Here is a 537,221-nt window from a genome sequence, read left to right on the forward strand (position 1 = left end):
AGTGCCACTTACCTAAGTGTCTTCAAGGTGGCAGCGGCGCGCACCATGGCCAGGACAGGCTCTCCGCATGCTTGCCCCGGCCCCGCGCCGCTCTAGGAAGCGCTGTGACCCCTGGGGGTGGGGAGGCGGAGGGCTCTGTGTGCGCTGCCCTTGCTGTGCCTCCAGGTACCTCCGCCGAAGCTCCTATTGGCCAGGGTTCCCCATTCCTGGCCAATGGGAGCTGCAGGGGGCGGTGCCTGGAGACAAGGGCAATGCACGTGGAGCCCTCTGACCGCCCCCACACCGGCGCGAGGGCCACTTCTGAGAGCAGCGCAGGGCCCTCGGCACCCTGGTGGGCAATTCCACGGGCTGGATCCAAAGCTCTGAGGGGCCAGATCTGGCCCACAGGCTGTAGTTTGCCGACCCCTGGATTAGCAGGATTAAAACAAAAAGTAGTAAACCTTTATAAGGAAAATGAGCATCCACAGTTACATTAGATAGGAGAAACTTTTAGAAGGGGTGTATGTATGTACGTGTCTGTCTGTCTATCCATCCATGCCCTGAAGCATGAGGTTGGATGGATGGATGGATAGAGATATAATATGGTGTGAGGATTAACCTTCACATATGGAGAGGTTATTCCAATGTTCTCCATTATATTTCTTAAACCTTCCTCTAAATTATCTGGTAATGGTTGATGTCGGAGACAGCATGCTGAACTAGATGAACCACTGATCTAATCTGGTTTGGTAATTGCTAAGGTCATTACTGACAACTCGGCAATATAGATATTATTTGTTCAGGGTCGGGACTGTTGTATTAATTTTGGTGGAATATATGGGCCCAAAGAGCCAAAGGTGTTAACATGAGGCTGTCACTGTTCAACATTTAAGCAGTTTTAAATAAGGTTCAGGATTTGGTAAACAGAGACCTCAGCCTGTTTAGTATCATGGCAAAGCCATACTATTAAAATCTTTTAAATCTTTTATTAAAGAGGGAAGAAAAAAAGCAGTTAAAGCATTTCAAATGCTTTATGTTAAGTAAGGGTTTCATTTTAACAGTATTCCTTGTTCCCTTTCTCTTTAGCCAGAGAGAGTTTTGAGAAGGAAATCCTCCCTATTTCACAGTTTTTTAGATGACATTAAAGATAATAGTAAGTGTCTTTTTGGGGGAGAAAAGTGGAAAAGTTAGTTGAGATGGGCTGCAGTTGTTGAAGTCCAAACCCATTTCCTAAGAAGACAAAACAAGACACACACAAAGGGTAGAGAAACGAATAGCTAAGGTCGAAATTTCAGTTTTTGTCTCTGGGGTTGACACTCTCTTGCAACTTCACTGCTCGAAAACCCAGGCATGGTCTTGTTAGCCACTCCTAATCTTGGCCATTTATACCAGCATCAGGCTGCTGAGGGCATTGCTTTTAGCTGCTTCTTTAGTCACAGGTTTATAGCTGTGTTGCAAAGTCTTGTCTGACTAAGTTGAAAGGAAAGAAATAGGTAAGAGACTAAATAAGATAGGGAAGGAAAGGACACATGGGGTGGCAGGGAGAGAGACAGTCTCATATCCCAGGTTACGTTCAAGATGCAACTGGTGCTGGTGGAGGTGGCAGTTGTCATCTGGGTTTCTCTCTTTGGCTGAGTCTGATCGGGACATCTCTAGGGATAAGGATGATGAAGGCCCAGTGGTGTCGTAGTGAAACTTAAGGTCCCAGGAGATGGTGGGGATGGCAGCCATGGTGATGAAACTTTTTTTTTTCTTCTTTTCTGTCTCCCAGCCAGCAGTTGTCAGACAGCTTCTTGACTTCTCCCCAAAATGGAGTGACGGGTGGAACAGTGATGGGTGAAAAATCATTATTTTTTTCACAAATTAGGCCTAATTTCTGACACACCAATTTTGGTCCTTTGATTTCTGGGACTACACTTTTCTTGTTCACCAGGCATGATCTTAACACAGTCCTTGAATTACATTAGTAGGCTTTTTTATTTGGACTAATTCAGTCTTTGTCTCCCCTTTGCATCTTTTTTATCAGCATTTTATTGAAATAGGTCATTTTTATTTATTAACTTCTCCTCCTCACAATTGATCTTACCATTAGGGTAAATTTATATGCGCTGTTACTACAACAGGATGTGTCAAAAGGCTGTTGACTGTTTTCCCATTTAGCAGTTTGCAGTGTTGTAACCATATTGGTCCCAGGATATGAGAGAGACAGTACGGGTGATATCTTTTATTGGGCCAACATCTGTTGGTGGAAGGGACACGTTTTTGAGCTACACAGAGCTCTTGCTCAGATTTGGAGAAGGTAACTAGAGTGTCTGAGTTAAATACAAGGTGGAACAGATTGTTAAGCATAAGGAGTTCATATGTGCTATAGGAGACTACTTAAAATGAAGTGGGTAATTAAGGGTTAACAGGCAGTAGTAGAGTGTATTGCAAATTTGCTGTAATGAGTTATAAAACTAGTGTGTCTGCTACGTCTATGTTCTTTAGTGTCCAGCAGAGTTATGAATTTAAGTTCCCGGGCTTGTCTTTTTGAAGGATTTGGGCAGGTTTCCTCTGAGTACAAGGACTGAGAGGTCAGATGTGGAGTGATTGTTTTGTGAAAAGAGTTAGCCCATGAATTAGAGCATGTTTTTGTTTATCATTTTGCTCTATGAGTTCACTTGAGAGCATATTGATTGTCTGGTTTCACCCACACAATTGTTGGGACAGTTGATGCATGGGTGAAGTATGTACACCGCGTGTTGCAATAGTCATGTGTAGGATTTGACATTTAGCAGAAATTTTGGGGTTTGTTTTCCATTGCACGGCTAACCAACCACAATGGAAGCAAATGTGTGATTTTCCACTAACAGTGGTCGGGTCTTTTAATCACAGGCATAAACTGAAGAATTTTAGTGAGTGAATCTTGAAAGAGTTTGAAAGCCATAAATTTGAATATCTGAACCTCTTGCTGCTGCTCTAATTTAAGGGCCTGGAAGAAAAAAACATGTGGTCTGTCAAGATCTGTGCTTCCAACCCTGGGAAATACAAATCAATATGTATTTCATCATCATGCCCACCTAAGAGAACACCACCTTAGAGTTATAGTTCTGTCTCTGCATTATTATGCCATGCTAGCTGACAAGTCTGCATTCTGTCCTATGGTGTGGTAAACTAAACCAAACATTTTAACTATGGCCCCAGTTTAACAAAGCACTTAAGCACAAGATTAAAGTTAAGCATGTGTTTAAGTGTTTTGCTAAATCTGTGCCTTTATGAGGAGAGTCATGGAATAGCTTATAAGGCCAGAAGGGACTATTAACTCACCTAGTCTGATCTCCTTTATAACACATAGAATTTCACCCAGTTACCCCAATATTGAGCATGTACCACAGGACTGCATGGAAATTTCAGAGCGTGTACATAGTAATGAGTATATTGTTGTTTTGTCACCTAAATATGAGCAAACGTTTAGTGACAAAATAACAGTATTTGGTTCTTCTCTAGCATGTTACATCTAAGAATTTCAATATGCTGAACAAACATAAATTATTTCCCCATGATACACCTGTGACGTTCAAGCTGTATTAGCACAAATGCAAAAAGTTATTTTTCAGCACTACTGCTCAATCATTGGTGGCAAGTGAATTTTGAATTGAATATACAAATAAGTCACAATTTGCCATTTGCTCCATGATTGTTATTTACATAAATAATCCAGGCAAAGAAAGAAATGCTGTTTGTATGACTTCATTAACTAACTGCAACGCATGATCTGCCTGTCATTTAATTAATATTTGGTAAAGCATAATTTGGAATAAAGAATAAATTTGAGGAACTTGTGATCTGTGTGAGAAAAACGTCATGAACAAAAATTTGTCAAATTATTTGTTACAAATTATTTACTTGGCTCTACTGATCAGACATCAACAAAGGCAGAGAGCAGATATTTTGTCTCTTCTATTTTGGTTAAGGAAAAATGCTGGAAAGTTAAACTGTATGCACCACTTCCAAATTCCATGTAAACACTGATGCAGAAAATGTACCATAAGCCATTCAACAAATGTGTCCTAATTTATTGTTCTGAAGTTACAGAGAACTCCTATTCCTCTGACAATAGCACTGTCACATTAATGTTAGCACAACTACAGAATATTTATGGAAAAACAAGAAAGTTGAAACTGCCCATTGTAAACTCGGTGGCTGTACATTTGGATCTCGCTACAGTAATATGCTGAGCTCATGCCATTTCAACACTAAACTGTTTATGAGGTCTGTCATTGTTTGAGTTATACATGTGTTTTGAAGCCTGAGATATTTATTTAGCTTTATTTAGTCTAATGATGTGAACAAGGCAACATAAAAGGATGTAGTATTCACAATGAAAAGAAAGCGTCTGTCATCATTTTTGCTTTTCAGATTTGGAAAGTCAGAAATCCTGCACACTTCTAGTTTTGCAAAATGAAAATTGACTCATTAAAATCTGTTCAAGAACATAGTTAAAAATATGAATTTCTCTAAAAGTGGAGCATAGCTTTATTAGTCACTTTCTTGGACCAACACTAATTAACATGTCAAAGCAAAAAGACAAGTAATTTCTTTCTTGTATTTTTAATACAAGCTGTCCTGGAGTCCATACTGTACCAGTGTCCCATCAACCTGCTTGCTAGAGTTGACATATTTTGGATGGGAGAAAAAACTGAGGTCCTGACTACTTCCACTCATTAAACATCCCAACGAACTTTTTGCATAGTAAGGGAATGTTGATCCTGGTGTGCTGGCAAAATTCCAGCTTGGGTAATTACATTTTGCCTCCCTAATTTCCAATGTATTTTCAATGAGGTACACTAATCTTCACTTCCAGCCTGATGCTTGTGTGTCGTATTTATAGGAGCTGTTAAACAGTTGCTGTGTTGAATCCCAGAAGTGGATATATTTTACTAGAAGGTGAAGTAGTTTGTGCAGAGTATCTATATGTGTATGTGTGTGTGTGTGTATACACACACTTCCATAGTGTTTTTTACTATGGAAGTTTATTACTATGGAAGTTATCAAAGTACTTTACAAATATTAAAGCCTCAACGTCCCTTTGCAGATAAGTAAAGATCCTTTACGTTGGGTCCGTTACCTTCATCTCTAGGAACTTCCCTCCAAAGGAATATTGAGGCTTATTTAATGCCTATAGAAGACTGAGGTTTTCTGATAGGAGAAACTATAGACGTGCAGAATGTAGAATTGGAGCTATGTGCTCTGTACAAGTCTATGTTCATTATTACAGCCTGACCTAGCTTTGACTGTGCATAGCCAATTAAAGAAAGAGTTAAATCAAGTGAAAGAGGTTATAGCTGTACATGCAGAGACTATCCAGTTCACTACCATGTATAATATTACATACATTCAGGAAAGCTATATTAAAAGACCATTATTAAGGTTGCAAAGGTAAGCACTCAAAAGTTAGGAAATGCCAGAAATAAGGTTGCCTGTGCAATGTTAACTTGGCCCCTTTGTGCAAATGTACCGTGATACAGTCTTTAATTACATTATCACATTCTATTTTTTTCCAGAGGACCCATGCCTCAGTCAGTACAAAGGATGGACAGCACTCACTCAATGAGCACCTATTCAATAATTTTGTTTTATTCACATTGTTCAATGTGTGGCCCTAAGCCATATTTACTTCAGATTATTCAAGTCCTGCTCTGAAGACAGAATCATCTATTTTCTTGTGGGCTTTTGTAAGGCCAGGTGCTCAACACTAGAGTATCCAAGAGCTTCACAAACATTAATGACTCTAGCCTCACAACTCTTCTGTGAGGGAGGGAAGCTTCCACTTATTTAGGGTGCCATATTTGAGATGCCTAGGACTTGATTTTTCAGAGCACTTAGCATTATATATATATATATTCAAAGTACAGCTCCCATTGACTGCAGTTGCAGCTGTGAGTGCTCAGCACTTTCAGAGCAAACCCTTGGTACAGAGAAGGGCGACTAGGATGATCCCAGGAATGGAAAACCTGTCATATGAAAGGAGACTCAAAGAGCTTGGCTTGTTTAGCCTACCCAAAAGAAGGCTGAGGGGAGATATGATTGCTCTCTCTAAATATATCAGAGGGATAAATATCCGGGAGGGAGAGGAATTATTTAAGCTTAGTACCAATGTGGACACAAGAACAAATGGATATAAACTGGACACTGGGAAGTTTAGACTTGAAATTAGAGGAAGTTTTCTAACCATTAGAGGAGTGAAGTTCTGGAACAGCCTTCCAAGGGGAGTAGTGGGGTCAAAAGACACATCTGGCTTCAAGACTAAGCTTGATAAGTTTATGGAGGGGATGGTATGATGGGATAGCCTAATTTTGGCAATTAATTAATCTTTGATTATTAGCAGGTAAAGATGCCCAATGGCCTGTGATGGGATGTTAGATGGGGTGGGATCTGAGTTACTACAGAGAATTCTTTCCTGGGTGCTGGCTGGTGAGTCTTGCCCACGTGCTCAGGGTTTAGCTGATCGCCATATTTGGGGTCAGGAAGGAATTTTCCTCCAGGGCAGATCTTCAAACACGATTTGAGGACTTCAATAACTCAGACATAGGTTAGGGGTTTGTTACAGGAGTTGGTGGGTGAGATTCAGTGGCCTGAGTTGTGCAGGAGGTCAGACTAGATGATCATAATGGTCCCTTCTGACCTTAAAGTCTATGAGTGTAGGAGTCTCAAGCTGACCACCCAGAAAATGAGGAACACACAATTAGTGGCCACCTGTGAAAAGTTTTAGTTAAGTGGCTTTCCCAGTCTCACATAGGAAGTGTGTCAGAGGCAGGGAGAGAAACCAATCCCCCAGGGCAGTATACAACTGTCATAACCATATGAGACTATCTTTTCTCTTCCTGCAGTCCCCTGCCTTATCCACTACTAGAGCTGGTTGGGAAGTGGAATTTCAGTTCTATATTTTCACTAAAAATATTTTCAGGAAATTTTTGTCCCGAATCACAGACCTGAAATTCAAAAATGTTCTTGCTGTGGAAACATTTCAGTATTTCCTAAATAAAATAGGCTTCCCAGGATCCCTGGTGCCTTGCCTGATGGACTGCAGCAGAGCCAGGAACCTGGACACCCTGGGGTCAGTGGATCCACAGCAGCCTGCCTGGCAAGCTACCCCAGAGCCAGGGATCCTGAAATCCTGGGCTCCCCAGCAGCCCACCTGGTGAGCTGCTAAGAACCGGGGAGCTGGAGTGTTGGGAACAACTTTTCTACAGAAAATTGACATTTTCTTATCAAATTTAAATATTTGCGGAGAGCAGAGGAATGCTGAGACTCAGGATTTGTCGACATTATAGGCTTCAGTGTAGTCTAGCAATGCAGGTACATGCCACAGGGGACAGGATGGGCTTGTACACTTTGCACTGAATCATGTGCCACTCCACCTTCATTGCTATTATTTAGTGTGCTGGCTAGATGAAAGGTAGCATAGGTATATCGATCTGAGCTTCAAATTATACCTTTGATTGTAGTGTAGACATACCCACAGGAATCTTGGGTTCCATTCCAAGTTCTGTGCCCACTAGAACACGCTCCCCTCCAGACTATTCTGCTCATTCAAACCAAATTTGACCTCTTCTTCCCCATCCCTATCAATCTATTCCTGTCCCACTTCTACCTCTTCTCCCCACCCCTGACTTATTGTCCCAGTCTCTGTGCCTCAGGCTTCTTATCCCAGTTCTAGTCTCCGTGCCCAGCCAGTCTCAGGTCTCCTCCCACAGGGCAGCTCCTTAGCAGATCTCTCCCCTCTCCTCTCCCCATTCCCCTATCCACTGGTCCCAGTCCTTGTCTGTCCCCTACTCCACAGCTCCTCATTCAGTGCAGTGTCCCCTTACCCCAACACCCATTTCTGTCATCAGCTCCCAGTCCCAGTCTCACCAGTCCCAATCTACTTCTTTCTCTCCCCACCCCAGTTCCGCCTTCATTCGAATGAGATGGCTTCCTCCTCTGTGCTGCCTGGATGCCAGCAGGGGTGCCACTGAGAGACCAGGTGAGACAGGCTCCCTGCTCTCAGTTAGAGTGCCTGGCCACATGCTGGCAAGAACATCTGGGAGCAGCCAATACATTGAAAGTCTGCCTTTTCTCTGTAGCCCTGGGCTGAAGCACACTCAGTCTCGATGGGGATGGTGCATGTGCAATCTGGTCAGCACCAGGAACTGAGTGAGGTGCAAACTTGCTCACTGAGGATGGACTCTTCCAAGATTTCAGCTGCTACAGTCTTAGAAGACTCTACTGAGCATGTGTGATTTTTCACATTTTCAAAGACTTCTATAACTTTGTCAAATTTCGGCAGAATCTTATGGCCACGTCCCTGACACACAGATCACTCCTTGTCAGATTTCAAGCACCTGTTCCAAAGCATGAGGGTGCTAGAGCTGTACAAACAAAAAGTTGCCATAAATTTTTAACATGGGCAAAATAACACATTTTTCCTGTAGCTGCATTCTTGGGAATTGCTGAACTGTTTTGGCTGAAAGTTTCCAAACAAATTCAGCCTGAGGCAGACACCCAGAATGGAAAATTTCAGCCTCAATGGCTAAAGCTTGGCGGTGTTATAATGAACTGAAAACAGGCTCTTATAAATGGGAAATGTTGTGCCACCTTAATAGTAGGCAGAGCTACCAGCCCCACCTATAATAAACCAGCAAGCATAACTCAAATTCCTAGATATTTCATGGTGGTTATGACTGAGTTTATTGTAACTTGTCTTATTTGTGTATATCTCACATACCAACCTTCCAGTGTTTCATAAAAATCTTGTATTTAAGCTTCTCTCCTTTAAATTTCCCATGGTTTCCTGCACTTTCTACCTGATTGTTCCTATATCTCAGTGGATCACATGTAGAGAAGAGAGGGTTGCTTTTATCTCCCCTCCTCTTAATTGCTACTCTTGGTAAAGATGATGTTGAGAAACAGAGTAATATGTAGTCCAGATCCTCTGCCCTAATGAAGCTGCTTTGTGCTATTAGTGGTAGACAATGGCTATAAATCTAGCTTGAGCATCCAGCTCAGGATTTTCATGGTGTAGCCAGCATAATCTCTAGTCTAGAGTGTCTGCATCTAGCATTTTTCTCTTGTGATGAGTTTACTATATAAAATCAGAAATAAAGTTGTCAGCCATTTAGACTGAAATAAAGAGTTTGTCTTCTGAAACAAGTTCATTATTACTCCGAACAAATCCCAAGCCCAGATATAAAAGAAACTATGGGCAGTGATGGAAATCATGGCTGAGCCAACAGTAGTAGTGAATGGCTGTAGCTTGACTCAGATTGGTGCTGCTCTTAAAGCATCCGAAGGAAATAATCTGTGGTGTTCTAGTAAGAGTGAAACTCCAGCATGTTAATGTTGTGTGTATAATTGTCTAGAAAAATGTATCCAGGGTATGGAAGAAATAAAGCCTGAGGGACATTATGGGCCTGCTTCAGATACCTCCACTCACACTGAGTAGCGCCTTGTTTCACAAATATTCTCACTGACTTCTGAAGGAAAGTTCTACTCTGTATGCGTCCAGGAAGGAATTAGGCCCAAAATGACTACTGTAGTATCATAGAACTACAACTGTGAGCTCTCACAAGACGTTGTGTTCCCTTTTGTTCAGGCACTGAACACAAACAATTGTCCTGACTTTCTCAATCTCTCTTGTTAAGCATCCAGAAAAATATAGCTAAAGCCCTCAAGCACTTTAAGATGTTGATTTGGCTCAGTTGTTGTTTTATGTTTCCTTGCTCTTTAAGGTTTCTATGAGCCATTGCTGTATTTCTTTTCTGTTAAGGACAGATTTTGTGCTGACTTACTGAGAGATGTCTCTCTCCTGCCATAACCCACTCCACCTAGCACCATGTCCATGTAACACCAACAGACCCCAGTCACCGGAGGGCAGGACTGAACCAGGGATCTCTGGAGCTTAGTGCTCTACAGCAGGGGTTCTCAAACTGGAGGTCAGGACCCCTCGGGGGGTTGTGAGGTTATTATGTGGGGGGTCGCAAGCTGTCAGCCTCCACCCCAAACCCTGCTTTGCCTCCAGTATTTATAATGGTGTTAAATATATAAAAAAAGTTTTTAATTCATAAGGGGGGGGGTCACACTCAAGGCTTGCTATGTGAAAGGGGTCACCAGTACAAAAGTTTGAGAATCATTGCTCTACAGCATGAGCTAAAAGCCAACTGGCTGTTCGCAGACTCATTTTCTCTCTCTCTCTCTAAGTGGTCTCAGTGCCACTCGATGGGACAGAACACCACACCCAAGAGGTGTGTGGGTTACACCCACACTGCTCTTTAATTTCTTGTAAAACAGGAAGTAAATACCATAACAGCCAGAGAAATTTTAGGCAGGCAGAATGAAAAAAAATTAAAAATCAAGAGCCCTAAAATAAGGCTCCTGAATCCATGTTTAGGAGCCTGTCTGATTTGTCTGAAGCGCGGAGATCAGTGGGAGGTTTTGGATGCTCGGGACTTTTGACAATCATAAGGTGATTAAATATGTCCTTTTGGGCTCCTATTTTTGAAAATCCTGACCCAGATGACCTGGATTCCAGACTCTGCCAGTGACTTGCTGTGTGACCTTGAGCCAATCATTTAACCTCCTTGTGCCTCAGTTCCCTTGTTTTTAAAATGGTGGTGATAATACTACGGGTTGTTTTTGTAAAAGCACTTACAAATCTAGATGAAAAGCAATGGTAATAATGGTACTAATAATGGTAGATGTTATTAATTATTATGTAGCAAATCTGGATTCTATAAAGATGTACTGTTATAAATAACTTTGAGATCTTTGGATGAAAGGCACTATGTACAGTTAGTGCAAAATGTCACTATTATTACAGTAAACATGTCTTACTCTTTCTCTTGTGATATAATGGACATTTTCATAGCTATTGTTTTGCTGATATTCAACAGGTGTTGGAACATCATTTGGGCCTTGATATTTTTCACCATTACTTCCTGATATCTTTTGTTTATGAACCAAAAATAAAAAATGAACCCAATGTCACTGAGAAGAATTGCATTTATCTAGTAAATTGGTGGAACTTTAGATGACCACAGAACAACATTTTGAAATATTACTTCCTTGTAGGTGGTGACAGATTTCATGGCTTAAAAATGAATACAACTTGTACAACTCACTTTCTAATGTTGCAATCACCTCCATAATAATAGACTGGTTATTCTTTTCTTTTCCATTTTAAGGTCCTTAGCCTAATTCTGAGGGATGCTGAACACCCACCTCTTCCAAGAAAGTCACTGGAAGCTGCAAGTGCTCAATACCTCTCAAAATTAGCACAAGGCACTATGCTATAATTGTGGTTCTGTTGTAAGTTACAATAGTGAGTATGCTGCATTGCCGTAAGTGTGTTTTTAAATTAAGACAGTCTGAGCTATCTTTGACTCTTGATCCTATGCATTCTGCCTCTCTGTTTCTGTATCTGCCGGCTGCTGGCCAAACACTAGAGCAGAATAGCAATTGGTGAAGATCTCAGGCGGAGGCTTAACTCACTGGTTCAAATTCAGAGCTGATGCAAAAAGGTGTAATTCCACTGCATTGGGCCCACCATATGGGGGTTGGACTAGATGCCCTCTTGAGGTCTCCTCTAACCCTAATCTTCTTCTATGATTCTGTGATCTTCTGTGATTTTATATCTTTGCATTATAGCTGGGTGACCATCTGTAAAATGGGTTTATAGTGCTTCCTTATTTCAGCAGGGTGTTGCAGGGATAAATACATTATCGATTGCGAGGTGCTCAGACACAGTGGTAATGGGGCTGTATAAGTACCGAAGATAGCTAGAATTTCCCAAATTCATGGATATTCAGTTCCAAGGTTTTGATCTGATCCATTATGGAAACACAGCCTGAAACAAATTTTTTAGCTCTGGATCTGAACTTCCCCGATAGTCAGGAGCTCTGGGATCCAGAAATTTTGTTTCAAGCTCATCACTACTCTTGACAACCGTGGTCTGAGTTTTGAAGTTACAAGAAAAGATGAAACCAGGTGAGTTGTGTGGGGTTTCAGGTTTCACTACAAACATTTTTCACAGCTCTTACTATGGCCTGCATACATTACTACAATTGAGATGTGTTTCCACAGTACCTGTGGAAACCACAAGATGAACAAATTGTTCTCACAACTCTTAGGTTTCTTTCTGGGTAACACCCATATAAATGAAGATACAAGGAAAATATAGTGTAAAAATTGTAGTCCCTTTTTATTTTGTATATAACTGGAGATAATATTTTTGGGAGTTTTATAATTTTGGAATTCAGGTTTTAAAATAAGCAAAAATAATGCAATACCAATGGGGAGCACTTTAGGGTTAAGCACAATTTTTTAAATTAGAATTTATATTTTTGTAGGGGAGACAACTAGTTGTTTATGTATGAGTTGATAATATTCAAAGTTAATTTTTACAAGGAGTTTAAACAACCTGACATCTGCAATGCATGTTCCATCGAGTTACTTCAGTCAGGATGAGCAGAGGGCAACACTTAAGTCTTCAAAATAGGGCTTCCTCTTTGAATAGAATCCCTATGGGTTCCTGTAAACGGGTGGTACTCACCCCTGCCGTGCCTCCTGCTGGTTGGCCTCGGGATTCCCGCAGTCCAGCCCTTGAGCGCCCTCGGCAGGCTGGTGATCCCCCTGTTCGCAGGCCCCGTGTCCCTCCCTGGACCCGGTGCCCCTTTCTATAATTGGGTCTCCCCCTCCCAGGGGAACCCCCACCCTACTATCCCCACTTTGCCTCAGTAGTGGCCACTGACAGTCATGGTCTAGCCCCACACCCTGGGGCAGACTGCAGTATCAGCCCACTCATCACAGGCAATAGGGGTTTGGACCTGCTGCCTTGTCCTACTCCTGGGTTGTCCCTTGCAGCCCCCAGTACCTCTTGCCCTTTGCTAGGCCGCAGCCTGGGGCTTTCCAGGCTGGAGCTTCCCTAGCTCCCCAGCCCTGCTTCACCCTAGGTACCTTCTCAGCTTCTAGCAGCCAGGCCCATCTCTCTCTGGAAGCAGAGAGAGACTGTCTCTTATAAGCCCCAGGGCTTCAGTTTGGGGCGTGGCCCCAGCTGCAGCCATTTGCTTAATCAGCCCAGCCTCCAGCAGCAGCTCTCAAGCCCTGCCAGACCACTTTTAAACCCCTCACAGCAGGAGCAGGGGCCACCCTGCTCCAGGGAGCGCTCTGCCTGCTTGGGCTGCCCTGCTGGCTGGAGGGCTCCCCCTTCTCTGGCTGCCTTGCTGGCTGGAGCTCCTTCTTCCTTTCCTGGGCTGCTGCTGCTGGCTGGAGTGCTTCTTCCCAGGACTGCTGCTCCTGCTACAACTGCTGCTGAGTGGGTGAGTGAGGGGTGGGGGGGGCCTTGCTGGCCAGCCCCCACTCCCCCACCTCTGGAGGGAGAAGCCAGGACCCCACCACCACCACTACAGCTACCACCTGGGGGGTCCTTCCTGCCTGGCCACCAGGGCTGCTGGAGGAGGGGAGGCTGCTGCTGCTGCTGGAGCTGTGTTTGTCCCGGGGAGCTGCTGGAGCCTGGAGGAGGACTGAGAAGACCACCGGCTGCTGGGAAGTGCACAGGAATCTGAAGACCACTGTGGAGGGGGCCTTAAAAACTGAGTAACTTTTTGACTGTGCTCTAGTGGTGGGGGTTTAGACTGTGTTTGTGGGGACACGGGGGTGTGGCGTGGAGCCTGCCCCCTGGTCCATCTGTGTCCCCCCCCCAACCCCCACCACCACCGCTGCCCCCTCCTCCACCACCCCTGCAGTCCCTTACCATCTGCCTCAGTTCCTGCCTCTGGGACTCAGCTGCTCGCCTGGCCTGCCACGCCCTATTGCCACCGTTTGGGCCTCCAGCGGCAGCCAGCCAGCCATTGACTTTGCACAAGTGCTTGTGGGTGCACGCACCCCCCCCTTCCCCTGGACTGACCCCTTTCCCTCTGCAACAGGCCCCCTAGCTTTGCCCCTTGTTGCCTGCCCCGTTCGCCCCTTGTGGCCCCCCCCTCCCCCGGCACCCAGCTTCAGTTTGTTTGCCTGCCCCGCCCATCTCCCTTTGCAGCTTTGTTTGTCCTGCCCCGGCCCTGACGCCAGCCCCTTGGTCCCTCCGCCCCACTCCCAGCCTGGTTGCTCCCCTCCCTCCGCGGCCCCTTGCCCTGATTAGCCCCTCCCTTTGTGCACCCATAGCTCCATCAGTGCGCTTGTGCCTCTCCCCTGTTTAAGTTGCCCCTCTTGCACTGCACCCCCCATTGCTCTTGTTTCCCCTCCCCTCCCCTAGTGCAGCTAGAGGAGCCGGATTTCAATCCTCTGTTGGTGACTGATCCCCCCCCCCCGAAGTCCTCGATAGTCCCCGTATCTGCCCCCCCCCATTGTTGGCACCATCCTCCCTGCCCACAGCCTAGCAGGGAGGAGTAGGTGACCTGTCCCTTACCCCCACCCCCTTTCTCCGGTGTTTACCCTCCCTCCCCGTTCAGCATGGCGGGAGGGGCGGCGGGTGGGATTCCCGGGATGACGTCTGTCCCCCCTCCCTCGCCTGCTCCCCCCAAACGCCTCCCGGTCTCGACCTCACCCGCCGCTGCCGGACCACCTGCCACCGCTCCCGCTGAGGCGCCGGCAGCGGCGACCGACGGGGTGCCCTCTGCTGCTGCCACGTCCCTGGCCCCTTCCGCCTCTGGGGGAGCCCCCCCAGCCGGCGGAAAGGGCCAGGGCAAAAAGAAGGGAAAGGGCCCCGCTAGAAAGACTAAGCCCTCCATGGCGGAGCCTGCCGCTGCTGCTGTGGCCCCGCCACCGGCCACGGCGCCCCTCCCCGCTGTTCCCTCCACCAGCTCTGCGGGCGTCCCTCCCTCGGCCCCCAGAGCGTACGCCCAAGTGGCGGCGGCCCCCCCGCCCGCCGCTACGTCATCTCCCCCGACCGCCGCCTCCGCTACCATCTACAGTGGCCGGGGCCCCTTCCCCACCTTGACCCGGAAGCACGGCGTCCGTTGCCTCCTGGTGCCCGCCTCGCCCTACGTGGAGACCTACGTGCGGGCGTTGGCGAGGGTGGTGGGGCCCACGGCCATCGTGGCGGCCTCCAAAATGTACGGCAAGGCGGTCTTCTTCCTTGCCTCGGAGGCCGCCGCCCAGGAGGCGGTGGAGAAGGGCCTGGCGGTGGGGGGCGTGTTTGTCCCCCTGGAGCCGCTGGAGGACCTGGGGGTCCGTGTGGTCCTGACCTCCGTCCCTCCCTTCCTGCCTAATGTCGCCCTGTTGCCCGCCCTCTCTACTCTGGGGAAGCCCATCTCCGTGGTGAGCCCTCTCCCCTTGGGCTGCAAAGACCCCGCCCTCCGTCACGTCCTCTCGTTCCGCCGGCAGGTGCAGCTTCAACTGTCACCGGCGGCGCGTGGCGGAGAGGCGCTCGAGGGGTCTTTCCTGGTCCCCTATCAGGGGGCCCAGTACCGGGTGCATTACTCCACGGGGGAGGCCCGGTGTTACCTCTGCCAGGCGACGGGGCACGTCCGGAGGGACTGCCCCTTGGCCCGGCACGGGGGAGCGCCCGGGACCCCCGAGCCCCGGCGGGGTGCCGGCCCTGTCATCGCCAGCGCCCCTGGCCGCCCGGTGCCCAGAGTCGCCCCTCCTCCTCCTCAGCCCATCGCTGCTCCCGCTCGGGCCTCAGGGGTACGTCTTCCAGGGCGCCCAGCCGAGCGGGAGAGCCCTGCCTCTGCTGCCTGCACTCTGGCGGGGCCTGTGGAGGAGGGTGCGGCAGGGGTACTGCCGGGCGTGGGAGAGGGCTCTCCCCAGGGGGACTCTTCCCTTTCTCCTGCTCTCCCCCCAGTGCCTCTCCGAGCCCCCGAACTGGCATCCTTGCCCCCCGACCCAACCCCTGTCGACCGGCCCAACGATGATGCCATGGAGGGCTGGACCCGGGTAGAGGGTAAGCGGGGCAAGCGGAAGGCTCGAACTCCGCCCGTGCCACCTGAGGCGGAAGCCCCCCGTAAGACCAGAAAGGGGGCCGCAGACACGGAGCCTTCTGCCGTGCCCCAGGGGTTGACCCATCTGCCGATGACGGCTAGGGCAGACGTGGCAGCACCAGAAGGTACCACCATCCCTCCTCCGCAGTCCCTTCTTGCGGAGGCCTCCGATGAAGCCCCTCCTGTTCCCTTGCCCCCCGCAATACCCGAGGTGAGCGTCGCCTCGGGTGCGAGTGGGGAGGACCCCGGGGTGGTGGGAGGTGAGCTCCCCTCCATCTTTGCGGAGATCGAGGCCCTGGGTCTGACCCCGGTCACCCCGGGGGAGGACGACCCTCTGCCCACGGGCCTCGACTTAGCCGACCTCACCCCAGCTTCTCCCTCCCCGTGCTCCACCGACCCTCCCGCTGCGTCCGCTCCCGCCTCTGAGGGTCCCCTGGACTCCTCAGCCTGCCCGGCTGCAGACGGCACCCTGCTGCTGGCTGCCGAGCCTGCTGTGGCAACGGCCGGTGCCTCGTGGCAGGGAGATGGGCTACCGGGGGTGTCCCTCGGTGGTGTGGGGCAATCGAGTTCCTTCCCGGGTGGGGGCCCCTCTGAGGGTTCTGCATCTCTCTGCGCCGAGGCTGCTCTACCTGCCGTTGAGCCTGAGCCCGGTGTCACTGGGGACCCCCTCCCTACCCCTCCAACTCCCATACCTGGCCGCGAGGAGCCACTTACTGATGGTTCAGCTCCTGCGGCCCAGGGTCCCGTCTCTCTCCCTCCCCCCGCCCCTGCTCCTGACCCCAGCCCTGCCCCCTCCACCTCCCATGATGTTATTGCCGCCCCTGGGGCTGTCTCCTTCCCTTTCCTAGAGGATGACTCCCAGGGAGCGGCCTTTGAATTTCACAGTCCCGACCCACTCGGGGCTGTACTCTTCCCTCCGCCGCCCCCCACTGAGCCAGGGCCCGTCCCTTGCTTGCCCGTCCCGGTGGGCCACGGGGCTGCGCCAGAGGTCCCACCGGTGGACCCCCGGAGGCCAGTGACCCCGCCCCCCCCATACGCTGCGAGAGGAGTTGCAGGAGTTCCTGGAGGACGTCCGGGGCTCCCGCAACAAGATCCCGCTTGCTCTCCAGCGCTGGGGGGACTTTCACAAGATCCTCCTGGCCACGAGGGCCCTCATGGGGGAGGGAAAGAGGACCGGGAAGCAGGGTGCCGCAGCTTACCATCGGGTGCGCAAATTCCGTGACTCCTTGCTCACCTTCGGGGTGGGCCACGGTTTGTTGCGCGGCCCAACGGGGGCCGTGAGCGCCCCTGCCGACGAGGATCCCCCCCAGCCCTCCTCATGGCACTCGTCACCTTTGCCACACTGAACACCCGGGGCTGTAGGGTGGGCTTCCGCAGGAGCCAGGTGCTCTCCTTCCTTCGGGAGGGGGGGTACTCTGTGGTTTTCCTGCAGGAGACCCACACGGATCCGGCCGCCGAAGCTAGCTGGCGGCTGGAGTGGGGGGACGAGGTCTACTTCAGCCATCTCTCAACCCGTCGGGCTGGAGTGGCTACCCTGTTCTCCCCCGACCTACGGCCTGAGGTGCTGGGGGTCGCCGAGGCTGTGCCGGGCCGCCTGCTGCACCTCCGGGTCCGCATGGAGGGGCTCGTGGTCAACCTCGTCAATGTCTATGCCCCGACATCGCCCCCGGAGCGGCTGCAGTTCTATCAGCAGGCGTCCGCCTTCCTCGGCTCCTTGGATCCTCGTGAGTGCCTGGTCCTGGGCGGGGACTTCAACACCGTCCTAGAGGAGCGGGACCGCTCAGGGACCGAGCAGAGCCCGGCCGCCGCGGACGTCCTCCGGGAGATTGTCACCCATCACTCCCTGGTGGACGTCTGGCGCGACCACCACCCGGACGATGCCTCCACGTTCACCTATGTCCGGGTGGAAGCCCATCGGTCGTGCCGCTCCCGGTTGGACCGCATCTATTTGTCACGGTTCCATCTCTCACGGGCCCAGTCCTCCAGCGTCCGGCCGGCCCCTTTTTCGGACCACCACCTCGCCACCGTGACGGCCTCTCTCTGTGCGGAGAGGCCGGGGCCGGCCTATTGGCACTTTAACAACAGCTTGCTGGAGGATGAGGGCTTCGTAGCGTCCTTCCGGGAGTTCTGGCTGGCCTGGCGAGGGCAGCGGCATGCCTTTCCCTCGGCGCGGCGGTGGTGGGATGTGGGGAAGGTGCGCGCCCGGCTCTTCTGCCGTGACTACACCCGGGGCGCCAGCCGACGGAGGGATGCGGCGATAGGGCAGTTGGAGCGGGAGGTCTTAGAGCTGGAGAGGCGTCTGGCTGCCAGCCCCGAGGATCCATCCCTTTGCGGGGCGTGCCGGGAGAAGCGGGAGGAGCTCCGGGTCCTCGAAGACTATCGGGCCCGGGGCGCCTTTGTTCGATCCCGCATCCGCCTCCTTCGGGAGATGGATCGCGGCTCCCGCTTCTTCTACGCCCTGGAGAAAAGGAGGGGGGCCAAGAAGCACGTCACCTGCCTTCTGGCGGAGGACGGCTCCCCCCTCACGGATCCGGCGGAGATGTGCGAGAGGGCCCGGACCTTCTACGCGCGCCTTTTCTCCCCGGATCCGACCGATCCTGCCGCTTGCAGAGTGCTCTGGGACGGGCTCCCGACGGTCAGCGCGGGCGACCGAGACCGGCTAGAGCTGCCTCTCACTCTGGCCGAGTTCTCGGAAGCCCTCCGCCGCATGCCCACCAACAAGTCTCCGGGCATGGACGGGCTGACCGTGGAGTTCTACCGCGTGTTCTGGGACGTCCTCGGCCCGGACCTGGTCAGCGTCTGGGCCGAGTCCTTGCGGAGCGGGGTCCTCCCTCTCTCGTGCAGGCGAGCCGTGCTCGCCTTACTGCCGAAGAAGGGGGACCTCCGCGACTTACGGAATTGGCGTCCCGTCTCGCTCCTCAGCACGGACTACAAGATCGTAGCCAAGGCCATCTCGCTGCGGCTGGGGGCCGTGCTGGAGGACGTGATCCACCCAGACCAGACCTACACCGTCCCGGGCCGTAGCATCTTCGACAACCTGTATCTGGTCCGGGATCTCTTGGAGCTTGGGTGCAGGGATGGTCTGTCGTTCGCCCTCCTGTCCCTGGATCAGGAGAAGGCGTTCGACAGGGTGGACCACGGGTATCTCCTGGGCACCCTGCAGGCGTTAGGCTTCGGGTCCCAGTTTGTGGGTTTTCTCCAGGTGCTGTACGCTTCCGCAGAGTGTCTGGTCAGGCTCAACTGGACCCTGACCGAGCCGGTCAGCTTTGGGCGGGGAGTGCGGCAGGGGTGCCCCCTCTCGGGCCAGCTGTACGCCCTGGCAATCGAGCCCTTCCTCTGTCTCCTCCGCAGGAGGTTGACGGGGTTGGTGCTTCGGGAGCCGGAGCTGCGGCTGGTCCTGTCGGCGTACGCCGACGATGTGCTCCTCGTGGTCCAGGACCCGGGCGACTTGGCGCGGGTGGAGGCCTGCCAGGCTGTGTACTCGGCAGCCTCCTCCGCCCGGGTCAACTGGGTCAAGAGCTCTGGCCTGGTGGTCGGGGACGGGTGGCAGGCGAGCTCCCTCCCAACCGCGCTTCAGGCCATCCGGTGGAGCGCGGGTCCACTGCTCTATCTCGGCGTTTACCTTTCTGCCACGCATCCCTCTCCGCCGGAGAACTGGCAAGGTTTGCAGGGCAGGGTGGCGGAGCGGCTCCGGAAATGGACAGGACTCCTCCGGTGCCTTTCCCTCCGAGGGAGGGCACTGGTGCTCAATCAACTGGTCCTGTCCATGCTCTGGTACCGGCTCAACACCCTGGTCCCGGCCCCGGGGTTCCTGACCGAACTCCGGACGGTGGTTCTGGAGTTCTTTTGGCCAGGACTGCACTGGGTCCCTGCAGGGGTGCTCCACCTGCCCCTGGAGGAGGGAGGGCAGGGCCTGAAGTGCCTGCGCACTCAGGTCCACGTCTTCCGCCTCCAGGCACTGCAGAGGCTCCTTTATGGTGTGGGTAGTCCGGCATGGAGAGCTCTGGCACATGCCTTCCTACGCCGCTTCCGAGGGCTCCGATACGACCGGCAGCTCCTTTATCTCAACCCGAGGGGCCTTCCGCGAGACCTCTCCGGGCTGCCGGTCTTCTACCAGGACCTCCTCCGGACCTGGAAGCTGTTCTCTGCGACCAGGTCCGTGGCGGCCACCGAAGGGGCAGATCTCCTCGCGGAGCCCCTGCTACACAACCCCCAGCTCCGTGTGCAGGTGGCGGAGTCCCCCGCGGTGCGCCAGAGGTTGGTCCTGGCGGAAGCTACCAGGGTCGGAGACCTCCTGGACTACGACCGGGGAGACTGGCTGGATCCCCTGACGCTCGCTCGGCGTATGGGGCTCTCCAGACCTTGTACTCCCCGGCTCGTACTACAGGAGGTGAAGGCCGCTTTGCCGCCCGCTGCTCGGGCCTACCTCGACCAGGTCCTACGTGAGGGCACGCCCCGCCCACCCACCACCCCGAGCCCTCTGGACCTTTTCATCGGGCCCCTGCCCCGTGGACCCGACCGCGCCCCCGCCCCTTCTCCGCAAGCCAGCTGCACGATCTGCAGCCGGTCCGTTTCCAAACCGCGCCAAGGAAGCAGCTCTACGCGCTCGTGCTCCACACCCTTCACTTCCTCACCCTCGTGTCCCGCCCCGACACCAAGTGGCGGGACCTCCTGCCACCTCTGGAGGGTGAGGAACCCCGGTGGGCCAGCCTGTACTCCACCCTGGTCCCGAGGCCCATCGGGGATATCAGTTGGCGGCTCCTCCACGGGGCCGTGAGTACGGGCGTGTACTTGGCGCGGTTTACCCCTGTCCCAGACACCTGCCCCTTCTGCGGCGTGAGGGAGACCCTGGCGCACATTTACATAGAGTGCGCCAGGCTGCAGCCCCTCTACCGGCTCCTCACTAATCTCCTATTGCGTTTCTGGCTGCACTTTTCCCCACACCTCCTTCTCCATGCACTCCCTATCCGTGGCCCCACGAAGTCGCGGGACCTCCTGGTCAACCTCCTCCTCGCCCTGGCAAAAATGGCCATCTACGCGACCAGGGAGAGGCGGTTGGCCAATGGAGACTCCTGCGACTGTGGGGCTTGTTTCCGATCCTTATTCCGCTCACGTCTCCGGGCGGAGTTCCTCTGGGCGGCGTCCGCTGGCTCCCTTGACGCCTTCGAGGAGCAGTGGGCGCTGTCCGGGGTTCTCTGCTCGGTGTCACCGTCAGGCTCCCTTCTTATGACCCTTTGACCGCACTCCTGTCCCTGTTCTTTTATTAGTTGTCCCCCGCAATTAGTGGGTTTCTGAGGCTCTGTGGCACCTCCCCTTAGGCTGGGAGGGGGGTCCGTTAGCATGGGGCGGGCTCGCCCGCCCCATTTCCTGGAAACCCAATAGATACAGGGACCCTCCTGCAGACTGCTTTAGTTTACTCAGTTTATTCTGGGTATCTCAGGAATAAGTAACAATGAGATATTTCATTTATTTTGAGGAACTGACTGTTAAACTTGCTGCTCTTGAGAAATGAAATACAGTTCCCTTCAGGTGTGCATTCGCTTTTTGAGCCCTTGATCATACATTTTCTGTTAGCATTGTCTGTCCAGCCTGTGCATGCGTCCTATACATCCTTGTACCACACACTGAGGCTATATAGGGCTGAAAGGACGAACCGTGCTCAGTTTTTTCTCAACCACTTTGGCCTGAGACAGAGCCTACCTTGAGCATACTTCAGCTAATTCCTGGTTTATAGTTTATTAGTTAGTGTTAGATAAATAGTAGATAAGTAGTGAGAGGATTGACTTTGTTCATTTCCCTCCCACCAGGGAGCCTGGCTTTCTTATTGGTGGGTTAACCCAGTCAGTGTGTCTGCTGCTGGGGAGAAAAACACATCTCATAGAAGTGCAACTTCTGCCTGGGACTTAAATTCAGGGCAAAGAAGAACCAGGAGATCAAATTGAGACTGCTGCTGATGGAGCAATCCTTTTCACTCGCTTCAGAGTCAGGTCAGGAGACCTGCACCCTGGACATCAGTCTCTAGGCAGATCAAGTGCCCATTTGAACATGATGCAGATCTCCCTTAAGAAGGGGAAGATTCTTGAGGCATCTGTGAAGGCTCCTAACAAAAGGAGGGCTGACTTCCATCATAAGGAGATTGCTCTCAAAAGACATTGGTCCATGGCAGGGGTTGGCAACCTTTCAGAAGTGGTGTGCTGAGTCTTCATTTACTCAGTCTGTAGCAGGGTGGACCCGGCTCCTGCCCGGAGGGGCTTGAAATGCTGCCTGCCAGGGCTTGAGAGGCGTGGCTCTGGAAGCTGGGCCGAGTAAGGAAGTGGCCACAGCTGGGGCCACGCCCCAAACTGAAGCCCTGGGGCTTATAAGAGGGCAGGGAAGCCAGAGCCCAGACAGTCTCTCTCTGCCTTCAGAGAGGGATGGGCCTGGCTGCTTAGCTTGAGGATAGGTACCTGAGTGAAGCAGGGCTGGGGGACAGGCTGAGGAGCTAGGGAAGCTCCAGCCTGGAAAGCCCCAGGCTGCGGCCTAGTAAAGGGCAAAGAGGTACTGGGGGTTGCAAGGGACAACCCAGGGGTAGGACAAAGCAGCAGGTCCAAACCCCTTTTGCCTGTGATGAGTGGGCTGATACTGGGTGTGGGGCTAGACCATGACTGTCAGTGGCCACTACTGAGGCAAAGTGGGGATAGTAGGGTGGGGGTTCCCCTGGGAGGGGGAGACCCAATTATAGTTAAAGGGGCACCGGGTCCTGGGAAGGACACGGGGCCGATAGGAAAAAGGGGGATCACCGGCCTGCAGAGGGCGCCCCGGGCTGAAAGAGAGCTAATTCCCCGGAGTAACCAGCAGGAGGCGCCGTGGCGGTGAGTAGCCCGTTTACACGTGGTGGAGAATGCGGGCATAGCGGTCCGCCCCTGATACAAGGGGCCAGGGCAAGGACTGTGGACTATTGCCTGGACTTTGAGAATGGAGACAGAGACTCTTATTAAACTCCTGGCCGAAAGCCAGCAGCAGCAGCAGCAGCTCCTCGTGCAGCAGCTGGGGGCCCACCAGCAGCAGCTACTTCAGTCCTTGGGGGTCCAGCATCGGGAGCAACAGACCCAATGTCTCCAGCAGCTCGCCACCCTGTGGCCGAGCCCCAGTGGCGTCGCACCAGGGGGGGCCGCTTCACCTGCACCCCCTGAGCCACCCGTGCGTCTGGCCAAGATGGGGCCCGAGGATGACCCCGAGGCGTATCTGGTAACCTTCGAAAGGGTGGCGGCAGTAGCCAGGTGGGCACCAGACCAGTGGGCGATCCTTCTCGCCCCCTATCTGACGGGACCCGCGCAGAGGGCCTATCAGGGCCTCCCCGACGATGAGGCCCAGGTTTACGCCCGAGTGAAGGCGGCCATCTTGGATGCCTTCGAGGTCACCCCGGAGGCCTTTCGACGACGGTTTCGGGGAAAGTTTTACCCTCCGGGCGTCCGGCCCCGGGCTGTGGCCCAGGAGTTAAGGGATGCAGCGACCCGATGGCTACAGCCAGAGCAGAGAGCCTCCGCTGACATCACGGAGCAGATAGTCCTCGAACAGTTCGTGCACATCCTCCCGACTCCCGGGAGGGCGTGGGTGTTGCGGCACCGTCCTCAAACCCTGAGCACGGCCGTTAGGCTTATGGAGGACTTTCTCGAGGCCGAGGCCCCTATAGGACCGGCCGCCCGGGCCCCGAGTCCGGGACCAGGCACTCAGAGACTAGCTGATCCCAAAATGGTGGAGAGACGGGACTATTGGAGAGCCTGTCGAGCCCGGCTCGCCAAGCAGCAAGCGGGGCTGCTTCAGCTGCGGCAGGGGAGGGCACACGGACCTCATCGGAGCCCAGGCACCTGGGGCAGGAGGCCAAGGCCAAGGAACTGTTGGGCCTGTGGGAAACCAGGACACTTGAAGCGGGAGTGCCCCCACGGAACTCGCAGGGCCCAGCCAAGCCCAGAAAGAAGGGCTGAGGCCCACAAAACTGGGGCCGAGGCAGGGGGGAGGCCTCGAGCGTGCTTCCACTGCCACCCCGAGGGCCACATCATGAGGCAATACCCCCTGGGGCAGAAAGGGGGCGTGCCTGGAACTGAGGCTCGGTCTGGGACCCCCCGCCAGGAAGGGGTAGTCCAGACCGAGGCCCCTAAACAGAAAGGGGCTGGGGCAAAACGGCCTCGCCGTAACCAGGGAACCCAAACTGAGGGGAGAACCCCCAGAGGACTAGGGAGGTCTATGGTGGGGACCCGGAGCCAGGGGGAAGTCAGCAGGCTGCTCCACGCAATGGAGGGCCTGCGACAGGAAAGAGATTCCCTGCGGGCCCAGCTGAGAAGAACGCTGGGCCGATAGAACACCCCGCCTGCCCCCCCCCCGAGGGGTTCTTGAGGGGGAGGGTGTGTAGCAGGGTGGACCCGGCTCCTGCCTGGAGGGGCTTGAAATGCTGCCTGCCAGGGCTTGAGAGGGGTGGCTCTGCAAGCTGGGCCGAGTAGGGAAGTGGCCACAGCTGGGGCCACGCCCCAAACTGAAGCCCTGGGGCTTATAAGAGGGCAGGGAAGCCAGAGCCCAGACAGTCTCTCTCTGCCTTCAGAGAGGGATGGGCCTGGCTGCTTAGCTTGAGGATAGGTACCTGAGTGAAGCAGGGCTGGGGGACAGGCTGAGGAGCTAGGGAAGCTCCAGCCTGGAAAGCCCCAGGCTGCGGCCTAGTAAAGGGCAAAGAGGTACTGGGGGTTGCAAGGGACAACCCAGGGGTAGGACAAAGCAGCAGGTCCAAACCCCTTTTGCCTGTGATGAGTGGGCTGATACTGGGTGTGGGGCTAGACCATGACTGTCAGTGGCCACTACTGAGGCAAAGTGGGGATAGTAGGGTGGGGGTTCCCCTGGGAGGGGGAGACCCAATTATAGTTAAAGGGGCACCGGGTCCTGGGAGGGACACGGGGCCGATAGGAAAAAGGGGGATCACCGGCCTGCAGAGGGCGCCCCGGGCTGAAAGAGAGCTAATTCCCCGGAGTAACCAGCAGGAGGCGCCGTGGCGGTGAGTAGCCCGTTTACACAGTCTAATTTAAGGTTCCGCGTGCCAGTAATACATCTTAACATTTTTAGAAGGTCTCTTTCTATAAGTCTGTAATATAGAACTAAACTATTGTATGTAGAGTAAATAAGGTTTTTTAAATGTTTAAGAAGCTTCATTTAAAATTAAATTAAAATGCAGAGCTCCCCGGACTGGTGGCCAGGACCGAAGTGTCAGAAACCACTGTTGCTGTCTTCAGTATGCTTTAAATCTACGGTGCCATTTTCTTCAATTGCACAGCATACTACCCATTGGTATTGATCCTCCACTCAGTCCCACAGGAATTCAGATACTCAAAGGACATGTCAGTGGGGGATGAATCAGAATCTTCACTGCTCATGCTTACCAAATGTCTCTCGGTACTGAGATCCTGGTTGGTTGATGACCATCACTCTCTGGTACGACCAGATTCTCCTCCCTTTTCTCCTGGTGCTCCCTGCCTATTGGAAGATTCCAAGGAGAAGGAGGAAGATTTCCCTTCTGTCTCATCCATCTCTGCCCAGCCTGGACCCAGTTCTAACCAGTAGGCCTGACCACCCATGTCTCGTTCCACCACCATCCATGGCTGATGATTTCTGGCAATTTCAAAACTGTATAAAGTAGGTAGCGGACACTTCAAATACCCCTGAAAGATTACAGGGTCACACTAAGATCTCTGTAGATAGATAGATATAGATATATATACACACTCCTATGAATTAAAGAAGATTTAGTAGATCACAAACTAGCCACAGATCTCATCTGACTCAGTTCTCTGGGTTTCCAGATCCACTGAACCTCCTAGGAAGAAACATAAGTTCCAGGAAAAGAGGGCTCCTCGTCCTCCTTCAATGGATACATCTCTGGGATGGGGAGCTCACCTCAGTTCTCTCACAGCTAAGGGCAGATGATTGCCTCAGGAAACCAGTTTCCACATCAATCTGTTGGAACTCAAGGCAGTCAGGAGTGCTTGTCTTCATTTTCTACTCTCATCAGGGCAAATCCATCATGATCATGATGACAACATGGGGGATCAAGATCCCCTTCCCTGTGCACTGAAGCAATAAAGCTGTGGAACTAGTGTATAGCCCATCAGATCTAAATTTCAGCCTCCCTGGGGTTCAGAAAACTGAAGATGACACCCACAGCAGGCATTTCTCCCAGGAGTCTCAAATTCCCCACATTATAGCTGAAAACTGGGGGACTTCCAGAGATGGATCTCATTGCAACCTCAACGAACAAGTATCATCTGTTTTGCTCACGAGGAGGTCTAGGCCATGACTCTTTGGGAGACTTTCTCCAATCTTGGATGAAGGGACTACTCTCTGCATTTCCTCCAGCACCACTAATACTGGCGATGAACAAGATCAAACAGGACAAGGCCAGGGTTATCCAATCTGGCTGAGACAAGCTTGGTATCTTTACCTGCTTCACCTATTCATCCACCCGGCAATCAAACTGCCAATCATTCCTCTTGTCCTCTCCCAAGAAGCAGGTTATCTACTTTTACCTCAACCTAGGGATCCTTCGCCTCAGCATGGTTCCTTGATGCATCACAGGTCCGATGAAGCCGCGGGACCAGCGGACCCTCCACAGGCAAGCCGCCGAAGGCAGCCTGCCTGCCGTGCTTGGGGTGGCAAAATGCCTAGAGCCGCCCCTGCTTTGGGGGCAGAAAGTCTAGCCATACCTGCAATTTCCTTTATGGAATAAGTTCAAACAGCACTACCAGTAAGTGTCCTGTTACCCTACCTAACTAAGCACTGAGCCTTCCTCTAACTGAGCCTGTAAGAGCTGCGCTTACCCCATCTTAGCTGGATATAGATATTTTCATGTTACATGCTGTTAAAATGCAAATAGATATATTTCATATTTTATGCATTTTGAAACCTTTTAGTGCTGTAATGCCTTCACACACAGCGAATGAACATAGGTATAGTTCTAAGTGTATCTGGAGTTGAACAGGTTCAGCTTAACTAGTACATTCTTCAGTTTTCATTCTGCTCACTTTAGGAAACTCATTTCACTGCTTTCAGTGCTCAACAACAGAGAATGCATCTTGCAAAATCACTTGCTCAGAATGGTGGATGAACTGCATTTGCTGTACCCTGCTGCTCCATTGATCTGAACTTGTTCAGTTGAATCACAAGGCTGCAGATTGCGTGATACCGTTGCAGCAGCTTGTCTATGTGGTTGTGGGAAGGAGCAAGGGAGTTCATTCTTCTTGCAGCATCGTGATAATACAACAAGATTATTATTTCTTGCTTGATAAATACAAAAAGGTGGCAGCTCCAATTCTGATTTCCCCACTGCATCTGCTATTTGATTGGTTTCCCAGGTTAAAACTTGCTCCAGCAGACTCGGCATCACAGCCAGTAGCTATTTAGCTCATTAGTGTGTATATATGTACAGAATAACAGCAAAATCCCTTAATGTGCAATAACATTTTGAGCATTAGAACGGTGATTGTTGACTCTTTCATGGACAATTAACATTTACTGTCACTTTGCAGACATACTTCCCAAAAGGTGTGAGTGCCAGCACAAGCCATTGATTGTAATACAGAGCCTGCTGCAACGCTAGCTCTTTGCACTGAGAGCCAGGTTAGTTCTCTATCATACTTTTCCCACATACCAGGAAATGGTACCATCATGGCTTTCAGGAGCTGTGAATTGTCCTTTGCCAAATGGCTATTAGCTTGGTTTACTTTTCAAGATAAATCCACTCTTAATCTGCATGTGGTAAATGCTAGCAGTTTAATACCAAATCTGTAATATATTGTGATATTGAAATATTATTTCAAACTCAGGTGGTGGTTCAATTAAGAGGCAACATCTCTCCTCAGTTAAACCTGAGCAATGCCTTGGAATCAGTGAGATTGCCTGGATGTGATTGAAGGAAGAATTGGATGTTATATTCTTATGCAAGAGGACTGTTATGAATTTCAAGTCCTTCAGAATATTCCTGCTATCATCTGACAAGTAAATAAAGAGGGGGGGGGGTCATGATTGAGTCTTAATGAAAAAATGATGGACCAGATCCTGGAGTACTCACAAAATGCACAGAGTGGAAGACTGGGGAGGGGTTATAAAGTCACTCACTTGCAATGCCCCATCACAGTTCACTCATGCATGCTTCCACCACGTAGCTTGAAGGCTCATCTAAGATACCTGTTGTGTCCTTTGTTCTTTACCCAACAAATGTGCTATGCACTACATGCAGGGAAGCCCTAGCTACAGGTACACACTGCTGCTCTCTCAGGGTTCTGGCAGCTTTTGAAACATAGAAGACAGTGAAAGCCACAACTATTTAAAGGGATACTACCCGATTCCTATATGCTACAATACATTGGACTGTAACCACCAAATGGCTAGCCCAGGATTCAGAAGAGCAATTCCATCTAGATCATAGCTCCTTTTTTGGTAATTGAATTCTCCTTCCTCACTGTGCTGACAGCAAAGGGAGTTTGTAGCATATGTGATCATATGCCACATGAGGATCACACTTGTACTGGGATGAATCTGCCTGGCAGTTTAGTAGATATTTGTGCCCACAGTTCGTTAGCATTGTAGTGCAAAATGGGCACAATACACCCAGAAATCAGGCCTTGTGCATTAGAAACTGATCCAACATTCACAATCAGACAATCCTTCCACTGACATCATTGGGCTTTGGATCAGCCCTCTAGTGATGATTCAACCCATTTCAGAATATCAGTAACCCAGTGTTAGTTAATTAAAACAAACTTGGTGCTATGACTGAGTAGGAGTTTCTTCATGGTTGTATTAGAGAAAAGGGCAAGTTGTAATATTTAATTATAGTCCTATCATGTCAATTATTTATGTGCTAGATCCTACAACCTTTGCTCACGATGGTGCTGTTGGCTACAATGACTGCATATCTTTTTAATTCTGCAACCTGTGTTTTATATTTTAACACCAGTGAGCATTGGTGGTCATTGCCACATCACATCTCTTGCTGATTGCTAATTGTGTACTATGATATATTGTAGGTGTGATTAATTCATAACTGAGACTTCATCTTCATTATACACTATAAATAGATTTCATGTGGCTCCTGATTAGTTGCCTTGTCAGAGAAGCCATAGCTTTGAAACAAGTAGACCTCCTGAGTTTTTTCAGACTCTGAGGTGTATTTAAAAGAAATCCTTGTAACAATGAAGAGGGCACATGTGTTACTTGTTTTTGTATATGTGCTTTAGAGTGATTGTGCTTTGAGGCTCACCCTTTGCCAGTTGGTTCCCTGGAAAACCTGCTATAACACACTTCATTTCAACAAATATGGTTTGATAAGATTCTATAACTTAAAATTTAGGCAAAAGTAGACTAGTCACTCATACTGTTCATCACTAGAGGATGTCACTAGAGGAGATTTTGGAATTAATTGATAAACTTAACAGTAACAAGTCACCAGGACCAAATGGAATTCATTTGAAAGAACTCAAATGTGAAGTTGCAGAACTATTAACTATGGTTTGTAACCTGTCCTTTAAATTGGCTTTTGCACCCAGTGACTGGAAGATAGCTAATATAGCACCAATATTTAAAAAAGGCTCTAGAGGTGATGCCAGCAATTACAGACCAGTAAGTCTAACGTCCGTACCAGGCAAATTAGTTGAAACAATAGTAAAAAATTGTCAGACACATAGAAGAACATAAATTGTTGGGCAAAAGTCAACATGGTTTCTGTAAAGGGAAATCGTGTTTTACTAACCTATTGGAGGTCTTTGAAAGGGTCAACAATCATGTGGACAAGGGGGAATCCGGTGGACATAGTGTACTTAGATTTCCAGAAAGCCTTTGACAAGATTCCTCACCAAAGGCTCTTACGTAAATTAAGTTGTCATGGGATAAAAGGGAAGGTCCTTTCATGGATTGAGAACTGGTTAAAAGACCGGGAACAAACCACAGGAATAAATGGTAAATTCTCAGAATGGAGCGGGGTAACAAGTGGTGTCCTGCAAGGGTCAGTCGTGGGCTAATCCTATTCAACTTATTCATAAATGATCTGGAGAAAGGGGTAAAAAGTGAGGTGGCAAAGTTTGCAGATGATACTAAACTGCTCAAGGTAGTTAAGACCAAAGCAGTCTGTAAAGAACTTCAAAAAGATCTCACAAAATTAAGTGATGGGGCAACAAAATGGCAAATGAAATTTAATGTGGATAAATGTAAAGTAATGCACATTGGAAGAAATAACCTCAACTATACATACAATATGATGGGGATTAATTTAGCTACAACGAATCAGGAAAAAGATCTTGGAGTCATTGTGGATAGTTCTCTGAAGATGTCCATGCAGTGTGCAGCCGCGGTCAAAAAAGCAAACAGGATGTTAGGAATCATTAAAAAAGGGGATAGAAAATAAGACAGAGAGTATCTTATTGCCCTTGTATAAATCCGTGGTACGCCCATATCTCGAATACTGCGTACAGATATGGTCTCCTCATCTCAAAAAAGATATACTGGCATTAGAAAAGATTCAGAAAAGGGCAACTAAAATGATTAGGAGTTTGGAACGGGTCCCATATGAGGAGAGATTAAAGAGGCTAGGACTTTTCAGCTTGGAAAAGAGGAGACTAAGGCGGGATATGATAGAGGTATATAAAATCATGAGTGATGTTGAGAAAGTGGATAAGGAAAAGTTATTTACTTGTTCCCATAATACAAGAACTAGGGGCCACCAAATAAAATTAATGGGCAGCAGATTTAAAACAAATAAAAGGAAGTTCTTCACACAGCGCACAGACAACCTGTGGAACTCCTGCCTGAGGAGGTTGTGAAGGCTGGGACTATAACAGCCTTTAAAAGAGAACTACGGTAGATAAATTCATGGAGGTTAAGTCCATTAATGGCTATTAGCCAGGATGGGTAAGGAAGGGTGTCCTTAGCCTGTTTGTCAGAGGGTGGAGATGGATGGCAGGAGAGAGATTATTTGATCATTGCCTGTTGGGTTCACTCCCTTTGGGGCATCTGGCATTGGCCACTGTCGGTAGACAGGATACTGAGCTAGATGGACCTTTGGTCTGATCCAGAATGGCCGTTCTTATGTTCTTATTCAATTTCAGTAGCAGAATCTACAAACTACTGAAATATTGGATTGCACAGGAGTGTACTGCTGGCTGCAAAATGACCTTCCTGACCCCCTCAAAAATACAAAAGAGTAAATTGCGAGTATGACAAATTCAGTTTCCAAGGAATGGTTACAAGATCTGCTCTTATTTGCTTTGAAATAAGGAATGGTTCAAGGCGATCTTATATAAGTTTTTTTCTAAATTCTCATTCCTGTGCTCTTTTATGCACGTTATTTCCACTGAAGTTAATGGGAGTTCTGCCTTAGGTGGGAACTGCAGGATCAGGCTCAGGGAATGGATAAAAGAGATTCCTAGAGGACTAAATTCATCTTTGGTGTTACTCCATTGGCTTTAGTGCATACCAATAATTGGGGATCATAATCTAGGAGGTATGAGACAAATAGGACAAAGCTGCTTCCCAAAAGGTAATTAATACACAATACTTTACTAGGAATGTTGATAGAAGCCAAGAATATGAATGAGTTCTCAAGAATTACTTATATTTGTTTCCAGAGAAGGAGAGAGGATTGAAGGGGAGAGGATATGATAAAACAGGCAGGTGGGCATAAAATCGGGGGAAATAAATAACTTAAATCAAGTTAGTTCTGCTGGCCATTTCCTGTTCATAACATTTCTTAGGTTGTATCTTTCTACCACTGTTGCAACTACTTTTGGTTCCAGTACAGAATAAATCAAGGCTCAAATGGCTGGACTCTCCCATGACAGTTTCTGTTTCTCTAATGCAGAGATTTTCATTTATTGACTTATCTTAATTAGCAATTCCTGGAGAGGAAGCATTGTGATTCTGTTCCTACTCTCTGCCAGAAACTTCCTTAAAAGGAAAGCATTTTCAGGCTCACCTGAGGAAGTGGCTGATGGTGATGGATTCCAAAGGGAGTGAGTGCTTACTCTGTGCACAACATGCAAGCTAAGTTTGAAAGACTAATTAAAAATTAGTTTTGTACTTGAATTATTGTAGGAGAGGCTGTTTTTTAAGTTGCTTTTATTTAAGTTGCCTGACACTTCCCAATTATAAGAAGCTGTTTTCAGTTGTTTATAACTTTGCCAAACTTTAACCATTTTCCATGCCAGGTGTCTGCTTCAGGCTGAATTTTACTGGAAATTTTCAACTATTTCTAAGATCAAGGCTAGAAGAAAATATGTTGGTTTTGCCCATGTTAAAAAAATTCTGGCAACTTTTTCTTTGAATAGCTCTAATGCCCCCATACTTGGGAGTAAGGACTTGAAATTTGATACGGGGTGACCTTTGTCAGGGATGTGCCTTTTGCCATTCCCTTTAAAATTGGCCAAAATTTGGCCAAGTTATAAGCTTTGTAAAAAGAGCAGTTTGCATATGTGAAGCAGAGACTTCAGCAGCTAAATTCCCTTTAGATTCCATCCACACTAGGTACGCGCCCACCAAAGGCTGAGCAGGACATTCTCTACAATTGCTACACTAGGTTGCTCCAGGCTGTGCCAGGTCTGGACCCATGAGCCTCTCTTGTTCTCTCAGTGACCCCTCTCTTGGTCTCAGGCACAATAGAGGAGGACGCTGCCTGATTTGAAAGCAGAGGCAACAAGGGCCCAACCTGCCCAGGAGAGAAGTATATTGGGATGGGGAGACTGGTAAGTGAGAAGGGGGGGAAGAGAAATAAGACTAAGAAATTGGGACACTTGGAGTGGCTAGGCAAGGAAACCAGTACTTGGAGCTGGGAAAGGAAATGGGGACTGTGAATGAGTAGGTAGTGGGGAGACTGGAACAAGCAGCTAGGCCGTAAGGGGACACAGATTGAAAGAAGAGCCCAGGGAGGGAGATTGGGAATGGGAACAAGTGGAGATGGGGAATGAAGGCTGGATGTGTGACCAGGGTGGATGAGGTAGTCACATTAGATAAAGAGACTCAAGGGAGTGAGAGTACTACTTGCTTAGTAAAGAAACTGGCATGGGGGAGAAGCCTAAAGAGTAGACACTGGGACTAGTTAGGTGAGGAGAATGGGGTTGGGGAACAAGGAGTGCTGGGAAGTGAAGAGACTGGACTAAGACAAGGACAGGTTGTAGGGGCATGGCAAAAGGGGTTATGGTTGGGGTCAATGTTCAGAAGCGTCCCACTCCAGCACAATCACCTCCAGAGTCTGGAATGGAACCCAGAATTCCCAAGGCTCACCATTCTTCTGCTGTCAGTAAAATTCTGCACTGCAACCTCTCCGGTTCCTCTCTAGAGTTGATCCATATAAAAGGATGACAGCCTACTACTTAAGTGGCAGAGGTCTGTATGGCTAATCTAAGGGTTCCAACCTTCCTGATGCCACATAACGGAATTTGTTATTTTCAGTTTGTTTTTTTATAAACCTAAGAATGTGTACACACAAATCTATATTAAAAGAACATTATTAAGGTTGCAAAGTCAAGCACTCAGTGTCAGGGTATGCCAGGATTAAGATTGCCTGTGCAACCTTAATTCAGTCACCTTCTGTGTATGCATTATATAATCTCTAAATACCTGATCCTATACTATTTTTTCCACATGATCCCTGCTTCATTCAGTGCACAGGATGGACAGTGCTCACTGAATGAACAGCTATTCAATATTTTATTGTCGACTTATTGTTAAGTGTGTGACCTTATTTACTGCACTTTTCAAATCCTGATCTGCAGACAGAACTATGAATTTCCTCATAGATTTTTTTAATGGTGCTCATCACTCGAGTATCCAAGTGTTTCACAAAAATTGATGAATTTATTTTCACAACACCCTCTCCCTCTCTCTCTCTCTCTCTCTCTCTTTGCACCCAATTCCTAAACCTTCCTAATGAAAGTTTCATGAAAACTGAAACCTCTCCACAAAAGATTTCAGCTTCAACAAATACCATACTTGCTGAAATTTCATTTTGGCAAAAGTGTTCTGACCAGCTCCTGGCATGACCAGCAACACACTACACCACCATAGAATGAGGGTAAATTTGTCCAAGGAAACCAGGAAAAATCTTCAATGAAATCTGAGAGTGAAATTTACTTTCTTGGGTTGCACTGGTCCTGATTGTAGGCCCTTGGTGCTATATTGAGATGAGAACAGATAAGCACTGAGTAGAAGTATAGTAATGAAAGACACCTGTGATCAAAGATGCTCAGAGAGGTCAGTAACCATCCCAAAAGTTGGTCTTTCTGGCCCAGACTTGGCTAGCTGTGCTTTGCCCATGTGGTTTCAGTTGACAGGATTCTTGTGAATCCCCTAACAAATTTTCAAGGTGCCTTCTCGGAGTTAATTCTGTCCACTGTCCAGTGCAGCTACATCTGCATAGGTGCTAATTGGCTTCCCCTGTGCCCGCAGATGTAAATGTGGCCTCATTTATTTACTACTTGAAGAATAAATGATTGAATTGATTGTTGGGAGTTGAACTCATGTTTCCAGGAGGCGAGGCTTCACACCGGTAGGTTGGGCCAATAATCCATCCTCTCTAGCTAAATAAAGACAATAATAGAACTTTCCTACTCCTTAGATAATATAATTGCAGTTACAACGCTTTATCATGAATATAGGTACTGTTAAGTGTTTACGCATACATCTCTTCACTATTGGCATACCCTTCTGCTGTTGCTCTAACGTTGGGAGGAACAACATTCAGAGGAAATATGTTATTTATCATGAGAACAAGGAGTTATAACCTTTCAGTTTGGGGAGACATAATTTTCCTCCTCTTAGCCAGCAGTAGTAGTTTTATGTGAACATGGTGTCAGTTCCTTGTCAAAGAGTGCTTCTGAAAGCTCTGGATCACCTGACAAAGGCAAACACTACATGAAAAGGTGTGGGCATTAAAATGACAAAAAATGGCCAATGAGACATTTGGAAAACAAAATAGCATTATGATATAAATCTAAAGGATTTACATAACAGGTGCTCCTCTTGTGACATGGTATTCACACATCATCTCTCCGTGCTCATTGCAGGCTCAGGTTTTATATGAGAGCTATTCCTGCTCATCTTTCCTCACGGGCTTTCCCATCCCACTCTGAAGTATTTGTTTTTTACCACAATCTTACGTGGCTTGGCTACATGCCATTTAGGACTACATTATCATAATGGGCTCAGTCACGTCTCACACAGCTAGATTACTCAGCAGCTTGGGCAGTGCGAAAAGAAACCTGATGTGCATCTGCTGTCAACCCCTTTTTAGAGTTCATACAGTACATACTCGTAATGGTATACTTGGCAAAGAGAAATCCCTGATTGCCCTATGGGTGGGCTTTAGATGATTCTTTACATATCAGATATCATAAAAGAGCAGGGACCTCCATTTGTGCATCCTTCACGAACGTGAATATAGCTTCACAACTGGATTTTATTTTATTTAAATTTTATTTATTTATTTTATGTACAAAGCTATAAAATGGTATAGAATAACACAACCTAGAAAAACACAAAGTCAAGCTAAAAAATATCCCAGAAACATCCACAAGACCAAATCCTAAGTTTCTTATTCAATTTTGGCTCAGTTGTTGTTCAGGCAAACTGTTGAAGCCAATGAGGCCATCAGGTTGTGGGCTGTATAGCCTGATTCGTCTCCTCTTCAAGACTCTCATTGAGTTGATTTGGACTCATAAGACTATTGTTCCATCCCTACATTGAGTAGTATCTTACTCTGTAAGTAGCCCTATTAATGTGTTCAGTTTTGCCTGCCAAAGGACTGAAGGATCCAGTCTTTTATATGCAACTCAGAGTCCTGGTGTAAAATTACCTCTTTGAACACTCCACCACCATTTTTTTAAAGGTTTATTTTAATAGCACAGAGGTTTACACAAAATAATGGAAAGTATGAGTATCAGTCTCAATACGCAAAAGATATTTGTAGCTGGTGTCGGTTCTCAAGCAAAAGGTGACAAGTTAGGTATCACATTATCTGCCTTGTCTTTTTATTATACCAAGAATAATTCACATAATCTTTACACACTAATATATCCAGAAGAAGGGGCCATGTGGCCCCAAAGCTTGTGTATTCTAAATTATTCTTGTTCCAATAAAAAGTATCATATTATCTACCTTGTCTATTTAAACATATGTTCAAAGTGATGAATTAATCTTTATTTTTAGTTCATTTTTTAAAGTGTTATTAACTCATGTCTCAGTTAACTTATGCAAATATTTTCTGAGTTATAAACATGTATGCTTTATATGCCAAATTGAAGTATGAGCCTTTTTCTCTGCTAGCTGGCCTGGACTACCCTGTGCTAAGCCTGGATGCTTGGGCTTAATGCAGGGTGCAGGATTTAGCCAAAATGTGCATGCTTAATTTTCCTGGTGCTTACTCCAGTAACAGACAGAGTTAAATGGGAGCACATAGAGAATTCCCTTCTTTTTTTAACTGGTTGTTCTTCATTTAAGGGCAAGTTTTCAAAAGAGTTGCCATAAAAATTCCAGCGGTAAATTTTGCACCCATGTTTGAATTGCGGTAAAAATATGATGATGATTATTGATAATAGCACCCAAAATGGGTAAGTGCAGTATAAACATATTGGAAGCTCCTGCCCAAAAATGTTTGCAATCTAAAAAGAGCGCAAATGGCTATAGGATGTTGGGGAAATGGATATTGTAAGTAAAGTGACCAGGGTGGTGATTGGCCCCCCATCTTGTTATTTCTCTGTTGCGTATATATAAATATTACAAAATATTTCAGTTATATGACAGAAAAACATAGTTTGGGGTTTTTGGAGGATGGGAATGGGGGAGAAAAACAGGCGTTGGTGAAGGCTGGGGCATTTGTAAAGAAAGGGGAAACTGTGGGAAAGGTAGAAATGGGAGACAAGGAGAAGGAGAAACATAATGTGCAGGGAGAGTTGGCAACTGAAGGGTTGCTGTGGTAGGAAAGAGGTGGAATGCATGAGAAGAACAACCAATGGCAGTACAGAAAATTGGGAGGGTGGGGGATTCAAAGCTCTTGTTTCTGAGCTGAGTAGATATTTCTGTCAGGAGTTGTAAAGGTTCCTCATAATTGCTGCTGATGTTCCATGTGATTTAGAGAAGGCTGTTGTGAACATGTTTCAGGTAGATCCCTCAGAGTCCAGTGGAGGGTGGAAAGGGCTAGAAGGTCCTAATTTATACTGTCTAGCCTTAACTGCCGTTGGCACTGGCTGTTGTTGAGAGAGCCTGGAAGATCAGGTCATTAGAAGTACACTTACTCAGTTTTGCTCCCACAGTTCATTTTGTGGATGCAAATTTTGCTGCGGCAAATTGAACCTATAGAAAGGGAGCCTGAGCTAAAAAATGTAGGCAGCTGTGTGTTGAAATTAGAACTGAAGATCAGCGTTCACCACTGGGGTTAAGACTGTTGAATAGACATAAGCAGAAAGGCTGATCTGATCCTGTTTGTATTGTCCGTGCAAGCAAGCTCACCTTGGTCTATGATGCTGACTGTTCTGTTGAGATCTGCAGTAAAGGGCATGCATGTCGTACACCTTTTCAAATGGAGAAACTGAAGCACAGAAAGGGTAAAGAGACTTGCCTATGGTCACACGGCAAGTCAGTGGCCAAGCCAAGAACAGAATCCAGAATTCCCGTGTCCACTCCTCTGCTCCAAGCACTAGATACGCTGCCTCCTGAGGCTCCATTTGAAAAGTGCAGCATTATGGTACAATCTTTATTACTGTTTACTGTGTATGGGTTTGGTTTGGTTTTTATATATTTTATTAGTCAGAGCATTTTGTAACTAACATATCAAAGAGGACACTAATAAGAAAAAATACTAGCTAGCCATAGCAAACCACAGTGCAATTACTGCCTTACCATCAGGAAAGCTGTTATACTCTAGACTAAGTCATGTACTTACTGTGGACTAATTAAATGTCTCTAAATTACTAGTAGTCATGAGGGCAACAAGATATGGGCAGAGTTGAAGTTTGTGGTGTGACTTAGATTGAATATTTCCATAACTTCCTTTTCATTCCTTTTCAAAGGAACTGCAACTTTGGATTCCTCGTGTTTCCAAACTGTAGCTTCATTTTAAACTGTAACCATTTAAAGAGACAAGGGGGTCTTTTATTAGACCAACTTCTGTTAGTGAAGCTACACAGAGCTCTTCTTCAGGTCTGGGAAAGTGAGTCACAGCTAAATACCAGGGGGAACAGATTGTTTCCTGTAGGTAGTTAACACACATTGTAAGAGACCATTCAAGGTGAAGTTGCCTGTGAACAAGTCTGCAGTCATAGAAAGGGGGGTTAGTGGGTTGGTTCAAGAAAAAGATATTACCTCACCCACCTTCTCTCTAATATCCTGGGACCAAAAACACACAAACATTGCAAACATTTTCTTTTAAAACACTTACTACAAAAATAACTTTTGTTTTTTTTCACCTGGGAATTTCCTTACATTTTGAAAAATGTTTAAGAAATGCCCAGTGATAGTAGCCCCAGGTGACCTTGCAAGCTGAGTAGGGATGAGCTCCATTCCTTACAGTAATTCCACCGTCCACCACCACATGGCTTCCTCCCTCCCATTCCCCATACCAGGGAAATGTCCTCTCTATGGTTTGCCCTCTTCCATTCCTCCCAGATTGGACGCACTGGAGCCTTATATCCCGTTCCCTTAATCAGGGCCATCTACATCTTCGCAATCCAGAATTTAGTGAGCATCCGGCCATGAACACATTACAAAATGCTATTGGGGCTCCTCACACTTTGTGAAGTCTGCAATGAATGGATGCCAGTATTATTATGTGTGCATCTAACTGATGTGTATTTGTAATGTATGCATCAGCCACAAAGACTTTTATTATGCAATACCTAGATAGTGCTATGCCCAGCTTCCCCATCAAAATCAATCTAAAAACACCGCTCTTCAGGAAAACTAACAGAATAAACAAATTTGGCCAAGCCATTCTGGAGCTGGGATGAGCCAAGAATAGATGGAAAATCTTCAGAAAGTGAAAGAGCACTTTTTTTTAATTTCCTGTCTCCTAAATGTCTCATCAGATTTGCCCCCAAACTTTTCTGAAAATTTCTAACCTTGGCTAAGATCTAACATGAAATGTCAAATGGAATTCATTGTTGTGAGCAAAGTTAGGGCACGAATGATGCTGGGAAGCTACTTTCACTGTTAACTAGTCTATCCATAATGCTCTCTTTTTAATGGTTACACCATACATGTTGATGGAGAAGGACCCCTTCATGTGAAATGCAGAGTTAGTGTTAAAATTCAGGCCCAATTTTGCCTTCACTTATACCTAGGCCATCTTACTGGAGTCAGCAGAGTTACATCAGGTATGAATTTGACCTACTGAATTCAAATTCATAAGATTAAGTGAGGGCCAGTTTTGTCTCTAGGCCTGTTTCTTTTGGTGGTTGTCAAAAGGAAAATCTATTTTCATATTTCTCATCTGCAGCTGGGTAAGCATTTCCAGTCATTCCTGTGTTCCAGTGTGTACTCTGAGAAGGGTCTCCATGCTGAATACAGTGCAGCTAAGGCACTTGCGCTGCAGAAAGAAGATGCATTGGAAGGACAAAATATGTAAACAAGACGACACATACTCACATACAAAATTCAGATACTTCCATTTAGAATCTACAACTGTAGCCACCAAATCTAAAGACTTCTCATATACTACCACATGGCATTTCATGCCAGAGTTTAAAACGATTCCTCTTCAGTTTACAAAAAACTGCTGTAAACTGGGGGGAAACAGCCCTCTAAGATATTGTAACATAATGCAGACAGACAAACTACTGAATTCTGCCAAAACCACTTTTGGTTATGTAGAAATGAATTTAATTGTTTTAAATTTACATAACAGATTTATGAAGGAAACTAAACTTTATTAAAGCATTTTTTTTAAAAAAAGCTACAACAATGAGATCTTGGAAAAACCCATCTGGAAGGATGTTTTCTCTTCATTTGTTTTTTTATGTAAAACTTTCCAATCTCTTTTGCTGCTGCTGTTCTTTGTGACTTTTAATGCTTGTAAAAAACGTCAGATTGACAGCTGTGGAGGTTACAGTCTTATTTTATAACAGCACAACTGTAGTTGAGAGAGTAGAAGCTTTCCCATGCTGGTGTATCTCAGCTTTGCCTGAGAAGGACGGTGTCTGGAAATAAATGATAACTCTAGCTCCAAGACTGCCTGTGCTGCAAAAATGTATGACATGTATTTACCTCACATGAGTGTTGTTAGATTTAATGAAGTAATCTTTATAAAATACTTTGAATTGAGTGAGCAGGGTCCAGAGTTAAGGCCATTATTTGAATTCATAAACATAGTCAAAGTAAGAACTAGTCTAGTTTTGAATGCTGTTGAGTGCAAAAATGAGTGCTCATAGATCCAAAAGGTCTATAGAATATGAATTTTGAGAAGTACATTGGAAAAATATTCTGCATATTCTCTGTGTGTTGTAACTTTCTGTGTTGTTTTTCCCAAGGAAAGAAAAGTAGGATTTAATGTCAAAAAGTAGGACATTTTGGCAATCCTTCCTTAGGGAAGGCAGAAAGCAGAATGCTTTGCTAAAAAGTAGGGCAATCCTTCTAAAAGTAGGACAACTGGCTACCTATGAGTACCTTGAGAAGATCTTTGGATTATGCATAGTATATTCTGCTGACTTTATACATACGCTTAGTACCTATGATTTCAAAGTGGGGCTTCTTAAAGGAGTAACTGAGCAGGATTTGCTCCATAAGGTATGTGAATCATACCATATGAAGCCCATGCAAACTCTGAACACATTCTCATTATGAAAAGAACCCAGAAATCAGCTAGAAACTGTTTAGTTCAGTTACAGAAAAATACTGTGACCAGTCCTTTATAAACACCTATGTCACCGATTAGAAGCATGAAGTAGATTGATATTAGATGTGATTGCACAGGCCTATTCTAGCAGCTACACTTAATCTCTCAATAATTACATAGGTACCTATGGGTTTTATCTTTTTTTCATATAAGTATTAAGAATCAGATCGTGTCTGGCATTATGTGGGGGTGCAAAGAGGAAATAGAACAAGGAAATTTGTTAATCCTGAACCTTTGCACGGAGAACAGGACAAAATCCCAATTTCTGGCCTGTACTGAAAGTCTAAGTGAGACTTGTTTGGTGCATAGACATTGTGCTGGCCCTCTACAGAGGGTTGAATTTTACCTAATGAGCACAAGGACTTTTCCAGGCTATTGCTGCCTTAGCTAGGCAACGCCTACCCCTTCCACTGATCTGCAGTGTTTATTCTACACAAGGTGGGTAATCAGATTCTGTAAGGGAGGGTCAAGTGATTAAATTGCTAGCCTGGTCCATGGGAGACCCACATTCAATTCCCTGTTCCATCACAGGTTTCCTGTATGACTCTGTCTCAGTTCCCCATCTATGAAATGGGCATAATAGCACTTCCCTACTATGCAGAAGTGTTGTGAGGCAAGCTATAAAGATTGTGAGGTAATCAGATGCTACAGTGATGGGGGCCACAGATAAATGTAATGCATTCCACTCTGACCTTTGCTGTCATGCCTTGGACACATGGCCTCCAGGAGTTCTAGCTAGGGTGGTGCCTCTTTGCACTCCCTCCTGGAGGGCACAGTCCAGCCCAAACTATATTGTACTGTATTTTAACAAGAAAGAAAAAGACACTATTACCCATATTGTCTTGAAACAAAATATAACAAGCTTCTTCTAAAAACAAAATAAGTAGGGCTATCGATTAATCATAGTTAACTCATGCGATCAACAACAAAAAAGTAACCGTGATAAAAAAAGTGTTCACAATTAATCACAGTTTTTATCACACTGTTAAACAATAGAATACCAATTTAAATGTATTAGATATTTTGGATGTTTTTCTACATTTTCAAAAATATTGATTTAAATTACAACACTATAAAGTGAGCACTGTACACTTTGTATTACTTTTATTACCAATATTTGCACTGTAAAAATGATAAAGAAATGGCATTTCATATTTTTCAATTCACCTCATAGAAGTACCATAGCGCAATGTCTTTATCATGTAAGCGCAATTTACAAATGTACATTTTTTTGTTATGTAACTGCACTCAAAAACAAAACAATGTAAAACGTTAGAGCCTACAAATCCACTCAGTCCTACTTCTTGTGCAGCCAATCGCTAAGAGAAACAAGTTTGTTTACATTTATGGGAGAGAATGCTGCTCGCTTATTTACAAAGTTATCTGAAAGTGAGAACAGACATTTACAAAAGTCCCATGCAGCCAGCATTGCAAGGTATTTGCGTGCCAGATATGCTAAACATTTGTATGCCCCCTTCATGCTTTTGCCACTATTCCAGACGACATGCTTCTGTGCTGATGATGCTCATTACAAAAATAATGCGTTAATTAAATTTGTGACTGAACTCCTGGGGGGGGGGGGGCAGGGTGAAATTGTATGTCTCCTGCTCTGTGTTTTACCCACAACCTGCCATATATTTCATTTTATAGCAGTCTCGGATGATGACCCAGCATGTTGTTCGTTTTAAGAACGCTTTCACTATAGATTTGACAAAACAAAACAAAAAAGTACCAAGATTTAAGAATTGAAGTACCTTCCAAAATCTGAGAGGGATGGGCTGCAGGGCCATCCTGAGGCATACGCAGTATACGTGGCTGCGTAGGGCACCCGAAAATTTGGGGCACCGTGAGCCTTAGTGTCCACCAGCCTGCCTCTTCCTATCCCTGTTCTGACCCTTCCTGCAGGCTCCCACCACAACTGGCTGCTGCCGCCTTGTGAGTCTTCCTCCGGAGGAAATCTAGTAATTAAAAGTGAAAAAGCCTTCCAGCCTGCCAGACCTATTAGCACAACACTGAAACTGTTAAAGAGCCATTCAAGTGGTAATGAAGCTGTTTAACAGGCATTTGTAAAACGCCAGTTATATACTGTCAGTTTCTGAATTTACTGACAACAGTTGTGCATTACTGTAATATTTACTCAAAACATGTTAGTCTACAGGACCTTAATTTTAAATTTGCTTTAAAAATATTTCATTAGTGTGTTGCTGAAGATGATAAAATCACATCTCTAAAAAATCCTTGCATAGGTTTTTAGGTGCACAGTCTGAGTGTTCATCTTTAGCCTTACATGCTTGGATCTTCAGACATATAGTTTTTTAAATAAATCCTTCAAAAGACCACCCTTATCTAAAATACACATGCGAGCCTTGGCTGCCCTTGGGCATAGGGGCACCAGTTTAATACTGCATAGAGCTCCATAAATCCTAAGGACGGCAGACCATGCTTTCAGAAGTCTTAAAAGAGCAACACTCCAATGTGGAAACTACAGAACCTGAACCACCAAAAAAGAAAATCAACCTTCTGCTGGTGACATCTGATTCATATGATGAAAATGAACATATGTTGGTCTGCCCTGCTTTGGATCATTATAGAGCAGAACCCATCATCAGCATGGAGACATTCTCTGGAATGGTGGTTGAAGCGTGAAGGGACATATGAATCTTTAGCTCATCTGGCACGTAAATAACTTGCGACGCCAGCTACAACAGTGCCATGTGAACATCTGTTCTCACTTTTAGGTGACATTGTAAACAAGAAGCGGGCAACATTATCTCCTGTAAACCAACTTGTTTGTCTGAGCGATTGGCTGAACAAGAAGAAGGACAGAGTGGACTTGTAGGCTTAAAAGTTTCATTGTTTTATTTTTGTACATAACTCTACATTTGTAAGTTCAACTTTCATGATAGAGATTGCACTACAGTACTTGTATTAAGTGAATTGAAAAATGCTATTTTTATTTTACAGTGCAAATATTTATAATAATGAATATAAAGTGAGTACTGTACACTTTGTATTCTGTGTTTGTAATTAAAATCAATATATTTGAAAATGTGGAAAACATCAAAAATATTTATATAAATGGTATTCTATTATTGTTTAACAGTGCGATTAATCACGATTAATTTTTTTAATCACTTGACATCCTAAAATAACCTTTGTATACAATGTACAACTTTAACCCAATCCTTTACCTTGTCAGTTGAGCTATGCTTATGCCAAGCTATCATATCAGCCCTTAATATTTATTTTTCTCTTCTCAGCCCACTAAGACTCAAAGCCAAGCTAGAAATTTAGCAATGATATGTAGACTGTTTCCTGGCACAGCTTCTTGACTTTTTCAGCCCAATCCATTAAAAATGAATTTACGCAGACATTCTGTGATTTTAGGAGCTGTGCTGAAATATGAACCGAATGTACAGAAGTATGTGGGAGAACGTAGGTGAGAATACATTAGCATGCAAAAATGTAATGCAACCCCAGTGAACCACTCCCTTCTCTCCAAAGCAAACGCTCATATTGTCAAGCAGATATTTGCTTTGCCTACCTATCTGAGCCAATTATTTTATTTTGTACGTCTGTTGTACTAAAATGATGTCCTGCTGGAAGAGTGGCGGAAGCAGAGCTCCTTTACGAATCTATACTTGTATATGAAGGAAGGGAAATTCCCCTTGCACTCTTTCCCATGCTAACAATAATATTTCAGGAAGGGAAACTGTGTTTTCACTTCATTTGAATCTAAGTAAAAATTAATTCAACTACCAAATCAGTGCAGAGAGCTAGTGATTGGAGAAAGAGTTCCATATTTTTAGGATGAGGAAGTTGATAGGTGTGAAAGATTACTTGTATTTGGGAAGAAGTATCATTGGAAATTAATATCCAGGTGCAAAAAGAAGCCAAACATGGTGAGGAAGAGGCTTGGCTTCTTTTTGGAAGAGCCTTGACTGATCCAGAATAATCACAGCATCAGACCTAGCATGACCATAGGTTAAGGGTTTGGTGGGGGAAAACAAGCCATGATCAGTTGAGTGAGGCAAATGTTGGCTACAGCAGATACAATACCTTTATTTTTTCTAGTGGGGGAAAAAGGCTCAGTGGAAGTTCTCCATTTACAATGGAAACCTGAACAAGATAGCTCAAAAACTATAATGTGTTATGCAGACATCTTCAAAGGTCGTTACATGACAAACCTCACCACACTCCTGAGAGAGATAAGTAGAACCATCTACATTTCACAGATAGGAAGGTGGAACACAGGGATTCTGACTTGCCAAGACCACAGAGTGAATCAGAACCTGGATTAGAACTCAGGACTTCCAGGTAACTGGTCCTGTGCTCAAGCCATTACATCGTTTCCTTGTCTATAAGCAATATAATGGTGGTTAGGTTTAAATTTTCTTGAATTGTTACAGCTCTAATAGCTGCTAATAATTAAAAACACTTCATCTTGCAACAACTGTCTCGAGTTTCAATGATAACCATGTGACTGTGTAATGAGAATACGAGTTAAATTTGTCAAGGGGAAGTTGGTACTTTTGAGGGATAAGGAAAGAAGAATTCAATTACTTTCCATTAACTGGGTTGGTTGCTATAATTGCTTGTTGGTCTAACAGGTTTCCCCATTTTGATGTCTACTATTTTGTTAACCTAAATAGAAAATAAGCCTAAACCTAATATACACCCAGGTGGGACTCAGTAAAATATTTTGAGCCATAAAACCATCAATGTCATATACTAATCAATAATATAGATTTTTTTTAAAAAAAGAGTTGTCTAACTATTCATAAACACTTTTTAAAAAATAAAAATAGAACTTCTCAGTACCTTTTTGAAAACTTTTAAATTTCTCTTTATTCTAACAGTGAGCTCATTTGCTGTGCCCTAATCTACATAGTTAGACTGGCAAGATGGTCAGTCCATGTATATATTATTCATTTATATTTAAGATACCATTTTAGTTTGTTTAACACCAGGCTTGCCCAGGTGTAACTGAAGACCGAATTTGGCCTGAAGTATTTAATCTACTTTGTAGTTAGATGCAATTATAAGAAAAACATGTATAAAACACCATAATTTTTTCTTCAATGAATTCCTCTCATGCTGATACTATATCTGTCTAGTTATATCGGATTACTTAGGTGCCTGTCCTGCAAATGGATCCACACACATCCCTGTACCCACAGAGAAACCCATTGACTTCATCGGGGCGGCTCCAGGCACCAGCACAGCAAACGCATGCCTGGGGCGGCAAGCCGGGGGGAGGGGTGGAAGAAGTGCCAGTTGTCATAACGGCAGCAATCAGGGAGCCTTCAGCAGCGTTTCTGCGGGAGGTCCGTCGGTCCCACAGCTTCGGCGGCAATTTGGTGGTGGGCACACCAAAGGTGTGGGACTGGCAGATCACCCGCAGAACCACCGCCGAATCTGTGGGACCGGCGGACCTCCCAGAGAAACGCCGCCAAAGGCTCCCTGACTGCTGTGCTTGGGGCGGCAAAATACATAGAGCTGCCCCTGGACTTCTTCATGGGTGCAAGGTTCACTGCTGAAGTGTTGGAGGCTGATGTGTAAGGATCTGACAACTTGCAGTTGCTGTAACACCATAGTTGATATCTGGTGGGTTCAATTATAGCCCTTTTTATTTCTTTATTTGTTTTACATACTTTGAACTTTTCAGAACATTGATCGTTTGGGCTGAAATTTTCCAAGTCTTGTGTCTGCCCAAACGGGGGAGTGTTTTTGAAAAGTGCAAATAAAATCCTCCCAGACATGTTTGAGTTTGGCAGGAATGAGGAGGGTGGGGGAGGGAAAAGAGCTTCCCATTTGTTTAAAAAAAAAAAAAGAGAGAGAGGGGCTGTCAATCACAGCTAACTCACGCGATTAACTCCAAAAAATTAACTGCGATTTAAAAAAATAATTGTGATTAATTGCACTGTTAAACTCACTTTATTATCTTTATTACAGATATTTGCACTGTAAAAATGATAAACAAAGTGTTTTTCAGTTCACCTCATACAAGTACTATAGTGAAATCTCTTTATCGTGAAAGTGTAACTAACACATGTAGATTTTTTTGGTTACATAACTGCACTCAAAAACAAAACAATGTAAAACTTTAGAGCCTACAAGTCCACTCAGTCCTACTTCTTGTTCAGCCAATTGCTAAGACAAACACGTTTGTTTACTTTTACAGGAGATCCTGCTGACTGCTGCTTATTTACAATGTCACCTGAGCGTGAGAACAGGCATTCGCATGGCACTGTTGTAGCCAGCATTGCAAGGTATTTATCTGCCAGGTGCGCTAAAGATTCGTATGTCCCTTCATGCTTCAACCACCTTTCTATTATATATGCGTTCATGCTGCTGATGGGTTCTGCTCAATAACGATCCAAAGCAGAGCTGACCAACGCATGTTCATTTTCATCTTCTGAGTCAGATGCCACCAGCAGAAGGTTGATTCTCTTTTTTTGGTGGTTCGGGTTCTGTAGTTTCCGCATCGGAGCGTTGCTCTTTTAAGACATCTGAAAGCATTCTCCATACCTCGTCCCTCTCAGATTTTGGAAGATACTTCAGATTCTTAAACATTGAGTCAAGTGCTCTATCTATCCTTAGAAATCTCACATTGGTACCTTCTTTGTGTTTTTGTCAAATCTGCTGTGAAAGTGTTCTTAAAATGAACATATGCTGGGTCATCATCCGAGACTGCTATAACATGAAATATGTGTCAGAATGTGGGTAAAACAGAACAGGAGACATACAATTCTCCCACAAGGAGTTCAGTCACAAATTTAATTAACACATTTTTTTAACGAGCATCATCCACATGGAAGCACATCCTCTGGAACGGTGGCCGAAGCATGAAGAGGCATATGAATGTTTAGCATATCTGGCACATAAATAAATACCTTGCAACACCGGCTTCAAAAGTGTCATGCAAACGCCTGTTCTCACTCTCAGGTGACATTGTAAATAAGAAGCAGGCAGCAGTATCTCCCGTAAATGTAAACAAACTTGTTTATCTTAGCAATTGGCTGAAGAAGTAGTAGGACTGAGTGGACTTGTAGGCTCTAAAGTTTTACATTGTTTTATAAAGAGATTGCACTACAGTACATGTATTGGGTGAATTGAAATATACTATTTTGTTTTTTACAGTGCAAATATTTGTAATATAAATAAATATAAAGTGAGCGCTGTACACTTTTTGTACTGTGTTGTAACTGAAATCAATATATTTGAAAATGTTGAAAACATCAAAAAATATTTAAATGGTATTCTATTATTGTTTAACAGTGTGATTAATTGAGATTAATTTTTGTAATCGCTTGACGGCCCTTAAAAAATTAATTTGAAGACCACTAGTTTGTTTAGAAAGGACTGTAACAAAATGTGCTGAGCTTTTAAACTCAGCATGGCCATAATTGCATTTGCTTGGTTTGAGCAAAAAGAAAACAAACCAACATCAACCACACCCAACAACCCTGTTTCATTTAGTAAAGATACAAGGTCTGAAATTTGTGTACAGAACACGTGCAAGAGAGAATTTCTAGAAGTCTACAGAGGCATACTTAACTAAGCCTATATATGTATAGCTAAGTACGCAGGAAGTTGATTTAAAGGAAATTGGCTTCAATTTAAACCAGAAGGGCTTGTAAAGCATGCAGTCTGATGACTTCCAAATTTCCTGGTGTGTTTAATCTAAACAAAGGTAAGATATTAACTTGGGGGTGGGGAGGAGAAGACTAAAAATGATTGCTGATACAATGTTAACATTGCAAGATCAAGCACTCAAAAGTCAAGAAATACCAAATATTAAAGTTGATCTAGCAACATTAATTCAGGCAGATTGCACATATGTAGTGTTGTTATGCTGAAAGGTGCTAATGGCTGCCAGCAGGGAAGTCTTATTAGATCCAGAGACAATCACAGACCTCATTAAAGCCAGTGGGTGTGCCCAGCACTTTTCGGGTATGTCTACATTGCAAGAAAAGACCCGCACCAGGGAATCTCAGAGCCTGGATCAGCTGACTTGGGCTCATGCTATGGGGCTCAAAATAGCAGTGTAGATGTTCAGGCTGGGGCTGGAGCCCCCCTCACTGGGTTTCAGAGCCCAGGCTCCACCCTGAGCCTCAATGTCTGTGCTGCTATTTTTAGCCCAGTAACTCCATCCCATGTCAGTTGATTTGGGCTCTAAGACTCACTGCTGTGGATCTTTTTTTTTTTTTTTTTTTTTTGCAGTCTAGACATACTCTTGCAGGTTTAAGAGAAGGGGCGCAGCCAAGCCCCTTTTATGTATTGAAAGCAACTGGGTATTGTGGGGCTACCACTACCAAGGCACTGACTAGGTCACATGGCAGGTCAGAGTGAAACCTGAGGCATTTCCCTGATTGCAAACACAGGGTCTAGGATATAAGCTGTAGGCTAGGTTAGAGACAGACAGCCAGGAGGAGGAATAAGTGGGGCTCTGAGAGAAAGCAAAGAGACAGGGCTTCTGGGGCACAATTGCGTAACTGCCTGCTGCTGTTTGTTTCTACTGTGTTCATGGAAACAGGACTTTGTGTACATATTTTGTCAATAAACAAAATTACACCAAGAATAAGCTTGAGTCAGATGACTGTTTTCTCATCCCAGCAGAAACAATCCTGCAAGGCCCTGAATTTTGGCTAAGCTCTCAGGCCAAAAGGGGCAACAGTATTTTCTATTTCTCTAATTCCATTTTTTCCATAGTATTTACAATAAGCTAAAAATACAGGATCTCTGGCATGGCCCAGTTAACAATGCCAAAGCACCCTTTATTTCTGGAATTTTTTGACTATTGAGTTCTTGACCTTGCAACCTTAATATTGTATTTATGCTGCTATTTTTATTGCATTTAGTAATACAAATTTTTGAAGATAAATGAAAAGCAGACGTCAACTAATGACAGTATTTTATCAGATGCTACTGTAAATATGGACACAAGACTTCGTAATATAAAATAGAAATGAAACTTAAAAGCTCCTATTTCAAGAAACAGTCACAAAATATTGGGAGGTGGTGGGTACAAGGACAGGGTGGAAGTGACATTTTTATGTCAATTGTCTTCCAGAAGGACACAGACAAAGTGGGCAGCTGGAGCCTCTCCAGTTTAAAGGGAGCCATTTCTCGGCTATCGCAAGGAGAAATCTTTAAATATTTTTGAGAGTGTGATTAAGATCAGCTCTGTATTAGCCTTCCCACCACTCCCATAGGGATAGATGATGGGAACTGCTAAAGGGAAATACGATCAAATCCCTCCACAATGGAGAGGGATGGAGGGGTCCAAAAGCGACAGAATCCTGGACAAAGTTTGTATAAATATAATAAAACATTTTTCCTGCTCTAATGCTCTGGCTTCTGAGATATTGGAGCAACTTGATTTGCTGAGGAGAACTCCAACCTGTCCATATAGCATATCATATTCTATAGCATTCCTGACTACACGGTTGTGCTGTCATCAGAAATACCCTCCCACAAAATCTATTTAAAAATAGGAGATGTAATAGGGGACTTTTCTTGTGCTTCTTTTATGTTTTTATTTATGATTTCTTAAAAATAAAGTTTTGTTTCTGCAATCTTTCATTTTCTAGTATAGAATGAATGTAGGAAAGCACCTCATAGGTCACGTAGGCCATCTCCACAGCAAGGACAAGATTATTTATTGCAATATTTTCCAGTTCTATGACCAGGCTGCATTTCAATTGCTCAAGCTATGGACTTCCAATCATTCTCCCACAGATACTCTTTCACAGTTTAGGTGTAACTGTTAAGTAATTTATCCTGATATTCAGCCTAGATGTTCTATTACTTAAATTCATCCCATTTCTCCTAGTTATACCTCTGTGTACAAAGGTAAGCAGTGGCCTTCACTCCTTGATCCTTTCAACCATCTAATATGAGTACATTTATCATATTCTGCTTAGCTCTCATTTGCTCCAGCTGAAGATATTTAGGAGGGTAGAAGTTGGAGATGTCAATTCTGCCTCTCCATGCCATTATGCCTCTTTTACAGCAGTGTAAAAGCATTGAAATTACCTGTGATTCAGATGGAAAGATGCAAAAGTAAAAGTTTATTTTTATAATATCATAAATTAAAACAAATAGGGACCATTCTTCCTCCAACCCAAAAAACCTCTCTCTATTTTTATGCATATATTACCTAAATAATATACCCTTTATATATTAATTCCCATTTAGCCTTGCTAATTATTTCTCACCAGTCTGGTTGTAGCCTAAATATGATGTAGAATGGGTTTATGCTAGTGCGTAGCTGGCATAATTCAGTGGAGTATCAGAATCTTGAGGTTTAATAGAGTTTTTTGGGGGGAAAGAGATGGGGTCTATTAACTGCAGAACTCTGGGACTAGCTATCTGATGAATTTTCGAACTAGAAATTATTAAAGTATTTTGAGGGGAGGGGTTAAACAATGTGAGTTGCAAAGAGCTGAAGATAGGTGCCAGGTAGGTACAAATACATTAAAATTGAAGCCCAAAGTCTTCAGTCCTTAATCAGACAAAAATTCCCGTTGAAGCCATTGTGAGTTTTGCTTGATTAAAAACCACAGAATTTGTGGTTTGTTTGTTTTTTTAAAATCTTTCTACATTAGTGGATCCCTCCAGATGCTTACTGATTGTTGTTCTTCTCTGAACTTCCTCATTTATGTGGTCATTTCTGGTAATGAAAAGCTCAGAAGAGACTGCAGTATTTTAGCTGCAGTCTTACCAGTAGCAGCTGACCTGGCATATTCTCTGTTTTAACTAACTGAGCAACCTGTTGTGTCAGGAAGGAGACAAATATGTTGATGACTTTGAATGATAGCCAGTCTTCTACCCCTGTTGGGGAAGTTACTGAAGCCCTGAGGATCTATGCAATAATTTCCCCTGCGATCTTTGAGCCATCCTTCAGAAGGTCCCTTCGTCAATTAGTGCTGCACGCCAGAGGCTTCCCTTGCTAGCCCACTCACACTACTTTTTACATGTGTTGAGAGAATACAGGAGATCATATAGTACCAGTCCAATATGCATCTTTCACTTATTTCCACCTCACTTGCCTTTGCAGTGCTTTGGTGGCCCCTTCCAAGTGGCAAACAGCAATGGTTTCCAAACTTTTTCATTGCGTGGCCCATTTTGCAAGAGGGAGATAGTCTCACAGATCCACTTCCTTTCCTAATCCCCTGCCCCCCCAGTGTTTGTTTCTTGGAATGTTTCATTCTTGGAGTTCCGGTCCCCATGTGTATTACATGCACCTGACACTGAAGATTTGTAGCAAGTATTTTCCGTTGATCAACACCTGCACATTTGATCTCTTCATACTCTGATCTGAGGGTATTATGGACGGTGCGGAACTATGCCTTTCCAGTTCCTTCTCACCACCACATGGCCTGAGTCAGAATCCTCCAGGTAGCTCCCTAGTTATTCTTCAGAACCTGTAAATATATTGTAAATAGTTTATTTATTATTCTTAGTGTTAGGTTTGGTGTATTTAGTCTAGTTTGTGTAGTTTAGTTCTCTCTGCCTCAGGGAGTCTCTCCCTGTGCACCTGGACAATGCCTAGAATCTCAGAATTTCAGAACTGCATCTCCTGCCCCCACTCCTTTTCTGTGAATGATGAGCACCCATGTTACCTTTACAGTCTTGAGGAAGCTCACATCTCTGTTAAGTGCAGCATTTCTCACTCCTTCTCTCCCTGAACCTGCGAGGGACAAGAGTGCTGACTAAAGGCACTGTGATGCTGGTAAACCAAGTGCCAGCTCTGGCCAATGCCATAGGCATTAGCTAAGAATGGACGAAGTCATAGCTGCAAACCAAGCCAGCTTCCCCTTGTTAGTTTTATTCAAAGGTATTACTCTTATAATAATATGTTTAGTCTCTATGAAATACTTGTAAGTTGCGGCATGCATTAATCTCACTGGTAATGTCTGTATTCCATGCTACATGGCAAAGTATGTTTTATAATTGTAAAAATGCCTGCTCTGAACTTGTGAACTCAGACAGGAAGAGTGGTCCCCCGCACCCACCAAGAAGGATTATCAAGACTTAATGAATCATCTAGGATAATAAGCTTTGTTGATTACCTCATCCACCCATGAAGAAGTTACGTGCAGGAGCCCTCGTCCCATCTGTCTGAGCTCTGGGGGAAGATCATATAAAAATGCTCACAAGAAGAAATGATTCTCTTTTCTGTTTGAACTTTCACAGGGCGAGAGACACTAAACCTAGGCAGAGATCCACATGGGTTACCCCTGGGTCTGCCTAGAAACACATTTTGAATTGACAGATTACAACATCTCTGTCTTATTTATGAACCATGGATGGCAGCTCATGTGTGTATATGCAGGGGTGACTCCAGGCACCAGCGCAGCAAGCGCATGCCTGAGGTGGCAAGGCGTGGGGGCAGCCTGCCAGTTGCTGTGAGGGCGGCAGGCAGGCGGCTTTCGGCAGCACGTCTGCGGGAGGTCCACCGATCCCGTGGATTCAGCAGCAATTTGGTGGCGAGGACGCCAATGGCATGGCACCGGTGGACCTCCTGCAGGCGCGCCTCCGAAAGCCGCCCGCCTGCCATGCTTGGGGCGGCAAAAGACATAGTCGCCCCTGGTATATGCTTGCTTGTTTTAACCTGTAAATAACTCTCTCATTTCTTTTTCCAAATTAATAGACCTTTAGATAGTTTATTACAGGATTGGCTACAGGCATTGTCTTTGGGGTAAGAGCTAGGGTACCAATTGATTTGGAGTAAATGATTGGTCTCTTGGGACCGGAAGCAACCTGAATATTTTGTGATTTTTGGTGTGACCATTTATGACTAAGTCCAGCTTTTCTGGGTGGCAAGATGGACTGGAGAGCCCAAGAGGACTGTCTGTGGTTAGACTAATACAGTGATCCAGGAGTTTGTATTTGTTACTGAGTTGGTAAAATCTAATTATAGAATACACTACCAGTTTGGAGTATCTGCCCTGTTTTTGACAGTCTGCCCTGAGGCACTCACAGTTGGGAACCACTCCAGACAGTGTGACAGATGCATATCATAGCCTTAGATCTCAGTCGGGCTCAGCCTGAGGAGATCCTCAGTCAGTGGGCAGTGCCCCTCCAAGCACTAGCTCAGGAGCCGAAGATGGAGCTGTTAAGCCCAAAGGATTTTTACCAGGGGGTTCTCCCTAGAAGAAGGGGCATCCTCACAAACAAAAGGACAGATCTTCTTCCAAAACTGCTCCAAGGCTATGTCTACACTACAGACCTTACAGCAGCACACCTGTACCACTGCTGCTGTGAGGTCTCCTGTGTAGCCATTCTATGCTGGCAGGAGTGAGCTCTCCCATTGGCATAATTAAACCACCCCCAACAAGTGGCAGTAGCTATGTTGTTGTAACAGCCTCTCCCTCTGACATAGCACTTTCAACACTGGCGTTTTTGTCAGTGAAATGTATGTCAGTCGGGTGTGTTTTTTCACACCTTTGACTGACAAAAGTTTTACTGAAAAAAGTGCTAGTGTAGATATAGTCCTAGATTAAAAGATTCCTCTATAACTCCATCCAAGTTAGGTGTGTCCTTACACCCATATCCTAAGGATTTAGGTCCGCCCAGACCTCCTGAACATGAAGATATGGTTCAAAGGAGTAAAGATCTGTTGGCACAAACTTCAGTACCAACACATAAGAGCTAGGACTGGCATGCACTGACACCATCTTGGAGTTCCAGGCTATACTCTGCTCTGGCGCTCACTCCTGCAAAGAACCACCATTCCCCATAACCAGTGCCAGATCCATCAGTCCCAACCACCAGAACACCCCAAACGCTGGAGTGGACCAAAACTTCCCCAGAGGACATCTTTACCTTATCTTAACCACAATCACCTTTTCTTTTGGGTCTGACCCTACTCAGAGAAATACTGACATTGGAGGAAGAAACCACCTTGAGAAGACAGGAAAGCTTGTCTATGCCATCCAGCCAGAGCTCTGCTGGTTGAACTAGACCCTACCTTCTCTTTGGCTGAGTCAGAGGCTCACCACAAAACATCATCTCCACATATGGAGGCTACAGAGAAAGAGACTCTCAAAGATCTGGTATCCCTCCTACAAACAGGGATCAGCACTTGAAGAAGAAATGGAGATTACTTACCTGTAATTGGCAGGTTTTTTTGAGGTGTGGTCCCTATCTGTATTCCACTATTCTCCCTCCTTCCTCTCTGCTGTGGATCATGACTGGATTTGTGGTATGAACAGGAACTGCAGAGGTGTCGAACTGCACCACACCTTACACCCTCGGATCAGAACACAAGAAGATCAACTGCACAGATGTGGACCAACAGACTCAACTTGCTACAAAGCTAGTCTCAAGCGCATAGAGCACATGCATACCCAGGTGTGGAATGTAGATAGGAATCACACATCTTGAAGAGTCTCCAGTTACAGATAAGCAATCTCCATTTCTGTAGATCACAAGGAAAAGCTTTGTAGATAGCTGAATGGAAACTACTACCATAAAGGTTGGTACCAGGGGGTCACGTTCTTCCCCATGGGAGGGGGTGTCCAGTCTAGGTGGAATGAAAGTAGGCCCAGCATTTAAAAGGGTGGTCATGGTATAGGAAAAGTTGAAACCCACTGTCATAGACTAAAATTCAGAATCCACCAATCTCCCCTCAAATTTGCCTTGTTCCTTTTCCTTTTCTCTCCCAACCCCCTCACCGCCACATGACCCCTTTTAAAGATTTTACTTGCAAATAAATGCTTGGCACTTATATCCAGGGACGCAAGCAAATATCCAAAGGGGATTTTGCCTAAGTAAGTGAATACTCCTATTCAAAATGCTGTGGCTAGATGAATGGATATGTGACAACACTGATGAATAAATAGTGGCTGGGACTGCCAAAAACCCGGCATTAGAAAGCATAAACAAAGTAATACTGAAAACAGATGGATTCATTTTAAGTCTTATCCTTTTTCAGTTAAGAGATGCTAATGAGGCAGTTTCACTTTGTACCATGACCCTGTCACATTGTGTGCTAACACCAGTGAGCAGCAGCAAGTGACAAGGGGTCTGAGTGCCAGCACACAGCTGCTTTTCCGCAGGAGTAAGTAATTATTACGGTAACTACAAACAGCATGAATTCTCCTGCTGCACGTTGATAGAATTAAGTAGCAATAGGGTATTTTGTAGCTGGCACCAGAGTCATGCAAAACTAGCAATTTTTGGTTTGTGAGTAATTTAGGTTGAGGGTGAAACTTCCCCATTTCTGACAGTAAATGCAGTTTGTTTTTTATAGTGAATTTACTCTGGGTGGGATTTTAGAAACAGGAATGCACCTCCTCTCAAACATCTGGCAACAGCCACTGTCAGATGCCAGACATGCTGTCCATCCAATCCAGCGTCCTGCCTCTGACAGTAGCCATTGCCAGATGTTTCAGAGGAAGGTGCAAGAAACACTGCTATAGGTAGTTTGGAATAACCTGCCCCCAGGGAAAGGTTTTTTTTTTAACCCCCATTAGTTAGATGAATTTGACTTATGCAGCTTTCAGATTAAAAACAGCTTTTCATCCTGAAATGCTGTGTTTCCAGCAAAAGGTTCAAGGCAAGAATGAGAAAAGTTTGGTTTTAAAAGTATGTGGCATAGGGTTGTCGAGTTGTACATTACCAAACTGGTCAACATGACAGCTTAATAATAACTAGAGATGGACTCAAACTAAAATCCCAGATTGGAATATCCCCTGACTTCGGAAAGTTCCAATCCAAATACATATCCAAACTTTGTGACTGGTCTGTATCTTTGTATGGTCTGAAATAAAACCTGAGATGGAACATCACTGAACATTGGAGCACCAGGATTCAGATGATGATCTAACACATTTCTAGTAATAAAATGTAAGAAAAACAAGGCTTACATCACAACAACCATTTATTCCTAAAATGATGTACCCATCGTTCCATTGGGAGCTTTGTCTGTAGAGTTCATCCAATCTGCAAAATTACCCATGTAACAGGTCATTGCTTTGCATTTTGTCCCTTCACAAACTCAGTGATTCCTTCTTTCCCCTTTTGCCCAGATATGAGAATAATTCCACCCCCCCATCTCTAGCTGGTACACGACAAACTCGGGAGCCTTTTTGTGTATGCTGCACCTGTAGGGCCAGATTGTATCCACAGTTCATGTATGTAACCCCATTTACTTCAAGATATATGTTTAGAATGTAGTTAGAATTTGGCTCCCAGTATGTTGGAATCAAAAGACTTGTGTGTAATTCACTGTTAGTTTTAATGTCGTCATTATTGTAGCTTAGCTCTATGCTCTGTATCCTGTAAACAAGAGTCTGTCTCCACACAAAAATGTGTAGCACTGTATCCTGAAAGCACAATATATACAGAAGGGATGTACTTAAGCTGTGCTTTTAACAGTTGAACTTCCTTCGGATAAAGCTGTTTTAAAAAAAAATCAGTTTTCATCCAATCCCTCTTCAAAACCACTGTAAAAATGACTTATAACCTTAGCCCTATGCTGAAATGATCTCATGTAGCCTGGGTATAACTACAGTATATGGAACCAAGGCAGGCAATATTATGTCTAAATGCATTTTTTTTTACCATTAATTGATAGAGCTGGACAAATAATGGATTTTTCAGTTTGATGGCTGAACCAAAAAAATATGATTTCCCACCCCCCTCCCATTTTGGGTCCACCTGAAATTACAATTTATTGGCTTTTCTTATGAAAAGGGGAGGGTGGGAATTCTGGTCAAACAAAACATTTCAACTTCTTCAGATTTTTCCGCCCATTTTTTTTTTTCATCCAAAGCTACTTGCCAAATTCAACCTGAATTCAGAAACCGTTTCAGCTGACCCAAAACTGCTCACGCAAATAAACTATTCACTGGAAAAAAAAATCGCCCACCTCTACTAGTTGGTACATTTTTCTCACCTGCTGAAAATAAATGTTATAATTGTATAAGAGAACTTGGCAATAGACATAACAATGGAAGGCCAGATTCTCTTTTTAAAAGGACACCAAGCTTGTAAGTTCTCAGACAATGGGGAAATCAAAACTGTAAAATAAACATGTTTGAACACAAAGCCTATACAGCTGACTTCCTTCTTCTCCCAAAGGGTGTGGTGTACTCTTGGAAGTGTCCTTGTGATTTTCACAAAGTGTATCTCCCCTTTAATATACCCACCTCCCTTACAAGAGCATCACACAATAAGACTATACCCATACACATTTTAAAAGTTTTTTTAATGTTTCCTTATAATTAATATTTTAAGTATCTATTATTTACTACTAAATGGGATGAATTCTGAATGGGATGCATCAAGGGACTAATGGTTTTCCAGACCCTTTTCCTGTTCTCAGCTTATATAATTCCATAATGATAAGAGTTTAATAACATACGTTGCTGCTCTTTGTTCTCATTTCATGGAATGTCTTTTCCATAGTCTCAATGGACTCAAGGCCTGGATTGATGTCTAATGAGTATATTCCTCTAGAACCAAGGATGATCCTCTTGTCATATCAATTTCCTTGTCCTAGTGGGGCAACGTGTGTGTGGGGGGGCATTTCAAATTCCCTTTGCTCATCGTTTTCTATTCCCCCACCAATACTAGCATATTTCCTACTTAAATAGGAATGTGTAATTTGTTAATCTAACTCATTCATATAAAAAGATTAAGAAAGATCCTTATACCACTCCCATCACCATGACACTGAGACGCCCTCTTGGCTCCCACTGTGATTAGTAGAATTAAGGTGGCTTAATACGTTTCTATCAGTAAAAGGACTGTAATAATAGCATAAACCAAATAACTATTGAATTTCGTGGGGACAGTCCTACCATCCAAATTTAAAGGAGTGTCAGTGTTTCTTTCTAACCTTTCAAACCTTGACTAACAAATGCAATTACACATTCAATTCCTTGTTGTTCTTGTGCAAGGACTGTGCATAATCCTTGAATTACTGGCATCCGTACATCATTTGAATGGTAAATTACAGTTGGGATATGCTAACACTGGAGTGTGTGTGAGAATTATTAACTGATTAGAAGCTTGTTGGCAATTCGTTGTTGGTTCCAGTGGTTAGCTTAGCTTTCATCCCTTTTTGATAGTTTATGTAATAGTTGTGCCATTTTAACAAAATTGGTAGAGCTGGTAGAAAAATGTCTGGCCTCCCCTGCCCCCCCCCCCCCAAAATAAAAATAAAGAAAAGGCGTCGTTGTAACCAAAAACAGATTTTGGCATCACCTCTCTGGATCACTGTTATACAAGGATAAAATATCTGTCTAAATCTGAGACCAGAACTATATTTTTCTAAAATAATATTAATAAAATGCTTTTCACCTTTTTCAAAGATGTTTGGCATCATGGGAGGTGGATATGGATTCTATTTCATATTTTGATTATCCCATACCATATCATAAATATCTTAATGTGCCTGCTGCTTGTACCTGTTGTCTGACTGATAAATGCCTGTTAAAATTAGAGTCCTATATTTAAGCGATTGGCTAAAGTTTTCAGTAGTATTTTATCAACTGCACTGAGAAGGGAAACGGGACAGTGATTGCCATGTTTTGTGATGTTCTTTATTTTGAATATCAATGAAATGACAGTTTTGTTCACTATTGGAGAGAGTATTCCAGTCGTAGAAGTGTCACCATTTCTGGAGTTAGGGGACCATATTCAGGCCTAGTGTAAATTGATGAAATCTCCATTTACTTCAGTGGGAATTTCACAAGCCTAATTTGAGCTACCATCTCCCTAATATTAAGTAGAACTTTTCTGGATTGCCATAGTTCCTTAAAGACTTCTCAGTTCTAGAAGACTTCAAAGCTTCCCAAACTTTCTCAACAAATGTCATTTTGTAGGTGTGTTTTAGGACTAATATTTAGGGGATTGTGATAGGGTCTATAAACCCCATACCATGACACAGGGTTTAAAGAGCTGCGCCCCTCCAGCCCTTTCAATCGTATTGGGGTGGAAATAAGGGTTTAAAAGCAGGAAGTGTTGGGCAGCTCTGAGAGACAGAAGACAGTAGCTCTACAGCTTCCAAGAAGAACTCCTGCCAAACTTCAGAGGAACTACCCTCAAGAAGTTCATGCACCAATTTCCTGTGCCTACTAGGAGACAGTAAACCCTGGTATACTGGCTGGGCCGGAAAGGTGCAGCAGAGCCCCCAAGGTGAGCTGTTAAAAGTTCTGTGCTGCAACACTTCACCCTTCCCAGGGGTAATGAATCAGGGACGATACTGAAAAGACTTGGGGGGTGGTAAGCCAGTAATCTCCATTTCCTTCACATACAGACAGACTCTTGGGCTTAATGTAGTATTGAGAAGTCTCCTGTTTATGTGGGCAGGGTTGCCCTGTGGATTTAGCAGCACTCAGACTGCAGTAGGCGCTCCTCAGTGACCCAAGAAGTGTGATAAGGTTGTTAAGGTGTTATAAGGCTGTCCTTACTGGAAGCTGATGATGAAATCTCCTCATGTATAAGTGATATATCAAGCCCATGTATCATACAAAATGTATCAATTTCTGAAGGCTATGTGACATATATTGATAAACTGCCACGCTGGATATCAGCTGTTAGGCAGGCAATAGCCAGCATTTATTCTTCCAGGATCTCAATATAGTTTTTTAACAAGTAGTTGTTTTTTCTTTCTTACGGCAGTTACTCAGTTTAATTATCCATTCTTCATTGACTTAATGTCTTAGTTCAGCCCCTTTATTTTTTCTCATGTGATGTTCATTGATTTTTTAGTAAAAATCGGTATTGCAAAAGACTGTTACAGGAAAACACAGATACAAATAAACTTTTGTAGACTAACGGAAAAACCTGGGTGACACGCACAGCAAACAGCAATGACAACTACAAAAAACAAAAAGTAAAGTAAATTATAAAGTGTAATTATATATTTATGTTTTGTGAACAGTGTATTTTTCATGTCATTCAATTCTATTTTTCATATTTTCTTCCTACTTCCTAATGTTAATTTCAAAAGTCCTGATTCAGCAAAGCACTTAGCCATGCATAACTTTAAGCACATGAGCAACCCCATCCCTATTCAGCAAAAGCATTAAGCACATACTTTAGACCTATATTAATAAAGGGCTTGGTTATTCAACATATACCTGTTTAGCAGACATAAGCCTGAATCAAACCCCAGGTTCAAAGAGCTGTGAAGTTTTTGTTACAGTGTATCTGAATTTGAACACTGCTGCTTGAGCTTCTCTCTGCTGGCTATATTATACAGGTACTTCTGCTATTTTTAACATTGTTATAGCTCTGCTAGTTACTTTGCATCTTCTTGTTTTCACATCAGTTCTTGGCCACTCTCTGAGAAGGAATAGCCAAAAACATCCTGTGAAGTTACCAAGGGAACAGCTTTTCCCCAAGGTTGTTATGGTTAAACTAGCCCCTCCCTATAAACAAATTTAAAATCAACAGTTGGACTTTTGATCACTGTTGGGAACCCTCTTCACCCCCATATCCAGTCCAAGTGTTGAGGGGAAGCATAATTAATTAGAATTTCCTCCTTTGGATCCCCAAAAGATGAAGCTCAAAATTATCTTTGAGAAACTCCTGCAAATCGAGTTCTGTCTGTAAAAGCTTAGATTATCAAAGAAACAACTGAAGCAATTAAAGCTTTAAAATATAGAAAGAAGCAGAACTCGATAATGTCCCCACAGAATTTTATTTAATTGAGAAGGAAAGTCTGGTGCCCAACTTGTTAGGCATTTTGAAGACATGATTGAAGTATAAATCTATTCATATCTTCAAAATGGGCTTTGGGAACCTTTAATTAAACACTTCATGCTGATCAAAAAGTCAAACATATAACAGCTGACTGTGGACATGACAGGCCAACACTATTGATAAAGTATGATTGTAAGATATTATATAGGCAAAAACATTTGGCCAGATCGGAGTCAGTAATTCATTTTCTCATTCATTGTAGCCAGGTTTTATTTCTAAAGCAGAGCTAGTGTACAGGAACACTTCACTTAAAGTCATCCTGGTTAACATTGTTTCTATGTTAAGTTGCTGATCAATTAGGGAACATGCTCGTTTAAAGTTGTGAAATGCTCCCTTCTAACGTTATTTGGCAGCCGCCTGTTTTGTCCACTGCTTGCAGGAAGAGCAGCCCATTGCAGCTAGCTGGTGGGTGGTTGGAACCAGGGTGGACCAGCAGCCCCCTATCATCTCCCCCATCATCTCCTCACTCCCCTAAGTTCCCTGTGCAGCAGCTGTCCCTCCCGCCACTGCCATGTGCTGCTCCTGCCCTCTGCCTTGGAGCTGCTGCCAGCAGGGCCGCCCAGAGGGTGGGGCAAGTGGGGCAATTTGCCCCGGGCCCCGCAGGGGCCCTGCGAGCCCTGGCTGAGAATCCTTTCCCTGGCTAGAGGCGCCTTTTTAATTTTTACTCACCCGGTGGTGGACCTGGTCTTCGGCAGCATTTCAGCGGCAGGTCCTTCACTTGCTCCGGGTCTTCGGCGGCACTTCGCGGTGGGTCTTTCAGTGCTGCTGAAGACGCGGAGCAAGTGAAGCACCCACCGCTGCCGAAGACTCAGATTGCCGCCCGGTGAGTACAAGTGCCGTAGCGGGTGGCACCTTTTTTTATGTCTGCTCCCCCGCTTTGCCCCAGGGCCCCTGAATCCTCTGGGTGTCCCTGGCTCCCAGAGACTCCTGCTTGCTGTACGGGGGCGGGAGGCAGAGGGGGGCTAATTTCAGTGTCTCCCCTCCCCCCTGCACCTGCACCCCGCTTACCCCATCTTCCATAAAGCAAGGGGGGGACACAACGGATGGAGGGAGCTTCTAGGCAGTAGCTGTGGGTCTCAGGTCTCAGCAAGCTGATTTAATTCACATGGCAGTGTACTTAAGCCTGGGGTCAGCTACTTAAAGGGGAAATGTGCATTTTTTTCTCTCACACACAGGATGTGTGTTTCTGTCTGCCCTCCCTCCTTTCCTGCTGTCTTGTAGAGTGTTGTGAGAGTTAACCCTTGAGGGCTCAGTCAATTGCTAGTTCATTTAGCAGTAAGGCATTCCCTGGGAAGCCTCCACCTCAACCAAGCTTCACAATCATCATTACTGTGTACCAGTATTAAACTGTTTGTTTAAAACTTATACTGTGTATGTGTGTGTGTGTGTGTGTGTGTGTGTGTGTGTGTAAAGACATATAAATATAAATAGTCTTTGGCGAAAAAAATTTCCCTGGAGCCTAACCCCCTCATTTACATTAATTCTTATGGGGAAATTGGATTTGCTTAACATAATTTTGCTTAAAGTCACATTTTTCAGGAACATAACTACACCATTAAGTGAGGAGTTACTGTACTAATAATGTATGTCTTTAGTGCAATTCAGAACATTTGGTTAAACATACAGCCTTGCCAGTACTATTTCAGACAGGGCCTAATCCAACACTCTCTGAACTCAGTGGAAAGAGTCTTATGGATTGGGCCGTTCAATCCCAATTCTTCAAACACCTCCCTCCATACATGCTTAACTTTATTCACATGTGTAGTCCTGTTCAGTTCAATGGGCCTATCCACATTGTGTAAAGTTACTGACATATGTGAGTATTGCCAGGATCAGGGGATTAATGTTGAAAATATTTGACAGGCTGAAATGGGTATAGATGATTTTTGTTTTGAACTGGTTTGTTTTTTGGTCAATAGCTGAACTGACATCCATTTTTATATACAAAAAATAAGAGCAAAATGGACCATACATCTGAAAAGGTTTATTTGTGTACAAATACCCAACAGAGATATCATGTTTCCCCATATCTCAAAATAATTAGAGTGGTTAATGTCAAAGGTATTATAATGGGCAGCCACAATTTTACATTGTTATGTGTTGTGTGAGTACATACATACATTTTTCCTTTAATATAGACTCCCATGTGTAAATTATTTTGGAACTTGGATTACTGGTGAAATATGGAAAAAAAATCTTAAATAACACTCCTTTAAAAATTATTTGCATTCTTCATCATGTAGTAGAGTGATAATAACAAAATTTAAGGATAATCAGATTACCAAGCAACTGGTGCTGCAGTTGGTATCGATTTGATAACGCTAAGGATATTTGGATACAGCATTGTATAAAATTATATAATATACCATTCAGGTATAAACTTATACCAAATATATTTGCCCCAAATCCACCAACTCTTTCTCTGCATCAAGAGATTTTTAGAACCGTAACCTTTTTATCATCTGGCGAGCTACATATGTTCCAGACAGTGCTTAATTTGTGCCAGGGCTTACCAGGGCTGAGCCCCGGCACCTCTAGGCTTGGTAATATATAGCACCGGCACTTTGGGCTTTCTGCATCAGTTATGAACGTTAACAAAAATTGCTTGAGCGCTGGCACCTAATTGCTTGCGCCCTGGCACATGTTTCATTATAAATTAAGCACTGGTTCCAGATACTATACAAAAGATGTTCTAGAGAACAGAAGGTAATGACCTTTAGCTTCAGCCACAGTTGTGTCACCTGAGAGTGGAAGATTCTTGCAAAGGAGGCAAGCCATCCATCTCTAATTGGATGTGCAGGGTGCAGCAGTACCCAGTCTTTCTTTTGTGATATCATGTTCTCTTAAGGAAACTTGAAAATCTTTTGTGCTGTTTTATGTGGAGGTGAATTCTCTTTCTCTCATAAGCTGATTTTTGTGCTTTGGGTAAGAGATTTAGATATATTGGAGGTCAGACAGCTCCAAATAATTAATGGAGATATATTGTTGATAGCTCAGGGAGTCTTGTCTGGTGATATACCCTCAACAGTGGCCAGTCTCAGTCACATTTAGCCACCCCAGCTCACACTGAATGCACTCATTGCCTTTCTCTGTATCTTCAGCTCACATCTCTAGATAGGCCAAGTAGTTTCGGCATTGCCTCTGCCAATGTCTGAGTTGGCTCTCTGTTTGTAACTCCTTTGCCTCTGATCTTGAAAGCCATCCACCCTGATATTCCATTGATGTGGAAAATTTTGCTTCCATAATGCTTGTTAAATTCTTGTATTATTCTGGTAGCCATGTCAGATATCTTTTTCCCCCACTGCTTTCTTGAATGTCTTCCAGGTCTGACCCTGCTTTTCTGAAGCTCTGTTTTCTCATCTTAGATTTTGTAGAGATCTTTTTCTTTTTTATTTTTTTTTAACTTGAAAGGTATTTCTGGGATATTTTCACAGCTTAGTCTGTAACTGATCTGCAGGAAAATCCACTGTTTCAGTGCCAAAATCAAGTGGTTTGATGTGTCAGCTGGAAGCCCACAAGGGTGCGCCCTCACCCACATGCTCTGTCATTAGACCACCTATAACAGGGGTAGGCAACCTATGGCACGTGTGCCGAAGGTGGCACGCAAGCTGATTTTCAGTGGCACTCACACTGCCTGGGTCCCGGCCACCTGTCCAGGGGGCTCTGCATTTTAATTTAATTTTAAATGAAGCTTCTTAAACATTTTTAAAACCTTATTTACTTTACATACAACAATAGTTTAGTTATACATTGTAGACTTATAGAAACAGACCTTCTAAAAACGTTAAAATGTATTACTGGCACACGAAACCTTAAATCAGAGTGAATAAATGAAGACTCGGCACACCACTTCTGAAAGGTTGCCAACCCCTGACCTATAAGAATGGTTGAGAGAGATTTGCTGTGACCTCACCTCTAGATGATGAAGTCCTGGTACATCAGGATTGTGTTTTGAGGCACCAGGCCAGAGGAAAGACCAAAACCATTTAAATTGAGGCACTGTGCCCTTAAAAGGGGGGGGGCAGGAGTGGAGGAGGAACAGAATATGGAGAACCTTGAAAAGCTCCTGGCACTGTCTGCTGCTGCAGCTGGGGTCTATTTTGAGTTTCTGTTTGCAGGAAAGTGGAATTAGAGTGAAGAGGAAGATGGCAGAATCCTCTCCCGGCTGCTATTGGGGCTAGCCATTGAGATATTTTTAGATTGCTAGAAAGGAATCTCTAGGATGAACCACTTAGATCTTTTGCAATCAGCAAGAATAGACTCTGTGTTTTCATTTTTTCATCTCAAACAAAATAAATTCTGTTTTATTACCTCTATTCTCCCAACCTGCAGTCCATTAAGAATGTAATGAACTGTTAACTAATTTCCTGTGGAAGAAAAAAACCCACCTAACTGGACAGAAAAAGCCTCTTTGAAAAGATTTGCAGGAATGGGTGAAATTTTCTGGTTTTCAAAAATACTGTTGGGCGCTCATTCTGAGACCAGGGATAAAAGGTTCAAAATTTTCTCATTTAAAGTCAATGTGGCTCCTAAGTGTCTGAACTACTTCTAAAATTTTGCCCAAAGTCCTTTTGGTTTAAGGCTTTTCTAAAGTATGTAATGGCAGATTGGCTCTCCCCAGAGGCAAACCTTGCAGCCTCTTTTAATTTAAGCATATTTTGATGTGTAATTGTATTCATTGTGTGGAAAAAATGGCCTATTATAACTTTTACATGCTCTGCTCTGTTGGCACGCCATCAAATGTCTATGAACAAAATAACACAGACCAAATCTGTTTCTGTCTGGCATAACACTCATTTCAGGACAGATAAAATATTCATTTTAACTGAAGCCCCGGGGCTTCATCAAAACAGAATAACTCCAATGGGTCACTGATAAGATTCAGTCTCACTATTTCCTAGTTTTTGTGATATGTGCAGCTTCAGAACTGCACAAGGCACAGCAAGCCACTCTTCATTCGTGACCCGCTGTCTGATCCTATCTGTTTCCCAATAGATATGTATAAAAGAACAAGCTGTGTCAGTATTTTATGAAGGCTCCAAATCTGGCTTTAACAATATTTGCTCAGGCACTGAGAGGGTCTGGGAATTTGATCTCGGCAAATATTTTGAACCAGAAAAAAATAGAACAGTATATGGGCACATAAAAGATCTGGCACAAATTCATCTGTTATCCCAACTGTCATTCCTGAGCATTCTCAGGGCTGTTTAGACTCCTGTTAGACTTAATCAGGCCAGTATATCTGAATCTACATGCCATGTACATCTGAATCTAATGTGCTGGACCATGGCTCAACAAAGCATATTAAATAATTAGGAAAATGTTTTTCTGATTTCTTTTGCAGACTGATTTAGCCGAATCTCATTTTTTTTATATAAACAAAAGAAAGCGATTGTTTTAAGAGGTGAAATAATGATGACCTTTTAAAAATAATGTGGAGGTCACTTACTGATTTAGTCTCCAGTCCTGCAAAAATATTCCACACAAGCTGGCCCTTCTAGCTGATGGATCCCTTTGCAGTTTTCCCCATACATAGAGTAGGAAATCAATGTAATGATGATGTGGTATCATTTGGTGCAAGCTGACCTTTAATGGGCGACTATTGTAACATCTTATCTCAAGTGGTTTTAAAGTTAATATCCACAGCTGTAGCAGTCCTGTCTGTACTGGCTAACTGTAGTCTTCCTTTTAAGTGCTCTTTCACTTTCGAATCTTAACAGGTAAAAATTGAAAAACTAATCTGTTCCTGAAAGGCTGTTTAGATCTGTGCCAGTTGCTATTCTGAAATTTGACTGGTTTCAGATTTCATTACAAAAGTTGAAACAGCCTAAATTAAATTGAGAACTTAGTTTAGACATCTCTGTAGCAAACCTGAGCCAAATTATGGTTGTCCATTAAACCTATGCATGCCTCATGCTTGCAATGTGGAATCAGGAACACAGTGGTTTGAAAGGCATTTAACTTTGGCTTTAGGCTTGCTTGAGACCCACAGCTCAATGGAGAGGGGAGGATATGAACCCCATGCAAAGGTTTGTTCAAACCCCTGAAAACCAAAACAGTTGGTTTTTTTTCACTCATCTCTTATGCTTCTATGGCACCTTGGAATGTGTATACTTGCTATTGGTAACAACATACCATTGAAAAAGTTGCTTTTCCTGCTGCTTAGTACCCTGTTTTAATAGAAAGCTCTTCTAAAATTATTCTTATTTGTACTGTGGTATCACCTAAAGACCTCTTTCAACTTTGGATCTCATTGCAGTAGGCATTGTAAAAAGGCATAATGTAAGAAGACACTGTCACAATGCTGCCATGAAGCGATTACAATCTAAAGAGACAAAACATGGAAATGGTGAGCAGAGCCATAACTAGCTATTCTTGCGCCCGAGGCAAGAATATAAAATTGCGCCCTCTCCCTCCATATAATTTCATAGTAGTTACTTTGTAAAAAAAAAAGAAAAAGAAAAATACGTAAATAACAAGAATAATAATAGACTGTTTATTTATTTTAATCATAACTTCCGCCTACAAAATCAACTAATACATATAAGGTGTGCATCATAGTGCACGTAACGTACTAGAACCCCTGCTGGCTCACTGCTCGCCTGTTTTGCCCTCCTGCCGCTTGCCCACCCGCTCGCCTCCGACTCGCCACTCGCCCCTCCCCCAAGTATAAAGCTTCATTCAAAGACCCAGGGATCACTATATTACTGCACACAGCAGTCAATCAATGCAGTTGTAGATAAATCGCTGCATTATGCACTTTTGTATAACTTTTATATGACTTGCCCTGTTGAATGAATGAGGTGTGAATAAGGAAGGCGTGGAAGGCAGGCGCCTCCAGACAGCTGCAACCCTTGGAGAGGGGCTGGGAGCCAGACCAAGGACAATCAAACTTGCCAAGAGGGCTGACTGGAGAAGAGCAGACATACTGATGGCCTAGGGGGTTAGAAGCAAGCACCTTCCTTTGGGAACACCCTCTTTGCAGCATTGGGACAACCCCCAGCCCAGAGAAAAGCAGCAAAAAGGACCAACAGACACAGTCCCAGATTTTGAATCTGGGAGATTTTCCCCCCTCCAGCCACCAACTCGCCACTCGCCTCCTCAACCTCCCCCCCCCAAGTATAAAGCCTCATTCAAAGACCCAGGGGGTCACTATATTAATGCACACAGCAGTCAATCAATGCAGTACCAAAAATTAAAATACTGAAATGGATGCCCCACTCCCTCCACCGACTCGCTGCTCACCTCCTCACCCCCACCTCCAAGTATCAGGGGCGGCAGGTTTGTAGAAATTTTGGTGGGGCCCAGAATGCTCAGAGCCCACCCTCTCCCCCGGTTCTTATGTGTATTCTTATATGTACGCATGTGCTCCATGTACCTGAGATTGGAGATTTCTAGCAAGTATTGTCTGTGATGCTGGCAGAGCAGGTGCCAGCTCATGCCAAAGCCCTGAGGCCTCCCTGAACACTCACAAATGCATAGCTGGAAACCTGTATTGTTAAAATAAGTACTAGATTCATAAAAATGTGTTCAGTGTTTAGACTTTATGAAATGGTTGTAAATTGCTTCATGCGTTAATCTCATTTATAATATCTGTATCCCATGTTATAAAGTAATATTTAAGTGTTTGCTCTATAACAGGGGTCAGCAACCTTCAGCATGTGGCCCATCCGAATAATCCGCTTGTGGGCTGGGAGACATTTTGTTTACGTTGACTCTCTGCAGGCATGACTCCCCTGCAACTCCCCTAATGGCTGCAGTTCACCGTTCCCGGCCAATGGGAGCTGCGGGAAGTGGTGGCCAACACACTGTTGTAGTGCCTGAGGAGTTCACACTTGATACTTGGTTGGTGAAATCTAAGTATAGAACACACAACAAGTTTAGGATTTGTGCCCTGCTTCTTAACAGTCTGCTCTGAGGTTGGCACTCACGGTTGTGAGCCAATCCACACAGCTTGGCAGCATCCATTGGTCTGCAAATGCACAGTTGTTCTCCTCATGCTCCAAACTGAGGGCATAAAGGGCAGTGTGGACCAAGGCTGCTCCAGTTCCTTCTTACTGCCGCATGACCTGTGTCAGAATCCTCTGTGTCCAAAACAATCTTCATCTATCTTCTAATCTGTAAATCTATATCTAATGTACATAGTTTTAGTATTTTAGTATTCTTAATGTTTTTAGACTTTTTTTAGTGTTGATAGTTAGTTTAGTTCTCCTTGCCTCAGAGAGTTTCTTGCCATGGAAAAAGACTATGGCCAGAGTCCCAGGGTTCAAGAATTGTATTTCTTACCCCTGCTCCTTCTCCATTAGTGCCAGATACCAGCACTGTCTTTACTGCCTTGGGGAGGCTCAGATTGCCACCAAGTGCAGTATTTGTCACTTCTTCCCTCCTCGAACCTGCAATGGATGAGAGCTCCACCTGTGGAAACATTTCATAGGGAGGGCTACAGGAACCCAGTTGGGCCCAGGCCAGGGGACCCCTCCACCCCATACATGATTGGTCCAAGTCAGGTGAGTCCTTATGTGGACCCTAAAGAATTAGGTCCACATAAATCTTCCAATCATAAAGCAAAGATGTGAAGGAGGACAGATCTGTTAGTACTGGCTCCCGCTCCAACTCACAGGCAGAAATACTGGCACCCATCAGTTCCAACTTCAGTACCCAGAAAGACAATGGAGCAAATAATCAAACAACAATTTGTAAGCACCTACAAGATAATAAAGTGATAAGTAACAGACAACATGAATTTGGCAAGAACAAATCATGTCAAACTAACCTAATAGTGTTCTTTGACTGAGTAACAAGCCTCGTAGGTAAGATAGATGTGAGATAGTAGATGTGATGTATCTCGACTTTAGTTAGGCTTTTGTTACTGTCTCAGATGACCGTCTCATAAGCAAACGGTGGAAATATAACCTAGACAAACTTAACTATAAAGTGGTTGAGCAACTGGTTGGCAAACTATACTCAGAGGATAGTTATCAATGGTTCATAATCAAGTGGGGGTCTCACAAGGATCTGTCCTGGATCTGGTTATGTTCCATATCTTCATAAATGGTTTGGATAATGGCATAAAGAGTACGCTTATAAAGTTTGCAGTTGATACCAAGCTGGAAAGAGTTGCAAGTGCTTTGGGGGACAGGAATAGAGTTCAAAATGATCTTGACAAACTGGAGAAATGGTCTGAAATAACTGGGATAAAATTCATTAAGGACAAATGCAGAGTACAATACATAGTAAAGAATAATCAATTGCACAAATACAAAATGGGAAATGACTGCCTAGGAAGGAGTACTGCAGAAAAGGATCTGGAAGTCATAGTGGAACACAAACTAAATATGAGTCAACAATGTAACACTGTTGCAAAAAAAGTGATCATTTTGGGATGTATTAGCAGGAGTGTTGTAAGCAAGATATGGAAAGTATTTTTTTCACTTAACTCAGCACTGATAAGGCCTCAACTGGAGCATTGTATCGAGTTCTGGGCACCACACGTTGGGAAAGATATGGACAAATTGGAGAAAGTCCAGAGGAGAGCAACAAAAATGATTAAAGGTCTAGAAACCATTACCTATGAGGAAAGATTAAAAAAATTGTGTTTGTTTTGTCTGTAGAAGAGAAGACTGAGGGGGAAATGATAACAGTCCAAGTATGTAAAATGTTATAAAGAAGGTGATAAATTGTTCTCCTAAATAGTTGGGTTTGGTCCTGCTTTGAGCAGGGGGTTGGACTAGATGACCTCCTGAGGCCCCTTCCAACCCTGAGATTCTATGATTGATCACTGAGAACAGGACAAGAAGTAATGGGCTTAAATTGCAGCAAGGGAGATTTAGGTTAGACATTAGGAAAATCTTCCTAACTGTAAGGGTAGTTAAGCACTGGAACAAATTACCTAGGGAGGTTGTAGAATCTGTCACTAGAGGTTCTTAAGAGCAAGTTAGACAAACACCTGTCAGGGATGGTCTAGATCAGTGGTTCACTAAAATGTCAAGTCTCGCGAACCCCCTCCTAAAAATGAATATTTCCAGGGATTTTCTCCTTTACCTGAGTATAAATTATAAAAGCAGTGATCTTGGAAATATAAAATTTGTTTTTATGACATGCTTATTACACACTATTCTTAATTATTATTTATCATTACAGTATTTTATTACATTATGAAAACAGCAACACTCTTCCAAGATATGACTTTTGTAGCTTGTATCACTTTGAATAAGCCTGTTATGAGACAAGGCTTCTATGTTTCATTAAGGAGTATCAGATGTGAAACAGTATGAAGGTATTTAAGAAGCCAACGCAAAGAGTTCCTCTACACAAGCATTCAGGTCTTGAGCAGTCCAGGCAAAGAACGCATGTTACAACAAAGCTTAAACTTGTTCTTCATAATTTTAAAAACAACACTAGCTGCCTGTTTAATTTTAAAAACAGCAAAAAAAATCCACCTCCCTTTCTATTTCTTATGAGGAGTCTTGAAGTTTATATCTCCTCAGTGTAAAAGACATGCATGCTTTGATCTGCTTAGCTCCTAGAAGTCCAGGGGATCCAGGCTGCTGGCCCCGTGCTGCCTGGGGTCCCTATGGACAGCTCTGTCTGCTATTAGGGATTTTTTTCCCTGAGAACCCCCTGTAACATTTAACAAACCCCCAGGGGTTCACAAACCCCAGTCTGGGAACCACACGTCTAGATAATACTCAGTCCTGCCTCAGTGCAAGCAACTAGACTAGATGATTAATTGCGGTCCTTTCCAGTCCTATATTTCTAGGATTCTAGGATTTTTAATGACTGCAAGTGATTTGGACCTTATAGGTTTCATCCAGCCTCTAACCCCATGCTGAGGCATTGGTTCAGTACCGACGCAGAGGGAAGAGGGTCACCTACTGAATCACCAGTACCAATCAATTTCCAGCTAATTCATCTGCTTATTGAAAACTAAAATCAACAGATATATTGGAACACTTTATCGAGAACCAACTGTCTCCTGTATTAGTTAAGATGGCACTCAAATCTTTGATAGTAAAAGGATCCCATAAGAACATAAGAACGGCCATACTGGGTCAGACAAAAGGTCCATCCAGCTCAGTATCCTGTCTACTGACAGTGACCAATGCCAGGTGTCCCAGAGGGAGTGAACCTGACAGGTAATGATCAAGTGATCTCTCTCCTGCCATCCATCTCCACCCTCTGACAAACAGAGGCTAGGGACACCATTCCTTACCCATCCTGGCTAATAGCCATTAATGGACTTAACTTCCATTAATTTATCTAGTTCTCTTTTAAATCCTGTTATAGTCCTGCCTTCACAACCTCCTCAGGCAAGGAGTTCCACAGGTTGACTGTGCGCTATGTGAAGAATAACTTCCTTTTGTTTTAAACCTGCTGCCCATTAGTTTCATTTGGTGGCCTCTAGTTCTTATATTATGGGAACAAGTAAATAACTTTTCCTTATTCACTTTCTCCACACCACTCATGATTTTATATACCTCTATCATATCCCAACTTAGTCTCCTCTTTTCCAAGCTGAAAAGTCCTAGCCTCTTTAATCTCTCCTCATATGGAACACGTTCCAAACCCCTACTCATTTTAGTTGCACTTCTCTGAACCTTTTTTAATGCCAGTATATCTTTTTTGAGATGGGGAGGATGAGGAGACCACATCAGTACGCAGTATTCAAGATGTGGGTGTACCATGGATTTATATAAGGGCAATAAGATATTCTCTGTCTTATTCTCTATCCCTTTTTGAATGATTCCTAACATCCTGTTTGCTTTTTTCACTGCTGCTGCACACTGCGTGGACGTCTTCAGAGAACTATCCATGATGACTCCAAGATCTCTTTCCTGATTAGTTGTAGCTAAATGAGCCCCCATCATATTGTATGTATAGTTGGGGTTATTTTTTCCAATTTATCTACATTAAATTTCATTTGCCATTTTGTTGCCCCATCACTTAGTTTTGTGAGATCTTTTTGAAGTTCTCCACAGTCTGCTTTGGTCTTAACTATCTTGAGCAGTATAATATCATCTGCAAACTTTGCCACTTCACTGTTTACCCCTTTCTCCAGATCATTTATGAATAAGTTGCATCGGATTGGTCCTAGTACTGACCCTTAGGGAACACCACTAGTTACCCCTCTCCATTCTGAAAATGTGCCATTTATTCCTACCCTTTGTTCCCCATCTTTTTAAACAGTTCTCAATCCATGAAAGGATCTTCCCTCTTATCCCATGACAACTTAATTTACGTAAGAGCTGTTGGTGAGGGACCTTGTCAAAGGCTTTCTGGAAATCTAACTACATTTGTCCACATGTTTGTTGACCCCTTCAAAGAACTCTAATAGATTAGTAAGACACGATTTCCCTTTACAGAAAGCATGTTAACTTTTGCCCAACAATTTATGTTCTTCTATGTGTCTGACAATTTGCCCGGTACTGATGTTAGACTTACCGGTCTGTAATTGCTGGGATCACCTCTAGAGCCCTTTTTAAATATTGGCGTTACATTAGCTACCTTCCAGTCATTGGGTACAGAAGCTGATTTAAAGGACAGGTTACAAACCATAGTTAATAGTTCTGCAATTTCACATTTGAGTTTTTAAGAACTCTTGGGTGAATGCCATCTGGTCCCGGTGACTTGTTACTGTTAAGTTTATCAATTAATTCAAAAACCTCCTCTAGTGACACTTCAATCTGTGACAATTCCTCAGATATGTCACCTACAAAGGACGACTCAGGTTTGGGAATCTCCCTAACATCCTCGGCTGTGAAGACAGAAGAAAAGAATTCATTTAGTTTCTCTGCAATGACTTTATCGTCTTTAAGTGCTCCTTTTGTAGCTTGATCGTCCAGGGCCCCGCTGGTTGTTTAACAGGCTTCCTGCTTCTGATGTACTTAAAAACCATTTTGTTATTACTTTTTGAGATTTTGGCTAGCTGTTCTTCAAACTCCTTTTTGGATTTTCTTATTACATTTTTACACTTAATTTGGCAGTATTTATGCGTCTTTCTATTTACCTCACTAGGATTTGACTTCCACTTTTTAAAAGATGCCTTTTTATCTCTCACTGCTTCTTTTACATGGTTGCTAAGCCACAGTGGCTCTTTTTTTAGTTCTTTTACTGTGTTTTTTAATTTGGGGTATACATTGAAGTTGGGCCTCTATTATGGTGTCTTTGAAAAGTGTCTATGCAGCTTGCAAGAATTTCTCTCTAGTCACTGTACCTTTTAATTTCTGTTTAACTAACCTCATTTTTGTATAGTTTCCCTTTCTGAAATTAAATGCCACAGTATTGAGGTGTTCTTCCCACCACAGGAATGTTAAATGTTGTTATATTATGGTCACTATTTCCAAGCGGTCCTGTTATAGTTACCTCTTGGACCAGATCCTGCGCTCCACTCAGGACTAAATTGAGAATTGCCTCTCCCCTTGTGGGTTCCTGTACCAGCTGCTCCATGAAGCAGTCATTTAAAGTATCGAGAAATTTTGTCTCTGCATTTCGTCCTGAGGTGACATGTACCCAGTCAATATGGGGATAATTGAAATCTTCCACTATTATTGAGTTCTTTATTTTGATAGCCCCTCTAATCTCCCTTAGCATTTGATTGTCACTATCACTGTCCTGGTCAGGTGGTCGCTAATAGGTCCCTACTGATATATTTTTATTAGAGCATGGAATTACTATCCATAGAGATTCTATGGAACATGTGGATTCATTTAAGATTTTTATTTCATTTGATTCTACATTTTCTTTCAGATATCATGCCCCCCCTCCCACCTCCAGCATGACCTGTTCTGTCCTTCTGATATATTTTGTACCCCGAAATGATTGTGTTCCATTGATTGTCCCCACTCCACCAGGTTTCTATGATGCCTATTATATCAATATCCTCCTTTAACACGAGGCACTCTAGGTCACCCATCTTATTATTTAGACTTCTAGCATTTGTGTACAAGCACTTTAAAAACTTGTCACTGTTTATTTGTCTGCCCTTTTCTGATGTGTCAGATTCTTTTTTATGTGAATGTTTTTCGTCTGATCTGGCTCATACTTTATCCTCTTCCATCCTCTCCTCCTGACTAAAACCTAGAGAATCTCTATCAATAGACTCTCCTCTAAGAGAAATCTCTGTCTGATCCATGTGCTCCTCTGCAGCAATTGGCTTTCCCCCAACTCTTTGTTTAAAAACTGCTCTGCAACCTTTTTAATGTTAAGTGCCAGCAGTCTGGCTCCATTTTGTTTTAGGTGGAGTCCATCCTTCCTGTATAGGCTCCCCCATCCCGAAAGTTTCCCCAGTTCCTAATAAATCTAAACTCCTCCTCTCTACACCATTGTCTCATCCACTCATTGAGACTTTGAAGTTTTGCCTGCCTACCTGGCCCTGTGCGTGGAACTGGAAGCATTTCTGAGAATGCCACCATAGAGGTCCTGGATTTCAGTCTCTTTCCTAGCAGCCTAAATTTGGCCTCCAGGATGTCTCTCCTACCCTTCCTTATGTCATTGGTACCTACATGTACCATGACCACCGGCTCCTCCCCAGCACTACATATAAGTCTATCTAGATGCCTAGAGAGATCCGCAACCTTCACACCAGGCAGGCAAGTCACCATACGGTTCTCCTGGTCATCACAAACCCAGCTATCTATATTCCTAATGATCGAATCTCCCATTACTAACACTTGCCTTTTCCTAATGACTGGAGTTCCCTTCCCCGGAGAGATAACCTCAGTGCAAGAGGATACGCTAACATCATCTGGAAGGAGGGTCCCAACTCTGGGAATGTTTCCCTCTGCTCCTGTTGATTGCTCTACTTCCCTGGGCCCTTCTTCCTCCTCAACAGCACAGGAGCTGTCTGACCGGAGGTGGGACAAATCTACAGTTTCCTGGAAAGTCTCATCAACATACCTCTCTGCCTCCCTTAGCTCCTCCAGTTCCGCCACCCTGGCTTCCAAAGCCCATACATGGTCCTTGAGGGCCAGGAGCTCCTTCCACCAAATGCACATATATTCCACCCACCCACAGGGCAGGTAATCATACATGCTACATTGAGCGCAATAAACAGGATAGCCCCCACTCTGCTGCTGGGCTTCTGCCTGCATTCTCTCCTACAGCTACCGAGATTAATGATAGGGGTTTTGTTTAAATCAAGAAGTTTTGATTATAGTTTAGTTTAAAGGTTTTAAAGAATGGCAAGTGTACTTCACCCCCTTCCCACTCCCCTTCCGAACTCCCTCTCAAAACTCTCTGTAAGTGGCCCCGGTTCGCAAAGCTCCCTGGTCGCTTGCTCACTGCTTTATAAAGCCCTGGCCTTCCTGATAGCCCTGCCCCTTACTTGCATTCCATTTCGCATGGTATTTATGAAGTAGGAATTCTTCTTCACGTATTTTAATTTCTGCTTCTCCTGTTGCATTCTTCACTCATTTTTCCCTCCTTTTTTGTGCCACCCCTTCCTAAGTTCTCCTCTCTTCACTTCTCTCTTGTCGCCTCCTGTATTTTGAATTCCCTAACACATCTGCTTCTTTCCATCTTCTCTTGCTCTCCGCCCCACTTCTGGCTACTTTCGGAAGCTACTTCAGCTCCGCCAAAAGCCCTTAACCAGATGGGTACGGTTTTCCCAAAATGCCAGTTCAGGCGTAAGGAGGATGGATGGCCTGGCATCAGTCTCAATACCTACTTTAACACTGAGCCTCATAAAGCCAGAAATGGACTGAAATTCAGAGCTTCACTGTACTGGAGTGGCTAGAACTGCGGCTCACAGTGTACCAAAACCAAGTACAGGAACTCCGCACTTAAAGTCGTCCTGGTTAACGTTGTTTCAATGTTAAGTTGCTGATCAACTAGGGAACATGCTCGTTTAAAGTTGTGAAATGCTCCCTTCTAACATTGTTTGGCAGCTGCCTGTTTTGACTCCTGCTTGCAGGAAGAGCAGCCTGTTGCAGCTGGGTGGTTGGAACCAGGGTGGACCAGCAGCCCCCCTATCAGCTCCTCATTCCCCTAAGTTCCCTGTGCTGCAGCTGTCCCTCCGGCCCCTGCCATGTGCTGCTCCTGCCCTCTGCCTTGGAGCTGCTCCCAGAGACTCCTGCTTGCTGTACGAGGGAGGGAGGCAGAGGGGGGCTAATGTCAGGGTGTCTCCCCCTCCCCCCTGCTTCTGCACCCTGCTTACCCCATCTTCCATAGAGCAGGGGCACACACAAAGGATGGAGGGAACTTCTAGGCAGTAGCTGTGGGTCTCAGGTCTCAGCAAGCTGATTTAATTGACAAGGCAGTGTCCTTAAGCCTGGGGTCAGCTACTGAAAGGGGAAATGTGCATTTTTTTCTCACACACACAGGGTGTGTGTTTCTGTCTGCCCTCCCTCCTTTCCTGCTGTCTTGTAGAGTGTTGTGAGAGTTAACCCTTGAGGGCTCAGTCAATTGCTAGTTCATTTAACAGTAAGGCATTCCCTGGGAAATATCCCACCCTCTGACTCCTCTACCTCAACCAAGCTTCACAATCATCATCACTGTGTACCAGTATTAAATTGTTTGTTTAAAACTTATACTGTGTGTGTGTGTGTGTGTGTGTGTGTGTGTGTGTATATAGTCTTTTGTCTGGTGAAAAAAATATCCCTGGAATCTAACCCCCTCATTTACATTAATTCTTATGGGGAATTGGATTCGCGTAACATCGTTTTGCTTAAAGTTGCATTTTTCAGGAACATAACTACAATGTTAAGTGAGGAGTTACTGTACAGTAAAGAAATTCAAAACCGTTAACAAGGGGAAAAAACATCATTCGGTCTTATTTTAAAGGTACATGTAAGTGGGGGAATGATCTGGCTATTGTGGGAACTGGGAACTTTTCTGGGTTATACATTATCCCGGTGATATGGGCTAACAAAAGGATCTGAGTTCTTGATCCCACTTCCTTTACCGAGGCCTGCATGACCTCGAGTAATCCCCTTCCACTGCCGTGTGTGGCAGTCTCCTCGTAACCCCAACAATGCTGGGCCCATGGATTCCTGGGGGGGTTTGACCCCCAACCTTGTTGTGTTCACTTAGAATAGGGGCTGGGATGTCCTCGCTCCAGGGTGCACTCTCCACACCGCATAGGTGCCGACTCTGTGGGTGCTTCAGGGCTGAAACACCCATGGGGAAAAAATGGAGGGGGTGCTGAGCACCCACCGGCAGCCCTCTTATCAGCACCTCCCTCTCCCTCCAGCATCTCCTGCCCGTCGGCAGGCTCTGCCAATCAGAGCTTTCCCCCCCCCCGTGCCTCCCGCCCACCACAATCAGCTGTTTCACGGCATGCAGGAGGGGGTAGAAGTGAGCAGAATGGGGTGGGAAGAGGTGGGGCACTGTGTGGCCTTGGAGGAAGGGAGGCGGGCCTAGGGCAGAGCCAGGGGTTGAGCACCCCTTGGCACAATGGAAAGTCAGTGCCTGTGCCGCACTGGACGCGTCTCTGACCCACTGATCATTGCATAGAATTCAAAGGAAATACAATTTATTAAATAGCAACCAATTTTAAAAAATAAGGAAGAAATGGGAAAAGTTAAAGGAAAGTATGTAACCCCACTCTGTGACACAGGGACATCACAACCAGCTGTCGCAGGAATGTAAGGGCAGTTCACAGTCTGTTCCTCACATGTCCCAGACCACCTTCTCAGGCCCTGGCTGTGCTGCAGGCTGGACACTTGCTCTGACGGTGGCCACACACTTTCAGGCTCTTGGTGACAGGACCCTTCTTCCCAGCGTCAGCCCCCCCATCGGGGTTATGATCCCACTTCAAGTCTGGCCTGCAAGGCCTCTTTGCTGGGGGCATCTCCCTGCCCTGGGCCCTCTGCCCTGGACCCCCTTGCTCCTCCCACCTGCTCAACACACCCAGTTCCGGACTGCTCCAGCTCCAGCCCCAACTCCATCCCTAGCACTGCTGTTGCTCTGCTTCTAGCCCCCGGGCTGCTTTTTTTTGGTGCCTCTGGCTCTGGTTGCTGCAGTTCTCCTAGCACAGGTCTGCTCTCTGGGCTGCTTCTGTGGTTTTTGTTGCTGCAGCCCTGCTTTCAGCATAGATCTCCTCCCTGGGCTGCTTCTCTGGTTCTCTCTGGTGGGTGTGGCCCTGTTCCCCAGCTCAGCTCGGGCTTCTGCTCTTTCCTTAGCTTGGCCCCACTCTGTTCCAGGCAATTCCAGCTCAAATGAAGGCTCTGGCCTCCTGACTCCCGCATTAGTCTGCTTGCCCTGTCAATCAGGCTGACCTGGAGCATTGGCCTCTCCCCATTGCTCCTGGGAACTGTCAGTCTTAGGGTCCTGATTTCTCATTGACCCTTCTCTTTTCTTTTGGTACTGGGAGCTAGCCAACCAAAAACAAAAAACAAAACAAACAAACAAAAAAAACCCTACTGAGTTTTAGTAAGGGGCCAACAGTCCCTTTACATATAGATGGGCTAATTAGTGGAATTTTAACAAGCTAGATCTAAATAACATGTTATATGAAGTTAAAGTTGGCAAAACATTTGTGAATCTCAGAAAACCTAGTTCAAGTGCTGAGTTTCTGACAAACTGGGTTTCAACCCACCTAGTTCTGGGTTATATTATAGAGGGTTGGCATAGCTCTAGTCAGCTTCATAGGTCCAATTCTGAATGTGCCGCTATTGCCACTGAAGTCACTGGGATTTTTATGCATGGACAATTCGCAAGACAGAACCCAATTTGTGTCTGTTTAACTCTCAGTTTAGTTACAGCTATTAATATGCAAATATCTGGGGTGTCTGTAAAACAAAGTGTCCTGCAATGTGACAGACACAACCATGATTTCCAACAGATAAAGGAGGTATAGCAGAGCTCCTTCTGGCTCAGTCATCAAAGAAGCTTCCTTTCTGGTACTGCTCCTATTTGTGAACCACCAGAGTGTGTGTTAGGGTATGTCCACACTACCCACTGTGTGTTAGGGTAGTTCATACTACCCTAACACACACTCCATTGACTCCGGAACTCCACCAGGGCGAGAGGCAGAGTGCCGCATTGTTTCCCTCCTTTGTTAAAAGGATTTTGCTACATTCAGACTCCGTGCTTGTGAGAGGGGAAGTATTGCCTCCCAGAGGCACCCAGGGGGTGGTATGGAATTGTCCCAGGACACTGAGTGGGGACTCGAGCCGGTTTTGCATTGTGTTATTGAAACAGAACCCCTAGATACTGAACCCGGCCCTTGTTGCTGCCAACTGTGATGGGCAGAAGGGTTACAACTGTGTAAGTTATGGTGGGGGCCTCTCTCCATCTCCCAGAGCAGCTCAAGATCAAGAGGACGCACAGATGGCTTAAAGCTGCCTTAGTGCCCCCTCATCCCACACTTCCCACTACTATTTGAGTTTGGTGTGACACAGAACCTCACACCTAATATTTGTCAAATGATTTTACATCCTGACATGGAAAGCACAACAGGAGTACAAAGTATAATGTAGTTTTAGTGGAGCAAATCCTGAAGGTGTTACACAGTGTAAATACTTAAATACTACAGGATTAAGCCCAATCTTCACAATAAAGATAAGTAAATATTATTGAAGTTGTACTGTAATCACTAGACAAAGGAAAATGGAAAAGGAAACAGAGGAGCCTGAACTTTTCAAATCTGAAGTGAAGCAATTTGGCGAAAAAAACCCCTACAAAATCACACATTCAATTTATATAATCAAATTCCTCCCCCTCTTTATGAGCAGGTTTATCCATATCCCCAGGCAGGTACGCTAACTTGTATTCAGCACGCTGCTGGATACACGTCTAATGGCTTTCAGTGTGCCTGGGGGAGGGGCCAAAAACCTGCAGCACAACCAAAGTAAAATCGGAAGTGTAGACATACCCTTTGTCACCACTGCATGAGCTACACACGCACACACTCGCTCATTCTGAACACTTGCTATTTTAACCTTAAAATGCTTTCCTATGCAATACAGGTTTTCAGTCATACATCTTCCTCCCTCAGTCCTTTCTGAAGCCATACTCTACAGTCTGCTGACATGTTGACAGTTTTGTATGAATTAATGAAAGAGGGATCAGAAATAGCTGACATGGTTTGTTTGTTTATTTTTATTATTATTAAACTGACTTGTGTATCCAAGTTACTGCTGTGAGAAAAAATTAAAGTAAGAGGAGAGCTGGCAAAAGTCCTTAAAATGTATCAATAAAAATATAGAAAATCCCTTGATTTTTAAGAGCGAGGCTGCTGTCTTGAGGCAGCAAATTCTTGCTCTAAATCATAAATGCAGCTGTCTTACTGGCATTGCATTATACATAGAGAGGAAATGAAAAGTGATGTGTCCAACACTGAAGAAAATATGCCCAAGCTTTGATCACTTAATAAACAGAGCACTACCTTTATTTAGTTCTGTTTGCTTAAAAGGAAAAATGTTAATCCTATTTAAAAAATCTTCTGGATGGTGTCCTTACAATATTTTTGTACATGTAAATCAGTTTTAAATGTTGTTTTTGTAAAAATTTATAATGCATAAGAAAAGTCTGACCAACCAAACCTTAGCTACTCCACCCATTTCTTCCCCCCAAAGCAATGATTTGCAGAATCTAGGCATCAAGGCAATATGTTATATAAAATCCAGTGTAGTTGTAATCATGTCAGTTCCGGGGTATTAGAGAGACAAGGTGGGTGAGGTAATATCTTTTATTGGACCTGCTTCTGTTGGTGAGAGAGACGCTTTTGAGCCACACAGAGCTCTTCTGTGGTTCTCTCACTAACAGAAGCTGGTCCAATAAAAGATATTACCTCACCCACTTTGTCTCTCTAATATAAAATTCAGGCTTTATTGATTTGTACACATGCCTTTTTGATCTGCACATTTCCATTAATATGCTTTAGCTTTCCCCATGCATTCTGTATTTGGCCATGTACTTGGTTGGCCTGTGGTAGTAACCACAGACAAACTGCACAACTGCTGCAGGCTTCCAACAACAGGGGCCTGGCACATACTGGACAAGGATTGCATGGCATATGCCAGCTCAAACAGGGACATTTCCTCTTTCTGTTTTCCTGCTCCCAGAAGCCAACCAATCAAAGATGAAATTTCTCCATTCTTGGCACATCTATTTTAGAAAATCAGTAATAATAATTATGCTTCCATTCCAACCTCACTGCAGGTGCTGGAAAATGAGCTGTAGTCTCTCCAAGAACACAGGACTGTAGTGGATATGTTCACCTGGGTATCTTAAAGAATGCTTAACACATGTTTTATAATATATATCAATTTATACTGAGAAAGTACCTTATCTGTAAAATGGCAGTAACCATGAAATAATAGTAATACTACTTGTGCACCTCAGAGAGGTGAGACTAAGGACAAAGACTACAAATCTGGGAAACTAAAATTATACACTTAAATCCATACTGAGGCAGACCTCAACGAGAGCTTTGGCTATTCAGTACATCTGAAAATCAAGCCACTAATTTAGTTGCATACATACAAAATCAGTGTAGCCCATATGAAATGGGTTAAAAACTGGCTAACTGATGGATCTCAACAAGTAGTTATAAATGGAGAATCGTCATTCAAGAGGGTTGTGTTTATAAGGACTAAACTCAGAATTTTCATTATGCAGAAAACCCCAACATTTAAAAACAAAAAACAAACAAAAAAAAACACACAAAAAAGTTACCATTCAGAAAGAAAATATAAATTTCAAAATTTTCCACAAAGGGGAAATTTAGGTTTTTTGTAATGATTTTTTTTCTGAATGTTTCATTTTGAAAGTGATCCAAGAGCTTCCAGGCTGCCTGATTTGTGGGACAGCTGGGTCTCCTGTCTGCCCAATTCCCTAGGCCTTGTCGACTCCTGGAGCAGCTGACTCCCAGGGCTACCCTGGTTAACTGGCTTCCTAGACTCTGCAGTTCCCACAGCAACCAGTTTCCCCACTTCCTAGAGCAACTGAGTCCCTGGGTGGCCAGCTCCTGGGACAACTTGCTTCCTGGGCCCCCACCTCCCTGGGGCTGCCCAACTCTGGGTTTTGCACAGGAGCATTTTAAATACTTTCCCAGAGAATTTTTGTAACCATACCATTAAAAACAGGAAATCAATCAACAAGCTGTACATTAATGGCAGTTGTACATTATTGGTAATAAATTATTTGTTACACTTACATAAGTCTGCTATGTAAACAAAATGTTAAATTTAAATTTTATCTAGGCTTTTGTACTGCACCATCACTAAGATTACAGCCTCTGCTCCATTCTTAGCTCTCTAGGTCATGCCTGACTAATGCAGTTCATAAATTACAAAATATCACATACTGCAATACATTAGCACACCAAAATGTGTTAAGAATAGAGTGGATGCATCTGTGTCATCTGATCTGTTTGTATAATCTACCTAAGTGCCTATAACCATAATTGAATTGTATTTTATTTCTGTGATCTTAAAACAAATTTTATTCATTTCCTATATGGAATAATCTTTAATTTTTAACTGATTTATCTGTTTATAAATTTATTTTGAATGACCCAAATGCTTCTGTCCATAATTCTGCTGAACAAAGGCTGATTCTACCACCAAATTTGTGAACAGACCATGAATGCCCATTCTTTTGATGGCCCAGATGTCTACAATCGGAATCTAAACTGGAGCAATGCTTTAACAGGCTCTACTGAGAACACTGACAATATCTCATGCCTCAGCCTGAGTAACAGAATGGTTCCTAGCAATACAGGTAATGAAGATACAGCAATATTCAGATGGGTTCCTAAACACAAAGTCAAAATCCTCCTTCCCCAACTTTGAAATGCTTCCTTCCTGCACCTTGACTGTTTTACCCCACCCCAAAATGTCAATCCTAATCCACTCTTTACCATTCTTCAACATATCCTTAGTTTCTCAGCCACTCACTTTACCTTCTCCCCCTGGTCCTCCGTCATCAGCCAAACCACCTTTATCCCCCTACCCCTAACATGACAACCCCAGAGAAATCATCCTCTGAACATTCCACACCTTCCCTGGATAATCAGTGACCTCAGTCAGCATAAGTGCCCCTTCTCTTCACAGGGCTTCTGAGATTAGTCACCCAGGCTTGTGAAGGCTGTTCCCATTCCCTGTCCTGTTCAAGGCTGCCTGTATGTGCAGATGTGACCTACCAGTGAGTATATATTGCAGGTTCCCCTTTTGCTGATTCACAGAGGATATGAGCTGCTACAGTCCTCAGCTACAGAGCCTTGGCTCTTTAGCTCAAGCAGTATCAGGTCTTGGTGTCATACTGAAAATGTCACACTAGCATGTACAAATCTTCCTGAGCCACTTTCCACATGGATGCTGTATGAAACTAGGAAGTGAATTACAGCAGGGAGCGTGAATAGGGAGTGAACAGCTAGGGAATTAAAGTTAAAAATTCCTGTGTCCATGGAGCTACATGAATGGCTGCATGAGCCAAATTCAAATGGCATGTATTGCAGCTGACTTTAAGGGAATCTCATCCACTTGCACCACGTCTGAATTTGGCTTCATATGGGCTTGATTCTGCAAGAAGCTGAGCACTCCTGTGAGTTGCTAGATGCCCGTAACTCCCATGACAGCAGGGGTTCTCAAACTGGGGGTTAGGACCCCTCAGGGGATCGGGAGGTTATTACATGGGGAGTCGTGAGCTTCAGCCTCTATCCCAAACCCTGCTTTGCCTCCAGCATTTATAATGGTGTTAAATATATTTAAAAGTATTTTTAATTTATAAGGGGGGTCACAGTAAGAGGCTTGCTATGTGAAAGGGGTCGTAAGTAAAAAAGTTTGAGAGCCACTGCATTACAGTCATTAATAATTGTGGGAGTTCAGCACCCCATAGACAGGAGTGAGCCCTACAATTTAGTTATGATCTCTGTGAATATTATAATAAAATGTGTTACTACTACAGGAATATTAATATATTATATAACATTTACTTTGGATCAAAGTTGCATTTGAAAACATATCTAGAGTTGAAGCTGCCAATGTAAAAAGCTAGTTTTTGAAAAGGAATAATGCTATTCAAATCTATGAAATATTTGATATTAAAATACATGTGTCTAGAATTGGTGTCAAGGAAAATTAGACCATCAGTTAGACCAACTTAGATACATGTATATATTCTCTGCATATAAGAGAGACTTATTAAAACCATCAGGAAGTGTAAGACATACAGAACTTAGAGTAAAATTTTCAAAATCTTTCAAAAACCTAAGTCCCATTTACAAAAGTGACTTTCAGTGAGATTTAGGCTAAGGGCTGGATTTTCAAAAGGTATTAAGTGCCCAAAGATGCAGTCATTGGTGAGTTTGTAATGTTGATTTTGTGCATCATGGACTAAATGAGGAGTTATTGCAGTAGGATGAATTAGTCATTTGCAGATTCAGTGAGCAGTTTGTTCACTCTTAGCACAGCTTTATTTGGGGACGTTTGGTCATTTATGTTGGCCTTCTCAGTGCTGGAACCATGCTACTTCAAGCTGTTACCTTTAGCCTGCGTTCACACTCCTAGTTAACCACCATGCATTTTATTTGAACTACTAGAAACAGATAACTTAAAATACACATTTCATTCCCAAGGGTGTCCTGGCAGTGGGCTGCAAATGTTTATAAATAACCGTAGCCAGCAAACTAATTATAAAACCCAATGCACATATGCAAATATATAAAAATAATCACAGTTGTCTGATAACATTTATTTCAAGAGTGATCTTCATAACAAATGATAAGATGAAACTGCCATAGAGTACCATACCACGTTAGTAAACATCACATGGTTTTCAGGGTCATTTCTCAGTGCTGTCACCCAAAAGGTTTATGTTAAAGAAGCAGTTTGAGCCTTAGCTTTGAATTTCCTGGCACTGATGGGTTTGTGACCTTTCAGTTGTTTACATGCAGTATTTTATTTTAAGTGTTATAAAACTGTTTGCAGAGGGACTGGATCAGTAACATAAGTATCTGACAAAGGTAGGGTAGTTAAAATTGATTCTTTGAGTGGAGTTGTGGAGTTCTGTAGATGTGTGTATAACTTTACTCATATGAATAGAGCCTTGACTTAAAAGTTATGTATGTGCATGTTTACAGGATTGGGGCTTTAGTGATCTATTAATTTAAGTGGTTTTGAACACTGAGTATATTAACTATTCATAAAAATACAACCTAGGTGCCTAAGTGGTAATCCCTAGCCCAGCTATATGATAAAACAATTGTCAAATTTATTTTAAATACTTCAGATTTTTTTATTTGAGCAAAAAATATTTAAAAAAATTAAAATTATGTATGTATTAGTTAAAAATATATACCTCTGGAGTGACTTGAACATTTTACTCCAAAAATAATTGAATAATACACACTAACCACAACTTTAAGGATTCATACTTTTCAAAAATCTATAGTAGAAGTGCCAATGCTTTAAGTTATTCTTTCTGAACTTGTTTGTGTAATGTGTATTTTTGGCATAATTAGCCAAAAATAAATTTGCATTAGTAAATAAGATTTTCTGGATCAGTCTTTCAAATATTAATAATTTAGGTTGGCAGGTAAAAACAGAATGCCCATGATTATTAAGTATTGTATTTACCTGAGTATCCAGTGTTGTTTCTACACTGAAAATACAAAAAATCAAATATTAACAACAATAAATTTCTAAGGATTTAAAAATGCACCCTCCTTTTAATAACGTTTGCTACAGAGACAGTCCCTATAGGCCAAATTCAGCTAATTGATTTCAATGGAATTGCATTTTATACCAGGGCTGAATTTGGCCCTATGTGGGTAGATTCTTCTTGAAGTGTTTATAACATCTCCTGTTTTATGCTTCTTAATTCTTCACAGCTCTCCTTGCACTATGACTAGGAATTCCTTTGCAAGTCAAGAGGAAAAGTAGAACAAGTCCCGTCACTTAAATGCCATATATTTCTTAGATGCCATAAACAGGAGCTGAGAATCATTTTCCATGGAACTGGTAACCCAGAATATGGTAGCCTGACATAAAGTCTGACCTTCCAGCAAAAAGGCATCCAGTTGTGACCTCTCTATTGCATTCGAACTAGCTGCCCTTTAATAGATAGTGTTAAATAATCACATTCTATAAGAGATTGCATTTTAATCGTTTTTACAATTATTCCCTAGTTACAAAGGTTCTGTGGCTGCTCCATAGTTAAAATTACATAAAGATTTGCATTTAAATTAGGGAATAATCTGATGTGTTTTTATATGAATACTGTAACCCTGATTCTGCAAGCTGCTCCTTCTGGGTGGGCCTCCATTAACTTTGTTGGGGATCTGCCTGAGCACAGGGATCCATAAACATTTTGATCATTGCAGGACCACACCGATATCTTAGCTTCCCCAAATTTACCAAACTTAGTCTTGGGTTACAAAATGACTTTTCTAAAAATTTACAAGTAAATCTGTTACTTAATTTATTAATTATAAGCATTTTTAAATGGCAAGTGTATACTTTCTTAAAATTCCTCTAGCAAATATATTTTGGATTTTTGGAGATTAGAAAATTCACTCAGAGATTTTAGCAAAATCTGAGGCACAGTCTATTTTAAAGTTTATTAATGTGTAGATTTTTTTATTAATATACTAATCATGTTTTCTATCTACTTCACAATGAAAGTCAATGGATATTTTCATTACTGAATTAATCTGATGGAAGTATTTGTCATCAAATGGCTGCTCCACAATCCAGGATTTCATTTTATTTTTTTTAATTATGTACCTAGCCCTCATGGTTGTGAAGAAAACCTTGAAAATGTGACCCAAATGAAATGTATACAGTGGGGATATCCTGAGTCTGGAGACAGCCTAAAATAATGTTATATACTGGTAATGAATGAAATGAATAATGGTGCAATAATAATGTCAATACTGGTAATTATTTCACTGCTGAAAATGTTAGAAACACTGAATTAATGTGACAGCTGCATTTGATGCAGTGCCCATTGTGAAATATCAATAAAGTCAATGAGACTACTCATGTGCTTAAATGCTTTGCTGGATCACGACCTTAATGTCCAATGGCTTATATGACAAATGTATCATCTAAACTTTGACATTTACATTGTATTTCATGTGTTATTTATAGTGAAATGTCACAAAAGTCAATGGGACACTTGTGCTTAAAGTTACATGTGCTTAACTGCTTTGCTAGCTCGGTGCCTTGATGACCAGTGGGTTGTATGATAAAATTTATCATCTAAACTTTGATGGCACAGGGCAGATCTGCCAGCTACATGGCTCAGAGGGTGTGAAAAAGCCAACCCCCTGAGTGACATAAGTAAGCTGACCTAAGTCCCCATATAGATAGTACTAGGTGAATGGAAAAATTCTTCTGTTGACCTAGGTATTGCCTCTCTTGGAGATGGATTACTGAGACCATGGGGAGAATCCCTCCCGCGGGTGTAGCTAGCGTCTATACTGAAGTGCTACAGTCATAAACAGGGGCATTGTGAGAGTTTTTATTCATATAGGTTTGTAAAATGCTTTGAGGTCCTCACATGGATAGTGTTATAGAAACCCAGAGCAGTATCTTCCTTAATACTCTTATAAATAGACTGATGTCAGAAGGTAAGTAAATGTTATCTTAATTAACAAATTCCTGCAGATCCAGTTGTTATAAAATCATAGTCACATTGTTTTTCCCAGCTCACAACAAATATTTGACCAAAGTCATAAGAAGGTGAAAAAAATTAATTAAAAGAAGAAAGCAAATTACAAAAATGCACAATCATGTCGGACATAGTTCCTAAGTGTCATGGGTATTCTTGCTATAATTGGAATAAAGAGTGGTAAAACAGAAGCATTCTCTGTTTTCCCTCTGTCCCATTCTAATCTCCAAAACCATTTGGTGTGGAATTTTTTCAGCCTGTCCTGATGTCTCTGCTGTAGAGTCTTCTTCCATCTCAGACTGATCGTAACAATCAGCAACAAGCAATTTCTCTACAATCTGAATCCTTACTTTTATTGTATTACTATGGTGATGGAAACTTCCATCACCTATTATGTTAAAAGAGACAGGAGGAATTCCTTGGGGACCTGTGGACATTTCATTTAATAGTACTCACCTGGTTCCCCAGAGGTGGGAAATATAAACCACCAGTCGAAGAATGAGCCTGGCCTAAGTAGCTGTGGGTCTTAACTTGGTGGCATGTTTAAGCTTTGAGCTGTGGAATCTTGACAACTATTCTGTTGAGAATTAGCTAAAGGACTCCACCATTCTGGTGGTTGGTCAAAAACTCTATTGTCTTGGTGGGTCTAATTCTCACTGGGCTGTCGTGGTCAGGAATGCACACAATACCGCTCTTTCTACAAAATTCACTTTTTAATTGCATAAATATTAGGCTGTGTCTACACCTAAACTGCTACAGCGGCATAACTCAGCAATGCAGATGCACTACTGTAGTGCTTCAGTGCAGACATTTACTATAGCGATGGGAGGGGTTCTCCCAAGTAGACCTGGCCTTTGTCGTCATCTTTACCGGGGGAAAAGTGTATTATCTAATGGACAAACTTTCTCCTTATTTAACTAGTAAGGGGAAAGGAACTCTGATGTGGAGAATCATTACAGACATGTCTCTAGTAGTGGAAGATGGTGTCATTCCACAGCTTCTTTATATGTAGCTCTTGATCTGTCAGCTCTAGAACTAATATTTTTTTCAGCTGAAAATCCTTTACACTTAGCCTTGCTTGACCACCATCTGTGCTTTGTTTCATATCCTCCTCTTATGTTACCCATGAGACTTCCTGTACCAGTTTCTTCATAAACTGAGAACGCTGAATTTCCTACATGGAAGATTACTCTCTAGTTCTTATTTGAAATGGGTTGATATGTTACTTTAACCACAGTATTTATCACCTTCTCCCATGTGTTAACTTATTAAATCAATGCCTGATGTTGTTCCTGTACATTTGTAACTTGAAATACCAATTCTCCATTTGGTTGACCAATTAATATCAATTTATTTGCTAACTGGATCATTTATTGTCTTTTCCAGGTTCCTAAATTGTTTTACCTTTGTTTATATCTAGATATTATATTGCTAATAAAACCTTTTCAAGATTGCTTTATTTACCTTGGCAAATTCCTTTAGTCATGGTTCCCTAGTTAATAATATCCAAGGGAGCAGCTTTTCCCTGAGACTGTTGCATAGCATCGTCTCCCATCTCAGGGGTTTTTCAACTATAACCCAGGACCATAGTCCTCCCTTCTGTTTAATACATTATAGCAGCATTTCCCTATTCATCCTATTTTAAAAGGAACAAAAAATAGTTTTGATCTATCATTTGAATCACAAGAGGAAAAAGGAGAGTTCTTCAGAATTAAACTATCAAATACTCAAGATTATTTTTTTGCTATGATAACCTCAGCTACATTTGATGATTTCTCCTTCCTTTGGTCACTACTGATGCGTGTTGATGCTGAGGGGATAGTTCTGGAAGGTGCTGAGCTTCCTCAATTCCTACTTACTTTAATGGGATCTGAGGATGCTCAGCACAATGCAGGATTGGGCTCTAGCTTCCTGGAGTTTCTCCACCCATTGTGAGGAATTCTGATCTTTCAGCAGCTTGTTCCTGCACATGTCATGATAGTCACAACTCTATCTACCAATGGAACCAGGAGAACATTTATTCCTGGCTAAACACTGCTCTGGTTGACCTCTTGTGTCAGTCAGTGAGATGAACTGCACTAATAGAAATGCTGACGTAAGTGAATCCAAAGGAATCGTATGCATCTTATTCCTCTAAGATTGTAATCTGATTTACATACAGCCTGACTCTTGATGTGCTGAGTATCCCTGCATCTCATTGATTTCACTGGGAGCTGCAGGTGCTCAGAGTCTCTGGAAATCAAACTAATACTGACTTTCACTCAAAAGCGCTTTACAAATTGAACAGAAAAACACACCTTAAATGTATCCACCTGTGGAGAAGTGAGTAGTAAACATCCACTTTACTACAGAACAATGGAGAGGAAATACTTTTGACCAAAGACAGCCTACTATTAAAACAAGTGTCACGCTGTGCAGACAAGCCCACAATTTTCAATGTCTCATCTAAAAGACACCCCTCCCCAAGAGTAAAATGCATGCAATTCAATTTAACTATGGTATCTTGGATGGCTGATGGGTTGAGCTTACCACTCTGATTCTGAGCTGTGGTTCTAGGAAGTCTAGGTATTTTCACACCCAATGCTTAGACTATTATTAATAGCTCTCTCTGTCATCAAGAAGGGCCTGAAATGGAAATTAACCTACCAAGACAAAGTAATCAAAGGCTACATTAGGTTTCTGCATACTCTTCATAACAGAAGCTGACAGGTTTTAGTTTTGGAGTAATCTTGTTTTGTTTCACATAATACTGCAAAAAAGTCATCTTTGGTGAAATAGTTTCCTTCTTCAAGTGATGCCCATTTAGCTGTTAGGGCAGTGGTCCCCAATGCAGTGCCCGTGGGCGCCATGGCACCCGCCGGGGCATTTATGTGTGCCCGCCTAGTTGGGGAAAGAAGCCGCGGCCCTGCAGTTGCCAGGGACAGAGAACTCCAGGGCTGCGGGCACCGGTGCTCTCTGTCCCCAGCAGGCGCAGGGCCCACCTAGTGCCTAGCAGGGGAGAGATGCCAGGGCCCCCCACCTGCTGGGGACAGAGTACTCTGGGTTTGCAGGCTGCGCAGCTTCTCTCAGGCTTCTCGCTGCACTGCCCAGAACTGCCGCCAAAAAAAAAAACATGTGCTGACACAAGCACTTGCTTGCTCCACTGGTGCCTGGAAACGACCCTGTATGTGAGTATTCTTCCTGCACTAATACTGCTGTTTTCTTGTGCTTTGCAATTTATTTATTTTTAAAACATTTTGCTCCAAAATGAGTGATTCAAATAAGAGACAACGTACGTATTATTTCAACCCAGAGTGGGAAGAATATTAAATATGTTTTTCATATTATTTAATGTACAAATACAAAATAAGCCTTGAAAAATTGTTGGCGCCCGCAACACTCTTCTGAAAACATGAATGTGCTACTGGCCACAAAAAGGTTGGGGACCACTGTGTTAGGGCTTCATGCAGGTTCAGGGTCCCACCCTTGCAGAGCTCAGTGCATGGTCCAGGACTTAAGTGTGTTTAAAACTGCCCTGAAACAAAATCAGCCAGAAACCATGCTACTAGAAACAAAACCATTGCAATAGGAGGTGTTTTAAAAAAGCACCAAGGGTATTGTTTATGGAGGTATTTAGGTGCCTAAGTCACTTTTTTAGGCAACACTGAAATCTATCTGGGGACTGTGCTCAGAGGCCACCTACCAGATTGGGCTCCTCAGGGAGGTTCACACAAAACAGTGGGGAATGGGTGGGAAAGGGACCTCCCTTATAATCTTTAGGCTAGGGGATAGACTATTCATCCAGGATGTGGGAGAGACACACACACACCCAGTTCAAGTCCTGCCTCCTACGGAGGGGGAGAAGGGAATTGAAGTGGGATCTGAGGAGTGTAATCTAACCACTTAACTATGTAATATTCTAATATGGTCTCCCTCGAGCTCTGTTGAAGTTGAAGTTGTTTGACTTTAATTAAACAACAGAATACTTAAATATTAATTGTGCCACCCCAAGAATTAGAATGATGCAGTAGCCCAGGCACTAACCTAAGAGATAGCAGAGCCTGATTCAAATCCCTGTCTTCCCACTCAGGAGACTGGGGGTCTCCCACAGCGTGGGTGAGCACACTAGGCCAAAGGGAGGGCTCCCTCATTCCACCTGGGACTGTTTTGCTTCGGCCCTTGCATGCAACTTAGGCAGCCAAGCATCCATCTTCCCCAAGTTCGTGGACAGCAAGGCACCTCTCTGCAGCCTGGATTGAGGTACCTAACTTTCAGATTGGGGCTGGGCTTACCATCTCCCATTGGCTGACTTTGGCAAATCCCTGCCTAGCCTACTAGCATTAGTGGATCGCAATCTTAGGTGTCTCTCTCTCCCCATTCATTGTGTAGGGGTTCTTAAGGTACTTAACTTAGCTTGTTGGATCACAGTGTTATTCCTGGTTTCAGAGTAGCAGCCGTGTTAGTCTGTATCCGCAAAAAGAACGGGAGTACTTGTGGCACCTTAAAGACTAACAAATTTATTTTAGCATGAGCTTTCGTGAGCTGCATCCGAAGAAGTGTTATTCCTGTGATTTTCTAGGCACCTAAATGTTAGGCACCACAATGCTCAGCATTGCAACACCTAAGGCCCTTTGTGGATTCCACTGCAATTGCCTTAAACATTAAACCTGAGTTTGTCCAACTAGAGAGTGCCATTACTTTTCAAATAACCTGAATTATCTGTGTATCAGGGGAAGGTAGTATTAAGGACATATGCTTTCGCCAATGTATGTGACAGATGTTTAAATAGGGTATTCAACAAAAATTAGTAGTAGGGAAGTTTGAAAATAATTTGACTACAGTTTTTTTTATAATTCTATTTACTGTCAACCTTTCTGATATTAACTTAGAGTAACAATCTATAAAGTAACAAAGCTGAGGTAAAGTGGGGTTTAAAATGAATGATGCTCAGTGTGGAGGATAAGATCAAAGGTGTAATGGGTCTGAGCTGCCTGTACTGTTGAAATACTAGTTATATGTGATTGAACTGTGTGCAGACTGTATGCATTTTGACTTACTGAATTTTTTTTAACTAACAAATCATTAAGAGGCCTATCTCTTTTAAACGAGTAGAGGTGAAAGGCATATAGGCCTCATTTGTTCTATAGACCCTGGTCCTGCAATCAAAGCCCTATGCGTTGACTTTCATCTATGGTGGGGAGCCTAGTGATATTTTCAGTGGGGCTCTACATAGATGTAAGACTCCCTGCTCCCCTGACAGCCCTTATCAACAATAAATTGCAAACCTTGTCAGTTATTCAGAGTTTGGACTCCTAACCATAAAATAAACAAACAAAAACAACAAAACCCCTATGAGATTCCTTGTAACCAATCCAACCCTCAAAACCAGACTTTACTGACAATATTCAGGTTTCTTTCTGACCAAACGTCAAACACAAAAATGCCAAATCCAGATTACATATTATGTAGCCTAGAAAACTATTATTTAAAACCAACCTCAGTTCATGTGCCATGTTTCTGGTCATAGAACACACATTACACTGGAGCTACCCTTTCAACCCATTAAACTCGGGAATTATGGTGATAGGCATGGTATTAAAAACCCAGATATATCCTCAAATAAATACACCACTGTGAATCTGTTTTATGTCTTAAACCACTGATTTATTTGCTGGGGGATGAGTAGGGAAATTCTTTTCTCTAATCTGTTCATTTCCTGGCTCTAAATGTTTCCCTGGGGTTTGTATTAATGTGTGCAGTGTGCTAAATGTATTATTACTATATGCAATTTACCTGGTCCTGTGGCTTTGAGAGCTAAGGCCCTGATTGTGCAAAGATTTAAACCTGTGTGTAACTTTACTCATTAGGCCTATTAAGTATGCTCCCAATTAAGTCTTTGTGGGATCTAGGCCTAATTGTTTCAGCCCCCTAAGAATTGTAGCAAATGTTCTCCCAGAGGGGCACAGTCTATTGGCAGGGTTCCCCTGGTTTAATTGAAGGTGCAGTTAGTTTAGAAAGAGGATTTAGGCTATTGGACCCACTGTGGAGCAAACTGCATTGCAGTAAGACAGACATGGGACCACCCTCTCGAAGCCTACCTGGCTCTGATGTTCTGGGTCGGCCCAGATAAAGGGGGATGGGAGTGGCACAACCTGGCTTTTGGGGCTGAACTACCCCAAGGCAGTTAGCGCTGGTGGGCCAGGCTGGGCTTGTCTCTACAAAGTGAGGTAAAAATTAATCTCGCTAAACAAGTGTGACTTTTTTACTGCCGTGTAATTGCCCCCGCCCCGTCACTCAGATTTATGGCTTTATTGCTAACAGCCGGTGGCAGCCAACTCTCTGCCGGTTGGCACCTCCTGCGCCTCAGCTTCTGCAAAGCCGCGCGGCGGGTTGGTGCGGTGCGATGCGCTCCCGCCCCGGCGCAGCAGCGGCGAGGAGGCAGCAGCCCGCGCGGCTCAGCTGACCCCGCGTTCCCGGGCTGAGGAGCCAGGGGCTCGCTCCGCGCGGCGGCAGCGGCTACTGCTGCTGCGTCCGTGCTCCGCTGGCTGCGTGGCCCTGGGCTGGGGAGCTGCCCGCAGCAGCGCCTCCTCCGGGAGGAGGGGGAGCAGAGGGAGCGGGGCAGCGTTTCCCGGGCACTGGTACAAGCTGAATTGCAAACACCGGCAGCCGCCTCCTGCTTGTTTATCCCCCCCCCCCCGCCAGCTTCCCATCCTCGCTTCTTTCACGGGGGGGACTCGCCTCACTTGAAGTTGGGTGGCAAACATCGCAGAGCGCCCCAAGAGCCTTCAAACGGGGGCAAAGCTGTTCCGGGCAGCCTCCCTCCCGCGGATCTGCGTCTCTTCCCGGCAGGACTTAGCAACTTCTTCACCTCCCCCTCCCCCCGGGGCTGGCCTTTTATTTTTGTCTCTCCCTCCCCAAGCTCTGCAATGACCAGGACTCTGCCTCCCCCCGGCCATGGGTAATGGCGAGCCAGGGCTTCTGGCAGCGCCGGGAAGGCTCGCCCGAGGAGCAGGGAAGAGTGAGCGCGGCAGAGAGCAGCAGGAAGAAGAAGAAGAAGAAAGCGGGCAGAAAGTCCCTGCTGCAGCTGCCCGCACGCAGCTCCCCCCCGCACCCCCTTCCCGAGCAGCAGGACTGCGGGGGAGCAATGATGGCCTAGAAATGCACCAGCGCTGCTGACTTTGTCCAGCGGCTTCTTTCTGTTCTTCCACCCCTTCCGAGCCGACAACCCCATGGATTTTTTTTTTTAACCTGCAGCGATCTCGGAGGGAGAGCCTATAAACAGGGCGACAGGCTCTTTGAACAGGGGACAGGAGAGGGAGGCTGAGCTCCTTACAGAATGCGAGGCTTTAACTTTGCAGACTCTTCCTAGCCTTGCGCCCCTCTCGCGCTTCTCGGTTTGCGCCCAGTGATAGATATTAATTTTTGCAACCTCTGGAGGAACTTGAGAGGATTCGTGTCCCTCTCTGCTGGGGAGGGGAGGGGGTTGCCTCGTTGTGTATGTGGGGGGAAGAGGGGAGGCTGAAACTATGGCTCTGACCAGCGACTCTGCCAGTGTTAGAGGCAAGTCCAGCCGGAGCATTGGCGAGAAGAAAAGCCCAGCAGCAGGAGTAGGATCCGATTGCAATGGGTATTGTTATTCTGATGGGAAACAGCAGCAGCAGCCGGGCACTCAGCAGGGGCAAAAGGAAGACTCAACCTGCCAGCTCTGCTGGGGAGACCTGGTGCTGCAGAAAATCTGGAGCTCCCGGAAACTTTCCTCGGCTCTCTGCGCCGGATCCCTGTCCTTCTTGCTGGCTCTGGTGGTCAGGTTGGTCCGGGGGGAGATCGGCTGCAATCTGGAGGAGAAGGAGGTAGTGGCGGCGGAGGAGGAAGCAGCAGCCGCAACAGCTGGAGGAGGAGAAGCGGCTGGTTTGCCGTTGCCCCCAGCAGGGCTCCCCAGTAGCAACAGCAGCAGCTTCCAGCTGACTCCTTGGCTGCATCCCATCGCTTTGCTCTTCAGCCTCATGTGTGTCTTCTTCTGGACGGGCTTGTACTTGCTGCGCTCCGGGGTCCGCCTGCACACAGCCGCCTTGCTCCTGGCCGCCTGCTGCGGGGGGGAAGCGATTGTCCAGATTGGGTTTGCGGTAGGGGAGGATCACTTGCTTTCCTTCACCGCCACGGGGGTGGTGCTGAGCTGCCTGGCCACTGTGACATGGCTGGTGCTGAAGCTGAGGCAGGGCGTCCTCATGATCGCCTTGACTAGTGCGGTCAGGACCACGTCCCTTGTCTCCTTAGAGAGGATCAAGGTAGCCTGGAGACCCTACCTGGCTTACTTGTTCGGGCTACTGGGCATCTTGCTGGCCAGGTACGCGGATCAGCTCTTGCCCCATTCCGGGGCGGCGCAGCATAGAGAGGTCTCTGGTGCCCAGCTGGCCAAGGAAGAGGTCCCGGTGTTTAAGAGGAGGAGGAGGTCCAGCTCCATGATCTCTCCCGAGATGTCCAGCTGCAGCAACAAGACTCATCGGAGGACCTCCCTGCCCTGCATACCTAGGGATCAGGTAAGGAGCGCGACAGATCTTCACAATCCCAGGGAAAATCCAGGAGTCCGGGGGCTGAGGAAGAAGGAACACCAAGCAGTCAGGGTACAGCAAACTTGCGGGGGATTTTTATTTATTGTTGGTTGGTTGAGCAGACACTAGAAAAAGGAGTCGTAAGACGGAGTGAAGCGTTGCGAGTTGCTACAAACTTTTTGCTCGCTCCTTTGGATGTGTACCAGAGCGGCTGAATGTTTCCCACAAATTAGGGAAGTGGGAACTGTACGTAGAATGTGAAGAGTTCGGTAGCCCCTACTCAAATTCCAATTTTCTCCCTCCTTATTTTTGTGCTTGAAATGTCACTTTAATCTGCCTTGGTAACACTTTATGTTAGTTTTCAGCACTCTGGTCGGCTTTATCTCTGTTCTGTAGAAGGGGGATAGAATCAGAGGAGTCATTAGAGCAGGACAAGGCTTGTTTCAAAGTTTCACTATGTTAATGTAAAATCTTGAGGTTTTTACTCTGAAGATTTTTTTTTTAACTTGGCTAACAGTATAGCTAGCTGTTGCTGGGCTGGCTCTAAATATTGCGGTGGTGTGTGCGCGTGTGTTATTTAAAGTATAGGTTAGCCCAGGCTGGAGAAGCATCTAGCATCAATTTTATAAACAGTGATTTCTGAACTTTTTTTGGTTTGTTGAAAGAGGGCATTAATCGTATTAAACATTCACTGGTCCTTAAAAGGAGTTCATCTTTCTGAAATAAGCATATTTTTAGTTCTGTTTGGTGTAGGGAAAAGCCTCTTGCCTAATATATTGAGTGTGTTTTTTAAGAAGGGGCCTGCAGTAGTTGTCATCTTAGCTTTTCATGTCTTCACTACTACTACACTGAAGTGATCAAGAAGTTTTATACCCCAGTTCTTCTGTCCGTTGACACTAGATATATGATATTTATTTAGTTTAACTTGTTTTTTTTGTAAAAACTGGTGGTTTTAATTTGAATGTGTATTTTTGTCTAGAAAAGTTTTTCTCCATAAGTTCCGAAAAGAAAAAAAATACATCTAAGAACATGAACAGAATGAATATTAACACCTTCATAGCATAAACAATAAGGGATTCCAGATAGACACCATTAAAACTTAATTTTGCACTTGAAATTGCTTTCTGAGTTTTTGAGACTTAACTTTACACAGCAGAAGACTATTTTTTGATGGACTGTGTGTAATTGAGCATATTTGGAGTCAGTATGACACTTGCCCAGTGGTGAAAAGGGAAACCTAGGTGGAAATAAGTGGCAAATGGTGTTATATTTCCTTTTCCATTAGTCTTAAAAATGACTTGGTGAACCGTGGCCAGCTTAAGCTTATTCCGTTATACCAAAGGCTTTCTTTCAGGTCCCTTGCTGGATAAGCAGTTAAGTATTTTCTAAGTGATGGCATCTAACCATATGGTGTGGGTGGCTAGTTTGTTTCTCGAAATGGTTTGATTACATCTCTTTGTGGCCGTTTATGACATTTGCTAGAAAAATTCCTGACAGCCTATATCCTTGAGGCATATTTTACAGCAAATGTACTTATTTATTTTATCTGAACAAAAATGTTAAATATTTACCACCGTCTCCAAAAAATAGAAAACTGACTCAGTTTTGACTCTGTTTTATTATGAATTATGTGAGAGCAATTAGGGTGTAAGAACAATTTGTAAATACAATAACTTTATTTTTCTCTCTTAGATGTTTGCTTTTTGACAATAAACATTTCCAGTGCACTTCCAGTTATCCTTAGTGCATTTCCACATGCACTAATCATGTGTAATGTCTAGAATATTTTTCCACTTGCTGTGGCACTTTAAATAAATGCAACTTTCTAGCAGACATGTTCTAAAAGTAATCACTTTGATATGGTCTATTAAGCCCTTCTATAGTTACCTTCTTTTGCTTATGAATAGCTCACAAATCATCGGTATCATATACAGTATTATTAAATCCACTATAGCAAACAGATTACTTTCTCTATTTGTCTTAATGTTTTCACTTAGGAGCACAGGTTTAATTATGTCTTGAAGTTCCAGTTTTCCCCACAATAAGACTGTACAGTGGAGTCAACTGAGAACTATGTAGTTTACTATTTTCAGGGATTTTGCCACATTTCTACTTTAATATTAATCAATAGAGGGATCATGGATTGCTCATGCCATTGCTTAATCAAAAATGGATGATTATCTCCAAGTTTGTTTTTAGAAGCAAATTGTCACGTTGAGTGTGTGTTTAATTTCTTTTCATACTCCCTTTTCCTACAGCCACCCTTTTAAAATAACAAAGACAGTAACAAGAAATACTGCGAGGCTCTCAGAGAAAGCCCCTTTTGGCTGACAGCAAAACAAAGTTTGTTTTTATAAGGAAAATCGGCTCCTGGTAACTTTAAAGAAGCCATAGGTAAATGTTTCTCTTTAGGACAGCTTTTAAATATAACATGTTTAAAATAAAATACTTTAAAAACAACTTCGCAAATCCCCAAAACAGAGTAAAACAACAACCCCAACCTTGAATAGAACGTTGCAAGTCAAAGAGAGAGCTTTTTTTGTATGGTGTTTTAGAGGTGTGAAAGCTCACACCACGAAATAGACCCACAATATTGTTTTAATGGGCTGAAAAACCTGCTTGAATTGTGTAGCAGATAATGTAAGAAGCAAAGATTTTGTGAACTTCTTACAGACCCATTACCTCTTGTACGATATGTTTACATTGCTGAGCAATCTTATTAAGCTTTCATTTGACCAGCGTAATATGTTTCAGTATCTAATTTTGTGTAGTAATGTGGGCTCCTTCTCTAAAGCTTATGAACAGTGGAGGGTGGAGATTTGCTTGTTGTTTTTATTTTATTTTATTTTTTTTACCCCAAAGAGCTATAGTGGTGGTTATGATGATGTGGTAAGTAATGATGTCTTAAACCGTCATAAACTGGCTTTTTGCCACTGAAATATAAATTCAGGACATTTTCATCTATTTGGCCTTCCACTATCAAAGTAAAATGTTTGGAATTGTTAGGTATATTTGAGTTATACTGGTGTTAGCCTAGTTATCATTAAGTGCTTTTACTTTAAACCCCTGGTGTCAGTAGCTGAACGCTTCCCTGTGTCCCTAAATTATCTCTGGTGGAAACATCTTATCTTTTTCTCAGCCCCAAAATGAACTTTAAAAATAATAAACAATGGAAATCCATTTAGCCACTCTCTGGGAAATTGTTCACATTTTATTTAGTCCTTTTTTTAATCTGAACGCATAGTTTGGATTACAGGGTTCCCACTTGGCATGTGTGCACTCATCAGTGAGAAGGGAGTGATTTGATGGTGGCCTGATTCTGTGAGGTACCTGTGACAATCAGCAGCACAGCATTAATACACCCCAAGGTTACAGAACTCCTTACTGGTCTGAATGATCCTAAAACATCACAGTACCGAATACCTTCAGTTTCATCAGAAGTAGTTGAGGATGCTTGGTTCCTTGAGGGATCAGACGTCCAGGTTTGTTTGTTTGTTTTTTGTTTATTTATTTATTTTTTGGGAGAGGAGAACCTGGTGAGAGAGATTGTGAATGAGTGAAAAACATAATGAATGGATGTATATTTTCCTCACTGATATAAATGTGCATGGTGTTTTGGGTAGCTGCACATAGGTGACACTACTCTTGATGGCCAAATCTTCTTTACACCTTGTTAAGCCATCTTTACTCTTCTTGCTAAAGCTGGTGACAGACAGCGGATCTGGTAGCTTTTTTGCTGTGCTCTGGTGTTTCTGGTGTGAAACCCTACATGCTGGAGTATAATAAATTCCGGAGATAACTGTCTTGGAGCCTGTGCAGACCAGGATGGTCGTCTGTTTTGATTTGAATGTGTAATTGCATGCAAGCATCCAGAGGCAAGCAATGGCCCTAAGATGTTAAAGACAATGTTACTATACTGCATAGGTGGGCCAAGTTGTATCCATGCATAGATTTTTTTTTTTTTTCTTTTTGGTGTATGCATGTAATATGAATTTATTACAAGCAAGTTTTGCCAGTTGAAGAAGTAGCTCAAAGCCGTTCAGTTTGCTGTATTTATTATATTAGCTACAGTGCATTCCTGAAATATATCCGTCGCTGAACCAAAGACAATATCACAGGGCTTGAAATATCTTTTGGTTTGAAAAACGGGCTTACTAACCGCTGGCTAATGCGCATACAGATAAGGGACTCACAAGATTGAAGGGTGCTTGGTAAGAAACCTACATCAAGTTGCTGGGAAATGAGCTAACCCTGGACTTCCTACCAGGGTGCTGACCCTGCTCCAAGGTTCCATCTTTTGTGTCTGCTTCTGCCTACTAGATGCCTGATGAGTTTGAAGTGTCTCTTCCACCGCACACTCTCTCTCCTATGGTTGCTGTAAAAGAGAAGGATCTTTCATTTCTCTTTGCTCCTCTTCTGCCCAGTAGTCTCCTGGTTGCTTTAGGGAGGAGAGAGGACTTTTATCCAGGTGCTGGAATGGTGGGAGATTGTGGCTTCACTATTGCAACTCTCAGCTGTTGAGAGGGGAATTGAGGATTTGTCTCCACTACCAATACCCTTCCCCATGACTTTTTTTTTTTCCTTCAAATCCTCTTTTTCCCATGAGTAGTTTCAGTGCCTGCCTCACCTAGCTTTCCCAGAAATTGAGATGTATCTTGTGAGTTTCACTAATGCTCTTGGGGTTTTTGAATAGTTCTGTGGAAATGACCTGAAGGCTTGTCTACAGTACCTGCCGGATCGGCGGGCAGCAATCGATCCAGTGAGGGGTCAATTTATCGCATCTGTATAGATGTGATAAATGGACTGCTGGGTGCTCTCCCGTCGACTCTGGTACTCCATTAGAACGAGGAGTGCAAGTGGAGTTGACAAGAGAGCGTCAGCTGTCGAATTACCGCAATGAAAACACCGCGGTAAGTAGATCTAAGTACGCCAACTTCAGCTACACTATTCACATAGCAGAAGTTGCGTATCTTAGATCGACCCTGTGTGGTAGTTTAGACAAGCCAATTTGTTTTGCCAATTTTACTCTGCTGCTTGGGAAAGATATGAGTAGTGTCAGGCATTAGGGCTGCCTGCAGACTTGAAAAGACAGCACTGCATCAGTTCACATTCGGAAAGTTACTTTTTCAGCTGTAAGATCTAGTGTGTGTGGTATTATTATTTTATTTTTTAATATCTTAGCTTCTAAAGAAATTGGTGTGAGCTTTTCTTGTGTTGGAGACAAGTGGATTTTTTTAAGTTCTCTAGTATACTGCCTTCAAAACAGGAATAAAATTATTTTTAATCTGCAACTGGTATGGAAGCTTAAATCTATAATATTCATACCATCTCCCTAAGAATGGACGAGATCTGAATTAAGGCACTAGGTAGGATATAGATTTTTAAATTAAAAAAAAAATCCATATATATTTAGGCAAATAAGTTAATGCTCAGATAATGTCCTCTGGTGACTTGCTGAAATATGGTTGCTTAATATATGTCAGACTCCTGAAAAATCATACATGGATTCCAGATGTAATTCTGTTAAGCATGAATTCATGTAAGTAAACTGCCTTTACTTAGGTTGCATTTTTAACTCTCAGAAATTGAAAAGCTGTTGGGAAAACTGTCAGAGTTGACAAAAATGGACCATAAAACAATCTGTTAAATACAGATTTTTTTTTCCCCTGTAGGTGGGAGAGTAAAATACAGTAGTGACTTTCTGCTTTTTCTGAACTGAATGTAAAGTGTGAAAATGCAAAGCCGTGGAGCTGAAAGAAATCCTGTGTATGCTGGGTTGTCATTTTAATTAAACAACCAACCAAAACAGTGACCCTGTTATAAAATATGTTTTGAGAAGCCTGAAAAACAAACAAACAGTGACACATGATGTTTTGGACGTTAATTGTGACATTTGTGAGACTCTGTCCTGTTCTGATATTACTGTGTTCATTCTCTGAATCTTTTTTTCAGGCAGCTGAAACGCAATCCTGTATTTTGTAAAAATAAGGAATATATTGATCTTATTTAAAAAAAACCCAACACTTTGAAACTGTAGGAGAGGCAAAGCTGTAATGGCCGCTCGCCACAGGGCTTGAAATGGGCATAAGCTGACTGCATCCTAAGCGGTTTAAAAAAATAAAAGACCCACTGAAATTAAAATATTCATCTGATTCCTAAAAATCTTTCTCTTAGTATTTTTCCCAAATGTATGTTAGAGCCTATTTTATTCTATTAGATGTTCTAAGTAATGTTGGTTGTTGAATGGGATTCAAATAGTAAATAAAGTAAAAACTTTTTTCCTTTCATCAGAGTGGACTTCAGAAAGTTATTGCCTAGAGAATAAGAGACTAGATTATTAAACCATCACCTGAACCGGTTATATTTTACTCAGTATATCATTCAGAAATAAGCATATCTGAAGTATGCTTGTATAATACTCATTTTTGTTCTAGACAGTTCTGCTATTGGTACAGTATATTAGATAACCTGTTGCTTCTGGAGTTTCTATGCTATGTGGACTTATTTGCATCAGAGTAGTGATTTGTTTGAGTAATAGCAAATAAAAAGTCCACGTTTTTTCAATTTTTAACCTTTGCTTCTGAAGAACATTGGCTGTTTTCTATGCTGAGTTTTACTTGAGTACGTTTGGACTAGAGGAGTCTGGGGGAGAACTGTGATTTATTGTTTGAAAACTTGATGGTGAGCCTTAGTTTAACAGTTCTCTCTTGCTTTCCTGCATGTGTATTTGTAACTCCCACTCAGTGTTATTCCAGAAACGCTCTCTGGCTAGCCCTCTGTCTTGCAAACACCTATTCATGTGAGTAGTCCCATCTGAAATCAGTGACACTATTCATGTGAGGCAAAAAAAGGATTGGATCCTTAGAGGGCATCAGAGATCCTACTCTGATTTGCACTATGACCTGCAAACAAGTATCAGATGATAAATTCAAAAATGGGCAAAATAATGGGCAAAATCCATCCTTGCTACTTCATTGATGTCAGTGGAATTATATCAGGAATTAATGCATCTCCATCTTTATCATCAATATATAGGAAAGTGTGTGTGTGTGTATATATATATTTATTTATATATATATATATATATATATATATAAATAAAATCAGCCAGTTAATGTGTTTTATAATGGAGACATTTTTTGCTCTTTTTAAAAAAATTATTTTCAGTTGTCTGTGTCAGCTCAAAATTTGTTGATATTTCACCTGATGATTAAATATAAGAATCGTTAAACATCTGGGTGAATGTGATAGGATAGGGACAAATCTAAAGGACTAGAAAACATGCCTTGTGGTGATTCACTCAAAGAGCTCAATCTGTTTAGTTGAACACGGGGGTTAAGGAGTGACCTTAATCACAGTTTATAAGTACCTACAAATATTTGATAATGAGCTCTTCGGTCTAGTAAAGGAAGGTGTAAGGTATGACAGTCCAACAGCTGGAAGTTGAAGCTAGACAAATTCAGAGTGGAAATAAGGTGTAAATTTTAAACAATGAAGGTAATTAACCATTGGAACAATCGTAGTGGATTCTCCCCTACTGACAGTTTTTCAGTTGAGACTGGATGTTTTTTCTAAAAGATCTGCTTTAGAAATTATTTTGGGGAGGTTCTATGGCCTGTGTTATACAGGAGATTAGCTTAGATAATCACAATGGTTCTTTCTGGCTGTGGGATCTATGAAAACCAGCACAATTGCTGTAGAGGAAAATCATGCCTCTCTAATCTGTTAGATTTCTTTGAGCATGTTAACAAAATAGTGGATAAAGGAAAATGTCTACTAAAGGTGGAAATTGTTTGGACCTTCTTAACAGAGCTTTGACACAGGCCCTCCCAAGAAGCTACCAAGGTAACTAAGCAATAATTAGGTAAATGGTAATGTTTTGTCAAGGATAAACTGGACATGAGTCGGAAAACAAAGAGTAGGCCAATTTTTCAATATAGTGAAAGATTAATGATGGTATTCCCTGTTCTGTATTAGCATCGGTGATGTTTCATATGTTAATTATTTGAAAAACTAGGTGGACAGTAAAGTGGCGAAATGTGCATTGAGGCAAAATTATGTTGGTAAGTCAACATTAGAGAAGACTTCAAAAGGACCTAACAAAATTAACTGAATGGGCATCATGATGGCAAATTCAACAATGAGGAAAAATGAAAGGAAACATAGCAAAAAGACTGATTGAAACTACTCATATGCATTGACATGTTTTAAAGTAACTGTGTAACGTGACCACTCAGGAAAAGGCTAGGTATCCGTTAAAAACATGTTTGTTGTGCAATCTCAGTCAACGAGCCAATCAAAAGGATAGCTATAGAGATGATGGGATAGAAAATAATGCTGAAAATATTATAAAGCCATTATTTACACTAATAGTAGGCTCTTGCCTGGGCTGTTTGATTTTTGGTCACCCTTTCTCCAAAATGGTATATTGATAATAAAGAGAGTTCAGAGATGAATGACAATTTATTAGGGGCTTGGAGAACTTTCATGTGAGGAGAGACTGAAAAGCTTGTAAGTACCTGTAGTTTAAATAAATAAGTAGAGAGATTATAGAAGAATACAAAATATGAATTAAGTTTAAGAATATAGGAATAAGGGGAAATTCAGTTAAACTATTAAGAGATTTTTTTTTCAGACAACACATAATGAACTCTGTCATTGTATCATTGAGGGCAAGAGCTTAGTAGGATTTTTTTTTTAAGTATTAGACATTTATTATGGATAATGAGACCATCCAAATTTAAATTACATAGGTTAAATGAATACTTTTCTGTTTTTCAAACTCTCATGTTTAAGGGGATAAGGAATCCGCTAACTGATAATGGGAAGAAACTTCCCCTGTTGACAAGTTATTCTATTATTGCCTGCTACAGGGTTCTTACTCTTGCCTCTGAAGCATCTGCTACTGGTCACTCACACAGACACAACGCTGAGCTAAATGGACCACTGGTCTAATCTACTATGGCATTTCCGATATTCCTAACACAATCAAGTACTCAAAATTGTTAGGAAAAACGATGCCAACAAGAATCAGTTAGACAAATGCAGCAAAGCCTAATGTTTTCTCTCATGGCCTGTGCAACGGTTGGACAAATGTAAACCTCTGTGTGTCAAAAATAACCTTTGCTATTGATGTGCTCTCTCCCTATCTAATGCATCCACCCTTCTACAACAAAGTGTTTGTTTGAGATTAAAATAATTTATTTGCATGCACTCTAAATTCTGTTGGCTGCCCATGTTTGGTTTTGTTTTACAGATAGAATTGAAGTTTAGGATTGAATTTTAAAATAAAGGGAAAATGTTTCATGCATCAATAAAATCTTCACAGTATGTTGCCTCTTTAATTCTCCATAGGAAGTCTGTGCAAGAGACACACAGGATATTTGCTGACAATTGCTGAGTGAAGCATTAATGGAAATTGAAAAAGTAACCGTTCAATAGAGTCCTGTTAGAATTAGAACTCACCTTAGCCCTACTAACGGGTCTACAAAATAAATCAATCCTCGATATACTGATTCTAGGAAAATGATGTTGAGCCACTGTGGAGTTACCATCAAAGTCTCAACAGCAGAATCTTAATCAGACCAAATTGATGATCTGTTTCATCCTTACTTAAAGACTGATGCCCAGGGTGTGTGTGAGCACATTTTGTTTTAATTTGATTATCAGAATTGTTACAGTATCTGGTTTACAGGATTGTGTTGTACTATGGCCAGGAGTTAACCTCCTTTGGATTGCCTGGTTTGTTTATTTATTTTAAACCATTGGAACTAATTGTATTTGGAGGATCATCCTTTGAGTTTAAGAGATAATTGAGGTGGTGGTGTTGGGGAAATGATTAGATTAATATATTCTCTGAAAAGTTCACGATATTTATTGAATAAGTCTGAGAAATATTCCCTCAGCTTTATCAACTGAAAATTGCTGAAATAATTTTTGAGTAGTATCATGACGTTATTTTAATATGCTATTCTAGCATTTGAGTAGCTTGATCCATAACCACACTTGAGGGTCTGACCAGCAATGAAAGAAGGCATTTTGAAAGAGCTATGAAATCTGAACTGCTTGGGAATCTGCACCTGAGCAATATTTCCCTTCTAATTATGCGAATAAACAGCTAATCTTCTAGGTTTGTTCTCCCAAGCTTTCAGTTGCAGGTGCCTTAGGAATAAGCACTTGTGTGACCTAAAGGTATATGCATTTCCTTAACATCTCAATTAAAATGACACATTTAAGAATGTGTAGCCTTTATCGTGCAGCTGTGTGGATTGGGAGGGGAAGGGTTGCACAACCTTTTATTATGCACTATGCTGAAATTAAATATTGCAACCATAGGAAAGCACTGAATGAAATAATAGCCTTTTTGTTTGGAGGGTGGGCGGGGCGGGGTGGGGGGGAGGAGGAGGGTATCCTGTTAGAGGTCATATGCTAACCAAATCTAATTTGATTTTCATTGCACACCCACCTTTGCTAGCTTGTCTGTACATCAAAGCCAAAACAATGCATTTGGATGGATGACACTCAAACGTATTCCATGATACAATACAATTGGTGATGGTAATGATGGGTTATTTCTGAAAAGATCCAATCACGCTGGTTTTTTTTTTTTATACATAAACCTGTCAGTTAAAATAGAATGATATGCAAGTTAAATATATAAAATATTTTAAAATATGGCTTGGGATTTTACTTAAGCTTGCAAGCCTGGTTGGTGCAGTAGTATATTTTGCTCAGATGCAGACATGGGGCCTGAACTTGTGAGGCATTGAGCACCTTCAGTTCTCAGTAAAGTCACTGGACAGCATCTTAAAACCTGGATTATGCAAGATAAAGTACTAAATAAAAGTGGTCTCATTTCCCCCCCGCCCATGGCGACTGACCATCCCCTGTTTCCATTGTTATCAGTGGGAATTAGAGAGGTTCAGTATCCAGGTGTGTGTAAAAAAAAAAAAAAAAAAAAAAAAAAAAAAAAAAGGGGGCACTCACCTCTTGAATGCCTATCAGAGGTGTGTGGTGCTGCAGTTTCTGCTCTCCCTCATCTCTCTCCCCCTCCCCCATTTGTGGTGTCCCCTGTAGGTTGCTGACCTTGCTAGGCAGGTCTTCAGTGGCTTAAGCCTCCGGCTCCAATAAAAGGAACTGCAAGCCTTACAGGCTGCTTCTGTGCAGCCTTTCTAGGTAGGCCTGGAGGACCCACCTTCACCGCTCCTTTCTGGGGCAAGGTATAGTAGGACTTAAGGCCTTCAGCAGAAGTCCAGGAAGGGCCAGGTACACCCTACCCCCCATCATTAAGTAGTAGGGTAATATTTCTTTTCTGCAACAGCAGCACTAGTGCAGAAAAGAAAATTTAATAAAGAAGTTTAATAAAGACACATGCAAAGTGCTCCATTCAGGAAGGAACAAATCAGTTTCACACATAGAGAATGGGAAGAGACTGTCTATGAAGGAGTACAGCAGAAAGGGATTTAGGGGTTATAGTGGAGCACAAGCTACATGAGAGTCAACAGTGTGATGCTGTTGCAAAAAAAGCAAACATGATTCTGGGATGCATTAAGAGGTGTGCTGTGAGCAAGACATGAGAAGTCATTCTTCCGCTCTACTCTGCACTGGTTAGGCCTCAACTGGAGTATTGTGTCCAGTTCTGGGCACCGCATTTCAAGAAAGATGTGGAGAAATTGGAGAGGGTCCAGAGAAAAGCAACAAGAATGATTAAAGGTCTAGAGAACATGACCTACGAAGGAAGGCTGAAAGAATTGGGTTTGTTTAGTTTGGGAAAGAGAAGACTGAGAGGGGACATGATAGCAGTTTTCAGGTATCTAAAAGGGTATCATAAGGAGGAGGGAGAAAACTTGTTCATCTTAGCCTCTAAGGATAGAACAAAAAGCAATGGGCTTAAACTGCAGCAAGGGAGGTTTAAGTTGGACATTAGGACAAAAGTTCCTAACTGTCAGGGTGGTTTAAACACAGTAATAAATTGCCTAGGGAGGTTGTGGAATCTCCATCTCTGGAGATATTTAAGAGTAGGTTAGGTAAATGTCTATCAGGGATGGTCTAGACAGTATTTGGTCCTGCCATGTGGGCAGGGGACTGGACTCGATGACCCCTTCCAGTCCTTGAATCTCTGAAGAGGGGGCACCTTTTCACATATGAATCCGCAACTAGCGATAGCGTCCAATTATGGGAAACTGACCGCTATTAAACAGATTTTAGAAGGGTTGGTTTGTTTGTTTGTTTGCAAGGTGCCTATGCTTATGCTTATGAATAACATAGTGAAATGTGAATAGGTGGTTTTATTCTCATTAAAGATGGTAATACAAAGCTAGTATTGGCTGAATTGCTCACATAGTTACCTGAGTTCTTGTGCAATACCTTTTTTTAATCTCAAAAACTCAAATTAGTAACTTTGGAGACTATGCTTCATTATCTCCCCACTCCATTCCAGCCCCCAAAAAGCAGCTATTGAAATTGTAGCTTGAAGGGATAGAATTCTTAGATGAGTTCTTAGAACACTGTTTCTGAGTGCAGAAACATAGTGTGACATTGTACTTTCTGGACAGTTAAGGTTGTTTTCTAACATGTATGCAGGCACTAGTACATATCTTGCGCAAGCTTGTAATTTCGTGTCAGCCTCTGTAATCATTTCTTGACTTTTTGTCTTAATGTATTTTTCATCACTCCTTAGTTTAAAAATTTTATTTGGGATCTAACTAATTTCACTATAAATTATACTTTTAAAATTTAACCTGGACTTTAAATGACTCTTAAATTCTCCCACGTTTTTATTTATAATTTACGAGGAATTTGGAGGGTGTGTGTGAGCACATTTTGTGCATGGATTTATTATGATCTATAATATATAAACCAAATGTAGAGGCTATTCCTGCACTGGAAATAAAAGTTCTTGCTGGTCATGTTCTCAGTCACTTGGGTACCCAGAGTGATTGTCTTGCCACTAACCTCAGCTGTGACCTGGAGTGGAAAAGTGTTTAGACGTGAGAATCTGATAAGTTCCCAGTACAGCTTGGGCCAGCACTGTTCTCATGGATATAGAATGAAAACAATGCCAAAGTGAGCCAAGAGATGTGTGGAGGCTTTTGTAGCATGGAATTCTGCCTGGTAAGGAATGAGATAAGACTAGTTAAAATAAATGGTTGACTGAGATAAATTTCCCAGATGTATGAATGATGTGCTTTATCCATCAAAACTTACTGCTTAGTTGTATAACAGGTTTACTTCTGCCCTGATACTCCCATGTTTAAGGAAGTGGCAAACCAGTCAGTGTTTATATTATTTATTAGAGTGCTCATGGAAATGAGTAGCAGAAACACTACTTCCAAAGTATTTGTTGATTAATGATTTTTCACATAGTTCAGCTGGCATTTCTGTTTAATTCAAATCTTTGTGTTTGCCTTTAACTGTGAAATGCTGTGAGTACAATTCATATTCAAGTACTGATTTAAGACAATTTTTAGACCAATTTTAATCATCTGCAATTAAAATTCTTAAATGCATTCTTTATTATCAACTGATTACACTGAACTGCAAATGAATAAACATATCTCTATTAATGGGTTTAATGATATACTTACCCTGTGTTTTTTGTGATAGGCTAAATTGTGAGAAGGGACTAGACTAGGTTTTTGGAAGCTACTATCATGGGTGGACCTCTAAAAAATGCTTTTGATCATCAGAAGCATTGAGTACTTGCAGTTCCCACTGACCTCTTAGGATGGCCTATAATGAACTTTCTGGCTATCTTAACTCCAGATGGCATTAGCAGTTTACTCACCTGGCTAATGGGGTTGTAATGTATTGTTTCTTGACAAACAATTAGACATGTGGCCTCCTATTTGTTTCTTATTACAAAGCGCAATATACTTAGTGTTTTCAAAGATGAAACTGACTTTTATATTGTAGGAACAATTACTTTTGTATCTTAAAAGTCTACTCTATTCTTGGCATGGACAGTGTAATACAATAACATAGGATCATAGTATGCAAAATATATATTATTGGGTAATATGATTTGTAGGCACTGTGTATGTGAACAGCATATGTATTTCTCCACACTACAACATAAGAAAACAATGTTCCTTGGAAGACTGAAAAAATTCCAGTTATAATAGAAGATATTGGAAAGCATATATTGATCTCTTACCTTTAAACTTATTAAATCTTTACTTCAGCTTCCTATTGTGTTGTATGTTGTGTACAAACTTGCTTAGCTGATATGTAAGGCTCTCCATCCATCTGGTCCCCAAACTCTCAGTGACTTCTTGACTCCATATTTACTGATATGGGACTGTTCTCATGGTTAACAATGACTACTAGATACGTGTTCAAAACCTTTCATTCTTTATATTTTAGCTGTGGCACACCTTGGACCTGTAACCCTCTTTTATCTGCATAGTTGAGATAATTTTTGGCTTCCTAAGTGCCTCAGACCAGAATGCCCGACATACAATACGAGTAGATTTACATGGAAAAACAGATTTTTTTTTTTTTATTTTCTTGTCTTCATATCTGGAAACTGTCTCTTGTTGTTTAGATCTTCAGATTTTGTTACTCTCTCAGGAACTTCTACAAAGCTGTGATCAGAAGTGATAAAGTGCTTGGCTATGAATTGGTCCAGCTTCTTAATGGACGAGAACTTGAGTTCAAAAATATGTACTTACATCATATTCTGGCTTTAGCTGTGTATTGTTTATTCCCAGCTGAATGTGGAGACAGTACAATAAAGAATAACATAGATTTGCAAGTGAGACTGATGTATCACAAACTACCGTTAAATGCTCTTAAAAACGTTGCAGGACTGGATCCTCAGCTGGTATGAGAAACTCAATTAAACTACAGTCTTTTACACCAGCTGAAAACCTGGCCCATGTTGCGTGCAGTGATTCAGACAAATTGAGTTCTGACAACTTTTTTGTCTTTTGAGGTGGTAGAAATCTAGAAGCTCACTGTTCAGAAGGAGGGAACAGGGTATGCCATGATCTTTATTGTGCTAAGGTCTGCAGATCATTACAATGAGTGCTTGGGAGGTAGAAGTAGGCTTGTCAGTCACTGGCAGCAAAGGAGTTGCCTGAAATTCCCACTGATTTATCTGTCCCCCTCCCCCAGTGGCAGGCAGCTCAGTCAGCCCTCCTTACTGCAGAGCTCTTCTGAGGAAAATTAAAAAATCTGTTTAAAAGTTGTGACTAAAAGTTTAGTATGATGATGTGCCTGTTTAATTCCTAGCTGTGTCTGAAGGCTAAATTTGATTATTACTTTTTTTATTTTATTTTTGAGGAGACTATCCCCTGAGCTCTGCTTCCTTGTTTGAGGCCTTTGCGGTGGCTAGTATCCCTGCAGGCTTCAGGGATGGAATGGCTGAGGAACATCAGAGGAAGAAAAGGAAGGGTCTTTCTCTCTTGCTTTACCCCTTACCAGATATCTTGTTGGGGAGCTCAGATGGCTCTGTTGGTAGGATGCTGTTCCCCACACTTTCAGCCTACTTCAGGCAGAATCGCCTTGACCTCCCCTGGGCACGTGAGAAGCCAGGAAGAACAGAAAAACTGGTGCCAGGGTAAGCAGTTCTCTCTCCCTCCTCTCCATGAGGGCAGTGTGCCAGTGGGAACATCACACCTATAGCCCACACCAGCAGACATGCTGCAACTGTGAAGCCCAGCTATCTCCTCCCTGTCATCGTGGGCCATGGATGGAGGGTACTGGACACAGCATGGACAGTGCCAACAGAGAGTGCAGTAAGTGGCCTTCAGGCCAAGCTCTCTCCCCTACTGCCACTGCTGTAACAGAGCTCCTAGGGTGCCCTTCTAATATCCTCGGCTGGGGCCTCCTGTGGAAATTATGACCATTCTAACCTATGTGGAGTTTAGGCAGTTGGAAGGATAGACCCTTTGGGGAGTCCATTCTTGAACCTCAGTCCAGTACCTTCCTTGAGAGACCCAGAGGGGTCTGTGGGGGGCGGGAATGGGAAGAGACAGTAAGCCTCTTTGAGGACAAGAAGATTGCTAGTCATCTGAAATATTTTTGGAGCAGTATCTGAGCCCAATTTCCCTCCCCTCTCTGAAACAAAGGATTGTAGGATCCTTCTTGAATTGTAGATACCAGAACTGGACCCAGTATTGCCATAGCAGTTGCTTTGTGCCAAATACAGAGGTGATATAACCTCGCTGCTTGAGATTTCCCCATTTATCTATCCAAAGACTGCATCTAACATCCCATCACAGACCACTGGGCATACTTACCTGCTGATAATCAAAGCTCATCTAGAATACAGACAGAAATTGACATGCAAAGTTGGTTTATTTCATTAGGGTTAATTTTTTCCTTCCTCAGCAGCAGAAGAAATTGTTGTTCTTTCCCCTCAAAGTATATTTAATCCAATCAGTAATTTAGAAAGGTAGAATTGAGTTGTCTTGACTGCGGAAGCTGTCTCAACTGATGGGAATGTCAGAGGGCGGGGCATTCCTCTGCTGCCAGTGACTGACCTGGTTCGGTCCACATGCTGCAAGCAAGCTGAAATACCCATTGTAAAGGATCTGTGGACTCTATTACTCAAAGACAGGAAATTTTCAGATAAACACAGAAAAATGCTCGGTTTCTCCTGTGAAATACACTCCCCCCCGCCCCCCCAAGAAAATCTAAATTAGCTGAGAAGTTCTTGTTTTGTTCCTTTTTAAAAAATGCATTTCAAGAATTGGTGTTAGCTGGATATTGACCTTACTTTATCTTTCTTCTTGGAGGCTCTTATTTTTAATGGTTCAACTTTTTATATTCAGCTTCCAAGGTACTGTAGTGGCCCTTTACTCCCTTTAGGCTTTATGTCCTGAGTGATATTTGGAAAGCTGTGGATCTTGTGACATCATAAATGTTTTTGTTGGCAAGCCACACAAATGAAGTAGGACTGTAAAAGCTAAGTTTAACAGTGATGAGGATGACTAAGTTGAGAGGGGTTTATGTGAAAATCTTATTAATACCCATAAAAGAGAGAAATTTGGCCCCAGATAACAACAAATGGAAGCGTTTGGCAAAGATCCATCTTGCATTTAGTGGGAACTGACTCTTTGCTCTGGCCTAATTTTGAAGAAATTATGAGCTGGGTGAAATCTTGTTATGGGATTGAGACTGATAGGTGTGAACTGCCATTTAATTTAAACTAAGCAGAATCCCCACCTCCAAACAAAAGGAGTGTGTGAATCCGCCCAGGATCTCTTGCAGAGTATTGTTGTGGGTAGGAGCTTGTGTGAGAAGGCAGAACTCAAAGAAACTGAGGAGAGACAAGAGAGCTTGGGGGTGGGAGAAAGAGAAAGAAGACTACCTAAAGAGCAGCTGAAAGCACACTGAGTGACCTTGAAAGAAACCTGGGGAGAGGTTTTAGGGTGAGGTGCAAGTAGAAAAGAGGTGCTCTTACTGCTCTGAGCAAAAGAAGCAGTTTCCTGTTCTATGATTCCTTCAGCGTTCAGAGACACTGGACTTTGTACGTTCTTTGTAAATAAACAAAGCTGCATCAAAGAAATACCGGACTGCCACCAACTTTTGCTCCCAACTGGAATATCTAGATGGCCCCAAACTTTAACTAGCTGCACTGGTGAAAAGGTGCAACAATGCTATTTAAAATTAGTGAAAACTTCTATTCTTCCCCGCCTTCTCCCTGAAAGATATACAGTAGATTTGAGCTAATTTTCACTTTGGTAATCCACTAATCAGATTCGTTATTGCAAAATGCAATGCAAAGCAGACGTCTTGCTGTTTCTCATCAAAGACATAATAATGTTTGCAGAGAGATTTTGGTTTACTACTAATATTTTTAAATCTTGTATGGAGCTTTTCATCCCTAGTTTCCCCTCGGATATCTATCTTTTTTTTCCCAATTATGCAGCTGAGGGACAAGGAGGTAGAGAGGGAAAAAAGGACCTGATATCAGAGATGGGTTGAACAAAACTGTGGACCTCCAAAATTCTCAAACTTTAAAAAGTTGAGATATGGTCTCAGGTCCATCTTTCCTTTCTTTTAAGTTTCTAAGTGTTATGGTAAGAGATTATAATTGACAATCATTTGTGATTTGTGAAAATGGAAATCTGGTGACTCAGTGTCAGCATTTTATTAACTTTATATATAACTGTAAAATATACCCCAATCAGCTGGCTGTGACAATCTGATTGAATCCCTTAGTGTTAATGCTAAGATTCTCAGTAAACAGCACCTATTTGGCATACACAATAGCTAAATTTTCAATTTAATATTGGCAGCAAGTTTCTCTGCATGCCCTTGGAAAAAGAAGCTCCTTCAGTCCTGGTTTAATTAGATCCAGGAGGTGGTAGTCATGAAGAAATTGAAGCAGCCATAAAGAGAGAGAAGTTTGACAGCTACCTCAACATTTGGTTAACTCAAAAGTTGTCAGAAAACATTTGCTTACAGTCAAAAGGAAGCTTCTACATTTCTAATTTGAATACTGGCATTGGGCAGAGTGCTACACTGTGTATGTGCTTGATTATCTTAGGCCTGGTCTACACTAGGGGGGGGTTCGATCTAAGGTACGCAGCTTCAGCTACGTGAATAGCGTAGCTGAAGTCGAAGTACCTTAGTTCGAATTACTTACCCGTCCTCACGGCGCGGGATCGACGTCGACGGGGGAGCCGCGGACTCCGCCACCGCAGTTCGCAGTGGTGGAGTTCCGGAGTCGACGGGAGCGCGTTCGGAGTTCGATATATCGCGTCTCATCTAGACGCGATATTATCGAACTCCGAGAAATCGATTGCTACCCGCCGATATGGCGGGTAGTGAAGACGTACCCTAACTATATTTTTGTGCCCCCGAAAGCTTTTCTCTGAGAAATACATACTATCTTTTGTTGTACTGTATAGTATGAAACTCAAGTAAATATTTCTACAAAGCATGTCTTCAACTGGTCTTTATAAACCAGTAGAAAGCATTTGTTGTGGGAATGCTTTGCTGCATACAGAATTTTACTGTTTCTTCCTTTCTCCTCTAATGCAATAGAAACTATCAGAATAATTCTTGCTTTTCTTTGAATCGGTTACTACAGTGACTTAGGCAGTTTGTTAATCAGGAGACAATCCACAATCAGGTTGATGATCATAACTATATCACAGTTCTCTAACAAGTATTTACATCAGTGTTATCTAGTAGCTTCTTCTCTACATTTTTCAGCGAGAGAGGTCCAAATTCAGCCCTAATATGAGTGCATCTCCACTGAAGTCAAAGGTGTTGGACTGTCTTATTCCAGGGATGAATTTGGGCTAGATACTATAAGCAAGATTTTCTGATTTTAAACATTTATTTTATTTTTGTTATTGAAACATTCTTAATGGTACCATAAGCACTGGCATCAGGATGCCTCAAAAAACAGCCCCCCTCCCTCCCAAATATCAAAACCCCAGAAAATACACGAATCACACATGAGTGGGTCAATAAAACCATTGTGGCCCTTTAACTTTAGTCATGCAAAAAACCTTCTCCACTAAATATATAACCTGTGAAACTGGAGAATGAGTTACTCATATTGACCGATCATGGCTTATTGGAATCCTCTCATATTAGTCCTAAGGCTGCAAACCTGCAACCGTAATATTTGCTGTGCTGTGCAAATATTTAAGATAGTGTAGTAGTGCTTTTATTAACCCTTGGTAAGATTTCAGAACAATCTTATTTCCCCCTCTGTTTCTGTACCAATATATAATGCTGGAAAGCAATGACACTGTGAAATAGCCATTTGGACATGGATTGTGAGTAAACTCCTCTGGACAGTGAATTTTATTAAATCATATTGCCAGATGCTTCCAAAGAGAACTGCAAGTATAAAATTTGTTATTACTTTGACCATATATCCATGATGTTAACATACCAGATGGCGAATTGATGACCCCTACAGTAATAACACTTGGCATTCTATCACGCTTTTCATGTCTAAAGCACCCTACAGACATTTGGCCTCATATTATGAGGTGCTTAGTTTCTTCAACTCCCATTGAAGTCAGTGGGAAATGAGGCCAATTTGCATCTCACAAGAATAGGCACATTCGTCGATTCATTCCTCGTGAACACCAACTGTGGTGTGTTTTGTTCTGTTTTGTTGAAGAGCTCTAGAAATTGGAGTGTTGGTTCTTGCTTGCCCCAATGACCTAGGTTAGAGGTGTTTGTCAAAATCACTGGCTTTTTTTCCCCTAAGGCCCCAGTCCTATGTGGTGCCAAGTGTACTTGAGTCCCATTGAAGTCTATGGAGGTTGAGAGAGTTCAATACCCTCACAGTAGGTGACCCAGAAAAACTGATTGAGGAAATTAATTACTCAGATTTTCACTTACCTGTTTTCTTCTGTATTGTGGCCAAATCTTGGTTGCTTTACTTGCATTAGTAGGACTATTTACGTGAGTGAGGTGAGGAATCAGCTCCCTGTATTATCTAACCCAGGGATCGGCAGCCTTTGGCACACGGCTCGCCAGGGTAAGCACCCTGACTGGCCGGGCTGGTTTGTTTACCTGCCGTGTCCACAGGTTCGGCTGATCAGGGCTCCCACTGGCCACGGTTCGCTGCTCTAGGACAATGGGGGCCGCAGGAAGCGGCACAGGCCAATGGATGTGCTGGTCTCTACTTCCCATAGCCCCCATTGGCCTGGGACAGCAAACCGTGGCCAGTGGGAGCTGCGATCGGCCAAACCTGTGGATGTGGCAGGTAAACAAACCATCCCCGGGGGGGCCGCATGCCAAAGGTTGCTGATCCCTGGTAATCTTGCCTTCATATAAAGTCAAATTCAGCACTTGGCTGGAGGCTAGCTGGTGATAGATGGCCTCAGAGTCCCTCCAAAGCTAGCTGTCAGTGAGTATTTATTATTATTTTTTTTAATTGAGTATTCCTCCTGTCTACTTCCTTCTTTCTCAAGCTCTCATAGTCTCTACCCCCCCGCCCTGGCTATCCTGCCTGTAATGCTCCCAGTCATAGCTGGATGAAGAGTTAGAAGTCAAAAGTTGCTTCTGAACTCAGTTTTCTCACTTCACAGTGTTCTACTAGTCAAGAATTTCTATTTTTGCATCTGAACAGTATTATTTTATGTTGATTTACCAAATATCAACTTACTTTGCACTGTTAGTACATACATTTAAAAAAAACCCTTGATGGAGTTTGGTGGTGTGTTTTGGCCATAGATGTTTGTTTTTGTCCTTGCTGTTCCCTTAAGCAAAGTTCTTGTTGATTGATCGAGACAATCTTTTGGGTTGTCAGACATTGCTTGCATGTGAAAAGTGAGATGAAGCATCCGCGAGTTGTTGGCATTTGTGCATTTGATGGTTGTTCCTTAGCGGCCTGATTTGAAAGCCTAATTAGCATATAAAGGCCAGATCCTTCCGTCTTTACTCATGTGAGTTAATGCTGTCCAAGTCAATGGGGGCCACTTACACAAATAAGAGCTGCAGGATGTGAGCATAAAAAGGCAGTACATTCCACACTCTAGTTAACTTCAGTTGTGTTTTTAAAAACATAAATCTTTTTGTCACTTGAGTTGTAGCTAACAGGTTTTCAGACGGCTGTTAAAATCCAAGCCTGTCAAGTATGAAATTGTCCAGTCAATAAATGAACTTCATGAAATAATCCCTCCACTGGGGGCATTTTAAGGTTTTGAGTCTCTGTAGGAATGGGTTGGGTACCTTCAGGTAACGTGCTGGTGCAAAGAGCCGCCTTGTTGTTTTGAGAATACTAAAATTCTGTTGCTGTATGTGTTTAGCAAACCATGGTGTAGTCTAGTTTCAACAATAGTGCGTCTCTGCCTTTCTAACATTCAAGTTCCTCTTTTTTTAAATTTAAATTGGGTTTTTGGAAACTGGGCTCAAACATTTTGGTTTGGTGGCAACTGAGGGCCAACTTTTTGTTTTGTTTGGTTTTAAATGGGGGGCTGTTCTAATCCTTATCTGTACGTATGCTTGTTTAATTAAGGTAATTTTGGTATGTGACCCTGGGTGGTCCACTAGGATTTCCAGGCTATTCTATGAATTTCTGATGCCCTGCTCCTTCCACTCCCCAGTAGTCCCATGGTCCCATGCTTTTTTGGAGCTGTCATAGCTCTAGTTGAGTGCCTCCTCTTGGCTACTCACCAGACTGCTGTGAAGGGATCCCGCTGCTACATCTCCAGGTGTTTTGGAGTCCAGACACCTGGAAACCTTCTACAAATCAAGGTTAAAACTGTGTTAAAACTAGTTTTGAGTCTCAGTTTTCAATGACCACACAGAGGATTGTAATACCATTTCTCTTTACTTAATCACATGAGAAGTACACAAATCTATGCAAAATAATAAACCTTACATGCATTTCTCTGCCTCAGTATCCTCACCACACTAGGCCAGATTTTAGGTTGGCGGTCAAAGTCGTCTGGTGCTGTCTAGAGTCCTTCATGGCTTGTGTTTTGAAACATGGAACCTTTCCACTTCCCTGATCTTGGCTGGTCTATCACCTTCATCTCTCTTGCTCCATGCTTCCCCTGTGCCTCCCTTCACACAGAAGGGAGACAATAGAGCTTCTCTGAAGGCAGTGCAATGCTGAGAGATTTTAAGGGTCAAGTTACTTATGACTGTATATATGCATGGCTGTTAGTAGGAGAGTGCTAGCACATCTTACCTGATGAGTGTGGGCAGCATTTTTAATTTTGGGTTGAGAATCACATTGCAGTTGTGTTCTGAAATCATGCTGCAGACTTCCAAAGAGTTTGCCAATAGCAGTCTGGCTAACATGGTTCTGGGAAGCAAATCTAAGACTCCAGTGCTCAGGATAACCTTGGTGTAGAACCTACCTGGTTTAGACTTCAGTGTGGTCTGGGTGCTTGCTCCTTTGAGGAGGAATTGTACCTACCCATCCCAGATTTCAGTTGAACAGACTACATACCCCTAAGACTGTTGCATGGCGTTTGGTTAACATTAATGTCTTTATATAGATGGTAAAATAATTAAAGGAGTGCTCTGATGGGAGAGAGAACCTACAGAAAAATACATTTTAATGCTTTTTTTCCCCCAATGTAGGTGAAATGGGTTTTGGCTTTTTGTGTGTGTTAAGCTTTACTTCCTGAGAAGTATGGGAAATGCTTCTGGCCAAATCAAGGGAGTAGAAGGCATTGAAAACAGCAGTACCATTGCAATTCGGCTGCAGAAAGGTATAGGACTGGCTGGTGATTGGGTGATGCTTATTTATGACTTTGAACTGCTGGCTAAAATCAACTGTAGCCTTGAAATTGCAATTGTGGCTCTAAATTACAGCAGAGTCTCCCCCTTTGCCCCTCAAAAGTCTTATTAAATAATATTTGTGTTACCATAGCGTGGACGTTGGTAATCTTTATCTTGATTATGTTTCTTTAATTATGAAACTGCATCATTTGCATAATTATTGGCTGACCTCTCTTTTGCACCGAATCTTGAAAATGTGTATATGCATGCTGTTGTAGACTTTATACACTTATATGAATATGTCCCAGTAGTGCTCTGTACAAGTTCAACAGGCTGTGTGCAAATTACACATTGGAGGATCAGGGCCATAGCACATAATACTGTATAAAGTGTGTGTGTGTGTAGAAGCTATAGATATATTTGGTATGGGGGTATCAACATGCCTATTTATAGATAAAGATATGGGGGGAGGAGAGGAAATCCAGCACCACTGCAGTGATATATCAAGATTGACATGAAAACCAATATTATTCTAGTTAGCAGAGGAAATTCTTTGTAAAGCATGTACAAGAAAGGTATTTAACCCACCTCAACGATTTCCTGCCCAACTATATCCAAATAAAATCAGACACATTCTTTTTTTTTCTGAATAGGGTTATTTTGAAAGAACTCTTGGAACAGAGAAGTATCAACATTTTTCTCCCCTCCCCCATTTTAGTTCATGGTTTTTCTTGTGAAAAGCTTCTAAAATGGCTTTAATCTTGTATTTAAAATTAAATCTGTGAAAGTCTGATTGCGGGACAGGGGTGAAAAAAGGATTTGGTTCAGCATTTAATGCACTGAGGGAAGAGACCTCCTTGCTTTGGGTTTCTGTGTGTCTGGATGGCAGGGTGTGTAATTGCAGTTTTCAGTCTGTCCTGCCAGCCCTTTGCTGATACTGCCTGTGCTTAAGGCCATAAAACTGAGAAACTTTGTGCGTGTGTTTCATGTATGCTCTATTTAGCAACTGGGGAAAACCCCATATATCTTAGATCTTAATTTTTTTTCAGAGTTTGAACATGTCATAACTGGTTGGCACAGAGTATTATAGCTTTTGTACAATTGATTTAATGGAAGAGGGAGGATTAAAACTCCCTTGCGCAGCTTAACTACTTGAAAATATTAAACCAGTAGTCACATAGCACAGGGTTGGAAAATTTACCAGACACCATACATAGCCAGAGGCATAGACAATAAGTGACTTGACCCAAGTTTCACAGGAAGAAACTCAAGACCATCCTTTTTCTACTCTCCCTATCCTCTGCCTGTTTTTTGACTGCTCTCTCTGAGAGTACTGCAAGAAACTGTTTCTGCTGCTGCTTTCTTGGAAGCAGCAGGTTGAAATTGGCATGGTTCTTGTCAATCTGTACTGTTCCCCAGAGTTTTTTAAATAACTGTGAAATGGACCAGCGTCATATCAAGTTCTTTTTGCAATTGCTTTTGGCAAAGTTATGAAGTGCACAGGAGGCACTGTAGCCATTTGTAGATTAATGAAGGGAAATCAAAACACTACAGAAATGGGTGCTGTATGTCTCCTCACTCACCAGTGGAAGCTTCGCACTTGCCATTGGCAAGTAGATTTTTTTCATATTCTTGCCTAATTTATAAGAAAAGTATCCTTCTCCCTTATAGTACACTGAGAGATCACAAAACTAACAGCCAACTACAGGAATAATTATTTTTTAAAAACTTAGATAAAATAGTTTAACTGATGAGTATCATGCATAGTGTGAGGGCTAAACACTTAATGCAAATATTTTCCCTTCAATTTTTTTTTTATTTTGTTGTGCAATTATTACAAATGCCATTTCTAAATGAAACTGTAGATCAGGGGTCTCAAACATGCGGCCCTCGGAGCTCTTCCCTGCGGCCCGCGGAGCTCCCCCAGTTACTTCCTATCGCCGCCAAACTCCCCTCACCCCCGTCCCCCTCCCCGAGTTATTTTCTGTGCCTAAGCTCCCCACGCGCTGCTCCCCAATGTTTGGGGCCGGGTCTCTCCCCTGGCCCCACCTGCCGCCCCCACGCGCCTCCCCCCAGTGTCTCCCGGCCCCCACTTGCTGCCCCCTCACCGCCCGGTAGCCTGCCCGGGAGCTCACGCTGACTCCACTCCTCCTCCGCTATGCCGGCTTCCGGCATCACCTGCTGCCGCAGGGTCCTAGCGCCCCCCTGCACTAGGGCCAGGGCACGCTGCCCTTCCCCTGCCCTAGTCCTGAGACTCTCCAATGCCCCGAGCCTCTCCAATGCCTCAAACCCCTCACCCTCAGCCCCACAGCCCTCACTCCTGCACCCCCTCCTATTCCCAAACTCTGTCCCAAAGCCTGCACCCCTACCCCCTGCCACAGCCTGGAGCCTGCACCGAGCACAGAGCCTGCACTCCAGACCCCCTCCCCCACCCAAACTCCAGCCCAGGGCCTGTACTCCAGACCCCCTCCCCCACCCAAACTCCCTCCCAGAGCCTTAGGCAGTAAATCTAAGTGCGTGTTTTGTCCTTTGAGTGAGGTGCATTACTGAGTGTATATATTTATTAAAACTGCGCGCGCTTAGGGGAGGAGGTGGAGAAGAGACAGGGCAGGGGCGGGGCCAGGGGCAGCAAGGGGGCGTGTCAATGATGCAGCCCTCGGGCCAATGCACTAGTCCTCATGCGGCCCTCGGGGTCATTTGAGTTTGAGACCCCTGCTGTAGATCATGTAGTGGTTGAGAGACAACAATATTTGTCAATATGTGCTAATATTTAAAAAGGATGATCCAAGTAATTATAGGCCTGTCAGTCTGACATTGATTCTGGGCAAGATAATGGAGTGGCTGATAAAGGATTCAGTTAATAAAGAATTAAAGGAAGCATTAATTTTTTAATCAATTCATGCCAATCAACATGGGCTTGTGGAAAACAGATCGTTAGTTTGACAGGGTGTGTGGTTTTTTTTTAAAAATTTTATTTTATTATGAGAATACTAGTGTTGATGTCATATGTTTTTAGGGCTTGCCTACACAAAAATGTAATTTGTGGCAAGCTGGTGAGAGAATGTACCACCAGGAGCCTGCTGGGCACTAACTGTTCATGTGGACCCTGCTGATGTGAATTAATGGACTAGATCAAAATGCATTAACAAAGTGTTAATGCACATTGGTAGAGTCCACATGTATAGTTAGTCTGTGGTAGGCTAATGTTGGATAGATTCACATCCCAGCTTGTCGCAAACTAATTGTTCAGGTAGACAAGCCCTTAGACTTCAGTAAGGTGTTTGACTTTGGTACAGCACAACATTTTGATTAAAAACAATGAATGATATAAACTTAACATGACACACACTAAATGGATTAAAAGTTGGTTCTTGGTAGGTCTCAAAATGTAATTGTAAATAGAGAATCATCATTGAGCTGGTGTGTTTTCTAGTGGGATCGCTTCTTGGCCAGATGGTATTTAATAATTTTATCAATGACCTGGAAGAAAACATAAAATCGTCTCTGATTAAGTTTGCAGATGACACACAAACTGGAGGAACAGTAAGTAATGAAGAGTACAGGTCACTGATCAATAGTAATCTGGATCACTTGGTAAACTGTGCACAAGTAAAAAGTACATTTAGCCATATTAAAATGCATAAAGGTATACAACTAGAAACAGACTGTAAACTATACTTAAACTGGGTGGGACTCTCTATCCTTGGAAGCAGTAACTCTGAAAAAGATTTGGGAGTCATTGTGGATAATCAGCTGAACATGAGCACCCATTGTGATGCTGTGGTGAAAAAGGCTAATGCAGTGCTTGGCTGGATAAACAGATGAATCTCAAGTAGGGGTAGCGAGGTTATTTTACCTCCATATTTGGCACTGGTGTGACTACTGCTGGAATACTGTGTCCAGTTCTGGTGTGCACAATTCAAGAAGGATGTTTATAAATTGGAGAGAGTTCATAGAAGAGCCATGAGAATGATCAAAGGATTAGAAAACGTGTCCTGTAGTGAGAGACCCAAGGAAATCAATTATTTATCTTAATAGAGAGAAGATTAAGGTTAAGATTACAATCTATTAAACTGTAATAAAACTAAAGTACCAACATTGGGAACCAATACTTGACTTTCAGTCTAGCAGAAAAGGTGTAACTGGAAGTTGAAGCTAGACAAATTCAGACTTAAAATAAGGCATGCATTTTTAACAATGAGGATAATTAACCATTGGAACAAATTACCAGAGTTCATGGTGGATTCTTCATCACTACAATTTTCAAAGACTGGATGTCTTTCTAAAAGATCTGTTCTAGGAATTATTTTGGGGAATTTCTGTGGCCTGTGTTATACAGGTCAGCCTAGAGGATCACAAAGATCCCTTCTGGCCTTGAAATCTGAGTCTCTGGGGAAAAGAAGCTTGGAAAAAATATAACCTAAACTCATTGTTGTCATTATAAACAAAATGTACATTTTGAAAATAAGAGTAGCCTTATACTAATCAAAGGACTGCACTCAAAATTGTTTTTCCTTGTTCTTCTTAAAGTTTTTAATTATGGAAACTTTAAATTGAAATGATTTATCTTGCAAATACTCTTAAGAAAAGTGAGCTAGTTTTTCTAGGGCAGATTAAAACTGGTCCAGTGATTTCTCTCCCCACCCTCCCCCTGTGTTCTGTATTCATCACTTCTCTTCAGTATTAGATGGAAAAGGTGATTAGGTTTAAATATTAAGGGGAAGACTAAACCTAGTAAAGAAATTCAGGGTTAAAGGGAAAACTCATACTCATCAAGATTTGTTTGAGTTCATGTGCTTGTTACCTTGTGTACACATATATGCTGTGATGTCTCTGTAATACATATAAAATCTACTGTTGGTTACTCTAGTATACAAGTAATAATTTTAACAGATGATCTCAAATTATTTTGAGTCATTATTTAAACCTCTCAGTGCCTTTGTCAGGTAGGTTAGCTGTATTGTCCCTCATTTTCAAACAGATAAACTAATGCATCAACTGGGACGCCATTAAATCTGAAAGTTCTTGATTTGAGTGGTTTTAAGCTTCACTTGTTATTGCTCAAACAACATCAATGTTGTGGTTGAGTTTTCCTTTTATTAGGATAGTTCTATCTTTTTTATAAACATGTGTAATGATGATATTTGAGATGATTAGATTTGTGCTGGATCAGTCTGGAGTCATTATGGCATTTTCATACGAGCCTGACCAGATGTTAGTATTTGAATTTGTATGTGACCAAGGAGAAAAGAGCTTGAAGGACATTGGAGGAGGAGTAAAAATGCATGACAGCCCACCTCCTTCTCCCAGGGATCATGGTACTAGTCCCGTGTGTCCTTTTTTTGCATAGTGCACCACCTGTGGTAGATGCATTCTGAGTCCTTTGCTATGGCACGTAATTGACCACTGTTTCTTTTAAGGGAAAGAAGGGAAGAGCAATCATTTAGGCCTGGGCTACACTAGCGGGGTGGTTCGAACTAAGATACGCAACTTCAGCTATGCAAATAGCATAGCTGAAGTTGAAGTATCTTAGTTCGATTTACCTGGCCGTCCTCACAGCGGCGAGTCGACTTCCGCGGCTCCCCCGTCGACTCCACTTACTCGTCCTGCCGAGGTGGAGTACAGGTGTCGATTAGCGAATCGATTTATCGCATCCAGACGACATGCGATAAATCGATCCCTGATACATCGAACACTACCCGCCGATGCAGCGGGTAGTATAGACGTACCCTTAGTGTTTACTTAATTCAGTCCTTGTGCTCTAATTCCAACAAACAGATAATCCACAGCATGCTAGACCTGTGGTTTTTTAAACTTCTAGACTTGCAGACTGCTTCATTCATCTGACAAAGTGGGTATTCACCCGTGAAAGCTTAAGCTCCAATAAGTCCGTTAGTCTATAAGGTGCCACAGGACTCTTTGTCGCTTCTTAAGATAGTATTTCTTATGGACAGCCTTCCTATTCTGATCCAGGACTTACCCTGTGGAGCTGGAGTGTTTGATTATATGAAGATGAAATATTAAGACAATGTTTAGGATACAAGATAAAAATGAATTTGGCTGTATCCCACCATTTTATGTCTGTTGTGTATCCTCTTCCTGGTTGTAGGCATTTATTTTTATTACTGCAAGGTCTCTTTTCATGGCCTTAAACCCTCACTGCTCTAATCTGTTCAGTTCCCTTTGCCATTTGGGTTTGCTACCCTGCCAGTATGATCAGAAATGAATGTGCACCAAAGTGAGCATGGCTGTGAGACCCAAGATACAGAGAGGTGCTTGTAATTTAAATGGCCAAACAAACTTTCGGAAACCCTAAGAGGCATGGTCTAGGACTAGGAGGAAGCTTGAAAACAGCAGGATGCCTTGTTGTGACTGAAGCAGTTCTGCAGAGTATACTGTAAAAGCCATCCTCCCAAGAGCACCGTGGAGAGATTGATTATACACCAGCTATGCTCGTAGTACTTTCAAAGATGGACTACTCTCAGGCTTAAACCTTCTCTGTGTGTTCAGATGGGCATTGCGTAGTTGACCCAAGCAGTAAGCTAAGGTATATACCTACTTCCTGGATTGCCTGGATTCACACCCAGGCATACAGGTCTTATTTTAGGCACTACATTTTGGTATAGCAAAGCAGTTGCCTGAAGACAATCACCAAAATGATGATTGTGTGCTAGCGGCAGTACTCAGGGAGGCCTTTAGAAGTCTCCATATATGGGTGGTTATGTGGGTAGAGCCAAATTAATAATGCTAGTTTTGATCATAGTTTTCAGAGCATGCCAGTTACTGGGGAACTGTGGGAGAGAGATGAACGGGGGAAAAGAGCACTCTGCAACCCACTCAGTCACTTGTCTGTGTAGGAGTGAGATTGAGCACGAAGAAGAGGAAATTATTCCTGACATAAGAATGGGCCTGGAAATTGCAGTCACAAGTTGAATGCCTTCTGAGACTTAAAGCTATGTCAGTATGGTATTAACTTAAGTATGTAGAGGCAAGATGGTCACGTGGTTAAGCATTGGTTTAGGATTCAGCAGATGAATGCCTGCCTTTTCCTTTGGGGCCTTGGGCAAGTCACTTTAATCTCTTTGTGCTCTCCTCAATCAAATGGGGATAATACTTCCTTTCTCCAACCCTTTGTCTGTCCTGGCTATTCAGATGGTAAGCTCTTCAAGGCCGAGACCCTCTCTTACTCTGTGTTTGTACAGTGCCTAGCACAGTGGGGCCTCACTCTCGTTTAGAGCCTCCAGGTGCTACTGTAACACAAATTATACTCCACCTTGGAGTGACGACAGGCCATCTGGATATCATACTCCATGCCAGTCTCACATGAGCGCACTTGATCTCTGTCCAATTGTATATTGAAATCAAGAAACAAAAGAGAAAGTATTAACCAATCCAGCAGACATTTCTTCCAAGAAGAGATGATTCACGATGATCTTGGAACCCCATGTTAATAACTCTGTCTGTAAGAGCCCTTGTCAAGGTGCTAATCATGTAAGATCTACTATTAGGAACCCACATGCCCCAAGAACCCAGGTAGCTTTAAGTATTTAGGCAGAGTTCTCTGAGAGAATATGTACCTTAGTAGGCTGCCTTAATTATACTAGGGCAAGCATAATTCCCTGGCACTTCAGAATGTGTAGAATTAAAAGGACACTTGATTGAGGAGAGACAAGATGTGTGAGGTAATGTGTTTTATTGGGAATGGTCCACTTCACCTTGAATGGTCCCTTGAAATGTGGGTTAACTACTTGTATTTAGCTTTGACACTTTGAATAAATTTCCCAGACCTGAAGAAGAGGAGCTCTGGGTAAGCTGGAAAGTTTGTCTCTCTTACCAACAGAAGTTGGTCCAATAAAACATATTACCTGACCCAGCTTGTATCGCTAATATCCAGGGACTGACATGGCTACACCATCACTGCATACAACACTTGATCAAGAGACAGATTAAGAGTGTGTTCACCAAGGAAGTAAGGGACAAGGCAACCTACCTTTTCCAACATCAGACACTTGTACAAGGGATAGCCCTAATCTTCCCTCAGTACATGAGCATTACAGGGGCTTGCAGAAGTACCACCAAAGCGGTGAGACCTGACCACTTCCACACAAGATAGTACTTAAGGCTGGGGTTAGGATGCAAACACTCTGCACATCTGTGAAGAAAAGGTAGGAGCTTCTTCCCTGTGACATCAGTGTATTCCACCATCCGGTGTTCTCTTGTAGGCTTCCTGGAGCTGCTGATGGTGCAGTGTGTCTCAATCCTGCCTTGACCCTCTGACAACTATGACTGAAACTTACAAAGCCATGGTAGAACCTTTTTAACATATGATGTTCAGGTAGGCTACCATATTCAATGTAGTTAGGATAGGGCAAGGAGCCTAGGATCTGACCCTGCAAGTGTTGGCCTTTTAAGTCCATGTTCCCCCTCTCCCCACACCTTTGTTTCTATTTTTCTCTCTACCAGGGCCGGCTCCAGCTTTTTTGCCGCCCCAAGCGGCAAAAAAAATAAAAATAAAAATAAAGCCACGATCTGTGGCACTTCAGCAGCAGCTCAACCGCACCGCTTCATACTTTGGCGGCAATTTGGCGGCGGGTCCCTTTGCTCTGAGAGGGACTGAGGGACCCACCACTGAAGACTCAGACGTGCCGCCCATTTCCATTGGCCACCCCAAGCACCTGCTTTGTTCGCTGTTGCCTGGAGCTGGCCCTGCTCTCTACTGACTTTTAGCTTTTTATTTACATTGTCTGAATGTGTCCCATTTCTTTCTTTCTCTCTCTCTCTCTCAAACACTTTTCAGCTATGTGCTTCAGTGGAGATCTGGAGCAATTTTGAAGGTCATGTACCAGCTGTGCGATTCTGGAGGCTTTTTTGAGGTTGCAGGCATAGTCTGAAATTTGAAATTTGTTGTTGACTGGCAGGCATTGTTTTGGTAGTCTTAATGAACTATGTACCTGCTTCACAATGTTTTGTTCTCTACTTATATTCAGAACCGTATAAGAACAGCTCTGTTACGCCTCACCCCTCATCAGACTAGGGATAAAATGGAAATTTATGTGCCTGCATAGGTACCATAGCATGTTGCCATTTATAGTGCTGACAACATCTTTGCATTGTCCTACAAAAAATAAATGCTTGGTTCATTTTTTGATACTTTAAGGCAGCAGCACAAATAGGTGCTGGAGCCATTACTGTATAATAAAACTGTATTCTTTAGTTCTTGGTACAAACTGTATTTCAAGAATACTTTACAGAATTAAATAACATTGCTGCAAAGCTGAAATTAAATACAAAAGTGGGGAAGAGAAATTTTAAGTAGTATTGGTAAGAGATGTTTTTGTATCAAATTTGCATAATGCATGTTACATCCCACTGTAGCGGCTGGCCTACTTAGAGGACAACAGCCTACTACAGGTATCTTCTAATAGTTGCTCCTCCTTAGATCAAGTGTTCGAGGTCTGTACTGTGGATCTGACAGTCTTGGCTTCAGACTCCACTGATGGTGCTGGGAATCCTTACAGTTTCATAAAAGATTTGAAAAGGGGAAAATGGATAAAATAGAGGTACAGGAACATACCTCTCAATTGCCACAGTCAAGATGTGGGTTGTGATGTGTGACAAAACTAAATGTGGGGGGAAATGGAAAAAAAATTCATGCAGGAGGATTCAATCCTTTACTGTAAATAACTATTTTTTAAAAAAATCAGTTGCATGATTCTGCATTTGACATAAATAATATGCAACAGTAAAAGTGAAGGGGGAACAACATTTATGTTGATCATAGGTAGTGAAGTAAAATGAGTGATGTCCCTCAAAATGAGGGACAGTTGAGAGGTTTGTTGAGGAAAGCTTTTCTGGATGGCAGTAGGTGCTGTATTGAAGGTTCTTCCAGCGTTCATGTAAGTAACAGAAAACAGTCTATAGGTGATAAGTATAGAGGGGAAAGAGATGAGGCTCATTAGACAAGTGGGAGCAAAGCTATAAGGCTTTTAAAAATGATGACAAATTTCTGTCCTTTTAAGGCCAGATTTACACAGAGCTCTTACTGAAAATTTCCCACCATCACAGTCACCGTGGTGTAACTCCACTGGTGATAGCGATGGTGGGTTTGCCAGTGTAGAGAAATGTTCATGATGGGCTATCTGTTGGACCCTGAAATCAATGAGGCGCATGTCAAAATTATTAGTGGATGGAGGCAATGAGGTGGCTAGTAGCATTCTGGAGTCTGGAAAGATGGTGTTTGGGAGGCCATGGGGAAGGGAATTGCAGGAGTCCAGGTGAAGCTAACCGTGTGCCTTTGCTAAGGCTAATGCACATATTGTTTTCAGCTGAGACTTTTCTAGTAGTAGATCTATATAATTCCTGCTAATCCTGAGGAATTCTGGCAGGTGTGACTTGTTTTTTTTTTTTTTTTTTTTCCCCCCCCACGAAGGACACAGCAATTTGTTTTACAACTAGTTTTACACTTCTTTTTTTCTCACATTAAATGCAATCTATTTTTTTTAAAAAAAGTTTCAGCTCCACATATCTGTTGCGTAAAGTTTGAGAGGAAGTCATTTTTCATTAGAATTGAACTCCCAAGGGAGAGGTGAAGCCTTCTTAGTTGTGAATTATATGCAACCCACTGCTTAACTCTGTTCAGCGTTAGAAAAGTGAAATGCAAAAGACTTAAGAAATGACAGTAATTACTTGTGCACTGTGAAGGGAGGCACACCTACACTGCTTTTTTGGATGTATGCAGCCTTTTACTCTTCGAAACTTACTTTTTACAGCCTTTAAGTATATGTTGGTACCATAATTCCTGTATGAAAGTGTTTACAATGTTTAATTTAAAGTAAACACATTTTGAAATGTTTAAGAACATTTTTAATTCAAAATTCTCCCCCCCCCCCCACATTTGCTGCAGGTTTAGTAGCAGCTCTGTAATTTGTAGATTTCTAGGCTCCCCTAGCATTCTTCGGTATTATCTAGGGCCTAATGTGATGCACAGTGAGTGGGAAAAGATTCTCGGGCGTACTGGTCTGATAAACTTTCTTTGGGAAATAAAAAAATGAGAGCGAAGGGGTAAAGGGAAGTACTGGTTTCTCCCGTCATTCCCATGGGATTTCTGCTGCTCACTCATTGCTTCCCTACCTTTGCCAAGAGGCTCATCATCCTCACCCCTTCCATCTTCTTTCTATTTAAAAAAGAAAAACTTAATTTACTGCTGGAAAGGGGATGCCCTGTGCAATTTCACTGTCTATGCTCCCATAAGACCATCTCTTACTTTGGAAGTGCAGAACATTCTGAATGTGTCAAAATCTATCATAACAAACCAGCCCACTGCTACAGTTAGAAAAGTGAAATGGAAAAAGACTTAAAAATATTTTGAAACTATAGTCATACATTAACATGGTGTACAAACAGACAAATAATTACATTCATTTCTTAACACCTTTGTTAAAAATACGTTTGTTAAAAAGACTTCTTAGGGTTGCAAAATACATAGCTTCATAGATTTGAAGGCCAGAAGAGGGACCACTGTGATCTTGTCTGATCTGTATAATATAGGCAACAGGACTTCCCCAAAATAATTCCTGTTTGAACAGCAGCATATCTCTTAGAAAATCATCCAATCTTGATAGAAAAATTGCCAGTGATGGAGAATCCACCATGTCCCTTGGTAAATTGCTCCAATAGTTACAAATTTATGCCTTATTTCCAGTCTGAATTAGTCTAGTTTCAACTTCCAGCAACTATATCATGTTACACTTTTTGTCTGCTAGATCGAAGAGCCCATTATCAAATATTTGTTCTCAGTGTATAGGTATTTATAGACCGTGTGATGAAGTCATGCCTTACCCTTCTCTTTGTTAGACACAAGGAGTTTAATCTATTTAGCTTATCACTGAAAGGCATATTTTCCAATCTTGTAATCATTCTCACGGTTCTTCTCTGAACTGTCTCCAATTTATCAACATCCTTCTTGTATTGTTATCAGAACTGAACTCAGTATTTCAGCAGTGGTCTCGCAGCAGTGCCAAATACAGAGGTCATATAACTTGTCTATTCTTACTTGAATTTCTCCTGTTTATACGTCCAAGAATCGCATTAGCCCTTTTGGTCAAGGTGTTGAACTAGGAGCTCATGTTCAGCTGATTATCCACCAGGACAGTCCACCCCCAACCCCCCAAATCACTGCTTCCCAAGATAAAGTAATTCAAAATATGGCAAAGGGGAAAAGTACACTTTTAAAAAAATGTGTGCTCACATTGCTACTGCTAGTGTGTGACTCAACAGCAACACACAGGGTAAGGTAGGAGAGAGGTCCTGGAGGCCAAATTTAGTCTGCTAGCTAGGTAAGAGATTAAAGTCCAGGCCCTCCATGGTAGTACTCTCTGAAATGCTTCTAGGTCCATGTGCAGAGCCAGTTAGACAGGCAGAACTGCAGGGTCTCAATGCACGGATGAGATAATGGTGTTCAGAGGAGGGATTTAGATTTATTAGGAACTGGGGAACATTTTTGGGAAAAAAGGAGTCTATACAGAGAGGATGTGCTCCACCTAAATCAAAAGGGAAAAAGATTGCTGGCATGTAAAATTAAAAAGGCTGTAGAGGAATTTTTAAATTAAGGGCTGGGAGAAAGCTGACAAGTGTGTAGGAGCAAACAGTTCAAATAGATGCATTCCTTAGGGGGAGCATTTATTAAAGGGGATACTCAATGTCAGAATAAAGAGATAATAGAAGTTGATCAAGTGCAGTAGGAACGGAAGAGAAACAGTCAAAAGAAAGAGTCCCATTCAGTTACATCGGATGAAGGCAGATAGCTGAACATTGACAAATTTTATAAGTGCTTGTATACAAATGAAAAAAGTCTGAATACTAAGATGGATGAATTTGAGTGCCTGATATTAAATGAGGATATTGATATAACAGGCATCGCAGATGTTTGGTGGAATGAAGGGACACGGTAATACCAGGGTACACAATATATAGGAATAACAGAGTCGATTGCAGAAGTGGGGGAATGGCACTATATGTAAAAGAAAGCATAGAGTCAAATATTTTAAACATTTCTAATGAAAAAAACATTATCATAGAATCTCTGAGACAGAAATTCCATGCTTGAATACTAGGAGTATAGCAGTAGGAATGTACTACCGACCACTTGAACAAGATGGTGACAATGACTGTGAAATACTTGTTGAGATTAGAGAGGTTACAAAAACAGAAAACCCTATAATAATGAAGGATTTCATCTATCCGCATATTGGCTGAGAACACATCCAAGATGGGACGCAGAGATAAAATTTCTAGACATGATTAAGGACTGCTTTTTAGAGCAGCTAGTCCTGGAATCCACGAGGGCAGAAGCAATTCTTGATTTGACCTAAGTGGCACACAGGGTCTGGTTCAAGAGGTGAACATAGCTGAACTGTTCGGTAATAGTGACCAGAATGTAATTAAATTTAATGTCCTTGTAGGGGGGAGGAGGGGAAATACCAAAGAAACCATGGCAGGAACATTTAATTTAAAAAAGGGGGAGTTACACAAAAATGAGGAGGCCAATTAAGTGGAAATTAAAATAAAGGAGCACTCAAGGAAGATAAGGCCATTGTGGAGATGCTAAATGAATTCTTTGCATTGGTCTTCATTGTAAAAGATGTGAGGGAGATTCCCACACCTGAGCCATTCTTTTTAGGGGACATCTGAGGAACACTCCTAGATGGAGGTGTTAGTAGAGGAGGCTTTCAAACAACTGATAAATTTAAACAGTCATAAGTCACCAGGACCATATGGTATTCACCCAAGAGTTCTGAAGGAACTCAAATGTGAAATTGCAGAATTATTAACTGTGATGTATAACCTTTTGTTTAAATCAGCCTCGTACCAGATGTGCTGATGGATAGCTAATATAACGTTGATTTTAAAAAAGGGTCTAGAGGTGATGCTGGCAATTACAGGCCAATAAGCCTAACTTCAGTACCAGCAAATTGGTAAACCCTGTAGTAAAAACAGATTTATCAAACACACAGATGAACACAATATGTTGGAAGAGTCAACATGGCTTTTGTAAAGGGAAATCATGCCTCACCAACCTATTACAATTCTTTGAGGGAGTCAACAAGCACATGGACAAGGGTGATCCAGTAATTCTTCTTTGAGTGCTTGTTCATGTCCATTCCAATCAGGTGTGTGTGCGCGTATGTGCACGGCAGCTGGAAGACTTTTCCCCTAGCAGCATCCGTCGGGTCGGCCTGGACGCCCCTTGGAGTCGCGCCTTCATGGCACTCGATATGGAGCCCTGGCAACCCACCACCTCCTCAGTTCCTTCTTACCACCCAATGACGGTTAGCTGGAACATCCCTTAGCATTGGTAAGCGCCATTCGGAGTGTCCATTGTATATAGTTCTTCATACCGTTAATTAGTGTTCATTATTAGTACTTGCAGTGTAGTTATATTTAGTGTTAGTTTTCCTTTGTGGGTTCTCCCCCGCACCAACTCTCCCAGAACCGTGGTATGCTGTGGTCCCTGGGCTTTAAAACTTGCGAGGCCTGTGGCAAGCACATTCCTGAGAGTGACTTGCACACTTCGTGCTTAAGGTGCCTAGGGGACAGTCACCAGAAAGACCAGTGCAGGATTTGTCATCTTAAAGTCCTTCTTATGAAGGATGCGCTCTGGCCCTAGTGAGACCTTGGATGCCTAGCACCTTCTCTTTGGTGCAGAGTGCTCCGATACCATCCACAGGAGAGACAGTGCCAAGAAAGAATTCCTCTTGAGACTCTCGGCACGGTCACGGCTCCTCCCATGTACAGGTGCAGGCAGGCACCGGTTGCAATCGCTGGTGCCACGAAAGAAAAGGAGGCTGGAGAGGGGCAATTCTCGCCTGGCCAAGACCCAGGAGCCAGACGCTAGTCGGGCCAAACCACTGCGGCCCCTTCGGCTGCTAGGGTCATGTCAACTCCTGCCCCAGTGATGCTACAGTCGAGTCTGGACCCTCCCTGCTTGCTGGCCCCACAGAGCCAACATCTGCAGCTCCCATCGACTCTGGAGGTGTTTGTGGTGGCCCAGGACTTGTTGCGCCTTATGGCGCCATTTTCCCCACCCAGGAGGGATAAATTGCTTGCACCATCTTGTCCCATGGCACCGTCAAGGGGAAAGCCGGCTATGATGTCACAGCGCTCGCCATCCCCAGAGCTCCCCCGGCACCAACAGCCCAGGTGTGGGAGCCAAGCCGGTCCCCTACCCCACGCCGTGAACTGTCAGTGCCTTGCACTACAGCTCCTCCATGGTCTTCCTTCTTGGAAACCTCAGAGTTGGAGTCTGATGCCATTTGCTCTGATAGGAGTAGGAACAGGAGATGGAGGTCTCAGTGGGATCATCACACTTTTCCTGGCACCGTGGCCTGCGCAATGGCAACACCCAATGCAGTGGCCCTTCTGGATGCCCTGGGCCTTCCACCAAAGCCAAGGAGTCCCATTCTAGAGTGTCGTTGGTAGCTTCAGCTACCTTTATACTGCCTCTGGCTCCGTCGGCTCCGGGAATACCAGGACAGGCTCAGTCACTTTCCGATGCTGGGTTACCCCCACCCACAGCACCGATGTCGGCTCCCACGATACCACTGCCGATCACATCGATGCCGCCAGTATCTACACCGTCACCAGCACCACTGACCCCAACAGCTCCAGCACCAGCGGTCCTGACATCGGCATCAACTCTTCCGGCGCTGGCTTCTATAGTGCTGGCACCGAAGGTCACGGCACCATCGAGGTTGACATCAGTGTCCCGGGACCCCCAGGAGCCGCAGGACCCCCTGGGTGTAAAGGGAAGGGACCAGCCACCACTTCTGGGGCTTTCTTCCTCTTCCTCACCAGATGAGGCACTGGTGAGCACTTCTACACCCATCTGATTGGAATTGACATGAACAAGCACTCAAAGAAAAAACGGTTACTCACCTTCTTGTAACTGTTCTTTGAGATGTGGTGTTCAAGTCAATGCGGAGTAACCGGCAAGAAGGAACTGAGGGGATGGTGGGTTGGCAGGGCTCTATATTGAGTGCCATGAATGTGCGACTCCAGGGGATGCCCAGGCCGACCCGACAGATGCTGCTAGGGGAAAAATCTTCCAGCTGCCATGTACGCATATGCGCACGCACCTGATTGGAATGGACATGAACAACACATCTTAAAGAACAACAGTTACGAGAAGGTGAGTAACCATTTTATATAGTGTACTTGGACTTTCAGAAAGCCTTTGACAATGTCCCTCACGAAACGCTACTAAGCAAGTAAGCAGTTATAGGATAAGACCGGAAGGTCCTCTCATGGATCAGTAACTGGCTGAAAGATAGGAAACAAAAGATAGGAATAAATGGTTAGTATTCACAGTGGAGAGAGGTAGAGAGTGGAGTTCCCCAGGGATCTGTATTGAGACCAGTTTGTTCAACATATCTGGAAAAGGGTGGGAAAAGTGAGGTGGCACAGTTTGCACACAATACAAAATTACCCAAGACAGTTAAGTCCAAAGCTGAGTGTGAAGGGTTACATAGGGATTTCCCTAAACAGGGTGACTAGGCAACTAAATTGCAGATGAAATTCAATCTTGATAAATGCAAAGTAATGCACATTGGAAAACACAATCCTGACTATACATACAAAATGATGTGGGTCTAAATTAGCTGTTACTGCTCAAGATAGAGACTTAGAATCATCGTGGATAGTTCTCTGAAAATATCTGCTGTTTGTGTAGCAGCAGTCACAAAAGTGAACAGAATGTTAGGAACCATTAGGAAAGGGATAGATAATAAGACAGAAAATAATCATCATGCCACTATATAAATCCATGGTACGCTCACACCTTGAATACTGCATGCAGTTCTGGTCGCCCCATCTCAAGAAAGATGTATTAAATTGGAAAAAGTATAGAGAAGGGCAACAAAAATGATGAGAGGTCTGGAACAGCTTCCATATGAGGAGAGATTAAAAATACTGTTGCTGTTCAGTTTAGAAAAGAGACGACTAAGGGAGGATATGATAAAGGTCTATAAAACCATGAATGGTGTGAGAAAGTGAATAAGTGGTGTTTACCCCTTCACCTAACACAAGAACCTGGGGTCACCCAACGAAATTAAATAGGCAGCAGGTTTAAAACAAACATAAGGAAGTACTTCTTTACACAATGAATTGTCAACCAGTGGAACTCATTGCCTGAAATGTTGTGAAGGCAAAAACTGTAACTGGTTTCCAAAAAGAACGAGAAGTTCATGGAGGATAGATCCATCAATGCTTATTAACTAATATTGTCAGGAATGCAATCTGATGCTCTGCATGTCCCTAAACTTCTGACTGTTAAATGTGGGGACTGGACAACGGGATGGATCACTCAATAAATTCCCTTGTTCTGTTTGTTCTCTCTGAAGCATCTGGCACTTGCTACTGTCGGAAGACAGGATACTGGGCTAGATGGACCATTGGCCTGACCCAGTGTGGCCGTTCTTATGTTCTCCAAATGCAAAATTTGTTCCAGTAACTTAAATGTGCTGAATGTGTTTACCCTGAAACATTGAACAATTTCACTAACTTTCACTCCAAGCAAAAGAAGTACTTTGATAGTGTCTGTAGTCATTCAGCTTTTCTTTTCACTTCAAATATTATGTATCATACAAAACATTCATGCCATGGGACTGTTTCTGGGAAACACAGAACCAATAGCATTGTGTTCGGAATAAACATTTAGTTATATTTAAAAAAAAAAATTTGACTGACTGATTAAAATGAAAAATTAGCACATTTCAGTGGTCTCAAAAGAAGTTTCTGGGACATAATTTGGAAAACTGGGACCTTCCTGATTAAAACTGGTCTCAATGATCACTATCCACAATATTGAAAAACTAATTTTTGCAAAGTTTCAAGCTCCTATTGGCTATTTATATAATTTCAATTTTTTTAGTAATAAAAATTATGAACCTTACTTGACAGCAGCCTTTTTAATGATGTGTGAAGAAAAAGAGATGGGAACATTACAACGGAGGAGTAGAAGGGACACAAAGAAAAGAAAACACTGTCTTGATGAATTCTTATAGCGATCAAGTACTTAATAATAATCATCTTTTAACATTCTTGCTCTTTTTTGTGTGTTTTTTTTTATTCACATAATTTGAAAAAAGACTTTGGGGTCAGATCCCTGATTGTTGTAAACTGGTATAAAACACTGTTGATTTATATAGAGCTATAATTATTGCAGCTGGGGATCTGGCCCTTTGTGATGTTCTCTAAGAAGAGCCTGGAGGAGAGAGGTACATTAGTTCTTTTCATGCCCAGAGTGTTATTTCTTTAAGGTTTTTATTTTATTTAAGACTTCTTGTTTTAAATTGGTTTTTTTGCTGCTTTGTTCTGTGAATCTCCACATTTCCCTTCCCCTCCCCATCTGCTGTATAAAATTAACATTTTAAGGAATACTACTTGTTTGGACTACTGTTGATCAGAACGGTTTAATGGGACAATAGTGAGCATTGAGGGCTGGAAAGAGAAACAAATCAGCTTCCCAACTTTTGCTGCTGTTAAATCATGTTTATCGTTACATGGATTTCTGATAATTCATCCATCCTGCAGGTTTGAAGCATTTTTTTCAATATATTTTTCCACTGAAATCTTAATTCCCAAATCTGCAGAGCAGCTTGTAACTGTGCTATGAATAGCAATGTTGTTTAACTCTGATGGGGAAGGAACTGTCCACATCTTAAAACAACAACTAAGTCATCTATGAAGGCACCTTAAAAAAGAGCCTTGATGTGGTGTTTTTGCATACTGGTATGTACATGGCTGTAGTGCTCCCATTTAAAGTTTTTTTTAAAAGCAGTAAGTTTGCCATCATTATATAAAAGCTCCCAAAGAGAAAAAGGCTAATAAGCCAAACATAGTAAGTTGGTTTTCTATTATCATACTAAAACCAACATGCCCAGACATCTCCAAGGTCACAGATCATGCAGCCTTTTATTTTTCTGTACTTAATTTTTCACAACTAAGACAGACAGCTACACATTTTTCCTTGGTTATTGCATTGTGATAACAGAAGCTATAAGCAGGGCATGGAGGTAGGTCTCTGAAGAACCTAGAATAAAGATTGGTTTGTCTTTGAGCCTCATCCTGCTGCCATTGAAGTAAGTAGAAGTTTTACCACTGGCTTTCTCAGGAGCAAAATTGAGCCATTTGTCTTAGATTTTTTTTGTTTGCAGTTGGCTTTGGGATGCCTTCTGTTGATATTTGCAGTGTTTCAGCTCTTACGTTGACCACATTTTGACACTTTTCTGTTTATTATTTCAAATGTATATTGTGGTAGCACCTCAGGATCCCATTGTTCTGAGCACTGTGCAAACTATTAGTCCCAGTTTAGGACAACAACGAGCATGCTTGATGTCTTATGCTGGAAGTGAAGCTGTTGTCACTATTGGCTTATCCCTGTGTTAAGTATAGTCCCTTCATACAGGACATTCATTGACTTTGGTATATAGACAAAGCAAAGTGTCTCCATCAGCTGCAAACAATCTGAGTGTCATCAATGCCAGTCTCTTAATTCACCTCTATATAGTTACTTTCCATCAGTCAGAATGTGATGCTCATTATGTATTTAGACATCCATATTTCTCCATCCATTCACATCCAGTATCTGTGACAGATACATTAATTAGGTTGCCACTACTTACTGACTGTGTCCCAAGTCTGCTTCTACTGCAAGTTTCTCACGTAAATAGTGTGAGTTTATACTAATTTCCCACTGACGTATTTGCAGAACATAAAACAGTGAGACCTATTAGATATACAGATGATAGCATGACAGGCATGTAAGAATCTAGATAATAGTGCTGGTTGAAATTTTCCAAATGAAAACATTTTTTTGTTTTTTTTATTAAAAGAAGCCTGTTTTTTTTCCAAATGGAAAATATTGATGGGAAAATGTGTATTTGGAATTTTCTGGTTTTGGTTTTGTTTTTGTTTTTTTTTATGATGATGGAAAACAATTTTTGTCCCTTCCCCTGCCCTGTTCCCTCTTTTTGCTTCTCACTTCCCCCTCCAGGCTTTTTCAGTGTTTTTTAAAAATTTAAATAAATGGGGGAGGAAGAAAACTGAAAACCGAATAAGTAAACGCTTTCTAAACCAACATTTTTTGATGATCTTGAATAAAGGAAAAAACTGTTCATCGCCCCTGTAGCCCTTCTCTCCCCACCAAAAAAAAAAGGACTTTTTTGTGAATGTTTTTTCCCATGTTTTGACTAGCTCTACTTAGATAATAAAAAGTGATCTGCAGATGTCTGAAGAATGGTATTTCACTGTAATATTATGAAAGGAATACCTACATTAGGAGGGTAAGTACACTGCAATAATTAGCTCTTTTTCAGGTAATGTTGTTTATTTAATATTTTTGAGGTATTTATATTGTATTTTATTCATTTTTCTTTAAAATGGTCTGGAAATAAACCACTCAGTCACACTAGGGAATTTTCAGGTTAAAAGATTAAAGTCAAATCTGGCTATGGGAGTTGAGGCTTTTGGGGGTTGCTTAACAGCTGGGATAAGTTACTTGTTTCATTAAAACAGGCAACATTAACAGGTTTAAAGAAACTTTTGATCCTTTTATCTTAAGAAACCTCATCTATAATAAAAAGCTTAAATGGTGACTGTCTCTTAGTGTAGATTAAGACATCTTGTGTTATATTGTTTGCATGATGTTGAACATGCTGGAGTAAGATCTATTGCTGCTCTCCCCCCCCACCCCCACCCCCACCAGTCCCCCTCACAAAAACAGAATGTGCATCTCCCGGTAAGGAGAATTTTATATTAAATGCATACTTTAAGGTTTCTCAAATCCTCTGGTAAGTTTTATTTACTGATTGTATATTTTAGGATTGACTACAAAAGCATATTGCTTGAAGAGGATGTTTGGGGTGAGGGAAGAGAACAGCTCTAAATTATCGAGAAGCGGAAGGGGGGTGGGAATAGGCCTGCGCGATGTACTGCTTGCTGGGAGCAAAGTGTGCATTAGCGTGAAAGTAATGCAAAAGCCTGAAGGTTCACTTTGTGCTTATGAGGGTTTCATTGTGTGCAAATCTTCTGTTTGACATTCTGAACATTTACCCCAAGGTGTCATCAGATTGTGAGCTAATTTTGGTCCTTGCAATAGCGGTGATCAGAATATTACTTGTCACAGAGGTGCATGTGATTTTTAGATGAACTGCAATGCTGCTGGAATTTATTAGCTGGACACTTAAAATGTTACCCAAATATTTTAGAAACATTTACTGGCACTTTTTTGTTTGCCAATTTTTTTTAATTAATGCTGCGTGTTAGGCAATGTGGAGTGTAAAATGTAGGGATCATTTATAAATCGTTGTAGACAAAGTACACTGTGAGTACACGTAGATATTTATATTTTATGTGTGTGTGTACATGTGCGCACACATGCATGGGTCTGCCTGATTGTCATACATCTCCTTTGTCTCTTTCTTTGGTTAGCAGAGGTGGAGAGCAACACCATTAGCTCTTAGCTTGAAGATATTTGGTAAAGGAACTTAAGAATGATGAAAGGGGGTGGGGGAAATCCTGGTAAAACTGAAGACGTAAGCAGGGTGCTCTGTGCAAACTGCATTAGAAAACTCCTTCATTCTGCAGAAAATAAACAAGAGTTTGGCAGGACAAGCTAGAACTGACAAACAAGTTGTTTTGGGAATCTTTTCATCCAAATATGTGAAACCTTTGAATAAAGAGAGTTTTTGAAGCCAGGAGCTGGAGTGACTGAGGTTCACTGGTTTAGTTTTTGTTTCCTCCTGGATGACCGTCCCAGGATCCTGATTTAGGGACCTACAATGTCATTGATTTTTTGAAGCAGAATTGTAGTTTGAAATGAGTAGGAATTTCCATCTGAACACTGATAATATGCCATAGCCCCTAATTGCTTGCTTTGTTGTTGGTTTCTTAAACTCCATGAACATCTAATAGCTGTAGAAGACAGTGCTCATCACATTTTGTTTTTAAAGTATATGCTATGTTCCTATATGAATAAAGTCAATCTAGATCTAGAGTCAGGCAAATCTCTTGTTCTATTACAATAGTGCCCAGGAACCCCAATCAAGATCAAGGGTGCAGTCTGCGCAGCGTTGTACAAATACATAATAGACAGTCCTTGCCCCCAAAGTGTGTATAGCCTGACCAGACAAAGGTAGGAGAGGAAATGGAGGCACAGAGAGATGAAATGACTTGCCTAAGATAAAGTGTAGAGACAAGACCTGGCGCCCAATCTGGTGCTCTATCCACTAGACTATACTGCCTGTCATCTCTAATACATTCTCTAGTTTGCTAAGATTTATGTGTATTTAGGTGTATATAATTTAAATATGAAATATACGTGCAATATGGAAGGAAGATGTGTATCTTGAATAGCTGGGTATTTAATTTAGATTAGTTTTTTCCCCTTTCCTGACTGCCAATGCTTGAGTTTCTCCCTCAGTGCTGTCATACATCTGTTGATGGCCATAGCCAGCAGCCTCACTGTTGGGTTGTCCACATCAGTGGCTGCTGTCTTTCTGAGTCATGGGAATGCTAGCCTTTCTAATATTCTTCCGGTCCCGGTCCCCCACTGAGACAGGCAAACCAGGTCTCCATTTGACAATAATTGTATGAAGTTGTTCCTATGGTGAAACTAATTGAGCCTTGATGTGATGTGATGTGCTCAGTTTTCTCCTAATCTGGAGAGTGTAAGTATGTTTAGAAGTCCCTTCTATCATTGATATCGCCTACCTATATAGTCTCTGTTAATATGTTTGCATGTGTTCCAGCAATACTTGTTCTATAGCAGGGGTCAGCAACCTTTCAGAAGTGCTGTGCCGAGTCTTCATTTATTTACTCTAATTTAAGGTTCCGTGTGCCAGTAATACATTTTAACATTTTTAGAAGGTCTCTTTCTATAAGTCTATAATATATAACTAAACTATTGTTGTATGTAAAGTAAATAAGGTTCTTAAAATGTTTAAGAAGCTTCATTTAAAATTAAATTAAAATGCAGAGCCTCTCAGACTGGTGGCCGGACCGGGGTAGTGTGAGTGCCACTGAAAATCAGCTTGCGTGCTGCCTTCGGCACGTGTGCCATAGGTTGCCTACCCCTGTTCTATAGCATGTCCAGTGTTCTGGAGTGGACTTTGGGATATACTTGATACTGGGCTTATCTTTAGCTGGTGTAATTTGGAATAGCTCTGTTGAAGCTATGCCAGTTTATACCAGCTGATGATCTGGCCCAGTGTGTTTTTAACCTGCCCTGGAGGATGGTGTATTCATTTATCAGTACAATGGTTAATCTGTTTGTTTGAGTATTAGTTTTACCTGGTTGGATTTCCATATCTCACTGTGGAATCCAAATTTTAGTTTTATGAATGGGTTGACTTTATTACATGCATGGCTTAAGCAGTTGGTTTGCTTTTGAAGTAGAAAAAAATAACACTCCTATTTGGAAATGATGCACATATTCGGGTGTGCTAGCCTCCTGGGCCTAAATTTTCAAGTGACCAGTGTGATTTTTAGATGCCTCCACTTTTGGCTGTCCAACTTATGATGTGGTGCGCCTCCATACTAACCTAGAAAGGGTTAATAATAGACCAAGAGATGTTTAGTAACCTAATGGGTCACATTTGAGAGAGAGTTAGGCTTGACGAGAAAACACTGATTGAGAATGGAGCTCAGCAGAGCAGGAACAGACGGGGCTAAAACAAACCCAGGAAATATGTAGCAGAAACATGGCTGTAGTGTGGAAGCCTGCAGTCACTCTGGTCTTAAAGAGGGAAAGGAGGAGACCCAAGGTCAAAGAAGAAGCCCTGGGATCCTGGCCCTGAAGTAAGGACTTACTCAGAAGTCTGATGGAGATGGAGTAGGGAAGTGGCAACAAGGTTTGGGACAGTGCAGACTTTGGTTGTTGAGTCATGGGTCCCTGAGTTGGAACCCGGAGTAGTGGTTGGGTCCGGGTTCCCCCACCAGCCACTGCAGAAGGTGACATTGCCGTGGATTGGAGGACTGCTGGGAACGATACCCGGTCAGCCAGTCTAGTGAGACGTTGATACCCTGGAGGGGGGAAAATGCCCAGTGACCTGGCTGGAGGGCCAAGCCACGAAGAGCAAGCATCCTGACCCACGAAGAGGAAGCCCTGCAACTCTTGGAGTGTGAGAGGGACCTCCATGCGAGTGAGAGACAGAAGGGGGTGTCTGAACTAGGGAGAGCAATTCCCCAGACGCAGCCACCAGGAAGCACCTCAGTAGTCAGTAGAGCACGCTGGGGCAGACACCTTTTAAAGATGCCTGATATTCAGAAGATTGGTGTTCAACACTTCCTGACAATCTGGTTCTTTTAAGGTGAGGCAAGTTGGGCAACCAAAATCATTAGTCACTTTTGAAAATGTATGCCCAGCGTCTTTCTCTTGTCTCGTTCCCCTGCTAGTCTTGTTCTCTCTCTCTCTCTCTCTCTCTCTCTCTCTCTCTGTGTATATGACATAATTTTAAAGAAGCACTAATCTCTAACTCTCGTCCCAGTTCTCTATCACAAACCCTGTTTCTCTAGTATTCTTCCTCGCCCTCAGGGCATTTGAGTACAAAAAATGGTGTTGAGAACAGAAATTCAGTCTCTTCAACCCTGTGTGTGCAGTAGGATACAGTTGCTAGACTCTAACATGTTGACTCAGTACACTAGCTTCTCGAGAGATGCAGATATTGTAAATGTGTTGTAGGTATTCCTGTCTTGCATATGTTTACAGTAGGCCTTTTGTCAATTGTGGGACTTGTGCCCACTGATTTTTTTCTGGTCACTTTTTAATGTACCATTTGGTAGAGAAGGGTTGGATTTCCTGATGCTAAGTGCTGTTGTTGGTGTAGCAATATTTCCTTTTAAAATACAGTATGTATGTATGTACGTGTTACTTAGATTACTGTAGCACCTAGGGGCCCCAGCTGCAGGGCCAAGGCCCCATTGTGCTAGGTGCCGTACAAACACAGAACGAAAAGCGGATTCCTGCCCAAGGGGCTTACAACCTAAATTCATTTAGTTTGTTCTGGGCAAAGCAAGAGAGGAAACATGTGGGTCAGAGCAGGGCTTTATTAAGGCCATTGGCTCTTTAGGACCATGTTTATGGCTCTGTCTCCTGAAGTCAAGTGGCTGTTAGAATCTGGGTGGCTGTTGTTTTTTTTTTTTTTTTTTTTAAGGAAATTTCTAGCTCGTGTGATTGTGTAGAAAAGTTTGAAAATGTGAACTAAGTGTAATGGATGCAGTGGTGTCTGCAGACAGCTGAGAGGGGTATACTACCCGGATGGGTGTGTTTAATCAGGGTATGTCTACGCTGCAGTTGGAAGTGAACCTCCCAGCCTAGGTATACAGACTTGTTAGCTCTGCTCAAGCTACCATGCTAAATACAGCAGCATGGATGCTGTGGCACCAATGCCACGTTGGCCACTTGAGCTCAGACCCACCCTATGAGGATCTGTTGGTCTGAAATCTGGGTCTGCTGGTTCCTGGGCAGATGCCCCATCCACGCTACACCTGACAGCTCTGGTGCAGCGGGGAACAGCAGCCTATAAGCTTCCTTAGCAGTCCTGACTGGTGGAGCCTACCGCTTCCTTGATGGGCCCAGGCATTCTATTTAAGGCCTAAGGGAAACATCGGAGGCTGTCTGTATGACTAGGCAGATGCCTGGCTTGCTGCTGCAAACATACCTTGCTATGCACTTCTCAGACCTTGCCTTACTTCTGGCCTCATCCCTGGTCCTGGTTCCCCACTCTGCTCCGGACTTCCCACCCTCCCTCTATTCCACTAACCGTATATCAGCTGACTCACTTGAGTCTAACATGGTGCGTCTTATTGATCTCACCTTGATCTTATGGTGTGACACTGCTATGGACTGCTGCTTCTGGCCTTGACCCTCTAGACTGAATTCAGACCATATTCTCGAGTCCCTTCTAAATAGGATTACCACCTTTTGAAATGCAAAAAACTGGCACCTTCCCCACACAAGGCAATCACAACCCCAAATCACAAGGCAACTCCGCAACCCCATCCCCTTTCAATAGCCATTTGTAGTATTTAGCAAGAGAACATATAGAGAGACCATTACAAGGAGTAATGGTCTCAAGTTGCAGTGAGGGGGTGTGTTAGGTTGGCTATTAGGAAAAACTTTTTCACTAAGAGGGTGGTGAAGCACTGGAATGGGTTACCTAGGGAGGTGGTGGAAGCTCCTTCCTTAGAGGGTTTTAAGGTCAGGTTTGACAAAGCCCTGGCTGGGATGTTTTAGTTTGGGATTGCTCCTGCTTTGAGCAAGGGTTGGACTAGATGACTTCCTGAGGTCCCTTCCAACCCTGATAGTCTATGATTCTGTGATAAGATTGATAATGTTTTCTTTCTTAAACTGCGGAAGTGGGAACACAGCAGCATCTTCAGCTGGACACAGAAACTTTTAACATTAGCTATTCCAGTCTGTTATAATAATGCAAATCTTTAGACCCATGTAAAAACAAACAAACAAAAGGCAGATTAAATTCTTTTTCTGGCAACTGGCAAATTTAAAAAAACAAAACAAAAAAACCCCAGCCAGGCTTGTTAAATACCAGCCAGGTGATAACCCTACCTGTAAACCAGTCCTTGGCCTTGATGTGCTTCCCTTTTGCCGGGGTCCTGATACACCCGACCCCATGGGTCCAAACTTGGGTAGCTAACCTCAGCTGTTGCCAGTGCTACAAAGTCTGCATTGCCATTTTCTAGCATGCTAGCTCAAGCGGAGCTAGTGTGAGTCTGTCTACCTAGACTGGGATGCACACTCGTGGCTACAGTGTAGACATACCCTTGAAGATCCACTGTTCTGAGGAGTCCTGCCAATGCTCCCAACAGAGGACTGTGTATGGCAGGAGGAGAAGAGATTGGTGGGCCTCTGCCCCTCTCATCCAAGCAGTACTTATTTCATAAGTGAGTACTGAGAGGGCCCCTTATTGCCAGCCTTGCATCCCTGTGCAGTGAAGAGACTGAGTCATTTGGTAGCAACATGGATACTTCAGGACCAGGAAATGGTTTGCATAGGGGGAAAAAATTACAGTCGTACCTTTAGCGTTGCTTTGGAGGGTTTCTAGTGTCATGTTGAGAACACTGCGACAGGCTAGGCCTTACTATGAAGTATTGCTAGGCCAAACTCATCCTTGATGTACTAGGCAATAAGGCCCATATTTTTAAAGCTATTTTAAGTGTTGCTACACTCAGTCTCACAAGGCCTAAGTCTCATTTTGTAAACTGATTCAGGCACTCCGGATTTAGACTCCTGTTGATTGTCAATAGAGTTTGGACTTTAGTGCCTGAATCCCCTTTGAAAATGAGAGAGAGGCATTGCAATGCTAAGTGCGGCAGCATCGAAAGGGCTTTAAAAATATCAGCCTCACCCCATGGATCTCCGTGGCTTATGCTCCCACTTAAACCAGCACTGAATTTTCGCTATTGGTTAGCACGCTTTCAGCACATAAAGTCCTTTAGTTTATGTTTGCATGCTATGCTGTCACTCAGAAGTGCCTTTTTCTTCTCCATGGTGGTCCAGACATTACTATCTGTGGTATAAGCTGTCTGTTCTTGCCCTGTTAGACAATAGGGAGCTGTATGCTGCTTAGAGAGGGGTCTCTTCATTTGAACCACTTTTATTTTGAGAGAAGGTATATTGTGAATGTCTAGACAGAAGAGACAATGTGGTATTGATTGTCTAAATTGCTTACTAAAGTTCCTTCCAGTACTATTGGGAAAATCACTCCCCACCCCAATGACTTTAAGTTAACCCCTCCTCTAGGGGTTATACAATTCAGTTCAGCAGATTTATTGGCGCCACATTTTTACTGCTTTTGCCGCATGACTGTTTTTAGAATAGTTTCACATATACACACCTTAGCTGACCAAATGTGGAGAACAGATGTGGATGGATAGATGACCAAATGCGGAGAACAGATGAATTCATCATACAATCCAAAGTAGCACACTGTTTTCCTCCTCTTCCTTTACTGTATGGATGCTAACCTCTCATGTATCAGGGATGGGGGGGGGTGGACGGGGACTACAGGAGTGCAAAACACATAGTCAGCAAGAAAACAAAGTGTTCCAACTTAACATTCTTGCTAACCAGGTCAGCTTAATGTCCTTGGGTATTTCTGTTCTTTGGAACCAATTTAAGTGATGAAGATTGATGTGCAGTGGAGAATTTCTGAAAAATATCAATAGCAATAGTGCGTGTTTCTTTACAAAAATACAGTTCTCCCTTATTGGAAAAATGATCAGTGTTAGATATTGGTTTTGAATGTGGCTAGGTGTGCATGCGTCCCCAAAGGCTATCGGTTATGTTAGGAACAAACCAACCTCCCTTCACCAGAACATACTCACTCCAGGCTACATGTTTCATGACCTCTATTTTTATAGAAAACCTGAATTATAGCATGTTGTTTGCTGGGCTGTGGAGGTTCCTCTTTTGCTTAACACACATTGTGCATTCCAGGGTATTAAAGAAGCCAGACAGACTTATTTGAGGAAAGGAAATGTGTATTAAATCATGGTTCATGTAAATACTTTATTGCATGTCTCTAAGAATGGGTGTCTAGTAGGGCAGGGCCATGGTTTCTTCAGTGGAGTAGCATAATGTGTGATCTGCATATTTACAGCCAATCAAATGGCACTTTTTCCTTGGCTCCGAATCTTAGCATTGCTTACTCCATTTTTAATTGTGTGTTTCTGCTTGTCTGTATTAAATATAGTTAAAGATATTAAACATAGTTGTGGTGGTATTATCCTCTTACTATCTGGTATAAAGAATGTCACTGACAAAAAGCTTGCTTGAATCTACAGCTAAAAATCAAAATGAATCTCCTAAATCTATGCGACTGGCCTCAGGACTGGCTCTAATCACATTAACGGCCAAGTGATCAAAACTGCTTAGTAGGCATGAATTCAGAAAAACAAACTGATTCATTAGAACACTGTAGTGGTTACAGTTTTGAACCTTCCTGAATAATTGAAATATGCATGACCAGCATGATGTATTTGATCTAGGTAGGTTTGTTATGTTAAACATAGAGGAGAAAAATGTAATATAATGGCAAAAATTGCATATATAAATTTGTAACAGTTACCATTCTAAGAAAAACCAGTAACTACAGTATATTTATTTTCTTTTTGATAACACAGTTTCAATAGCCGCCCACATAATAATGTGAAAACAATGTATTCTATCAGTTCTATGTGCTGCACACTGAATAAGTATAGATAAATGGGTCAGTTTGAAAATGACAGTTATGTTAAGATATGTGATGGAGAACTGTTTTCATAAACATGAAATGAAGATATGATTGAAGATGCTACGCTGTAGATGAATGTGCAGTATTCCTAAAATCAGTCATCCACAATAATGCATGTGTGGGATATATTTATATGTGAATGTGTAATATCATATTTGATGGAAAGCAATGGGATGTATTAAATTTATGCCATAGTGCTTAGATGATCACCCTAAATATGAAAATTCCATTTGGGATTTTTCTACTAGTTTCCCTGGGATAATATTGCACAGCCTGTAAACTCACTCTCAAGAAGTTTTTCTGAATCATCATCATACATTTTTCCCATTCTTAATTTCATTCCATTACAACTATTCATTCTATTCCATTCATTCCATTACAACTATTACCTTTTTGTGCTACTGTTAACAAAGTGCCTCAGACCCAGCCCCGCCCCTTGGTTCCCATGTTCAACACATTCGTTCCTGGAGCAAAGCCCTGAGGGGGTGGGAAACACACCTCTCCTTTAGCCTGCTTGAGCTTTGATACATTCCTTGTCACCAGCACCAAACTCTAGGAGCCCTGGAGATATTGCAATACTTACGCATAGGGCTCTACCAAATTCTCAGCCATGAAAAATGCATCATGGAGCATGAAATCTGATCTCCCACTGTGAAATCTGGTATTTTGTGTGCTTTTATCCTATACTATACAGATTTCACAGGGGATACAGCATTTCTCAAATTGGGGGTCCTGACCCAAAAGGGATTGGGGGGGGGGGGCGGTGTCACAAGGTTCTTTAAGGGGGGTCATGGTATTGCTACCTTTACTTCTGTGCTGACTTCAGAGCTGGGCAGCCAGAGAGTGGCGGCTGCTGGCCAGGTGCTTAGCTCTGAAGGCAGCACCTCGCCAGCAGCAGCGCAGAAGTAAGGATAGGAATACCATACCATGCCACCCTTACTTCTGCGCTGCTGCCTTCAGAGCTGGGTGGCTAGACAGTGGTGGCTGCTGACTGAAGGCCCAGTTCTGCAGGCAGCAGCACAAAAGTAAGGATACCATACCATGCCGTCCTTACTTCTGCGCTGCTGCTGGTGGCGACTCTGCCTTCAGAGCTGGGCTCCTGGCCAGAAGCTGCTGCTGCTCTCCGGCTGCCCAGCTCCGAAGGCAGCGCTGCTGTGAGCAGCAGTGCAACAGTAAGGGTAGCAGGACCTCAACCCCTCCCTACAATAACTTTGCAAACCCCCCCCCCCCAACTCCTTTTTGGGTCAGGACCCCTACAATTACAACACCGAGGCGTTTCAGATTTAAATAGCTGAAATAATGAAATTTATTATTTTTAAAATCTTATGACCGTGACATTGACCAAAATGGACTGAATTTGGTAGGGCCCTACTTATGCATGTTTGTTCAAGTTCTCTTTTTTTTTATGTTGTGTATTCCAGACTTTTTTCAGTCTTCCTGGAAATAAATTATAAAATGATTTTCCAAGTAAAAATGTGTAAATTTTTATACCCCCCCTCTTTCTCATGCCACGTTTAAAATGGTAATAGCCACTTACCAGTGCGTGATGGTTATATTTATAGCACTTGACCTGAACATTTATTTCATAGTTTGGGTTGTAATAATCTGATTCTTAGACTGCTATTGACGTCAGTTTAATGGGAAAATTCAGATCGAACCTGTATTAGATTTCCACTATTAAGTTAATACAAACTTTTTACAGATGCCTTACGTAGACAGTGCTATGAACAAAAAAATACATTAATGAAAATCAGACCTGCAGAGACAGGCCTTTAAAAAAAAAAAAAAAAAAAAAAAAAAGGTTGTCCCATGTTTTGGCTAGCGAAGTAAAAGTGAGGTCCTGACCGCTTGTGTAGTTATTTTACAATCTCCTGGCTTTTCAGAGAGGGCTATGGTTCCCCTTCAAATTTTAGTTTGAGTGACTATTCCTGCCTACTTCAAATTTATCCCGCAGTTTCAGTTGTATGCAATATTTCAGAGATCCTCTCCTGAAGTGTTTAATGGCATGGCTGTGCACTGTTAAATAGGTTAGATGGAAACTCTTATTATGGAATGCCTAGAAGCACCAGCCAAGATCAAGGCCACGTTGTGCTAGGCACTGTACAAACATATAGTGATAGTCCCTATCGTGATGTGCATACAATGCAAGTATACAAGATGGTCAAAGAGTGATAGAAAGAAGGTGTTATGCTCACTTTACAGGTAGGTAGCTGAGGCACATAATTATTAAGCAACTTGCCCAAAGTCAAAGCACAGGAAGTCTCTGGCAGGCTGAATACTAATATTTAGTGCCTAACCACAAGATGGTTCTTTTGCTCACTAGATAGCTGTTGTATTCTAATTTTCTACCCTGTGCTTGCAGTTCTATACCTCGGTATCTGGCTGCACTTCGATGCTTGGCAAAGTGATATATGTGTAGAGCATGAGCCTTCAGTCTTTAATAGTGACACTCATGGAGTTTTTGTTCTAAGTTTTTGTCTCAGTGGCAGAGTTAAAAGTTTGCATAATCAATTAGTAAACGTAAAGCCCTTTGGAAGCCAATTACATTTATACAGCTCTGTTCTGCAAGACTTTTATAGTCTTTTTGATTTGTTATTGGTACAGTAACACTTGCTGGTGTGGTTTTTTGGACTCCTTATCTTTCGCTGCTGGTGAAATGTAGCAAGAAGTAATTCCGGGGTGCAGTGTAAATATTGTGCCAGCTGCAATGTTGTGCATTGGGGAAAAACTAGTCTTCTCATTACTTATGCGGTCTCTGCCAGAGAGATAAATCTTGTTCAGCGTTAGATCCTCATAAAAGGCCTGGAGGGTTTGGCTAAGGCTTAAGGAATTGAAACCACACCAAAAAATATTCAAGTCATGGTTTATTAGCTGCACAGCATACCATCACTGCTTTAACAAAATTAGCTATACCATCTCATTAAGTAATAAATCTTTGGTAGAGAGGGTCTAGTTAAAATTAAATGACTTCATATTGGCAGGTTCATGCCACTGCAGGAATGGCAGGTTCTGCCTTCTTCCTAGTTAAATGCCCCAGGGAAGGTGGTACTCAATCTGGGTACATATTTTTGAAAAGTACCTAGCTAATGCTTCATGTAATTCAGCCATTCTGTTTGACACTTGAGGATGAAGAGGCCTTGATAGGACACACACAACAGGAAGAGGATACAGTTTTCTATCTTTGTTTAAAGAAAAGTTTATATTTCATTAGATTTTTCCATTAGGAATGTTTGTTCAGCCCGCATATACAAGCTTGTGTCTCTCACTGAGGGTATATAGAGTTGCGCAGGTGAACCACCCTCAGTTCCTTTTCTACCACTTGGACCTGAGCTGGAACTCTAGCATGTCCACCTTGTGAATGTCTCAGCGTCTTGCAACAGTTTTTTTTTAAGTTGTTTTAGTGTTTCTTGTTGGTATTGAAATTAGATAGTAGTGAGGTTTGGTTTGTTATTCCTCCCCTCTTCCCCCACGCACCTGGGGGGATCTTATTTGACCTGGATGAGCATTGCCAGGTTTTGCCAGTGTCTGAGATAAGGCCTCCGTGGGTCTTAGTGCATACCTTTTCTAAACAGTGTGCCTTGGTCCACGCTGTTAGATCTGATGGGGTGCTTGGTTCTGCTGTACCGTCTTCAGTCTTGGACTCAATTCAGAACTTCCCTCCTTCTAAGGAGAGAGTGGGGGATACTGCTCGGGAGTCACCTGAAGTGGAATGCTCAAAGGGACATTACTCGAAGAAGAGGAGGTTACTTACTTAGTGCACTAACTGTGGTTCTTTGAGATCTATGCCCCTAGCGGTGCTCCACTACAGGTGGAGCGCTCTTTTCCTTCTGCTTCGGACCATTCTTCGTTGGACGTTCGGGTGAAGAAGGAATTGAGTGATTTGCCCATATATCTCTACATATCTTCAGTGTGTGGCACAAGGTTGCGTACAGTACATGCGTGGTCCAAAAGCATGTTGCTAATGGAAAATCTCTAATCAAGAGCTCAAGAGATGTACACGCACCTGAAGTGGAGCGCCAGTAGAGGTACATATCTTGAAGAACCACAGTTCCTGCACAAGGTGAGTAACCTCTTCTTTTGCCTGTTTAAAGCATGTGGTAGTGGGGCTGCAGCATTGTGAAATGTGTAAGGTAAGATGCATTTCTTTCACTGAATTTCTGGGAAGCGACTTTCAGTTCCGTCAATTCATGAGGAGGAGTAAGATGATGGCAGAATGTTTTTTGAGATGACGTGTGAATCAAACTGCCCTCTAGAGCCGAACTCTCCAGGGTGTTGAGCATTCTGATCTTGAGTCAAGAAAGTATTTGAGAACACGCTTAATTTCAGGCACGTGAGCAGTCCCGTTGGAGTCCCTGGGCCCACAGTGCTCACCTTCCAAGATCAAATCCCCAACTAGGGCCAAACGGGAGGTATCTTAAAATTCTAAGTGGGGGTGGCAAGCAATCTTCCCCACTTCAGATGTTAAGACCTCTATAACATTGTTTCCCAGAACTCTCATTCTGCACATGTAAATGTTTAACAGAAAACTAAACTCTATTTTTATGTAAGTTTTTTTTCTACTCCATGTAACTTTTTAAACCTTTCTGCCTTCTCCCAATAACCTAAACTTTGGTCTTAACCTACATATCAATTAATCTAATTTTTTGTTTGTTTTTTAAAGCCCTTAGTAGATGAAACAATGTGCCAGGCAAAACAAACAAACAAACAATTTTTTTTTAAGGCATAGCCATTGCACTAGTGTAGGTCTGAGGACTAAAATAATTCTGCTGCCTTGAAAGGCAGGCATAGCTGGTATTAGCCAGATCTGTGAATAAAATGCCTTGTTGTCAGATATGTCGTTGTCTTTGAGAATAGTGTTGGTCTGAGCATGTTTGTACAATGTGCCATGAAAGAGAAGATGAGGTAGAATGAAGAGTGCTTTTTGCCTTTTGAAAAGCCGGTATTTTATGAGGTGTGTTTTGGATGAGTGTAGACTTGGAGAAACACAGCTATTTTGCTTGTCTGCCCGTTAAGATGACAAGTGTTCAGTGGAAATGTTTGACAGCTTCAAGTAACTGACAATTATTCCACATGTACAGTGTTTATCTCAGCAGTATGCTATGCAACTGCTTAGAAGTGACACTGGTATTCGGTGTGAATCGGTCTGTACCTCTGATTAGCTATCATGGTAGCCTGCAGCATTTAAAAACGGTCATGTTTTTAAAATCCTAACAGAGGCTCTCTATTCTGAGTCACATTAGGTAGCTTTGTGCATTTCATTGCCCGTTTTGATTTTCCCAGGAGAATGTGTGTAAAAATACACCAGAGAAGCTGGACAAGGGTTTTTTTATATTAAAAATTCAAGCCAGTTCTCTTGGCTATAGCTGCTTCCATTTATTTTATGTTTTTGGGTAGTTTAATTTTTTTTTTTTTTTTTTTTTTTTTTGGTGGGACGGTGGTGGGCCTTTTCTAGTGATTGCAAAATGTAAAAGGACTAACAGCACTGTTTAAATCTGTGGACCAATACCATGTACAATTCTCTGCGTAGCTCTGCCAGTGCACAAGAGTCCTGACTGGACAACCCTCCTCCTGATTCCAAATATGGGCTCCCACACAACTTGGTTGACTTGTACGTCAACGCTAACCTGAAAGAAGCAGCAAAGAATCCTGTGTCACCTTATAGACTAACAGAAGTTTTGCAGCATGAGCTTTCGTGGGTGAATACCCACTTCTTCGGATGCAAGCAGTGGAAATTTCCAGGGACAGGTGTGTATATATAAGCAAGCAAGAAGCAAGCTAGAGATAACGAGGTTAGATCAATCAGGGAGGATGGGGCCCTGTTCCAGCAGCTGAGGTGTGAAAACCAAGGGAGGAGAAACTGGTTCTGTAATTGGCAAGCCATTCACAGTCTTTGTTTAGTCCTAAGCTGATGGTGTTAAATTTGCAGATGAACTGGAGCTCAGCAGTTTCTCTTTGAAGTCTGGTCCTAAAGTTTTTTTGTTGTAGGATGGCCACCTTAAAATCTGCTATTGTGTGGCCAGGGAGGTTGAAGTGTTCTCCTACAGGTTTTTGTATATTGCCATTCCTAATGTCTGATTTGTGTCCATTTATCCTTTTCCTTAGAGACTGTCCAGTTTGGCCGATGTACATAGCAGAGGGGCATTGCTGGCATATGATGGCATATATTACATTGGTGGACGTGCAGGTGAATGAACCGGTGATGGTGTGGCTGATCTGGTTAGGTCCTGTGATGGTGTTGCTGGTGTAGATATGTGGGCAGAGTTGGCATCGAGGTTTGTTGCATGGGTTGGTTCCTGAGCTAGAGTTACTATGGTGCGGTGTGCAGTTGTTGCTGAGAATATGCTTCAGGTTGGCAGGTTGTCTGTGGGCGAGGACTGGTCTGCCCCTCTGACACTTGCTAACCTGAAATTGTTTTGAGCCTTTACTAAGAACATACTAACTGTGCTGAATCTTGTGATTAGTTCTTTATGCTCATATGGCTAAATAGCCTTATTTTAATGTGTGATCTGTTAGTCTTCATCTCAAGAGGTTAATCCGTGTGTCACGTAAGCACTTCACTACAAGTAGAAGCTGGCTACAAGCTTAGTGAGAAGCCAGTGGCTGCTCATCATGAAAATAATTACTAGTTAAAATACTGTAAAGGATCATGAAGTTAGTTTGTGGGAGGCGGGAGGGAATGCTAACCGTTGCAACAAATACAGTTTAAAATAATCTTAAATTTAAATGTTTAAAAATCAAAATGACTGTTCACCTTTAAGGCTGTTTGTACTGTTTTCACTTCACTTAGTCAAACTAGGCTGATGTGTTTTCTGGTCAGTTTCACTTCCTATTTCTCATGCCTTAGCACAGTGCTTGGATTGTAAATCCTATTGTGCAATACTTTAATATGCAAAAGCTATCTGTTTTCTCTTAAAAAAAACTTGAGATTTTTTTTTAAACTTATCCACTTTTTTTACACAAAGCTACAGTACATTTGACAGTGTTTCCTTAATCTATAACGGAGGTTATAATACTAAGTAATGCAACAATATTTGCCATTGTAGCACCTTAATCTTTCTCTCTCTTACTTGCACAAAAAAGGGAAAAAAAAATGTTGCTGGAATCCCACACTAGTTTACAAGAGTTTTATTAAATGTAGCCTTTGACTTCTAGATGGTGGAGTGCTTTTGCTAGCAAATGATTTTGTGTGTATGTGTTCTTCCCAGAAACAAGCTTATGAAAAGAGATTTGCAAGAAATCTGACCCTTGGAATACTGGGAATCATATTTTGTTAGGTATAGACTTGTAGGTAAGACACAAAGCCACTAAGTCTTTTATTATGCCTAAGTTGACTCTCTGGATTCAGCTTTTACACTTAACATAATAAGGCCTTTTTTTAGGGGTCTGAATTGGTTCAACCTCAGTCAAGAAGCTTTGAGAGATGTTAAGCTACGTAAGTTGAGAATTAGGAGAGAAATTATCTAGCAGCTGAGGTTTATTTTTCTGTTTTAACTGGCTGGATCTTCTGTTCATGAGCATCCACATACTGGGATACTATGGTCAATGTCCAGTAGTGAATGCAAACCTATACTGCAGTGTCATGCCACAGTCTGCTGTATGGATGAATATAGGATAGGGCAGCTAGTAGACAATGGCAAATTTAGGCAGCCCATAGGGGCTCAGGGATATGTGACCTAGTGTTCCTTTTCCCATTGCAAAAATAAAACTTGGGTCATAGCCAAATATGAGGTGGACTGTGTCATGGTCCACTGGTGCTCTGGGGCACTCCAAACTGGTCATGGTGCTCTCCTGGAGTGAATGCTTCAACCCCCATTGTGTGCGACAATGGACGGACAGAAACAGATGGCTCCAGGTTTTAATTTATAAGATAGATTAGGCATGATTTAAAAACTGTGCATGTTTAACCTCTACAGTTAATTTTTACTGTAGCGTTTCCCATTCTACGTAAAGAGAATGCTCTGGGGAAGTAAGAAAATATATATTTAATGGTGCATAGTCACTGTAGTGTGATGTGAACAGGGGTTGGAATTTGTGTTTATAGTGAATCCAGCTGGTTTATTAAAAAGCTGTGTTCGTTCATTGCAGTAATCTGAATCGAGGAAAATATAATTGTAAAGAGTATAGAAAAGTGTTGATATCCTGAGAGAGAACTGCCTTGTGTTTCAGAAGGGAGGATTGAGATTTTGGGCTGCAAGGTTCTCTTCCCAGCCCTGCCATGGATTTGTTATGGTACGTTGAGTAGTTTGTTACTCCTGGAGGAATTCTGTGCCAAAAAATTCAAATTCTGCATATTTTATTTGTGAAAAAAACACAATGTAATCACACCAGTTTCAATTATTTTCGTAATTTATTTCAAAATACCTGTCAGCAAGTATGTCTGTAACAATACAGACAACAAAATAGATTCAGGAAATATTTTTTGACAAATAGATTCCTTACTAGACATAATAATACAGAACTTAATAATAAGTTGTATAATGAGTAATTTAAAGTACAATATAGAAACTTATTTCCTGCACCCCTCAGAAGCAGTGCAAAGGCTTAGGAGAGTCGGGTAACGGAGGAGCTAAGGGAGAGGGAAGTAAATGCTGAGGAGTATGGGAGTGAAGTTGGAGGGGTGTGGGTGGGTGGGAGACATATGAAACGGTTGCGTTTTTGTGGGGGAGGGATTTTTAGGGAGTTGGGGAGCCTTCCCCCATGCAGACCCTGGCTGACCCCAGCCTCTCCCCTTCTCTTAGCCACCTTCTTCCCCTGCCCTATGTGGCCCTGCATTCTCACTCCTATTCAGCCCCTGGTTCAATACTGTCCGTCCACTAGCTCCTGTGCCCCCGTCCAGTCTGTCCCCCTACTAGCCCTTCTTAACCCTAGTCTGTGTGAACCCCCAGCAGCCCCATGTGCTCTGCTCTGTCTCCCTCCCCTCCCCCCCCCATCTGCAGACAGGGTGCTGTGAGAAAAGCAGCCGCTCCTTCTCCCTATCTGCAGCTGGATGCTCCAGCCTGTGAGCCGGCTATCTTCTGTTCTGGCGCCACATCAGACCCTGGTGGGCAAAAGGTGTAACTGCAGTTCCTCTCCAGCAGAATCTGTTTTCTGCAGAGGATAAAATATCTGTGAGGACATGAGTTTTGCATGTGCAGTGGCTCAGAAGTCCTCCAGGAGTAACTCATGTACGGCCTGGCTTTGCACCTCTGAAAATCAGGCCCTAAACTTATCTTGCCTGAGTTTCCCCGTCAGTATAATGGGTATAATACCACCTACCTCAGCGATCTTCATGCTATTTAATGTCTGTAAAGCACTGAGATATTTAGATGAATTGGGCAGAATTTATTATGACAGTTAATCTCTGTGCATGTGGTAGCATTTTAAATTTTAAGAGCCAGCAAAACTGAAGTTACAGTTGCTGACTCATAATTTTAGAAAAAGTTTATTCTTAATTTTCAGTGGTCTATTTTTTTCCATGCAGAAGTTTTTGGGAAGAAAGCGGTGGCTACAAGGATTAACAGTGGCTATCCCTGTACTAGGTCTCCTTGTGGTTGTTGAAAATACTGCATACTTTATTAACTGCAATATACATAAAGCCTCCGTTTCATGGCTCACCCATCCAGTTTTCTCCATGTAAGTACAATTCAGCAAAATCTAATTTAGTTTATTTTTTAGTATCCAAGAGTGCTGAAAATAGAATAGACTGCATCCTCCAGAGAAGAATTTTAGCAATGCTGCCTTGGTGGCTACCTAACATTCTGATATCACTGGTTTTTTTCCAAAGATTTTGTAGTGAGCCATAGAAAGGAAAATCATCTCTGCTTTACTGTACTCCCTGAGAGTGGGAGGGAAAGGCATCTCTTTGGTAAAGAAACAGGTACAGTTTGGCTGGTAAGTGGAACTGATTTAATTAAATCCCCTTCGCAACCTCATAATGGCCTCATTCAAGAGGGAGATGGGGCAGGAATATGACTCTTGACTCCCTGTCCCTCCGCTCACCAATGAGGGTAGAATGCCTCTGTAAACTGAAAGTGTTTTGCTTGACAATATACAACAGGAGCACATTATTTTATATGCCTTGGGTTTAATTCTGATCCTAGTTACTACCTCACTCCCCATGTACATTTAAAATAATTGAATCCACTGCAGTTATTCTGGTTTTACATTAGTGTAACTGCCATGAAAGTTTAGGTATTTAGTGTTAAAGATGGACTGGAACTAAATCCCTCAAACTTTGTGTAAGTTTGCATTCAATCCCATACTTTATGGCTTGTGGTCCCATCTCTGTTAGGTTATGTTTTAGTTCAGTATAGTCTGCGTGCTCCCAGGGGTCTGCAGACCATAGGCTGAAAAACCACAGTTTTAATCTTTTCAGCTTTCTGCTTAATTGAGGTTGAACCAACAGGAGACTGATATTGGTGTAAGCTATTGTCTTTTATGAATGTTCTCATCAAAGCTGTTGAATGTTCTCACTCGGTCTGAAACTATTGCCATCATTATATATTTAATTTTGTGTTACCAAAGCATTGTGGTTTCATGAAGTTGACATGTAAAGATGATATGACAGCTGGTTAGAACATTATTGATGAAATTAAATTTTGTTGAAGCTGAAATGATTTGCAGAGACCCATTGGTTTGGCAAAGTTTTTGTTGGGAAGTTTGGAGAGGGATCAGCTCTCGTGCTCTATAGTCTACTAGTTAAGATAATGACCTGTCATGTGGGAGATTTAAGTTCAAGTCTCCACTTTGCCTGATACAGAATGATTTGGGATGGAAAATTCTGCTCTAAATCAGGTAGAAAAGGGCACTGAACCTGGATCTTCCACTGTCCCTTGCCCAGCGCACACTACTTCCCTAATCAAAAAGCTCCTATTTCAATGTGAATTAAGCCATTTTGCTCATGCCAATGCAGAATGAAAGCAAATGTTGAAACTTTGACTGTTGCCACAAAATGGAATTGTCCTGTTCAGGTCAGCGCTAGAGGACACACACAGGATCTGATTTTGCAACACTTAATTAGAAGTCCTTATTCATACAAATAGCTCTATTTGAAGGAACTAAACACAGAAGTAATGATTACTCATGTGAGTTAGTATTACAGGATCGTGTCCTTAGCAGGGTGTGTGTATTCAAGCTGGAAAACAGATGATGTTTTATGCAGTATATCAGCTGATTTATAAAAATGAATTAACTGTGACCTTCCAGATTTTGTTTGTAAGGTGTGGGGTGTATGTGGTAGTGGGGATGCCGATTATTGACAAGTCATTTGTCACCTATGATAGAACAAAAGCCATAATGGAAGATTTTAGAATAGTTTTCCATTATTGAACTGGTTGCATATGCCATTTAATCAGATGAGAGGCAGGGAATGGAGTTTAAATGTACTGCTGTGGGCCAGGGTGGGACAAATCCATCTCTTTGCCAGCATGCCAAAAAGATAACTTGCCACTTAGTTTGCTGCTCCTTTGCCGTGAGAACATAGAGTGCTGTACTGCATATAGATTGTTCAGAGTTCAATGGAAAATTACACCATGTGACTTACTGTGGTCTAAACTGAACAACCCCATGGCCGTGCTATTGCTGTACTCATTTGTACGCTGCAGTTCATCCATTTACTTTATGTTCGCTCCATTGCATGTCGCTTTTTTTAATGCCTACGTAATTGTTATTTAACTTCTTGTCTTAATATCTTTGTGCAGGAATGGATAGGTCAACAGATTTACACATCATGAAGTCATTGTATGTACAGAAAACTGATGAGGCATCCTGAGCAAAATAGAACAGCCTATTCTCTCTCGTTTCAGAATTGGGCTAGGGTAGCAATTTACCTACCCACCTGTGGTTTAAAATAGTTATCTTCTAATCCACTTCGTTGGTTCAAAGAGGCAGAATCTGTTTCATGTTGAATGGGCATTTGATACAGCAGTATTGAGTACAGGAATAAAAAAGATCCTCCCAATATAAACATCTCCCTGCACTTTGTCAGCTCATTTTCTTAGAATTAAGTTGTTTCATTGTTCTCTGAACACAAAATACATTTATATCTCCTATTTTCCTTTTGTGCAATTTTATACACATTTTGCTGTGGAGAATGGCCTTGACTAAACAAATAATGAGATGGCTCCCCCCCTACCTTCCTTACGCTTAGTGAAATAATTGTGCAGGGAAGGCCTAAACTTGGCTTGACTTTAGGCCTAACTTTCACATTACTAAATCAGGATTCTTGCTTGATTTAGTCACAAGAAATAGTGGTAGTACGTTAATTTTCTTGCAGATCCTTTTAATGGACAGTTGAAAATTCTGCTACCTGAACCAATGCTAAATTCAGGGGATTGTTGACTTTTAGTATTTGGACTGCTCTACATGGAAGAGTAAAATATGTCCTTAAATTGATATCTCTAGTTTTCATGTTAAGGAAGATTTCAGCAGTGATGGTAGTTTATTTAAATTCTAGCATTCTTGGAAGTGCCCTATTAAGTTTTGAGAAAAGAGGATTTTTTGGGCTACAGCAAGCCACTGGTCCATCAAGGCCTGTATTCCATCTCCAACTATGGCCAGTATGTGACGGAAAAATCTCCCACCAACTCACTGAAAAATGGTTAGATTTATTTTTCTTTGTAATAGTTCTGTGAGCTGGCCGGATCAAGCTTAGCCTGTAGGTGGGCTTGGAACAATTAGATTTTTATCAGTAAATGTTGGTAATGTTGGTTTTACCATACACATACAAAAAGATGAAAAAATATTTCCATCAATGACAATGTAAATTTACAGATAGACAAAGTAACAAAAATGCTGCTTGAGAACTTTAGGGTCAAAAATTCAGTGACTTAGATTTTTTAATTCAACTTGTTACAAATGGACTAGCTAATAAATAGTTAAAAAAAAAGTATGATTTGATTTCAGGATATTTGTGTTGTATATTTTGACATATGATGTTGGCAGTTTTTTATAAAGCTTTAGCTTCTTGAATCTCAATTTCTATCGTCCTTAAATAATTCTGTCCCCTAGTAACTTCCTGCAATGAAAATTTACATAGATAAAAATAGAAAAAATGCTAAAAAAAAAATCGATATTCTCTGTTGAAATTATAAACAAAATCAAATTCTGCCAAGCCTACTTGTAAGACCTAATGGTGGTTCACAGCACAAGGTGGGATAGTTGCAAACAAATCTGTTCTCACTTTGTCTTCTAACATTTATACTGTTCCTTTTAACTAGCACTGTTCTGTGTATTAATTTCCTTGTTTCATTGTACGTCTGCACTCTGCTTTGCACAGCAAGCAGCGTTGGAAGGTTTTTTTAATTAACTGTATGCAATCTAAATTTCCAGTAATTGGATTTTAAGTGAAAAATTAATTTTACCACAAGCTGTTTACGCATGGCTCAGTATAATAACACGCATGCACATATGCTCCTAGTGCCAACCACCCGTTGTCATTTATTGGGCTTAGACTCAGTAACTTTACACGCCTAAAGCTGGAGCATGTTAAAAATGTTGCTTTGTTTCATTTGTGAAAATATAAACATTTCAAAGCTGAACTAAGTAAATGTCTAATACTTTCGTTAGAGTCCAGAAGAAAATGAGCTCTGACAAGGCGGTCCGCTATGTTGGTGAAGGGTGATACAACTAGCTATGTTGCTAATGCCCTGCAGGGCTGTTGCAGTAATCCAGTTCCATAGACTGAAAGACACTGCATCATCAATTTGCTACTGTACTTCTGAAGTGCGTGTTGAAAGTCAGATAAAGCATGTGATCTAGCTAACCAGAATAGAACTGACAGCAGAAGAATCACTTGAAATCTTCATAAAATTAACCAAACAACTTTCTTCAAGTGAATTGCAAAAGAATTCACCATATTTTATTTAAAGTTAAGTTGCTTTCAGGTGCCCCAGGTCTCAAACAAAGGCCCATGCAGTTGCTGAGCAGGAGCATTATTCTTAGCATCCCCATGCTGCAAGGGCAGACAGGAAAACTGAAGCTGATACCCCACACACAGAGGCTACAGCCACAGACTCTGCAGGATCAGCTGATTAGCAGCCAACGATGCATTGGTCACCTCCTATCATAAAGCTTCCTGTTCCTGCCTCACCAATTGTCTGAGCACTGCTGCAGACCAGACTCTTAAAACCAAGTTCTTGCCTCCTTGCCTTGTTCCTTGTCCTGACCCCAGTTACTGATTCCTGGCTCCGACTCTGGTGTGGCTTCTAACCGACTCCGGCTTGACTCTTGGCATTACTCCTGAGTATGATCCTGATGCTACTCTGAGTTTTGACCGCTAGGTCAGACTGTCCCCATCGGGCCCTGACAGTTGCAAGCAATGAGTTTACACAGCCGTGCCCACAAAGAGCGAATTAGTTAAATTCTGTCCCCACTGACATGCATGCATTACTGTGGCCTTGATTGGGATTTAGACACACATGTAAGGGAAGAATTTGTCCCCATGAGTTTAGTTCTGGGGCTTCACAGACATTTATTTTGTTCATCTTTACTTTTTTCTGACAAGACTTGAGATAGCATCTTCGGCACTCTCTTCCCCCTCGCCTACTGAATCAAGGTCTAAAACCAATATGTGGAATATTGTATGCCTCTTTATAGTATAGATACAAGAAAACTCAGATATTTTATCTGCTTTTAAAGACACCCTGATGTTTGAAAGGGACAATGTCTGTCTGAGCCTGACACGTAGCTGCTTTTCTTGTGTGCGTCTGTTTGTGAAAGTTTTTTGCAAAATGTTTTTCATGATTTTTTTTTTTAAAACTGACCTCTTTATTGAATTTTTTCAGAGGTGTGAATGTACAAACACTGGGAAATCCTGGCCTTACTGAAATCAGTGTGACTTTGGCTATTGACTTCAATGGGCTAACATGTCACCCCTGAACTAGAATGGTGAAAAGGAAGAAGGATGAGGCCTGATTTTTCAGAGGTGCTGAGGATCTGCAGCTCCTACAGAGGCTCAACCTCTGAAAATCAGGCCACGGGTTTAAAACTTAAGCAACTTCATATATTAGTCATCTCCTAATCTATAGTTTTTCGTAGAACTATCTGTTTGAAATGTTATTACAATATCAAAAGATGAGGTGATTCAGGTCAAGGCCTGGTCCTGCTTTGGTATCTTATCTCAGACTTCCTGCATCTGTACAGAGTTCCATGAATTTCAATGGGATTCCATGTTAGTGTTGGGGGACCTTGATGTGGGATCAGGGTCAAAGTAAACTACAGAGAGAACTGTGCCATAATACACCCTAATGTCTACACTAATGGCTTGATCCTGTAAACACTTCCTATTAGACATAGTGCAGCATTACCAACCTCAAGCATTTGGAAATCATGATTCAGGTCCTAAAAAATAATGAAATTAGCTGAAAAGTTGAGATTGTTGAAAAAATAGCAATTTTGGGGTATTTTTTGTCTTCAGCCTTTAGGGTTTCACTCAGGGCACATTTTCAAGCTTTCCTCTGCAACCATGAGGGCTAGAAACTTGTTTATTTTTAAAAACGAAGCCTGAGATTCTTGTGCAGTTTCTTGATTGCAGTAGCTGGAGCTTTAAGAAAAACACCAAATATCATGAAACTTGCAATAAAATCACGAGAGCGACACTAATGGTGCTTACTACAATGGGTAATCCCATAGAAGCACACCACCTAGTAGTGTGTGTAGGGGTCATGCCTGGAGTTGTCATTAGGCACGTGTGTATACACACACACACACACACACACACACCCTCCCCACCAAAAAAAAAAGTGTGTGGGGGAAGATGCAGAAATCAGGTAAGTGAAGCTTGCAAAAGGTCTTCCTCTGAATTTCTCATCTCTTTTCTTCTCTTTCTCCTGAGTGTTTGCTTTTTGCTTTTGCACCAATAAAAATTTTGTGCCTTTAGATTAAAAAACAATAACAACAAAAAACATGTGCTGGCTTTCAGTGCTCACTGCAAGGCACGTCCCCCCAGGAGAGCTGCTGAAGAAGCCATATTGTTGGTGGGGGTGTGTGTGATTTACCTCTGAGAAGCACCCTAGAGCATTCAGATACTCACCTCCTTATTTAATAAATCTAAAGAATAAATAAAGAAATCTGAATAATTGGATTTTCAAGAAACAGTCTTCGGGTGTGCATTATCCTAGACAAAGATTTGTAAAGAGGTGGACAACCATTGTGGTCCTGTCTCAAACACTGGCACTTAATTTGGCTATAGGGAATAACTTTCATGCAGGAAAATAGCCTAGGTTGTGCAATCCTCAATAAATGACAAGCAGAGTGATAGTCTAACTTTTACCTCTACTTACCAGACACACCAATTAGCTAAAAAGTGTTGGCCTAAGTGGCTGAATAGATGTGAGGTGACTTGTGGCAGCAGATTGAGTTTTTTGGAGTTGTGAGGTACAGTTTGATTCATTAACACCTCTCTCCCCTACAGTGCCCATCATTCAGTGTGTGTAGCCAGGCAGTGGTGCATTAAATTATTCCTTTCCGTTACACCTAGGCATTTTGTAGAGGATGTATTTTGTGCATAGGACAGAAGTGACCTTTTTTTTCTGAGGCACTGAGGATCCCATCCTATCAAAGTCAGTAGGAGCTAGGAGTGCTCAGCATGTCTGAAAATCAGGCCATCCCAGAAAATGCTTTGTCTCTCCTGCATTGGAGCCACTGTTCTTGACAGAAGTAATAATTCATGAGTACTTCTGTCCATTCCTGCTGAATGGTGGCAGAGCTCCCTCCCTGTGATCCTGAAAATGTATTCTTGCTGGCATGATTGATGAACATGTCCTCTCCACTCGGTCTCTGCTCACATAGAAAGGGAGCATCTGTTTCTTCCTTTGCTCTGTGGGAGATAGCCTTAGGCAAGGGATTATTTTCCCTTCTGGGACATGATTTTTCCCTTTTATCTTTACCAGGAATTTGATATTTTGGAATGGAGAGTCTTGCTCCCTTATCACCTGACTTCTTACCCCCTTCTCACCAATGCAGTAGGGCTCAGGGGCTCCCCAGAGTTCTGTGACATTGGATGGAATAATAGCAGTCCCCTTGTAGGAAAACTGCAGGCCTCTGCCTGCTCATAAATATATTTTGTTTCCCCCCACAAGATCTTATAGATCAAACTTAAAAACAAAGATCCTCTGTCACCTTTGAAGTGACATGGATGATCTCTTGGCACTTTTTGGATGCAGAAAGGTTTCTTTAGCCAAAATTCTTCCTTTTCGCACCCTGTAATAGAAAACGCTCTAACGTTAAATGGAAACTGCTGAATCATCTATGGTTTGATTATTTCTGCCAATTCAAGATGTCTATATATTATAATTAAATGCAAGAAAAAATACTATATTTTGTCATCAGGAAACGTTACATGATTGAAGTTGATGACAATTTCCTAGGAATCGCACAGTGCATCAGAGTTACAGGTTAATCAAATGCTGATTAGCAAATATTGTTAACTCTCTTTTCTGCTCTGGACTCAGGAAATAAAACATTTTATGCCAGTAAAAGGCATATTGTGATGCTTGAAAGTTTTAATAATCTAATTGTCCATCTTGTTTGCCCAATAGCAGATGGTTGAAATCAAAATTGTGGCCAATATATATAGTGGAGGACTGCCTGGGTCAAGTCATATATTAACACCCTGACTCTTGCAGAACGTGTTGTGGGCTTCTTAACACGCTGAAAATAATTGAAACCCCGTTACATGCGTATCCAAAGTGTGTGGGTGAAGAGAGAGAGAAAGCAGAGCTAGGACTTTTAGGAAAACACTACCATATTTAAACATCATGTGTGTTGGCATGGTATAAGTGGTGAAAGACAACAGCCAGCCTGTGACGAACGATGTCTGGCAAGGCAGCTTCCTTACCTCCCTTTAGGACAGGTCCTGTTGCTCTGTGTCTTTTGCTGGCCCTTTTTCTTCTCCTGTGTCAAAGCCCTGCAAGGAAGTGTGTGTGTGATGCCAAATATATAAATTTTTCAGCCTGTTTGGTCTTGGAGGGATGTACTAATGGTGTGACCAACTGTGGGGTTTTTTACACAGGAATGTTTTCAGTATTAAGGCCATACTAATTTATTTTATCTGAAAATTACAAGATTAGTTTATTTTCCTCAATTCATTGCCTTTTTAATAGCTTGCCCATTGATCTGTTGCAGCTGTTCTTCCTTCCATTATCTCCTCAGAAACCACCCCCATCTAGCTCTTAGTTCTCTGCTCACTGATACTCTTTCTTCTGACTTTTCTCAAGTAAAATTCTTAATCTGTGATACTAGTCTGGTCAGGTGGCTTTGCATCTCCCTCAGTCATGTGACCAGGCACATTAATATGGTAAAAGACCCTGTGTAGTACAATAGACTGCTGACCTCTTTGGTGCTGTAGAGATCTATATGTGCATGTTTGTTGGTTGTTTCTATGCTTAATTCTAGCAAGAGCTTGCAACAAACTGTTTGTTTAGGGCCCAGTCCTGAAAATTGTTGAGTACCTCCTGTGAAATGCTCCGCTCCTTGCAGAATCAAATTCTTGATCTTTTACCGCTTCGTGGCTATACACTCAGAGCTGAGGCAGTGTCTGACTCCTCCGATGGCATTTCATTTCTTTTGAAAGAGTTTAGTTTAGGAAAATTCCCTATGAACTGTCAAAGAACTTCTGTGTTACCTTAATGTCAAAGGATTTATGATAGTCTCGGCAGTATCCAGTTCCAGTGAGAACTGATTAACTTTAGTGGCTGAAGTTTATGGTTGTGCTACACTACTTCAAGCTGCTTGCATGCTCTCGGTTTCAATGGGAAATAGTAGACAAGGTTCCTCCGTTTTTAAGAAGCAAAGAAACTTTATTTCCCACCTAAGATGAGGGTCATCAATGTTAATTCCTTTTTCTATTGGAGAGGGATTTCCATTGATGGGACAACTTTCAGTATACTTGATTTCTATTCAACTCTTATACTTCATAATTTTCTGACTATGTTAATTAATGCATACTGGACTGTGTGTGCTCAAAGGTCTCCTCCCTTGAAGCCATCTCCTCCTGCTTAATTAATACTACAGTGAAGTCTGAATGTGACACAACACAATTTCCATCAGAGAGTGACATGAGCTGCAAGGTTTGGATCCAGATTCAAGCTTGCTCAAAGTTTTTATGTAAGGGATGGGAAGTTTGGATCTTGGGCTCTAGTTCAGGCCCCTCAGTCACTTCCACTGCAACAAACTGTGAGCTATAAACACAGTATTTTGATATCACACTACCAGAAACAAGCTGGGTTAGGGTAGAGCACTAGTTAGAATATTGCAAAGCAGGAACCTAGGAATACAATGACTGATACACAGAGCAAAGAGAACTTTTGAGAAGGTCTTAAATAATCTGGAAAAAGGGGTAAACAGTGAGGTGGCAAAATTTGCAGATGATACAAATTTACTCAAGACAGTTAAGTCCCAGGCAGACTGCGAAGAGCTACAAAAGGATCCCTCAAAACTGGGTGACTGGGCAACAAAATGGCAGATGAAATTCAATGTTGATAAATGCGAAGTAATTCACGTTGGAAAACATAATCCCAACTATCCATATAAAATGATGGGGTCTAACTTAGCTGTTACCATTCAAGAAAGAGATCTTGGAGTCATTGATAGTTCTCTGAAGACATCCACTCAATGTGCAGCGGCAGTCAAAAAAGCAAATAGAATGTTGGGAATCATTAAGAAAGGGATAGATAATAAGACAGAAAATATCTCATTGCTGCTATATAAATCAATGGTACATCCACATCTTGAATGCTGCATGCAGTTATGGTTGCCCCATCTCAAAAAAGATATATTGGAATGGGAAAGGTTCAGAAAAGGGCAACAAAAATTATTAGGGATATGGAACGGCTTCCGTATGAGGAGAGTTTAAGATGACTGGAGCTTTTCAGCTTGGAAAAGATTCGACTAAGCGGAGATATAATTGAGGTCTATAAAATCATGACTGGTGTGGAGAAAGTAAATAAAGTGTTGTTTACTCCTTCTCATAACACAAGAACTGGGGGTCACCAAATGACATTAATAGGCAGCAACAAAGAAAAGGAAGTATTTCTTCAGGCAGTGTAAAGTCCTCTTGTGGAACTTCTTGCCAGAAGATGTGAAGGCCAAGACTATAAGAGTGTTCAAAGAAGAGCTAGATAAGTTCATGGAGGATAGGTCTATCGATGGCTATTAGCCAGAATGGGCATTTATGGTGTTTCTAGCCTCTGTTTGCCAGAGTGGGTGATGGGCAGGGCCGCCCAGAGGATTCAGGGGGCCTGAGGCAAAGCAGGAGAGTGGACATAAAAAAAAAAAAAAAAAAGTCGCCACCCCTGCGGCACTTGTACTCACCGGGTGGCTCTCTGAGTCTTCGGCGGCAGCGGCGGGTCCTTCGCTTGCTCTGCATCTTCGGCAGCACTGAAGGACCCACCGCCGAAGTGCCACCGAAGACCTGGACCGCCGTCAGGTGAGTAGAAATTTAAAAAGGCGCCTGTAGCCAGGGAAGGGATTCTCAGCCAGGGCTGGTGGGGCCTGGGGCAGATTTCCCCATGTTCCCCCCCCCCCCCCCCCCGGGCGGCCCTGGACAGGGGACGGATCACTTGATGATTGCTTGTTCTGTTCATTTCCTCTGGGGCACCTGGCATTGGCCACTGTCAGAAGACAGCATACTGGACTAGATGGACCTTTGGTCTGACCCAGTATAGCCGTTCTTATGTTCTTAAGTCTTTCTCTTTTGAAGGGAAACTGAGTTGCCTACTTGCATAAAGCCATCAAGATACTAAACTGAGGCAGTGCTTGATATCTAAGATCAGAATTGGCTTCCGCATATGTAGAGTGTGGACAAATCCACATTGTGTGTCATTGAATTCCTGGCATCGGTTGTGCCAGTGATGTTCTTTGAAACCATTATTAGCACAAATGTCCAGCCACAAACTGTAAATTAGAGCAAGCTTTCAGAGTAGTCATAAGTGGGATGAACAAATCTTTTTCTGCTAGATGTCCTCTTCATTGGTGCTATCCTGGTTTTACTCCAAATGTTGGCAACATTGTCAGTAAATCATAGGGAGCCTTTTTTAGTCTCCATTCCAAATCTTGGTAAAGACCGGGCTATGCATACTATGTTAAATTCTTACTAGAGAACTGGAAGGTCTTTTGTAGCTGCTGACTAGTTATTGAGGTAGAGACTGCCTGCTGGGTACCCATACAGATTTCATATTGCATGTTGGAAGGACCACAATTCCTGTTTTGTTCTGTGCTCTTTAAGCTTTACCATCAATACAGTAGGCAGGTGGTCAAATAACAAGTGTCAGTAACTGAAAGCATTATGTTCATTAGGAGAGAGCTGAGGGACAGAGAACGGATGATCTAAAAGACATGTCCACTGAAGAGTGGAGATGTCCTGTTGTCATGAAATTGTACAGGAAGGAGAGAAACTGATTGTTTTTTAATTCTTTGGAGAGTTAGCAACAGATATGGTGAAATGTAGTCCAAAAAGCACACTTTTTTGTTTGATTATATTAGAAAATGCTGCTGCCAAAATACATCCCATTGGAGAGATAAAAATGAGTTTTCTGCTTGTGCACATACAAAACCTTACATATTGTTCTGGCGGTGATGTATTATGATGAGACTTCAAGTGGTACTCTTGAAGGGGAATATTGGAGAACAAGGCCACCGAAATAAGCAAATAAAATGCTCTCTCTGATGGTGCTCTTTCAGAAATCTTGCATAAAAGTTTTAGTACAGCACGTTGTGACCTTGTGTGAATTTGAGACATTTGCATAATTACCTATTTCAGTCAGTATTTACTGTGTAAAACAGGAAGGAAGCTAATGCCCACTCTATACTGAGAACAGAGCCATGTTTGAAAAAGTAACTTCAAAGATAACTTCCGTTTAAATATATTTGGTGTGCCGCAGTTTAGTTGCATGTTGTGGATTGGTTGAATCATATTAGTCTCCATCAGACGACAGTTTAAAAGCAAAAGTACACAACTGGTAAAAGGGAGGACAGGCTTGTGTGGTAGGAAGAACGTTCAAATTGTTTCCACGCATTCCTGTGTAAATAAACTCTGGAACAGTGGTGGTTGCCTACGCAGTGTTCGTGATCACCTTTTTCATGGATCTCAGCCATGTTACCAATGCTTGGTTCCCAGGGAGCAACTCTGCTCAAGAATTGACTCTAGATCAGGGGTGGGCAAACTTTTTGGCCTGAGGGCCACATCGGGGTATGGAAATTGTATGGCGGGCAATGAATGCTCACAAAATTGCGGGTAGGGGTGCAGAGGGGGGTGGAGGGTGTGGGCTCAGGGTGGGGCTGGGGATGAGGGGTTTGGGGCGCAGGAGGGTGCTCCAAGCTGGGTGGGTTCAGAGGGCGGGAGGGGGATCAGAGATGAGGCAGGCTGTTGGGGCACCAGGGGATGGGGTGAGGGCTTTGGCTGGGGTTGAGGGCTCTGGGGTGGGGCCTGGTATGAGGGGTTTGGGGTACAAGAGGAGGTTTCAAGGGGTTTGGAGGGCGGGAGGGGGATCAAGGCTGTGGCAGGGGATTGGGGGGGCGGGCAGGGGTGCAGGCTGCGCTTACTGCAAGCAGCTCCCGGAAGCATGTCCCCCCTCCGACTCCTATGCGGAGGCACGGCCAGGCGGCTCTGCACGCTGCCCCATCTGCAGGCACCATCCCTGCCACTCCCATTGGAGCTACGTGTACTACATAGGAGATGGAGGGGGGTCATGCCAGCTGCTTTGTGGGAGCTGCACGGAGTGCAGCAGGCCCCTGCTCCTGCTCCCCAGCTGGAGCGGGGCAAACCCCCAACCCTACTCCCCGGCGGGAGCTGAGGGATGGATTAAAAGGTCTGACTGGCCAGATGTGGTCCACGGGCCATAGCTTCCCACCCCCCACTCTAGGTAGAGATTAAGGCCGAGAGCAAACTTTTTGCTTGCCACAGCTTCCTCAAAAATTCTTCATCACAAGATTAACAACATACTTACAAGCCTATCAACTTGCCTGCTTGTAAGCTTTGTGTAATAGCACCATCTGGTGACCCCCTACCAAGACATGTTGTTACCCATCTACACTGCAGAGTGGAAGTAATCCTGACTAAGGCAATGTTTTACACAGAGACTAAAGCGATTGGTGGCCAGGTTAGAGAGAGCTGTGCTGGTGTAAAGCCACAATTTGCTTGAAAACAGGGTAAGCTGTACTGATACATATTGCAGCTTATAGCAGCTTTGCTTGTGTGGTTATTATGTGGCTAGACACCAGTGGCTGAAGTCACAGTAAGTCCTCAGAGTCAACGGGGCCCAAATCAACGACTTCCTTATTTTGATACACTCTTTTCTCCCTTTAATATGTGGATGGTGAGTTCAAAGACTGAAGGATGCTTTGTTCAGTGTTGGTCTTCTCCAAAAGAGATGACATTGCATAGTTTAAAAAAGAAAAATGAGGTCAAGGTAGCACAATTGTTTCATCTCCTACATTGTGTGTGCCCTTCTGTGTAGAACATCATGCTGTATTGCGGTAATTTATACTGTGGCAGAAAGTGTTCAGGAGCCTTATTTTGGGTAAATGTTTAACTTTTGATAAATGCCATATTGTTCCAGCCAGACTGCAGTACAAACATGTCACCATTAGGAAACACTTCAACTTGCACTCCTTGTTCCTCTGTGATGCTTGTGGTAGATTTGAGTGAAATGAAGGTACATTAGGTACCCTTTTGAAAGGAAAGACAGAAGCCAAATTTAGTCCTACCAAGACAAATTAATCCCAGGTATAATTGCTTTGTTACCAGTGGATTTGTCCTAGTAAATTCCTTTCTTGTTAGTGAAGTTTAAACCAGGGATGAATTTGGCCCATTTTAATCACTTACATGAAAGCTGGGCATTCAGGCTAGGACAGAAATTATTGCCCATGCATCTGGGACGACTCGAGGTGCTATCTGAGCAAACTATCATGTTTCGTGTCCATTGAATAAAGGCAACAAGGTAGGGTGGGGGCAGGCTGAGTGACCCTGAGCACAGCATCACTGAACTGACGGGAGGCGGGGGAAGGTGGCTTGAGGGGCTGAGTGGGAGTGGAATAAAGAGAGCTGAGCTGCATCAGGAGTAAGGGAGAAGAGGTTTGAGCTGCCAGTTGGAGGAAAGGGATGGAATGAAGAGAGGTTTAAGCTCAGTAGCACTGTAAGCTTTCTAGAGTAGCCGCTCTAAGCCGATGGGAGAGAGTTCTTCCGCCAATTTACCTGCTGCCGCTCGTAGGGGGTGGATTAATTCTGTTGGTGAGAGCCGCTCTTCCGCCAACATAGTGCTGTCCACACCGGCGCTTGGGCCAGTGTAACTTATGTTGCACGAGGTGGCTTATTCACATCCATGAGCAAGATAGGTTATAGCGATGTGAGTGGTAGTGTAGGCACAGTCTTCCAGAGCCATAGAACTAATCAGCTAATTGGAAGGAGAAGAGTCAGTGGTTGCTTCTAAAATTATGTTTAAATCCAAATGATGGTGCATGTGCACGTTTATGTAAGTGCCAGGCATCTTACTTTTCTGGATATTTTGCTCTAGATAGAAATATTGCTGTCCTCAAAGTAGTAAAATATGGATCTTCCACAATGAACTTAATCAAATCAAGCTACAAATATGAACTCCAAAGTACCCTCCAGTTCTGGTTGCAGTTATGAGTGAATAGCTTAACTATAGGTGTTTTCCTGCCCCATCAGGCTATGTATTCTCTATTGGCTGTATGGGGAATTAGGAACAATATCTGTCCATAAACGCACTGTCAGAGTGAGCAGTCAGGAGCAGGCAACAATAACAAAGGGCTAGGCTAGTGCTATTCTGTATGGTCAGGTCTTGATTGCAAGCTAGATGGACATTATCCATTATATTATTTAGGTATTAGAATTTTTACTTGATTATGAAATAGGTCATTACATAGTTTCTATTCTGACTGACAGTCTGAGACTGGTGGTGGAAGTGGCTTTTTGGCATATACTGTAGCAAGGACAGAGTTAAACAGAAGTAAGTGGGAATCAGATGCCTTGAAAACAAGAGAATGAAAACAAGAATCCCTGTCACCGTCAGCCAAAACGGAATAAATAGAAGGTGGAGAAATGAGCTTTAGATGATCACAACAGCAAGAATATTTCATTTAATTTTACTCAAGAGGGTGAGACCAAAGCCAGAAAATTGGGAAAATCATGCGTTCTTCAAGTAATCAGAATTTTTCTTTCCTTAGCCTGGCACTTATTACACACAGCTATGATAGGCAGTTAACATTATTTTATCTTGAAGTCCTGCAAAATTGACTCACAAGGCCCTGATACCTTAAGGCAATTAGTATAGTAGAAAAAGACCATGTGTGTTTCTGTATTTGAAAATATAAATTAACCTCTGGCATAAATAGGCATACTTTGTTTAAAGTCACTAGAATAGCATCTGCTTTCAGGAGGGTACAATTTGGTCCATAATGTTGTACTTGCAACTGCATATTCTGTATAACCTCATACAGTTCAGTTTGCATCCATCTTAGACAATTATATAAATACCCTTAGAAAATGCTGCAGAATTTTGTTTTTGTAAATGGAATCCTGTTATTCTGGTACAAAATTCTAAAGCAATAGCTCTTTTATACAAGTTAAGTTACTCTGAACAAAGCATTTTTTAAACTAGCTATATAATCAGCCAGCTTGCCAAGCAAATGACCTGTTCAGAGGAATCTTATGCACTTGCACATATTTTTGGCATATTTTATTTGTGGGTAAGTGTAATTTACAATCTTAGGAATAAACACTGGGTCCACCAAGCAAGCATCTCCACACTGGATAGAGGAGGGTAGAGTTCTCCTCTGGTTAGCTTACGTCTGTTCGACTGTCTGTCTAGACCTCTGAGAGAACATAAATATTTTTTTTTATAGGAAAATGAGGAACTTTACATGTGTTTTCAGTGTTTTAGTTCTTAAGCAAATACAATGATGGCCTGGTCCCCAAGGGTAAAATAAGGGAATTGAAATAATACATTGTGTTATGCACAATTTGTATTTTTAAAACTAAAACAAGTACTCAGTGCTGATATATGAAAAGGGAATCAAGTGGCGTTTTTGTAAAATGCAAAGTTGAGCAGCATCAAAACAGGTTAAAACAAGATTGTAGAATTTGCTGGAAGAGATTTACCTATTACTGAAGTAGATGGCAAGGATGGGCAAAGCAATTTATCTCTCATAATTTACTCTGGGTCTTGTGATCTTTCAGGGTGTGTCAAGTGAATAATCTGTGTTATTAATTGAAACACAACACCTGTGGACCACTATAAATATAACTGGAAAAAAGGCATTAGCTTTTGAAACAAGACTTTTTTCCCTTTGACAGATCATGAAAACAATCTCCTGTTTTTATTATTAAACAGTAATAATAAATGTGAGTAAATGGCTGCAGATTACTGATAGTACAGTGAAAAATGAAGGTTGCATTTTCAAATGGCTAAGAACATGGTCATTTCTAAAATAGTTGAGATCCACATAAGGGATGGATAAAAGGATTCAGCTAAATTTTGCATGATAGTCCTTCACCAAACTGTGCCTAATATACAACGTTGGCTTTACTCTTGTGCCACGTACCCAGTCTGAATCCATTTCGCTGTTGTATCTGAAATTGTCTAGTGACAGTTGAAGGCTTGATTAACTGTAAACTTTCTTTCTAGTGCACTAAGCCAGCAAGTCGCTTATGGCTCTAACAGATGGCTCTCTCTCTTATAGTATTTTTGGAAGCTTCTCACACCACCTCTTCCCTTATATAGGCAATATCTGGAAATATTGCACATTAAAATCCAGTGTGGAGATGCTTGCTTGGTGGACCCAGTGTTTATTCCTAAGACAACCCCCCCCCCAAATATTGATATATAACCATTTCACTGTGGGATTGTTGTATTGGTGATTATGTTTTGGGGGTGGGGGTGGAATGGGAGCCGGGGGGGGGGGGAGAGTGAGTTATTTTGGCTAAGACATTCCTTAACTGCAAAGGATTCAGTTAAACCATCACTAAGGGTGTGATGCCTCTGGGACAATTTATATATAAAACAGAATTATAATGGACACTTTCTTTTGCTTGGTAACCTATACAGCATATACACAGGCTGGCATTTTCAACAGGGCCTATTGGGCAGTTAGGTACGCAACTCCCATTAAAAGTTAGTAGGGGTTAATTTCCAACTCCCATTTATGCCTTTGAAAATCCCAGCTGTATTGCATAGCTGGGTTTAGCTCAAAATATATCCCTGTCCTGCATGATGTGTCTTCTTTAAATTATTTAACTCAGAATAGTAGAAAATGTCTCCTTAGAGCCTTCTTGGCAAATAGAAGAATAGTCCAAACAGCATGGAAAACGCCTAAAGGGTGTGTGTGTGTGTGTGTGTGTGTGTGTGTGTAAAATTACCCCTAAAGAAAATAAGTACTATATATTGTAGCATAAAATATATTTGTGTGTATTGTTTACTCTAAACCTAGATGGGTCAGATTCTTCGCTGGTGTAAATTGTTGTACAGCCATGTTTTTTCAGCTTCTCAACTTTTTGAATTTATTGATAAGCAAAAGATTTGTGTGTATATTTATTATTGGTCATATGTTCCTCATATTTTTCTACTAAGCTTCTTATATAGTAGTATAACCAAACATTTTAATATGCACACTTAGCTTTTATTTCATCATTGGATCCCAAAGTGATTTACAATGAAGGTAAGTATCATTATCCTCATTTCACAGAAGTGGGAAACTAAGGCATAGAGAGGTGAAGTGACTTGTCCAAGTTGTGTCAGCCATCCAATGGCAGTGCTGGAAATAGAACTCAGGTCTGATGAGTCTCAATCCATTCCCCTACCCACTAGACCTTTAAAGGTGAGTTATGGAATGTTCCCATCAAAATTAGACAAATTCAATCAACGATTCCTTTCACTAATAGGGAACAGGACACCTTTGCCTGTCATGTGGAGGCTTTGATCACCTTTTTGTGCTGAATACATGCAGAATAGCAGCTTTTGTTGTTGTAAAAGTCTTTATAGTATTGCTTTGTTTCCCGAAGTTTGGCATGTGCGTCTCTGGTGGTGCACAGAGAGCTGGCTGCTTGTGTGTTGTAGGCTTTCTTCCTCTTTTCAGCTTCAAATTTCATTAAAAGCTTTCAAAAAAAATCCCTTGGTATTTTCTGAATACTATATTTCCAGGTCAGAAATTGTTGTTGTAATTGTTGCAAGGTTGCTATAAGATCAGGAATTGGTGGGGAGGTTATCAGCACAACTGCAATGGAAGGTTGTTAGCCTTTATTGATGGCTACTGCAATTAGAGAGTGGCCTGCCCTATGATAAGATTTATGAGCACTGGCTTTATTGTGTGACCGTAATCTTAAAAATGTGAGCCAATCCATTGCTCTCTTCCTGCAACTGCTCACAGAGAGTCTGGGACAAAAGAGATGTGAACTTCCAAAGGATGCAGAGCAGAGAGCTCTTAGCACATGAAGCTGTCTCTCTGCTCATCTCACTGGGGTGGCTAAACCCTGTCTGCCTGCTTGCCTCCCCTGACTTCTTTCTCTCTTTTTAGTTTTCTCTTGACTACATGAGAGAGTCCATTTAATGGAAATTTAAGCAAGATAAAACATTTCTGCAACATCCTAAGTTGCCAGCTCAGAGAGTGGAGTAATGTAATATTGTACCCCAAGCATAGGTTTGTAATACCAAACTGCTCTAAAGAAATTTGTACTGGCTGAACATCCCATTTCACATCCTGTCTCCCAGCAGCAGAGTGAGGCTTGTGTGTGGCTGAGCGAGGGTTTTTTTTTTGTTTTGTTTTGTTTTTAAATCCTCTATCTCTCTAAACTGTTTTTTACTGTCACAATCCGTTTACCTAAGGGCTCTCAGTGGTAGAGTTGGCCAGCCTGTGGAATCAGAGAGGCAATTTTGAGCTATTTAAAACATTTTTTTTCCTTTTACAGTATATTGTCTTTGAAAGTGCTTCAGAGTTTGAACTTACGGTATGGTAAACATGTTCTTAGACAAGTAAAACAGAGCTTTTAATCACTTGCCTAGATAGAAAGGCAATAAGGAAACAAAACCCCATAGCTTCATGTATGTGATACCCTTGGTCTCCACAGTGCAGCTGCTCTACTTTTTGTCTCAGTGACGCAAATCAAAGAGCATCAGTGATATTGCCTGAGGGGAAAGGCAGAGAGCTACTTGCATGCTCCCTATGCTTATAACTAAGCAGAGAGGTAACAAGAAACTGGGCCAAAGGAATGGCCAGACAAAGTTCAAATGCAGAGCAGGGTATTTTAAATAAGAAAATATGAGAGTACCTTTTATGTAACAAAAAGAAAATAAAACCTACTGCATGTCAAAAGCAGCAAACTGTCACTGAAGGAAATATATATGTCGGATCTCAAATATATACAACACTCTGTTTATATATACAATTATATATGCATTACACAAACTATGTTAAAAACATTAATATTTCCCTACCAATTTCACAGCTGTGAAAAATGTGACATGGACCGGACCATGAAATAAGCCTTCTGAAATCCGATGTCCCCTTGTTCCTAGGAGTGTTCCAGCAAAGGGGGCTCCTAGCTCTGGCTGTGCTGGGGAGGGACAGGACTTGTCCATCCCCTGCACAGCTGCTCGGGGGTGGGGGAAGGGAGGAAGACCGTACCCACCTCCAGGTGCCTCACTCTGCAGCAGGGCACTCTGGGACTGGGCAGCAGCCCCAGCGGTTCCTGCAGCTGAAGGAGGCTTGTGGAATTGGGTCCGATCCGCCCTGTGCTGCTGGGAGCGCCCCAGCAGGGGGCTCCTAGCTGCTAGTCCAGGCAGGGCTGGGGCAGGACAGGACTTGCTCTTTCCCTGCTGGGCTGCTCTTGGGTATCTCTCCTGGCTGCAGATAGCTCCACACCCTCTCATCCCCACTCTGTCCGGCTCTGAAGGCAGCACAGAAATGAGGGTGGAAATCCTGTGACCGCCCTACAACAGGTTTGCAACCCCCACCCACAATCCCCTTTGGGGTTGGGACTCCCACAGTTACACCACCATGAAATTTCAGATTTAAAAATCTGAAAATGTGAAATTTACCAATTTTCAAATCCTATGGCCATGAAATCAACCATAATGGACCATGAATTTGGTAGGGCCCTAATCATTAAGTTAGCAAAGACAATTTCCTTTGCCACCTTGATTCTGCCCTGTTGTGTTTGCATTATGATAGTCTTTAATTATATTATAATGTTCAGCACTCTTGTACATAGTCCTTTTTATTTGTAGATCTCAAAGTGCATTATAAAAGATCACAATTATCGCCATTTTACAGAGGGGGAAACTGAGGCACAGGGCAGCAAAGTGACTTGCCCAAGTTCACCCTGGAGGCCAATGGCAGAGCCAGGAATAGAACCCAGGTCTACTGAATCTGTCCAGTGCGCTATCCATTAATTTTGGCACTTCCTATCTTTAGCGTGCTTGACTTTGCAACCTTAATGTTTTTTTAATAGAGCTTTTATGCATGAAATTTTCTTTCTTTCTTTTAAAGAAGCAAACTGAAAAAACAAATAAAACCCCAAACACAAAAATAATCAGAAATTCCATCATGGGGCATCATATTGACATCTGTATGGCTCACCAGCAGAGTTCGAACCTTTACAGCCACCATTAAGACCTCAGCCACGTGAGCCAAGGACATAACTGATAGCAGTAGTACGTTGTCATCCCCTAAGTGGACTAGCACTAGAGAGGATGGGATGCTTTAGCAGTGGATTTCACAGGTATTTGCTGACAGCAGAGAAATGGTGAAACCCAGGAATCTTGCATTCTATTCCAGGCTCTGGAGGGAAGTGGGCTCTAGTATGCACAGACTCTTCTGACCCACTCCTTCTAAGCTGTCTCAGTCCCATCTCTGTCCCACCTGTGGCTCCTCATCCAAGCCCCATCCTCTTCATTCACCCAGTCTTTTGCCCAGCAAAGCTTAGTCTCACCCCTCCAGACTCCCAGTACCACTTTCCTTACCCAGCCTTTTCCCAGTCCTGCCCTCCTCCTGGTTCCTCTTCTGGTCTATCTCTTTCCCCCATCTTGTCCTCCAGTCACTCTCCCTGTACATGTTCTCTATTTCCACTTTTCCCAGTCTCCCTCCAAGGCATCTTGAGTGTTCTTAGTGTCCCCTGCTCCAGCTCCTCCCAGTCTCCTTGTCCAGACAGTCCCATTTCTCTCCCCACCCCTTAGCTCTTCTTCAGAGCTGTCTCCCCTCCCTGCTCACCTCCTCCCCCCCACCCCACCTCCCAATCAGTTTCTATCTCCAACCCTCCACTCCCAGTCCACTCCCACCCTGCTTCTTGTCCTGACCTATTCCCCTTGCAAGTCTGGCTCTTGTCCCCTCTTCATGGAGGAGCTTCCTCCTCCAAACTGCTTAGGCTGAACAGGGCGGTCATTCAGAGCATCAGAGAGACAAGCTGCCTGTTCTCTGTTCAGATGCCCGGACCCAGGCCTGGACCTGATGTAGCCTGTGGCTGCCCAAAGTTGCAGTTACAGAGAGAATACTGTTCAGCCCCACACGGGAGTATGTCTAGTGCAGATGGACTTTCTGGGGAATATAGCTGCTAAAATCTAAGACATCTTTACTGAGCATATGAGAATTGCAATTTTTTTAAAAGGATTATAATAACTTGGACAAATTTGGGTGAAATATGATGGGGTTGGAAAAGGCACATCCCAGACACACAGGCCACTGCTTTGCCAAATTTCAAATTGCTGCCCCAAAGCATGGGGGTGCTAGAGCTGCTCAAAGAAAAAGGTGGTCAGAACTTTTTAACATGAACAAAATGTATTTTTCCTTAGCCTCGGATTCAGAAATAGCTGGACTGTTTTGACTAAAATTAAAAATAAAATTTCAACCTGAGGTGGATATCTGGCATGTAAAATTTCAGCCAAAAAAGGTTAGTTTGACAAAGTTATGTAAGCAATTCAAAATGAGTTCTTATAATGGGAAGTGTCAGACATTCTTAATAATAGAGATAGTGTTACCAAACCCACCTATAATAAAGTTGTCTATGGACCAGAGCCTGATTTGTAGTAAAAACTTCAAATTTGGCACTATCATCTACTTTTGTCATGAAGGAAGAAAATGCTTTCTATCAGTGGTTTTCAACTTTTTTCATTTTGCAGACCTCTAAAATTTTTGAATGGATGTGTGGACCTGTTTGGAAATCTTAGGCATAGTCTGCAGACCCTGAGGGGTCTGCGGACCACAGGTTGAAAACCACTGTACTATATAATAGAAAACAAATCTTCCCCACCCTCTAGGCTAGGATTTAAGAGTGTGCTCTTTAGATTCAGGTTTATTGCTTCATTTACAGCTAAAAATAATTTGTAAGATTGAACAGTTAGCATCAATCTTACCAGTTTACAGCATTTGGCTAAAATAAGTCGAAATGTTTTCATTTGTGTGCTACTAACGGTTCTATTTGTAATAAAAAGACTTGTTGGCTCTTCTGCTAGGGACTGAATTTGCTCCCAACTACCGTTAGAAGTTGGGGCTGGGAGAGTAGCCTGACTTGGAAGCCTTGTAATTGCACTTCATACTCAGTTCACTTCCTGTCTTAAACTGCTCTGAACACTATTACCCTCTCCCATTGAATCCACAGTGAGAAATAGAGAGGAATCATGTACAAATATTTCAGTTTTTTTTTCCTTCTTGAATAAGCTTTTTAGAAATGTACAATACGTTACATTTTTCCTTTTCAACATTTGTTTCCCTTCAGTTTCCTGGTCCTTGAACTACTACAATACTGAATACCTGTTAACCTTCCACAGCAAATCAATAACAAAACCTCTAAAGTAATGGAGAAGCTCTATTGTGAAAGTGCAATAATTTCAGCATGAATAGCCATAATAAAATCTTACAAGACGCCTGTTACCAGGGCCGGCTCCAGGCACCAGCCAAGCAAGCTCGTGCTTGGGGCGGCAGATTCTAAGGGGTGGCATTCCGTCCAATCCTAGGGCGGCACGGCCACCCTTTTTTCTTTTTTGTTCATCGCTCTGGCCGCCCTGTAGGGGGCGGCGGCGCGGAGGAGGGGCGCGCCCTGCTGGGAGCTGGCTGCGCGCCCCGTCTGCCCCAGCTGGTGCCAGGTCAGCAGCAAGCCCGGCAGCCTGCGTCCTTGCCGCCTCGCTGACCGGAGCAGCACGGAGCCCTCCCAGTAGGCGGCACGGCGGGAGGGGCCGAGTGGTGAGCTCCCTGGCTGAAGGAAACCCTGGCTGCTCCCCCTTCTCTCTCCTCCCCCTGCTCGCTCCCCCTCCCCCCTGCTAGCCGGGGCGCGCACTCTACTGCACGGGGCACATCTGCAGCGCAGGGAGGCTCGCTAGCTGAAAGTTTGCACCCTGGCTCTGGCCGCCCCGCAGGTTTTTGTTTGTTTTTTGTTTTTTTGCTTGGGGCGGCAAAAAAGCCAGAGCTGGCCCTGCCTGTTACAGTTGCCTGATACTCCAAAAAGCTTTACTGAAGCAATCTCTGGATGGGGTGCACACACCAATCTGATCATTAACGTTTCAGATTTCTGCTCTTGTTTATACTTGGAGAAACTAATTGGGCATTGGAGGCTTTCCAGTGAATCTGAGGGTATATCTACATTACAAGCAGTACAGCTACAGTACTACAGCTATGCAGCTGTAGTGTAGACACTTGCAATAGTGACCGAAGAGGATTTTTTCTGTCACAGTAGTAAATGCACCTCTTCAAGCGGTGTGGTAGCTAGGTGGATGGAATAATTCTTCCATCCACCTAGTGGTGTCTGCACTGGGGCATAGGTTGACTTAAGTAGGTCTTTCAGAGGTGTGAATTTTTCACACCTCTGCGTGACCTAGTTAGGTTGACCTGTGTGTGTGTGTCAGTGTCAGTCCTGATGGCTTACTCTCCTCTTTCACTGCTTCATGTTTTCAATCCCTCTTGGACAGGTTGGGGACCACATCTGAGACAGACATCAGGTATTTCGCCTCAGAAAACCTTGCTGTTGTTCGTAGGACTCTGGGAGGTCTAATGCTGCTAGATTGGGAAGGAAGCTCCTCCCTCCTCCCCCCTCCCAGTTCTTTGTGCAGTTAGCATAGCACTCTTATGAAATGCAGTCAAGTGTAGTGTCTTGAGAGGACACACACCGGAAGGCCCCCCCCATGAGTATTCTGGATTGAATATTGTCTGTAATGAATTTTATATGGTCAATCAGAAATTAACTTTCTTGGCTGATGGCACCTTCCACATGCAGTTGCTTAATTCCAAATATATGTATTCTAGATGTTGAGAAATCTTTGTTGAAAGAAATCAAAGAATGAACTTGAGGACATTGGTGAATTTCACCTCCTCCTTCACATGGACAACGTGTTAACACACCACAGAGTCTCTGTTTATTAAGGTTCAGGTGTTAAATGGTCTTCACATTGCCACCTTTCCCCTCCCCCCCCCCCAAAGCAAACAAAAAACCTTTTTGAGCGGGAAACAGCTTTCTATAACCCTCATATGGAACTCTGTATAATCGCCACTTAAGTTCCTAACAAGCATATTTTGAAAGGTATTTAGGCACCTACCTACTATTCATTTTAGTGAGAGGTAGGAAATGAAATAATTTTTAAAATCTAGCTGTAAGTGACTTAGATACTCATTGAAAATGGGACTTGGGCTCGTAAGTCACTTAAGTTGTTTTAAAAATTCTACACCTAATCATTTTCTCCTATTTCAAGACTAAACCCTTGAATGGTTCAGGATATTGATCTTGATACAGAAACATGCTTGCTCTCCCTCCAGACTGTATTATTGCGATCAGGGTCCCTGAATCAGTTATAATTTTAGTGGAGTCTTGAGATTGGGAGAGGAAAGATTGTTATACTTACTCTTAGCTACGTTTCAGGCTTCTTCTCAACAAATACAAAGAAGCTTTTTAATTTTATTTTGACACAGTAAAATAAGATCAGATGTGTGATGAAATCTGTGTTGATTATTGATATTTTAAAATAGACTTTAGTGGATTAATAGTGATCTTTATCTACTCAGTGTTTCCTCAACATCCTACTGTATTCACATTATCCACAAACTGTAAATATATTAAAGCTCTTTCCTGTAACTTTCAAAGTAGGGGATGATTTCCTTGTTGGCTCATTTCATTTGTTTATTTTAACACACACCAGCTTAATTTGTACATATTAGACAGTCGAATGTAAAGACAAATATTGGTAATGCTGTCTTTCAGTAATACACAGCAAATGCATGGTCAGGCAAACAACTTAGTGATGTGACAGTCATGTTAACATAATGATCTAACTAATGTCAAATGTGAGCTACTGTGAGATGCTCTCTTCAATTGGAGATGATGGCTGCAGAGAAGAAAAAAATGCTAGGGAAAATGTTATTAGAACCTATGGTTATGCCAAGGGACTAAAGTCAGGACTTTTCTTGTGTTCTTTTCCCAGCTTTGCCACTAACATCCCACATGACCTCGGGCAACTTACCAAACTTCTCTGTCCACAGTATAATTGTGCTTTGTAGTAGAATGGGATGAGAAATCACATTAGGGATCTATAGTGTTGGTAAACAATTAAAAAAAAAATGAAAAGAAACCTGCATCTGTCAGAAGGAAGTCCTGATGCATAGATTTGAAAAATGACTTACGCCCAATTATTAAGGGAAGCTGTTGAGATCAATGGGTCCTTCATTAGTCAAAGACGTTTCTAGTTTCATTAATTTTAGATGTGCATTCTGGGCAATTGTATACAATGGAGTAAATAGTGAAATTCTGGTAAATAAATCAGCATTTTGCTCTGTGTGAAAAGCATTTGTATATTCATTCTTTTTTATTTTTACTGGGTTTGTATGGTAATTAAGCACAGTGCATGTTCCACATACCACTAAATAGTGCAGCTTGTTTCACATTGGCATTTCCCATCAGCATGGCCCTGATGCTGCAAGGTGTTGAACATGATTTCAACTTCCACTACTTTTGATGGGGAATGGAAGACTTTCTGCACCTTGCATGAGTGCTCACTTCTTCTCAACACTGTCTTTTCTCCCCCCAGTTTAGGAAGGCATTTATGCACGTGCCTAACTTTAAGGATGTAAGTGGCTTCATTGACTCCAACAACCTTCTGATGTGTCTACTCACATCAACTTAAACTGCTCAGACTTACATTCTGTAAATATGTTTGTGAACTGGGGCCTTTAACACCCAGTATCTTTTGGCTGGCTTCAGTCTGATAACCAACAGGAGAAATCGTAGTCTGAAATGCTGTTTCCAAATTTTGTGTGTGTATGTTTTCAAAATAATTTCTCATTATTTTCCTCTGGTTTTTATGTGAACTGCAGTTAAACCCTGTTTTTCCATTACTTCCAGTGAATGGTATTTAACTATTTGCTGGTATTACTTCCTAGAATAAACTCATAGGCAATAACTTACAGTTCCCCTCTCTTTCTTGTAACTCTTGTGAAATGATCTTCAGTCAGGGTGGTTATAATAAATGCAAAACATTTCCCACTCATCACTTAACTTTGGAATTGTTATATACCCTACTTCCTCCCACCCCCTTTTGTGGGCACTCAATAGATTTGTTGTGGCAGGACTGTTCGTGAGTACTGGGCTTCTGATGTGGTGTTGTGGTGGTTTTTTTGTTTTGTTTTGTTTCGGTTTTTTTTGGTGGGGTGGAAGAAAAGAGGGGAAGAAAATAATTAAACACTGAAAATGAAGAACTGATGGGGAAAAAATATACAGAGGGACTTCCAGGGCTGTACTTCTTTAAAGGCCCAATTGAATGTTCTCTTAGGTCTGAAAGATAGTGAGCTTGGCTCTCCCCTGCCTTGCACTTTGTGTAGTCAGTTACACTTGTGCAAAGTGTATCTAAAGTCTTACCACTTCAGAAGAGTAGCATCCTGCACCCTCTCCTTGCTCACTTTGCACAGATGCAAGTGACTGCAGGAGATGTAAGGCAGTGGAGAATCAAGGCTAATGGCTGCAGATTCAGGGATACCTTCTGTTAGTATAGGTACCAGTCACATGTACACAGGGGAGAGGGAGCAGTTCTGCCCTCAGTTATGCTCACACAATTCCTGTTGACTTCAGAGGGAATTGCATGGATGTGCCTGAGGCCTGAAATAGGCCTAGGACCTTCCCAGAGGGTTCAAAGATATTATCTCCCTCTTACACCCTCATATCGGATATTTTGTTCATGTTGTAATAAACCTGGCATTCCATTAATTCCCAGTCTCTGATCCTCTCTTCCTCCCCATCTCCTCCATTATTTGATTTCTTGTCTCCAGTGCTAATAGCCTTCCTTGCCAGTTGTGACCCTCCTATATAAGGGTGTCATCAGCTGCTTGTTTAAGGACTTCTAAGGTTGGTCATGTGCCATTTTACTGCATGACCTGTACTGATTCTGCGGTCAGTAATTTACTGTACTGCTTCTATTTATGTGCAGTACAAAAGAAATCAACAAGAGTGGAAATGATCCTTAAAAGATGTGGAGTAAGATAAACATTAAATACAAATACTGCCTACTGAGTGACCATACCATACCAAACACACTGGATTATTACCACAAGCTTTTCTTGTTGCATATTTTTTGTATGTAAAAACCAAAATGTTTGTCATACGCCTGTCCTCAGTGTGTTCAAAGATGGGGGCAGAGGGTGCTATTCAGTTCAGATTTTTTTTTTGCATTAAGTATTCATTTGAATTCATTCATAAAGATGGATATGATTTATTCACAGTTCCTCATAATTATGTCAGATGATCTCTGCATGTGAACAGACAATAGTAATCAGACAATCAATTATTCAATAGCCCTCCTGCTTGCATTTACATTTATTTCCATTTAGAACAGTAGGAGAGCTCTCTGAGAGGGTTTTATTTTAAAGATACAAGGATTTAATTCAGCTGTTGTCATTGCCTTGATGGAGTCTTTTTTAGTTTTGGTATCAAATGTAAGGTAAGAGAACAACATGGTCTGCAGTTTTCTATATGAATAATTTGCATAAAACCAGAGAGCACAGAGTACAGTAAAACACTCAGGATGTAAAAAGCTTTGGCGCACATTGACAGTTACACTAACTAGCCCTTACACTTTCAAAGTAGTGGCTTACTGGCCTCTCCTGAAATGGTCGTTAACTGAGGTGACTGAATACACATGGCTTTTTATAATACAATGATGAATTGGTGGACAGTGAGACCATGATGGCTTCAGGAGTTATGTGCTCACCACCAGTGCCCGGAGGCCATTTATGTTCTGTGTCAGTGGTGCATCTGAATACCATATGTCATAAAACTAATGTTCCCAGCAGTTCCTTCTAATGGGCAAGGCAGACAGCACGTTCTTGGAAATTTCCGTGCCTGTCTCTGAGATAAACAGTAACAGGGCCAGTTAATTGTGAGTGTGGTTAGCTGCAGAGCAGCTCAGTTGTGAGGATCTTTCTTTCAAATAACGAAACTTCTTATTTAAAAAAAAAATTCGTACTTGAAAGAGGCTCAAAGCTAATAAGAAGGGTTATCGTTAGGCTGATTGCTCCGCTGATGCTGCTTGTCGGGGGAGTAGAGTTGGAGAAAAATTGTATGCATTCCATACTCTTGTCAGTACCAGCTGAGGTTACTGTGGGCACTTGATTAGAGAGGCCAGTTCAAGAACAGGCTTGAGGGAGAAAGGAGTGAAATCCCAAAGTACAATTGGGATTGAGAATCTAAAGTGTTCAAAATGTGTAATCAAATACAACAGTTGGTGTAAATCATTACTTGGCAAGAGGCCAAATGACAACTTTTAGGCTGAACACACAGGATCCGGAGGTAGAACACTTAATATAATGTTATGGAATGAGATGGCAGCATGTAGACAACCTTTTTTATATATATAATATTTTTTACTTATGTATGTGTGCTTTTATAGTATAAGCAACAGCGCTGCCTGTTTTGGCCTGCTTTCTGTTTTAGACCTGGGACAGAAGCAATACCCCTTACCTTGTTTTTCCTTCTCCTAAGATCTCACTCCCTCCCATTCCACAGAATAGAGTCAGGTTACAAAGGAACCTGCTTTGCTGTAATTAATTTTAGCCAATTCTGATATTAATGAATTTAAAAAAACTATAGAAAAAGAGCTAGTATATAAATTAAAGTGACTGTTTCCTCTTCTAATCATGGTTTAAGGTAAAAGGGAATGTAATAATTACTGTATCTCTGAGAATTTGAGAACTCTTGGGAAATTGCCATTAATTTCATATAAATATGCACTAATCCACCTTCTGTTTTTCTTGACCACAGGACAAGAGAGAGCAACAGAAAAGGAGATGGGAGAAGAGATTGAGGGGAATTATGGAATGGTGGAAGAGAGGGCACTAGAGTGGCAGAGAGGTCCCCCCACAAATATTGCTTGAATCCCCAAAATATACAGCTAGGTCTGGGTACTAGAACTGTCATCTTGCTTCTTCTGTCAGCAATTTGGTCCAAGAAACTGCAAATGTCACGGCAGTACAAAGAATAAAAATATCATTTTTTTAAAAACAATCTTGGCTTTAACTCAGAAATTATTTTAATAGATTTTCCCTGTTTGTAACATTGCTTTCCTACCTGTAAAGTTTGGTTCACAAAAGGGCTAGTAATATGGTAACAACTACAACCAGGACTTTCTTCTCTGACTGCTTATAGCTGCCAGAATGACAGGCAGGGATAGAGAACATACACTCAATTACATTCACCACTCCCCTCAAATATGGGGGGGGAAGGATGGTTATAAGATGGAGGAAGATAACAGTTTGCTCTTTAATCAGAGAAGCAAAAAAATGGGGAGGCCAGGATATTATCCTAGGAAATGGAAAGAACAGAAACAAAGTGAAAGTGGCATCTTTATTTTAAAACCAGGTAAAATGTACAAAAGTTCATATTACATATTCATATGTATTTTTGTCTCTGTGCTAAACCATTCAATATTTTCATGATATATTTGGCTTGTGGTGCAGAGGTTCTGTTTACTGAATACTTGAGCAAATAGTCACAAGGAATGAGCCGAAATGGCGAGCATGTATATATTAGAACAGCTAAAATTCACACACCAGTGCATATGAAATACTTTGAACCACCATGTTATAAATATATATTTATAATTATACTTGGCACTTCTGTAGCAATTTTTTCTCCTTGGATTTAAAGTGCTACACAGACACTAATGAATTCAACTTTACAACATCCCAGTAGTGTAGGTATAATCTGTTGGGAATTCAGTCAGTTACTTCTAGAGCCTGGTGAGTTACTAGTTCTAACTTTCACCTTCCCTTATTCTGAAAGGTAAAATGTTTTATTAGATACCGAGTGATGAGCTACCATGCTTTTATGCTTTGTACTTTATACTGTTAGTGGCTTACAAGCAGTTCAGAGCATAATTACCAGTCTTAATTATACCTTTTCAGGCCTCAGAAGAGGGAGATATTCTCCCCATTTTACAACTGAGTAAAATGAGGCACAGAGAGGTTAAATGACTTGCTCCGGCCATGCACTGAGTCTTTGTTAGAGCTGTGACTAGAATAAAGAATACTTCCCGGCCATCTCTTCTAACCACTAGATAATAATATTTCCCTTCAAGAACGTTGTCATGTTAAAGCAAGTATTACACAAAGATCAGCTAAGTATTTCTAAAAGCCAGCATTGCTAGTATTGCTAATTATTATTTTAGCACCTGGGGGGGCGGTGTTCCACGGCTAGGGCTCCTATTATGCTAATAGTAATCCATTAGACCTTCACTTGGGAAATTGGGGAGCGGAGAGGTTATGTAACTTGCCCAAAGTCACTCAATCAGCCAGGAGCATAGAATCATAGAACTGGAAGGGATCCCGAGAAGTCATCTAGTCCAGTCCCCTGCACTCAAGGCAGAACTAAGTATTATTACTGGAGATAAAAGCCTCTAGTCTTGACTGCCAGTCCCCTCTAATTGTTGGGAAATAAAAAGTTTGCAGAGTGTGTTGGACATGGGACAGAAGCCGTGCAGTGGGGTGCTGATACTGCATCCACTGTGGAAAGCACATTCCTGTCTCTTCTGAGTAGACTATCAATTTATATCAAATTTTACCCAGTTTGAGCAATGAAGATTGCTAAACTGTAATCACCGAACTGATCTCAACATTTCATGCCTCATGATGCTTCAGGTTGAAATTATTATTGTCTGAAATATTATAGTGCCTACTTGTAATGAAATTTTTTTAGAGCAAGTTAATTTTGTTTCCTTGATTCATTCTAATCCTGCTTCCTGTGATAAATGGCTTTTCATGTAATGGGTGCACTGATTACTTCATGGCACACATCTGCTAAAGGATGCCTTTGAAAGTCAGGCTAATTTGTTGAATAAGTGGCAGATTTCTGATTGCAATCTCCTTTCAGTTCAGTAAAGTCTAACTTGAGCTGTTTTATCCTGCTTGTGTTTCTCTCTCTCTCCCCCGCACCCCATTTTCTAATCTTTCCTGTACTCCAGCCACACTATGGTTTATAACTGTTTTTAAACGATCATCAAACGTGATTACAGCCTAGCATGCTCGTCACACAGTTTGCATTCACATCTAACTCAATTATAAACTTAACGAAGCTGTCCTCTATGTACCAAGGGGTTTCTGTGGTATGGTTTGAGCTAGTCATGTCTCTAAACAAACACAAATCCTTCAACATGGAAAATGGTGGTCAACGAAATTTCTAGCTGATCTTTAAATTATTACTAGCACAGTTCATGCACGTGGGTGGATGTGTCGCTGTCAGACATATGGACCTGGGGAAAACATTCTCTCTCTCTCTCTGATACTACTAGGGTACTCTAATGAATGTGATTCTGGGTTCATCTCCAGATTACTTCATGCATTGGAGTAACCAAGGCATCTTTTATACGAATAATTAACTCATAAGCCAGATCTACACTTAAAACTTTTGCAGTATAATAATGTCAGTCCAGGGTATGATTTCTCCCCCACCCCCAACATTTCTATAAAAAGCTCTATTGTAGACATAATTATATATACAGTACAACTGCTTTTTGTGGTACAGCTCATTTCTCTTTGGGAACCAGTATAAGTTACACTGGTCTAAGCTACATCTACTTAGAAGGGTTTGCCAGCTATCGGCAAACCTGTTCTGGTGTTGACCTGGCCTTTATATAGCATTTTTCATGCACAGACCTCAAAATGCTTTATAAAGAAGGGAAAGCAGCATGTATAGATGGGGAAACTGAGCCCCAGAGAAAGAAAGGGATTTACTCCAGGTCACACAACAGATCAATTTGAAAGCTGGGAATGGTACCGAGGTCTCCTGATTCCCAACCCAGTGCACTATTTACTAGACCACACAGCCTCCCTTTTCTTATAGGTTATAGTTGTTCAGATAAGGACTTGCTTGACCAAGCGAACCTGTCGCAGCTTGTAGTTAGAGAGGAATTATAGGATTTGTAATAAAATGAGAAGAATGGAAAAAACAAGATATGAATGGCCTTGTTTTTGCCATTCTGCAGTGTTTGTGTCAACACCTGCAACCTCTTTGGTCTGATTCTGTAAGTGCTCTGCATGTGGAAAACCAGTTGATTTCCAAAGGAACTGTATGCATAGATGATTTGAGTGGTCATGCTCTCTTTCTAGGGCTGTATAATGTAGTTAAAAATATTTTTGGGGTCTGACATGTGGTATCCTGGGGAAAAACAATTCTGTCTCTGAAATAGGGGCAAAGCATGGTTAGCTGTTTTTATTTTGCTTAATAGAGCAAGTACAGTTGGGGAAAATATTGATCGGTTCAGCGGTTTCTACTTTCTGTCATCTAACAATACCAAAAACGGGCTCATTATTTAGACAAAGTTTGTCCACTACATGAATTGGTGCCTTTTATAATAATTTTAATGCTTTTCTTCCTTTGCTATGAAGTGTGTGTGTGTGTGTGTGTGTGTGTGGAGAATGAGGTAGCGGAGTTAATGACTGTCTCATCTGACTTTCTAAAATAGTGCAATGCACTGAGTCACTTCATGCCACTAATAAGTTGCGTCATTTTGCCAGGATCAGAATGTTCCCGTCTCAAAGCAAATACTTTTTAACAGTGAAAACCAGTTGTTACCATGTAAACATCCTCTAAGGTGTCTCCCTGTCCTACGTCAGTGCTCCTTGTTACTGCTTGGGGGGGAGGAGGGGGAAAGTAACTCGTGGTCAGAGCACAGGGTGGTCAACTGCTCCTACTACCCCCCATGATCTGCAGTTTATTTTTTTGTACCGAAGGAAACATAAAACGGACATGTTAAAACTGTGATCCTCTAGTGCAAAGGTTCTCAAACTGTGGTCCGCAAGCTCCATTCAGGTGGTCTATGGATAGTTCCCTCTAAGATGTGCCCCTGGGTGGCTGCACATGAGAGAATGAAGGGCCACCCACCTAATTAGTGGAACTGCACTGGCATGGCTCCACTAATTAGGTGCCTGGACCCTAGAGAAGACGCACATGTAAGGTGAGGTGTGGGCCTTGTGGGGAATACGGGGTAGGTGTGAGGGGGCAGTATTGTAAGAAGAGAGGGTGGGGCGAATTTGGGATATGCAGGGCTATGGCGGCCAGAAAAAGAGATGACTTTTCCCAGCTCCAGGGCTGCGGCTTCCGGGGAGAGACCCAGCTTGGGGGCTGCCGCGGCAGAGGAGAGAGGGCACATCCATCGCATTAGAAAGGTAAGTTAAAATATGAGTTGTGTGCTTTTATTTGTAGAACAAAAATTGTTAATTATCATTACAGTTTTTTTATATAGCACTTTTATCCAAAGCACTTTACAATAGTTAGCTAACGGTACAAACAACATTTGGAAAGATCATTAGGTGGTCCGCTGAGACCCTCAGCAATTTTCAAGTGGTCCGTGGGAAAAAAAAAAATTGAGAAGCATTGCTTTAGTGATACTGCAATTTGTCAGTGTGAATGAAGGAAAATGCTGAGAACTTTGATACTTTTTTATTTTTTTAAAAGAGGAAAAGCATAGAGCACAGGTTGTGGCACTCACTTAATTTTTTTCTTTCCAGTTATTGGATGGATCTTCCTCTTTTGTATCCATAAAGCTGGTGAATGAAATTGTCTGTCTGTCAAAATTTTGTAATGGGATTCACAAACTTGGAGCCGAATCCTACAAACAGCACCATATGTGTGGCTTCTTTACTTAACATTGTGGTTATGTGCAGAAATGTTTGCAATTTGGAGTCTTTAATATGTTGTTTTTACGACTTCCGTCAAAGGGAAAGAAACAAGAAGGAAGGGAAATGTTTTTGAAAATTGAGGTAGCTTTATATCGCATGTATCTGTCACAGATTCCCTTTGGTCTCCCAGCAGACCTGGTCAAGTTTGATATCAGGATTTTTCACCAGGCTGCAGGTGCATTGTACATTTTTCCTCTTTTTGTATATGAACTTAATGTTTGATGGCCCTGTAGACTAAAATGTCCTCTCTACGGAAAAGGCAGAATATGGCAAGTAGCAATACTAGCTTCTCCTGGGCCTGAGACCCGTACTTGAGGAATCCCATCTAGAGTTTAAGGGCTCTGTAACTCATTACACTGAGGCAATGATAACCCAGAAATACTTTTCTCCAAAGCTTTTGCAGTGCTGACATCAGCCTTATTGTATATTTAATTGGCTCAGTATAGAGCAGAATTGATATAGGGAAATGGGCCTATGTGCTTAATGGGCAGGGCCGGCTCCAGAGCCCAGCGGGGCAAGCACCCGCCTGGAGCGGCCCTTTCCCGGGGGGGCGGCAGGCTGGGCCGGCGGACCTGCCGCAGTCATGCCTGCGGGAGGTCCACCGGAGCCCCGGGAGCAGCGGACCTGCCGCAGGCATGACTGCGGAGGGGACGCTCGGCCGGCGGCTCCAGTGGACCTCCCGCAGGCATGACTGCGGACGGTTCGCTGGTCCCGCGGCTCGGCTGGACCTCCCGCAGGCATGCCTGCGGCAGCTCAACCGGAGCCGCCGGACCAGCGAACCGCCCGCAGCTGCGGGAGGTCCAGCCGAGCTGCGCGACCAGCGGACCCTCCGCAGTCATGCCCGCGGGAGGTCCGCTGCTCCCGCGGCTCGGGGGCGCCTCCCGGGCATGATTGCTTGGGGCGGCCAAATTTGTAGAGCCGCCCCTGTTAATGGGAACGATAGTGAGTGGGGCACTGGATGGCTCAGGTGATTGGTGGGAAATTCACAGTTGCCAGTTCAAATCCATTTTATCAGCTGTTGGGGTAATGTGTATTTTGACATGGGATTTGGTTGTTATTGGTTTAACAGGAAGGACTCAAATAGTTATTATTATATCAGTGTGTCTGATTTGAGAGGTGACTGAGGTAAAACTAATGGCACAGAGGTTATGGGGCACAGAGATGGTGAGTTCTGAGGGCAGTTATTAGTTCAGAGTGCACCGATTTACATATATTATGGTTACTGAAAGCCACATAATGCTGAGACAATTCCATTTCTAGCACTGACAAACTCAGCAGCTGTCACTGTACGTTTACTACTTACAGATGTTCATTTAGAGAATTGGCAGCTGACCTGTACAGGAGGATCCTGGTATTGTGGTTGAAAACTGGTTTCCTGTAAAAGCCCTATATAAATGCTGGGTCTCAAAGCTGCCTAGTGTGGCTGAATATAGTGGTAACTAGCACAGAGATTTACATTGAAAAGAGAGAGACTCAATTTTTTCCTTGGCAATGCCTAAAATGAAAATAGAGATTTGCTAGTTAAATATCCCTCTGTTTAGAGGACAAGTTTAATTTGTAATGTAATTCCATAGCCACATGAATGGGTATGTGAACCAAAGTATGAATCAAGTGATAATGTGTATTGATCAACATAAATTAATGTTGTCACACTCCCCTCTCCCCATTTACAGTTAGATTGGGACTTGAACTATGTGCCTCTGCAGAGACAAATGAAACCTCAGTCCATGCTGGGCTGTATAATCTGGGTGTAGTGTCCAGGCAAGCAGGAGTAACTGGCGTGTACTTTCTTCCACTGTGCTGACCAGTGTGGCTGAGCTGGCAGAGAGAGGGTGGTAATTTGCTTCTGACATAGGCCTGCAGAAAAATGCCGCATCTCTGGAGCAAGGTTGGGAGCAGAGAAACAATTTGGGTCTCTGAGGCACGAGGCCTCCTGAGTAGAGCTGGGTGAAAATTTTTGGTTAACTGTTTTTGGAGGCAAAAAATGCAATTTCACCAACACTGAAAAGAAGAAAAATTCTGAAAGTCTAAACATTTCATTTTGATATTTTAGAAACAAAATGTTTTGAGGTTTTTTTTTTTGGTTGGAAATGACTTCGTTTAAATCTGAAGGAATTTTCTATACTTTAAAAAAAGTAAACCTCTTGAAATCTAAATGGAATATTTCCCGTTGTGTCAAACACAATGTTTTGTTTGGGGGGGGGGACTCATGGGTTGAATTGCCAGCAAGCCAAACATTCCATTAGCCACACAGTTGTACTCCTGAGGCTACTCCTGGTTTGTTGGAGCTTATGCATTTGACCTTGTTGCTTAGGGCTTTGCCTAAAGGCACCATAAGTCCCTTAAGTAGTAAGAAAAGATCTTGAGGAGGAAAATAAAATAAAGTTCTCACTTATTGATAGTATGAAAAACCTTCAAAGATTTGGTGCACAGATTCAGTTCAGATATGCGTGCAAACTTTTTCATGGTTATCTGAGGCATAGCCCAACCTCTTAAGTCCGCAAAACGGGGCTACAGAACTCAAAATAATAGGCTTCTTCATTTTTCCCAGTACATTTGTTTTCCAGTTCTAGTCTGAAATATCATGACTTACACATGGTGTTCAGAACTCATGAGTCATACCCCCCCAAAGTCATGAGATGAGATGATTTTTTTTTAAGGCAGGGTTCTTTTTATTTTATTTTCCTACTGGTTTTTGAGCCATTAGAGTTCATTTTTAAGCTTTTCTCTCTACACCATAAGGACTGTAAACTTTTTCTTTTAAAATGAATGTTCTCATACAGTGTACACAAGTCCGCACTGCAGCTGGGATGTATAATTCCTCGCTTGCATGCACTAGCTCTGCTTGATGCTAGCACACTAAAAACGTAGTCATGGCAGCAGGGTGGCAGCTTGGGCTAGTCTCTTGAGTGCTTACCTAGGATCTTGGACAGAGTTCTACTCAAGTGGCTAGCCCATCCGTCAAGTGGCCACGCTATTATTTTTAGCATGCTAGCTTGAGCAAATGTAGCGTGTGTATGTCTATTCGAGCTGGGAATTATACCTCCCAGCTGCTGTGTAGATGTAGTCTTAATTACCTCACTCCAGGAGCTGGAGCTTTAAGAAAAACAGAAAATATTGTGAAACGTGCAAGGGATAGTATCAGACGGGTAGCCGTGTTAGTCTGGATCTGTAAAAGCACCCAAGAGTCCTGTGACACCTTATAGACTAACAGACGTATTGGAGCATGAGCTTTCGTGAGTGAATACCCACTTCGTCGGATGCATCCCACCCACGAAAGCTCATGCTCCAATACGTCTGTTAGTCTATAAGGTGCCACAGGACTCTTTGCTACTTGTGCAAGGGATAGTTGGCAGTGCTACCAGTGGTTCCAGCCAAAAATGAGAAGCAAAAAAGGTGCTTCCCTGAACACTTTGGGAGTCTCAGAAAAGATCTAAAAATAGGAATTTGAGGATGACCTGTTTTGTGAGCCTTATTTGTCTTTAATATTTTAGCCATCCTTACATATAGTAAGGTACTGTACTGGTACTGTAACCTTACCAGGGCAGGCATCTTTTTGTGTCCGTTTACAGTGCTATATGAATTTATTGAATAATGTGACAAAGTTCCTCCTCTGCCTTCGTGGGTCCTGCGCTTTTTGGCGGAATTGCTCGCCTCAGAGGTTCACGGCAGCCCTCAGTTTGGCTGCTTCAGATAGAGGCTCAAACCTGCCATCCACTCAGCTAACTTCATCACTGGCCAGCATGGGGGAAACGGAGAACAATCCCCACAGTTTCTGTGTCCCACCTAGTGGGTCGGGGACAAGCCAGATCTCTTTCCAAATTAGACCTTCCCCTCTGGTGTGTCTCACAGACCAGGTCAACTCCTCCTGTGTCCAGTCAGGAGTTGGGAGATGGGGGGAACCCGGACCCACCCTCTACACCGGGTTCCAGCCCAGGGCCCTGTGGATAGCAGCTGTCTACGATGTCCCCTGTATCAGCTGCGTGACAGCTACAACTCCCTGGGCTACTGCCCCATGGCCTTCCCCAGCACCTTCTTTATCCTCACTGCAGGATCTTCCTCCTGAAGCCTGATCACACTTGACCGCTTCACTCCTCCAGCAGCAGCAGCAGCCCTTCTCGCTCCCTGCTCCTTGCGTGCCCCCTCACTAACTGATGGGAGGTCCTTTTTAAACCAGGTGTCCTGATTAGCCTGCCTGCCATAATTGATTCTAATAAGCTCTTAATTGACTCCAGGTGCCTTAGTTGCTTGCCTGTCTTGCTCTAGGTTCCTGATTACTCTAGTGCAGCCCCTGCTCTGGTCACTCAGGGAACAGAAAACTACTCATCCAGTGACCAGTATATTTGCCCTCTACCAGACTCCTGTACCCTACTGGTCTGGGTCTGTCACACTAACAATATTAAACAGTCACATCTGTTTGGTGCTCCATTCTTTCTTATGTCCTGCATGTGAAAACTGGTCGCCATCTGCCTATTTGGTGCAGCATTTTAATTTTATAGTGATGGAGGGAGCTGCTGCTTCTGTATTTATGAAGAAAATGGTTGAAATTGCATGTGCTGAAACTGTATAATTTAGTAATAATGGAGGTAGAAAATTGGGGCCTGATCTTGAAACAGATTCACACACACAGGCTCTGGAGTTCCATTGAAATCCACTGTGGTGGTTATTGAACCAACAGGAAGCTCTCATGTTGTGGTCATTTATCATGACCAGAAGTGAATTTTTTATATCCTTTAAAAAAACTTCTATATATACCAAAAATCTCTCTTGTTTTCAGCATGTATCCTTGCAACGTGTTTGTCACAAAATACAGGACGTTGGTTAGTTATTGTACAGCTGTTTTAATGTAAAACGTTTAGAGGATAATGGGACAACTCTTTCCCTTCACTTTCTTTGCTTTCCACCTTCCATCCAAGAGGCACATTTTCCATGACCGAGTTACAGTTTGAACATCAGGATGTTGTGTAAGCCTCACTGGAAGAAATGGTGAACAAGCAGCAAATGGCCCATACCTGCCCAGAAAGGCTATCTATTGCAGCAGCACATAGTGCTACTGATGAGAAACACTAGAAAAAACTAGTCTGTGAAGTGTGTTTAATTAGATGGCATATGGGTCTGGAGTGAGATCTGGGTTCTAATCCTGATTTTGAGAGTGGCTATCTGTGTGACCTTGGACAAGCGATAACCGCGCCCTTTCTCCATTTCTCCATCTGTAAAACAGGGCTAATAATGCTTACTCACCTCAATAAAGCACTGGGTCTATGTGCCTATGGATAATAAAGTGCTATAGATGTGCAATGTAGTAATATTTATTTCTGCTTTGTGTGCGAATGAATGTAATGTTTTATATTATTAAGTGATCATTAAGAGAATCAAAATGTTTTTAAGGCTAACCTATTGGGCAGCTCTGCAAATTACAAAATTGACATGTTTCATGTGTGAGTTATGGTCACTATCTCATATTAAGCATCACCCTAGACACTAGAAAAAAAAATCTTGCTAGCTTATGTAACTGCTGCTTAGATCCTGCGCCTGCATTCCTGCACACAAAATTTCCATTGAAGAAAGCTGGAGTTTCGAGTGCCTAATAAATGCAGGAACTTGATCCCCTATCCTGCAATCACTTAAGTCCCTGCTTAACTTGAAGTCAGTGAGATTACTCATTTGAATCAAGTTAAGCGTGTACGTGTTTGTAGGGTTGAGGCTTAGGTTTGTGAAGTATTTTTATGAATGCTTGTTCTGGTTATACATGGCATTCGTTTCTCCCTCTGTTGAAATGCAGCCACCTGCATTTGGTGGCCACACCAGTGGTCACCAACCAGTCGATTGTGATCAGCTGGTTGATCCTAGAGAATCTCCCAGTTGATAGTGATCTCTGGTGGCACAGTGTGGCTGCCGCTAAGACAGACTCCCTGCCTACCCCGGCCCCACGCTGCTCCCAGAAGTGGCTAGCGCAGCCCTGGGAGTGGAGGTGCAGAGGTTTCCCTCCGCGCGCTGCTCCTGCCAGCAAGCACTGCCCCTGCAACTCCCATTGTCCAGGAGAGCTGCAGGGGCGGTGCTTGCAGAGAGGGGCAGGGCATGGAGCCACGTGCCCCCAGCTCCCCCCCTCCACAGGTGCGCATTGGCCCCTTCCGGGAGTGGTGCTGGGCCGAGGTAGGCAGGGAGCCTGCCTTAGTCTTGCTGCGCCCACCGCCAACTGGGAGCTGCCGGAGGTAAGTGCTGCCTGGCAGGAGGCCGCATCCCAATTTCTGAGTCCCCTCCCAGAGCCAGCACCCCATACCCCCTCCTGCACCCCAATCCTCTGCCCCAGCCCTGACTCCCCCCGAGCCAGCACCCTGTACCCCTCTTGCACCCCAATGCTCTCCCCCAGACCGGAGCCCCCTCCTGCACCTAATCTTCCTCCTAGAGCTTGCACCCCTCACCCCCTCTTGCAACCCAACCCCCTGCCCCAAGCTCAGCCCAGAGCCCCCTCCCACACTGTGAACCCCTCAGCCCCAGCCCAGAGCCCGCACTTCCTCCTGAACCCCAGCCCGGTGAAAATGAGTGAGGTTGGGGGGAGAGTGAGCGATCCGGAGGAGGGAGGATGGAGTGACTGGTCAGGGCTTTGGAGAAGAGGTGGGGCCTCAGGGAAGGGGTGGGGTAGGTCCTGGGTTGCCTTTAAATTCCAAAAGTGATCTTGTGTGTAAAAAGGTTGGAGACCACTGGTCTACGGAGTGTGGCAATGTGCACTAGAGGGGCTGTCAACTGTAGAGAACTCTCAAGTGTTGCACTCAAGCAGGGCCTACACTGGGCAGCTAATGCGCTTGAAAAGGTACCTAGTTCATGTTGATGTAGTCGTGTTTGTAACAAAACTCTGATGATGCACTCTAGGAACCGCTTAGAGCACATCAGCAGGGTCTACGTGGGGCAGCTAGAGTGCAACACTTGAGAGCGCTTTTCAATTTACACCCCTCAGGCACTCATCGTGGTGCTGTCGACCAGCCGTTTAATACCACATAGCAGTACTACAGCCATTCAGGATAGGACTGAAGAACGCTGCCTCACACTGAAGCTGCAGAGGGATTTCAGGAAGGTGGAACGCATTTACCTGAGTTGGAGTTTGCCCAGGTCGCTGCGGTTGTCACCCCTACTCTTACAAAAAAGGGCATTGAATCCTTAATGACCACAAATGGTCAGTTTTACCTCTTCCCCCCCACAATAGTGGATAGCAGCTTAAAGCAAAGAATCAGCCCAGGATGTATGTGTTTTCCTATTAACCCATCATAAATATGGGTTAGCCCTGTGTTCTAGTGGTGGTGCATTGTTCTAACAAGAGTGTAGTAGGGAAAGGGCATTGCGGTTTAAGTATAGTAGAATCTGATCCTTGACCAGCAGGACCTGTCATCATTGTGGTAAACAGGAGAGAACGGCTTTGCTTTCATTGGTACTCACTGTCTTCCTCATTCTTGCCTGTTCGGATAGCAGAGAAGGAATCTATTTACCCACTGCATCCTTTATAACCTTAAAAACAAAACAAAAACACAACAACCCACAGAGGTGATTAAGCTCTGTTTGAGAGGCTCATTCGCTTTCAAGTGTAAATGAAGGACAGCTGTTGCCAATAAGCTCTTGCGCTTACCCAACACTTAAAAGGCATGATTTTACATCGTGCAAGTCAGTGCAGACAGTGAAATATCAACAGACACTTCATTTATTTTTTGTCTAAGGTCAGGAGGGACTACAGTGTTTTGACCATCAGTGTCTTTTTATCCTGGCCCACTGAAGAATGCCAATTGACAAATTGTGGGAGATTGCGTCTTCCTTTTTGAAAGGCAGGCAGATGAAATAGGACTGTGACTAAATATCTCTCCTTGAGAGGGAGAGAGCCATGATCTGGCTATGGATAGTTTATGAGCAGCAGAAATACTGAGACAGTTTGATTTGCTGAACAAATCTGTCCCTGAACTCTGCTATTGATAAGTCTTTTATCTGAAAAATCACCTTCCTGCTTTATCGCAGAGTTAAAATCAGCTAGGACTCTCTCGCTTCAATCCTTGTCTCAAGGGTTGAACTTCATGGAATTTGCTCAGTGGGTTACCGTCTTGCCTTTATCAAATGGGTAGCCGTGTTAGTCAGGATCTGTAAAAGCAGCAAAGAGTCCTGTGGCACCTTATAGACTAAGGCTGTGGCTACACTTAGCGCTTCAAAGCGCTGCCGCGGCAGCGCTTTGAAGCGCTAAGTGTAGTCAAAGCGCCAGCGCTGGGAGAGAGCTCTCCCAGCGCTGTCCGTACTCCACCTCCCTGTGGGGAATAACGGACAGTGCTGGGAGCCGCGCTCCCAGCGCTGGGGCTTTGACCACATTGGCACTTTGCAGCGCCGCAATTTGCAGCGCTGGAGAGGGTGTGTTTTCACACCCTGCTGCAGCGCTGCAAATTTGTAAGTGTAGCCAAGCCCTAACAGACGTTTTGTAGCATGAGCTTTTGTGGGTGAATACCCACTTCGTCGGATGCATGTAGTAGAAATTTGCAGGGGCAGGTATATATATGCAAGCAAGATCAGGCTAGAGATAACGAGGTTAGTTCAATCAGGGAGGATGAGGCCCTCTTCTAGCAGTTGAGGTGTGAAAACCAAGGGAGGAGAAACTGGTTCTGTAGTTGGCAAGCCATTCACAGTCTTTGTTTAATCCTGAGCTGATGGTGTCAAATTTGCAGATGAACTGAAGCTCAGCAGTTTCTCTATGAAGTCTGGTCCTGAAGTTTTTTTGCTGCAGGATGGCTACCTTTAAATCTGCTATTGTGTGTCCAGGGAGGTTGAAGTGTTCTCCTACAGGTTTTTGTATATTGCCATTCCTAATATCTGACTTGTGTCCATTTATCCTTTTCCGTAGGATACTTGCTGGCTGCTCCCTCTAATGGTACGTGAGAATCTGGGGTTGATGGACTTGAGGGCACAGTTTAAAATTTTTATTTGGTTAGGCTTCAGCCAGCATCACAAGAGCAATCTGGCAGTGGTAAATTCCTTAGCTGTGGCTGTGTTTAGTAATACCACTTCTGTGGTTCGGTCTATGCTCAGATTTTCAAAAGTGGCAAGTCTTTAAGTGCCTCAGTTTTTGGGTGCTCAACTTGAGACATCTGATATTTCAGAGTGCCCAATCTTTCATAATTAGGCATCCTTAAGTAATTTTTGTAACTAGTGACTCATGTTAATGCTGTATGTGCTTTAAAGTAAGTTAAATAACAATAAAATATCTACTAATGTACATTTCTTCAAATTTCTAAAATGCAGCTATAAGTTTCCATTTATTGATCTGGGTGCCTGTCCAATACATTAAAAATTATAATACAAGCTAAAGAGACCATTGCTATTCAGAGAGAGATGCTTTCTGTATTTTTCTTGTCCAGACTTTGAAAAACAGAAATTCTGAGGTAAATTGAATTATTTTAATTTGTCATGCATGAAATCCACTTTTTCCAACTCAATTTTTTTCAAAAATCAAGTCAGGCCTCCAAAAATCATGAGATTGTCTTTAAAATCATGTGATGATAATTATATTTGCTTTCAATTAAAAAAAAATCTTTAGTGTTCCTGTTTTTCAAGCTTTTCTCCACAATAGTGAGGGCTAGAAACTTACTTTTCCCCCAGATGAAAGCAGCGATTTTCACATAATTATATGACTCCAGATGCTGGGTATTTTTAAGAAAAACCCAAAATATTTTGAAACTTGTGATGGAATCACAAGAGTTGGCAATATCTTGAAAATCCAAGAAAAAGGGGGCGTCTTTCACTTTACCGGCAAATGTCCCCTAAGGCTGACAAGATCAGTACAAATGAGCTGAACCAAGCTGTCCTCCGATCCTTTTGGGACTTGACTGCATCCTTTAATTAGATACAAGTAGGGCCCTACCAAATTCACAGCCATGAAAAACGCATCACGGACCATGAAATCTGCTCTCTCCCATGAAATCTGCTCTTGTGTACTTTTACCCTATACTAAACAGCATTTTGCAACCTGGGGGTCCTGACCCAAAAGGGGATTGCAAGGCTATTGCAGGGGATTGGCGGTATTGCCGCCTTTACTTCTGCAGTGCCTTCAGAGCTGGGTGGCTGGAGAGCAAAAGGCAGTGCCACCACCAGCAGCAGCGCAGTAGTAAGGGTAGCATGGTAGTGGGAGGGGTCATAACTTTTCAGGGTGGGAGGTGTCGTCATGGGCTTTTCATATTTATATTTTACTGTTTTTAAATACCTATTCATACTCTTATAACACCACAACATTTATTAAATTCAAGATTTTTAAAATGTGATGGCCGTGAAATTTACGAAAATGAACCACGAATTTGGTCGGGCTATAGATTTAAGGTGCAGGCTACTTGTCTTCAGTTGAGACAAAGATAGAAAAGTTCGTATTCAAACTGGAAAATTTAGATAAACATGCAAAATGTGTGCTGTGGGGTAACAATTCAGAGACAAAATGTCTGCTGAAAACATTTAAGTATAAGCTTTTAAAAATAAAAGCTTAAAGTTAGACTCCAAAATCTCTAAATTTAGGTACCAAACAGATTTTCAAAAGTGCAGACCGCCCAGTCCCTCCTGTTGTGATCAATGGAAGTTGGTGGGTGCTTGCAGTTCTGAAAAATATGTAGTGATTAGCTATCAGAGCACTCATTTTTCCCATTGCCCTATCTGTTCCAATTTGAGTAGTTACTGGAAATAATATGATTGAGTCTATACATTTTAGGTCTTGATTTGTAGTGGAAACATCCAAGATTCTGTCCATATTGCAAATTTAACAGCATTATGATCCCTTGTTTCCCCAGTCTTTATGTTCCCTACTGATTTTTGTTAGAGGTAAACGATAACTCTGCTTATTGTAAATTGGGTCTGATGTTGAGATTCAAATGTCTTGCATCAGGCCACAAATAAAAAGTTTTGGACTTAAATGTTGCCAACTCTCATGATTTTATTGCAAGTTTCACAATATTTGGTGGTATTCTTAAAGCCTCAGATCCCAGAGGCATGTGATTAGATGAGAATCATAGCGAGAGAGAGAGTGTGTGTGTGTGTGTTTAATAATGTAAGTTTCTAGCCTTCCGAGAAGTGGAGAAAAGCTTCAAAACATGATGCAAGTGCACCCTGAAAAGTGATGAAAGAGAAGGCAAATAAAAAAATACATCAAATTTAGTCTAAAAAAAAAATGTTTTAAGCCACTTTTTTTTCTTTTTGTTTTGGGAGCTTAACTCTTGATTTCTGAATGCCTGGCATTGTCAAATACCATAACAAAAAGTATGCTTAATGGCAGTCTGATCACTTTGTATTGATCCCCCTTTGTTGATTTCAATTATAAAGATCTTCAGCACAGACCATGTCTTCATTTGTGTCTTTGAAGCACCCAGCAGACACCCAGTACACTTTTGGGTATTATAAGATAGTATTTTATAGATTGGAGAAAAGACTAACTGGGCGTAAAGCTTGTGTGTGTGCACACAGGTGGGTTAGGATTGGAGGGAGGAAAGTGTCACAGGCGAATACTTTAAAATTTCAGTGAGGACCCTTTTTATGGGCACAGTGAAGTAAGGCACTGAACACTCTGGCCCTGAACTGGAAAAGCTCTCAAGTAGGTACTTTAACTATGTGAGTAACTGTGTGAGTAATTCCGTTGATTTTCAAATGAAATCTGTTATAAATTATTAGAGTGGGTCTAATATGATTAAAGTTAAACACCTGCTTAAGTGCCTATTGGGATCAGAGTTAGAATGCTCAGCACCTTACATTTTCCTCCCTCTAATCCTCCCCCTGCCTATTAGGGTTTCCAGGCACCTGATTTTCGACCAGAATGCCTGGTCAAAAAGGGACCCTGGCAGTTCCAGTCAGCACCACTGACCAAGCCGTTAAAAGTCCGGTTGACGGCGCAGCAAGGTAAGACAGGCTCCCTGCTTGCCCTGGCTCCCTGCGGCTTCTGGAAGTGGTGGTATGTCCCCTCACCAGCTCCTAGGTCCCAGGGCAGCCAGGTGGTTCCGTGCGCTGCCCCTGCCCCGAGCATCGCCACTGCAATTCCCATTGGCCGGGAACCGTGGCACAGTCCGCTGAAAATGAGCAAGTGAGTGAGGGTTGGGGAGAGTGAGCAACAGAGGGAGAGGGGATGGAGTGAGTGGGAGGGTGGGGTCTCAGAGAGGGGCGGGGCCGTGGGAAAGGGTGCAGGGCAAGGGTGTTCAGTTTTCTGCAGTCAGACAGTTGGCAACCCTACCGCTTGTGTGTGTGCCCACAAAATTCACATGCATTTAGTTTTTATCAAATCTGTAATTAGAACATCTAAAAGCATGCTGTGTGTGTGTGCCATGTGCTTCACAGACAAAAAAAATGTTTTTTCTCTCAAAGAGCTTACAATCTAAGTAGACAAAGGGGAGTAATAGAAAGTGATCCGATACCAATGGGCATACTTTTTATTACACTCATTCTCAACCCCGACTGTTCAAAAACCATAAGTCAGGCTCCAAAAAATCGTTAATTTTCTTTAGTGGGTTTTTAGGGTTTTTTAAATAAATAAATTGGGATACTCTTATACTTTTTTGGAGCCAGGAAAGGTAAATTGCGAAGTCTTGCTATAGCTCAGGCACAGCTTCTGTATTACCATCTGTCTTTGTGGTACTGGACCTTTCTCTGGTCCTTCTCTCCCAAATGGCCTTTGTGGTTTGCCCTAGTTTTGCTAGTTCAAAGAAAGCAGCTGGAAGCAGCAGAATAGTTTGATTTCATAGACAGGATTCATCCTCAATATAACTAGGTTATCTTCAGTGGAGTCACACAAAGGAATGAATTTGGCCCTTGTTGTTTTGAAAACCACACTTTTCACAGTGATGGGGTTGTTCCTGTGTGTTCAGTCTGTACCAAGGTTATGCATTCCCCACTGATTCCCTAATAGCAGCTCTGGTTGTGGTGATTTCACAAACTATTAATGTATTTAATTTCTGGAATTATAAACAGTATTGCCAGCGGACTTTACCTTTCGTCACTGAGCCTTAAAGAATAAGTTATTCTGCTATAGCACATGCTAGTTGGACCATTAAATGGGGACTGCTCACATTTTAATAGAAGTGACATTTTCCTATAATATACTATCGTGTTGAAAAGAAATAGCTGAGATTTCTTATTCTAAGAATGGGTGGATATGGAAATTTCTAGGATTTGAAATGTAATGGAAAAGTCAAAGAAACGAAGAATACAGCAAGTTAGGTTGGAAAATGGCATTCAAGTGAAGGGTGGATCCCGCTACTTCTATGGAAACAAGAAATTGTTAGATTGTAACTTTTGGCTATTATAAATTACTACATGGCACCTTATCAGTTTCCTGAGAATCTCCCATTTTCCCTATGGAGACTTTTTGTAATGTAACTGACAAGTTTGCCATATTCTGATCTGTTAATTTCATAATATGTTTTCATTGTAATCTTACTTTTTTTGTTAGCACATTGATTTATTCCTTTCAAGAGCTGATGTATGGAGAAAACAGTTCAGGAAATGAGCCTTGTTAGTTTTGTTGGTGGATTAAAGCAGACCTTTCATAAACAGAGTACAATGTGGCTCCTGAGAATTTTTGTTACCTCTCTTTGGCTTGGATACTTGAGCTTGAAGGAATGAACTGTGGACTTGTAAAGTGATTTAGTTTTGCTAACAGTTACTGGATTGGTTGAGTTATGGGTAGCATGGGGAAAACACAAAATGTCCCAATTCTAAAACAGCATTTTCCATGAGAACGCAAAGGTATTAAATAAATAATGCGGAGAGTGAGAATTTGAGAGAAGGGTGAACTATTTATTGAAGAACTGGTGACTTATCTAAGATTTCTGCTCAATATCCATTTGAAATCTTCTATAAATTTGAGTTGGCACTCTTCTGACTATATCAAATGTTTTTCAGCATACTCGGTCCAACATATGTGTGTTGACATGATTCAGTGCATCAGGCAAGGCATTCCCTAGGTGGGATTCTGTTTTAGACTGGTCTGGCATGAAATGCAAACAACCGTTTCCATTCAAAAGTGTGACTTCTCAATTCAGTTTTGAGGTAAGAATACGATGTGAAGAACTTTTTCACTGATATTGGAAGCATTGGAAATTGGGTGTTATCTAAGCAACCAGCTCTCTCCTGCTGTCAGTTTTGTGTTAATTTATGCAGTTGTCTGAAATGATTATTGATATTTCATGTTGTTATCTCAACTGTTGTCAAATATGTTAATTATGTGGCTGGATTTTTGAAACAGCACTATCATCTACTACTGTATAGAATCTTTGCTCTTTTTAAAATGCCTGCACATAAACTGATCCCCCTTTCTATCTGAAGATAGAAAAGCAATTAACAGACGTTAATTAAGCCTCAACACCCTTGTGAAATACAAAGAAATAACAATACTTACCTATCGGGAAGCTGAGGTGCACAGAAGTCACATGACTTGCTGCAGGTTGCATAATAACGATCAGTGATAGAACCAGAAATAGAACTCAGGGACCTGACTTCCAATTCTTTGCTCTAATCACTAAACTTATAGCTCTGTGCCCATATTGCACCTGGATTATGTCAGCTCTGGCTGGCATAGCTGTATTTCAACAGACACTGAAGGGTCTATTTTCTCTAGTGCATATACTTAATACTGTACTTATCAATATTAATGGCAGTTGCAGTAGTGCATTGAGAGAATGCATTCCTGTCATACAGAAGCAAAAGTAGGAGAGGGCAATGTGGTATATTGCTAGGTAAAGTCACACTAATGTGTGAAATCCATGGAAGCTTACATATTTATGACAATGCAGGAAAATCCTTTAGAAGAAAATATTTTGAGGACTAGCCTGCAGTTTTGCTACTGCTGCCAGTCAGTAGCAAATACAAAAGGAAGAAATGCAGAATACAAAAAGATAAGAAAGCTGTAGCTAAACAAAGCAGGCAAAAGGTTTCTGATGACAGCGGATATAGAAAACAAGCTTTTGGGTTTTTCCATGACTGAATACTGTCTCTTAGGGCTGTTGTGAAAATAGACACAATATGAGAGAATCTGCAAACTACATCTGTTGGATCCAGGGGCTCTGAAACGCAATGTTCATAACTAGTTTTGCATGTGCTTTATTTTTATTGGAAAGTGGGGCTGAAATAGCTCCCTTAGCTCCTTGTATGTAGGTTAAATGTGTTTGAGTGGGTCCCTTGGCTCTTTTGTACTTGCCAGTGCTCTTGCAGAACATTATGAAAGCAGAGAGGCAACTGTATGAAATAAAGCTTAAATGAATAACTGTGATTAAGAAAAAAATCTTGTTTTTGTAGCAGTTACTTCTTAAGAACTGACTAGCATTGTCAAGCATTACAGTGTGGGTTTTTCTCATTGAGTACTTTTTACGTCGGGGGAAGATTGAGTTTCCTTTTCATTAGAAGGGCCAAATTCAGCAGTGATGTGAACTGCCTGTCGGTGAGTTGACGTAAGTACTTGTAAGCTGGTGTCATTTACGTGCTGAATAGGTAGGAGCTGTAGCAGGAAAAACAAGCCTCGGGGTGTAAGAAGGTGTAAAATGAAACAGGAAGAGCTCCAATTTACATTCTCTCATTGGTGACTTTTCTTCCTACATCCCCATCCTTCCTTCCACTCAACATCTACCTACTTACTTAAGACCAGTTGTGTGTAACCTACCTCACAGTTGACATCTCCCCTGAATTTGACTCTAAATTGGTACTATTAAGGCATATAAGAAATAAAATAGCCGCTTTGCATGTATAAGCCTATGGCCATGTTGGGTAGCTGTTAGCATATGATATATTTAACGTCTGTGATACGACTGGGACATTTGATTAGTTCTCAGTACATAAGTGCCCATATCATGAAAAGAGCTTCCTAAATTTTAAATTGACACTGAACTGCCATTAGTGTTGGCAGACTAAGCAGAGATTGGATTAAATGTACTTGGAGAGTAATCTGGAGGCTGTAGTTCAGCCATAAGTATCTAGGCTTGATTTTGTTCACTTATGTAGTTGGAAAGACTAGTTCTTCTTCGAGTGATTGCTCCTATGCATTCCATGTAGGGCGTGCGCGCCGCACGTGCACGGCTCTTCGGAACATTTTTAGCCTAGCAACACCGGCGGGCCGGCTGGGCGCCCCCTGGAGTGGCGCCGCTATAGCGCTAGTTATATACCCCAGCCGGCCCGTCCGCTCCTCAGTTCCTTCTTCCCGCCCGTGACGGCCAGTTGGAACTGTGGAGTGCTTGTCGTCCTCCACTTACCTAGCTCACCTTGGTTCTAGTTTTGTGTTTATTGTATATAGTTAGTTGTTAAAATTAGTTAGTTGAGTAGTTATTAGATAGATTAGAGGGAATTAGGGGGGCTTAGCCCCTCTTTTCCCGTCCGGTGCGGGCGTATGCCCAAGACACCGGGATTCAAGCCCTGTGCGGCTTGCCAGCGGCACATGCCCGTTGGGGACCCTCACGAAGCCTGTCTTCGTTGTCTCAGCGAGGGCCATCGACCAGACAAGTGCCTCATTTGCAGGTCGTTCAAGCCGTGAACGAAAAAGGAGCGGGACATTAGATTACGGCAGCTCCTCATGGAGTCGGCGCTTACCCCTGCGGTGCCGACTCCTCCGGCTCCGCCCGTCGTCCTCGGTGCGGAGTGCTCCAGTGGTCCCCGGCCGGTCCAGTACCGAGACTCTTAAGAAGCAGCCGGCACCGAAGCCCTGGCACCGTTCCCATTCACCATCTGGGAAACGGAAGCCGAAGCCCAAGACTGTGGAGGCTGCTACATCGAGAACACTGGTGCAGCAGCCAGTAGCGGCGCCTTCGGCACCGACTCCGACAGCGCACGGACCGTGCGCGGTACCGTCGACTCCGGCACCGGCTGGGCCGTCGAGTCCGGTACCCCCGCGCTCCCCGGTGCAAACCGCGGTCGAGCTGCCTCTCCCGTCCACGCCCGAGACGTTCTCGACGGCGAGGGAGCTCATAGAGCTAACAGAGGCACCGGTGCGGGCTGTTCCGTCAGTGGGCAAACCGGCTATGGTACGACCTGCCACCCCTGACGAACGGGATAGAAGGCGATCCAGGTCCCGCTCCCGGTCCCGATCCCGGAGACGGGCACCTTCCCGCCGTTCAAGGTCACGGCACCGGTCTCCATCCCGGTACCGCTCCTCATCGCGGTACCGGTCGTACTCCCGGAGGCGTTCCAGGTCCCGGTCCCGCTCTCCGGACCGTCGGCACCGAGGAAGGTCCGGATCCCGGCACCGCTCCCGACGCTGTTCTCGAAGCCGCTCCCGTCGACGACGGTCGAGATCGCGGTCGACCTCTCGCGGTCGAAGGTCCCGCTCGCGCTCCCAGCACCGAGACATTCGGCACCGGTACCCGGCACCGTCCACGGACAGACTGGTGGCATCGACGGCGCAGTCTCTGAGCGCCTCTGCCCCCCCGTGGCCTTCCCGCCAACCGTCGGTCGCTTCACACGACGGCAGCGGTGCAGATTACCGCGCGGACCCACAAGGACAAGACCTGGGTCCTCAGCAATGGGGTTTCTGGACCCCCTGGGCTGGTCACGAGGCTCAGGGCGCCCCCTTCCTCCCACGACAGGGGCCTTCTGAACATGGGGTGCCGGAAGCCACCGTCAGCAGGCCCCCTCCATCGCCTCCGGTTGAGGTTCCACCGCCGCCGGTGCAGACGGAACATCCCGTGGAGACGGCAGCCTCGCACCCCATGGACGAGCCTCAGCCTCTTCCTATTGGTCAGGCCCAGTCCTCGTCTTCCTCGCCCGATGAGGCAGTGGCGGGATCCTCGTCATCCGATCCCCCGCCGATTGACTTACGTGCCCATCAGAACCTCCTTCGTCGGGTGGCACAAGCTGTTAACCTCCCGGTAGCGGAGGTCATCGAGGACGAGGACCCGATCACTAATGTGGTCGGAACAGAGGCCCCCATGCGAGTGGCCCTGCCTTTTGTTCGGACGATCCAGAGAAATGCCACCACGCTCTGGCAGTCCCCTGCGTCCATCCCTCCCACTGCCCGCGGAGTGGAGCGGAAGTACTCGGTACCCCCGACTGGGTACGAGTACCTGTACACCCACCCGGCCCCGGACTCCCTAGTGGTACAGTCGGTGAATGACCGGGAACGAAATGGGCAACCTGCGCCTGCACCTAAGTCCAAAGACGCGCGCAGGATGGACCTGTTGGGCCGGAAGGTGTATTCGGCTGGCGGCCTCCAATTACGCATAGCCAATCAGTTGGTTCTCCTGGCCCGCAATGCCTACGATAATTTCGTGGCCCTCTCTAAATTTACGGAGTTGGTTCCATCATCCTCCAGGCAGGAGTTCTCAGCTTTGCTGGAGGAGGGCAAGAAAGCTACCAGGTCCTCTATTCAGGGCTCACTGGACTCTGCAGACTCCGGAGCCAGGACCTTGGCATCGGGAGTGACAATGAGACGGATCTCCTGGCTGCAATCGTCCACCTTGCCGCCAGAGGTTCAGTATACTTTGCAGGACTTGCCCTTCGATACCAAGGGCTTATTCTCGGAGAAAACGGACTCCAGGATACAGACCCTTAAGGATGGGCGCATTGCCATCCATACACTGGGCATGCATACGCTTGCGACACAGAGGAGGCCATTCAGGCAGCAGCCCTTTCGCCCGTTCAATCAGTCCAGGTCACGGCCTGATAATGCACACGGGGCAGACTGAACCGCCGTAGACCATCGGGCAATCGGCGTACCCAGTCCCAGGCGCCTTCCAAGGCCCCCCAAGGGCCGAAGCAGGCGTTTTGATGGGACGCCCGAGGACGGCCCATCAGTCTCTCCTCTGGATCCTTCCCCGTTATTTTTCAATCGTCTTTCCCACTTCCTCCCGGCATGGTCCCAGATTACATCGGACAACTGGGTGCTACGCACGGTAGAGTCGGGTTACCATCTTCAGTTTGTTTTGCCCCCACCCTCCCACCCACCCACCCCGTCCCTCTTCAGGGACCCCTCTCACGAGCAAGTCCTCCTACAAGAGGTCGAGTCTCTGCTGAGCTTGGGTGCTATAGAGGAGGTGCCGAGCGATCTGCGAGGCAGGGGATTTTATTCCCGATATTTCTTAATCCCCAAGGCGAAGGGAGGCCTACGACCCATACTCGACCTCCGAGAGCTCAACAAATACCTTATCAAGCTCAAGTTTCGCATGGTAACCCTGGGGACTATCATTCCCTCCCTGGATCCGGGAGACTGGTTTGCCGCCCTCGACATGAAGGACGCGTATTTTCATGTCGCCATTTACCCTCCTCATCGGCGCTACCTGCGTTTCGTTGTCAACAATACGCACTACCAATTCACAGTGCTGCCCTTCGGCCTCTCTACAGCGCCGAAGGTATTCACCAAGTGCATGGCAGTGGTGGCCGCGGCCATCCGCCGTCGTCGGATACATGTCTACCCCTATCTCGACGACTGGCTGGTCCGAGGACCATCCTGCCAACTGGTGGCGTCCCACATGGCCACGGTCCTAGCCCTGTTTCAGCGTCTAGGGCTTATGATAAATGCCGAGAAGTCGATGTTGACCCCTTCGCAAAGAGTGGAGTTCATCGGTGCGGTCCTGGATTCCAATGTGGCCAGGGCCTGCCTGCCCCAAGCTCGGCATCAGTCTCTGGTCTCTCTAGTTCGAGACCTACAAGCTTTCCCACGGACAACAGTGCGTTCCTGCCTCCGCCTTCTAGGCCACATGGCTTCGTGTACGTTCGTCACTCAGTACGCGAGGTTGCACCTTCGCCCGTTTCAAATTTGGCTCGCGTAAGTGTACTGACCCCACCACGACTCCATCGATATGGTGGTCACGCCCACGAAGCCAGCCATCGCTTCGCTCACTTGGTGGCTGGACCCAGCAGTCGTGTGTGCCGGAGTCTCTTTCCGCCCTCCTCAACCATCCGCCACTCTGACCACGGATGCGTCAGAGCTGGGGTGGGGGCGCACCTAGCCGACCTGCACACCCAAGGCCTCTGGTCGCCCCGAGAGCTCTCCCTCCATATCAATGTCAGAGAGCTCCGGGCGATTCGCCTCGCCTGTCAAGCCTTTTGCCCCAGTCTCCAAGGGCGTTGTATCGCGGTGTTGACAGACAACACAACGGCGATGTTTTATGTCAACAAGCAGGGTGGAGCCCGATCTTCCCCGCTGTGGACGGAGGCGATGCTACTGTGGGACTTCTGCATAGCCCACTCCATTCACCTGGTGGCGTCCTATCTTCCAGGCGTGCAGAACACGCTGGCCGACCATCTCAGCAGGTCGTTCCTGTCCCACGAGTGGTCCCTCCGCCCAGATGTGGTACACACGATTTTCCGGAGGTGGGGGTTTCCCCGGATAGACCTGTTCGCCTCCAGAGAGAACAGGAAGTGCCACGAGTTCTGCTCGTTCCAGGGTCGCGCCCCGGGCTCCCTGTCGGACGCATTCCTCTACCCCTGGACGGGTCACCTGCTGTATGCCTTCCCTCCGTTCCCGCTCGTACATCGGGTGCTTCTCAAGCTTCGGAGGGACAGAGCCCGCCTCATACTCGTCGCTCCGGCCTGGCCGAGACAGCACTGGTACACTCTGCTGCTCGAGCTATCGGTACGAGATCCCATCCCTCTGCCCTTATGGCCGGACCTGATAACGCAGGACTTCGGCAGGCTCCGCCACCCGGACCTGCAGTCCCTCCATCTGACAGCCTGGTGCCTGAGTGGTTGACCCACGCTGAGCGGGCCTGTTCGGCGGCGGTCCAGCGGGTCCTGCTGGAGAGCAGAAAGCCCTCCACTCGCTCGACCTACCTCTCTAAATGGAAGCGATTCGCCATATGGTGCGACCAGAGAGATCTGAATCCATTCGTCGTACCTATCCCAACGATCCTGGACTACCTCTGGTCACTTAAAGAGCAGGGTCTTGTGGTCTCATCGTTGAAGGTGCACCTGGCGGCGATATCTGCCTTCAGGCCACCCGTCGGTCACCGATCCATCTTCTACGATCCTACGGTTTCCCGCTTCCTCAAGGGTCTTGAGCGTTTGTTCCTGCCAGTGCGGCCTCCGACTCCGCCCTGGGACCTGAATCTGGTCTTGGGCAGGCTCATGGGAACCCCATTTGAGCCCTTGGCTACGTGTTCACTACTCCACCTGTCGTGGAAAACAGCCTTTCTCGTCGCCATAACCTCGGCGAGGCGAGTTTCCGAGCTCCAGGCCCTGACGGCCGGTCCTCCGTACACCATCTTTCATGCGGACAAGGTCCAGCTTCGGCCTCACCCGGCCTTCCTCCCTAAGGTGGTGTCAGCCTTCCATGTAAATCAGGACATTTTCCTTCCCGTTTTTTTCCCGAAGCCTCATGTCTTGAGTCGGGATCAACAGCTACACACCCTGGATGTCCGCAGGGCGCTTGCTTTCTACATACATCGAACAAAATCATTCCGGCGTTCGCCACAACTGTTCATAGCAGTTGCAGAACGTATGAAAGGCAAGCCGGTCTCCTCTCAGAGGATTTCCTCATGGGTCACCGCATGCATCAGAACTTGCTACGAGCTGGCTGGGGTGCCAGCTAACCGTCTTACCGCTCACTCTACGAGAGCGCACGCCTCGTCTGCCGCCTTCCTGGCCCATGTCCCCATTCAGGACATCTGTAGAGCGGCCACCTGGTCTTCTGTCCACACCTTCGCCTCCCACTACGCGTTGGTGCAGCAATCCAGAGACGATGCAGCCTTCGGCTCCGCAGTCTTGCACTCTGCCACGTCTCACTCCGACCCCACCGCCTAGGTAAGGCTTGGGAGTCACCTACATGGAATGCATAGGAGCAATCACTCGAAGAAGAAGAAAAGACGGTTACTCACCGTTGTAACTGTTGTTCTTCGAGATGTGTTGCTCCTATCCATTCCAGACCCGCCCTCCTTCCCCACTGTCGGAGTAGCCGGCAAGAAGGAACTGAGGAGCGGACGGGCCGGCTGGGGTATATAACTAGCGCTATAGCGGCGCCACTCCAGGGGGCGCCCAGCCGGCCCGCCGGTGTTGCTAGGCTAAAAATGTTCCGAAGAGCCGTGCACGCGCGGCGCGCACACCCTACATGGAATGGATAGGAGCAACACATCTCGAAGAACAACAGTTACAACGGTGAGTAACCGTCTTTTCCTTCCACTGCAGGAATTATTGGGTGAAATCTATGGCTTGTGTGATGCAGAAGGTCAGTCTAGATGATCATGGTGGTCTCTTTTGGCCTAAAAAACAAAAAAACAAACCAAAACAAAAATCTCTGAACCGGCTAGAGCTTTCAACCCCAAACACGTTACTAGCATGTATTCTCATGCTTACACACCATGGGAAAAGAATTAATGTGCTCGTATTAGAAAAGATAATTAATTATTTTAAAATGTCCAGTTATTAGAAATGATGGTGTTAAACAAAACTTCAAAATGTACTTGTGGAGAACAAGGGGGGCAAGTGTAATTTATTATAAATATCATACGCCCCCCATGTTATATGTTTGATACTAACTTACCTGATTACAAAGTGTTAAATCAAAGGAGGGTGTAAAGGGAGAAAGAATGTATACAAAACAATGGCAGTGATAAGGCCTCTGGAGGAAGCAATGCTGGGAAGATATGAGTTAGGGAATACCCCCAGACTGGCTCCATCCAGACTGGAGAGGTTTATTTTTCCTACGGCTAAGCTTAGGATCAAAGAGGATTCTAAACCTCAAAGATCCTAGAAAAAGGAGGAGGGGTGGAGCGAGTGGCCAGAGGCTACCTAGGATGCGTCAGAGAAAGCTGACAAACTGAGACACAGAGCCTGGTACAGCAGGGCAGTCTGCTTCTCCCTGCCAGAGATGGAGTTAGCTGGGCTGAGGGAAATTTACAATAGCTGGCAAGGAAAGTCAAAGTTGTAAGTAGGACCCATGCATGTAGGCCTTTTGTTGTTAGTACCCTTTGCACTTTGTACCTTTTGAGGAATAAAAAATTAATGCTTTGTTTTGAAGACACTGTTTCTGTGTGTCACTGCAAACATATAATGTCACAAGCTCCTAAAGGGAAACTATTACAGGTGCCAAAACCAAATTGGGCTGGTGTCATTAACATGGTTGGGAACCAGGAGGGTTGCAGCCCGGAGATCCAGTGTAAGAGCGGTTGAACCATGTGGTCCCACCCAGACTGAAAGAAAGCCTGGCCTTTCTCATAAGGGGTACACTCGAGAGATTAATGGGGTCTAAGGTGCAGTTCACCTGGATGTGACAGTACTTGACAGTATTATGTAAACCATTGGAACAATTTACTAAGGGTCATGGTGGGGTCTCCATCGTTGACAATTTTTATATCAACATTGGATGTTTTTCTAAAAGATCTGCTCTAGGAATTATTTTGAAGAAGTTCTATGGCCTGTGTTGTACAGGAGGTCAGATGAGATGATCACAGCAGTCCCTTCTGTCCTTGAAATCTGTGGGGAAAAAAAGGATCTATGAAAACTATGAAACTCCAGTGGAAATCCCAGTTGACATTTTTCATTTGCTTCCAGTTGTCCAGCTAGGTTTTGGAACAGAGAAGCAGGTGTATTGATTCCTGGGGCTTCTTGTTCTCCAGCTGAAACCACTGAGTCCAGCAGAAATGATCAGAATCCCAATAGAGCCGTTGGAATTTCCACTAGGAATGGACTAAAACAATGTGAGACTAGAGTACTTTCTTACAAAATAGTTTCAATAGAAGTGGCTTCACGTGTACAACACTTTGAGAGCTGATGTATCCTTTCTGTAGACAGATTGAAGATGCACGTGCAGTGTAAGTGCATGCTACATGTTGCTTCTTATTTGAGTGCCAGGCATTATTCACGGCTATAGAAACATATAACAGTCTATGCTCCAAGAAGCTTACATTGACATTCAAATTCCTAGGTCAGATCTTCCACTGGTGTAAATAGGATTAATGTCTGTGAAGAAACTGGGAGATTGAGGTAGTGGTGGGACTTTGCAGGAATCCTAATACTGATTATGCATGCCATCACTTAAAATGTTTTAGGATGAAAATTAGGGCATAAGTCACAAACATTTTCTTTTATGCTACACCTCTCTTTTTGTGAGGTAATTGAGTAGGAAATTACTCATGCTTTTATAAGTATAAAAAAGTACCGCTACATACCATCCTCTGTTTTCTCTCAAAAGCCACTTTCATTTACTTGCTGTCCTCTTTTTTTTAAAAGCTGGATTTTCCCCCCATTCAAGCTGCAGGAGAAAGTAATTAAATTTAATTGTGGCTTCTAAACAGATGTATTCTGCTTTTTTTTTTTTTTTTTTTTGAGTGGTCAGAAGTAACAGATCAAAAGGCAGCTGTGCTTCTACTTTGTATGTATGTTTGTATTTAAAGATAACATCATTCCTGCCCCTTCTTCCCCCCCCCCCCAAATGGTTAGCTGGATACTTCACCAGACCTTTTTTCCTGTGTGAACCACTTTCAACATTCAGTTAAAAAAAACCAAAAAAAACCCAGAGCTTTGGTGTCTTAATGTTACGGTTTTAGTGCACATTAATGCAAGTTAACATTGGGCCAGATAAGAGGGAAGCTGTTCTGAAAGTAGGGTCTCAGCATACAAAAGTGGTGGTGATGTAGAAAGTGCCCCGTCTGCATATTCTCCACCTTTTTCTTCCCCCCCCCGATTGTGGATGCTAAAACACTAGCTACCGTGGGCACCATGAAAATGACAGCAATTGCTGCACAGGGCTCTCACCTCTGCATGGGTCATGCACCCATAAAGAGCTCTGTTTACTGAAGTTCTACCTATGGGGAGCTCATAGCAGGATCAGGGCTCAAGGACTTATTTTATGATAATTGAAGTCAATAGCACAGCTCCCATTTATTTAATAGTGCAGGATCATAATCTAAGAGCATAATTTTAACCTTTCTCCTTACACTTAAAAAAAGGGAAATCCGTGTGGTAACCTGTTGGCAAATACTAACTTCATGGCAGTCAGTGAAGGATTTGCATGATTTGTGCCAACCTGCAGAATCCCACAAGCCAGCCTATCCTATGCAGCTGTCATTATTCTGATACCAATTGCTGATGGCTCGCGTCGGTTTCTGCTCTTACTGCTTCTCCCCAGCCATCTCTTGCATGCAAGCTGGGAGCAACTACTGGTCCACTGTTTCTGCAGCTATCTCTTGGTCTCTTAGTACTTTATCCAGTTCCAGCCATCCACACTTCTGGGTTCAAAGATGAAATCTGATTCCTCTCTGCTTCCACACTTTGAATGTAGTGGCTGAATTGCCATACTGGGGGTAACTCAGGAAATTATCAAACAGTACAGATCACTTTTTTGTTTTGGTGCAAACCTGCTGGCTTACATTTTTATTTAAGAAGTACTAAATGTTTGATCAGTATTTTTGAGGGCATGCACAATAGTGATAAAATGCTGTTAGATCGGGGCAGGCAAACTTTTTTTTGGCCTGAGGGCCACATCGGGGTTCCGAAACTGTATGGAGGGCGAGGTAGGGAAGGCTGTGCCTCCCCAAACAGCCTGGCCTCCACCCCCTCTCACTTTCTGACCCCTGACTGCCCTGACCCCTATTCACACCCCTGCCCCCGACAGGTCCCCCGGGACTCCCACACCTATCCAACAGCCCCCTGTCCCCTGGAACCATCTGCCCTTTATCCCCCCATGCTCCACACCCCCTTACCACGCTGTTCAGAGCACCAGGACTGGCCGCTGCGCTGCCCGGCCGGAGCCAGCCACGCCACCGTGCTGCCCGGCAGGAGCTTGCAGCCCCGCCACCCAAAGTGCTGGCAGCACAGAGAGCTGAGGCTGTGGGTGATGGGGACAGCAGGGGAGGGGCCGGGGCTAGCCTCCCGGGCTGATAGCTCAAGGGCCAGGCAGGATGGTCCCGCATCCCGGATGTGGCCCGCGGGCCACTTCTTTCTTGTCCAAATGAGTATTTATTGCATAGAGACAGTGGATATTACCGTCTATAGTAGGATGTTTTCCAAACATTTTTACTGGACTGGGATGATCAATAACTTGAGAAGTGTGTTCATGAAATAAGCATCTGATGCTTCATTGTGGTGTTTGGATGCCGTTCTTAGGAGCTTGTATATACAGATGACTCAAGCCACAGTATGATCGTGGCCACACATTTTCGTTGTTTATTTTGAATCACAAGAATTGTAACACTGATTAGCTTCAGCTGATCCTACAATCTTAATTCTTTGCAATAAGTACAATAACTAGATGCAAGTAGACCTAGCAGAGTTGGACTTTTAAAAATGGTTTGTGACGTGAACATATGTTTTTTTTCTCTGAAGCACTAGTCACTGTCAGTATATAATAGGTTTTTTTTATTACTTTTATTTTAACTTTCTGCTGTCAGTAGCAACTTTTTTCACATGCTGATTTTTTTTTCTACAGAGAAATCCTTTTTATGGAGATTAAGAAAATATGTTAGGCTATCAGTATGTGGCAATCAGGGGAGGTGTGGTGCGGTGGGTTTTTTTGCTTTGTTTCGTGTGGGGTTGTTTTTTTGAGGGCGTCCTGAAGTAAAGTGGGAGGAAGGATTATTTGTTAAATGTTTTGTTCATCCATGTTGAGTTATTGTGTAGGCAAAATAAATAAATAAATAAATAAATCCTATTCTTTGCCTCATTTGGAAATCCTTTGGCTGTCCATTTATTTGTCTCTCCCAACAGAGATCTTTGTATTTAGCACACTGGATTTCACAATCCTAGGCTCCATTTTCCAGATGTTCATGTGCATGTGCAGTAAAGACAATCCACTTTATTTGACTCTTTTATACCCACTTTTGTGATGTATTGGAAAAAAAGAAACTAGATAATCCAAGGCACCCAATATTAAATGGCATCTGTTTTTGTATGAATAAACTAGAGCGCTGTGATGGCATTAGAAACGGATAGACAAAAATACATGTTTTTGTTTTAATTAAACATAATCACATTCTTCTGTCTCCTCCCCAAAATGATGAAGCTGTTAACATTTTGGGAATCTTCTGTATCATCAGTATAACACTCATATGCAGTTTGGAGAACATAGTTGTAATGATTTTTTACATGAGCTGAGGTGAATCTTATTTAACTGTATTATCAGTTGTGACAAATAGTGCAACTGATAACATTTTTGTTACATGGTTTCAGTTCTGGATTTTTTTTTCTTGTTTGATTGACTAAAGAAAGTTTGCATGTTTTGGTGAAAAAGGAAATAGTATATTTATTCTTCTAGGATTCTTAAGTAGAATATTAATGTCATGTTGCAGGGGAGAAGGAAATATTTTTTTGCAGCACATCTTGCATTTAATCTGAAACAAGGGCATGTTGTTTCCTGAAACTAGAGAGAGAGAGAGGATTCTCCCCCCCCCCCTGCAAATGCTGGGACTATGAACTTGTTCTCCATTGTCCCAATAGTTTTTTTTAGCTCTAAAGAGAGGAAACCACTTTGCACAGTCTTCCTATACAAAAGGCTGGTCTGTAGAGTATTCAGACATGAAGGTAAACAAGATGGAGACAATGTTGTGAGCAATATGGGAGCATATGATTTGACTTATTGGATCAGCTCATTTATGCATCATCTGATATCCTTCCTTTTGCTGTTTTCTGTGCATTTCTGAAACCTGATGTTTTACAGGTGGATAGGGGTGGGGGAGATCCCATAATGAACCTAGCCAATGTAGCTTTTGTTGAAGAAATTGAACATGACCAACTTTTTGTGTGTGAGGTGCTAAAGTGGTCAGTTTTCAATAATTTAACTTTGGTAATGGATTAAGGATAATATCTGTAACACAGAGAATATGGGTATCTTTTTTGTCTGTATCTTATGTAAACTTAAATTAAACTTGTAGCAGTGCAATAAATAAACCATGTATTTGAACCTTGTATGGAAGACATTGGATAACTACGAAGTATTATTGTTGTTTTATTTCAGGGATTATGGTGTTAGTTCTTTCTTTCTTGTTTCTAGCATGTACGTGTTTTATGTACGTACTTTTACTACGGCATAGAAAAATGTTGACTAAACTTGGACTTTTTTTTTATTGCCAAGGTTTATGATGAAAGTCAATTCCTAAACAGCAATGAATATATTTTTATTTTTTGCTAGAGAATTATAGTTTAGCACTTTATATGGCAATCAAGAGCATGTGCTAAGAGAGAACACATACTGAGCAGCGCAAGAAGAGATGATGCCTTTCCTCGTTTAGTGCACTATAGAGAGTGCTTGAGAAATGATTTATTACACTGGCAAAGTCACGAGTCAATTACTCCATTGGAATGTGGCTCAGTGTGCAGGAAGTTCTGTTTTGTGCTGTTTGCTTCTATTTTAGCAAGACCTAGTGCTTTTTCTTGATCTCACCACTGTGTTTTAAGGATGGTGGCCAATAGAAAATGAGCTTTGTTTGTCTGATTACTAATAGTACAGGATATTTATAGCATTGCATAAAAGGTGGGAACCTCTATTTCTGCTGTAGCCAAGGTGACCCTTCCCAGGGAATGTCAACCTAAACAGGGCTTTGGGACAGATTCTTGTACTCCCAGCCGGCAGTCTGGTGAGATCCTTGCCAAGTCAAGAGTAAGTGGAAGCAGCTGTGCTCATCAGATGGACCCCCGTTCTACCAATCACAACTGCCTATCACTCCGCTGCTACAAGTAGTAAGCCTCTCACCTCAGACCTTGAGTGCAGTGAGTAATGCAAAACAGGGGAGAATAATCCCTTCTTTACTCTCACTGCTATAGATGGGCCCCAGCATCTGCGAATGGAGTCCCAGTGGAAGAAATGAGTTAGTTCTCATCCTCCCTGAGAAGGCAAGTGGACTTTGTAACAATTCCTACCTCTTCCCTTCAGCAGGCCATCATTCATCCTCTTTTGTGTACTCTTCCATTGGTTTACCTTTCTGTGGGAAGAAATATTTGCTGCGGCTTTCCAGCTGGTGCCTTCAAAAGATTAGTATTTCCACCCTAAATCCTCATCAGCTGTTATCCCCTTGAAATTCTTATTTAAATATAAGCCTTGGATCCTGACCCCTAGGGAAAGGCTACAATAAAGTTGGATGTATCCTTAAGTGACCCCAAAGAGAAATGGAAATGTTAATGCTCATTAAAAGAATCTCTTCATTGACTTGGGTCAAGATTGAACTCCTGCAATGATCAAAACAAAAACAAACAAACAAGTCCTGCTGCTCAACTTTTATCCACACAAAAAATTGTGAATTATGAAATTCATCCTCTGGAGGTCCCCAAAACCATGATTTAGTGTATTCAGCAAGGCCCTACAGCACATATGCACATGCACAAATGTAAGACAAAAAAAGAAAACCTGATCCTTTGAGCTCAAAGAATTGTGAATTTTGCTTTCTTCATTATTTAATTCCAGGCTCATCGCCCTACACATGGAAGCTGTGTCCTACCCACGTGAGCCAATAAACCTTTCATCTTTTTGAGGCTTTCACTTAAGCACCTGCATTAAGTGACCATATAAGCCTCAAACAAATAAGTACAACTGGAGCCTGCACAATTTACAAAGAAATTTGGTGGTCTAGTTCTGGACATCTTGCCTCACTGTTTTTGTAAGACTGGGCATCAGCTGCTATAGTTCATTTCCCTATCTCACCTTGGACCAAAGAGCTCCTTTTATTCATTGGTTCCTCTGCTATTCAGAGAGAGAAACATCAATAATTTTAAGGCTTCTCAGCCAAGATATAAGACCTTGGTTCTCAGTGTTCAGTAACCATATCTGCATCCTATTTCTGATCAGCCAATCGTCTTGAAATACTTCCTAACTCATGGCCTCATTCTTCTGCTACCTCATTCTTCTGCCACACCTCAGGAAACTCTCTGTTTAGCCATTCAGATGCTTCAAGGAAACAACTACAGAAAAAGGAGTGTGTCACAAACATAAGTTGATGTTCATTTAAAAGTTCAAAAGATGGTGCAGTTAGAAAAAAAACAAAGACAAATCCTTAAGATTATCCACAAGCTGGTCATCCTCCAAGATGGCTTGTCCTTGAGGCTCAAGATATGTACCTAAGAAAGTTTGTGGCCAATTCACCATATTGGTTAGTGTTATATGGGTGAATTAATCCCACCTGTGTTTCCTTTTGTCCTCACTTTAAGTGATCTCATAAAGAAGCAGCCTTTTTAAATTCTCAAGAAGACACAGTTCCGGCCTGGATGCTTAATTTGGTTTTAGCTGTTTTGACAAAGTCATGGCTTCGCTCCGTATCACTGTACTTCCAAACCACCACTTCACTCCGTATCACTGTACTTCTAAAACACGGAGGTTACCTTCCTTGTGGTAGTCATTATGTCTTGAGATTCTTCTAACAATAGGTTGCCAATGGGGTACCATCCACATGGATACATTTTCTCTTAGTTTGAACCTCATGTTCCTATGTGTCAAAAATGCACTAACTGATCACGAGAGATGGTCCTTCCCTCATTGTGACTGAACTATTAGGAAAAAGTGGCACAACCGTGTCATTAAGAAAATGTAAAATGAGTCATCTTTTTTTTCTGTTTTTGTTTATCTTCTGATAGTTTAAGGGAAAAGGTATCCAAATCTTGATTAAATTATGCCAAAACCTATTTATTTCTGGTGCATTCAAGGAAAAAGACTAATTACAGTCTATTCCATCCAGTTCCATGTCTTGCTTCTAAGAATCATATGAATTTCTGTATAAAGCAATGTGTAACATGACCATCTAATTATCGGAACATAAGGACTCTACGAAGTCAAACATGCGATCTTAAGTTGATGATGCTTTTGACGGAAGTGTAGTGCACCATGTCGTATCTTAGTAGCTGAGTTTAAATTTAAAAAAGATAATTCACTATATATAAAGTTCATAGTGAATATCATTTGTGGAACCTCTCTTGTGGTTTCACTATTGTTATAAATCTATCTTCAAACTCAATGAATAATTTCATAATATGGAGAATTTTGTTTCTCTTAATTTTCTATTTTCTGAATAACCAGATCCATTATGAAGTTTCAAGTGGCATTTTCTTTCAAGTTCAAGCAGTCTTAAGACTTATTTTCTATTATGCTCTGTACGACACATTTTTAAAAAACCCCAATCCTTCTTAATCCTCTAGCTATATGTTCACATTTTCATAGGCACCAATTGTGTGCTCAGGTTAGTAGTATAGCTCTGGAAGCATTTTGCCAGTCAGTCCCCCTTCCCACAAAGGGAATAGGGTAAGCTCCTAGCTTGCAACTGAGCTCCATCTGGAGCTCCAATAAAATGCAAAACCAGGGTTGGCTACTGTGGCTATTTAAAAGAAAAGAAATGAACAAGTGAGAGCAAATATTTCTTTCTCAGTATGACATAGTCCCCTCTTTTCTTGTATTAGGGAAAGATATGCCTAAGAGCTATTAGTTGCTTGATGTCTAAAGAGATGAAATATCATTGCTGAACACAAATGTTAGACTTGACTGGCAGAGCTAGGAATTGTTATAGTCACCTGCCGTGGATAGCTGGAACTAATTAGGCTTCAAGTCTGTTACTTTATGCATTTCTAAGATGATGGAACTGGAATGATCTAAATGTATATGTGAAAATGAGAAGAAAATATCTGGGAAAGAGAAACAAACTTGAAAAGTTGCAATTCATTCTTAACTGAGAAAATTCTCATGACTATGAACTACTGGAATTTGAACGCCTTCATTTGTATTTTATGCAGCGTATTTTGTTTAATAGCTGTAATAAAATCAGGAAAAGTGCACAAAAAAAAAACACAATTAAGCTCAGCTTGCCTTGAGGTAGATTAGGCATTTACTACCTTTTCCTTAGTGTAGCCAGGTTTTGGATCACAGTGTCTGCCTATTGATTTTAGCTTACAGCTAATAGGGGCTTTGCAACTATTTTGAGCTGTAGCTTCATTGGTGACTTTTTTTGTTTGCTTCAAACAAAGGAAAAGCATCCTCAGAATTCCTCCATGCAATGTAACATGAGCTGGGATAGAATTTTGTTCTTCAGGATTATTACTCCTGAATAAGTATTGGGAAACACACAGAAATCATCAATCAAAATGTGTTCTTCTATTGGTATGTTTTGCAATATCAGATTTTAACGTCATATCCCTGATTGTTTTTTTTTCTTTTTCTGTAATGTTTGCCATCTTGAGAAATAGAAAACATCCCCAGTTTACTTGAAAATTGGGTTATGTTATTCCAAGTATTATTTGGAAATCAAAATGGGATAACATTTGACGAATGTGCTAGGGAAGGGCCTAGAGTTGTATCCAATTCAGTGTCATGCATGTGTTTACAGGTTACACATCTTAAAAACACAGCTCTTTGTGAGAGCTTAGTCTTGGAATGTAGTTCATATGTCCAAAGAGTGTCATAAGAGTGCAGTTTAAGTAGATGCGCCCTCGGTGTTGGAAGATATCAGAAGGGCTAACCCAACTTGTTTGAGGTGTAAGTTGGAACATCTTCATTTTATCTACTTCTCGGTTGTTGGACTGGTTAAAATATAACTTGTGAAATGGCCAAATATGCTATGTGTCATTTTCTGGCTTTGTCATAAACAATGCAACTTCTCCTAAACCAATTCCCAATAAGTGAATAAATCTGTCAAGGAAATAAGTTACCATAGAGGAAAACTGCATACATAGAAACATTTAGAAACTGCTTGGTTTAGAGAGAAGAATTTGGGTAGATTTCTAGGACTACATTTTAATGTTTTTCCTTACTGCCCCCGTTGGTTCTCATGGCATAACAGTACTGCCCTTTTATTGGTATTTCAACATCAGGTTGGCAACATTTCTCTGCTAATATGTAATTTTTGATAAATACATTAATTTAGTTTTTTGTTTGGGGGTTTTTAAGATTTTTTTTTCCCCTCTAGTTGCAGTTGCATCTTTTCATATATTGGCAAAATGTGTTGCCTTTTTCTTAAAGTATATATTATTTTTTTCATTTTGGTTCTAGTGACCCTCTTAATAAGCTTGTCCTTCAAGGCTTTACCCCAAATTTCTTAAGTAAATTGACTGAAGAATGACTAAATTTTGCTACACTGTTGATGCATATTCTTATACCATATGGGGGGATTGTATTTATATATGTATGTGTATCATATATAACATTACAGTTAAATGTGTGTGAAAACATATGTAACTGTGGGCAGGCTTTTTTCAAAAGGTGCTTATAGACATTATTATAAAATAGATATACTATTGTATTAGAGATTCCATAGACTGAGGCAAAGCCAAAATCACATGAAGATTAATACTCACTATTGGCTGCTGATGAGATTAGAAGCTCATTTATTTAAAAAACAAAACAAGAAATTTTGAATAGCAAGAAGGGTGTGTCTGTCTAATTATTATCACATTGTACATTTACTCCATTTATCACTTCTGTCAGTGGACAAGTCAGTTTAGTACGGTCACTGATTTTTAGTTTGTTTGTTTCAGATAAGTTTAGTTTGTGTCCGTTAAAACATACGTATACATATATATTTTAGGGCTTGATCGTGCTTCATTAACATCAATAGTTTTTCCATGGGTTTAAATGAAATCAGAAACAAACCCAGAATCTGTTGATTGTATATTGAGAAATCACTTATAACCCACTCCATCTCCAAAAGAAACATTGTCTGAGTCATATACCATAGCAGGTCTGTAATGACACGTCAAGAACCATTGACCAGTTATTGGCTCTGCTGGATTGCGGTAGTGCTACAGACCCTTTATCTTCTGCTGCTATTTACACATGGTAAATTAGTTATAGACTGCTTCTTGTGGTGTTCTTCCATCTTCTATAACATATATATGCCTTGGAGATAGAATGAGGATTGAACTCTCATCTTGACGGTAGAGGGAATTCCTCTGGGCTACCATTGATGCCTGTTGGCAAGGGAGCTTTTTACAAGCTTAAGTGCATTGAAAGTTAAAATCTCAGAGAGAATTAGAGTATTGGTTTGGGTTTTTTTTTTTAAAGAAGATGCACTAAATAAAACTGAGGTCTCAGCCAAAGTGATTAACTACTAGGTAAAGACCTGAATCAATATTAAGATTTGCATTTAAATCCACCAAACTTGTGCTTAGGTGAACTGTAAGTGGGAGCAGGCCATGCAGAATCTTATTCCCATTTCTGGAGAGTTAAACTCAAGTAACTTAAAGTGCAACCCAGTTATGGATACTGATAACTTAAGGGTGAAGGAGGGCAGTACTTTTTATTGCTGCTATCTTTGTCAGTTTTTTGTGTGTGTTTCTTTGAGTACTTCCTCTGCATCTTAGTAATTGAAGTCAAGATTTGAGTTTTAACTTTAAGGCTAGAAACCAACCGGCCCTACACGTCATTGTACACTGGAATTGGGGCTGTTGGCCTCAAGTTCATAGAGGCAAAATAGTGCTTTCTGTATATGTGCCTCTGTAGTCCAGTAACTGTGGAATACACTCTCCGTCTGACCACAGAACTAATCAGTTGTTTTTTTTTTTTTTAAATAAATTTTTTTAAAATCCTTTTGATTTCAACAGGCCTTTGGCATAGAACATTGATTTTATTTGTGATTTTGCACTGGCTTTAAATTTTGTGGTGGTTTTTTGTTGTTTTTTATTGTTGCGGTTCTAGTCATCCATCTTATATTAGTTCTGTTGAAAAGTGAGTACAAGGCTTCAGAGGAAAGGTACAATATATAGGATACCTTCATGTTTTCTCTTTTGCTAAATCAGTGAACAATATTATCTGCTTTTTGTTCTCCTCCTTTAATCCTGCAATCCCTTATGTCTTCGACCCCTCTAACTTAAAATGTTTAAAGTGTGTAGCTTTCCAATTTTTTTTATTTCAACTGTATTTATAATTTTCAGTTACCATCAATAAATCCTTACTGATTTAACAATAAATAATAAACACAAAATTCAAAGGAAATATTTTTAAAACAACAAGTGTAGGTCTTCAGATCACTTTGAACCCTACAACAGAAAAGCTACCAAATAAAATAATAAGATAATATAAGAATTACTATAGAGGAAGGCTAGGAGATGCATTCATATTATATAATGAAATACCAGAGCATATCAAAACAGAATTTACTGAAAATCAGAAATGATAGTCTCTGCCATCAAATGTAGGCTATAGAATTCCATTGCTCCTTGTTGTTATGGGAAATGTCTGAACTGTTTTGAACCTCTTTGCAGATTTCCAAACTTTTTTCTTATTGACTGTGACATTTTAGATCCCAATCCTGCAAAGATTTACACATGTATTTAAACCTTCTTGCTCTGTGTAGTCTCATTGAAGTCAATAGGAAATCAACATGTGTATCTGTTTCTCTGCATCACCCTTTGAATGAACAATGGCCAGGTAAATACATGTTTGTTGTACTAAATTATGTCAGAAAGTAATAATTTTCATAAATGTGATTTCTTACCTTGTAAGTTGACATGTCCAGAAAGGAATATATCTAGGCTGAGCCAGTTATCTGTTACTTAGAGTAGGGATCTGGGAATTGGGATTCCTGAGTTCTGTTCCTAATTTTCCCACTGATTCATTGTGTGATTGTGGGTAAGTCACTTAACCTGTCTTGTGCCTTAGAAGTAACATAGATAAATAACACCTGACTCACAGGGCTGTTTTGAGATTGGTTATTTGTTCCTGATTTCAGCTATATGAACGTAGTTTTCAAAATATCTATGCAGGACAAGGGGAGAAAATTGTGGAATTGCTTAGAAGGGATATGTTCAAAGCAAACATTGCACAATGTACTCTAGTTACTTATTTGAATGGAAATATTTCAGCAATAAGAGGCCTCAGCATTGCATACCAGTAATGATATATTGCACTAATGTGGTGATTTTTAACAAAGGATCTCCAGAGCACTTTACAATCAGTAATTAGCTAGGACCAGCAACCTTCGTGTGTGGCATTACCCTCCCCAGATTGGTACCGGGAGGCACAGAGAAATAGTACTCTGATCAGAGAGACTTTTACTTACTGTTGTTACCAAATATTATTTAAGGAGACTGTAAGTGAATGGAATTAAAGAAAAAACATGATTTCTTTTCAATTTCTGTCAGACGTTTTACTTGCCGGTAATTTGGGGGCAAATCGTGCCCACCCCTGCCTCAGTGACACAGAGGGCACAGGTCACTTCCCTAGCAAGGCAGAAGGGGATTCCTGTGTTGTTGAGGGAATTCCAGGGTGCTGTCATGCTCCGCACCAGTCTCTCTGCTCATCCCTCGCCACCCCAGTGCAGGCCTAAGGGCATTCTTGGTTGGGCCCCAGGGTATAGGCTGGGGCGGGGGAGAATAGTTGTTGTGCCACATGATCCCTGCCTGGCAGAGTGATGGCCAGGGCAGGCAGAACTTAGAAATGTTGACTTAAGTTACACTAGAGGCTTGCTCAGCTTTGGTCAGGGCTAGGATCAGGAGAGCAAAAGGTGGTTCAGAAGCCATCTTTCCTCCTCAACCTTGGGGTCCTATGCTGTGCACATCTTGGCCAGACCTGTGGATCTGTCTCTCTATATATAGCAGAGTTGGTTGAAAAATGGGATTTTTAGGGGAAGGGGGAGGTGGGAAATCCAAGGAAAACTTTGCTTTTGTAGTAGAAATTTGAATACCAAAAAGTTTTGGCTGAAATATTTCAACTGGGAAATGCTGCCGTAGTGCCTTCTGGGACTTGAAGTTCAGGTGTTTCATGCTCCCATCTTCTCTAGAGGCTGGACTCTATGGTTAGACTACATCCTACAAGATGTACCAGTCTCCCTCTTGGAGAGGGGAAGTGGTGCATCATAGGAATTACTGGCCATGATGAATCATGGGGGATGTAGTCTGGCTGGGGAGTGCAAGTCTAAAGAGGAGAACAAGAGCATGAAGCAACCAAACTATAGTTGCCATGAGGCACTGCAGCAGCATTTCCAAATCAAACATACTTCAGTTTGGGGGCTTCTAAGAAAATTTATGAAAAGTTTACAATTTTTGCAGAACGCTGACCCTTTTTGTGAAAATGTCATTTTGTGGGAAAACAAACATTTCTGTCAAAACCGTTTACATGGAAAATTTTAAACCAGCCCTAGTGTATAGTCACTTTCAATGTTTTCTGCAGTGTAGACAGTGAATGTCTTTCTTTGTGCTGGCCTTTCTTTGTGTCAGCAGCAGAGGGAGAGAGACAGACATGCACATATATTAAAAAAAAAAAAAGAAAAAAAAAAGAAATTGTGACTAAAATCTGGTGGAACTTTTGTCCAATTGCAGGCAGGCTTGTCCATGATCTGGCAAAAAGAACAGAATAGAGACTCTCTTAAGCCACCTCATGGTGGGTTCTTTTGCTTTCTTGTGCTGTTACTCCAAAGCAATGCATTGAGGAAATTGAAAGCAAGGCATTTGCAGAGCTAAATCTCTCCTGCACGTCATTATGTAGCTCCACATTCAAAGAGCAGAGTGTCCCTTGAACTGCTTAGTTTTAGAATAAACACTGTGCATGTCAGGATATGGAAGTGCAAAAGATCATCATAGGTCCCAGAGGCTGGTTTGCTGACAAGTTCTTTTCTCTCTCCAACAGTTGCACAATTTTAAAATAAACAATGTTGTTTCTGGTTTACGAAAACCATGAAACCTAGGTGCAGCCACTGGAGGGAAAGAGGGAACTGTAAACCCCTTCTCCTCCCAACAGCTATCCAGCTGTTGTCTCACTCATCTGGCTGCAGGTCTCATGTCTACTTCCTCTGCAAATTTTATGAAGCTTAATATTGTATAATTAACTAAAGTGCCTGGGTCTCTCTGAGTGTCACAGGGGCTACACCACAAACATTAAAAATATTAACACTGTGTAGCAACAAGCAAAACCAATGAAGTTCTCATTTTCCTCTCTTCACTGAAATTTTTTATCGTCCTTTATGGGATATATCTAACGGAATGTTCCAGTTGAGGAAGCCAGTGCAATAATACTGCAAATTAATGTGCCAAACTGATTCCTTTGTTTCTCAGAAGAGCCCCCCTCTCTTTATCTGAGCCCTCAGATAAAACAAGGGGTTCTGATTTAAACTGAATAAAAGTGTTGTTCCTGGGGGTACTAAAGGAGGAGTCAGTGGATTAAATCAGCAGGTTAAAACTTGTCTCTTCTTTCTTCCCATTTTTATTTTCCCCTTTCTTCTCTAAAGCTTTTTTCAAAGTATGTTTTCTCGAATTCTGTCCAAACAACCCCTGTGAGCTCCCAGTCCCACCTTTTTGTCCAGTACTGGGCCCTGTGTAGTTATGCAACACATCTTGTGCAAATTGCTTGCATTCCATTTCCTGACAGCCATCGTCCTAGAAGTGAAAAACTCAAGGAAATGTTACTTCCACATTGTTATTGCTTGTAATCTGTGAATTACAAACAAATTCCTTGAAAATTGCCTGTTACGTTGGGGTACGAAGGGGGTTTTGTCAAGAAGCAGTAAGGCTTTCCCTCCTCAGATAGCTGGGAAGCGCAATGATAGGCTTTAATAACAAACACCATTCTTTGAATAGTCTAATACCAAATAGACATGTTTATCTGAGCCCACTCACCCCCTCTTTTTTTAATTAATAAAAAGTAAAGTAGCTCTTAGTATGTAACTAGCCCAGTGCACTGGCAAATGAATCTATCACACCTGAATCAGAATAGCTGAATATGATGTAAATGAATGTAAATCAGATGGCATTAACATAGCTCATATTTGGATCTGCAATAGCAAGACTTTGAAACCACAAGTTAAAATCTAAGCAGGGTCGATGCAGCCTTTCAGCTAGCCAAGGTAGAAATTAGCCAAGGTAGAAATATTTAGTTCCCTGTAGTTTTATTCAGTGTGAGAGAAGGGGCGTGTCTTTTGGATGAGACCTTAAGAAACAACTGAGTGAACCTTAAAGATTCCCTGGTATGAGGGTTAGCTCTCATTCCCCTTGCCACCATTTCCCCTCCCACTCACTATCATGCACTGATTGGCTGCTGCCTTCTACCCTACAGGTGTCCAAATTTTAGTGGTGTTACCTGGGTCTAATTTGTAAAATACTTCAGACCTTTCGCGTGAAAGGTGCTGTGAAATATGTAAAATATTATTCTCTTGCATGGTAATATTAATTTCTTTTAGCATCTTTTGTACAAATTCTGTCCTGGATTATTGTGCAACTGTCTCATTTAATAGCAGAGGGAGACAAAGTTAGTGTGGGCAAGGGCAAAAGCGATATTTCAGATGAGTCTTGAAAAGAGGTTGAGATTTAGCAAAGTAGAGAGAGATACAGGGAGGCTGTTCAAACTCTTCTATTAATATTCCGGGTGATGTAATATGGGTTCAAATTTTGAAGCTAGTTTATGCACCAATAACAAGGAGGAGCTGCCTGAGTCCATTTTAAAGTGTTTTCCTCCCATCTTGTTGAATTTGGAATAGTATTTGTGAATTCCTTCCCTGCCCCTTTATGTCTGTCTTTCTGGACTGCAATAGGGTTTTTGAATTTCAGGTCATTCTGAAACTTCAATTTTATTTATTTATTTATATGTTCATTTTGCTGTGTTGAGGGAGGAAGAAAAGAATGTGCAAAATGCTAGATGGCAGTCAGATGATCCACCCAGGAATACAAGGTCATTAACCCCAGCCAGCAGAAAATTATGTTACAAAATAGTATTTATTAAATTAGTGACATGCAGTAGTCACCACTTAAAAAAAAAATCAGCATTCAGAGGTTAATCAAGCTCCAATTGAAATGAATTTTGCTGTGGACTACAAGGGAGGCCTAGATCAGGTCTGAATCTGGGCTGGGGGCTAGTGACCTGGTGGATTTGTGAGACCTGGATTCTCTTCCTGACTCTCTCTTTAAAACTTCAGATATGAACTGGGCAATTCATTTAGCTCCTATGTGCCTCTCTTTCCCTGGCCATAAAGTGGAAGTAATAATTCCTAGCTGTTGTTTTTCTTCTCTCGCCTTCTCCCTCTCCTTCTTTACCTGGCCTGTCTGTCAAGAGCCAGAAGAACTGAATTAGTCTGCATTGGAAACCAGCTGGATTTTCCATGAACAGGCCAAATTTTACAAGTTGGGAGCAGTTTGGTGCGGTAACATCATGGAGGTACTGTAGCATGGATGGAGGGAGTCGCTCTACTATGGCTTTGGCTACACTTACACTTCAAAGTGCTGCCGCGGCAGCGCTTTGAAGCGCTAAGTGTAGTCAAAGCGCCAGCGCTGGGAGAGAGCTCTCCCAGCGCTGTCCGTACTCCACCTCCCTGTGGGGAATAACGTACAGCGCTGGGAGCTTTGACCACACTGGCGCTTTGCAGCGCCACAATTTGCAGCGCTGGAGAGGGTGTGTTTTCACACCCTGCTGCAGCGCTGCAAATTTGTAAGTGTAGCCAAGCCCTATGAAGATGTGTAGGAGCCTTTGGGCTTGTATTAAGCACCTGAGAAGCACTCTCATTTGATAAGAAATGTATTTCTTTTAAAGCTTTCCTCCTTCCTCCCTGGCAGGTTTTTTGTTTAGTGTTTAGGAATGAGCCGGTGGGTGGAACTCATGGAATGTTTTGGTTTCTTAACCAGACAAAGAGGAAAGTGTTTAACAGTCAGGAGTTCAATGGCAGTTGGAGAAGGTTGTCTGACAGAGACAGTGCCCTTGAAGTATCTTTTTCTCTGCCCAGTCATTCAGATGCGGGAGACTACATGAGGAAGCTATAGCTGAACTGCAGAAGCTGTTTGATGGATACAAAAGGGTGTCTTTTGAGTCAGCTTTTTTTCCTTTTACAGGTCTGAAGGTGTTCTCCTTTTAAACATCTTGGATCCAACTTCAGGAGCCCATGTTTTGCCTTTAGGGATTACTTTACCCTGGCAGAAATATTTAGATTGTGATTTGCAGAGAAATAAATATTCACTGCAATAGCCAATCGAACATTTTCCTCTGGGCGATGCAGGTTATCAAGAGGTCCACTCAGTCCCTAAGTGTCTTTGAAGAATTCCCCTGTGATATTCAGCCCCTGACATTGGCTATTGACAGAAATCCCAGATCCCTCTCCCCCAAAGGGAGAAGAATACCACAGTTTACTAGTTTTACCTTAAACCATCACTACTGTATAATACACTGCACAGGCAATAAAACAAAAGAAGGTTTATTTAAGAAAGGATAGAGGTTGTCCTAGACACGAGAGAGTGATGGAAACAAATAGATCCAATACAAAACGCAAACTAGGGCCAACATTTATTAAGTTACCTTTCCTCTCTACTAAAGGAGGTTTTCCCCCCAAGGTCAGTCTGTTGCAGAGCTGACTGGCTTCACAAGAACAAGAACTCCCACCACAAAAACATTATCCCCTGGTGACTGATGCAGCTGCACTGCTGTAAGATCGCTCATGTAGCTGCTCTCCCCTTGGCATAATAAAATTACCTCCATGAGAGATGGTACCTATATCATAGCGCTGTCCACACCAGCGCTTCTGTTGGTGTAACATATGTCGCTTTCTGGGGGTGGATGGTGGTTGTACAAAGGGGTACTGACAAAACTGGTAATACAGACATGGCTTACTTTTTACATCCAAGACCATAAAGCATACTTTCAACATAGTCACATTATTTCTTAAGTATTACCCATACACACAACTAGCAATGATTGTACCTTATCAAGACTCAGACGTTTTGTAGATAGCTGACGTGTTACGCTTTATGGATAAATACGCTGAAAGATGTGTGTTTGGTGTAGTGAGTTTGCCATGTTTCAGACAAGAGTTGTTTGCAAAGAACAGGGGGACCCTTTGCCAAGGGACCTCTGTGTCATGATGACATATATATATATATATATATCTATATATCCTTCACTGACCAGGTTGTTTTCAGTTGCACTGGGTAGCCACGTAGGAAACCTCAGAGCTAAGGAAAAAAAATGCTTCTCCTTCCCGTATCCCAGGCCTGCACAACTCGTAAAGCGGCGAGGGCTATATTACTCTAAAGAAAACAGCTGAGGGCCGCAACCCGCCCTCCCAGCACTGCCGAAATACTCCCCTAGTCCCTCCCGAAACACAGCACACACGCCCCAGTGCCGCCCACCTTGTAGAAACAAACCCTCCTTCCCCAACACCGCCCCACCAAAACAGCTGTGGGCCGAAAAGGAAGGTTTGGGGTGTGGGAGGGGCTCAGGGCGAGAGCAGGAGTGTGGGGGGTGAGGGCTGGGAATGGTAGGTTTGGGGTGTGGGAGGGGCTCAGGGTTGGGGCAGAGCTTTGGGGTGTGGGGGGTGAGGGCTCTGGCTGGGACTGGGGATAAGGTGTTTGAGGTGTTGGAGAGGCTCAGGGCTAGGGTAGAGGGTTGAGGCTACGGTGTGGGGGTGAAAGCTCTGACTGGGGTGTGGGCTCTAGGGTGGGGCAGGGCTGGGGATGAGTTTGGGGTGCAGGCAGGCTGCTCCGGGACAGAGGCCAGAGAGGAGGACTCCCCCCAGCCCTTTCCCTGACTGCAGCAGCGAGCTCTGGGGGAGGAGCCCCCCTTTTCCTGCTCCCCCCCCAGCAGCACACTCACCCCCACCACTGTCACTGCATGTGCTCCTAGGGCCCCTCTCAGGTCCAGGAATCTCCCTCGCCTCCCCCGTGGTGGGTGCCGGAGGGTGCTGCGTGTGCCTCCTCCCCTGCTGTTGCCCCTGATCACCCGGGTTATAAATATCTACCTGCCACAGCTATTTATTTTTTTCCTCCGCCGCTTTCTGTGCCCCTCGCCCTTATTACGGCACTGCCCCCCATCACTACAGAGGCCGCCCTGGAAGCAACCAGCGCAGAAGCCGCCCCCAACCGAAGGGGGGGTTTGGGAGGGTCTTGGCCCAGTTGGGAGGGTCTCGGGGGTCTTTGCCCCCGAGCTGCAGCTTGAGCCCAGGCTGGGCATCCCTCCCCTTGCTTGGCACTTACCGGCTCTGCCTCGTGCCCATATTACATCACCCGGAATATTAATAGAAGAGTTTGAACAGCCTCCCTGTATCTCTCTCTACTTTGCTAAATCTCAACCTCTTTTCAAGGCTCATCTGAAATATCGCTTTTGCTTCCTGCGTCAGCAGGCCCCAGAAGTGACGCACCTGCTGTATGCCAGGCCGGGGGAGCGGGAGATGGAGACACGTGCGGTTCTGGCCATTAGGTCAGTTGGAGTGTGGCGCGCGTGGGGCTGTGAGGTTCCCCCCCCCCCTCCCCGGGGCAGGGGGCAAACCTGGCAGCCCCACTCCGCCGCTTGCCCGCGGGCCGCACAGTGAGCCCACGTGGGCCGCTTGTTGTGCAGGCCTGCCATTTCTCATATTTCCCAGCCAGAATTTTAAAGAAAGTGAATTCTGACAGCAGATGAGATGTAACTGAAATATGCTTTTGAGTTTCTGGCTAATCTTTTTTTTTTTTTTTTTTTATTTTATTCCCCCCCCCCCCCCTGACCCATTTATAAAGCACCAATTTCTCTATCTAGATGCCAGGCATGCAAAATAAGAGCTTCAATTAATATGTCTTAAAGTTCAACATAGAAGGGTAGTGTTGTGGCTAAGGCACTTTAATGCAACTTGTGACACCTGGGTTCCATTCCTGGATTTATAATATATGGAGATATACTTATCTCACAGAACTGGAAGGGACCTTGACAGGTCATCAAGTCCAGCCCCCTGCCTTCACTAGCAGGACCAAGTACCAACCCTGACAGACTACCAATGTGCCACAGACTACCAGTGTGATCTTGGGAAAGTTACTTACTTATCTTGGGGCCTCAGCACCGCATCTTAAAAATGGATATGCAAATGCATTCTTTCTCTCACCTTTTGTCTGTGTGGTCTATTTAGATTCTAAGATCCTTGGGATGGGAACCGTCCCTTACTATGTTTATGTATAGCACTTACCATGAGAGAGCTTAGATCTCAGTGGGAGTCTCTAGACACAAATGAAATACAAATTATAATAATAAAGCCCAAATTCTACTACCCCTTCAGCATCATTTATGCTGTATTCCTGAGGGGAATTGTTAAATTTGTTTCCTGGAATGACAGTCAGTCGTCATTATTATTATTTATTTATTTATTTATTTATTTGTATTGCTTAGGAACCCCAGTCATGGACCAGGACCCCGTTGTGCTAGTTGCTGTACACAAACAGAACAAAAAGACAGTCCCTGCCCCAGATAGCTTACAATCTAAATATAAGACAAGAGACAACAGATGGATACTGACAGATGGGGGAGCACAAGGAAACAGTGATTGAGGTAATGCTTGTCATAAAAAGATGCATATCATTCTGGCAGACTGAAAAACATAAAGGTTATCTTTTTAAATTGCAAAGAAAGTAGGTATGAATGAGTGGATGGATCACAGCTGTATCCAGATGCAGGAAGGTTACTTCGGGGTACAGTATAAGTTTAGGAATTAATTAAAGAAAGATCAAGTGAATTACCAGTTAGTGAAATTTGAATTGATTATGGCCTTTGGCTACCGAAAACAAAAGTAATTATAACAGCAGGAGACACCTCTGTAATCCATAGAGTTGTTGTAGAGTATGTTTTAAAAATATAGTAATTATATGGAGCACAGTGGAATTCTTCAGTGCATAATGAATTATACATGGACCTTTCATCTCTGGGATTTTGATTTGAAGTGCGTAAGTGAAGTACATTTTAATGTCTCAGATCCATCCTTAGTAGTTCACATCATAAAATCATTACGTATAATTTAGCACATGAATTGGGTGTCTCTGGCTCGTGATGGTTTGCCTAGAATTGGATAACACTCTCTACCCTGGAGACACTGAGTTTCCTCCATGTCAAGACTGAGTAATTGGGAGAGTCACGTCAGGGATGCTTCCAATGGAGTTTGATATTTTTTATTTGTTTTTAATGACCTTTACAAATGACCTTTACAAAAACAGCAGAGCCAAAGTGTTCTCTCTCACTCTTGCTCCTCTCAAGTGGCAGCTCTTTAATTTTCTAGAATAAAAATATTTATATTAAAAATAACTCCCTGCACACACAGTCACCCCACCACCCTGGCTTTTCCTGAAAGCTTTTCAGCTTCAGGACATTCATGTTGCTTGAATTTAAGTGGTTCAAGCACAGGACTGGAATTCAGGAGATCTGGTTAAGTTTCCAGAAACTCAGTCTGAGCTTGGGCAAGTCATTTAGTCTCTCTATGACTAAATTTAGTTCCTCCACCCACCCTCCCACCCACCCAAATGCTTGTGTACCTCCTAGAGGTGCTGTGAGGCTTATTATGTTTCTAAGGCACTTTCAGATCCTTGGATGAAAGGATCTGTATAAGAACTAAGTATTGTTATTATTGATTTAATTATTATTTTTAACTCTGTACATTTTTTTTCCTAGAAGCCTCCCTCTACTTTGAAATAGGGATTTTAACCCTTAATATTCTCTAGCTCTTCTAGTCATTTATCCCTTCTCTGCACCCACTAGGAACTCTACCTCCCTTTCTCTTTTTCTACCAAGAGAGGCCCCACCCACTTCCCTAATCTCCCTTGCCAAATGCCCGAGGAAGCCTTTCTCATCCAATCTTGGCTAAAGCTTCTTGTTGCCTGCCCTCATGCTTACACTGCTCCCATGCTTACCCTCCCTACTGCTGATCATGGGCAGCAGTTATAAATAGGCCACGAGAGGCTAAGTCTCCCCAAACCCAGGCTGTGGCTCCATCCTGAGGCCCCACCCTCGCTCCCCTTCTCCCTCGTAGATGGCGGGGGCTCAGCTTGGGCCAGTGACTCGAGTTTGGGGCTTGGCTGGCTGGCCTCTTGGACTGGCCAGCAGCGAGGGCCGGGGAGTCTTTTCTGGGGTGAGAGGGGAAGAATTGTGCTGGGGGAAGGAAAAAAAAACAACGTGGTTCTTCATCCCATCCTGTATTCTTTCAGAAGTTAGGGTCTGAGAATAGTCAGTTTAAAAAAAAAAAAAAAAAAAAAAGCAAATCTTTAGATATTTGAAAGTACTTCTGAATCTATTAAAAAACAATGCTGTTGCTTGACTGACAATCTTTATTTTTTTATTGGACCAACTTCTGTTGGTGAAAGAGGCATCCACAGAACTCTTCTTTAGGTCTGAAAACAATCTTTATTTTGTAATTCAGAACACATAGCTCCACTTCTGCCCGACCTATGAAATGGTTACAACCACAACCTCCAAGTTCGGTGCTGAATTCAAAACACTGTTGATTTGTTGTTTCTCAAAAAAATCACTTTGCATGGTAAAGTTATCTGAAGCTTTGGGAACATAAAATTACACCCTTTTCTTGCCCAAGGGGACTTAAATCCATCTGACTGAAAGCACACCGAAATTTTTTGTTTGGGGGAGAAATGGAAGAGGGAACAAGAAGTGGACAAATAGCAACTGAAAACTATAGGTTGACACAGGTTGCTGTGACATCCTCATGTTATCTACAGAGTTACTTTTTTCTCTTTTCCAAAAAAAATCAATAACAACAAACACAGCTTATTTAGTGGCTCACAAACCATTTTACAAACATTAATTAGGCCTCCCAATACCATTTTGACAGAGGCATTATATTGTTTACAGATGGGTCACCTGAAATATAGATTAAGTGACTTGCCCAAGGTCACACGGTGAAGCAGAGCCAGAACCTAGGAATCCTGACTTCCAGTCCTATGCTTTGAACAACTGAATGCTTTCTCTCTCTCTCTCATCTTACCCCTCCCTTTCCTATCCTAAACAAGCAACCAACCATACAACAAATCATGGCATATGTATGTGGATTGAATTCACATCTGGTTAACTTTGGCTTCGTATACTGCTCATAGAGATCCATTTTTTGTTGGTTGGGAACTTTTCAATGAATCTCTTTTTCTGATGCAGACAAGGAATGTGAATGTGGGTCTCCCACCCTGGTTGGGTGTCCTAACCATCAGCCTATTGGCTGTTCTGAGGGGGTAGAGGAGGGTCTCTCTCTCTCTCTCTCTTTTTGTTGAAAGGTCTGTTTTGACCCAGTGCAGGATGTGATAATTTTTTGTGTGACGAGAAAACTATTTCCCACCCAGCTCTACTGATCAGTGTTTTGTCCTTCTGAAAGTTGCTGCCAATTTTGGACAAACCTTTAGTGAAAGCTATTCCTCCTGAATGCTACTTTGCTCAAGTGGCTGATATTTAATAATAGTGAAATAATGTTTTTATTTACTCTAGTAGAAAGCTTTAGATGATGGCAAGTGTTTAATTTGGTAGTGCGTGAGTGAGTGATAGAGCACTTAAAAAAATCTCTTATGGCTTGCTTTCCAGTTTTGCAGGAGTGGACTTATTACTAGTCATTATTTATCATTTATCTCTAAATTGCTGTATACACTTTTGCTGATTTTGGTCTGCCTGATTTAATTAAAACACTGGAATGTTTGCTCAGTAGATCAGAACATTTCTAGGGGCTGTTTAAATTAATGGGCACGCTACTTATTGTAACTAAGTGTCTTGTTTTTTCCCTCTTCTCAAACATCTAGTGGTAGTGTACAGGTCTTAAATAATTGCTTCATGCGCAGCTGAATAAAGCATGTGGCCAAACTTTAAGACATCTCATCTTGTCTGTTTTGAAGGTTTTTTTTTTAATATTCTTAATTAAAAACATTTTTGGTTGTAGCTATTTTCTTTCCATTTGACAGATAGTTTTCATTGTATACATATTTTAAATAGTTGCCTATAACTATCCCCACTCCCTGCTGCTTGCTTCTCCTCTTCCCTCTTCTTACTAGTGCCCACAGTGACACCTGATGGTGATAACATATAGATGCCATACTTAGCACTAGCCATTCTGATTAGTTTGTGCTTGCACCACTTCACTGGTCCAGACTGGTTGGAGAGATCCCGATCCGGTAGGGTGCGGAGTGCTTTCAACTCTCTGGAAGCTGATAAATAATCTTGACTTATACTTCCCTCCCCCCCCCCCCCCGATCTCACCAGTAGACAGCTTCTGGCATGCCAGACTTCAGAGAATTGCCGCACTATAGTAATTGTTGTGGTTTTCCTGACCCAACTAATGCGTGAGGAATTAAAGAGGTGTGTTGGAATTGCTTACACTCCACAGTGAGTCAACTGTTGTGTCGCACTGGCAAGTCTGTGTTTGGACTTTGAGAGATTTGTTTAATAACTGAGAGGGTAACGCATATGCTGTTGCTGCTAATCAGCAAAGTAGTCTGTCTGAAGCCTTTTAAAAGCTCATATTAACTTCCACCAACTTCTCTTTGATATTGTGTTGCATCTTCTCTACTTTTCCTTCTCTGTTCCTTTTTGGCATTACATCCTGTTAGGTTCCATGCCCAAATGTTATCTCAGCTATTGAGAGTCATCCCTTTCATGGCTCCAGTCTGGAACAGCCTTCCTCAGCAACTGTTTGTTTTTTCAGATCTACCCTGAACACATTTGTCTCTCTTCTTTCATGTCTTTTTCTGTCAATTTTTACTCTAACTCCATTATATTTTAATTTTAAACTTTATTTAAGCTTGTAAAACATTTTGGGGTACAGTTGTTGAAGGAGATGTTTGTCTCATCCAGGGTATGTGTGATGAAGTGACTACTGTAGTCAAAGCCAAATGGGGCTACAGCAGAGAATTTCCAGTAAGTGTTGGCTTGATCAGCATTGAGTCTTTTTTTCATTTGCGGTTATCATGGATGTGATAAGTGAGAACATACAAAGGGAGACACCTTGCAGTATGCTCTTCACTGATGACTTAGTGATATGCACAGAAGGTTGTGAGACTCTGCAAACCAGCTCTGAACTGTGGCAGCACATTTTTGAGCAGGCAGGACTTAGTATGAATGTTGCTAAGACTGACGCTTTGATAACTGAGGGACGAGGGCTCTTCATTACAGGCAGAGAGCTTAGAAGAGTGAAAGAATTTAAATATCTTGGGTCAGTCATTGCAACAATGATACCCTCCTGAGTGATGCTCAGCATTGTACCAAAGCTGCTTGGTGGAAATAGCAGGAGCTGATGACAGTTTTTTTTGTGATTTTAAAAAAACCACACCAATAAAAGTTAAAGGTAGAGTGTCTAAAACTGTAATTTGACCCATCCTAATGTACAGAGCTGAGACTTGGCCAGCCACAAATCTCCACTATGGAAATGAAGTTGAGATGGTCAAATGGTTGGAGACTTCATGATAGGAAACAAAATGAGGTTGTGATGGACCTAATTCAGGTTGCCCCAATTGAAGACAAGTTGAGGGACCCTAGGCTACGTTGGTATGGCCACACCCAGCAGAGATCCAAGAGTTACATTGGTAGGATGGCCCTTACAATGATTGTGGTGTGGAAGACTTGGGGGAGTGCAAAGACTTGGTACATGGACCAAATATCAGCGGACCTTAGAGATCCCAATTTGCATGACAGGCAGGTGTATAGTCATGAGTTTTGGAAGAAGGCTATAAAAGTCACTGTCCCTGAATAGGGAATTGGATGAGAGAGATTATCATTTTGGGTTCAGTTGACATGAAATACTCCGCATGCACAATGGATGATAAGAAGCTGTTGTGCTGAGACTAGAGCTCTGCAGAGAAAGGTAATTCCATTTTATAGAGGATTTCAGTATTTTGAAATTTGGTTTAGTTACCATTTGGAATGAAAACCAAAAATTTCAAAATTCTCTGTGAAAGGGAATGGAGCCCGGACTCTGTAGCAGTCCACTTGGAGGGCTGCTCTGGAGCCCTGGAATCCTGGGCTTCCCGGTTGAGCCAGGAGTCTCTGAGCTTTGAAGCCATAGCTTTCAGGCTCCTGGCTCCCCATTAGGCTATCTGGTGGTCTCACAGGGATCCAGGTGCCTGGAAGCCCTTGGAGCTCCATTCTGCAGCAGTGTGCCAAGTGAGCTCTGGATGAGCTGAAGAACCTGGGAGCTTAAGAGCTTGGAATCCATGGCTCCCAGGGCTTTCAGGTTTTTGGTTCCTCATCAGTTCAGCAGGCAGGCTGCTGAAGAGCCAGGATCCTGGAAGCCTAGGTTTCCCCAGTAGCCCACCAGCCAGGCTGTAACGGAGCTAGATGAGTGAACTGGTAGGAAACTAGGCAAGCTTCCATCGGAACCCTGCCTTGAGTTCTGTTACAACTTTGTCAAAATAGAGCAGTCTCTGTGAAATGTTTAGATTTCAGTGAATTAGTATTCTTGGACAGAAAAACATTTGGTCAGTTCTAGGTGAGACCACTACCTATCGTGCTGACCCATATTGTCTCATTTCCTGTCTGTTGTCTCTTGTCGTATACCTACATTGTAATCTCTTTGAGGGGATCATCTTTTTGTTCTAAATTTTTACATCACCTAGCACAATGGGTCCTGGTTCATGACTGGGATTCCTAGGCACTACCACATATATAATATAATGTGATAAAGATTTATTTATGGGGTTCCAGAAAGCTGCGTCTTGGGCAATAAGTAGTGTATACTTTTCATTTAAAAAACAATTGCAAATTTCTACATGAGACAACAACATGAAGTGAGAATGTACAGCCACTAAACCATAATATCCTAAGCCAGTAATTACTTCTGAATGTCCCTAAAGAGTGAATTGTGTATAGGGTCTAATACACCCTTTATTAGAACTCCAAAATTTTTGAAGGATGCTAGCCTTTGGCAGGGGGAGAGAATTTTCAGATTTGTTAGCCATCTAATTCCAATTGAAAGTCAATGAAAGTTAGGCACTTTACTGTCATTTGTTCCTTTGAATACCTCCCCCAATGGCAAATTTCATGATATTAATCATCTCCTCCTACCCATAATTTTCTAGTGCTATGCATGGTGTGGAACATCATGAACATGTGGTTAGGCCTGTCCATATTCTCATTCTATGGTGAGCTAATTCTCCCTCTTACCACTCCCTTTACTTGCCTTCTGAGTACTGATATCTTTTCAAACAAGTAAAACTATCGTAGGTAGCAGGGCCAGATCAAGTTTTTTTTGCTGCCCCAAGCAAAAAAAAAAATTGCCCCCCTCTTTTTTTTTTTGGCTTTTACACGTTTGCACTTTGCAATGTATTTTTTGTGTGTGACTGTTTAAAATAAAAAAATGAAAACAGAGAATTTGTAGTTAGTGAAATAAAACAATTACCTACTAGTGTACTCATTTAATTTAAACAAAATCACAATTACAGACAACTTGGGTTCAAGTATGCACTGTAATGAAAAACGTTATTGTCTTCCGGTGCGCCCAATTGCTCATAAATTTAAAGAATTTATATGAACTGAATTTTTCTGGTTTTTATACTTGCGTAGTCTTTTAATAATTCAGTGAAATCTAAATTTTTTCAATGGTACTTTCAATTGAAATTAATGCGAGTCCTGACAAACGATTTTGAGACATAGTGGACCTCAAATAATTTTTTAGTAATTTCAGTTTTGAGAAACTGCGCTCAGCTGAAGAAGTAAATCTTTGGATGGATAGTGATTGTTCGTCTTTATCAGTTAGCGAAGATAATCTTTGGTCATATTGTTGTTTATCAACTGATAAAGATGATCTTTGGTTCAATTGGTCTTCATCAATTGATGAATAATCACTTTCAATGCATTGCTTAGAGCTATCTCCTTGATTGTCGACTCTTTTATTTGAAGTACGAGATAGTTTTTTCTAATTCTTTTTGCCGTTTCTCTCTTTGTTGTCGTTTTCATTTTTGTCCCGGCATTTTAGCCCCATAACCACTGGCACTGACGTGACATGGAAATTGGTGCGAATGGCGCCAATAGAGCGGCACAGTACACATAAGTAATCATGATTCCTGATTTAATTAATCAGTAACCGTTAACATTTACATATTTACCCACGTTCATATTATGAGTGACTGTGCTGTTGCTGGACATGCGACACACAGAGATCCAACCAGCATGAAAACTCAGTTACAGTATTTCTCTTATGAATAGTTCCTGTGGCACCCATTTGGCATACACAAAATAGTACACAGTTCTACAAGATGTTACATGTTATCTTAACATGGTTTCTTAATAAATTAGTTGTCTTTTTAAAAATAAAAATATGAAAACAGAAGCTTCACTCTTCTGGACTTCAAAGCTCTCAAAAATTAGCATTGTTATGTGTCAATTATGTAATCTGGGAACTGTTTAGCTAGACACGACTAAACCCTACTTCTTGCTAGGAGAACTGCTGTGCTTTTGCTGTCTCTCTGAATTTAAGTGACTTAATTTTTCTGCAGTAATGTGTGTCAAAACTACACAAAGGTTAGACGGTGTCATTTCAGTTAATACACATGGTAATTAGATTGTATAGTGACAGAAGCAACATGGTCCAGAGAACAGGGCACTGGACTTGAGAGGTCAGCAGACCTGGGAAGATCCCAGCTCCTCCCACTCACCTTCCTTGTTACCATGGACAAATCACATCACCCCTCTCTGCCTCTGTTTCCCTACCCATCTTTTATCTGCCTTAGCCCCTGTTTACAACCTTAATAGCTATCTTATACCATGTGTGTACATTGCCTTCATCTTTGGTTGTGGCTTCTAAGGTCTATTGTAATATAAATAAATAACAATAATTGTTCACCATAATAATGGGCAGGCCTACTACAAGGCTTCTACTTACAGAGAATGACAGCAATTTAGAGTGTATTTGATTACCTTGACCTAGTTCTGAATGATTTGATGGTAGATGTTCCTCTAATCCAATGTCTTTTGTGTGGGTTTATAATGAAGTGGCTCGAGTCCTACATAGCTATTTATTCGTGTGATACAGCGGACTTATTGACATAATGGTTTTGGTGGGCTTGCTCCTGTATTTTCCCCTGAGGGCCCCTTGCTTCCATTCCTGGCACACAAGCATAGGGAACAGAATTGAATTGCATTCACAGATAATCACAAATCTTTTGGTTTGCTTCCAGAGCTCAGGCATTCTTGCTATCTTAAAGTACAGTTAATTCGTACATACTCTCTCCCTTTCCCCCAGACTTGTATGTGTGTGAGAGAGAGAGCGGGGGGGTCCCCAGTGGTAGTCCTGGAGAATGAGTTCCAGTTAACGTAACAAACATCTGCACCAGGTAGTGAAAGCATTCCATGCTCTACCCTGCCACTGTGCCTCTACCTTGACCAAAGGAACTATTTATTACTAAGGGTCAGATTGTAGAAGACTCTCCTCTCCATAACCCATTTAACCCTTGGTCTCTTTGCTGAGATGGCCAACAAAATTTTCAAGGAGCACAGACTATGGTGGTGTGGAGTGGGTGGTGAAGGGGTGTCTAATATGACAAATCTATTGCTTACCAAATAGAGCAGGAAGGCTCTGTGGTTCCATATCAATTGTCATCAAGTAGCTTCTTATATTCAGAACACTGTTGATATTTCAAGTAATGCATCTATCTCATTGAAGTTTTTGCAAGACTTTCTGGATGGGGAATGCCTGCCTTGTCATCTTGTTCGCAATGTCTGAGAATTAACAAAGCATAAAGCACTGATGTGAGGCATCTGGCAAGCCTGTCTTCCAGCTGTCTCACTTTTCAGTCTTCTGCCCATTCTGACTCTTGCGTGCATTCACTCTTTTATCCCTGTATTTTTCTATTCAAACACCTTTTTTTTCCTTTTTAAAGAACAGTTATGTACCTTGTGTACTACAACTTCATGCTTGTAGTGGCCTTATTTTCATAGTCTTCTGCATAAACCTTATCCCCAAATCACTTCACAAGGTGAGATTATACTATCATGAAGTTGTATAACAAGAGAGGAGAAGAGGAAGATTGAACAATTGTAGAGATACAGGAAGGTTATTCCAGATGGCAGGAACTGCAGATGTGGTTATCTGGAACATAGAGAAGGAAGCCAGCATTAGGTGAGTGGAGATTAGAATAAGAGGAATAGAAAGAGAGCAGGCCATGAAGTGTCCTTGGTCAACTCCATAGAGAGCTTTATAATCAGGAAAGATGTTACTTATGCAAGGTAAAGTTTCTTTCCTCACAGATGTTACATTTGCTGTTGTATTTTCATTGTCTTGGACCTTTTCAGTCTGATTAATGCTGTACACATTCAGTTCTTATATTTTTCTGTCATACACAAATGTTGAGTACAAAATTTTTCTGGGGGAAAGGGAATGTTTCCATTGACTACTCGTTTTTCCATATCAAAAAGCCAAAGCCCGGCTTACAGTACTAAATTTTTAAAAGCAGTAAAAAAGTACTTAAAATAATAGTGTCAGTTTATTACTGGGGAGTGAACATGCTTTTTTGTTGCAAAACAAAGGTGCTTATGCCTCTTGCCATTCCAAGGACAGAACCTTACAAAGTAAATTGGTGGTTATTACATTCTATGATGGGAGTTTGTAAAGTCATCTTGGAATGTCTCCTGATATTTGCCATCAAATAGCAACCTTTAACCATGAGGTTGATCTCACTTCTTCCATGGCCACATTTTCTCTTGAACACAAGTTGATTAATTCCATGCTAACATAGCATGGGTCTGTTTCAGCCATCAAGTGTGAAGCAGAATTACACTGCTATGTTACTGCTTTCTTTTGAATCCACTGGTTGCTCACTCCTGTTCACTGTGTTCAGTCCTTGTGTTTCTTTCTCTCTCTCTGTGTCTCTCCTTTTCCTTCCCGCAGGCAAGTTAGTTGGGAAGCAGTTTTCTGTTGCTGTGTGATATTTAGATGACATCCGTTCGGTGCCATAATCAAAATTGGCTTAGCTTGATAGGCCAGAGGAGTTGCAAGCATATGCTGATGTCCGCAGGGAATCAAACCAAAGCCTTGAGGTTTTGGCAAAGAGTCTTTCCACGAGAGCAAAGATCTGTCAACAAAATTATAGCCTATACTAAATTCCTGCAAATCTGTGGGCAGAAAGTGCCAGTAGTTATTAAACTATATATTGAAAATCATTGAGCATATAATTTCTGTGAGTCTTCCATTCATAGTTGCCACTAGCAATGAATTAGCTCTTGGGTTTTTGTTTTTGAATTTTCAGGAAAGTGTAAACCCAGAACCATGTGATAATTAATAAGGGGCTAAGAATAAATTAATTCTCCCGCTGCCATCGTTCCCTTTCCTGACTATTTTGTTTTCCAGAATATCCACCTTTCATTGCTGCTGGATTTGTGCTGGATGTAGTACTGTATAGCAGGATTACTATATAGAATTATATTAAGAAATACATGTGTTTAAAAAACATTTCAGGGTTAAATACTGCAAATGGATTTGCCCAGGCACATCCAGATGCGGAATCTAGCAGTATGGGTGCACAGTAAAGCACTCAAAAGTCAAGAAATGCCAACATTCTTTTCAGTGTCAAGTTTACTGTCCTCTTGTATATATGTGTTTTGCTATGCTAGTCTTTAATTACATGATCACATACTATTTCTCAAATAATATAATAGCATATCACATAATTTCTTTTGCAGCCTTATAAATGTATGTGAAATATTTTGCAACTTCAGATTTTAAAACTTGCACTGTTTTCCTTGTGTGTCTTACTCTTTCTAGTTCTTTATCCTAGCTGGCTAGAAAATGGTTATTTCCCTCCAGGGAAAATACTGACTCGATGATGAAAAATTAAGGACTGAATTATTTCAGTAGAGGACTGAAATATTTTGATTCTGAAATGCTGCCTGTGTCTTGTGGAGATGTAGTTGAGGTGCATCATGCTCCCATTCTTCTCTGTAGCCTGGGATCCCTGGTTGGACTATGTCTGCCATGATGCACTATGTTTACCCTCTTAGTGAGGGCAAATGGTGTGTAAAGGGATCCTCACGGCCACAGTGCATCATGGGAGATATTTCAGTCTTCAGCTGAAAGCAGAGAACTTTTCAGGTTTGAGACATTTTGTTTTTTCAACAACAAATTTAAAATTTCAGCAGAAAGTAGAAATGTTTTAATGATTTTTTGTGTGTGTCAAAAACTCGATTTTCTGTGAAGAAACAATCTGAATGGAAAATGATCAATCATCTCTACTCTCTAATCTATAGTCCCTATCGCCATAATGCCTGAGCACCTCACAATCTTTAATGTATTTGTCCTTACAATGCTCCTGAAAGAGTAAAGGAAGTATTATCTCCATTTTACAGATGGGAACTGAGGTACAGAGACACTAAGTGACTTGCCCAAGGTCACACAATTTATATTTTAAAAATTTTTATGTATGTCTTCATTAACGTAGACTTTTTTTAAGATAAATTATTTTTATCTCTTTGGTCATCCGCTGGATCCCTGGCCTGTTTTAAAAAAAAACAACAACAACAACAAAAAAAAAAAAAGAGTGCGTGTACCATAGGCCAGTTTGCACCTTTGGTTCTCTTTTTGGTTGACAGCCAAGTTAGTCATGCACATGTATGAACACCATGGATGGTAGTGTCCCTATGTGTGCTCCACTTTAGTTGTGCTTGCGTCCCTGTGCTTTTGATCAGAGAACTTCGGTAGCAATGTTGGTTAGGCCCGCACATGCCCTCTTCCTCCAGGAGGCTAGTCAGCAAACTTCCCTCAGTTCCTTCTCAACTGCCTCTGGCTAGGGACAGAGCTATTCACAGTCCATTAGGATCATTGTCTCCATTTGCATTTCTATAGTTAGCTAGCCTCTAGTGTAGTTTATAGTTTTTTTTACCCGTTTTTCTCTTAAAAAAAAACAAACAAAAAAACCCCAAAACTTTATTTTCCCCTCTTTTTCTTCCTCGTTGGGGACCCTTCCACCAACAGGGTATACCTGGTTCACTGGGCTTCAAGAAGTGCCCCACTTGCAAGGAAGCAATCCCTATTGCAGACAAGCACTCCCAAAGCATTTGTTGTTGCAGAAACGTGGTCTTTGCGAGCAACTCCAGCCACAATCACATAAGGACAGAGCTCCAACAGAAGGTTATCTTCATGGAGGTGGTTCTCAGACCCTCACAGGATCTGTGCCCTGAGTCACCTGGCAGACATGAGTCTTCCTCACAGCCCTCTACATCTAAAGGCTATGGATTGAAGAAACAAGCTTCTGACACCTGTCACAAGTCATCTAAGAAGAGAGTGGGAAGTTCCCATAGTGAGCCCTGGGATAACCATAAGCAATCTCCATCTCACTCGGTATCTTCAGCATTATTGGCACCAAGAGCATCCCAGTCTGGAACCCATGGCTCACAGAAACTGACAGCAGCCGGTACTGTTGACATGCCCACGGACCTGATGGTCATGGTCACTGAGTCATTGGCACTGAGGGACAGGAGTAAGCACTCTACTACAAAGGTGATCTTGGTATGAAAGTCTACATCGGCAGCGTCATCAATGCCTCATCCAGCACCAGAGCAAGCGGTACCGGCAAGATCCCCATCTCCCCCCAGCACTATCATCAGCATTGAGCCAGTCAGTACCAGTGGAATTCCACCACTCTAGGGATCTCCGCATATTGGACATACCAGAGTCCCCATTTCTCGGTCCTGGGACCTTCACACCAAGCCTCCACTTAGCACGGGAATCATTCCTGCTGCCGTGTCACAATCCCCTGCTCTGTAGCGAGGGTTAAGCCAGCGAATCAGAACAGGTAGTGTCACAGTACTCCTCAGGCTCGATACCATGCTCATTATCAACAAGGCCCTAAAGTATATCCTTAGACGGTGCCTATTGGTGACCATACCAGGATGGCGATGATGGGACCACCGCCAGGCTATATGCCACCACCATCCCAGTGGCCTTATTGGGACCCTCAAGTGGCATGTCGCCAATATGCCTCTCAGGCTTTGAGCCTCACCCAAGCACCCTGGAGATACACCCCCTCCACAGCATCTAGAGCTTTGGAGCCTCCAGAAGACATCATGGAGAAACATGAGGGCGGTGTCGAGGAAGGAGTAACCCCAAGGACCATCTCCTCCTCCTCCTCCTCTCCTTCCTGGATGAAGCCATGATGCCTTCCCCACCATCTCTGACAAACTACTTTAGTCTCTTCCAGGATTTGGCAAAGAGAGTTGCTGATACTTTCCAAATTCCACTGGAAGAAGCCAAGGACACTCACAATCACCTTCTTGACATCCTCAATTCATCCTCTTCATCTAAGATCACCCTCCCTATTAGTGAGGGTATCTTAGACCGGCAAGAACTGTCTGGCAAACCCCTGCATCGGTAATGCCTACCTGCAAGCGGGCGGACAAAAATACTACATGTTTTCTCCCACTCTCCACCCAACTCTATATTGTGGTGGATGCCATCAACTCCCCTGGCCAGCAACATGAGATGCGGGTCACTCCCTGTGATAGGGACTGGAAGCACCTGGATCTTTTTGGAAGAAAAGCGTACTCCTCAGCCACACTTCAATTCCGTATCGCCAGCTACCAGGCCCTCACGACAAAATATGATTACATAAATTATTCAAAACTGAATAATTTTATTGAACAGCTGCTGGAGTCATATTGTAAGGCCATTGTCCATGAGGGCCAGTTAGTGGCAAAGATATCACTGCAATCTGCCCACAACTCAGCTGACACAGAAGCTAGACCCATCTTCACAGCGGTGGTGATGTGACAAGTGTCGTGTCTCCATCTGTCGGGGTTCCTGAAAGAGATACAGTCAGCTATTGAAGACATAAAGCTGTGTTTGAGGACACAAAGCTCTTCACAGAGAAGACTGATGCCTCTGTTCACACTCTCTGAAGGACTCTAGGGTTACTCTTCGGGCACTGGGAATCTACATGCCAGGTCAAAAAAGAAGGTTCAGTCCCCAATCCCAGCATAGACCATGCACATCTCAATATTGGCTCAATGCCACTATGAACTGCAGAGAAAGAAAGGTAAATTTCCTAGGTGCAAACCATCTGCCCCACAATCTTCTTCTTCCCAGTTTAAACACCAGTTTGAATGGGCTGGTCAAGGCACCAATAGACTACTCCCCCCAACTACTACAGCTGATGAATGCTATACACTCATTTGGCCACCGATTGGCAGCATTCCGCAGTGCCTGGGAACGCATAACATCGGATCGAGGGTCCTAGAGATCATTCGAACCGGGTACTCCATCCATTTTACCTCCTTTCCCCTGCACAACACCTTTCCCCGGATCTCTTCAGGGACTCTTCTCATATGAGGTAGATCATCTCAAAAAGAGGTAGATCATCTCCTCCAGCTAGGAGCCATAGAACCAGTATTTCAGCATCTACGAGGCAAAGGGTTCTGCTCTTGTTATTTCCTAATTCCCAAAAGGAAGGGAGGTTGGAAACCAATATTAGACCTCAGAGCTCTCAACAAGTTTATCAAGGCTCAAAAATTCAGGATGACTACCTTATCAATGATCGTTCCAGTGTTGGAACAAGGAGACTGGTTTTCAGCCTTTGACCTTCAGGGCGCCTATTTTTATATCTCAATCCTGCTTACGATTTCTCAGTCTACACTTCAACAGAACATTGTGATAATTGGGGACTCTGCCTCTGATGCCATCTTCGGCTCCACTGTACTGTCATCTGTAACTGATCCGATTCCGAAGTCTCAGTCTTCTGAAAGGGATACTGCTCAGGAGTCAACTACAGTGGAGCATCCATAGGGATACTACTTGAAGAAGTACTCACCTTGTGCAGTAACAATGGTCCTTTGAAGTGTATGTTCCTATGGTGCCCCACTACCTGACCTCCTTCCCTCTTCATCTTGTCAATGGCTCTGTGTAGAGAAGGAGCTGAGGAGGGTTAGCTCATGCACAAGGACAGACAGCACATGTACGGGTCTATTGGACGCTGCTACTGTAGTTCTCCGATCAGCAGCGCAGGGACACAAACACACCTACAGTGGAGCACCCAGAGGGACACGTATCTCGAAGAACCATCGTTACTGCACAAGGTAAGTAACTTCTTCTTCATGGATAATATAATCACTAACTATTAAGGGATTAGGATGAGACTTTAATAGAGGGCAGATTATCCCACATCTGCCTACTAAGGGGTCTCTTACACCATCCTCTCAAACATCTGATTTTGGCCACCGTTGGAGAGAGGATTTAGAGGATTTACCCAGTACGGCCGTTCCTATGTAACCCCACTCAGAATGTACTGCATGTGCCCAAGTGTGATTTTTTTTCAGTGGCTCATAACTCAGGGCTTGTTTGCACAAACATATCATTTGCGGCAATGTGAGGTGTCAATCTATCCACACTAGCCTGCTATGCTCTAACTGTCCCTGTCTCTGCTGATACACACATTAACAGTCTTTGAAATGGGACTAAATCAAAGATCATTAACAAACTAAGCTTCAGCAGGCTCCACAGGCAGGCTAGCTCAGGGTTCATTCACACCCCAGCTTGCTGTGTAATAAATGTTTTGGTAGACAAGCCCTCAGTGTAACTAAAACCAGTTTTCACTGGAACATGTAATGTGGAGAATGTTTCCTAGGTATATGCAGGCCCTGATTCAGCTGGGTACTTTTAAGCATGTGACTACTCACTTGCTTAAAGTTCATCACATGCTCAAGTGTGTTGCTGAATGGGGTTCAAAGAACTCAGCACCTTCCTGGATTGAGGCCCAACACTGTGAATGTCGATCGCTGGCATCCTTAAAGAGGAGACTGAAAAACTGTTTCCTTTGTCAATTTGTGTTTTGTGGATTTGTAAATTGTGTTTGTTTAGGATGGGCTCAAGCCAAAAACTGTACCAGACTTTTGAAGCATCTTTACTCCATTCCTGCTAGGAGTTCGGGGATGTTCATCTCCAGGTCCTGACTCAGCTCTAGACTTTCTTGATTCTTTGTAAAGGGAGATAGTGTGGTTCGCTGAGTAGAGATTGGACTAGTGGAGGGAGGCATGGCTCTTCAATTGACTCACTATATGAACTTGGGTAAACCCCTTAGGCCCAGATTTGTAAAGCTACACAATGCAGGTAATTTCAACATCTTACAAACTTCCATAAAAAGGAGGGAGGAATATGGAATCTGAATCACTTACAAATAGCCTCTAAATTAAATTCAAATAAGTTGTGTGAGACAGAGTTATCTAGGAGCTAAAATACTCAGACACTAGTGACTTGTGATCTGTTTCAGACTCTACCATGAATTTCTTGTGTGACTTTTGGGAAATCACTGTTTCTCTTTTTGTCACTATCCCTCTCTGAAAAATGCAGCTATTTCTCCACTTCTGTGTGTGTCTGCAAACACACAAAAGTATCAAATATTAAGGACATTAAAAATTTAGATTTAAAATCTGCATCTTAGCCTTTCTGTGCCTCTGTTTTCCAATTTGTAAATCAGAGATGGTCATGGTTATTCTCCTTTTTAAAACAACTGATGAAAAGTACTGTACAAGAGCTATGTAGCATTATTATTTATACTGTTTCAGTTTAATTATAGGGCCATGTTGCCTTTTGAAATCTGCTTTCTTTAGTTTCCTTGTGCAGCACTCTGCTGCCTGCGGATTACAGCACTTAAGAAATAAAAAGTATTATTTATTTTGGAACAGAAGACAACTTGTCTTTCATTCACTTCCTCTTGTTTGAGCACCAGCTTCATATGTAGTGTCAGCGCAGTTCTGGAAATGCAATTTGTTAGAAACTCATGCCATCTAAGTTGGTTTCATAGAGCTAGGCTTGAGTAAGTATTACTTCAAAATATAGTCAGTGGACTAGATCCTAGCCCCTGTGATCCATTTGATTTGAACTGTTCCACAGTTGTGCTGGTCAAAATAACAAATAACTAAGAGCTTATTAAATCCACCTCTTACTCAAGAGATCCATTTCTAATATATTATAACCCTAGGATATGCTACAGCACGGCTAACCACCAAAAATGACCTATTAGTTGCTATGCAATCTACTAAATATAAATGTAAACTTAGAAGTTCTAAATACGTACTTAAACCATATAATCAGGGCACTTCAGAACACTAAACAGATCAGTCATTCATAAAAATATCCTTCTACTCTACCAACAAATTGCCATTTCAGAACTTCTAGACCTCTGACATACCTTAATGTATCCTGGGATGGTATTCCATTTGAAATCTTTACTGTGCATTTGATAAAATGTATATTGTTCTTTTTATTGAATGGAACTTGGGTGGGTGGAGTGGCTTGGGGTGGTTGAGAGGCCTGTGAGTAGCTAGTTGGATCAGTTAGCTTTTCATTTTTAGCCATTCTAACATTTAGGTTTTTGAAGAGGTGTTGAATTTTTTAAAGAGAGTTTAATATTGTTTTTGGGTATTAGCTGAACTTCACAGAAACCCACTTTTTCACCTTAGCTCTACTTTAAAAAAGTTTTTTTGTCTGTGAAGATAGTTAATTCTTTGGCCAGAAGTAGTCATTTCATCAGGTTATGTGCTAAATTCCACTAATTTGTTTTATGCCAACATAAATTACTAGGGTTGTGTCTGTCTGTTATTTCTGAGTAATTCCTTTTTTTTTTTTTTTTTAAATGCCTGTTTTATGTTCATTCCATTCCGAGTCCAGTGGAAGGAATGTCTTAGGGAAAGGGGGAAAACATGTCAAATAGCAGGAATAATGGAGTACACATTCTATGAGTTGGTGACAGTGGTGGTCTTAAACATGACGCATGCTGTTTGTTTTTAATTTGGTAAAAACTGTAAAAAAAAAAAATCAAAAAAAAAAATCCCATTTTTAAAAGACCATTTTGAAAAATGGAGGTTGACTGGATTGTCCTTCTAGTCCTTTAACAGGCCTCTGTGCTCACAATGAAAGTGCTTCTCTCTCCAGCTGAGTCTCTGGAAGACTTTATCAAAGGGATGAGCCTCTGCCAGACTTCTCGGAATCTCTGGAGTGTGCTAGCCCGGAAGAATTAATTTAAACAAAAACAAAACAAACAAATTAATGAAAGCCTGAAAATCTTCCCTAAAAGTTTTCAAATGGCTCACATCCTGGTCCAAACACGCTGTCAACATGATTCTGGATTGTAACGACTGCTTGAAAAATATATGAATTGGAGAAAGAATACTCAAGTTAAAGGTTCACTGCTACAGACTAGGGACCGAATGGCTGGGCAGCAGTTCTGCAGAAAAGGACCTAGGGGTTACGGTGGACGAAAAGCTGAATATGAGTCAACAGTGTGCCCTTGTTGCCAAGAAGGCTAATGGCATTTTGGGTTGTATAAGTAGGGGCATTTCCAGCAGATCGAGGGATGTGATCATTCCCCTCTACTCAGCACTGGTGAGGCCTCATTTGGAGTACTGTGTCCAGTTTTGGGCCCCACACTACAAGAAGGATGTGGATAAATTGGAGAGAGTCCAGCGGAGGGCAACAAAAATGATTAGGGGGCTGGAGCACATGACTTATGAGGAGAGGCTGAGGGAACTGGGATTGTTTAGTCTGCAGAAGAGAAGAATGAGGGGGGATTTGATAGCTGCTTTCAACTACCTGAAAGGGGGTTCCAAAGAGGATGGATCTAGACTGTTCTCAGTGGTAGAAGATGACAGAACAAGGAGTAATGGTCTCAAGTTGCAGAGGGGGAGGTTTAGGCTGGATATTAGGAAAAACTTTTTCACTAGTAAGGTGGTGAAGAACTGGAATGGGTTACCTAGGGAGATAGTGGAATCTCCTTCCTTAGAGGTTTTTAAGGTCAGGCTTGACAAAGCCCTGGCTGGGATGATTTAGTTGGGTTTGGTCCTGCTTTGAGCAGGGGGTTGGACTAGATGACCTCCTGAGGTCCCTTCCAACCCTGAGATTCTATGATTCCATGATTCTATTCTATGATTCTATGATTTACACTTCGCTAGAGATGATTGTTCCTGACTAGAATTAAGATGTAGATATTTTTTAATAGACTTTTTTTTTTAATGTAGCGGAAAGAGGCCCTTGAAAGAGTATTGTGCCTCAAAGTTCATGTACAAAGATTAAAAATCACATGTAATCTGCTGATTACAACAATGGATTGGTACCATTGTCTAACCAGGCAACTAAGTAGGACTGAACGTATTAGCTCTTTGGAGAATGTGGACACAGTATGCAGATCTTTTCTTCTACACTTTGTTTTATCTGTTTAGATTGTGAGCATTTTGGAGGCAAGGACGGTCTCTTAAAGTGTCTCTCTAGAGTCCCTAGCCAATGGACTTCAGTCTCAATTGGGCACTACTGGTACTACTACTAATACATTTACCATACTAAACATTCCTTTTGCAGCAGTATGTGGAGGGCCAGTATTTTGTGGGGTAATTCAACTTAACTGAAGTAACTTGGGGTTTCTGTTAATCCAAGGACAATCTATGAATGCCTTTGAAGAATTATCCCCAAAAGCAGTCCTTTCTGTCCATTTGTGCTATTTGTATGAATTCAACTAGCATACTTTCATTGCCTATCTTGTTGTTTTTACACAGTTAGACTTTTAGAGGTTTGCAAAAGGTGACTCAATTGCAGTGGGGCTGTGTGTTTGAAAGATTGTCCTTGTTCCAATGGTGCTAGGTCTATATGGATAACTCTGTTAGTTGCAGTATTATCTTTCAAACCAGTGACCATTTTTAATGGCAGCTGCTGTAGGTATAGTTTTTCAGGGCCTTTGGGATACTTGAGGATGAATGGTGCTGTATAAGTGTAAAATATTATTTTCCCATTAATTTATTATGACACTTGTGTCATTACAATGTGCTTTCCAAAATGAGTAAGATGGACTGGGGGAACCCACTGCTGAGCTCTGTAGAGAAAGATTTGGGGGCTTGTTGAATCAGGTATATTCTCTTCCCACAATCCAAAATAGACCCATGTGAAATGAATGGCCCTGTGCAGTGATACTCAGTGGGTGAAGGAGGGAGGGTGTGCATAAACCCATTCAGTACTAAAGGGTGTGGGTATTACTGTGCTTGAATCAGTCCTTCCCCTGCCTGGTACATTTGACCATGGATCTTCTAAAGTCAGCTACTGCTCCTTTTGTGTGCAAATGCAGTAGCATAATTTACCCAGCGATATATGCCTCCTACATATTGGAGAACAACACTGAGCTCAGACTTGGAATTTAGCCCTGATATAATCACTTGTTCATTTTTTCCCTCCGCCTCTCTCTCCTCCAGACGCATTACCCATTTGTGAGGAAGCAGGGGGGATGGGAGAGGGGGTATTCTGCTTTACTCTGTTACTGCTTGATTACTTGCTGTTTTGTGCATTATGTGCCTCTTTCCATGGCCCTGGGTAAAATATTAAAAGAAATCCTTTTGCTCTGATGTTTATCTGAAGTTTTGGGGAAAAGGGGTTATATTTGAGAAACGTATTTACTGCTGCTCATCATGATGTCTAAATAATAATTTCTAGTCCTTTGAATTTGTGTCCAAATGTGAGCACATCTTGTATTTATTTTTGGCTAGCAGGGCAAAGAATGTGGTTGGAAAGTGATTCAAATTACACAGAGGCTGCTTGGACCAGTGGCTTCAGCAGATGGAACTGCTTAACAGATACTCACCACTGCTCTGTTCCCTCCTTAAAAAGCTTCTTACATATTAATGACAAGCATTAGATATCAATATCCTAAATCACTTGTGTAACATTTAGAAAGAATAGAACAGATACTGTGTAAACTCCCCTTCCAAATAATAATGCTGATTATAAATCCAAAAGCTATTCATTGATGAAAATCTTTCTCAGGCAGGGTTCAGTCGTCCATTTCCTGAGCCATCTATAGCACTAGAGAATAGTGTTTTTTGTTGTTGTTCTTTCTTCTCTCAGGAACAATTTCTTCTTTTGGTAATCTGTGTCCTATTCTCCATATGTTGTCACTGGATTATCTCCAGGAAAAAAACCCAAAATAACACTACTCCAGAATCTGCCCTTAGATCCATACACAGCTCCCACTGACTTCAAAGAGAGCCCCACGCACATGCATCTAATTCTGCAGTCCTTCAGCAAAGCTCCCATTGACCTCAGTGGGTTGAAAGGGAGTCTTGCTTGTTAAAGGACCACAGACTTGGTCCAGGCTTTCACCATATATCCATAACTTACAAACTTGAAATGGACAAGATAAGTGAGGTAATATTTTTTTATTGGACCAACTTCTATTGGTGAAAGGTACAAACTTGCAAGCTGCAGAGAGCTCTTCTGCAGGTATCAGGAAGGAAGCAGAGTGTCTGAAATACATCTTTTAGGACCAAACAATAGCTCTTCAATCAACTATGACATTTATTTGAACAAAATTATTTTTTTAACAGAATTAACAATAACTCGCCTTTGGCTTCCATTCTTCCTTTCTTACAATGATTGCAAAGCACTTTCCAATCATTAAAAAAGACTCAGTTAAGTACACTCATGATCAGTGTACTTGTAAAGGACCTACTCTGAAGAAACAGGCTCTAATACATTTCTGGCACAGTTTAAATCTTTGCATAGCTTTATGCAAAGCTGGTATTCATGGAGCTGGATATTCACAGAGCTCCTATGTACAATATGACAGTCAACTTGGAACCTGAGAGAGAGAGAGGGGCTGGAGGAATGACTCCAAGTTCAGAAACATCAGAGGACTCTGAGAAACTGCATATCTCACAAACAAGCAATCAAGAGAAAAAATGAAAACTCTTGTTTGCAAAATCCAGATGCTCATATTAAAAATATCCTTCGAAACAATGTTGTGTTGGGCCCTGACTCTACAAGGTGAGATCAGTGGGGCTCCTTGTGGGCATAAGGGATTCAGCCCATGAGGAACACCTAGAATTTTGTAAGCATTTGGAGCAAGGACCGTGCTTTGCTGTGTATCTGGTCAGCGCTTAGGACATTATAAATGCTACCAGGATAAAAGCAATAATAAATCTGACAAAAGCAGCTGCTCAGGGAGGTCTTGACAGTCACAAGAATGAGTAACTGTGCGTGGGGAAGATGATTTTAGGTCTGGAGCAAAACACTGAAAATCTGAGGAGGAGCCCTTAGAGTCACTAATAAATATTAATTTAGTAAGATTTGTCACTTCGGTTTCTGAAAGTTTTGTGGTTTGATGAAGAGAATGTTCTTTTATTTCTTGAACAGCTGCTCTTTTAAATGGGTGCAGCTGTAGCAAAGAGTTCATTGGCACCAATGGCTTAATGCGTTAATGTATTGGTTCTAGTGTACGAAGTGTGGTCGAGCAAGAAGAATGCTTTTCATTGGACAGTGAGGAAGATCTATGAAGCAGAAAATTTAGCCTTGTTTATCATTCTTTAACATTCACAGCTACGAGATGTCAGCAGCGCTTCCATTGTATACAGTGCTCTCGAGTAGTATATAGATTGGCCATAGAGGTTCTGTTAGCCAAAAGGCTGGAGCTATGTCAGTTTATCCTGGCTGAGGATATGGCCCATTGCACATAAAGTTTCAGCCTGGAAGCAATTGAAAAGTTTTCCCATCAGTTATGATTGAAGAAGCTCTCTTGTCAGTAGCCCCTGTTTTCAGATGTTTATAACTGAGACAATTGTTGTTTGGGCTGAAATTCCACTTTATTCTCACGGCAAATTCTCATTTGTTTGGAAAGCTTAGTGGAATGTTGTTTGGCCACTTTTTTGGGGTGGGGAGTGGGGGAGAGATGAGAGAGAATTTGTAACCATTCCATCATAACTATGAATTTCCTAAATTCACACGATTGGGTGCAAGTAGGTTCTAATCCTGGTTTTGCAAGTGATTTGCTGCATGTCCTTCAGAAAGTCACTTCATCTTTCTGTTGTGAGGATAAATTAGGTAACATCTGTATTGTGCTTTAAACATAAATGCCAAGTGCTACATAAACGCTAATTATCCGTGTCTGTGGGATATTGGTTGTTATGGTGCACTAACATAATTTTGGGGTTTTAACACTTGCCTATTTAAAAATTCTGGTTAAGAGATAAATTTTAAGAACTCTTGTGGAAGAGTGAAGTATAGCAGGGCATTGCTGCTGCTCAGCCTTTTGGTAAAAATCAGTTTAATATCGTATACAGCCTCCTGTAGAGGACAATCACCTGCAACTGCAGGAAGATCACTAACTTCTCTAATCCTATTTATAGTGCTGTGTGGAAATCATTTTACGCACTTTTTAAACAACATATTTGCTCAGTAAACCACAAATGTTAAGTTACATCACTTCAAATAAATCCATGCTATTACACCATTTTCCACGGTTCTTGTTGGAAAAGACAGAGCTTCAGGATGCCCAGATCATTCTTAGTGAATTCACAAAGCTTATATTCCAACACTTTTTAGAATTAGAAGTGAACTGGAAAACTGTTTTGGCTTCTGGCCTGCTGATGAGCACACCCAGTAATACGTCATACTTCAGAACTTCTGTGCCTCAGAATGTTACAACCCATAGCTGGGAATTCTGAAGCACAATGGAACACTCGGCCGTGGGGTGAGGAATTTGCATTATTCAAGTGAGTTCAGGACAGGCTGCAAGTCTTGTGTGTCCAACTAGTTCTTTTGGTTATTTTTTGGTCCCAGACATATCCCGAAAGTTGTTGTTTTTCTCTGCCTGTGAGTATGTGTGATGCAATCTATTTATTGAACTAAAGCATAAACCACATTATAGCCTTTCTTTACCTCCTTCATTCTCAGTTAATTTTCTCCATTCAGAAATATTTTTTAACTCTTCCAGTCCTACCTTTGTTAACTTTTGTTACTCAGTCAGTCAGATAGTATCACTTACAATTACTTTACTGGGGCCTTGAGAGAGGCTTTTGAGATCTCACTGCATAGCTGCCACCAGAGACTTAACTCACCAATGCTTTCAATAGCTGACCAGTCATCTTGAATCTGGTTACATTTCCTAACACCAATTAATGGATTTTAGAGCTGGAAAAACCTAATCAAAACATTTATAGAGCTTCAGGATTGTTCCCTCCTTTTTCTAATGGTTTGCTCATTAAATCATCCACCACTTCTCTTAGGCCAACTATACCTCAATTTGGGAAAGTTTTTTTCCTGATATTCAGCCTATAGGCTCTTCATATCATTTGATTCCTGTTTGAGAAAGATTTAGTAAAGCTTTTTCCACTAATACCAGAACATGAGTAGCATGGTTAGTGATCAGCTATGGGCTAGCTGATCACTGAGTGATTAATATGGATATTGGATAGAAATTCATCCCTGGTTTAAGCATTGACTTCAAGGGGAATTGTGCGTACTTATGCCAGGGCTGATTTTGGGTCTTAGAGCTCCAATGGTAAGAAAACCAAAACAATCATCATCCTAAAAATAGAGGGCTTCTGCTTTCAGCAATTACTCCTTGACTTAAGCAGTTGTCTTAAATGGATGCCATGGAACCAAAATTACTCTATGTGGTGGTTTGATTCTATTATTATGCTAAACATTATCAAACCTAGCAGTTGGAGATTTTCAAGACTGGGTTTGTCTGTCATCTACTTCCAGAAAAGGAAAAAAAAATTGTGTGAATATTTTTTTTGTCATTCAGCTATTAACGTAATTCAGTATACACTGGACTTGGTGTAATAAATAATTTGTTGCATTTAGTGTATAATGCCATTCATAAAATAATAATAATTAATAGTAGAGAAATGTTTAAATTTCTTCATCCATAACACTTACACCTTCTATTCTGTGTGGTCCCACTGCTCTCCAAGGACCAGATGGAATTTTTCAAAAATTCTAAATTTTGACAAAATTTTTGATATTTTTAATTACAAAAAAAGTTCAACATTTTTGACCAATTCTGTATTTTATATATAAGTTTTAATTAATTAAAATGTCATTACAGTGCCTCAGACATTGAGGGACTGACATGCAGCATCAGGAACCCAATGCTTGCTTTTTTAATACTTGATGTTCATAGTCCTAAAATTTCTGTGTGTCTGTTAACATATCCGTGAACATCACTGTATGACACTGGTGGTGGTGATTTTAATTCTTTCATTGGCTTATTTTTCTAAATTATCTCAGCGAGAACTTACGGATATGGTGCATCTGTACATGTCAGACTTGGTACAGAGTATAAATGACTCACAGTACTACTGTAAGGTCCTGAGATCTAAAGGGTGTGTGTGTGTGTGTAATATTTTTCAGTAATGTGAATGACCATTATTTATGCTATATTTTCTGCAATGGCCTTAGAGTACAAAGAGATGTAGATTCAAATTATATGTATTTCGTGGTCCCCATATTACTGGAAATTTTAAATCAGTGTTTCCCAAGAGTATGTTTTGCATGCCTTTTGTTTGTAGTATTTCTGAAATCTTTTGTCAACTCTCTTGAGTCTGATTTAACATCATAATTGCTTTAGCATAATGGTGGTGAAGATATTTCAGCCTGGGTGCCAAATCTAAGAAGGTGGTTGCTGCCAGGACTTCCAAGTAATCTACTTTTTAATTTGAACAAGACGATCATCCAGTTCGTGTTAATATGCAGGAGTTCCTTGCTCCCTGTCCTGTGTTTCTTCTGTTCCGTGAACTAGATCAGCATTCCAAAGCCACTCCACCTAGACCTCGGTCTTTTCTTAGCCCATTTTCTTGCTTTGGAACAGTAGGCATCATTTGGCCCCAGCAGATGTGATCCTTTGCAGCTTGTTGGGGTTTTTTTTTTGCAGCCACTGTGGTTTTTTGTTCTTCCACATTTCTCTTAATCGTAATTTTGGTCTTCTGAATATTTATCATGACTATTCATTTTTCTTTGTCCTGGTGTTTCAAGTCTGCATTGGGTTTCTTTAGAGGCAACAATATCTGAAAATTGTTCATAGTTGATGATGATGATGATACATTTTAAGATGTTTCTATGTAGGTTTTTCACTTCATATGTCAAGCTGTGGCATACAGCATTCAGCACAGGCTGTATCCTTTAAGAGAGCATTGATTTTGCTCATTGACAGTGTAGATGTAACCTCTTTAAATCTCTTACTTGGGGGTTGTATCAGTCTTTATCATTGAAGGAGGGATTTCAAGTGGATACCAGCTGCTACATAGAAATACTTTTCTGTGTTAAAAAGTAAAGTTTATGCACATGGGGAAAGTGTCCAGCTTGTTATATTTAAAATTCTTTTTGCCAGTCTCTGGTATCAAATGTTGGGCTAGCTTATGTACTTCGTGGTGCAGCTGGATGCCACTTGTTTCTTCTGTTCTTGGATCTATTTCAGTACATTCTGTTTCCCAGTGTGTGACAAGTTGTGCTGTGTTATCCCTCAAGGAAAACTAGGAAGGCTCCAAAGTTTTCAGGTATGGCATATCAAAAGACATTTTCTCTTTGCTGTCAAGTCAGGCCAAAGTCATAAATATAAAGTATATCATATACTCAAAAAACCCAGTTTAAAAAAAAATAACAAATTTTTCATTTTATTCTATACTGTAACAATAATTTAAAGTATCCCTAATGTTTAATTCACTGAGCAGAGTGCAGATCATGTCAATTGCTGGTAAGCTTGCTGACTATGCGATGTATCTCATATTACCTTTTCTGGTAAAGGTCACTTAATTGTGTGCATTAAAAACCTATGCTGCTTCCAGATTTGGCTATAGATACGTATGCTTTTATAATTTAATTTTATTTTAGTCAAAAAGCTATATAAAGAATTTTACAATTTAGAGGGAGAAGTTGGTCAGAGAATCAAGGAAGCACAGCTGTGCCAATTGTGAGTGTTTTTGTTTTTTTGTTTTTTTGTTTTAAGTTAAGAGATTATACCCCCACGTATCTGTTTATTTCTAATGGCTCTTTTAAATGACAACTTCATAAACTGAAGTATCCCAAACAAGGGCCATAAAGTTTACTTTGGCCATCTCTAGTAAATTTCCCCTAATCTAAACATCATCATTGCCTCTCATAAATCACTCCAATGACGTCACCTTTTCAGTTAACAAAGTTGATATGTGCACTCTGTCTTAAAGAGCTTTCTGACCCGTTTAATGTCTGAAAGCTTCATATTGTCCCAGAGTTTATACCAACTAGTTTCAAGTAGGGTTGCCAGCGTGAAGACATTTATCTATGTGGCAATATGAAGATCAGGTAGCAGACAACAATTACCTGTAGTCTTTAATTTATTTTTGTTTACTACGTAAAAATATTCTCTCTAGTTTTTAATGTCCTTAATATCTTGTACTTTTGTGTGTTTGCAGACACACACACAGAAGTGGGGAAATATCTGCATTTTTCATAGGGGGATAGTGACAAAAAGAAAAACCATGATTTCCCAAAAGTCACACAAGAAATTCATAGTAGAGTCTGAAACAGATCACAAGTCACTAGTGTCTGAGTGCTTTAGCTCCTAGATAGCTCTGTCTCACACAACTTATTTGAATTTAATTTAGAGACTATTCGTAAGTGATTCAGATTCCATATTACTCCCTCCTTTTTATGGAAGTTTGTAAGACGTTGAAACTACCTGCTTTGTGTATGTTTGAGAATATTTAGATTATGAAATGTCTTTATAACTAGCTGAGAGCATTTGTATTGCATCCCTCAAAAACAAACATGAATCCATTTTGACAAAGATTTCACAAAGGACACTTTCTGCAAAGAAATAGACAAGAAAAGCAAAGCAATTTTTTTCTCTCTTACACACACACATCTGCCTTTCCCTATGTGGAAATAACATTAAGTGCCGATGTCAGCTGAGAAAAGCCAGGAAATTCAGAATTGAGATTTAAATCTTGTCCTTAAGTCACCTAGCAATGTTCTTAGGCATTGCAACACAGATTCTGCACTGTTTCTCCAACTGTTTGTAGACCCTTGCAATTCTGGAGTTTCAGCCATGACTCTGAATTCCCTGAAAGGAGAACAAAAATACTCCTTAACGAACAGTTATATATAACAAACAGAGATCCCAAATTATCAACTGGCTACATGTTGACTGTAAAATTATGAAAATATTAAAAAACAAAACAAAAAACTGTTAAGTCACTTCCTCTTTCATTGTCTTGGGAGAAGACGACCTAAGTTTAATATTTTTATTAATGGTCTTGGCACAAAAAATTAGTGTGCGTGAATGAAATTTGGTGATAAAGTTGGGAGGTATTGTCAATATAGAGAAGGATCAGAATATTATACCAGCAGAGCTGGATGACATTGAAGACTGGAATATCAGAAATGGATGAAATTCAGTAGTGCAAAGTTCGTGGCTCCAATAAGAATTTCTTCTACAAGCTGGGAGAAGTGCCAGAGGAGGGGAGAGACCTTGGTGTGTTGGTTGCTCACAGGACGACTGAGCCACCAATGTGATGCAGCTATGAAAATTACAATGCAATCCTATGTGATGATTTAGGCAAGGCATTTCCAGTAGAGAGAGACAAGTATGAATACCACTGTACAAGGCATTGGTAGGACCTCACTTGGAATACTGTGTATCGTTCTGGTCATCCATGTTTAAGAAATATGATGTTAAACTGGAACAGGTGCCGCAAAGAGCTACTGGGATGATCAGGTGAATGGACGGCTTATTTTATGAGTGGAGACTGGAAGAGTGTGGGTTGTTTAGCCTTACAAAAAGGAGGTCGCGAGGGGATATGATTGCACTCTATAAATACATTCGGGGAGTGAAGAGCTAGTTAAGCTAACAGACAGTGTTGGCACAAGAACAAATGGATATAAACTAGCCATGAACAAATTTAGGATGGAAATTAGAAAAAGGTTTCTAACTGTCAGAGGGGTAAGGTTGTGGAATGTCTCCCAATAGGAGTTGGGGGGGGCAAACAATTTAATTATTTTAAAGAGAGAAATGGACAAATTGAGGAGTGCAATTGTATGATGGGCGTGCTCATGTTGGTGGGGGACAGGGTTCAACTGAAAGGGGCTCACTTCTGGTCTAGGGCTTCATGTTCCGAAAGCTCGTGCTTCAGTGTGTTAGCTGGCCACCAGCAGTATTCTGAAAGGTTCTTTTATCTCCTTCTTTTGAAGCATTGGGAATGGCCATGGCTGGAGATAGGACATGGGGAGGATGGCAGGGCTCTGAGATGGCACCGAGTGTTCTTTCTCTCAGGTGCACATATGCTCAGGGTCTAACTGATCACCCTGTGTGGGATTAGAAAGTAATTTCCTCCCAGGCCAGATTGGCAGTGACTTCAGGTTTTTTTCACCTTCCTCTACAGCATATGGGTGACTTGCCACGATTATTTGAGTATATATCATTTAATCATTTCCCTGCTATTGCAGGGGCTTCAAGCACTGGTATACCCCAGTACCCCTCCCCGCACAATCTCTGCCTGTGGCACATAATAGTCTAGTCTCCTGGGGGTTTCATTTACTTTTGACTCATTTCCATTGTTGGGTTTAGTATGTGAGGTGGGGTGGTACTGGTGGTCTGTGATATACAGGACCGCAAACTAGGTGATCTAGTGGTCCCTTCTGGCCTTAAACTCTGTCTCAAAATTTTTTTTAAGTTCTCTAGATTGTTTCCTTTCCTAGACTTTGTATACACTAAAGTCCTTCAGCAGAATTTTTCCACCATTGTGAACACCAATACAGATCAGGCCAGTGGTAGGAATGATGGGATCTCTGATGTAGAGAAGACTCTTTTGGCCGTAGGCTGGTTTGTTTTGGACTTGTTCCAAGCAGGGTTAGGTGATATGATGTTAATGCCATTGGTTGCAGGAGACTTGCATATTCTAGGGCTCCCACTAGTAGAGCTGCAACCATGGGAACCTTTTTTTCCAAAAAGGCTAGCATAGACACAGTCCTAGAGTTGATAAGCACCTAGATATGAGATTTCAGGCTTCTGTTTCAATACCAGATTCTCTGAGACATGAAGGTTCTTGGATACTCTTAGTTCTCACTCATTGGTATGACTTGCTTATTTAAGGACTAGACTATGACTTGGACCTCGGGCCTGCACAAGGGTTGAAGAACTTCCCCTCTACACCAATATGGGGGCTTCTTGGCTCCAGGCCCATAAGAATAAAATTGACTACTCACCTGTGTATTCCCTCCCCAAAGCAAGTGGGCAAGAAATAAGTGGAGCCTTGGCTCCATCTCCCTTACTTGCTGGCCAAAGCAACTGAGCCAGTGTTGGGTGCATAGTAATTTATATAGTAAATAGTATTGTCTCCGACATTATTCGAATGACCTACCATATACTGAGTCTCGCAAGTGTGTTTATGCAGACACATATGCCGTGGCACTAAGTCAACCTCCTTTGACATACTTGAGTGTTCTGAATGCAGATATGGTGGTTATGGCTGATTATTGTTGTCTGCTGAGCCTGATACCAAGTGGAAGTAAGACTGCGTCAAGTGTCTTCCACTTACATCACACACAAGTGGGCATGGAGCTAAACATGGTTTTCAATGGGCAGCGAATAAAGCATGATTCACACCGGGTCTATCTAGGCGTCACGTTGGACAGAACTCTCACGTATTTTGACCATCTTCCAAAGACCGTGACTAAGGTCAAAACCTGCTTGGAAAACTGGCCAGAATGACATGGGGAACCCACACCCAAAGGTTACGCACTTCAGCCTTGGCACTCTGTTTCTCAGAGGCAGAGTATTGTGCTCCAGCATGGACTCGCTCATCTCACACAAAGATGATCAATGTATAGCTTAATTCCACCATGTGTATTATTTCAGGCACACTTAAATTTACTCCTCTACCTTCTCTGCAATATTGCTCTGTCCAGTATGCAGATAAGAAAGCATAGCAAAGATCTTTGAAATTGCGTGATATGCCACATCTGCTGCTAATTAATCCACCACATGGTCGTGTGCCCTGACGTCGCTTGGTGTGGATAAGTTTTTTACGGTAGAGGATATGTGGCATTCTTCTTGGTCTGCAGAGAAAGTGACAAATAATTATCTTGTCCCTTAACCTCAGGCCAGGTTTGATTTACTGCAAAGCCAATGGAGCCTTCTGAACCGGTTTCGTACCGGGCATGGAATTTGCGCTGCAGTGCAATTTCGGTGGCGTTTTAGAAGCAGTCCTCTATGTCAGTATGGGCAGCCACAAACCATGACACACATTGTTGAGGACTGCAAAATGATTCAACTTCCGGGAGGTCTTTGTGCCTTGAACATCGTTGACAATACACCAAATGAATAAATAGTTATTTACTCAGATGTAGCTAAAGGAGGGAAGTATGCAGAGAAACTGTGACCCACACTCATGTCTCTTAGTTTCATTGTCTCCCAGTACTACTCTGGGGTTAGTGTAACATAACTCATGCTCAGGGTTGTGCCTAAAGTCACAATCTAGCTCTAAGTGTTCATCTAGTTTAATTTGTTTTACCACCATTAAGTGAGGGTTATTTGCATTATGCCTTGTTTTTGTTTTGGGAAGGGATGAGGTTTGAAGACATGTCTGGTTTTGTATCCTTCCTTGGTTCAACATGCAAACAAACCAAAGCTTTTTTTATGACTCGATGGTCATCGGAGAACTATGAAAATTCTACTACAGTTCAGCCCAGGTTGATACTAATGGCCATCCCAGCAAATATTATATCTCAAGGAACCAAGATTTATATCTTGGAATTTTAACATTATCAACCATCCCACTGAGACACGAGGAAGAAACTAGTACTTTAACTTAGTGAAAGCCTCCTTTAGATCTTTAGTAAGTTTTAGGTCACAGTGTCATCTTGGTGAAGAGTGCTCATATTAAGCACAGTTGGGTTATGCTTATTCTACCAAAATTTTGAAAGGGATTGTATATAGAGCTGGTTGAAACTCTTAATTTCCATTTTTCTGGAAGTTTTGAAATTTGTTTTGGTTCCAATTTAGAATGAAAACTAATATTTCCAAAATTTCCTGTGAACTGGAATTTCAAAAAAATTCTGGTTATTGTACATTTTCGTTTTGGAACTTTGAAATTTCACTTGGATTTTATTTCATGGGGTTATTCATTTTTATGCCTTTATTTTGTATATTATTTCATATTATGCACTACTACTACAGTAATTAAGGGCATTGCTTAGGTCTGGTCTACACTGAGGGGTGGTACAAGCTAAGTCGGTCTATGTTACGCAACTTCAGCTATGAAAATAGCGCAGCTGAAGTTGATATACTTAGAGCTACTTACTGTGGTGTCTTCACTGCAGTAGGTCGACTGCTGATGCTCCCCCGTCGACTCCGCCTATGCTTCTCGATCCGATGGAGTACTGGAGTTGACGGGAGAGCGCTCGGCAGTCAATTTATCACGTCTTCACTGGATGCGATAGCTCAATCGCTCCAGAGGTAAGTGTAGACATGCCCTTAGTGCTGATTGAAACATCAGTAAGTAGCAGTTTCGTTTAATTATTTTAAAATAAGGTAGTCTATTTCAACTATTACATTGTTATATTATGACATGTCAGTAGTAGTGGACATTCTGTGGGAATTTTCATTGAAATTGACACATTTTGCAAAATAATGGCCTTGTTCATCAAAAAAGTTTCAACAAATATATTTTGAGCAATTGTATACTAATTGTGTACTGTGTGTAGAAGACATCTTGAGAACAGAAGTGGTGTTTGCAGAACTGGATATTGATGACAGGTGAGTCTGTCAAGGATAATAGCCATGGAGACATTCGTTGTTAATATTTATGCTCCACTAAAGAAGAACCTCGATTTCTTCCATTGCTCAAAATTACACGGCCATAGAGACATTGTCATATAGAGAGTTGTCCTGGGAGAAGGCCAGTGATGGAGCATCTGCCAACAATCGAATATTAGTAATTCAGTGCCCAAAGTCCATTAGGTATTCCAGCAATTGGAAAGAGATATATATCGAGTGACATCTGGAGTTTGATACATCCCAGTGAATAGAGTCTGTATATTTTACTTAGGAGGCTAAAAGCATCTTCAAGGCTGTATCTGTTTATTACTCATTAAGTGCTATAGATGTAGTTGGTGAATCAGTCACTGGTATTGTGGTATCTGTCTGACCATGGCCTGATCTCTACAGTTCCATAATTTGGGGAGGGGCGAATATCTTAAATCTTATAGACTAGGATTTATTCCTTTTTGGCATATCTAAACAGAGTTTTATTATCTCATTTTGGTCTCTGCATGCTCCAAGACTACCACTTGGGAAAATAGAAGAGCAAATAAGGTTTGCTTCATACAAGAAAGTTTTCTTGGATTTTTTTCTCAAGATTAGGGCATGCCAAGGAACATCTCTTAGGGCAAGATTAGGGCAATGCCAAGATTAGGGTATTGCAAGGGAAATCTCTACAAGATAAATCATAGAATTTTGAAGTGTGGATAAAAAAAAATTCAGGCTTAAGAAGCTGATAACATGGAATTTGCTTTGGAATTTGCTGAAGCAAAATTATGAGAGTCATGGTCAAAGTGGATGATTCACCAGCATACAGGTGAAACAAACAGGTTGAAACAATCACATGCCAACAAAATAGGAAAAGTTGGCCTTCAGCTTGTAAAAACAAAACTAAGTGAGCTTTTCATGTTGTTCTCTGGGTCTTTCCTCACTTGTGCTGGACAACGGAAACTTCTTGCTATTTGGACATGGTGCTGCTCTCCTACTGTTATGGAGGATGCACTGGATCTAGTTACTCTCATTATTTTAAAGGATATAAAATGTGCTACCACCTGTTGGAGAAACCTAGACTCATAGGGATTTCCTTTTAGAGTCTATAAACTCCTGCCAGATCTTACCGCTGTGATCTTGAGATGAAGCCAAGCAAAGAGGTAGCTTACTGGAGATTGTGGGCCTGATTCTGAAGCCTTTACCCATGTATCCTGTTGAAGGCTGCAGCATTAAAATATGCTGTAAGAACAAGCAAGGACTGCAGGATAGAGCCTTTGGAGAACAAGCCTGATAATTTTACTGCACAAAGCAGTCAGTCCATTCATATGTGTGTTGGGGATGATCCATAAAGGTACAACAGCTGTGGTAGTTAGTGTGTAGTAACATACTCAGAGAATATAATGAGAATGACACTCATCTTTCTCTCTGCTTTGTATGAGCCTCCCTGGCTCAGAAGTTATTGATTGAACAGAGCCAGGAAGCTGACGGAGGAGGAAGGGGGTGGGTTTCCCTTCCTTTATTACTAGGCTGTTTTATAAACTTAATTAAATATGGATTTTTGAACAATGTAATTTTACCAGTTCTTATCATGTAAACACCATTGGTCAAATGAACTCTGATGTAACTACTGATTTCAAGCAGTTGCTCCAGGGATGAATTTGATTGTGTGAGTATCTGCTCACTTTGTAAATCGCAGAAAAGCTAGAGTTTTCTAGATGTTCTAAGCATTCTTGTGGCGTATCAACTTTATTTATCATTTTAAAGTCTTGAAGTCAGACTTACAGCATTGCTGATGTCATGGACAATCTCCAGGGATCAAGGTGCTGATGCAGCAAAATACTTGAGTGTGCTTAACATTAAGCATGGGAGTACTCCCTGTTACTGTTGCAAGGTTAGCTGTCCTCTTGACCTCTTTCTGAGGGTATGTCTACACTGCAGTTAAGACATCTGCTGCTGGCCTGTGCCAGCTGAATTGGACTCTCAGGGCTTGGACTGTGGGGCTGTTTCATTGCAGTGTAGACTTCCCGACTTGGGCTAGAGCCTGGGCTCTGCGACCCTCCCACATTTCAGGGGCCTAGACTGTGGGCTCTAGCCTGAGTCTGGAAGTCTGCACTGCAGTGAAACAGCCCCGCAGCCCAAACCCCGTGAGCCTGAATCAGCTGGCATGGGACAGCTGCGGGTGTCTAATTGCAGTCAGGTGCGGCTCTGTTTTTTGTTGCCCCAAGCACGGCAGGCAGGCAGCTTTCGGTGGCGCGCCTGCGGGCAGTCCGCTGGTCACGTGGATTCGGCGGTGCACCTGCGGGTGATCTGCCGGTGCCACGCCATCAGCGTCCCCGCCGCCAAAGCCGCGGGGCCGGCGGACCTCCCGCAGGCGTACCGCCGAAAGCTGCCTGCCTGCAGCCTTCACAGCGACCGGCAGACCGCCCCCCACGGCTTGCCGCCCCAGGCACGCGCTTTCTGCGCTGGTGCCTGGAGCCGCCCCTGATTGCAATGTAGACACACCCTATGTTCCCTGAGGTGTCTTTACCCTGAATGCATCCTCACTCCTGCCTTTTTCTTTCAATGCAGTTCTCACACTCTTAGACCTGGGCTGCAGTACCCTGTGTGTCAGTCATGCTTACCCAGCAGGTCTGACTGGGTACAGTTCCTTTGGTATTTCATTAAAATGATAGATTGAGAAGTTGCATCCCTGGAAGTTTGGGTATGGCGTTTCAGAGGCTCTGTCCTGCAAATTGCAGTATATATGAATTAGATATATAGCGTCCATGATAAATAAATTGTTATAAGAAGATTCTTGCTACGATGTATGTATGGCCATTATAACCTCAAAAGAAAAATTTCTCCTCATTCATCTCCTTTCTCCCCTTCGGAGCAGATAATATAGCAGTCTATTATCAGTGAAGATGTTTTGTTGTGGGAGGCAAATATTGAATTACGTAGAGAGCTAATCATTCCAAAGTGCTACATAATAGCTCTCTATCTAAAATGATAAATGCTGTCAACTTACTCATGCAGCAACAGAAGTAGCTATATCAATACCTTTTTGAGTTTACTGCATTATACTGATATTTTTCCGTTCTTCGATCTAAATAAATCATTCAGCCATATTTAGGTTACCTTGACATTAAGATGACTGGAATCTCCTGTTTTCATTGGGAATAGTGTAGTCAATATATCAGTTCCATCAGGATTCTAAACTTTTTCTCTCTTCAGATACATGTACATAATTCCCGTTGATATTGTGCATACTTTTTAAGAGATGAGTAGGGCCCTATAGATTCAGGAGACACCTATAAAACAAATGGAGCTACTTCTGGTGAAAAACACAACCAATTTAAAATTATGCTTAAAGTGTTACATATATTTAGGTCAAGAAGAGAAGAATAATTAATCCATTTGAAATTATAGCAATGAGCAAAAATGCCTTCGCCAAATTGTAGATGGCATAAAATACTCTGCTCTTATGGAAAAACTTTGGGCTCTTTAATGAACAGAAAAGATAAGTATCCCAAAGGACAGCACATGCAGCAGCACAAAGCCCCTTACTATAGTTTAGGTTTAGTGCTAACCCAGAGACAAGACTTTTACCTGCTTCATTTGTTAGATGTCATATGGTTGCAGTATGTGGTCACAGTATGCTGTGGGCTAGAAATGAGCCCCAATTTGTGCTCATACATGAAAATGTGCAAATGATCTTTTTGTGTCCACAAATGGGTCAGAAGCAGCATTGTGCACACAAGGGCCAATTTGCATAATACATTTAATTATTTTTCTTGATTAAGAAAAATATAGTCACATTGGCGCATAAATAGATACAAGAGTTTTCTCTTATGTGGCTGAGGATATGTATTTAATTCTCTTTATTCATGCTGCTGTTGCATGGAAATCCTCTCAGATCTCCTGATAGTTAGCCAACTCATTATTCATTCTATATGTCAGCTGTTCAAAGGATATCACATCCATGCATATAAACCAGTCTTTAAGTGTGGGAGGAAGCAGAGTTTTGCCAACTTCGTTGTAAATATTCTTATAAATGAATGCTGCCTTTCCTGTCCTTTTTTATCACCATGATTTACCATCAGGAAGATACATTTGTAATGTATCAGTATAGAGAAAAGGTGGGGCCATCATATTCCTGTAAAGCTTTTATCTCAGATAAATCCTTGTATGGTTACAGTTCCAATGAGTTGCTTGTTTTTAAGCAAACTGGGCAGCAGGCCATATCCATCAATAGTTTTTTACACCTTTGGACCCATGCCCTTTTCCTTACTCTCTGCTTTCTGACCCACCTTGAATCTGCCTTTCCACAGAGTCAGAAACTTCAGAAACTTCACCATGAACAGAATTTTCTCGCTGTCAGTGCAAAAAGCTTGCTGGGAAGCAGTTTAGGTATCAGATACCTTTTAAGCATGCTATATCTCTACAGTAGCATTTTGTAGTCCTGGGATATTCATAGTCCAAATTTTGTTTTCGCCCATTTTAAAGATAGGGGGCATTTGCAAAATTCATATCTGGATATGTATTTCATGACACACCTACAGTTCAGTTACATTGGGATCCTGGGTTTTGTTTTGGGTGCTTCCATGATTAACTGTTTACTGTTCCTTCTGCTGAACAATTTGACCAGTACTGGTCAGATATCATACAGCACATTGAAACATTACAGGGCTACACATTCCCTGAAATCTAGGAATCCAGGTCTCCTAGGGCATATTTCTGAGGTAAGGTATTGCCAGAAGGTAAAAGCTGCTTATTTAATCATAATGATCAAAGTACATGTCCTCTGCCCTTGGCACAGAACAATAATTGTATGGACATTTAGTGAAAGCAGCAGTCCAAAATGGCCATCAATGAAATCCCCCAACTCATTAAAATGAACTTGCTTATCTCTCCTCTTTCCTAACTTCTAACCATGTTCAATCCACATTCTCTGGGAAAACAGACATGCCTTACAGCCTGGCCTGAAGAGCTTGACTCTAGAGGGTCAAGGAGAGGAAGTGCATTCCTCACCAAGAACATACTGGCAGCAGGTCTCTCTTTTTTTAAACCACGGCACCATAAACTCAAGTGCCTAGCCTGCAGCTTTTTTGATATTGCATTTTGGGATAGTACATTAGGTGGTCAAAATCTGTCATCTGGGACATTACCCAGGATGTCCTCATCCTTTTTCATACGTTAAAGGTCTTTATTTGTAAGAGAAGTTGTAGGCTGTTGAACAGTTTTTGCATGAGACTTTCTGAGCTGCGTTCCATGCTGCTCTAAATATTTTTTCTCAAGTAATGAATGGCCCCCTCCCATGCAGATGAATTTAGAATGTATCTGGATAACTAATGATTTATTTGGGCTGGAAGCTATGGAGAAACATTAGCATTATTAAACTCCGTGATCGAGATCTCTGAAATTGCTGCAAAAAGAGACTAGCATGGGCAGTAGGTCTTAATCTTGCTATGTCGGAGGGTTTTTAATTTATAATCTAATTTCTCAAGCATTCATAACAATCTATTTATGCATAATTTGGAGGTCTGTCAGCTCTCTAAAATTACCCTATTAAATTATCACTGCTAACTTTTAGTGCAGGTCGTAATTAGTTACTATTACCAGTGGGGAATTAAAATCAAGCTGTTAGACTGTACATCTTCCTCTAAGAACAAAAAGCTATAGCTAATTATTTCTTCAGTGTGGGACTACAGACTGATTCATAATGCAGAAAGGGGGCCATTTGGAGCATAAACTCTTAGGAGGAAAGCTGCATGTTGCAGCCATGTTGTGAATTCAACAGCAAATTATGATGCTTTCCCAGCTTGGAATTACAAAGCTAATGATCTTTTGGGTCATGGAAACTGTATTGATATCTGTGCAGTTATTAAAAATTGCACACTCCATTTCTAAACCAGATGAATAGCTCAGAGTGAGAACATAAGTGATGCTCATTTTTTATGAATACGCAGTATTTTCCTACCCAACCCGGTATGGTATGGTACAGTATAATATAAACTAAATTTATAGGGGAAGAGCGGCCATGACAAATACCCAGAGAAATAGGAGTACGGACAATTTGGAAGCTTGACGCTTTCCCACTTAAATGTACTGGGCTTTACATTGGAAAGCTAATTTCTGGCTTTTCAGTTTAAAGTACTAGTTTCCCAGATCTCAGAGATGCAAATGTCAACCAAATGCTAAACTGCTGTAGATAATTGGGCTTGTGCTCTTGGCTTTATAATTCGGCAGACGGTGGAAGTAGAGATTGTCATTGGAGTGCACTGGAGTGTCAGAATCGCATTAGTATTTTATCCTTAGTGTCACTTTCCCCCTCTAACGTGTTCTTTCTTTCTTTCCCTTCACCTTTAGCTTTTTCCATTTTTCTATCACACCATTATCTTTAGTTCCAGATCTAGGTGATGGCTTCAGTCTGCAGTCAGGTATCTCTTTTCAGTTGGCAAAGTTGATCCTAAACAAATTCTGTTTATAGAAAAGATCTGATCTCTTACTTGATAGAGCTTTTGCATGAAGAATGGGGAGGGCATCATATTTTTCGCATTAAATTATTCCACTGATGTTCCTTTGATCATCTGTAGCCTAGTGATTACTACCCCCCTCTGGGCCCTTGTGTTGATATCCAGGGATTCTGCAGGGCAGTCTCTGCATTTCTTTGGGGAAGGGTTCAGCTATCCAAATCAAGGCTAATTCAGAAAAAGACACTTTCATATGCAGGAGTGGTAGGGTTGCCAACTTTCTAATTCCAGAAAACCAAACACCCCTTCCCCGCCCTTTCCCCAAGGCCTCGCCCCTCCTCTTCCCCTTCCCGAGGCCCCGCCCCCACTCACTCCATCCTTCCTCCCTATGTCGCTTGCTCTCCCCGACCCTCGCTCACATGCTCATTTTCACTGCAAGGCCCAAACAGGCACCAAGAGGGCCAGGCGCTTCAACAGTTTGAATGTGGGAGATGGAATGTGCGATTCAGATACCCTTCACCTCACTGGGGAGAGATTTTAAACACTACTGGAAAATTAAACTTTTAAAACTTTTTCTGAAGTGTAAAGAAGATACAAACAATATAAAACAAAAAGCAGTTTTAGAGTGCCCATTGAAACTACTTAAATGTATACTACTTTTTTTGCCCCATTATGCATGTATTGAGTCCAATAGCTTCTTAAATAGCTTATGTTGTGCTAACCTATGTCTTCCAGAAGTGCACCTAGTCTTCATCTTATGAGATGGAGAACCTATCACTTCCCATTGTAATTTGTTCCAATTGTTAATATCTCTCTTTGATAAAAATGTGTGCCTTATTTCTAATTTGAATTTTTTCTGGCTTCAGCTTCGACTTTTTTTATGCCTTTCTCTGCTAAATTAAGGAGCCCTGTAGTATCTCTGATATTATTTCCCCATGAAGACACTTCTACACTGTAATCAAGGTGCCTCTCAGTCGTCTTTTTGATAAACTAAGCGTATTGAGCTCTTTAAGCCTCTCACAGTAAAACATTTTCTCTAGTCCTCAAATTATCTTTGTGGCTCTCTTGTACACCCTCTCCAATTTTTCAACATCCTCTTTTAAAATGTAAACACCAGAAACAGATACAGTATTCCAGTATTTGTTTCACCAATGCCATATACATATACTCCTACATGCTGGTGTTGCTCTTCAAAATCTATGAATGATAAAAAAGTGATTAGATCAAAATGAATTTAAGCTTCAAATGCAGGTGAGTAAGACAGCTAGTAAGAATATAACTTGTAAAACAGAAATTGGGGATCAATTTTACCTTCTCGGGGATAATGGGTAATCCAAAAGAGAAACTAAGAATCTGCTCCACCCTTAGCTCTATTTTCTTAATAACTTGGCTAATATTGCTCTTGACAAGTACAGAACATGCTTTGTTCATGTCACATCATCTGTATAAATGTTTTGTATAATGCAACATTGGTGCAACAATTCTCTCCCATCTATGAGAAAATGGACTACAGTTCACATGTCTCAATGGGGTAACTTGTGGAAATGATAAACCAATACATATAACTTTATTTCATAAATACCTATATTGTAATTTTTATGGGTGGAATTAGGACCACACATCATCACAGCTGCAATGGATCCATTAAGAGCCCACTCCTGATGCCCAAATACAAATCCATAGAGCACAACCACAGAAACGCACACCTGTCCATATACCTATATAAATGAATCTGTAGAAACTGACTTCCACACTTGCATGCAGATACACACATGTATTCATGTGTACACATCTAGCATGCACTAACACATATACTTCCACATTATTTATTATTACAATTGTTGTTTAGTGCCTAGAGGCCCCAACTATGATCAGGGCTCCAGGGTGGTAGGTGCTGGATATACACATAAAAAAGAGAGAGTCTGCAACAAAGAGTTTATAATGTAGCTAGGCAGAGATGGGGAGAAATGTATGATACATTGGCTCTTCTGCAATTACTAGTCCACAACATTCACTTTTTAAGAAATAATAAGTTGTAGTTATGTTCCTGAAAAATGTGTCTTTAAGCGAAACGATGTTTAGCGAATCCAATTTCCCCATAAGAATTAATGTAAATAGGAGGGTTAGGTTCCAGGGAATTTTTTTTCACCAGCCAGAAAACTATATATTATATAGATATACATACAATTTAATACTGTTCACAGCTGTAATGATTATAAAGCTTAGTTGAGGTGGTGAAGTTAGAGGGTGGAAGAGGGAGGGATATTTCCCAGGGAATGCCTTGCTGCTAAATGATGAACTAGCACTCGGCTGAGCCCTCAAGGGTTAACACGTTGTTCATGCTGCCTTCTGTGAGAGGCTACATTAACGCAGGGAGCATTGCGCAACTTTAAACAAGCATGTTCCCTAATTGATCAACAACGTAACAACGTTAACTGGGATGACTTTAATTGAGGAGTTACTGTACATTTCTTTTAGCGTTCCCTTCTCCCCGACATTTTAGATCATCGTTTTTTTGCGCACAAGCCAGCAAAAGGAATAAAAGTTAGTTAGGCTGCAAATTTTATTCACACAGGTATACATACACACATGTGGCAATACACACACCTTCTTACACAAAGAGAGAGAGTCTTACACATATACAATGCACACACTTGCCTACACAGAGACATTTTTTCATACTGTTCCAGGGGCTGCCTAAAATCACCCTGCCAGGAAGGGAGGAGGGAGCACTGGAGGGGAAAAGTGGGGGTGGAGGAGAGAGGATGGGGAAGGAAAGAGGCCAAGGATGAGAGCAGGGTGGGAGTGAGAGGGGGCAGGGAAGGAGAGAGGAAGGGGGTGTGGGAGGGGTATGTGGGGTGAATGGGGGGCACAGGGGTGTGTAGGGACACACTGCTGCACTCCCATTATATTGAGGTGAATGGGGTGCAGGGGTGAGGGCCATGGGAGTGGTATCTGGGAGGTGAAGAGGATGGGTGGGAGAGCACTGTAAGGGCTACAGGGCTAGGCTGGGTAGGTGTGGGGGGCAGGATAGGGTGGGATGGGGGAGGGATGCAATGAGGGGTATGGGGGTGCACCCCCATTCCCAGAACTTGGAGATGGGGATATACATACCTTTAACTCCTGAGTGCCGGCATTGGGGCAACAGACCATGGTTCGCCACAGCTCGAGCCCAGCCACATGAGAAGTGTGAGGAGAAGAGGGCTGGGCAACAGTGGGAGAGCGCATGCCACGTGACCTCTCAACAGCCACCTGCTGAGTGCTCACAAGTGGTGCTAGTTTCTCCCCTGCCCTGACCCAGCCAATGGGAGCTGCGGCGGGTGGCAGGGCAGCACGCAAACTCCCACCTGGCGGCCCTTAAGGCTAAGAGCTGGACATGCCGTCTGCTTCCTGACCTGGGAGCTATGCGGTTCGCGGCCTGGCGGCTAGTAGGGAGCCTGCCAGCCCCGCCGCAGCACCGCGTGAACCGGACATTCAATGGCCAGTCAGCGGTGCTGACTAGAGCCACCAGGGTCCCTTTTGGACCAGGTGTTCCGGTCCAAAACTGGACACCTGTCACCCTAAGGAGTGGAACTCCTCAATTTCATGACATTCTTTTCTTCCTTTCAACATATTCTTAATACCCAATTGTGAGTGACTCATCATTTGACCATTTTAGTTTGCTTTAGGGTGAAATTTGCCACAAAAGTTCACTTAAGCAGTATCTTTGTTTTCTTGCTTTCCAAGCCTTAAATCAGATTAATACTTTTCATTTTAATTAGAGCACAGAGCAGGGAAACATCCTTTTTGCCATGAAGAGAAAAGGGAAAAAATAGTGGTGAAATTTTGAGAGAGAAGCTGTTACTGAACCTTCTGGAACAATTGGAGCAAAATAGCGTAGAGCAGGAATACTCTTTGTATATCTAAGAGTCCTGTTGCTAACCCATCAAACCTTAAGCTTTCTGTCTGACCTCTTTGAGCCATCTTTCCATTCATTGGTTTTATTTCTTTTACTTTATTTGAATAGCTGCATCTGACCTTTAGCCACGTGCACATTTTCATGTGAATATAAGTCTGATACTGTGAACACACAATTGGTTACTGCATTTAGTAAAAGCAGCAAAGAGTCCTGTGGCACCTTATAGACTAACAGACATTTTGGAGCATGAGCTTTTGTGGGTGAATCCGACGAAGTGGGTATTCACCCACGAAAGCTCATGCTCCAAAACGTCTGTTAGTCTATAAGGTGCCACAGGATTCTTTGCTGCTTTTACAGATCCAGACTAACACGGCTACCCCTCTGATACTTGCATTTAGTAAAAGGTCTGTCTTTGGTCCAGGGTTGTACATATGGGATTTAAGTGATATTTGTAAAATATCCAGTTATTTGTGTGATTCAGTTAAAAAAAATCCATAATATATGTATACAGAAATTCATTCTGCAGGAATAATAAAAGGTTCTTTAAAATTTACAGTCAAACAAAGCAATATATTTATTCTTAGCAATAGACTGTGTACACTAGTTTGACTACTACTGTGCTCATCGTTTGAACTAATGTTATTTACAGAACTGGCGTTTAACTCTAGCAACATATCAGAACTGAGTTTTTTTTAAATGGCACAAATTTATGATGCCTATTACAGGTTTTCATCTTGATCTTTGTTGTTAACAAAAGTATCACCAGTGCATAAAGTTAGCACCTGTTGTGTTTCTTTAGCAATTGAATAGATCTTGGTTGGGGTGGTTTAGTGAAGTTTCTTTGAGAGGGTAGGTCAGGTTTCCTGGGTTCCATTTCTGATTCTGCCATGGATATGCTCAGAATATAGTTTTTCTTAACACTTCTACTTTGTGCAAAATGGATATAATGTCTGTCTCACAGGGGTTTTGCTTAGGGTAAACTTTTCAAAACCCATTTTCAAAAGTGACTTTGGCTTCTAAAGCACTTAGGTGGTTTTGTAAATTTTACCCGTAATTAATATTTGCAAAGAGTTTTGAGATTTGTTGAAAGGTGCTGCTTACTGTCGGTATAAATTATTATTACTAATTTAAGAAATTAAAATAACTAGTCTTTGCATTCTAATTATTTATTTTCCTGGGGAGTAAGTGACCTCTCCCATCATCACACTGAATGCAGAGTAAGCGGCTAAGAGTGTAAAATATCCAGCAGCTCTGTGCCAGTGCATCGTGGTAACACTGACTTGTAAGGACCAGATGTCTCACAGCTGAAAGTTTGTCATTCATTTCCTCTTTGTCTCGTTCATGTTTACTCTGTTACAGATTTAGCCTGTGATGTATTTTAGTGTGTCCAACTAAACAAGAACAGAATGTTACATTCAATCCAGCATTATATCTTGGTCAGATGAAGGGGGCTAGTTACTGACAAATATAATTGTAGTGATGGCTTTTAATAATATTGGAGTTCTTTCCATTAGAAACTATACTGAGATCATTAGCTCGTTTCACATAGGCCACCAACCAGCTATTGGACATAATAATGATTTATGGCCACTATTGGCCTCTGTTGGATTTGAACTGGCATCTGAAAGTGTACAAGGTCTGTAATCCATTTCCAAAGGTTTTATTTTCTTTTGGGTACAGTATAATTTTTATGGATTATTTGATTATTGAGGCAATGTCTAACTTCTTTACTCAGTGACAAGCCTCATGGGACTTGTAGGGTTTAAGGTTCTTGACTGGTACATTATTTCAGGGTAGCTGTTTCTTCTGGATATGTAATTTCTGGCAGATCTCCTTTTATTGACTTTAATAAGTAAAGAAAAGCAAATTGCCATTGAAATGAATACCTTAGAAATGAATTCTGTTTTAGTGGGAAAACTTCCAAATTGTCTGTGCTTGTATTCTGCTCAGAATGTGGGTCCTTTCAGATATTGTACTGTATTTGTTTTTGCATTTATTTGCAGCGGTGTCATAGAGACCAATGCAGGCATGAAGACTGCTTTTCTTTGCATAAACATCTGCTGCTATTAGGACACGCTTGCGCATCAAGCCCTCTAATTATCCAGCTGTGTGTAATAAGATCAGTGAAATCCCAATGGCATATCCTTATATTCCAGACTCTCTTCCATCCTTATATTGGTAGCTGATTTCCTGGCAGTGACCTGTAGTTGTTCAAATGAATGCAATATTTGAAGATAAGTCTTTTGCAGTTAAGCATATATTTTATTAATCCAAGGAACCTTAGATACATAAAGTTGCTGGAGCAGTAGACCAGTAATTAAAATGTCATCCAGTCAGATTAAAGAAATGGGCAATTTTTGAGTTTCTGCCCAAAAAAGGGCAGATTTAAAAATATATATATTTATCAGTTAATTTAATTGTGAGGGCTTGGTGTGCTGTCTAGAAGCACACTTCTTGGAGTCAAGCATGCTGAGTCTGTATTCTCCCACCCTTAAATATGAGTAACTACCACTGTTTCTTTCAGTGTTGGCTCTAGTGTGGTCCTCTTCATTGTGGAATTGTTCTTTCTTTGCAAATTTCAAGTTCTACATACTTCCTCAAATAATACTTCAGTAAATTAATAGCTAGAATGTTAAGTAAACAAACCCTTGAACACAAAGCAAAAATGTGATCTAGTGTAGAAAAGGAAATAGCATATGTGGCACACGTGTGCCAAATGAGTAGTGTTAGGAACCTACAGCTCCATCACCATAAGACCCCTCACTTTTGGAGTCCCACAAGGACCAATATTCTCTCTGGTCTTATTCAACATATACATGAAGCCACTAGGTGATCTGATCAGATGATGTGGACTCAAGTGCCAGCAATATGCAGGTGACACACACCTCTACTTATCCTTTACCACATATGATCAAGCCACTGCCGCGAAGATCACCCAGTGCTTGGATGAGATCAGCTCATGGAGAAAGAACAGCTGGTTGAAGTTGAATATGAGCAAGACATAAGTGATGCTGGAGAGTAGAAGAAAGGATTTTGAGTTTGCAACCACGGCACAGTCTGGCGTTCCGGAGTCGACGGGGAGCGTGATCGGGGATCGATTTTATCGTATCTACGCTAGATGCAATAAATCGACCCCCGATAGATCGATGAAGACCTGCCGTAAGTCTAGTCTTGTACTTGTTGTTTTGTTAATGGTCTGGTCAGATGTTAATTGGGAAGTAGCTCTACCTCCATAAGGCCCAGAGAGTAATCTGTTAGGAAGGCTGTTGAGTGTCATCAGATTTTGCAAATGAAAGATTCAGGCAGGCTGTTTTTTCTTTTGAGACCCCTACGCTAGGCCATTTGGGCTCTGTAAGCATGCATTGCTAGACAGCTCAAAAGGTCACAAAGGTATTATACAGTGGAACATTATTATACAGATATAGCACCAGATGACGTGGGGCTTGAGTGGTCCCTTTCTGTGGGAAACACTGATAATGACTTGAAAAACACGAGCAAAGCTGACAATAGCCTCAAGTGTTGTATTGTTAGAGAAACTGTAGACAGCTTTCATCATGCAAGTCTCTCAGTAATACTGCATGATAAGGAATGGGAGAAGAGAAACACTACTTCACTTGTAACTGTACTTCATTTGCTCAGAGCAAGATTGTATTTATTTATGGGTGTGTCTTTCCTCCTCCAAGCTATCACTGTCCTTGGAAAGATTTCTTAATATTTTCCAAGGGTATGTGTAATTTAGTTAAAGGTACCCACCAGAATCTCTCAAAAGCTACCTGGAATTCAGGAGAGAGGGACTTGAGGACCTTAGAGAGTGGTATACTGCACCTTCCACTAAAGAGTGATTCTTTGTGGGGATGTTGTAGCCTGAGATACACTATACCCAGTAGGACATAGTCCACACTACATTTACATGGGATGCTGCTAAAAGCACTCTGGCGCCATTCTAAAGAAGGAACAGCTGTGGATACAAATGCCTTCTAGTTTATTATGCAAACTGAGGAGGTTAGGGAACAGAGGCAGGCTGATGTGGTTATGATGCTGGCAGATTGGACACTTGGCTTGTTTCTCAAATATAATTGAATCTGCCTTTCAAATGAAAGTACTTCATGCTGATTCATGTTATGATGAATCCAGAAGTGTGATCAAGTGCAGAGTTGGAGGCTGAAGTGCTGTATACAGAGGACATACATGGTCCAGGTGTCTTGGTGGATGATTAGTTGCCAGGGTTTTTGTTCTGGTTTTTGTTTGACTTTGCAATAAAAATAAACTCTTTTTAATTGTAAACCAAAAGGACAACTTTCATTGGGAAATAAAGGGCTACAGTCCTCCATCAAGGCTGCCTGATCTCTTAAGCGATATTTTTTTTTGTTCAGTGTGAAACTGAACTAACTGTACTGACATCATTACACCCTCGCTGCTATATTTTATTTTTCTCATTAAACAGTGACCTGGCATTATCAGCAAAATGTCGTTGATGGTGATCTGGTTGGGAGTTGATGCTGCTTAAAATGGCATTAACTCTCACTGGGTTCCCTGAATGGTGCCGGGGGGGGGGGAAGAAGAGCAGTAGCAGCCATCGTCGCTCAAGGCGTTTCTCTTTTTATTAGTCCTGTTAAAGTGAAGAAGGGGCCGTATAGCAGCAGAGTGGCCCTTCCTCCCCGCAGACCCTCTGCTATCACAAGAATGTACTCAATCCATTTTAATTAGGTAATAAATTGATAGGATCTGTGAGGTCGGGAAGCTGCATTCACTGTCCCTCTCCACACACCACAAGTTCTCCAAGCTTCACATCTCATGTTGTTCCTCAGCCCCTCTGGCCACAGTGTAAATTCTCCATGGGAAGAGGCAAATTAGCCATAGAAATCTAAATACATAGTGCCTGGAGAGGAAAATATTATAATGTTTCAGGCTCAGCGATGTATCACAAGGATTTGAGAGTGGTTAATGCGCTATTGAAATATGTTAAACAGAGATTTTTGTGCACAAGGAAGGGAATTAGCCTTTCATGGGTGTGAGGCTGCTTTTTGCACCACGGGGGGAGGGATCTTGTCAGGTTCCTAATGCTGTGCTTTCCTCTGCCCTTCCATTTGTTGGAATGAATTGGATCTGTATTTCTCAAACTGTGAGGTTGGCCTCCCCCAAGAGGTGGTTCAAACTCTTCCAGGAGGAGGATCAAGCATGTCAATGGAAAAATGGGGGTTTGGGGAAGATAATATTTTTCTGTTCTGCTTAATCGTTTTCACTGATGAAGTCTGCTGAAACAGAGCAGGCTAGTGCACATGCAGTATGCAGGAATGGCTCTTTGCTTTCTGAGGTCATTGTGGAAATGAGCCAGCTAAAAAGCTGGAAAAGTTAACATTCTGCCCACATGTTTAGAATGAACTGCTAAACTTCGTCATGTACCTCCCCCCTACACACATGAGCTTTGCAGTGATTTTTCCCATCCTTGCCTTTTAAAAAAAATATTTACCTTGGGGGAAATAGAAATTTTTTTTTCTGTACCTTAGGGGATGGGTGCTGGCTACAGTGTTTGAATGAGAGAAGATGAATTTAAACTAGGAAACACTTGATTTTCTCCTGTATTGCTGAAACCTATTGGCTCCATAAGCCCTTAGGAAAGTCCAAAAGAAACACCATCCCCCTCCAGAGAGGTTTAGCTTGCATCAAGCCAGGCTCCTTTGCCTGTAGAATCATATCCAGTGATGTAATGAAAAAATGCGGAAATGGTGTTCTTCAAACCTCACTCCCGATCAAAACCAGTCCTGGACAAAGGACCCGAAGTGGTGTTTATACCCCATATTCACCACTGTGCAAATGAAAGCCAAAACCTTTAGCAGTACCCTAGTTTATTATACACTCTTGACAAATTGTCCTTCCCCTCCCTAACATTGAGGAGGAGGGGCATATTGACTTTGGAAAGTATAAACTGCTGAAATACTTCCTCTCAAACTTTTGTAAGTTGTCATGCCTCTTGATCTTATCCCTGCAAAGTGTATTCCTGTGAGAGTTCTTGACATTTTTTCAATAACACAAGCAGTTTATTGGGGAAGGTTACCGCATTTTTTAATTATCACTCCAGCAGTGCTGCATTGCAAATGTCTACAGCAACCTCTCTACTATCAAGTGCTTGTTTGACATAGGAAAACAAACTCTGTTTTTCAGCAGAGAAGTTTTGTAGAAAACGTGAATAGCGTAGCTGAACTCGAAGTACCCTAGTTCGAACTACTTACCCGTCCAGACGCCGCGGGATCGAAGTCCGCGGCTCCAAGGTCGACTCCGCCACCGCCGTTTGCAGTGGTGGAGTACCGGAGTAGACCAGAGTGCGCGGGGAGTTCGAACTATCGCGTCCAGATTAGACGCGATAGTTCGAACTCCAAGAAGTCGAACTCACCGCGTCGACCCGGCAGGTAAGTGTAGACTAGCCCTTAGTTAGCTGATTGTCAGGCCTTACCACAACTGGGGGTGATCCTGGTCATCAGCCTGCTCAAGACCTTCATCTAGTTGTTGTCATCTCTCTGGACTGAGCTCTGTCAGGCTCTCTGTCCTCAAGTATAGGCTCCTTTCTTCACTCCAGTCAGTCATTCCTCATCTTTTGAACCAATTTGCGGCCCAGGTGCAAATGAGCCATGGGCCACCTGCACCATCAGTCCCTACAGTTATTTTTATTTTATCTGTTCCCTTTATGGAACTTTCCATTTTATCCTCCAGGTTCTGTTCGCATGGATGCCAGTCTCTTCGGATGAGTCACCACCTGGACTCCATCTTGGCTCAGGGATTGGTTCCCTTATAAGCAGGCACAGACAAAGTATCAATTCACTTGATGCTCAGGCAGGGGTGAAAGTAACTGGGGACACTTACCGGTATGGAGGGGGTGGCTCTGGCCCCCCAGAAGGGGCAGGGCTGGGGAGCCGTGCCGCCCAGGGCTCCCATGTTGATTTAAAGGGCCCGGAGCTCCGGATGACGCTGCTGTGGTAGTGGCAGTGGTGTCCGGAGCCTTGGGCCCTTTTAAATCGCCGGCCCCAGGGCAGCTGCTCCCTTTGCCCCTCCCTCCGCCCATCAGCAGCCAAGGGAGCAAAAGGGGTGTTAAAGCACTGCAGGGTCCTTTGCCGCAGCAGTGCTTTAATGTTGCTGCCCCCCCCATTGGCGGCCCCGCCAACTGGGGGGCGCAGCAACATTAAAGCGCGGCCACAGCAAAGGACCATCCTTAAAGCGCTGCCCCTTTTGCCTCCCCTGTCGGCGGCTCTGCCGGTACGGACCCTACCGGCAGGGCCACCAACGGGGAGGGTGGGGGGAAGGGACAGCAACATTAAAGCTCTGCTGCAGCAAAGGACCGTCCTTAAAGTGCTGCTGTGGCAGCGCTTTAACATTGCTACCCCTTCCCCCCCACCTCCCCTCTGTTGGCGGCCCTGCCAGTATGCACCTTGCCGGCAGGGCCCCCCGGCAGGGGAGGCAAAAGGGGCAGGGACATTAAAGTGCAGGCTGGGTATGGGCCAATGTGGGTTCTTACCGGTACTGGGTACCGGCCCGTACCAGCTCACTTTCACCCCTGTGTTCAGGTCTCCTCCTTAGCCTTCCCCATGTGAGAGGCCCTGCTCTTTAAAACCACATCTTGGGCCAATGCAACAACCAGTTTGTGGTCACATATGTCATCTGACAGAAAGGAACTTACAGTCCTCTCCTCCTTTCAGACTCTCTTTGCCTGGACAGAAATGCCACCTTCTGTGATTCTGGGCACTCTGAATTCAAGGAAAAGCAACACCATTGCAGATTTGTTCTGCTGACTCCTGGCTAATGGAACTAAATTTCCCTGATGTTGCAATAAATATGCTTAATCCTGCAAGCACCGGTGATAAAATGATTTTCTCCATAGAGACCATTTGATACTAATTCTGGTATCTGTCCAGTATTCTCAGTTATTGGAAGAACATTGTACCTTTGTCAGTTATGCAGAATTGGTATCAAATTGTGTTAAGGTGTATATTTTTTCCTCCCTATGCTCTATAGTAAGATGTTCTATTGCTTCATAACAGGAAAGGAAAAGTAGAAGAAAACAGGAGGACAAGAGGTCCTTGAAGTGTTCACCAGCAGCATTAAAGGAAAGTTGTAAGAAATTTGTACTGAAAGTTGTAAGAAAATGACAGTATATAAAAAAACAAAAGCTAAACATTTTAGAGGAGAAGATATTACTGGCTAGAGCTATTGGCTAGGCTTGGCAGCAGGTAGAAATGAGGGAATGGGTTTAGATGGTTTCATGTGTGCTTTCCGGTACAAAATTTCCTATCCATTGGACATATGCCTTTGGAGGAACAGTTAAGGCATTTACAGGAGTTCAAGAATAGCATCGTTGTTCATCCAACAAGAATAGAAAGGCCCATAAAATATGTAGCAAAAATAAAGGATGTGGGGAAAATATTCTGGTTTAATCCTTGGGTTGACTCAGCAACCTGACTGCATATTGAAAAAGTCTATACCTGTGAGTGTCAGGTAACTTAACACATGGCCACTTGTGAGAATTTCAGTCCTCAATGACAGGTTTTAGAGAAGTGTGTCACAATAATATTCCCATTTTAATGTACTCTAACAAATAATATTTTTCAATAAGAATCAAAATACCAGTTTTTCCAAAGAACAGAGCGGGGGACATTGTATCTAAAATTAGGTGTTCACTGTATTATTAGGAAGGCTTTACAGATCTGTTTTTAATGTTGATATCCATTTCAATTTTAAAATAGAGAATTTATATTTTAAACTGGCTTAGCAATGCTGTATTTTAGCATTGTTTGTTAAATTAACTGGTTTTGTTTTTGTAATCAATGGCAAATGTTTCTGGTCTCCAGTGGTGGCGAGTGGGTTTCTTTTTCTAGCCTTAATTTAACATTTAAAAAAAAATCCCAATATTCTTTCATCTGTTCTTACACCACATTTGTAAGAATTTATTGTCAAATGAAAATCTATGAATTATAACTAATCTCTTTGATAGTTAAAACTCTCCTTAGACCTGTACTATTCTTTTTTTTAGAGTCTGACCCATATTTGGGTCCTTTTATACTTCAATTTCTTTTCATGGGCATTTGTTCCTGATTTCTGTGTCAGAGATTGGAGAGGAGTGCTTACTTAAAAACATTCTGGGCAGACCTCCAAACTGAAAGGGAGGGTCACACAGTACCCCGAGTGTGATAAGATGCACTTCATATGAAGTGTTTGCATAAATAAGGACACATTTGAGTAGTATAAAAATCGGGATTTTAGATCCTTGCTGAATTGCAACACTTGTAACTGTGGCAGTAATAGAAGCTAGAGATGTAAAATATTAACCGGTTAACCGATAAATATTAGTCTTACTGCTAACCATCCCTCGTTTGCCCACCTCCTTCTGGGTGATGATTGGCTGGTAGAAGTCCTTGCTCGGAGCTGGGGCCTGCGTGCGGGTCTCGAACAGGTTCTCCTGCAGTGAAGATGCTATTTTGGGATGCTGGCAAGAGGTGACTTTGGCAACCAGGAAGGGGCGGGTACCACGAGAGGTCACTGGAACCCCAGCCCCCCCTTAAAAGGGCCGGGTCGATATTAATGGTCTAGCCCAGCAGGGTCTTCGTCCCAGCAGTGAGAAGAGTACTGTACACCCCTTAGTTGGTAAAAACAGTCCCTCCAGCCCCACTGACCTGAGGGGAAATACTTGCATGGACCCAGGGGTGATGATCCCAGTGGAAGGATACCACTCACTAGGCCAAGAAGGAAGCAGAAAGAGCTTTGGAGGCTTCACGGGGGGAATCCAGCTAGGCAGGGGGAACACATCGGGGCAGAGGGCGGGCAGGGGCTGCAGGCCCTACCGGGAGTAAAGTAGTCCCGGCCTCCCTCTGTGCCACTGGAAGGGGTTCGGCTGTGGAGGTGGCTGGCACACTAGTTGGTGCTGCAGCTTCAGCTGATAATTGAAGGGAAGGGAAGCTGCTGCTGGGGTGGCATGGAGCATTTGAGGAGGCCACATTGGGACAAACAAGGTGCCTGGGCCCCCTCTCCCTTTTCCTGGGTACTGAGGATGCGAGGTGGGTGCTGGGCCCCATCAACTGCCCCGGCTCTGCTGGCTAGGCCTGTTGTCACCCCCGGTAAGAGCTCAGCTGCCTTTTCCCATCTGTCTTGGGCAAGGGGGAGGGGAGACATGTCATCCTAGGCATTGTGAGGCCCGAATCAGTTAACCAATTAAACAGGTAACCAATATAATTTTAATAGTTTAAATCATAGAACTTAAGATCAGAAAGGACCATTATGATCATCTTGGGTACTTTAAAAATGATATTTACATCCCTAATGGATATTTACATCCCTGACTTCCATGACAGAGGCTCCGTTACATGAGCTAAGGTGAGGTATTTCTAAGTTAATCATAACTATTATGTAGTAGTTGTTTCCTGTAGAATGGCCTAGGCACTGTATAAACGTACAGGCAGGTGTGCCCAGAAGAGCGTGCATTCTTAATTTATCGGCAATCTCAGTAAATCCCTAGAAGGGGTCCTTCCACATAAGAATTGAGGCAGGTTGGCAGAACAGGGTGGGGAAGTTTTTCACTGCTGACATCTTGGAGCAGATAAACTGACATCCTTCACCAGCACTAAATACTGAATGAACATGATATTGCATGTAAAAACCTGTGAATGCAACATTGTGATTGAGATTTTTGAATGTACAAAAATCAAGGAGTCTATGAAACGTAACTCAGTCTTCTTGCAAATTTGTAGTATGTTAAATATTGTATATTATCATAATTAAAAACTCAGCGTGTGCTAAAATTGGGGTTTGAGCTAATACTTTCTTATACTTAGAATAGTAGAGACCTATAATAAGTTATATGCTTTCTTGGCCAATGTTGACTTTTGAATAGTGTTTGCAATCCCTGCCCCAAAGAACCTACAGTCTAAATACATACAAGTTATGGTTGTTATTATAGGACCCATAACGCTATTAATTCCCATTTATTCCATGAATAAATTACTCTTTAATCATGGCACCTGTCTCTTCCTTTCTGTATTTCCTTATAATCAACTTGGCTTATTTTTTTACCTAAAATTTCTTCCTCTTCTGTGTAGCAGCCGTGTTAGTCTGTATCCGCAAAAAGAACAGGAGTACTTGTGGCACCTTAAAGACTAACAAATTTATTTTAGCATGAGCCGAAGAAGTGAGCTGTAGCTCACGAAAGCTCATGCTAAAATAAATTTGTTAGTCTTTAAGGTGCCACAAGTACTCCTGTTCTTTTTCCTCTTCTGTGTTTTCCATGGAAGAGGTTGAGTTGGTCCATAACATTGGCATTTCTGTACATAAAATCTTGACTGTACCATTAAAATAATGTATTGATTAATTTAAACTATTTCATTTCCTTATTGCCAAGACATTTATTGCAACATGAGATGGAAACATACAAGCATAGATATTTGTGTGCACACATATCCAAAACTCCATAACTGTTCTTTATTGAAAGGAACTTACTCTGGAAACTTGTATTTATTGCAGCATATGGTGCAAATTAAATGTATTTTCACACATATATGTAATCAGCCTTTGAAACAATGTGCAGAGTACAAGACAGTTTGAACTGCACACCTCTGTACCATATGTTGTTAAAATGAATGGAAAGTCACACCCTGGATGTGCTTGAAATACTAAGTTTATTCTTTCTAAACTAGATTTCTTCATATTTGTCAAAGGCATTTGGCTGCAATAAGCATTAAGTGTGTTGTGGGGAATTTGAAGTGTCAAAATGAAGCTGTTCTAATGATTAATAATTTGAATACTTTGCACAGTGCAGTGCATTACATCTTAGGATCTCAAAACTTTTAAACACTGAATTCAGCCTTATAGCCCATTTTGATATAGAGAAGTATAATTAACTCCACTTCATATATGAGGAAAGTGAAGTCAAAGAAACTAGGTCACCCCTTTGAGGGGTTAAAAGAAAAAAAAAATCACAATTTTTAAAAGGAGAGAGAGACTTTTTTTCCTGCTCTTACATTTCCAAAAAGCCCAGCTAAATGTTACCATACTTAATACACACACGATCATTCTTTCTCTCTCTCCTGTCCTTAGAACAATCATCAGTAATTTTCAACCCAAAGGATATCTTAGTCAGAAGGTTAGAAATGCTGGGGGAGCAAAGGGCAGTGGTGTCTACAATGAAAGTGCCTGCTCAACCATAACTCTGTCTTCATTACAATATCATAAGTAGTGTTTTTATTCCAAGAATGAAAAGTAAATTACATAGAAGTAATAATCAAAATCACAGCACATGTCATTAAAACTTTCTAGGAGAAAATTCCTGAAAGCTGAAGTTTACAAACTATAAAGTGATTGAGAAAGAGCTGAAGAATAGGTTGTTAGCATAACAACATTGCTATTAAACGAAGAAGTAGATTTAGAAGTGGTGAGGTTTACAAATTTTTAAGCCAGTTTGTGAATATAGGAGCTAGTGATGAAGGGCTAATTTCTGCCATTAGTCAAATACCTATAATTCAATTGACTCAAGTAAGCAGGAGCAGTATTTGTGTAAGTTAAAAATAATTTGGGCAAAAAAATCGTTTTGGTATAATTTAACTAGACATGTATTCTGACCTCAGATCTCTGTGCATAACTCTTGTGGCTAAATGATGCCGGTGTCCAATTGAGACCTCTTTTTATGGAACTAGAAGTCAAAGTAGGGTTTAACTCGCCGAAGCCATATAATACATATAAATAAATTACACACTAAAATCCGCATTAAAAGAATATTATTAAGATTACAAAGTCAAGCATTGAAAAGTTAGGAAATTCCAGTATTAAGATTGCCCATGCAATCTTAATTAGGTCCCCTTGTTTATATATATTATGATAGTCTTTAATTATATGATCACATCCTGTTTTTTCCACAGGGAAATGTTGTGTTTTTAACATAGTTGTTGTGTGAATAATTTCCTAGGTTTTCAAATAAGCAAACTGGAAAAACAGAAATCGCATCATATGGCATCCTGTGAACAGCCACGTGATGGGCCATCATAAGGCTGGAATCTTCAGGTCTACCACAGTGATCTGTCATTTGAACTAATGGCGTAACTAACAGCAGTAGTAGGTTGTCATGCTCTGTGTGGACCAGTACTACTGGGGGATGAAAGACCTCCTTTGCTAGTGGGTTTCACAGATACTTGCTTACAGCAGAAGAATGATGCTAGATAAACAAACAACAAAAAGACTATCCTTTGCACAGAGACTTAGCATGAAATCTGGAATTAGAACATCAGGCTTCATTTTCCTGGATGTGCTACTGATTCATTGTGACGTTGGCCAAGTAATTTAACCTTTCTGCCTCCGTTTCCCCAGTTGTAAAATGAGGGTAAGAATATTTATCTACCTTCGAAAATTATTTTCAGATTTATGGGTGAAAGCCCTAAGCATTCCTGTTAGTGAATAAAAGGCCAACTTCTTAAAGCATGGAGTTAGGATGCAATTAGAACACCAACCTGAATTAAAAAAAAGATGGCAGTTGGTCTCCAACATCCAGACCCTTTTTCCAGAACATTAAGATCTAGCCAACACTTTCCAAATCATTTTAATCATGAACATAACTCCAGAGGGAAAGTGATGGCCTTTAAGGGAAAACAAATCCTAGCTAAATTTATCCTCACACACAACTATCTCAAATTTGATGACAATATATATCTCCAGATCAGTGGCACCGTTATGGGTACCCGCATGGCCCCACAATATGCCAACATTTTTATGGCTGACCTGGAACAACACTTCCTCAGCTCTCGTCCACTCAAACCCCTTCTCTACCTATGCTACATTGATGACATCTTCATGATCTGGACCCATGGGAAGGAGACTGGAAAAATTCCACCACGATTTCAACAGCTTCCACCCCACCATCAACCTCAGCCTGGACCAATCTACATGGGAGGTCCACTTCCTAGACACCACGGTGCAAATAAGTGATGGTCACATTAACACCACCCTATACCGAAAACCTACTGACCGCTATGCCTACCTTCATGCCTCCAGCTTCCATCCCGGGCACACCACACGATCCATTGTCTACAGCCAAGCACTGAGGTACAACCGTATCTGCTCTAACCCCTCAGACAGAGACCAACACCTACAAAATCTCCATCAAGCATTCTCAAAACTACAATACCCGCACAAGGAAGTAAGGAAACAGATCAACAGAGCCAGACGTATACCCAGAAGCCTCCTACTGCAAGACAAACCCAAGAAAGAAACCAACAGGACTCCACTGGCCATCACATACAGTCCCCAGCTAAAACCCCTCCAATGCATCATCAGGGATCTACAACCCATCCTGGACAATGATCCCACACTTTCACAGTCCTTGGGTGGCAGGCCAGTCCTCGCCCACAGACAACCTGAAAACCTGAAGCATATTCTCACCAGTAACTGCACACTGCACCATAGTAACTCTAACTCAGGAACCAATCCATGCAACAAACCTCGATGCCAACTCTGCCCACATATCTATACCAGCGACACCATCACAGGACCTAACCAGATCAGCCACACCATCACCGGTTCATTCACCTGCATGTCCACCAATGTAATATACACCATCATATGCCAGCAATACCCCTCTGCTATGTACATCGGCCAACCTGGGCAGTCTCTACGGAAAAGGATAAATGGACACAAATCAGATATTAGGAATGGCAATATACAAAAACCTGTAGGAGAACACTTCAATCTCCCTGACCACACAATAGCAGATCTTAAGGTGGCCATCCTGCAGCAAAAAAACTTCAGGACCAGACTTCAAAGAGAAACTGCTGAGCTCCAGTTCATCTGCAAATTTGACACCATCAGCTCAGGATTAAACAAAGACTGTGAATGGCTTGCCAACTACAGAACCAGTTTCTCCTCCCTTGGTTTTCACACCTCAGCTGCTAGAAGAGGACCTCATCCTCCCTGATTGAACTAACCTCGTTATCTCTAGCCTGCTTCTTGCTTGCTTATATATACCTGCCCCTGGAAATTTCCACTACATGCATCCAACGAAGTGGGTATTCACCCACGAAAGCTCATGCTCCAAAATGTCTGTTAGTCTATAAAGTGCTACAAGACTCTTTGCTGCAAATCCTAGCTGATACTGGCCCAACAGTGTGGAAATCATGGAGTCCCTAGTCCAAGGCAGTCCACATAGCAGGGGTACCATAGACCCTGAGAACCTGGTAACTGTGAAATTGACATTATCAGTTTCATCATTGCTAACAGGTGTCAGGATCATAAGTCAGAATTAAACCAAATTTCAAAATAGCAAAACCGGAAATCCCACATTTTGGCCAGCTCTTATCTTAGGCATTGTGGTATTTAATCCAACCCTTGTTTGATGATTTTCCCAATGTTTGTGTTCTGTGTAATAAAATTCAGAACTGCACATTCTGAACTCCTCAAAACCTATGTATGCTTCTGTCTGTGTTTCTTTCAGTTTGTTGCAGCCACAAATTATAAATGCCCTTTCCACTGAGTGATATGTAGCAGTGTAAAAACTTTTGAATCATAAAACTAGGATAGTATTTGTTTTGGAGACTCTCCAATGGGGGTATTGCATACTGTACCATACTTTGGGATGCTACCTACAACGTTCGAGGCTAGTCTTCCTGTAATTTAGCTACTGTGGTTACTGCGAGAAAAAGATCTTGTGTCTGAAGCTGCAGTTGCTACATTTTAAAGGGTTCATTTAAAAGCTGTGCCTTTTAAATTGAAATATTGGCAAGGGTGTAAGAAACCTAGCTAAAGTTACAAATCTTTTGGTTCTGCAGCAGGAGATATTCAGAAGACCTTCTGAATATATATGTTTTACTTGTGCACCTGAGTAGCAGGAAGGTGGCACAGGAGGACGTCAGGGTCCAGTGATACCGTTAGTGCAGCACACACAACTTAATTTGATTTCGGTAACTTTATGCATTGAAAGTAATTTCTGCTGTGCATTCTGTCTTGCTATGTATTTTATATATTTGAAACTTTCTTTATGTATGTAAATCAACAAGCTACGTGACTCCACAATTTCACATGGATATCCCCACCATATCAATGTGTGTGCACAGAATGTATTTGAAGGTGCGTATCTGAACTGGTTGTTCTGGTTAGTTATTTAACCTTTTCACTGTAAGGGTTAAAAACTTTGAGTAAACTCTAGCATACAGTTCCCAGGGGTCTATTTTTAGTTTCTCGTATGGGAACAATGTCAAAAAATAGTCTGGCACTTGTGACATTGGATTTAGTGCACATAATGTTTATGAGTTGGTTGACACTGCGTTCATGTACCACCGTGCTTACATTAATGCATGTAATACATTTCCTTGTGCATTCATTAACCAGGTTCCAGGACAGAGCTACTGTTGTCACAGTATTCACAATACCAGTCTTAAGCTTCTGCTACAATCTGTTTTGATTCTAATGTTGTATTTGCAGTCTTCCTTATGGCTTACTGATCTGAAAGAGGTTTTGGGTCTGTGTTTCTCCAATGAGGGACTTGATGAATTGATAAGCATATTTTAGGGCTCACCCAGCTTGGTTCCTTCCTTGACCAATAACTAGCCTTCCACAGACCCACCTCAGAGCTCTCTAATTTTTCTTTTGGGCCAGGTCTGCAACCCAGGTCACTTTAAATCTTGACTTCTTTCTGTTGTACAGAGGAGGATAAATTTCAGCTGAATCTTGTGTGTGGTTTGGTGGAAGTTGTGAAAATATCATGTATAGACCATGAAAAATACTTCCCCCTCCATCTAGTATATAAAATTCATAACCATCCATTTTAATTAAATTTCCAGAAAAAAACAGTGGTTGGGAATTATGTCTGTCTAGCCTCTTCCATTTTGTTTCAGTGCCATTATGTCCACTGAGGGTCAGTTGTTGGTTTAAGACAATGGGTATGGTTAGTCTTTCTGATTAAATATGGTCTCACATTCTATCTAAAACAAAATAAATCCAACTTCTAAGATGGACAGCAAGTAACACCGCTTGAGGTAGGCCAAAATTACATTGCACTCCATCTGTCCTGGCCAGCAAAACAGCCCCATGGACCATTGGAACAAATAGCCTCTGGGGTCTGCTCAGATTTTGGAAGATTAAAAAAAACAAACAAATTCAGGCTTAAGTCTGGTCATGCCTCCTGCATTGTTACTTAGGAAGTGTAGCTCAGAAATAGGGCCAAGGCTTCATAGAATTCAGTTGTATACTAATGTAATGACATCACTGTCATGCTCTGCTCTGGAGAAATTCACGTGCACACTCTCTTCTCCAGGCCTTGTAATAGAGGTGTTTTACCAGTAACACAGCAGCAGAGCTCTGTTTTGGGAGCCAAACTGATGAAATCTTTGCTCCTAAATATCCATACATTGGGCAAGGGCAGAGAAACTCTGTGCAGACTAGAGATATGTGCCTTAGAGTTGACAGGTTACGGTATTTTATTTCTTCTTCTTTTTTCCTTCCTTCGCTCTCCCTTTCACATTAGCTATGGTTATTGATTGGCCTCGCTCATATAGGCCAGTTTTCATGGCTATACAGGCCAATGTTTAAAATTATTTATAAACATTTATAAATTGACCTGCTGCTGGCCTGAGATGGAGAATAGTGGAATCATGAAGGGACTGGGAGACAGGGAAGCATGAGGAGACCAGGAGTCTGGGAAGGGGACATGGAGAGCACAGACAGAGGGGCAGCATGCTGCTGTGTTCATTGGCCTGAGAATGGGAAGGAGCCTGGGAGAGATAGGAAGGATGGGGGATAAAAAGGGTTCAGAGGACCAGGCAAGGTGCTGGGGTGGAGTTTAGGAGACACGATGAGCATACAGGAGTGCAGTGCTGCCAACCCCCAGTGCTCAAAAATCACGAGACAGGTTCTGAAAAACGGTGAGATTGGTTTAAAAATGAGCTTTAAAAATAATTGATTTTGGGTTCTCTATTTGCCTTCTTGTTTTCAAGCTTTTAGGGTTTACACTTTCAAACTTTGCTCCCCAAGCTTTGGAGCTACAAAGTTGCTTTTTCCAAAAATGAAAACTGAGATTCTCTCGTAATTACTTGACTGCACAAGCTGGGTCTTTAAGAAAAAACACCAAATATTGAGAGACTTGTGTTAAAATTTCAGGTGGCATCACTAGAAGTGTTGCATGGGACTATGTGAGAGACAGACTGGGACAAGGAAAAGTGAAGGGTTTTTTTTATTCACAGAAGAAACTTCAGATGCTCAAAACTTTCATGAGCCAAATCTCTAAGTGCTTAAGGTTTTCATTGTGGCTACTTCCTCCTTTTCCCTCCTGCCATCTTCCATTACACGGATACTAAAATTTACAACATGCAACCCTATAGACTTTCTAAGGCATGTCTACACTAGAGAGCTTACAGCAGCACAGCTGTACCAATGCCCCTGTGCTACTGTAAGATCTCTTGTGTAGCTGCTCTATGCTGACAGGAGAGAGCTCTCCGCTCGACATAATTAAACCACTCCCAACGAGTGCTGGTAGCTATGTTGGCCAGAGAAGCTTTCCCACCAACATAGTGCTGTCCACGCTGGTGCTTCTGTCGGTGTAACTTATGTCACTTGGGAGTATTTTTTTTTTCCACACCCCTGTCATAGGTTATACCGACATAAGTGATAGTGTAGACGTAGCCTAAAGTCTGATGCAATTTGATGGACATTGGAGCCTATACTCCCACATGATATGAACCTTTGGCACTCATTTAAATAAGGAAAGACCAGCTATCATCCCAACACCCTCCCCCTGGAACAAACAGACAAAAAGGCCCAATATTGTGTAAAAGAACTGGGGGTTGAAAGTTTTTCAATGGAATCCAACTAACACCACACCAAATTGCATTTCCTCTACAGGAATTCTACACTTCAGAGGGGAAAAAAAACCCTGAAACATTTACAGGTTTCAAAATGAAGGGTTAAGGAATCCTGCTAGTTTCCCACCGTTATCGTCATAACCCTTCGTCACGCACTGGGACGGTACATAGTAGTTATTTCTGTCTGTATTGCATGGATTCATTACAACAGCTTGCAATTTAATGTGCAGAGCTTGTAAATTAAAGACCCCTTAATCTAGTGATTGCAATTAAGTCAAAAGGATGTTCTGCAGCAGGCTTCTATCTTCTCCTCCTCCTCCCTCTCACCTCAGTCATTCTATATTTAAAAAAAGAAATCCCAAACATATTGCCACATGGAGGGGATGTACAGGTAAGTCTATCCACAACTCCTAATGCGCTCTTATTCCTCTAAGACTTTCCTGTCTTGGCTGCTCCCTCACCGTAGTCCCCCAGATTCCGGTACTAAAACAATATACTGTATATACTTGTTCATAAGCCAAATATTTTTGGTAAAAAAGTGACGCATCAAAGAGCGGGGGGTTGGCTTATAAATGGGTCTACACCAAAATTTGATGATTGTAAACTCTATGGAATCATTGAATTGAATATCTAATATATTGTTGTTTTGTTTACCTGGAGCATCTGCAGGCGTGGAGCCCCTCAGCTCCCTGTGGCCGCAGTTCACCATTCCCAGCCACTTCCCACAGCTCCCATTGGCTGGGAATGGTGAACCACAGCCACAGGGAGCTGAGGGGTTCCATGCCTGCAGATACTCCAAGTAAACAAAATGCCCCGACCCGTCAGCGGCTTACCCTAATGGGCCGGGAGCCAAAGTTCGCCAACCCCAGGGTCGGCTTATGAAAGGGTCATACAGTTTTTGCTTTTTTTACCAAACCATCTTGTGAGGTCGGCTTGTAAATGAACAGGCTAATGAACGCGTATATTTTGGAAGCCACTTTTCCCACTAATTAGTTCATATTGATCAAAATCAATAAACAGGCTAGGACGGTGCATGATTAATCTGTAATCTGTGAGCCTGGGCCACGGTGCTGCTTTTAGCAAAACTGTTTTCTCTGGACCACGTGTTTCTTTTCAAATACTCATGGAGCTGATTGTACTCTCTGTTTAATATGCTCAGTATGTATATCATTTACATTCTATAGACAGTGCCTGATTAAGATTGCCAACTTTCTAATTGCACAAAAATGAACACCCTTGCCCCACCTATTGCCCCACCCCTTCTCTGAGGCCCTACCCTTGCCCCACCCCTTCTCTGAAGCCCCACCCCAGCTCACTCCATCCCCTCTCCCCCACCCTCACTCACTTTCCCTGGGCTGGGGCAGGGAGCTGGGGTGCGGGCTCTGGAGTGGGGCAGAAATGTGTGGCTCAGGGTGCAGGAGGGGGCCCCGGGCAGGGGCAGGGGGTTGGGGTGTAGGGGAGAGTGCAGGTTGCAGGCTCTGGGAGGGAGTTTGGGTGGATGTGTGTGGGGGGCTCAGGGCTGGGGTAAGGAGTTGGAGAGTGGGAGGGGGTTTGGGGTGTGAGCTCTGGCCGGGCGGCACTTACTTCAAGCGGCTACCAGCAGCAGCTGCCATGTCTGGCTCCTAGGTGGAGAGGCCAGGGGGCTCTGCTCGTTGCCCACGCCCGCAGGCACCGACCCCGCACCTTCCATTGGCCGCAGTTCCTGGCCAGTGGGAGCTGCAGAGCTGGCACTTGGGATGGGGGCAGCACACAGGGTTTCCGTGGCCGCCCCTGCACCTAGGAGCCGAGAATGCCGGCCGCTTCCGGGAGCCAGGGCAGGCAGGGAGCCTGCCTTTAGTCCGCTTGTGCCCCCAACCGTACTTTTAATGGCCCTGTCAGCGATGCTGACCAGAGCCACCAGGGTCCCTTTTCAACTGCACATTCCGGTCGAAAACCGGATGCCTGGCAACCCTGTACCTGATATTTTCTTGGGTAATAACAAAACAGTTATCCTGTAAAAACTATGGGGTGACGAGATATTTTCATGGATTTATTCCGAATTATGAAGTAGAGAACAATATTCTTAGAAACAGAACACTTTCAACAGTTTTTTTCACATTAATAGCTACATTTTTTCCTCTTCTTCCCCCCAACTGTAATGTCCGTGGGTGCGCGCACACATACACATACACTTCCTTAGCTTTTAGGGTTAATGGTGAGGCAAGGAAATAGCAAAGCTTTGAGTCTGATGCGCTGTTTCCTTTTCTGTTCTCCCTCCCGCCACACATCCCCCTTCATCCAACCTACATTTCTTGGCTCCGTTCAGCTATTAGTCTGTTCGAGTTGTGACGTAAATGACTCACAGCAAGTGACCCCCGTGGCAAACCTGTAAAACATTATACAGCATGAATAAGAACTTTCTTATTAGATCTGCAGCTGGCTAGATGCAGACATGGCAGTGAGGATGTTTTGAAAGAAAGGCACGGCTTGACAAAGAACCCAGTCTCTTGAATAAAGGTTTATACTGGCACTTCACTGTGTTTATAATACCATATGCCAGGGGCAGGGCTTCTTTTTTTATCATATTGTTATTTAACTTTTTATACCTAATCAGCTCTTATATTGAGGTGACTGAGAAGGGGGAACTATTTTTCCCCCCTTGGGTTTCTCAGACTGAGGCTATCCTGCTGTAGTAAGTTCATGAGGCTTTGGAGGCCTAGACTCAAATCTCATTCATATCTAAAGGAAAGTACGTTTGTCAGGACCAGCTGTGTCTATTACAGGCAGGATTTTCTTTATATTTCAGAACATTTTGCAGAACAGACCCAGTGTGACTGGATTTTTGCGTGTTTATATTGGAGAGATTTTTTTAGGTTGTTTGCTTCTTGTAACTGGACTCTCAGTTGCAGACGTTGTCATAGAGAGCTAGTACATATACCATACTTGAAAAACCTACTTTTTTCCTCCCAACCCCATTCTACAGCATTATGTAAGCCAATGATAGTTAATCCATGATTTTCCGTTGTTCTTCTCTGGTTTGTGCCAAGGTTCTGCGTGACCACAATGTGGATCGTCTGCTAGGACAAAAACTATCACTGTCAGACTCTCCCTTCCTCTGACACTCAAACTGGTGGAGTAAATACGTATTTGCACTGGTAGCCAGCTGAGAAGACAGAAACATTTGGCTCACAGTGTAACTTTTTATTTAGTTGTTTTGAGGAATGTGTTAACTATGACTTGTTAAATAAAGCCCCATCCTGTGTGGCACTCGACACCTTGCAGTGTCAGGTCCTTATATCTTATGAAATGGGGTTTTGTATTCTAAATACGTTCACTCATTTTTTGTAGTTCTCTGTAACTCTGTCCAGTGACAAAGCGGCTCTTTGGTTGCTGACAGCTGAGTTGCTAGTGCTGTAAACTGTGGCCTCTGAGGGCTGTTAAACTGCTCGGCTCCAGCAGCACAGCACAGTCAGTTCAGCACAAGACTCTAGCACTAGAGTTTTCTTGGAAACACACTTTCTGTCAGAGAGAACTGGAAAAAAAAAAGTTCACAGAGTAAGAGTGATGCTAGTAGAAACAAAAGCTGGCAAGAGCTGAGTAGGAATCTGAGCTAATTCTTTTGTTTTCTTTTAATGATTCAATAAAAGGATATAAATTATTTGGAAACAAATTTGCTCCAACCCTCCTCCCTCCCCTGCAGTTAAGGGTTATAATCATGGCCCCATAGTTAGAGCTGCAGCCAGGCTTCCATTATGTATGCTATTTTTCCTTACACAAAATAACTCCTTTCAGGCCATAGGAGAATTTCTTTGGAAAGTTAAAGGAAAATTGTCCAGTCATTTCTGACTTGATCTTTGAGTTCATCTGCCTACACTTTGACAAATGAACTGGAAAGTTGCCTAGTTGCTTTGCAACATTTTAAAGTTTCTCTGTATCTGATGATATTATTGCTGAGTTATTACTATTATTATTTACTACTAATTTTAAATTATATTAAATCACAGGAGATCTTTCACTGCTTACGTGCAGGACACTTTTAATCCTCCTCCATTAATATTAAAGATTTGGACTCCATTAATGTAGGAAAATCCAGAGTAAAAATAGGAGTGCATTGGCTTCCAAATAACAGGTGATGTTTGACATATCCTATGAGGCACACAACCTCTGCACAGTGAAACCACTGAACGTTAGGATAACTTTTAAACCAAAACTTTTCTGTATCTGACAAACTGAGAAGCTGTTATGGTGGTTATCATGTTAGTTTGTAGTTATCAGGCCCTTGAGAGAGGCATCATCTTGTGGTCTGAGCCAAAGACTAGGAACAAAGAATTCACAAATTATTTCTAGCCTTGACACTACTAGCTCTGTGGACTAAGGAAAGACTCTGTTTCCTCATCTGGACAATGGGGCTACTAATTACTCATGTTCCTCACTGGGGCTTTGTGAGGACTTAGGCACCTAACGCCTTTGAAAATTTACCCCTTAATGTTTGTCAAGTATATGTAGTGCTGCTTCTTAATTCAGGTGGATTTTTTTCATTCACTAGGTAGAGGCGCTGCCAGGCTTTTAAACAGAACAGAACTCATTCCTCTATTCAGTGAATACGCCTCCTTTCTGGCCATGTATTTCAGGAGAGCAAGGAGTGAATCGTGCACTTCTTCCACATCACCTAGTCAGAAAGTAGCTGTAAAGTCTATTGTACTGATGCCCAAATACTCAAAAACATGAGTGAACAGAAGTTCTGCAACCCCATGAATAGGAATGGCACTCGAAGAATTCCTTTGGAACTTACTTTCTTGGGGAGAAGTAGAAGGAAGCCAGTGTCTTCATATTTTTGAGTTTGTATGGAACTTAAATAGCTTTTGAATAGAAGTGGACCTCAACAACTTTCGGAGTGTTCAAAATCCAAAGCTGGCTAAACCTATCCCCAGATCTAAATGCTTCTGAACTTTGAGGGGCTTGAAGTCTGAATCCAGATGATTCAGTTGTAGCCTTGTCTTGGTATTGCAAGAAAGTGAGACGCCTTCCTGATACTCAAAATAAATACAACACAGACACCTCATTTGTCTACCTATTCAGTTTATTGGCTTCCCTATACAAAGCTTAGTTCCAAAACCGTTAGGAGCAAGAACACCAGATAGCTATGACTGATTACATACATAGGAAGCTGTCATCCGTAATGAAACCTTTGGGATTCAGGTGTAAGCAAGGCTCTCCACAGGTCCTTGTTCCTTGGTAGATGTCATTTTCTACAGTCATGGAGACTCCCACCTTTGTATTTAGATACAGCTTGAAGTCTGTAAGGTGTTACTATTTCACCTGTAATCCCCAGAAATAGTTTGAGATTCCGGGTACTTTAATTCCAGTACCTTCTTTATAAAGGATGTGCAAAATCCAGCATGCTGTGCTCCAAATATACTTCCTTCTCAGTGAATCTACTCCTCCACCCCCCAACACCACACACATCCAACCCAATGACCCCAGCCGCCTTCTTATATCCAAACAGAAATACAGTCCATTTGCTAGACAAGCCGCCTCCTCTATCTGGCAATTTTCCTGTATATTTGCCTAGTTTTGCACAATCACTGAGCCCAGTCACACAAAAAAAAATGTAATTTCCTAAACAAGGAAGTGTTTCTTTGAGCATCATGAGTACACAGGGTCAGTCCATCTCAGCCATGTGAGCTACACAGGGCATGTTTGGCTCAAAGTCAATTATAAAAGCAATGTTAAAATGCTTTCTGCTGATAGCTGTACAAGTGAGATTCTTCCCTGGCATGAAATCCTAGACCTATGACTCTCACACCGAGCAAAATAACAACAGCAATCTGCTTCCCATGTTCTCTGTACATTTTTGGGTCCCCCCGCATCCCCTCCAAGAAAATTGACATCCTACTCCCAACCACCTCCTACTAGGAAATTAACTTAGATGACAATCAAAATTAAAGACCTTTTCTGGAATTCCACTTCTATGTTCTGCCTCATCCCAGCTGGGAAGGACTGAGAATGATCCTTTAGGATTTGGGTCCCAGTGCAGAGGTGAATCAGTGGGCAGCAGGGAGCCTGGCACATTCCTGGCCAGCCACCTGCTGCCACGATAGAGACTCACCGGGAGGAGGAGGTGTGTCCACACACTCCAACTTCTGAAGGAAAGAAGGAACAGGCAGGCGTCATTCGACTCTTTCACTGGTGCATGGCATACACTTGGAAGCTATCTGTGACTTGAAAGGTGTTTGAGTCTGGGTTCAGTGCAGTTTCAATTCACCTCACCAGTCCAGCCTGCTTTCCAACTTACTTTAGTGAGTTTTCTTACATGAAAACAAATTTTGGAGGGTTCCAAGATACTCAGCATGTCCCAAGAGTCTAGCAAATGGTTGGTGCATGTTTTTGCAGGTATAGAGCATATTGTATTCATTGCTTTGAAAACCAGATTGCTGTTCTCATTCTGTCCACTGCTTTCCAACATTTGCACCTCCATACTGTAACCCTGAAGTTGGTCATTTTGCCCTTGTGTCTCTGCAAGCCAGTCTTCACTATTCTGTGCAGGATAGGCCATTTTTGCTATGGGTGCTAGGTAACTTGCTTCCCAAACCTTAGATTGTATGGACAATGGAAGTTCTGTTTCACAAAGGATTTTGAGATCTCCAGATTTGACCTAATTCCAAATTTGAACAAACCTCCCAAATTTCCGAATTCTTCACAAAAGGGAATTCGGCTGGGGGGGAAGGCATTTCAGGTGAATCAAAACATTTCATTTTGACAAAATTGAAATGTTTCAATTTCACTTTTTGAAAATTTGTACTATATTTTAATATATAATATGATACAAAATAAAATTAAGTAATTTCAAAACACAAAATTGAAATAGGCTGTTTTGGCATGATTGGAATTTTTTTAAAACAAAATTCTAGTGCAATTGACTCAGTTTTACAAAGCATTTTGATTTCAACAGACCTGCATGTTCCAATGGAATGTGGTTCCATCAAAGTTTCTCCAATGAGCTCTGCCTCATGTTTTCTGCAGGCAAAGTGTTGGCTGCTTTCACTACCTTTGCTCTTTGCACACTGGGTATGAGGGAGCAGTCTGTTTCTCTCTCAGCTGTTCTATATTGGCCTGATAGTGTATTTGGTAAGAAGAGCACCCTAACTGCTAATCAAAATCTCATTTCATTTCTCATGGCAAACCCCCATGCTACTGGGCAACGAAAGCTAGACATAAGATTAATATATTTTCTGTGTAATACATTTTAATGCGCAAGTGCGTACTCTCTCTCTCATATACACATGAAACACAGACCCATTTTTGCATCATGAGGCCTGCAGTAGATTGGGAGGATTTTTCCACGGTAATCTGTACAATTACAGAAGCAGATATTTGAAAAGTGGAAAAGCTATTGGGCAAGTTACCCGTGCTTTCTGACCTTTGTCACTCTCACACTGCATGTAGTCTTCTCAAGTAGCTACTGAGATAATTTGGCCCCGGAGATAAAGAGTTTGCTAAAAATAACCCTCTCTTACTTTTGGTCTTTTGTTGTGTTGAGGGGTCTGTTTGTTTGTTTTTAGTTTTACCATACCTACCAGTCTGGTGATAAAATTCAGGACTGAGGTTATCCCATTAAATACTAGCCAGCGTGGTCTGGCTTTACCCTCAAGAGATTGTCGACTCCAAGCATTCAGCAATTATAAGTCAGGCTCCCCAAAATTGCAAAATTGGTTTAAAAATGAGCTTAAAAATAATAAATTAGGGTTCTTTCTGTTTGCTCTCTGGTTTCAGAACCTTTCAGATTCACATTTTTTATTTTTTTTCCCCTCCATTCCATAACGTTTAGGAACTTACTTTTACTTGTAAATAAAAGCTGAGATTTTTTTTAGCCACATAGCTCCAGGACCTGGGATTTTAAGAAAAACACATAATATTGTGAGATTTGAGATACAGCTGTAAGAAACAGCAACACTACTACTACCATTCACATTGCTGAAAAATTATATAGATATTTTGGCTAATTTAACTTGAGACTTGTGAGTATTGTTGGAAGCTCTAAAAACATCTTGGAAATGCCTTTCATTTGTGTCTCTGCATAACAGCTTTATTTTCATCCTGTGTTTTTGTGCTCATCTGTGAGTTACGGGTTAGTGAAAGAGGCTGACTTCATAGCCACAGAGTCTGAAGTACTCTATTTATTCACAGATCAAATACAGCATGGAGTGCAGCATTGGAGGCTTTCTTACAGTGCATTGCCAGTTACCCCTAACCTAGAGAACAGTTCAGGCTTCATGCCCATTTAATTCATGGCTTCACTGCATAGAATGGCAATGAGATGGTGGTTTACTGTCCATTGCGAATAGTAGCTTTGGGACAAAGACATGCTCTATAGGAACTAGGTTTGATACCATCAGACTCATTTCACATAGGTCACCAAACAGCAGTCAAGTGGTATGTTTTCTGTCATGGTTGACTTGGGTGTAATTTGAGTTGGCAGCTGATATTCTATTACCCCATAGACATCCAAACCTGTAATAACTTTATTAATTTCTTTTAAAAAATAATTTTTTAAATGTTTCACTTCATTAAAAAAACAAGTGACAGTTCTAGGACAAATGAGATGATGACTAAGTAAAACCATATTTAAGCTACAAATAAAAGATAGGGGTGAGGTGGGAATTTTCCATTTGTTCTTCCCAGTAGTCTCAGTTCATAGACCAGTTGTCCACCAGTGCTACAGAGATTGATGGCAACAGATCCTCTTGTAAGGAGGTACTGTTACTACAAAGGGTATATCTACACTGCAATTAAAAACCCGCAGTGGCACATGCCAGCTGACTCAGGCTAGGGGTCTGTTTAATTGCAGTGTAGACATTTGGACTCTCATTGACAGCTTGAAAAGTCTCTTGATTTTTGTGAAATTGGGCTGGAACCCTCTTAAGAAAAGCCTCTCTCACAGTATTCTCTGCTCAGAACAAAACCCAGACAAATGACCAGTAATTGGACAGCTTAAGTTGGCTGAACTTTTTTTAAAATCTCAAAGTTTGGGTGGAGCTGTTTGGTTTTTATTTTGCCCAAACCAGTTGTCCCTAATTAAGTCCTCCTAACAGAGGAATGAAGGTGGCAGCACATCCGAATGTTCAGCAGCTGGGAGTGAGGGAAACTTTCAATGTTTGTGCTGGCTGTGGAGACTCTTGAAGATTTCCACCTTGCTTGCATCATTTCCCTGCTCTTTCCCAAAGGCAGATAATTGGTGTTCAGAGCCTGCCCTCTCTCTGACACTTATTGCAGAACAGTAGCATTTTGGGCAGAGAGATAAGATCACCCAATAGCTGAAAAGAGAGGATATTTCTGCACCCTCAGGAATGCTCTTGAGATCCTAGGAAAAGGTTTAAATCTGTGACAAATATTGTGGGCATAGATGTTCAGTGAACCAGGGAGAACGTCTAGATGAATAAGATTGAGGCTGAGAGCCATGATCGCCTGAGTTCTAATCTCTGGTGAGACACTGTCTCTGGGTAGCTATCTGTGCCTCAGTTTCTCTGTCTGTAAAATGGAGATAATAGTTTTAGAACTCTCTCACAAGGATCTTCTGAGACTTCCTAATTTTTGGACAGAGCTTTAAGACTAGAATGCTAAGTAACTAATTATTAGGATCCGTTGATTGGGCCTAGAGAAGCCAAACGGGGCTCAAACTAACGTACCTGGAGTCAGAATAATTGTAATTATCCAAGTGTCTTCAGTCTCAGGGAGAAGGACACATCTGGTGTCCAGGCACCAGAAAAAATCAAAGTGTGAAGAGTTTTTGACCTTTGCTTCACTGGGGCCAGGATTTCATCCATGTAGCTGACTTGTCCCCAGCCAAGGGACCTAGTCACTAGGATTAATTGATGTGCATTAACTTCTATTGAGGCAGGTCTTCGTTGATTGGAATACAGAAGTAAAATACTATCTCTAGCCAAACCCTTGTGTAAGAGGACAAAATGTACATATTTTGGGACACACAGTAACTGGGGAAAGTAGAAACTGAAATTACTTTGGCAACAGTGAGGAGAGGCCTCAGGGGCCCATAATGGGACTGAGTAAGGAGGAATATCCTCTTTCAGCTGGTGTTTTATATAGATTCTTCCATAAAGTAAGCCGAGAAACATTGTTTTCTTGATCAGCGCTAGCCCAGTTAAGTGATATATTTGAGCCGTGTGCAATATAGATAAATATTAGATTGTGCAGGTTTTAAGATAATACAAGTTATTCTAGGGCAGTGGTTCTCCATCTCTTCTATACTGTGACCCCATGTGACAATACAAGAGTTTTGGACCCACTCCCCCTGCTATTAAAAAAAAAAAAAAGGGGGGGGGGGAAGGAAGTGAGTAATCTCAATCTGCTGAAACCTGTTCCCAACCCCCAGGTTGAAAACCTGTTTCTTGGGCAATTTATATTTGTTAGAAGTTGATATGTGAAATGTATTTATCCTGGCCTTTTCCCTCCCGTTTTACCTGTACTCTAGTATGTTGTTGGACATGTATGTTTGGGACTATAGCACTTCAGAAATAAGGTACATAACATGTATTATTTGGTGCATTATGTGTAAATAACATGATTGAAACTGTGCCATTTATGTAGAAAGTTTATGGTTCTATTAGCAAAAAGGAGATTATATGAATAATACTGAGGACAACATGAGATTAAATATGGGCAAACAAATGTGCCAAGTGTAAGGTATAGGAAACACTTTCTTTTGATGATGCCCGTCTGAGATAATATGCATTTGTGAATATAGCTCATTAAACATAAATCAACAAAAAATACAATAGCTAAACCAGTGCATCCAAATTCACTGAATAACCCGGGCATCTCACACTGAGAAATTCATCAAGAATCATTTAGAGAAGATACACTCCCCTAATTTAAAAAAACAAAACCTTAGAGGCCTGTCCTCTGAATTATATTAAAATGTGGATGGTATACAGTGAGTTCATTAAGATACTGTAGAAGCTGGAACAAAATGACAATTGACTACTGTCCCGCTTCCGTTGAAAGTTATTTAAAAAAATTCTACTATTTAAAACAAAAAGGGAAGGATGGGAAAATGGTCAATAGGCAGTTCGTAGAAGGCATGACACTTTCTGGATTTACAAAATGTGTGAAAAGTTATAAACCCCTGTGTGCAGTGGAAAAAAAGAAAGGTATGGTCTTAACACAGGACTGGGAGCCAAGAATCATGACTTCTAATTCTCCATCTGACACTGGTTCCATCTGTGGCTTTGAGGTACAAATTTTCTAAACTGTCCCCTTAGTTTTTTCATCCTCAATTTCAGATACCTTGGGCCTCAGCAATCACAACTCAGTTGTGGGCAAAAAACATTTCTGAAACTTGGGCCCAAGATGTCTCAGTTTAGGCATCCAAAAACAGTCAATCAAAACTTGTGGTCACTTTTTTTAAATTGTTTTCCCTAACCTCTCTATTCAAGCAACATGAAATCCTTTCCAAGGCTGCCAATGTCCTCCTTCCATTATATCATTCATCTTGCTTTGACTAGATTGTGTAGTGTAGTGTAGTGTGAGAAGGCACTGGAAGTTGCAATGATCTGCCCTTGTGCTTGGGGGCTGACTACATTTGTAGTCCTTGTGCCCACCTGATCACAAGGACTATGTGAGAGTAAGCAGCACTAGCCACACCAGAGTAAGTGGAACCATGATCCCCTCCACATCAGACAGGGGCTATGACAAGCAGGAGAAAGAGTGACCATGCTGGGTAGCTTTGGGAAGCATATTGCTTGCCTCCTAGAGATTGTACTGAGGTGGTTCAGCTTTTCACTGCAGGGAATTCCTATAATCCAAAATCTGGCCCCTTATCTTTAGAGAGTTTTTGTTTGTAGATTTTAGAACCTATGAAATAATCCTGAAAACAAAGTTTTAAAATTCATAGTAGTTCGAATGGCAGAGTTTTAAATTGTGTTAGTACTTCAGCCCATGTTTAAAAAGAATTTATTTTTAATTTGACCTGTAGATATCTCTACTTAACTCTTTCCTATTTAGAGGAGGATGCTGATCACCGGGTTTTGGTGTTTTGTTTTGGTTTTTTCCCCCACATAATTTGAGCCCTATATTCATGCCCCTGACTTTGCCTGTTTATATCCAGCATCTCTGCATTCCAGATGGAGTGAAGCACATGTGACAGGAATATGTATGTATTTTGGAGCAGAGTTGGGTGTGAATGAGAAACAGTTGTCTGTTTAGACACCTACTTAGAGATTACTCAGAATCCTGCCTCTTTGCATTACTGTTTGTTGCTCTCTAGGTTTATCTCAAAGGAGGCTGTCAAGGCTGGTAAGCCTAAAATTTGACCTATCTTGACAGTGATCCCATATGGACAGCTACACTTTCAGTACCTTTCACTGCCAATACAAGTTAGTGATGTCTGTTCCCTGTACTGAGTCATTGACCGCTTTTAAAATGTTCCTGTAGGGAGAAACGGGAGAATGAGAGAAACTTCCCAAGGGCAAAGCAATTGGACGCAATGACCTTTGTTTTTTGTTGTGTAAATGGGCCTGCCACTTCCATCTCCTTATCCTATTGGAACATTTGTTTTCTTTTCTGTTGCTGTTGTGAGTTTGTGTAGCATGTAGGGCAGGCTGTTGAAAAGTGAAATCCGCTGAAAAGCTAGGGCTTTGTACGAGGTTCTGCAGGAAATCTAGGAAGCCTGAGTTTACAAGACTTGCCATGGTTCCTTGCACAAAAGGCATCTCTTGTGGGTTGCTTGAGGACTCTCTTTTCAGGGACCACTGTACAATGGGGATGTTTATATTAGAATTTATTTCTGGTAGACAAATCATATTTTTGTTAAATTCGGAGCATTACATTGTATTTATCATAACTAATTGCTAATAAGACCCTGATGATTATTTTGTTTGTTTACTATTCCAGTTTTCTCTTCATACTCTGTCAGGTTGAGTTGCTGATGCAGAATAACTGTAATTTTCGAGATTGTCACTGCGTAAGCCTGCAATTTGTTCCATTTTCCACACTGAACTTCACAATTGTGAACAGGAAAAGAATCTGGGAGTTTTGGCTCCTACAACATGACCTAAAGCAACAGTCTCTGTTACCTTTAGTAATGTGCAGGTTTACAGCCCATGTAAGCGAACGGAAAAGTGATCTCATGCACAGTGGAGCAGGTCTGTCGCTTCGTGTTGTACAGTAATGTACATCGACATGTGGGTCCCAATCCTGCTCAACCTGAAGGGGTGTGATTAATTTTACTGACTGTGAATAATCCCACCAAAATAAATGGGACTAAACATGTTCATGACTCTTTGTAGGAATGGGGGTTATAGCCACTGCACATTTTGTGCCAGCAATACCTGGCTGTTGTTGGTGATACAAAGGTCAAAATTAACCCTCCATTCCCCTGAAAACCACCATCCCTGTTGATACCCATGTTGACAGACTCAACCCATACACCATGGACTGAATTGATGTAAAGTGAGCACTACCCTTTCACCCCAGATATATAGTTGCACCAGATCAGGGTTGAGGTCTGAGGGTGGGGTAGTATGGGCGAAACGGTGAGCTGCTGTTGCTGTCTGGGCTGGGCTTGTTTATTGGCTAAATAAAGGACTTAAATCTCCAAGCCGGCCTAAAACCTTTCACGAGCATAAATTCACCTACATTTAAAACCTAAATTCACATGGAGGGGGAAATCCCAGTGCTGTTACACTGTTCAGCTGTTACACAAACAATATGGCCAGGGTTTTCTCTGTGTACATTTTGACAGGAAACCAACAAGGTGGTTTTGTCAGTTGTTTTTCTGTGCCATGTAGGGATAAATATGAAGTGGGTCTAGATTGCTGCTCAGTACACATCCTTGTGGTTCCCCAAAAGTGCTTTGCCCAGGATAGTTGGTGGAGGTGGGGGCTTAGAGAGGAGAGGGTGTCTGTGAAACGTGTCACACTGGAGGAAGATCGCTGAACTGATTTAATTAGTTCTGCTTCAGCAGCTTCATTTTTGCTCGGGTCACTGCTACATTCATCCACTTGCATTTTTCCCCCCTCTCAGCAATAGACAAATGTATGGTGATAATTAATGTGGCAGGTTGATCGAGATTGGGTGGCAGAGAGGCAAGTTTTCCTGGATGAATGATGAAGCATTGCTGGTTAAACTTAAAAGTGCATAGATTGAAATAGAAAGTAGTTAGTATAAAATCCCCCACTCCCCCAAGGGTGTGTTTAAACAAAATGTACTTTGAGTTTTGACATTGAACTTTCATAGTAAACTACCAGATGATACAGTGTCATTCTAGGATTTTCAGTAGCTGGGATCTATCACCTGAAACTCAAGGCCAGCTTTATGTGTATTGTGAAGATGCAAGATCTGGGGTGGTGGGGTGCTAATGACAGAGCCTGCTTTTTTTAATTCTTTCTGTGTCCGGGTGGAATGATCGCTGACATGGTGAGACTGCTTCCCCCTTGAAGCCAGCCTTAGAAGATCATTTAATTTTTAGAAGTTTGGGCCTCACTGCCCTGATTTCTCTTTTTGGAAATGGAGCATGACCTACTAGTGAATACGCAGTGGATTAGCTTTAGCCTTTAATGCTGAGAGTCCTTAGATGCATCAGAGTTTGCTACTAGTTCAGCCACCCCTGTCTGATAAAACATGTCACTGGGTCCTATGTGCTCTTTTTCATTCTGTTTTGTTGCTCCCATCCTTCTCCTCGCCACCTACAATTTCCTACTGGGGTGCTATGCTTAGACTATCCAACACCCCAAGTTACTTGGCAATTTTGATTAATAGGCTCATTATAAAGATACAAGTAAATCCTCCACACTAGAAGCCCAGAGCTAAATGTACCGTACATAACTGAATAGTGAGATAGAGAGTCTAGATTTTTCTGTGTTAAATTTTGCTTCATTAAATCACAAACATTCCTTTGGGTGCTGACATTTAACATAATACAGCACAAGAAGGCACAGTTGTGTCCATTGAACCGATGAGAAGTTATGCTTCTGTTTTGGACTCGCCATTGTATTGCTCCGCTGTATTTCAACCCCACTTCTGAAAGCCGAGGGAAACATTAATCCTGAAGCTAGCTGTTCCCATAATCCAAGGGGTTTACATATCACATCAATCAGACATCAAATTGCCCTTTTAAAAATGTCTAGGTAGTTTTTCTTTTTATTTATTTTACTTTTTCATTTGATCACTTCCCGACAAGTGCACACAGTACTGGAAAATACCTGCTCTGTTAAACACCCTGAAATTTGTTTATTATGAAACTTACCTTTTATATGGGGTTAACCTACTGGTATGTGTTGGAAAGACTTGAAAATCGCAGTACAGCATGTTTGATTTTTCTGAATAAATTTTTGTTTTCCTCTCCACCACCACCTAAGGAAATGTTAGATCCAGTGAAAATTGCTGGATTGACAGCCCTGGACAATAATGTCCTGTGTTTATGCACAGAGGAAGTACAACATAGATGAAGGCAGGGGACACTCTCCTTTGCTGTCCTGCCAATGTGGCTCAGTTTGTTCCTAGAGGAACCACTTCTAAAAGTTAAAAGGAAAGTGTAACCACTAGACCCATTCAGTCCTAAACTTTTCTTCTAGGTCAAATTCTGGAATATTTTAAATTGCCCTTAATGTGAGCTTTCATTTTCTGGGTTAGTAGTGGAGGTGGATCAGCCAAACTACTTGGGTCTTGACCCAAAGTCCATTGAAAGTCTTTTCATAGATTTGAGTGGGCTTCAGATCAGGCTGTCCATTATTATCCACAGTAAGGCAATATTTGGTTTTCAAAATTGCTGGTTCATATAAGGTATATAAACCCTTCCATGTGACACTGGAAAAAAAAAAAGCATCTTAAGAGAACATTGCTGTTTGGGATCAGTGTTAAATAATGGACTGCAAAATGCTGTGTTCCGAATGGGGATCACTTCCATGCTGGAGAGAGAACCATTATGGCAGTTGCAGTATTTGCAGCACAAAAAGCAGAACAGATTTCTTGTAGGAGAAGAGTGTTTAGATTCATTGCTACATTAAATTGCTGAATATTCTTGTGTACAGTATGTTGTGATTTGCCGTCTACTGCAGCAGACTGCTAATTGGTCAGTTCAGTACTAAGACTGCGGTGCTGTTAGTATGTAGTTAATGATTCCCCATGGAAAAGCAAACAGATATAAATGAGCTTATATGATTCTTGTCTCTTTCTAGGAAGCTAATTGTACAAAAATGGACTAGAATGTGTACATTTTGAACTGCAGTGACTGAATAGTAACCAGCGTTTTGAAATACAGTAGACGCTTGTTTGCAGCCTCACCTTATCAGAGCAACTGCTGCTTACGAGCAACATTTCCCCGGGAATACTTTCCCTACCATGAATTGTCCACTCGGTAACAGCAACATAGCAATAGTTTAAGAGCAACGTCTGGGGCAGAGATTGGGGAGGGCCATGTCGGGGCGCTGCCCTCCCAAACAGCATCTTTCCACAACCTTCCCAACCCTGGCCCTTCAGCGCAGCTCCAGGGCACACAGCCCTGTTCACTTGCCCGGCCTGACAGAGCCTGCATGCAGAGCATGTGTAGGGGGGAGTTTGGTGGGAGGGTCTGGAAGAGGGGGGAGCTAGGTTTGGGGGAGTAGCAGAGGCACAGCTGGAAGACTTCCTTCTCCCATCCTCATCGTTTGGCTTGCAGGCGGCTGCAGGGTGGGTGTTTTTGCTATTTTGAAGTGGGGAGTATCACACCCTCCTCTCCCATGCACTGAGCTTCCCCTCTATCTCGGTTGCCAGCGGGAGGGTGTGGGTGTGCTGTTTTGCAGTGGGGGGGGCGGGGAATCAGGGGACCCCTCTCCCCATGGCACTGACCTGTCCCCTTCCCCCCTCCCGTATCCGCTGTCCATGGTAGGAGCCATTCCCCCCCCTCCATTGCAGGCTGTGCACTGTGGCCTCCCCAGCCATCCATCCCTCGCCAGGGTGGGCCATGACAATGACAGCGGGAGCATCCTCAGCTTGTCCCTGATAGCTGGGCTCTCTCAGCCGTTTTGCCTACTGGGGGCTCCCCTGCCATACCCAGGGTTCCCCTCCCTCGTTCCCCACAACTCCTACCCCAACATCGAAACACCCTTAATTCTTCATACACCTTTGGTCAGATGACGCTCCCATAACTGCAACAGCCACTTAGGAGCAACATAGCAAAAGGGTTACCAACAAGCAGCTACTCTAGTATTTTTTCCCTCTCTTCTGTTCTACTTTTGCATCTTTACCAGCTCATTATCATACATCCTCTCCTTCGGTTCTGAGCTATGACATGGCTTCACTGCTACTGTCTTCCCCTACAGATGAGCCTTCCCAGTGTCAGTTATCCTCAGTGCACTACACTCCCACCACAGCTATTGTCATATCAGGAAAGCTTGCTCTCAATCCCTTCGTCTTGGGCCAGCATGGACTTTTTTCCCTATCTTGTGGTCTCAACAGCCATGCATAGCATGGAATGGTGGAGAGTGCAATCTTTAGCTGAATGCTTTGATTTAAAAAAAATGTTGAAAACCTATCCACTGGAAATCAGTTTAAGGGATTTCGAAACCATCTAGCAATGCCTTACTACATATTCCACATCTGCAAATGTCTTTGACTCTATATCCTTGGGATCACTAAGAATTAAGTGTTGCTTTCAAAAATATAATTTATAGTGGTTGCAGTACAGAATATTTTTCCAGGGGGTATTCCGCCAAAAACTTGAGTGTTCAAAAGTAACATCTGACATATAAACCGATTACTTGAAGTGAGAAATTCTGTGGCATTACTGAAAACATTAGCAATTTAATTTGTTTAGTAATATTATCAACGTGGAACAAAGAGTTTGTGGCGGAATATAACTCATCCTGGTAAGGGGATGAGGGTAGGTGGATGCTTCACCAAAAATTAATTCCCTTCATTTTTTCTAATGCAACCTATTTACTGTAGAAAGTTAAACATGCTCGTTTCCAGTCAATGTATTGATCAATGGGTGCATAATTGTTCCTGCATAAACGACACTGCTGTCAGTTCCAATTTGCCTCACTATATATCCAGGTTCCTTTTGTCCCCATGCAGTGAAGCCAGGATTTCTACAGAAATTTGTCTGGAAATATTATCAAACGTCATATGCTACCATGAGAGAAGTCCTCAAAAACGTAATCTTTTTTTGCTTCCTCTTCCAGAACCAGATATGATCTCATTCCTATTATTCCTTTGGAATGGAGTCTCTGGATTGTGACCTTAAGACAGCTTCTTCACCGTTTTGTTATTTCCTTTTATGTTGTTCTCATGTGCTGCAGCACCAACCAGTATCTCCTTTATTATTTTACTTGTTGAGAGTTTTACTTTCCATGTTCCCTGCTGCCTGGTATCCTGTTAACTGACTGCTTTAAGACTTCTTATGTTTTGCTCTTCGTTGCATGCTGTCTTGTGTTAATTTGATTAGTTGCTTGACTATGGCATACCCACGATCCAGACTGTGACGCTCTGACCCCATAGAATCTGACTGAGTAGCTTCCAGTTTCATTATGATACCAGCTTCATAGTGCTCATTTAGCTAGATAGCCATTCAGCATTTGCTCTACAAGGAAAAAGCTCAGGCTGATACCACTGCCTTACAGACCCTGCCAATTAAACCTTAAACATGGGATAGTGCTGTGTTTCTCGGACTCACTCAAACTATTTCAAGCCTCTTTCCATTTTAAAAATTGCCTCCACCCCCAGCTGTCATCCAGCAAGTCTTGAACTTTTGAAAAATCCTTTTTGGACCAAGAAGCAGCTAAAAGGCATCTCTTCTTGCAGGTCTCAAAACAGAAGCTGACCTTTGTGATTTGTAGGACTCCAAGCTGTTGGGAGAGAGTGGGTGCAAAAATTGTAGCCCCTGTTGTCCCACTGCCAAAGGGCTAAATCAGGCAAGCACGTGAGATGCAAGTCTGTACAAAGCCCCAAATAGTTGCTTGTCTTTGCTTGTCCTTTAAAGCTGGCCATACTTAGAACCTGGGGGGTTGAGTGGTTGTTTGAAAAGGTTTGTTTTCCATATTTTGGAGCATTCCATTAAGAAGGGATTTTTCTTTACAATAAAGAAACTATGATATAAACAACAGCAGACAGAATACTCTGTTAGTAAAATGGTTATCTATATCCAATGAATACATACCATAGTGAGTAGCACTCATTGTGCACTTTATTATGTTGTATACAAATACTTTTTATATCTTCATATCTTCTGAGCGAAAGCTGGTGGAAATTGTTGTCCTTATTCTACAGATAGGGAAACACAAATATGTGAAGGCTTTTGGTTGGTCAAGATCAAAACATGGGGTTTCTTCCCATGTGTAGTGGTTACATTCCCATATCCAGACATGTTTGCAGCTACTACCCAAATTAGAAAGAGCTCAAATTGTGAGCTATGCCTACAACCACCAGCCGTTTGCCGGCCAAAAATCGTAAGAACTTTGTAGCTGTTAGTTGTTGCTAGATGCTCCATTACTTTTTTCTGGGTTTTAAAAAAAATAAAGCACTTCCAACCATTCCCAAATCACATATACAGATTCTCAAAAGTTCAGGACATATTATCCACAGGGGGAAATAATCTAACAGAGAAACACAGAAGGCAGGAGAGTAATTGAGCATTTGGCTCACATTTACAGAATTCTCTGAGAGGCTGTTCTGCAGCATTTCAGCTTCTCATTTGTACTTACTTTTCATTTATTTGTTAGGGGACAACAAGAATCTGATTTATGCCTAATGTGGTGGGAACGTAAGAGTCCGATTTTGATCTATGTTCTCTTATCCAAAGGAAGAAAGTGATGTACTTTCTATATCGCCAAAGCTCTTGTATTAAGATTATATCATATCCCTCTCTGCCTCCTGGACTTGATCCTAAGCCCACCAAATAGACACTTATTTAGTTCAGTGGGCTTTGGATTATTTTACCATTCTTCTCTTCTGTGCCTGTTTTATGTGTAATTTTGGCTATCCATCCACACTCATAATATACTAAATAAAAAGGCCAGAATAATAGATCCCTGTGGGCTAGATGTAGAACCTATGAAAAGAAACTACCTGTTAAAAAGAGAGGTTTCTAGGCACTAAAATCCTACCTTTTAGCCTCCTTTTTTTTTAGTCATTTAGAATCCTCCTTCCATGCTATAGATTGATATACAGTCTTGTATGAAACACTAAACTTTACTACTCTTTACTGATGCTCAGAAGTACTTATACAAAGCAACTCCTCATTGCCTCTGATAAAGCTCCACCAGGATGTAAGATTTGCTGCTTAAATAAACCAGCTTGCACTTTCAAAATGCTGCATTATACCATTTCCTAAAAACGTAAGTGAAATAACCACCTTTTTGCGCACACAAACACATGCACACAGTACCCATGTTACACAGATCTTTCATGCTTTGGTCAACAGTGACATAGTCAACAATATTCACAGTATTACCTGTCTCAAGTGTTCAAAAATCATCAGTCAGGCCTAAGAAAATCATGACATTTGTATAAAACTAACTTTGGTCACCTTTAAAAGCTTTTCTCTACCCTCATAAGGACTAGAAATGTGGAATGTGTTTTTTAATAAAAGCTGCGATTCTCACCTAATCATATCTCTCAGGAAACTGGGGATTTGAGAAAAACACCCCAAACTCTCCCCAAACTCTCATTAACATTGTGAGAGTTGGTAATGCTGTATTCACATTTAAATGTTCGTTATGCTTCAGTGTTAACAGCCTTCAAGATGAATAGAGGCAATTAATGCTGCTCTGTCAGGATTTTTGCAGACTTTGACAAGCATTACTATATCGGTTTACATCTGGTTAACATTTTGAACATTTTCTTCACAACCATGAGTATTAGAGACTTAATTCATTTTAACAATGAAAGCTCAGATGCTAGAGAACAAGATTGCAGCAGTCTTTATAAAAGACTTCATAAAAGAAGTACCAGCCTACAGTCTCACTATGGCTGGCCCACTTTCACCTATCTGCCTACATTTCTCTCTCTCCTTTTAATTTTTTACCTTTAGTTTGGTAAAGAGTTTTGCCCACCTTTTGGTATTAAAGTTAATAAACGTGCAACCTGCCACTTAAAATCCATTCTCATGTCTGTCTTCTTTCTCGTGCATGTCCTGGTCCAATAAAGCTGTGCTTCCTTCACTCATTATAATTTCAAAAGATTGAGAATAGACTCATCTAGACTTTGTGTCTTTCTGACTATGGTATTTTAAAAACGATTTAATTTTCTTCATCTCCTGATTTTTGTTAAACTTGTAGAAATAGCAAATTTGGAGGAGCGTTAGTCTGACATAACTGGTGTTCTCCATGTTGTGTTCTAGCACTCACTGATTACCCATTGAAAGGAAATCTTTTCAAGCTTCACAACTTACCTAACAAAGTGTGGCATGCAGAGGTAAACAATCCGGTAGCTAGTAAATTGGACCATTATAGAAAAATGTGTTGGGCTTGCAAAGGTTATGTGGAAGGTTGTGTTACAGCTACTGTATTTGTGTGTGCTTATAAAACCCAAAGCTCTGGAACAAGAGTGATTCCCCCCCCCCCCCCATATGCTATGGGCCACTGCAGATGTGAACAAGAATGTTATAGCTTGACAGGAAAAAAAGTCGTTATTCTGTATTTTGATGAACTAAAGTTTAATGCAAACCAGATTGCTGTAGGTTATAAAAGAAGCAATGTTGATTCTGTAGGCACGACTTCTAAGAATATAAGTTTATTGCTGTGTTTGAAAACAGCCTGGAATTGTAGAAGTCTCTCCTTGTCCTGGAATTCTTATTTCATGTCAGCAGGTTACACCACAGTGTTAATTTAGTAAAATGTGCTAATATAATACATGCTTGGGGTGCAGTTTGAGAACAATGTTTGCTAAGTTTGCCTTGCATTAGGGAGCCTATCGTGGCAGCAGCAAAAAACAAACATGCCAGATTTCATGAAGACACATTTGTTGAGAAATGAAATGAAAAGCATATGGGTTCTGTAGTTTGCTACTAGGCGCTATGGAAGTTTGCTAGTAAAATTGGAGCCAAACCATTGCTGGCATAAGCAGGAGTAATTCCAATGTTTTCAGCGAACTCATGGCTACTTACTCCATCGGTGAATTTGGCTCCCCTTCAGTAAACAACTTTAATAGTTATATTGTGAGAGAGTTAAAAAAAACCCAAAACACCCTATTGTAATAAACCATCTGGGTCCTTACTCGCCACAGTGTAAACCTCAGTGTAATCTCCAACTAGCAAAGGACTCTCTAATCCCTCCAGCACATGGAAAGGAATAATACCAGAGATTTTTGGAGACTTGGCTGAGTAGGAAGCGGGAGGCTTCCTATGAGCAAGAGTAGCAAGCCAAACTACCGGCTGTGGAAATAAGGCAAAAAGTTTAGTAGCTGGGACTGAAGTGCTGAGAGTTAGATCAGTGGTTCCTGACAAGGGAGCCAGTGGTAGCAATGGCTGATGGATAGTCAGAAGTGGCTGTACGGACTGGCCTGAAAAAAGGTGCTGGACAAAACGACTGGACTCAGGACGGGGGTTCTGCAGACCAGTGCATGATTGCCTACGTGAGAGGAGTGGCCTGGACTAAGTATCCCTGGCACTAGGCCGGAAGAGCGCCACTTTGGTATTCTGGCACTGAGCTGCCCATAGTGTGGATAGGAACTGCTGTGTGTTGTTTCCCTCTTTTAATTTGGAAATGTTAAAAGCGGTTGTGCCTAGGGCAATTGCACTGTTCATTTTTGACAGCCCTAGTAAAGCAATCCTTTAGTTATTCATCAGGCTCTGAATATTTGTGGGAACCCACCTGGAACTAAAGGCTGAAGGACCTAACTCTGGGAGTGCCTATGGCATGTGCCTCTGAACTGTGGTACACTCCCCATGCTCCTGAACATCTAGGGAACTAGTGTACCATAGCACTTCTTTGCCACACCCTGTATTTGGATCAGTTACACTGTTTTTTTTCCTTATACATCAGAAATATTTATTTTTCTTTTAAACTTTGTTGATAGGGGATGGCAGATAAAGGAACCCCTCATCATATTTGTGGCAACAAATGCCAGACCTCCACTCTATTTCCAGTTGCATCAGCCACGTAAACTTTTTGAAGCCCCAGTCCTGCAAAGACTTACGCACCTGTTTAACTTTAGGCACTAGAAGTGCAACTCAGTTGTTTTCAGTGAGACTATTCACAGTGTCTAAAGTTAAGGATTTGCAGGATTGGGACACTAAATATTTTAAAGCATTTAAAATAAGCAGCGAAAAGGGAGAAAAACTAACAAGTGTCAAAAAGGTATGGTTTCAGATGAGCTTTAATAATAGATGAACCATGGAGGAGGAAGAGTGTCTCAGGAAGGCTGTTCTAGACGCAAGGAGCTGTAGTGGAGATGGTTCTTGCACCACCAGCTGCAAAATTATGAGATGGGACAAAGAAGAAACCAGGAAGAAAGAGGCCAATATGAGGAAAGTAGAGGGAACAGGAGGGAGGTGTGGAGAGAAAAGGTTCTATGCAGTACAAACATTTAAAACAAGTCGAAACAAAAAGGGCAGTTTCCTAGAGGAACATGAAAAAAATGGGGAGCCATTGGAAATATTTGAGGACAAGGATAAGTGGACAAATTTCTTGTCCATTTCAGAAAGCAGGCAGCTTCTTTCCATAAGTGCTAGAGTCTGGGGAGTTGACTCAAGGCAGTAGAGTAGGGAGTTCAAGGTACAGTAACTCCTCACTTAACGTTGTAGTTATGTTCCTGGAAAATGTGACTTTAAGTGAAACAGTGTTAAGCGAATCCAATTTCCCCATAAGAATTAATGTAAATAGGGAGGGTTAGGTTCCAGGGAAATTTTTTTCACCAGACAAAAAACGATATGTTATATAGATATACACATAGTATAAGTTTTAAACAAACAATTTAATACTGTTCATAGCTATGATGATTGTGAAGCTTGGTTGAAGTGGTGAAGTCAGAGGGTGGAAGATGGTGGGATATTTCCCAGGGAATGCCTTGCTGCTAAATGATGAACTAGCACTCGGCTGAGCCCTCAAGGGTTAACACATTGTTAATGTAGCCTCTCACACAAGGGGAGACAGCATAGCAGACAGAGACAGACACACACCTTGTGTGTGGGAGAGAGAGAGAAATGCACACTGCCCCTTTAAGTAAGCTGACCCACTCTTAAGTGCATTGTCTTGGATCTGGAAGATGAAACAGCCGCTGCTGCCCCAGGCTCTCTGTCTCTGTCTGTGTCCCCACTCTGCTCTATATGGAGAAGAAGGGCCCGGGGTAAGCGGGATGTAGAAGCAGGGGGGAGGGGGACACCCTGACATTAGCCTCCCTTCCTTCCCCCCTGCATAGCAAGCAGGAGTCTCTGGAAGCAGCTCCAAGGCAGAGGGCAGGAGCAGCACATGGCAGTGGGGGGAGGGACAGCTGCATTTGCTAGCATGCTGGGCAGCTGCAGCACAAGGAACTTAGGGGAGCGGGGAGCTGATGGGGGGGGGGCTGCTGGTCCACCGTGGTTGCAGCTAACTGGTGGGGGCTTGTAACAGGCTGCTCTTCCTGCAAGCAGTGGATAAAGCAGGCGGCTGCCAAAGGATGTTAGATGGGAGCATTGCGCAACTTTAAATGAGCATGTTCCCTAATTGATCAGCAGTGTAACAACAAAACAACTTTAACCGGGACGACTTTAAGTGAGGAGTTACTGTATAGATGAAGCAGGGTTGAGGAACAATATGCTTAGGTAGATGACCTCTTTGCAGCTTTTTAAATATCAGTTATCCATTGAGATATCAACATCCAGGCTCTGTTTAATACAGTAATAAACAAGTGTAACAATAATAAGCAACAAATGGTGAAAACTGGCACAGCAAGCATTTTCAGTAGCAAAGTAAGTGGAACAGAAAAGTATTTTCAATAAAACTACAAAGTCAGCAGAAAGGCTATCAGTTCTAATTTCCCTCTCTCTCTCACTATGCAAGTAGGTGTTGTCTGAATTGCAACGCAGAACGTGACCAGTGAGAGTTTCACTGTTTGTCCTGTAACCCTGATTCCCTTAAAATGCTCTGTTGCTGTAGCTCCCTGTCTGAACACTCCCAGCCATCATAGAAGCATGCACTGTTCTTCGAGTGCTTGCTCCCATCTGTTCCAAGTAGGTGTGTGCGTGCCGTGTGCACAGTTCGCTGGAAGGTTTTTCCCCTAGCAGCACCTGTTGGAGCCCCCTGGAGCCGTGCCTTCATGGCGCTGCATCTAGGGCCCTGACAACTCGCTCTGACAGGTCTGCATCCCCTGGCCACGGTGTCACGGCAGCAGTCCCGAGGCCCCAAACGATTCAGAGGCCACAAGTGTAGTCCAGTGGCTAGCCGGCTATGATTCAGCAATGATGTTCATCGCCCCAGCACTGATCCCCAGCACCGACGGGCATGATGCCGTCGTGATCCCCGTGCATGGACTCATCGGAGTCTGCATCGGACACTGACTCATATGTGTCCCAGAGAAGCCAACACCGTAGCTGCCAGCACTCCCAGACAGCAGGGATGACCCAAACTTTCCCCCGGAACTGTGGCCACCACAATGGCAGGTACCAGCTCAGATGCCGAACCAGTGGCCCTTCTGGACTCCATGGGCTTACCACCAGTCCCAGGGGTCTGCCTTGGCATGCTCCTTTTCAGTTGTGTCTGAGAGAAGGACTGCGTCTAGGGCAGGGGTCGGCAACCTATGGCAAGCGTGCCAAAGACGGCACGCATGCCGATTTTTAATGGCACGCTGCTGCCTGCTGGTGGCCAGGACCCCGGCAGGCAGCAGTGTGCCATTCAAAATCCTGCCTGGCCCGGCCCGCTCTTCTTTGCCTCTCTTGCCGGCATTTGCACATGCTTTCCTGACCTCCGTCATTTCTGGTGGGAGGTTGTGTTTCCGCGTTAGCGTGGCCATACCGCAACCTGGTGTCCACGGAGTCTGAGCAGCCCTGCCGGCGGGGGCAGAAAGAGGGACCCAGTCCCACAGGAGTTGCAGCGCCTGCGAGGCCTGTAAGTGGGGAAGGGTCCTGGGTCCCAGCTGCGCCGTGCGCCCGCCCGCTCCAAGCACGGCCGGCCCCGCTCCCTGGACTCGGCAGGCTGCCCCGGGGTTGGAGCCCCGGTGCCGGGATGAGCTCGGCTTTGTACTGGGGCAGGCCACGTCCCACAGCCCGAACCTGAGCCTGGGGACCGTGGCTTGCCGCCTGCTGGACGCTGGGAACATCTGGGTCGCGCCTCTTTCCCCACCCCAGGTCACTGGACCCTGCTCCCCTCCGGCATTGAGGGCAGAACCCAGGAATCTGGAGCCCTAGTGTCCATCTGCCACCCACCCCTCGAACAACTAGAGCCCAGCCGGAAACCTAGGAATCCAGAGTCCTCACTCCCAGCACTCCTCCCCTGAGTGTCAGACACCAGTTCCTTCCTGGAGCCCAGGTTCTCAAGTCTCTTCACTGGTGGCTTGACCCTCACTTGGTGTGTGCTGGGGTCATGTTTTCCAAACCCCGTCCATCCCTATATCTGACCACCAACGCCTCAGCCATGGGGTAGGGGGCACAGAACTCAGGGCCTCTGGTTTCAGGAGGAGCTGATGCTTAACATCAATGTAAGGGAGCTCAGAGTGATCCGGCTGGCATGTCAAGCCTTTCAGCCTCTCCTGGAGGGCAAGTGCATATCTGTCCTGACAGACAATACAACTGCAATGTTTTATATCAACAGACAAGGGGGAGCATGCTCCTTTCTCCTGTGTCAGGAAGCCCTCACGCTCTGGGAGTTCTGCATAGTACACTCCATGCTTTTGGAAACATCCTATCTTCCAGGGTCGCAGAACGAACCAGCAGACCACCTCAGCAGGTCTTTTCACAATCACGAGTGGTCTCTCCGCCCGGATGTAATAAACAGTATTTTCCAGCAGTGGGGGAATTCCCCAGATCAATCTGTCTGCCACAAGGGCTAACAGGAAGTACCTAATTCTGCTCCTTCCTGAACCACAGCCTGGATTCATTGGCGGACATGCTTCTGCTTCCATGGAAGGACTGCCTGTTCTACGCATTCCCTCCTATACCGCTGATTCACAAGATCCTCCTCAAATCTGGAGCGACGGAACCTTGGTCATCCTGGTGGCACCAGCCTGGCTATGTACACTAGGCTACTGGAGCTATCGGTAGCTCTACTGCTCGTCACTCAGCATCACGGAAGGTTTCAACACCCCAATCTCGAGTCTCTCCACCTCACGGCTTGGAAGCTGTGTGGTTGAATCCACTAGAGTTCACATGCTCAGACCCCATTAGGGAGGTTCTTCTGGGTAGCAGAAAACCTTCAACCAGAGCAACTTACCTAGCCAAGTGGAAGAGATTTGCAATTTGGTGCTCGCAGAGTGGTATCCCTCCAACACAATCGTCGGTCCCCTTTATATTGGACTACCTCTGAAAGTTGAAACAGCAGAGCTTGTCTCACTCCTCGATAATGGCTGCCATCTCAGCTTTTCACCCAGGAGAGCATGGACGCACCATCTTCACTAACGAAATAGTGCAGCAATTCTTCAAGGGGTTGAACGGATTATATCCTCATATTCGGCAGCCCATCCCCACTTAGGACCTTAACTTGGTACTTTATAGGCTGATGGGGCCCCACATTCGAGCCCCTAGCAACATGCTCACTTCTCTGCCTTTCCTATAAGATGGCCTTTGGTTGCAATAACATCAGCCAGAAGGGTGTCTGAGCTCAAGGCTCTCACATCCAACCTTCCGTATACCATTTTCTACAAAGATAAGGTGCAACTGCGACCCCACCCAGCATTCTTCCCAAAGGTGGTCTCGAATTTCCATGCCAATCAAGACCTGTTTCTTATGGTCTTTTTCCCGAAACCTTGTGCCAATAGCCATGAGCAGAGAATCCATTCCCTGGATGTGTGGTGAGCCATTCTGTAAGTCGAACCAGCTGTGTGTTGCTGTGGCAGACAGGATGAAAGGCCTCTCAGTGGCCACGCAAAGAATATCGTCATGGATCACATCCTATATCAGGGTTTGTTACAACCTCATTAACGTCCCTGCCCTTGCTCTGACTGCACGCTCCACCAGAGCTCAGGCATCTTCAGTGGCCTTCCTGGCCCAGGTACCGATCCAATAGATATGTAGGGTGGCTACATGGTCATCCTTACTTCACATTATGCCAGCACCCCAGGGACGATGCAGTGTTCGGCAGGGTGGTGCTTCAATCAGTGATTCCATAAACTCCGACCCTACCTCCTTGGGAGTCGCCTAATTGGAATTGATATGAGCAAGCACTCAAGAAAAAGAAATGGTTACTCACTGTGATGGGTTGGATCACAGAAATCCCCTTTGGGACTGCCACCTGATATGCCTAGACTATCTCTGAGCCCGTTTTCCCTGCCAGCTTGGGACTTCAGTACCTTGCCTTGTTTGAGCCAGACACGCTTGCCTGCTGCAAACACAGATCCAAGTCTAAACCACATCCCCCACAAGCTGCAAGCTTAACTGAAAACAACTTAAGAAGTGCTATTGTCTCTAGCACTCAGATACCCAATTCCCAATGGGGTTCAAACCCCAAATAAATCTGTTTTACCTGGTATAAAGCTTATACAGGGTAAACTCATAAATTGTTCACCCTCTATAACACTGATAGAGAGGTATGCACAGCTATTTGCCCTCCCCCAGGCATTAATACATACTCTGGATTAATTAATAAGTAAAACGTGATTTTATTAAATACAAAAAGTAGGATTTAAGCGATTCCAAGTAATAACAGACAGAACAAAGTGAATTACCAAACAAAAGAAACCAAACACATAAGTCTAAGCCTAATACAGTAAGAAAGTGATTACAGATGAAGTCTCGCGCTCAGAGATGTTCCAATAAGCTTCTTTTACAGACTAGCCTCCTTCTAGTCTGGGTCCAGCAATCACTCACACCCCTGTAGTTACTGTCCTTTGTTCCAGTTTCTTTCAGGTATCCTTTTGGGGGTGGAGAGGCTGCCTCTTTAGCCAGCTGAAGACAAAATGGAGGAGTATCCAGGGGTTTATATAGTTTCTCTCTTGTGGATGGAAACTGCCCTCTCCCCCTGTGTAGAATCACAGCTCAACATAGAGTTTGAGACACATGGGCAAGTCACATGTCCATGCATGACTCAGTTGTCTACAGGCCAAGCCAAAAGCTCAGATGTGGATTGGCGTCTCTCAAGGTCCATTGTTAACCAAGTACTTCCATTTACTTGAATAACCCCTTCACGCTGCGTTGACCAAATTTGCCTTAAGTGCTTTCTACAGCAAACACTTTAAATACAAGCATAGAGCCAGTGCTCATAACTTCAGATATAAAAATGATACATGCATACAAATAGGATGAATACATTCAGAAGAACATGACTTTTGCAAAGATATGTTACATGGCATATGTAGCATAACACATATTCCAGTTATGTCATATTTACATTTGTAAGCATATTTCCATAAAGCATTATGGGGTGCAATGTCACACTCACCATCTCGTAATTGTTGTTCTTCAAGATGTGTTGTTCATATCCATTCCAAACCCACCCACCTTCCCCTCTGTCAAAATATCTGGCAAGAAGGAACTGGAGAGGCGGTAGGTAGGCAAGCCCCTATATGCGGTGCCATGAAGGCATGACTCCAGGGGGCTCCAGAGCCGATCCGACGGGTGCTGCTAGGGGAAAAACCTCCTTGTGAACTGCGCACACACCTAATTGGAATTGATATGATCAACACATCTTAAAGAACAACAGTTACGAGAAGGTGAGTAACCATTTTATTGTCTGTGTGATAAGCAGCCTTGGTTCAGCAACTTGGACTCCAGCAGCCTACTTGTTTACACCATAGTCACACTCTGATCTCCACCAGCCTTGGTTACTACTACCCAAGTGACCCCTAATGCACCCCGAAATTTCCGCAAAACAGTCTTCCCTGAGATGTCCAGCCCTCTGCGGGAACATTCTGAGGAGTAATAAGGTTAATTGTTCCTTTAAAGAGACACAAGCCAGCAGCTTGTTGCTTTAACTAGCATTAATAATCACTTCAAGTCAGACACAGCACTGGGCTGATTATAGAATAAATCAAGTTTATTTAATCAGAGAGGTTTTAAGTGAGTTTTTTAAGTATAAGGAAGAAAGTCAGAAATGGTTATCAACACATAAAAGTGGAAAATGTTTTCTAGTGACTAAAACTTAACAAAACTACAGTCTTGTTCAAGGTAAGATTCTTACCACATCTCCTTCCAGCAAGATGGCTGACCACCTCCTTGGTTAGGATTTCTTACAAAATGCCAAGTGAAAGGTAACTTTGGGGTTTGTCCCTCTCTTTTATAGTTCACTGAACTTTTTAAATGTATTCTTCTCAAAGTTCCATGCTCCTACCGCGAGAAAAGGACCCATGGAGTCTGATGAAGAAGGTTCCATGCTGTTTCTTTCCCCGACCTGGTACTTTTTACAATACAAATTGAACTGTCCCTGCAGCCTCAGATATGCTAATCAATGACTGAGGTTGCCAATTCCGTTCTACTCCAGGCAGATATGGCCTCAACTGGACTACTGTGTTCAGTTCTGGGCACCACATTTCAGGAAAGATGTGGACAACAAAAATGATTAAAGGTCTAGAAAACATGACCTATGCAGTAAGAGTGAGAAAATTTGATTTGTTTAATCTGGAGAAGAGAAAACTGAGAGGAGACATAACAGTTTTCAAGTACATAAAGTTTGTTACAAGGAGGAGGGAGAAAAAAAGGCCTTATCCTCTGAGGACAAGACAAGAAGCTGTGGGCTTAAATTGCAGCAACAGCAGTTTAGGTTGGACATTAGGAAAAACTTCCTGTCGGGGTGATTAAGCACTGGAATAAATTGCCTAGGAAGGTTGTGGAATCTCCATCATTGGAGATTTTTAAGAGCAAGTTAGACAAACACCTGTCCAGGATGGTCTAGATAATACTTAGTCCTGAGTATGAGAGCAGGGAAATGGACTAGATGACCTTTTGAAGTCACTCCTAGTCCTATGATTTTGTGATTGAACCTGGATGGGGCATTGACCTTTCCTTTGACTGGAAAAAAAAAAAAAGCTTGTTTATCCACTCCTGAGACTCTTCCGCTTCAAGCACGTTAGTAATCTCCTACGGAGAGAATTTGTAACTTCAAATATAAAGTTAACATGTATTTTACAATGATATTAATAACCAGTGTGGTGTTAGCTTTCCTGTGATACCTCAAGACTTATATTGTACATATGTTACTGCAAAAGTGTGTTGGGTGTGATTACAGGGGTGCCTAGGGTCACAGAGTTTGTACCTTTCTACATTTTCTTGACCTATATATGCTACCTATCATTTGTTAGATGTCTGTTCAAAATACTAGGTGTACAATTAGAGAGGAAGCCGGAAGAGATAAAGGCTAAAATGATATAAATAGAGGAGGGGAAGGGGATGCAACCTACAAACAAAATTATCTTTTTTTACATATATATTCTGTTTTCCTCCTGTTTTTTATTTCCTCCCCAATTGCTCTTAGACCTAGTCATTGCTAGTTTTTTTTATTTTATTTTATGTATTTATATCAAAATTTTATGTATTCTATATATACACTGCCCTTCTTAGCTACATAGCCTGCATGTCTGCCCAGCAACCATGGAACTCTTGCTATACTCCCGTTCTCCAGGGGAATGCCTTCAAAGAACGCTTTCTCTGCCCCAGTCATCACCACAAAACTAGATTCTAGTTTTAACGAAAAGGGTCAGGATGGGTCAGACCTTTCAATTTGCATCGTTTCTGATTATGGAGGAGTCATCTGTCTGAATGTTTTATCTCAAACTGGGGGGGGAAAGAACTACATATGATGGGGGGGCGGGGCCATGAAGGAAGCGACAGGAAGGAACAATTGGAACAGATGAGAATTTTTGTATATGTGTATGTGTGGCTTTTCCTTCTTCTAAAGAGCAGCTTTAATGCTTTTTATCTTGTGATCAGTTTCCAGGGCACATATAGCAAGAAGCATGAACTGTAAAAATTTAGTTGTCAGTGCTGAACCAAGTATGTACATTCTGGTTGTACCATCCTTTCCTATGGGAAGGCACATGGAGAGAGGGAGAAATTGGGAAGTGAAGACGAGCAAGGAAAGGAATTTGGGATAATTAGTAATGAGTTCACTCACTTTATATTCATCCTCATATGTTCACGTTGTTGTTTGTATATTTGAATAAAGTTATGTTTGTATGAGTAGCAAAGACTAATTGCTCTTGTTTTCTCGGTCTTTGCCCATTTGCTACCCTTAGGGATGCCCATACAACCCCACAGAACTCAATGCAATCCCATGTCTGGTGGCTGCACCTACGTCAGTGCAATCTCATGAAGAGTAACTTGCATGTATGTACCTGAGAGTAGAATTTGGCCCACAGAAAATAAGTTAAGCATGAACAATGTTACTTTAGCAGTTGTATACTGTCAGAAATCTTAGTTTCAATGAGAGATATGTTTAGAAAACATTGAGCTCATCTCATCTGTTTCACAAATGACTTTGCCTTTTTTTCCCAACATAGTGGAGTGATTTTAACTTATTTCCTCTGAGAAGTACCCTTTACACCTGATGTAAGATGTACATTGACATGTCATCAACAGTCAACTCTTCTTGATAACCCAATGTTAATATGTAGTAATATCCCTCTTGCCAAGGCCATATTGAACACCTGGCCAAATCTTTATCAATGTGAGTGGGAATTTTACCTTCACAAGCACAATCTGTTTTGCTTGTATAGGAGCAGATGTGATCTGGCCCTAACAATTTTACACATGCAAAATTAAAGTAATAAGCATAGATAATAAGTAAAAATGTATATTTAATTAAACAGGAAAAATAAGCAAACATGTTTTAAAAGATAAACTACATAGAACACCAAAGAACACGACTCTTCCATTTATAGCAAATCAGCATAACCTATCGCTTACCATAAACTTTCTCTTTTTTCCCCTTTTTTAGCTCATGGGGCATTCTGAATGGGACCACAAACGAGGGTCCAGAGGATCACAGGTCAGTTACAGCTGGATTTTTCTCTCGCTGTTCTCTTGTAATTTGGGGTTGGGTGCTTGTTTTTCTGGAATATGTTACTTTGTCTGCTGAGCTTGTCCTGCTAAGGGCGGAATTTAAGAAAATCAGCAACAATATATGCTACTGTTGAGTATTGAAAGGGTAAATTAAGGGCTAAATCTTGTAAACACGCATATTTCAATAGGTTTATTCAAGCGAGTGGGACTATTCACATAAGTAAATTTAGTCACATGCATGTTTGAGGAGAGGGCCAAAAAGTGTGTTAAATGGTGACAACTTTGATTTAATAGCAGTCATGTTCAAACTGGAATAGTCAGAGAACATTGTTGCATTGGCAGGAGGATGGATTAGGAATGTTGGCATGTCTTTTCTAACTCCATTGTTTATCTAAATCAGAATATTAAGTCTGTAACTCTGCATTTTCCAATATTGTAGATAATTATATTTTTCTGTTTGCATATGAAATACCATTATAAAGCTCTGTGGTACTCCCCTACAGTACAAGGATAAACAGAATTGATGGTGACATAGAATTTTATGGGAATTGTCATAGCTACTTCTTTTACCTTGACTCATCCTAAAGTCAAAGAAATAACAGCAGTTTTGATAATAGTATCATACTGATAGATAAAAATACATCTATAGAAACCAAGTCATAGGGTTGGTTGTGCTTCAGAGGAGACTGGTGTCTAATGATCAAGAGATTTCCTGTAGGGGCAAAGAACTCCGGTGCTGAAATTATTTGAGTCAATAACTAAACCCACCAAACTTTAGATCTTCTTTTCATCATTCTGTTATATCAAGGATCATTATACAAGTACTAAGATCAAAGCCTAAACCCACTTTATAGAAGTTTATAGAAGTTTCTGCCCCTAAGAAACTGCTACTTATTTTCTTGACTGGGTTGTGGCAATTGGTGTAGTGAACAGGGTTGCCAACCTTCTGTCCCTCCTCCAAAAATTGCAGAAACATCAGCCTTTTAAATGAGAAATAGATGCTTCTGTATGGTCATATATATCAGTTTTTACAGGTTTCACTACTTTCAATTTGGAAAATAATGTGCAGTTTGTCATTACTTCTGTTGGTTGTCCAGATAAAAAAAAATCTAAAAACTTTACCTACAAATTCCAGTTAAACTCAATCCTCATAGAAAAACAACAGAATTTAAATTTCATTCCAAAATCTGTTTTGCACTGCTGTGCTAGGCCTATAATATGTAATATTTTATAAAACTCTGCTCAAATGCGGATCGGGATTTTAATTCTCTGCTCTGCCTAATTTGGCAGAAAATTGTTTAGATCCACTGAGTGAATCAAGCAGGCAAATCTTATTCTAACGTAGTAACCCAACGAAACATAAGCCAAGAAAGTCAAAGTTATGACTCACTGATATTCTGGCCTAAGCCAGCACTATGGCCTACATTTTCAAAAGTGTCTAGTGATTTATGGTGTTTCAATATTTCAGTCCCAAACATGTGAGACTTTAAATGGGCATGATGGTCAGGAAACCGGCTTCTGTGTTTTTTGAAAACCAGTCTACTTTAAGGATGTCTCAAGTTTGGAAACCAAAACTTGGCACCCTTAAAATCACTAGACTTTCTCTTGAAAATTTAGGGATATACATTTGTAGTGTCAAGTGCTTCAATCCCAGTAGAAAAGGCCATTGCTTAAGGCAGCAAAATGTTTAGTGTCTTTTTAATGAATATCTGCAGGATTGGGTGCAGATTAGAAGCCTGCATTTGGCAGTGCACTGAAGGCTAAATGGATTTCAAAAAGGAGAGGCAGAGGACAGACTGAGCAGTAAATAGACGTCTTGTTGCAGAAAATCAGTAATTATTCTAGTATCTAGAGCTCTTGGAGTTTTGGTTTTTTTAAAAATAGTGTTCTTTCAGCATAGAGAAGGGGTGAAATATTGTCCCTTTATAAGTCAATGGGAGTTTTGCTATTGACTTCAATAAGACTCGATTTCCCCAAGCAGAAGGGTTGAGAAAGGACTTACTAAGTCAGCTAGCTTTTCCATGTTGCTTCTTCCTGAGGATGGGATGGCTTCCACAGCTTGGCCTAATTTCAGATAGAGAGGACTCCTGGGTGTTTCAGTCAGGTTCAAGAAATATCCATTATATGGAGACCAGGTGACACCTTTCCATTGAGTACTCTTAGCAAATATTGCCCAGGGTGAAACTGTTGCTAAAAAGATTTTGACAAAGTTGTTCAGATTGCATAATGAAGGAAGCAGAGAGGTATTTGTGAGCAGTTATGAGTCATAGGTGAGAAGTTATAAGTTTTTACCACCTCACTGAACTCAGTACTGGACCTTATTCTGTGTAGGATTCTAACTGGAGCAACACTTGCTTTTTCATCTTGAATGACGTTTCGAACAGGCTTCCCTTTTAAAAAGAAACGTTCTTCAGTGTTCTGTGGTACCAAAACCCTGTAGCTTCTAATAATGGTGCTGCAGTGGTTTTGTCTAGTATTGTAGAACACTGAGTATTTTAAAATAAAGGTTTATTCCAGGAGTCCCTGTTTCAGGAACTCACTGATATAGAATATAGAAAACTCTTGTCCATTATTTAATTCCTAATACAAAAGAGTCTATTTTGAGATTTCTGTTTATTTGGATCAGAGTAATTGTAATAACTTGAATCCTAGCTGGTCAACGTGTAGCTCAGTACAGTGGACTTTAAAACAGAGAGATCCCAAAACTCATGCCCGTAGAAGAGTTTTCCATTGTCTGTTAATTCTCCTGGAATAAAGAAGAGAAAGCACTGAACTGGATTTTAGAGCCTTCTTTCTTCAATGAGCACTTGCAAAGTGCCTCGGGGGAGAAAGAAGTGGAACAATTTGCTTGCTATAAAATAAAACTTCAAACTCTCTCCTTCAACCAGGATGTTTCTTCTATTATGAATAAGCAGGTTGTCTCTGGTTTGTGTCTGAAACCTGCAGAAACTATCCAGTAGTGCACTGTACATTTTCTAATAACACACTGGGAAAATGTGTTCATTTTGTGCTTTCTGATTGGGTGGGGGGGGTAAACAAAGGGTGAAGGCCTAACTTGAAGTAGTGCAGGATGTCCCAAAAATGCCTCTGTGCTTCTGGGAATTCCTGACTCTGAAAAGAGTTTTATCTCCTTACGTGCCACTGTGGTTGACTGGAATTTAAATGTGTCAAGTACAAGGCTAACCTTCTATGTCACTTAAGCTGCTGCTAACTTCCATAGCAATATCTCATTCCTTTTTCTATTTATTTAATAGACTCCTTCATCCTTTTGATTTGTGATACTGACAAGCTTTACCAATCCCCCAGTTTTTTCTAGTCCCCATTATTGGAATCTGTACCTCCAGCACTAGAGCACATGGGGCTCATCTAGTTAAAATGGATTGTAATTTGCTTCATAGAGAGAGCAGACAGATTGCTATTACAAGAATCATTTGATTTTGATCTTCGAAGGTAACACCTAAAGTTAGAAATATTTATTGTAAAACACTTATTAAATCTCTAGAATCAAAGACGGTGATGCACAAGAAGTGTATTTTTCCCATCCTGTGGTGGTGTTTTGCAAACACCAGGAAATATTGTAAAGTTTTATTTCTTAAATACTGAGCGCAAAAAAATTCAATGCAACTTTAGAGATCTTACATATATGCATGCATGCACACACAATTGAGAAATTCCAAGTTACCCTTCCATGTTATAGAAATTCCTAGTTATGTATCCTGCATTTTCTGTACAGGTCACAAATATTAAGGTACATCCTATCTGTCACGTCTTCCACTGGATCATTTAGTCTCATTCATATCTTATATAAGATCCTCCTGAGGGCATTTTGCACCAAATATATATATTCTGCTCCAAAAAAAATAAAAATTCTGCACACAATATTTTAAAATTCTGCAAAATTCTGCCAATTTTATTTGTCAAATAAATGTGGAATCTCCAGCACGGCATTGGGGAGCACAGGCCACTGGCTGCACAGAGGAGGGAGATCACTATGAACCCCCCCCCCCCCCCCCCGGACACAGACTCAGCAGTGAGGCTGCACCGAACCCTGACACAGCGCAAGGACTGGGCTGCCCCAGAAACACCCCTGAGTCCTGCCCCTCCATGCCAGGTGCACCAGGTATGGGCAGGCAGGCTCAGCAAGGCAGGATCCAAGTCTGAATGGCTTTAGTGGGGGGGGATTCAGGTGTAGGTAGAGAGGGTTCTGTGTGGGGCAATCTGGGTGCGGCCAGCTCAGTGGGGGATCCAGGTGTGGGGGTAACTGGATGCAACGGTTATAGGAGTCTGTAGGGGGGTCCAGGTGAAGGTGGTTGGGACTCAGCGGGGGGGTCTGGATGTGGAGGGATCAGTGAGGGGGGTCCAGATGCTGGGGTAGTCTGGATGGATGGGGGTTGGGCGGATGGGGGAGAAGCTCTCTGTACAATGATTTCCTCCTCCCCCCGCAGCTGAGCATCGATGGGTGCAGGAAGCGTGGGAGGTGAGGGAGTTAGCAGAGCTTCCTACAGCCAGGGGAGAAATCCAGATGCCGTGGGGGGAAGAGGAAGTTCCGTTATCCCCAGCCCAGCCGGGACTAGTAGCTGAGCCCTGTGCAGGGTAGGAGCCACCAGCCGGGTCTTCACCAATCCCGCCTCCTGCCCCACAGTGGTTTACCTCTCTACTGGCTGCCCTGGGCATCCAAAACTTACTGCTGGGGAGGGTCACATGACCGCTCTTGCGGCTTCCCTTTGCTTCCCCTCAGAAAGTCATTTTTCTGAGTTGAAGCAAAGAAATCAGCAGGGGACATAAATTCTGCGCATGTGCAGTGACGCATAATTGCCCTAGGAGTAATAAGAGAATGTATATAATATGAGCCACTGTGGACTAATGGAATTAATCTTTGTCATTATCTCCCTCTAAGTTAAAAGTGTGATGCCTTCATTAATTATTACCAGCTAAAAAAATTGATGGTAATACTTGGCACTTCTAATCCCTTTAGAAGTGTCAAGCACTTTATATACATACATCATTTTAAGGCCATCACATGGATGAGAATTATTTGTTACTGTCATCAAGCCAAGTTTGTCTTGTTTAATGGTTGGGCATAATCCCAGGACTCTATGGAACCAAGTGGTCCTTCCTTTCTTAATCTTATTATATGATGATAATATAGAGAAAAACACACAAGTCCAGTGTTTTAATTCACTTTAAATGTAAAAGCTCTCAATTATATATAGCTGAGGTGCTGCGTTTTACCCTTCCAGTTCCTAAGCAACAGCTATTTTCAGATTGAGTGCGTCTGGTGTTGTCTACCTACTTCATGCTTCTGTGAGGTAATTCGTCAGTGGATGCTGGGCTTTCTCGCTATCTCTCCCTATTCTCTCTGTCATGGGACTGTAAGGAGACAGAAAGCTTATAAAACGGGAAAGAGCTTGGGCAAAACCAGTATCAGCCTTGCAGCTTGCAAAACTTGTATACCTCTAGGAGCTCTACAGCAATGAAACAAAAGAATCAGAAATAAGGTTCTTGCCATTGGTTTCAAATTCTTAAGAGGGAAGCCTCTAAAGCACACTCAAAATCATGAGCCGGAAATCCTTGTTCTTACTGAAGCGTAGATGGGAGTCCATTCCCGTTACTGATCAGGTACCGTGTACTGGTGCATCTGTTGTGTAATTGTGTCCCCTGGCAATATCACTGTTGATTTGATTATAATTAAGTAACTGTAACTGATATTTCTTCCTAAACAATGAAATCCAGTTGTCCATTGCCTGTAGTTTCCATAACGATTAGTGCATCCTAGCATAAGCATAAGCTGATTTTACAAGAGCATGTGCATGTGCTTCTGAATGTATAGATACGATTGCAGTATGATCATACTTATTGTATTATGAAGGACAATTTTAAGGAATCAACAGAAATCAGTTGTCTAGCAAAGCTGAGTCTTTAACTAAAGATATAATGGAAATGTATGTACTAGAAAGACTGGGGATACTGTGAACTAGTCATGGATGAAAAAATTGTCTATTGCAGGTGGGGTCTTTAGTGCATGTGTTATATTATTTTATATGCTGTATCTACTGATTACACAGACTTAGTGAGTTAGCAAAAATTTGGTTTTGTTCAGTAACATCTTGCTTGATGTATTATTTCAAAGTTGTTAAAAGGAAGAAAAGTATCTGTGTCTTTTAAAATATAGACTAGAATTTAATGTAGAAATAGTAGGATGCACTCTAGTGCTTGCATCACCATAGATCAGGACTGAATATGGAAGTAATACAAGTCTGTTTCCCCACTTCCTGCTCCTGATATTCAGTGGTTCTGTAATATTTTTTAATACTCTTATTTGAGATGTAAGGACATTAAAAAGAAGGGCCTTAGAAATAATGCTGAAGGCAGGGGTGGTGGCAATAGACTTACCCCATGCCCCTTTGCAGGCTTGGTAATAGTGGTGCTGACAGCAAAGTGCATTGTGGGGCATCTCTTGCAATGGGAAACCAGTACTTCGGGGAAAATTCCTGCTTTTTGGACCTAAGGAACAATGTAGTAATTAAATACTATAGTGCAAGTGTTCTGAAATGCTCCTTTACCCTGTGTGCTTGGGTATTCTACAGCTGAATATTTGAACTGGTGTAATAGTTGAACTACAGTGAACTTGAATAGTTTGGGTTTTGATCTGGTCTTAGATTATTTTCCTCCTTGGCAACTGTAACCCACAATGGCATCACTGCATAGAGATGCATTTAAAACACTATTATAGATGTATAAGCTGGAGTCTATGAGGTGCTTAGCATTTCTTGTAAGATGTTTGAGTATCCTCTGCTCCCTTAACTTCAACTGTAAGGTTGGGCCCTAAACCACTGGGGAGACCTTAATTTAAAATGACTGGATTTAGGATCAGGCAGAATCTTCACACTTCAGTCCACAATGTAAAATTTTTATGGGATCGTCCCTCATTGTTGGCTGTGAATTTAAAAGCAGGAACTGATTTTATATGGTGCCATAAAAGCTAAATAAACCAATAATTGATATAGATGTTTATATAGCTATAAACAGTTCAAAGTGACGTACTGTAGAGGTAAGTAAAGTAATCAATAATATTTCCTTAGCTAGAAATGTTCTTTTATAGCAATATAAACAGCAGTAATACCTTCTGTGCTGTTAAATCACTAACTGAAAGTTTGATGGGTTTATGTCCAATGTAGCTAGTGAGGCTTCTCTCTTACCAGCAAGGATTTAGTGTACAGACACACTAACGGCAGCATGCACATGAAGTTCAGTTCCCAATTCGTTATACATGGTCTAGCAGATATAAGCAGTTCCCACAGCTTGACACTCATGCAACACCCCCATCCCAAGCGTTTTGACAGCAAATACATTTTTTAAAGATTGTGAATATATCCCCTCACTTGTATCTCTTGACAAAGCATGTCAGTCATAGGCAATTTTTTTCAAACATAAAGCTGGTGTTTAATTCACTGTTAATTTCTATTCATTATTAATTTAAGAAATACTGTCTCATAGTTATAAAAATCTGTATACCTTTGAAGAGATGTGGCTGCAACAAGGGAATGAGTCAGGATTCCTGGTTTCTGTTTCTGTCTTTAATGTTGGCTTGCTGCAACCATGAGCAATTCGCTTTGACTTCTCTTCCTTTGTGCCTTCTTTTTCTCGTTTTTGTAAAAGGAGGAAAATATCTCATTCTTAAACTCATTAAATTAACATTAGTTGAAGCAATTGAAATCCCTGTCGGAAAGGGGCTATGGCAAAGTATTATTTGGTCTGATCTTCCAGCCTTAACTCAAACAAATCTTTGTCTTGTCAGTAGTACCGTTGACTTAAATTTTGGTTTTGTTAGGACTTGCCGTGTGAGGAGAGGGACTATTCATGTAAGGGCTCTGGGATTGGGCTCACTGTTGTTAAAGTAGTATCTGGTTCTTTCCCTGCCCTTTAAAAAAAAAATTAACATACCTTTTTAGGACCAGATAATCCTATTAAAATCAATAGGAGGATTACCATTGTCTTCAATGAGCTCTGGATCAGGCATTTGTTGAATGCTTACTATAGCACAGGAAAAGAGGGCAAACAAACTACAGAGTTCACAGTGAGTAACATTATGACATACAGTTTCTTCCTTGTGATGTAGGTGACATTGATAGTGAAACAACATTTAGCTCATAAACAGAAAAATAAATATCATAAAATTTTAAACAAATAAATGTAACAGTCTTTCCCATGTATGAGAGAAATTATTTTCCACCAGTTCCCCATCTCACGCTTCTCCAATAACACACAATTTTCACATTGCAATTTGTTCTGGGACTTCATCACATGTTTGGGCCTTCATAGGTCAAAAGGTAAATGGTAGAAAACAACCTCTGCCACAGTTATAGCCCGACACAACATACAGCATGGGTAATGGCAAGGCCAGGGCCGTCCTTACACAGCTGCGTACTTTGTGTATGGGTAGGGCACCAGGAAACTTGGGGCACCAAATTTCCTGATGCCCTGCGCAGCTGTGTGATGCTCCAGCCCCTGCCCCACCTCTTCCCCAGGCCCTCCACCCCTGCACCCGCCCCAGCCTCGCCCCCACTCTGCCCCAGCCCCGCCTCTTCCCACCCCTGAGGAGTGCAGCAGGGCAGGGCCTGCACTCACCGGCGGTGGGAAGTGCAACAGCCCGGCCCCAGCCATGCCGCCGGTGAGTGCTGGGGGGCAGTTCCCCCTTGGCCCCCAAGCTAGCCCCCCCCCCATGGAGGCCTGGGGCCAGCCCTCCGCACCCCTGAGGAGGCCTGCCCCCCCCACACACACCACGAGGGGGCTGCGTGGGGCCCCAGAATAGCTAGGGACGGCCCTGAGCAAGGCTGACAGAAATCACAATGGAGAATGCTCAGGGATTTTATTTATTTATTTATTTATTACACATTATAACAAGCTGTGGACTTTCTGAAACTGATTGACAACAAGTTGTTTCTAAGCAGAGAACGATCTTCCTTGGTGCCATATTGGTTTCTGTACTCTGTAATTAAGAGGGAAATTGTTCTAGTTTAAGTATAGTTGCAGCAGAATATGGAATCTCTCTATATCATTTCACCTCATAGCATTTTGATAAAATCATCTTTAATGTCAAAGGATCCTAAATCTCTAAGGTGAAGCTACTGCAAGAGTGAAGGGTGACAATCTAAATACGGTACATAAGTGGGAGATTGACATTTGTAACCAAACACCTGGGACAAAACCCTCCTCTTATTAATAAGCACCATGAGATCTTTTATTTTCATATAGTGCAGTGGGCTGTGGTTTTAAAGTTCATTTTAAAAACTACCACAAAAAGAATAATGTGGCTCTACTTTTGAAAGATTAAGGGCTAAGGATTTTCTATTTAGGGGCCTAAATAATTGCCTGATATTTCAAAAGTGGGGCAATTTGCCCCGGGCCCCGCAGGGGCCCCTACGAGAATGCTCCGGCCCTGCCTTCCCCCATCCCCCGGCGCCTCAGCACGCCACGTCCAGGAGCGGCCCTGGACAGAGCTAAAGCGACGTGGCTCAGGCGGGGCCTGAGCTCCTCCCTGCTCAGAGCCGCATGGTAAGGGGGTGGGGCTGCGAGCTCCGGTCCCGCCGGAGCCAGGCCATTGCAGTGCTGTCCAGGGGCCAGGGCAGCTCCTGGACGCAGTGCGCTGAGGCTCTGAGAGAGGGGAGAGGCGGGGATAAACCAGGAGCGGCCCTGGACAGAGCTAAAGCAGCATGGCTCAGGCGGGGCCTGAGCTCCTCCCTGCTCAGAGCCGCATGGTAAGGGGGCAGGGCTGTGAGCTCCGGGCCGACCGGCAGGAGCTTAGGCCCCTCTGGAGCCATGCCACTGCAGTGCTGTCCAGGGCCGCTCCTGGATGTAGCGCGCTGAGCCCCCGGGAAATGGGAGGAGGCAGGAGTAAGCAGCATGGCAGGGGGCCGGGGAGGTTGGCTAAGAGCCAGGGAGGTCAGGGGACAGGGACGGGGCAGAGGTTCTGCGGGGGGCCGTCAGGGGACGGGGAACGGGGGGTTGGATTGTGGGCATTCCAGGGGTCTGTCAGGACTTGGTGGGGGGGTGGATAGGGGTCGGGGCAGTCAGAGGACAGGCAACGGGGGTTGGTGGGAGGTGGGGTCTCGGGGTGGTGGTTGGGGGGGTCTTGGGGGGCGGTAAGAGGACAAGGTGCAGGATGGGTTGGGGATTCTGCGGGTGGCAGTTGGGGGGCTGGAAGTGGATGGGGGTCAGATACGGGGCAGGGCCAGCTGTTTGGGGAGGCACAGCCTTCTCTACCCTAAAGCTCATTCAGCAGTTTGAAGCTTGCAGACAGCTATTTAACACAAAGAGCCAAGCTGTTATCTTTTCCATGGGGGAGGGATCAGTTTTGGATTTTTTTTAAGCAGAATTTTTTTATTCTCTTCCTTTGTGCCTTCTTTTTCTCGTTTCTGTAAAAGGAGGAAAATATCTCATTCTTAAACTCATTAAATTAAACTCAGCAGCAAATATTTGGCCACAGACTTCTGAAACCCCAAACCATGTTCAGGTTGTGGCAGACTTATTTCAGCTTTTCAATTAAAAAAACCACAACAAATTTTGAAGGAAAGCAGACATTGTCCGTGATTTTTTTTTCTGCTTTTTAAAAACCCCTAGTTTTCGATCCAAAAAAAGTTTTGACGGAAAATATTTGTCCAACCCTTTAATGAGCTTTAGTGCCTTTTAGCACTAGCTGATGCTGAGACCCAGTGATACCTTGTAAAAGTGATTTGAAAAGAAGGTTTTTTTTATGGAAGGGGCTCTTGAGATTGCTTTGCCCCAGGCCCCCTGAATCCTCTGGGTGGCCCTGATTGCTGGAGATGGGATGTTGGACAGGGTGGGTCAGGGCCGAGATGGCATTGAGCATTTTCTCTCTGTCACATCCTTAGCTGACTGGTTCTTGCTCGCATGCTCTGGGTCTAACTGGTTGCCCTATGTGGAGTCAGGAAGAAATTTTCCCTGAGATCAGATTGCCAATGCCACTGGGTGGGGGTGGGTGGTTTCGCCTTCCAGTGCAGCATGGGACACTTACTGCGGTTACTTGGGTATATCTCAAACACTTTCCTGCCATTGCAAGGGCCTTGGGCGTTAGTTCACCTCAGTCCCTCCTATTCTCTGTCTGTGTGGCACATAATAGTTTAGTGTCCTGTGGGTTGTAATGTTCCGGTCTAATTTTAATTGTTTGGTTTAATGTGAGGGTAGTGTTGATTGCCTGTGATATACAGGAGGTCAGGCTAGATAATCTGAGGGTCCCTTCTGGCTTTGACTCTATGACCTGGTATGGCTTATAACTCTGACCTGGAAGAGCTGCTGTTGCCAGGGAAGTCCTGCTCAGACATAGGCTTGAGCATGCCTGTACAGATGGAATCTTCAGAGAATTTAGTAGCTAAATTCTCTGAAGACTCAACTGAGCGTGTGCAAATTGCAGGTTTTTAAAGGCATACAACTTGGCCAGATTTCTACTAGGGTAGCAAAAAACACATTCCTGACAGAAAGCCCTCCAGTTCCAAATATTAAGTTCCTTTTCTAAAGCATGGTGGCACTGCAGTGTCTCAAACAAGGTTGCCAGAATTTTTTGTAACACAAACAAAACAAAATATTTTCTCTAGACTTGTTCTCAAAAATGGTTGAACAGTTTCAGCTGAAATTTTCCAAAAAATAAAAATCAGGTGTGCACACTCAGCAAGGGAAATTTCAGACCAAATTGTTAAAATCTGGCAGTTATAAGTCACTGAAAACAGGGACTTCTGATGGGAAGTGTTGGGCAACCTTAATATTAGGTAGTACCACCAGCCCTATCCGTAATAAAATTCTGCAATATAAAATTATTTACAGGTTCGGCCTTTCGGATTTTGAAAAGTCAGATTTCAACTTCTCCCTTGTTAGAATTAAGTGTTGAGGGTTATGCCACATGCCATCCTTTACATTTTTAGTAACATCTTGTCTTTGACTTATTTCCTTAATGTCTTAAATGTATTAATAGACTTCCTTGAGGTGATATTCAGCCAGACACATGACAGTTGTGAATTTGCTAGAATGCTGTTTACAAAGATGAACTCAGCAAAACTCAATTAAGTTCTTTAATTTTAACTTAATAGCCAGTAGATCAATTCCTCACCTGGGAAGCTCCACTTATGTGTTAATAATAATACAGCTAATGGATGTAACCTCCATGGCAGAGTTCATTGCAGAGTCTCTGTAATAGAACAGTCACATAGCTGTAGGAAGATGTCTTCAATAAACAAGGTTTTAAAATCACAGTAAACTGCTTGATTTCACTCTGAAATGAAATGCTTTTAACTCAAGTTTCCATTAGAATTTTTTTTTCCATTTCTTGTGTCCATACTGTGGAAGACATTTCTGCCATAATTGCTGCTTGCTGGGATAGTTTTAAAATAAATATGTGAAAGTATTTCCCATTGTTCCCTCCTCATGGGAACACAGGCTGAAGTCTCTAGTAGCTCATTTTATGAGTTCCCCAATGGAAAAGCTCACAGCTGATCAGCTCTGTTCTCAGCACCAGATGTTCTCTTTCTGCTTTACTTTAGAAGTGAGCCATAATTTTTTTTTCTGAGTCTGATGGATGAGTGTTCAAAATTTCAAAATAAATCATTGGAACAGGCTCATGGAGATTTTTGAGTAAGCCAGCGTTGGAGTAAATCTTAAAGTAAAGTCATAAAACAGAATTTCATGGTGGGTTGGGTTTTCCAGATCAAAGGTTCATTGTGTAATAGGCTTGCATTGCTCAATTTCTAATTCCTGAACAACCTTGAGCGTTACAGGAGCAGAGTCAGTTCCTGTAGTCTGTACAGAAAATCTGGAGATTATCAGACCCAAATTTAGAGTACTTTTTCACTGAATTGCTGGGCCTTAAAGGGTTGAAAAATCCACTTGCTAGTAGTGAATGAGTGGAAAATTCTCCAGAGGTAGGATGGAGGTATCAGCCACCAAACTCTGCCCAATGTAAGCATTCATTTAACAACAACAACAAAATTTGTATCTCTGATTGTGATGGTAATTTTTCATGATGCAGTGTTGTCTTCCTGGGTCTTCAGGAAGTTTTCAGTTCCAGTGTTTTTGTTGCTGCTCAGAGCTTTGCCAAAGAGCTGCAATGCTGCTTTTTGAGAAAGCCACAGGTATAACAGCAGAGACAACATTTATTCATTGCAGCATCCAGAAGGCTGGGGAAGGGGTACAGTAGTAGATTTCCTACCTCCCCTCCCAGCAACCTGATAATTCTAGACGAGGGGTACAATAGTGGAGACTGCCATCTCCCCTTCCATTTCCATCAAGCCGCCAGGACACCCTAGGGAGGTGGTGGAATAGCAAATATTTCCTTTCTCCCTTCTAGCCCTCTCTTGAGGAGCAAATAGAAGGCTGTCAGGGAAGAAGTGGAGACCGAAAGTCTCTTCCCCTTTGTAGTCATTAGTGTGGAGCTTTACATTTATCAGAAACCAACCAACCACAGGATGACTGAAAAGATGGAAGCCCTATGGAGGATTCAGGGAGAGCACTCTAGTAGAAATCCCTGAAATCTCCCCCATCCCAGCAGCTTTGCTTCTGGAATTTGTGGGTGAGCCCCTTCTCCCAAACTTATCTTTCATATCTACCACCAGCTGCTAGGTTTAGTCCTCCATCTAGGAGCTGATTGGTAAATATTCCAAATATTGCCTTGGAATAAAGTGCCACGGATCAAATACTGCCTGCAGAGCCATGCATATAGTGGCTGCCGTTGACTGTAGTGCAAGCAACAATCATGTCCATACGTCTCAACTTTCCAACCCTCCAGTGTGTGGCCTGAACCATCAACATTGTGAGACGCAAGATCTGGAACATCTGTAGGTGCACATCCTGCCAGGATTGACCAATTGTAATGTTTTAAATTAATGATTGACAGATTCTAATGACTTTTAGTGGGCTTTTTTTAAATCAGTTTGCTGAGTTTTCATCTCCATGAGGGAGAAACTTTTAAGTGAACAGTTCAGGGGGAAAAAGTTTTATAACAAGTTGTTTATTAAAATAGAAGGGAGGGATAGGAGATGAGTTTTTTTTTAGGAAGCTGCCCTCTGTGTGCTGTATTTTCTATACCTCTCGCGGAATTGAGGATGCTCAGCATCCCGAGGAGTAGCTCAGCATTTTGCAGGACCAAGTATTTTGTGGGGAAAACTCAAAATAGTTTAGGAAGGAGACTGCAGCTGGGTTTTTGCTGTGGATCTGTTCTCCTTTAATGAACCCAGACCCGAAGCAGTTCGGGCCATATTATTTGACATATCTTTGCCTGACTAAGAAGCTATAAAAGCTTCAGATTTTATAAGTGTACTTCTCTTTTTAGTGTCCTTTTCCTGCTTCATAGAAAGTCACTGCTCTTTCTTACTAGAACTGTTACTAATATATTTATTTATGTAGCATAGCACCTCTCTGCAACAGTATCCTGAGTTTTTTACAACAAAGCAATTAAGGAAAGAAAAAGGAAGCTATAAACATAAAATAAAAATTGGTGTAAAACAATAAAAGAATTGGCATGGCCTCCCCAAGGCATTCTTTCTATGGGTAGCTCTGTGGCCTTTCTCAGACAACGCGGGATATCATCATAGCTCTGGGGCTAGAGAGGCAAATAAGGCAGCATTCTTCTTTCCCTTGCTCTCTTGGATTCTGTCATTCCCATTCCCTTGAATGTTGAGAGTTGCAGTGGGAGCAAGAAGCTCAGAAAGTTATGTGACTCCATGTAACTGAAGGAGATGGATCTCTGATTGGCCTGTGGATTCTCAAGATGCTCGTGGTCCCAGGGATGTTCTATTTTTATTTTGCTGCAGGCATTTTAAAAGATGTACTTCCAACATTTTGTTTTGGAATTATTTCTGTGGAAAATTTGAAGCATTAAAGTCCAGGAATTTTTAGCAAGTAGTCACTATGGGAGCAGAAAAGAAACAACTTCAGGATTTTTTTATATGGCACATACATACATACTGTTGTCAGATGGAAGATACTCCACGTGCATGTTAGGATAAAGGTGATAGCATTGACTTACATGAAATGAGTTGATGGTCTCAATCCTGTTTCTAATGGACAACTCTCTCCATCACAGAAACCACTAGCACACTTGGTACAGACTAATCTCATGATAATTTCAGAAGTCTCTAAGGTCATTTATTGCTATTGCCAAAAGAATGTAAGGGGATCTTTTCCCAAAGACTCCCTAAGTGGGTTTCCTTTATTACAATCCTATGGAAACCTCTCCTCAGATTGTCAGGGCCCACTCACAAAGAGCTCAAGTGATCTCAGTGGCGTCCCTGCAGGAAATTCCTCTCTGACATATGTAGTGCAGCAACCTGGGGCTCTGTTCATATGTTCATCAGACATTGTGCACTGATTCAAGCTTCAACTGGAGATGCTGCCTTCAGTTCTGTCTCCTGAAGCCTGTGGTGCAGAACACTTCCTTGCACCCTGTTCCTCAATGAGTATTTTTGGGAGTCACACACACTGAATATTCATAGGGACCAGAACTTGAAGAGGAAAGGTAGTTTACTTGCCTAGTAAGTGGAGTTCTTCTTCAAGATGTGTGGTCCCTTTGGGTTTTCACGACCTGTCTTCCTTCTCCTCTGCTCAGATTCTCACATGACGCATGGTAGAATAGGAACTGGAGAAGAGGTTGGTCTGTGCTGCCCCTTATGCCCTCTTTGGGAGAACAAGGGGGCATGGGCACAGACCAATGGACGTTGCTGTTGAAGAATTTCTGGTCCTGGGCGCACAGAGTCCATGCGCATCCACAATAAATACCCATAGGGGCTGTACATCTTGAAGACTTTCGGTTACTATAAGGTTAAGTGACCTTCCTTTACCTATTCTAATTTTTAAGTTTCTTGCATTGGTTTATAGACATTTATAGTGTTTTTGTTTTTGTCTGCATACCTAGTTGTATTTAACTCATTAGTCTAACACTGTTACTGGTACTTTTCCAGATTTTAACTTGGAGGTGTAAGCCTGGCCCTCTTTCAGTTCATCTGTAACTTCTGTCCTATCATTTATTAGTTATGTTTTCATCTGGCCTGAGTGTACCTTGGCACTAGTCAACTTTCCCTCAAGTCCAAATTTAATCACTTCCACCCAAACTATGTTAATTTCCTTTATTAGCATTCTGGACAAAATTTGGTGCCCATACCTTTTGCATCAGTTCTAGCTCCCTTGAAAATGTCCCCAGTGCCCAATAAACTTAAATGCCTCATATTTATGCCATCTCCTCAGGCATGCATTGTGAACCTACTGTAGAGGCCTCAGACATAAATACATAATACCTTCTAGGACCTCACGCATTCCTCCTGTACATCATTGGTACCAATATGTACCACAGTGATGGATTTCTACCCAGCACTAACTAGAAGTTAGTCCCCTTGCCATTAATAGGGATTGTGATTGGAGAGCTCTGCCTTCCCACAGATAGCAGGTACTTAGTGCCAGGGCTGGGAGCTGCCACAGCTGCTATATCACAGCTTGGACACCTCCCCCTCCCATCACCAACAGGGACTGTGATTGAGGAGCTCTGCCTATAGCAGGACCTCTTCCCAGAAAGCAGAGACTCAGTGTTGGGCTGGGAATACCCTCATACCTTTGTTGGGAGCGTTCAGTCTTGTCCATCTGTCACTCACCCATGGCTGATGGCTATCACCAAACACACCTTCTGTGTCATTGCATCTGTCATTATCCTCCTTTTCCCTCTCTTCCACTCACTGACTTGATTTCCTTTTCCTGGTTACCCTCACCCCTCTACAGTTCTCATCACCTCTAGATATTCCTTGTTCCGTCTCCTCCCTTTAGATCAAATCTAGATCCCACATCTGTATCCTCATCACTTCTGGTGATAATGGCCCTCATCCTGCCTCCACCCTTCTCATGCCATTATTCCTAACCTCATATCCATTTCCCCCCTCCCCCCGTCTTTCTCTTGCTGTCTCTGAAATGCCCACTCTGTCTAAAAAGACCATCACCATCCATGATCCTCTTTATATCTCTCCCCTCCAGCTCCTGGCTCTCGCAGTGACATGGATCCCTTCATCTTGCACTGGCTCTGCAACTGTCCTCTTACCGAGTCCTCTCCTTCTCTCACACTCCCCACCCTCATCACACTATGCTGGAGGGATGCTGGGCTTCACCTCTCCCATTCCTGCTGCTCCCAATCCATCCCTCCTCCCACTTCCCACTCTTTCTCCTCTTGAACAGCACCACATCTAACTCTTCTCCTTTCCCCCTCCATGTTCCTGTCATCTACCATCCACCTAACTCCTCTCCATCAGCCTTCCTCCCTGATTTTATTACTGGCACTCTCTTCCCCCCTACCCCCTTTTCCTCACAATCTCCCACATTCATCCTTGGTGACTTCAGCTTCCATGTCAATGAGCCGTCCCACCCCTTAGCTCCACATAGCTCACCCCCACCTCTTCATTCGACCTGCAGCTCTGATTCAACTCTCCCATTCACCAATGTCGTTTGATTTGGTCTTCACCAAGTCTTCACTTGGTCTCCATCTGATATCTCTTGTCTTAGATTGTAAGCTCTTTAGGGTGGGGACCATCTTTCTGTTCTGTATTTATGCAGCGGTGAGCACAGTGCGGGTCCTGGTCTTGGTCCATGACTGGGGCTCATAGGTACTAGGGTATTACCAAAAATAATAGTGCAGTCTGAGCCCTCCCACCCAGGAGCCAAGTCACCAAACAGTTGTCATGGTCACCATATACCAAGCTATCAGAATGTTTAACAATCAAATCCACTAGGACCACAGCCTGTCTATACCTCCCAACTATGACCCCATTTCTAAACTGCATCCATTGTTGTGACAAATGTCTTTTATCATGCAGACACCTTACAGCGAACTTCCTGAAATCTGAGAAAACACATTTGTTTCCCAAAGTTCCTTTATGCTTAGCCATATTTCTGCAGATGTTTGTTGTGGTTTCTCTTCAGAGAATGACCTCTTCTTTTTTGCCACTCATACTTTGTATTCTAAATCCTGTGATCTGTACTCAGTTATAACACACATTAACTTCAGTGGGAGTGTGGACTGCACAATTTGGCATCCTCAGTGTTACAAGCAACTTTGTCTCAAGTAGCAGAAAAAAATTCAATTCTGCATCAGTATTTTCATAGAAACCTCGTGGCAGATTATGTGACCATGTTTTTCACTGTTTTCTGCTATTTTTTGGCTTTCCACCAATGGAACAAAGTGAATTTGGCATTGATATTTTTGATCCAAAAAAAAGCAACCAAAAGCATATACTTTGTCTGTTTCATGTGGTTTGATCTTATCATTGTGGCTGTTTGCATATTAAAACCAAATAATATTGGGATTTTTAAAAATTTCATTTGGTAAGTGTGGAAGTCCTATGCAGAAATTGCTAAATTCACAGCTGTGCTTTATTTTTTAAAGAAGATTAACCATAAAAAACAGTATCAGTTGATGGAATTGCAAACTAAGAGCAGGTGATCAAACCTGTGATGATGCAAGAAAGGACTGCCAGCATGTCTGGGATGATACAATATAATACTCTGTATATTTTATACTTTGGATGCTTTAATGTGGTGCAGCCTGGTTCTTGTAGGTAGGTGGTGTGGCAGAAGTATTGTTAATTGGGAGGGTCATATCAGGCTCAGTTGCGTGTGGGCATTTGAAGGTGGTGTATCCACTCTGTATAAGATTTGTGTACATTCACATTCCACTTCCCACACTAAGGGCTAGGTCTCATCTGCCCCTTCTGTCAACATTAGTGTATTTTAGGACACGGCTTGATGTCTATCTAACCCAAATGCTGCCTATCCCAGGTATCCTCCTCTCTGCATTTTCTAAGTGCAGCGTTTGTTGTGTGGGATGAGTGGCACAGACTGGATGTTGCCCAGAGTAGGGTCCTCTGAGCTCTTGCTTCATGTTCAGATTTCAAAGGGGAAGTTGGCACACCACTTTTTTGCCCTGTTCTACTGATTTAATCTCTTCAGCTGCTATTGCGTTGTACAGATCCACATTAAGAGACTCAGTAACTGTCAGAAAATCATTTCTTAATTATTTGTTAAACTCCAATATGGATGTTGATGAGTGTGCTTTGAGGTCCTGCCCCGCAGCCTTTGCCTCATGCTGTCCAACTGATGGCTCAAGAATGTGAGTTTTAAGCCCGCACGTTTCTCTGCCCTGCTAATTTTCCCCTTGAGAGACACAGGGTTTAGCATTCTCATAATGCTCTGTGTTTGATGCAGTTTATGAAGGGTGAGGGGTTGCTTTATAGGTAAGAAGGGAGTGTGGATAGGTACTTGGTGTTATCCCTTCCCAAGTTAGACGAGCCCTCAGATAATGCTCTGCAAACTTATGTCAATTAAATGCAGATACTTCTTGTACACAGGCACCATTTAACTCCAACCTCATGCTTATGCCAACATGCCAGTTCTAAATCCCATGCATATGTATTTTACCCTTCACCTCCCTGCACACCACCTTTTATGTCATACAACAGCTGTCCCCAGTTACAAGATCTATGAATTTGGCTTCTGATGTCTAATCCTAGAAGCTCAATAATATACATCATATGCTGATAATGTTTCTATTGTGTTTAATGCTAGCAGCAGTTCCCACTGGGCTTTCATGTCCTGCTGTCCAAGTGAAAACATTTTTTCCCAGATTTGCAGGTTTTGTGAAGAATGCTGAAATAGGTACCTTCCATAAGAACACACATATGTCCAGATGTAATTCTATGTAGGCATGCTATATTTTTATACATTAACTTTAAAAAGTCAGATGAAATAATGTAAAATCCATTTTCCAAGAGATGTTTTCAGCCAAGGCTGGGGGTGTGAGTTAGAACTTGGGTTCTGCTTTCACTTGGGCTGTAATCTTCCCACTTTGCAGTTAGGATGCAGGATAAATCACTCGAGTGCCAATAATCCTACAGTGCCCTTCCCACTTTGTGACCAGATGTGAACAGACAAATTGTCCTGCAGTTCACTGTGAAAGATTCATAAAGCAGCTCTGCTTGCTTCAGCCCAAAGAGCCATGGGATATGCCCCCAGAAGTCCTAATGACACATTGGTGAGTATAGCACCAGTGAGGACACAGATAGAGCTTTGCAGTATGGATGCTTACACTGAAGACAAGGCTAAGCCCGGGGAGCTCAGAGCCAGGTGCCAATCCTCTTGGGCTAACTCTGAAGTGAAGACATACCTTTCATCTCTGTGACTCAGTTCCCCTGTTTCTGAAAGACAGGCCATATTTTTTTCATTCTCAGAAGTTTTCAGAGGATTACCTCATCGTTTGTAAGGTGCTTATAGATCCCTTCATGGAAGGAGCAATCTAAGTGGAAATAATAATGACTGTTCTATCATCATCTGTTAGAAGGACAGGCATGGATATTAGCCCAAGTCAGAACAACTGCTTCTTTTCAGGAATGTTTTAATATTGATGAGGTTGAGGAGTTAGGATAGAAATTTGGTCTAACCCTGAAAGATTACATTAGGGATGTTTGTAGTTGGTGCTTAATCTGAAAAATACTGTTTTTACACAGGAAGGGGAACAGTGAGATATGTCCCATCCATTATGGTATTTTAAATCTAATCATTTATTTGCAAAAAAGCTTGATAGTGACCAGAGGATGTCTTTCCAGTCCATATAATTTTTTGGTCATTGTATATGTTTTGTTAACATATAAAGGAAAGCACAGTAGTTCCAAAAGTGCTTATAAGGTGCAGGTTAGCACACATCTGTAATTGTTATTGTCCTGCTTATTTCCCTTTCTGAGAATAAAATGAATAATGAACTCAGCAGCACTTGTATAAAATGCACAGGAGAGGAACAGGATGATCATACTTTCAAAACAACTATTGCACTTCCCGGCAGGAGGACAATTGAAAGAGTACACCTTTTAATTTTATTTTTTAGACTGGCATGTGGTCATTAGTTACTGCCATAGCAAATGAAAATGTCCTTTGACAGTCCTACAGAAATCAAATCACTGTCCCTCTTGGTGTTTACTGATAAAATTAGCACAATTGCATTAATGTTAAAGGCTATTTAAAAAGAACAAAAAGGGCATGTTACTATGAATTGGGATGCCCGGTAACAAACCAGATTTTCAGACCAGTACAGTCTTTGGTGCTGCATAATTAGCAATAAACTTCATATGTCTCCAGACGTTTAGAAATATTTTGGCTTTGTCAGATGAAGTGGAAAGCTTCATTTTCAAAATGGTTTTTACTGAAGTATAGTAGGGTTAAATTCCCATTGCTAAAATTAAGTAATAAATCCAAGTTTTAAAACCTGTTATTTTCAATGTTTGTGGGTTTAGGGTTTGAAAAAAGTGCTAGATTATTAGTCCTCAAGACTGAAATCTTCTGTTATTCACAGAATAGATAAAGCATGTGGAGGAGTAGTACAGTGTCTCCCCACACTACCTTGGCATTATATCTCAAGCTTGAGCCTACCACCTGTAAGGTATTTTAAGTCTCGCCCTAGATAGCCAGGTCCCTTCATTCCCCGGTTTCTCTTTAGAGACTTCCAACAAGGTTGCTGATTAGTGTAAATTCAGGTGGTGGTTTAGTATAGTTAGTAGGAACTGGACTGAGATGAGACACATTACCCAGAAGCCACCAAACGATTATGAGATGTTAGTGACTTTTGGTCACTAGTGACCTAAATTGGCTTCAGACTAGCAATGGAAAGATGAAGAACTGTATACCATTCCCTATACCATTCAGTCCCCGTAAAAACTATTTCTTCAAAATAATTGTAGGCCTAAATTCTCCCATAGGATGAAAAAGGTAAATGACTTCTGAAGCTGAAGCACCAGGAATTCACAGACACCAGAAAGGAGATCAGCAGATGGTGATAGTCTGATTCTGTTGAAGAATGAGGCCAGTTAAAGATCTTTTGTGTATTTTTTTAAAAGAAAAAAAAAAGCAATTGTTTATTTATAATTCCACCTAATCTTCACTGTGTTGGCCACCCACCCAGTTCAGCCAACTTTAAGGTTTTAAGTGGCACCCTCTCCACAGGAATTTAGTTCCTCAGCCTTATGCACTAGGGATACTGGGTTGCATTTGTACAGTAGAGCTTCAGTTTCCCTAGGCAACTTCAATGGATAAGTTATTTCCTGGCCTTTTTTTTTTAAATCATGTCTTGAGATATTTGGAGAAAAAAATAACTCAAACCACAGCTATTTCATGAGAAGGAGACATTAGGAAAATCATGAAGCTGAAGCAACAGGAATGTGCAGAAACCAGAAAGGAGATCAGTAGTGGACCATGGCGTGACAGGAACACCTGCCTCAATTTCCCTCCTTCAGATGCCATCTAGCCAACCCCTCTCACAACTCTCCTGCCTTCAGCTTTCTCTCAGGAGCTGCCACTTGCTTCCTTCCAGGACTCCTCAATTCCTTTGTCTCTGGCAGCTCTCACCTCCCCTTCCTGACTAAAGCAGTCTGCTCTGACTTACTGGGACTCCTTCTCACCGGGTCTCTCCCAGATCCTTTAGAGCCTCCAGGTGCTGCTCCATCCTCTTAATTGGCCAAATGGGAGCCCCTGCTTCATTTACTGGGCCCAGCCACCCTATGACATGCAAGTGTGTGTGTGTGTGTGTGAGAGAGAGACATATTCAAACCCCAAAGGAGTTGATCAGTGCTGCAATACGTCTCACAACGCACAGCTCCAGCTACACGCACAAGCACTTTTGTGCATATGATTCACATTTATAAGTGAAACAGATTTCTAAAGTAAAACATCATTTTCCTCACCTTGTTGTTTTTCACATTACCATAGGAGGAAAAATGCCAAGGTCTATGTGTGTGTGAGAGAGTGAATGAATTAGCGAATGAATGAATGCTTTATTTATATTGTGGTTTTCAGATCGAGGTTATTGGAGCACTTTACAAACACTGTATTTCTGAATCCATGTAGGACCACTGAAGTAGAGTGGTGTCTGATGTCAAACCATTTTGTGCAAATAGACCACGCTGCAGTTTCCAGTTATTGCTGTAATCCATTTTATATCTGTGCACAGCAGAGCAGATTGTTTTTTTTCCCCCCTCTAAGAAGGTGGATGGGGCAGAAAACAATCTAGGAGGAGTTAGTACTGAGACCACATAAACCCTATTTCACATAGAAGCATGGAAGATGCAGATGGAGAAGACCCACGGTATCTTCACATTCCACCTTCCTGACGATTCAGGATTAATCTGTATAGTTTTTCCCAGGCCAGTATAAAACGAACGTGCCAAAAAAGGAGTACTCTGCCCTCTCCACCACCTACTCATTCTACTAGCTTGAATTTAAATATTTTTATGTTTAATCCATTTAAAAAACTTTAGTTTGATTCTAACTGGCAATCCTTAATTTGATTCCAGGCCTAGATGTAAGTTCTTAAAACTCCAAATAACTGAGGTTAAAATTTTGGATAGTTGTTTACGCCAACAATTTATGCAAGTGCAGGAAATAACCTCTTCTGAACAGCTTTTCTAAAAGAAAGTGTGACTTAAGCCAACAGAAATGTGCAAATATATAGTTTACTGCCAAATCTGGTTTACATGAATCAGGTTTATTACACACTGGACATAAAGAAATTCAAACATCCAATGCAATCTCCTCATTCTATACTAAATTGAGGTACTGGGGAGTGTAGTCTATGGAAGACCAGCTAGTTGAGAATCTAAACTTCGGAAGCCCCCCCATTCCCCACAAATGACATTTTCTACAATCTAACTCATGTGATCATCCACACTGTGGTGACAACAGAACTTCCTGAACTCTGTCTAACTCTGTTTTATGTCAAAACTGCAGTGTCTTAGGTTTTTAACAAAATAAACCCTCAAACCGGAAAACACTTCTCTTTGAAGTTCCAAAACTTGTTCTAGGCTTCGTTTTAAATCAATTCATATATGTCAAAAGTTATTTCAGGCTCCTTTCGTAAGATAATGTACTTTTGGTCTAGCCACTGACGTATTGCAGATGAATTCATTGTGTTCCCAATATTTTAATTGCATCATTTTAGCCATGGATTGCTTCCTTGCTTTTCTCTTTAAAAGTGTTGGGAAAGATTTTTACATTGCCCTAAACTAAAGATCTTAACATAGGAATAGAGTAAAAGCTCCTTACAATTAGATACATGGTTAGACTTCTTATTTACTAGGGCCCTAATTCAGCAAGATTCTTAAGCATGTGCTTAACTTCAAATACTTGCATAGACCTATTGAAGTCAGTGGGATGGGTTCTCATTTATGCTAAGCCCTCTCTGACCTCCCACTGCTAGGGCAATGAAAAGAGGCCTCAAAGGATGTAATTTACACAATAAATTTCTCTCTAAAATGGCATTGATCAGACAGACCAAAAGTACATTATCTTCAAAAGTTACATTTACACCCACTCCTATAAGGCCCCTTAATTTTACCATAGTGGTGCAGAGGGGCCTCATTGTAAATGATAACTTAATTGGGAATCCTCCCATTAATAAACTTTAAGACACACTTAAATAGCTTGCTGAATCAGGACTTTTATTATTATTCTTTCTGGGCATTTAAGGTGTCTTGGGGCGGGGGGTGTATGGGAAATAACCTCCAGATATAAAAATCCACCATTTTTGATGCTTATCAAATGGTCCATCTAGTCAGACGTTGTGTCATCTTTTCTGCATCAGTGGATGTTCTCAAATGTTCTCATCCAGGGGGTCCCAACCTGAGGGTCTCAACCACCTAGACCAGGGGTTGGCAACCTTTCAGCAGCGGTGTGCCGAGTCTTCATGTATACACTCTAATTTAAGGCTTCGCGTGCCGGAAATATATTTGAACATTTTTTAGAAGGTCTCTCTACAAGTCTATAATATATAACCAAACTACTGTTATATGTAAAGTAAACAAGGTTTTCAAAATGTTTCAGAAGCTTTATTTAAAATTAAATTAAAATGCAGATCTTATTAGTTTAGTGTGATCCTTGCCCTTGCTTTTCCTTGCTGAGTTTTCCAATGTCTGGTGGCACCTATTTAGATGCTTTAAGCTGCCCACAGGCTTCTGAGTTATAAGTTGTTAACCGGCTGGCAGGAGGTAGCGGCTGGAACCCCAGATCGGCAGCTGAGGTGAGTGGAGCTGGTGGCTGGTAGGGCTGAGCAGGGCCAAAAGCCTGGACCCTGTCTGGCCGGGGGCCTGCGCTGGAACTCCAACTGGAAGCAAGGTGAGTGGGGCTGAGGGGACCCCGGCTGGCAAGGGGCCAGCAGCCAGAACTCCAGAGCTGCAGGGGAGCTGACCGCCAGAGCTCTGGGGTTTCCACCACTGGCTCCTGCCAGCTGGCATCTCAGCCCGCTGCCAGCCTGGGGTTCCTTCCCCCAGGCCAGCAGCAGGTACTGAGTGGGACCCTGGCTGGCAAGGGGCCAGCAGCGGGAACCCCAGAGCGGCAGGGGGGCTGAGCAGCTCAGCCCACCCCACGTGCCATGAAAAATCGGCTCGCGTGCCATCTTTGGCACGCGTGCCGTAGGTTGCCGACCCCTGACCTAGACCTTCCCATGTTGGTAAACAGAAGGAGAGTCTTTCAGAGGGAGAGTCCCAGTTTGGTCATGGTTGAGAACCACTACTGCAGTCCAGTACTGCATCACTGATGGAAGATAAGGAATTCTCCGTGACCCCAGCTGGTGGTTAGTTTTTGTCCTGTGCCTGATGATTTAATAGCCTTTGTCATTTTTATTCTAGTTATTGTAACGGAATTTTTGCACTTTTGGTCTGGTAGAAGTTTAGTTTGTTTGTTTATGGCCTTTTAAAATATGAGCATAGCACCTGCATAGTAAATCTGTCTGGATGAGTGAGCTTCTCTATATGATTTATATTGGTATCATAAAATATGATGTGAAACCATTTTCAGATGAGAATGCACAACCTGTGGGGGAAGTAAATGAAGATTCTGTGGGATACCATTATAGTCACATGATAAGAATGATGTCTTTTGTTAATGAGCGTGATAAAGTTAACAAAAGATGAACTCAGTGGCATTTTACCTGCCAGAACTCGAGGTCAGTGTTGCCATATTTCTCCTGTCATAAAGGCCTATAGCTGTCTAGAGGCTGCATTCCTTCCACTGCTAGAGATGTTTGTGATGCTGTTACCTGTAACACAGGAAACACAGCACTCTCAACATAGGCTTTGGCAGTGAATAAGGAAAGAAATTATTTGAACTGCTGGTTTAAACTTCCTTGTTTTAATGTCGATCAGTAAGTCTAATGTCAATTCAACAGGGCTTTTATGTATTTATTTATTTATTAAGCATCTCAGTTCACTTTAAAGGAAACCTGATTTATAAGAATCAGATGAGTTTTTGGACATCTGCTAAATGACTGTCAAAATAATACTTCTCACTTCTACACCACCTTTCATCAGAGGATCCCAAAGTGCTTCAACACATGAAGGGGCATATTCTGGTGCTCATCCCCTCCTGGAAGGCCTCATAGTTGGCTGAAGCACTGCCTCCCTACAGTAAATTTGTGAGGCTATAGAGGGACCACTTGAGGAAGTCTGCATCCTTTTTCTTGCTATACAGAAACATGCCAAGGAATTATGAGTCTGTTGAGGAAATGGAGGGAGTTAGGGCCTTTACGTGCTGACACTGAACAGCTCCACTGACCCAAAATCTTGGATGAAGAGGAATAGTGAGCCCCATTCGCTTCTTCCTGCTCACGCAGTCTGACCAGCAGGGAAGTTGAGGATTCAGTTCCACAGCTCCTGAGGTTTTGTGTAGAAGAGAAGTTTCTTTAGGCAGGCTTTGTTCAAAGCAACAGGATTTTTACCCTAAATAATTGTCTGTTGATATCTGAAGTAGATATGTACAGTATTATCACCCTCCTTTGTTTTAAAGGGGAAACCCAGGAACAGAGAAGCTAGGTGACATACCCAGGGTCACAAGAGTCAGTGAGGGGGTTGAGAATAAAGCCTCTGGGTCTTAACATTTGCTCTGCTATCTAAATACCTAGATCATGTTCCCATCCCATCTCAGTAGCATTGTACTGAGCTTGTTACAGATAGGTAAGCAAGGGCAAAGTGGATATTTTTAAGTATGGATTAAATACAAAGTAATGGAAGTAATTAATGTAAAATAGGGTCTACATTTGCATGCAATTATCAAAAGATCAAAGAATTTAACACTCACAGGGCCCACTGGCTCCTAGAAATCCTTCAGGTTAGCTGATCACCTGTCTGCGCTGCTGGATTTATTCCATTAATGATGGGGCTGAAATTGCCTGGCCAAGGTTAGGCTTTTGTGGATTTTAACTTGCTCAAATCTAATGTCAGAACTGAATACATTCACAAGAGGAAACATCTAAAAGAGAGAATGATTTCCTCCAAAAAGCAATGTAATAAAGGATTCCAGGAGGAGTTAGTTGAGGCTTGAATATTTATTTTGTTTGTGGAGTCCATGAAGTCTGAGTACTGCAGGAAATGGAACAGCTGATAAATTGGCTTAAGGAAAGTTTCAAATATGCCTAGTAGGATGAAGGTATAGAAGCTAATTAAAAACAGAGATGAGTTGCTTGGCAGGCAGAGCAGGATAACTGGAAAACAGGAAATAGCCGTTGGCCAGGGCTTGCATAATTTAAGATAGGATTAATCCTCTAGGAATAAACAAAAAAGAGGAATTGATTCTTTCAAGATCAAAAATAGACCATTGTCATTTTAAAAATGGAATCCTTTATGGGGTTAAGATAAAATAGTTATCTGTCTTTTCTCAATAGTGTGTTATAATAGTGATATAAAGTTGTCAGCCCAAACAACATGCATACATTAATCACCACAGTTGTTGTTGATGTAGGGTGGGAAAAAAGCCAGACTATGACCAAGCCATTTCTGTTTCACTAGTAGCAAATTACGTCCTTTTGCTATTATTGTGGTTACCACTTCGGGCACGTCTACACTGCAATTAAACACCTGCAGCTGGCCCAGGCCAGCTGACAGGCTCACGGGGCTCAGGTTAAGGGGATGTTTAGTTGTGGTGTAAACGTTTGGGTTCAGGTTGGAGCCTAGCCTCTAAGACCCTGTGAGGTGGGAGATTTCAGAGCCTGGGCTCTAGCCTGAGCCCAAACATTTATACCACAACTAAACAGCTCCTTAGACAGAGCCCCATGAGCTGAGTCAGCTGGCACAGGCCAGCCAGGGGTGTCCAGTTGCAGTATAGACATATCCCTAGTGGTAGTGTGTAAAAAATTCTGTATATAAGGAGCTCCAAGTTCTCTAGCATTAAAAAATTAAGCTGAACAAACTGACTTTGGTTGGTATAATAAGGGGCAATATCTCTGTTTTGTAGTTGGGTAAAGGGAGTTTGACAACATTTGCAACCATTGTCTGTGTCAACCACCATCTTGTCCCACACACCTGGGTTTGAACCAGGGACCTCCAAATCCAAAAGCTTAAGTCTCTATGGCTGAACAGCCAGGCTGTCAAACTGACTGCTGTGGTAGATCCATATCCTCTGTGGATTGGCCATTTTGACCAGGGTGTTGCATCTTCTGGACAGAGGAAACTCATCCCACACCAGTTAGAATTCCAGACAAGCCCCCAGATATCGTTTCCAGCACAGCAGGGGTGTCATAGCTGAAAGCAAATGAGCCACACTCTGTATCTGGGGGCGGAAAGAGACTCTTCTCCTCTGTGGATTGGCCACAAAGGAAGCGTAACACAGCTAATTTTGGTTGCCTGAGTCTGTGGGTGCCCAACTTTAGACACCTAACGCTTGCTTTTGAGAAGTGTTGGGCGCCCACAAATCCAGTTGACGACAGTGGAGCCTTAGAAACGCTGAAATACCAAGCCTTAGGTGTCTCAAGTTTGGCCTTCAAATGTTGATCTACCCCAAAATAGGCTTTTTTTGAAAAATTTGCCTTACGTGATTTGCATGAGGTTACACAATGAGTCAGTGAGAGAACCAGGAATAGAAACCCAGGAGCCTATCGTCATCTGTGCCCTGCTGTTGGAACTAGAACTTGCTAGACAAACAGTTAATGTACAGCGAGCTGGGGTGTAAATCTGCAGTGCACTAGCATGCCACATGTGAACTGTCCCTGTGAACCTTGGTTTCGAAACAGCAGTAGATCAAAGCACACAAGGGAACTTACAGTGTCCAGTACTAGAGTCCACATGGATTGTTAGTGTGAAACACACTTGTATGCTGTAGATTTACACCCCGTCTTGCCATGCACTAACTGTCTAGACAAGCCCTAAGTGTAGAGGGGAGCAGAAAAGTTGGTAAATGCCCAGCAGTATATTGCAGAGATCACCAAATACAAGTTATTTGTGGAAAAGTGTCTGTAGGTGGCATAAATTGCCTTCCATGCCACCTTCTGAACTCAAAATGAAGGATTCCCTTTTAGACAAGTTAGGTCTGAGGTATGTTTATTTCAGTGAATTTCAAGCACTTTTCTTACAAATAGGGATGGGTAATCCTCACAAGAGGAAATCAGGTTTGATTAAGTGCCCCACAGCCTGGTTTGTGGTAACTTGGCAGCCCCAGTCCCAGTAAGAAACCAAAACTGATAATGCACAAATCCACCAATTTCAGAATCCCAAGGTTTGTCTTGGTTCAGGTTTTCAACGGTAGATTCAGCTACACATGGAGGGGTCTGACTTTATTTGAATCTGTTCACGCAGTGCATTAATTTAAACATGAGTTTTGGGCCTGGGGTTGTATTTCTAAGGTTTTCAGTGAAATATTATACTGGGATCAAAGATCCAGTGAAGAGATGTATGCAAACCTAAGAATTCTTATTTACTGCTGATCTCAGGTCCCCACCATGTCACTATAAGGTGGCATCATTAGTATAAAAGTTAACTGTATGGCTGTAGTACCCCTTGTGCTATTGAGATGTATACAGAAAATTGAACATTGCTGTCAAGAAAGGGGGAAAATATAGAATCTGTCTCTCAAATTGAATGGTAAGCAACCCTACCTCATTTCTTCTCACTTTGTAAGTAAGATGTAAGTTTGCCCTTCCAAGCATCAAGTAGAGATTTAACCCCCAAATAGAGCACTGCAAGATGCTCTTTTAAGTCAATAAATACAATGACCTCTGAGGTTTTTTTTTTTTAATCTGAAATGGCAATGGGGATATAACTGTCTTACTCCTCCCTCCTCTAACTCATTCCCACATTAGAATTTACTACTAACCCAATTAAACACACGCTTCCCCAGATGCTGCCCACATGCCAGCATAATACAGTCAGTAAGGTTTTTTCCTTCATTTTTGAATTGGGCATGTAGCACACATGGCCACTTATGAGCGTAAGGTCTATAGAGAGACTGTGGAACACCAGTAAATTTTCTTAATTGAATTGAGCCCTTAAGAAGTAGCTTGAAAACTTTCCAGTTTGCAAACAAACTGTCTAGTTGCACGTATTTACACAGTGCTGCTATAACTTGCTTTAAAAAAAAAGTTTACACCAAGGCAGCGTTTCAGAATTCAAAGAGTTGTTTTATTTTGTAGGCAAAAATGACTAAACTTCATTTAGTGACAGACGGAGGTGGGGGGAAAGAGGTATGGCTTCTTACAAGCAAGAGAGGGACATACTCCAGGCAGTTTTACATGTAAAGGTCACTGTGGCCCCAATCCCGCAAAGATTTATGTATGTGTTTAACTTCACACACTGTAAGAAGTCCAGTTGTGGAACTAGTGCAATTAAGCATGTGTGCAAACTTTTGCAGGCTGGGGGCCCTAACTTTCAGTTCAGCTCTCTCTCCTGTCTTGGTGTGTTCTTGTCATCACCATGCTTGGAAAGGCAGCTGCGGGACTTAAAATAGGTCTTTGGATGGTGGTGGTTGTTTTTTTTTCTTTAAAAGCCACCATAAAATTCATCAGCAGTTACTAAAATATCTCTAGACTTTTCATTTTAAATTTTAAATCTGGCCCAGGTCTGTAGTGAGCAAAAAGTTGTTAGCTTTATCTTATGATAGTCTACGTGAAATTTGTTGATGGGCCCAGTCCTGTTCCCAATATGACTTGGAATGCATACAGGGCACAGATTAAAATAGATCCTAGATATGTAAATAATAATGAATTAGTAAAATTTATGTAGCACTTTTCATATTCAAATTGCTTTGCAGACATTAAACCTCAAAAGATTCCTTGTGAGGTAGGCTAGAGTTGTTTTCTCCTTTTTTACAGATAGGGAAAGAGGCACCAGAGACTAGTAAAGTGATTTCCCCAAGGCCCCAGGGAGAATCAGATATGGGGCCAAACTAGTTCCCAGTTAAACTCTCATTAGCTTCAATGGGAGAAGGATCGTACCTTCTATGAGTAAAATAGTGACATAGTCATGCTGATGACCTTAACTACACTTTCAGGGGGGTTGTTAATGGAGGTGGGTGATGATCCAGATGCCTTGTTCTAAAAGGTTCCTTTGAAATCGTATGTGTGATAATTTGATCTATTCAGTGCCTCCAAAAAAGCATGGTTTAGACACCACTGAAATGCTGATCATGTGCAACCCAGCACATAACAGGGAACCATTGTAAGAGGTAATATTAGGAAATAAGATTTGGACAATGAGTTTTTTGATGCTGACATTTTGATGCATCTGTTGCCAGTATCAGGTAATATGTTGTGATAATATAGTGCCTCTCTTATTAAATACAATAGGAAATTAATCTACAGACTATGGGAATGTCACACAGAGCTTGAGGGCATTTAATGTACAGCATTTTGGATCGTTCCATTCCTGTTACTATAGAATATTTGGGTTTTTTTAAATATAAAGGGCTTGTTTCTTCTCTGCACAGCAGAACACAAAACAAACCTCGCGTACTGGAAAATCCGGCCAAAAGTACCCCAAGATAGCAGTGCTGCTTCCTGTGCCTAGCTGTTCACCAAAGGTATATATTGGTTTTAGCTGGAAGACTTACAGATGTCCCCCAGGTCTGCACTGAGCCATTTGTTACTGGTATAAACGTTTAGCAGAATGATAATCATGAAACCTACAGGAGGATGTGGTAAATTTATGTCACTTATTGCTATACACAAGTCCCTCAACCCAGGGTGCCAGAGAACTGTTGGCTGCTTGATGGTATAAAATGGAGTGACTGTGATCATTGACTTTTGTTTCTTCTTTGAGACTTGTTAATGTAGAGTGGGGATTGCTTATGTGAGAGGATCAAAGCCCAATTTGTGTTGACTCAGAAGTTAGAATAATAGTTTTCCTTATCACCTCTGTGATCCCAACAATCCTTTCGTTTTAAAGCATACAAAGGTTCTATTGAGAAGAATGAAATAATTTATTTTGGAAACCGTTAAAGCATTAAGGATCAAAGGAGGCCTAATTCTCATACGAGGGAAGGTAAGTTGAGTTAAGCGCATGAGAGATACTGTACTTGCCCTGAACTGCTTCCTACAGAATTTCTAGTCTCTTGGCTGAAAGCACTGCAGGTTTTTTAGTATAAAGTGAGCATACCATAAAAGGCTGTATTTTTTTCCCCCGACTGAAAGCTTTGGCTTTTTTGGGGGGGGGGGGGGAGGTTATTGTTGTTTTTCTGCGTCTGCTAACGTCAACGAAATCGCCAGATGGCATTTCAATGCTTTGCAAAGAGACAGCAGCCTTCTATTACAGCTGTCACGTGGGCCCCATTCATTTGCATTCCCAGAAGTGGTCTAAAGCTTTTCCTAACTGTACAGGCAATGAGTGCTCTGCACCTTCCAGAGACCCAGAGGGCCTTTTGTAGGATATTGTTACCTTAAGTGGATCTGATAAGATGCACGCATGGATGAAGGTTTTTCTTCCTATCCAACTACCAAACATTGAAAGCTGCCAGACTGTTTTGCCTTTGAAGGGAAAATTTAATTTAAAAAAAAAAATGAACACAAGGATCCTTTTGAAAACTGCGAGCAGTAAACAGATATAGGGCTTAGCTTTGGAGAGTTAGATACTGTCTAAAAGTCAGGTGGCTGAGAAGCTTATAGAACAAAAATACAAGTCTCTTTATTTACCCTAGGAGACCTAGAAGAATTATTTGCTCTCGTACATGGAGACTGCCAGGCTACAATATTAGGGCTAGGTTCTGACTTGGTCTGTATACCCTATCAGATGCCAACCCCATATTCCTCTATAAAGATTACTCAGACCTTGGTCCCAGATGCACAGGAATAAGCAGATTTTTTTCTGCTGCTTACCTTGTGCCTGGAACAGTTGGGCAGGGAATTGGTAGAGTATTTCATACCATTTCTTTTCCCACTATTCATTGGCTAGAGTAGCTGAGTCAGTGCAGAAGGCTAATTATTATTACTTCTTATACTACTGTAGTGCCTAGGAGCCCTAGTTATGGACCAGGACCCCATCATGCTAGGTGCTGTACAAACACAGAACAGAAAAAAATGGTCCCTTACCGCAGACAGCTTACAATCTAAATATAAAATGAGAGACACTGGATGCACACAGATGCAGGAGTATGGGAAACAGCTAGAAAATATTGTCTGAATAGACAAGACATACAGGATGGGTGAAGGGTTAGAATAGCCCTAATATACATAGTAGATATATAACTCTTTGCTGGTATAAGCCAGATATAAATTACCAGCCTTTGGGAGCAAAAAGAAGTCAAGGAAGAATTGGGACTTGAAGTATTTTGGAGCCCAGGGCCGCCCAGAGGGGGGGGCAAAGGGGGCAATTTGCCCCGGGCCCCGGGCTCCGCAGGGGCCCCCAAGAGAAGAGCGGAAGCTCCCGCCTCCGCCCCTCTCTTGGAGCCTCGGCGCATCAAGCGCCGAGTCTCCGGCCGAGCCCCTGAGCCCCGCCCCGATCCGAGCCGCGTGGTGAGGGGGCGAGGCTGGGAGCTCCAACGGGGCCTGAGCCCCGCCCCGCTCAGAGCGGCGTGGGGAGGGGGCGTGGAGCTCACAGCCCCGCCCCCTCACCACGCGGCTCTGAGCGGGACGGAGCTCAGGCCCCGCCGGAGACGCGCTCGGGTAAGGGGCCGGGGGGGGGAGGGGGGTAAGAGGCCGGGGGTCTTCGGGGCACTTTGCCGGCGGGTCCCGGAACGGAAGGGGCCCCCCGCCGCCGAAGACCCCGGGCCCCCGGAATCCTCTGGGCGGCCCTGTTGGAGCCACAGTGCCTCTTAGGGCTGTTCCATCTGGTTCAGCTTATGGGCCATCCACTATTCAGGGCTGTGCCTAAAATTACAACTAGCCCTTAGATAAGAAACCCAGGTGAATGCTTGGAGCCCAACTATAACAAACAATCTCTCACTTCTGAGGCAACTCGGTATGTCTACACAGTAAAGAAAAACCCATGGCTGGCCCATGCCAGCTGACTCAGGCTCATGGGGCTTGGGCTGCGGGGCTGTTTCATTGCACTGTAGACTTCCTGGCTCAGGCTGGAGTCCAGACTCTAGGAGCTAGGGTGACGACCTTCTTCAAAAAGGAAAAGTAGGACACATGCAGGAGCCTTGCCCCCCTGTTCCCCCTTCTTTACATTAAAAAGATTATTATTTTATTTACATGACACTTCCAAATAACCACATGACTAGACTGTCACTAGTACAATATCTTACCTGTCAAAATGTGCGGCCTAGCAAAAATTCATTTGAGAACCACTGCCGTAAGAGAGAGATGCGCCTTGCAGCGTTCTCTTGAATCTGAACAAATTATAGCTGTGTCAGACCAAGGGGAGGAAGAGTAAATTCCAAAGTAGAGGATCCTTCACAGAAAATGCCCTACAACCGGGTTTCTCAAACAGGGGTCGCCGCTTGTGTAGGGAAAGCCCCTGGCGGGCCGGGCCGGTGCGTTTACCTGCCCCGTCCGCAGGTACGGCCGATCACGGCTCCCACTGGCCACGGATCGCTGCTCCGGGCCAATGGGAGCTGCTGGAAGTGGACAATGTCCTGTGTAGCCAGGTCCCAACCATCAAGAACTTTACAGGTTAAAACTAAAACTCCCGTAAATCAATTGCCAACTAGGACAGACTCCAGAGCTGTCCAAGTAAAAGTCACAATTCATAAAGCACCGCTTAATAAATGGACGACAGAATTTTGTACTAACTTCAGCTTCCAAATGGCCTCTCAGTGCAGTCCCATGCAGAGCGTCTTGCAGTAGCATAGGTGACAGAAACGTGGGTAATTAGTAAGGGCTGTATCTGAAAGAAAAAGAACATATACCTACTATAGCCCTGTGAATATATTGTAGCCTAACAAAGTGCAGTTGAAAGGCATGAAACAAGCAGTATCACATACCCTACGGCAGCATTTAAGTAGTAGTGTCTTGTTAATATCGCTCACCCTAGTCTTGCCTTAACAGTTTTCCAGCCATATTGCATACACTGATCCCTAGTGATTTATTGCGGTATCCTGTGTACATTAAACATTGCTTCATTTCACAGGGAGTTAAGCAGTTGCAGAAGGACACAAAGATAAACATCATGAATTATTTGACTCTTTTTTGTAAATATGGTACCATTATATTCAGAGCTGGGAAGTGAAGAAATTATTTTTAATCTGGCTCACAGGCAGACTGGTTGACGTTGTACAGTACATGTAATATTAACCAACTTGACCCTGCCTTAATAACTCCATTCTCCAGCCAGAGGAAGGGAGCACACAGTTTCTTAAAGGTGGGCGTCTTAGGGGAGCTTATTGTTCATGCTGTGCTCTGATATCTAATTTAATGTCACAGAGGAGCAGTAATGGAGTTTGCATCCCAGCTGACAGATCGTTGCGCAGGAATCAGACTGCCAGCTTTAAAGAATCTCAAAGGGAAGAAAGTTGCTTAGAGAAAAACAAAAATATGGTTTGGGAGGAAATTAATCTCTTTAGCTCGTGGGCAAATTTGAACTCTGGTGCAACTCCAACTGATGTCAGTGGAGTTGTTCGGGAGATGAATTTGTTGAGTGAGTTATCAGAGCTCAAAGCTTTAGTAAGGGAGTTGAGAGGAGATGAATTCTTAAATGGATAACGAAACACCATTCTTTATATCCAAGGCAAGTTATTAGTTTTTGGTTTTTTTTAATTTAAGACCTTTAAAAGCTGTATGAAGGTGTCTCCTCCGCATCCTAATCCTGCGTCAGATTTTGTGCTAGATTTAGCGCCTTTGGTGCAGGAAGTATTCGCGGCTGCCAGCAGGAGAATCTGCAACATATGGAAAATGTGTGGCTAAATAATTTGAACTGTTTTGAAACTCTCAGTATATTCTTATAAACCTGTAGTGCTTTATTGGGGGTGGGGGATAAATAATAATTTGAGTTATTTCATTATTATAATATACCAAATTCTGCTGCAACACTTCATTGCACCTCTTTCATAATTTTTTCTCTGTACAACTATTAGATGCAGAGCAGTTATTTTTTATTTATTATAAATAAATTCCTAAGTGAAGTCAGGGAGCCCCATTATGCTAGGCACTGCACACACACAGTAAGAGATGAGGACCCTGCCCCAAACGGCTTATAGTCTAAGTAGCTAAGACAAGGGGAAGAGGGGCACAGAGATGCAGTGTGATTTCCCCCCCCCCCCTCCCCCCCCGGCAAGGTCATAGAGTAGCTTTGTGGCAGAGCCAGGAACAGAAGCCACTTCTCCAGACTCCCTGTCCACTGGACCACACTGGCTTTCAAACCTATCAATGCTATCGTACCGTTTTGAAGCAACATTGCACAATAGAACTAAAGATTTCACCCACAAGGAAGCGCAAACAGGCAGTAGAAATTTTTCTCCTCCTATAAACATGATTTATAATGTCCTTGGAAAGATCCCTTCTGTGTAACTGACAAGGACTTTGGAACAAGTGAAGTATAGAAGCTTCTGATTAATCCATCCCAGGCTTTACACAAGAGCGAGTGCATGCTGGAACAGGTCAATTAGGGAGCTTGTTAGTTTTGTGTAGACATCCAGCTTGAAGTGATGTTTTTATTTGATAAAGCTGCTAGTTGTTCACCTTAATACTGAATCCTAGTGTATTGATTCAGAGCTCCTAGTAACCTGGAACAACAATATCTGAGGCTTCAGAGGTTCCTTTTATAGGCTATCCTAGTGATAAAGGTTGAGATTAGTTAGATTAGGTTGAGAGTAGAGAGACGTTGGAGACAACTCTCATTAACGTCAATAGGAGTTGCGTTGTTAAATCCCCTGGCTGGCTTTGAAAATCTTACCAAAATGCTGTGTCTTATCCTCACACAGTAAAACCAGTTAATATATTCCTTGTATAACAGGCACTTGTGAATCCCAGAAAATAGCCTCATGGTGAAGCAGAATATGTATATATATTTTTAACAGTGTTAGTATCCTTACGTGCTGGTTCAGATGGCCGATAATGTATCTTTCCTCCCAGTAGGTGGAGATAGGAGGGCAGAGAACTTTTGTTGTCTACTTCTATATAATAGGTTTGCTGGCTGCCAGGCTCCAGTTCTTCCGATCTCCAGCTGGCGGCTCTTCTCATGCTGGCTGGGATGCTTTTTATTTTTCCTTCACCTTCATTCTGACATGACTTTAATGTTCTTTCTGGATCTCTTCTTCTGGAGGAAGTGTTTGGGAGACCAGCTCTGCTAGTCACTGGTCATTACTTCTTACCTGCCCTATTCACCCTGTTTGGGCCCAGCTCCCTCACTGGCCACCTGGCTATTGTCTAAAACCAATGAAGTGTATTTGCATGCATTTATGGGCAAATTCTACCACCCTTACTTATGTTAAGTTGGTGGTGGTGTTGTGTGTTACAGTACCACCTCGAATTCCCCAACAGGAGCTTGGTACTGTACAATCATACAGTGAGAAATACAGCCCCTGCCTCAGCTTACTCTCTAAATAGGCAAGACAGACAAAAAGCAGAGCCTCAGAGAGGTGAAGTGACTAGCCCCAGGCCACCCAGGAGGTCAGTGGCAGGAATAGCGCCATGGTCTCCTGGGTCCCAGTCTAGTGCCCTATATAATAAATTTAAATAGGACTCTTACTCTTGCTTGTAGTTCCATTGAAATCAATGAGACTGTTAAAAATATAGCACTACTGGGTGGCAAAAACTAGCCCTTGTTTTATTCCAGTTCTAAGAGAATACAGATTTATGTAGTACATTTTAACATCTCCTTTTCTATGGACGTTTCTTCCCATTGTGGAAGACTTTCTGAAGAGAAGGCCTAATTGCACCTTTATGAAAGAGAGATGAAAAAGTCGACTACATGCATCTGACGAAGTGGGTATTCACCCACGAAAGCTCATGCTCCAAAACGTCTGTTAGTCTATAAGGTGCCACAGGACTCTTTGCTGCTTTTACAGATCCAGACTAACATGGCTACCCCTCTGATACTTGACAATATGTAATGTTATGCCTCAGTCTTGGTCAGAGGGGCTCGCCCCTTAGGGGAAATCTGAGAATTTCCTAGTGTTCGTCTAATTGACAAGAAATGTATTAGTTCATGTTTCTTTGCATAAATTCCTCAAGGATGCTCCTAATACAGAACATCTTAGCATATAGGCCAGTTAGAAATGTTTTGAGAATTATTTTTTTCCAAGGTTATAGTAATTTCTCTGTTTGTGTAAGATTCTCAAGGTCATTAGAAAAATAAATGACAGCACTGAGAGACTAGTTAGCTAAAGTATAAAAACATGGATGGAGACCTAGTTCCTTCTGAATCAGTAGTTCATGTACTCAGCATATTCGCACAGTTACAATCTGTTCAGAAAGCAGAACACTGCCACCTGGTGTCTACTAAGACAGGTCAGACAACAAAAATCATTAATAGTATGCTATTTTTAAGGTTTCTACTTTGATCTATCCATATTCTTAGAGTATCCATCACTGTGATTTCTGAGGCCCTGGATCAAAAAATCCTTAAGAACGTTCCAAACTAAATAGACCTATTGACTTCAGTGGAACTGCTGATATGTTTAAACTTAGACAAATACTTAGGTGCCTTATGCTCTAATTTAACACCTCCAATCAGAAAAGTGACTCTGTATTATGGCATTGTGGGTTTCCTTGTTTGTTCTCTCTGTGATTCCATGTCAGATTTCTTAGTTGAAAAACAAAAAGATAATTTTTCTAACTGCTACCACTGCAAACACAACCTCTGATCTTCCCTCCCATTTCATTATCACCAGTAACAAAGATACTGCAGTTGGAACTTCATCGATAATGTTTGAGCCGCTCTGAGGAGGTACAGGAGGTGTTACTACACAGTAGGAAATCAGCTACTCGTCGTACTTACCTGCAAAAGTGGACCAGGTTTCAGGTTTGGAGTAATTCCAGGCAAATTTCCCTAGCATCTGCTATTCTCCCAATGGTCCTAGACTATATACTGACTATCAAAAAATCAGGACTCTCTCTTATTTCACTCAAAGTACACCTAGCGACCATAGCAGCCTTTCATTGACAAATAGAGAGATACTCATTGTTCTCGCACCCAACTACAAAGTGATGTCTCAAGGACGTAGTAAACCTTTTTACCTCCCTTAGATACCAATCAATGAACAATTTAATCAATCAGTTCAGAAAAAGCCCAGAGACCTCAGTTCATTCATGTCTCACCCTCCAGGGTAACATGGCATCCTGTACCTTTTGTGACACCTTTTGCAAAGCTGTCTTCACTGGCTCCAGATGGTTAAGTGCCAAGCAGACGACAGTATGGACAAGTTAGTCACATTTTCCCCCACCACCCAAGTGCAGGATTATCTACGTTGGTGGCAGAACAGGGAGCAGGTGTGTGGAGGAGTCCCCTTCTCATTGTCTCCACCCCAGAAAACACTGATCACAGATGCTCCCCGTTAGGATAAGGCACCCATCTGAGCGAACATATAGCACTAGGAATGTGGACTACTTGGGAGTCCAGGGTATACACACATCTCCTGGAGCTGAGAGCTGTTTGAGAGTCCTGCAAACAGTTCTTATCGCTCATACAAACAATCCCAGCACATCCAAGTAGACCTATAGATGTCGAAGGCCAGAAGAAACCACGGTGATCATCTAGTCTGACCTCCTGTATTACACAGGCCAGAGAACTACCCCAAACTAATTCCTAGAGCAGATCTTTTAGAAACACATCCAATCTTGATTTTAAAATGGTCAGTGATAGAGAATCCAGCACAACATTTGCTAAATTGTTCCAATGGTTAATTACTCTCACTGTTAAAAATGTAGGACTTATTTCCAGTCTGAATTTATCTAGCTTCAACTTCCAGCCACTAGATCATGTTATATCTTTCTCTGCTAGATTGAAGAGTTCATAATTAAATATTTGTTCCCCATATAGGTAATTATAGACTGTAATCAAGTCACCCCTTAACCTTCTCTTTGTTAAGCTAAAAAGATGAGCTCCTTGAGTCTATCACTACAAGGCATGTTTTCTAATCCTTTAATCCTTGTTGATCCAGCAGGACAGAGTGGTGATCATCCTCTCTGTTCCCAGATGGCCCAGACAGTTTTGATTTCCCAGACTTTTCTAGCTGTCAGCCCATGCATCCCTCAGTATCCAGTCCTTCCCAAACCTCTTGACACAGAACACTGGTGAGATCAGACATCCCAGCCCAGAATTCCTCCACCTCATAGCATGGTATTTGGATGGATATCAAATCTAGAACTGACCTGTTTGGTAGCTGTTAAGCCATCCTTAACAATAGCAGGAAGGAATCCACCAGAAAGTGCAACTTAGCTAAGTGGAAGAGATTTTATATTTGGTCTCAAATCATTAGATGTCCCCAGAAGAATCGAACATTTCCCACCTTTTTAGACTACCTGCTTGCCTTGAAGCCTTCAGAACTTTCCCTTAGCTCTATATGAGTATACTTGGTGGTGATTAGTGTTTGTCACCCTTCAACTGACAACCACTCCATTTTCACCCATCCCGTCAATGAATGTTTCCTAAAAGATCTAGTCAGATACTTCTCTCCCGTATCTTCTCTTCTGCTTCCTCATGGGATCTTAACTTGGTGCTTATGGTATGAACCAAGTATCTCTTTGAACCGTTAGTGACCTGCTCACTGTCCCATTTATCTATGAAGGTCACCTTTCTAGTGGCCATCACTTTGGCCAGAAGGTAGGAGTCCTAGGAGCCCTTATGGCTGATTCATCACACACAATATTTCCCAAGTATAAGGTTTCATTAAGACTGTACCCAAGATTCACCCCCAAAGTAACCTTAGACTTTCACCTAAATCAAACAGTACACGTATCTGTGTTTTTCCAAAGCCAATGCTACTTTTGAGGATAGGCGACTCCACTCCCTAGACATATGCCAGGTGTTGGCATTTTACCTACAGAAAACAATATAATTTAGAAAACTCATCTAGACTGTTAGCTTCTCCCATCATCCATTCTGTCCAAGGGAGCTATCTCCTCTCAGAGACTTTCTTAGTGGGTTTCAGATTGTATTCTGCTCTGTTACCAGTTAGCTTATGGAGAAAGGGTATCTGCTATCAGTGCCAAGGCAACTTTGGTAGCCTCACTTCAAGAAGTTACACTTTGTTGACATCTGCAAAGTGGGAACATGGGATTCTGTCCATACCTTCACAAGACATGCCCTAATGTGAGCTTTCACTGCTGATGCATCCTTTGGTTCAATGGTTCTTCAATTATCTGTACCACATAGGTCCTCGCACCCTCCTTCTCAATTAATACTGTTTGTCAGTCACCCATAGTAGAATACACATAGGAACCAGCACTCAAAAAGAGAGAGAGGTTATTTACCTTTTATAGTAACTGTAGTTCCTTGAGATGTGGTGTCTTTATCTGTATTCCACTAGTCACCCTCCTTCCCCTCTGCTTTGGATCCTTTACTCATGATTCATGGTAGAAAAGGAGAGATGGTTGGTTCACACTGCCCCTTATACCCTCAGTCCGGAGCATGAGAAGAGGAAGAGTGCAGGCGCATATGAACAGACTGTGCTAGCAGAAATATTTTGGTCTCAGGCACCTGAAGCACGTGAATACACACAGTGGAATATAGATAGGGCCCACACATCTCGAAGAATTTCAGTTACTATACAAGGCAAGTAACCTCTCTTTTTGACAACCAACATTAACTTCATTTTGCCTCTTGGAAATATAGATCATTGTTTGTATTAAGGATACATTGATAGATTATAAAGTATTAATAAATAACTAATAGAGAAGCATTTTACAAACCCGAGTAGTAATTTTTATAGGTTGGTAATAAGCACATCAGAGGAAAGTATTATAGATGGTTTATAAGTACCTGTTAGACTCTATAACAATCCATAACAATTAATTAACATTTATTGACACAGCTATTAATCATTTGCTTTTGGAAAAAACAGGCATCGGATAGGTAGAATATTAAGGCAACATTTTTACCAGGTTACTTTTCTGATTACTAATGGCATGTAAATCCACACAAATCAGGAATTCAGAGTTAAATATGAAATCTTATCTGTAACTCACGTGGTTGTACTTAAATACTATAGCTTATATGGTACTCTCTAAAGGTCATACAGTCTTCAGAGATACTTTTTGATTAACATCTCCTCCTCTGTTGGAAAGTACAACACAAACTGATTTCCCGTCCTTTCTCCCAACTCTCAATTAATTATAATCAAGATATGGTATCATAAGACTAAATTAAATTTAGTAATTGCCTTTTTCCCTTCATTAAGTTGAAATATTGCTAAATTTAAGATTGGAGCAGGTTATTGTGTCTTATTATAAAGTTCTGTTAACTAGCATATTCAAATTTATTATTTAATCATAGCTATTGGGAACCCCAGACATGAACCAGGTCCTCTTCATGCTAGACGAACTGTTCTCAACCTGCAGCCCAATTAGCACACAGCCGTGTCCTAAAGGCCACCAGGCTGTGCGGTGGGGTCCAGATTCCTGGCTGCCCGGCATGACGGGGTCCAGGGCTGCTGGCTGGCCCCGCAGGGTCCGGGTCCAGGGCTGCCATCTGGCTGCCTTGCCATCTAGCCCTGTGCGGTGGAGTCCAGCAGGTCGAGGCTGCTCCCCCTCCCCCAGGGTTCTGCTCCTGGCCACACACTCTGGAGGGGTCTCTGGGTGGGAGGCACTGGGCATAGGGGTTTGTGGGGAGGGAGGTTTGGGAGAGGGTATGCTGTGGTTCTCAACCTGCGGCCCAGGTAACACACATGTGGCCGACAATGATAAATAGGTTGAGAACCACTGTGCTGGACACTGTACCACACAAAACAAAAAGACAGTCCCTGCCCCCAAACAGTTTATAATCTAAGTAGTGTGTATATATTGATACATACAATTATTTGTGACTTGAAGAGGTATTTGTTTGTAGGTCATGAGCTTCCCAAGGACTAAATATAGCCTTCAGTGTGCTAAAATGTATCTTAAAATGCAGTCCCATAATGTTGTCCTTTTCCTGTAAGTGGTGTGTGAGGATAAATCTGTGCTATGGTGAGTTTTTATTGTTGGGAACTCAAACAACAAACTTTTTCTATTCCTCTGTCAAAGAATATATAAGCACAAGTAAATATTGTGGCTGTGTGTTTATTTTTGATAAAGGTTACGTATTTGATTTTTCTGTAATATATTGCAGAATGCTTTGTCTTTACTCTGTAGAGCAACCTTTGCCTCCAATAAAAGACAAAGTGAAAACCTCTGTCTAAACGTACATGCAAATTAGGGGCAGCCTGCACACTCCTGGTAAATTGCCAATGTATTGCAAAGTCAGGGCATCACTGACAGATACTTCCTGTTCTCCTGACAGTGCAAAAGGTTCATTGCCTTAGCACTTTGCTGGGACCCAAAACAGTAATTAAAGGACAAATATGTTAACTGAGCCCTTTTTTCTTTCTTTAAAGACCTGTTCCCTTGGAAACACTCCTGTAGATTGCAATAGGAGCAGGATTGGGATATACATAGAAGATATTATTTTATTTGAATTGGGGTGGTAGCTTGGGAATTACTTTTTTTTTTAAATTCAAAGTGAAATATTTAAGGTAATCATAGAATATTAGGGTTGGAAGAGACCTCAGGAGGTCATCTAGTCCAACCCCCTGCTCAAAGCAGGACCAACCCCAACTAAATCATCCCAGCCAGGGTTTTGTCAAGGCAGGCCTTAAAAACCTTTAAGGATGGAGATTCCACCTCCTCCCTAGGTAACCCATTCCAGTGCCTCACCACCCTCCTAGTGAAATAATGTTTCCTAATATCCAAGTAGTTCGAGTAGATGCAGCCATGTATTGTACGTTAGTGTGCACACCCTGCACACTAGAGCTAGAAAACTTTGCCTAGCAGTACCATAGAGGCAGCACTCGTGCCCTGTGGCCATAGCCCTGCACCTGGCCATGTAAGGGTGGCACCATCCTCAGCCCCTCAGTTCCTTTTCACTGCTTGTGGCCTAGAGTTGGAGCTCTGTGTGGTGCCTGCACCTCACACTTTCATCTCAGTTTCTGATAACTTTTTCTGTATAAAGTAGTAGTACCACCTTAGGTTTAGTTAAGTATTAGTTTAGTGTAAGCTAGAGTAGTTGGCTATCATGTAGGGGAGCCATCCCCAATAGCACCCTCCACACAAAGTGCTTGTTGTGCCTCGGCAAGGGACATATTAAAGACAGGTGCTCCACCTGCAGGTTGTTCACAAAGAGGACCCGGGCGGCATCTGACCTGCTTTATGTCTCAATCTCAGACACTCCACTAGTTCAGGAGTTCTCTGGTGCTATGGGATATACCATCTCATCCTCCATTGTGTCCTTGGCACCTTCTGGCCATGTCATGGAGTTGCTGGGTCCATCAGTGCTGCAGCTCGCACTGCCTGAGCTGCAGTCTAGATCCAGCACCAAAAGCTAATGCCCTGGTGGTGACTGCAGCAAATGACAGGGCTCGACAGGGAAGATCTAAATCTACACCCAAGAAGAGAGTCCAAGAGGATAGACTTGAAGGGAAAAATATTTATACCTCCTCTTCCTTGCAAAGGCACATCACAAACCAGTAGGTGTTGGTCTCCAAATATGACTTTGTTAATTTAGTGGCCATGTCTAAGTTCATGAACAAGTTGCCAGAATTCTCCAGGAAAAAGTACAAAGCATTCATTTCGGAAGGCTATTTGGTGCCAAAACTTTGTGTCAGGCAGCCATGGACCTGGCAGATGCCTCGGCCAGGATTACAGCATCAGCTGTAACCATGAGAAAGGTTTCATGGCTTCAGAACTTGGGCATTGCACTTGATGTCCAGCAGCCCACTGAAGATTTACCATTTGATAGCTGGGTTTTGTTTTCAGAAAAGACTAATGAAAACTTGCACTTATTAAAAGACTCCCAAGCTACTTTGTTTACTTTGGTGGTACCTACTCCAGCCATGAGGGGATGTTACCATAGAGGTCAGCAGCCACAACAATACCAATCTCAGCATTTTTTTAAACAGTCCTCTCTTTCTGAACAGCAGCAGGATTACTCCAGAAAGAGCCACATATCCCAGAGGAGGAGATTGGTTACTGAGAAGCAAATCCAGAGAGCACATCCTCTGTCATGTCCAGCTCATACTATGACAACTCGATCATCTGGGTCTCATTCTAAATGGTGGGATATCAACATTATTTCTAACTCAAAGACTTGAGTTCACTGGGGCCATGACAGACTCTATAAATTTGAGGGCATTTCTGCCAACTTGAACAATTCCAGGCAATTTGTCGCTTATGTCTGGAGCTGCAGTCCCCACCCTCAAGCCCAGCCCACGTATACTTGAGGTTGCTAGGCCATATGGCTTCATGCACATAGGCTGCACCTTCGTCCTTTTCAAATATGGCTGAAGTTGGTCTATTATCCATACCATCATCCCTTGGCCAGACTGGTTTGTCTTCCTCCACCAATCCTGGGTTCCTTACAGTGGTGGACAGTTCAGGATAAATGTGCCAGGGCATTCCCTTCACTCGGTCTCTATCGACGAGAACTATTGTCACCGATGCCTCCTTCGTAGGTTGGGAAGCACATCTGGAGATACTGAAGGTTCAAGTCCTGTAGTCAGAATTGGAAGCTTCTCTACATATCAGTGTCCTGGAGCTTCATGCCATCTATAGTGTCTATCAGCCTTTCAAAATCACATCAGGGGCTCAGCAATTCTCATACTCACCAACAATATCATCACAATGTATTATGTGAACAGGCTGTCGGGGAGGGATAGTCCAGTGTGCTCTGTCCATAGGCAATCGGGTTCTGGCAGTTTTGCATTGGTCAGAGCATTTCCTCCCATGGCTGATCACTTTCCTGGGATCCCACAATCACCTGGTTGTGAATTTCAGCAGGAATTTCTCCTTGAATCATGAGTGGTCTCTGAAGCCCCGGGTCCTGTGGTCCATCTTTGTAGTTTGGGGCATCCAGACAATCAACCTGTTCACCATAAGAGAAAACAAGAAATGCCAGTTGTTTTGCTCCTAAGGGAGACTCAGTCTGGGCTTCTTCACTGATGCTTTTCACTTGAGCTGGGACTCGGCACTCTTGTATGCCTTCTCTCCAATTTCAATCATCCCGCAGGTCATTCTCAAGGTGAAATTGGACCGTGCCAGACTCATTCTCATTGTTCTAACATGGCCAAGATGATGATGGTTCTTAGGCCTCCGCACATTATTGGTACAACCTCCCATATTCGTTCTTCACCCGACCTCCTGACTCAGCATCATGCTCAGGTTTTGCATCCAGCACTTAGACCAATGCATCTCACAGCTGCATGATTAGATGAGAAAGAAGAATGACGATCAGAGGAAGTCTGGCAGGGCTTACTTAACAACAGGAAGTCCTCCACCAGACAGTCTATTTGCCATATAGAAGTGTTTCTCGGTATGGTGGTTGGTCCAATGAGTGCAATCAACACAAGCTTGTATTCAGGGTATCTTGGAGTACCTGTTACAGATTCCATTTTCTGGCCTTGTGCTTAGATCATAGAGTCCACCTGGAGGCTATTTCAGCATTTCATTCACCTGTCCATGGAAAGTTGGTGTTTTCAAATGACAGTAAGGCTCTTGAAAGGAATTGCTCATCTTCATGCGCCAGTTAAAGAACCGGTTCCCTTGTGGGACCTTAATCCTGTTTTAATAGCTCTTGTGGGACTTCAGTTCAAGCTTCTGGCAACTTCTTCTTTCTCCTTTCTGTGTCAGAAAACTGCCTTCCTTCTGCAAGAAGTGAGTGTGAGTTGCAGGCTTTGATGGCAGAGACTTGTTACATGCAATTTTCCAAAGACAATAACCCTGCGGCTGCATCCAAAGTGTTTGTTTAAGGTGTTTTCCCAGTTTCATTTAAACCAAATTATGTATCTACCAGTGTTCTTCCCTAAACCACATTAACCCCAGAAGAGCAGCCTCTCCATACTTTGGATGTCAGTTGTCATCTACCATTTTATCCTTTCCATTCCTGACCACATCTGTTTGTTTCATGTGTGGACCAAATGAAGGTTCAAGCAGCCTGTTCACAGACGTTGTCTGTAGCTTCCTGTGTCATGACAGCATACAAAATAGTCCAGGCTACACCTCCTCAAAGGGTGTGAGCTCATTCCATAAGAGCTTAGGCAACATTAACAGCATTTTTAAAATAACATTCCTATATTGGACATTTGTAGGGTGATCACTGGGTCCTCTCTGCACACTTTTTGCAAACCACTATGCCTTTACAGCTGCATCCGGATCAGATGCAACCTTTTGGGAAGGCAATCCTGCAGTCTCTCTTTGAATAGAATCTGAGCCCAACCTCCTAGGAGTACAGCTTGCAAGTCACTCAACGTGGAACACACGGATGCATCTACTCAAAGTAAAAAAAGTTACCTACCTGTAACTGTTGTTCTTTGTGATGTGATGCTGATGTGTGTTCCACAACCCGCCCTCTGTCCTCTCTTCATCAGAGTCTCCACTTCTGATATTTGGTGCAAAGGAACTGAGAGGGTCAGGCTGGCACTGCCCTTATATAGCCAGGGGAGAAGCTATGGCCATAGGGAGCTCCTTAAAACACCAAAACTCCATATTTAAGGCTGTAAGAAAATGGCAGACCAAAATTTTGTTGAGTAACAGCATCTTTAACACACACTACAACTTTTTAAAGTTGTCACAAGTTTCAATGTTGCTGTGAAGCCGTGCACCAGGTTGCAATGCCACTCTCTGGTTTGGCCAAGTCACACTTCTGTCATGACCCAGCGGGAATGGTGGCCAAGGAGGAGGATAGGGCCATGGACCCATGCGGGGGGCTTGCCCTGCTTGCTGCCCCAGCTCTGTGCCAGGTGTTGCTGCCTGCACTTCACCCTGCTGGTGCTAGTTTTGTCCTTCGCCCAGGTGTAGTTCTACCTCCTCCACATAGTGCAAGCCAGGCCTGCTGAGCAGCGGCAGCTCAGGCATGAACCTCAGGATCTTGCCTTCCTCAGCTGCCCGCTGCTCCAGGGCATCTTCTCCAGGAGGCCCCAGTGTGTGGGGCTGGGCTGAGGCTGGGATTTGTGTCTCGCACAGGGCACCGAGCTGAGACCAGAGAGCCCTGAGCTGGGGCTGGCTCAAGGGCACAGGGACTCCAGTCCTTCCATCCTGCCATGGGGTCTAGAGGAATGGTGGAGGGGATACCCAGCCCCTGTTGGAGGATAAAGGACCTTGCTCCCAACTCAATATATAGTCAATTACTAAATAAGAGTTTAGGTCCGTGTGTGTGTGTGAGAGACAACCTTATCCATGTGAAAGTAGCTTTAACGCAGTTATTTCAACGATTAAAGAAGGGGTGGGTGCTAAAATTGCTTTCAAATCTTGCTATTTAAAATCAGTAACAGCCCTGCCGCCTCCTCCTAGTGAATTTGCACATCTGGTTGTTTTTATACATAGCTTCTCTTAATTAGTCATGTGCATTGTAACACATTGTGTAATATTGACCCTAATTGCTGTGTCAATCATTTTTGCACTTGAAGGAACAGAATGTTTTAGTTCTCTAGGCACAGCGCACACACACAAAAGGTACATTATTACTTGTCTTAAAGGTAAGAAATGTCACAGCTACAAGTAACTTATTCGCTGTTGCACAATGCTGTTTATTTTGTATAAATTCTATGGCCGCACTGGTCTTTGTAGTGGTCTGATAGCACTTGCTCTCTTGCAGCCTGTGATTCATAATTGTCACCATCAGTAGAACTTTGGACCCTCTGCTCAAAAAAGCACAGGATCCTACCACCAATACTGTGCATGCATGCACACACCTATCAATTACTGCAGTAGTCTTGCCTAAAATGGCTTTAGTATATTTATGTGCTAAGAAAAAAAGTGACCTGATTTGAAATTAGAAGATGGAGACTGCTTGCTAATTTTCTTTTAAGCACTGGAATCTCCAGGATTCAGTGATTGGTTCTATTTTATAGACACACCTGAGTAACAACCTCAATGCTTTTATTCTCCTCCCCAGTTCAAATACACAAATTCAATGGATTTACCACCCATACACCCACCCATTCCATATTGCTACACGTGAAGGCCATTTTTTATGCTGCAGATCTCTACCAGACTGGCACGCGAACCTTTATCAGTAGAAGTGGTTAAAGTGTGTGTGGGGAGTGGGGCACACACGAGGTCACAGACCTTGCCAAAAATAAATAAAAATCAGACAGGTTGCTGAGGGGCACCCTTAAAGCAGTCTTTTACCACAGCTGCTACTCCATGATTAGGACAGATGCCCCCCCCACACACACACACTTTTCTGACCACTTTAAGCACTGATCAGTAGTACAGCCAACTCAGCCAAAGAAATAGAGAGAACCACAGAATAATATAATATATTTTAAATACTCAAATGTGTGTAACCACTACCTTCATCTAAGCAGAGAAATAAACATCACCATATGAGAAGAAATCTTCACTTAAATTGGCTGACAGTATAAATACAGATACCATATACCTCTCCTCTGAGTGTGTCTGTTTTCTGGTCTCTATGATTATGTCATCTTTGGTAAATTAGAGGTGCATTTTGGTAAATTTATATTTGAATCTGGCTTCAAATTTTCCCAAAGCTCAGACGTGTTTGGTCTTAGCCACAAAATACAGCCCTTCAGCCAAATTCCTAATATAATGGGATGGTCATGATCCAGGACTTCAGTTTGGATTGATCTTTAATTAGAATTCAGAGACAGTCACCATATCACAGTCAGGGCACTGCTTGAGCCCTCACTCATACACGAAAGGAGACTGCTCTGAGTTTAAGGGCCACAAGTTGAGTACAACGGCTCTAAGAAATGAAAGTTGTTCAGATACATAAAATTAGGGACACAAGTTTAATGAAGGAAATAGATAGTTACTGAGATTAATTATAGATTTTTTGGAGCCTTTCATTGTTTGCAGCCTAGCTGGTAGTGACTGAAAATTATCATCTCCTCGCTGATAGTGACCTACCTGGTCTGAATCCAGTTCCTGGGAACAGCTGTGCACATTACAAAAAAAAATCTTGGCAAGTGAGCATTTGCCTCATCAGTGAAGACAAGGCCTAGAACCTAACCTAACTCCTCTGTCCCATGCAGGGGTGAGCCTTGTAGGTTAAGATTGAGGCATACTGGAAAGTCATGCCTTTCCTGTCTTCTATGGATATATAGGGGGACTTCAGTCTTTGGGGCCACCAGTCTGTCACCTTTTGTCTGTGCCAAGTGAATGAAAGAAAATCTCTTGAACACAATAGAAGACCTGTAGAGCAGGCTGGTTGCTTTTCTCATGTGCACGAATTAGTGCCTCTGAGCTCATCTTAACTAAAGTGTCTGCATACCTATGATCCAGTAGTGCTCAGAGATTTGTCACATTTTATATGAACACACTTAAAGTGTATCAAATTGTGAGATGCGTCAAGGTTTAAAATGGTTAAGCAAAATGTAGCCTGCACTGTAGTGAAATCGTAGCTCTCCTGGGCTGACACTAGAAACGGGTCTTGTCAATTTCACCGAGTGAAAATGAATGAAAGAACCAGAAATTACGGTAAAGGAGAATAACAAACTGGTCATTAGCAAAAGGCCAATCATGGAAATTTAAAGATGAAAACAAATAGTGTAGCCAGATAGAGGAAACATCTACAGAAGAATAGGAACTCATCAGTGAGGATTATGAGGAGCTCACCCAGTGAAGATTATGATGACATGGCTGGCAGGGGCTAGTGGGGGGAACAGTATTGTGAGCTGACTGATTTTATTGCAGAAAAGTAGTCAAGAATCTCATAAACCTGGGCTTCTAAGTTCATGTGTTGCCCTCCTAGAACATATTTACTGCTGACCTGATTTTTTTTAAAAGGTCTGTTGCCTATGTTAGGCCACTGATGTACTGAGACTACTACCTGTAGCATATTGAACAATATTGGCTTATTGTTTCCTTGTATTCCCCCATTGGTCTGTCTGTATCCATCTGATAGCTTATACTTAGACTGTTAGCTCTCTGGGGCAGGGGCAGGTTTTTTGTTCTGTGTTTGTACAGAGCCTAAACACAATGGCACCTTGTTCCATGCTTTGGGCTCCTTGGCACTACAATAATACAAATGATGGTGATGATGATAGAAGTGCTGAGCATCGGCACTTGCCATTGATTTCACTGACAGCTGTGGTCGCTCAGCACCTTCTGAAAATCAGGTTATACATGTAATTATTTAAATGTTTTTGCTTTCAAGGAGCGTCTCATGTTACAACCGTAGATGCAAAACTTCTGCAGGAGCAGGCTTTAAGGGTATGTCTAACTGCAATAAAAGACCCATGACACAGTCGTGGCTAGCCCAGGTCAGCTGACTCAGGCTGGCAAGGCTCAGGCTGTGGGGTTAAAGCTCATAGTGTAGACATTCAGGCTGGAGCCTGGGTTCTGAGACCCCGCAAGGGGGAAGCCCTCTAGACTGAATATCTACACTTCAGTTTTTAGCCCTGCAGCCCAAGCCCTGTGAGACAGAGTCAAATGGCCTGGCTTTGACGCTTGGTGCTGCGGGTTTTTTATTGCAATGTGGACGTACCCTTAGAGCTTTTTCCCACTAAAGTTCATAGGAGTGGTAACTTCAGTGGGAGCAGTATCTTTGCAGTTAACGTAACACTGACATTCACTTTTTCAGTTTCTGGGGATAAAAACATCAGACAAGAGATAAAAACTTCCTTAAAAGTTTACTAAATGAGGCAGTCCTTTTTTCAGCTTTTGTTTATAGCAGCCCTCTATAAACTACTTGAAATACATTTGACACTCCTGGTAGTAATTTTTTACTACAAACACAGAATCGTTTATTTTATATTAAAGCCTGTATTTATTTGGATCATATTGTCTGTGATATTTAATGATGCTGCACTGCTTAAAATTGTAAAACAATTTATAGTGGAGAAAACTGACATGTATATACATTTTTAAATAAATATGAAAATGATTGATTATCATGTCTCCTTAACATCCCACTAATAGCGCAATCTCTAAATAAGCCACTTTTCAAGTTTTATGCTAAATGAGGTGTTGAGTGATTTATAGATTTTTTTTTTTTAAATGATAGGGGTATGTGAATTCTTTGGTTCAATTTGAACTGCATTATAGAGCCTTAAATGTTAGCTTGAAAAAATGTAGAAGGATTTGTGTATGCGTGCACGGGAGGGAGAATGGTGATTTTTAATGGAATGGTTTTTAAGCTCATAGCGTGTGCCTAGCTGCTCTAAATTGCATCTTGTTAGAATCAAAACAGCTTACTGTGGTAAATAGTCAGACAATCTGAGCAGCAGAGTTGATACCTGGAGTGTATGAGACCACCTGATTGACTAGTAAGCGGCACATCCCCAACCTCATGTGCAGCCTGCATGTTCCTCCTCCTCTTCCCTCTCTTCAAGGATCACAGCTGGTGTTAATGCAATTCAAGTTTTGACTGAAGGCAGTTCTCATTATTTCCTTTGCATCATTTGTAACCATCTGGATGTACACATTAAAGAACTATGATAAGACAGTTGAGGCCAGACTTTTAAATAGGGAATTGTATTGATCTTTGTGTATAATTTAAAGCTAAATAGAGCCCCATTTGGAATTTAATCCTTTCCATCTGCCATATTTTAAATAAAAGCCAAATAAAAAACCTTCTAAATTTAACTTTACTGATCTTTAATTTTTTGTGTAACTTTTTATGACTGATTCTTCTATTCATCCCCTTGTTGTTGAATAGTCACTTAGGCTAGGATTTTCATAACAGCCCAAAGGTATTGGCACTCAGATCCCATTAAAAGTAAATGGGAATTTGGTACCTAACTCCCTTAGCTTCAGTTGAAGATATCAGCCATAATTTATATGTCAGCATTTCCAATAGTGTTGAGAGGATCTCAGATATGGAGTTCATCTCATGCTGTTTCTTCATCTCAGGAGTTCCTTTCCCTAAATTCTTCTCCCTGTGTGTGTCTTCTTCTGGGAGTCATTATCTTTGTCTAGTGGATTCTCAAGCAAGTCTGCATTAAGAGCACATGAGAAACTGTCTCCCTAGTCTCAGTTCTCGCCCCCAGCAGCTGCTCATCCCCTGCTGCTCACCCCCAGCAGCTGCTCATCTTCAGATGAAGCCTGCTCAGTTGTTCTGTGGTGATGACACATCTGTAAGCCCCTTTGTTGTTAGTTTAAACTGATTTTTACCAAAAAAATCACAGATTTTACATTTTTTTTCTGATTTTCAGCCTACTTTTGTATCCTTCAAATATATAAAAAATAAAGTTTTTATTAGGAAAACACAATACAATGCATGAGATATAGGTATTACAATAATATATTAGTCTGTGTGTATATGCAAAGCAGCCTGTTGAAGTAAGGCTATGTATTAGTCTAGAAAATACACACAATAAACAAGCAGGAATGCACACACATCTGAAATACTGTGCACAACTGAACATACTGATGAATCTCACGCCAACCACATACACCTTTCAAGCTGTTAGCAGATAATGGTTTAAAGATCCAAAACATTAAAATGGGAAGAAAACGAAAATCAGTATCAGAATACATTTCAGAACACAAGGAAGTATTCAAAAGTTTTAAAGGAACAAAAACAGGAGAAAAAGATGAAGTTCAGTGTATGCGCTGCAAATGGTGTGGCCCAATTATGAAATGTAAATATTTATAGGTTAATAGTTCTAAGTCTACAACAGTAAACTGCTTATTCAAATGAAAAGTTTTATTTGGGTATTAGAGATCTATTGTATTCTTAAACTCAGAGGTGGCATTGTGTTTTGAGTTCTGTTTTAGTTCTGCAGCAAACCACATTGAATTCCATTAATCAAAGTATTAATCTACTTAACACTTTTCACCCCGTCCTTCTATCCACCAAAATAAACTCTGATATTTACCTAGAGAAATTATTAATAGTTTTTTCCACCAATTTTCATCTGTTTTTGTGTGGTAGTAATAAACACCAATACATTCCTGGAAAAAAATTAAATAAAATAAAAACCAAAAACGATGGGTCATACATGTATGTAGTTTAGTTGGCCAAGGGGATGGAGAATGCTCAGTGCAGACACTCTTCAGGGAATTTAACTGCCCCCCTCTAATGAACGTGTGTGAATTTCAGTTTTTCAGACAGAAAAAGGCCCATCTTAACAATAGAGTGATGCCCCTGCCAAACTTAAGTCCCTTTCCCAAAGCATAAAGGCATTAGTGTGCTAAGAAACTCTTAACATGGGCAAAATATATTTTTCCCTAACCTTGTTCTGGGACACAGCTGAACAATTTTTGCAGAAACTTGAAAAATACTACAGCTTAAAGCATGCACCTGACATGGAAAATTTCAGCCTGACAGTTAGTTTTGAGAAAGTTATAAGCAAGTGAAAAGTAGGGTCATATAACAGAAAGTGTTACGCAGCCTTATTCAGAGGCATTGTTAATGCAGTGTTACCTTTGGTATAAATGCAAAAAGTAAAAGTGTTCATCACAACTGCGCAGTTAAGATTACTTTAAGTGGTGGTACATTCCATTGAATTTTATAAGAAACCCATACTACTTTATAAAGGGCTCCAGATTCAATATTTGCAAAAGTAGTGATTACTTTGAGTAGGTTAAAAGTTACAGCCACTTAAAAATGACCCCATTCTTAAAATTTCCATTGGTTGTACAGTATTTCTTTGGTTTCTCTAATTCAGGGGTTCTCAAACTGGAGGTCCTGACAGGGGGTCACGAGGTTATTACATGGGGGGTCGCGAGCTGTCAACATCCACCCCAAACCCCGTTTTGCCTCCAGCATTTATAATAGTGTTATAAATTAAAAACATTTTTTATATATTTAAGGGGGGGGCACACTCAGAGACTTGCTATGTGAAAGGGGTTTGAGAGCCACTACTCTAATTTAATACTATCAAAATTTTAAAACGGCAAACTTACTATATGTATAGATATTGACAATATCTCCTCTACAGGGTAAAGTTGGATTTAATTGTTACCCAAGAAAAAAATATTTGTATTTTTGGGAAAGAAATGGCACTACAGTAAAACCAACACAGAATGCAAGTATCCAGCCTCAGCCTTGATTTTCATGGCTTTAAGACAAGATGGTGTATTTATATGTACAGTGCAGTGGTTTCTCAGATAGTCCCTTGTGCCTAAAATCTTTTCCAATGTTTATATGATTCTAGGTGGTCTAAAATAAATCAGCAGCAAAATCTGTTTCATAAGCAATTTGATTGGGATGGTTTTGTTAGCATCAGCACAACATGCATAGTTTATTTCAACACGTGTCTGATGCATTGTGAATATACCCTTGTGGACAGAGCTCTGTGAAAAGCTTTCTGTCTAGTCTTCGTGATGATGCAAAGGGTTTTGCTGCACTCTGTCTGATCACAGAAGTGTGCTCAACTCTGTCTTATAGAGCTTGGGTTAGGTCCACCTACTGGCTGGAGTAGCATAGTTCTTCTTCATTACGGCATAGAAAAGGATACTCTCTGATTCATTACTTGCCCAGAGGGACAGGAAAATACTAAGTCCATATGTTAATGCAAAAGAACAGTCAGAAATCATATATCCAGGTAAAGCTCCAATTTTCCCTCCTTAAAAAGCAGAAGAACTAAATGCCAAACAATTGTATGCCAACATTTTTCTTTCCTCTTTAATCCTTTGGTAAAAGCTGGTAATTGGACTTGAGGTGGCTTTAAAAATGAGCTATTATTTTCCATAGGGGCCAGTTCATGTTTATATTTCAAATCACTCTCTGGATATTTAAAAAACAAAGCAAAACTGGAGAGTTATGTTTTCTTTTAATTTGGTTTTCAGACAGCTTGGTCTGAGAGTTCATGAAAAGACTTGGAAACCATATGAAATCATGAGTTATTACTTAGCCTGTGATTGTATGATGACAGAAAACCTACCAGATACTGCTGTATTTTTATTTTTCTTCTCACTAACAAAGTGTATCTGAAAGTAACATAGTTGAAAGACAACTGCTTTGCTTTGCCTTTTCTGTTTCTTCTTCATTTGCTGTGGCTTGTGAGAATTTCAGCATTATGCTGCAAGGAATGGTTAGTGCTGTTGCAATAATTGGGGCCTTCTCCAGTTGTAAGCCGAACTATGGAAAAGTAAATGAAAGTTTATTAGGTGGTCCAGTTACCTGTAATAGCAAATGGGATGGCTGGTAACCAGACTCCAACTCAGCCTGTTACATAACATTATTTATGAAAATCAGTAAAAGTGAAAAACAGAAAGATTGTTAGTCTAAACAGAAAGGTGTTTCTTAACACAGTCCTGGAGCTGAATCAGTACGGTATCTGGTAAACGAGAAAGCTTGGAAAAGGTAATAGAACGCATCATGCCATGTCATGTTGGAAGTTAGGCCTAATTGGTGAACAATATAATGAGAGGCTGGACTATTCTGCCGTCCTCCTTCTTTTGGAGGCCCTTAAAAAGAGCCTTTGGGGATGGGAACAGATGGACCACCTGAGGTGTTCCTGGAGGAGGACGAAAGCCATCAGGCTTCCACTCCATTCCAGACACCTTGTCCTTCACCCATGGATCCCAAAGGTAATCACACCATCATAAAGTCAAGACCTCAGCACAGTAGCAGAGATGTATGCCCATCACTGCAGGGTCATATTAACTCTTTAACTCTTTGGGCCCATATATTCTATCTAAATTAATAGAACAGTGGTTTGTATTTAATAGTTGTGCATTTTTTTCTTATTTGTCTAAGGTTTGATTGTTTTGTGGATTGACATTAGTCACCTCCCTTTTTGGAGGTGTGTTTTGTGGTTCAGTTAGGGTGGGTTTAGTGATATGATACTCAGACATGGAATGCCTGATGTTAGTAGTTCTGGGGACCAAGTTTTATTTGCAGTGAGGGGAACCGTTGGCGGTAAGGATACCAAATCTGCTTCCTGGATGAACAAGTCCATTACTGTTGTTCTTGCCCAAGAACATCTTGTAAACTGAATTGGTTGATAAGGGTTTATGGATGAAGGAAACCTTTGTTCCTATGTTTCCTTGATGTATTTGTCCTATAGATATAGTTTTGTCTAGTGTTTCCCCATTCATTAAGGAAACAGTCTCAGATTTTTATAGAAAAAATCCTATAGAATTTAATAAGATAAAACAAAAAGATAATTTAAAACTTATTCTAAAAACCTACAGAATTTAACAGATACATTTTTCAAACCTTCTTGTAGAATTCTGTAGGACGGATACAATTCTCTTAAATTCTATACAACTGTGTAAAACAAACACAAAACACCTATCAAAAGGTAACTTTCCCCGAAGGAAGGAAGGTTAGTTTTGTGGCTAAAGCACTGCAAATCAGAATGAAGTTCCCAGGTCGTCCCACAGACTGCCTATATGACATTGGACAAGTATCTTTGTCCCCTGACCTGAAAACACTATGCGTGTGCTTATATTTATGCTGTGAGGTACCGTAGTTCCATTAACTTCAATGAAAATACTATGCGTGTAAAGTTAACCAAACAGATAGTTGTTTACATGATAGTTCCATAATCTGCCTGTGCCTGAATATGCCATATATAAAATGGAATAATACTTACTGTCTCTCTTGCTTTATCTGTCTTTTCCTTTTCAGGGCATACACCCTTTCTTACTACATTTATCTACAGGCCTAATGCAATCAGGCCCAGATCTTGGTTAGGGCCTTCAGGTGCTATTGTACTGTAAATAATAATAGTAATGATGAATGCTGAAGTTTAAAAACCTTACCAGCATATGTGCTTATTTTTATACCTCATTCAGTTACGTGAACAAACATTGGCTAGTCAGTTAGCTTGCTTTCACTTTTCTTTCTAGTCAGCTTCACTTTCTAGTTCTCATGCCCATGCACACCATTGCAGTGTTTGAGTTGGAAACACTGCACAAGTATGTTTGTTTAAATCAGAGTTGGACTGAATGCACAAAGTTCAGGTTCACATAAAAACTTCAAAATTTCAGGGAGGGGGGTCAAATCCAAGGTTTTGCAACATAGGCTAATAGATCAGCGCTGGCCCAGCAATAGCACGAAAGCAAATTTCACCTTCTAAAATCAGCTTATCTGGCATTTTGCTTAGTTGATTACAAGTGTGTTATTTCATGTCTGTGTTTCTAAATTTCTGAACTTTAGGCTTGAGATGAGTAAAGTGGTTTGGAGCAAATCCAGGCGAGTTCATACAGAGGCTATTCATATTATCAAGAAACTATATGCAAAATGTAGCATTGATAGTGTGTGTTTAATACATTTTTCCCTGTTATCTGGCAGTATATATAAAATGGCAGAAATCATCAGCAATTGTCTGTCTTACATCAATCTTCATTGTTTCATTTTGCCACATATGTAGTTTGTCAGAAATAAATTTCATGTTTCCTTTTTTTAAGGAGACAATCCATGCTAGGTTGCAGGCTTTGATGGCAGAGACTTGTTACATGCAATTTTCCAAAGACAATAAACCTGCGGCTGCATCCATAGTGTTTATCTAAGGTGTCTTCCCAGTTTCATTTAAACCAAATTATGTATCTACCAGTGTTCTTCTCTAAACCACATTAACCCCAGAAGAGCAGCCTCTCCATACTTTGGATGTCAGTTGTCATCTACCATTTTATCCTTTCCATTCCTGACCACATCTGTTTGTTTCATGTGTGGACCAAATGAAGGTTCAAGCAGCCTGTTCACAGACATTGTCTGTAGCTTCCTGTGTCATGACAGCATACAAAATAGTCCAGGCTACACCTCCTCAAAGGGTGTGAGCTCATTCCATAAGAGCTTAGGCAACATTAACAGCATTTTTAAAATAACATTCCTATATTGGACATTTGTAGGGTGATCACTGGGTCCTCTCTGCACACTTTTTGCAAACCACTATGCCTTTACAGCTGCATCCGGATCAGATGCAACCTTTTGGGAAGGCAATCCTGCAGTCTCTCTTTAAATAGAATCTGAGCCCAACCTCCTAGGAGTACAGCTTGCAAGTCACTCAACGTGGAACACACGGATGCATCTACTCAAAGTAAAAAAAGTTACCTACCTGTAACTGTTGTTCTTTTTGATGTGATGCTGATGTGTGTTCCACAACCCACCCTCTGTCTCTCTTCATCAGAGTCTCCACTTCTGATATTTGGTGCAAAGGAACTGAGAGGGTCAGGGTGGCACTGCCCTTATATAGCCAGGGGTGAAGCTAGGTTACATCATTGAATAATGTTTTAAAATCATACTAACTGTTTCTATTTAATGTTTTTGTTATAATTTCAGGACTCTGAAAAGTATAGCATAGTTCTTCAGAGCTGTGTAGTGTAATTGTTTTATAAAAGGATTTGTTGTGTTTTATAGCCAAGACATCAATAGTGTTCTCAGGATGCATTTTAATAGATCAAATTCAAACTATTTGTGTAAGGATTTATTTTAGCTATAGAAGATATTTGAAGTCAACTGATGACATGTAAACTATTTGTATTCAGTGTGCATTGTTACCTCATTGAACCTAATTTATTATGGCAAAATTTCTCCTACATTTCTTTCCTCACTGTATCGTTGTTGAATTGACACTTGGCTATATCTAGTTTTAGATTTTTTTTATTTATATATTTAATTATAAGAATTGCACAATTTAGGCCTTACAATTTAAAAAAAAATTTTTTTTTTGCAATTGTAATATATAGTGATTGCCATTTTAAAAGTCCGCCTCTGTTCTCAGTTGCTATACAGAGGTATCTCGAGGGGGATCACAAGTTCTCCACTTCTAAGGCCTTGTTTACATGAACACTTGCTGTGCAGCCATCTAGGATGTGAATCTACAACACTCCAGTATGCCACTGTGTGGACCGCTGCTGCACACTAAAGTTCCACTGATATACTGTGGTTTGAAAAAGCAGTACATCAATGTGCACTAGGGAACTTTTAGTGTGTATCAGCAGAGTCCACATAGGTATTCTATAGTGCTCCAGAATGCTGCACACTGATTTACACTCTAACTTGCTGAGCAGCAAGTATATATGTAGAGATGCCTTTAAGTATTGTGAAATACTCTGATACATATGTCATATAGAACAGATTGTTGACATTTGAATGGTGACAGTTGCTTTGATCTTGTCAGATAACATAAGGTAAGCAGGGTAGAGGCCTAGTTAGAACTTCAATGTGAGATACTGTGCATTATATATTTCCATAACAGGTACTGTGTGTGTGCGTGTATATACACGTACACATAACGTTATAAAATTCCAGCAATTACAGGACCATGTTTTCAGTTGAAATGTTCATTACTACAAATAAGGGAATGCATACCTGTGTGATGCTTCTCAGGGCACCATGGGCTGAGAGTCACCTTGTTGCCAACTATCCCCAGCATAAGGGAGTCTTGCCTGGGCCAGCTGAGTGTTAGCTTACTAACAAAACCACCCTGTCAGCTACTCAAGTGCTCTCCTCTGGCCCCTGCGGTTTGACAGTAGATGTACCGCAACCCCTGACTCCCTTCAAAGTATCCCCCTGTGGTGTCTAGCCCCTGGTCACTAGATACCACAGAAATCCTGGATTCTCTGTTCCCAAATGAACAGTGTACCATGTTTTACCCCATTTAACTTAAATCCCTGCTCCTGTATCACGCACAGCCATTGAATTTTAATTATGGTAAAGCAACAGGAAATTTATTTGAGAAAGAATAGTGATTCAAATAGAAATAAGTGTGAGTGATAGAAATAAATGGTTTTGTACAAAACAAAATAATCATTCACAAAATAGGGCCTACGTTTATTAATAGTTACCTAGCTAATAAAGTAGATTCTCACCCCAAAATTCAGGTTTTTTTAACGTTTGCTGGCCCCCGTCTTTCATGAAGCACCTCGCTCATCAAGGTACTTCCTCGTTGAATGGATCCAGAGTGTCTTTCTCCGTCCAGAGATATAGTGAATCAGTCTTTTGTCTTTATTCCTACTCTGGTGATCCCCTCGCTCTCATATCGTACGTTTTCACTTCCAATTGGTTTTGGTGATTATAGTTTGTCTTTGATGGTTTTCCATTGACTTTTCTGGGTTGGCACGAAGGCAGACAATGGAGCGCTATACATTACATAGTTGGCTAGCTGGAAAGGGGGGGGTGACAACTCCATCCTTCCTGAATAGGCCCTCACCAAGACATATGATTCCTTGGTGATTTGCTTTCACTCCAAGACCATAAGGGCATAATTTTCAGTAGAGTTACGTTATTCCTTAAGTATTACCCATAGATGCACTTCACAATGAGTGAGTATTGATAAGTTAGAAGCTTTCAGTAGAGACCTCAGACACTACCATTGATTGATAAATTCCATGAAAATAGTGTGTTATGTGCTGTGAGTTTGTCTAGGGAAGTACAAGGTAACCTCTGTACTGGGCTCCTGTAGATGATCTGTGCCAAACTTTGACAAGACAGGCTGTGACACAGAAGCCTCTACAGTAGTCCAGTGCAAAGGCTACCTTGTACTTCCCTAGATGGCTTCTGTAAATTACGTTGCCTGCTAATGCACTAAAGGCAACCTGGGATTGCCAAGTCACGGGGAAGGCCCGGCCATGGTCTGTATGTCAGCTGTATGCCACTAGAGAACTCTTTTTGCTCAGTTGCTGCTCTCGGGGACAGCAGTGCTGGCTTAACGGCCACTCTGCAAAATGTCAGCATCACAATATAGAATATGGGCTTATACTTTTGTCCTGCTGAAGTCAGACCTATTTCCTTCATTGAAGTATTAATGTATTTCCTGATCTCTTGCTCCGATAAGCAGGTCACCGATTTCAGACTACAGGTTTAATAGGATTTCAAATTCTAAATAGTGCTCTTTGCTGAAAATATGAGACCTACTTTTATTTCCTCTTCTGTAACACTTTGCCTTATATCTTTGATTTTTTTCCTTTTGGCCTGTTTTGCTGGGCTGAGATAAAGATAGACAAATTATTCCTCTCACCCCAACCCCTGCCTTAGAATTTAAAGTTGATGCTTTATTTAGCCGCTGCCAGATTTGTTCATGGTGCAAACCCAGCTCAGCAGATGTGGGCTTGCTGTTCAAGTTTTGCCTTTAATCTTGGAGGAAACAAGCCCCTTGATGGTTGAGAAGAGGTATGGTATGTAATGAATGAAACCTTATCTTGGGAACACTAGGAAACCCTTCCATAACCTGCGGAGGGAACAGTGCCAGGAGTTGTCGTCTCTGGGCACCTGTATGGGTTTGGGATGCTGCAATTGGTCACTCGGAGTCTGTTTACCACTCGGCCTTAGCAGGTGTAGTGCAGAGTGGGTGTTGAAAGTGTCTGGTGGATGAAGTGCATTCAGCTATAAGGAAGGAAAGATCAGAACTCTCTGTACCAACCCACTGGGCTCTAGTCCCTTCTCTGCAGATTCCTTCCCTTCCTCTCCCTACGCTGCTGGGTTTTAGTCTCAAAGGTATGTGTGTGGAGAGCGGGATCGTTGTGGACGAGGTAAGCAATGAGTTCTGGGGGATTGTGGTCATTGTAACATGGGTGTATGTGGGCTGGAAGGTGTTGGTGTGAGATCCCTGTACTAGCTGTGGATAAGGGGACCGTAAAAGAAAGAATAAATTGATCCATTAAATTGACATCAGCCTTTTGTTTCTCATTGGCATTGGATAGCATTTCTGTAGGCAAAGTAAGTCACCTTCCATGTTTAGCAAGACATATAGTAGGAAGTGCAGAAGCATAGGTGGTCCAGTGACCCAAGTACAGCACCGAGTGTTAGGAGACTGGAGTTTTACTCCTGGCTGGCCACAGAATCACTATGTGACCTTGGCCAAATCATTCTCTCTTTTTGTGCCTCAGTTTGCGACAGTTCCTCAGAAGTGTGTATTTCAGTATTGTTTGCAAAGGATTTTGTGAGCCTGAAGAAGTTCAAAGCATTACCGAGGATCGCTATTGTTTTATGTATTAAGAGTTCCATAAATATTATAGTGACTGGCAATTCTTCTCCTGCTTGTGTTATGACCTGTCTCCCATTATAAGAGCATGCTTCGTTCTCCAGCCTGTCAATGTCCCAACCCAGAAAAATATTATACTCTGTCACAGTGGCAATTCTATCACTTGGGGGCATTATCCCACTTAGAAAAAGGTGAATATCTATCAGAGTAAAATAGATGTTTCTTCATCTGAGTTACGCATCCTTCGCATCTGATAGGTTGACAAAATAGATCTTCCAGGAATGGCTGTGGGGGCATTTGTTCCAGTACCTTGGATATATACATTGCATTTGTGCCCAGGAGGGCGCTCCAAAGCAGTAATAGCCTAGCAGTCACTTTCAAGAGTGCCTTTAATTGATGATCCCATGTGGAGCAACAGTGATTTATGGTGCTTCCACTAAACTTTTGACCTAGAAATGCCACTGCTTTGTCAATAATTTAGAAGTAATGGAAGACACACTTTCTGCCTCGGTTGCTGTCTGTTCTGCAACTTAATTTAAGCCTCCAGTTTTTATTCATATAGCTTATTCTGTTACACATTACAGTTCCTTAATCTTTTCTTTAAGGCTGTACCATTAGTTGTTACTTGCACATTATAGATAATTTCTCTGCATATGTTGCCATTACTTAAAGTGCTACTTTTCTTTTTATTTAATAATCTTTCTTTTTTAATTATGTTCCCATTATTATTTCATAAACTGATAAACTTTCAGGGCTGTTATGATCATCTAGTCTGGTGTCCTGTGTATAATTTCACTCTGGCATTCCTTTATGGAGCTCATTAACTTGCATCTCAACTAGAGCATATCACTTAGAATGACATCCAATCTTAATTTCAGTATTCAAGTTTCAATATTGTTGCCCAGCGCACTCTTACTTGGCAGAGAGTTTTTGTCGTCATCTGCTTTCTGACTGCTCTTAAAAACTTGTATCTGTGTTGTGACCCTTTACAAAATCTAAATAAACTATATGCAATCAATTTGCAAACTTGTTTAAAGAGAAAGACATCAACCTAATGGTTGATCTGGTCAGAATGTTCAGAATAAATCACGTTGTTTTATGTCGTTAATTTCTTTTAATCTTTTCCTAGCTATCAACAACAAATTGAATAAAGGATGCTGGTAACTGTCCCCGAAAAGGTGTTGGGTTTGATGCCACATGCTTTAGTTTGACATGTGAGACGCAGCCATATCCTTACACGTACTACTTTGTTTTTCCCTTTCAGTCCTCAGGTACCAGTATTACAGTTGATATCGCTGTTATGGGAGAAGCTCATGGGCTCATTACCGACCTTCTGGCAGATCCTTCGTTGCCACCTAATGTGTGTACTTCCCTGAGAGCAGTGAGCAACCTGCTAAACACACAGTTAACCTTCCAGGCTATTCATAAGCCAAGGGTTAACCCTTTGATGTCCTTCAGTGAGAACTACACCTGCTCTGACTCAGAGGAATGTCCGGAAAAAGGAGAAAAGCTGGCTATTCCCAAGGTACGTGCTAGTCTACATGTTGGCTATCACAGTGAATTTATTCCAGCTACTAAAACTTGACTCCTCCCTTTTGGTATAGTATTGCATGGTTGGGTGCGTTAATGGAGATTTTTTCCTCATCTTCTGAAGCATTAATCATTGACTTCTATAAGAAGCAAAATTAAATGGACTAATGTGGTGGTGGTAAGACAGTTCCTATTCCTTCAATGCTCACACAGTTCAAACCTGATCCTTCATGCAACTTTAGAAATGGGCATTCAACACAGGATAATTTACATACTTGGAATTCCTGTTTCTTAGTAAGTGTTTGAAGGAGTTGGAGTAAGGGAGACTGGGAAGAGCACAGCTCTCTCTATACTATCAGAAGTAGAGGGGAGCTCCTCCTAATCTCTTGACTTGAGGGAACTCATCTCTGCTTCCTCCTTTTACTTTAGTGCTGATAACTCCCCCTCCCCTTTCAACTTTTACCAGTGAGTGTTGGTAGCAAGTGAAGTCATTATGTGTCATTAAGCAGGAGGGAATGAATGAAATGGTGAGATCAGTGCACTCTTCAGCTCTAAAGATCAGAGTTCAAATCTTAATTAGAGTTACAGGTGAAATGAGTTTGATGTTCTTTTCTTAGTCCCTTAGCACCTCATGCAAAACCTATGGAAGTCGGTGGGTATCTTTTTTCATTGACCTCCATTTGCTTTGGGTCATGCCTCAAATGACCATTGTCGACTTGAAAAAACCACCACACAATTCCATATAGTGGACAACATTTGCTCAATAAAGGTCCATTGCTCAGTCCTCAGTAAGGACTGAGTTGCACTGGCAGAGCTATGTATTTAAAGACAAGGTATTAACATATCTAAACTGCTTTTTTTTTTTCATACACTAGCTCAAGCAGAGCTAGCATGTGCTTGTGTACCCAGACTGGGAGGCTCGCTCCCAGATGCAGTGTAGACACACCCATAGAGAAATAAGCAATGCTATTAATTCCTGATTTCTATATACACAAGTTAGCAAAATTCAATAGATAGAGAGAAACCTCTTATCAGGTTGGAGGTAATTTAAATTGCCAGGACATCCACTCTGACATCTAAAAATTTAGTAATATCGCCATTAGCAGCAAGGCTTATATTTTACTTTGGGAACTAAGTAAAACAATTCTGTGTTGTTTTGTTCTTATCCTGTACAAATAATTTCTGCTGCCTACAGTTATGGAGGCAACTGATCATCAACTTTTATATTTTATAGGACTTTTAATATGCCTCTTTCATATTTATAGAGCTTACATTTCCTTTAATTGAAGAAAAATTAGTCCCACTGAGCACTTCTGCTGTTTATACTCTATATAATGTAATAGCTCCTATTGAAAACTCCATATTCATTGGGCTAGATGACTGCAGTAATGGTGATATTTCCATATACATAGAGTAGTAGATATGAAGATATCACTATGGATTGGCAAGTGCTGAATTTCTTGGGAGGCTCTGTAACAAAATACATTAGATACAAACTAACATATTTATATAGTTTTGAAAAAACAACATATACAGCAAACCCATCATGTATTATAGGCAGGGCTGAAGGACTGCTTATTCTTAAGGTTGCCTGACACTTCCCATTATGAGACTCTGATTTCAGTTGCTTATAACTTTGCAAAACTTTAACCATTTGGGCTGAAATTTACCATGCACGGTGTCTGCCTCAGACTGAATCTGTTGATCCAATGGCACAATAAGCCAGTGACATCCACTGTAGATCCTTATAAATACGTAGATAGTTAATTTTTTTAGTACTTCTCAAACTGAAAATTCTTCACGATAATTAAAAGGCAACAAATAATATAAAAATTCAACATCTGTAACATAATGATGCAACCACTTGTATATCCGCAATAAAACTGACCCCACAAATAACAGTAACCCCCTAATCAACTCCACCCATTCCCTCAATCTGCCTCCTCACCAGACATCTGGGAAAAGCCCCATCAACAAGGATCAGGTAGATCGATATAAGGAGCATGCAAGACAATCAGATAAGTCAGGAAAACTCTGCTGCAAGAAATCCACTAGAACTTCTCCCAACACCCTTGCCTTACCATGAGAGATTTTTGCTAGTAATTTTTCTTCCTTTTTGCAAAAGCATTGTGGAAGATTTAGTGTCCCATCGCGTAAATGTTTGATTTTCATGGATTGTCTTCAATTTGGCAGGATAGAGCAGAGAAACCTGCTGGTTTTTTGTTGTTGTTGTTTTTGTTTTTTTGGGCGGAGAGAGGGGTGGTTTTGTTTGTTTTGCTTCCTTTCCTGCTTCCTATCTCTGATGTCAAAGAATGTGTGGCTGCTATTTCCAACTCTTTAAGCAACTTGCTAGTGTGACTTTGGCCAAGTCACTTAGGGCTTGTTTTTCAAAGGTGCTGAGTTCCTTAATGTTGACTCCAATGGGACCTCTGAGTGCTGAGCACTTCTGACAATCAGTCCCTTGACCTTTCTTTGCCTCAATTTCTCCATCTGTAAAATAGGGCTTATGGCACTTACCCATCTCACAGGGTATGTCAGGCTCAATTACTGAATTGACATTTGAGATCCCTGATGAAAGGTGGTATATATAATTGCAAAGTATTATCTGCTTTAGCGCCTACGGAAGAGTCTGCCTCCAGGTCTACTCAGGCGAGTGTCATCAACTTGGACCACAACAACATCTGCCACAGGTTTACCTACCTTGGAGCCTGCACCAGTGAGAAGAGACCGTAGTGGCAGCATCAAACCTCATGAATCTTCTTCATCCAGGTAAGAAAACTATCCTGTCTGTATCTTTAGGAGAACTTCTTTGGTTTTCTGTGGGCATGTAGGTGTGTAATAATGTCTTCTCTTGGGAAACTATAGGTCAGAAATTTGAAAGAGTTCCCATTCTAGGTTTTGGGATTGGGGGGCGGTTGTATTTTGTTTTTTAGAGAATTAAAACCTTTATAGTAGGTCAGATTACTTTAAACACACATTCGGCAATGTTTAGAAGCCAAAAGGTTCAATGAGTTGCAAAACCAGAACTTAAAAAGATTATGTAAAAAACAATTATCTATTAAAGGTCTTTGCTAAATTCTTCTTCTATATCCTTATACTCTTTCCTCTGCATTTTCTGAGCAGATAGTTCTGATGGTTGATTATAAGTATTTTTAAATTAAATGTACAATTTCAGACATCTGACAATAAGAGCAAGAAATTTCATGGTGTGTTTTAGTGGTTCCATTAATATTATTATTTCAAGAACACCACAAGTGTTCAAGGGGCTCTACAGACATAAAAGAAGATAAGGTCTCAACCTTGAGCTTTCAAGCTAAACCATTCAAATGTAATGCAAACAATAAAAAGTGTAAGCAGACAACACCACAGAGGAGTATAATCTTGGAAGGCAAGGCCAAAGAAGTGGGTTTGAAAGAGGAAAAGGAGAGTGTTGAAAGAGAGTGTTCCAAGCATTAAAAAGGTACAATATAAGAACTGTGACACAAAGGAAGGAATTAGGAAGGAGAACATTGATTGCCTAGGAGAGCATTGATTGCCTAGTGCACGAAGCAGGCATGATAGAATTTGAAACCAGAGACATAGGTGGGGGCAAAGATGTGTAGAACCATTCCTTAAAGAACATTTTCTAGCACTGTATCCAGGCTAGTTTTCAACGTTCCCAGGGAGTGCTGCTCAACAGGTGCACCATACAATTTTATGTCGGGATTCACAAATTGTTATTACAAAGTTTATAGTTCTGGTATAGAAACAAAATAAAGAGCTAAATGTTCTGTTCATATATGTGTTAAGGTTTCCAAGCTTCCTTGTGCCATCAAAATACAACCTTTCCAAATGCCCTCAGTCCCTTTTGTCTCATCTTATTAAAGGGCTTGTCCTATAAAGATCTTCCTTTCCATTTGCTGCTACAGGAACAGGATCACAGCAAGTATTTTATGGGGATGGAAATGGTGAGGCCCATGTTATTTGAAGATGCCTGAAGTTTCAGGCCTTCTCAGGGGAGACCTGAAGCATTCCAGCTGCAAATAGGATAAAAAGGCCTGGTCTGCACTGTGGGGGGAGGGGATCGACCTAAGATACACAACTTCAGCTATGAGAATAGCGTAGCTGAAGTCAACGTATTTTAGGTCGACTTACCTGGCGTCCTCATGGTGCGAGGTCGACTGCCGCCGCTCCCCCATCGACTCTGCTTCCGCCTCTCGCTGCAGTGGAGCACAGGAGTCGACGGCAGAGTGATCGGGGATCGATTTATCACATCTACACTAGGCGCGATAAATCGATCCCTGCTAGATCGATCACTACCCGCCGATCTAGTGTAGTGGCCCTGGCTGTGGTAAAAGCTGTAGAGGGGAAGAAAAAAGATTATTATATTTTATAGCCCTGGAACCAGCCCTGGAGGTATCCTTGAAAATATCTGGGGGCTGCAGTATATCTTAGAAACCAAGTGACCCAGTAAAGTGAAATATAAACAAGATAGCACCATGTGGAAATCTTTTTCAGCCACTGTTTTTCTGTGATTCATACAGCTTTCTTGATTTATATTGTTGATTCCAGACTCTCACGTAGTATGTAAGCTTCCTAAGAAGGGAATCTGAAGTGAGGGGGAGGGGAGCAATTAAATATTGCTGGTGGTGTTTTTCTAGTTATGTAACTCTTTATGATGAGCCAAATAAATGGGCTATCAATTCTTCCTAAGTTTAATGTCACCAATTGCATAATGATAGCTCTGTCAAGCCTCCCAGCCTATTGTTTACAGTTCGTCCATTACAGGAGCAGAAGCAATTCATACTCCAGAAGAGGAAAGTGAGGCCTGTATGTCTAGCATAACTTAGCCAAACAGATACAGATTGGGGCATTTTGCATCAATAAAACACTCAAGAAAAAGGTCTTGACTAGGAAAAAAAATCTATTTAATGGCTTATTATTTCCTTCACACTTCATCTGTGTTTGGCAAAGTGAGGCTGGAGGGAGAGGGAAAGGAATATGCACCATTCTATTATCCTCAAAGCCACAAAAGAGGCAATAGAGCCATTCTGTGGCAGCTCCACAGATCACGGGGTCTGCAGCTTTTGTGCCCCACAACCCCTATGAGCAGGGGGTAGCCTATGTATTTCCATAGTTGTGGGCTCACCAGCTTTGCCCAGACTGCTGCATAGGTTCCAGAATCCTGTGCACACACTTCCCTCTATGCAACATGAATGGTGAGGGCAAGATCCTTGCATAGCTTCAAAGGAAAGTAACTTCATGAAAGTAACATCTTAGGGTTCCATATTCACTTTCTCAGAGTCACTTCCTTAACAAGTTAGAAGATTTTCCTAGCTCCCAGCATTTCATTCTCATCCTAGGATCCAAAAACCAGCTGGGTTCATTCTGCCTTTTGCTTCATGACAGATAACTATTCTGCCATCTGAAGTTAGCTAAGCCATGAAACAGAACGGAACCTAGCTTGCTGTTCCATAGTAGTAAGATTTCTGTGGTGCTAAGAAGTAAAACAAAAAAAATTGCTGTAAGATATAAAAAATTCCTCTTACTATAAAATCCCTTTAGTATAGGACCCAGTTTGCTTTGAGGGACCATCTGTTGCCCTATATTCTATGTCACCATCTTGTGTTAGAATCTGGAAGCACAGCAGAGTTGGATCTTGGCAAGACATTTGAAGGATTGTAGGGCAAAGGCCTTATGGATCCGTGCCCTCATTGTGGAAGAACGCACTGTGAGGCATCTGCGTAAGCAGGTGGCATGTGGCGGTTCCTTTATTAAATTACAGTGATAAATGCAGCTTTTCCATCTAACAGAATCACCTGGCATCAGGACATAAGAGATACAGAAGTGTCAAGACTGTCTTTCTCTTTTTCCCTTATGTTTTTTTCTTTTTTATGGTACTTTTCAATGATTTTCTCTTAGATTAGTGAGCAGATATCTACAAGTAGCTTTCCAAGAATCTCTTAGTAGGGATTTTTTTTTTCAAAAGCTGCATGTGATGTATCTGAAAGGTGCTGGATTGAAAGCCTTGGAAACTAGAGGTCTCTATTTATCCACAAAGCAGACACACCACAGGCAGCAGTACTGCAAGCTTCCCCCCAGTGTGATTCAGTCCTGCTGTGGAAGCTGCATCACTACAGATTGCATTAAGTGGCACCCTTGTTGGCAATCTGAGGAGAAAAATCCAATGGGCCTGATTTTCATGGACACCAAGGCCCTTTTATACTGCTTCAGGTATGTAAAGAGACCTTTAACAAGGTGTAAATTTAATTGAAGCCCACTTTTAGACTGCTTCCACACCGTCAGCACAGCATAAAGGAATTTTAGTATAAATTAAATGAAAAGGCCTGGACACTGAAGTCACTCCTAGCGGCTGTCTCACCAGCACCAAAGCATGGTTGAGGTAAATTGGAAAGCCAGCTTGGAAGAATCTTACTGTACCAGTGTTGTAACTGTGTTTGGCTTAAATCAAAGTCTTAAATGTCTGGAGTTGTCAGTCCAGCACCTTTCGCAATACTGAATTCACTAAAAATAATAATTGAAACAGTTGATAACGCAGCTCTCCGTAGTAGTGTTTTTTGTTCTTACGCATGGAGTGCTGTGACAATTAGCTTCTCTCAGAACTCTGTCACCAAGACTTTTGCAGGCAACAATGCTTATGTAATAATACTGTGTGTTTGTACTCTTGATCTTACAGCACTGACCCTTGGAACAGCTCAGTTCTGATGGCCATCACAAAAAGTAGGTCCTTCTCGGCCTCCTATGCGATGTCTGCCACAAACCATCTGAATTCCAAAAGGCAAATCCGACAAGGTGAACAGCTATTTCTGGTTTGATGTTTATTTTATTTAGCCAAGCTTGCTTTCTCTAAAGCTGGGAACTCCGGTGACTGACACACACGCAGCATCTTTTGCTTTCCGTCTACTCTTTCTCCTCACCCACATTCCCATAAATTAGACTTCAGTTATTTCCATCATTTAAAAACACAGTGATCTAAAATGCTACAGCTTATAGTAGTGTTGCTGTAGTGTTTTGACCTTTCCATTATAAAAGTTGTTGGTTTCTGTTCTATTACTTCAATGATCTATGTGCTAAATTCTGCCTTCAGTTACCTCTAGGCAATCCCATTGATTCCAGTAGGATTGAAGACCAATTGTATCTCGTAACATACTCGTTAAACTGACTGTCTATATATTTTCCATTGTCTTCTTTCAGTTTGCCTGGTTATAATAAAACATAAAATTTGTCTTTGTGGGAGATAGGCATAGGCAGCTAATTGTCCTTATCATACAATTATATCCAAATGACAAGAACATTTTAACCTATATGCCTTTCCGTCTGTCATGGAAAAAGTCTAAAAGGCCTTTATTGATGGTCAGATCAGATCAAATCAAATGCACATCTGCCAATTTGTGAAGCATGGTTCTTAGACAAGGTTTTAAAAAAAGTTACCAGTAACCAATGAATAAAAGGATCCAACTAGTTTCAAAAGGTTCTTTTTTAAAAAAAAGAATAAACCTAGAAATTCTTTTTCTGACATTGTAGTGACAGGTGATGTTACATAATATCTTCACTCAGTACTGGGAGACTTCCAGATAATGTTTTAGCCAGAAAAAAAAATAGGGACAATAACTTCTTAACAGATAATAACATTTACAATAGAACAGTTTTTTTTGAAATCATCAGTGGTCTATAGATGGCTATCTTATCTGACTTGTATTGGAGTCCAGTAGAATGTTTCCCCATGCTCTCAAGCACTCCTTTGAGCTGAAATTTTCAAAAGCAGCCATTGATTTTGGTGCTCAGTTTGAAACAACTTGGGGCTGTTTTTCAGAAGTGCTGAAAATCCACTGATCAAAGGGAAGTACGTGGGACCTGTCTTCCTGGCCTAATGTTGGGCCCCAAGGAATCCAAAATTAGAGACCATTTTGAAAATATATCTGCATGTTTTAGATCGCCGTCAGCCATGTTTGCTAGAAGAAATTGTTTTTCAACTTCAAGCCTGGAGCAAACTTTGATAACTCCCCTGAGATGTCAAGTATCAGAGGGGTAGCCGTGTTAGTCTGGTTCTGTAGAAGCAGCAAAGAATCCTGTGGCACCTTATAGACTAACAGACGTTTTGCAGCATGAGCTTTCGTGGGTGAATACCCACTTCTTCGGATGCAAGATGGGTGACATCTCGACCTATTGAAGTCAATAGGAGTTTTACCATCAGTAGGGTCAGGATTTCACCCATTTTATTAAAGGAAGTTTATAATGGAAATGCTGGCATGATCTTGACCCTACTGTCTAGAAAAATCTGCCACAAATATAAAATCCACACACAATTTAAAGCTGTAGGAGATTTGTACCTCTTTATCTTTCTTATTTCTCTTCCATCTATCCCTTGCTTATAAAAATTTATAAACAAACATTTTCCCATTCTGAAAGAGGGGAAAATATTTTTCATTTTAAAATGATTCTCTTCACTGCTTTTTTTGTAACTCTTTCACTGCTGTTTTTTCACTGCACCTGTTATGCTGCTGTTGTCCTTTTAACCTTCCACTGATATCTCTAGAACAGTGTTTCCCAAACTTGGGATGCCGCTTGTGTAGGGAAAGCCCCTGGCAGGCCGGGCTGGTTTGTTTACCTGCCGCGTCCGCAGGTCCAGCCGATCGCAGCTCCCACTGACTGTGGTTTGCTGCTCCAGGCCAATGGGAGCTGCTGGAAGCGGCGTGGCCCAAGGGACATACTGTCCGCCGATTTTCCCTGCACAAGCGGCATCCCAAGTTTGGGAAACACTGCTCTAGAATGTTATGGCATGCTTGGTACAGGACTGTGTTACAGCAGCATAGCAGATGCATTCTGGGTAGAAGTAAAATAGCTCAAAAATTTGGCAGCCACCCAGCTGTCAGGTTAATTACATACCTGAATGCAATGCAGTGATATTGCTTACGTACAACACAGGATTTCTAACTGAATTTGTTTAATACAGAGCTATTTGCTTCACTTCTCTGGGAGGAGCAGCAAGCAAGGGATATGGCCCTTTGGATAAAATGCAAAGCCAAGATCCTTCACCCCTAAGACCATTAAAGATCCTGGCACTTTTTGCAAGAGTTAGGGGTGTTAGCTCTGCTGCTGTGGCCAAACTGCAGTTTAGCTAATTACAGACTACATACTGTTTGCCGAAAATTTCCTTTGCAGCATTGGATGCAGACTTCTGCTTTACTTCCTGACCTAAGCTGTTATATAGCTGCTTTGCGCTACTATGTCATTCCTCAGAGGTGGCTGCATTTCCATACTGGGCAAAGAGATTTCTGTGTAGATCACATGTATACAATATATAAAGAACCTGAGGGCCCTTTGGGCAGAGAAGTGCTCAGATACCACAGTGATGAGTTAGAAGTTGAAGTAGATAGATATCACAATAACAGAATAGCAGTTATGAACAAAGGGATAACACCAAGATGAGAACCTAAGAGATTAAAATAACAGAGATGTAATTTTGAGCACCCTAGAGAAGAAATGTGCTTCTACCCTGGTACAGAGAAAAATGGTGGTATCTCAGATATTACTGTGTGATAACTGACAGCAAATTTTGACTTTTGAATGGTCACCATTAAATAAGGTTCCACATTTTTACTCCTTTAAAGTGATAGAGGACATCAAAAAGACACATTGAGGATATGTGGATTTCTAGAAAGATGCAAACATCAAAAATTTTTACTATTATGGTTAATGCTTCATAATCTTAAATCAAAATTATTTTCTAATTCAGAGATGACTGTTTTACCAAAAATATGTTTAGGTAGTTTGAACGTTTGTGTTGTGCTAAACAAGTAAAAATAACATTTTCTGTATACCTGAAAATAAACATGCTAAAAAAACTGGGTGGCTGAGCATGAGAAATATGGCTTAGTAGATCTGAAAGCGCGACATTTCGTGTAACCTCAGGTACAATTTCCAGCCAGGTTGACTCAGCACTTCACCTTTCTAAAATACACACATTTACGTCCTTGCAGTTTATTGTTCGTGAATCTTTTGTATGAGACTTTAAGGTTTTTTCTGCTATGGGTGCATCATGACGAGTAAGGGTTTACCCCAATGGTCTTGGCTGAGAATGTCTCCTTGCCCCCTTGTAATGGGGGACTGGGTGTAGTATTGCAGTACTTTTCTTGCTTCTGGCTCCCCCTGCAGATGACCATGGTGGGTCTTGCATGCCTCCAGCCAAATCACAAAGTCCAAATGAACCCATTCCAGGGTTTACACCACTCTGCCTATGACAGGTAGGGAAACCTGGGCCCACCCACTATGCTGAGTTCCAGACCAGGGATTGTATAAATAGCATCTTCACACTGCTCGATTCCAGTTTGTTGCTGCTTCTTCCATGGGCCTTTCCTATTGGGCCCCTTTTAGCTTCACCCTTATCTCAGGGTTAACATTCTTAGGTCCTCTCTCTCCCTGCAAATCCAGTTTAAGCAAATCAGCCAGGAACTGACCTGATAAGGCCCTACATCTCCTTTTATCTGAGTCTGCCGGGCTCTGATTGGCTGCTTCCTTCAGGTCTCTCTAGATAGGCCTAGAGGACCCATCTTCACTGCTTCTTTCCAGTCACTTTGCTGCTTCTTGGAGTGGGGTGTAGGAGGACCACAGGGCCAGTTGTTGGGAGCCACAAAGGCCACATTAAACCCTGTCACATCCCATCTGTGCACTAGTTTGGGTGCTGCACTTCATCCCAGTGGTACTCGCCTCTGCGCCACAACTGAGGCAACTATATCTCAGTGGTGCTTGAGCATGTGTCTTCTCAAGTTTCTAAAAATGTTGGAATCCTTTAAGATGAAAGGATAATATATTATCCTTATTTTAAAATATCACTGTTTGGCTTATCACTTACCTACTCATATGTAGAACTCTGGGTTCATTACAAAGGCAGGTAAGCATTTTTGTCTCTGCGTTTCAATTTTCCCATCTATAAAGTAAAGATATTAAGTGGTTTGCCCAGTATCAGACAATATGGCAGAACCTGGAATAAAACCCAAGTTTCCCGACTCCCAGTCTGTTGCCATATACTCTGGACCATGCTGCTTCCCCTTATTTTCCTACCGTGTTCTTTCATTTGTGTATACTGCTTGTATGCCCTTATCAAAGGGGAATATACCCTAAACATGTAAAGCTAGTAGTTGGCATAGCTCTATTGAAGTCAGTGAAGTTTTTCTGATTTATGCTGGCAGAGTCCTGGCCCCTGTGTGGAGACTTTTTTTGTATTACTCTGTGTATTTTGGAAGTAATTCTCTCTGCATACAGTGAATTGATATATCTGTATATTGACTTTTTTGAATTGAAGAAACTGTTTTCTCTTGCTAGGTATCCCGCCAAACATTTCACCTCTTACCTCCCCGTGCCACTCACCTATTCAGGGAACCCCAGCCACAAGTCCCACTGGCAAAACCTCTTCTGTGCAATTCCCAGACCCTACCGACACGGACACCAAGCAGACCTTGAAACCACACAAGGTTCTAACTTCTACTCAGAGCGCACCAGACCTTTCAGAGCAGATTGTGGGCCCCCCTGTTATCTGTAGCAGGTAAGATGTTAATTTGATAGACATCTGCTTGTTTTTCCCTTTTTCTTGCCCATACTCTTGATTTACTTCAGCACAGCGTATTGATATAATTTTTCCCACATTGAAGCAGTTTACTGTACGCCGGTAATGGTTTAGTTCAATGCTACACAGTATTTTTATAGTTCAAAACGATTAACTGCAATTAAAAGCTTTTACTTATGTTGAGTATGTAGTCTGATTTATAGACAATCGATCTGTGATTTTCTTTCATCTAAATTTTCATGTTAATGAAATGTGTTTTTCATGCCACACTCTAGTCACAATAACACACACTTCGGGGTCATGTTCCAGTTTTTCAATATACAAACCTTATTTAAGAGATAAGAGTCAGCCACCTAGGATTTGGAAAAGTACGGACCAAAGATCCACAATGGGTCAATTTTTCTGATGCTGGCAAAAGCTTAAATGTTTTAGATAAACTATTGTACTTGAAATTCAAATGGACTGTCCATCCTCCATTCCCCTGTCCCAGGTACATTTTATAGTTGTGCCCAATGTATTGCTGCCACACTAGCTCTTTGCCTTTAGCATTTTCAAAATGCACAGTTTCTACTACGTTACACAGTACATATAACTAGCACAATACTAGATATAATTAAACTAAAGTCTGCATTGCTGTGGGCTTGGCCTCAAGATGGACTGAATGGATTATATCCTTCCAGAGGTGGAGACAAATACACAGAATAGTAATGGTGGTTATTATTTTAAAGACGCAATTGCAATTAAGACGTCTGTTGCTACTGCCAAATATTACAAAACAATGTAGTAATACCATACTTTAAGTGACGCTTAGTTACTCTAAGAGAACACAGCTTCTAACTTGGGTGGTCACCACCTGGAAGTACTGTTGTTTCATGTCTCCAAAAAGACTTAGTTGAAGTGAAACATGAATAATGGACTCAGCAATGTGTGTCCAATGCAACACTGTGAGAAATTTCAGTATCATGGTGTGAAGTGTGTCAACCCTGTTGGAGATTGGCATGAACACAGTCAAGCTCATCACATTGCTAGTTTTGATCTCAGCAGTTACATTTTTGTGACCTGGGGTCAATGAGAAGAGAACACTCTACAATAGGGGTCTCTTTCATTTGAGATAATGTTGGATTAGATGCTAGAAAGTGTTGACGTGCTAGCTCAGTGCCAGGGGTTTATTTCATTTATTTCTCGAAAATCGTCAGTGTTTTTTCTGACTGACTTATTCATGTGACTTTAGATGAGTGCTGTTTTTATTATTTGTCGATGGAGTTTGCTGTGTGTGGAGTTAGGTAGGGACACTCAAAGCTGAGGCTGCAAGTAGTTGCTGTGATAAGTAACTACATTGTTGGCATTTAGCAGCCTTACCTGGTTTTTTAAACAAAACATTTAGGTTTTGGAATAAACATATAGTTAAACTCAACTGGTACCCCAGCCAAAAATATCAGTGTTGTCAACGCAAATATAAATGCCATCCATTAAAATACTAATAATAAGTATCGTCATTACTGAGAACACTGTTGCAGAATCATCTGTAACAATAACAGTTTACTTGTTACTGGTATACAGATGTCACTTCTGCAGATACAAGCTGAACCCCAGCACATAAATAGTGTACCCACTGCTAACATAAATATAATATAGAAAAAACAGCTAAGGGAGACAGATTGGGTTATCCCACAAGAGAATGTCACTTGGAGTTGGTTGCATCAGTAGTAGTAGTAAATTTTCTCAAGCCTGGATATTCAGAGTGTAAGCTACTATGTGTTCGTGGTATATGAGGTAAAAACAGTGAAGAAAAGAGTACATAATTATACATTAAACGCAAACAAAAAACTTACAAGAGTTAGTAGCCCTGCTCTCTCTCACTGACCAGCACTTATAAGGCCGCTGCTCATTGGAGACTGGATCCACAGTCAGATGAAGTCAATGAGAAGACTTCCCTTGTCTTCAGTGTGCTCCAGGCCCAGGAGATTAGTGGGATATATTCAGCACTTGGTTTTAGTTCTGCTTGTCTTATACTCCACACCTGAGTGAAGTGTGTCAGGCTAGTTGGCAATAAAACCATCCAGCCAGCTTTCGTAAATGCTGTAGCATCACAAATCAATAAGTCATTTAACGTCATCCACATTGTCCAATTTTGTGGCCCTCATTATTTGGACGTTTACCCAATTTGAATTTGATAAGCACTTTTAAATGGGATAAAACCGATAACGTACATAGGATCTCTGTTTTTTTAACTTAGGTCTTGTCTACATTTACCAAGGATCGATGCTGTGGCGACCGATCCACGGGGGGTCGATTTAGTGGGTCTACACTTTTGCAATCTTTAAAAGATTTCCTTTGACTCCAAGGGCTTTGGATCAGGCTCCAGGTTTCCTACAGACTGTCTTAACAGTGTGCTCACTTTTGCCTTCCTTTGCACTCTGTTTTCACTTGATATCCCTGAATTCAGTGCTTAATTTGTGCCAGGGCTGACCCCTGACACTTCTAAGATTGGCAGTTCATAGCTCCTGCATCTTGGTGCTTGCCATGTCAAGCTATGAAAGTAAAAAAAAACTGCTTTTAATAGTGTAATTGTGTTATATTTTCAATTTGCTCTTTTGTACTTGTAAACTTAGAAAATAATAAACATATTTTAAAAAATCATATTGGGGTGGGATTCACTGATATGATGTGCCTCCTTTGCACCACACTGGTAATTCAAGCAGCTCTAAACCCAGCTTAGCTGGCTGGTTAAGCTGTGTTTATGGCTGCCTTTTGCAATACTGGCACCCAACAAAAAAATCAGAGCATTCCTGTGAATTTGTCCTTTGACTGCACAAAGGACTGTAGGTTATATGGTAGGGCATAATCCTGTACTAGCAGCAAGGATCAAGAAATGGTCTAGATGACTTTTCCTCTTAATTTACATGATTCTTTAATGTTCATATTCTTTAATATTGTGTTCCAGCTGTGGCAGACCGTATAGCCAAATAGGTTCTGGCACTGGAGCGCTGGAGAGAGGTGATGGGACAACACATGCCCTGACCAGAACAGGTAATTTTCTGGTTGTAAAATCAAAAAAGTTGTTCCTCTAAAATGTGGTTGTTGAGGGAGTGTGTAGACATGTCTGTTTTTTTTTTGTTTTTTTTTTGTTTTTTTTTAATACAGCGGTAGTACATAGGTGAGATCACAGGAATTATGTTTGTATTTCCTTTCCTTTGGAACAGTAACAGTCCTAGGCCAAGACCATCCCCTTAAGACATTCTCCATGCAACAGTTGGTTGTGAGTGTCTGGAGGTGTCAACTGTTATTTCAGCAGCCTCCTCAAGTCCAGGGATCTGCAACAGAGAAGAGGGTGGGTAGAGATATATTCCTGGCCCTGCCAATTCTGTGGGCAACCTGCAGAAGGGTTAATGCAGCATAGGCCATATTCATGTTACCACGGAGACCCTTCCGTGCCAGGAAATCCCTTTCAAGGCACGGTGACTCTGGCAGGCTGGCTCTATTGAAGCCACGTTACAGCTATGTCTACACTGCACACCACTGGCAGCACTGTGTAGGATATGTGTAGCTACACGCCTCAGTGAAAAGCAGGCTATGTCCACACTGCATTATGTAGCTACATGTGTCAGTGAAAGGCTCTGGCAGGAGGGAGGCAGTGGGGAAAGGCTCTGAGAGCTTCCCCCGCTACTGCCTTTCACTGTGGCAAGGAAAGGCTCTGGCAGAGAGGAAGCAGCGTGGAAATGCTCAGCAGCAGGGAACTGCCAGAGCCTTTTCCTGCTGCAGGAACATTTCACTTCTGAAGTAGCAGTGTAGATGTGAGAGGCACTGCTTGGGCATGTAGAGGGTCGTGTTGGGTACATACCCGGGTATATATACCACAGGGTTCAGGCATGTCTTTATTCTACTCACCTCAGCAGTGTCTTATTGTCTACACTGCTATTTATGCCCATCTAGAGGGGCATATAGTTTATGTACTGTACATGCTGCTGAAAGGAGTGTGCAGTGTAGAGGTGAGTTAGGGATGGGTACAGGCATGTGTCTGGCCTGGGAACTGGACACGCCGCCTCCACAATTTTATAACTGTGAGAGTAATTAACCGTTGGAACCATTTATCTAGGGTTGTGGTGGATTCTATGTCACTGACAATGTTTAAATCAAGAGTGGGTATTTTTCTACAAGATCTATTCTAGGAATGCTTTGGGGACTTTCTATGGCCTGTGTTATACAGGAGGTCAGACTAGATCAAGAGTTCTCAAACTGGGGGTCGGGACCCCTCAGGGGGTCACAAGTTTATTACGGGGGAGTTGCAAGCTGTCAGCCTCCACCCCAAACCCTGCTTTGCCTCCAGCATTTATAATGGTGTTAAATATATAAAAAGTGTTTTTAATTTATAAGGGGGGGAGTCACACTCAGAGGCTTGCTATGTGAAAGGGGTCACCAGTACAAAAGTTTGAGAACCACCGAACTAGATGATCACAAAGGTCCCTTCTGGCCTTGAAACCTGTGAATATAGCAAAAGTTAATGCCTCGGTAAGGTAATTGTATGTTGATTTCCTCTCCATATTAGATATCCAGAAGCTGCACATTATGTAGCGTTTATTGTGTGAATGTTTACTCGTGAATTTTAAGTGTAAATGATTCAGTAACACATAGACCCTGGAAGTTGCTTTTCAGGCTGTTTATCACATCATTGTACGTGGTAATGTTGTTTTGAAGGATACAGACAGCACAGCAGTATTTTATTCTATCACTTTTTATTTTTACAAGAGTTGGGATAAAATAGGCTTTTGGAAATCCTATCACTTTTTCTATCCAGAAAAATATTATTTCTAAAATTTTAATACTTTCTTCCATTGCAGACTTTTCTATCAGCCGCTGTTCTTTCTGTCAGCTTCATTTCTCTATCTAATTTACACCTCGAACTGTAACTCTTGCTCAGGATCTAGGAAGTAGAATATCTGTATATTTATATCTAGTCATGAAGCTAAATTCAGCCTTCAGATGTAGGTGCTTGGGGTTTTCAGTAACTTCAGGGAGAGCCGTATTCATCCCAGGGCAGCACTTACTCCATATACTGTAAAAATAATTGTGTATATTAAAAATATACCATGCGTGGCACAAAGTATTTATAAAGAGAAATCTGAATAAGCTCTGCATTAACTCAGTTTTAGAGGGTTAAAAATATGCAATAAATGTGGTCTCACTCTGTCACCTAATTTGGCCCATCCTAATATTAGTCCTCAGGGTTTCCTCATTCTTCATTCTGTGGTCCCAGTTTTCAGACCCTGCAAGGGTACCTCTTTCAGTGCAGTTGAATAGACTGTCAGATTTCAGCCCTAGCCAAGCAGCACATATGTATGTGAGTCAGAGATCATGTTGGTATTACTCAGATGGTCAGAGAGAATGCCTTTTAGTAGGGTCTTACAGTTCTCAAAACAGTCCAATTTGCATTATAGATGATCCAGCTCAAGCCACCTCTGACTATGAAACCAACAACAGTGACAGCAGCGATATTGTACAAAATGACGACGAGACAGATTGCTCTAAAGACCAGATGCGGAAGGGATCTGTCTGCAGAACGTACGCGCCTGAGACTATCATGTTGCACCCTTTAATACCACCTGAGGTAGTTCACAATTGTTTTAAATAAGGCTTTCATACTTTATTCTAATACAGCTCAAGACTTTGGGAAAGAATGATGCAGTCTAAAGACCCTGGACAAGATTTTCAAAAATAATTGCATAAATTAGGATCATGTCCACATTTATGTATCTTTTAATAGGTGATCTGATTTTCTAAAGCACTAAGCTTTAGAAAGGGGGGAAGGGATAGCTCAGTGGTTTGAGCATTGGCCGACTAAACCCAGTGTTGTGAGTTCAGTCCTTGAGGGGGCCACTTAGGGATCTGGGGCAAAATCAGTACTTGGTCCTGCTAGTGAAGGCAGGGGGCTGGACTTGATGACCTTCCAAGGTCCTTTCCAGCTCTAGGAGATAGGATATCTCCATTAATAATAAGCACCCATTCAGATCAGTGGGAGCTGTTGAGTGCTTAGCATTTTTTAAAATTAAGCCACCTATTTTGATACCTAATATGAATTTAGGATTCTAGCTTTAAGCACACATTTTTGAAAATTTTGCTTGTCAGGTATGGAAATAATCTTGTGTATGTTACCAGTACAATGTGCACAGTCTTTCTGATTAGCCATGTAAACACTTTAATGGCCTAGTAAACTTTGTAACCTTGTTTAGCATATACAGTGGTCACCATTAAAAATTAACATTTGCCAAAGGGTACTACACAATTATTATAGTTATTTCCTGTACTAAATATAGGGAAAGACATTTGTACATCATGTACCATATACTCTGAGACTAATGTTGGTATATGCTGATATTTCATAGGACCACTGTAGTGAGTTGTAAGTTTGGTTCAAATGAGCAAGCAAATGTTTTAATGTTTAATCAAAATTTTAAAGCCCCTTAAATCTGTGCAATTAGACTAGAAAACTCTCATTTCTAGCAATCTCTGCTTCTGGTCAGAGCTGGATATGCCAAGAGAAGAGATTTTTCTGGAGGTTTTGGGGTTCTTTTGTTTCCACTTCCAGTCATTACTTGAAAATGAAGATCTGTGAGAGAGTAAAGAGTAGGAGGCAGGGAAAGGGTGAGACTTCTTTCAGATTTCAAAAAAGGTTTCTTTTCAGTGTCTCTCTCTTATTATATTATTTTATTATCTGTGAATGTTACTTACACATTTCTATTCACTGTAAAACTAGCTTGGAATTTGTTGCCTGAATCCTGTTGTTAGTCTCTAGCAGTCCACAATATGGAAATAACAAATGAATATGTTTTCTTCTGCCCAATGCAAGTTTTACAATAAAAGTGAAGGACCTCTCTGCAGTTGGAATAATCAGAGACTAGTCTTTCATTTCCAGGATTGCCTATCAATTCCAGCTTAACAAAAATTATAAAGTAGAAGGGCTAAATTAAGATATGGTGGAAACAAGCGTATTCAATGAGATGGCACCTGCTTATGCCAGTGGTTAATTTTGGCCCTAGATTTATAGCACTTTTACCTCTTTAGTTTGAGTTTTCATAAGTCTGTGATCTATCAGAATTCTCTCTTCTGATTCTTGGTGCAGGACAAACCTATCCTTGCCCCAGAGCCTCTTGTCATGGACAACTTGGACTCCCTTATGGATCAGCTAAACAATTGGAACTTCCCAGTCTTTGATTTGGTGGAAAAAATAGGAAAGAAATGCGGTCGGATCCTCAGCCAGGTAAGAAGCATGTTTTGTACAGGCAGGTTGGATGTGCAGTCCCAGTGTACTGTGTGTGCATAGACTGATACAGACTAAAATAGAGCTTTAAAAATGTGATGGGCCCTGTAAGTTACAGCAGCACAGGAACTGGGAAATCCTGCCATAAAGTTCCATGGTCGCAGCAGTTGAGCTAATTCCACAAATCCATTACCATTAAAAGGTCTCCTTCTACTTCCTTCTCCCCCAGTCTTGTCTCTGAAAAGAAATGTAAATGCATATTGACCCACTGTACCTTCAACTATGACTCGAAAAGCTGCTGCTGCTGCTGCCACCATCTTCAGGTTGCTGTCTTGTGGGATTTTGCATTGAGTCTATCACATGAGGCAAAGAGGGCCACAAAGAGGCAGCTGACTGAAAAGAGTAGGTCTGGTCTTCTCTTACATTGCAAATCCTAGTCAAGCCGTACATGAGACCAAGATTCATGGAAAAAATCTGGTCCTACTATCTTGCCCCTGTACCTCACTTTTAAAGAGTCAACATGTTGGCAGTAAATACTTCTACTCCACCTAATAAAGATCTGAATCAGGTGGTGATAACCTGCTAAGGTTCCTTTTTAACTGCCAACTTTTCATTTGTTCCTCCAAGTAGAATGAAGGTGCTGACACAACCTTTATTTACACCTTTATTTACACAGTACAATTGACACCCCTATAATCATCACCACTTTCTTGGCCAGGCTTTCTTCTCTGTCGTTCACCTCTTGATGGCACAGAGACAAACTGGCCATTTTCTCTTGTAGTGGGATAACGGTTTAGTCAACAGGGGAAGTGTATAATGTATATTCAGGACACAACCCCAAAAACAAACTGGGTTTCGACTGATAGAGTATCTCTTTACAAAGTAGTATGTGCGGGAGGCTGCTGGAAAGCAGTGAATGTGTTAATCAAGTTTAACTGTCTCACATTATACACACAGAGGTTAAGGAGCTAACCAGCCCTCAGTGTAACAAGCTCCAATTAATGCTAAATCAAGTCCTAGTCCCTTGGTTGTTGATGATTATTCAGCTGCATACGGCTAATTCAAAAGCCAACCAGGAAAGATGATTGATTAAATTCAGAGTGACATTAGGATTTACTCTGTGAGTTATTTCCTTGTCAGCAACCCCAGCCTGTACTTCAGCATGTAACAGCTGTGCAAAACCAGCTTGCCAATATTCCGGGTTCCTTCTAGGGTAAGAGGAAAGCCTACGCTGTGTTTTGGTGATCATTTAGAAGGTCCTACAATTGACAGAATATAGAGAGTAGAATTTTGATTCTATATCTTTTTGGTATGTGTTACAACAACAGTAAGGCCAATACATAGGCACTCTTGCTTTTCACTATATATTATTGCTATTTTTCTGTCTGTTTATACGTAAACATTTTCTCTATGAAACACCGAACAACTGGAGATGTAAACAAATTTTTTTGGTTGTGCATATATATCTGTATAGCACTTCTTACCAGAGAGAATGTGAAATGACACACTTCCCCCAGCTGTTTTCCCCTGTTGTCCCCACTTCTCAGTAATCACTACCCTCCACCGCTGCCATTTTTGTTTTTCCCCCTTCTGCTTCTACCCGCAGACCCTGAGTGTTCAGAAAACCTGCTTGAAGATGTCATCACTGTCCACACCATGAGTGAATTGTCACCTGCCAAAGCCCAAATAGTGGGGCATGGTGAGGGGCAAAGATGCAAAATGAGGGATATGAAAAAATCAATCTGAGGTGCTTCAAAAACTTGGAATTAATTTATTTAGTATAAACAACAGTTGTATCCTCAACTTCAGGCTTCAGCATTTCTGATATCAATAATTTACATTAACATTAATGTAAATGGGATAACCCAAGACCAGAGTGGCACAAGATTAAATTTGGGTTTAAAAATGAAGATGTCCCCAACTAATAAGGAAGCATGGTGACTGAATGAAATAAGCAATTTTTTTTTTTAAAAACTGGGGAACAGGTTGACTTTCTGATGTGTAATTTATATCACAGTATGTCTTTAAAGTGGAATGAACAAAGGCAAATAAACGCATCACTGATTTATTCTCTGCTTTCCACAATTAAATAGTCTCATCTTTAAACAAAAAAAAATAGAAAGAAAGGAAATTAACAAGAGGAATTAACTATGCATGCCCCACAATCCAAAATTTATGAGGTGGAACAAAGAGGAGTTGACATGTTCCCCCAGGCGGGTGTTTGGCTTAGAAAGCAAATGCTGGCCTAGCATTTTTAAGGCTACTTGAGATGTCTCTTTCTTATTTGTGGAATGTTAAATTGATTTAGCCACTATTTAAAAAAGACCCCACACAACTTTGACAATAAAAGCATTCTTGCTAAGTACAATGGAAAGCACTTAAATGCAGCACAGGCAAACCTGTAAACAAAGGGATAGAAAGACCTTCACAGAAAAAAAAATCTCACTTCAGAATGGAACAGCAAAACTCTCCAACTGAAATTGCAGCTTCACAACAAGCCACGGAGCTACATAATGCCTTAATTTATGCTTATTGCTCTTCTAATTGTAATTCCTGTAGGGAAGAAACCAGTTTGCTTTAGAAAGGAAGGTGGAGTAGGTGAGCTTGGAAAAAAATGTATAGCTTGAAGTGGAATAATCTCTCCTTTGACCATTACCAAACTGCAAGTGGATTAAAATGATGGGCCAGGGCTCAGATTCTAGGAAAATCTACAGTGTCAAGGTTCTGAAAGCATTGTAGCACCTGCCTGGTTGGCCAAATTTTTGCATGAGTACTTGTTCGGTTTCCCGTATCGTCTTGTCTCTGATTTATTTTGTCTTGATGCTGATGGGAACCTAGGCTTCTAGGTTCCTGTACAGGGGAATGTATTTATTTAGCTGTACACAGCATGCACAGCTACTGTTGGGATGGGCACTGTCCATGTGCCTGTAATAAGTAATACATAGAAGATGGTTATACTGAGCAACATGTAAATAATGAGTTCCCTCTTTGAAAGAAACGTCCATTAAAAATCATTTCACTGGAAGCATTTGTTTTTGTTTTAACAGATGCCAGAAGCATTAGATTTATAAATTATGCATTTAAGCACTAAGTTTTTCATAGAGGGGAGGAAAAAAGGCAGAAGGGAGGGGAGAGGGAAGTAACACCACTTTGCAAACAAAGGGCAGGTGTTGAAATTTATTTATTCCTAAGAATAAAAAGTGTACTGAGCACGTTGGCAATATGGCACATACAGCTGTTTTCTAACTAGGAAGCCTTATGCAGTCAGGACCAATGGTGATGATAATGTGTGATCCATAGCGCTAAGCCAAACCATAAGAATCTGACCTGATCTGACCTGATCTTCAGCTTGATGAACTGCCCCTAAACCCCAAACCCAAGCAGAAGATAGGAAGAAAGGAGAAGGTGTTGTTTAGTAAGCCAGGGTGTGATTGTCCATCAGGTGATATGGCAACATTTGCCATTGGAGGAAAAAAGTCAAAAATAAGTTTATAATAAAGAGTACATAACAACTAAAACAGCAATAATTATTTTGCCAAAGTATCCAGATTTTCCGATGGCCAAGAAGCTATAAGTACCAGGAAATAAATGTCCCTTTGCCTTGATCTTTCATGCTTTCTTGTGTCTGAATGCCTTGCTTGGCTGCTTATCCTTCTTGGTGCCTGGAAGAGCAGACCATTTCTCTCCAAAAAGCTGCTGGGAACTAGATACCATTCACTTCCACCCCTTCCCAGTCCAGTCAACTTCTTCAGAATTATTTTGAAACCTTCCCCTCTGACCTAAATCAGTGCTGGAAATTCAGAGGGGGAAAAATAACCACCTTATAAGGCATGCAGTTTTTAAAAATACCTGCCTAACAGTTGTATGAATCAATAAGATTAAAATCTGCAGATTAATATTCTACCATTCCTCTTTTCCCACAGGGGTATGGGATAAAAGATACAATGAACTAGATAGACAGTAGCAACTAGTGTCTTTTCTTTCCTGGTTTTTGTTCCGCTCGCCTTCCATGGCTCAGTGATCTAAGACTAAGGTTTGAAATATCTCGTTTCCTCGTAGCTGCAAGTTTGAATCCTGGCTGGGTCAACTCAGCCATGATCCAAGAGAGGCAAATGGAGTTCCATGCTGTGTTTGGAAATCCTGGACCCTGCTGGTCAAGCTGCCTGCACAGTTCAGTTCTGGCTGCTACCATAGGGCATAAAGAGACAAGGAGGGTGAGGTAATATCTTTTATTGGACCAACTTCTGTTGGTGAGAGAGACAAACTTCTGAGCTACACAGAGCTCTTCTTCAGGTCTGGGAAAGGTACTAAGAGTGTCACAGTTAATTTCAAGGTTGAACAGATACTTTAGCATAAGTAGTTAGCACAATTCCCAGACCTGAAGAAGAGCTCTGTGTAGCTCAAAAGCTTGCCTCTCTCATCAACAGAAGTTGGTCCAATACATGATATTACCTCAGCCACATTGTCCTTCTAATAGCTTGGGACCAACAGGGCTACAACAACACTGCATACCTTAGGGCATAGGTAGAGGTAGCCTGTTGCTCCCTCTTATAGGGTTTTGCCTAGCTGATTTATGCAGTGCATAGACCCACTGGCTATGCATCTGGCCTAACCATAATCCTCCTCTCTTTAGAGAGCTGCAGATGCCTGTCCTGAGCAATGTTTGCTCTAATTTTCTCCATCCATGTGCAGAATGTGCACCACCAGTAGAAACAAAAAACCTAGATATAGAATCGTAGAACTGGAAGGGACTTAAAGGTCATCTAGTCCAGTCCCCTGCACTCGTGGCAGGACTGATTATCTAAACTATTTTAAGAGCAGGTGTTTGTCTAACCTGCTCTTAAAAAATCTCCAATAATGGAGATTCCACAACATCCGTAGGCAATTTATTCCTGGGTGACCGCACAGCTTAGAGGGAACACAGGTCTTGAGTAATTTTGTTGGAGCGCACACAGGGCTGGGGAAACCTCCTGTGTCAGTTTTCGTGTGCTGCTGACCCCAGTGCAACTTACTGTATTTAAGATGCTCTGGGGCCTTTTCTGCGTACATAAGCCTCATGGGATTTTGATATTATTTTTGTAAAGCACTTGGGGTTCCTTAAGGATTAAATGCACAGGGTAAAATTTTCAAAAGTGCAAGTGAATGGGCCTAAGGCTCTTATGTGCCTAAGTCACTTTTAGTGACCTAAATCAGTTAGATGCTGTTGAAATTTTTACCCAGAGAATACATGTAAAATGTCATCCTCTCTTTCCATTTCCATGCTCTTTCTTATGGCTGCACCACAGAGGAGGAAGATGTTGAGGGAAATAAAAGTAAGGAGGCATTAGGTATGGGTTAGGTTGAAGAAAACTAGGAAGCGATCGATAGGGTAGGGAACTAGAGAACAATAGAACATAGAGAAAGGTGAGAGAGAGCAATATAGAGGGGGTTGAATAGTTAATAACCTATCACAGACTAGCTTCTTGGTGTGACTTTATTATGTTCTCTGGTTAGAGCAGGGGTAGGCAACCTATGGCACGTGTGCTGCAGGTGGCACTCGAGCTGATTTTCAGCGGCGCTCACACTGCCCGGGTCCTGGCCACCGGTCTGGGGGGCTCTGCATTTTAATTTAATTTTAAATGAAGCTTCTTAAACATTTTAAAAACCTCATTTACTTTACGTACAACAATAGTTTAGTTATATATTATAGACTTATATAAAGAGACCTTCTAAAAATGTTAAAATGTATTACTGGCACACGAAACCTTAAATTAGAGTGAATAAATGAAGACTCGGCACACCACTTCTGAAAGGTTGCTGACCCCTGGGTTAGAGAATGAGGGGTTCATGTAAAGAAGAGTAATCTCCTTTTTTTTGCCGTTCTCTTCCTGTCCCCAGTGGCAATCAGAGATTTTAAGAAGCATGTTTTCGGTTCAGGGCAGACATGTGCTAATCCTGACAGGCGCCTGGAACTCTTGCACTAACATTGCCCTGAGCCCATCACATCACCCACACTCCTACTGCCTACAGTTAGCCTCCAGAACTGAGATGCACAGGGATTTTCCATTACCAATCTCCAGTTGCCATTGAAACTCAAGCTACAGAAATGGCTAAGAAGTTCTCTAGGAGTGCTCTTTTCCATATTTGGTGTCCTCAGGTTTCTAAATATCCTATAACTGAAGAAAGACTTGTACCCCTCTTTTGATGGTTCTGCTATATATTTTTGTCTTGTTCGGACTCTGAGTTCTAAGAGGGATGGTCCAATACTTAAAGTGCTGGTCTCTGCACTGGAATAGCTCTATTTCAAGCAGCTCTGCTGTGTCCTTTACAGCAGTACTGCCAGCAGCTTCTGTGGCTTTGGCTTTCATTGGTGTCGCCACTCCGACACTGACCAGCATTACCACCCCCTTTCTGGGTACTAATATCGAACATGGTACTGTTGGCACCCCATATATTTCAAGTAGCAGCTGGTCAGTGCAGAGGTGCTACCACCAGAAGCACAAGTGGCAGACACTTGATAACAGAGAGATCCCTTGTGTGTGGAGTCAGAAACTACATTTGTGCGCTCTCTGCTGCACCCTTTGACTGGTCACCCTTTCTCCTTTTTGCTAGAATCATTCAGAATTAGTCCACGCAGAAATTCTGCTTTATAAGAAATTCCTAGTGTAAAACTTGACGATAGCTCAGATTGTAAATTCATATCAGTTACTTTAAAATAATTGTAATTCTCTAGGAAGGCCAGATATTCAGCACACCACTGAAGTCACATGCAGGGTTCTTGTCACTCAGTGTTCAATACCTCTGGGAAGGTCTGAGACAAGAGCTGGTAACTCAGGTAGATGAGTTACTAGCTATGTTGGGCCCTGGGTGTGGGGCAAATTGGGCAGGAGAAGCTAGAGGAGCCCCCCTAGTGGATGCCCAGCCCCCTCCCAAGGGTTTGGGACAGACTCGTGGCTGGCAGCACTGAGTTCAATGGGAAGGTCGGATATTCAGAGTTTGTTTGTTAAAACTTGGGTACACCACACCCATCAGTGTAGATTATAGATCCCAGTTCATACACACGATATGCTGAAATATGCAGCAGTTGATAGGAGCTTAATTTAGGTTCAGTTGTGCTATGTTGAAACAAAGGCCACTATGATTTTGGAACTGCATATGCAAAGTGTCTCTCCTTGATACAGCTCTGGTGAGACCACACAAAGAATGCAGTATTTGGTTCTGGGCACCTCATGACAAGAACAATTAATGAAGAGGCTAATTTCAAAAGGGAAGTTGGAAGAACTTAACATAGTCGTTTCATTAGGTCCCATTGCACTTTGTATAAAGTTGAAATTTGTTGTCACTTTCAAGCCCCTACATCATATGATAGCTGCTGTCTGCCTCGCTGACCTGGTCTCCTATTATATTCCCCCATCAACTTCTTCACTCCACCACTGCTACCAGATTGAATACCCTGATTGACTCCTCTTCTAAAATACTCTGTAAGAATGCTCTCTGGATGCCTTCCCTACTGAAAATTCCTTCCCTTCAGTCATATCCCTCCTGAAAACTCACTTCTTTCATTTCACCGACAAGGTTTACAAAAAAAAAAGTGACTGATTTTTTAGGCTGACTTTTTATTTGACACCTTTGGCTTCTTCTTTTCCTCTCCTTTCATCTGTTTTAAATGATTAGACAAAGAGCAGAACAATTGTCATTGCATACTCTTTGGGATAGGCTATATGGGGCAGATTTGCAGAGATGCTAATTCCTATCAGTCTTCGTAAATCTCTTCCGTGTTTTTGAGTTTTGTTATGTTTTTTTGTGAGGCACCTAGCACATTTTGGGGCACTTAAAACTGATGATAATATCTAGGCTGGCCAAGTGTCACCAGAAAGGAATATAACCAGGTACATGTATTGGAAGAGGGTAACCATCGGAGAAGGAGAAAAGTTGCTTAGAACAATCAGAGAGTACAAAGAAGAGGAACATTTTGGTGAACAATTTCTAAACAACCTGTCTGACTGTGTAACTGTGTCTCAGCAGAAGTACTGGTAGCTTCCCCACATGAACTAGACGAGATGATTCACATGACAAAATGCCGTAGGGAACAATCCTATATTGAATAGGGATAGACCCGGTGACTTTAAAGGATCAGCTTTTATGATGTCTTTTTTGGTCTCCTTAGCAGCGTGGTTGTTTTCCTTTCCCAGGTATCGTACAGGCTTTTTGAAGACATGGGGCTGTTTGAAGCCTTTAAGATTCCAGAGCGGGAGTTCATGAATTACTTTCATGCCTTGGAGTGTGGATACCGAGAGATACCTTGTAAGTAAAACTCCAGGTCAAATAAGAGTCTCTTGCTCAGATGTCTTTGACTTTTGACATGTTCAGTAATTATTTTTTTATACATTCTTTCCTCTCCCTAGTCACCACAGCCATTTCTTCTTTCAAGGGCTGCATTTTGTCTCCTACCTTTTGACTAAATGTATAAGAGTAGTATTCCTCTTTTGGTGTACAGGATGTGATGTACGCAAAGCTTTGTGCATTGTTAAGAGTGTCCCACAATTTTGTCAATACATGCAACACTGCTAAGCTAATTGCCTCCTCTGCAGAGGCTCTTCCTGAACTCTGCCCTCACGTTTCCATCTGTTTGTCTTTTAGGGTTTTGGTTTTGGGTTTTTTTATTTTACTTCATAGAAACTCTGTGTAAATCTCAGGTAGTAAGATGGCTCCCATTTTGAGAGTTTATAGGTATCAGGGACTGTTCTATCTAGCCATGTTTGTTATTGGTTGGTATTATTGTCAGTCTTATCTGGAGTTTGTTGGAATGGTTGTTCCCTCACCCCACCCCCGCTTCCCCAGGAGAGTTGAGTTAGAGATATGCACACTGTGATATGCTTCCACACAAAAGATCCTATAGAACAGTGATTTTAAACCTGTGGTCCTGGACTCCTGGCATAACTTTCAGCAGACATCCCAGCTCTTCTATGCTCGCTAGCTATGGATTCAGAAGCAAGTATACACCCATGTATAGCTATATGATTTACTGTAGAGATACCTATTATATAGAAAATGTTGGAAGTTATTGAGATACATTTACTGGGAATATCTGTACAGTAATATATAAGCTATATTTTTCAGATTCCTAGGACTCTGTCCCAGAATTTTATTATCTTTGCCAAAGAAATATAACATTTAAGTTCCCCCGGATTTGAAGGGCCTTTTATCTACATGTTGCATTGTTGGAGATTGATACCAGAGCTGAACAAAATCTATATAAGGGCTTGTGTTTGTTGTGGTGTTAGCTCAAGATGTAACTCTAGTGTTGTCCTTAGTCTGACTCCCATCCCCACACACAAATCTCCAGCTCAATTTAAGTAGCTCTTTGCTTTAAGCTTGAGCTAGCTGGCCTGTCCAGGGGTGTGTGGATTGAAGCTCAAGGGCTGCGGATGCTCAAGCTAGTGATGCAGCAGGGATGCAGCTACAGGCAACAACTTGAGTTAGCCCAGCTGGTCAGATGCTAATCCAATCACCCTGTAGCCTGAGTGTTGTTTCAGGATGTGGCTGCTCTCACTCAGGCTAGACTAGTGGGATAACTCAAGCTAATCGTTGCAGTGAAAACAAGCTCTTATTGTTAGAAACTGGGAGAAATCCTGGCCACCGTGACATGAAGGGGAGTCTTTCCATTGATTTTAAAGGAACCAGTATTTTACCCTTTCTTTTGACCAGATGATACTTGCATAACAAAAGGCTGGGGAAGTAGAAGGGAGCAGGGCTCTCATTCCTAGGCTAAAAGCTCCCTCTCTTCTCTCTTGCATGGGGGGGAGTAGTTCTCCCCCATTGCTTCCCCTCTTCGTGCCTGGTGTATAAAAGCTCCCCCTCCAGTAGCAACCTAGTAGTAAAAGGAAAGCTGAAAACTTACAGAATTGTAAAATAAGCAGGGGTCCTCAGATCTTGTAGTGTCTGATGGTTTTTTGCTGTTCCTTGAACTGAAACTCCCTAGAAGTTCCCTGTTCTAGCCAGTAGATGGTGCTGCGTGCCCTCTGATAGAAAGAATCTGCATGTTTAATAATAGTCTCATCGATTGCCTGGATTTGTATCATAGATCACAACAGAATTCATGCGACTGATGTTCTACATGCTGTTTGGTACCTTACTACTCAGCCTATCCCAGGACTCCCCACTGTGATTAATGACCATGGGTCAGCAAGTGATTCAGGTATTCTTTTTAATATATTGTTCTTTTAGGACATGGGTTGTGGAATACTGTACGTTTCATTTGCGAGAGATAAATCACCAAGTGAGGAGGCTGCATAGGGAGGACTTTCAAACAATTTCAGTAATATATATTCGATATTTAATGTGTGCTAGAATATTTATTTGTGTTTTGCAACTGTGGTAGACCAATTCTTTCCAGTGGATTTCCATCAACTATACTTAAGGCCCTACCTAAGTATTGGTTGGGGGAGGTGCAGGGTGTAGCTCGGTGGCTTGAGCATTGGCCTACTAAACCCAGGATTGTGAGTTCAGTCCTTGAGGGGGCCACTTAGGGATCTGGGGCAAGATCAGTACTTGGTCCTGCTAGTGAAGGCAGGGGGCTGGACTCAATGACCCTTCAGGGCCCTTCCAGTTCTATGAGATAGGTATATCTCTCTATATATATTTTTTATTATTATTTTTACCAAATTCCTGGCCGTGAAAAACACCTCGCAGGCCGTGAAATCCAGTCTCCCCTGTGAAATCTGGCTGTTGTAGGAGTGTCGCAGTATTGCAACCCTTACTTCTACGCTACCTTCAGAGCTGGGCAGACAGAGAGTGGCAGCTACTGGCCAAGTGTCCCACTCTGAAGGCAGAGCCACCACCACCAGCAGCACAGAAATAAGGGTGGCAATACCACGACTCCCCTACAATAGCCTTGCGATCCCCTCATTACCTCCTTTTGGGTCAGGACACCTATGGTTACAACACTGTGAAATTTCAATATTTGAACCTATGACATTTAAGATGCTTAAAATCCTAGGACTGTGAAATTTACCAAAATGAACCACCATGAATTTGGTAGGGTCCCAACTATACTGTAGAAGCACAGTATTTCACACGTAAAAATATGTGAATTCAAGACTTTTGTAAGCTTTCTAGGACCAGCTTACTTTTTCATGTTCTTTTTAAGCTCTTTCTTTCTACAAGCCACTTAAGTGATGACACCAGTGGTGTCTGCAAGTTAGCGGAGCTGGTGCCTATTGTTAATAAACACTTGGGATCTTTTGGGTGGAGAGATGTTTTACAAAAAACATTTTTTGAAAGACATTCACTCATAAGAATTACCATAGCAGAATTACCCTAGCCAGGTGTCTGGCTAGTCCAGTATCTGCCTCTGAAAGTGATCTGTTCCAGAAGTCTCAGACTGTCTCCACTGCCTGAGCTTAAAGACCCACATCTATTAGCTCAAAGTCTGTAAATGACTCATAAATCTCTACGTGGTCCGGCCACTGGAGGGAAACAAAGAGTCATGCTATGCAAACGTGGATTAGCTAAGAAACGCTGGGCTGGTCATTGATTAATGCCTCACAATTAATTAATTAATTGCACATAAATTTACAGTGTTACGATTAGGCTTGGAAGGTTTGATTTTTACTGGGAATGTTAGTGAACGTCGATTTCACAGTACACACGGAAACTAATGATATTTTCATTGATATTAATCAAAATTACAGATAGGCAAAGTAAGAAAAATGCTGCTAGAGAACCTCTAAGAATTTGATTTAAGGATATTTACTATGTATATTTTGACATGTGATGTTGACAGTTTGTGTTTATCAGTTTTATAAAGATTTAACTTTTTGAATCCAAACATCTACAGTAACTAAATAATTATTGTCTGACTCCCCCATTATTGCCTGCAAAATTTACATACATAAAAAGAGGAAGAAAATGCTTAAAACCCAGAATTTTGCACAACTGAGAAAATTTAAATGAAAATGGGGAAAAAATGCTTAAAAATAAACATTGATATTATCCATCAGAATTATAAAAAAATAAACATCCAATTGTGCCAACTCTAGTTAGGGTAACAGTCATTTTTAAGTTGCTGGGACATACACAAAATACCAGAAATCATTGAGTTCAATATTTCTGCACTGGGATACTAGACCTGATCTGAGATGATTGGTTTTGGTCAAATGTTTTGGGGGGGTTTGTGACACACAGGCACACAATTTTGCTCATGGTCTATATTTTCAATAAGTAATTAATACTCAGTAAGGGACTCTATTTCTGCTCAGATTCTGATAGTGGAATTACTCATGGCCATATGGGATATGTGTTTTCGAAGATGTACACACCTGCAGATGAGAGTTACGGCTGCCTAGCTGGCAACATCCCTGCCCTAGAATTGATGGCACTTTATGTAGCTGCAGCCATGCATGATTATGATCATCCAGGAAGGACCAATGCCTTTTTGGTTGCAACCAGTGCACCTCAGGTAAGTCTTGGGCCATGTTTTTAAAGTCTACATAATTGTCAAAGACTTTTGAGCGCAGCTTTTCATTGTCAGGGGTGTTTTTGGCTTGCATTGGGTACTCGCCCGAAGTAAACTATGAAATTGTTAGCATTGACTACTGTATTTCTCATTGCACAAATTGTGATTATTCCACAATATGTTGTGGAGCATGGTTACACTTAAACTATGCACAACAGCAGCACCAACAGCACTAAGAATCTCTTTAATTTACTGATGGATTTGTTGATTTGTTGATTTAAAAAAAACATTTGGAGGAAGAGAGGCTACATTTCTGTCAGTTCATATGGAACTCCTAACTTCTGTGCAGTGAATACGCTGACTTCATATGTAGTGACACACAGAATGGTATAATTAAGAGGCTCCTTGTTTTTTCATATTTTTCCTGTGTACAGGAGAGGTCAGATTTTGCACCAGCTATTTCTTTGATTGCTCATCTGTGGTAGCATTTGAGCACCTCATAACCAATCATGAATTTATCTTTACTAATTTCTAGTGAGGTAGGGAAGTATTCTTACCTCCTATTTATAGATACAGCACTAATGCGAAGGGACATTAAATGAGTTGCACAAGGTCACAAGAAGTCTGTGCCAGTGCTGGGCCACTAAATTCAGATTTCCTGAATCCCAGTCCATTGTCTTAACCAGAAGACCGTCCTTCCATCCTTTACATCCCAAACCACAGTGTAGCTTCAGCATACGCGTAAAAAAGGAGCTTATGATTGTTATTTCTGAGAGGAAAGAAAGGTGAGCTGGTGGTTACAGATCTGGACTGTGACTCGGAAAACCTGAGTTCAGTTCTCAGCTGGGACACAGACTTCCTATGTGACCTTAGGCAAGTCACTTGGCCTCACTGTGCCTCAGTTTCCCATCTATAATATGTGGATAGTACTTCTCTATCTCACGAGGATGTTGGGAGGATGAAATCCATTGATGTTTGTGAGGTACTATGCCCGTGTTAGTAGAGAGGAAAGCTCCTCCTGCATTCTCCTAAGATCCAGCCAAAAAACACTTGTTCTGGTTAAACAGTTGTAAAAATCAGGAATAGAAGTTAGATGATAGCTCTTAATGTACAGTACTTACTGGGTTGTAAATAAATGAATGGACAGCATCAAAGTCTCTGGATTTCGTTTCACTTTGGTATCACTTGAAGTCCACAAAGTTTCAATTCAGATCTGGTTCCTCCCCTCTTTTGATCACTTGCTTTGTTACAAGAACAGCAGCAGCAGCTTTGAGGAATAGCAAAGTGCTGCTGCCCAACCAAAAATCTCCCCTCAAGAGTGATCCCATCTGGCAGGGTATATGTGTCACAAAGGTGACATGTTTACTCTGTGGCTAAGCAGAAGGGGCTGCTCACAGCAGCTCAAATTTTGCAACACGATCTATGCAGTGAGGAATTGTGATGGCTTCAGAAGTCTATAACAATCCTACTTTGATGCTGGCGGTAATGAAAAAAATGATATTCAAGTATGTACTTGAATATATATAGACACATCTCCACAAAACTAAATAAAAAAGCTATTTATTCGCAGGCAAATTTGATATTTCTCTCCTTACGCTAAACAGTCAAGAGATTGTGGCTGAAATTCAAGCAGAATTTGACCAGGTGACTTTAAATCCTGGACCAGTACAGGACTATTCCCTAACATATATTCCCTAGTGCTTTGTTTAATCTAGTTTCTGAATGGAGCATCCATCATTTCTCAGAGCTAGGGCCTTCAATATCAGTGGAATTTTAACCAACTGGGGATTTTGGTGTTGCAGGTTCTGTCAGGTCATATATGTATAAAATACAGGAGCTAGAAGTTAATATATTAGTGTGATGGGAACTATGTAACCATACTAGATTGAAAGAACCAGTTAGAAGCCCCAACCACAAAACACCACTGCTCTTGAAGGTTGAAGCTGTGTGAAGTGATGGAAGTACTATTATATATAATATATTTTCATTAATGGCTAAAATTAAAGTGTGCATCTGTGTGTTTTGTGTAAAATATATATAACATACATGCACGCATGTTTGGGTCTTACACTCCAAAGAATCTCACATTTCCAGTTGACCACTGCTATATAGTGAATTTATCTGCTCTCTGCCAATGCATTAATGGCTAATATAAAAAACCAGATTAACTCATCACAGCATGGGTCAACCAGAAATGGGAGATTGTCTACAGTGGAAGAGCTGGATCTTCCAAATCAGTCTTAACCACCACTGGGAAATAGATATACAACTGCTGTTACTGCTGTCAGAAATTAACACTCCTTAAAATCTCTGCAAAATTTTTTTTTAAAGACCTGATCCTTTCTCTCATTTCTCCCATCATCAAAAGTCATTTCATTATTCCAATAGTCTTATTTCATGTTTTTCTGTTTCAGACACTAGGAGGATTCTTAATTCTTAAATCAGTGTATTGTTTCCACAGGCTGTGCTGTATAATGACCGCTCTGTTTTGGAGAACCATCATGCAGCTGCTGCGTGGAATCTTTTCATGTCCAGGCCGGAGTATAACTTCTTAGTCAACCTTGATCATGTGGAATTCAAGCATTTCCGCTTCCTTGTAATTGAGGCCATTTTGGCCACTGACCTGAAGAAACACTTCGATTTTGTAGCCAGATTCAATGCCAAGGTAATAAGAAATTCTAATTTCCAATGCTTTCTAAATGAAAAGAGGATTCTTCTTGCCCTTCTGCACATCAGATGAGTCACCAGCTGGAAAAGATCACTAAAAAGGCAGCCCCACAGACAGAGACACATCTCCATTCAGTGAATAGTGATACTGAAACAGTAACAGGTATTTCTAAAAACACGTTCTGAACAATTTTTCATAATATGTATTTAGCTATCTAAGCTATTGAAAATTACCAGATATTAAGCAGCATCGTTCAGTTAACATGGCATTTCCTCTCTCTCTCTGTGGATACACTGATGAAGGAACCACATGCAGAAAGCTTGGAACCTATGAACGTCTGATCAGTTTTGTTTTCCATTTCTCCTTAACCATTCTCTCTCTTTTATAGGTTTTAAATGGCTGAAAATAAACGTCTTATGTACTGTGTTTAGAACCTAGTCCAAACATTTCAGTTAGGCAGCTAAATCCATAGTGAGGTACCTAAATAAGTGAACTGATTTTTCGGAGGTGCTGAGCACTCTCATACCCCACTAAAATCAGACAGATTGGTGGGTTCTCAGCATCTCTGCAAATCAGGTCAGATGGGGCCCAATCCAAAGCCCACTGCCATCAACGGAAGGACTCCCGTTAATGTCAGTGGGGACTGAATTTTTGATGCCTAGATCACTGATTTTGGTGCCTTGATTTAGACACCTGGATTTGATAACTTTGTCCTAAATTTTTATTTTTGTGAGGTTAAATAGCCAGAGAAAAAGGATGAGTTAAAGCCAGAGGTATTATAGCTCTAGATCCAGCAACAAAACATGATATATATGAGAAATAGGCAAGCTAGCCACCCATTAGTACCCTGCCAGACATAACTTGGATGTGCTCAACATTAAACTTGGTTTAAATTTATGTGGCAGGTGGACTCTAGATGTCACATGTGAAGGTGATATTTGCACTCTCTCTGAAGAGGAAATCGGATGGCTTGAAGTGGCGCGTCCTATTGACTGACTAGAGATTTGTAATGACAGTTGGCAGCTGTCCCCCTATGTTGGGTCATTGGATAGTGTGAGTGGTTACACAATAAAAAAGTGGGAGGAATAGCTGAAAATATTAACGAAATAAAACTTTCTGTGCTAAATTTGTCTCTGCCTTAAAATAAATTATCTATGATTCTTAGTGATTTAATCACTCATATTGCAGAAGTGCCTACAGGCCCCAGTCAGAGATCAGGGCCCATTTATGCTGGGCTGCAGGCAGCATAAATACATGTAACGGTCCCTGCCCCCAAAAGCTTGCAGTGTAAAATGTGCAATGGACAACAAGTGGATATAACAAACAAGTAGGGGGAAGACCAGGTAACACTGAGGAAGTCATGTATGATGTCATAAGGAGTGGTCTTAGCATACCAGCTTCCATTGTCAAGTGTTTTGTAGGCATTGAAACAGGTGAGTTCTAAGGGGAGATTTGAATGAAGACAATGAATGACACAGATATTAATGGGGAGCTTCTCCCATGCGTAAAGGGTGGTGTGAGGGAAAGGATGAAGGTGCTTTAGGGAAAACTGAACTAATGGGCAATGAAGGCTGATATCATTGGCGTAGTGGAGGTAGGATACATAGTCACATCATTAGAATACTGGAGAGAGAAACCGCTCTGGTAGAAATGTGAAGCCGTTGATTTCCCTGTGCCTTACCGCTGCCTATTTGATCTTGTATTGAGAGACTAAAGCTGCTTCATGATTTAAATTATAGCTGTGGTCATGTTAGATCACAAGAGAACCCTTTTGTTTTAAAAGGGGCAGAATAATATGTGTCAGTTGTCGTTGTGGTTTTTTTTGTTTTTTTGGTGGGAGAACTCTTTCAAACACATTTAGCCCAAATAGAAAAGAAATGTAGGCCTTGTCTGTCTACACACAAGCCTGCACCAGTTTAACTAAAACACACCTCTAGTTAAATTGGTGCAACTTCATATATAGATAAGGCCATCGTTTCTTAGAAAAATTTGTAGGTCTGTCTTCTGCTATTAATGCTTTAGAGCCAGAGTATTAATTGCTAAATAATTATATGATCCTTAATTATCTATCTCAAACCTTAATTATTGGCACTTATTCTTCTTTTTCATGCTTGATCTACACTCTTAAATTACAAACCAGGGCAAACCCACCTGTTTAGGTTTGTAGTTTGCATTCAGTAGCTGAGCATATTTTATTACATCACAGGATAAGATTTTCCTCTTGCCATGGGCTATTGTAATGGTTTTACCCCTTTGTGTATCTTCCAGGTGAATGATGATGTTGGAATTGACTGGACTAATGAAAATGACCGCTTGCTGGTTTGCCAAATGTGCATCAAACTGGCTGACATCAATGGGCCTGCCAAATGCAAAGACTTGCATCTGCAGTGGACAGAGGGCATTGTTAATGAATTCTATGAACAGGTAAATGTGTGCCCAAAGCAGGAATGAATTTACTTTCTGTTCTAAATTATTCTGTAGTGTGGTTGCATTTTAGCCTGGAGTTGATTGCATTTCAGTGCTGGGTGAAATTACTTTTATTTTTATAGAAAGTTTGAGGAATACACTTTCTGTTTTTACATGAACTATGCCCTTTTCAAGGTTCATGATGGCATTCGAGAACAGAACACCATAGCTTGGTTTGCAGGGAACTGGAAGCAAAGCAACCCCCTAGTATTCCCTTGGAAGTTTGAATTCTGAGGGAGCCCTGATCTTAATCTTTTCCAGTTAGAAATAGAGAACACCTGTTTTGCCTGTTTAACACTGCCTGTATTCAGGGGAACTATCCCTCTGCATCCAGGGCGAGTTTCCCCCCTGAGTTTTCAGGGGTAACTATACCATATATCTTAAGCCATTGGGAGTGGGCCAGCAAGCTGAGCCACTGCCCCCCCAAGGCCCAAGAATCTTCTGGGAAGGGCTGGACAGTCACCCAGAGGTTACATGTTAAGCACTGTAGGCTGCTGACTGCCCCTGGTTTTAGCATATTAGCGACTGCATTGGGAAAGGGCTGGCTTCCCTCTGCTCTCTGGTAGTATACATAGGGGGACTGAGAGGAAGAAAAATTCAAGCATTTGTCTGGCCTCTTCATTCAAAGCACCTGAGGATGCAAGAGGACACTGGCCTCTGCATAAATATAAGACTAATTATTAAAAATAAATCCTACTGCAAGAGAAAGTTCTGCCATAATCTCCTGGATTTTCCTCCAGGACTGTGTTCTTATTATTTGTTTGCTGCACCTCATTGTATCTCACGTAAAGAGATGCAGTCATTTAAACTCCACTGCATACCAATCAGATATAATGCCGTGGCTCACGTTGGATCCTTCACAGCGGATGGCATGCACAGTATATGTTCTGGAACTCTAAAGGCAGCAATGTCATAAAAGCTGTTGACAAGGAACCCTAAAACAAAATCAGCAAAAGCATTATGATGTTGTGTGCTTTACAGTAGATTCATTCCATCTGCACACTCTGATTAAGGTTTTATCTTCGTTGTCCTTGCTCTCAGCCTTCCTTTTAGGATGGGCACTATATAGTACCGTTTGATTCTTGGCTTGAAAGTGACTTCCAACATGGCTGATAGCCAGAAATATTCTATTAAGTTGTTAGAGATTTTTGATCAATGCACTTTGTGCCTGAAGAAATCAATGCTTCTGAGTGCTTTATGCAATGAGCTTTTCATTATGTCCTTTGAATGACATTAGTTGCCATACCAACATGGTGTATAGTAGCAATTTTCCTCCAGAACCTGCTACAGGTATTAAAGACAATGGGCTCATATGTATCAGCTGATTTATTCTAACTGAGGATCTAGCCAACACCCTATCACCTTTCCCACTCCCCCAGTCCCTAAAACAACTGTGTATTTTAGGGAAAACATCCAGTTTCTCATTTTTGAAAGGAAGAATTATAAGGGATACGCCAGTCTCCCCAAAGTAGGTTTGCTATAAAAAGGGATTGCAAATGTACAATGTAACTCATATCTTATTGCCCTGGTATAAATCCATGGTACTCCCACATCTTGAATACTGCATACAAATGTGGTGGTCTCATCTCAAAAAAGATATACTGGCATTAGAAAAGGTTCAGAGAAGGGCAACTAAAATGATTAGGGGTTTGGAACGGGTCCCATGTAAGGAGAGATTAAAGAGGCTAGGACTTTTCAGCTTGGAAAAGAGGAGACTAAGGGAGGATATGATAGAGGTATATAAAATTATGAGTGGTGTGGAGAAAGTGAATAAGGAAAAGTTATATACTTGTTCCCATAATATAAGAACTAGGGGCCACCAAATGAAATTAATGGGCACCAGGTTTAAAACAAATAAAAGGAATTTCTTCTTCACACAGTGCACAGTCAACCTGTGGAACTCCTTACCTGAGAAGGTTGTGAAGGCTAGGACTATAACAGGGTTTAAAAGAGAACTAGATACATTCATGGAGGTTAAGTCCATTAATGGCTATTAGCCAGGATGGGTAAGGAATGGTGTCCCTAGCCTCTGTTTGTCAGAGGGTGGAGATGGATGGCAGGAGAGAGATCACTTGATCATTACCTGTTAGGTTCACTCCCTCTGGGGGAACTAGCATTGGTCACTGTCAGTAGACAGGCTGCTGCGCAGAATGGACCTTTGGTCTGACCATTCTTTTGTTCTTATGTTCAGCATGTGCCATGCAAATTGGGAGCCATTCTTGACAGCACCCCTCTCCGTTAAAAAACAGAAGTGTACCGGGCTTTGAAGAATTACATCTCTGTACGAATTCTAAGTGTTATCAAAAACTTATTGTATTTAAATTTAGAAAAACACACAATATTGTTGAAGTATGTTTAATGGGTTTTGATGTTGATATTTAAAGGAAGACCAGTGAGACGTGTGTTGTTTCCAACTGTAAATCAAGCTCATAATCAAGCTTGAAAGAATTAAGCTTGATTAATGTTAAACTTTTCATCAGTCGACTTTCTTCCCAACATTGACAACTTCTTCACATGAAATCTGAGATGTCATGCTGTGAAGGAGAGAGAACTGCCATCTCTGGTTAATCCACTTGTTATCTCAGGAATGTGCACACACTTTGGTTTTGAGATAATGATGGGAGGGGGGAGATCAAATATTTGATAGCTGAGCACTGAACTGTGTGTACCTTGTTAGAAAATGCAGGAAAGCTGGAAGTGAGGCATTCATCAAAGTTTAACTGTTTACTCCTTGTGTTTCCCTTTTCTCAAAAGGGAGATGATTCATTTAACCAGATCTTGGATTCTCAGAGAAACTAGGCACTTGAAAACAAATTCAGCATGGATGTAATGTCTTAGAAATTGACTGTGGATCTTCAATAATGTTCATGAACTGTTTTATTTCTCAAATGTGGGTCTCCACAGTGTAGTCACATCAGTTTGCATAACAAGTCATATGCATTATCAATTATTCTTTTATTATAGGACCAAATCTTATAATAAAGGAATTTTGCTGCACTAGGGATGACTGAAAAAGAACGTGAGTGTTTGCTTCATACAGTGGACCTTGGTAGAAAACTAACTCTTCCATCAGAGCACCAGGAGGGGGCCCTCTCTCTCTCCCCTTCCCCCCGCTCCCCCAAAAGAAATCTAGCAAAGGGACATGTGCAGAGGATCTTGCGTTTTTGAATGACCCTACATTGACATGTTCATTACAACATTCCTCAAGAAACGAGTGACTATGGCCTGAAGCTTGGCAGGTCAAAGAAACACAAAAATAGAGTCGCCCAACTTATTTATAATGCAGCTTAAAAGAAAGGCAAAATTCATAAGAAACCTATTTTGACAAGCCAGCCCTTGCTCTGAAAAGGTAAATCCTGTCCCCTTGTGAATAAGGTAGTTAGTTGCTAACAAGCTGCTAATGATGATAAAAATCACAAATGATTTGCATACATGATGGGGAAAAAACAATATGGAGAAAGGTGATTTCATTTTTAAGCTTCCAAGAGAAACCTGATGAGGGTTTGGACTAGATGACCTCCTGAGGGGGGTTGGACTAGATGACCTCCTGAGGTCCCTTCCAACCCTGATATTCTATGATTCTAAGATGGCAATGTAAACTACAGGACTGGAAGATGGGCATTACTTTACAAAGTCCTCACAGAGCATGTTTTATAAATTCAGGGTATTCTTTATAGCAGATTATTCTTGTGTTTGAGCTGTGGAACTGTGTAGAGTAGTTTTTATATGAAGGCTGAATTGATGCCCTGCACCCTTTATATGTTGGTCTGCTATAAAAAATGAAATGGTAAAAGGAGATGGCTCCACAGCAGAATATTTTTCCTTCTAATATTTGCAATTGCCTTTGATGCTTCCCTCCACTTTCTCCCCCCATATCCATGTAATTAACGTATCACACAGAAGTAACACATTTTTATCATCTCTAGGGTGATGAAGAGGCGAGCCTTGGCCTTCCTATAAGTCCTTTCATGGATCGCTCAGCTCCCCAGTTGGCACACCTTCAGGAATCCTTCATTTCTCACATTGTGGGTCCACTATGTAATTCCTATGACTCAGCGGGGCTGATGCCAGGAAAATGGGTGGAAGATAGCGATGAGTCAGGAGATACTGATGAGCAGGAAGAGGAAGAAACAGCAGAAATGGAAACGTGTGAAAATTCCGAGTCAAGTATGTTGTTTGCATCTATATCTTTCAGTGGGGCTGATTTCGTTTCATGGGCTAATGATCCCCTGTATAAAAGCTTAAAGAGTTTCCCCTGGTCAGCCATAACCTTAATTTCTCTAGAATTGGACTAGCTGAACTGGCCCCCAAGAGGTTTAATGGGTAGCCACGCATTTTGGGAGTGGAGAAGCTTCTAAAGACTTCACAGAGAACGCTTCTAGTAGGTCGTTGGGTTGCCCATCCTACATCTGTGATTTTTAGACTGTTTCATGGATGGTTTTTAAAGGACTATATTTTTTTTCTCCATTGGAAGATGTGGGTAGGACAAGATCTTCATCTTCTTGTTATGTTTTTGTACGGTGCCTGGTACAATAGGCCCCAGTTCCCTCACTGGGACCTGTAGATGCTACCACAATATAAATATTTTTTTAATGGTGGAAATATTTGAGAACACGTCTTCTTGTGGAAAGGGGTCCAGTTTGCTGTATTTGTATTTGTGCTGTGCAATGACATGTAAGAGATGTATCAGCTCCAGAGAATTTTTCATGACCCTCAAACTTCTGGCCAACCCATAAGTAATATTGATAGACTCCAAAACCCATACAGTCCTCTGCAGAAAGCATGACTGTGGCAGTGATTGGCCTGTTGGGAGGAAGCTTTAGTAGTCTACATGGGGATGTTGAGGAACCTGTGCAAAATGGTTTGAAGTGGTAAGTAAATTTGGAGCCCATGTCTCTTGGTAATTTCCCTTTAAATTAATCCAGGACCTCAGCCCTTACCACCTGTAGCCTTCCTGCCTCTCTCAGGGTCAGGGTGCCCCCTCCAGAGGCAGTAGGCCCACTGTACATATTGTCGGGTATCCTGGCTTGCGGCTGCGCTGTTGCCCAAATAACAATTCAAACCTCCGAAAGAGGATTAAGCCAACTACCAGTCAGCTGGGAGCCCAGGCTTCCTGGCTGGGGTGAACAGCAATATTTTATGACTCAAACCCTGTGAGTGTGAGCTGAGCAATTAACAGTCTGGCTTCAGCCTCCTGGCTGGGGCAAGTAGCAACCAGCTATAGCTCAGCAATTATAGCTGAGCAATTAAACAGTCTCCATTGCCGACTTTCTGGCCTAAAGTTTAGCGCACAACCAGCCCCAGTATAGGGCTGGGGGGTGGGAGCACCCAGGTCCACTCTGCTCCATCGGGTCCCAGCCCAGGGCACTAGGAGTGGTGGGCGATCCTGCCGTGGGGTCAGCAATGAAATGTGATCACTGCCTTACATCCTGGCAGCACAGCCAGGTCAAAGTCTTGTTTCCCTGGGCTACTTCCTACCAATTCCTGCTGGTGCTGCTTCGTCACTGCTGGGATCCAGCTCTCAGTCTCGTGGTCAGGTGGTCCTTCCTCCAGTCTCTCCTTGGGCTTTCTGTTTCCTGGGGAGGTGGTTTGCCTTTTCTTTCTGCTCCCAGTCATGGGTGTGACTGAGGGCTCAGCTCCCTGGGAGAGAGGTCTGCCTCCTTCCCTGGTCCGGCCCCAACTTAGCTGCAGGGCCCTGTTCTTATACTTCCTGCCCCTGCACTTCCCCCTGCAGGGCCCCTGCACTTCCTGTGGAGGGAGGTGGGGTGGGGTTAGCTGCACCCACTAGGGGGACTTAACCCCCTCTGTACTGGGGGCGGGCCACTCTGCCTCACTACACCACCTCTTTTCTGTTCCTCCCCCTTCTGCATTCTCTCCTCCCATTTTATTTCTGTTCCTTTCCCTTCTGTTTCACTTTCCTTTTTGGCATCCCCTTCCCCCATTCTCCAACTCAACTTTTTACTAGGAAGGAGGACTGGATCTAGGGGAGGGAGAGGAAGCCATCAGAGTTCTAGTACAATATTAGTAATATTTAGTACTTGTATAGGGCTTGTCACCTACGAACCTCAAAGTTCTTCACAAAGGAGGGTCAGTATCATTCCCATTTTGTATATGGAGAATTTATGATGCTTTAATTTTGTTGTCTTTCACGTCCATTGAATATCCCCTTGTTCTTTTATGAGAAGAGATCAGTAGAGCAACTGATTCATATTCATCTGCCGTCTACCATTCCATCCTCTGGTGTAATTGCTGATTTCAGTGACAGATTACATATTTTTAATGATAATTTTAAATTCCTTAAGCAATCTAAGGTGTTATACTGTCTGGGCCTGTAGCTTGGTGTACTTCAATGTACCAATTTGTTCTGACATCTCCTCTTTTGACACATCAGTCCCTCAGGTTTAGGGACATGTTTAAGGTCAAAGAGAGAGTCAATATCAGAGCTCAGAATAGAACCAGGGTCTTCTGACTTCCAGTCCAGAATTCTGTCCACTAAATCGTACGGCCTCTTCAACCACACATGTGATGCCGTAACTAGTAATCCACTATTCTCATTCACTTTGAGACCTTTTCATAAATGCATTATGTTCATATGAACATATAGGAATTGCCCTACTGGCCAGACAGGTGGACTACATAGTGTAGTATCCTGTTTTAGTAGTAGTGGAAGATTGTTTGCAGTATTGTTGTAGCCAGGGCTTTGGAGCTGTGCTCCGACTGCAGTCCAGCTCCAGGCAAAAACCTGCAGCTCCACTGCTCTGGAGCTGTTCTGCACTCCAGCTCTGGGCTCCACTCCAAAGCCCTGGTTGTAGCTGTGTGTCCCCCAGGATATTAGAGAGACAAATTGAGTGAGGTAATCTCTTTTTCGGGCTAACTTCTGTTGGTGAGAAAAACTTTTGAGCATACACAGAGCTCTTCTTCTTCAGCGGAAGATTGACAGTTATGGAATTACCTGATGAGAGGGGAAGTTTCTTCAGTTAGTGATTCACTTATGCCCTAGAGCATGACACTTTATATCTTTACATTTATTAAAAAATAACCCTAATTAATGTGACTGTGGCTGTTGTCATTATCCACGAAAATGTCTAGACTTCTTTTGGAATACTGTTGCTCTCTTGGCCTCAGTGACGTCACATCGCAGTAAGTTACACAGGTTAATTATGTATTGTGGGATTTTTTAAAAAGCTTTAATTTTGTTGTCTTTCACGTCCATTGAATATCCCCTTGTTCTTTTATGAGAAGAGATCAGTAGAGCAACTGATTCATATTCATCTGCCGTCTACCATTCCATCCTCTGGTGTAATTGCTGATTTCAGTGACAGATTACATATTTTTAATGATAATTTTAAATTCCTTAAGCAATCTAAGGTGTTATACTGTCTGGGCCTGTAGCTTGGTGTACTTCAATGTACCAATTTGTTCTGACATCTCCTCTTTTGACACATCAGTCCCTCATCTTTAATCCCTGAAAAGTCTAAATCTCGGGTAGGTATCTCTTCAATATTCTCTACACTGATGTATCTATTTACAAGATTACAAACATTAGTCAGGTATTTAGATCTGTTTTCAGTGTCATTTTAAATATTCCAAGCTCTTTCAGCACAACACAAAAGAGATCTCCTGTTTTCAAAGAGATTTATGCCTCTGATTTGCCCATATATGTCAAATACTTAGAAAAAGAAGGTTTTTTACCACATTCAGGACAACTATGTGAAATGTCTTTGAGAAGATGGAAATGGGAAATTATTGTAGAAGGCCTTTCATTGTAGTCAAGGTAATTCATTAGAATATTTTAGATAATTGGACTTTAATAAAATTAACTAGTGTATTGTCTGACCTGCAAACATTTGATGTAGCTTAAAAACAAGAGATATTTTGTTATGTCTGAACAGGTAACTTCTGACAAGCCCCACTGTGAATTTAAGAGTTAAACTGAATCAATCCTTATTGGGTTCAAACAAAATCTCAAGCCATAACAAATCTCTGCTGAGAGCTGCAAGATTTGGGGTCACAGGAAACCTGGGATAGAATGTTCTAATATGGTGTATTGGTGGAATAGAGGTTTCTTCTTATTATTAAACCTGAAAGTTTCCTACAGGGAACCAAGAGCTTTTTAATGAAGGATTGAGATGGATTTGGACCGTGTTGCAGTGAAAAGCTCTTTGTTTCCATTCAAAAGCTTCAAGGACTCAACATTTTGGCTCCCGACACAGACATGCTTTAGGCCACCTGCAAACTCTCATTTACGCAAATTTTTTTGGTACAAAACATTCCTGTACGTCACTGGTTTTTTTTTTCAGTAGAATTCCTGAAGAGGTTTATTATTTAAGTTCTATAGCTGCCACTGCGACTCTTCATGATTGGTGAAACTCTTCAGGCTTTGTGTTGAATGGAATTGTAGCTAGCACAACTCTATCCCCATCAGACTACAGGACTGTCTACAATAATGGGCTGTCACCCAGGACAGGAAAAAGTTTGTGATGATGGGAAGTGGCAAATATAGTTTGTAGTATAATAGCAGCTTGATGCCTCAAAACTAGAAAGAAGGAAACTCCAAGGCTATGATATTATTTGCCATAGGACTTCACTTATCAACAGTCCAAATTCAATTGTCATAACAATAGCAATGCTGTGCTATATTGTGTGAAACCTAGATTTGGATTTTTCACTTGCTGCTTCAGTGGAGCTCAGGCCCATTGCAATAGCAAGGTAATGTGTAGAGCAGATCTTTAAAAGGAAGGGATCATAGGTGCTATTTTGTTGACTAATGTATAGAACATTCATTACTTGCCTTCTCCTCTTCCAAAGCTCCTGTCAGTGCATAGGTAATGCGTAAAGAAAAGAAAACAAATACTTCATAGAGCAGTGAAAGATCCTAAATTGGTCAGCCTGAAGCTGGCCACATTTGCTGTCAAAAAGAGCACATAGCATGCCCAAATGAGTGAGAGGAGACATGCACTTTGTAATACTTTTACAGGCAGTATATCATTCAACCACTAGATGTCTTTGTGTGCTGTACAGTGTCCTGGACCGGGTGTGCTCCTTGGTAAACAAAGGACACAAAGCTGGGACTCAAACTGTGTGAAAGTTGGCTTGGTCTATTTTTCCATGTAGTTGTACCTTTTTTTTTTTTTTTTTAAATAAACTCTTAATTAAGATGGACCCTTGATTCCATATATCATGACTCTTACTCTCTCTTCCCTCCCAAGAAAACAATACAGTAATTTGGTCTAATATTTTACAGGAAAGAAAAAGTTCAAGCGGAGGAAAATCTACTGCCAGATCACTCAGCACCTGCTTCAGAACCATAAAATGTGGAAGAAAGTAATTGAAGATGAGGAAAGGATAGCTGGGGCAGAAAAGCAAGGTCTAGAGCAATCCACGCTGCACCAATCCTCGGAACAAATTCAGGCCATCAGGGAAGAGGAGGAGGAGAAAGGGAAACCCAAAGGGGAGGAGGAGGAGGAGGACACAGCTATAGAACTGAACCAATGACAATATTTTCAACAGTATTTTAAGACAGATTGACTTGTGCACAGACTCCTTTTCAAGCCAGCACAACACTTAGACACAACACTGTAGAAATATTGGATAATGCGCCTACAGCAATTTGATTTGTTTCTCTTTCCTTTGTATGGTGAGGTACATTGTTTAAACTCCTACGCTCAAGAAGCTTTCGCACTGCGACACCGGCTTTTACAGACTTTCTTAAAGAGGCAAGGGGAGGGTGGAATTTTATACATAGCCAGTCATTGGCTGTGCACTTCAGCAAAATACATGTAATGATATATTATGGTCACCGTGATATTACAGAAGGAAGTTGTCCAAGGAAATGCTGCTCCTAAAGCACATTTGCAGTTAACTGTAAGGTACCAGTTAAGTAGATTTTGCTCTTAAAGCTGAGGGATAAAAGTTCCAAAGCTTTCTCAGAATGTTAATACATCCTGCTAACATATATGCGGGGGAGAAGAGGGCGCGCACGTGTGTGTATTTGGCTGGATGTACTATAATGTAATGTAGTTTGAGTTTTTATCAGACTAGGTTTAGCACATGGCTTGTGAACAAACACAAGGCCCCAATTCTAGGAAATTTGGGTTGGCGTGGAAAGTGGATCCCTTCGTAAGGAGCTCTGCATTTTCAGTGGCCAATGAAGCCTCCTTTTGCAGCCTGGTTGCACCACTGTCTTTCAGCAGAAGCCGTGCGACTCTCACTGCTGACCTGGCACCATTTGGCAGCACCCTGTGACTGAACTCCTAACCACCTGCCACATTGGCACTTTCCAGACTGCCAGTGCAAGGAATGTGCATGGAATCCATCGTACCCAAAGTGCGGGTTATTGTAGGGCACACTTTGTTACTCCTCGTTAAGATAACTGTGCCTTTGAATGAGTTAGTGGTTTCAGGGAGGGGTGTGTGTGTGTGTGTGTGAGAGAGAGAGAGAGAGACCATGCATGCTTGGGAGTTAATCACACGCTATTGCTTCCTCCCTCCCGCAGCCTTACATTTCCTTGTGTCAGTGGCCAAACACATTGTAAAATGAAGCTAAATTGTCATCTTTAAAGTGCAGCAGGAGGGGAGGTGTGAAGCCATCCAGTTCCTTGGGCTCAAAAGGCAGTGTCTTTGTGATGCTCCAACAGAAGGGTGCGGTGAGGGAGCAGCTGCTTGTCCATATTTGCTAGATGTTTGTATGCCTCAGCAGCCACTCACACCAGCTTCAGAGAGTGCCGTTTTTCAGCACGGGGTGCTGAATGGGAGCCATTTGCAGCTGGCATTCTGCTTAGATGCAGCATACTCCATCCATACTACTTTATGTTTGCGCTTTGGGGGGAAAAAAAAAGATCGGGGCAGTAGTAGAGCAGATAATTTTTGGTTTGTTTCTCTGTCATTTAAGCTGTGAGCCAAACGTCTATTTAAAAGGTTGACATTCACGTTCAATATTTTATTTCACGATATTATATTTGTCAATGATTAGTTATCTAGATGTAAATATGGAGAAATTTGTATGGGTTCCTGTAGATAATGAAATCTTTAAGAAAAAGGGGGGGAAAAGGGAAACGTTTTTGTAAAGGTAATTTTTTTAAAAACACCATTTTTATACAGTGTAGCCATTGCCAAGCCCATCAAATAAGGTCTTGAGTAGTTGAGTAGTTAAGGGAAGCCACTGGTCTACAGGAGCAAGACACTGACATATTAATGTTTATTGATTTGGACTGGTAGCCTCAGCCATTACCTTGCTAATTAAGGATTTACCAGAAATCTTTTGGTTCCCCCCCCAAAAATCTGAGTTCATGATCTCCCAAAAAGGTGGACCAATGAGGCAAGCCATTCTAAAATCTGAGCCTGCAGACCTCATTCATCAACAAAGCTTGAGTGGGGCTGCGTGGATGAATAAGAAATACTCACGTAAGTAAAGGTTGCAGTAACAGCCCATCCTGTTTTAACTTAAGTCTTTGATCTGTCCATTGCTTACCCCCTTGTATTTACCACCCATCACAGTATTTTATTGACTCATTAGTACTTCTTGGGAAATAACAGAGAACATTCTGTTTCTAAACCAGTCTGCATATGTGTTATCACTTCTGTATTTTTCTCCAATTCAGCCTGCAGTTCGGGTCTCTTTGTTTCTTGTGGGTTCATCTTCTCTTTATCTTTCCTTCCCCCTTCAAACAGTAGGAAGACACACTCCACTGTTAGTGACAGCATGATTATAGAGCATGACTTCAGTTGGGAACATCAATAGAAAGAGTTGATCAATGCTAAAACAAAAAATCAAAGATCCAGATTTCATTTTTTTTTAATTAAGGGAAATCAGATAACTAAGCATAATTCTTCCAAAACAAAATGGAATGCCTCTCAAAGTTTTCTCCAAAGCACCAGCAGGTCTCCAGTAATTCAAGCTTGCACTGTTTCAACGTTCATTCAGTCACCTCTGTCTATCATTTAATGTTTTGGCACCAATTATATACCAGGTTGAAGAGCTTTCTCACAACATTTAACACGTCCTTTAATATTATTTTATAAAAAATCAAACTCGCAGACACTGTAGAATTCCACATCCCAACTGATGATGAAAATCTATGGTCAGAGTTGGAATTTACTTTTTTAAAAATACCAATGGGTTAAACAAAAAAACACAAAAAAAAAAAACCTTGGTGAAAACAAAAGCCAGGGTTCAAAGGTGCTAATAAGAGCACAGATGGTGTAATAAAGAGGGGAGGCATTCCAAATACAAGGCTGAATCCTGCAAACCTTTTACTCCTGCACATAGTCCTGTTGAATTCCTTGTATAAGTGGCTACTTACCCAAGCAAGAGTGCAGGACTGGGCCTCTGAAAAAGTGCTCTTTAAAATGTACCTAAAGGAGAATTTTAAGATATATCCTTAGTTGTTGTCATTCTAGTTGCTACTCAGCAATATTAAAGTCTGTTTCCAATTCATTGAGCTTACTTCCTGTAGTGCCAGTGAGGCTGTTACAAATTACTACGTTACTACACAAGCCTATTTGTGGGTGCAGTTAGACAAACTCAGGTTTTTTTAAATGAAGGAATTGCTGGCAGGCTTAGAACAGGAATGGTGAACATTATCCAAACTGTAGAGCAGGAGGCAATACTAGTGAAAGCAAAAACAGCTGGGACTGGTTAACTTGATAATATGCTAGCTGTGGTGATGTGCAGAATTCATAGGTATTAGTAAAAAACCAGCTGCATCTAGTAACAAACCAGGTGACATTCTTGCACTCCACATTGCTACTGGCAGAACCCGACTTCAGTAGGCAGTGACCCACTTATAAATCTTACCCGTTATCTTTGAAAATGTGTTTCCACCAAGAAATTATCAGGAAACTTCCCAGGCGTGTTTTACCAGTAAAAAGAAGGTTTGTATTGAATGTGTGCATACAGTTTTGCTTTCTTTTGTAGTAGATAACAAAGCAAATAGTTGATTATCCAGAGATTTATGTTCTGGTCTTGGCCCAAAAGAGAGAGAAGAACCAAAACTTTCAACCAGAAGTTTCAGCAGCCCTTTCAGGCCATTTTGATTTCCTACTTTCTGCAGCCCTTTGGTGTTCTGAAATCCAGATAAACCACAGCCTGTGCAATAATTTTGAAACAAAAAAAGTAAATTGCATTTCATCAGCCGTGTTCAGTTTTCAGGTAGAGTATCAATGAATGTTTAAAGTGTTGATATGAGATTCTGGTATGTACAGTATATAAATTGTTTAATACTGAGGAAACCAAAGACCTTTTCAAGAATGTTTCTCAGTAGAAATAATAATTAGAAATTACATTCTTATGGAATTCCATACTTTGGGGGAGGCAGGCACATGTCTCAAGTTCTACATTCTTTTTAAAAAGAGAGTGAGAATAGGTTATGACTTCCAATATTGAATCAGAACCCTCATTCCCTTGTTAATTTTGTCTTCTCCATTGTAATCACTGACTGATTTAGCAGTGTGTGCAGCCACCATTGTGAAGAGAAATACACTGAATGGCCTTGTATCAATCTACATGGCAAGTATTTCGTTTCTCCATCTTCTTGTTATGCTACCCAGCCAGTTGCTGCTGGTTCATCCTTACCGGTTTTAGAATCTGGCTTGTTTGTCAGCAGACATGTATTTTGTATTCCTTTCCCAACACACAGAAGATAGAGATTAGATAAAAATCCAGAACTATTTATCTTTCGCTTGAATGTACCGACACTGAAATCATCCCGACTTTGAATCGAAGCCTACCCAACTCTAGAAATAACCATTCTGATTGGGCCCAGATGGTCATAATCTAGGCTTAGTTGCTCTAATCCTATTGGGACTTGATAGCACACTAAAAGTTTTGATCCAATATGCAAAACACCTATTGCCACATATCTTGGAAAACCAGCTGCTCCCCTTGATGCAAAAACAGTGTCAGATTTTTCCAGGTGATGCACTGTTGCATGCCATGCATTAGATACCTGGACGGAAATCCAGTGGCAATCAGGGATTCCAATGTGCGCTTAAAAAGGAGTAAAAACCTCTCTTCTCTGTAGGTGAGATTCACTCTTTGCAGAAAACTATAGCAGTGTCAGTGCACCCCCAAAGCCCTATTTTGAGCACTTAAGTGGAGTATAGGCATTGTGGAATTTAGGTGGTTCATCGGGAATGTTGCCCAACTAAGGGCTTAAGGTAACAATTTTCAGACGTGTTCAAGTGGCTTAGAATAGAATTTCAAAGGTATTTAGGCATCTAATGAGATTTTCAAAAGCACATAAGCAAGTTAGGTGCCAAACTCTCATTGATTTCAATGGAAAACAGGCATCTACCTCATTTAGACTCTTTTGAAAATCCCACAAGATGTTTGTTTGCATCTTTGGGTGCCTATATACCTTTGAAAACCTGACCCCAAAGTCCATTTTCAAAAGTGACTTAGGTGGTTATGTTCCATTGACTTTCAATGAGATTCAGGCCCCTTAAGTGTTGTGACTTCTGAAAATGGGACTTTGGCACCTATGCCACGTTAGTCAATTTTTAAAAAATTTGTACCCTTATGAAAAATTGAGTGAAGACTTTTCAATTTGCCCCAAAAATATGAATGAAGCCATTAATAGGTATAAATAGTAATTGCTTGCACTGCCTTACTCTGAATAGGGCCTTAACCTGCACCACTGATGTCAATGAGAGCTTTGCTATTGACTTCAAGAGGCAAAGAATCAAGTCCATAGTCTCACTGATTTCCCCAGGACTGCTTGACAAGATGCTAGTCATCATGAATGTGGTTGGCAGAATCGGGCTGTGAGTGAGTCAGTACCCAGATTAAAGTACAGGGCAGCTTGCCAACTCATACCACACTTTACATTCTTGTAACAAAGTAAGACACGCAAGCTGAGATGCAACTGTGCTTTGATTCATCCAAGATATTAACAGTGAAATAGAAACTATGCAGTAAAGGTTGGTTTACACTGAAATAATAATAAAAAAAGACAGTTGGCAACTACTTTGCTTCCTTCCCTCTGGTGAAAAAGAGGCATTTGACAATATTTTGGCATAAATTTGGTGGCTGGATATTACTAATATTGTTTTGGCCTGTGCATATTGGTGTGGTTGAGAAGCACAGACGTCATGTAACTGAGCATAAAGGTTTCTGTTTAAGTGTGAGTGATGTGAGACAGGAATCACTTGAGCATTTTTATGACACATTGATGGAAAAATAAATTGGCTCCAAGGCATGCAAATGGTTTTATCTACAGCCAAGCATGTGCCTTTTTGTTGCAGCAGAGAACAGTCTATACTGTGCAACTAGGGGCTGAGCACCAAGAGTCATTCAGTCTTTCCAGCTTTGGCTTGGGATATTTGCCTGAAAAATTGGGTATCCCCCAGCTGGCAGCATGGTATTGATGTAATTAGTCCTAACGTTGATGGGATTTTAAACATAGGTGGAGACTTTTAAATTGGCAACCCCTAGGAAAGAAAGGAAACCTAGTCAAGTTCCAAATAGACTTTATACAGTGCAGCTGGTTTGTACTTTTTCATTCAAAACAGGGAATAATCCTTTGGAGAGACTCAAGCATTGAGTTTCAAGGGTGTTAACAGTAGTACTGTTTGACAGTCAGTCAAACATCAATAAATGCACTAGAGATGATTTCCCCCCTCCATCCCCAAACTGAGGAGGAGGAATCCCTCTTTAATTTTTTTTAAATGAACCCACAAATTTGGAGCCTTTTGATGTTTGAGTTATCACTCTTTACAGATTTGCTGGCGGCATTTGTCAAAGAACCAGTCAATCTGAGGGAGATGGGAGGGTTGGGGGGAGAGGAGATATGATTTTGTGGTGTTTTTTGGACAGTATCCAGCCCTCAAGAAAATAAATTGAAACAATCATAGGCATTGTACAGTGCTCAGCCTTAAAAATGTGCCAATTTATCTTAGATAAATAGAGATGGTTACCACTGTATTTGTGGTATTTCTTATACTTAAGCTTGGCAAAAATTTGTCTGTTTATTTATAGTATTGATGTTTATTTTTAAGCATATTTTTAGATTTTTATCCATTTAAATTTTCACAGTTTAAGTTATGGGGGAAATCAAACAATTATTTAATGACAGTAACACCGAGATTCAAAATGTTAAAGTATTATAACTGTTAAAACACAAATTAACATCATATGTCAAAATACACAAAGTAAATATCCTTAAATTAAACTCTAGTACGTTCTCAAGCAGCATTTTTCTTATCTTTCCTATTTGTAAATTTTTATTATCAATAGAAATATTTTCTCATCAGTTTGTGTGTGTACAGGTGAAATCGATGTATGCCGACGTTTACTGATAAAAATCAAATCCTTCCAAGCCTACTTATCTCTAGTATCTAAAATTGGCCAGTTCTTAATGATGACCATTATAGTTGCAATCAACCAGCCTTGTCCGTGGTCTCCTTGTCCACTTTTTACGACGTAACTTAGAGACACAGGAGCTAAGTGTGTAAGTTAGTTGTCAAATAAGCCTTTACTCGCTATGAGAGGAGGAAAAAAATCAATGGTGCCCATTTTAACCAATGTTTTCAGATGGCTGATCTGGGTAATTTATGTTTTCACACTTCCCAACGTATGTTTCGCATAGCAGTATGTTTATGGTGTGAAAATTGCACAGGGGGCTGTAGCTGTTGAACTGGCTGAACTGGTTGCTTCCAAGCTACATGAGCAACCTGAAATGGTTCTTATGATATACAGTATGTGGGCATCAAGACCCACATCTAGGTAATGGTGAAAATTTTGCTGCATACAAAGTGTTGCATTGCAGCTGTTTAAAAAACAAACTGGGAGAAATAACAGCAGTTTTGTCTTAAAACTACATCCAGATATAAAAGTAAACATGAAGCACCCTGTAATAGTCAAAGCTAAGGTGCATTTGTAAATGTAGCTGCCTTTTCATTTCTTGGTTCAAAAAGTAAATCCAGCTGAGATCAAATAAGCAAAAAGTCCTTATTGTGTGGCCACAGTAAGCCATATGCATTAACTGCCACCTGTTTCAACTTCGAAAGGAAGCTGTCATTGCACCTGGTAGCTGTAGGTGGTATGGGGCCAGAGACTGGGGCTGTGGACAAAATAAATGATTTGAGGGATTTGGAAGTGGTAGGATGTCTACAGAGCAGTTGGAGAAATATCTCAGGATAGAACAGTCCAACTCTATGCCAACCTTAACTTGGTTTGTTCTTAGTATTGCTCTGAAGTAAATGGACTTAAATGTTCCATTCTTCAACAATGTCTTCCTTTACGACAATGAACACTCACAAACTATTACTTAATGTGAATTAACAGTTACAGTTTGCTTTTAAATATATATTGAAAATAGTTGAGTTTTTTCCCTCGACCCTGATAGTTTTGTCTAACATGTATAAACAAATCCATGTCTGTAATGTGAAAAACAATGAGAAAATGGTTAATGGTTTGCCATGCATGTACATAAAGTTTTAGGTAGAAAGTCCCATCCATCTGTTAATGCTTTCCCTCCTCCTCCCTTCAAGATTTCTGCCTGATCCTGAAGCATAATTAAAATCTATATTACAGCAAAGGTTCAATTTTAAGTATTTATTAACATTAATACAGTACTACAGATTACTATCTTAAAAGATCAAAGACAGCATTTGTAAATGTTATATAATGTCAGTGGTACTTTTATATTTTGATTTTTGTTGATATATATTTGATCATTACTTCAAACACTCAACCTGTTTTTTTTTAATCAATATAAAATGTTTGCATGGGGAAAAAGAATCTTAAGTTCACAGTCAAATTTTTTAAATTGTAATTCATACTGTAGCTTTGTTTGCTTAACTGATAACATTTTCACTGATGGATGGCAGTTTATTTTTGATAGAAAAAAAATCTAATACTAATGTTCAAACATATATAATTTTAAATTTTTGCATCGCCAAAAATACTGGAAACGAGTATCATTCAAAATGACTTAAAGAGATCATTTTCCAATATGGGTTCATCACCTGGACTATAAATGAAATCCAGTGCTTGTATACCTGTGTATAATACACACACATCCAAACATGCCCTCCCAAACCACCCCATTCAATATAAAATGTTCCTTGTAATTAGTTGAATCTTAGTGAATGTGATTGTGAAATCAGCTCATCAAGGTCAAAATATTTTCTGAATGACAATTCTGGGGAGGATGATGTAGTTGAAATAGCTTGATCCTCACTCGGTTTGGGGCCAAATTCTAAAACCCTGGTACACCCAAATCTCGCTTTTAAGTCAATAGAGGTATTTGGCTACAAAAAGAGTAAAAGTTTTGTCCTTTGGGGGGATAGTTAATAACTCTGGATCTTACCTTGTGAGGTGCAGACCTCAACATCTCGAAGATTCATTCATTTTTGATGTATAATCTAAGCCCTAATCAATTCTGGCTGCAAGTTTTCCAGTGAATCACAACTGTGATTTTAAATTAATCCATCCGTAATGTTTTCACTTGAAGGGGGAACCTATTTTTATAAGGTAATATTTGATAAGCGTGTGTGTGTGTTATCTTGGAGATTCCTATGAAGCAATATTTTTAAAAAGAACTGCCAACCAAAGTGGCAATGCAGAAAAGTGCCATTTTGTGCAGGATTTGTACATGCCAACTATTAACACAGTGTTCTTTTCACCAAGTACTACATGCATTAATTTATATTTATATATTGTCAATATTGTTGTAACCAAACTATTCCTTTTTAAACACTTCAAGAACAAGGCCTTGTATTTTTAGGTGATGATCTTTCACAGACAGAATAATTCTTTTCCTTTCACTAGTATCTTGCACTCAAGACATGTAGCAATACTTAATATATTCCCTTCACAAGTATTTGTTAAGTGATTTAGTTAATGGCGGATAAATGTTTTGTACAAAATAGATTCTGTACAGAAAAAAAATCTTTTAGATAAACATTATTTATTTTTACTGTTTTGTAAGTTAGACACTATAATGAAGCTCCTTTTTGCCAGAATTACTGGAAGTGCCTCTTGGTAAAATGTATAATACAGTAAATATGTATTCAAAATTATTAGAAATACTTGTCACAAAATGAACAATGTGGATGTTGCAATGTGAAGACAAATGTACAACATAAATATAATTCTGTGGTATCATATGTGCTGTGGTTCTTTTTCCTTTAACAGAGTTGAATTCAGCTACCCACCTTTCTCTGTAAGAACTGTCATACTGCTAGAGACCAATGCTCCCTCTAGGCTCTGATCCAAACCCACTGAAGTCAATGGAAACATTCTAAGGGGCTTTGAATCAGGTCCTGAGTGACAGCTCTCATCTCCAAGAGTAGCCGATGCCGTATGTTTCAGATGAAGGTGTAACACCCCGTATGTGTCTAACTGACAATACTGTGCATTGGGGAAAGAGTTCTTCCTAACCCCTTTCTTATCAATATATACCCGTTAGCATTGACTTCTTCCATAGGGTTATTCACATGCTTTTAAAGTTAAGCATGTGCTTCAGTACCTTGCTGAATAGGGGGCTTAGTGCAGGTGCTGGGTTTTGTTTTTATAGTGGATGTCAACACTGACCTCTAATTTTTGTTGTTTTCATTTATTATTTTAGAGCTTTCAACAAAGCTCTAGGTGCTTTTCACTGGAGGGAGAAAGTCCCTACCCCCATAGATTTCACATTATAAATCTTTGACAAGGAGTAGGGAAGTGATAAACAGCTGGGAGGGAATGGGGAAAGGAAAGACAAAGGTTACAGCAATAAGAAATGATTTGAGGGACATGGATACTCAGTTTAGGCATGTGCATGTGTTTCTGTCTCGAGACTTTGAATCATTCTTGTAGCTCTTCTCTGAACCCTCTCCAATTTTTCAACAACTGTTTTAAAATGTGGACACTAGAACTGAAATCTCGCCAGTGCTGTATACTAGCTAATATCACATCCCTTCTCTGACTTGATATTACCCAGTTTATATATCTAAGGATTGTGTTAGTCTTTTTAGCCACAGAATTGCACTAGAACTTATGTTCAGTTGGTTATCTACAATAACCCCTAAATTCTATGTAGAGTCACTGCTTTTCCAGCCTATGCTTGATAGTATTAAAATACATGTTATTTAAATATCCGTTTCCCCAAACAGTTCAGACTGCTGTGCATCAGTGACCTGGTCACATCATTACTTACCACCTCACCAATCTGCAAATTTTACCAGCCATGTAAAAATATGTAATAGCTTTTGGCTAAGAACCGATCTGTGCAATTCCTCACCAGAAATATCCCTCAATGATTCTCCATTGAAAATTATATTTTGAGAACTATTGGTTTTAAATCCACTTAATATGGACCATATTGATTTTTTTATATGCTGTACAATATGGAGCCAAATACCAGATACGTTATTTCAACACTGTCACCTTTATAAACAACACTTGTAATCTTGCCGAAGTTTGTTTGACCTATTTGCAGGGCTGGTGCAAGGATTTTTCGTGCCCTAGGTGAAACTTCCACCTTGTGCCCCCAGTGCCCCCGCCCTGAGGCGCTGCCCCCCCCACGGCAGCTCCCCCTATCTGCCCCCTCCCCCGCGGCAGCTCCCCATCCTCCACCCTGAGGCACCCACCCCGCCCCAGCTCACCCCTGTTCCGTGCACGAGCACCCCAAGCACACCCTCGCTGCTTCACTTCTCCCACCTTCCAGGCTTGCGGCGCCAATCAGCTTAGGCACCACAAGCCTGGGAGGCGGGAGAAGTGAAGCAGCCACAGCGTGCTGGGGAGGAGGCGGGGCAGGGGTGAGCTGGGGCAGGGAGTTTCCCTGGTGCCGCCTCCCCCCCCTTACTTGCTGCAGGCAGCCCTCCCTGCGCTCCCCTGCCCCAGTTCCCTCTGCCTAAATGCTGGCAGCGACAGGGGCGGCCGAAGATCCAGCCGCCGCGGTTGCTGCCGAAGAAAATGGCGCTCCCCAAATCCCAGCTCCCTAGGCGACCGCCTAGTTTTCCTAAATGGTTGCACCGGCCTTGCCTATTTGTTGAAACCATATTGTTTGGCATCCTCTCATTCTTTTATTAATGGCAATTGGTATCAATCATTCCATTATTTTGCCCAGGTTTTGTAGCAGCCTATAATTTCCTTGGACACCTATTTTATTTTATCTGTTAATCTGTATAACATTCATTTCTCTGTCATCTAAAATATTCCAATTTTTCCAAGATTCATTAACTATTAACATCAAAGATCTAAAGAACTCCTCAGTCAATTCCTTTACAACTCTTGGGGGCAGCTGTAGCTAAGCGTTAAAGTAATGATGGGCATAAATTGCAGAATTTGGATTGAGATTTTGTACTCCCTAAAGTTCTGTATTTTGGATCTGAAATTTTGGCCCAGCCCAGGGGAAGGAGGGAGGCTCATTTGCCAGTTTGGATCTGGATCCAGGTTTAGATTTTGAACACCCCCAAAATTTTAAAGATACTTGTTTCAGATGGGGTGGAGCGGTGCTGGTCAAGTCCAATTTGAAAGACGAGTGAAAATCTATTCCAATACAAAGATAGCTAATGAATCCCTTTTCAATCTAGCCCCAATGTGTAATCAGTATGTTCCACTGCACAATTCACTCAATGCTCAAAGCAAAGTATACAACATGAGGGCATAAAAAACATTTTAATTAAAAACACTTCATCACAAGGATTATGCTATCAGAATAAAAGCGCACTTCTTGTTAGAGATATTAAAACACTCTGGATCTCTTCACATAGCAAGAGGTTCTCACGAGTAGAGATGAGCAATAAAATATATAGTAGAGGCAGCCAATCAGTTAGTGAGACCACACACGAACATGCTGCTTTTACTAACCTGGGAAAACATAAATGAGGCCATGACGCACAGATAGCGCCAGCTCAATTAAATGTAGCAATTTCCAGTGTGTTCAGATTACGCTCAATTACACAGGCAAATCCACTTGCCTGAGACCACTTAGAATTTTTTTTTTCTAAAAAAAGAACACCCAGGGTGCTGATGCATTAAAAAAAAAAAAAGTTTTTAGTTTGTGGCTATAATTTTATCAAGACAGCACAAAACAGACATCAGAAACAAAATGGTCATGGTGCAAAAAGTGACTGAAGACTGCTAATTCTGCTGTTGGGGGATCCTGGGGTGGTTTTTTCATTTGGAAAATAATCAGAGGAAAATGTAACCCCAATTCTACGTCACTCGCATTACTTTAACAGAATAGCTCATCTAAATGAAGGAGGCCTCTGAAGACAGAAAGTCCATTGTTCTGAACCATATATTGTACATGTGAACATTGCACGTGGGAGAACCAAAGTGGCAGTCAGCGCAGGACTTTATTGAGCGGGCAAATAACCACATCAGGGTACTTTGGAAGGTAGTCTTCATGAATGAGCACATGAGCAGCTAAGTGAACTAGTGCCCTCCCTCCCTCCCCCCCTCCACACAGCCCTTAAATTTATTGGATCCATTATGTCCAACCTAAATGAATGGCTGTTCCCACTACATATTCCAGGTTGAGCAAGCTTGTAAAAACTCAGAAGTTTGATTTTTATAAAGGTCTAGCTGATCAGCGGCTTATTTTGGGTCAGGAAATGCTGGGCAGAAAGGCCCCAGCTTTTTAAACATATTTAGATATTGCTGCACTCAGAGCCTAAATGCCTTTGGAAAACGAGACTTGGGCTCCAAAATCAGTTACGGGTTGCAATAGTGAGTGCAGCCATGCCTCAATATCTTTACAAAGCTGGGCTCACATGGCTTTGTTTTATACACGACTTGATTACAATATACTACCGCCTGGAGTTCTCTTTTGCACTTGGCTGTTTGTTACTATGGCTGCCATAGGCATGGCATTCCACAGTTCAACACCGTCTGTGCAAGACAATTTCCTTTTAAATTCTTTATCCATTTTCTTTCCATATTTTTAGACACACATCGTTAGGTTTAAAGCCAGTTCAAAACATTTCTATGCATTACAAAAAGTGCAATGGGATTTTTTTTAAGGTTGAGGTGTTAACCTCTGGTGTCCTGGCCAAATTCCAATTTGCCTTTTTATATTTTGTCACATTAACATTTTACCCATAGTTTCAACGGATACACAATCCTTCCTGCTCTCACCTGTAGTATTGTGTTGCTGTATGCACGTAAACAGCCGTTGCATTCCACCCCAGTAGCAGCTGTATTTTGATCATAGGTTAAGGGGTTCGCTGGGTTTCTTTGCAATATTGGGTAGTATATAAATGTAAGCTATTGCTCCCACTCGCCTCTTTCTTTATCTTGACAATTTCAGTCAAATCCTCTCTTGAACTGTGGTTTTCTTTCCCCCTCCCCCAGCCTTTCTTCGCAAGGAAAACCTCCTTGCCCACTTACCACTCTGGCTGTCTCCTGTGCATCCCTTATCTAATTCCTCGATGGCGTATGATGCTGAAAGCTGAATAAAGCAGGGGTCTCAAACTCCATTGCAGCGCAATCCCCTTTCACAATAAAAATTACTGCATGACCCCAGGAGGAGAGACCGAAGCCTGAGCCAGCCCAAGCCACTGGTGGGGCACCAAAGCTGAAGCTCCAGGGCTTCAGTCCCAGGCAGGGATCTGTAATCTGAGTCCCGGTGCCCAGGGCTAAAGCACTCAGGCATCGGCCCCCAGGCAGTGGTGCTCGGGCTTCAGCTTCGACCCCAGGCCCCAGCCAGTCTAAGCCAGCCCTGGCGACCCCATTAACACAGGGTCACGACCCACAGCTTGAGAACCGCAGGAATAGAGCAACCCAATATGGTCTACAGCGCACGAGTGCTGTATGTGTTATGCCCAGAATTCTCTTAGCCGCTCTAGACAGCACCCCCTACTAGTGGTTTCATAAACCTACGACTATCGCACAAATGCCCTCCAAGATAATTCATTCAAATCGCTTGGGGAATTTATGAAAAAGTCAGTGACGTGTCCAGGGTGTGGATCAGTTCTGCAGTTAATATTTAGTGAGTCCTGATCGTTGTTTTTAGAACTTGTTCTTAGGGCTCTTGGAAGGCTGTTAAAAATCTGAAAAGCAGGAGTCAGTCTGATGTGGTGCTAACAGTGATGGGAACATTTCAATGAAAACCAGGCCAACAAGCATCTCTTTGGGGCACCAAGACCATTGGAATGACTTTATGGTATGTTCTTGTCACCTTTAACCCATTGGTATTAAAGCTGCTGTTCCTAAGGGCTAGATCCTGACATCCTTGTTCAGGAAAAACTCCATCCTCAAGAGTAAAACGCACACCACAAGAGCAAGCCCTGAGTCCCGCTATGTCTTTAGCCACAGGGGCAAATTTGCTGCTGCTTATTTTTTGCTGCAGCAGTGGGGAGTTCACATGGCTGCTGTTTAAGGTATGTCATACTCGAAAGGCAGCGGGCTTTGTTTGTGTTTTACTGCTTGGAAATTGTTGGATTTACTTTCTTTAAGAGTAAATTGTATTTTAATAAAAAGAAAAGAAAAATGGGTATTAAAAATAATAAATCTATGGAACTAGCAGAGACTCGGACTTCCTGTGTGACCTTCAGCAAACCTCTTTGCCTTAGTTCTCCATCCTTAAAATAGGGCTAATACTTAACGTTTTCCAACCCTTTGTTTTGCTTGTATCCATAGGCCTCGCTCTTGTACTGAGCTCTGTGTAAGTCCAGGAGCTCACTGCAAGCTCTTCAGTGCGGTGACAGTCTTTTATTACATGCATATGTGGTGCCTAGCACAATAGGTCCCTGATCTTGGGTGAAGCATTTAAGGCACTAGTGTAATACATAAATTGAAGGATTGCGGGGGGGAGGGGGGGGACAAATTTAGCTACATGTTAAAGGCTAAGCTGTTGAGGTCTTTATTGTACCGAATGATTTTTTTTCATGTGGATTTTCTTTCCAAAGTAGTAATAAGAATCTGGAACACATTCTTCACCAGATTATAGCATTTTTAAAGTGGTCAAATTCTGAGGCTAAAAAGGTCAACAATGCTCCTGTTAAGAGTTATATTTTTTTAAAATACCCATTCTTTTTTCCCCATTGAACAAAATCAACAATAGTTTCCCTTGCTACTTTTTTTGGTATCTTTAGTGAGATTGGTCAGTGTTAAGTTAATCTTTGCAAGCAAAGCCCTTATGCTTTATGTAACTCTATCACAATATGTTTTAACAAAATGCCTTTTATGTAGCAAACAGCCTTGGACCAAGGTGCATTTATTTTGCACAATCTTAAAAGAGGAGCAATATTTAAATGTTCAGCCCTTGGGACTTATGCAATAAGCTGGAAAGGGAGCAGCTAGTTCACTGGAGCTTTGTCTCAGAGGCTTGTTGTTGTTTGAGGTTTTAGAGATTGACCCACAAAAAGGCTTTTCCATTAAAGCATTCAGAATTGTATGCAGCTAAATTATGCTTGTGGCTGTCAAATCACACACAAAAAAAAGTCATTCACTGAGGCTAAATTAGTTTTAGTCAATGTAATTAATTTAACCCTTAGCTTTAGAAATAGAGGTGGTCTGGCTTCTAATTTCCTGTGGCTAATACAAAGCAAGAATGTAAAGACATGGAAACTGAAGACCTCCGGTAACTAACTTAAGCCAGATGCTTTGTTCTGCTTCCGTCTTAAATGCTTTGTTTCAATTATAGCCAGAAAATATATAAATAAGCCATTTCTTTTAGGATGGTTGGACCACAAAAATCTTTTCCTAGTTAATTATCTAGCGAGTTTCCAAATGAGTTCACTTGGGTTGGCTTATTGGATAGTGCTGGGTGCTGTCATGTGGGAGATCCAGCTTCGAGAAAGGAGCTCAGGGAAGACAATCACCATGTCACCTCTGTTGGAGGAGGAGATTAATACAGCATGTCTCAGAGGTGGGCCAGAATTTGTCGCCTTAGAAGTATTTGTTAATAATAATAACTAAGCACTGGATGAGGTACACCACATGTTGTGATAGGCATGTGAAGGATATTGAAAGATGTCTGATGGGCAGTGTTGAGCATTGTAGCAGTGGATATATGTCTACAGGTTTTGCATCTGTTGTTCTGGCACAGTCTGGTGCTGCTTTGAATTGATGTATCCTGGTTGGTGGGGAGCTTGCTTCTGATGATGAAGTTGGAGAGGTTGCAGGGTTGTCTGATGGTCAAAAGAGGATTCAGGACAGATTTTTTTTCAGGATGTGGTCCCCATCAAGTATGAGTTGTAACTGTTTGATGATACCCTGTATGGGTTCCAGTATCAGGTGTGCTATCAGAGGGGGTTTATTTCTGTATAGAAGCAGGTTCTTTCAGGGTACTTGGGTGTGATCTACTTTTCTGGTGGATGGTTTTGTTAAGTGTAATAAGGTATATATTCCGGACTTTCTCCTCAGAGCATATTCTGTTGTATCTGAGTGCCTGGCCGTAGATAACAGATTTCTTGGTGTGTTTAGGGTAGTTACTGGATCTGTGAATGTAGGTATAGTGATCCTTGGGTTTCTTGTAGGGTTTCATTGTTGTAGCTGATCATTGTGTCTAGGATGTTGATGATAGTGTGGAAGTATTCTAAAGAGACTTTAATGGATGGGGGAGGGGGTTGAAATTGTGGTGGAAATCTATGAGGGATAGGGTTTAGGTCATCTCACCAGAGGACAAAAATATGATTGCTTATATCTCATTGGTTTATCATTGGTTTTGTGGTGTATTCGACCAGAAATTCTTCTTCAAGGTGGTCCATAAAGAAGTTGGTATACTGGGGATCCATCCTACTATCCATGGCTATTCCCATAGTTTAGACAAAGTGTGTGTTTGTTGAATATGAAAATGTGAGGGGTAAGGATGAAATGGATGAGTTTGTGGATATGTTTGGGGTGGATATCTGAGGGTCATTCATTATCTTGTAAATATTTGTGGCAGGCAGTGATGCTGTCGTTGAGAGGGATTTTGCTGTATAGGGAGGTGACATCAGTGCTGGCAAGAATGGTGTTCTGAGGGAGGTTGTTAATGTTGCAGAGTTTCTGGAGCAAGTTGGTTCTGTCCTGAAGGAAGCTCGGATCTTTGTGAGGATGGTTTCTGTTAGTCCTGATATTGCTTCTGTAAGAGTGACATGACCAGATATGATGCTGTGACGATGCGGTTCTGGTGGGACCCAACTGAGAGTGCCAATTCAGAACAAATCGCTTAAACAGGGCAGTTACCGCCCAAGGCTGGGGTTTTTCCACCTCTAAGGCAAACCAAGCCAGCCAGACAAAGAGGACTTTGGTTTCACCCCACTGGCCAACCCCAAGTCACACAAGCAATTTCCTTAGACACTCCAGTCTTCCAGTATCACCACCAGTGCCACTCGTCCTGGGGATGAATGGTTATGAAAAACAACACCCCAATAAAAGAAAAAGGGTTCTTTCGATCCCAGAGAATCAAGCCCCAGACCCAGGTCAATATACACATCAGATCTTACCCACAAATCACGCTGTTGCCAATCCTTTAGAATCTAAAATCTAAAGGTTTATTCATAAAGGGAAAAAAGTAGAGATGAGAGCTAGAATTGGTTAAATGGAATCAATTACATACAGTAATGGCAAAGCTCTTAGCTCAGACTTGTAGCAGTGATGGAGTAAACTGCAGGTTCAATTCAAGTCTCTGGAGTACATCCCTGCTGGGATGGGTCATCAGTCCTTTGTTCAGCGCTTCAGTTTGTAGCAAAGTTCCTCCAGAGGTATATATAGGCTCTTCCAGGTGTAAGAACACTTCTTTGTTCTTACTGTGGAAAATTACAGCAAAATGGAGTCTGGAGTCACATGGGCAAGTTCCTGCACACCCTGCTGAGTTACAAGGCGTATCTGCCTCCTCTCAATGGGTCAGTTGTGTAACTGATGGTCCTTAATGGGCCATCAAGCAGGCTAGGCAGAGCTAACACCAACTTGTCTGGGAAGTTTCCCAGAAACACAGCACAAATTTGAAATACAGACAGTATAGATCCAATACTCATAACTTCAACTACAAAATGATACAGACATACAGACAGCATAATCATAACCAGCAACCCATAACCTGGTCTTAGACACCTTATATGACCCCCTTTCCATAAGATTTGGTGCCACTACAGGACCTTGGTTGCAAACCATGTTCTATATGGTCCCAGTTTATATCAACGTCACAGATGCGTCTGCCTGGATTCCCTTGCTTGTGTATCTTGGAAAGTGTATACAAGCTCCATGCGGTAGGGTTATGGAGGGAAGATGTTATAGAATTTCTCTTTGAGTTGTTTGGGGAAGGATTTAATGATATCCTTATTTACCTGGGTAAATTGTGATGTGGGGTCTTCTTTTTTTGTTCTTTATAGTAGATGATGTTGGAGAGTTGTCATTTGGTCTGGTTAATGTAGTCATCACAGTTAAGGACTACGATGGTGCCCCTTTTGTTTGCTTGTTTGATCACTATTTGTCAGTTCAGTTTCAGGGACTATATAGCTGTCCTCTTAGCGGTGTAGAGATTGTGGTGGATGTGACGTTTAAGGATTTCACAGTCAATTTTTTTTCCTGAAGCAATCAATGTAATGATCAAGAATGTGGTTTCACCCGCTCTGAGTGAACTGTCAGATGATTCTTTTTTCTTATGTTTATGACTGGCTGTGAGGACATGGTAATTGTGGTGGTGTCATCATTATTGTGAAAGAATTTTTTTAGACAGCGTCAGTGGAAGAATTCTTGTAGGTCTCCACATGTTAAAAGGTGTGCTCTGTTACCATACTAAGTTCTATGGGTCCTACACATGCCTCTCACAACACATGGTGTATCTCATCCAGTGTACTAAATGCCCCAATAACAACTACACTCTCAAATGAACACACTGAAAAATGAGAAAAGATAAAACCACCAATCACCTGTGTGAATCCTTTTCACAATGCAATCACTCTATACCTGACCTCTCAGTCCTCATCTTCAAAGGAAATCTGCACAACACCGTCAAAAGAAGAGCCTAGGAGCTTAAATTCATAACTTTGCTAGATACTGAAAATCATGGACTGAATAGAGTAGAGACACTGGATTTATGGCTTATTACAATAATCTATAACCCACTAGCCCCCTCCCCATGACTGGAGAGGAGATGTTGGGCCACTTCACCTTGAATGGTCCCTTGAAATACGTCTTAACTACTTATTCTAAACAACCTCTTCCACATTGTGTTTAGCTGTGATACTCTCTAATATCCTGGGGCCAATACGGCTACATCAACACTGCATACAGGAAGCAGAGAGGCTGACTGGCTAAACTATGTGATATACACAATTCTGTATCCTCTGCCTGCAAGAGATTTCCTGCCTTGCAGAGTGATTTCCATTGAATAATAGTGAGGGTCTGAGTCTTAATAAAAAGGTAATAAAGGTAATAATTGGAGATATACCAATCTCCTAGAACTGGAAGGGACCTTGAAAGGTCATTGAGTCCAGTCCCCTGCTTTCACTAGCAGGACCAATTTTTGGCCCAGATCCTTAAGTGGCCCCCTCAAGGATTGTACTCACAACCCTGGGTTTAGCAGGCCAATGCTCAAACCACTGAGCTATCCCTCCCCCCTTGTTTACTCTTAGGCTCTGGCAGTATAAAAGGGCCTTAAAGTAGACATAGATGTAACTATTTCTCAAATAACATTACAATTGGCTGTAATAGGGTGGCAGGATTTTTCTGTCAGAACCGTATAGGGAGGTTTTGACTGATTCCTTAACTCTCTATATAAAGGGAGATGGGAGCGATTCTTTGGGTAGAAAGAATTAGGGTCTTGGCAAAGAAATTCTAGGGAAAGCCAAGTTTAGGGAGAAATGTTTGAGTTTTACATTTGTTGTTTGAATTACTACTAAAGCCAAAGCCAAGCAAAGAGGGTAAATATGGACTAAATACAGAAGGCCTGATTCTCTGTTGCCTCATTCTGTGCTAATGTAACACTGACTATTTTAATACAGTTACAATGATGTAACAGTGGAGAACAAGGCCAGTCTACAAAGATTCTCTTCACAGTAGGCTGAGAACCCTGTGTGTGTTCAGGGCCAAAATCTGCTTGCCTTATACACAAGAGTAGTCAAGCGGGATTTGGCCCATAGGACACGTCTTTTATGTTATAATTGTTTAGCACTCTGAATTTATGAGTAGCCGCACATTTGGGGCCTGATTGAACATGGGAGGAGAAAGGGAAATAAATACTTGTTTCTGTGCATTTAGAAATTTGGAAATAAGGCATGCTGAGGTACAAAATGTGACCTGCATACAGTGTAACACTCCAACTGCATTATCAATACACAGTGGAGAAGTAACTGAGGAATGGATAACAACAATCATGTAATGGCAGAGATCCAGACCACCGAGTGCCCATAACAACACTCTGTGGTTTTATTCCAGGTGTTCTACAGGGTTGTTACTGATCTGGTGTAGCCAGGTTAATTGCAGGTAAATGCATGGCTACTGTCAGTCCATGACTGGGCAGTCTCCTGTCCTGACCTCAAGTCTGATCTTCAGCACTCTATGTGCAGAGACTTTGTCCGAAAGGGGCCAGCTGGCAGTAACCAATGATGATTTCAATCTTCTTGAGGTCAGTTCTCAATGGATAATAATTTGTACTAGATCGAGTCATGTAGAAATCTGCTGCAAGGTCCTGCATTTATCCCGTGAGTAAGAGCTGCAGGATTAAGTCCTGAACCTTGTGTTTGAGTATCCAAAACACAATAGGTGGGTAACTTTGGTATAGCAGCTTGGTTTATTTCTCCTGTGGTATTTAAGTCAAATTCATATTGAGGTAAAACTGCCTAGCCTTAGGTGTTGAGAAGTGCTGAATACATTATGAATGGTGAGTCGAGAGATTTGTTGTGCAGGAATTGTTTGGTGGTGGTGATGTTATTATTTAACACTTCTATTGTGTTAGCGCTTAAGGTCCCATCAGTTTGGGGCCCCCACTGTTCTAGGTTCTGAACAAGCATACAGCAAATGTCAGTGCCTGCCCCCAAAGAGCTCAGAGTATAAAAGACACGACGTAAGAGGTTGATGAGTCAAGCCAGTGGGTCGAGCGGGGCGTTGTGGAGATGACAGGGTAACAAAAAGAAAATGTTGGCAATTCATAGGGAATGAGGATCAGTAATCACAGCTTAGCCCCTGTCTAGCTGTTGCCAGGCTGCAGTCTCCTGTTTGCATCATGGGAGCTTGGAGGAGTGACTCGACAGAGGATCAGGTGATGGCTTAATGGATTTTGAATAGGAGCTTCATCCACTCGATGGGGCAGCATGGGGGAGAGGGCCAGAAGTGGAGACTCAGGGGACTGAGGTTGTCCTCATTGGAGTGAAGGTGGGAGTTGACCTTGTGATAAGGTTAAAGGTTGGATAGGTGGGGCAAGGCTCTGTTTCCCCAGATAGAAGGAGGAAACAGATTGTAGGCCTGTCTTGGAATGATCCTAATTCTCATAATAACTGATTCCGATGGACTTTTAGGGACCCTGAGACCTCTCAGAAAAGGAGATAGTTCTGAATTTCTAAAACCCACAAAACCAGAGCATAAGGCACACCTCGGTACAAAATGTGATTTGTGCATGGGCATAATAAAACGCCAACCAGATTAACGACTCAAAAATGGAGATATAATTCAGGAGCGGATAAAAATTTGTATTAAATCAAATAAAGTAGAAATCTGCTCCAAGGCCCTGTATTTGGCTTGGCACCAATTCTGGTATCACTGAGGCTTTAGCTACCATAGCGACATACTCTTTTGGGGCAGAGGGGAAGGAAGAAGAATTTACAGTAATACCTTCCACTGTTCGTCTAATTAAATCTCACAAGTTAGTAGAAAGTGCTGGATTTATAACCACTCTCAATCCCAGTGGTTGCACTTGAAACTAATCGCCCTCTTTAAAATAACATATTTGTCTGAATTTATGCAGCCATTTAAACATGCAAAACCTAGAGATCAGTAAAATACAGGGCTGGAGCAGAGGGGAAGGTTTCAGAAGCTCCCATGTTGAACAAGTTTCCTTACCTTTGGCAAAGGCCACTGCCAGCTCTCAAAGTTTTAAGAAAGGGGGAGCTCGTATGAAATTAGTTTCTGTCACTTTAATGCATCCCTCCCTCCTTGTACACGTATGAGGGGATTCTGCTTCAGGGGCTTTTGGGGAAGCAGGGCATATTTTAAAATACTATGGTCTCAAAGGTTCAAATGCAACTCACCACCACCAAGAACTGCTGACGTAAAAGAATCTCTGGGTAGGAAGAGAAAGCTTTGTGAGTATCCTTTCTTCCCTACAGCCCCCACTCTCTCCTCTTTTGTCAAGTCCCCCTCCACCCTCAGCCGAAGTCTTTTATTTCTTGGGAACAGGAAATTAAGAAGCTCAGGACTATTTTTTTAAAAAGCATTATCACATGCTTATGTCAAACTTCAGCAAGTTGCAAAGAAAAATATCCCAAAGGGACGGAGGAAGTTAACTGCTCTTCCAGGATTTGAGATCACAGCACCCATGGTCTTTGCTTTGGAAGTGTGATTAGTGCAATCTATAGGAGGGAAGAAAGGGAAAAAATGACAAGGTGGGGGATGGGGGCGGGGGAGACAAACACACAGATCCCTCAAGCAGAACAAAAGACAGCAGTTCACCCACCCCCTATGTTTCTCACACTCTCTCTACCTCCAGTGTAAGATCTACCTTCTCTAGGCTGAGTAGCTTGTAAGAGGTTTTCCCTCAAACTTTTGCCACTTCCAGGCTGGGTGCTGTCTCTCTCTTTCTCTCTCTCTCTGTGTGAGAACACACCTACTATAGATTGGTAGACACCATCCTTTGGAATTGCTACTGCCAGGTAAGATATGGTTTTAATTCTCCTCTTTCTTGAGATCCATTTTGCACAGGCTGATGGACTCATTTTGTTAAGTGCACAGTCCCTCCCCCCTACCCCTCCAGTACAGTTAATGCCCTTCTGTGTTGGAGGGTAATAAATATGAGAGGGAGTTGATTGCCAAATTAGATGCACCTTCAGGGATCCTGTGGGAGGGAAAGGGTTTCTCGAGGTCTGGGGTTGGAAGGGTGAAATGAGTATCTCTTCGGGGTAGTTGGGGAATTGTCTGGTCTGGTCAACCCTCTCCACACATACACACACGCACTTTTTCAGATCATACAGCAGGGTGCAGCACTATATCTCCACCAGCTGGGAGGGTGAGGGAGCAGTGTGTCATAATTTGGTTGCTATTTCTCTGCTCTTCAGGAAAAAGGACTTTATAAAAAGGGTTCCAGCACCCTGGACAGCTGGAGGGAGACATGTGAAAATAGGAGGGTGAGTGCTTTAACCTCCTCCCTCATGGGGAAGGAAGCGAGATTGCTAGATACATGGCCAGCAAATCCATTAAACAGACATACATGGATGATTGATATTCTAATACACAGCTGCCCCGCTGCTGAGCCAAGCTCAGCAGGCTGTTTCAACCACAAAATGATTAATTAAAAGCGCAAGAGTGTTTTTTTCACTTCAATCTATTCATCTAAAGTCTTTTGTTTTCCTTTGAACATCAGAGAGGGCCACATTCCATCTGCTTTATTTACGTAAATTGTCCAACTGACGGCAATTTTAAGGCAAAATGCCCTTGGTTTGTGCAGTTCCTGATTTGCCATAACTGTGGTAAAAGATATGACAGAACAACAAAAACAAAACAACCCCCCCACACCATCTATCTCAGTAGAACCTCTATATAGTTTTTGGTGCCCACTTCAATAGCTAGTTGATTTCTATTTCCTACTTTTTTTCAGTCCCTCATAAATGGCCCCAAAATGAGTCAGAACTGCTGAATATAAACCAAATTCAAGGAAATGGCAGCGATTAATAGTTAATGTCTTTATGCCATTTGAAAGATGTTAAAGTGCTATATAAATTCCAAGTGGCACTGTTATTAGTAATTATGATTATGAAACATGAGTCGGCCTCAGAGAAAGATAAATCAACACTACCTGTCTGCCATCAGAAGCACTTGTACTAGTCACACTTACTTCGTGTATATTTGCACAACACTATCTACTGCCTATATCTCAGGGACCAAATATCTTAACTGTCACAGAATATACAAACAGTATTTTGGAAGATTTTAGGGGTAGCGTAAACTAGGTAAGACTAAGTATGGATTATATTCTGTTATTCCAGATAAGCGAGCCTCTTGAAAAAATGAAAGTTCCATACAGAGATAATTGATGCATGCATTCTATGTTTATCTAAGAAATATCAATGAGCAGATTAGAATGTAATTTCACCCATTTTAATGTGTGTCTTAATGTCCGGGGATTATATTTTACATAGATTATTTTCTGTCATAAAGAATAGTAAAATTCTACAAGTTTGTGGTTGTACAAAGCTATGACTATTTATAAAATTGCGAGTGTACCTGTTTATCTCTGTTTTTATGATATGCTGTAGTGTAGTTTTAATGATTTCACATTTGAAACTTGTTGTTTGTGTCTTCTGCTAGAAGTCTAAGCAACTGTCAGTTACCAATAAAGAACTGTGTTGTATCAGACCATCCCAAATCAGTTTATGGCGCAATAACCCACCCCATACAATGTTTTGTGATTTGTTTTGAAGACTTAATATTTTAGATTGCATGGGGCCCTAATTTCAAGGTTTAGATAGTCTTTTGGGTTTCAAAACAAACAATGTATTTTAATATTTGTACCGCAAATAATTGTTACTGCTCTCGAGTGGAAAGTGTTATGTTTTTGTAGCATGGAGATATGAGGGGTTGATCTTGCCTTATAGCCTGTTTTAAAAAAAAATCTTTGTACCAGGGGGTGAGTCTCTATGCACACACATACATCTCCATTTTTACCTCATTCCTTACTCAGACAAGCTTCCACTGACTGGAAATTTTCCCTGAATAAGTACTGAGGAAAGCTGAGAAAGATGTTCAGGACGTTGCCCTCAGATGGACAGGAGATATCCTGCAAAATATATGTCCATATAAAATACACAGGGCTTGATTTCAATGTTACATCAGGGCCCAATATATTTCTAGGGGAAGGAGTTATTCAATATAATGCTTGACGTCCCATGCTTTGTACTTTTAAATGTAAAAATACCAGGAATGCAATGTACAACAAAATAGAATTTGGTGTAGTTTTGCAGCTCTAGACTGCTGCGTGCCAAGTTCTGAGTCATAGTCATCCAAAACAGTCATGTAATCAGGCCTCTGTCAGAGCTTGTTATTTAAGGGACTATACAGTAATGAAAAAGACAACATAAACATCTTCCTGGTAGTAATTTGTGTCATTACTGATATCTTTTATTTTTAATGTGGGATTATTGTGATACTCGTAAAGTGAGGCATGGATAGCACTGGCTGGAGTAAAACACAGCATGGGAAAGTGTTGTGAAAACTTCTTCAGGTGATATAGTTAATGGGCCTACCCTGCTATTCCAGGCATGGCCTTTCCGTACCAGAGACTGAAATTAAGGCCTAATGGTTTGATGGCTTTTTTTGATAATTCACAAGCAAAATGCATTTGGTGTCTTATTGTTAAACCCATTGCTAAAGCACCCATTAGCTTAGTATTTGGGCAATTGTACATACATTCACTCCTGTACAATAGGTGCCCTGTAACAGTACTCACTGCTGCCAGTGATATTCAGTTATTCCATAGATAATTTAGTCTTTAATTAGTCCATATCTTAACTCCTAAAATGAACATGTCTTATCTTTAATACCTATGTTCAGAGGATAACGCTCAGCCGTCTCATCTGGGAGCAGGTTCTTAGAAAATGTGCCTATCCCAAGAGATCAGAGTATTATCGAAATTTCTCAGTGATTGTTTTCTATCAGAATGCAGTCCACTTCATGGTCCCTCTGGAATATAGGTTGTAGATCTTCTGTGCCTCTGGTAGCAGTGTGGAGGACTTCATCCTCTTTTATTTCTGAACAGTACCTCTTGCTTCCAGGAAAATGTGGTAGTACTGAAGTTTTCTGCCAGGTTCCCTTCCAGACTGAGGGACTCAGGAGGCTTCATGTGCTCCAAAGGTGGTTTAGTTCTGACACCGTGTACTACAGGGGTGGGCAAACTTTTTGGCCCGAGGGTCACATATGGGTATGGAAATTGTATGGTGGGCCATGAATGGGGTTGGGGTGGGGGATAGGGGAGGGCTCCAGCTGGGGGTGTGGGTTCTGGGGTGGAGCCAGAAATGAGGAGTTCAGGGTGTGGGAGGGGGCTCCAGGCTGGGGCAGGGGGTTGGGATGCAGACTCTGGGGTGGGGCTAGGGATGAGGGGTTGGTGGTGCAGGAGGGTGCACCTGGCTGGGTCCAAGGGGTTTGGAGGGTGGGAGGGGGATCAGGGCTGGGGTAGGGGGTTGGAGCGTGGGAGGGAGTCAAGCTCTGGTTGGTGCTTGCCTCAAGCAGCTCCTGGAAGCAGTGGCATGTCCCTCCTCTGGCTCCTATGTGGAGGCACAGCCAGGCAGCTCCCATTGGCCATAGTTGCCAGCCAATGGGAGCTGTGGAGGCGGTGCTTGGGGCAGGGGGAGGGGCAGGGGCAGTGTTTGGGGGGGACATGCTGCTGATGTATGAGGACATGCTGCTGCTTCCAGGAGCCATGCGGAGACACAGCATGCATGGAGTGGGGCAAGCCCCAGACCCCTCTCCCTGGCTGGAGTGCCGGAGCAGGGAAAGCTCTGGACCCTGCTCCCTGGCGGGAGCTCAAGAGCCAGATGCAGCTCCTGGGCCGTAGTTTGCACACCCCTGGTGTACTATGTATTACGTGTGCTTATATTGCCACCGTCACCGTAGTGTTTGAGCACCTCACGCTGTATAATGTTTCTCCTCACAACACCATGTGAGCTAGGGCTGTGCTATTATTCCTATTAAGTTTAAGTCCACACTTAACCTGACATAGCTACAGTGCTCAGGGGTATGAAAAATCCACACCCCATGAGCGCCGTAGATATGGCGAACTAACCCCAGTGTAGATGCAAGTCGGTTGATGGACGAATGCCTCCATTGACGGGGAAGATGGATTTCCTACAGCAACAGGAAACCCATTCCATCACTGTAGGCTGTGTCGATGCTACAGGGTTATGTTGGCATTGCTAAAGTGCCCATGTGTAGACATGGACTGACTTGCCCAAAGTCACACAGCAAGTTTGTGGCAAAGCAGTAATTGAACCCAAGTTTCCGGAGTCCCAGGCTAGTGCCCTAATCACAGAATCAGCTTTCCTGTCTAATACACAGGACTGCTGGCAAGAAAATAAACTTCTTTTCCAAGCCCTACTCAGGCTTTGGTCAGGGTGACAAAGTTCAATACCCTGTCATGTGAACACAGGTCATCAGCTGTTATTTCCACTGGCATGGTGCAATGCTCTCAATGGAAGTATACTACTTCTCATTCATGGCCTCCTTCTACTTGGTTGAGACTCCAGGCAGAGTGAAGGGCTCCATCCATTCGTTCAGCAAATATTTGCGTAAAGTTGTACATCTAGTTAAATATGGACTAACACTACATCCGATTGGCACCTAAGTTTCCAGAGGTACAACCAGGGCCACCCAGAGGATTCCAGGGGCCCGGGGTCTTCGGCGGCAGGGGGCCCTTCCATTCCGGGACCCGCCGCCGAAGTGCCCCAAAGACCCGCGGCGGGGGTCCCCCGCTGCCGAATTACCGCCGAAGCGGGACCCGCCGCCAAAGTGCGGCGGGGGGGGTGTCCCCGCTGCGGGTCTTCGGGGCACTTCGGCGGCGGGTCCCGGAACGGAAGGGGCCCCCCACCGCCGAAGACCGGGCTGCACTTCGGCGGCGGGTCCCGCTTCCCCCCGGCCCCAGCCTCTTACCCCCGGCTCCCTCCTCGCCCGGAGTCTCAGCGCCTCGCCGGAACAGCGGCAGCGTGCGGCCGGCGGGGCCTGAGCTCCGTCCCGCTCAGAGCCGCGTGGTGAGGGGGCGGGGCTGGGAGCTCCACGCTGAGCGGAGGGAGCGGAGCTCCCGGCCCCGCCCCCTTACCACGCGGCTCTGAGCAGGGCGGGGCTCAGGGGCATCCGCCGGAGACATCAAGCGCTGAGGCTCCAGGAGAGGGGCGGAGGCGGGAGCCTGCGCTGTTCTCTTGGGGGCCCCTGCGGAGCCCGGGGCCCGGGGCAAATTGCCCCCTTTGCCCCCCCCTCTGGGCGGCCCTGGGTACAACCACTTATTCCACAGATGCCCTGGAAAGTTGTGACAGTCTATATCTTAGATCTACGTCTCTATATCTATATAAGGAATAGCCAGCATGGACTTGTCAAGAAAAAATCATGCTAAACCAACCAAATTTCCTTCTTTGACAGGGTTACGAGCCTAGTGGATGGGGGGGAGCAGTACATGTTAATATATCTTGATTTTGGTAAAGATTTTGGCACAGTCCCACCTGACATTCTCATAAGCAAACTAGGGAAATGTGGGCCAGATGAAATTACTATAAAGTGAATGCACAGCTGGTTGAAAGACTGTACTCAAAGAGTGGTTATTGATGGTTCGCTGTCAAACTGGGAAGGTATAGCTAGTGGAATCAGTTCTGGATCCGATACTATTCAATATTTTCATTAACAACTTGGATAATGGAGTGCAGAGCATGCTTATGAAATTTGCAGATGACATGAAGCTGGGAGGGGTTGCAAGCACTTTGGCAGACAGGATGAGCATTAAATGACCTTGACAAATTGGGGAGAATTGGTCTGAATTCAACAAGATGAAATTCAATATAGACAAGTGCAAAGAACTTCACTTAGCAAGGAAAAATCAAATGCACAACTACAAAATGAGGAATAACTGGCTTGGTGGTAATACTGCTGAAAAGGTATAGGGATTATAGTGGGTCACAAATTGAATACGAGTCAAAAATATGATGCAGCTGTGAAAAAGGCTACTATTCTGGGGGTACTTACAACAAAAGCATCATACGTAAGACATGGGAGGTAATTGTCCTGCACAATTAGGTACAGGTGAGGCCTCAGCTGGCGTACTGTGTCCAATTCTAAGCACTACACTTTAGGAAAGGTGTGGACAGAGGAGAGCAACAAAAAAGAGAAGGTTTTGAAAACCTGGCCTATAATGAAAGGTTAAAAAAACTGGGGTTGTATAGTCTTGAGAAAAGAAGACTGAGGTCGCACCTCAGAATAGTCTTCAACTATGTTAAGGGCTGTTATAAATGAGATAGTGATCAATTGTTCTCTGTGACCCCTGAAGGTAAGGTTTAATCTGGGCTTAATCTGCAGTAAGGCAGATTTTGGTTAGCTATAAAGAAAAAAACTTGTAACTATAAGGCTAGTTAAGCACCATAATAGGCTTCCAAGGCAGGTTGTGAAATCCCCATCATTGAAGGTATAAGAACAGGTTAGACAAACACCTGCCAAGGATGGTCTAGGTGTACTTGATCCTGCCATAGCACTGTGGGCTGGCCTCAATGACTTCTCAAGATCCCTTCCAGCCCTACATTTCTATGATTCTATAAAAGAATGGCAGCTTTAACGTTTCCCTATTTTTGGTGGACCTTTTCTGTTCTGTGAAACCTAGGGTTGCTTAAAGGTCAACACAAGAGATTAAAAATATTTCCTAAACCGCTTTAGGGACTGAAATGATTAACAAGGCACAGTGGTATGTAGGCATGGTTTTAAGAATTGTGGAGATACTAATATTTGAAAACAAAATATTTGGTTTTTAATCTACCTCCTTCTATTTACCTGCCAAGACACAAGTTCAGGCTTTTTTCCTGTAATCGTTGACAAGATCACTGAGACTTATGGTCCCATCTGAACTGGAGCTAAATTTATCATAGCGAATTAAAGCCACATTATTTTTTATGTTGCTCATTGACTGATATCAAGGAGGTAGAGAAGATTTGGTGGCACTTAAAACAATGATCTTATCTATAACCCTAATGATCTCTATGTGAAATTAAAGAGCAATATTTACTTAACTAGCAATGCTTGGTCAAATGCCTAGCAAAATCAAACCTGGGACAGCTCAGTAGTTTGAGCATTGGCCTGCTAAACCCAGGGTTATGAGTTCAATCCTTGAGGGGGCCATTTGGGGAACTGGCGCAAAAAATCTGGGGATGGGTCCTGCAGGGGGTTGGACTAGATGACCTCTTAAGGTCCTTTCCAACCCTGATATTCTAAGATAGGGAATGAAAACACAGTTGGTTTATTGTGTATGATAGTAATTTTATCTTACTTGTATAGGTAATCTGATTGCACATTTCCATAAGTAAACTTCTAACTCCCCATTTCTGTTTTGATTATAAACTGGTAATTGCTGTCTGCACAGGAAGCAGTTTGGCAGGTTTTAATGTTATGTGCTGAGCCCCTAATTTACCCATTTAAAATGTTCTTGGTGTCTTCTAGATTAGAAACAGGGAATATTATTATGGAGAATTCAGCAAAAGAAAATGCTCAGTTGTTCTCAAAAACCATAATCCTGCCAATTGACAGGTCTTCATCTAAATCTGAATCTTCTGCTTCCAAGGAGAAACAAACATGCTGTGGAGGTATAAAGGTAAGGAAGAGCTCTGAATTTTACAGCACAGACCAGTGAATGGCTGAAGTTTTGTTGCTGGGTGTTTTTTCCCCCCTGGAATGTTACTCTTTTTCCGTTCAGTGTAAAAAGTGGTATAGATGGAGCTAATTTATGAAGTTCTGACGCTGATTCAAATTTCCCTAACTTTTGGGGATGTTCAACTCTGGGGCTATGGTTCAGGCTCACGTGTAATGTGTGTTCAGTAGCCACTATTAACAACCAATATTTACCCACAGTTACCAGCCCATGGTATTTCCCTGAGTTAACAATAGAATAGTACACTGGTTCTCAAACTTTTTTTTTTGCGGAACATTTGATGATCTTCCCAAATGTCATTTGTACCGTTATCTAACTATTGTAAAGTGCTTTGGATAAAAGCGCTATATAAAAAAAACACCCTTAATAATAATGAATGGGTTTTTTTGTTCTACAAATAAAAGCGCACAACTCATATTTTAATATCAGTAGTATTGCCTTTCTAATCAGGTGGATGTGCCTTCTCTCCCCTGCTGTGGCAGCCCCTGAGCTGGGGCTAGGAAGGAGGGGGGGGGTCTCTCCCTCTCTCCCCCACTGCAGCAGCTCCTGAGCTCTGGCTGGGAAGGAGTGGGGGGATCTTTCCCCCACCACAGCAGCGCCTGAGCTGGGGCTGGGAAGGAGAGCCGTCTCTCCCTGGCAGCCACAGCCCTGGAGCTGGGGAAAGTTGCCTCTTTTTCTGGCTGCCGCAATCCTGCACGTCCCAAATTCCCCCCACTCCCTCACCCCCCTGCCCCCTCCCACCTACACCTTATTCCCCCCAAGGCCACCACCTCACCTTACATGTGCATCTTTGCCAGGGTCCAGGCACCTAATTAGTGGAGCCACACCTGTGCGGCTCCACTAATTAGGTGGGTGGCCCTTCATTCTCTTGTGTGCAGCTGCCCAGGCATGCACCTTAGAGGGAACTATCCGCGGACCACCTGAATGGAGCTCATGGACCACTGGTGGTCCGTGGACCACAGCTTGGGACAGGGCCAGCTCTAGGTATTTTGCCGCCCCAAGCACGTGCTTAGTTTGCTGGTGCCTAGATCTGGTCCTGGTTTGAGAACCTCTGGAATAGTAAATGTTTGTAGTACCAGTGTGTGGGGTCAGTAAATGTCTTTTTTTTTTTTTTAAATTGGCAGCCCTGGTAATATAAGTTTCTGGAATTTGAAAAATGATTCCTACTACTTTACGTCCATCTTGAACACTTTAGTGATTGAACAAACATGAATTTTGATTTGTGGTACTATGAATGAGAAAGCCCTGAAAGCCAACAGTAACGTGTGTGTGGTTTTTTTTTTGATTCTCATCAAACTCTGAGCCCACCCAAAATTGCTGTGCTTGAATGAGAGCACTCTCTTGTGAGTTCAACTTCAGCAGCCTCAGACTTGTGATGTAGCATTGCAATGTGATAATGTCACAACACATTCACATTACAATACCATTCTGGAAGAGCACTCCCTCTGGAAATCTAGCCCTGCACAAGCTGGCGGTAGAAGATCAGTTACTTTTTCATGCAACTGGTCTTTTCTTGCAATCTGCACTCCAGGGATTGGCTTCTGCTGTGGTGTGAGTTGAGTTCACTGAGGTATATGTAGTCACAATCTGAATCAGAACATCTTTCGCTTTGCCTAATTCTTGCTCCCCTTCACATTCTTTATTCCCTTTGGTATTCCATTGTTACAGTGCATTGTTTCCAGTTACAATTTGAGCCAATATCCATAGAAAGTGTCCCATTGATTTCAATGAGATTGGGGCCTGTAAATAACAGCCCATAACAGATAATCTGCTCTGTGATACAATGATTCTGGTAATCTTTTACAGAATAAAATGACAATTTTGACAACATAAACGCCTGAATATTTACATTGGTCTTATGTATCACCACACAGATATCCACTGATGGCTGAAAACTGGGCCACTGTTGCTGAGAAATTAAAAACAAGTGGTATTAATTAAACCTGCATTATAATAGCAATAAGATCATTGCCCCTCTGTTTGCTCCACAATAATCTGATTCCCTCATTGAATAAACCTTCAGTCACAGTTCAGCCACTCAGGAATCAGCTTATTGCCTCCAAAATACACTAATATTAGAGCTGAAACAATTAGTCCAGTTTGGAAATTTTGCTGCTATCATGCTTCCGGACCTGGAAAGCTGGGTCAGTTAACCTCTAGAAAACTTGAATAATGAGGAGATTCAGCAAATTGGTTTTGTAAACGGCCAGCCTTTCACAAACTTTGCACTTAGGTTTACTTACCAAAAAAAGCACCAGCTGATTTATGGTGAGGTCAACACCCAACTTGATCTATGTTTGGAGGTGAGCTGGAGAAGGATGGAACATCCTGGGCATTTCCACATTGCCAGTGTAATCCAGGAGCATTTTTGCTACCTCCTGATGTCAGGTTCCCTACTGGGTAGTTCCAAGACATTTAAGAAAACTGACATCAAAATATGTCTGAAAACAAAGAGGTTTGAAGTCCTATTTTCATTACATCATCTACCCCTGAAAATATTCATGTTTTTATATGACTATATAAAATCCAAAGTCATTAACGTGCACACAGAGGAAAAGGACAGTTATGCTTATTTTCCTTGGAAAGCTTTCTGAAAGCCCTCCTGGTGGGCAATACTGTTCATACCATACAAAGTGGGGAAAGTTTTATTTAAATTATAGCAGGCACTTGGGAGATTTCCGCGGGTGGCAGCCCGTGCTGGGAAGTAATGCAAGTGCGACACTGGGAAATTAGAAAGTGCAATGCGGAAGTTTGCATTAAACTTTAATACCAAGTCTACAATCAATAGACCAAATTATGTACTAGGAGGGAAGTGTTCCTATGGAGCTCTTGATTTACCCCGTTTTGTGTAATTGCACTCAGGATAGTCATAAATGCACAGCACGGGGGGAGAGTGTGGCCCTTGGTGTGTGTTATACATTGTGACGTGCATCATTGCTATGGGTTTTTTCCTACACAAAGAAAAGCCATATACGTGCAGTCAGCACAGCCTTTGTTTGAGAGTGAAAAAACGACATGTGGCCTCCATTAGAAAGAACACAGTGTTTGACTCTATTCTGGAGCTGGTTGCATCCGACTGAAAATAACTAGCTGTGCAAAAAGAGATGTGGGGAGTTTCCATTTAACAGATACAGTACACAGAAATCTAGTCTGTGTTAGGGCTGGCTTTACTCATGGTACCACGTAATGGCTAGGTCCCTAGGGCATAAATCTCCGCCATCTCTAATGTCCCCATCCCGGTTGTCACTCCAGCACAGTGGTGGTCTCTCTTCTGGCAGGTAGTAGCTCATTCCTCTGCCCAGGTCTCTATTGAAGTCCACCCCTTTTGTCTAACAAAGTGTAGAAGTGCAACATCCCCCAGAAAGAGTTTCTGGCTCGGCTCAGCTCCGGGCCCCTGAAGACCTCACAACCTTACTTCAGGGCTTACAATGTCTTTATCTCTCTTACCTCAAGGAGGCAGAAGGGTTATGTCACCCCTGTTGCTGGTTGGTAGGGGAGCCCAGGCCCACCCTCTCTGCAGGGCTCTGACCCAGGGCTCTGTGAGAGGCGGTAATATCAAACACCCAGGCGTTCTCTGATGTTACCTCCCTCGACCACTTCCTACCATTTACTTTCTCAGCTCAGTGCATGGTCATATTGTCACAAACAATCCAAGAAAAGCTAGAGTGCAGGGTTCTTTACTCCTTAAGGATCTTTAATCTGGTCCTCTTCTGCGGCCTTGGGTACCTGTTGCTTGTGGACCCCCCTTCTCTGCAGCAACAGCTCCCACTGTACCCTTACTTGGGCACTCTCAGATAGTGTCACCACTTGCTATCCCTGTCCCCTTTCTGAGCTGTCTGGCTTGCTTTTAAACGCCTCATCCTGATGGAGCAGGCTCTGGAGGTGCAGTGGGATGGGACCACTTGGGCCTAGAACTGCTCCTTAACCCTCTTCTATCCCAGTGTGGGGTTTATATACCCCGTCACGCAGATATAAGAGAAAAACAAATATACGCTGTAGTTACTATATGACAGGAGATTTGATGGGGGAAGGATCATTCTACAAAGGACATTTTTCATATGAAGAATTTTAAAATGAAGGTTTGAGGATGGCTCTGGAGATTGATAAAGGGATGCAGCACCTTTTGTCTCAGGCTTATTGGTTAAGACAGGTTGGGTTGTTTAAAGCCCCTGTTCTGCAAGTTGCTCCACAGTAGGAGATTCTCCTGTCCTGGGTCCCAGTGACTTCAGTAAGAACAACTTTCAGGATAAGGGTTTTAAAGTTATTGGATGGCTGGTCCCCTATATGAAATGGGTTGCTACTGTCACTCTATTCCAGGGCCACCCAGAGGATTCAGGGGGCCTGGGGTCTTTGGCGGCAGGGCCCCACCCCCCCCGGCTTTGGCAGCAATTTGGCAGCAATTCGGCGGCGGGAGGTCCCGCCACCAAAGTGCCACAATGACCTGCGGCGGGGTCCCCCTGCCACCGAATTACTGCTGAAGACCCAGCACTTTGGTGGCAGGTCCCGCTTCAGCGGTAATTCGGCGGCGGGGGATCCTTCTGCCCCGGGGTGGAAGGACCCCCCGCTGCCAAAGACCCGGAGCGGAAGAAGCTCCGGGGGCCCGGGCCCCGTGAGAGTTTTCCGGGGCCCCCGGAGCGAGTGAAGGACCCTGCTCCAGGGGCCCCACTTACCCCCCACCTCTGAAGGACCCTGCCCCTGCCCCACTTACAGCCCCCCCCGGGCAGCCCTTGTCTATTCCCTAGTGAATAAGTGTCCATATGAAAAAAAATCCATCAAAATTGACAGTAATTGCTTCTACAGGAGGCTGAATTATCCGCCTAGCCCTAGAGACAAGGTTTGCTTTTTCATTTTGTTGTCTCCTGCTAGAGATAATAGCAGTGTTGTCAGACAGTGAAGGAAATTTGAACTGCTGCTGTCCATGAGCTGCGGGTAAACAGAAGATTGTCAATCCAGCACCTTTCACAAACACAAGGAAAAATCACTTATAATAATAATTAATAATAAAAGTATATATATTTTTAAAAAAATCATTTAATTCAATTAATACAACAAAATATTTGTTATAGTATGATCTTAATTACCATCGACTTCTCTCACAGATATTTCTTGGCGCATTATCCTTTGTCTACTTCGCTAAAGCATTGTCAGGAAGTTATCTAAAAAGTACCATCACCCAAATAGAAAGAAGATTCGATATCCCTTCTTCTTTGGTTGGTGTTATTGACGGCAGCTTTGAAATTGGTATGTGGTGCTTTCATTTTCAGACAAAACTAATGCCACCTGTCATTGTGGCAAATGATCGTACAAATCTCATAGGCCTATTGAAGTTAAATGAGATCCATCTGGCAAGAGCAAATGTGGCGTTTAATATGTGTTTACATTTGGTGTGACAGTGATGAGACTGTGCTTAACATGGCCCTGATCATGTAATGATTGAAACTGTGGTGGTGACTGCTGCTTTAGAGATGGTTCTTGTTAGCACTGTTTGTCTGAACCAGCATGAGAGAAATGTGATGGCCAAGGTATAGACTACTCCCCTAGATAGCACAATGCAGGGTTGCGGCAGAGCCTGATTCACCCATAGCGTGGCCTGAGCTGCAGACATTTCATTTATCCATGTAATTCAGCAGTGGTGCCCTCAGTTGTATGCACAGAATGTACTACTGGCAGTGGTGAGGAGGGGCAGCGCTAACAGCTGCCCCACTGCCCGTTCAGGTTTGGTCCTACACTCCCTCTGTCATGACGGAGGGGCTGCGGGGCCAAACCGGAGTGAGCACATTGGGCAGGGGGAGGCCAGTGCTGCTCCGCCTTGTGGCTGCTGCATAATGAGGCAGGTCCTACAACACGGCTTCCCACAAGGAGTCTGCCCAGCCTCATCCTGTCCCCCTCTCAGGGATGGGGGTGTGATGCTGCACCTGGGCAAGCCAGGCTGGGAGGCAGAGGCTGAGCCTAGCAAAGACTTGGGGTCTGGAAAGCTGGGGCCAGCAGCTACAGAGGGTTGGCTCCACAGGTACTGATGGTGTGTACCATAGGGAAAAATTCCAGGGGGGCATCTCTGTAATTAAGTGCTGTGGTAAGGGATCTGCATACATCAGACCATGTATTATTCTTTCCTTAGGCAAGCCCAGCCAGAGACATGTACCATGGAGGTTATTGGTTACCTTGAAGCAGTGTTAAAAGGGTTTGGCACTGGTGTTTGCATAAGAAAAGTATTGTCTTTTGTCTACTGCTGTGTTCAGCCCTCTCTCCCCTGGCGTTGTCACTGCGAGATCCCTTCCTGTGTAATCCAGCCAGGATAGCTCTGTGACTTGGTAAACAGCGTGAATACAAAGATCAAATCCTATATTGCCTCCATTGGTCAATGGATCAAGGGTACTCCTGCACTGAGATCTCTTGCATGACATCATGTAAAGTTACCATCAAACCTTTGGACTTATGTCAAAATTCTTCCAGTTTAGTGTGTTGTGGCATTTTAGCACTCCTGGGAATATAATATTGGCTAAGGTACCCAAAGTCCTATTACTTGGCTGCCTCATTCCCTCCCCCCCGCTTGACATTCCACCTCTCTGTCTAGTGGCTGCCATCTGCCTAGGTCCTCGCTTCCAGCTGCTTCTATAGGTGCCCATGTTCTTCCTAACTGATCCTGGACACTTGCACAACTATTTGGAAACAAGGAGGAGACCTACGACCATGTGAGCAGCCATCTTTCTGTGGACCCCCAACAAGTGTTAGGCCACAATTTGGGAATGACTGGTTTAGCGTGTAGTTCACTTATGAAAATGTTGTAAATCCAAGTTACCTTTTTGTATTTTTCAAAGGGAATCTCCTAATCATAATTCTTGTAAGCTACTTTGGAGCGAAACTTCATAGGCCAAAGATAATCGGAGTTGGTTGCCTAATAATGTCAGCTGGAACCTTTCTAATTGCGATGCCCCAATTCTTTATGGGACGGTAAGTGCAAAGCAATCTGTTCTTTCAGTTCAGAAAGAAATGCATTAGCACAGAACTTACCTTTTGCCCATGAACCTATTTAAACCACAGACACTGATTGTGGAAGTGCTGATGGGAACAGAGAGTAATATGGTTACTATTTAATTGTTTATTACAAATGGATTATTTATTACTATCGTTGAGCAAATAATAGAAAAATATTCCATTAATATCCATGCACATTTGAAATTCATTTCTGATTAGTTGATGTTTGTAAGCCCTTTCTGGGCATGATTTAAAGCCCATTGGAGACATCTATGATAAAGTGACAAATAAAAACAGAAAATAGTGAGCAGGAAAGAACTATGTAGGACCCAGAAGATCCTCCCACTATTTTGTATTCTACACTAGACCAGATTTGGGACTCAGAATACCAGGTGGTCTTCTGGGATGTGGTCACATGCACACTTCATACAGTACAATATTCTTACAACATACATTTACTTATCTAACCCCTCTCAATCATGTTACGTATAACCTGTAATCCATGCAGCTTGTTGGGATCGCCTTAATCAGATGCACCTGAGACTTCATTTAAGTGCTTTGGTACATGCATATCTTCAGTGAGGATACAATGAATTTTTTTGTTGTAATATATTGTAAGGGGGAGGAAGAGTAAAGATGTCGTTTTTTTACACAGCTATAGGTATGAGATATTTTCTTCCTCCACCAATTCTACTGTCAGCATCTCCCCATGTCTACAGGATAAAAACCAAATACCACTCTCAGTCTTAGAAAGGTCTCAAGCCAAAATAAATGCAGGTAAGAATATTCCATTTTTTAAAAAAATATCGTGTATGTATGTAGTTGGGTCTGGTAGTACTGGCTATTATGAAGCTTGCCCAATACATCACATTATAAGACCCTGTTTTCTGTTGCCAAACTTTAACTATTTGAGCTGAAATTCTGGTTTAGTGACTTGCCCAGCATCACATTTACATTGCAAACTCTGTGGCAGAGGCAGGGATGGAATCCAGTTCCCCAGGGCAGCATTCAACTGCTGTAACAATAGGACCCCTTCTCTTCTTTCACTGTGTATCCCCTGCCTCATTCACTATGCACCTTTTTGCTTCTGCAACAAGTGAAGCAGTGGGGTGCCACGGACAACAGCCTCCTTCATTGCACAATCCTGATTCATCCCCAAAATAGCTTCATCTTGCCACACATTGAACAACAGAGAGAAAACAATATTAAATAGCTGCTCCTTAAGTGAACACCATCCATCCTGTGCACCCAATGAGGCAGAGGCCCTGTGTAAAAAAATAAATAGTATGTGATCATGTAATTCAAGACTGTATCATAATGCAACATGCTCTAGGGGGCCAAAGTAAGGTTGCATAAGCAACCTTAATTCTGGCATTTCTTAAGTTTTGAGCACTGACTTTATGACCTTAATAATGCTCTTTTAACATAGTTTGTGTGTTTTTTATATATATTAATACTTAAAATTTATATATATATAAATAAATAAAATATAAAAAACAAGATATATCCCAAGCAACCATGTAAAGTGTGACAAAGTTCCTCCTCTACCTTGGTGGGTCCTGTGCTTATTTGGCAGATTTGCTCACCTCAGTGATCTTCCCCTCTGGTGGAACCCATAGTCTGGGTCAACTCCTCCCGTGTCTGATCAGGAGTTGGGAGGTTTGGGGGGAACCCGGGCCCGCCTTCTACTCCGGGTTCCAGCCCAGGGCCCTGTGGATTGCAGCTTTCTATAGTGCCTCCTGTAACAGCTGCATGACAGCTACAACTCCCTGGGCTACTTCCCCATGACCTCCTCCAAACACCTTTATCCTCCCCACAGGACCTTCCTCCTGGTGTCTGATAACGCTTGTGCTCCTTAGTCCTCCAGCAGCACACCCTCTCACTCTCAACTCCTTGCGCCTCTTGCTCCCAGTTCCTCACACGCATTTCCTCTCCTCTGGCTCCCCCCTCCCTGACTGGAGTGAGCTCCTTTTTAAACCCAGGTGCCCTGATTAGCCTGCCTTGATTGGCTGCAGGTGTTCTAATCAGCCTGTCTGCCTTAATTGGTTCTAGCAGTTTCCTGATTACTCTAGTGCAGCCCCTGCTCTGGTCACTCAGGGAACAGAAAACTACTCATCCAGTGACCGGTATATTTGCCCTCTACCAGACTCCTGTACCCCACTGGCCTGGGTCTGTCACAAAAGGCAATTATCTTTGTTTCATATCTGCTACTTTTTATACTAGAAACATAGCTGAACCTTCTTTAATGCCATCTTTTAATTCCCCCAATCCTGGGACCATTCAGAGGCTAGTAAGATACCTGGCATAAATTGAAACAGCCTGAGAAATGCTTATTTCCAGCTGCCTGTGGCCCAAAGGAGCTGTCCAACCAAGGTAGGGATAGCTGGGTCTTGGGAACACCCTGAGATACCCTCAATATAGGAGAATGGTAAGGATTGCAGGGGTGGAAGTGCTATACACCATCTGAGCATTTCCCCCATAATTGTGAATTCTGAGTGGGATAGATCTGCTGGTTTTACAGCTGCTTGGTGCTGTGATGTACTAGTGAAAGTACAGGAGCATCAGTTTCACAGGTGCCCTGCTAGGTGGGATGACTGCCATAAAGCCGTGTGTGCAGGTTCTTCAGGAATCTCAATAAACTCAAATACCTCAACATTCAATGAACAACGGAAATCTCTGTGTTTCTTATTTCTGCTGAGGTTTGGTGTTGTGATTTATTTATTTTTTGGGTATAGATGCACATGTATTGGTCCAAAACATAAAATAAAGCCTGGTCTTTGTCAGTGCATTGGCACCATCTAGGAATTGAAATAACCTGTTACCTGTGTGGCACTGAGGAAAATATAGATTCTATAGCCAATAGGGGCCCTATTGATATTTGCCTGTATGACTTAAAGAGAACCATTAGAGTTCCTTTCACCTCTGCTCACAATGCTACAGAATTTTAGCTGTTTGAATGAAATGCATGAGGTGTGTGCTACAGCACAGGCACTGAATCTGGTGCATAAAACAGCACAGAAGTGGTTTAAAATTCCATTCCACCGACTGGTCTTGGGAGTGTTCTTTTATCTTTGCAATAAACCTGTGGGCTCAGTTCCTCCTCCCAATTACACAGGTGCCAACAGGAAATGTACCTGTACATCTAAGGACAGAGCTGAGCCCTGTGTGTTCAATGTCAAAATGTCACAAACAATGTCTTGTTTTACCCTCTCTCTCTCTCTCTGTATCCAGGATGTGAAAAAGAAGTTGAATCGTCCATGTGGATCTATGTTTTGCTTGGGAATCTTTTGCGTGGGATAGGGGAGACTCCTATCCAGCCTTTGGGAATTACGTATATTGACGATTATGCCAGTGAAGAGAGTGCTGCTTTCTACATTGGTAAAATAATGAATCAAATTACTTGATCCTAACGTCTCATTTTTCACAAGACATAAATTGAGTTGTTTTCAGTAGCAGAATGAGTGACATTAAATTAACTTGTCCTGATTATTTTGCTTGCATGGTTTAAAATTTCCAAGGTTTTATTTAAAAGCTGTGTGCATTTTAGGGGCCAAATTCCACTCTTGATTACACCAGTGCAGTCCCATTATCTTCACTGAGAAGATAATTTGGCCTGTTGCTACCTTAATCTTATTAAATCTTCTGCATGTGGATTAGTGGATCACACACTCAGTTCTCTGGAGGGGAATAGAAATTTATATAGCATAGATTTATTTGGTGCTTAAAATGTAACATGGAATTTAAATTAAGCACAGATAAACTATTATGAACAGAATCAGAACTTGGAATCTTCCCTCCAAACTGAATCAGAACAGTCATATGTTGAGGGTCGAAATACTTAAAAGAACTTTTTCCCTATTGTGTTTCGTGTGTGACGATACCTGTATGTTAAGCTGAAATACCATCTGAAAGGTTTTTATCACTAGAAACTTTTTTTTTTTTTAAGTATTTCTAGTCTGGTTAGAAGTGAGATCTACCAGAAACTTTATGGAAAAATTTGTTCTTGCAAGATTTCCAGATCAATTTTGAAAACTCAAAAGATGTGTGTAGGTTGGATAAGAGCCTAACAAAAAACATCTGAACTTAATCCAATGTGACGTGCTGAACCTTTTTGAGGTTTGTCCATCACTAATAAAATACATTGGTTAATGTACACACATTTTCTGACCACCTTATACATAATTTGCAACCCTGTTGGTGGCACTTCTGAATTTGGACCACAAACTTCCATGAATTCACTTATTCCAGGCTGAATTTGGTCTGTTAATTAGGTGACAGCAAAAAAACCAAAAGTGAAATTTTGATGCAATGAGCCAATTTTTGCCTTTTGATACAATGGTGCTAGTCTGGAGCAATTCCATTGTCTGGGAATAAGAATTAGATTATTTTGGATTTTCACCAATGTGCGTGAAAGCAGAATTTGGTCCTGCATGTTAAAATACAGATCACTTTTCACTGATACTGTACACAAGAACAGAGCATGACAATGTATGAAAACAGAGTCATTTAAGGCAGAAGAATGACAATTTCCTTGTGTTTTTTTGCAGGGTGTGTACAGACAGTTGCAATTATAGGCCCAATATTTGGTTTTCTTTTAGGATCCCTCTGTGCCAAACTATATGTTGACATTGGCTTTGTAGACTTGGGTAAGTCAGAAAAATCATTTTTAAAAATTGTTTATTCTATGTGTTGCATTGAAAAGTTCCAAATCCTTCAAAGTAAATGATATGGGGGATATAAAAAGGCAGGTTAAATTAAAGGCTTGAGGGTAGTTGGCTTTGGAAGGTTTTAAACTGAAAAATTATTTCCAGCATAAGAAGAATTCTCTTTTCCCCCATCATAATATTGCTTAAATTAAATAAAAGACATTAAAATACAATCCCTTGAATTCAGCAAAACCTGTCAGCAAAAAAAAGTGATATATTCTGCATGCATGTTTTCTTAAGTAATGGGATTTTGGATGTTGTTTGTAGAGACTGAATGCCTAGAGTATAAGAAAGGGACTGAATGAGGTGTAAAGTACTTCTCAACATGAATAAGGATGGCAGAATCTGACCCAGAAATAGGTCATATAATTAGAGCTGGCTGGAAAATGTTGTTTATTCTCCCCTCCCCAAAGATAATTTTTTACTTTTTTCTGAAAAAAACAAACAAACCCAAAACCAACCAACCAAAAAAACAAAACAGAGAAACTGAAAATTTTTGGTCAAAACCTTCTTCCTTTTTTTTTTTTTTTTTTTTTTTTTTTTTTGACAATGGTTCAGGTTTTTTGTTTTCTGACTTTTTTTTTTATGGTAAGCTTAATTTTTTTGTTTCGTCAACCTCCCCTCTTCCCCCCACCAAGTTTTCCATCTGAAAAAAGTTTGGATGGAAATTTTTGACCATCCTTAAAATGACTCTTTTAGTGAATGTTTTGAATTCCTTGCCCTGACTGTACTGGGACAGGGGTAAATGGCAATGCATAAATAACTCTGTTATTGCTGTATTTTTGAAATCCATTGTACTGATAAAATGATGCTCTAATCAGTTGGATTGATCTTGTGAACTGCCGAACACTTGCCCCTTCGACTCTTATTGACTTAATAGGACGTTGCTTAGCACGTGTCATGAACAGAATCAGAGTTTGAATATGAAACATTGATAGAAACATGTGGCACAATTATCTATTTTTAAACCCTACAGGTAGATAGATTTTATTTGTGTCAGTGCTGGAGAAAATACAATTGGCATTTTGATGTGATATAAATGCTGATTACATTTAACCCAAATCACAAGTTATACAGAAATATGAGAACTCAAAAGAAAAACTTCCAGTCTGCATGGGAGATGTGGCAGTATCATGGTTATATGCCTCAATGGCAACCTTTCCGACCACTTAAGGAACAGTGTAGATAGTTTCTAAAGGGGGTGTGTACTCCACAGCTGCCAGAAAAGTATTGGATGTGGGTGGGGATGGTGATTATGGAAAAAAAGATCTAGGGCTCTGTTGAAGAAATAAGAATCTCTGCTGGGAGAGGTACCCTCCAAAATTTGCTTTGCTCTTAACAAACTTTCACTAAATATGCAAATATGTCCCTCTTCCCCCCCTGTACCACAGACAGTATAACAATAACTCACAATGATGCCCGATGGGTAGGAGCTTGGTGGCTTGGTTATTTAATAGCAGGTGTGTTAAGTGTTCTGGCTGCCATCCCATTCTGGTTCTTACCAAAGCACCTGCCAAGACCAGAAAGCAGAAAGGATTCCAGTACCTCCTCTGAGCAGTCAAAGTTCATTATTGAAGATAACAGGGAGCATCACAGATCTTATGAACAGCAAGTAAAGATACTTGAAATGGCGAAAGGCAAGTAAACACAGTTTGTTTTATAACTGTTTAGTTTTATACCTTACCTTTCAGGCTTGACCTCTGTTTAAAGGCCCAGAGTTGATTTTGGCTAAGTGGCACCATGGGATTAGCAATATGAACAAAAGGGGCTCTCTAATTGCTTCCTAGCCCCTCATCTCCTACAGCACAGTTTCTCCAGCTGGGTTTGTGACCCTGAAGTGATCCATGAGGCTGTTGGGGGAGAATTTGCAAAAAGGCTATAGATCTTTCCCTGTAAAAGATGTATGTTTAAAAAAACCCAATAGAAAGGGGACCTATAAACCCCCCCACTCTCAAAAAATAGCCAAAACTACAGAAAGTTTGCAAACCCCTGCTGTAAAATCTTGAGGTTCATTGAAAGCACTATGTTCAGAAAAACGAATGGGAAAATAATTGGCTTCTACTCACACAAGCACGCCTAGGCTGAACAAAATGCAGGAAAAGGCAAAGTTATGGCATCTGCTTATATGGAAGCAGGAAATAAAAATATTTTATTTATAAGACCAAGCCACACTATTTCACTATAGCTAGTGCCCTTCTGAGAATTTTACGTCAGCAAGTTGGCAAGTTATTCACTAGCAACACCTGGGATTTTGGATCAAAGTGAAATAAACCTGGGAATGTTACAGGATTTTGGCTACCTAATGAAAGAAAAATTGTGGTGGTTCTTTATTTAGTGGATGCACACAACATTCATGCGTTATAATGAGTTCCACTCATTTACACTGAGGTCATGAACAAGCCAAGGATATAATCAACTTTGGCTAAAGCCTGAATTAAATCCCTTTCTTTGTGACAGGAAGGAGAAAAAAGAGAGAAAGAGAGAAATTTAATGCAAGCCTGAAAGTAAATATTTTTTTTTATTAATTGCCATGCCTATGTTTTGCTGGAAACATAAAAATATCACAAAAAAGGGTTTTTGTGTGGTATTTCCAACGTGCCTCAAAAGATGACAGAAGAACGGCCATACTGGGTCAGATCAATGGTTCATCTAGCCCAGTATCCTGTGTTCTGTCAGTGGCCAATGCCAGATGCTTCAGAGGGAATGAACAGAACAGGCAATCATCAAGTGATCCATCCCCTGTCGCCCATTCCCAGCTTCTGGCAAATAGAGGCAAGGGGAACACACAGTGTGGGGTGGATCCCTGACCATCTTGGCTAATAGGTCTAGTTCTTTTTTGAACCCTGTTGTGGTTTAGGCCTCTGGTAAAGAGTTCCACAGGTCGACTGTGCGTTATTTGGAAGAAGTACTTCCATTTGTGTGTTTTAAATCTGCTGCCTATTAATTTCATTGGGTGACCCCTAGTTCTTGTGTTACGTGAAAGAGTAAATAACACTTCCTTATTTACTTTCTCCACACCAGTCATGATTTTATAGACCTCTGTCATATCCCCGCCCTTAGTAGTCTCATTTCTAAGCTGAAAAGTCCCAGTTTTTTTAATTTCTCCTCATACAGAAGCTGTTCCATATCCACAATAATTTTTGTTGCCCATCTCTGTACTTTTTTCAGTTCTAATGTATCTTTTTTGAGATGGGGTGACCAGAACTGCATGTGGTATTCAAGGTGTGGGCATACCATGGATTTATATAGAGGCATTATGATACTTTTTTGTCTTACTATCTATTCTTTTCCTAATGGTTCCTAACACTCTGTTAGCTTTTGTGACTGCTGCTGCATATTGAACAGATGTTTTCAGAGAACTATCCACGACTCCAAGATCTTTCTTCAGTGGTAACAGCTAATTTAGAATCCATCATTTTGTATGTATAGTTGGGATTATATTTTCCAATGTGCATTACTTTGCATGTATCAAGATTTAATTTCCTCTACCATTTTTGCCCAGTCACACAGTTTTGTGAGATCCCTTTTTAATTCTTTGCAGTCTGCTTTGGACTTACCTAGCTTGAGTAATTTTGTATTGTGTGCAAAGTTTGCCACTTCACTCTTTACCCCATTTTTTCCAGATCATTTATGACTATGGCTTTGGCTACACTTGCACTTCAAAGCGCTGCCGCGGCAGCGCTTTGAACAGGGGGGGCTCTACGTTTTTGGCCGCCCCAAGCAGTCATGCGCGGGAGGCGCCCCGGAGCCGCGGGAGCAGCGGACCTCCCGCGGGCATGACTGCAGAGGGACCGCTGGTCCCGCGTGGCTCGGCTGGACCTCCCGCAGCTGCGGACGGTTCGCGGGGCCGGCGGCTCCGCTTGAGCTGCCGCAGTCATGCCTGCGGGAGGTCCAGTCGAGCCGCGGGACGAGTGCCCCCTCCGCAGTTATGCCTGCGGCAGGTCCAGTCGTCCCGGGGCTCCGGTGGACCTCCCGCAGGCATGACTGCGGCAGGTCCGCCGGCCCAGCCTGCCGCCCCCCCGCTTGTTTTGCTGGTGCCTAGAGCCGCCCCTGGCTTTGAAGTGCTAAGTGTAGTCAAAGCGCCAGCGCTGGGAGCGAGCTCTCCCAGCGCTGTTCGTACTCCACCTCCCTGTGGGGAATAACGTACAGTGCTGGGAGCCGCACTCCCAGCGCTGGGGCTTTGACCACACTGGCGCTTTGCAGCGCCGCAATTTGCAGCACTGGAGAGGGTGTGTTTTCACACCCTGCTGCAGCGCTGCAAATTTGCAAGTGTAGCCAAGGCCTATGTTGAACAGCACTGGTTCCAGTACAGACCTTTGGGGGAAACCACTATTTACCTCTCTCCATTCTGAAAACTGACCATTCATTCCTACCCATTGTTTCCTGCCTTTTAATCAGTTACTGATCCATGAGGGAACCTTCCTTTTTATCTCATGACTGCTTACTGAGCTTAAGAGCCTTTGGTGAGGGATCTTGTCAAAGGTTTTCTGAAAGTCTAAGTACACTACATTTACTGGATCACCCTTATTCTCATGCTTGTTGACCCCCTCAATAAATTCTAATGGATTGGTGAGGCATGATTTCCCTTTACAAAAGCCAAGTTGACTCTTCCCCAACAAATCATGTTCATCTATGTGTCTGATAATTCTGTTCTTTACTATAGTTTCAACCAATTTGCCTGGTACTGAAGTTAGGCTCACTGGCCTGTAATTGCTGGGATCACCTCTGGAGCCTTTTATAAAAAATGGTGTCATATTACCTATCATTGGGTACAGAAGCTGATTTAAATACCATACATACCACACTTAGTAGTTCTGCAATTTCATATATGAGTTCCTTCAGAACTTCTGGGTGAATACCATCTGGTCCTGGTGACTTATTACTGTTTAAATTAACAATTAAATTTATCAGTGAGAACTGGAAATCAAGGTATTGTGAAGTCATCTGAAAATATCACCTTCACAGATCCCTTCTCTTGCATGTGTGTGAGTCAAAGAGTGACTGTTGAAGTAGTTTCTACAGACAGTAAATTGAAACTTATCCAACTCTCTCTGCCGTTTAAGGTTCATCCATCTCTAAAATATATACCAAGTCTGATCGAAGTAGGGATGGGGAACAGTCTGGTTAAAGCACTGGGTGGGGAAATCACAAGATCTGGATTCTAGTCCCAGATATTCCACAGACTTGTTTTTCATTGGCCTTAGATTCCCAAAAGGGTCTCTAGTTTTGGGTGCCTCAGCAGCTGAGTAAGACAACTTGACCCATATAGGGCCAAGCCAGTTGAAGCCAGTAGGAAGTGTGGGTGCTCAGTGCACCTGAAAATCAGGTCCTTAAGTTGTCTAAAGTTGAATACCAAAAAAAGTGAGGCACTCAAAACAAAATGCCATTTTTGTAAATTTGACACTTAACTAGTTTGTTCCTCACTCCCCCCCACCCCTCCATCTGTAAAATAGGGATCATACCCACCTCCCAGCAATGCTGTGGAACTGACTTCATTAATCTTTATTAAACATTGTGTGGTCCTTGATGGGAAAGTGCTATTGAATTACAAAATTTTATTCATATTATTATTTTTCCAGTTTGCTTTTCACTAACAGAGCATTTTGGTTTGCAGATTTCCTGCCATCAGTGAAGAACCTCTTCGGAAATCCAGTTTACTTTCTATATTTATGTGCAAGCATCATTCAGTTCAATTCTTTAATTGGCATGGTAACATATAAACCAAAATATATTGAGCAACAGTATGGGCAATCATCTTCAAAAACGAATTTTGTTATAGGTATGTTAAGTCAACTTCTTGGCGCCTTAAAAATGGAAACCTTTCAGATTGCCGACTGGTAGACAGAAATGGGCAAAAAATGCTTCTGAAGACTACTTTCTGCTCCCCTTGTAAAAATTTTAAATACCAGATGCTGAACATGAATCTGTTTTATCATTGGATTTAGCATTTAATTAACTCTGAGTTTAAGTGTATGCAAGAGCTGCTGCAAGGGATTGTTGAGATTGCTGGTTTACTTACCCTTCTTCCAGAAAATATAAAAGAAAAATATCAGGCAATCACAAGAAAATAACTTAAATCAGGAATTAATTTTAAAATAATTTCTGTAAATAGAAATTTATTAGTATTGCTCACTTTCTGACTTCCCATTCCAACAAACTGAGCATCAGTTCAGAAAGTGGGGTAGGGACCTGTCACGGGGTGACTCACCACACTGGCGCCTCCTGCTGGGCGTTTTGGGAATTAGCTCAGCCCCAGTGGGTGCACCCTTATGTGGTGGTGGCTCTCCTGCCCTCATCTCCATTTGAAGACCCCTTACGGCTCCTTCCTCTCAGCGTCTGCTTTGTGGCACAGCCCTCCCTCCATGTCACCATCCAGTTTCCCTCTCTTCTGGGAGACTCCTCCAGCAAGAGTCCAGCCACTCCTCGTAGCAGCTTGGCTGTCCATAGCCGGGCTGTTCCTTCACTGAGGGGGACCCAGGCCCGCCTACTACTCCAGGTCCCGGCTCAGGGACCCTGGCAACAGCAGCTTCCTGCTGCCTCTTCCTTCCAGGTCTCTGTCTCTATTCTCTGAGGCACTTCCCCACAGCCTCTCTTCCTTCTGCTCCTGCCTCTGGCTCCAGCTCCTTTGCCCTCTTCCCAGGGCCTTGAGCATGTAAGTCCTGGCAGCCTGCCAGGAGCCCTCTAGGAAGCCAGTCTTCTCCCTAGGGCTCCTTGCAGCAGACTAACCCGCTCTGGTCTGCATCTTCCTTTTATATGGGCCGGCTGGGCCCTGATTGGCTGGTCCAGCCTCTGTCCTAATTGTCTGCAGCTGCCACCCTAATTGTCTGTTTCCCCTGCAGCCAGTCTTTTGGCTGCCTGCTGCTCAGCCTCCCTAGGCTGGTTTTAACTCTCTCAAGGCCAGTATGGGGCAGGTGCCCCGTCACAGGCCCCAATTATGGTGTAGCTGTAGCATCTCTAGAATTTATTAAGAAATTAGTTAAATAATGTTATTCTCAATTAACAGACAGAGGTAAAGAAAACCATCTGGGCATCATATTTACCTCCTATAAAATGCCTACAATTTTTAGTTATTTGGATGTGGGAATGTTTAAAAGAAAAGAAAAGGTGATGCCACAGTGACATGACTCAGCATGGAGGCCAGTAGGTCTCTCAATTGTCCTACTTTGCTCTTATTGTAAGACATCTCTTCCTGCTGCCTTCCTGTTGGTCTGTGCTATGCTGCTTGTTTCCCAGTTCCAGATCACGCCTTCCAACTGCTGACTTCATCCTTCCCCCGTTTCCAGGCTGTATCAATGTTATAGTGCATTCTCCATGAGACTTAAGGGAGATATAACATGTTCTCACTCATAAACTATCACCTTGCCCTGCAGAGAGTCCTTGCTGGGGCTGGGGCAGCACTGTCCCCGTTCATACAGAAAGGGGTAGATCCACCAGACAAGGTACCTTTCATACGAAGATGGAGTGGGGACAATCCCTGGTTATTTCATTTTATTTCACTTGTTACAGTGAGCCTGTCATGATAATTCCTTGAAGATAGAAGTTGGAATTTCCTGGCATGAGACCCATAGAAATGTAGACAAGCAAAGGTGATGGCCAGAAAAGCATTCAAAACAATTCAGGGCTTGGCTACACTTGAAAGTTGCAGCGCTGGGAGTTACAGCGCTGGTCATGCAGCTGTGTAGGGCCAGCGCTGGAGTGTGGCCACACTGACAGCTACCAGCGCTGCAGTGTGGCCACACTTGCAGCACTTTCCAGCGCTGTATTGAGAGGTGCATTGTGGGCAGCTATCCCACAGAGCACCTCGTCCCATTTTGGCGCTGAGTATTGTGGGAAGGGGAAGGAAGTGTGTGGGTCATTCCGCTTCCTGTGCCAACGCCCCGTGGTGCATCGCTTCACATCCCAGCATTCACTCTTTCCGGCAACGTTTGGCGCCATTGTGAGTGTCTTTCTGTTTTACTGTCTTCTGTGTGAATCGCGATTTCTGTGGCAAATGGAGCCCGAGCTGCTGAGGACTGTGCTGATGAGTGTCGCCAGCACAACACGTTTGGCAGTCGAGCTATTCCTTCAGCTCCAAAGTGACAGTGAGGAGTCTGACGATGATATCGATATCGATTCTCCTGCCGCGTGTGACACTAAAGTGCTTGTGGCATTCACGGAAATGCTCAGCACCGTTGAATGCTGCTTTTGGGCTCGGGAAACAAGCACTGACTGGTGGGATCACATCGTCATGGAAGTCTGGGATGACGAGCAGTGGCTGCAGAACTTTCGTATGAGAAAAGCCACTTTCATGGGACTGTGTGCTGAGCTCGCCCCCACTCTGCGGCGCAAGGACCACAAGATTGAGAGCTGCCCTGACGGTGGAAAAGCGGGTGGCTATTGCAATCTGGAAGCTGGCAACTCCAGACAGCTACCGGTCGGTCGGGAACCAGTTTGGAGTGGGAAAGTCGACCGTTGGAATCGTGTTGATGCAAGTTTGCAAGGCAATTAATCGCATCCTGCTAAGAAAGACCGTGACTCTGGGGAGCGTGCAGGACATTGTGGATGGCTTTGCACAAATGGGTTTCCCTAACTGTGGAGGGGCGATAGATGGTACGCATATTCCTATTCTGCCCCCCCCCGGCATCAGAGTAGGTTAATCGTAAGGGGTATTTCTCAATGGTTCTCCAGGCGCTTGTGGATCACCGCGGGCATTTCATTGACATTTACACAGGCTGGCCTGGAAAGGTGCATGATGCACGCATCTTTCGGAACAGTGGCCTGTTCAGGAAGATGCAGGCAGGGACTTTTTTCCCAGACAGGAAGATCACAGTAGGGGACGTTGAAATGCCCATTGTGATCCTTGGAGACCCCGCTTACCCGTTACTGCCTTGGCTCATGAAACCCTATACAGGGAAGCTTGACAGGAGCAAGGACCGGTTCAACTACAGGCTGAGCCGGTTCCGAATGACTGTGGAGTGTGCTTTTGGCCGTTTAAAGGCACGCTGGCGTTCCTTGTATGGGAAGCTAGACTTGGGGGAAAGCAGCATCCCCGCGGTTATATGCGCTTGCTGTACCCTCCATAATATTTGTGAAGGGAAGGGTGAAACATTCAGTCAGGCATGGACCACCGAGGTTCAAGTCCTGGAGGCTGAATTTGCACAGCCAGAGAGCAGGGCTAATAGAGAGGCCCAGCACAGGGCTTCAAGGATTAGGGATGCCTTGAGGGAAGAATTTGAGGCTGAAAGCCAACAGTAATGTTTGCTGCCTTGCATGGGAGTGAATTGTACTGTTTACACTGTTATTCTATTATCCCTAAAATGATTTGCAGTGCCTCTTTCTTTACTGGGCTAAGGTATCTTTCACTATCTGCTATAATAAAGACTGTTTTCAAAGCCAAGAATTGTTTTATTGAAAAGAAAAAAACTTCCTTGACAGACAGACAGACACACAACATTTCATGAACACAAGAGGGCAGGGGTGTGGGTTGGTGAACTGTACAGTCACAAGTTTGCATATGTCCTGTCTGGAGTGCTGTTTAATGAATCCTGCACTTCAGGGTGCATATACTGCATGGTGATGGGGGTTGAGTGCAGAGCGTAAGGGTGGTGGTAGGTATCAGGGCTGGTTGGTGAACGTACAGGTGTTGGAGGCAGCTGGTGGTGGTAAGAACCTGGATGCTGGGGAAAGGTGGTTTGAGCTGACATTGGGGCACAAGGCAAAAAGCTTTGGGACGGGGGGGGCTGTGGGGCAGCACGGGACTGCTCTGCCTGCATGGCTACGATAGCCTGGAGAGAGTCCGCTTGGCGCGACAGGATGTCTAGCAGCTGGTTTGTGCTTTTCCTCTTTGCCACAGCGTTTCTACGCCAATGTCTCTGGCGGATCATGCTTTCCTTCTCTCTCCACTCCTTCAATTCTTTACTCTCTCTAGCAGACTGATGAAGAACAGTTTTCAACATGTCCTCCTTGCTCTTTCGGGGATTTTTCCTCAAATTGTGCAGCCTCTGTGCCGTGGTGCATCTGCTCAGCCCAGCAGTCAAGGTCACTGTAGAAAGCCAGAAATGTATACATTTAACAGGGCATCATTGTATTCACTATCTCCAGACATTCTTAGTCCTCAGTTTAGCATTCTTTTACCACACACATAACACAACAGAAGCCACGAAATGGTGAGTGAAGGGTGCTTATAGAGGGAGAAGTGGGGCTTGAGTGATAGAGGGGTTCTGGTTGCTTCGGGTAATCTGGAGTGATAGAGGGGTTGAGTGAAGATGCAGCTGCAGGGGTGATCTTCACTATCTCCCTATCTCTTCACTAAAGAGTCTCCCAACATTTTTCACAGGAGTTAATCCTGGAAGATATCTCCCTGCTGCGAGTCACTAGGGAACAGCGGGAGGCTCTTTTAGAGCAATGTGGATTCTGCCCGGGACCCTATGCGGCTTGCCTGTGTTCAGAAATGGTCCCCCCACCCCTCGCGGCACAGTGGCGCGGACGCGTCAGCGTGACTGGGACAAGGAACACAGTGGCTCTGCCTATAAACCTGCGCAGGCATATTGCCCACGCTCTGGATGAAACTTTTGCTGAGATAACTGCAGCCGATTACCGCGACGTGATAGACCACATCAATGGGCTATTCCACATCTAGGCTGGCATGCATGCAGCCCTAAACCCCCTTCCTCTCCAGAAACATTTCCACCCAGAAAATAAAAGCCGCTTACCGGTAACCCGCTCCTCTGCTTGTCCTTCTGCAACTGCTGGCTGCTGCAATTGGGTACTTTCCTCCTGGCTTGAGAAGAGCTCCTGGCTGCATGCCCACTCTGGGGTGTCTTCCCCCATCCCAGTAGCTTCACTCGCGGTTTCCTCCCCCCCCCGCCGCCTCCGCCTCCGCCTCCTCCTGTCCCCCAGCCTGCTCAGAAGTGTCCATCATTGTCCTGGGATTGGCAGTGGGGTCACCCCAAGTATCGCGTCCATCTCCCTGTAAAAACGACAGGTCGTGGGGGCAGCTCTGGATCGGCGATTACCCTCGCGGGCTTTGTAATAGGCACTCCGCAGCTCTTTAACTTTCACCCTGCATTGTAGTGCGTCCCGATCATGGCCCCTATCCAGCATGGACCTTGATACCTGCTCAAAGATATCGTAATTCCTACGGCTGGAGCGCAGCTGGGACTGCACAGCTTCCTCCCCCCAAACACTAATGAGATCCTGCAATTCGCCAGTGCTCCATGCTGGGGCTCGTTTGCTGCGTGGAGGCATGGTCACCTGTAAAGATTAACTGATTGCACTCCACACCTGGCTGCAGCAAACAGGAAGGAGATTTTTAAAATTCCCGGGGCATTTAAAGGGCGGGTCACCTGAGGCAAGAGCAGTAGAGTGCAAACTGATGAGCAGAGTGGCTGAACAGGAATTCTGGGATAACTCCTTATTCCCTGGAGGACAATTAAAGCGCTGGTGAGTGTCCACACCTGCTGAGCAGCGCTGGATCACCAGCGCTGCACTCCTTATACCCCAACCCGGATGGGTTTTCAGCCAGCGCTGCAACCAGGGAGTTGCAGCGCTGGTTGTGCCCTGCAAGTGTGGACGGGGTGTAATTGCAGCGCTGGAAAGCCTCCACCAGCGCAGCAACTTGTAAGTGTAGCCAAGCCCTCATATAGGCAATACAGTAGTTTGCATTGTATATAAAGATTTTCCTAGTGCTAAGCTTTCAGCTATGTGTGAAATGATTTAGTATTAATACCCATCTAATTTCACAAAGCACTGGAACAGTGCTTGGCAAAGGCTATGTGGCTCTGCTATGTTTGAAAGATTCCTAGCTGTATTGCCATCACTATAAGGCAGATCACTGAATTCCTCCCTGACACAAAGCATGGTCCGGGTAGCCAGCAATGACCTTCCTGAGGATCTCTGCCTGAATTCCTTTGATAAATCTCAGGATTAGCAAAGGCTGTGAGAGGTGTGAAGCATAGCAACTACAAAACAGTTGGAGGCGTTAAATAGTTACAGTACAAAGGTGCACTGCAGGATTCTTACACCAAAGAATATTCAGGAGAGCCAAAGGGGCCTGATGCATTCTTTAGGCAAACTTGCTACTTTTTAAAATATTGTTTGTATCACTCCCAAAGCTGAGGCTCAAACACAACAGAATTGGACATGGTCCCTGCTCTAAAGAGTTTACCAGCTCGGATTTAGAGCTGGCACCACAAGTGAGAGCCAGCACCAGAGAACTAACAAGTTGAGAGTATTGGGATGACAGGCTATATAAATAAGATCACGGAGTGACTCTCTTAGTTCATGCATACAGCATTGTAAACTCTGCTTTTTAAAAATCTTAAAGTGGGATTTTTAAGTTGTCAAATTTCTATTGCCATAGATGCCGATAGGAGTTTTATCTTTGACTTCAATGGGAGCAGAATTAGCCCCACACCAAACACTTTTGAAAATCCCACCCTTCATTAGCTGTCTTCCTATAGGCTTTGTGGCAGAAATTAGCTTTATCTTGTTTTATTCTTAGTTTATTACAAAATATTGATAGGCATGTTTACCTCCACTATGTTCATTTTCAAATCAGTGAATTCATACAGTTTCCTATAAAGATGAACGTTTAAAGAAACATGCAATTAAAATATATATCACAATGCTTCCTAATTCAGTGGCAAACATATCATTTGTACAAGCTATACAGTGAAAGTATTACTGGTATGTATGCAGTAAACCTCTGAGCAATATAGATCTATGGAAAATATTGACTTGCATATCATATATATCACTGTTTTCTACTGGACTGAATAAGATCTATTCTAATAATTAATAGGCCATCTAGTGGCTGTCTTCTAAGCCTACTTTAACAAAAACAATGAGGAGTCCGGTGGCACCTTAAAAACTAACAGATGTATTTGAGCATAAGCTTTCGTGGGTAAAAAACCCCACTTCTTCAGATGCATGGAGTGAAAATTACAGATGCAGGCATTATTATACTGACACATGAAGAGAAGGGAGTTACCTAACAGTGGTTCGAGCATTGGCCTGCTAAACCCAGGGTTGTGAGTTCAGTCCTTGAGGGGGCCACTTAGGGATCCAGGGCAAAATCAGTACTTGGTCCTGCTAGTGAAGGCAGGGGGCTGGACTAGATGACCTTTCGAGGTCCCTTCCGGTTCTAGGAGATAGGTATATCTCCAATTATTTAAAAAAAAAAAAAGAGAGAACCAGTGTGGACAAGGCCAATTCAATCAGGGTGGATGTGGTCCACTCCCAATAATTGATGAGGAGGTGTCAATGCTAGGAGAGGGAAAGTTGTTTCTGTCATGAACCAGCCACTCCCAGTCCCTATTCAAGCCCACATTAATGGTGTTAAATTTTCAAATGAATTTTAGATCTGCAGTTTCTCTTTGTTTTTAAAGTTTTTTTGTTCAAGTATGGCTACTTTAAAATCTATTATAGAATGTCCAGGGAGATTGAAGTGTTCTCCTACTGGCTTTTGTATGTTACCATTCCCGATGTCCGATTTGTGTCCATTTATTCTTTTACGTAGAGACTGTCCAGTTTGGCAAATGTATATGGCAGAGGGGCATTGCTGGCACATGATGGCATATATCACATTAGTAGATGTGCAGGTGAATGAGCCCCTGATGGTGTGGCTGAGGTGGTTGGGTCCTCTGATGGTGTCGCTAGAGTAGATATGGAGACAGAGTAGGCAACAAGATTTGTTACAGGGATTGGTTCCTGGGTTAGTGTTTCTGTGGTGTGGTGTGTAGTTGCTGGTGAGTATTTGCTTCAGGTTTGGGGGCTGTCTGTAAACAAGCACTGCCTGCCTCCCGAGGCCTGTGAGAGTGAGGGATCATTTTTCAGGATAGGTTGTAGTTTGCTGCTGATGTGCTGGAGAGGTTTTAGATGGGGGCTGTACGTGATGGCCAGTGGCGTTCTGTTATTTTCCTTGTTGGGCCTGTCCTGTAGTAGGTGACTTCTGGGTACCTGTCTCGCTCTGTTAATCTGTTTCCTCACTTCCCCAGGTGGGTATTGTAGTTTTAAGAATGCTTAATAAAGATCTTCTAGGTGTTTGTCTCTGTCTGAGGAATTGGAGCAAATTCGGTTGTATCTTAGGGATTGGCTGTAGAGACAATGAATCATGTGATGTGTCCTGGATGGAAGCTGGAGGCATGTAGGTAAGTATAGTGGTCAGTAGGTTTCCGGTATAGGGTGGTGTTTATGTGACCGTCACTGTAGTGTTCAGGAAGTGGATCTCTTGTGTGGACTGGTCCAGGCTGAGGTTGATGGCGGGGTGGAAATTGTTGAAATCAAGGTGGAATTCTTCAAGGGCCTCCTTCCCGTGGGTCCATATGATGAAGATGTCATCAATGTAGTGCAAGTAGAGGGAGTGGTACTAGGGGACGAGAGCTGAGGAAGAGCTGTTCTAAATCAGCCATAAAAATGTTGGCATACTGTGGGGCCATGCGGGTACCCATAGCAGTACTGCTGACTTGAAGGTATAAGTTGTCCCCAAATCTGAAATGGTTGTGGGTGAGGACAAAGTCACAAAGCTCAGCCACTAAGCCTATTTTGTTACTTATGTACAAATCAAACCAAAATATATGAAAGAAACTGAATAAATAGGATTCTGATGTATGTAAAAGCAGGTATGTTGGGTTTAAAAGTTGTGAACCATTTTTATTAAATACATAATTTGAAATAGTTTTTTAAAAACCCCTAACGATCTCATCCCAAACTTGAACTATTGTATGATTTTTTTTTTTAATTTGCTTCTGTTTGTAAAAACAGTTTCAGGTCAGTATCACTAGATGTCAGTGTTATGTAATGGCTGTAAAATAGACAACCCTTTAAAAGGAAAAAAGACTTGATATATGGTAACTTAGGTTAGAACTGAGAAATAATGTGCTGTGGAAAATTTACCCAGTGGATTTCACCTCATCAGTGATCTCTTATGATGCTGTCTTTACAGTTTGTTGAATGTTTTTGAAAGTATTGAATAGCTCTTTGGTCTTGATCTTCCATTTTGTCTGAGCTCTGCTTGATGCAGGACCCAAGTAGGTGAGCGTCAAAGATGGCCTGTGCCACCTTTACATTCCCCTAGTCTTGAGGCTGCCTATCCGGCCCCTGATGTAAATTAGAGCCACCTCAGAGTTCTTCTTACTTTCACCTTGTTGCAACAAGCCCCCTAAAGGGCTGTTCTGGCAGCTGAGACTGTAGTCAAGTTCAGAGGTGCACCAGCCATGCTCTAACATACCATCTATACGAGGAACCATGAGAGAATGACTTAGGGATGGCCCCATTCCACCTGGGGATTTCCCAATAAACCAGTTCCACTGTTGAGCTATAGCAGAAAAGTGGGAAGATCTGGTCCTTTGTCTGTTGACTGTGTGCAATCTGTTTATTGTGAGTATTCAAAATTCAAATTGTGTTGGTTAGGTTCAGGTGACAGGTTTGAAAAGTATGTTTCCATTCCACGAACAATGAATGTGAAGTCATTTAGGATAATATCCATGTGACGATTGTAGGCCATTGTCTAAGAGGAGATTGGGGAATTCTCAATAATAATTAATACCTTAAACTAAAAATATTTGAATGGCATGATAATATTTCATTCAAAGCCGGTGATCACATTTTTTTAAGTGAATATTATTAATGAGTACCTAAGGACATAATTTTACCTAAAATAGAAATCTTAGGCTTTAGAAATTAATGCAAATAATTAAACAATGAGGAGGCAAACCTACAAGATGCCAGTCACCCTCATCTAATTGAAATAAGTCAAGCTGAGGGCACTTGAGTCTCACAGGAGTAGTCACCACCCTGCAGGAATGAGCTACAGGATAAAAAAAAATTTCTAGACCCTAATTTCAATACATTTGTTTAAAGGTATGGTAATGAGAAATAACATTAATAGAATTTGAGCTAATGCTGTGATAAACCTACCACAAACAAATTGACATTGAGGCAAACATGAAGGTCTTAAGAATTTGATAGATCATTACCTAGGCCAAGCCTTAGATGTCCTTAATATTGCTATTGCTAATCTGCCAAAAATGTACCATGTAATGTTTAAATAAATACAAAATATTAAATATTGTTGCAGCATTGTCAGAGAGAGGTTCAGAAACTGGAGAAGATTAAAGAAACTTCCAGAAAATGAAGATACTTCATGTACTTTTAAAAAATATTTAAATAATCCTTCATTTAAAAAATTAGAAAATGAATGGACTTAAAAACCTCAATTAATGTGCTGCCATTTTGTACGCTATCTTCAGTGCATTATAGCATCAGGAAGATCTCTGTTGTACCAGAAAGAGACTGGTTTTTATTATAAGTATTTATTTTTTGATGGGTGTTAACTATTTTGTCTGACAATAATATGTTTTCATAGAGAAGAAAGATGGGAAAATGAAATGATACAAATAAAATAACTTGGTACCTGCCATAGTTTAAAAAGAGCTGGCTGAGGAGCTCACTGGACCATTCATGTTGATTTCCAATAAGTCTTGGAGCACTGGGAAAGTTCCAGAAGATTGGAAGAAAGCTAATGTTGTGCCAGTTTTTAAAAAGGGTAAATGGGATGACTCAGGTAATTCTTCTTCGAGTGATTGCTCCTATGCATTCCAGTCAGGTGTGTGCGCCGCGCGTGCACGGCATCTCGGAACTTTTTTACCCTAGCAACTCCGGCGGGCCGGCAGGCGCCCCCTGGAGTGGCGCCGCTATGGCGCCTGTTATATACCCCAGCCGGCCCGTCCGCTCCTCAGTTCCTTCTTACCGCCCATGACGGCCAGTTGGAACTGTGGAGTGCTCTCTGTCCTCCACAACCCTAGCTCTCGCTACTTTCTGGTGTATATAGTTCGTTTAGTACTTAGTGTAGATAGTTTTTCATAGTTAATTAGTTAGGTTTAGGATAAGGTTAAGGGGGGTATCCCCTCCCTTTCCTGCCCCAGTGCGGGCTCATGCCCAAGGCACCGGGCTTTAAGCCCTGCGCGTCGTGCCAGCGGCCTATGCCAATTGGGGATCCACACGACGCCTGCCTCCGTTGCCTGGGCGAAGGACATAGAACAGATAAGTGCTCTTTCTGTTCCGCCTTCAAGCCGCGAACTCGCAAGGAGCGAGATATTCACTTGAAACAACTCCTAATGGAGGCATCGCTCCAACCCCCGGCATCGTCCGCGCCGGCACCGCGAGCTTCCTCGGTGCAGAGTGCACCGGCGGCACCAAGCCGCTCAGACACCGCGGCACCACAGCCTAAGCCAGCGGCTTCGAAGACCCGGCACCGCTCGCTCTTGCCCTCAAGGAAACACAAGCTGGCGAAGGCACTTGCTAAGGCCCGCGCTGAGGACTCAGCGAAGACTGTTGCGCCACCTGCGGGCCCCGCGGTGGCCGTGCACATGCCGTGCACCGGGCCTTTGACTCCGGTGCCGCAAGGGCCGTCGAGTCCGGCATCGCCACGCTCCCCGGCACTGACCGTGGTTGAGCCCCGGCTGCCATCAACGCCGGAGACTTTCTCCTCGGTACGCGAGCTAATACAGCTCATAGAGGCACCGAGCCTCCGGCCCCCGGCACCGCCGGCGCGGGCTGTCGTATCAGCAGGGAAACTGGCCAGGATGCTTCGGCCGCCCTCTCCGGACAGACGGCACAGACGGCGCTCCCGGTCCCGGTCACGTTCCCGGTCCCGCCGCAGGTCACCGTCTTTCCCTCCCGGTCTTTCCCTCAACAGCGGTACCGCCCATATAACAGCAGGCGGCCGGGGCAAAATCGCTGTCGTCAATCCGGCAACAGGCGTAGTCAGGGCCAGGCCCCTTCCAAGACCCCGCAAGGCTCCAAGCTGGCCTTTTGATGGGACGCCCGAGGACGGCCCATCACTCTCCCTACCGGATCCTACCCCTTTATTTTACAACCGCCTGTCCCATTTCTTTTCGGCGTGGTCCCAATTAACAACGGACGACTGGGTGCTTCAAACAGTCCAGTCGGGATACCGCCTTCAGTTTGTTTCGCCCCCCCCTTCCCACCCACCCTCCCTGTCCCTCTTCAGGGACCCCTCTCATGAGCAACTCCTCTTACAGGAGGTCCAGACTCTGTTGAGCGTGGGTGCCATAGAGGCAGTGCCTCAAGACAGGCGGGGCAGGGGATTCTATTCCCGTTATTTTCTCATCCCCAAGGCGAAAGGAGGGCTACGTCCTATCCTGGACCTTCGCGAGCTGAACAAATACCTGCTCAAGCCCAAGTTTCGCATGGTCACCTTGGGGACCATCATTCCCTCTCTGGATCCGGGAGACTGGTTTGCCGCCCTCGACATGAAAGACGCCTACTTCCATGTCGCGATCTATCCTCCTCATCGACGTTACCTCCGTTTTGTGGTCAACAATGCCCACTACCAGTTCGCCGTGTTACCATTCGGGTTCGCTACCGCACCGAGGGTGTTTACCAAATGCATGGCAGTGGTTGCCACAGCCCTCCGCCGTCGTCAGATACACATCTACCCGTATCTCGACGACTGGCTGATTCGTGGACAGTCTCGACAGCTGGTAATGGACCAGATGACACAAATCCTGTCCCTCTTTCAGCGACTCGGTCTTCTCATCAATGCCGAGAAGTCCACTTTGATTCCGTCACAGCGGGTGGAGTTCATTGGAGCGGTCCTCGACTCCTTGTTAGCCCGAGCCTGCCTACCGCAATCTCGACATCAGACGATGGTCTCCATCATCCGGGACCTCGTCTCCTTCCCGACCATGACGGTGCGCTCCTGCCTCCGCCTCCTGGGCCACATGGCATCATGCACGTATGTCACCGCGTACGCGCGGCTCCACCTCCGCCCGTTCCAGTCTTGGCTCGCGTCGGTGTACCGGCCGCATCGAGATCCCATCGATATGGTGGTCACAGTCTCCAGGCCGACCCTCGACTCCCTCAACTGGTGGCTAGACCCGCAGGTCGTCTGTGCGGGAGTCCCGTTCCATCCACCTCGCCTGTCCGCCACTCTGACCACGGATGCCTCAGCGCTCAGTTGGGGAGCTCACCTGGGCGACCTTCACACCCAGGGTCTGTGGTCGCCCCAGGAGCTCGCTCTCCACATCAATGTATGCGAGCTGCGAGCAATCCGTCTGGCCTGTCGCACCTTCTGCACCCACCTGCAAGGCCGCTGTGTGACAGTGTTCACGGACAATACAACAGCAATGTTCTACGTGAACAAGCAGGGCGGAGCCCGCTCCTCCCTCCTCTGCAAGGAAGCGATGCTCCTGTGGGACTTCTGCATGACCCACTCCATTCACCTGGAAGCGTCCTTTCTTCCGGGTGTGCAGAACACGCTGGCCGACCATCTCAGCAGGTCGTTCCTCTCCCACGAGTGGTCCCTCCGACCAGACGTAGTACACACGATCTTCCAGAGGTGGGGGTTTCCCCAAGTAGACCTATTCGCGTCCAAGGAGAACAGGAAGTGCCACCTGTTCTGCTCGTTCCGGGGTCACTCGCCGGGCTCCCTGTCGGACGCCTTCCTGTATTCCTGGAAGGATCGCCTCCTCTACGCCTTCCCTCCGTTCCCGCTCGTACACCTCATTCTCGTCGCTCCGGCCTGGCCGAGGCAGCATTGGTACTCCCTGCTGCTCGAGCTCTCCGTTTGGGATCCCATCCCCCTTCCGTTGTGGCCGGACCTCATCACCCAGGACTTCGGCAGGCTCCGCCATCCGAGCCTACAGTCCCTCCATCTTACAGCTTGGTACCTGAGTGGTTGACCCACGCAGAGAGGGACTGTTCGGCGGCAGTGCAGCAAGTCCTGCTAGAGAGCAGAAAGCCTTCCACTCGCTCCACCTATCTGGCGAAGTGGAAGCGGTTCGCGCTCTGGTGTGACCAACGAGGCCTCAATCCCTTCGTAGTCCCTGTCCCTACCATCCTGGACTACCTCTGGTACCTTAAGGAGCAAGGTCTGGCGGTCTCCTCCTTGAGAGTTCACCTGGCAGCAGTGTCCGCCTTTTGTCCATCCGTGGAAGGTCAGTCCATCTTCTCCAACCAGATGGTTTCCCGCTTCCTTAAAGGCCTGGACCGCTTGTACCCGCCGGTGCGGCGTCCTGCCCCGACCTGGGATTTGAACCTCGTGCTGGCCAAGCTGATGGGTCCCCCCTTCGAGCCCTTGGCCACGTGTTCCCTGCTCTACCTCTCCTGGAAGACGGCCTTCCTCGTAGCCATTACATCAGCGAGGCGAGTCTCTGAGCTACGCGCTCTAACTGTTAGTCCTCCATACACCGTCTTCCACGGGGACAAGGTGCAGCTTCGACCTCACCCGGCCTTCCTCCCAAAGGTGGTCTCGCCCTTCCACCTGAACCAGGAGATCTTCCTCCCGGTTTTCTTTCCAAAGCCGCATGCCTCGCCTCGGGAACAACAGCTACATACCCTCGATGTCCGCAGGGTGCTCGCTTTCTACATTGAGCGGACGAAGCCCTTCCGGCGTTCGCCCCAGCTGTTCGTAGCGGTTGCTGACCGCATGAAAGGTGAGCCGATATCCTCCCAACGGATTTCCTCCTGGGTCACAGCGTGCATCCGGACCTGCTACGAGCTTGCTCGCGTGCCACCATGCCGCCTCACCGCTCACTCCACGAGAGAGCACACCTCGTCGGCCGCCTTCCTGGCCCATGTCCCCATCCAGGACATCTGTCGAGCGGCCACCTGGTCTTCGGTCCACACCTTCGCCTCCCATTACGCGTTGGTGCAGCAGTCTCGAGACGACGCAGCCTTCGGCTCAGCAGTATTACACTCCGCCACGTCTCACTCCAACCCCACCGCCTAGGTAAGGCTTGGGAATCACCTGACTGGAATGCATAGGAGCAATCACTCGAAGAAGAAAAGACGGTTACTCACCGTAGTAACTGTTGTTCTTCGAGATGTGTTGCTCCTATCCATTCCAGACCTGCCCTCCTTCCCCACTGTCAGAGTAGCCGGCAAGAAGGAACTGAGGAGCGGACGGGCCGGCTGGGGTATATAACAGGCGCCATAGCGGCGCCACTCCAGGGGGCGCCAGCCGGCTCGCTGGAGTTGCTAGGGTAAAAAAGTTCCGAGATGCCGTGCACGCGCGGCGCGCACACCTGACTGGAATGGATAGGAGCAACACATCTTGAAGAACAACAGTTACTACGGTGAGTAACCGTCTTTTATGGGTCTGTCAGTCAGACATTGATCCTGGGCAAGATGATGAGCTAGCTGATATTGGAGTCAGTTACTAACTAGAACTAAAGGAGGGTAATATAATTACTGCAAACAAACATGGGTTTATGGAAAATAGGTCCTGTCACACTAACTTGATAACTTTTTTTAATGAGATTACAAGTTTGGTTGATAAAAGTAATAGTGTTAACGTAATATACTTAGATTTCTGTAAGGCATTTGACTTGGTATCATATGACAATTTGATTAAAAAACTAAAATTAACATGGCACACATTAAATGGATTAAAAGCTAGCTAACCGATGGGTCAAAATAAATCTTTAAACGGGGAACTGTCATTGAGTGTGGCTGTTTCCAGTGGGGGTCCTGAAGAGGTTGTGTTTTGGCTCTATGCTATTTAACATTTTTATCAGTGACCAGAAAGAAAACATAAAATCATAGCTGATGAAGTTTGCAGATGACACAAAAACTGGGGGTGGGGAGTGGTAAATAATGAAGAGGACAGGTCACTAATACAGAGCAATCTGGATCACTTGGTAAACTGGGTACAAGCAAACTGTGTGTGTTTTAATACAGCTAAATGTAAATGTTGGAACAAAGAATGTAGACCATACTTTCAGGATGGGAGACTCTATCCTTGGAAGCAGAGACTCTGAAGAGATTTGGGGGTTGTAGTGGATAATCAGCTGAACATGAGCCGAACAGTGTAACAATGTGGCCAAAAGAGCTAATGCCATCTTGGGATGCATAAACAGAGTAGGAATAGAGAGGTTATTTTATCTCTGTATTTGCAACTACTGCTGGAATAGTGTGTCTGGTTCTGCCTACAATTCAAGAAGGATGTTGACAAATTGGAGAGGGTTCAGAGAAAATACAGGAGACTGATTAAAGAATTAGAAAACACGCCTTATAGTGGTAGACTCAATCTATTTAGTTTAAAAAAGAGAAGTATAAGGAGTGCCTTGATTACAGTCTATAAATATCTACGTGGGGAACAAATATTTAGTGATGAGCTCTTCAATCCAGCAGAGACAGGTATAACACGATCCAATGTCTGGAAGTTGAAGCTAGACAAATTCAGACTGGAAATAAGGTATAATTTTTAACAATAAGAGTAATTAACCATTGGGACAGTTTAGAAAAATTCATGGTGGATTCTCCATTACTGACAATTTTTGAATTAAGATTGGAATTTCTTTGGGGAAGTTCTATGGCCTGGGTCATACCAGAGGTCAGTGTCAATGATCCTAATGGTCCCTTCTGGCCTTAGACTGTATGAATCGAGAGTATCCGTTTAACCACACCTCCTTTTGTCACACGGTTGGTTTCCTATTACAGAAATCTCTGATCTGCCATACAGAATAAGATACTGGATTTTTCCCTTATAAGTTAGGCAGTCCAAAATAAGCATGGCCATCACAGTGAAATGTTTCTATAGTATATTGAGTTACTCATGGGTGAGAGTATCTGTTAAGGTGTCTTCTAACATCCTGTTATGAGTTTTCCAATTTATCCTGTTTACATTATACAAAGTTTAGCATGGACTGAGGCCCATTACAGAAACAGAAATATAATAATAATAACTAGTAGCCATCTAGCACTTTACATCAAATGGTCTGTATTGCAGTCCATTTGGCATGATGATTTTGCACCATAAATGAATCAATTTGCAAGAAAATGATCAACAGTGACTAGCTGATGCTGTACATTTTTAATGTTAAAGTTGCAGCTGTAGATGGGGGTGGGGGGTTGTCATTCAGACAGTTGCCAAATGTTCATTTTGTGGGCTCCCTTAGCAAATATGGCTGGGCATAGCAGCCCTCCTAGTTCAAGCTTATGTATATACTAATTTTTCTCATTTGTTTATAGGTCTTATCAACATTCCTGCTGTGGCCTTTGGGATATTCTCAGGCGGACTGATCATGAAAAAATTCCGGATTAATGTTTTGGGGGCTGCAAAGCTGTCCTTGGGATCATCCTTCTTTGGTTACCTCTTGCTACTTTCATTATTTGCAATGGGCTGTGAGAACTCAGACGTGGCAGGACTGACAGTGTCTTATGAAGGGTATGTTGGAAAGTGCAACATTGAGTGCAAAGTTCCATTTTAAAGCAACCTGCTTCCTCAAAGTATTCCACGTATTCCATGAATATACTCACCAGGGATCTGATCTAATCTAATCCAAAACAACTTTCCATTGACTTCAGCGGGATTTGGAGAAGAGCCCAGAATCCCTCTGTAATTGTTTTTAGCGTCCAAGCCCTTAATCTTCTCTATGCAGGTTATTCCTGTGTAGATGAATCGAGATTCATGACATTTCCTGTGAGTTCTCTGATTGGGGAGTGGAGCTGTGCTCCTCCTCACAAAAGGCCCTTTTAATCCACAGATCCCTGGAGATCTGAAGAGCTCAACGAGCCAAGAGGCATCTGTATCGGTGTTCCTTGCCTCTGTGTGCTGCTGAATACCCCATGACTCTCTAATGCCCTCTGGACATGCCTGCCGTACGGTTCCCCCTAGCAGGACCACTGTAGAAAACCCTTCAAGGTGGAGATTTAAACTGCAGAGGGTGAAATAGTGCAGGTTAATCATCACTCTGAGTGAAATCCTGACCCCACTGAAATAAATGGAAGTTTTGCCATTGACTTCAATGGGGCCAAGATTTCATACTCGGCAGTAATCTATACCAGTTTCCCCAACAGATTTTGATAGACGAATCCAATTGAACTTGACTAGTTGTCACTCCCATGAAACTCTGCTGATTCCCCACCTCCAAGAGCCCTTCATGGGACAAAGATGGAAAGGGTCAGCACAGTACGTGGAAGTGGTTGCATTCCCACTTTTCACACCATTGCAGCCGAGATCTGCAGGCACAAGTTTCCTTAGGCTTGCGGCAGCAGAGGTGACCCCAGTGACTTTCTGGATGGGCTTTCTGTGCTTGCTTCTGCAGCCACTCCATGAGTGATGCTCCCACTGAGGTCAAAGGAAGGTCTGTAGTTCGAGTAGCTGAAGGGTCAGGTCCTCAACTTAGATCAATCCATCTGTGATCACTTTCCCACCTCTTTTTCAATAGCTTTTCGGTAGGGATGATTTTTCCCCTTTGCCATCAGAGTGACCAATGTTCTGAGCATTTGGGTCCAATTTTGTTTAATTGAAATGTTTCAGATGAATATTTTAGAAAATAAAAGCAGTACATCAGTAGATACACATTGTTAAAACACTAGTTAACAATGCCCCTTTAATAAAACATATGCTGTATTTTAATAGGCATGTCATATTGTAGAATACTGTTTGATTGCAGAGAGGAAACATTTATAAAGGGAAGTGGAAAGAAAACATTTCAGTAGACTAAAGATACACGGCTACACTCAGGTGCATCTTGCTGAAAATATAGCCCATGGTTTGAAGACATTTCTACTTAAAGCTGCTGAGAAACTGCATTTCATTTTGTTTCTGAGGTTTGTTTTGTTTTTTTGTCAGAACGAAACAGGTCTCTAGCTATGAAGAGACCCTCTTTTCTGAGTGCAATTCAGGATGCATATGTTCAAAAAATGAATGGGATCCTATATGTGGGGAAAATGGAATCACCTACGTGTCGGCGTGTCTTGCTGGTTGCAAAACATCCAATGGAAGCGGAAAAACCTCTGTAAGAAACTTTTCTGTCATCATTTATGATGCTTTGGTCTGTCTTAGCCTAGCTAGCTCTGTTATGGCAAATGAATTGCAATTCTTTTTAAAGTAGGGATCTATGAGTTTCCTTAAGTTCCTTGGTTTTTGGCAATGTGCTACAGAAGATAGGAACTTTCTAGGGTGCGCTTTTTTGTTTTTTCATGGAAAATTTTCTGTTTTTCATAAAATGAAAACATGAACATTGAAAATGTAATTGTATTTGGAAAAAAATTGTTTTTTAGTTGTCAAAACCATTATCAGTTTGGGGGTTTTAAACAAAAACCTGAAATATTTTGTCAATAATTGGACATTTCTTTGGAAATGTCTGTTTCAAGAAAAAATACTTTTTTAAAACAAAAAACATAATTTTTCAACAGAAGATTTTTGACCAACTCTAATTTTGGATTGCACTCAGAGATTTTGACTGTCCAAGAGTCTGTAAAAATACAGTAAACAATATCATAACATTTTAGGTGATCATTTTTCCCTTACTCCTCTGCTATACATAGCATATCTCAATAAACATGCACTTTTACCTGCTATATTCCAGGTGTTTTATAATTGCAGCTGTGTGGGAATTACAGCATCTCCATCAAGAAGCTCCTCAGCGGTGATGGGAGCGTGTCAAAAAGGAAACGAATGTCCAAAAATGTTTCTGTATTTTCTGGTAATATCAGTCATCACTTCATATACTTTGTCAATAGGTGGTACACCTGGATACATATTACTTTTAAGGTAAATAGAGATAATTCCTTTTATTGGAAAATGTTTTCAAAGGGATTTGATATTAAAATCCATTTTCTGTCTTCATTCATAATACTGGGTGTCCTTTTCAACTAGTCTTAAAGGCAGTGGAAAGAGGATTTCAGAAGGTTTTTTAACCATTAAAAAGCTTCCTGACGAATTTATGTACAGCAATATAAATGCTACCAGTTAAGCTACATTGTGCTTCTGATTAGATGATACAAATAGCTTCATATCTAGGTTTACCATCAGCGTCCATATGCTCACTTTCTAATAAAAAATAATACTCTGGGCCTGATTCTCATTTACACCAAGGCGACTTCTTATAGCTCTGGTAGTGGAAACTTACATTAACTTTAAATGCCCTTTAAACTGCAAGAATGGTGGCAAATGATCTTAGTGTATCAGAGAATCAAGCCTTGTGTGTACGCATAGTCAGTCAAATTTTCATAGGTACTGAGTACCCAAAAAAGCCATTGATTTAAGTGTGTGTCTCTATATTAAATAATTACAAAAGAACCTAGAGACAGACTAAAACCAAACCAGAAACTGAAAATTCACTCAGATCCTCCCCTTAGGATTCATGGCAAATTAGTAATTCCAGATTATCAGTTAAAACTCTTGTATGCAACATAACAAAAGTAGAATTGATCTGAGATTTTTTTTTCTATTTTGTCAATAACTGCCTTTCACAGAGACAGTCACATGTACTAGTAGACCAGTGGCACCATGACTTATCCAGTACTGAATAGAGGCTTGCAAGCTAATTTTCAGAAAATATATAGGGGATATAATATGATCTGTGTATAATCTTGATTTGTTCAGCTTCAGTCTGCTCTCTCTGACTTCCAAAAAACCTACGTTTTAGGCATCAGTCTCACTGCCTCTTGAAAAGCTTTTCCTCCTCAGTTCCTTTGGCCAGACTCCCTTCAGCTTCCCTTGCCTAGCTTCCAAAATGCAAAAAAATAACATCTAGGTAACTGAGAGTGTGGAGGGCGTCAGATTGTATTTCAAATTGTCCTGACTTTTGAAAGAACTCATCTGACATATACCCTTTCTCACTGCAAGAGTTTAAGTATCATCCTGGACAGACAGGGCTAAAGCTGGAAATACTCTGAATATTGGGCTTTATGCAAAAATGCCACCATAAGATACTGAAGTAATATAATTTCAAGTGTGATTCCAGCATAACTGCAGATATAACAGGATTTTTCCAGTGGAATATTGGAGCTCACAAAAGAACTACTTCAAGCCCTATTGGTTTCTTTCACTGCAGGAAATAATTTAGACAAAGTGCAATCTTATCATAACATATTTGAGTTCTCCTTACTCATGCAAATCGTCCCTCTTCAGTTCATGCAATCACTCACTTGAGTAATGATTGCCCGTATAAGTAAGGGCTTGATGGCTCATGATTTTGTCTGAAATCTTGAAATTAGGGCTGTCAATTAATCACAGTTAATTCAAGTGATTAACTCAAAAAAAGTTAATCACGATTAAAAAAATTAATCACGATTAATCACACTGTTAAACAATAGAATACCAATTGAAATTTATTAAATATTTTTTGATGTTTTTCTACATTTTCAAATATATTGATTTCTATTACAACACAGAATACAAAGTGTACAGTGCTCATTTTATATTATTATTTTATTACAAATATTTGCACTGTAAAAATGATAAAAGAAATAGTATTTTTCAATTCACCTCAGACAAGTACTGTAGTGCAATCTCTTTATTGTGAAAGTGTAACTTACAAAGGTAGATTTTTTTTGTTACATAACTGCTCTCAAAAGCAAAACAGTATAAAAACTTTAGAGCCTACAAGTCCACTCAGTCCTACTTCTTGTTCAGCTAATTGCTAAGACAAACAAGTTTGTTTACATTTACAGGAGATACTGCTGCCTGCTTCTTATTTACAATGTCACCTAAAAGTGAGAACAAGTGTTTGCATGGCACTTTTGTAGCTGGTGTTGCAAGGTATTTATGTGCCAGATATGCTAAGCATTTGTATGCACATTCATGCTTCAGCTACCATTCCAGAGGACATGCTTCCATGCTGATGATGCTCGTTAAAAAATAATGCGTTAATTAAATTTGTGACTGAACTGCTTGGGGGAGAACTGTATGTCTTCGGCTCTGTATTACCCGCATTCTGCCATATATATCGTGTTATAGCAGTCTCGGATGATGACCCAGCACATATTTGTTTTAAGAACACTTTCACAGCAGATTTGACAAAACGCAAAGATATAAAAATAGCTACAGCACTTGACCCAAGGTTTAAGAATCAGAAATGCCTTCCAAAATCTGAGAGGGACGAGATGTAGAGCATGCTTTCAGAAGTCTTAAAAGAGCAAGACTCAGATGCAGAAACTACAGAACCCAAACCACCAAAAAAGAAAATCAACCTTCTGCTGGTGGCATCTGACTCAGATGATGAACATGCATCAGTCTGCTTTGGATTGTTATCGAGCAGAACCCGTCATCAGCACGGACACATGTCCTATGGAATGGTAGTTGAAGCATAAAGGGACATATGAATCTTTAGCGCATCTGGCACGTAAATATCTTGCGACGCTGGCTACAACAGTGCCATACAAACACCTGTTTTCACTTTCAGGTGACATTGTAAACAAGAAGTGGGCAGCATTATCTCCTACAGGTTGTAACCAAGTTTGTTTGTCTGAGCAATTGGCTGAGGTAGGACTGAACGGACTTGTAGGTTCTAAAGTTTTACATTGTTTTATTTTTCAGAGCAATTATTTTTTATACATAATTCTACATTTGTAAGTTAAACTTTCATTATAAAGAGATTGCACTACAGTACTTGTATGAGGTGAATTGAAAAATACCATTTATTTTGTTTTTACAGTGCAAATGTAATCAAGAATATATATAAAGTGAGCACTGTACACTTTGTATTCTGCGTTGTAATTGAAATCAATATATTTGAAAATGTACAAAACATCCAAAAATATTTAAATAAATGATATTCCATTATTGTTTAACAACACAATTAATTTTTTTAATCGCATGACAGCCCTACTTGAAATGTATTGATGATTTCAGGTTCAATGTCACTAAGACCCTGTGTATGCTTGTTTTGTTTGTTTGCACCAGTTTTGTTTCAAACCAGGGTAAGCTGCACCAGTACAAGCCCCTCCTTCCAGCAGGACAGGACATCTAAGAGGGGAGTTGCATTTGTGTAGCAACATCATCTGCAAAAAATTCCCAGTACAGAATGAGCAGTGGTCATTGTTGGAATGAGTGTAGGAAATATAAAAGCTCAGCGTAATAAATTATTAAGCCACCATTTAAATTTTCAACTCAAAGGCATCTGTATTTCTACCTTAAGAAGTATTTAGGGAGGATAGAACTCCTGTCAAAGTCAGTTGAAGTTGCCTGGACTCCACACAGCTAGAGATTTGCCATGTGATTTTTCCAATTTCAATTATCTATATGGAACAGTTTTGAAATGCTTTCAGCAATAATCGCAAATTTTAAAAAACACTTTTCATGACATAAATCAAAAGATAAAACTTTATACGCAAAACTTTGCATATAATTTGCAAACAGAAAAAGGGACTACATTTATTTAAAAAAATTCAGTAAATTTAGTTAATTTACTGTGGGCCAGATTCTGATGCCCTCACTCTCTGAGTAATCCCATTGAAACCAATGGGACTAATTGCAAACTACTCAACATGAGTAAGGGCATCAGAATCTGGCCCCTAGAAAACTAATAAAATTAATTCTTTTTACAAAGTAAATCAGTTCATTTGTCTGTTCGTGAATCATCTCCAAACATATTTGAATTTTTATGAACTTGCTCACTATTGTGAAATCATTGAATGATTGGCTTTCCAAGGAAATTTTTATTAACAAAAAATTAGCTTATGTTCACAGAATGCAAATATGTGCACTTTAGAAACAAAATTATTGCCCAAGTGAATTTGCAGTTTTCATTCAAGCAACCGTTTGCCAATGATTTTTTTTTTTTGCATTTTCAGCCAACTCTAACATTAAAAGTTGGTTCTGGTACTTGGTGCAAAGTGGCAGAAATGTGAAATGTGAGATCCAAATGTGGCATATGAATGCAGAAGCTAAATCCCTACAAGACTTTAAGATTTAGTGACATTTGCTTCAAGGGTTTACAGGATTAAAATCAGTGAAATGTGCTTATGCCCAGTGACTGATTCATTTATTGAAGTGTTCCTTTAAAGGTATTAGGCTAATTAGAATTGCCAAAGGACTTTAGAAACTATTGAAGTTATGTGACATTAATGAAATGCAGACGGGAGTAATTTAAGTAAAGGCATGCTATTAATAGAGAGCTATAAAGTGAAGAAGGGTCACCCTAAGTTGTCTCTGAATGGACTGGCTTTCAGTGCATGGGGAAATACAGCTTCTATTGAGGAGCTAGTTCTGGGGTCGGCAACCTTTCAGAAGTGCTGTGCCGAGTCTTAATTTATTCACTCTAATTTAAGGTTTCACGTGCCAGTAATACATTTTAACCTTTTTAGAAGGTCTCTTTCTATAAGTCTATAATATATAACTAAACTATTGTTGTATGTAAAGTAAATAAGGTTTTAAAAATGTTTAAGAAGCTTCATTTAAAATTAAATTAAAATGCAGAGCCCCCTGGACTGGTGGCCAGGACCCGGTCAGTGTGAGTGCCACTCAAAATCAGCTTGTGTGCCGTCTTTGGCATGTGTGCCATAGGTTGCCTACCCCTGTACTAGTTAAACAAATGCTCTGATGAAATTTTCAGTCAAATTGGAGCAACTCCTTAATATAAGGAATAATTTAAATAAAGGAGAAATTTAAATATAAAGAAGCAGATTTCAGATACCAAACCTCTTTCTTGGTTTCCAGCATCTGAATGGATTAATTTTATTTGTCGATGGGGCCTGATTCACTAATTTTTTTCAACCTTTGTGTCATCATTTACACTAGTACAAAGTGAGTGTAAAAATATGAGACTATTCTGATATAGTAACATGTTACACCTACTTTTGCACTGGTGTAAATGACTGCACAAGGGCAGGGCATTAGAGAATCAGGCCTATTAAATGCGGTTGCTAAGAAATTCTTTTGACTTTGGATACTTAGTTATGTTTTTGATTCAGGCCTTTTGTGTCCTTCTGAGTGTTAGTTAAATAGCTGGAGGGCCTGATTATCATTTACACTAAGGTTTTTTGAGACTGCTGTGGCTGTGTAAGGGGCCCTGAAAGTGGTCAGTCGGAGCAGTGTAAATGAAGGGCTGTAGTAAATGAGAATCTTCTCAAGAGGCTTTAAAATTCTTTTAAAATACCCTTGGAAGGGATGACTTCCTGGAATGTCCTTTCAAGACACTAAATTACTGTTTCTTGCAGTATGTCATTGCTGCCATCCAGGGCCGGCTCCAGACCCCAGCGCGCCAAGCAGGCGCGTGGGGCGGCATTGTCCTGGCAGGGCGGCATTTGGCTCCGGCGGACCTTCCGCAGTCATGCCTGCGGGAGGTCCACCAGAGCCCCGGGACTAGCGGACCTGCCGCAGGCATGACTGCGGAGGGTCCCCTCTTCCCGCAGCTCCGCCTGAGCTCCCACAGGCATGACTGCGGCGGGTGCGCTGGTCCCGCGGCTCGGACGGAGTTCCTGTAGGCATGCCTGCGGATGCTCCACCGGAGCCGCGGGACCACGGGACCGTCCGCAGGCACTTCTGCCCCGGCCGCGGGACCGGTGAAGGCCGGCGCGGCGCGCCCCCCTGCTTGGGGCGGCGGAATTTCTAGAGCCGCCCCTGCTGCCATCTTTAGATAATATTCTGGAAATGGTTTTGAGGAAAATAATGAGTCTTCATAGGTGACTTTCCCCATAGGTGTGGGGAAAGGGATTAATCCTACAAGTAGTTAAACAGTTCCTGAGAAGGGCTGAGCACCACAACCCTTGATTTCAGTGGAATTTGTTTGTACTCCTTAGCTCTCAGGAGGCACCCAGTACCTTGTAGGATTAAACTCCAAAACATTATATTTATCCACAGTACAGATTTAGCTTCAGCCTTCTTTTTGAGCTACTTACATATGCTTAACAGGATGGCCAAGACATTAATAAATTGTATTATTAACTACCGTTAACACAAGGAAATGCATGTATCAGGTAGAGCAAAGCACTTTGACACATGCCTAATTTTAAGCACGTCAATAGTCCTTTTGATTTCAGCGGGACTATTCGTATGCTTAAAGTTAAGCCTGTGCTTAAGGTCTTTGCTGGCCAGGGTCAGAATGTTTGTTTGTTTGCTATGTATGTAAGGGCATGGTCCTGCAGTCCTTGTGACTGCAAAACTCATTTACTTACATCAGAGCTATGTTCATATTACTAGCCATCACTACATTGAGTCTGAAGGCTTTTGAAATGCTTGGCTCTGTGCGTGCAGAACTAATTTCCCACATGTTGTGTTAGTAAGTTGTTCCAGTTTGAAGATGCACTGCTGTCTTCTTAAAATTTTATATTGAAGTTAGATGTTAAGAATTCCTAGGCCTGACTTTCACGCCATCACATTAAATTCATGCCTGTTGTTGTGCTACTGTAATCAATGGCATTACCTCAAAGTAAAACTAGCATAATAGAGTGGAAAATCAAGGCCCTCCATTTGTAATTAATGTTTTATTTCACTTTAACAATCATTTCACTCTCTCTTTTTTTTTAGATGCATTAAACCACAACTAAAATCTTTTGCGCTCGGTATTTATACCTTGGCAATAAGAGTTCTTGGTAAGTTTGGTTCTACACTTCATCTTATTTGGATACATTGTAGTACTGTTCTTATTAACTGCTTATGTCAAGCAGTGACCTAGAATGTTGTCTAGAATTAATTTTAGCTGCCACGTACATATTAAATGGTAAAAATATGACAAATATTAGGAATAGGAGAACTGTGAGAGAATTTGTATTTTGTGAAACCTGTAAAAAAATTCCATTTATTATAAAAATATCAACAAATATTGAAAGAATACACAAAGGCAACAAGGAAATAGCAATATTATTTCTAGAGCTGTTGTTTTTCATAGAACATTAAACCATATCTGAGTTTCCTCTCCCTAACCTAGTTATTCAGAGACACTATAGCGATTGTCATGGTAGAATGACTAGAACAGAATAGAATAGGGCCTCCGTTTCTGCTCAGTCTTTGCTCAGACATATTTTCATTGACTTCAGTGAGAATTTGCCTAAATACAGGCCACTGATGTCAAGGGCAGATTTCTACTGGCTTCAGTGGGCATTAGGGCTTGATCATATATTCTTTGCTCACATTAAACACCTACTAAAGTCAATGGGAGAGTTAAGTGTGCAAGGAATGCAGGATCTGACTGCTTACTTAAGGAACTGATATGACTGGCTCACATCAGCCTAATATATATAATCAAGTTGTTGTTATTATGAGGAGAGATTAATAAGACTGGAACTTTTCAGCTTGCAAAAGAGATGATTAAGGGGGGGATATGCTAGATGTCTATAAAATCATGACAGGTATGGAGAAAGTAAATAAGGAAGTGTTATTTACTCCTTCTCATAACTCAAGAACTAGGGGTCACCAAATGAAATTAATAGGCAGCAGGTTTAAAACAAACAAAAGGAAGTATTTCTTCACAGAACGCACAGTCAACCTGTGGAACTCTTTGCCAGAGGATGTTGTGAAGGCCAAGACTATGACAGGGTTCAGAAAAGAACTGGATACATTCATAGAGGATAGGTCCATCAATGGCTATTAGCCAGGATGGGCAGGGATCGTGTTTCTAGCCTGTGTTTGCCAGAAGCTGGGAATGGGTGACAGGAGATGGATCTCTTGATGATTATCTGCTCTGTTCATTCCCTCTGAAGCACCTGGCACTGGCCACTGTTGGAGACAGGATACTGAGCAAGATGGGGCTTTGGTCTGACCTTGTATGGCCATTCTTATGTTCTTATTATTGTGTATCATATTGTTAATAAATATATACAATTAATAATATTTTATGCAAAAATCACATTAATGTTCTTTGTTTAATACTTACAGCAGGAGTCCCAGCCCCTGTGTATTTTGGAGTGTCAATAGACACCACATGCTTGAAATGGGGAAGCAAAAGGTGTGGGGGAAGAGGAGCGTGTAGGCTATATGATTCTAATGCATTTAGGTAAGAGATTTGGTGAATTCATGCTTTCACCTCACAGATTTTAATTATGTTTACACACTGAGGGCTAGAGCTGATAGAAAATTACTGGTCAAAACTTTTTTGGATGGACAGTTGGGTTTTAAATTCAACAAAAATGATCATGGAAGGTATCTGCTTTTCTTGAAAGTAAAACCCCAAAACCAGAAAAATGGGGGGGGGAAGAAATGATGGAAAACCAAAAATCTTATGGTTTTGGGCTATTTGGGGCTGAAACTTTTCAGTTTGGTGCACTTTGTGACAGATATTCATTCAGTTCCCCCTCCTTTTTATAGAAAGTTTAAATTTTCTGCAGAAACATCTCTCCACCCCCAGTTCTTTTTGCTTACTAGCTCTAGTGCAGACCAGATTGTGGTAGCTAATTGCTGCTGCACATGGAGACAATACAGAGCTGGATCAGAACAAGGCATTATGGTCAGGGAGCCACAAAAGCCTGTAACAAGGTGTGCTAGCTCTTTAAGGACCAGCCTAGGTTCAGGATAGTTACTGATTTCTTCCCAGGACAGAGACATTCTCACAGTTGTTCTATGGAACAACATCTAGAGACTAGAACAGCGAGACATGCTGGGAAATGGGGTTGGTAAAAAAGAGACTTGGAGGAAGCAGGGCTGCTGGTAGATCTCGCCACTGAGGAGACAAGAAGTTAGGACAGGAATAAGTCATGTTTTGAATAGTCCTATGGAAAGAAATAGAATGATTAGGAACCTGGCAGGACTCCATTTTCATTTGGGGACTCCAGGTGTTTCTGTAACACAGTAACAAATAATTATAATAGTTCATAATTATTAATAATAAATGCCTGCATCACAGAAATGCCAGTCTTGGCGGTATCTCTGATGAAACTGCCCAGGCTTGAATTGACTGCTGAAGAGATGTAAACATTCCTCTCCCACTGAAGGACATTGGTAGGTTCACTGTGTGGGAAGCTCATACTGCCACTGCCTATGCTGTACCTGATGTATGGCTAAAACTCAGGGTGTTAAACAAACACACACCATATTCATTCAGTTTTACCAATTTTATCGGAATTATAAATGACTCCATTTTGCAGAGTTCTTTCAGATGTATCTGAGGCATTAATTTTGTATTATCTTAATGGAAGATTGATTGGGGTTCTTCTTTTATAGATACATATATTTGGGATTAACCGTGGTCTTGGGCACCATGTCCATTTTCTTGAGTATTGCGGTCCTTTTCGTCTTAAAGAAAAGGTATGTTCCACAAGATGAAAACATCACAGCCAATGGAGGGAGAGGAATGGTCTCAGTACAAAACAGGAAAGATAATTTTGTCAATAGTGACTATTTAATTCAGACAACCTACTGGCCAGAAAAGGAAACTCGACTTTAGGAAAATGGATTTTTTCAGGGGGATTTTGACCAGCAGGGGGAGTTCCGTACAGAAACCCGTCATAAGTGAACATGTTTTAGTGGGTGGATGTAATTGAGCATCCATTTTGAAAATGTTCCCCTTTATCCAACTTTGACTGTAAATACCAAAAATCATCTTAGAATGTGTATAGGTCTGAAAATACAGTTCAACATTTGTCTTAAAAATATGGGGTGAATTTCACTCTTCTCCACACAAAGCCCAGGTAACAGACTCTTTGCAGGGAATTAAGTGGGCGTTCTGGAGATGCCGTTCACTTCTTAACCTGAAGGCAGGCAGTATGGCTGCTGCAGAGTTCCTCCTCAGCAACTCTTCTGGTTTTCAGCTGGAGTTACTGCCCCTTTGTGTGAGGGGAAAGGGGTGGCCTGGAACCCATGGCCCAATCTTAGTGATCTCTTCCACATTGACCTATAAGGAATGGGCCTAGAAATACGCTTCATGGTACACAAGGGACATAGAGAACCCCTTCCACGGATGCTTGTCAATAAATGCCCCATACAACCCAAATGAAACAGTTAAGTGGCGTCTTGGGCTTTCTGTGAGGCTCTCTATACCAGGTAAATTCCATCCATGATGTTTTGACCATTCAGTGTTGTGGTTAGGAATTGCTTCTCAAATTTACTCACACAACCTCTGTTAAATCATGGCATCAATAACAAAAAAGTTGTCACTAGTAAAACCACTACATTGTGGTTACCTCTGACTCTGCCAAAGGAAATTTGAATTAAAGATGCAGCTATTCTATGTTTTAAATGGTTTCTAACTGTTTGCTAACACTCAATAACTGTATAATTCCATACCTTTTTTATACAATGTAATAAGCAAGATGATATAACATATACCTGTTTAAAAAACAATGACAAGACCCTTTGGGAATAATAAAATAAATCTTAAGAGCAGCAGTCTTTGTTTATTTCTTTTTATTTATGTGTTTTAATTTATTTAATTCATCAGGGCAGAAATGTGGCAAAGCATCTAGATTGAATTTTTTTCTTGGTTTTGGTTATATTTGTTCTTTGATATGTTTATGATGAATGTTAATATCCATGTTAACCATGGAACAAGGTACTCTGACGAGTTTACTGAAAACTCCAGTCAATATCCTTCAAAGGAATAAATGCCTTTAGAGTGCCAAGTGACAGATATTCTTTAGCTCTGGGTCATATTATTTGCAACATAAGCTCACATCACATGACTGTAAATCACCTGGGAACTGAGTCTCAAGGGCGAATCTGTTAGATTAGAGTGGTACCCTGGCTGGTCAGATTTTACTTCTGAGGGCATTCTGCGCCAAAAAAATTAAAATTCTGTGCACAGTATTTTAAAATTCTGAAAGTTTTATTTGTCAATAAATAAATGCAGAGGCTCCAGCATGGCAGTGGGACGCACAGGCCACTGGCTGTATGAAGGTGAGGATCACCCTGCAGCCTCCCCACCCCCGGGACATGGACTCAGTGGTGAGGCTGCACGTGACCCTGACCTAGCACAAGGCCTGGGCCTGCACCAGGAGCACCAGGTATGGGGCAGGCAGGCTCAGCCAGGCGGGATCCAAGTGTGGAGGGGTTCAGTGCGGAGGAATCCAGGTCAGGGGGTGAGAGGATTCTGTGTGGGACAATCTGGGTACAGGCAGCTCAGTGGGGGATCTAGGTGTGGGGGGATCTGGATGCACATAGGCTCATTGGGAGGGTTCCAGGTGTGAGGGCAATGGGACTCTGCAGGGGGCCTTCCAGATGAAGGTTGTTGGGGCTCAGCAGGGGAATCTGGTTGTGGGGGTGTCTGGGTGCTGGGGGAGTGGGGCTTGGTGGAGTGGGGATCTGAGTACAGCTAGTTGGCGGTCAGTGGCATGAGGATCTGGATGTGGGGGCTCAGGGAGGTGCAGGGGCAGGGGTTCATCAGGATGGGGCTTTGAATGCAGGGAGCTCAGTGGGAGGTGGTCTGGGTGCAGGGAAGCTCTAGATGCAGGGGTTGAAGTTCAGTGGGGTGGGGTTTTGGCTATGAAGGGCTAGGGGGGTTCTGGGTGCATGGAGTGAGGCTTGGTGTGAGTGTCTGGGTATAGGAGGTCCAGATGCATGGGGGTTGGGCGGATGGGGGAGCAGCTCCCTGTACAGTGACCCCCTTCTCTCCCCGCATCTGAGGAGCAATGGGGGCAGGAAGTAGGGGAGGATGCAGAGATTCCTGCAGCTGGGGAAGGTTTCTGGAGGTGGGTCTGACACAGCCCCAGCCAGTCTTTGCAGGGGAAGAGGAAGTCCCATCCTCTCCTGCTTCCAGCCCAGTTGGGATTAGCATCTGATGCCAGCTCAGAGTAGGAGCCACTGGCTGGGGTGTCCCCAGCCCTGCGGTGATTTACCTCTCTGCCGGCTGCTCTGGCTGCCTGAAACAATGAACCTGCACAGCTAGGGACTGGTGCGTGATTGCTTTTGCAGATTCCCTTTGCTTACCTGTCAGAAAGTCATTTTTCGGTGTGGAAGCAAAGAAATCTGTGGGGGACATGAATTCTGCTCACACGCAGTGGTGCAGAATTCCCCCAGGAGTAAGATTTACAGTTTGAAGTTATCTAGTCCACTCTAGTTATCAAAGAGCTGTGAAGGCTTCTATTATTTATTATCATTTAATATTTGTATTACCCAGGCCTCAGTAAGGAAGAGGGTCTCATTGTGCTAACAAACATGAAAAACAGTTCTGCCACAACACATCTAAGAAGCCATGTGACACACAAAGGTTGAGGGAAAAGAATGAAATCAAAACATGAACCAGGCCAAATCTTGCAAACTCCTGTGCTTTTGCAGATTAAGATCCTTGGACTTTGTGGGTCCCAAACTCATGCAAGTTGAAGCTTGGCTCATTGCCAGTTGAATGCAGGTCAGGTCTTGACTCAATCCCAGACTCAGAAATGTCAGGCATTGACATATTGCTATCTTCAGGCCAAATATCTGTACACACATTCCCAGATAGAAATTTAAGGATAATTCAAATACATTGATGCAGTCTCGAACTTCAGTGGTAGATGGGACTGGACAGGACAAGAATTTTCAAGAAAAATAAAGTGCATCATATCCCTTCTGATTCCAAAAGAGAGTCAAACCATCTATACCAATGCCCATAGTTTGTGGATGGTTTTCTATGTGGCTTGTATCCTGTTCACCTGAAATTTGAAATGAGGGGTGCTATAAGAGGCCTTTAGGTTTGTTTGTGACAGCACTTAGGCCTGGTCTACACTAGGAGTTTATGTCGAATTTAGCAGCATTAATTCGAATTAACCCTGCACCCGTCCACACAACGAAGCTATTTAGTTCGACCTAGAGGTCTCTTTAGTTAGATTTCTGTACTCCTCCCCGACGAGGGGAGTAGCACTAAATTCGACATGGCTATGTCGAATTAGGCTAGGTGTGGATGGAATTCGATGCTAATAGCTCCGGGAGCTATCCCACAGTGCACCACTCTGTTGACGCTCTGGACAGCAGTCTGAGCTCGGATGCTCTGACCAGCCACACAGGAAAATCCCCAGGGAAATTTGAATTCCTTTTCCTGTCTGGCCAGTTTGAATCTCATTTCCTGTTTGGACATCGTGGCGAGCTCAGCAGCACTGGCAGCGATGCAGAGATCTCCAGCAGAGGAGTCCATGCAATCTCAGAATAGAAAGAGGGCCCCAGCATGGACTGACCGGGAAGTCTTGGATCTGATCGCTGTGTGGGGCGATGAGTCTGTGCTTTCAGAGCTGCGCTCCAACAAATGTAATGCCAAGACCTACGAGAAGGTCTCCAAAGCCATGGCACTCAGAGGATACAGCCGGGATACAATGCAGTGCAGCGTGAAAATCAAGGACCTGAGACAAGGCTACCAAAAAATCAAAGCGACCAACAGACGCTCCGGATCCCAGCCCCAGACTTGCCACTTCTACGAGGCACTGCATGCCATTCTCGGTGGGTCTGCCACCACTGCCCCACCAGTGACCATGGACTCTGACGATGGGATAGTGTCGACGGGCAGTTCCTCGGCAATGTTCACGGATGGGGAAGATGAGGAAGGGTTTGTGGAGGACAAGGCAGGCGACAGTGCTTACAATGCTGATTTCCCCGACAGCCAGGATCTCTTCATCACCCCCACAGAGATCCCCTACCAACCCTCCCCGGCCGTTAACCCGGACTCTGAATCAGGGGAAGGATCAGTCGGTAAGTGCTATAAACATGTAAACATTTATTTTTTAAAGAACAGGAATATTAACTACGTGAAAAGAAGGTCAATATATATGGGGATAGAACAGAATTCCTCTTTGGAGATTTCCACGAAGCTCTCCTGGAGGTAATCGAAAAGCCTACGCATGAGGTTCCTGGGGAGAGCTGCCTTATTGGGTGCTCCGTGGTAGCACACTTTTCCGCGCCAGGCTATCATCAGGTACTCTGGGAGCATTGCCTCCACGAGCATGGCAGCATAGGCCCCTGGTTTGTGCTGGCTTTCACGCAGCATGCGCTCTCTATCTCTCTCAGTGACCCTCCTCAGGGTGATCTCGCTCGGCGACTCCTGCATTTAATTAGGGGAATTAGTGTAATGTTAGTATTGGGAATGCTTCACTTTTCCTTTGCATAACAATAAGCGTCGGTTTACAGCCACGTGGTGGAGGCTGCAGAGGGGCAGCATACAGGGATCTTTCCCGGGGACAGCCGCGAGGGGGTGGAACAGGGGCAGAGTTTATGCTTTCCGGATTGCCTGCAGCAGGAGGGCACTGCTATACATTAAGTTTTAAGCAGCCTAAAGTCTACGGCTTACCAGGCCTGGCTGCTCCACGGATTCTGCTGTCCTGCCCCGCTTGTCTGATCTCCAGTGCAAGACCCCAGGCAATGAAAGCAAATGCCGAAAATTCGAACTTGTCCTGAGTGCGCATGAGATAGGTGCTGTGCATGGTCTTGTTCACAGAGACAGACTAGACTGTGTTCATTGTTCGCAAAAATGTATCTTTGCAAGGAATTCACTCCCTTTTTCCCATCACACAGCTGCGACTGTCTCCAGACCTGCCCCAGCATCCCCCTCACAGAGGCTGGTGCAGATTAGGCGGCGAAAGAAAAAGACACGGGACGAGATGTTCGCTGAACTTATGGGCTGCTCCCGAGCCGAGGCGGCCCAGCAGAGCCAGTGGAAGGAGACCCTCTCTCTGTACCAGCGCTCACACAGCGAACGGGAGGAGAGGTGGCGTGAGGAAGACAAGCAGGCGACTCAAACGCTGCTTGGACTAATGAGGGAGCAAACGGACACGCTCCGGCGCCTTGTGGATGTTCTGCAGGACCGCAGGCAGGAGGACAGAGCCCCCCTGCAGTGTATCTGCAACCGCCCTCCCCCGCCACAAAGTCCCATATCCCCCTCACCCAAAATAACAAGAAGGAGGGGCGCCAGGGGCCGTGAAAACTGTCACTCCACCCCAGCAGAGTGCTCAATTGCCCCAAAGCTCTCATTCCCTAAATTTTGGGAAGTCCTTCCCTTCCTGACTCACCCAAGCCCCAATCCCAGTTTCATCACCTAACTGTCTAGTTGATTATTAAAAATACTTTGCTGTTAATTACTGTTTCTGTCATGTTTTTGTACAGAAGACTGTGTTTGAAGGGGGGCGTGGGGAAGGGGCTTGGTAATTGCATAGGACAGTCACCTTTACCAGGGTACAGACACGGGGGCAGGATCAGCAGCAGGTCACACACACAGTGCAGTCAGTAGGCACCCTGGTCGGTATGGGAGGTGGTTTCCATGTTCTGTGTGGGTGGGGGGGTACGTGACTTTGTAGCGGGGGAGGGCGGTTACAGATCTTATGCAGCAGTCCTTGTCCTGGACCACAGAGCCACGCAGCAGGGGAATCTGTAACCGTCCTCCCCCGCAACAAGGTCACATAGCCCCGCACACAGAGTCCCAAAAAGGAGGGATGGCAGGCTCTGTTGAAACAACCAGTCCGGCACTGTGGACCGCTCTAGGAGCAGGAGCCTGTCATTCCTCGAGTTTAGAGGCGGTCTTTACATCACTGCACACCCTACCCAGCACAGTCTGCGTCCCACTTTCAACCCTTTAACACAAAGTCATTAATAAAGAAACCTTTGTTAAGTAACAATGGAACGTGTATTTTATTTTTACACGTGTGTTGGAAGGGGTGAACGGGGTATGTAACTGCAGATGATAGTCAACAGTAACTGGGTAAAGAAACAGGGGCAGTTTCAGCTTCTCTGTAAAGAAACTGAATAGTCACAGGTCACGTTGCTCGCTGAGGAACCTAGCTTTCAAAGCCTCCCGGATGCACAGTGCTTCTCGCTGGGCTCTTCTAATCACACGGGCGTCTGGCTGAGCGTAATCAGCAGCCAGGCGATTTGCCTCAACCTCCCATCCCGCCATAAAGGTCTCCCCCTTGCTCTCACAGAGATTGTGGAGCACACAGCAAGCTGCAATAACAATGGGGATATTGGTTTTGCTGAGATCCGAGCGAGTCAGTAAGCTCCTCCATATCCCCTTGAGACGTCCGAAAGCACACTCCACCACCATTCTGCACTTGCTCAGCCGGTAGTTGAAGAGTTCTTTGTCACTGTCCAGGGCGCCTGTATAGGGCTTCATGAGCCAGGGCATTAGCGGGTAGGCTGGGTCCCCGAGGATCACTGTAGGCATCTCCACATCCCCAACAGTTATTTTGTGGTCTGGGAAGAAACTACCTTCCTGCAGGCGTCTAAACAGACCAGAGTTCCTAAAAACACGTGCGTCATGAACCTTGCCCGGCCACCCGACGTTGATGTTGGTAAAGCGTCCCCTATGGTCCACCAGTGCTTGCAGCACCATTGAAAAGTAGCCCTTTCTGTTAATATACTGGCTGGCCTGGTGGGCCGGTCCCAGGATAGGGATGTGAGTTCCATCTATAGCCCCACCGCAGTTTGGGAATCCCATCGCGGCGAAGCCATCTATGACGACCTGGATGTTTCCCAGAGTCACTACCTTTGAGAGCAGTAGCTCAACGATTGCGTGGGCTACTTGCATCACAGCAACCCCCACGGTAGATTTGCCCACGCCAAAGTGGTTCGCTACTGACCGGTAGCTGTCTGGCGTTGCAAGTTTCCAGAGGGCTATGGCCACTCGCTTCTGCACAGTCAGGGCTGCTCGCATCCGGGTGTCCTTGCGCTTCAGGGCAGGGGACAGCAAGTCGCACAGTTCAAGGAGAGTGCCCTTACGCATGCGAAAGTTTCGCAGCCACTGTGATTCATCCCAGACCTGCAGCACTATGCGGTCCCACCAGTCCGTGCTTGTTTCCCGGGCCCAGAATCGCCGTTCCACAGCATGAACATGACCCATTGCCACCATGATCTCCACGACGCGGGATCCCATGCTTTCTGAGAGGTCTGTGCCACTCTGACACTTCATGTCCTCACCGTGCTGCCGGAGCCTCCTCGCCCGATTTCTCAGCAGCTGACTGTGGAAGAGGTGGACGATAAGGTGCGAGGAGTTGACAACGGCCATAAGTGCAGCGATGATCGCAGCGGGCTCCATGCTCGCAGTGCTGTGGCGTCCGTGCTGTCACTGACCAGAAAAGTGCGCGAACAGATTTCCCGCCAGCGCTTTCAGGGAGGGAGGGCGGGAGTGGCGGTTGAATGATGACAGTTACCCAAAACCACCCTCGACACATTTTTTCCCCCAGCAGGCATTGGGGGCTCTACCCAGAATTCCAATGGGCAGCGGGGACTGCGGGAACTGTGGGATAGCTGCCCACAGTGCACCGCTTCCAATGTCGACGCTTGCCCCGTTAGTGTGGACTCTCAAAGTCGAATTAGTGTCCTTAGTGTGGATACACAAATTCGACTTTGTAAGGTCGATTCCACAAATTCAAGTTAAGTTGAATCGAACTACTCTTGTAGTGTAGACATACCCTTATTTTCAGTAAGGTTAAAAAAAATCACACTTTTCAGTGATGGCAGAAGAATATTTTCAGTTACCAAGTAGATATGATTGTTTCCATTGTAGAAACTATTGTGAAGTATCACATGGTCAATAGCAGATTCCTACTATCAGAGGTCATCTAGTTAGGTAGATAGCTAAGGATGACTTGAGATGTGCGGTCTCTATTGGTTGTACCAAAAGACCAAAGGGTAATCAGGAATTCTGCCTCAATAAGTCTTTTTAAAAGAAAGAGTTCTGAAGTGTTCTTAACAGAATGCCATTGCCTAAAATAAATCTACTGATGACAATTTATGGCAAAGATTACCCCAATTTAGAAAATTGTTTTTTAGAAATACAGATTTTGTAGTGGTTTACTCTCCGCACCACTAGCACCATGTAAGTATCAATGTGAGCCATACATATTTCTCACACATGCCTTTTGAACTGTGCTCTCTTTAGGGTTTTTTTTATCCATATGCCAGGGTTACAGTATATTCATGAGGGATAATTTGTGACTGTGTGCTGTAACTCAGAAATAAAAGAGGGCCTGGTCATGGTTTTATGTAAAATTAGCTATTTTGTAGAGGCCATGTTAAATCTAACACTCATCCTTGGGTGCAGGCGGACAGCCACAACAATCATGATCCAGGTTTCCACAGGTATGATTTGGAGAACAAAAGAAATCCTAGCAATTGTATCAATCCGTTACCAGCTAGGGATGGTAAAATTGCCACTATTGATGCAGAAAAGGCAAAAGTATTCAATAAATATGTCCATTTTGTATTTGGGAAGAAGCTGGATCACATACTCTAGGCTTACAATGGTAATGAAATACTTTCTATTCCAGGGGTGTGCAAACTATTGCCCAGGGGCCACATCCGTCCCTTCGGACATTTTAATCTGGCCCTTGAGCTCCTGCTGGGGAGCAGGGTCCAGGGCTTGCCCTGCTCCGGCGCTCCAACCGGGAGCGGGGTCAGGGGCTTGCCCCGCTCTGCGTGTGCTGTGGCTCCGCACGATTCCTGGAAGCAGCAGCATGTCCCCCATCCGGCTCCTACACATAGGGGCATCTAGGGGGCTCCACACACTGCCCCCGCCCCAATCACCACCTCCACAGCTCTCATTGGCAGGGCCTCCACGTAGGAGCCGGAGAGGGGACATGTCACTGCTTCCAGGAGCTGCTCGAGGTAACTGCCAACCAGAGCCTGACCCCCTCCCGCGCTCCATCCCCCAGCCCTGATCCCCCTCCTACCCTCCAAATCGATTGGTCCTAGGCCAGAGTACCCTCCTGCACCCCCAATCTCTAGCCCCACCCCAGTGCTCGCACCCCCAGCCAGAGCCACATCACCTTCTGCACCCCAACCTCCTGCCCAGCCCGGAGCCCCCTCCTGCACCTTGAACTCCTCATTTCTGGCTCCACCCCATAGCCCTCACCCCCTCCCACACTCCAATTTCTTGAGCAGTCATGGCCCACCATACAATTTCCATACCCAGATGTGGCCCTTGGGCCAAAAAGTTTGCCCAACCCTGTTCTATTTAAAGGCTGCTAAACAGCAACTGATAAATCTAAACATTTTCAGAGGTGCAGGACTACATAACTTGCATCCAAGAATTTTAAAAGGATTGGCTGGGTAGCTCTCTGAGCCATTGATGTTGATATTTAACAAATCTTGGAATTCTGAAGGACTTGGGTGAGAGAGGAGAGAGAACTTATGTTGTGTTTATATTTTTAAAAGGGGAAATGTGATGACCTGGGTAACTATAGGTCAGTGATTTTGATGTTGACACCCCAGGCAAAATCATGGAAAATCGATACAGCATAATTAATACCAGCCACCATGATTTTATAAAAAATAGGTCTTGTCTGATAAATCTTGATATTGGTTTTTGATGATATTACACATATGGTTGACAAAAGTAACTTTTAACATAATATACTTCTGTAACACGTGTGATTTAGTACTGCATGACATATGATCTTAAAAAACACTACACAAAATCAGTCCAGCACATATTACATGGACTAAAATCTGACTGAGTGAAGAATTTCAAAAAGTAATTGTAAACAGGGAATGATCATCTCCTGGCACGTATCTACTGAGGTCCTGCTGGAAGGTGGTCTTTGGCCAGTGCTATTCAAATAATTGTTAAAGATCATTGCTAAGAATGTTTGTAGATGCCCTAAGAATTGGTGGAGCACTAAATAATTATAAGGACAGTTGAGTTCTATGGAGTGATCTGTATTGTTCAGTAATCTGAGCTCACTTCTCCAACAGCTACAACTCCCTGGGCTACTTCCCCATGGCCTGCTCCCAACACCTTCTTTATCTTCACCACAGGACCTTCCTCCTGGTGTCTGACAACGCTTGTACTCCTTAGTCCTCCAGCAGCAGCACACCCTCTCACTCCTAGCTCCTCACACGCACACCACAAACTGCAGTCAGCTCCTTTTTAAACCCAGGTGCCCTGATTAGCCTGCCTTGATTGGCTGCAGGTGTTCTAATCAGCCTGTCTGCCTTAATTGGTTCTAGCAGGTTCCTGATTACTCTAGTGCAGCCCCTGCTCTGGTCACTCAGGGAACAGAAAACTACTCAGCCAGTGACCAGTATATTTGCCCTCTACCAGACTCCTGTACCCCACTGGTTTGGGTCTGTCACAACAGCTAAAAGCAAGGGCTAGGAACCAAGAATGTAGGTCACACTTATAGGATGTAGTGACTGTATTGTGGAAAACAGTGACTCAGAAAAGGACTCAGGTGTCATGGTGAATAATCAGCTGACCATGCGCTCCCAGTGTGATGTGGTGACTTGGACAACAAATGCAATCCTTGGATGCAGAAACGGGGGAATATTGACTAGAAATAAAAAGGGGGTGTTACCACTGTTTGTGATAATAGTGAGCCCATTACTAAAGTATTGTGTCAAGTTGTGGGGTGCATACTTTAAAAAGGATGTTTACAAATTGAAAATGGTTTAGAAAAGAGCTACAAGAATTATTCTAAGTCTGAAAAAAATCTGCCAGGCAGTGAGACACTAAAGAAACTCAATCAATTTAGTTTATCAAAGCGAAGGTTAAGATGCAACTTGATCGTGCCCTCTAAATACCTTTGTGGGGAGAAAAATCCTGATGCTAGAGGGCTATTTAATCCATCAGACAAAGGCACAGCAAGAGCCAGTGGCTGGAAGATGAGGCTGAACAAATTCAAACTGGGAATCAGGCACATTTTTTAAAAATATAATTAATTAATTTTACAGTGTGAATAATTAACTGTTGGAATAAGTGACTTAGGGATGTGGTAGATCAGGGGTAGGCAACCTATGGCATGGGTGCCGAAGGCGGCATGCGAGCTGATTTTCAGCGGCACTCACACTGCCCGGGTCCTGGCCACTGGTCTGGGGGGCTCTGCATTTTAATTTAATTTTAAATGAAACTTCTTAAACATTTTTAAAACCTTATTTACTTTACATACAACAACAGTTTAGTTATATATTATAGACTTATAGACAGAGACCTAAAAATGATAAAATGTATGACTGACACACGAAACCTTAAATTGGAGTGAATAAATGAAGACTCGGCACACCAATTCTGAAAGGTTGCAAACCCCTGTGGTAGATTTTCCATCACTTGATGTCTTTAAATCGAGACAGGATGTCTCTCTAAAAGATAACCTCTAGCTTAAGCTGAAGTTATGGGCTTGATAAAGGAGTCACTTAGTGAAATACCATGGCTTGTTTTATGCAAGAGGTCAGACTATATGATTATAATGGTCCCTCCAAGCTTTTAAATCTCTGGATGATATCCTGGACCTATGGAAGTTAGTGGGTGTTTTGCCATTCACTTCAACGGGGCCAGGAATTCACCCTCTGATTCTACTGTCCAGTGCTGTTATGCTAAGATGACATGGCGTGAATTTAGGTCCTGAGCCTACAAAATGCTCAGCGCTGTTAACCTGCAATAACTATATATATGTTATATATGTAATATATATATAATTTCTCTGTACTGAGGTGCTGAGAGATATTGGGTACAAAGAATGAGAATCTGACTCTGTGTTGCTATGTCGGTGGGAAGTAGCTTCCATTACTGGCAACTCACTGTATTTTAAATAGGAGGCTGGAGATATCTATTTTATTGAGAAAAATGTCTTGATGCCCCAGCCGCCTCCTCCCCATACAGATGCATGATAAAATCAATGAGCTAAATTCGTCCCTCGAATCACTCTGCTGACTGTCTAACAAGGCAGTCACTGGAACAATTTGTGTGCGAAAGGCACCAAAATAACAGCAACACCAAAATGTTTCTGAAATGAATATAATAATATTGCGAAGCTTTCTGAGAAGACTCTTAATTGTTTAACATTTTCTTACTTCTATGTTATCCAGTTTCTGAGTTTGTTTCTGACAGCCAGATTCTAACTTTAAGAGCATCAACCAGTCAGTACAGATGGAGATTTGACTTCCCTGCATGCGTTAACTTTTAGGGCTCAATGGATCCTTTGTTTAAGGATTAGTGGTCGGCAAATAAAAATGGCTTCAAACCAGAGCTGCTTAGTTCAGTGTTCTCTTGTTGCCTGACTACAGATGACTATTGCTATGCTACCAGTTACCAACGGCTATTGGTAGCTACTTCCACTGGCAGGAGTCTGTTGCCACCTTCTGGTTGGAGGATTCTGCAAACAGCTACTGCTATAAAGGTGACTGCCAGTGTGGTTTTTCTAGTGTGCTCATGCTGCAGGTATAATCAGATGTTGCTAACATCTCAGTTTTAAGATTATGGTGATTTTGTTGTCACATGCCAATTATTTCCCTTAACATATGTAAACTGTGATTTTTGCAGGAGGCTTGGGGTGAGGGGAAAGGCTGAGATGTATTTTTTGTCAAGGGTGGGAATCATATAATATTTGGTTATACCATAGTGCTTTCCATTTCTCCATTTTATTAATAATGGATCATCCTCCAAACTTCTGGCTCCGGTGGGCATTTCAAAGCCTGGATGCTTGGACAGATGTTTTGGACCTAGATAACAGAATAAAATATAAGTAACTTAGTTTTACATTAAGAAACTTCATGAGATTTCTCCTAGCCATGTATAAAATAGGAGAAAGGGGGGTTGGTTATTGGGCCTTTCATTTCAGAACAAAGGGTAGATTTTTAATGTACAGAGGACCAGGCACATTTTTTTAGACCAGTTGCGTTGGAAGCATTTATTAATATGAGGTAACCAAGGAAATACTCTTTCTCCTCTCAAAAAACAAACAAACAAAAATCCACCACAAACAAAAAAAATGAATTTGTTTCCCCTAAAGGCTCAATAATTTCCCATCTAGAGAATGTATTACACTCTGTCCACAGCTTCATAAGTGTTGTGTTTCCTACACCGCGTGGAGTTTAAAGAAAAAAATCACTGGTTGTTGATAATGTAGTGGGAGACCAAGTCCAATGGTAAAAGATTGACATTAGAGACCTGCAGGGGGAAGACTCCACCTTCTTATGGGGCAACATAAAAGAAAAGGAAATACTGAGCTGTGAATATGTCACAATGCCTTTAGGAAAAGCACTGGAGTCAATGGCATGTCTGAGGAAGGGGGGGGGAGGGTTCTGTGGATGCACTGTGAGGAGTTTGTATTATGTAGCACTAGTGCCTTTTTGTTCACACCAACAGAAACTCTCCCACCCTGCAATAAATAATGAGGTTCCAGATGTAATGAGGTCCCAAATCTTCTAGATTGTTGGAGCAGGCCAACTGCTTTAAGAGAAACATGCAGAAGCGGGAAGGTTAATCCCTCATACCCAAGTGTGAACACCAGCATCAACACATGAAGAGGGACCACCCCTTGGAAGAGAGGAAGAAACCATATCTCCACCAGACCAAGAATCAGGGCCTTTTGCATGTGTTTAGGGTCCATTTGTCTAAATTGTGAGCCCATGCTTAAATCCATTGATTTCAATGGACATGCTTAGGTGCTTATCTAAATCAGTGCCTAAGCTGCATGGAGATAACATGAAATTTACCTCAGGGATGAAATGGTAACACACTATCACATCTTTTCTCTGTCACTGTAATGAGAGCTCCCCTGAACTAATGGCTGATGTGGAGATATTGATTACTTACTTCTGACTAAGCTACCTGTGGTTCTGCACAGAAAGCTAAAGATATAAAAATAGACTAAAATACTGAGCAGAGTCACAATCTTTCTCTGGGACAGCAATGGGAATCAGTAAAGAGTTCCGCGATGGAGAAAAGTAGCCGAGGTTGAGTTTCTGAGAGTACCACTCATGAAGTCCTCCTGTGCCTTAATTTTACCACCTTTCGTGGGCTTCTAAATATATTACACAAACCTTCCAAGCTTCACTTTTCTCCTTTCATTAATGCTTTTGAATTGACCTGCTGTGCGGCTCCTCTACAGGCCTCTCTCTCCCTTTTCCTGGATGGTATATCTTGCACTACAGGCACTAAAGTTGTATTTAAAAGCAATGCCTGTAACTCTGGTTGGGAAGATAACATTCAAAATGAGAAGTGTATGTAAACTGGTACAGTCAGTCACTTTGAGAGCCTGAAACGAGAGGTGTGAACTGCCATCTCAAAGGGATGTTAAAGGCAAAGCCTAACTATAATAATCTAAATGTCAATGTAGTTAATGATGTCAGCAGGTCAAAGAAGAACCATGCTCACTTTATTAAGGTCTACATAAGCTGTAGTGTGTGGGATCTCATTTAGGTGTTATGAATAGGTGGAGATTAGATGTAGATACAAATTGCATGCATTAAAACCAACAATCTCACCTCTGTTTCGGCTAAAATTCTTTCTGGCAAGCAGGCCCGATCTACTACAGGAGCACCTGTCAAATCAAAGGCCGTGCTGGTCTTCATATCCTTGAAATGGGCCAGATTATTGGAAGGGGTAAGCTGGTGAAGATCTGCTCCAAAGAGACTATACACACGCTTAAGATAACCTAAATATACCACCTTTCTGGGTTTGCCAGCACTGTTAACAGCACTGAAACACAAATCTAAACATTCTCCTCAGCATGACAGTTCCTTGTTTTCTTGTCCCTGCACCTAGCGACATCCATTTTACTGTCTTATATTCCTTGACTGGAGTTGATAGGGCCCAGAAGACCTGATAGCAGCACGTGTCAGCAAAATATATTTTATCAGAGCTAGAAAACTACAGAAAACAGTTAAATACAATAGACCAGGGGTAGGCAACCTATGGCACAAGTACCGAAGGCAGCACACAAGCTGATTTTCAGTGGCACTCACACTGCCTGGGTCCTGGCCACCGGTCCGGGGGGCTCTGCATTTTAATTTAATTTTAAATGAAGCTTCTTAAACATTTTAAAAACCTTATTTACTTTACATACAACAGTAGTTTAGTTATATATTATAGACCTATAGAAAGAGACCTTCTAAAAAGGTTAAAATGTATTACTGGCACGCAAAACCTTAATTTAGAGTGAATAAATGAAGACTCGGCTCACCACTTCTGAAAGGTTGCTGACCCCTGCAATAGACAGACCCAACACTGAATGCTGTCAGACTGCCTCAGGGCTGAAGTAACATTCAGAATCCTAGTCTTTGAAAAGAAATTAAAACTTTTTCTTTCTTTCCTTCCTCCCGCCCCCTTTTTTTTA

At 42.5% G+C, this 537,221-nt stretch overlaps 2 protein-coding genes and 3 long non-coding RNA genes across 9 annotated transcripts; 4 read left to right on the forward strand and 1 right to left on the reverse strand.

Moving 5' to 3' along the window:
* The first annotated feature begins 11,887 nt into the window (after positions 1-11,887).
* On the forward strand, positions 11,888-39,978 carry LOC123357051. The gene is made up of 3 exons (XR_006575500.1): positions 11,888-11,982; positions 27,455-27,545; positions 39,403-39,978. It is a non-coding gene; the product is annotated as an uncharacterized LOC123357051 (long non-coding RNA).
* Positions 39,979-95,380: 55,402 nt separating this feature from the next.
* PDE3A (phosphodiesterase 3A) lies at positions 95,381-446,681 on the forward strand. 4 transcript variants are annotated; one of them, XM_044992904.1, is made up of 17 exons: positions 332,659-332,719; positions 333,330-333,380; positions 372,431-372,561; positions 397,818-398,078; positions 400,698-400,852; positions 404,760-404,875; positions 409,406-409,625; positions 412,591-412,676; positions 415,082-415,251; positions 416,764-416,901; positions 425,073-425,184; positions 426,965-427,078; positions 429,141-429,340; positions 431,799-432,002; positions 434,274-434,429; positions 438,398-438,638; positions 443,716-446,681. In XM_044992904.1, exons 4-17 carry the CDS (start codon positions 397,854-397,856, stop codon positions 443,964-443,966), a joined length of 2,388 nt encoding a protein of 795 aa, XP_044848839.1. In that variant the 5' UTR covers positions 332,659-332,719; positions 333,330-333,380; positions 372,431-372,561; positions 397,818-397,853; the 3' UTR covers positions 443,967-446,681. The 4 variants fall into 4 exon arrangements, with proteins under 4 accessions (XP_044848812.1, XP_044848831.1, XP_044848822.1 ...); XM_044992877.1 differs by lacking the exons at positions 332,659-332,719; positions 372,431-372,561 and adding an exon at positions 95,381-97,601; XM_044992896.1 differs by lacking the exons at positions 332,659-332,719; positions 372,431-372,561 and adding an exon at positions 128,851-129,108.
* Positions 157,285-161,967, forward strand: LOC123352582. The gene is made up of 4 exons (XR_006574229.1): positions 157,285-157,370; positions 159,543-159,694; positions 159,846-159,952; positions 161,761-161,967. It is a non-coding gene; the product is annotated as an uncharacterized LOC123352582 (long non-coding RNA).
* Positions 266,394-302,068, reverse strand: LOC123352585. Its single transcript, XR_006574232.1, has 3 exons — positions 301,951-302,068; positions 274,322-274,494; positions 266,394-266,518 (listed from the first exon to the last, which is right to left on the reverse strand). It is a non-coding gene; the product is annotated as an uncharacterized LOC123352585 (long non-coding RNA).
* Positions 446,682-474,738: 28,057 nt separating the features above from the next.
* LOC123343844 (solute carrier organic anion transporter family member 1C1-like) lies at positions 474,739-522,399 on the forward strand. Of its 2 annotated transcripts, XM_044979292.1 has the most exons (14): positions 474,739-474,867; positions 480,024-480,165; positions 481,743-481,875; positions 482,555-482,676; positions 485,131-485,277; positions 486,447-486,545; positions 487,997-488,242; positions 492,220-492,384; positions 509,583-509,778; positions 511,189-511,354; positions 511,928-512,112; positions 518,812-518,876; positions 520,159-520,276; positions 521,440-522,399. In XM_044979292.1, the coding sequence occupies exons 1-14, from the start codon at positions 474,739-474,741 to the stop codon at positions 521,660-521,662; spliced, it is 2,136 nt and encodes a 711-aa protein (XP_044835227.1). In that variant the 3' UTR covers positions 521,663-522,399. The 2 variants fall into 2 exon arrangements, with proteins under 2 accessions (XP_044835227.1, XP_044835238.1); XM_044979303.1 differs by lacking the exon at positions 485,131-485,277.
* Positions 522,400-537,221: the final 14,822 nt, after the last annotated feature.

The sequence above is a fragment of the Mauremys mutica genome, chromosome 1, assembly GCF_020497125.1.
Source record: "Mauremys mutica isolate MM-2020 ecotype Southern chromosome 1, ASM2049712v1, whole genome shotgun sequence".
Classification (NCBI taxonomy): Eukaryota; Metazoa; Chordata; order Testudines; family Geoemydidae; genus Mauremys; species Mauremys mutica.

Coding starts and splice junctions, on each gene's coding strand:
- PDE3A (XM_044992877.1), top strand. CDS start 96,591: ATGGCTCTGACCAGCGACTCTGCCAGTGTTAGAGGCAAGTCCAGCCGG. Junction 416,902..425,072: donor GCGGTCGGATCCTCAGCCAG/GTAAGAAGCATG, acceptor TTCCTTTCCCAG/GTATCGTACAGGCTTTTTGA. Junction 425,185..426,964: donor TGGATACCGAGAGATACCTT/GTAAGTAAAACT, acceptor TTTGTATCATAG/ATCACAACAGAATTCATGCG.
- LOC123343844 (XM_044979292.1), top strand. CDS start 474,739: ATGGAGAATTCAGCAAAAGAAAATGCTCAGTTGTTCTCAAAAACCATA. Junction 486,546..487,996: donor CATTGGCTTTGTAGACTTGG/GTAAGTCAGAAA, acceptor CCTGTACCACAG/ACAGTATAACAATAACTCAC. Junction 520,277..521,439: donor TATGATTCTAATGCATTTAG/GTAAGAGATTTG, acceptor CTTCTTTTATAG/ATACATATATTTGGGATTAA.